Source organism: Abramis brama, assembly GCF_963993115.1.
Source record: "Abramis brama genome assembly, chromosome: 17".
NCBI classification, from domain to species: Eukaryota; Metazoa; Chordata; class Actinopteri; order Cypriniformes; family Leuciscidae; genus Abramis; species Abramis brama.
Window position 1 is genome coordinate 6,473,351 of NC_139979.1, and position 576,716 is coordinate 7,050,066.

The 576,716-nt window shown below is 37.3% G+C and overlaps 15 protein-coding genes and 1 long non-coding RNA gene across 44 annotated transcripts in view; 10 read left to right on the top strand and 6 right to left on the bottom strand.

Moving 5' to 3' along the window:
• Positions 1-3,522: 3,522 nt before the first annotated feature.
• On the top strand, positions 3,523-15,157 carry ncam3 (neural cell adhesion molecule 3). Of its 4 annotated transcripts, none has more exons than XM_084089127.1 (16): positions 3,523-3,738; positions 4,832-4,903; positions 5,554-5,751; positions 5,846-5,983; positions 6,501-6,644; positions 6,736-6,853; positions 7,648-7,802; positions 8,541-8,674; positions 8,977-9,094; positions 9,635-9,802; positions 9,888-10,007; positions 11,659-11,786; positions 11,923-12,088; positions 12,188-12,383; positions 13,370-13,495; positions 14,063-15,157. In XM_084089127.1, the coding sequence occupies exons 1-16, from the start codon at positions 3,687-3,689 to the stop codon at positions 14,100-14,102; spliced, it is 2,073 nt and encodes a 690-aa protein (XP_083945253.1). In that variant the 5' UTR covers positions 3,523-3,686; the 3' UTR covers positions 14,103-15,157. The 4 variants fall into 4 exon arrangements, with proteins under 4 accessions (XP_083945253.1, XP_083945254.1, XP_083945252.1 ...); XM_084089126.1 differs by having other exon boundaries at positions 3,579-3,738; positions 5,846-6,028; XM_084089128.1 differs by lacking the exon at positions 13,370-13,495 and having other exon boundaries at positions 3,577-3,738; positions 5,846-6,028.
• Positions 14,846-19,391, bottom strand: cd22 (cd22 molecule). The gene is made up of 8 exons (XM_084089132.1): positions 19,232-19,391; positions 18,423-18,791; positions 18,008-18,274; positions 16,702-16,971; positions 16,348-16,441; positions 15,901-15,940; positions 15,477-15,598; positions 14,846-15,262 (listed from the first exon to the last, which is right to left on the bottom strand). The coding sequence occupies exons 1-8, from the start codon at positions 19,269-19,271 to the stop codon at positions 15,199-15,201; spliced, it is 1,266 nt and encodes a 421-aa protein (XP_083945258.1). The 5' UTR covers positions 19,272-19,391; the 3' UTR covers positions 14,846-15,198.
• Positions 19,392-20,207: 816 nt separating this feature from the next.
• On the top strand, positions 20,208-26,916 carry rbm42 (RNA binding motif protein 42). Of its 6 annotated transcripts, none has more exons than XM_084088032.1 (11): positions 20,208-20,361; positions 20,851-20,918; positions 21,038-21,161; positions 21,485-21,551; positions 21,639-21,707; positions 22,377-22,543; positions 22,652-22,810; positions 24,684-24,821; positions 25,330-25,447; positions 25,536-25,730; positions 26,394-26,916. In XM_084088032.1, exons 2-11 carry the CDS (start codon positions 20,863-20,865, stop codon positions 26,504-26,506), a joined length of 1,206 nt encoding a protein of 401 aa, XP_083944158.1. In that variant the 5' UTR covers positions 20,208-20,361; positions 20,851-20,862; the 3' UTR covers positions 26,507-26,916. The 6 variants fall into 6 exon arrangements, with proteins under 6 accessions (XP_083944158.1, XP_083944156.1, XP_083944157.1 ...); XM_084088030.1 differs by having other exon boundaries at positions 20,219-20,747; XM_084088031.1 differs by having other exon boundaries at positions 20,230-20,747; positions 21,485-21,545.
• Positions 26,917-27,138: 222 nt separating this feature from the next.
• Positions 27,139-86,475, top strand: arhgap33 (Rho GTPase activating protein 33). The gene is made up of 24 exons (XM_084088037.1): positions 27,139-27,300; positions 48,801-48,869; positions 55,452-55,486; positions 56,867-56,958; positions 58,322-58,406; positions 60,117-60,203; positions 60,441-60,578; positions 61,347-61,436; positions 62,293-62,415; positions 64,338-64,415; positions 64,504-64,585; positions 64,780-64,845; positions 70,628-70,777; positions 70,889-70,991; positions 71,146-71,290; positions 71,842-71,924; positions 72,043-72,150; positions 72,918-73,063; positions 79,320-79,476; positions 79,586-79,725; positions 79,840-79,914; positions 80,345-81,096; positions 81,216-81,396; positions 82,020-86,475. The coding sequence occupies exons 1-24, from the start codon at positions 27,282-27,284 to the stop codon at positions 84,716-84,718; spliced, it is 5,703 nt and encodes a 1,900-aa protein (XP_083944163.1). The 5' UTR covers positions 27,139-27,281; the 3' UTR covers positions 84,719-86,475.
• Positions 86,476-87,179: 704 nt separating this feature from the next.
• Positions 87,180-92,978, bottom strand: upk1a (uroplakin 1a). The gene is made up of 8 exons (XM_084088036.1): positions 92,912-92,978; positions 92,163-92,251; positions 91,877-92,077; positions 91,642-91,716; positions 91,224-91,331; positions 90,191-90,367; positions 89,313-89,396; positions 87,180-88,199 (listed from the first exon to the last, which is right to left on the bottom strand). The coding sequence occupies exons 2-8, from the start codon at positions 92,223-92,225 to the stop codon at positions 88,152-88,154; spliced, it is 756 nt and encodes a 251-aa protein (XP_083944162.1). The 5' UTR covers positions 92,226-92,251; positions 92,912-92,978; the 3' UTR covers positions 87,180-88,151.
• Positions 92,979-94,150: 1,172 nt separating this feature from the next.
• Positions 94,151-98,574, top strand: LOC311066772 (uncharacterized protein). Its single transcript, XM_084088123.1, has 3 exons — positions 94,151-94,215; positions 94,386-95,333; positions 97,322-98,574. The coding sequence occupies exons 2-3, from the start codon at positions 94,399-94,401 to the stop codon at positions 98,088-98,090; spliced, it is 1,704 nt and encodes a 567-aa protein (XP_083944249.1). The 5' UTR covers positions 94,151-94,215; positions 94,386-94,398; the 3' UTR covers positions 98,091-98,574.
• A 203-nt stretch (positions 98,575-98,777) lies between these two features.
• fam83a (family with sequence similarity 83 member A) lies at positions 98,778-103,650 on the top strand. Its single transcript, XM_084088124.1, has 4 exons — positions 98,778-99,909; positions 100,468-100,635; positions 100,836-100,960; positions 102,713-103,650. Exons 1-4 carry the CDS (start codon positions 99,400-99,402, stop codon positions 103,152-103,154), a joined length of 1,245 nt encoding a protein of 414 aa, XP_083944250.1. The 5' UTR covers positions 98,778-99,399; the 3' UTR covers positions 103,155-103,650.
• cUnh8orf76 (chromosome Un C8orf76 homolog) lies at positions 103,394-107,220 on the bottom strand (the record flags this gene model as incomplete). Its single annotated transcript, XM_084088125.1, has 6 exons — positions 106,898-107,220; positions 104,870-104,965; positions 104,648-104,791; positions 104,291-104,577; positions 104,052-104,184; positions 103,394-103,537 (listed from the first exon to the last, which is right to left on the bottom strand). The coding sequence occupies exons 1-6, from the start codon at positions 107,000-107,002 to the stop codon at positions 103,394-103,396; spliced, it is 909 nt and encodes a 302-aa protein (XP_083944251.1). The 5' UTR covers positions 107,003-107,220.
• A 591-nt stretch (positions 107,221-107,811) lies between these two features.
• dcaf13 (ddb1 and cul4 associated factor 13) lies at positions 107,812-117,925 on the top strand. The gene is made up of 11 exons (XM_084088365.1): positions 107,812-107,995; positions 108,071-108,270; positions 108,497-108,604; positions 108,704-108,793; positions 109,439-109,594; positions 110,541-110,618; positions 110,710-110,792; positions 110,876-111,040; positions 112,110-112,245; positions 116,993-117,156; positions 117,473-117,925. The coding sequence occupies exons 1-11, from the start codon at positions 107,926-107,928 to the stop codon at positions 117,558-117,560; spliced, it is 1,338 nt and encodes a 445-aa protein (XP_083944491.1). The 5' UTR covers positions 107,812-107,925; the 3' UTR covers positions 117,561-117,925.
• Positions 117,926-119,676: 1,751 nt separating this feature from the next.
• rims2a (regulating synaptic membrane exocytosis 2a) lies at positions 119,677-310,935 on the top strand. 19 transcript variants are annotated; one of them, XM_084088637.1, is made up of 31 exons: positions 119,677-119,886; positions 120,331-120,491; positions 155,910-156,120; positions 169,663-169,940; positions 201,101-201,921; positions 212,938-213,005; positions 216,944-217,063; positions 219,035-219,134; positions 219,812-219,935; positions 220,682-220,728; positions 220,864-220,976; positions 222,301-222,348; positions 226,096-226,226; positions 227,103-227,295; positions 228,456-228,609; positions 230,727-230,753; positions 233,222-233,290; positions 235,898-236,033; positions 237,169-237,234; positions 240,271-240,462; positions 241,963-242,072; positions 243,618-243,650; positions 250,265-250,297; positions 257,082-257,185; positions 258,871-259,037; positions 276,311-276,555; positions 306,912-307,053; positions 307,736-307,848; positions 307,992-308,093; positions 308,187-308,326; positions 309,222-310,935. In XM_084088637.1, the coding sequence occupies exons 2-31, from the start codon at positions 120,346-120,348 to the stop codon at positions 309,435-309,437; spliced, it is 4,449 nt and encodes a 1,482-aa protein (XP_083944763.1). In that variant the 5' UTR covers positions 119,677-119,886; positions 120,331-120,345; the 3' UTR covers positions 309,438-310,935. The 19 variants fall into 19 exon arrangements, with proteins under 19 accessions (XP_083944763.1, XP_083944764.1, XP_083944762.1 ...); XM_084088638.1 differs by having other exon boundaries at positions 227,124-227,295; XM_084088636.1 differs by lacking the exon at positions 212,938-213,005 and adding an exon at positions 213,202-213,395.
• A 922-nt stretch (positions 310,936-311,857) lies between these two features.
• On the bottom strand, positions 311,858-315,604 carry LOC311067071. Its single transcript, XR_014603177.1, has 3 exons — positions 315,285-315,604; positions 314,738-314,829; positions 311,858-312,267 (listed from the first exon to the last, which is right to left on the bottom strand). It is a non-coding gene; the product is annotated as an uncharacterized lncRNA (long non-coding RNA).
• Positions 312,880-317,712, top strand: dcstamp (dendrocyte expressed seven transmembrane protein). 2 transcript variants are annotated; one of them, XM_084088658.1, is made up of 4 exons: positions 312,880-313,214; positions 313,791-314,849; positions 315,599-315,931; positions 316,516-317,712. In XM_084088658.1, the coding sequence occupies exons 2-4, from the start codon at positions 313,803-313,805 to the stop codon at positions 316,573-316,575; spliced, it is 1,440 nt and encodes a 479-aa protein (XP_083944784.1). In that variant the 5' UTR covers positions 312,880-313,214; positions 313,791-313,802; the 3' UTR covers positions 316,576-317,712. The 2 variants fall into 2 exon arrangements, with proteins under 2 accessions (XP_083944784.1, XP_083944783.1); XM_084088657.1 differs by having other exon boundaries at positions 312,880-314,849.
• A 134-nt stretch (positions 317,713-317,846) lies between these two features.
• On the bottom strand, positions 317,847-327,379 carry dpys (dihydropyrimidinase). The gene is made up of 9 exons (XM_084088656.1): positions 326,988-327,379; positions 326,140-326,298; positions 325,637-325,816; positions 324,259-324,448; positions 322,970-323,126; positions 322,671-322,812; positions 322,334-322,476; positions 318,465-318,672; positions 317,847-318,353 (listed from the first exon to the last, which is right to left on the bottom strand). The coding sequence occupies exons 1-9, from the start codon at positions 327,225-327,227 to the stop codon at positions 318,288-318,290; spliced, it is 1,485 nt and encodes a 494-aa protein (XP_083944782.1). The 5' UTR covers positions 327,228-327,379; the 3' UTR covers positions 317,847-318,287.
• Positions 327,380-329,291: 1,912 nt separating this feature from the next.
• LOC311067975 (uncharacterized protein) lies at positions 329,292-330,910 on the top strand. Its single transcript, XM_084090122.1, has 5 exons — positions 329,292-329,441; positions 329,597-329,701; positions 329,783-329,926; positions 330,094-330,207; positions 330,310-330,910. Exons 1-5 carry the CDS (start codon positions 329,393-329,395, stop codon positions 330,501-330,503), a joined length of 606 nt encoding a protein of 201 aa, XP_083946248.1. The 5' UTR covers positions 329,292-329,392; the 3' UTR covers positions 330,504-330,910.
• Positions 330,911-409,335: 78,425 nt separating this feature from the next.
• Positions 409,336-565,211, top strand: zfpm2a (zinc finger protein, FOG family member 2a). Of its 2 annotated transcripts, none has more exons than XM_084088484.1 (8): positions 409,336-409,585; positions 451,915-452,073; positions 462,117-462,218; positions 489,876-489,994; positions 510,000-510,111; positions 560,076-560,282; positions 561,160-561,381; positions 561,758-565,211. In XM_084088484.1, exons 1-8 carry the CDS (start codon positions 409,546-409,548, stop codon positions 564,226-564,228), a joined length of 3,432 nt encoding a protein of 1,143 aa, XP_083944610.1. In that variant the 5' UTR covers positions 409,336-409,545; the 3' UTR covers positions 564,229-565,211. The 2 variants fall into 2 exon arrangements, with proteins under 2 accessions (XP_083944610.1, XP_083944609.1); XM_084088483.1 differs by lacking the exon at positions 409,336-409,585 and adding an exon at positions 444,033-444,176.
• Positions 565,212-565,460: 249 nt separating this feature from the next.
• LOC311066985 (uncharacterized protein) overlaps positions 565,461-576,716 on the bottom strand; it is a 22,310-nt gene continuing 11,054 nt past the window's right edge. Inside the window, exons 8-11 of the mRNA XM_084088485.1 lie at positions 571,449-571,587; positions 567,109-567,191; positions 566,016-566,112; positions 565,461-565,908 (exon numbers count right to left, since the gene is read on the bottom strand). Of these exons, the coding sequence (XP_083944611.1) occupies positions 565,741-565,908; positions 566,016-566,112; positions 567,109-567,191; positions 571,449-571,587 (487 nt within the window). The 3' untranslated portion in view covers positions 565,461-565,740. The remainder of the gene's footprint in view (positions 565,909-566,015; positions 566,113-567,108; positions 567,192-571,448; positions 571,588-576,716) is intronic.

Here is a 576,716-nt window from a genome sequence, read left to right on the forward strand (position 1 = left end):
TTTTATTTGGAACGATAAGGATTCAATTTTCTCTACCTTTGACTTTGAAGATAAGGTCTTGCATCATGGCTTCTGCAGGCTTGAATGCTCTGTGCAATGATTGATGTTGTTTTTATTTTATTTCCAGTTAAATAAACCATTACCACCAGATAAACCCATTTAGATGGTAACCTATTCGCTGCCAAAAAGCTGACGTGCCCCACAGAGGAGCATTATAAAACTTCCTATACAGGTCATAGAGTAATTGGAGTAATTGAAGATGTGTATACACAGAGAAGTAGACGTGTTCCTATTCACGTCAATGGATATTTCATTTCAACCTTTAGAGAGTGTTCTGATTGATATGACAATTGCTCTGGCCTTGAAATCAAATCACAAGAACAGCAGAGCTTATAGGCAATAAACTTGTCACTACAGGACTGTTATCAGTCTGTTTATCATGTACACCATCACTTTCCTTCCACCTGTTCAAGGAGGGTTACTTTTATCAGTATATGGATGATTCCATGACCTTTGTGATGATAATGTACACAAACTAATAAAGCCTCTTTAATTTTGTCAGCATTTCACAGAATATATATATATATTTTGCTTCAAACAAAATAGTTTCATGTTTTGTATTAATAAATTTGTTAAATTAATTAGTCAAGTTAGTCAAAGTCAGCAAAAATTTCAGTCGTGATATGTGTGGGCGCATCCCATGGGGCAGAAACAACAGCTATTGTTTTCTGCACGCAAACATGCTGAGCTCTAATTTATTAGAGCAGGTGAGTCAAACTACTGACGTGAATTGTTCTGGAAAAGACAAAAATAACCTTTTGTTTGTTTATAAAACATCTCTTCTGCTGATTACACTACTACGATACGTGACTGTAATCAACGCTTCCTTTAGGAAGACGTGTTTGGATGAAGACTTTCATCAGTGTAACACATTGTATCCCACTGAATCTCATTTTTGATTTGTTTTAACACTACTTTTTTGGTCCACCAATAATTCCATTGGTGTTATTTCATACTGTCATATCATGACATTGCATCCAGTAGACTGGATTTAGATTTTATTATACACTTATCAAATAAGAAAAATATGACAGAATTAAAAAAATTCACAAAAAATATCTCATTTAAAAGTGTTTTGTACTAAATGTTTAGAGAAAACACATCTGAGTAATTGGAGTATTAGTTACCTTTAGTTAGTCCTTTCCCATGTGACATCTATAAGGCAAAAATGTTAGGCCTATAAAAGTCGAAATCTGACATAAAAAGTCATTATGACTTAAAGTAAAAAATTACAACTTAAAATTACAAATTACAAGTCATTATGATTATAATTTCTATATATAATCTAATTTCTACTTTTCAATCTCATATTAATTGACTTAGCCTATGTCATAAATTTGACTTTTTATGTCAGAATTTCGACTTTGTCAGAATTACGACAAAAAAAAATATTACTTAATTAAATGTCCTAATTATGATATTAAAAAGTCGAAATCAATTAAGTAGCCTAAAAAGTTGGAACTTTTTATGTAGGCCTAGGCTAATAATTATGACTTAAGTCACAATTTTGACATCGGATAAATTTGACTTATGTCATATGTTGTATGTCATTTTGACTTTTTATGTCATCATAATTATGATTTACAAGCATGATTTTTGTTTCTTATGTGGCGAAATTGGCTTAGATTGTCCTATCGCAACGAGCGTGCTTTTTTTTAAAAAAAGTCGAAACATTGGCGTTTTCTCTCGCGATTGCCAAAGTGTAGCTAGTCCTTATAGTTATTTTTTAGCCTATAGCCTACCCGGGTTGGTTGTCTCCGGTACAATGGTTTGCGTTTTCTCTAGGTTCACGATCGCACTTTTCGGGCGAAAAGGATCGCACTTTACGGGCACGCGACTAGATTTTATGTCCGCGAGTTTTAAGTAGGCCTACTAGTGCATAATGCCCGTGCAAAATCAGTTTTTGTGTGTGTTTTTAGTAATTGTTGGTTCGGTGTGTTTGTGTGCTCATTGTTACAATTACACAGCAAAAGTTCAGTGACATTTTTATTTATGCATGGTAGAAAGCAAATACTGATACTGACATAATGATATGCAATAAATAAATAAAAATAATAAATAATAAAAATTGAACTACACGACTGAGGGAGCAGGCTACACAGTGAACTCCGAGAAAACGCTACGCTTGAGCAAACAGTTTGTGAATAAGCTAGGATGGCCGTGAAAGAGACTGTGAACGCATTGAATAGGATATGTTTAGTTTGTGAATAGCATAGGCTACTATTACACAGTAGAAATAACGTTAAACGCACCAGAATAAAATATAATATTCAGAAATAAACAGTGTAGCTGACTTACAGATTCAGTTAACATCCACAAATGAATAAGCGCGACGATTCAGGGAGCAGGCTACACAGTGAACTCCGAGAAAATGCTACTTAAGCTCCGCTGCTCTCTGTGTCTGGTCCTGTGCTGTGCTCACTCAGTTTCACTGTGAGAGGGGGAGTGGCCAGCGGCTAGAGCGGCAAAAGCCAATGTGTGCTTCTTTTACCGACATATTTACCTTATAGGCTACTACAAATGATGGCCGTGAATAAAATATAATATTCAGAAGTAAACAGTGTAGCTGACTTAATGTTTAGCTGATAAAGTGTTTATGTCAGAATGTTTATTTTTTAAACCACAACCTTCTAAGTGCTTCTTTTACCGATATATTTACCAATATCTTTTGCATTTCTAATCCAAACAACGCCAAACTTGGCACTGCACTTACTCGTGCCCGTAGCGAGACACCTGTCAAGTTTGAAATCCATCGGACTAACGGTTCAGACCAGACAGACAGACAGACGTTTCTGTAATTTATAGATAGATTACAGTCTATGGACTTTACAGTCTAAATAAAAGCCATAGTAAACTCCGTAGTGGAGTTCGAGCGGAGTGGTTACGTTTTGAGTACAAGTCGCTCCACTCCACTCATATTCGGAATTCCAGACCTGTTTTCAGTCTCTTATTTGTTTGGCTATTAAGTTAGCATTAAGTTTGATGCTAAACGCACAACTTATTTCAGTAAAATTGATGTTTATCTGCTTGTTTATAGAAATGTATAAAAGCAATATTACACTTGCAATGTTGCTGTAGTACTAAATATCAGCCCGTGGTTAGTTCCCTACAACATCAAACCTGCATTACATAAACCATCAAACGCTAAGGTAACATTTTTAATGTAACAAATTGAAATTATGTATATAGCCTATTTATTTGTTTGTTTGTCATAGATTATTTGATATTTAAAGCATAATAATTATGACCAATTATAAAAAAGTTCTCAAGTTATTTGGTAACATGTGTGTGCACATGTTTTTCTTTATCTTCCACATGTTTTGAATCATCTTCAATGAAATGCAAGATAGTGAGATAAAATATCTCCCTTCATCGAGTGTCAGGGGACAGCAGGGCTCGTTTCATCCGGTGCGCAGGAGGGGAGGGGAGGGGAGGGCCGCTGGCGTCTGGCGTCTCCGCATCCCTGCGCTCCATCATCTGAATGAAGCATCGGGAGGAGGGAGTTTTGGGGTCAGATCCTCCAGATAACCAAGTTCCTGACTGTCTCTGTCATTGCATATAAATCATGCGGGATACGTTGACTGTCAGACTCCAAGAGAACTGAGCAGGAAGAGAAGACTGCAACCATGATTTTACTCAGACTGTGTGGACTCCTTCTTATAAGCTCAAGACTAATAGGTGAGCCGGGATTTACTTTCCTAACCTTTGAGTTTAATTCAATATCTCTGTTTCTTATTTACTTGCTTTTTAGATACAGTGGGGTCCAAACATGTGGGAACCTATTTACATATTAATTAAAGCAAATTTTATATTACAGTTTTTATTTTTCATATTTTTTGCTGACAATGTCATGGTAACACTTTACAATAAGGTTTAATTAGTTAACATTAGTTTACTACATTAGTTCAAATTAATTAAGAATGAACAAGCATGAACAGCATTTATTAATCTATATTAATGCTAATTTGAACATTTACTAATACATTATTAAAATCAAAAGTTGTGTTTGTTAACATTATTTAATGCACTGTGAACTAACATGAAAAAACAATGAACAGCTGGATATTTATTAACTAACATTAACAAAGAGTCATATGTTTTGGTCATTGTTAGTTCATGTCAGTTAATACATAAACTAATGTTAAATAATGAATCTTTATTGTGTTACCAATATCATTTGTATTGAAAATGTTAGATTAAATCAGAAAATATTAGCATTTTCAGAAATTTATATATAAATATAGCTAGCTATTTATCCTGTTTGTTGATTAATTTATTAATTTGTCTTTAAATTTTTTTTTTTAATTTTTGTAATTTCTCTTGCCGTGAAAATTGCCTCAGACGCTGCCATGGCATTAAAAAATGGATTACTCAATCTACATTTAACACAATTATTTCAACAATTACAGATCAATCAATATAAATAATATCCAGTGATAAATGTGCTTACACTTTCTCTTGTGAAGGAGAGATAATGTTTCCCTTTGAAAAGAAAACCATTACATTGTTGCTCTGTTCTTTGTAACTGGTTGTCTTTGATCACTTATACAGGAAGAAATATTGCTTTGTAAGGGAAGTTGGTCATTTCCAATGTCCATTTACTCTTTTCCTTGTCAGCTGTCTAATATTAGAAGCAGAGCTATTTGTGGTTGTGATGCAGTAAAACAGTGCTTTGGCTTGAACATTTTTTCTATGGCTTCACTAATAAAACTCATGTACAGTGTAAAAATGATTGTTCATAATTTGTGGAATGTGTTTCCTTTCATTTTAGATGCTAAATTAGAAATCATCGCTAGTGACCCAGATGTGGAGGTGGGAAGCAAAGTTCTGCTTTTGTGCAAAGGTCGGTGCGTTTAGTTGTAAAAACTGACTAACGGACACAAAGAATGGCCCCAAATTATATCTGGACACACTTAGAAATGTCTTAATGACTAACAAAATATCAAACTCATATGCAAATAAATGATGCTGTTTGGGGAGCTTGAACTAAGCTGTGCTCAAGATGATTTTTATTGAATGTAGATCAGTTCTTCTCAAGTGTCAACAATATTTTTTTCATTTTGTTTTCATTCATTATTTTTTTTGCTCTAAAATAAATGGCACTTAGTTTGATGTTTTGTTATCACTGTAAAAAAAAAAAAAAAGTTGCTTCCTTAAATTTTTAAGTACAATCAACTTGGATGTTTTAGCCATTTCAACTTAAATTACATTAAATTGACTTTAAAAAATGAGTTGAATATAACTTATAAAATCTTGTATAACTTATAAAAAAGATGAAAATTGCTGCCACAAAAATTTTACTGTGTATGTAATGCACTGACATTAATACATTTTCATATGTCCAAATATTTTGGGGGCCTCTGTATATCACATAACAGCCTGTACCAGTCAAAACATTTTTAAAATCACAGAGATACAATGTTACTGTCAATAAAATAACCAAGAAGATGTTATTTTCTATTATTTTCTGTCTTTCTATATACTGCGGTTCAGTTGATTCAGAGGGAGATTTCACTTGGTTGAAAGATAATGAAGACGTTGATGAAGATCGCCATGAAGTCAAGAAAAATGATGAGTCCTCGAGTTCGCTGACCTTGAACAACATTGAGTTAGGTGACAGTGGAATCTATACCTGTGTGTTAGAAAATGAACACGGCGAAAAGAGGACGACCTACCAGCTTTATGTCTACCGTAGGTTCCTGAAGACTCATAATGTTCTGTTATTTTTCCATCAAGCGCTGAATCACCATAATGATTCTCATGTGAAATTCTGTCCTATAATCAGAAACACCGGACTTTGGCGACACACGGACATACCATGAATTTCTGGTGAACGCGAATGCGACCATTCCCTGCTTTGTCTCTGGGAAGCCCAAGGTGGAGGTCTTCTGGCATCGGAACGATCGCATCGTGAATGATGACGGTAGGGGTGGTGGCCATGCTGCAGGTTCTTCCAATCATTTATGTGGTATGGGGTCTCCTCACCTTCCTAGCTCTCTGTGATGCCTGTAGTTGGCAGAATGGCAGGATGGCGATGGTGGACGAGGGTGGGAGGGGCCTGTGCATTAGTTTTCTGACCGATTTGCAACCAAATCGAGAGATGTTTCTCGCTAGTTTTCGGGGAAACATCGGTGAACAGTTTGGTTTAGTGTTTTTTCTTCCTGTCTGATGATGGGTATGAGGCCGTAAGAAACAGCTCTGAAACATTCAGTCTTGCCCCATTTCAAGTAAACGCCACCATTGACAACCATAGAGGAACAATTCACCCCAAAATGGAAAGAACGTTGCAAAATAATGACAGAATTTTCATTTTGGGTGAGCTGGCCTTTTAAGAGTGTGCGTGTGGGCTTTTAAAGGCTTCGCCTCATAATTCTAAAGTAGTAAGATTGCATCTTTGACACTGATCATGCTCTACCATCCTTCTTCTTCTCTTTGTACAGGCCGAGGTCATCTCAAAATCCTGAGTGATAGATCCCTGCAGATTGTGAGAATTCAGCCAGAAGACCGTGGCACCTACACATGTGAAGGAAAGATCAAGGGACGCCCCATAAGAAGGGAACTCCAAGTCTCTGTTGTTGTTAATGGTGAGGACGTAGAGGAACTAATCATGTTTGTTCTTAGTGTGGCCAGGGTGAATATGTCCTCTAAAATATCTTTAAATATCCCATTCTCCAGAGCCACCGACCGTACTGATTCATCAGGAGGGAAAGAGTGTGTTTGCCGGACCCAATACCAGTGTGTCTATAGTCTGCCTGGTCAAAGGAGTGCCCACTCCAAATATTTCATGGGAACTGTATGTACATCAAGAGATAATGCTATCATTTTTCTTTCACGCTTACCTATCATCCGTAGTCTACCTTTGTCTACTTTTGAAATCATAAGTTTGTCGACGATATGTGAAAATAATCCATCTAGACTACTTCTTAAGGCTCCATTTCAAAACCTAGTGAGCTACTGTACTAATATGTTCTAAGAATGTTTTGCTTACGTTCCTAACGTTGATAACATAATGTTAAGTTATGGAAAAATTGTTCCTGAATGTGCTCTAAAGATTTAAAACATCCAGTTTTTTTTAAATGTCTAAAAAAAAATCTTGGTTGTACGAACGTCAATGGAGCCCCTAAAGGGACATGGTGATAGAAAAAATATAATATGAGAGGGAAAAAAAATGTCAATGCTTTTGCGGTCTCTTGCGTTACACAGAGAAACTTTGCATTCCCTCACAAAACTTTTGCATTTCCCTGAGAAACTTTGCTCAAAAGTTTTGCATAATTAATTATGTTTTGATATAAATTTTTATATTCAGTCTAGTAAAAAAAGACTGTTTTACCCATAAGCATTGCTATCGTGTTGTTAGTTTAGCAGCATGCGGATGTTAAACTCTATTTAAATCAAGGCAAGGCAGCTCACTAGGTTTTGGAACAGAGCATGTATGTGTTTATTCATATTTTTAGTCTCAGACTGTTTTTGTATATTTGGAGCTTCCTTTTGTCTCTTAGTTGTTAGTCGTCCTCCCATGAGTATATTTGTGTTGTATCAATGAACAATAGTGGCAAAAAGACTGAGTTTCTGTATCTCTCCCCTCAGCCCTTCCACCTTTGACGACTCCCGTTACAAATACAACACTGATAAGAGTGAGCTCACCATCTCTGCAGTGACCAGGAGCGATTTTGGAGAGTATGTCTGCATGGCTAGCAATAAGATCGGGGAAAACAGTGACACGTTTATTCTGGATGTCTCAGGTGAGACAAGGCCTCAAAACTTTTAATAAAGTGATGTGTTTGTACTTGGCTGAAAGCATCGAATGAGGGCAGTTGGTTTGCATAATTTGTTTTTAATCAATACCAAAAGCTCAACATGATATCAATTGTCACTATTTACGATCTTGATGAATTTTTCAGGTCTGTATGGCCAGTAAGCTCTGTCAATTAGCCCATTCGTGTTGTAAAATGATAAATAATGGCCTTTTTGGATGGCGACACCCATTTTTTATGATCCAGTCAATCAATTCCTGATGGATAAAATCAAGACCAGCGTTATATTTTCAGTCAAAATATCCTGTTCACTTTACACATCAAATGGGTTATGAATGGGTTGTGAATGTTGACTTTATACTGCAGCAAATGTATCTGCTTATGGCTCAACTGTTTTTTTCCCTCTGCTTTATTTCCTTTTTTTATTTATTTTGTCTAGCCAAAGATTTATTCCAAGGAAACCTTTTTTTCTCCCATGAAGTCAGATGTTTACTATAGTTGCAAACACAGATACGGGGAATGTGATCCCATGCAAGCATCACATTGACACTTTCTAATAGGCCAGACCTAAACAAAACTATTGTAGGATAAGGGGAATATTAAAATAGATTTTTATACACAAATGCATATCTGCAGTAGTTCACTCATGTATTTTGTTATTTTATGGCTTAGCTTTCGAAGATTAATTTCCATTTAATTTTTGCTTGTTCTATTGATCATTTTCAGAGAGTCCAACTATAACATTGGATCCAAGCAAGCTGACCATTATTCCAGGAGAAACTGGATCTGTGCTCTGCAATGCCACAGGACATCCAACTCCAACCGTACAGTGGGTCAAGAAGGCTACCCAACAAAAAATGGTGAGGAACATCTAAATAGCTGCTCCATTTCTATTGTTGTTTGCAATTGGAAAAAAAATGAAATTATTAATTGGCTTTGGAAATATGTTTAATAAAATCAATTAAATCTTGTCTTAAACCAGTGGGAATACATGGGAAATGGATTATAATTGGATTATAATTTTCTTTGATGGTGGTGACGACGAGGGGGGATTCTGTATCTACAGGAAGTGTGACCCACGTACAGTACTTTTCTCTTCGGTCTTAATTACCTCTTCCTGTCTCTTATTGTCTATCCTGTTTGCATGCACATGTGTGGGCAGACGAGTGGGGAGGGATCTGAGCTGATTCTTGAGAATGTATGGCCCTCTGATGGTGGCTTGTACTCCTGCATAGCCAGCAACAAGGCGGGCACAGCCACTGAGGACTTCCAGCTGATAAGTAAGGCTCTTTTAGTGGCTTCAGGAATTTGAACTCCAAGAATAAGTCTGTCTTCACCATACATATATATATATATATATATATATATATATATATATATATATATATATGTTTGTGTGTGTGTGTGTGTGTGTGTGTGTGTGTGAGAGAGAGAGAGAGAGAGAGAGAGAGAGAGAGAGAGAGCGAGAGAGAGAGAGAGAGAGAGAGAGAGAGAGAGAGAGAGAGAGATTTTAATTCATTATGCATAATTTACTATATGGAGGTATTTGAATTGATATAAAGATATAATTGAATAGATATAATAATTTATATAATATCAATTATATATTTAATGTAATATATATATATATATATATATAACATACTGATTAGATCATTTATCCTATGCATCCTTGATGATTACAACAGTTCTTTGTCATCATGCATAACATTTGATAATGGTGAAGTTAACAAACTTTGGTTTGTTTATATATATTTATTTCAGCATAAACTTTCTATTGCTTCTTCTCATTAATAACTTCTCTCCCTCTCTCTCACAAGCCTGGCCTGGGACACCCGCTCAGTTCAGTGTGTCCTCAGGGTCCTCATCTTCTGTCCTCATCCAGACGGTCTCAGTGCTGGATGGAGGGTCCTCTATTACCCAGTACATCCTTCAGTGGAAGAAACCGTCCGAAGAAACCTGGAGTCAAAGTGTCGTCAAGCCCACAAGTAAATAACTGACTATGAGAAGTGTGGTTTATATTTTGATGGTTTTTTCAAATTGAATGTGTGATGAAAATACTTACATTTGTAGATCCCCTGGTGTTCAAGGGCCTTGAGCCGTACACAGAGTACTCAGTTCGTTTCGCGGTCAAAAACTCGCATTACCAGGGGAACTTCTCCACAGAACGCATGATCTTCACACAGTCCCAACGTGAGTATCAGCAGGATTCTCTCCTGTCTGTTCACTTCATCTGCTGCTTATCCACCATTTTTGATGTTGATAGCTATTATGAATTTTATATGAAATGAAATTTCCCACAAAGTGCAGAAAATGTTAAAACATCTGCAGATTAACAGTCCCAACATCAGTTTTTAATAATGATAAGACATTTTATTGCAGTTGATTTCATGTCATGCTGTCATTCTTGTCATGCATAAATGCCTGTTTGCTCATCACATATGTTCATGATTTGCTTTCGCTGCCCATTCTTTCTCATTCCTGCTTGACGATGACCATTCTCCATGCATTACGACCTGCTCCTGGTCCCGGGGCCCGTCCATTGCCTTATTCTGACCTTCCTTTGTAGATGGTAAATTAAAATTTTGAATGCATACATTTCCAGTTGATAGGCTAAAACACAAGCCTAATTGTTTACTGTGATATAGAAGTGTGAAAATTAGTTTACCTGCATGGTTTCAATGCTGACGAAAGTGGAAAAAAGAGAAAATTGCTAGGTTTCCTTCAGCATGAAATCAATGTTGGTCGGCTGAACTCATACATCTATACTGTAGTGAATGATTTTGGAGCTTATCCACTGGATTGTCAATTACTTAAGTGTGACACTGACATACCCTAATAACTTAATATAACTAATATTCACATTGATCTCAATGTTCTGTTTATTTGCCCATGACTAGTTTATGAAAATATTACTATCATTTCCTTTAAACTTAACAAAAACAGTGTGAGACTTTGTAAGCTTGATTCATTTCTGTGAATCAGTTCACACTGTCCATTTCAGTTCAATAGTTCAAAACACTGATTCAGTGATTCATTCTTCACGCTAGTCTTCCTTGTGTTTATTAAGTGAATTAGTAATGTAAAACATGCATTACTATTTTTAACTAGATTTTTACTGTATTTTAGTTATTAAATTCAACATTTTGAATAATTTAAGAAATTAGCTGTTTAAGAGCAAATTCATAAATATCAATATATACACTACTGTTCAAAAGTTTGGGGTCATTAGGATTTTTTTTTAAAGAAATGAAGACTTTTATTCAGCTGCATTAGGATGCATTAAATTGATCAGAAGTGACTGCAAAAACATTTATAATGTAACTACTATATTTCTTTTTCAATTAAATACTGTTCTTTTGAACTTTCTATTCACCAAAGAATCCTGACATTTTTTATCACTGTTTCCACAAAATATTAAGCAGCAAAAACCTTTTTTTTAACATTGATAATGAAATGTTTCTTGCACATTAAATCAGCATATTAGAATGATTTCATGTGGCACTGAATAATGATAATAAAATTTCAGCTTTAGATCACAGGAATAAATTACATTTTAAAATATAATCAAATAGAAATCAGTTATTTTAAATGATAATAATATTTCACAATATTACTGTTTTTACTGTATTTTTGATCAAATAAATGCAGCCTTGGTGAGCATAAGAGACTTGCAAAAACATTTTTTTAAAATCTTACCATCCCCAAACTTTAGAATGTTAGTGTACATCAAATATTGTCAAAATAAAGTTGAAAATATCATGATGAAAATCCACCCAGCCCTAAGATCAACCCGTTACACTTTCTTTGTTCTCATCTGATGTTTCTTCTTTCCCTCATTTAGGGGAACCCGACAGCCCCGTTCTTTCTCTGAACGAGAAGAAGTTGGAGAAGAACTCTGTCTCCATCCCCATTAAACAGCTGAAAGACGGAGGCTCTCCCATCCTACACTACGTTGTACGCTACAAAGGGGTCAGTCTGAATGACTTTATCGTATCTTTCATGTTTTTTTAATTAAATATGTGAAGTACAAGCCTTATTTCAGTGTAAAATGTGCCATTTCATTTCTTTATACAACAAAATGATCTTATCTTATCATTTCGAATAGAACAAGGAGAATGAGGAATGGACTGAAAATGAAATTCCTGGAAACTCCAGCAGAATCCAGCTCCATGATCTCCAGTACAACGCTGAATATCAAATGGAAGTTTATGCAGTAAACCACAACGGCTCCTCCAGCTCTGCCAAAGTTAACTTCACCGTCCCACAACCTGGTAGGATTGATTAGAGCGAGCCAAATATTATTATGTATTATATGCTTAAATGCAAACTCTTTAGTGAAATCAACTGATTCCCCTTTCTTTCTCTTGCAGTCAGTCAGCCGATGCTAGGGAAAGGTGGTGTGGTGGGAATAGTAATGTTCATCTTCTTGGTGCTGATGGTATCAGTAGATGCTTTCTGTTGCTACACCAACCACTGCGGCCTGCTTAATTTCCTCGCTCGTAAACTATTTGGACACAAAATGCCAGAGTCTAAAGGGATGGATGAAGAGGCGAATCATTCAACTGGGTAAGATAACTTCATCCTTCGATGTTTGTGTTGCAGAGATGCACAATACGATTGTTTTTTTCTACCCTAGTTTTCCTACAAAGAGCCATTGTTTGCACATAATGGTGATTGCATATAGTTCTTTAAAGGAAAAGTTCACCCCAAAATTTTGTCTCTCGATTTCAAAAGACAATTTTATACAAGAAAAGTGGATGCAAAAAAAAGGACCAATAGCACCATAAAATTATAAAGTTAATCTACAAGACTTGAACGCTATATCCTAAGTCTTCTGAATTTATATGATAGCTTTGTGTGAGGAAAAGTCCTTACATCATTTTCATTTTTGGGTGAACTATTCCTGTATGTACAGTATATATACGCCAAGACGTGCAAAAATTGGACGAAAAGTATAAATGATTGAATTAGTATAAAAAGCGGATTATAACTGAAATGATGATAACACACAGCCTTATGTTTGACATAATTAAGGTTATATAAAGTGTAATGTAATAAGACAAACTTACAATGAAGAATAAAATATTTGCAGTCTTTTCAAATCTTGGTTAATGTTAAATTATATATAGCCTAATTCTCTTTTTGAATACATAAATAAATAATAAAATAAAATAATAAAATGTTTTTATTAATGAATTTTTAACAATACCTTAATGACGTATTTTGAAGTAACAAAAGGTTAATAAATGCTATAAAAAAAGATTATTTTTGAATATTTTAAATGCACACACACATACTGTGTGTATATTTGAGATATATATATATAAACAAAATGGTTAACACTTAATATTAAGTAATTTATATACATTCATGTGTAAGTGTCCCTTATTTATTATTATATTTTGACATGAGTCAATGAATCTTCCAGTGTTTTTTAAAGTGTTTTTCATCTATAAGTCCGATTTTCGAGGTTTGCATTTAGACAGATCTACTGTTTGCTGTGTGTGATTTCACCGCTCTAAGCTTCAGTCCTCATGTGTCCTTTGATACAGAGACATGAAGCTGAGCGGTCTAACGCTTCCACGAGGCAGCATCCCAAAGCTTCAGGCACCCAATGGGGCAGTGAATGGCGTTCATTCAGAGGTCACGTGTGACAAAGCGCCTCTTACCAAATTCGAGTAGGTGCCAACCTCAAAGGGCTGAATGCTGCTTGGCATCAAAGCTGTCATTCACAAAAAAATGGCATGTGGGTTTTGTGTTATGCACCCTGACTTAAAGGACTAATTCACCCAGAAATGACCATTTTGTCATCATTTACTCATCCTCAAGCTGTATGTGACTTACTTTAGGAGATGTTAGTCAAAATGTCTGAGCTTATGTCTTCCTTTAGGGTATGTTAACGCGACAGTGAAACCGTTTTTAAAACTTTTCATTTTCATTTTAGTTGAAAATGGTGTCGTTTGCACAGATCCAAAAAACATAAAATACCATTAAATAGTAAACAATGAGTAAATGATCACAGAATTTTCTTTTTTTTGGAGAACTATTCCTTTAAGCCATGATATAACTTACTCATATTGCCATTTTTCAACCCGTGTCCCACAGGTTTTATTCTTTTCTCTATTATCAATTCCCCCTGAAAAAAAGTAAAACAATTCAGCTGCCTAATTAACCCAGAAAGCAGCTTTTTGTATTCTGTATCATTTGCACTGTAGAAATAATGATATATTCCCTCTTTTTTGTAGGAAGAAAGCAGAATCTGATGATCCAACAGGAGAGGCGTAGAAGAAGAGATTATACAGGAGACAATTTAAATTCACAGAGTGAAGAAATTTCACACAAATCTCGAGACATCCGATTGTGAGCTTAAGGGTGAAGTGTGTCTTTTTTCTTTTTTGTGTGTTAAAATACTATACATAACCCATTTGTAGTCCGTGAAGGTTTAAACACTATGGCTCTGTGGTGCTATGAAAACATTGCTGTGTTTGTTTGAGCATCTCAACGGGCCCAACATAGCAAGAATGGCTCAACCAATAGTGTGAGATTTGGGCGGGACTATCTGTTGGTCCGACCAATGACAGATGGGGGAGTTTTCAAAAAGATGGAAAAAATTAGAGCACAGAAATGGCACGCTTGACCTTAAAGTGATGTAGTCTGGAACAAATATCTAAACATCATGAAGACGACTGTTATTTGCAGGAACACGTTCGAGATTTAGATTATGCTTGTTATTAAATGTAGGATGTTGATCTAGCACAGTAGATACTGTACATGACAAATGCTGCTTGAGCTGAATGTATGTTCAGTAGTGAGCAGATAAATGCAGAATGTAGCTAAGTATAATATGATGTTGATATTTTAAAGAATAAAATGAATGTCATAATGGGAGCATAATATTTTGCAGACGCATCACTGGTGTTAATTTATTGCGCATTTAACCTATGCTTTTAGTTTGTATAAAATCTTGATTAGAGGAGTTTAAAGGGTTTGGCATGAGGATGAGTAAATGATGACAGTATTTTGAACCATTTTAATATAGATATAACTTTGCATTTTATTTTTTAAGTGTTATTTCCAAATCATATATTGTTACATAAATACACTGTGTATGTTTTTTTTGGGTCAAGTGACGTTAATCGTGGATGTAAATACAGATGCATGCATAAAGATGTACATATAGATTTATTAATGATTTTTTTACCTTCACTGTACATTGTATATATCATTTCTTTAATGCTTTTATACTCATTCTAATGTTTGAACCTATGGTGATTTTGTACTCAATGTAAATGCATTCACAACTATTTCTTTTAAATAAAAAGAGAGAAATATCGACAACACATGCTTACTAAAGCTCATTATTCATAGCGCTGAGATTCAGTCACTCTTTGTAACTAAGAAGGCTGTAGATCATGGCGTAACCCTCTTGAGTGTTGGAACGTGGTCTAAAAAACAAACAATAAAAAACATGTATTAGACAGTTTTTTTATTTAAAATTATACATGTATATATTATAAACCCTTTGATGTCTGACCCCACTTGCTGTTTCAGCAGGGAATATGTCAACAAAGCCAATTCAAGGGGTTTTATATTAATTCCACAGATTTCCCTCCACAAACAATCATCATCAGGCTGGTGATGAGACATTTTATTCATTACCTTTCTGAGTTTGATGAAGGAAGCGTTAGATCTGCATATATCAGGTTGGTATGGCTTTCTTCAGACTCGGGTGATTGTCTCAGGTTCTCATAGATATCCTCTGTGACAGTGACTGCTGGTGTCTGATCAAATATAAAACCATAGAAATGTATTCATTTCGATTGTCCACTTTAGACATTCTTCGAACTATACATGCCAACTTACTCAGTAGAGTATTAGTAGACTGTCTGCTTTATATCCGTTTTATTTCGATGCTCCCCAACAGACATTCTACTGACTATAAGTAACTTTTCAACTAGCTTACATGTTAACTTAACTCATTAAGACAGTCATTGGACTGTCGAAATAAAGTGTAACCATATTTACAAGTGCAGAGGCATCTTGCTTGTTTAAAATCAGATGCATTGTTCATGTGGTTTAATACCTGTTCTGTGTGCAGCTTCTTTGGTGTGATCTGTTTCCTCCTGTAAATATGTGAACAGATTTGCAATACAGCTTTACAATACATGATGTGTTTGCCTTCAAAATCCATACAATTAAGATAAGTAATTATACTATTCAAGATGATCAGAATACCACATTCTAGTCACAAGATTAAGAAACAATGATTTACGTAAATCGGTTAGTATTAGCTGATATTGTGCAAGACAACTGCGTAAGACGATTGCATGCTTGACTGCCACACCGATTAAGATAACCAGCAGTGCAAAACTGAATGCAGTAAATGATGATGGAAAGTGATGATCACAGCAGGGCTTGTGTAATATGTAGTGTAATTTCCACAAAGTACAAACTCATGCAATCACTTCCCATTTAACACATATGAACAGCATGTTCTCTTAGAATTTCAACAAACTGTTTATCCACTCACCTTATAATAAGACCAAACAGGACTAACAGTACAGCTATTACAAAGAAAAACACAGCTGTTGCAGTCAGCAAGAAATGGCGATTACTAGTAGGCACTATTGAAACAAACAAACAAAAAAAGGTTTGGGTAAACGGTCACCAAAGTCACTGTTTTTAACATTATTTTTTACTCAAAATTACATTTTAAAATGGAAAAAAAAGTTTCTGGACACCTCTCACATGATATATTTTTAAAAATATATAAATATCAGGCAGTATCCAGTATACTGCACAATATTTAGTAAGCATTAAGCTAGTATTTACTTACAACCTAAAACTTCCTTTCTTTCCTTGAGAATGAAATATTCCCTATTACCTTCGACTTCCAGTGTTACGATTGTAGAGTTTTGAGAACCCATGTCATTTTTGGCTGTGCAGAAGTACTGTCCATCATCCTTCTTACTGGCAGCTTTGATGGAGAATTCACAATCAAATCCTATAGAAGAGATGTTTGCATCTCTGATCTTAAACCAAGTGTAGTTTGTCACTGCAGGATTGGCATTGCTCTTACAGATCAGAGTCAGTGAGTTTCCTTGTTCCATCTTTCCAGATGTCAAAATGGTTATTTCAACATTCTTGGGACTATCTGTGGGGAGAAGCAACAGGATCTGTATTTGTAAGAGAACTTTGAAATATTTGGTGCAGTTGAAATGAGACGTTGCCTAAAATATTGTGACACAATTATGGGTTAGTGAAATCTATCAATTTCTTCATTTTTTTAAAATCATTATATAACATAGAAATAGTGGTCAGTAGCAGTTGCTCTATTCCCAAACCTAAAAGGCTACCATGGAACCTCCCAAGTGCCCGATTTAGGAGACTACAAGCTACATTTGTAAACAGCAATGATGTGTCTTGTAGGCAGAGCCACAAAATAAACAATATATTTTTAATCATGCAATTTTTACTTTTTTTTTCTCAGAATTGTGAGATATAAACTTGTAATTGTGAGGAAAAAGTCAGAATTGTGAGATTCAAAATCTTATAGGCTTAAATGTTATCTATGTTAAAAGTTATTTCATGCTGAAGGCCTAACTAGGGCTTACATAATCTCCCCTATATGATGAACTGCATATGTGAATATTTGGTAGATCGATTGTTTACATCAAATTCATGCTTTAATAGTAGGCTAATTATTGTCACACCAGTCCAGTCTGTCCGTTTAACGTTTAGCTTCAAATGGCGTCTTCGACGATGGTATTCTATAAGATAAAGACCATATATTTTGCATTTTGATTCTTACGTCCAAAGGTTCAACAAGACAGTTTTTCCCTATTCCTCGCACCTTTCCTTCCACACTTGTTACTTGTTTTTCTGCCACCATAGTGAAGTGTGCGCGAACTGCAGTGGCGTAACTGTGACGTCTACTCCAATTGGTCCATTGGAAATCATTTGTAACATTATAAAAGCCTTTTCTGTCAATATTGATCAATTTAATGTATCATTGTTGAATAAATGTAGCCTATTCTTACTGACCCCAAACTTGTATGTTCGGAACAGTCTTTGCATCAGGAGTGTGTCAATGCCTTAAAATACTACTTAGGCAGCTTACTAGGTTTTTGAACAAACCAACCCAGGATGTGCTTTACATAACAATAGCCTTGGGTTAAATGTAAACTTACATCTCACATCAAGCAATATTTCATCTGCTGAAGTTATGCTGCTGTTCTTCAGACCACAGGAGTAGTTGCCAAAATCATTGTGAGAGACAGAAGAGATTTGGAGCACATTCTCAGTGGCTTGTGGAAGAAGAAGCTGGTTTTTATACCAGGCAAACGGCCCTTGTTGCGGGGTACAGGTTTCTGTGCTGCATCTCAATGTCACAGAGTCTCCTTCATGAATGTGTCCATTCACCTTTTGCATTGTCACTTTTACTCTGAAAGGTAGAACTGTTAAAAGTGGTGTAGATTAATGAAATGTAACCATACTGGTTTAAAAAATATTTAATGGTCACCAGTGCTGAACCAGCATCAGATACCATCCTGGTCTATGGTGGACCGACAGAATTTAGCTTGTAAAAATGGGTCTTTCATTTACCTGCTACATCAAGGAATATGCCACCCGGTCCAGTAAACCTTCCAAGACGATTTGTTTCGAGGCGAAAGAAATATTTTCCTATGTCACTTTTGGAGACATTGTGTAATTGGAAGGAGCAGTTTTTGTATTGGTTTGCATACACTGTTCTGTCTTTGTACAGTTGGTCAATCTCTGATGCCACTGAGTGATAGACAAATATTCCCTCCTGTGATCCGTCTTGTTTCTGATAAGATTTTGGTTTGAACCATTTTGTTGTTTTAAGTGTGTTTAAATATGGATAATCAAATGAGCAGGTGAAATCCACAGATGATCTTTCGAAAACACACATGGAACGAGGTTTGTATGAAACTGACCATGAAGCCAAAACAGCTGAAACACACACACAAAAACACACATCAACATTGCTCTAATCATTGCTCCAGATGATTCTAACAGACAATAAATGAACAGATCTGACCAAAAAAGTACAGTAGCAAACTCAGTATTTTTCTTTTAAAATATCCTCATAGTCTACAGATTTTTTCCAAGCCCATGAAAAATAATTATAAATAATTAAAATTAAAGTGAATTTTAGGGTTCACACCTTTTATGACCAAATAATTTACATGATATTTCCGGTCATTCATTAAGTGTTATCAATATCTCCTAGTTTATGTAAATAAAAAAGTTTGAAAACAGCAGTTTTGACATTACAGAAGAAATATCTTAATAATAGCAAATTTTGTCTCGGAGTCAAAAAGATCGAGAACAGACAATTTAGTCAATAATATATATATATTCAAAACTACTCAAATAAAACAATAACTCACCTGATAGAGGCAGCTGCAGTAATATGCTGATGAAAAACATGTGTTGTCCCTTCAGAGGTTACTGATGCATAAGCTTCAGTATTTCCCCATGACAGGCCTAATATACTTAAGCTTGCATCAATAAACGGATATCCTTGTCCCATGGTGAAAACGTCCTTAAATCAGTGCTTGTACTTTTATTCCATTATTTTATGCTTAAATGCTAAAAAAAAATACTGTTAGATTTAAAGCATGACTGGCAGAGCCTATGTTCATTATTCTTTCTTTAGTGAAACAGTTTCTGCATTTGATTTTTACAATTAAACTAAATTAAACAGGAACTCAAACAGGAAATGGCATGCTGATGATGCAATAATTCAATAAGCGTTGATGGAAGTCAGTGAAAGTTATTCACAGTTTTGCCCACAATAATGCATTTTTTTTCTCTTTGAAAGGGGAATGAATCACGAACTGAGAAGAGCATGGAATCCCCAGACAACATTCTAGTGTGGATGTGATTAGTATGACACCACTTTAGGGTGTTGTAACGCTCTGGTGAACGTTTGTGATAGCACATCTTGACTCATCTGTACTCTCCAGTGTTGCCAGATTGGAAATGTCAATTGTTGGTTCGGTTCTTACAATTGATTGGTTGGGTCCTTACATGCGCTTCGTGAGGCACACTAGCACACACACGCAAGGTATCTCGCTCCCTCTCTCTATTGAGAATGATATTTTGTGTAGCTCAAAGGTATGTTGTGGCGCTAGTCTATAGCACCCTCTGCTGTCAAGGCAAAACAAACCTTATTAATTTCTCAAGATGTTCATCATTTAAACCCGAACAGTGAAATTAACCAAATTAAAATCGTTTATTTCAATCAAATATTACTAAAAGATCAATATGCGAAGAGAAGTTTTAGTGTTTAATCTCTTGTTGTTATGGGAGTTGGAGCGATTTCGGACACAACCATGATCTCATTTTCCTGCGCACTGTGCCGAGGAAGGACCGATTGACTTGTGACGTAATTCCTCTGCGCCCAGACAAGCGGTGTCGTTGAGGAAAACAAATGATCCAGATCCGTTCATCTGTTGTATCATTTTATTCCTGCATATTGACTTGAATTTCTTCATAAGGGCGGATTTCACGGCGAGTATGTATTTAGTTGAGAACAGTTGACTTCAGCGGAGCTTTAAATGAAGTTTAATACAGTTTGGAGCTATAAAACATTTGGAATCTGAACATTATTGCTCAAACAATTACTAATTATTAATCGATTCGAACAATATTTCTGCTGTATTCCTGTAAATCGGACAGCTAAGCGCAGTTTACCACAGATGCTTTTATTTATTCATGCTTCTTAAACTCTCTTATGTATTATCTTTACAAGAGATGCACTGGTTGTGTCTCAAAACTTAGTGAGCTGCCTAGTTCGACTTTTTAGGGCGTGCAGCATGTTTGGAGTGCATGGGTTTGCATCTTTGTAAGCATCATAGCAGTTTGCAGAATTTTTGGGCATCAAAGGTGCAGTGGATAAAGGTTTGTGGTCCAAATGCTAGACAGGCAGCTTACTGTGTTTTGAGACACGACTATTAATTTATTGATTTATTTACTGAGTTTTTTTTTGTTTTGTTTTTTGCAGAAGGCGCTCAGTATGGCGTTAAAATCTGGAGAAGAGCGCCTGAAGGAGATGGAGGCAGAGATGGCGCTGTGAGTTTTTCACATTTCACTCATGTTCAGTTGTTCCAGCTGTTTATGTGTGTGTTTGGAGTGTGTAGAATAGAGCATTTCTGACTTCATGTATGCTGATGTTGTTGCTTCTCCTGTAGGTTTGAGCAGGAGGTGTTGGGAGGACCTGTGGCACCTACAGTGGTTGAAGCTGTTCCAGTCGCTCTGGCAATGCCAGCCGTACCCATTATCAGGCCCATTATTGGCACAAACACCTACAGACAGGTATTAATACTGATAACAAAAAAAAAAAAAAAAACTAATATTTTACATTGTATATTTTTGTATGCTGGGGTGAGTGGGGTCCAAAAGACTAATTGTGAAAATGCTTTTGCATAATTGTTTTTTTTTCTTTCTGATTTACTAATTTATTTCATTATAAATTACTTTATTGCACATTGTTATAATAAGTGAAAAATAAATAAATAAGACATTAAAATATAAATTAAAAAAAAATCTAATTTTTTTTTTTAGTTACAGTTACTTGTTTCCTAAAAACATTCATCAATTCTAACTAATGCTGCTTCTTCTTTTTGTTTGTTTGTTAGGTCCAGCAGAGTTTGGATGCAAGAGCTGCCACTTTAGTTGGTCCACCACCTACATTTGTTGGTCCTGGTACAACTATTTCACACTCTTATTATACAGTTTAAGTAAAAGTCATATATTGAAAGCAGCTGACAATCATCTGATATTTATTTGTAGCTATGCCGGCAGTAGCGCCGCCTCCAATGATGCGTCCAGCATTTGTCCCGCATGTCTTACAGAGACCAGGTAATCAGGATTCCCATTATTGTGTGTGTGTGTGTTTATATACGCAGGGGCTTGAGTCATATATATATATATATATAAGGCTGGGCAATATGGGCAAAAAAATCATATCTCAGTATTTTACGATATATACAAAATGGAAATATTTGCGTGACTTTCTTACATTTAGAGATGGAGCATATACCTGTGAAATGTCAGTTAAGCACTGAGGAAACATCACATCTCAAACACATTAAACAGCGCAAGTATCTATCTTTCAGCACATGTATCTGTCACAGCATCTGACAGGGCAAGCCTCTTTAAACAATACACGTTAACTATATCTTACGAGTAATTTTTATTGAAGTCCTTAATATAATATCTCTCATGTTTAGGGAAAATTGGATAATGCACTTTCCCCTCTGCATCTCACTCTGTGTTCTCCGCTATTTTTCAGATATGCTCGTAATATCAAAATACTGTATATATCAATATAAATGGTATTGCCTCATCCTATGTTGTTTATAAAAATATATCGCTATATTGTGCAAACTTGATATACCGTCCAACCAAATATATATATATATATATATTAAATATAATATTTTTTAATACATTTTCTATTTACAGAACATTATAGAGCCTAAAATATATTGATGCATATTTTAAAATTTCTTAATGTATTTTTTCCAGTGGGTCAGAGAATGCCACTAATGCGTGGTCCACCTCCTCAGGGCATGATCGCACCTCCTCTTCCCAGACCTCCACCTCCTCCACCCATGATGATGGCTCCACCTATGCCAGGACCTCCTCAGCCCTCCATGGGTCCAGTTGGACCACCCATGGGGCCAATGCCATCAGTGGGTATTTTCTGAATTGTAATCAGCTGTCAGGGTATTTTTAAGGTTACTTTGTGCTGTAAAAATTGAGACGTCAGTATCACAAATGTTTTTCTAAATGAATGGCAGGTTGGAAACATGAACCCTATGCCTCCGGCACCACCGCGGCCCATGAGTCAAGCCCCTGCGAAGATGACGCCCAGTGTTATACAGGCGGCCCCCACTGTTTACACAGCACCCCCTGCCCCGAAGAGAATCGACTTCAAGAGCCAGAAACAAGCACGCATGGTAAAGTATCAACACACACTTGACTGTCCTGTTTCACAAAAAGTCCATATGCTTGTTTCACTGATTTGCTTGAAAGTTCGGTGCTGACATTTTATATAGATCACACTCACAAGGTGTAGTTTAAAAATATACAGTATATCCTCTATAAAAAAGGTCCATGACCTTTTAAAGTCCCTCTGCAGTAAATCATTTTATCCCTTAAAACACAACTTTGACAATCAAAATGACATATTGAAAGGTTTTTTCCCGTGAAAATAATTTCTTCATGCCTTAAATTGAATGCTTGAATGTAGCTCTACACCCTTGCTTCATTTAGTATGGAACTATGAATATGCAAATTAGCCTCCACTCAATCAATCACACCAGCTCGGACTACCTGATCCACTCGGTCAGCTATAGTAAACACAATGGCACTTGGAAATATTGGTGTAATTCAGCCATACATGTTTAAACTAGAAACTGAATCAGAAGAAGAAGAGGAAGCGTGAATTATACAAGCTAACGCCCCTTCAATCAAAAGCAAGAGCACCCTCAGTTGATATAATTACTGTAATAATGTCATTTTGATGAAACTGATTTGGTTGACGCTCCAGTGCGTATTTGTGTTTACGCTCTGGAGAACATAAAATGTTTCTCTTTACTACGTTTTTGTTGTGGTGAGCACTGTAGCCAATCACGTATTTATTAATATCTTGAACGCAGTGACCAATCAGGGGTGTTTTTGTTCAGTGCTGCTGACTCTGACATAGTGTAGACATGATGTAAATAAGAGATTCATTGTGCAGTGTAGACAATTTTATTGATTATAATGGAACTGTGAGATTGCGAACTGAGAGATTGCTTTCTATGTTAAATATAATCCATTCAGAATTTGAATAAAAGTCGAAACATAACGGTAATTGATATGATTATAATGTTACACAAACCATGTTCCCGTTCGTCCATCTCAGAGTCAGACAGCTGTCCTTTAAAAAATTAGCATCCTTAGAAATAATGATAGGAAAAGCCCCGCCTTGCACATCGAGGGGGTTTAGTTACATATTTGTGACTGTAGGAATTAGGGGTGATTTCAAACCACGTTTTTTGAGACTGTCTCTGGTTCACTGCAGTTCTAAGGAGAAAATATTCAGTAAAACTTTAAGATTTTATTAATTTTTCATTATTTTCCCATGCCTGGAAAGCACTTTTTTAAGATTCATTGGTATTTCCAGGGTTTCCATGACTTTTGAAACCCTGTTATTAGCAATATATGCTTAAATAATATAATAATCAATGATACAATTGGTATTTATCAGTAATAGTTAGTATTAAATGTGGTTAATAATAAACCGTGATGGGCTGAATAGTATTTATGATTTAGTATAAATAATTTAGTATAAAATTAGTAAATTACATTTGTTGCCAATCACCATTACTTTAACAACTTGCTTTTTTTGTTTTTAGTAAAAACTTTACTATTTTAATGCAACTGTAAAACCAGTTCTATGTATAGATTTAAGCCACATTCAAAAGGGATTCAACTGAATCCATATGAGAAACATTACATATTCCAGTGATATCACATGTGATAAAACAAGCTCCATTCTTCCTTTCTCTTTCTGCATGTGTTTTGTGCCCACGCTCATGGAAAATTTGGGAATTGCAGGAAAGGTTTACAAATTGTGGTTTCCATGCCTGGATAAGCCATGGAAATTCATTGGCCCGGTGCTGTGAGAACCTTGTAGGACCTATTCACTGTTTCCACAGCATAGATTTTGACATTTAATATCAAAGCACCATATGATTCATAAAAATAAAATAAAACTAGTAAGTGAGAAATGTAAATCCCCTTGTGTTTCCTTTGTAATGCTTGTAATGATGCTCGTTTTCTCAGGAGGAGTTGTCAGCATTGGTGGCGGAGCAGCAGGCCGCAGTCAAGGCCGCTGGGCTTCTGGAATTAAAGAAGGAGGTGGTCCCCGATGACAGCAAGATCGGGCCGAGCAAGCCAGAGCCTGAGCCTACACATGTGGAGGTTTAATATTAATCTATTCAATTTGCTCAGGACATAATACACTTACAGGGGTTGGACAATTGTGAGATATAAACTTGCAATTGTGAGTTATAACGTCAAATTCTAAGGCAAAAAAGACTGACTTTCTTCCTCAGAATTGCAAATTTATATCTCTCAATTCTGACTTTATAATAAGCAATTGGGACTTTATATCATGCAATTCTGACTTTGTTGAAAAAATCTGAGATACAAAGTCAGAATTGTAAGATAAGAAAAAAATCGCAAATACCTTTATTTTTTATTCTGTGGCAGAAACAAGCTTTTGTTGGGCTCTGTATTTTAGCACTTTAACTTAAACTTATTTATTGTGTTTTTTATCTAATATTTAGTTTTATTTCAGCTTTTCAATTAACTTAAACGTCATTTCTAATAGTTTTGTGTAACACTGGACAAAGTAAGAAACGGTTAGTGTAAAGGAATTCTTGATATGAATATTGTTCTAATTATTTCTTGTTTTACATGTGCCTAGCCTGCTGATACCAGCCAAGAAGACAAGAAGAAAGGGAAACAGGAAAAGCAGAAGAAATGTATCCGGGTGGCAGCTGGAGTCACATGGGAGGACACCAGCCTATTAGAGTGGGAAACAGGTGTGTGAACTAGACAATACAACCTTCTTTTTACTTTTCTTTTTAAAGAAGCCAAAACATATAATCTATGTCGTTCTTGTCTTCTCAGATGATTTCCGGATATTTTGTGGAGATCTGGGGAATGAGGTGAACGATGACATTCTGGCCAGAGCGTTTAGCCGTTATCCATCCTTCCTGAAGGCAAAGGTTGTTAGAGACAAACGCACTGGGAAAACAAAGGGTTACGGCTTCGTGAGTTTTAAAGATCCCAATGATTATGTGCGCGCCATGAGAGAAATGAACGGTGAGTTAATAACGATAATATAATGCAGAAAAATACAATTAATCAAATTTGCATATACATTAGGCTACTGTTCAGAATTGTGGGGTCATATTTTCCTAGTATAGTTAAGACATTTATAATGTTACTAAACATGCTGCTCTTTTGAACTTTGTTCATCAAAGAATCCTGGGGGAAAAAAATGTATCATGGTTTCCACAAAAATATGAAGCAGTACAACTGTTTTCAACATTGATAATAATAAGAAATGTTTCTTGAGAAGCAAATCAGCATATTAGAATGATTTCTGAATGATCATGTGACACTGAAGACTGGAGTAATGATGCTGAAAATTCAGCTTTGCATCACAGGAATAAATTATATATTAAAATATATTCGCATAGAAAAGGTATTTGAAATTGTATAGTTTTTACTGTATTTTATTTTATTTTTCAAATAAAAGCAGTCTTGGTAAGCATAAGAGACTTTAAAAAAATGTTACCACCCCCAAACTGTTTTTAACATTTTATTTGACAACAAAATATAGAATGCAAACACCAAATTAGCTTCACTAAACACATTTTAAATGATCTCCAGGACATTATTATTTTTGAGAAAGTCTGAAGTCAAACTCTGTATCCAGCACGCCTGGAAGTGGAAAATTCACACTCTTGTCTTTGTCTTTAGGGAGGTATGTGGGCAGCAGACCCATCAAACTGAGAAAGAGTTCATGGAAGGACCGCAATCTGGAAGTTGTGCGTAAGAAACAGAAGGAGAAAAAGAAGTTGGGACTGAGATAATCCATCTATACTGAAACTGTGGACTTGATTTGTGTGATCCAGGACATGTATAACGAGTAGGAGTCAGTCACACTCCTCCATTAGTTGCAAACAAACAACTGTCAACTTCCCATATGGTCCTTATTACTAATAAATCTACATTTATTTCCATGTGTATTATCACACACTGACCTCTCCCTCTCTCACTGCATGCTGTAAAAATCTTCCACTTGTCCAGAATGCTTCAAGAGAGATTTTTAAACGTAGGAAGTGTGGTTATGAAACTGGTTTGGATATTGGTTTTGTTTTCTTCCTCGCCCCACCCAGCGGTTACATTTGTTGGTATACCAGATGGATGTTTGAAGTAATACGTGTTAAAAAAATGCAAATCTTTTCAATAAACTCTGGAATTTCTTTAGTTTCAATTCTAACCTGTTTGTTAAATCTTGAATGCCTCAACTGATGATTCTGAAAGCAACCACCAGATGGCTCCCCAAAGTTATGAAGGATGCATAATTCTTTGAACCTCTTGTAAACTTTAATACACATAATAATAATTATAATGTAAAGACTTGATGATAAAATTACCATCTATTAATTTTTTGGGAAAAGCTCTCATGGTCACTGTTGATAGGAAACCAAAAGGTTTTTTTCTCTAACCACAAACACCCACTTGCATGTGTTTCTAAAAGACTCATTTCCTAAAGCTGATGTGAAAAAAGCAGAAATGGCTCATGCATCAATCTGTCTGACAAACAACTGAGAATATACACACATCACCACACACCAGGAGAATATGCACCGTAGAGCCACAAGTGAGTTTTTAACTTAATCAAAATTAGGACAGCTCTTCAGTTTAAATTGAATGATGTCTGATTGTTCTCAGGAGCCTGTTTACAAATGTACTTGTTCTGTTTGTACTCTCTCTCTCTCTCTTTATGCTTTCACATGAATGGGTCTGTTTATTTATAAAAGTAATTTCCTTGTCTATCTTAACATTTCATATTTGGTTGTGTAGTTTCTCTTTTCACTAATTCATGTTGAGATGGTTTTACAGACAGTGTTTGTGCATCCTTAAGATTTGCTCCTTCAAATAAAGTGATGTGTTATATAAAAGCTCAAAATATATGTAATTAAAAATCTTCCTTTCTTAAAAGTTCTGTGGTAGGCTACGATGGTATCAGATGATAATGTCATGGTGCTGAAAAGTTGACATATTAATGTTCTACAGTTTTCTTTCCCCCCATGGAAACCAGTGATATATTAATACTGTGGTAAGTACATGTCATGTTGGAAGTATGATGGAATATATCAGAGGATGGTATATGTCACAGTACTTTTTGTGAGAAGTGGTAGGCTACATATGTTCAAAAACAATATCATTGTACTCAGATACGCCTGAGTACTGAAGTATGTGAATTTTGATATATAGGCTATACAATACTTATTGATTACCATATCTATGTACTATGGTAGCCCATATGGTATTCCAATGTACTTCAAAGAATAGCGTATTATTTGAATAGTAGTGACTGATTACCATATTTATGTACTATGGTATTTTATGGTAGGCTATTTATTTATTTTTAAATACCAAGCTACTTAAAAGAAAACCATGGTACTATCATCTTACATGTCCGTGTTTGCCATAACAACATATACCACAAAAGGGGGTCTCGGTAAATTCTTGCCTTCATTATTTTGTTAATTCTACTGGATGACGATTGCGCGCCTCCGCCCATTGATCAGCGGCGCGCTCCAGGCTTCCTTTTGTCCAACGGGCCACCTCAGTGGGACATTCCATTTTGGAAAAGAGGGGAGTACAGCTTGGTTGTCTTTCCTAAAGTTTTACTTTATACAACAATACAGCGCTGCTATCACACCCGGCGTAGACAGCTACATTGGATTCTAAATATTTTGTAATGCAACTATATAGCTCGTAAAAAAGACCCTCGGTCGCGTTTGGGTGAAGCGAGGGCACCCGTAAGTTGTTTTGGGAGCGGCGAAGAACCCCTCAGTTCTCCTAGCGAGCAGTGAGATGAGATGGGCGGGAGAACACGCGGGGACGATGCTGCTGTTCCGGGGAATTTGATCGATTTGCGTCTCATGTCTGAGTAAATTGTTTTAGGGATGTCACAGTAGTGACAATATGTATCTGTGCGGGATTTGTGGAGTTGTGTGAGGACGCGCAGGACATATTTTCCTTCTCCTATTCCTCCTTTGGCTGTTTATTTGGGGTTCTCCACTCTAACGTCTCTCAGTCTCTGGCGTCCGGTGGTGCTTTTGCGCGATCCAGGTCATTAACACACTATTGCGAAATAAAACCAGGATGTAAGGAAAAGCGTTGATGTGGAAAGAAACTTTGGAAACGCATCCTGATCCAAACACGGAGCCCTGCTGGTCCCTGCCGCCTAAGCTGGAGATAGGGATGGTGGTAAGTTCTCTTTCTGTATTAAAACCTTCACAATCAACCTCGGTGTTTATTGGTTTTCCACAACAAGCCATTTCAATTGCCTCCACTTTCCCTCACTGATGGAGTTCGTTGTACAGATGCAGTTGTTGCCATTAGTTACAAGATCAGCATCAGCAACACACTGCATCTGACAAACTGCTATTGTCCCTCATCTGATGTTGCTAGAAAGTGGTTCACTGTTTTTGTGGGGTTTGAGCCCCTCCCTGTTAACCATTCCCACCCAGCCAGCCCAGCACTATTCCACTGGGAGTACAGCTTCTTTACTAAGTATAATTTCATTTATCTGCCATTGTGATGTGCTCATCATCAGTAACTGTTTCAATATGCATATGCTTCATCTTTTGTTCAGCTTCATCAAAGAGACCATCCTGATCTAACAAAGACATGTCCTGAAACTCCTTGTCCCCTCTTGAATATTCCTGGTGGCAGGATACATGCATTTAGTCATTCTACAAAGGGTATTTGAGGCGTCTAGACTAATGTTATAGATCTGATTACTGTTTGCTCAGTGGTTTGTTTAAAAGCAGTGGACCTACCGGTTCTTCTGGAGACAAACTAAATCACAAACACACTCCGTTTGTTCATGCATATGGCTTGACTTCTTGGGAAAGCACTGGCCTGTAATGCTTACTCAGTCAACATTGGCTAAGACTAGTCATCGGTGGAAATGTAATAACGTGTAGCTAAAAGTCTTTGTATATCACCACAAAGAGTTGCAAAAGCCTTAGGGAAATTCTATGATTTCGACATGTTAAAAAAGGTGGGATGATAACATTCACTAGGGGTATGTTTACACAACAACAATATAGGCCTACTAAATACTTAAACGTTTTTCTTTGCGTTTTTCGCGTACAGACAACAATGTTGTTAAAATGAGCCCCGATCTGTGAAAACGCTGTATTATTCGTGCCAGGCCAGTAGTTGGTGATGTCACTTCGTTAAGAAACACTGCACGTCTATAGACTGAACATGTAATACACATGGCTGTCACCATTTTCACAAATTTGAGTTTTTGAGACGATAATGGTATTGTTTTCAAAAACTTGCACTTTGAAACACGTTTTCAAAAGTTTGAGTTTTCAGGCCCCCAAAACGCTGTGGTCGTGTAAATGAGCGGCCAAAACACATACGGAAGTTTTCTGTTTTTAGTGGAAAGCAGTGTTGTGTAAATGGCCCTAAACCACCAACTAACCAAATTTGTTTGCTGTGTCTTTTAGCTGTGGAGTTTCTTTTGCCTGAATCTATTGGCTTAAACTGTTAGTTTTTCATCTGTATTTAGTCAGTTTACTCTCTCTCTCTCTCATGTATTTTCAAACCATTATGACTTTCTTTCTGCTGTTGAACACCAAAGGAGAAGAATATTTAAAGAAAACAATGGAAGTGCATGGAGATCAGTGACTGTCAAGCAATCCATACAAAAGGTCACAAGTCAAGTTATAAAGTCATAAGACTAAAACATTCAGACAAAAATTTTAAATCTTGCTTGACAGCCGTGGTCTCTTTCATTGCATGGCAAAAGTAGCTTGGACATTCACAGAAGAAATTAACAGGAGGAGTAAAGTCTTACTGAAAGATGCAAGGATGAGCAAAGGATGACAACATTTTTATTTTTAGGTGCACTGTTTATTTAAAGGCACAGTAAGTAATTTCTGAGAAACGCTGTTGAAAATTTAAATCAACACCTAAACAAACAGTATTGCAAATATTTGCAATAAGTGGATTTGACCGATCCACAGAGCACCAAAAATCTCTTGTAGCCAATCGGCAATGGGGGCATATGATGTGGCGGAGAGATCGTTAGCAAGATGGACATTTGTAGAAAGATTGTAAAAAGAGAGATGGCTGAGGTATTACCAAAGAGGGAATGGTCAGAGGAATATAATTGGAAGAAGTGTTACGATCAGAAAAGAGCTAGGACTACACGTGTTAAATATTGGAAAAGCTTGCAGTGCTGAAAAGATGTGAGAGAGCGTGAAAACGGATACTGAGGTTGCTTTGTTTCTATTCGATACGTGAGTAACATTGGTTTTTGCTTTTTACAGAACCAAGCTGTTGTATGCTGTTGTTGTTGATTCACCCATACTTGCGCGAGCGGTCTGATGCGCCAGCTCTAGTGGTTCCTGTGTTGCATAGCATGCTCATTATTTTGGGAGCGGAGCAATGAAGGGAGTTTGTTTGTTTGGGTGTCGATTTCAAATATCAACATTGTTTCTCCGAAATCGTACTGCAACTTTAAGTAGCTGTCTAAGTTTTAAGTAGGGCTAGGTGAAAAAAACGATAATGTTAATTATCGCGATATAATTTTCCTCGGTAAAATGAAAACAAGATAATGATGACAACTAATTTTTTTGCCCATTATCGCCCAGCCCTAGTTTTAAGTCCATAGAAGTTAATTCCTCTGTTGATTTGATGTCATTGTTTTGTTAAGGTTGGGATTAATAGGCATGGTCAGATCTGGAACAGCATACAGAGAAAACTCATGACTAGAGCGAGTGAGACACTGGGTGTGATGAGGCAGTTGGCGATCAAGGTGTTTAATTACCGCCACAGCATCCTGGTCTGGTGGAGAGTGTGTGTGGGAACTTGGCAGTGTGTCCATGGACGTTCATATCTGCAAGATTTACGATGGATATTTGGGAGTCAGAAAGCCATTATTTTTCATTCTTGTGACTGCGTTGATTGGATTTTCTTGACACTGGCAATCGTTTGGCAGCGAGTGCAGTGGAAATCAATACAGTTTGACTCTAATGTGGGATAAAGTTCCTCCTTAATGTTAAATTTCTAGGTAAAGCTTGGCACAGCCCACATGTAGACTATCTTGAAGACCAGGCACAATTTAGCCTACTCGTTAATATTTAAAGAGCATAGGCTGTATTCCAGAATACATTTACTTTATATAGGCTAATCGACAAATGCTTAGATATTAAATTAAGGTTTCCAGTGCAAGCTTAGAGGAATAGTTCACTCAAAAATGACAATTGACGTTATTTATTCTTGTGTTTGGAAGTTTGGAATCTTTACACAACTCTTTTTCATATTATAAAAGGCTTGAACTATTGCACTTTAGTCATATAGACTAAGTTTATATTGTTTTTGGAGCTTGACAACTTGTCACTATGAAGTGTTGGTATATAGAAAAAAGCTGCATTTAATGTTATTCAAACATTTTAATAAAGAAAATATAACCGCTTTTAGGTTTGGAACAAGTAAATATAAAATATTAATGGAGTAAATTTTAAAGGTATTATATAATAATAGTTAACCCAAAAATGGAAATTTCTTTTTCTGTGGAGTATAAAAGAAGATATTTTGGGTAACCAGACAGTGGACGGCAGACATTGACTTCCATAGTAGGAAAAAAAATTACTATGGAAGTCAATGGCTACCGTCCACTATCTGGTTACCAACATTCTTCAAAATATCTTCTTTTGTGTTCAACAGAAGAAAGAAACTTATACAGAATATTCATAGATGACATGTGATGTTTATATATCTGAGAGAGAAAAAAAACTTTGATCTTTCAATGGCAAAAGCCCATTTGGAACCACAAAGGAAGGATGCAAATTAAAAGGAGCCCATCAATATGCAAATACAGCACCACACGGAGACATGAATAGAGCATCACATGCTCATAACCTCAGAGAACATGCTGTTTGCACCAGAGACAGCTGTGTTACGCAACCTGCGCCTCCATCCTTCACTGCAACTTGGGCTGCTGCAATTACATAAAGATCTCATGTATGTTAAAGAGAGAGGGCTGAGAGAAAGGGAATAATGCCCGCCAATCTTCATTTCCATCATTATCTCATCCGTTTCCTGTTTACCATTCGAGTCGTGTGTCTCTCAGACACGTCCCCCAACTGCTCTTTTCTCCTTGGATGAAAAGGTTGCACATCTATCTAGTGCATTCTCTGTTTTGCAGTTGCATCACTTGGATTACATATTGAGGTTCATTTAGGGATTCACTCACAATTTGCTGTTGTATTGGTGGTAAATGATAGGGGTGTAACAATATATCGCAATACAAAAACGCAACAATATGTATCGTGGATAGTGACAATATGTAAATTGAAAATGAAAATTACTGTGTTGAGACAAAATTCAAGTTTACAGAGTTTCAGTGTCAGTACTACATTAAACTACTATATATAATGTATTATGTATAATAATGCGATGGGGTAATATTTGTGGGTCCTGATGCCAAATGTCTTATGTTACCTGTAAAAAGTGGCCTACATTATTTTAAATATATCTAGCCAGTGACAGAGTGCAAGCATGAATATTTTTATGTCACCATTGTCCTATGCATTGGGTTACCAGCACCAAGTCCAAACCTATTCATTTTACACCCACAACCAAATTTAGCATTTTATTCAACAGTACATTTTTTGTTAACCTTTTATCATATGTTTTGGCGTAATCACAATAATATCGTATCGAAACGTGACATGAGGGTATTGTTACACCCCTAGTAGATGATGCACACATGTGTAGAGCTGGTGCTAAGGAGATGGTTATGTGGTTTAATCTTCAGGAAAAGTGAAATTTGTAGTTCATGCACATGATGTTAGAGATTCCTTTGTTTTAGATGTTGACGTCTTAAATTTACTCACCCTCATGTTATTCCAAACCCATATGATTTTCTATCTTCTGTGAAACAAAACAGGTTAGGCAGAATGTTTATGCATGTTTTTCCATGCAACAGAAGTACTAGCCAAGTTTCATCATGAGTTCTGTTATCGCCAAAGTGAAAATGTTTGTGAAATTTGCCATCTCCAGTCTGTCTCCATCCAATTGGCCTGATAAAATGGTGTGCACAATGAAGTCCAAATTGCCGTCTAGGTTTTGGTGTATCGCAAAAGAAATCTGCCATTGTTGAAGTTTTACTCTGGATTGGAACAACAAAAACTGATTTCGTTCTGATTTTCTATTTTGTTCTGCTAAACATTTTGTTCTTTTTTTTGTCCTTTGAATTGTTTGTAATTCCTGCAAGAAAAGCTGCCTCAAAATCACTTGACTCATTGCGTGATGTTCATGGGGCCGTAAAAATACTTACTGATTACGGTACAGAATTTAGATTGTATTAGGCCATTTCACTGTGTATGAAGTCCAAACTGATTTTAAGGGTGCTTCGATCAGGATTTTTGGGGCAGATCATCGATTACTGATCAGTGGAAGCAGTATTTGCTTGGGGTGTAACGATACACTGTCACGATTTGACACAAATCACGATACTGAACTCACGATACGATACTATTGCGATATTTTAAGCCAAAATAAAGAAGTTTTTTTATTATTACTTTATTGTTATTATTAAAATAATATTATTGTTATTTTATTTTATTATTATCAGGACCCATGAATATTCCCCCATTGCATTATTATACATTATACTCAACATTATATATATATATACACTACCGGTCAAAAGTTTTAGATCGGTACGTTTTTTTATGTTTTTAAAAGAAGTATCTTCTGCTCACCAAGGCTGCATTTATTTGATAAAAAAAAAATACAAAAAAAGTATTATTGTGAAATATTATGACAATTTAAAATTACTGTTTTCTATTTTAATATATTTTAAAGTGTAATTTATTCCTGTGATCAAAGCTGAGTTTTCAGCATCATTACTCCAGTCTTCAGTGTCACATGATCCTTCAGAAATCACTCTAATATAATGATCTGATGATCAAAAAACATTCGTTATTATTATCAATGTTGAAAACAGTTGTGTACACATTTTTTTTCAAAATTCTTTGATGAATAGAAAGTTGAAAAGAACAGCATTTATTTAAAATAGAATCTTTTCTAACATTATAAATGTCTTTACTGTAACTTTTGATCAGTTTAACTCATCCTTGATGAATAAAAGTATTGATTTATTTGATCTCTTTCCCCCAAAAATAAAAATAAAATTCTTACTGACCCCAAACTTTTGAACGGTAGTGTTTAATGTTACAAAAGCTTTAGATTTCAGATAAATGCTGTTCTTTTCAACTTTCTATTCATCATAGCATCATGAAATAAAAATTTAAAAAACTGTTTTCAACATTGATAATAATCATAAATGTTTCTTGATCATCAAATCATCATATTAGAGTGATTTCTGAAGGATCATGTGACATTGAAGACTGGAGTAATGATGCTGAAAATACAGCTTTGATCACAGGAATAAATTACAGTTTACATATAATCACATAGAAAACAGCTGATTTACATTCTAATAATATTTCACAATATTACTGTTTTTGTTTGTATTTTTAATCAAATAAATGCAGCCTTGGTGAGCAGAAGAGACTTCTTTTAAAAACATTAAAAATCTTACTGATCTAAAACTTTTGACCGTTAGTGTATATAGTAGTTTAATGTAGTAATGCCACTGAAACTTAATTTTTTTTTTCTCATGCAGTACTCTCGCTTTCAATGCAGGCATTCATTGGATCTCTTACACAGACGAGCCGCGCACGCACAGGTGTTCTCTATGTCCCGTTTATCCCGCTAATAATGCACTGTACAGGAATAAACCATCTAAAACGCTTTGAATAATCTTACTACTAAAACGAAATGTGATATGGTGATTTAAATGATGTTTGTTGAGGAGTGCCGTTCCAGCGCGTGTGCTTCAGATAATCAAAGCAATATATATAAGCAGATATTGTATAGAATGCTGGTAATCAAACAGTTGACGGTAGCCATTGACTTCCATAGTAGGAAATAAATACCATGGAAGTCAATGGCTACCGTTAACTGTCTGGTTACCGACATTCTTCAGAATAACTTATTTTGTGTTAAGCAGAAGAAAGAAACTTATACCAGTTTGGAACAACAATTTTTGGGTGAAATATCCCTTTAAGCATCTGTGTTTTAAATGGAGAACCAATATTTCATTCACATCAAATATTGAGCCCTGTAGCTGGCCTACAGTTATTCTACATCATCAAAAGGATGATGTGGTGTATTCATCTCTGCGCCAGCAAGCCTGTGATGTCATTGTAGCTTTGCATTTCTCTTGTCTTGATTCTGTGCAGTGATTCTGTGCTTTACATTGCTCTCGTCTTAGGTTGGTGTCTGGGCTTCAAGCTCAAAGAGTGTTTTAGATCTTAACAAAAGAGACAAAGGAACAAAGTGAACTTAGTGTTTGAAATGGTGCTTGTGTGATGGTGTTTTAGATGTACTGGAGTTCTATGAGGCTTTTGCAGATTTTCGTCAAAATGTATGTTATGTACTAAAACCTAGTGCAGTTTTAAGAGCAAACACTGACTAAATAACAGATATGTTGTGAATCTTTTTTTCTTTCTTTTTTTTTTAACCACTGATATCTTGAGAGCAGACATGCATAAAATTGGCTAAATCTTTGCAAACACGAATTATGAAATATATATTTTTATGAAAAAATTGGTCATAATAGAAAACAGAAACCATGCATAATAAGAGGGTTTCAGTAGAGTGTGGAAATTAACCAATGGGTTACCAACGTCAATAATCTAAATATGGCCAAATAGCAGCCAATATTTTTGTCTCACTAATCTAAAATATTCGCAAATCACAGGTTTTGTCAGAGTTATTTTGTAGAGGGTTAAACATAACTTAATTAGCAAGTTTATCTGTGGAGATGTGGATGCACTAAACTAAAAAGTGCACAAAACCTTTCTCATTTTCTGACAATATAGAATCTAGATTGTGTCTTTCTCAAAAATAAAGTGTCAGTCAGATTTCTTGTTAGCAGGTTCAATTCCAGTGTTGCAATTAAAGTCTTTGTTTTATTGTTAATTTTTTACAGATAATATCGGTTATAATTATCAAGACATAGGAAGTGTCTAGATAAAATCCCCATTAAAATCAGTAATTTTGCCATTTGACAATTGTGAATTAATTTAGTACAAGTTTGGTCATGAAAGAACGTTGAACTAGATTTGTGGTAAATATTTCTGTGGTAGTTATTTCATATTTATTTCATTATTCTTGAGCAGACACAGCTGTGCCAGTGACCTCTTTCCCAGGCTCAAGTTAGAAACGATGCCCCCGGGGCAAATGACTCTGAGTCAGTTCAGCCACTAGAATCATTCTGCCCTGTCAGCCCACATTTTCTCATACGACTGTGTGTGAGCCTCATTCTTGAACACATCTTTAGATTTTCTCACTGAATCTCATAGAGTATTCTTGGGTATGAAGATGTCGTTCATTTCACCCTGTTATATTCTAGTCTTGGATGGTGTGAGAATTTTCGTAGCTGGTGATTATCGGGCCAGTTCTGCTAAGTGTTAATAGGCCCAGAGTTAACATGATCTACTTTTCAATAGTTTGGGATCCATAATATTTGTTTTGGAATTTTTTTTTCTAATTCTCACCAAGTCTGCATTTATTTGGTTAAACATAGAGTAAAAAACAGAAATGATTATAGAACAGAAGTTAAAGAACTGTTTTCAGTTTGAATATATTATAAAATGTAATTTATTCCTTTGATGCAAAGCTGAATTTTCAGCATCATTACTCCAGTCTTCAGCATCACATGATCCTTCAGAAATCATTCTAATATGCTGATGTTTTTGCTCCAGAAACAATTCTTACTATTATAAATGTTGAAAACAGATATACTACTTTGTCTATTTGTTGATGCATCTTTGTTTTAAATATATGCTTGACAATGCATATAGCCAATTTGCTGTAAAAAATAAATTAATAAATAATAAATCTAGCTGGCCAAATTGCAAAAGTGGTTTGTGATAGTTCTTTGTTTTAGAAATCTTGCCATTGTTTTCCAAGAAAATACAATTAAAGTTAATTAATTTGTATCTGTTCAATTAAGGCTATGTGTCCAAAGTAGAAAACTAATTGATTAGTTGCATATTTTTTTGTATAGAACTTTGACCATTTGAAAATATTGGACTAGTGCAAGACCACACAAAAGAGATTCAATTCAGTACTCGCGACCTGTTTTCTGTGTGCGCACAGAGAGCTATCTTAGCTATCTTAGCTCTCTGTGGACAGAAAACAGGTCGGTACTGTGGTCTTGCACTAGTCCTGCCAATATTTTCAAATGGTCAAAGTTCTTTACGTTTTTTCCTGGAAAACAATGACATGATTTGGACAATGAAGAACTTTTCAAATCAATATTTTGATCTTGTGCTTGAATCTGAATGGTTAAAAATCGCTTGATTTGTTTAAATTGACAAGACATAAAAACACGTGCAAATGACAACTTTCATGACAACGCAGCACTGGCCCAATTGACAATTCCGTCAACCGTCCCGAGCGTCTTTCACGCTGGCCCCGAGCCATGGGCAGTCCTTGTTATCGAGACCTGTTGTTTAGCCTACAATATGGAAGTATCTCTCTTCTCTCTCGGCTCATGTGAACTCTCTTCTCTGTGGTGGTATGTTGCATTTCCTTCGGTGGGTTTATGTTGTGGTTCAACCTTTCATCACACTGCTCAGAGTTAAATTTTATGCTCTTGAGGTCTATATGTTTAGCACATGAAGGAAATAGTGAGTTTTTTGGGGGGTCTTTTCTCACAGCCAATGGACTCTAGAGTCTATTTCAACACCATCTTAAGTTTCAGCCTCCAAGTTTCCCATCACGTCATAGCCGTGCATTTGCTTCTGCGTTCAGCATGGAGCGGTTTCGCATTCCTCGCTACACTTCATTTATCTGTGTTTTATTTTGAATGAATGAAGTAAAAGCTCTAAAACAGTCGCAGGTCTTGTAAAAGCAGCTGCTTTGAACTCGTGCCCGGAGGAACTTTGCCAACACAAATGGGCTTCGCCCATCCCCACCGCTACATGCATTGCATACATTAGCATGTAGCTCTCTTTGTGGATGCTAATGTGGTAACTTGTGAGTTTAAGGATGTTTAACACCCTAACATTCATTTCACACAGTTAATAATAGTTTACCCAAAAATACAAATGTTGTTCCAACCCTGTATTATTATTTTCTTCTTCAACACAACACTGCAACACAAAAAGAGAAGTTAGGCTGAATAAGCGAGCTTATAAGCTTTCTTGTTGCCATGCAATGAAAGTGGATGTTTATTTATAGTGTCAAGATTTTTTTTTTTTAATGACATTTTTTTTGTGACCATCATCAACTTTTGATGTATGGAAAAGAGCACCATGGTTAAAACCTAACCAGTATTAGGCTAATATTCTGCCTAATAGCACATTTTGTGTTTCACAAAGGAAATTAAAATTAATATTGATGTCAAATGAGAGGAAGATAAGTAAATTGGTAAATATCATTTATTTGATATTTAACACCCAACAACCCCCAACAACAAATCACCCCCAGTGGTTTACTTGCAACTATTTTAATCTAAAGACAACTTTCATCCTATTACGATCTGCCTTTACTCTGTCAGTGTTTTACACTGTTTTATTCCATCATTGGCACTTATTCACTCCAATATGCTCATGCAAACAGACAAACGCTTTGTCTAACTGCAAAGACGACTTCTCTCCTAGCCTCTCTCCATCATTTCCTCATTTTTTGTCGTCTTTTCTTCCTCCTACACTCACGTGGCCCCAGCTGGGATGCAGAGAGAGTGTTTAGTATGCCAGCAGCGCTTCTGGGCCTTCCTGATTCTCCATAGAAAGCGGGACAGAACGTGAAGAGGGGGGTTACAACGCCACAGTGGACTGTGGGAGCAGAGTTTCTAAGATCCGCTCCAGGAATGTCCATGATTCATTTGACCTTGGGTAAAACGCAATCCCCAGTTGTCCCTTGTCATCCCAGGCACATGAGCTGTGCCCCATGCTAGTGTCTGAGGGGAGTGTAGATGGAGGTTTTGGAGCAGTTGCTTCCCCGGGTGAGCGTTCAGAACTTGCGGGGACAGACATGGATAGCTGTAGATCTATGAATGAGGTCCTTTAAAGTGCTGGGGGTTGGGTGGGATCTTTAAGAAGAGGCTGAGGAAGGAGTAGGGGGGTCCAGGGGCCCTTAGAAGCCATGGGTGAATGGGAAGGCCAAGGCTGCTTTGTTCTGAGGTTGAACGGCCTTGGGGGGGAAAGTGGAACACAACAGAAATTTACAGGACCATATTAGGTGAGGGATGGAGAGGAAGTTTCCTAATGCAACAAGAACTGAACCTTACGAAGTGGTTCTCAACTGACGACCCAAAAATTATTTGTAGGTCTGTACTGAAAGTCGGGGAAAGTTAGAAACTAAAATTTTTCCTTTTTTTTTTTTTTATTGATTAGGGACAAGTACAATTCTGTCTTGATACACCACTTGATGTCCAGAGTAAAATCTGTGTGCTGAAGCAAATTGCAAATGTTTGCTGTACTGAATGGCAAATGATTTATAATAAAAATTGTGATTTTTAAGCCACTGACACATCTGAGACTTGGATCTATAATTTTCCGGTATGATTGATACAGTGGTTCAGTGGATGTTAATGAGTGATTCAGAAGAAAATTTGAACCGATTCATTATTCTAAGATTTTGAAATCATTCGACTGCAAAAGAGAACTAAAACTGAGGTGAGTGACATGTAAACACCACGTTTGACAATCTGTATAACCCAATATCGAAAACATTGTGATAAACTGTAGGATTTAACTACAAAAATGCAATGTAAAATGCAGGTACTTCTGAAAAAACACTTTCATGGGAATTTTACAAATCTCTGGATTTTTCAAGTTCAAAAACATTTCATCATGTTTTTTAGATCTGAAACTGTCGAAATATATTGATTCACTAAAATGCATCAGTCTACTTGATGCTATTATCAATTGTGTTCTGCTGTTATCTCGAATTTGTCTGTTTTTGCTTGTACTGTCAGTCAGTTTAGTGTTTCAGTTCCTTTTAACATCTCTGAGACTTGTATGTAAGGTTCTCCGGTATGTATGACACATTGTTTGTGCTACATTTTGTTTAATTAGTGATTCACAAACAAATAGTTCTTTTGAGACTATTCTTTTTAATGATTCAGTTGAAATGATAAATTATTCACTCAACTGCAAAGGATAACTAAAATTGATGCTGTTGACATGTAAACAATGCCATGCTTTCCACAATCTTGACATTGAGAAAAGTAATAAATGGTATTATTTATCTAAGCAATGTATTTAACTTGAAAAATGCAATGTAAAATGCTTTACAGGGACTATTTTGAGGAAACTGAACTTTATTTCTTAAAAAAATAATAATAATTGGGTGCCTTGAGATCCTAAAATAAATTTAGATTCTTGATGTTATAATCAATAAGTGTTCCACTGTTATCTTGGATTCCTCTCTGTGTTCTTGCACATTCTGTCAGTCAGTTTTGTTCAGCTTTGTTTGGCATCTTCATGGTGAGGAGTCATTGAGCAGAACGCACCCTCCCCCTGCCCAGTCTGTCATTTCAGAGCACAATTCCCACATGCACACTTGTAGCGTCAGTCGGGAATTCTGCTCTGTTTTTCAGTTAGGCTTGGGTTGTATGATGATAAACACCCTATCACGGTAACTGGTTAAGATACTGCTATACCATTTATACCTTGGTAGATATATTTGTGCTGAATGTGCACCCATTTTCAAATCCACCTGGCTGTCCTTTCCAATAAGAAAAAAGTACAGTTGTGTTGCTTCTTTAAAGTTCCATGTAGGGGTGGGCGATATGGCACAATATCACATTTTTTTTCCAGAGAGGATCGTGAGCTAACAAGTGAGTGAAAGGAGGCGGGTGTGTGTCAATTTGTCATAGGAGAGAAGAGAGAACAAGAATGCACATATTTTATCGGTTTATCAGTACGGCAGAAAAGGAGTATTGGAGCCATTTCAGATATTTCAGTATTAATTCTTATCGAAATATCAATATTTTTGACAACACTAAACCCTGCCGCTGCTTATATGTTGGAACAGGGGCGCCAGAACTGCAACTGATAGTACGTGCACTGTGGCACGATACTACGATCTTTCTTCAAAGGCAGATTGTTGAGACATTTTTATTGTTCACAATCTAAAATCGTGATATCGCACATCCCTAGTTCCATATAAATATTATGGTAGCACTTTATTTTACAGTCCTGTTCCCCAAGTATGTACCTATTATAGTAATTACAATAACTGGGTAATAACTAGGTACTAACCATGAACATATGCCTAAACCTAACCTTAACCCTGTAGTTACCTTATATTAACCAGTACTTTCTTAGGTAAATACACTGTAAGTACACATAAGTGCACTTACTGTAAAATAAAGTGCAACCAATATTATTAAACATGAATATGATAATAATTCAGTATTATGCCATCTGATACCATCACTGTACTAGTAGCATCACAGTACTTCTTTGTGAGGGAAGTGTTTTTGTCAGACCATTACATCTTACTGGGCTTTTTCTGAAATGGGATCCACAAACTCCACTTAAATCTGTCTTTTAATGGTCTTGGGAAAAAGCTGCTTAGTCTTGGAGATTTGGAGGTGGGGTTTCGGGTATTGACTCTCCAAGACAATTGACAATAGCCTGTATAGCCTCTTCTGCTTGAGTGACTTAATAGCCGCTGTCCTATTGTCTTGTTTTGAGGTCAGATCCAGGACACCTGCTGCGAGCAACGACCGAAAAACAATGATCATAATGGCCAGTTCCAGTTTGATAATATCTGAGGGTCATGTTTTCAAGTCGTTAGTTCTGTTACCGCTATCAACCTCTCTAAACCCATTTTGTTTACCTGCGGCATGTCCTTAATCAGAGCGTGTAGAGGAGGATCGATACGGCTCGCGGGGAAGGGTGTATAAATGCAGCAGCCTGGCAGTGTTCTGATGAAAATTCAATGCACTGATTAGGAAAATTAATAATCAATGAAGTATATTTTACCCCCCCCCCATTTCATCCTAACAGCCATTAAAAACATGAAAGTAAAATGCAATTAAAAGCTAGTTAAAAATAGTACAAAATTATATTAATTTAAAAATAAACTGAAGGAATCATATTTAATCATTGAATCAAGTTTATATGCATCAATATAACAATACATTGTAGCAATATTTACCTAGTAGTTGTTCAATAAAAAAATAATAAAAATAAAAAAAATATATATATATATATATATATATATATATATACTGTATATGTTACTGTATATGTATGTATGTATATATATATATATATATATATATATATATATGTATGTATGTGTGTATATATATATATATATATATATATATATATATATATATATATATATATATATATATATATATATATATATATATATATATATATATATGCAGGGTTTTTCCTGGGTCAAAATTGGTCTTCGGTGGTGGCTGACCGACATGGTCATCCACACACAGCAAAGAGTACCCTAGTACCCACATGATCCGCAAGCCCAATATTGACAATAAATGTTAAATTTAAAATAAATACAAAGAAACAGTTTGTGATTTTTTTTTTCTTAAAGAAAAGAAAGTAATTAAATGAACAAATATGAAAATAAAACAAAACATAGACTTCACTGTATAAATTATACATTGATACTTATTAAAGCTAAAGTTATCAGTGACGAGCAGTGAGTGATTTTCTCTTTGCATTTTGTTGTCTTATTAACATTAAAGGGATAGTTCTCCTAAAAATTCAAATTATCATAATTTACTCTCTCAAGTTGTTTTAAACTCGAATAAGTTTCTTTCTTCTGTTGAAAATAAAAGTTATTTGGAAGACTGTGGGTAACCAAACAGTTGATGTACCCCAGTGACTTCCATAGTATATTCTCCTATGAAAGTCAATGGGGATCAGCTACAGTTTGGATAGCCACATTCTTCAAAATATTAATATTAGAAAAATATTAGAAAATATTAGAAGGAAATTAATAGAGGATTGGAACAACATTAGAGTGCATAAATTATGAGATAATTTTTTATTTTTGGGTGAACTATCCCTTTAAGGACAAGCGGAAGCGTGTTTACTATAACTACTGTCTCTTTAAGAGTTGCGCGCGACGCGTCTAATGTACACGCATTTGACAAGCAGATTTTCTCTCAATTTTCTCAAGTTTGCTTTCACTTTAGACATAACCGACTTTGTTTATATAAACCTTGTGTGTATTTAACAGTATAAGCACAATAAGACTCGAAAGATAACTTAGTCCAGTATCCAGGCGCTGGCCAGACAGGCTTTTAGTGCATGTGAGCTTCACATGTACGCGCTGAGAAACGCACACGTTAGAACAGCGCATCAGCACGCGAATTAAATGTTTAACCGACAAGGCATTAAAGCACATGCAAATTATGAACTGCAGTGTCCCGTTCCGCTGCGTTAACATTTATGTGAACATACATCGCGTTGTTTAGTATGTTGGGAGGCGCCAGAACAGATATAATGCACGATTCTATGATATTTCTTCAAAAGCAGATCGTGGAGACATTTTAATCGTCCACGATCAAAAATCGTCATATCGCACACCCCTAAAAAACCACTTCAAACTGGATAGATTTTTTGCGTGTATTTAAAGTTATGTCAGCTGCATGTGCGGAATGCTCGTCACAAGCTGTAAGAGAAGATAAGGCAACTTTTCTTGACTGAAATTCACACCTAGCGCTAATTCAGCAAAAATATTCTCCGAATGCACCACGTGAAACATGGATTCGGTCTTCCGACCTTTATGATCAGTTGATTTTGATGCGAGGGAGAGAGCAAAGACCGAACTGAAGACGGAGAGTGCCCGCGCGGGGGTGGGGCGCTGTGATCGTTCTCTCCGTCACTCCGTCAGTAGCCTGCTTCACTCACAGATCAAATAAGGCTTTGGCGGGACAAAAAATCGTTTTGGCGGCCGCCAAAAAATTTTCAATGTAGGAAAAACCCTGATATATATATATATATATATATATATATATATATATATATATATATATATATATATACAGTGCAATGCATAAGTGAATACACCCATGCTAAAGTTGACTAAAAAGAGGAATAAAAAATCATATTTTGGAAATTGAACTTAATGCCTTAATTTAAAAAATTAGGAAAAATCCAACCTTTAAGGACACCAATTTTCTTTGTGAATGAATAATGTATCGTAAATAAATAAATGTTCTTCCTTAAAATACATGGTGCATAAGTGAGTACACCCCTATGTTAAATTCCCATAGAGGCAGGCAGATTTTTATTTTTAAGTATTTTTTTTAATTTTTTTTTAGGATACTATGCATCCTGATAAAGTTCCCTTGGCCTTTGGAATTAAAATAGCCCCACATCATCACATAGCATTCACCATACCTAGAGATTGGCATGGGGTACTTTCCATAAGATCATCTCTCAATGCAAATCAAACTAGCTTTTAGGCTAACTGAAATAAAATCATGCCAATCTCTAGGTATGGTGAAGGCTATGTGATGATGTGGGGCTATTTTAATTCCAAAGGCCAAGGGAACTTTATCAGGATGCATAGTATCCTAAAATAAAATATAAAAAAATACTTAAAAATAAAAATCTGCCTGCCTCTATGGGAATTTAACATAGGGGTGTACTCACTTATGCACCATGTATTTTAAGGAAGAACATTTATTTATTTACGATACATTATTCATTCACAAAGAAAATTGGTGTCCTTAAAGGTTGGATTTTTCCTAATTTTTTAAATTAAGGCATTAAGTTCAATTTCCAAAATATGATTTTTTATTCCTCTTTTTAGTCAACTTTAGCATGGGTGTATTCACTTATGCATTGCACTGTGTACATATATATATATATATATATATATATATATATATATATATATATATATATATATATATATATGTATGTATATATATATGTATATATATATGTGTGTATATATATATATATATATATATATATATATATATATATATATATATATATATGTGTGTGTGTATGTATATATATATATATATATATATATATATATATATATATATATATATATATGTATATATGTATATATGTATATATATATATATATATATATATATATATATGTATGTATATATATATGTATATATATATGTGTATATATATGTATATGTATGTATATATATATATATATATAAAAACATGCCAGACACTGTCTTCTGTGAACTTTTGTGAATAATGATGCTTTGCATTTCAATCGTTAATTTGATTTGATTTGATTTGATTCTTTTACACCAATGAATCAAACCTCTTTAGGAAAAATGTTCTTTAGTGTTGAAAGAAGTCTCTTATGCTCACTAAAAATACAGTAAAAACAATAATATTGTGAAATATTAGTACAATTTTAAACAATGGTTTTCTGTTTTAATATATTTTAAGATGTAATTTATTACTTTGATGCAAAGCTGAATTTTCAGCATCATTACTCCAGTCTTCAATGTCACATGATCCTTCAAAAATCAATCTAATATTCTGATTTGCTGATCAAGAAACATTTATCAATGTTGAAAACAGTTGTGCTCAATATTTTTGTGCTACTGTCAGAGCAAATATTTACACTCCTGCTCGTAAGGTCAAATGGCACGGTAGTGTGTACGTGCGTGTGTCTGTGTGTGTACAGCAGAACTACTCCGACAGCACAGAGAGACTGCGGGAGGAAGTGACAATAATAGTGTGTGTGTGTGTGTGTGTGTGACCCATTTTATCCAGCGCACCTACAAGCAGACTTCACAGCGTGTGCTTTACTGGACACAGCTTGGGCTGCACCCAGTTTCTCGCGTGGTTATTACCAGGGACACCACACACACTGTGTGACACTTACACAAACACAGCCCACTGTTCATTTGAATATTTCTCTCTCTACATCTATCCTGGTTTCTTTATTTAACAGCCATGTGGTTTCACCCTTTACACACACGCACACATTGAGCCTTTCTCCATGGCTAAAGCCAGCGCTGTTACTATAGAGACGCTGCCCACATGATGGTACGGACTTTGACAGCACGACTTCGCTATAATAAGCCTCTCTCGCTCTACTCTATATATCAGCATAATTCGGCCACGTTAAGATGACAGCTGACAATTGCTAGCAGCTTTACTATGGTGACCCACAACCATCCCCTTGGTAAAAATGCACTGGTACTAGGATACACAAAGTATGTTTGTATTTAAATAGTATGAGGTAATGCCTATTTTTGGATTCTCAAAAGCTTGGCAAGGAAAGGGATTTATAATTTGGAACCAGTCTTATTTATAAGAATCTTTTAAGAATTATGTAATAGTCAAGTAAGATTCTACTGGATATACTGAATTTTAGTTAATCTCTAGTAGGATTTTTTTTTTGTTCTTTTATTTATATATATATATATATATATATATATATATATATATATATATATATATATATATATATATATAAATGTATTTTGTTATTTTATATAAACAAACAAATGTAATAATAATAAAAATAATAAATAAATACATTTTATTTTTATTTATTAGATTTTTTTTTGTTTGAGTGTTTCTTTTAGCATATTAAATCTTCTAGAGGTATAAAGCAATAGGTTATATCAAACAAAATAACACAGATCCTCACCTTTTAAACAAGCTACAACAAAAAACATTTTATTCTAGCTTTATGCATTCTTTTTTTTAACTACACTTGAATGTGTGCAAGTTTCATTAAAAAAAAAACATTTTGAACAAAAAGCTGAGAAAATCACATTTTTGTCAAAGCCTACATTGTACATAAGCAGTGCTTCTATCACTTGTTTCTGCTTCTTCTTATCCTGTGTTTTGATCCTGAGATTCTGTACGCTTTCAGAAGATCTGTAATAGCGCCCTCTACCGGATAACAGTGAAAACATGGATTCCTGGAAAATTCAATCAATGGCAGGGAAGCGTTGTTATTAATGACAGAAAATTCCGTCAATGGTTGGGAAAGAGTTAACTTAAGCCATTGATATAGTGCATATCTTTTGAAGTGATTATTCTGATTAAACTCCTTAAATAGACTAGAGTCGAGGACTCTCACCCAGCACTCCTTTTTTCTTTAGTTTTGGATGTTTGGGGACTAAGACTTGAACGTAAAGTAAATGCATACATAGTATTGTTATATTTGTCCTAGCATTATCAACATTGCAAAAAACAAACAAAAAAACAATAGCGGTAATTAGCATAAATGAATTCCTTCTTTGGTCAGTTTGCTCTTTCAGGTCAACTAATGTCCTGGCACAGCACCAGTTTGAAGACATTCTTGCTGAGCAAGTTAAATAAGCTAATATAGTGAGGTTTGTTACCACCGGACTAACTCAATAACGTATGTTCATTATGTTCATCGGAACAGCGTGCTTGCAATGCCTTGGCCAAGCATTCATGTTCGTGTACTTGAGTTAAAGTTGTTTTTTGGCCTTAAAGTCTTTAACTGGCTGAACTTAGCGTAACTCTCACACGGGCCAAAAAATGCTCCCTACAAAAACACACTCCATTCCTACATCACTCGTTGCCATGGTTGCGGAATACTCCCCATACCAGAGAATTCCTGCCTGGAGGTCTCATGGATTCTTTGTGTTTGTTTACGGCTGTCTGCAGTTTGGCTCTACATGGGGCTGACCTTGTAAAGGCCTTTCATATCTTTACAGTTTACAGTTTTTATTTCTCTCGCCGACCAGACAAACATATAAATGTCAGGATAATAAAATATTTGTGGTGCTAAAATACAGTTTTAAACTGCTTGAGGTGAATACAACTATAGGGAAACTTGAGAATTAGCTTATTCCTTGCAATACACTAGTTGCACATTTGCTTATTTCCTATTTGCTTATTAAGCCTTTCTCACTGTATTTTGCTGATCTTGTTATAATGCCGACTCATTCATGCATTTTCAAAATCCAGTGTTTGGACATTGGCAGGTCATTGTGTGTATGAGTTTATAGTGCAGACTAATGGCTGATATTAAATGGCCTTTATTCTCCTTTTCTGTGTCAAGTGTCAGGACCCCAGTGGGTTCGGAAATGCGCCATGTTTGTGAGAGCGATGAGCCTGGCGGACATGTCCGGTAAGTGCCGCTCCGCATCCAAACGCACTTCACGCACAGGATGGGATCAACTCTGACTCTGTTTGTACAGTTATGAACTGAGAAAGAGGAATAGTAAAATTATAAAATGCTGTATTAAGATGTTTTTGATGAATAACAGTGTTTGAACCCATCCCTGCCTAAACTCTTACCGTGCATGTCATTTTTGTTTTTTATTGAGTCTCATTCACTCATAATTGCTTACTGTTGATAATTCCAGATTATTCTTAATCAGGAAGGGCGTGTCTATGTGATTAGCATAGCACACACCCATGTTCATAAAAGGGCTTTCGTAAACCTCTACTGTATAAACATTTGTCAGTCTCTGCATATGATTTCATATTTTTAATGTATCTAATTTCAATGTATAACATTTTTGTGAATTTCAAATAAACTTTTATTTAATAGCCTATAATTTTCACATAAAAACTGCTTAAACACATGTTGTACTCAGAAATACATGGTTAGTGAATGAGACTCATTATGTCTTGTGATGTTGTGTTTGTGTGTTGTGCATGTTTCGTGATCTGTGTGCATTTTTTGCCTTTCCTTCTGTGTCTTACCTCTGACTGAGTTGAAAAAGCCCTTGTTTGTGAGTTGTCTGTGCATATCTTTTGCAAAGCTGGTCAAAAGACAGGTAAACTGTGCATAGCGTCACCATCACCGGTCACTGGATGACCAGAATGGACTGTGAGTGATCAGGATGCCAGACTTTGTATTAGGATGTGTAAATATCCATGTTCAGATTACATTTTCTTTTCTGGCCTATAGAAGGGCAAGCCATTTATTTCAGATGGAAAGATACAGATATAGTGATCTCATTTAAAAGTTGAGAACCATGAAATCAAAACTGACCCTGTTTATCTTCTTAATACATGTTTCTGGTCTTATGTCATCTCTTCTCCAATCAATTCAACCCATTCTGGAATGGAAAACCATTTTTAATTTTTTTTTTTTTTTTTTAAACCCAGTTAATTCTGATGGATGAAACAATGTTTTTTTGTTTGTTCTTGAGTCACTAAATTTGGCCGATCTCACAAACTTAACGTAAAACTGTAAAAAGACGTCTGCGACGTTTTATGACTTGTCATATATAGGCTACTTTCTGATAGTCATCATGTCAAGCATGAATAATTACAAAATAGATAAATCATTTGCATCACTTTTTTGCACTTTTCTCAGCAGTGATGTAACATAAGAATCTCCAAACATGATCAAAATCTATTTTCTTCAAAATATGAAAGGTTTTCTATCAAATGTGTTTGAAGTCAAATGTACTTGATCTTGATCTACTTGACCTTGTTTTTGTTTTTCTGTAGAGTTGGAAGCCATTACTTTACTTTTAATATGCCAGTTAACGTGAAATCATTAAAAATACCTTCAGGGTGTAAGGGGTTAACAGTGACAGTCAACAGATAGCTTACATATCACTTATATAAAGCTTGAATGATCAGAATCAGGATCGGTATCGACCGATCATGATGGCAAGAAATAAGCTAGGTAGTTTGTATCGGATGTAAAAATCCTGATCAGAGCATCCCTAACCTGAATACTTGTAATTTGTGTATTTGTTCTTATTTTATTACTGACTGTTCACTTGCCTTTAATTTTTATTACTTAGGCTATATTTTTGCTGTGGTATCAAAGTACTTAGTGTTCTTTACATGGAAAGCAAATTTCGTTTTAATCGTCTCAACTCCTAATTTTTGCTGATCTGAAAAATGATCCGATCCGTGACTCAAAAACCGGAATGCGATCCGAACCGTCAGTTATGTGACCTGTTGTACCCGTATATTGAACTGTCAGGACGCACCTAGAAAAGGGTGCCTGAACATCCCTAACATGTCCAAAAACTAGTGGAGAGAACGGCACAAATGCGCTGTCATACGAGCAGCCCTCCTCTTCCTGCGAACAGCTGAGGAGCCGCAGAGGCCTGGCGTTAACCCAGTGTTCAGATCACCACATCAAATATTCAACAGGTGCCTCTGAATGTGCGCGTTTTGTGTGTCCGAGACGATAAGAAAGGAAAGATAGACGAGTATGTGAAGAAAGAGTGCTTTTACGCTTACGAGAATCACCAAGGAAAGCCCACCCATCCGCACGTCTCTAGAGGGTCCGACGGCAGGATTAGAGACCAGAATGACCATTGATGCACCTGAATTGGTGAAGCGATGATGACCTAGGGAGGTGATGACAGCTAAAGTGTGGCTAGTACTTGACCTTGTTGACCTCCAGACTTCTGCGTCAAGGTATCATCCGCAGAAGAAATGTTCAAGAGGAAGAGAGTGCTCAAGGTATGAACCAATCTATGATAAAGGACGATTCAGTATTTTGTGGAAATATTTACCTAGCTTTCTTAGGGTTTAATTGGTTGGTCGGGTAATAGATTACTGATTTGTGTATGGTTTGTATGTATTTAAAGTTTAAGATTTGAAGCAGCTGTCAAGAGCAGCTTGTGTCGTGTCCAAAAGTGTCTGTCAGAGAAACATAAACCAGTCATGGAGAACGCGTATGAGGTTACCAGAAGAGAGACGGCAGGACCTGCATTTTTCCAGGCTTTATGTGGTAGAAACTAGACAAGTTCAAGTTATACCTACTTTATCGTACAGCAGAGAAGAGGTGCACTAGGTCAGCGTGGTTCATTAGCATGTTTCCATCACAGGTTTATCTCAGGTGAGCCGCCAGGTGCGTTGTTTGCTGTAAATCCTCCAAGCGGGTCCGACAGGTGTGTGTTTGCATAACATCACCATGGCCTTGGTTGAAACCAGCTGAGTTTACTGTCACTACACGCAGTACTCGTAGCCTTGAAGTTTGAAATGTAGTCTTTATTGTGGGTTGAATAAGAGCACACTGCTTTTTTTCAGCACTGTGATCGGGAGCTTTCACAGCTGGATGGGCTAGTCATGTGGTCTCAGCACACAATGTGCAATGAAACTTGGATCGGATGAGATTTAATGATACATCTACCAGCTGCATTCAACATAGATTTATCTCTTTGTCATTGTTGAGTAGACGAAAGATTTGATGTTCTTTTTATTTCATTTGCAACTGAGGGTTTTTAAGCATATATTATATTATATTATATTATATTATATTATATTATATTATATTATATTATATTATATTATATTATATTAATTATATTATATTATATTATATTATATTATATTATATTATACACTACTGTTCAAAAGTTTGGGCATGGTTAGATTTTTGTTGTTGCTATGGAAAGAAGTCTCTTATGCTCACCAAGGCTGCATTTATTTGTATAAAAATATAGTAAAAAATGTCAAATGAAATATCAAATGTGAGATATTATTAATATTTTTAAAAAACTGTTTTCTATGTGAATGTACTTTAAAATGTAATTTATTCCTGTATTCAAAGCTGATTTTTCAGCATCATTACTCCAGTCTTCAGTCACATGATCCTTCAGAAATCATTATAATATGCTGATTTGGAGCTCAAACATTTCTTATTATTGATGTTGAAAACAGTTATGCTGCTTTAATATTTTTGTATGAATATAAAGTTTTAAAGAGCAGCATTTATTTGAAACAGAAATCTATTGTAACTTTTGTAAATGTCTTTACTGTCACTCCTGATCAATTTAATGCATCCTTGCTGAATAAAAGTATTAATTTCTTTTTAAAAATTGTGCTGACCCCAAACTGTTCAGTGGTAGTGTACTTTTAGGTTTCCTCTTTGCATGTTAGACCAGACCTTTAAAGACAACTTGATTGAATGGCATTCACATCAAATTTAGCTTCTGTGATGATGTGGCGTAATTCTGATGTGAAACCTAGCCAAGCATCACCGTGACTATTGCTTAACCTCATGGGTTGGGATTCGACGAGCCCTAAACCATATCTAGAGGCTAAAATTACATTAGAGACTTGGGCCAAGCAACCATCCAGTACAACCTAGCAACCGCATTGCAACTTCCTGGCAAACACTTTCGCGGCAAGCATTATTCATATTTTCCTTCAGTCTATATTCAAAATTATGATTTAATATTATTTTTCCCCATCCTTAATGTTAGCAGAAAGTCATTTCAGTTGGAGAAACACATTTATATTTTCATGAAAGATTGATGAATCATGTTCAATAAGACCTGGGACATTTATTAATAATGTAAATGGGGTCAATTTTGATTTCAGTCTGTTTTATTTATATTAAGGCAATGGAACAAAAGTTATTTCGGCAGTGAATGTTGTCAGTTATAAGCAAGATACATGACAGTGTTTAAAAATGCTGCTTTTGCTCCAGGAATGTTACTCCACTATCTTGAAAACCCAAATGTCAATCATGGACCGAGAGGAAACGTGGTGTGCATCTTTGTGTAATAATGACTGACACACAATCAGTGTGACTCCAGTTAACCTCTTCAGACAGGGCTGTGCACAGCGGTGTAAGGGTGCAATATATGTCCACTGATTTATAGACAATGGCAGGCAGCTCTTCTCACTGTCGCTGATTTGGCCGACATCTCTCCTCTGAGATCTCAGCTTATCCTCAAGCCGATCCTCAAGCCATGTGCTGTGAAGGTTATCATCAGATTGAGGAATGTGTGCTCAGTCCAAAGCTGAACGGAAAGGTGGGGAGCCGGGAGGAGGTTGGGTCGGAATGAACATTTGACTTTTAATCATATGGAGCAAGGCTATTATATTTTTGAAAACAATACCTCAGTTTCTTTTAGATCTAATTCTATTGGTTCTCATTGGATAGTTTTTGTTTTTGTTGTATTGAATTTGTAAATTTAATTTAAGTTTTAATCAGTTTGACCTGTTAAATAGTTTTTTATTTATTTTAGTTTTTTGTATAATTAGAAAATGGCAAATTTTATTTTAGTGTTTTATTTTTTATTTTATTTTATTTTATTGAATTCAAGCACTAGTATTAGTTTTAGTTTCACTATTTTGTATTTTGAATTATTTTCAGTTTTTTGGAAATTGGTTTCCATTATTCATAAATTGATATTTTTTTGTATTTTATTAAAAAATAGCCAGTAAAAAACAAACAAAAAAATGGCTGGTTAAAATATTTTAAAATTTCTGTTTAGTTTCAGTTAGAGTTATGCCAAGTTCACACTGAACGATTTTAGGCCCGATTTACGTCACCAACAGGTTTCGGGAGATCGCTGACATATGCCATATAAGTCATAGGCAAATCGGTGCTTGTTCACGTGAGTGACAATCACGCAGTGTGAATGATCAAAGACACGATCTGAGACAATCCCCGACTAGTCACAGACGCCCGTGAGATATTTGGCATGCTAAATATCTGGACCTGTCGGTGATTCAAAATCCTGCTGTGTGAAATGTGTTCTGACTGAAAACTACATTGGCGATGACCGACAGCCAGTGAGAGAGTAAGATACTGGGCAGCGGGAAGTTCGGGGAGGAGTTATAGACCACAATATCAGTATTTTAATAGATACATTTACAATTATATCAAACAGAAACAAAGCACAAACATTTGCTTGACCAGCAGCAACAGCTGCACATTGCAAAATTATTTATTTACCCCCAATTCTCTTTGCAGAACACAATCCTTGCTCCCCTCGTCTCCCCAACCATTTCCTCCTGCATAATCTGTTTTCTTTTTCTCCTTTTCGCTGCAAATCAGCGCACAGACAATTTGGATCACAAGCTTCTTGCAGGCTATAATTTTTAATAACAATTTCAGTCTCGCGCGAGAACTCACGCGCGTATGATCTTGCATTATTTCCTGATCACTTCTCACGTGTGTTTGGTTGTGAAACGTAGATTTGCGACTGACAGAAGTTGTCGGCGATACTTCCTATTGTAAAGTCATGCAGTGTGAAACCTCCTGTCGCCGATCCATCGTGCAGTGTGAACACAGCAGCAACTGAATGCTTCCCCAGATAGTCACACAGTGACCCAGTGACCCGACTACTTTGAAAATCGTGCAGTGTGAACTCAGCATTGCCTGTTGATAAATAGTTTTTACTTTGTTTGTATTTTTCGAAAAACAGCTATTTTTAGTTTGGGTTTTGATTGGAATTGAGTATAAAAAATAAAATACAATACTTTGCATATTTTATTATATAAGATCATTTTCTCTGTAATTTTGGGTTGTAGTGAACATTTATAGCTTCGGATTGCTTTTGTTTTTAAAGTAACAAAATATTTTTTTCAGGGCTAGTTTTCATCGTTCTAGTTTTTGTAAGAAGTTTCAACGAACACAATATTATTTGCTAGCTATCAGGAGCTGTGTGTGGGCTTGCAGTCAGATAAAGGTTGACAGAAGTGATTGTATCTTGAGGTCTGGCATCAGTGTTTTCAGCTTTGCTTCCTCTATAAGAGATGCAGCATGCAAAACCAAACACAGTATTTGTTTACAGGGCATCAGTGCTTTTGCTTTTTGCAGCATAGTTATAGAAGTAAGCACACATACTAAGGGATTTATTATTATCATTAGGGCTATATGGGAATAGATTAGATTTTTTAAAGTCACACACATCTGCTTGCTTAACTGTACAGTAGAGGTTAAATCCTTAATAACCTAAATATGCTTATGCACCACTGACCATCTCTAAAGGTTTCTTGCCCAGGGGGGAGCAGCTAGCAATAAAGGTAAGTGTGACAGAAGTGCCCAGCATCTCATTTCTCCTGTACCGCCAGTCCGCCACATGTACAAAGCTTACAGTACATCTGATCATCGCCTCTAAAATGATTAGCTTCTCAATAAAGCTGGCCTGTCCTAATTTGCAACTCTTTTGCGGAAGTAAACAAGATTGCATTGGATAAAACGGTAGACAAATCCACTCTTGTCGTCCCTCATTCCTGTGCTTGAACTCATCCGTGACTATTGGTGTTGTGTAAACCTAAAGGAAGACTGCAGAGATCTGTTCTTCCCCGAGGGGATCAGGGAAGTGCTGTCTCGCAACCAAATGCTCCCGTAGCAATGTTTCCATCGAAACTGCCTGTCAAGTGGATGAAACTCAAACAGTCATCCTGACAGGTCTGCTGTTATCAGAACTAATCTGCATGACTGAGCCATAATTCGCCAGGGCTTTGATTCATCAAGGACAAGCATAAAAAGCTCTAATAAGGGAGGAAGCATCCGGTGTGTACTCAGCTCTTGCTCTTTAGCCCAGAGCCCTGTATTGTAATCCTGGAAGTGTTTGCACTGAACTTTTTAGAGCTGCACATAATATATATGTTTGACTTTCTGTAAAGCGCATTGTAAAAACTTGACTTCATTTATTTAATTTCTGAAGGCCCAAAGTATACATACAGAATTGGAAATAGCCTAATAAAATATATATTTTAAAAAAATATATACATTAAATATGGTAATCGAACCCTCCAGAAACTCCAGCACTATGATAGCAACATTTATGGTGGACCTTGTCACCTCAACGTGATTGGCTGTCTCACTTTTTTTTTACTTTTATTTACATGATGTTGATCTTTTCTTATATTTTTGATGTTCTTGTCACCTCCGTTAATCCCAAATCCCAAACCTGCTACTCATTTCCCATAGAGATTCAAAATGGCCACTTGGCTCACGTCACACCAATGGTCACGTCCAGTGAATAAACCGTCAAGTGTGAATTGAAACCCATGCCAATCTACACTGATCACCCATTTTAAAAGTGTTTGATGTAAATGCTTGGCTTTTATTCCAAATGAGACCAGAGGTCAGCAGACGACGTCTGGGTCACTTCACAAGCTGCTTGCTGCTCCTTTAGCGCCTTTCCGAGTGTGATTTGAACATTTAAATTAAAGTGATCTGAATCCTCCGAGAATTATCTCTGTACTGTATGATCACTGTTGATTTAAGGCTTTTGTAATCCATTTTCTCCAAAGTATGTGAGCTGTTGACTGTCCTTCAGATGATTCATTATTTGGCTGACTTTGCGATGACTTTGATCTCTGTGATGTAGCATGAATTGTAAACCCATCAGAGCATAAAAACTTGTTCTTCTGTTCTCCTTCATCGTTCTTCAGGCTCGGAGCACTGATAATCTGGACAGTTCTGGGGAGCCTGGGACCCGATCGGTGGGCACCACTGCCAACTTGAAGGGGAAGATGAGCAAAAGGTGAGAAACGACACATCTCTCTATCAGTACAGTCATTTAGGGTGTTTTTAAACTAGAGTTTGGTGCAGACACATCTCCTTTTGATGTCAGTTTGGTTTGTTTAAATGGTATTAAATAGGTCCATATGAAATCATTTTTCTTTTCCCCCAAATTCTATTTACCGTTTAAATTTTCTGGATTCCGTTTCAATGGTTTACATTTTTTAATTAAATTTGAATGATCAAAAAAGGATGTCTAATCAATTGAGTTCATGAAACTTAATTTACTAAATTATTCAAATGTAACAGTAATAATGCCCTATGATTTTTTTTTTAATATGTTTTCAGAAATGTCAGTTTTTTTTTATAGTTTTATTGGATTCTGTGTTTTATGAGTTAATACAAATGTATTCATCAAATTAGATATCAAATTAATTCATAAAATGTTGACAATTCAGTTAACTTTTTAAAATGTAATCAAATGAAAATTTTGCATTTTTGGGAAACAAAGTGCTGCACAACAGAGGTTTACTGTTTAAAATAAAACATGGATGAAAATAGTTTCAATGAACTATTGTTGTTATTACTTTGATAAGTTAATTCTACTGCATAATAGCAATATATTTGTATCATAATTAATTCAAGTTGAAACAAACTATTATTTTAGTGGGTTGTAGTGAAGACCTTTGGGTTTTTGTGTGTATCTGAGGATAGTTTTATCAAATAAAATGATGGAAAGTTTGTGACATTCCACATTATACCTTCAATTATATTTCTAAGACTGGATTCGAGACTAAGGTGCCAACTTTAGGTAACCACACCCACTTGACCTGTTAGTCCTGACCCTCAAGAGTAAAACAGCCTTAAAGGGTTTAGACACAAAAGAGACTGACTATATTTTAGTTTAATAGTTAACAAAGTGTTGCTGTCAGGATGAGTTCAGTTTCAGGTTTGTCCAGCTCTGAACACACCGTAAAACAGGAAGTACTTGGTTTCACTTCCCTCTGAAATAACTGATAATGGGATGCAGAGTTTCCCTGTGGTGTTCATGAGTGCCTTACTGAAAACTGCCCTGGAGAAGCTTCTATATTCTCTGTAACTTGAAAATACAAACTAGATCTGAAGAAAATGTGCGTAGTACTTTCCTGTGCAAAGCTCAGTGCTAATACCAGGGCATTGATAAGTCTGTGGCATTTTTCTGTGTTTTGTTTTCCTGGCGAAAATCCTAAGACTGAACAATAGTTATAGTGCCACTTGCCATAATGACTAATTTGATTAACCAGACAAGTTAAACGGTTTTAAATTCACTACTTTAATCTCGTTGCTACTCTGTGATGAAAGTATATGGTGTGTTAACTCATTTGCTTGTTTTCTTGTGGTTCCAGGCTTTCTGTTGTGAAAGGTCACTTCCCCAAGCTTATTGACTGTGCTCATTTTCACTATGAAAATGTGGACTTCGGTTCTATCGAGGTAAGATATTGTTTTGTTGAGCAGAGGTTTCTTAGCTCTCTACCTAAATTAAGATACTACATTATAAATAAAGATAACATGAACTAGTGAATTGTGAACAATAACACTAAGAACATCAATGAAAATGTCTATTAAAATGTCTATTTTTTGTTTGTGTTAGTTATGTACATGTTTAGTTGTCAGGTTTCATCTTAGTTGGACATTTAGGTTTTATTAAGAAGAAACAAGCAGATATCAGCATACAGCCAGAATATCTCCAGGGCTGATACAGCCTCACTTTGTGACCTTCAATAACACACACACACACACACACACACACACACACACTGTTCCAGATTCTGTGTTTGTGTACTCTGAAAGGAAAGAGGAAACAATTACTTCTATTTGATTCACAGATACACTGCAGTATGTCAGAGCTCTTCTCATATAAACTGTCGGTCACACAATGATCTGTGCTTTGAATGATCTGAAGCCAGTCTAAAATCTGTGATCAGTTGAAGAGGGTTTACATTTACAATGATAGACATCCATTTTCAAAATGCATTTCACTGTCCCTGTGGTATTGTTTTTTGTTTGTGCTGCTTATATACCCATTTTGTGTTTATGATGGCAGAGAGCTGTATACACACACACACACACACACACACTCTAGAGCACCTGGAGCGCACTGACCGCACAGCATGACTGGAGTGGGAGTCAGACTCATTAGTGTTTAAACCCCCTAAAGAAAAGAGAAAAATAAAAGACCTTTACATGTTTTCTGATCTGACCCTGTGAAGCAGAAAGTTCCTCTCCTCTCCTCCTCTCTGTGCTATTGCAAAATGATTGTAATGGCCATGTACCATACTATCACCATGCTATACTATCTTCCATGTAATACCATGGTATATGAATACAGTAATGATTCATATATTTTACATGCATACTACCGGTCAAAAATTTGGAGTAATTAAGTTTTTATTTATTTTATGTTTTTAAAAAGAAGTCTCTAATGCTCACCATGCCTGCAGTTATTTGATCAAAAATACAGTAAAAACAAAAAGAATTATTAAAAAGCTGAATAAAACCAAAGCAAAAATCTTACTGACCCTAAACTTTTGAAAAACAAGTACCTTTGAATAAAATGATATGACCACTTACATCTCACTGATCACTCTCATTATTTGAGGCGATGAGGAAGTTTGCACATGCTTCAGGGATATGAAACAGCATTACAGTGACTGAATTATTGTGAAGGGATGTTCCCAGCTTCTCATAAACGATCATGTGTTTGAGAGTGCCTAAATCTCATAAAACACGAGTAGCATGGTCTTAAACGGGTAATCACTGCAATTCGAAACATGTTTATGCTATTACGGTACATTCAGCTTGGATTGGATTTTCCAACATCCTACTAGAAGTGTGCAATCAAACGCTGCTTAAAATCAGACTTGCAACCTGGAAACTCGTACATAAACTCTGATTACAGTGGGATCCAGGTGTATGATGAATTAACACCCACTGAGATGCACACAGTTGATGATAAACATTCACCTTCTCCATGTAACATGTCTGATACAGTGCTAGTCAACTAGTTGTTCTGGCAACAAACTGCTTGGTTATTTCTAGTCTTGCAGGACAATGCAGGACCATGAGCATTCCCTTTAAACGTTTGTTTATGTGCACTTCTTCACACCTTCATGAATTAATGTCTGCTCTTTACACCTTCAGCTTCAGTTTGCCAATGAGCAGAGCGATGCCAGCTGGACCTCGGGCAGTGCCAAAGATCTGGTTTTCCTTGTGCAGGTGTCCTGCCAGGTGAGTGGGCGCACATGCCTCAGTCAGTGCTAATAATACACAGCCCCTCCTGCTACAGCCTCAAATAAAAACACAACTGATCGAATTGAACGTGACCGAAGTCAGTGCACTACACCTTGTTTAGCATCTTCCTCTCCTCTGCTGGCATCTTGTTTGTTGACTTCCCCCCTGCCTCGATTCTCTCTCTCTGCTCTCTCTGCCCCTCGTCCCCCTACTCTCTCCTTCTCTGAAATCTAGGGTAAGACGTGGATGGTACGGCGTTCGTACGAAGAGTTCCGGACGCTGGACGCCCACCTGCATCAGTGCATTTACGACCGCCGTTACTCGCAGCTCTTGGTCCTGCCCGCCCTCTGCGAGATCGGAGACCGGGTGAAGGTGAGCTTGACTACACTGGAAACTAATGCTTATCTCATTTAGGTTCAACGTAGCGCATATTGTACCGCTAACAGAGTTAGCTGCTCAGTTTTGAGGTCGTCGGCCAGTTATGTAGGTTGGTGTCCGGACCCTTAGGGACAGTGCTGGGAAAGATACCACTTTATCTTTCACATGTCAATTTTAGTTATTTTTCTCTTTCTTTCATGTATCATGAGACTATATTTAAATCCTGTAGTCTGTAATTACCATTAGATACAGAAGCTGAAATATTGTGAAATATTATTACAATTTAAAATATACAATTAAAAATTGAATTTATTCTGGTGATGGCAAAGCTGAATTTTCAGCTATCATTGCTCCAGTTTTCAGTGTCACATGATCCTTCATAAATCATTTCAATCAAGGTTAAAAATAGTTAATAGTTAGGAAATGCTGCTTAATATTTTTGTGGAAATGTGATAATGTTTTTCAAGGATTATTTGAGAAATTTTTAAAAGAACAGTATTCATTTGAAATAAAAATCTTTTGAAACTGTAATTGTAAATGTATTTATATACTGTCACTTTTGATCATTTAATGCTTCTTTGCTGAGTAAAAAAAAAAGATATATTACTGACCCCAAATTTTTTTTTTTTATATTTTCAGTTGATCTTAACTTGTATTGAACCTAGAACATTTGCTTTAAATCAAACTTCTTATGTGATATCTTTGAATAGTGTTTGACTACTGAATGAATTTGCCGTTTGAACATGCATGTTATTCACGCAGATCTTCACACTTTTGTCGGAGTATCTGAACCGCCTCTCAATGATTGTGGACAATAAGCTGAACTGTGGGCCGGTTCTCTCCTGGATGGAGGTGAGAGGCAAACAGAGGAGAGATAAGACCGCAAACATATATTAGTGTAGATTAGAACTGAAATCTAAAAGAAACTTATTTAAAAGGAGTTCACCCAAAAATGAAAATGTCATCATTCACTCGCCCTCATTTCGTTCCAAACCTATTTGCATTTCTTTCTTCTGTGAAATATAAAATAAGTTATTTTGAAGAATTGCAGCCCATTGACTTCCATTGTATTAACAAAAAAATTCTGATAATATCTTCTTTAATGTTCCACAGAAGAAAATCAGTCATACAAGTTTGGAATGATGAGCATTAAAGGCACACTATGCAAGATTTGTACATTAATTAAACAGCTTCAAAATCATTTCGATGGTAAACAAACTCATAGTAGGGTGAATCATCCCGATAGCAAAGCGGGGGGGACGCCGCTGGCAAAACCAGCAATGCAGGTTTGAGAGGTGGCGCCCCTTCACAGCACGACGTCACATACATCAACAACATCTGAAGCAGCCTCTATAGAAGACACTAGCACGCATTTCAGACGTGAATCATGGCAGAGTCGACGAAGAAAACACGGTCAGAAGAGTGCAGAGACGGCTCTGCGTGAGTGGTATTTACGACAGTAACGTTAAATACAAGTACTCCACAGCGACTCTAGAGGTCGCTGTTTGAGAAAAACGGAAACTGCATAGTGTGCCTTTAATTTGTCATTTTTACTTGCCATTTTTCTTACCATATCTCAAATCTCAACATTTTATATTTCTTTGTAAAAACATGGCTGTATCTGCTGTTCTTCAAAGGTAAATTGAATCTCTCTGAAAATCTGTGAGATTGCAGTATAACAGCTTATTGCTTTTTATAATCATTGCAGATTGACAACCATGGTAACAGGTTCCTGCTGAAAGAAGAAGCGTCTTTAAACGTTCCTGCCATCGCTGCCGCTCACGTCATCAAGCGCTACACTGCCCAGGCTAGCGATGAGATTTCCATTGAGGTACTCAGACCACTTACTCTTTTTCTTGTGTTGATGCATTTCCTTTTTCGAACAGGACAGTGAGATGGGAGATATGAAAGAATTCAATATTTTAAATAAAGTGAAAGTGACCCATACTCAGAATTTGTCCTCTGCATTTAACCCATCCAAGTTAGTGCACACACACTAGAAGTAGTGAGTTGTGAACACACACACACTGCAAACAATGGACACATACCCAGCCAGCCAATTTTGCTGAGGCGCCTGGGGAGCGATTGGGGGGTTAGGTGCCTTGCTCAAGGGCACCTCAGTCATGTCCTGCCACTTTTGAGAATCGAACCTGCAACCTTTAGGTTACCAGTCTGACTCTAACCATTTGGCCATGACTGCCCCAAAATAAATAGCTTTTAGTTTGTCAAAGCTGTAGCCGACTAACTGCTTGTTCTGTTCAGTGCTGCAAATCAAACTACAGCATAAACTCCATACTCTTCCAAAAGACCTTGTACCCAGTTTGAGTTCTCTCTCTTTCTCGTCCTGTCCTTATTCTGCACATGCATGCACAGCCTGCCTGGTCCTAGGACAAAGTTTTGTTCTCTCTGCTCTTCCTCCTTTTCTTTCTCATCTGTCATGTCTATTCCTGTCCCCCCTCCCTATACGCTGCTCCATATACAGCGTCTCTTTCTGGGCCAGAAATTGGGGTGACCCAAACTTAGAACGCATTGACGTCCCTTCTCTCTGTCTCTTTTTCTTTCTGTTACTCTTCAAATCTTTTACATACAGTATATGACATATTTTTTTAAACTGATCCATCTAGCTAGCTGTAATCTCATAGCAGTACTCTAGCAACCTCTCCTAAACCACATGGTAATGCCTTAGCAACCACCGGGAACAAACTAGCAGCCACCTAGAAACGCCTTAGCTACCATGCCAAGGACCTTGGCAACTACTTAGTAATGCTGTATTTATGTCTCTTTCGATTCTTCAAATCTCTCAAATACACTAGCAATCTCTCTGAATCCCTTTTCAACTACCTAGCAAACCCTTAGGAACCACTCAGAACAACCTAACAGCCACCTAGAAACATCCTAGCAACCAATTCAAGCACATTAGCACATCTATGTCTTCACTACACGCATTCTACCAGCACGCTTAGCTAAGAATTCTGGGCCAAAAACGGTTTGTAATCGTGCCGTGCCGAACCAGGCTCAAGCGGAAACCATTCCTTACTATTGTTATAACTGTTCGGCCTGACAGTGGAAAAGCAGCTTTTGAGTCTGTTGAATTGTTCTACCCTTTGAAACCACCTAGTAAAGCCTTAGCAACCACCCACAACAACTACTTAGTAACGCTGCATTTATCTGTCTGTCGAATCTTCATGTCTGTCGAAAGCCCTAGCATCCACTCTTAAATTTTTTGCAAACACCTAGCAATGCCTTGGCACCTACCTAGAACAACTTAACAGCCTTAGAAATGCCCTAGCTACCACTTAAAGCATTTTAACAACTGATTAGTTGTGCTGTGTCTGTCTGTTGAATTTAAAACATTTAGGCAACATCAACATTTATCTTGACAAACTTTCCCTTTTTAGTTTCTTCTTTGGACTTTTTCTGTTTTCTCTCATCTCAGGCTTGATTCTTTCTCTTTCTGCTCTCTAGTGTGAGATGGGAACTGATATTTTTTTTCCCCTTCCTCTTTTTAAAATTTGGGTCAAAGTGTATTTCGGCATGCAACAGTACTTTTGAAGTTTTTTGTCTACAGTACACATGATTCTAGCTGTTGAAAAATATGAACTCAATCATCATCCTGTTATATGCTGATATATTTTTTGTGACAAGTTTTTTGACACCCTTGGTGCACAAGTAATTTGCATATTTCTCTTACTAGATGCGTCTGTCAGTTTGCATGTTAATCGCGTGTATGTGTCTTTGTTCCTCTTTCTAAAGGTTGGTGATATTTTGTCAGTGATTGACATGCCACCCAAAGAGGACACCACGTGGTGGAGAGGAAAGCATGGATTCCAGGTACCAGTCTAAACCTCAGGACTTGATATGGGCCATCTTCTGTAACACTGACATCTTTGAGCTCAGTGTTCCCCTCTCTTTTCCTCAGGTTGGCTTCTTTCCCAGTGAATGTGTGGAATTAATTAATGAGAAGTTGCAGCAGTCTGTCAGTGCTCCTGTCAGTAAGCAAGGTACCACGCACACAGTCTTTTATCTAGAGATCAAGAGGGTACTGGAAGTAGAAATGCCATTTAAAGTCTCTTTAGCAAAATTGATTGAGAAATGTACTTCCAGAAAAAAGTGTTCTGTCATTTCTGATCTATGCTTCAGTACACATCATTTAGTTGTCCAGCCAATCTTCATTGGCTGTTCTTCTGTGTTTCAGAGGTGGATCATATGAACTCCAAACCTGGCGTTACCAACACGACTGGGCCTTCCTCTCCAACATCAGGTATGGTCAAGTAATTTTTTACTTTTTAGTAGTTGCAATTAGGGCTGGGCATAGTATTACAGGCGCAACAACATGGAAGTAACAACAAATCTATTCTTCTGTATGGTGATGTACATCCGAGTTTAACGAATTATTGAAAAAGAGCGGAGACTTGGTTCTATGGATCTGTTGTTGTTTGGATTTTGAGATGTGCATTGCACTCAAAAGTGGAGGCAGATGAACGTGAGCTTGCAGGTGTGGGTTTAAGTGAATTAAATGACTGGAGAAGTCCTGCATACGTCACTAGAGAGAAGTCTGCCATTTCACTGGAAGGTCCAGTTATGACATTTTAAATTGAACATTACAAGGTCAAAAAATGGAACTTATGCCTGGATGAATTGTTCACAATAAGATATTTAACATGCATTTAGAAAATAGATCAAATTAATTTTAATTTCATTCTGAGTTTAAATGCCAACGGCAATATATACCGCATTGTGCCTGCATTACCACCTCGTTGTGCATTATTATTTTGTAATTCACTGTCTGAAATCAATTATTTCGCTTGTACGGTTACTGCACCTCAAGACATTTTTCTTTCTTTTTTTCCTTTTTAGAACTAGTAAAGGAGGATTGAGCCATTGATATGTAATGTTTAGAGATTGAGAGACATTAAGTGTGTGTGTGTGAATTACCTGAGTCTGTGCTGCTGTCAGTTGCATTCAGCTGCAACGTCTCTACTAATAGCGAAGCTGTAAGTTGAACTACTTAAAAAAAAAAAATGACATTACAACCCAGCTACTGAGAAATGTCACATACTGTAGCTTTTCAGTGGGGAAACTGTTTTATTGAGAAAATCATGGTTGGGCCTGACAAGTTTTTGTGTACGAGAGAGATTGTAAGGCCCTGTCCCAAATGGAAGCCCTTGCGATCTTCCTCCAAGTCTGCACCTTTGTGATGTAATACCGATTTGGGTGTCGGGTAGAAGTCTGTGCATCAAGGGCTCATATCGGCTGCAAAGGCTGAAACCTAAAATGACAAATGGGTCACCCTACTGTCTTGCACACGTAAGTGCCGGCCATTGTAAGTCCACAAAACCGCAAGTGAACATGAAATGTGCCATTTGGGACTAAGTGTGTGCATGGGAGGGAGAAAGAGCAGAGCTAGAGCATGCTTTCCATAGATAATAAAATAAATCATTTTTATAGTATTGTTTGTCTTATTTATTTCAATGTCTTTGTGTTTTTTGGTTCTTTTGCTGTGGTAGGCTGCAAGTCTCTGAAATAATTTGGTGAAGTATATCCATAACGAAGTGTACTGCAATCAAGAAACTACTGAAACTACTTTAGCTGTGCATTTACTGGAAAAATATTGTCAATTATTGTCAACCAATCAGAATCAAGCATTCAACACTGTGGTATAAAATATAGATACACAACCAGTCAAAAGCTTGAATACACCCAATGTAATTTATTCCTGTAATGGCAAAGCTAGATTTTCAGCAGCCTCAATGAATGAAAGTATTCATTTCTTTAATTATTTATATTACTGCCCCCAATGTGTGTATATCAGCCATCCTTTAAATATTGGTATTTGCGCCAACCCTTGATAAACCTATATCAGTCAACCATTTTTGGTGAATAGGTGATATATCGCCCAGCCCTAGTTGTTTTTTCAAAAAGACATGCTTTGGTTACTTGATGTTCTAGCACAGATGATATTGTAGCCTTTGGTGGCACGGCTGATGTTTTTAAGGTTATTTTTATGGGCTTGAAAGCCACTATAGTCAAAACAATGTTATTATTTGTCACAAATTTGTGTCTAAGATTTTAAGGTTGTTGGTTAGTCTTCTGTACATCACAGCAGCATCTTCTAATGAAATGCTTTAACAGTGAATGTATTAGTTTATAATAACACTTGAACTAAAGATGCATTTGATGTTTCTGTCGATTGTGTTTCCTTCTTTTTCTCTCAGTTCTTCATCCTTGGTTCCTAAGCCTGGCTGGTAACAACTTCAGTGAATTTACCTAAACTAACATTTCTATATCCGTCTTTTTCTAACGCCTTCTATCCTCTGAGACATCTAGGGTTTGGAACACAGATTGTGGTTGTTTATACAGCAGGCAGAGAAAGTGTGGGTTGTTTGGAAAGGATGAGCTTGGGTGTTGGATGGTGAAGACAGCAAAAATGTTGTATAATTCATTCATGTGGGCAAAATTCTCTAGCACAGGGTTTGGCAACCATTGTTAATGAGTTAATCATTGTGCTCAATAGGACTAAATATACTTGGTTGAATATTAGAAATGTATAGCATTGACTATGTACAGCGGAACAAGCTGTACGCTGTCAGTCAGTAACTTGAGTGTGTGTGATGTGCAGTGGTCATGCTAATGGTTTATCAGAGCTGCGCACTTTCATTGACTTGCGCAGTTTAATTCTCACACTTTAATAGTATTTATAACTTCTACCTTAATAAAAACAAGCTGTGTTACTATGAGGAATGATTACCTTAAAATGTAGATCTGTATGCAGGTACGAGGTACTTTATCTGAATGAAATACATAGGCTACACCTCTTGCTTTTGCTCATGTGCCAGCTATTATTACCATAGGTTGCCGACCCCTGCTCTAGCATCTGTTGATGAATTGCAGGCTGCTTGATGTATAAATGAGAAGCTGTTAGTGGGCTGTGAGGATTGATTTTGATTGTGCTTGCTCCATGTCATATCGAACTTTTTTAACAATGTGTCCTAACCAGGCATGATGCAACAAGATTCCAGTGACAAGCAGTGGACACGATTAGTTAAAAACAAAATGTAATGTCACTCATCACAAGATGTCCTAGAGATGTCCTCGGCACGCCTAGTTGGGGCTTGTTGATGATACATTTTTAAAAGTGCTGCTTTTTAGATGGCATTGATGATGACTTTCATAACTGATGTCTACATTATGGCTGCAAAAGGCCCTCATTTAACCCATTTAACTTTGTGTCATTCAGGTCATTGACCCTGAGGCCTGTGAAGTGTCTATAGCAGTGGTTCTCAACCAGGGGCTCGGGAGATGGCTTAAAATGATTTAAAATAAGACAAAACACAAGCTAAAACAGCTAGATGTTAACAACTTTAGCCATTCCTTGGCCATGAAAGTTCTTCAACATGGATATAAAAGGGACTTTTAAAAAGAAAAGTCATGGAAATTAATTAGCCTACATTTAAATTAAATTAATAAAATGTCATTTTTTTATGGAGCCCCGCATATGACAAGCAGACATACATACAGACATATATATCATGACAACTCTCTGAATATTTTTAGCATGGTAATGGATATGACAATGTTAATGTATTTGGTTTTGGTGGAATAGATCTGCTATGCTATCCTGGAAATCCAGAGTTCTCGCGAGAGCACAAGTTGAATTTCCTCAGCAAGTTTACTCTGGCGTCGAGTAATGATGCTCATTAAATATGCCCTTATATCCGAGCTGCACCAATCACATCGGGTTATCTGATATAGGCGGGCCAGAGGTGAGCTAAACAGATGACGACAGCGCTGTGACGTCGAAGTCATTAGTAAACATTGCAAGATGGCTATGGATGAACACTATTTGTTTGAAACGGCTTTGGCCGCTACAATGAACAAGTTAGACTTGGCTTTTTATCTAAAAGAGGAACAGAAGACGGCGCTCGAATCGTTCCTTTGCAAGAAGGGCGTTTTTGCTGTTTTGCCGACTGGATACTGCGAGAGTCTAATCTACCAGTTAGCTCCGCTGGTAGCCAAGCGAATGGGGCTTGTTGTGATTGGTCGTAGTGTTATTCAATTGCGTGCAGTGAGAATTTCAAATGCATTCTTGGTGCCGCCCCTTGAGCTGGGCGATTTTCATTAGTTGATGCCAGACCATTAATCTTTCAGATTTAGGTCTGGATTTCCAGGCTACTGCTATGCTACTGCTGCTGTTGATTATTGCTGCTGCAGAGCAAATACAGGAACTTGCTACTGCCAATACATACGCCAATATGCTGCTTTGAGTATGTAAGACATACTGCTGCTGCACAAATAGCATATCAATTACCCATAGCAGATCTATACAGGTGGAGCTGGGGAAGGTGGAGGGTTTAGACAAACTCTGAAAGTGTGCTGCAGACTGCTATGGTGAATGGTAACCAGCCATTTAAATGTTGAGCAGCAAGCTCATTGGCTGCAGATGCGACATGAAGCTTGTGCCAAGTATTTAACGCTGTAAATATCATCATATTGCGTTAAGGACCCATTAGCCTGTGCCATCTGGAGTTTCATGACAGAACTATGTAGATATCCTGGCAACAAATTAAGAATTTGTTATCTCGTTTTAGTAAATTGTGGCCATGATTTACTAACACGTTCAGTTCATTCATGTTAGTTAAATCTTGGCCACTAGTTAAGAATTCGTTCCAGCGATTTATTAATTTGTTCGCTCTTTTAAGTTAATCATGGCCATGTTAAACTAATTTGTTCTCTCGTTTTGATTGAACTAAAACAAGGGAACAAATTATTATATTGTGTGCACGATTTACTTAAAAACTAAGGAATGAATTAGTAAAACATGCTGACGTATTAGGTCATGGGAACTGGGAATTAATTAATTTGTGGCCACGATATACAATCCATGTCATGTGCGGGGCTTCGTGCTTTATAAATAAATTTATATAATTTTTTTCAGATTCTGAAAGATTTTATTGATTATAAATTGCTATTGGGGAGTCAATTTTTCTTCCTTTTTTTTTTAACCCTGTAATCACAAACTATAAAAGACATGTAAATTCATTGGTAATAAAAAGTGTAAACCCTAAAGAACATTCAGTTATTGAGATAATGGACTGTAATTATTTTTAATTGTTTATACTTTATTTTATTCATTTTAATATTATACCATTCCTAGTTTCTGTAAATAAAAAAAGTTATAAAAATTATTATTTATTATTATTATTTTATAAAATTATAAAATAATCAGCTTTGACATGTGAATTCAAAAATGTTGAGAACCACTAATCTATAGCTATATCGCGTCGTCCTACTCACAGTGGTATGGTTTTTAGACCTATGAGAACACAGCCTGCAGGAGTTATGGACTTCATAGAATAGAGTTTACTGGTTGGCTTTTTTTAGGTGTTTGTGGTGTGGTTTTCTTCTTTCTAGGGGTCAGAGTGTTCACGTGAAACAAAAGCTGCAGAAATGTTCAGACTTCTTGTGTACGTTCCAGTCATCTGTTAGTGCTTTGCCAAGTTCACAGGTTTCAGCCAACTTTAATAAAATTCTGAATAATAGGTAGTGCATAAGGCACTGTATGAAATGTGGCTACTATAAACATGATGAATAGTAAATGTAGCATTTTATTCAGCCTAATACACCTTGGGAATTGTTACTAAGCGCTTCAGAGATTTCCATTCGCATTTATTTACATATTAAACATCGAAAATGTCAAATAACTAAATGTAGAGGTTTTGAGTATATTAAAATGTTTTATAAATATTATAATTAAAATGTATATTGATATATTTTCCATAAATACACTTGGATGTATTGTATAGTTTCTTTCATATTAAGTGATTTTTTTATTATGTCATACTCAAAACCCCTCACCTGTGCACCTCAAATGTTGTCTGTCTTTGAAGGGTCAAATGTCCAAATGAACAAATTTTTGTCAAGTAAAGTGTGTTTTAAAGATATTCCCCACTGAGTGTGTGTAGGGAACAGTGATCTGTAGTGTGAAAGTGTGCTGTCCACATTTTCAGTTGCCTGATTAGCTCTCTGTCGCCCCCTTTTGGCAGTGTCCAAGAAACATGGCAAGCTGATAGGCTTCCTGCGCACCTTCATGAAGTCCAGACCCACCAAACAAAAGCTAAAGCAGAGGGGAATCCTGAAAGAACGAGTGTTCGGCTGCGACCTCGGCGAGCATCTCCTCAACTCTGGTCTAGACGGTACAGAAACAGATTATTTCCTCTATGTGCTGTAAAAGGGATGTATGGGAACCTTGTTGAAATTGTAATTTCTACATGTATAGTGATATTTTTTTTGTGGTCAAACTTCAGTGCCGCAGGTCCTAAAGAGCTGCTCAGAGTTCATAGAGAAGCATGGTGTGGTGGATGGGATCTACAGACACTCTGGTGTGTCCTCCAACATACAGAAACTCAGGTGTGTCTATTCATACTTTATTCTGGAAGTTTATATAAAGGTTGTCACGGTCAAATTATGTCTGCACTTAAAACGATATTTTAAGGGTAATTAATGTTTTCTTTATATGCATGACCATGACATATGTTATTCTCTTGCATCTCATCCCAATCAGGCATGAGTTTGACAGTGAAAATGTTCCGGACCTGACGAAAGACGTGTACATGCAGGATATTCACTGTGTTGGCTCACTGTGCAAACTCTACTTCAGAGAGCTGCCCAATCCTCTCCTCACGTACCAACTCTACGACAAGTTTGCTGTAAGTAATTCTGGCTTTAGCATGAGTTACGTTCAAACAAGCTGCAAAATGAGGGGTTCAAAACCCTTTAACCATGTTCACCATATCACGGTACTTCAAAGCTGAAGATATTTCTCTTGTTTTCAGATATTAATCTTGGAAACAGTTGGACACAATAATGAACTGTGTATCAAAAATGTATAATGGATTCCACAAAAATATTTAGAAGCACAAGTGTTTTCAACATTGATAATAAGAAGAAATGTTTCTTGAGCAGCAAATCAGCATATTAGAATGATTTCTGAAGGATCATGTGACACTGAAGACTGGAGTAATGATGCTGAAAATTCAGCTTTGTATTAAAAATTGTGATAAATGTATTGTTATTTTAAATTGAAATATTTCACAATATTACTGTTTTATTGATCAAATAAATGCTGCTGTGGTGAACCTAAGAGACTTATTTCAAAAACATTAAAAGAATCTTACCGAAACTAAACTTCCAGTAATGTTTCTCAAGTCCAGTAATGTTTTAAAGTTAATAAGTGAGCTGTATCTTTCTGTCTGACCAGGAATGTATGGGAGAGATGACAGATGAAGAGAGAATGGTGAAAGTGCATGATGTTATCCAGCAACTTCCTCCTCCTCACTACCGGTAACCCCAATACTTACTACATGGTTCAAGTTGTGTCACACCTGTGAAACTGAAGTGTGACAGAAACAGCTGTTTTCTGACAATAAGGGATGTGTTTTAATTTGTCTCTGTCTCTCAGCACTTTGGAGTACCTCATCAAACATCTGGCCGGGTTGGCCACCTGCAGTGGAGAGACTAACATGCACATTAAGAATCTGGCCATCGTCTGGGCCCCCAACCTGCTCAGGTATGTAATTTATAACTACCTAAATATTAGCAATGCACAATGTATTGGTGATGATATCCATAATGGCCAATAGTAGTATTTTATTTATTTGTTTGTTTATTTATTTTAAAATATCAGCATAGCCATGATTAGGTTGATATTGGAAGCAGTTAATGTAATGGCTGTCTTGGATACTTGATTCTGATTGGTTAATGACAGAATATTTGATTCTTATTGGTCACTCACAGCATTCTGCTGTCAGATATTTTAGTATAATATGTATATTACTTACACCTGTACCAGGCAGTTGTACTAGTTTTAAATCTGAGATAGAAAGGTTGTTTTTAAAAATAATTTATGCTCAAATCAATATTTTTATTTATTAGTTTTATTTATTTATTTCTTAGCAGTAGTAGCCATAATATACTTTTTAACTAAATTATTTTTGATGAAATATTTTTCTGTGCCAGATTTTAAAATATTTTTTTGTTTTCTACTGTGAATTTATAGATTTATAAGTCTAATAATTTGATGCCTAATCTAATTTAAAAACTTTTTTGTTTCGGCCCAGAATTTGCATTTCGGTGCATCCCTATACAAAATTATCAGTGTGTTTTGTTTTTGTCCTAATATTTTACTGTTAAACTGAACACATTGAGATGAATACATCTATGTGATTCATTACTGAAATCCTCACTGCTTTTTGTTGTAGCTTTTACTAGTACAGGCTGAGGGCTCAAATTAAACCTCTTTTGTCTAAATCAGAATCTACTGTTGTTCTGTGTCAGGTCCAAAGAAATTGAGGCAGCAGGCTTAAGCGGCGCTGATCCTTTTAAAGAAGTGCGTATTCAGTCCGTGGTCGTGGAGTTTCTGCTCAGCAATGTGGAAGTTCTGTTCAGTGACTCTTTCACTTCTGTTGGACGTTTCAGTGCAGGTATGTTGAACCAGAAAATAATTAATTTGTTTTCCGCCATAGATGTTCACACTCATCAGTAAACCACTCATTCAGTCTGGTGTCTTCAAACCAGAGCATGTGAGCGGAGCGGTAGTATTTCCTTCCTCCGTATTTCTTTCCTCCTCAACCCAGAATGCCCTTTTATGCTGTTTCGAGAACACTTGAAATAAGCAATAGGTCTAAGGTTATGAAATACAAATATTGTTTTAATGAAGTTGCGAACCTTATAGGCTACATAGATGCACAGTAAACATCAAAGTTAAGAACTGAAAGAAGAGTGGAGAAACTAAGTTAGTGAAGATTCATTTTGTGATATACTCACAGCAAAGTTTTTTTTTCCTTCTTGGGGGTAAAAATAATTTTGAAATACTGTCGCAGCGATATACTGTTAACAAACATCCCGACGTCGACCACACTTATGAGAGCGCCGCTTCGATGAATATGTACATATGTGCTGTGCGCTTTCCTCTAAATAAAAAAATAAACATACAACAAAAATAACAGCGGTGAGAAAACAGCAGTAAAGAAAGCATCTGATCAGAGCGATGTGGATGTTTGAACGAGCTCTGCAATTCAGCGCTATCCAGTCATGTCACGTGTATTTATACCACTTTATACAATATTGCTTTAAAGCTACACATATCAGAACTCATCTATAGGCCTACTGTAGTTGAGACATTTATTCAAGAAATTCATTACAAACAGAAAGACGTACAGTATAGTAAAGAGAAATTTCTTGTCCAAGCAGGATTTGAACGAAGGATCGTTTTACCGGTGAGCGTTCGCATGGGCCTTGAGGGATTGAGCGGAGCGCACTGGCATAGAGCGAAATATTGAAAATATTGAATACACACCGCTCCGCTTTCCTGACATGCTCTGCTTCAAACTGCAATTTCATTAAACAGGCAGTGATGTTGGTTTTGTTCCAAAACCTAGTGAGCTGCCTACATACTGTAAGCAGCATTTTAAGGCATTGTGGGCAAAAAGGTATGCAACTTAATTTTGCTGCCTTCAAAGATACTTTCTTTTGGAAGCAATGTTGTATCCTTCAGAGAAGCCAATCCCATAATGTGACAAGCTCAGTAAGTTTAGTAAGGATGCTGCTTATGTTTACAGTGCACCATGTTTTGGAACAGAGTTGTCTAAACCAATATAGTAGCAAAAGTGTTAGACATAATGATTCCTCTGACTTGTTTTCATTACAGAATTGCCACAGATTAACATGAATGTTTCTTAACTTCCTCTGCCAGTCTTTGGTTTAAAGTGATATCTGATATTTCACCACTGTTTTCTTCCCTTCTGAGATGCAGTTCTTTTTGTTTTCATACTTAACAGTGATATGTTACTACTGCAGTCAGACCTGTGACTTCATCTCTTTTTTTTTATCCCTTATGACACAATATTAAATGGCTGTAACACGTTGAACAACATTGATTTAATATATTAGGGCTGGGTGATATGGCTAAATAAATTACTGCACTATTTTGTTATATTATTGTAATATTTGTAGCCTTTTGATGATATTCATCATGATATTTACACTACCAATCAAAAGTTTGGGGTCAACAATATATATATATTTTTTAATAAATAAAGGAATAAATAAAAATAAAAAATCATATAAATATGTAATATTACTATTTTTACTGTATTTTTAAAAATAAATAGATGCATCCTTGGTGAGTATACTTCTTTCAAAAACATTAAAATCCCCACAGACCTCAAACTTCTGAACTGTGTATTTCTCTGAAATAGCTTAAAATAGTGACATTTTTATTTATGCTAAAGGAACCATCATTTCAATCAAACAGCCACTGCTGACATGTAAATTCATAGTTATTTTTTTTTAATCGATTGACAGCACTATTACATTTAATATAAAATTAAATACTAATTAATCACACATTTTTCTGTAATCATGAATAGGCACACCTAACATCAAATTTTTTTATATATATATTTTTTATGTATTTGTATATTGTAATAATTTCACATTTATTCTCCAAATTAATGTAGAAACAACATAAAGACAGTAGCATATATTTTAAATATTTGTTTAATAGCATCTTTTAGGAATGAAGGCCAGTATCACCGATACCAATTCTTTTCTCAATTTTAGCCATTGATTATAGCCATTCAGCATTACAATATAATTTAAAGCTATCATTTTTTAACATTTATTAGGCTTTAAAAAATATAACAAATTAATTTAAGTGCACTTAAAACAATCTTCACATTTACCTGTGACTTTATTATATCAGGGCTAAATTTTTTCTATTGGCCCAGTTCAGATTTTTACTTGCCCTGTCAAAAGGCACAAAAAGTTATTGTTGTTGTTGTTTTTAAGATTTTCAGTGCATTAAGATTTTCAGGCTCTAACAGGTAGGATATATTCAGAAATTGAATAAAGTTATTAAACAGTCTGCATAAATTATAAATTAAATCTAGATTAATCCTTATTACAGCTGCAAAAGTTATTCAGTCAGGAGCAGTGAGTGATTTTTCTCTTTTTCTTTTGTTCTTTGATAACATTATGGCATCACAGCAGCAGGTTTATTAGGCTGCTGTCACTTTAAGACCAGCCGCTGCCGCACATGACACAGATCTGACACATCCTATTTTCTCACAACTCTTTACGTACATTTAAGACTTCATTTAACTCATTTAAGACTGTGCTTGTGAGGATACTTGACAAAATAGGCATTTTGGCAAATTTTGTGTTTTTGTCCATTCAAGCGCTGTCTGAGTCAGACAGTGACAGACAGGGGATTCACACACACTCTCCAGTACTACACTGCGTTCTCTTTTGTTTCTTATCGCGCTTAAATGTTTTAAAAACATTTGCATGAATAAGAGTGTGATCATATATTGTAACTCTGGCCAAAGGATGACAGGAGAAAATGGATGCTGCGTTAATTGCATTAAATAATTTGAATGCGTTAAACTGAAAAACTTAATCGCATGCGTTAACGTGTTTATTTTGACAGCCCTAAGTAATATACAATTAAAATCTAGTTAAAATAATTAAAGATTTTTTCCCCCACAGTTTTGTACAGCATTAACCCCAAAAAAGTTTTATTTTTTTTATTTGCATTCACGAATATGCAGTATACATAAATACAATTATATTTACTTGCATATGCTTTATTAAAGTATTATAAAAAAAAAATGTTTGCTACATGGATATTTCTGTGAATATTCTTTAACTACAAATCGTTTTATTTCATTTATTTATTTATTTTAATGAAAGATCAAAAGACTTCCAAACACATGCAATTTTAGGGAGATTTAAATCAGAGAACCTATTAAAATCTCTGTCATAATTCTCACATATTTGCAAATTGCGGGACAAGGAGATATAAACCTTATTTCCTTCAACATGATTGCAAATTAATTGTGATTTATTTAATGTCTCCCAGCCCTACTATACATGTGATTTGATAAATTGTTCTCTTGTGATAAACTTGGCTAACATAACACAGTTGAACATATTTACAGTGGCCTGACTCACTCATGTGTAAGTGAGGCTTACTGAGAGAGAGCTGTGTGTTTCCATAGCAACAAGAAGGGTGGAGTACAAGATGTCGCGCCAGCCCCGAACACGCCTGGTTAGTCTTCAAGAGGCGAGGGGGGAGTCCTGTTTGACTGACCCCTCTTATCTGGACCCTGACCTACGACGCCTCTCCGTGATATGAGATCCAGACTGACTCTCTGACTCCACAGTGGACACTCAATTCACAATCTGGTCAAACCAGCTTAAAGGAGAAGTTCACTTTCAAAAAAACTTTTGCTGATAATTTACTCACCCCCATGTCATCCAAGATGTCCATGTCTTTCTTTCTTCAGTCGCAAAGAAATTAAGGTTTTTGATGAAAACATTCCAGGATTTCCCCCCATGTAATGGATTCTATTGGGACCCAAACGGTAGAAGGTCCAAATGACAGTTTAAGTGCAGCTTCAAAGGGCTTTAAACGATACCAGATGATGAATAAGGGTCTTATCTAGCGAAACGATCGGTCATTTCCAAAATAAATAAAAAAGTTTAAGTTTTATAAGCACAAATGTTCGCCTTGCTCTGTTCTGTGATGCGCGTTCGTGACGTCACGTAATACGCAATTACGTTGAAAAGGTCACGCTTGAAAAATTTCTGTCCTGAAGAAAATGTTCTTTTTGGCTTTTTAATATTAAAACACCCAGGATACGCACACGAAATGGGCATTTTAAACGATAAACTGACACAAATACATTTGAAAATGTGTATATGGTCCTCCTTCTGCACATTTGTAAACACGTCAAGCGTGACCTTTTCAACGTAATTGCGTATTACGTGACGTCACGAACGCGCATCACAGAACAGAGCAAGGCGAGCGTTTGTGCTTATAAAACTTAAACTTTTTTATTTATTTTGGAAATGACCGATCGTTTCGCTAGATAAGACCCTTATTCATCGTCTGGTATCGTTTAAAGCCCTTTGAAGCTGCACTTAAACTGTCATTTGGACCTTCTACCGTTTGGGTCCCAATAGAATCCATTACATGGGGGGAAATCCTGGAATGTTTTCATCAAAAACCTTAATTTCTTTGCGACTGAAGAAAGAAAGACATGGACATCTTGGATGACATGGGGGTGAGTAAATTATCAGCAAAAGTTTTTTTGAAAGTGAACTTCTCCTTTAAGGGGATATACACAGTACTTCTTGAGTTAAAAAAACTAACTCAGAAAACAGCTTTATAGGTATATTCCATATAATGTTTCTGAAAAATCAGGTTTGAATCTAGAAAATCTGGTTCATTGCTGGTTCAACGTGGTCTACCAGGTACAAAGCAGGTTTATCCGCTTGGAGACTAGCTGATCGACCATCTAGACCAGCTAATGATCATAAATGACCAGCTAAAAATGTAAATCTTTTTTTCCAGCAGGGATCCAAACTATACTATCTATGCTCGCATATTTCTTTTGTTCCGATTCAACATGACTGTGTGTTTACACTACTGTTCAAAAGTTTGGGGTCAATATGATTTTTTTTTTTTGGGGGGGGGGGGGGGGGGGATTCTGTGGCATCTATTTCATACTTTTATGTGGCAAGGACACACTGAATTGTTCAAAAGTGTCAGTAAAGGCATTTAAAAATGTAGAAATTATTTGTTTCATATAAATGCAGTTCTTTTAAAATCCTTTTTTCAAAAATCTTACCAACATCAAACTTTAGAACGGTAGTGTATGCCATTAGCAATGTAATTTTCCACATGGATGGATTATTTTATGACTATTGTTTATGTTCAAAGACATCTGTAAAATCATATGTTGCCTATGTAAATGACATGTTTAAATTGTACAGCACACAGATAGATATAAGGCAATAAATCCCTTTGTTGACAAATATTCCTTAATTTTGTAGGAGAATGAAGTATGAATATTAAGCTTATGGTTCTTACTAATTGAGCTTTTCCACTATGTAAATTTGGTTTTCGTTAAGTAGGAAATTGAGGAAAATCATTTGGTAAGATGGGTGAATGGGATGGATGGATGGATAGTGAAAATTTGAGTGAAAAGAGTTTCTGTTTGTGTCGACTCGACTCTGAGACAGTTACAGCAGGTAAAGTGACATTTAGGTATTTTTCTGTATGTCAGATACTTTTGCAGGCTTTGTTTTTGGATTCCTCTTCTCGTCTGATGTCCCAGACTTTACAGGCTTGCTGAGGCCTAAAAAACTCTATGCAAGTGCACAAACACAAGCGCTTCTAGCTACGCAATTTCAGTTTTACACGTTGCATTTGGGGAAATGTGTTTGAGCACAAATCATAACACAACGCTATTATACACTGCATTCTCAACACTGTCACAAGAGGCGTTATAACGTGCATTACTTGACTCAACAGAGTATTGCATGTTAAGTTTTACTAAGCAACGGCAAAGTGTGCATTTGTGTACTTGCGTAGTTTGTTTCTGGCCTTAACCACTCTAAATTTTGTCTGTTGGCCTGCATTTGTATTCTTCTACAAAGCTTGTTGCAATAGAGCTGTACAGACTATGGAAGTGTTGGAGGAGCTGATGTTTTTTGTTGAAGCTTGGATGTCTTGTCGTTTGCCATGTATCATGATCTATCATGTTTGTTTGTTGTCAATCCCTGTGCTCTTCGCTGCATTACTGCATTAACTCGCATATGTCCGTTGGCTTGCTGGATCTGAATCTGAATCTTTTTTTTCCTTTTCTGTTTGCCTCTTTCACTCCACAGCACGACAGTCTCTGACCAGGCCCAAGTCGTTTGTGTCTACCAGGCTTCTGTCTCTGGAGGAGGCACAGGCTCGCACACAAGCTCCTCTTCTCCTTCAGGGGTCTCCTCACCACGCTATCGGCCAGTTTCACACTGTACTGGACCTGCCTGCAGACAAGTGGGTTTCTTTGCACAAATCAATGACTTACAAAGGAATGGTTAACCTATTAATTAGATTCTTTAAATTTGTTAGTAAATAAATAATTTTACTTTTGTGTTTCTTTTAGGAGGAAAAGAGGGATGAAGGTCCGGAAGTCAGCAGGCGGGAGCTGGAAGACGTTTTTTGCCATCGGAAAACCTGCAGCGGCAGGCCGACGTAAACCCACCAGGATCACCTCTCTATTCCAGCCCACTACCTCTCATGCAGGTATAAAAGACATCATGCTAATTTCTTTAGATTGTACTTTATCCTAAATAGATTTGCATTTCCTGATGTCAGAGGAAAATGGCTCAGTTTTTAGTGTTGTATTGTCTGCTTTAGGTTGCAGGGTGGACAGTGTGACGCTCAGGTCAGCAAAGAGTGAGGAGTCCCTGTCCTCTCAGCACAGTGGAGCAGGTATGAATGACATTTGGTAACGCTTTAATGCCCTGGTTGACCAATCAATTTCCAGGGAGCAGTGTAATAAGATACTACATTTTTATTTTTCATTATTTTTATGAAATTGTGTGAATATAAAGTTCAAAAGTTTGGGATCAGTTAATCAGAAATTAACACTTTTATTCAGCAAGCATGCATTTAATTGATCACGAAACATATAATGTTAAAAAATATTGATATTTCAAATAAATGCTAATCTTTGGAACTTTCTATACATCAAAGAATTCTATTCATCAAATGTGTGTGTGTGTGTGTGTGTGTATAAATCATAATATTGGATATACTGTATATCTATCTATCTATCTACCTATATATATATATATATATATATATATATATATATATTATTGAAAAGTAAGAGTGATATATGATGCTCTGTTTTTCTCAGGTCAGGGGAAGATGCAACGCTTACGAAGACCTCGCTCCAGCAGTGATGGTCTCTCTCTGGCTGCTTCTGTTGATCCGCAGCTCCTTCCTCAGCACTCCCCATCTAGAATCCATCCGAGCCGCTCTTACGACAGCCTGCTGCCTGAGGAAATGCGTGATGCTGATGAGGAAGAAAATGAAGATGAAGAGGATGAGGAAGGTGTGTACATGTTGCCTGATTTCTCCCAGGAACCCTCCACCTCATGGATGGCAGAGGATGTCATTGACTTTAGCCCCACCTTCCTGGAAGATGGGCCAATAGGGTTAGGGAGCACGGCCGTCGCTCCTAGCGGCAGGGAGTCCCCTCCTGCAGCTGCACCCCCTCCATACCGTTGTCTGAGCCATCAAGGCCACACCCGCTCTGGTAGCCAGCGCTCAATCACAGAAGATCCAGACTCGGTTCTCAACCAATCAGAGGCCGCAGCCCGTCGGAGTTTGATCCTGGCTGCAGCAGCTCCGCCTCAGCAAGTGTTCTGTCAACACAGGCCGTCTGCAGTTACCAATGCTCCCGCAAGCACAGCCCAGCAGGGCGAGTCAAACCTAAGCCCATCCCATAGCCAGACGCCAGCTCCAGCGGCCTCTGCACCCCCTTCTCAGCCCCCTCAGGAGAGGCGTTCCTTTACACGTAAAGTGGTTCATGCACTTTCACCTAAAGCGCCTAAATCCCCCCCTATGGACATCTCTGATCCGATCTCCATCAGTGTACCTGCCAAGGTGAAATCTTTGTTGATTTTGTTGTGTATGTGGTATTTTTTGGACTAATACTTTTGTAAGTGACCTGTATCCCATTTTAATGTGCAGAGATCTAAAAGTGAACCATTTTAACTTTCAAGGTTCTGGAAATGATTGGTGGACGAGCTGGCGAATTGCAACCTGGACCTCCAAGCAGTGGGCCGTCTCAGCCACCCCAGATGATATCTATGCTCCTGAGGTCATGTGACTTTCAGCTCACGGAGAGCTGCCAGCAAGAGCTCAACAGTAAGTTGGGCCCCATCGCCAAGATCAAGGGTCCTAGTGAGTACACACTCTGATTATGGCATAATGCAGTGGTTCCCAAACTGTTCAGACTGCATACCCTTTGACTTTTGTCTAGTACCACCATTGCATTTTTCTGAAAATATGGTAATATCTAAAGCCATATTCACATTTTTAACTCTAACCAAATACATCTTGGCATGTGACATTTTTTCATTCAGTCTATCAGAAGATTGTTATATTTCAGCTATGAATATCAATTATTTAACTGCAATAGATGTTCCTGAATTCATATATAAAGTTTAATGAAATGAGTAATGGAAGATAGTTTTACATCGCCATTCGTATGTTGACTTCCTTAAGATTGTAAAGAATTAGGCAGACAGGCCAAGTCTTTCAAAAATGTTGTGATATCATTTTAGTTAAGTTTTTTAAAACAATCAATCAGTACATTATTGCTTTAAATGTCATGTTCAATTTCTGCCAATTTTCCAACATACACTGTGTAGGTTGTGACAATTTCTGTACATTTATAATGAGAGAACTTTCTGGCATAATTTTCTTGTGCACCCCAAGTTTGGGAACCTCTGTTTTAATGTTAAATATATATAATTGGTTAAAGTAACTACTTATTTCCCAATTCCTTATTCTCCTTTTTTCAGGTATCTTTGGTCCCACTGGTGTTCCCCTTCCATCACAGCAGCCCCCTCCTCCTCCCCCCAAGAACCCTGCACGCCTCATGGCTCTGGCTCTGGCTGAAAGTGCCAACAAGGCACTGCGGCAAGGTGCCTCTCCCCCATACCGCCCCCGTCAGAGTGGAACCTCCCCTGAGACAGACGTCCGCTTCCAGAGGTCCCTCTCTGCTGATGCAGGAGCTCTGCTGTCTACTGATCCTAATCAGATCTACTCCACGGTGCGCCCCTTGTCTGTGTGGAAGACTGAGGGTGATGATGATGATGGAACTGCTGCTGAAAAGCCTGCAGACAAATCACATGGTACAGAGCCAAGGTCACAACCTGGACAGGACTCTGGAACTCTCTCTTCTGACAGCTCAGTGTCTGATTCTGGGACATCCAATTCTGAGTTGTCAGTTGCCAGTTCCTCTGAAGAAAATGAGCGAAGCCCAAGCCCCATTTACAAGAACGAAGAGCCAACTTCTTCAGCACAACCCTCAAAATCCAGCCCACCCTCCTCCAGCGAAGCTTTCCTTTCTCAGAGAAAACCCCCAGCATATGGTCGGCAGTTTTCTGCTCCACAGCTTCAGCAAGATAAATCAAGTGGCCAGTCCAAGCCTGCAGCCCAGCCACACACTCAGCTCCTGCACTCCAAATCAGAGAGCTCTCCACTGGCCCAGGTACGAGCCTTCCAGCCCACCCGCCCTAAAGTGCCACCCAAGCCCCCTGATCTTGCTCCCTTGAGGGCTCCACTCTCTCAGACTGACCGGCATGATTACATGCGTCGCTCTTTGGATGCCAGTCGCATTCGACGCTTGGCAGGGCCTCCACAAGGAAACACACCACTTTCCAGAGCTTTCTCTGAGCGCATTAGCAGTACCTCTGACATGCTGTCTCGCTATCATGCAGCCAGAATGGCCAGCCAAGCTGTCCAGGTTGCACACCTTCCCCAACAACAGCAGCAACAGACTCAGTCCACTCAGATCAGAACGGTTGTCCCCTCTGAAGACCCATCCAAGATGGAGAACTTCTACTATGAGATTGGTGCACCTGAGCATCCAAAAGTGCCACCCAGCTATGCACGCCACAGCTATCAGAATATGAAGCTGGATCTGGAGGGAAACCTCCGTCTCACTGACCCAGCCAATCAAAGGCCTATTTCCAGGGGTTACCCTCCCCCCTACAACCCCCAAGGACCTGTAGGCAGTAGGGCTCCCCAGCTGTGGTCATCTGAGGCCACACGAGTTTGGGCCGCAGCACATTCTCACTCTTTCTCCTTTTCCCATTCTCATTCTCACCATCGCTCCCAGGACGGATCATCAGGACATCCTCCCCACCCTCGTCCTCAGCGACAGACATCATCATCTGTCAGGTTGCCCCGCAGTGAAGTGCATCCCTTACCTGCATCTGGTGTAGTGGGCTCCTCTGCAGGAATAATGCCTCTGTCCGTTCACCAACGTGGCTTGCATCGGCCCCAGCGTTCGCCTTCTGCAGACCACACTGCCTCCCAGCTTCACCCCTACTTTGAAAATGGGAAGGTGTGTTACCGGTACTTTGAGGCTTCCAGGCCGGAAGATATACAACTGCATCAGCAATCGGTTTTGAAACCACCTCAGGCTTCCCCGGTGCAAGGAATCACGAAAGATCAGCCTGAGCCCATCTACGTCAACTATCCTTTCACAAACCCACCAGGATCTGGGGTTAATTCAAAGAGCTGGGCCACCACAAACCTTGACGAAAATGATCATCAAGCATCGGAGACACTGGAACTACCTTCCAAGTCTCAACCGGAAGACAAGCAGAAACTTTCAGAGCATGAAAGTCCCACAGTTAGCTTCGACAACCTTGCCCAGAACGATGTATCCTCAGATTCCAAAGAGATCAATTTAGCAGCGTCGGCCTCCACTGCCATGCATTTCCGTAGCCGCTCAGATCCCCAAAGTATCAGCTCAGAGCCTGTTAATGTCCTGACTGGGAAGGAAATTGCCTCCTTGCTAATTGAAAAGCTTGCAGAGGATGAAAGAGAGGGTCCTTCTGTGCCATCTTCTTCGTCCTCTTCTCCGCACATCGAGCACCCTCCAAATCCCTACCCTAGCCAGCAGCAACAACCACCACCTGCATACAATATCTACACTCCAGGACCCTCTCGTGGGCGCTTTGAATGTCAAATGCCACCTAGAGAGGGATCTGGACCTTTCCAACGTCAAGACCCCTTGCGGAGATCTTCTGGAGGCCAGTATAGACAAGCTTTTGATGTCATGCCATCTGGTGACCAAGTCCTTAAGTTTTACAGAAGCCAAGACTTTGTCCCAGTCTCACAGGGGGAAAGCACAAACCCTAATCCTTATCCCCCAAGACCATATTATCAGGACCCCCCATACCCTAATTGGAGCCCTCAAGGCCTCCCAGAAGCTTCCCACACATGCACTCCACCTACAGTGGCCTTCTCTAACTTAGCGCTTGGATCAACAAGAGGATACGGGCCCCAGACAGTGGCCAACCAATACCCGTACCAGTCAGGGTCAGTGCTTCCCCAATATCCCAACACACCACGACGAGATGTTGTCCTGGATCCCTCTCTCCGACCTCCGGGGTTGCGAAACCAGAGAGGCTTAAATCGGCAGGGAAGCCTGCCGGGGCCCAATTGGACCATCCGAACTGAAGGCCAGACCCGTAGTTATTGCTAAAGAGCACAACTGCCACAAAAAGTCCTGTCTTTAGACTTAAAATAAGATAATATGACGTAAACCAGTATAAGCACTAGACTTTTATGTTTCCTGTACACGTTAACATGTTGTGAAAGAAATTGTTAACCTCCCAGAGGGGATACAGTGTACAGAAACTAAATTAAGTGGGGTACGTATGTCTTTACTGGTGTTTCTGTCTCAGAAAAACCCCACTGCTGTCCTGCAATTAGAGTGCATATTGGAGTGGAAAAAGTGTACGAGAATAATACATAAAGCAGAAAGTATCAAAGAAGTGAACCATAAAGTGGCTTAGATATGAAAACATTCCAGAACACACTGTGCTGTCCAGCAGAGGGAGTCAGAGAGGTGCATAGCTGCTATTCCTCTGACAGGACGTTGCTCAGTGTGGCTAATTTTTTGTTTTTCTGCTTTCTGTTTTGTCTGGTTTAAGGTTCTTTTTGACACTAGATCATTCTGTACAGGGGCACAAGCTTAATGTCTTTCTTCCTCCTCAAAGTACGATAAAAATAACCTCAAGAGATGCTAGTGCTTTTATGAAACTTTATGAAGATGGTTAGTTTTTGTTAATTTTTGGCAGCAATGTGATATTTCCATTTTTTTTTAATTGCTTTTTTTGTTGATGTTTCTAAGTTATTGTAAGTTTTCATTGGAAAAAGTTAATGTGAAATGGTTTTATTTTGCCTTTCTTGATTTGTTTCAAAGAATTTAAAGGTTAGGACTTTGTGACATTTTTTTTTTTTTTTTTAAAGTGTGTGAGAATTTGAATGAGTCTGTCTTGCCCAGAGTGTCTGACATTAAGCACATAAAAAGGAACGGTAATTGCTGATATTTTTGGGAAAGGTGCATAATTGAGAGTGCATATTTCTGTGAGGTACTGTACTGCTCATTCTCAAGTAATGCGTCAGATGATTTTGTATCAATATTGGTGTTCTAATCCAAAGCAAGTATTTCAGGTAGGTCACGTCACCCTGTGTCACTCCCAGACATCCCTGGGTTTCTTTGAAGGAGGAATCCTAACCTAGCAAGATAGAATAACTGGTACTATTCACCACAAAACACTGAAAATTCCTTCAATGCCCACAACACTAGTCTTAGATGACTATAAAATTATAATTTTTTAATCAGATACCAATATCTGGGCTCAGTACTGTTAGTGTTTTTTTAGTACTATAGTATCTTTTTGTAGTCCTGGAAATTCTTCTAAAATTTGACAGAGGTGGATTCTATAAAGAATTGTTTAGTAATTGGTGCCTTTTGTTAAATAACTGATCATCTTTTAAATAATCCTTCATTATGAAAGCAAATGTTGATGAGTTGGATCCAAACTTGGTCCTGAGCCCTGTTGCTCCTATTTAGAGTTTTCCAAAGCTCCGCACCTGTAAGTCCTGAGTATACAATGTCTAAATGAGAAAGATTGTGTGTATGACTGAGAGTATGATACGGTGTGTTTGCATGTCTGTTATCTCTGTTGTTTTAATACATATCTATGCAGTGAATAACCAAGGGGGATATGTTCCTTAAAAAAAAAAACACTAAAAATATTAATGCTACCTATGTATGTCAGCAGACCTGTGAGCGTGTATGTTCCAGTGAGAGAGGTCATGCATGTGGCTTTGAGGGTATATACTGTTCATGTCCAACAATCTCCCCTTCAGTCTTTAGCACTTTGCTAAAGGCAGTTCATTCTATTTTGTATAATTTTCAAATATGTGAATTAAAACCTTGGACACCCGTTATTGATGAGTTTGGTGATTTATTTTTGAACAGAATATTTTTGTACACCGGTAAGAGGAGGTAGCTTAATGATGGGCGTTATTCAAGTACTCATATTATAGAAAATCTCATTGGAATGCAGTGATCCTGGTACTAATTGCAATGTAAAAAAAAAAAAAAAAAAAAACCTTACTAAGTGACATTGTGATGACAATTACTTGACTAAATAACATTCCTATTGTTGAAGCAGACCTGGATGCTCCTGAGGCTGATTGTTTGCATCTGTTATTTTAAGATTATTTTAATTCACAGGGCTTGCAGTGCCGCAGTCTACACCCTCTGAGATGGGAGCTGCTTTGTAGGCGGTAATATGAGAGAAGTTGAGCTCTTTCCTTGATGGAAATCCTGCAAAACCAGTCTGTTTCTGAGTATCAGGCGACACTCCCAGTTGAGTATAAATTAAAACAGACAAATGCAAGCTAACAGTCCCTCCTCTGTTTTCTATTGATACATGTACGAAATATTGGCATTAGATAATTAGCCTGAGCAATAACGGTTTGGGTGGTTCAGGGTGTGGAGAGCTGCCAGGCTTTTGTTGTCTTTTCATTCTTGCTTTCTTAAGGATAGTTTATTTTCTAGGGCATGTACCTGCATGCAACCTGTCACCATTTTTGCTGCGATCATTTACCCTTTTCCAACCACAGACAGTGAATGATAGACGAAGAGTCACCAGCTCAGTTACATGTTTATTTGATAAACAGAAACATTATGTATGTTTTAAAAACAGATGTGCTGTAAAGTATCATACAAAACAATGTCCTATTCATTGGTCTATAGACATTTTAAAGCAAATTTTATATTAAATATGTCGAAAAAAATATAAGTGTAGACTGTGGCATAAAGGGAAATGGATTAATTCATAGTCATTTGAAGAACCTGTTTGATCAATAGGTAACACTTTACAACAAGTTTTCATTTAACTTTAATTTTAGTTAATGTATTAACTAACATGAACTAACTATGATCAATACATTTGTTACAGTATTTCTTCATCTTTAGTTAATACAAATATTTGTTTCATAGTGCATTAATGTTAACAACTTTTGATTTTAATAAAGTATTAGTAAATTATGAAATTAACAAAGATTAAAAAGTGCTGTAGAAGTAGTTCATTATTACTGAAGTTCATGTTAACTAATGAAACTGTTAACTAACAATATTGTTAATAAAGGTTTAAAATTAGCTCATAATAACTACTGGAAAACAATGATGTATTTGAATCAGTTACTTGTTATAGAAACACAAAAAATCTTTATATGGTAGCTTAAATAACTTTAAATCCTCCCCCCCAGCATAATGAAATGATGCTCCTCTATTAAAGTTTTTAAAAATAGAGCATTATTGCAATTCATTTAACCAAAAATGCTTTTAATCAAGATTAACTTGTTTTGAACCTGGAACATCCCTTATGTGACAAATACACTTTTAAATGTACAAATTATAAAAGGTCATAAAACGGCATGTATGATAATAAAACAAAAAATGGAAAAAATGCTGTTTTTTTCGATGAAGTATTATGCTGCAGGATACTTTGGCTTGTATTTATTATGTGCAATCTTCAATCATCTGTATTTTTCTGTGACGCAATGAGTGGAATCATCTGTGTGGCACATGTATGTGTCTTGCTGAGTCCGTACAATTAGTCCAGCTGCATGTAGTAGATCATGGAGATCACTAATGTGAGAAACTGCAGGACAGATCAGAAGTGCATTAGAAGAGTGAATATCCAGTTGCAACTGATTTTTCTCAAGGGCAGAATAAATAACCAAAATATAATATATATATTAGTAATAATATAGCTTTTATCAATAAATGCATAGGCCTATATCAACATTAAAGCACCCAAATGAAGATAATCGTAAAAAAAAAAAAAAAAGGTAAATCATACAATAGACATAAAAAGTCAATATATTGTTTTTCATTCCCACATCATTAAACATTAGATTGTGACTGGTTTTCATAGGCCTTTATCTCATTTCCTGGTTTCGGAACGTTCGAAATCGCTAAGCAGTGTACTCGCACTTCCGGTGGTTACTTAGTTACACATTTAGATGAAAAGTAGGGCAGTAAACTTAAATAAAATCGCGATATAGACCAGTGTCTGTCAATATTAAACTGCATAAAGACTATTTAAATAGGAATCGTGCATGTTCTGCGTGTCTCTGTGAATGAATGGCACCGACGCGTTTCATTTACCACACACACACACAGTGAGGCACGCATGACGCTCGCGATTTTTTTCAGCCTTACTTATTAACATTAATGCACTTCATCAACACAGCCGCTCTGAGAGTCACTTCAGCAGCATTTTTTAGCTTCATTTGAGAGAAACTATCATCATAAAACACAGAGAGAAGGTCTACACGGCAACCCGTCAAAATAAAAGTTTGGTTAACCTTTGAAGAAATTTTTTCTTAAATCATTACATTTTAAACAATTGGTTATAACAATTTAATTAAACCATTCAAATGGAATCAAGAAAACAAAAAAAAAATGAAACTTTTCGGAGACGCGAGAGCGAAGTAGTCCAGTGATAATTAACATGAAGCCATGGTGAATGCAATAACCGGAAGACGCTGTACACTGCTTCGCGGCTACTTCCGGCGTTCTATTGTGTTGTGATAAAGGCCTATTATGTTGTGATGTCAGTTTTTTTCCCGTCAAACTTTCAAAGCAGTTTGAACTTTAAAAATGCAGCTGAAGACCCTTGTGTTCCATCTAGATGTTTTAAACAATAACATGTCCTGTGTTAATGTATAGAGGTCATTTAGAAAAAGAATGATTATACTGTATGACTTACCACAAACATGAGAACGGCGAAACCGTACCAGCTCACAGCCCAGGTGTAACGGCTTAACACAGATTCAATGAACTGGAAGCATCCCTGAAATATCAAAGAAAACAAATTGAAGCACCCCTGAATAGGCTAGGCCTAACATAAAGTGAGGCGTCTAAATGTTTGCCATACAATCTGACAGATGTACTGAAAATAAAGATGTCATTCCACATTGCTCACAGCTGGCTCACCTATTATAAAATGTCCTGTGATTCATAGGACATTTTATAATAGGTGTGCCAGTAGCAAAACTATTTTTTTCTATAAACAAAACATTACATTTCTTAATCTTGACATAATCTACATAAGCCCAACATTATGCAGAATTATTATATTTTTAAAAAATCTCTTAAAAACCTCTATTTGCCTTTAAATTTAAATTATTTGAATTTGAAAATGATTTGTATTAGAACAAGACCTCCTTTTGTTGTGACACTAGTAGAGAACCACTGTCAATGAAAGTTGTAACTCCTATTCCTGCAGGTCATAAGTAGCCTATGTTGCAGCCATGTTGTCTTCAGTAAAGGTGACATGTTACAAGACTAAAGGCCAGTTCACACCAAGGAGGATAACGATAAAGATATAGTTCTAAAAATCGTTCTCAATATTAACAACAGAGTTCACACCAAAGCTATAACGATAACGGCACAGAGAAACGTTATCGTTATCCAGCTGATGAACGACATAAACCGCCAATCAGAATCCATCCTGCTGTAACGAGCTCGAGCATTTAAATTAACAGACAAGCACGCGCTTAGAATAAACCGAACGATATCGTTCGCTGGTGTGGATTATAGTAATTTATTAGGTATTGTTCTTGGTGTGAACGGGCCTTGACGTACCTTTGTGTACATGGCGCTGCTCTTGCCAACGATACAGCCTTCTCGATCTTCCACCTCAAAGTTACTCAGTCTCTTGCAGCAGTTGAGGGGCCAGGGGTATGTTGTCCCAAATGTTTGTCTGAAGGTTGAGTCATAGTCTAACCAGTCCTTCGGACCATCTGCTCCACAGCACTCGGCCTAAAGGCAGGAGTAGAAAAAAACACCAGTCACTTATGCATCAGTTGAATAATATTAATCTATCAAGTTAGTGAATTGCGCTCCATTGATCAACATAATGCTTTGGTTTGAAAGTGACTTGAAACGTTTGAAAGTTTGAATGTGATTTACATCGTTAAACTTTTGACAATAGGCATTGGACCTTTTTTTTTTTTTTGCTCACGAAATGTTGCGACTGTGTTATTTGAAGAAAAAGTTTAAAATAAAATGTTTATTTTTGTCACTATTGGTTTTGTTTCTTAAAGCAATAGGACTTTACCTCAGTTATGGTTGTTCAAAACAATCACTGATTTTGACAAGTAAGATTTTGTTGATCCTGGAACAACATTCCTGTCAGAAAATGTAGTTCTTCTAATCCTACCCTCCCTAAACCAAAGCTGTGATTAACAATAATGTAGAAGCATCTAACCCTGGTTGTAAGCCTAAACTTGACATGAACTGTAAACTTGTCTCAGAAAGTACTGAGTACTTTTGACAGCTTTTGTACCTTTTTTTCTGAGAGTGAATTCCCTGACTCCATCAGCCTCCTTTTCTTGTGGTAAAATCACTGTAATTCAGTGATTTATTGATTTATATGAGGCTAGCAACCCCTTATATTATGAGTTTGTTTATGTTATTCATCAGTTATTCTTTCAGGTTTATGGGAGGATAAAACTGGTTTCTCCACTATCACAGGCAACAGAAATGCATGTTGTATCAGGTCTGAGTTGAAGATGATTGAACATTTTCCTTCCCTAATATTATGTGCTTCTGTTTTAGCCACAACCCTTTGACAGCAGAGCTGACAGGTGGTTGTGTTCATTGTTGTTCTGCTTACCTGTTCCATCACTCTGTTCCATGTCTGTGTAATATCTTTCCCTTTTGTGCTGCTGTCTGCGTAATATTGCAGCATCTGTTTCTTCACAAGGTTACTGTTCCCAACCAGCTATAATAAAGGAAAGAGGATTTTAAAAATGAAGAAAAGGAATGCAAAATGCTCTCCTTTCTGAACCTGCTGTTGTTCCATTTTAAAAAGATTATCACATTTGATCAACATAATGAGAAGCTTTTAATGGGATTTTCGAGTAATTTATAGGATAGTACAAACGACAGGGGAGAGCAGGAATGGGACATGACACAGACCAGAATCGAACCTGGGTCCCTATCCCTGGTCCAAGTGTGCCACATCTTTGATGTGTAAATGATTTTATTTTGTTTTACTTTTACAGTACAGAGAGGATGGTGACTCTACTCACATAATCTCGGTTGGTCACTGCTGTGATGGCGGAAGCGCATTCGAACAAAAAGATGATGAACATTATGATCAGGTACTGTGGGAGGATGAAAGTTAACAGCAATTGGTTAAAAATCAAAATAATTCCTTCCTTCTAAATATGTCTCGCTGAAGGTGATATTGAATAATAGTGATTAATCTCTTGTGTAAAATGGTAGGATTGCTGTCTTTTTCAATGACTTCTGTTAAAAACCTACCACCATCAGGAGTGCACGGCTCCTTTTCAGGGCAGCGAAGATGCCAAAGATGCATGTGAGGAAGAAAGCAAACCCGGTAAAAATGGCAATCCAGGCTGCAGCAAAGATGTCATCTTTTCCTGAGACACTAGATATGGGGTAGAGCTTATACCCATCCACTGCTACCCAAATGGCCACTGCGAATAATGCCAGTCCAGCTGCCTGAAGAGGAAAATACTTAAAAGTATGGGGAACAAGATATTTTACAGCATAAACATCTCTTTTTATAAAAAATTTTCAAACTTACAGCAGCGATTGCATTCAAGATAATGACTAAAATCATCAAACATTTCAAGACTCCTGCTCCCATGGCTGTAGTGTTTCTCTGTTTCTCTCCTGAAGAAAAATAAAATAATGGTCAGGATGGACATCCAGCACAAGGAAAAGACTCGAGATTATTTATAAGGTAAAAGCCTGATCTGTTGTGACTGAGTTGGGGTTAAACATTTACCACTGTCCCTATTTATTAATATCCTGAATAAATATGCCACAAAAAAATTGTATTTCAGAGTTCTCTTGATCATGGAAAAGCCTGGGAATATTAGGTGAATTTAAATTTCTATTTAGATTCTAGTTCTACTTCTAGTTACAAAGTATTTCTAGATTCTATAACTAGAATTATGAAATTAAGTTGGCTATTTTGTGATGTATCAAATACCAATTGCAATAACATATTAATTTATACTCTGCTATTTTCATGTTACTTCCAAGAATACCATGGCATACACGATACATGTCTAAAAAGCCTTTTCATTATTTTGTCTAAACTAATACATACTGAAAAAATGCAACATTTTGATTTATTTTTAGCTTTGTGAAATGTATTCATTTTAAGACAGTTCTTATGCACTATATAACACTAATTATGCACTATATAATTGATAATAAATAATCCAAAACAAACATATAAGCAAAAGCCAGTAAAAAAAGAAAAGAAAAAAGTAATATGCCAGTAAAAATAAACAAATAGAAATAAGTAGCTGCTCAGGGACCCACCTGTTCCAGTCTGAGATTGCACCTGCTTTCCCTCTACCTGCTAGTATTCGCTTCACTGACTTTTGTGGACACATTCATGACGTCAAACATATTTGTCATCTGTTGTACAGTCCTCATGAGATGGGATGGGCAACGTCACTCCCTGTGTTTTCATCACCAAGTACTTTGTTATTCCAAAAAAAATAATCTAGGGAGTTTCTACTTCCAAAAAAATCTAAATTTACATATGAACAAAGCATGTAAATAGTGGTACTTTGGTACACTTTGGATAAAGGACATTTAATTGAATACAAAAATAATAGTCTAAGCCATCAAAGTAGGATTTACATTTAAAAAGCCTGTAGAGATAAAATCCACATACTGACCTGGATTAAAAATAATAATATAGTATATATATATATATAGTTACAATGTATAAAAGTTTTTTTTAAATTAAAATCCTACTTTGTGTACCTTGGAGTGCTATTTTTGTATTAGCTCTAAATTTACATTACAAGTTGCCTTTGTGCACAGGAAGAAAATGCTGACCCCTGCTGGATACTCACACCCCTCACACCACATCAGCATAATATGCATTCATACTGTAAATGCCACAATATTTTTCATTTTATTAATAATACTGACTAAGGTAAGCATCACTGTAAATATTTCTCATACTTAGCATTGAACAAACTCAAGATCTCAAATGGACCAAAGCATGATTAATATTTGATAATGGTTTTGTTTGACTTGGGCCAGGAAGCAACCGTCTAAGAACGTCATAGCAACATCAATCAAAACACCTACAGTACATCTGGCTAACAGTGTGCTAAAATGCTCAAAATACTTTTTTAGGAATGTGCTTAAAAAAAACAGTTAAAACATTAGCATAATGGTGGTGACATTTGCATGGACAAGCATCACTCACATTTTCCACAAAAAAGTACAAATCTAGTAAATAATTAGTTTTATTGGTGACATATAATGTTTAGAGTTTTAAAGACTTGGAATTCTGTGGTGGGGTTGTGAATTCTACCTCTCCTGAAACTTTGGTCTGTAAATGCTAGGTTTTAAACTGAAAAATCAGTCTGAATTTCTAAAACTTATGTGGAGAAACTTTGGGAATAAATGGGTTAATTATGTTAAGTATGCCAAGATGCTTTAGCAAACTTAAACGCCCTGAGAACTGTTTACAATGTTGCCTTGAAACCTTGTCAAACAAAGTGTTGACTTTAGCACTGCTGACTGTCCTGCAAACACACTCATCCATGAGGACTTAAGGACTGAGGACGCGCTTTTGCAGCTCTTTTATTGTTCGAGACCAGGTGAGAGTTGAAAACTGTATTATGTTCTGTTGACCATATTTTATTTGTGAAACTATTTGTCAAATTCATTCATTAGGCCTGTATACAATCGGTGTTAGCAGTAGGTACAACGTGTATAGCTAATGTAAGCTATATTATGAAATAAGTTTTTTTTTTTGTTTTTTTTTCAGGCTAAAATTGAAGATGGAAGAAAAACTTCCAAATGAAAAAGTGAAATATTTGCTTGCCCCATGGAGGTTTTCCTTCAGGGCACCTGGATTCGAAAATAGGCTGGTGGCGGCTCTACAACTGTTTGAGCGTTTCCCTTTAGATATAGCTGTGACCGGAGGAACCCAGGAGGCTAACGCTCAGCTGGTTTCTGCAATCTGTGGGGAGGATGAGGAAATTGAAGAGGAGGAATGGGATACTGATGATGAAGAGGAAGAAGAAACAGATGAGGAAAAAGCAGATGAAGGCTGGGAAGAAGATGAAAGTGTAGATGAGGAACCTAGTATAAAGTCTAAATTAAACACTAACCACCAGAGCAGCAGGGGGAAACATGTACGGATATCGGAGCATACAGAATATATTGGGAGTGGCAATCCTGATTTCGACTCTGTGATTTTACACCATCAAATACCAAATGTTCGTGTATGGACCATGCAGGGCCATCCAACTTCAAATTCCATTATTAAGCAGACCAACCAGCAGTATGACTCCACATGCTACGATGTTCTGGTGGTTCTCACTACAAAACGGCACAAGGAGGACCACATGTGGCTCAAAATGGAGTTGCATGGCAGACATCAGTCTCTTTTTCTGGTTCAAGCTGAGCAGGACTGGGACGTAGTTGAGGAGAAGCCTACAGGGCCGTGCATGACCTGCGCCTGGGAACGAATGAGAGCTCGCAACCTGGAGTTGCAGAAGAGAAGGAAAGATGCATTTGGAGAGATGGCTGATTCAACAGATAGCCAGAGTCCTTCTGACGCCTCCCAAGATCCGGAATTAGTGAAGATGAAGGATATTGCCGGGGTGCTTGCTGAAGCCCTGCCTGAAATTCGGAAGAAAGCTTTTAGTCAGTTTCTGGTGGCGATTACAAAGGAACTTCGGGTTCCTAAATTGTTGACTGATGACACACAGTAAGTCAACTTCCTTGTGTTTTGAAATGTTTGATGTTGTCATGTGACACAAATTGATTTTCAATATGTTTTGTTGGTCCTGGAACAAAAATCCTGTCAAAAAGATAAATTCTAATCCAAACCTATCCATAACCCGACCCTTAAACTAGAGGTTAAAGATAGGATGATAAAAATGGCATACTGTAACATTAGCCCTTAACCTAACCGTGAAATCTAATTGGTTGTCTGGAATGTTGTTCTAGAAACAATGATGTTTTGTTAGTCCTGGAACAATAATCCTGTAAAAAAAATGTATTTATAACCCAATCCCTACCTCTAATCCAAACCTAACGTTAACCTAACCCAGGGGCTGTCCAGTTCTGCTCCTGAAAGGCCGATGTCCTTCCCTGCTTCAATACACCTGAAAGTTTCTAGTAGAGGTCCTGGTGCCTCATTTCAGAAAAGCAACCATTATATTTCAAAGTAAGAAAAAAATGACAATTTTAAAATAATTACTTGTTTAAAATTAAACCTCAATGCAAATGCGCCTGACAAATGCGATCTCCAGAGGACACAACGGCTGCGTCCGAAACTTGTGGCTGTGCCTTTTGCCTCGCTGCCCTATAAGACAATGACTTTGCAGGCAGTGTTTGTGCATGAAGGTTCCTCACGAAACTGATTTCGGAGCGTAACTGTTTAAAGATCTACAGCAAAATAGAGAGAGCTTTGGTGATAACTAAGCGAATATTTAATTACTACAATAGTAATTTCTCGCTAGAAATGACATCAAAAGTGAACAACGTTGGTCAAAAGCTTACACTTACACGCAAACTGACCAGCAACTGCAACGTTCAGATGGCATCTTTGTGTCTACAGATGGTTCAAAACGCTGCTGGCAGATGAAGGCTGACCACATTTCACCCATTCTCATCTTGCTAAATTAGCTACCAATTAAATTTAGAATTTTATTATTTTTATTTTTTTTGCTTATCTTTGTTTTTAAATCTCTACATAATCAAGCACTGTCTTATCTTTTAGAAGCAATTTTTCATCCATAAACCAAATAGCTCCTTGAGATCCTGTAATCTTGGTCTCCTTTCCATTCCTAGAACTAGGGTCCACTTCAGAGGTGATCGAGCCTTCACTGTTGTTCCATGTCCTAGTCTATGGAATAATTTTCCAATTTCTGTTAGATCTTCTTCACCTAAAAAGCTAAAAAGTTAAAATAGTTAAAGCACCTATTATCAATAGCTTTCAACCATTTTTTTCTTGTGTTGTTTTGTGTTGTTTTGTATTTCTCAGATTTTAGTTGTATTGTACAGCACTTTAGGTCAACCATGAGTTGCGTTAAAAGTGCTTTATAAATAAAGAAAAAGAAAGAAAAAAGAAAAATCATGATGACATGCATCTCAAACATGGGCTGCTGGTGTGCTTGTGTCCTTACTAGGCTGATTAACTTTAATTAGATTTAGATTTAGTTTAATTAGATAGTTACCTCGCTCGACCAGCTTCATTAGGAAATCTGTGTTGGTCCACTAATTTACTTTTGTTGTAAACAAGCTCTAAATGGCATCAGACAGCCTGAACTAGCATGACAATTTCTTTGTCCATGAATATTTACGTTTATCTAACAAATTCTGTGTCTACATTTAGTTGTAGCCTAATGGTTAGAGAGTCAGACTGGTAAACCGAAAGTTGCAGGTTCGATTTGCAATACCGGCAGAAAATGACTTAAGCAAGGCACCTAACGCCCAATTGCTCCCCAGGCGCCACAGCAAAAATGGCTGCCGACTGCTCCGGGTGTGTGTGTTTTGTAGTGTGCGTGTTCACTACTCATTGCTGCTAAGTGAGTAGTGAACACTTTAAAAAAAAATAAGATTAAGATAATTTTTTTGTGCACTAACTTGGATGGGTTAAATGGACAAATTCCGAGTATGGGTTACCATACTTGGCCTTCACATGCCTTCACATGTCACTTATCTAACAAATTCACTACATTTGCTTCTCAGGTTTATAGTTTCTACTGCTTTGAAGTACAGGAAGATAAACCAGGATGATCTTGATCAGATCTCCATGCTCTCACAGCTGAGAGATCTTACAGACAATCCCTCCAAGCTTCAGGCAATCCTTGCAGCTCTCGATCACTTCCGCCTGGATATCGGTGTGCTGGGTGAGACGGGCTGTGGTAGCTCCAGCCTGGTCAATGCCCTCTTGGGCCTGGAGAACGGTGATGAACGAGCTGCCTCAACTGGTGTCATTGAAATCACCAAAGAGGCTGTGGAGTATCCCTACCCTGAGTCCCCCAACGTCCGTCTTTGGGACCTTCCTGGGCTTGGAAAAATAAGTGATCTTGAAAGCCTGTCCTCTGCGTCCAGCTCTTCTAAAGCTCAACAAGTAGCATCTGTGCTCAGTTTGTGTGATGTATACATACTGGTGTCTTCTTCAAGGCTTAGATTGGGAGCCATAGAGTTGTTGCAGCAAGCGTCCTCCCTGGGGAAAGAGTGTTACCTGGTGGTTTCCATGGCGGACTTGATTGAGGAAAAGTCTGTCGTGGAGGTGAGGAAATGGAGTGAGGTAGTCTTGGGTAAACTGGGTCTGCAGCAGAGCTTGTTTCTGGTGTCTGCTCACCATCCAGAAACCTTGGACTTACCCAAGCTAAAAGAGACATTGAATTCAGCCTTTCCAAGTCATAAGAAAGTCGCTCTTGCCAGATATGTATCAAAGCAACTGGATGGAGATGTTTTCTGGAAAAGATCGGATTCTTGCAAATCTATGTAAATAATAAATTTTTTAGAAATTAAAGATTAAAAAATAACTATATTCCCATGCTCACGCATGTTTTATTTGGGAGGTTTTTCTGTTTGTTTAACTACTCATCACTCTCCAAACATATTTTCAACCCTAAATGAGAACCACCCTATTCAGATGCAACTAAAGTGTTTTTTTGCATGTGCTGTTATTATTATTTTCACTTTTTTATTTTTCAGGCTAATCATATTTTCCTAAATTCTTTTGTTTAGGCATATATTTTAAATATATATATTTACATTTACTCATTTTTTTGGACAAAATCCTGCACACTACTAGATTTGCAAAATCTTACACTATTTAATGCAATTAGGCGATGCTGTAAATATTGTAAATTTTTGCAAACTAAGGTAGTCCATGGGATTTTTTTTCTTCCCCATTTATGATATTGGTTGAAAAATGTCAGGTTTGTAAAACTTCTAAAATGTAAAAACCCAAGTAAAAGCCCACGTAAAACCTGTCTCTTGTGATATTCTGGTCTGTAGATATGTCTTGGGTTTCTTTTGCCTATTTTATATTTTATTTTATTTTAGTTTGACCGCAAATCTGATCATAAATAATAATGCCTCTTTCTCCAACATGGTGAGAGGTGTCATTTATGTATGTAGCACAAATGGTGCGGGAAAATGTATGCTGAAGTTTTATACTTGGGGTTTGGGGTTTAGAATAACTTTTTAAAAGACCAAATAACCAAAAGTGAATTTTCAACACCACAAGTGCTCTATCTACAAAACCATTACGCACTTACATTAAGCAAGTTAAGTCAAGAAAACAAGAACAGGTCGATTAGTTCCTCTAGTGAAGCATGGGAGAAGTGAATCTGACAGCCGTATCTCCATCCCTGCCACTCATGCCATTTCATTTTTGTGATGGAAAACATGGGAACTTCTGTCTCATTATTCACTCAACACCTCACCCACACGACCCCACCCACCGAAGCCTGCGGGTGAATCTGTCTGTGAACACGGCTACTTGCTTTTATCTGAGGAGGAGCCACAAACTACTCTCCACAGAGCCTTAGGGCAGCACTAACATTCATATTTAAACTCAGCGATCATGAATACATGACAAATTGGTTCAGAAATGCTCATTGTGCCGTGAAATGCCTGCAATGCTGATGAAAAGACGCACAGTGCATGAATATCTCGCAGGATAATTTGTGAACATCACCCTGAGGATCACCTGAATGGATAAACGTTTAGCTTTGTGAAGCACGAATGATGACTAAAAAGTAGAGTCAACTAGTCACCAGCCAGTTGAGAATTCGTTTGCGATCAACATGAACCTTGAAAGTAATGGATTGTCTGTGCAGTGCTACCTGAAGCTGAAGCTGCTGGGAAAAATGAGAAGAAGAGTTCAGGAGATGAGAAACCCAAACACTCAGGTGTCTCCAGTGGATCTGAGTCACAATGAAAGCACACGACTGGCTATGGATGCTCTCCTGGACAAAGGGCTTGATGGATACCAGGGAGTGCTGATCAAAGAGAATGAAGCAAACTTCCTGTCTGCGGAGGAGAAAACGTACATCTTAAACAACATTAAAAAGCCTCTCAATGACGACGAAGAGGCAGACAGGGATGAAGAGGTGTCTAGTTCTCCATCAGTTTCTTCTGAGACGTACTTTCCTGCAGCCACAGAGAGTGAGCCTCCAGTTCTTGACTACGGCTGGCCGGTGGCTGACTGGAGTTACCATCTGCAAGGGACTCCTAGTGTGGAAGTGTTCTTCCAGTCAGTGAAATCCTCTTCCATGAAAGACTTGTTGCGGGAGCTCATCAGGCAAGCAACTACAGTAAGAACCTGTCATTTGATAGTGACATTTTTGGATTGTGTACTGCCATTATTGTTTCAAATGTTAATTTTGTGACGCAAGGAAGATTCACACTGCAATTACACAGCACTTTTAGTGTTTTAGTGATGAATGAAGATGAACGAAAGTCTTACAGGTTTGGAACGACATGAGGGTGAGTAAATAATGACACAATTTGTCATTTTTGGGTGAACTAACTCTTTAATGTATTATAAATTATGAATGTCTAATCTTGATTATGGTTTATTGGTAGAAAATTGCACAATGAACACAAATAAGACTTTTAAAATGTATTTGTCCCATGTTTTGATAACAAAAATTGGGGATTTTTTTTTCTTCTTATTCAGTTGTTTTAACCATTGAAGTTCTGAAGCTAACATTAACATTTTCTTAAGCTTAAGCACCTCTTTTAATTTGTTGGGAAAAAAATCAGGCCCGTATTATATTTTTGGAAAGTACCTGACCTGAAAGTACCTGACAACAGTCTGAAAACACACTATTGCAATGTAACATATGCTCTTTAAATTACACTCATCACAGGTTTTGGCGATAGTTATGGACACATTCAGCGATGTGGAGATTTTCTGTGACATACTGGAGGCGACAAGAAAGCGCAATGTGTACGTCTATCTCCTTCTGGACCACACCAATTTACAGCTGTTTCAGGACATGTGTGAAAATGTAAAAATCAACAAGTCACACCTTACTGTAAGTTATTCTATTCTAGTCAGAGCCCTTATATTTACATTAAAGGTATTCAGCAGTTTTTGCTTGTGGATATGCAACAAAATGTTGTTATTTAAAAATATGCAGTTCTGCTTTATCATGAAAAGAAACATGTGGATGACTTCATTATATTTATATCCAGTGTGCTTATGTTAACTCTTTGTCTTCATTTCTTCTTACAGAGAATGTCCATTCGTAGTGTTCAAGGTGAGACATACTGTGCCAAATCGGGCAGAAAGTTCACTGGACAGATGAAAGAGAAGTTCATCATTGTGGACTGCACAAAAGTGCTGGTCGGCTCGTACAGGTACCATCTGAACATAAACATATTTAGTCAGTACTGAAATTTTACATTCTTCAAGTACAAAGAAAAGATTTCCAATTTTTTTCACTGAACAACTTTATTGTATTTTGTAAATATACTCAACTTTTGATTTTGATGGCTGCAACACACTCCTTGATATAAGACATCTGCTCACCGGTCCGTGGTCGTCATTGTCTGATTCTCCTTTTCATGATGGGCCGTACATTTTCAGTATAGGAGACAGATCTGGACTGCAGGCAGGCAGTCAAGCACATCCACTGCACAGTGTAGAAACCACCGGTTTACCATGTGCAGAATGAGGCCTGGCAAATTGTCTTGCTTCCCAGGAAAGATGTCATCTTGATGGCAGTCTCTATACAATCCCAATATATGCCTCCATGTCAATGGTACCTTTATACACATGCAAGTCACCCATGCTATTTGGCACAAAGTGCTGAGCCATGACCCATCTTTGCTTGCAAACACGATTCCCTCAGCTATTACCAATTCACCTGCTAATTGTGGACTGTTTTAAAAACAGTTAAACTTGGATATTATATAGTCTTTTCACTTTTATTTAGCCTCTGTCCCAACTTTTTTTTTTGGAGTGTGACAGTCATCAAAATTTGTTTATATTTACAAATAAAATCATGTTGGTCAGTGAAAAAAAAAAGGAAATCTTTTCTTTGTACTTTTGTCAGTTAAAAAAAAGGTTCAAGAGAATTAACATCTATCTATCTATCTATAAAATTGTGAAATAAAATTATGAGCAAACTTATAGTGACCAGTCAGTCGTAGCATACACATTTGCACTTATACATTCATATACATTTTAAGCTAAAATTCTGATATAGATATTTGTTTTTTTCTTTTGAGTAGCAGCTCTTCACCTTCCAATCACAGCATTTAGATTTACAGATTTACAACCAGACGTGGTCAATTTCTGCACCACAAGCAGCTTCAAACACAATTGTAAAAATAATGCTGTTTTCAGACATATTTCAAACACTCACAACATCTGCCATTGTAGCATGTAACCACACCGCAACTTGGGCCCTGCTTACACCTTGTATTAAAATGCGTTTTGGTCGATCGAATCACAAGTAGGTAGCCGAGGGAGACACATTCCCGTTTACACCTGGTGTTTTAATCCGTTCCGTCTCTTTCTGTCCTGATATCTTCAAGGGGAGGGTCTATGGGTGGGTAAATGTATGGGATTTTTCTGATCTTTCGATGGACAAAATAAGCTCATGCAATTTACATATGAAAGCGACCAAAGATGACAGAAAAACAGCCGCAAGACCAGCCGAACATGGTGAGCACTGTTAGAAATCAGGAATGGTGAGAGAAAATTGTGCTTGATACGTTTTTCATCTTTAAACCAAACTTGGGTCTCCAGCCGACAGTTTAAATCCTGTCTGGCTCGCATGCTTCCCATAATAGGCGGTCTTTTGTGGCTGTTCGAAACGCATTCGACCACATCAGCGTTTACACTATAAAAGCAATCTGATCTAATGCGTTTTCAACTACTTCTGTGGACAAGCTCAAAATGTTTTAGACCCCGTTTACACCTGCATTTAGTGTCTTCCACATCCGATCGACCAAAAAGCTTCTTAATACCAGGTGTAGACGGCCTTAGGTCAATCCAATGCTTTTACATCGATTGCTATCATTTGCTAGTGATGCAGAAACTTGACCCTTAACTAAATCTCTTGATTGTGAGATTTCACTGATGCCTCTTTAACCCTGTCACAGTCTCACCTGGCTGTCCTGGCAGGTTCACAGAAGCTTGGCCGTACTCTTCAAAGGCAGCGGGGTCAAACCTTTCGACCTTGAATTTCGCAGACTCTATGCACTTTCTAAACCAGTGCTAGGATATACCTGGCCCACATCAGATCCTGCTGATCTCCACCTACCCTTTGAGAATCTCCAGATCCCAACGTGGCCAGCAGGAATTCCCAGAAACACTGCTGGCCACCTACAACAGAAACCTCGTAACCCCGGTAACCTGAGTTTTCCGACACCTCCAGTCCTGGTCAGACAGACCAGCTATCCAAGTGCCACCACTGGACCACAAAGATCTCAATGGCTTCCACGGAGGAACACGATCCATCATCCCATTCCTTGTCAGTCCCCCCTCTTCAAAGATTATAATATGAGAAGCCAAACCTGGCGCCCAAAAGAGGGTAATCAGTGAACAGAGGTGTTCCTGAAGCTTCCCACTGGTGCTAGAGCAGGTTATTGTGATGCTTAGTTTTAGTAAACAATATGATGCTGTAAATAAGTATGTGGTTATTGCTTGAATTAGCAGATGCTTTATTGTGCTTTGTAACAGTAAAAGCATGCTACTCCAATAAAAGATATATATTCATTTATAAATGTACAATCACAATATCCATATCATTCATATGTCTTCTCCAGCTTTCTGTGCATGGATCAAGCTGCCGTCTCCTCCTGCAGTTTAGTGTGGAGTTTATTCCACCACCTGTCATCAAAGTCTTTAATATAAAGGCCCGATAAACTCTCTCCATCTTGGCTTTCCTCCCTCATCTTCTCTGGATTGAGGTCTTCTGCCATCACCTAATTTTTCATCAGAATAAATAAAATCAGTTTCTAATGTGAGACCATGGATTGTAATATGTAATTCCGATATGTATAAATGTAGAGAATAAACTGGCTTGTGTTTTATGCATAACAATGAGTTGGATTCACTTTGTTGATTCAGAAAACCTTTCAAAGGAATGTCACTCTTCTGAGTGACACTTTCTTAAAATCTTACATTATATTAATACAACACTTTGTTTTCTAAATTAAATAATAAAAAATTAAAGGTTAAATAATTTAATCTTTCTATTAAAAGAGTTGTACTATTGTCATTGTACTAAAATGATTAAAATAGAAAAAAATAGTATCAGTATATTAGAATGATTTCTGAAGAATCACTTGACAGAAGACTGGATTAATGTCTGCTTAAACACAAACACACACATATATTACATATGTGTATGTGTTATATATACTGTATATGTTTACCAATATATTATACACACACAATGTTTTTTTCTCTCTATTAAAGTGGTTATTGTTGTCTGACCTCAGAGGTTGTTTGAATAATTTTCTCCGTTGGCTGCAGAGCATGTAGAGCTTCCTCAATGTCTTGAAGAGCCCTCTGGCTGTTCTCCAGAACGAATGAGAACTGCTGAATCCGCAGGATTTCAATTAGCAGCCTGACGAATATCACAAGATGAACAAACTCAGCACTGAATGAATTCATCTATTAACATTCAAGTCAATAAATACACAGCCAGTTCTCTTGTTGTTGACATACAGTACCTTGTTCTAATCAAGCACATGATGGTCTTTAGTGCTAAAATGTCATTTGTCCCCCGCTGCTTCTCAAGTTCTTCCTCAGTGCTGGATCTCTCTGGACCGCTATCAGACTCCAGGAGTCTCTGGAAGCTCATGGCCAGATTCAGCCAGTGCCATGGATGATACGGATGAAGGCAGCACAGCTGCTGCAGGCTGGAGATGCTGTGTGTCAGCTCCCTGTAGTGATCATGAATGCTCAGTTCCAGCTGAAGGACGCAGGTGAGGTGACAGGTGTTGGATACTTCTGTCCTCTGTCAATAAAACACAGTAAATCAGCGAAAGGATAAACAGAAGTTGGAGTTAGTGATTTAATATATTTACCAGTTTCTCACAGGCATTTAGAGCCTCTTCTTTTTTCCCCAGATGACAGCAGCATCGTGCGATCCCTTCGAGCACATCTCTCTTCACTGATGCGTTTCCTTCAGGAACCAGAGAGAGGCAGGATACATACTCATCCAGAGCCACCTGTCATTGACACAACTGACAAATGAGCTCATGAATCAGATAACAGTGAGAGCAAATGCTGAATTCAGCTCTTTATACCTGATACCGTTTCCTCCTGTAGGCCAGATCACCTCGAAACTTGAGGGATTTCTGTTCTTCTAATGCATCCTCGACATTTCCATCTGCACAAAACCACTAGATACAATAAAACAAAGAAAAATGTGACATGGCAGGCTGGCAGAATGTTTTATTATTTATTTAATACCTGAAAAGGCACTTCTATATTTATATTCTCTCATATATTTATAAATATATATATATATATATATATATATATATATATATATATATACATACTCATTCTTTATTGTCCTCGTTAGAGGAAATTTGTTTTCACAGACTGTACCAGGAGCAACATTCAACACACATAACATGCACACACCACAAAGAATGTATGTGTATGTATGTGTGTGTGTGTGTGTGTGTGTGTCTATTTACATGGTATTTTACTTTCACTCTGTTAATTAAAAGACAACCATGGCATTACTACCATGTTAGTACCATGTTAGTATGTGAGAATTTTGTTGCTCCTGGTACAGACTGTACCAGGAGCAACATTCAACATACATAACATGCACACACCACAAAGAATGTACGTGTATGTATGTGTGTGTGTGTGTGTGTGTGTTCCAAGCATTCCTGTGTTTTCTATGACTGCGTGAACGCTGCAGAAACACCTGCATAATTATACCATAGGATAATTATAATAATAAATCATATATAATTATAACCAATGTGTTATATGTAAGGAATAATTGACGACAGGCCGTTGAATTATTAGAAAAATAATGCACACCCGAGGTGGTAATGCGGTCACGACGCGAAGCGGAGTGGCCGTTCACCTCGGGTGTGCATTATTTTTCTAATAATTCAACGGCCTGAAGTCAATTATTCCGCTTATACTACAGTTACCACACCTCGAAACATTGTTCAGATTATGTATTTCAAGACGTTTGTAAAGTTTTTGTCATTAAAACGCTCTTGTATGTAGGACTAATTTCTTACGCATCTAATCCCATGCCTCCGTTGCTAATTCCAAAACGTCATTTTAGAGTTAGTAACGGAGGTTTGAGCCACTGATAGCAGACTAATGCTGGGGACGACTAGCTGACACATGCTCTGACTGTTTTCATCGCAGCATATTTTAAACACCGACTTTGAACACAGACTGAATGCGCTGAACACGCGTTTGGACATGATCAGTCATAAGAATCAAATAACATTCATAACCGGCCTTAAAGTGTGTCCCCGGCTTTATGCAGTTGTTAATGCAGTTATTAGAGAGAGATGTGCAATAATGAGACAGAAAAGCATGTGCGTCAATATTATTATTTATTTATTAATTCAATTCGTTTTAATTAATTCGTTCATTCTTTTGTTTCTATTATTGACAGATGACAGTAGACTAGCCAAATAAATGAAACACAAAGCCCTTTTAACAAGTAGGCCAATCAATAATTATTTATTTGTTAAATTATCTGCAATAAAAATCCGTGCTGCAGGACTATCCATTTATTTAGCCTATATTCAGTTTAATTTTCTATTGATTATATAGGACTATATACTTTATTTATTAAAATTAAACTGCATGTTTCCATTGATTGTGAAGCTAGACATTGAAAATTGCAGATCAAGCGCATGGGGCTAAATGTTTTTTCTTGTTATGAATTGTATCCTATTTTCCGTTATTACAGTTGACTACGCGAAGTGATATGGAACTGTAATGCGGTCAAGACCTGCCTGGAACTACTTTAGCTGTGCGTTTCCCTGAAAATAATGCACACCTTAGAACGTTCGTCAACCAATCAGATTCAAGCATTCAACGGCCCTGTAGTATAAAGTGCGTTAAGATAACATCAGCACATATTTAATTCAGGATTATAATGTGGTGAAATATTACTGATCAAAATTCTCACATACTAACATGGTACTGTAGTAATGCCATGGTTGTCTTTTAATTAACAGAGTGAAAGTAAAATACCATGTAAATAGCGGGGTATATGTAACATTACCATTACTGTACCATGGTATCAGTAGTTTCTTGTAAGTGTCGAGTGTGATACCCACCAGAGGTTCGCAGAGTTTGGGCTCGTAGGTGGGCAGAGCAGCCGAGACTCTGTTCCGTGATTCCTCAAACACAGAATCATCAAAAGTGCTGCCCAGAATCTCCATGATAAAAACACGCGTGTCAGTCAGTCTCACTGCAGACTCTCCTCACACACTCATGAAGCGCGTAATGGAACACGTGATCGTCAAAGCAACTGCGCAAACATTCCAGAATTTTTTTGTGAGCAGGAATTTGTTCGTATATCAAAACCATAGATCAAAAAACGTAATATCCTTTCATGAGAAGGAAGCTGAATCCAATGAGACATAAACTTTATGCCTCTAGAGGGCGCATTGTGGCTCAAAAAGCCCAATCCTCTTGAGTCGCATCTAAATCTCAGCACGATTTTTGTTGTTGCTAAGAAGCATAATATTTCATCTATTCATTTCAAATTGACTTGTTTCTGATACAAAAAAAGGGAAAACTGACTCTTAAAAACGGTTTAAGTTTTTTTTTTAAAACGTCTGTCTTCAACAAACGACTCTGTTTGGTCAATCATGATACAATGCTTAGAAAAACAACGTGTATCACGTGATAGCACCTTTTGCGTGGACGATATTTTTTACAAGGTGAAAATGTAGTCTTTTAATTTATGACTTGATAGTCACTTGATAAAATGTTTTAAAATAATAATTTTCTATTTAGACGTCAGACATAACGCCGCTATACCCTCCAGTATTTTTTTTTTTTGGAAGTTGTTCTACTGTTTGATTTCTCTTTAAAAACAATACATATATTTCTGTTAAATATTTAAATATATTATAAATAAACACTTTTGCTTCTGTGAAATTGAGTATATGGTTAAACAATAATGAAAAGCAAAGGTTTTTAAAAATGACAAAAGTATTTTGAAGAACATTTGCAGCACCCGGATGTATGACGTCACATTCGTGCGCGCAACGTCATACAAACACATGGTCCTACATTTTTCTGAACGCTGCAGATCTGGGCAAGATTTTTTGGGGGTTTAATCTTATAATCAGGCGGGATGAAAGTTAAAGTGCTTTGTAGAAACCCGGACGATTACGTTCGAGAGACAACCAGAGATATACAGAGAGGTATGTAAACATGAAGTGATTATATGAAGGTGGTGTATTAGGAATTATACTAACTTAAGTGTGTTCCCTATCTAGTGCCTAGGAACTATGACCCGACCCTACATCCTTTTGAGGTGCCCAGGGAATATACCAGAGCCCTAAATGCCACTAAACTTGAGAGGGTGTTTGCCAAACCCTTTGTGGCATCACTAGATGGGCACAGAGATGGCATCAGCTGCATCGTCAAACACTCCAAAAGTCTTTCAACAGTCTTATCTGGTGCCTGTGATGGGGAGGTAAAGCCTTTACCTTGGTATTGAGCATGTTCTGTCAAGATGTTTACAGTTACCATACAAGAACAACGTGCACACCCAACATTCAATAATACAGTAAACAACAACACCAGGGGCACATAGAATTAACTTACATTTTGCAGTTACTTTGCCCAGTTAATCCAAGGAGTGTGTTAATGACCATCGAGATTCAGGATGGATGAGTGGATTCATGATTCTTCTCTGACAGGTGAAAGTGTGGAACCTTCCTAAGCGGGAGTGTATGAGGACAGTTCAGGCTCATGAAGGATTTGTACGAGGAATGTGCTCCCGCTTTTGTGGCACCTCCTTTTTCACGGTATTGTCATCCTGCATATTCAATGTTCTTCCTGATTTATACAGATGAAGATGATCCAGTTAGTAAGTGATTGTGCACTTATGTGATTTTGTGAAATAGGTAGGAGATGACAAGACCATCAAACAGTGGAACATGGAAGCACCAGGATACGGAGTTCGGGAGGAACCAATTAACACAATTCTGGGGAAGGTACGGTTTCAGCTTACATATTTTTTTTTTGTGAGGATTTTATACACACACACACACACACACATTTAATAATATTACCATTTTCAATATCACAAAAACTAATACCAATCTATAGTTAAAAATGTACTCTCAAGCTTACTGAAGACAAGTAAACAGTAATAAAGAACAAAGGAAGTAATTGCTAACACATATTGGAAAACAAAATACAATAGAACAAAGACACAAATGAAATGGACCTACCTGAAAAACTTCAAGCACTAGAAAAAAGAAATGCTGCATAAATTCTAAGTAATCAAATGTATAAAAAACACTGCATAGTCTTCTCTGTGTAAATTAAATGTACATTTATTCTTATTAAAGTTACAAAAATGATTTAGTCAATAGCAGTGAGAGTTTTTTTTGTTTTGTTCGATAAACATCGACACAGACGACAGCAGGTATATTTGGCTGCTGTCACTTTAAGACCGAATGCACGGAACCAATATATTGGATCGCACCTGCTTGACCGGTTGACAAACCAGTTAATCATGTCTACCGGTATATTGCCCACCCCTAATACAGTATATGCACATACTTTTAAGGTTCTGTACTTTAGGAGCTCAGCTCATGTTTTCAGCTTCTAACATGTCTGATGTGTTTTCGCAGGCGGTGTTCACTGGCATTGACCACCACCATAGAGAGGGCACGTTCGCAACCTGTGGGCAGACTGTGGATATCTGGGATGAGCAAAGAAGCAGTCCCATCCGCTCCTTCAGCTGGGGTGTGGACAGCTTCAGCTCCGTCCGCTACAACCCTGTGGAGGTGAGCAACAAATTCAACTTAATTTCAGTTTAAGTCTGTGGACCCTCATAATATGTATACTCCTAGACAAAAAATGGGCCAAGCCAAAAATGGCAAAATATTTAGTGGTCTTTTAATAGTCTTAAACGTTTTTAATCACAAATCACTGCTCAGGAAATCAGCAAGAATTCACAAATACTGTAGATAAAGTAACTTAGCACAGAATAGCCTTCCCGACTTGCAGACAGCTTTTTACAGGAAGAAGAGTCAGTGTTGTTCCACTCAATGTTATAATGGCTTCTTTGGTAGTTGAGAAATGTTTCCCAGTTAGTTTGAGTTTAATGTGAAACCAAATATTCACTATAGGGTTCAAATCTGGACTCTGACCAGGCCAAAACACCAGCCTGATGAACTTGTTCTCAAGCCACTTCTTGGTTGACTTTGTAATCTGGGCAGGAGCATTGCTGAACAATAACATCTGATCATTCCTCATTTGTGGGAAGCAAGCCATTCTGCAATATTCTCCAGTACTCCAAAGCATTAAATGAATTTTCACAGTGAAGCATCTCACCAACACCAGCAGCTAAAAGGTTCCTCACACACACTTCCCATATTCTGCCAAAAACTTCATTCAGTCTTTGATGATTTTCTGAGACAGCAAGTAGTGCATTTGCTTAAATTTTGCTAATTTCCAGACCAGTAATTTGTCGTTAAGACAATTAAAAGCTTAGTGTTTAGCCATTTTGGGCTTGGCCCTTTTTTCTTTCTTTGCCCATTTATTTATTTTTTGCCCAGGAGTGTATTTTTTCAAAGCAGCTTTACAATGATTTAAATGAGTCATGAGGCAAAACAGGGAGGATTTTACCATCCAAGGGGTTCATGGAAGTTATTGAGTAGTTTAGACATCAAATGCCACATTTCTTTAATTTCATTTATCACCAGTAAATTGTCCCATTGTCCTTTGCAGACGGAACTTCTCGCCAGCTGCGCATCAGACAGAAGTGTAGTCTTGTATGACACCAGAGAATCTGCACCACTAAGAAAGGTCTGCAATGTTTTTACTTTTCACCCACAACTTTTCAACTGCATGGCTGAATAGTTCCATTAATGACCACAATGAAATGACACTGTTTCAGGTTATCATGCAATTGAGAAGCAACACACTTTGCTGGAACCCAATGGAAGCGTATTATTTTACCTGCGCCAATGAAGATTACAAGTGAGTTCATTTGAGTGTAAACCTTTACATTAAAAATTAAATGAGAGTAAATAAATCATGTCACCTTTTTCTGTTTCTTCCAGTCTTTATACATATGACATAAGGCATCTGGATGTTCCTGTGACTGTGCACATGGATCATGTATCCGCTGTGTTGGATGTGGATTATTCACCTACAGGAAGGGAGTTTGTATCCGCCAGCTTTGACAAAACTGTCCGCATCTTTCAGAAAGACAAAGGCCACAGCAGGTGAGTGTGGTGCGGAAAGGCCAACGAGATCTGTAATGTCGGGAGAAAGTGTTTTGTATTTTTATAAAGTTCATAAAGTGGCGTTAAATGTTGCATGCACCTCAAAAAATTAAAATTTTCCCATTCATTTTTGTTTTATTTTCCTGTACAACTATACATCCTTAAATCAATATACAGTTGCTTGAGATGCAAAAGAATTCTTGTTTTTTGAAATTGAACTAAATTAAGTTTATGCTTAAAACAAGAACACTGCAAAAATGTGTTTTTGTCTTGTTTTCTCTCAAAAATATAAAAAAATTCTAAAATCAAGATACATTAACGTGAAAAGCAAAATGTATTGAATTCAGAAAAAAAACAAGTGCTTAAAACTATCAAAAAAATCAGTTGGGCAACAAAAATACTTAATTTAAAGGCAAACCATGATTATTTTTCTGACCCAATTAGCAGATATGTCTCCTTGTGTTAAGCATACTCACTTAATTTCTTTTAAATCTTTTAAATCTTCCAATGCTTAAGTCTATGATTGGATCATCATTGCAGTGATTATTATGTTTCTAGCATGTTATATGTTTGGCAACAGTTCTTCTAACCCTAATTGATGGAGTGTGTAGCTTTTCATTTCTTAAACAACCATGTAGGAAGACACATCATGGTCATATTCCAGGATGACAATGTTAAGATTCATCAGGTTTAAATAATGAAAGAATGGTTGGGAGGAGCATGAAGAATCATTTTCACATGAATTGGCACCTTAAATTCAGACCTTAAAATTCAATGAAAGTCTTTGGGATGTGCTGGAGGCGACAGAGTACAGAGTGTTGTACTCTTGCATTGTCAATACAAGATCTTGACGAAAAATTGGTGCACTTCTTGATGGAAATAAATGTTGTGATGTTATTTCCATGTTTTGTTTTGGTCAATATCTTTCTTGTATTGACAATGCAAGAGTCAAGCACTCTGTAAAGTCTCCTCCAGCACATCCCAAAGTCTTTCAATACATTTTCGGCCGGGCAGTGTGTGTGCATAAAGCAAATTTCTGGCATTACATGTAATTTCCCACAATCCTCAGGGAGGTGTACCACACCAAACGTATGCAGCATGTCATCAGTGTGAGATGGTCGGCTGACAACAAATACATCATGAGCGGTTCCGACGAGATGAACATTCGGCTGTGGAAGGCCAATGCCTCAGAGAAGCTCGGATTGGTGAGCGCTTGATCTTATTTTATATGCATTACAGACTCAAAAGGGGTTTTAACTCACTGACTCCAGGTTCCATCCTTGATCGTAGAGTTTTGTGAGGGTGTTCACTTGTTGCAAAAGCACTCAGGTGGTTAATATGGGCCACATTTGGCCCTGTGGTCACCCGCCAAGCACTTAAAATGAATTACATCCACAAATCACTTTCATTAAGCACTTCTATGGCAGTCTGAAACCTGGCCAGGAAAAAGCTCTAGAGTTTTATGTCTCTTGTCAAAGCAACTCTTGTAATGGAGTGCCCCAAAGTGCCTACACCTATTTCATAAAGTGAAGTTTGCTTACAAGGAAATCCGCACATGTCCATAGATGTTCTTTAAGATTGAGCCTCTTTTATGGTTCATATAGTTATAAGAAACTCGAATAATTTTGCCCTCTGTCAAAAAATAGGATAGATTAGTGCTGGAAAATATATTTTTCAGCCTTTTAATGGTATTTGATCTTGAAAGTTGCTTAAAAATAAGACATTGTGTTAAGGAGCCCCATTTCAAGTCAGGGGGAAAAATAATTGTTACATAACTGTCAAATACGGTCCCTTTAAATAAACCTCACGTGGAAGAAACGCTTTTTGCTCTGCTGAGGCAGAGGTTGGTTTTGCTCCAGGTGAATGTAGTTTCTTCTACCCATCATCTCGTATCAGCTCTAGTTCATCTGATTCCCTCATGCGGTCCAGCATTGGCAAGTTTTTGGCTCCCGCCGGACTTTAAGAGAGAGATTTATTTTAATGCGTTTCACTTAAAGAGATCAGACACTCACTGCAGTTATCAGCAGTTTGAATCAGCCAATCACTTAAAGCAGGAAAAATAATGAAGACATTAAACTATCAGGCACATGAGAGTATTTAATTAAAGGAGCAGATGCTGAATCAAGAGTCTGATGACTGGAAGCTCTTTGGAGCTGGGTTTGGTTTGTTTTTGTTTTACTTTGCCGTTTGATCGAGCCCATTTTACTATATTAATATGAAATATAGTCCATTAATATGAAATATAGCCCATTTTACTATATTAATATGAAAATTTACTGTTTACGAAGTTGACCCTCTATAAGTGGCTTTTTACAATCACAGTATCATATGTCTGTTGTTTCAGTTAAAGGGGCCATGTTTTACTGCCTTTTGTTTATCCCTGAAGTCTACTTATAATATTATATACTTTGTATCTAATTTTCTGTTGAATTGCTGTTAATTTTTAATGAATTAAGCATTCCTGTATCTCAAATAGTTGAGTATAGCTCTATCTACGCCAAGGTCGTGGGTTTAATTCCCAGGGAATGCATTATAACTGATAAAATGCATACCTTGAATGCAGCGTAATCACTTAGGATAAAAGTGTCTGCCAAATGCACAAGTGTTTTATATATATATATATATATATATATATATATATATATATATATATATATATATATATATATATATATATATATATATATATATATATATAGTGAGGAAAATAAGTATTTGAACACCCTGCTATTTTGCAAGTTCTCCCACTTAGAAATCATGGAGGGGTCTGAAATTGTAGCATTGATATGCTTCTTACAGAGCCACTCCTTGGTTATCCTGGCTGTGTGCTTCGGGTCATTGTCATGTTGGAAGACCCAGCCTCGACCCATCTTCAATGCTCTAACTGAGGGAAGGAGGTTGTTCCCCAAAATCTTGCAATACATGGCCCCAGTCATCCTCTCCTTAATACAGTGCAGTCGCCCTGTCCCATGTGCAGAAAAACACCCCCAAAGCATGATGCTACCACCCCCATGCTTCACAGTAGGGATGGTGTTCTTGGGATGGTACTCATCATTCTTCTTCCTCCAAACACGTTTAGTGGAATTATGACCAAAAAGTTCTATTTTGGTCTCATCTGACCACATGACTTTCTCCCATGACTCCTCTGGATCATCCAAATGGTCATTGGCAAACTTAAGACGGGCCTTGACATGTGCTGGTTTTAAGCAGGGGAACCTTCCGTGCCATGCATGATTTCAAACCATGACGTCTTAGTGTATTACCAACAGTAACCTTGGAAACGGTGGTCCCAGCTCTTTTCAGGTCATTGACCAGCTCCTCCCGTGTAGTTCTGGGCTGATTTCTCACCTTTCTTAGGATCATTGAGACCCCACGAGGTGAGATCTTGCATGGAGCCCCAGTCCGAGGGAGATTGACAGTCATGTTTAGCTTCTTCCATTTTCTAATGATTGCTCCAACAGTGGACCTTTTTTCACCAAGCTGCTTGGCAATTTCCCCGTAGCCCTTTCCAACCTTGTGGAGGTGTACAATTTTGTCTCTAGTGTCTTTGGACAGCTCTTTGGTCTTGGCCATGTTAGTAGTTGGATTCTTACTGATTGTATGGGGTGGACAGGTGTCTTTATGCAGCTAACGACCTCAAACAGGTGCATCTAATTTAGGATAATAAATGGAGTGGAGGTGGACATTTTAAAGGCAGACTAACAGGTCTTTGAGGGTCAGAATTCTAGCTGATAGACAGGTGTTCAAATACTTATTTGCAGCTGTATCATACAAATAAATAGTTAAAAAATCATACATTGTGATTTCTGGATTTTTTTTTTTAGATTATGTCTCTCACAGTGGACATGCACATACGATGACAATTTCAGACCCCTCCATGATTTCTAAGTGGGAGAACTTGCAAAATAGCAGGGTGTTCAAATACTTATTTTCCTCACTGTATGTATATGAAGCCCATTTTCAGGACCATTGGGATTTTTGTAGTGTGGCATTTACATGACAATTGAATCTATTTCAATCCTAAATGTGAAAAACATCTGATTTGCAGTGTTATTTTTATGTACTTTTATTATAGTTTTTATTAATATTCTGAATTGGCTTTTATATTTTCCTTTTCCTTTTTCATTTTAATTTAAGTTTTAATAATTTTGCTATGTGCTTTTGTCATTGTTTTTTTTTTTTTAATACTTCTAAAATTAGTACAAATTTAGTTTTTGTTCAGTTTTAGTTTAATTTCAGTTAGTCATTTTAGTTAACTTAAACTTTCGTCTTTTCGTCTAAGTTTTTCGTCTAATATTTAAATCTCATTATAGATAGCTTTATTTCAATAACCAAAAAATGTTTTGTGTAGTTTTTAGGTAACGATAACGACACTGATTACAGTAAAAGTCGCTGGATAAGTATTCATCCGTTCTTGTGTAGTCCTTGTGTTGCAACTTGTTTGCAATTTTAGAAACAACAAAATTTAAACTCACATTTAAAATTCACATTTGAGGTTTGAATGCATGTCATTTGTTGTAGAACAAAGTGTGAATGTCTCTTCAAGTTATTTTACTAATAAATCAAATTGAAATTCCAGAGGGATCCGATGGCTGAAATGCTAACTCGCTTGGTTTTTAGGACTACAAATACAATAGCTCTATGATGGGATGTCTCCATGGAAACCGCAGTGTCGTGTTTGTTTTTCCCCCCTCATGTGAACGCTGTCAAGAAGTTCATAAATAAGAGTTAACAGGCCTTCAGATTTTCCTCCCGAGTGCTCTGATGGCATCAGCAGCTATTAGATTGCCCTAAACAAATTGAATTTGAGAAAATCATTGCTTTTAATTAGAATAAAAGCCCTTGGAATGGTGTGGAGTGAGACGCGCCAAAGCCCGGGAGCCGCAGAAATTTTATGATAGAGAGATAGATGAGGAGCACTTTGGTGCATTTCTTCAACTGAAAAAAACTGCTGCTTTATGTTGATTGCCAAACTAAAAACACTTCTCAAGATGTTGCATATTTTTGCTGCCACTGTTGTGTTACTGACGTTGTTCATGAAGTGCATTCCTAAGAAATGTATACATTAATTAATTTAGAAGGCAGGTTGTGCCCATAGCAGAATCTTTTCTACTTTAGCAAAGTGTGTATGTGTGTATCAGGGGCGTTTCCTCCGACGAGGCAAAAAATAGGATGAGAAAATAACCCATATTACAAGAACCCCTAAAGCATGCGCTGGGTTTGGTGGGGGCTAATTGAGAATGAATGGGGGAAAGTCACGTGAGAGGAGGCAATGCCTTTCATCGTGCTATGATTGGTATTTATGGTTGGATATGATTGGTTTGTGCGATAAATCCCACCTCTTGTTTTCATGCGCGTTTGCAAATTGGTCTGAATAATCAAAATGATAGCTTTAATGGAAAGACTAATTAAAAAGTAAGTAAACAACTACTCAACCATTAAGATATCACCATTTCATGTCAAACTTGAAATGGCCTGAAAACTTATTTTTATTTTGAGCAATCAGCTTGGTGAAATTAAAGGTACATCATGTCTGTGACAGTGTTTACCGAGCTTGATGTCTGATGATCCGAAAATAAGTTGACTGTTAAAAAGAACAGCTGAACATCAGTTCACAATGTATTGTTTAAATTGTTACTGTTGTTAGTTATTATTTTGTAATAAACGTAAAAATGCTTAACAGCACTAACTTGAGAATTGTACCTGGTTTTAATAAAAAGAACATTAATTGCATAATACAGTTAATGAATACAAAATAGAAAAAAAAATTTAATGTTTATTTAACCAGGTAAATGTGACAACATGGTGAAATTGGGACATGAATTTACATTTGATTTATTAAAGAGTCAAGTCTCATTTTAGAACACTGCACGCCACTTGTGTGTGTGTATGTGTGTGTTTTGTTTGTGTGTGTGTAATATATACCATTGACACAAGTCTCATTGCTCACAGCTCTCAACCCGAGAAAAAGCTGCCGCAAACTACAACAAGAAGCTGATAGAGAAATTTCAGCACCACCCACAGGTGAGACGCATCGCCCGTCACCGCCACCTGCCCAGAGACGTCCTGAAACAGAAGAGAGAGCAGCGGGAAATGAAAGAAGCCCGCCGCAGGAAGTAAGTTCCTTTCACCAAATGTTAAGATGTTTATCTTGAACAATCCTTGATCCAGGTTTTGTAACTGAGTTAAAGGTATAATTCACTCAAAAACGAACATTTTGTCGTTTGTATCAACCGTAAACACCTTTGCATTACATGCCATAACAGTTTCAACATGTTCACTGTGGCTTGTTAGGAAAGACATGGAAAAATGACACTTCAACTTGAAATCTTTTGCCGTTTGGCTCCATTGTATTGGCAGTGAAAGGAAATGAATCCATGTTTGAGTTTGATCGGCATTCTGATTGTCTTTGCTTCTGTGTGTGTGTTTTAGGGAACAAAACGTCCGCAAACACAGCAAGCCGGGATCTGTTCCTCTGCTGACAGAAAAGGAGAAACATGTGGTGGCTGTTGTGGAGTAAGAGATGAATTAAAGGAGTGCTTTCGATGGATGGGTTTCTGTTCTGCACACACGGACACGCTCCGGAATATTCCACTCTTTGGCCACTCTTTTACTTCCATACTAAAACTTGTTTTGGTATATACAAGGACTTTCAGCATACTGCTGCATATTTCTAAAGAATTTTACATGGACACTCTGAGCATGGAAATCATACTAGAATTGCTCTCTTTATAATTGGTTGAATATGAACAATAAAAACAATGTCTTCATCTGTGAATATTCACGTTTTCATTGTACCCTTTGCATTGATGTTCCAAATGTGTTTCCATCACCTTCTACTATTATCAATTTGTAAATTAATTAATAAATGTACCTTGGAGCAAGTTTCCCTTGTAGGTGTTCTTGCTGATGTAATGTGGGCTGCATTTGAAAGAAGCAGAGATCTGATGGTGGACTTCAGTAATTGCTATGGTAGGATTGCTGAGTGTTGTCTCTCTGTTCTCATAAGTTTACATACAGACTTTAAATGCAAACCTGATGTTTTATGGTGTTTGTTTTATGTATAGTTGTTTGCTAATGTAAACCTGTGTGCCGTTTTTCTCATCCTATCAAAGACTTAATGCTCTAATGAGATATAAGACACTTCACCTTTTTAGTCTATAATCCTATCATCTCAATCTGCACTCATTTAAAACTGTTACAGTCATTGCAAGCCAAAGGATGTGAGAAATGGAGGGTAAGGAATAAATATAGTCAGAAACAGGTGCTTTGGTTGAAGACCGGGGTAATGCAATTTATAACTCATTAACATTATAAAATGTTGAACAGATCAGTACCTGATGTACCTACATTTTATGTTCCACAAAGATTCAACACAATTTTGAATAACGGGCAAAAAATCTAAATGAGGGTGCTCTACCACATATTAAAGAAAAAGAAAAAAAATGAAAAAAGTTGGCACACCACAGCTCTAAAAATAGAAAAAAAATGTATTTCATGTTCTCACCGCAGGTGATGTTTCAAGGCTAGTGGCTCTTAATCAGACACAATTTTTAAATACTTTAAAAAAAAAATTGGTTTAAATATTTGACTAATGATCTAAGCATTACAATGATTACATAATGCAGTAATGTTTGATATGATATTGATGGTCATGCTAAATTTTGCTGTGGTAAAATAAACGTAGCATAATCCCATTATGGAATCAGGAATCATCTCATTAATATTGAATTCATTAAAACTTAAATATTAAGATTAAATTAAGTGGTGTTTTATTTGGCTCAATTGAAATGAGGTAGATGTTTTATTTTGCAGCTTCTAATATAATTGAGCATTATCATCTCTTAAAAGGATGTTGTAGTATTCCATGAAGGTGGTAATAAATTCACTCATTATTGGTCTATGCTTGTAGTCTGCAAGGAGCCCTTCTGAGGTTATTTTTAGAATTTATGGCTGATCCTGCTCGAATGAAGACTCCAGTCCGTTTTTTCACTGTGATTTTCGACTGGCTGTCAATGAAATTTCGAGTCCTACTATGGCAAAGGTTTAGATGAATATTCATAAGGTCATACTGACGTTGTGTCATCATGACCTTCCAATGGTCAGGTCTTGATGCTTCAATATTCATTGGTTCATGGTGATGCTGACGATGAGCTCTTATCTTCCATTGAGGTTGTTTTGGTCCCTGAATAACAGAATTGAAATTATGGATTAGGATTTATCTGGCTAAACATATTTTGGAAGATTTAATTTGAATGTATTATACACTTGTCAATGTTGTGTACAGGAAAATAAAACAATTTGTTTTTGTCACTTTCTGTTCAGCGTTATTCTAGAAGGTTTATTAAATGTCAGGGAGAGTTGTTTTGTTTATTATTTAGCATGGGAAACTTGATAATCTACAAATAGCCTATTATTTCCTGGCATTGAATGAGAAAAATATTTAGTTCCTGAATATTAATTATGCAACGCTGACGTCTAGTGGATAATATGTTTTTAAATATCAAATAGACCGTGCTGACGTAGAGTTTCATTCCAAATCGAACGTTGCCTCATGAATATTAACAGTCAAGCCTTCGCCATAGCACGATTGGTAAAACAGTAAAGCCTTCGCCGGGCGTCTTTGCTCCGCCCATACTCTTCCAATTGGGATTCTCTGTCGCTGCATCCATTTTTGTGTGTTTAAGATATCTTCAAGAATTACCAAACCTGGAGGAAAGCGAGGCACCGGAGCAGAGGGACACAAAAGGGAAGCGAACGTTTATTATGAGATGCAAAAGAACTTTTCCAGGACGATGACAGCGATGGGTTAGACAGGATTGAACAGGATGATGGCCAAATAAAAGGCAAGAGGCGCTTTCACATCCTCACTGAGATCTGGAATAACATCTGAGATCTGCTATTTTATTCATAATGCATCGATGCTTTATTCATTTTCTTTTTGCATTGAGGAAGAGGAGAATATTAAACAGGATCGCGTGAATTTCAATAGCCATCACCTTTAAACGGACCAGCTGTATCCATTCTTCTATTGCTCATAGAATGATTGATCTAATGCTGTAAAATCTACCTTATTTATAGTCCATGAGCTTGCATTGTTATCACTGCAATAGTTGTATAATAACTGAACCTTTTTTATAGTGTTGTAAAACACCATAACGGTCATCATCAGAGATGCTGCTGTGGTGGGTTATAATGCTTTGATCCCTGAGCAACCAAAATGCACTGATGATTGATCAAATAGACCTTGCATTCATCATGGATTAAGTCTGGTTATTGATCTTCTTCAGCATCGGCGTGTAAAGATGTCTGCTCCAGCCGGGCTCCACAGCGGGCCTGTCCTGCCGGAGATGCCGGACCTGAGCCACCTCACCGAGGAGGAGAGGAAGATCATCCTCGGTGTCATGGACAGGCAGAAGAAAGAGGAGGAGAAGGAGCAGTCCATGCTGAAGTAAGAGCTTTATGGATTCTATATGTGAAAAGGAACTATATCTCGAGCTGAAGGATTGAGAGGGAGTGTGAACGATCCCTCGTTTGATTTGAAACATTGAGCCCGTTTGTTGGAGGTTTAGAATCACACTTGTGTTTATTAGTCATATGGAGATCAGGCCTATGCTTCATTCTCAGCTATGGGATTGTATTATGCGCCATTTTGCCTTTATACAAGTGCCCACTTCATAATGACAGCTCATAGTAGAATAGCTCGCTATTGCGGTTTAATCGATGTGAATATCTAATGTTGTTTTGACCCGAGCGTTGAGGCTGCGGCGCCAGAGATTTCAGCACGACGGCGCTGTCCACTGACTTACAGACCCATTGAATGCCGTTCTGATTGAAACATGGAGAATTTAAAGTTGTTTTCAGTATGAATGCAAATGATTTTAATGAAATGCTATTATATTCCTTTATTGGTTGGATTTTTCCAGAAATATGTTCTCGGGCATATTTGCGGATGTTTAGGAACTGGGGAAATGGTTCAATACAGCATGGGTTTTTGATGCCAGGGACCCTCAAATATTTGATCTTGTTAGAGACTTTGCCAATATAAAGGTCCATTTATACTGCATGAGAGAAATAGTATGTGTGACATTTTAGTAACAACATAAAATAGAAACATTGCTTGAAAATTAAGCGATTGGCTACTTCTGTCAAAGTAACATTAAATCTTTCCACGAAGAATATTGTATCTAGGGCTGTCAATAGAATAAAATAGTAACGAATAATCTCATGATTTACAACCAGTCACAACTGAAATGTTCTGTTTGAATACCCCTGCTATACAATCAAAACAACTTTTGTTGTTTGTTTCATGTTTAGAAAGGTCTGGTTTCATGTTTATAAAATGCTAGGCAAACCAAGATACTTTTGTATTATTTCATGGTGTATATATGAATTAAATGATTCATATAAATGGGGAAAGTTACTTGCATTACAATATTGGGTTATTCCCTAAAAAAACTAACTAATTGTGTTACTTTTTATGTAAAGTAATTTTGCATTACTTTTTCTCATCTGGGCTGGGCTTGCTTGTTTGTTTTTTTAATAACAAAAAAAAGTTCTACTTTTGGCAAAGGTAAAGGCATTTTCACACCAAAAGTAAAATAAGTGAATAATTTGTGCCTGTACAGTAGCGGACGCAGCTCAAACAAACCTTTCAGCTGTGTGGACATTCTGGATTACAAAAGAATAAGATGCAGGAGAAGAAAACAAAAAAGAGGCACAAATGTGATGTTTATCTAAAGTCATTTTTGCTTATCGAAGCTCGGCAGCAAAGGCATTACTTAATAGATTTACATTAAATACATAAAGTATATTTGTGTCAATAAATAGGAAAACAAAGTAACTTGCATTACTACTTTGAAAAAAGTAACTCAGATATTTTGTTGTAAATTTAAAAGTAATGTGTTACTTTACTAGTTACTTGGAAAAAAGTAATTTGATTATGTAACTTGTGTTGCATGTATTGCGTTACACCCAATGAAAATGTTTGTTTATGTTTGCAATTTCTTAATGCCTCTCAAAACAAGATAATGTTTTTGAGGCTAATTATGGTTAATGACTTATCTGATTTCCCCCAGCTAGTGATTTGGTAGCAGTGTGCAATAAATGTATGCACAAACTCTATGATTCAAACAGGAAATATGAGCAACCGCAGAGTGTCTTTAGCTCACAGACTTTTTTTGTGAGGGTGTGGAGACGTGCTTCTATCATTAGGTAAATATTAACACTGCAGCATGGAAATAGGGCCGATTCCGTGCAATAAGTGAAGTAAACATGAGTCACAGACGTAAAGCCGAATGCCACCTCGTTGCTGGTGTGTGTGTGTGTTTTAGGTGAGTCACTTGATCCCTCCCTCTTAAACACACACATCCACCATTCATAGTTTCGAGAGAGCGAGAGGGATGTGCTGATGTCATATAAGGGAGGGTGATGGTTGGTTAGCATTAGTGTGGACGCAGTCACGAGGCCTCTGATCTTTTCTAGAGTAGTGTGCAAACGGCCGGTGTAGAGTTACACAACAACACGGCGGCTTGTTGGCCCCTGACTGTTACTTATACTGAACAGTGAATGTGCAGAGCTGCTGCCCGTGTCATGTGACTCGAGGCCTGATCACATTCTCATCGCTGGTCCACAAGGCCATGCCTTCATTTGTGTTATTTAAAAGGGTCATATCATCATAATTTGCATAATTAATTGTTTCCTTTAAACCAGGGGTGCAAAACTCAGTTCCTGGAGGGCCACAGTCCTGCAGGCCAAACCCTGCTGTAGTTCTCAGATAATCTTTGTTTAGCTGGATCAGGTGTGTTTGAAGCTAAACTCTGCAGGACTGTGGCCCCTTCAGGAACTGAGTTTTGCACCACTGCTCTGAACTATGACTGTTTTTGGCGCATAAAACCCTGACTAACTTAATGGTGCTCTAAGCGATGTCACACGTTTTTTAGGCCTAAACATTTTTTGTCACATCCAGCAAACATCTCCTCACTATCCGCTAGCTGCCTGTCCCTTGAACACACTGTAAAAAAACACGGTCTCTGTAGACAGCCCAGGCTCCACAAACGGCAAGAAAAACAAACTGGCCCAGCCTGGACCACGAAACATAACAAACAGTGTTCCAGCCAATAACCGACATGAATGATTTGGTGGTGGGGGTTGGGGGTTGGGGGTTAGTGCGCGTGCACATGAAGGGGGGTGTGGGGAGTGGAGGAGAGAGAAGCATGAAGAGGGAAGTTAGCTAGAGGAGAGATGTCCTAGATAACGACAACAACTAACGTTAAAAATGTATATTCTTGAGAATTGATATGGCTGACACACGACCAAAGAGACGACGTTCCGATGAACAAATAACAAAGAATAGGGAAAAGGAGAAGGAATGCGTGAAATCCCGAATTTACATAGGAAAAGCGTTCAAAAGGTGGCAAGAACTCCGCCGGCAGAAGGGCTTCCAATCCGACATTCAGGTGGCTCTGTTTTTGCTGGACAGGTGGGTAAATCCAGTTTGGTTTTTCTAAATGGTTCATGACTGTTTCAGGAAGCACGGAAGGGAGGGGGGTTGGGGATGGGGGGACAGGATGAGGAGGAGGGAGGGTTGAGCTAGCCTCCGTTTTGTTTGACAATACTTTGAACATCAACAAGAAGTGACTTCACCCAACATTGCTTAGAGCACCTTTAAAGCTGCAGTCGGCAAGTCTGGCAGATTGAGGTGACTTAGCCAAAATTTTGAATGTTTACAACTTTCATGCCCCTCCCCCACTACCAGCGAGCACCCTCCCATCGAGTTTGTGTTCGTCAGTGCGTGTGCACCAGATTTTCATCCGTCGGAGGTAGGCTGCCCTGGCTAATCTACCCATAGATAGCAATAACCGAGGAATTGGAAGCTTGTTAGTAGATTTTCTCTCGCCATCACGCTTCGTACAATCCAACACACCTGCAAACTTCAGGCGTGTGCATGTGATATTGTAACGTGCGCGGGGGAGGGGGAGGAAGAAGCGCGGGTTTTTTTCTAAAACCGGCTGATTTATGTTGTGCTGTCGGAGCATAGTGTCGGTTTCAGTGAATATGATCAAAAAAATCTTGCCGACTGCAGCTTTAAGTGGACTTTAAGTGGACTATTTCCAATTGAATTGACGGATTTAGCTACTGTATTTTTAAGACTTATATTCGTACAAGCTCTGTAATGATTGGCTAACTTCATAGGAACTAAATAGGGGAACTATCATAGTACGATGCATCATTTGAAATCAACTAGAAATCAACTAGCTAGTCATGACCAAAACCGCATTGTCGCAAATTTGTCGTTCAACAGATTCAGATTCAATCATTGGCTCGTTCTTAAGTATTAGTACGCACATGCACACTCTTCAAAAATGGCACTTTAAATCTCTTGACAAACTTAAAGACGTAAATGGCATTTGTATCTATTCGAAATCAAAGATATAGATTGTGCTGAATCTCAGCTTGCTGATTTTGGTCAAGAGAAGGATTTATTAAGTCCACATGTCATGCAAACAATAAAATAATCTTCCAACCCCACAACTTTGTGATGCTATTTGCGAATGTTTGTTGGAACTAAGGTTTTGGGAAACACAGACTTGTGTATCAATGCTGATAATGATGGAACTTGCGACCATAATTGGCTAACACTACTTTCTGGAAACGCACCCCAGTCCCATTTTTGCTCCTTTCAGAAGGTTCTGCAAAGCAGAAGGTGCTACACACAGACAGCAATAGCACAAGATTTGACAGACTTTACCACTATACTCTTTTAATTAGTTCTTCTGGTGTCTAGGATTAATAGTATCTGTCATACTTCCTCCATGCCATGATGGTTGGGAAATGTGGCCAATCATAATTGTGTTAAAGCATCTTTCTGAATCTGAATGAGCCGTTTTTGCAGCTTAGTTTCAATAAAAGCTCTTCTGCACTGGGAACAAAGTTCACAGTATGTTTTCATGCATCATATTTGCTCATTAGCATGATAGTTCTGGAATTAGATGTTGTCTAGTCAAGGTGGTAATGGAGAACAAGCAGGTTGACTTGACATTAATGAGAGTTTTAAGCCTGGTTGTTGCACCATACATCTCGGCGTAACCACGGCAGTCAGGCCACAGGATGTTCCTTTTGTTTTTAAAGAGGCATAAGCATAAACACACAACAGTGGCTGGAAGCCAGATCAGGGAATCCTGGGAGAATGAAGAGATGAAGAAGCCCTCTGTTGAAGTGTTTGCCAACTTCCTGTCATCTTCACTGGATGAGCCACAAAGAAATTGAAACAAATCCAGTAAGAGAGAGATGGAGAGTGAGGGAGAGTTTTAGTTGCTGAAAGTGAGAGCATGCCAAGGGAGGTGTTTATAGAGTATGAAAGAGACAGGATGTTTAAGAGATTTGACTGGAGAGAGATTGCATTGAGAGAGCAGTTGTTGCAGATTTGCTGTGTCCAGGGGGTGTCCCCTCTCCCTCTGGGATCACTGAGGCCTATGGGTAAGAACGAGACCTGTATCACCCTGTGAAAGTAAGTGTGCTCAAGTTGGTGCGTGCTTCCCACAGCCACCTATATTCACCTATTCTTTCTGTCTCTTTCTGAAATAGCCAATCTTTTGACTTGCCGTTCTCATTCGCAACTCATTCAGGCTAAGAAATGTCAGCTTAGACTTGAAGACCATGGGACCAACATGTATAGCTGTCAACCACAGTTTGTTTTGTACAATTTGCCAGAACACAGTTATACTCTTGGATATCTAGCTTATTACTAAACAAATACTTGAGTATCAAAGATTTGATGCCACTAACCTGGCAAACTTTGGCAAATATAACAATTAGCTATTACTTAAAATTGCTCATTGCATTAAAGGGGCAGTATGTAATATTGACAGCTAGTGGTTGAAGTAGGCACTGCAGTCCAAATTCAAAATATTGGAGAGGGTTGTTCCCCCACCCCCTCTTCCTTAGACTCGAAGCTCACGCGACTTGCCAGATTGAGGAAACGCAACAGGAATGAGCGCAATTGACAATGCTAATGTGTCTGTTTTATATGCCTCTGGTCACAGAGCTTTTTAGATTGATGCTGAGGCTTTTTAGGTCGGGTAGAATTTACGATCTCTGACCCTGTTTGTTTGCTGGCTTCCATGTCTGCAATATGCTGTTTTACACCAACTGCCAACCCATGCTGTCGAAATACTATTGGGTAAATTAGCAGTAGGCAGGATCACACAGTCCAAAACAAAAACAGACATCCCGACACGGAACGCACATTTCACAGTAGAATAACTGGCTGTAGAAGTGTTTTTCTGAGAAACAAGTATTTGAACTTTGCATGTTTCCTAAATATCTGCAAACATATGGTATTTTTATGCTTTAGTACAGGCAAAACAATTACATTCAGCACCTTTAACATTGCATGAACATGCATTTGTTTCGAGGCAGACCTTGGACCCACGACTCTCGGGCGTCAACCTGACTGGAACTGCCTATTTGCTTCTAGTGTTTGCCAGTTTTTTGCATCAGCCAGTCTCTGATTGGACTGTGGGTGTGCTTGAGGCTGAGACTGTCATTTGCTCATACATTGAAATAATTTCCCGTCAGTACTCACGGGAATCCCTCCTCAAATCCATTATCCATCTGTGCATTCTAACAGTGAGGAACGTTGTGACCAGAATTGCAGTACACATGGCATCCCCCGCTACCATGTAAAGAACCTCCATGAGACCCCCTCCCCCACACACACATCTTGTCGCCCCCGGGGGGACGAGCCGCAGTGAGGCTCAATCCACACTGCAGAACACACACCAAATGGCTCCGTCCTGCTCATTAGCGTCTTCCATCAGTGTGCTAGCTGGCAGAGGGGATGTTAATGGGCTGGTTTGTGAAAAAACACCGGATGTTGGTTAACCAAAAGTTGAGGGTGTGTCTTTTAGCTCTGTTCCAAAACCTAGTGAGCTGCTTATGGCCTAGATACAGTAGGTAGCTGTCTTCTAAAGCCCTATTCGCACAGGATTAGTATTACCTAGGGACCTCCGGTAATTTGTAATAATCGCAGAGGTCGTCTGTGATTTTTATCCTGTGCGAATCTGCCATGTCTGTAAAAATGTCTGTAAAAATTCCCCCGAAAATTACCTACCGTATTTCGGCCAACACAGGGGTCCTCTGATAATACCAGTCCCGTGCGAATCCCCATGTCTGTGATTTGGGCTGTTTTTCTGTGAGCCTATCGTTTCCTAAAGAACGTAATAACCATTATGGGCCGTTTAACAGTCCATTTTACGGCCGTTTAACAGTCCGTTTTTCTCCAATAAAAACTATGAAGTGCTGCAAAAGAAAAAAACAAACTACTACTACGGACGTGATCCGGAAGCTCAACTCGGACCGTTGTCATGGAAACGTCAAATTAAGTATTTTGGCGCAGCATGGAAGCTCTTTTGGAAAGTTTGGACGCTTTTTGTGCTAGTGTAACTTCTGTATCGTGGAGCATTTCTTTGTCTCACACTAAAGACGTCCATCCTGTAAGTATCTCAAGAAATCAAAGTGTGAAAGAGTAAAAATGATATAAAATGAAATAAACCAAATAAAATGAATAGAAAAACAAGCCTATCGCGACGTTTCGGTATTTATAATACCTTCTTCAGGCAGGCTTGTTGTAAATATGGACAAAGAATAAAAGAAAAAGAAGATATATTTATACAATAATATGATATTCTATAATATATATATAATATATTTCTCTAATAAATTGGTTTTAAATAAGTTCTTTTTTTGAATTGCAATACTGCAGCGCGATCTTCGTTTCAGCACGTTCAGCTAGTGAAGTGTGAATGGGTGGGCGCACGCTGTAAAGTCCGTAAACTCGAGGGAATTACGAACATTTATTTGCCCGTGTGAATGAGCCACCAAAAACACAGACGTCAGGGGGTAATTTCTTAATTACAGAGGTCCAGGGGTAATACTAATCCCGTGCGAATAGCATTCTCAAATGAAGACTGATTTGGAACGCTCTACATAGAAAGTAGTGCAGGATCAAATCATGCTGCTAACATAAAGCAATACTTCGCCAACTTGCGATTCGATTTAAATTCGATCTCAGATCAAATATCTAGAATAGTACAAAAATATTCTCAACTAATGATGTAAAATACAGGGAATCCTGTCAGTTAGTACATTACTATTAAAGGTTGAAGCCTAACAACTGATTTGTAGACAAACATGTAAATTGCACATAAGGCAGGTTTTTATAATAAAAACTTTTGATGATATGATATAATCACTGTTCTACTCCATGTTGTTTTTACTGAAATATAAACATTTAAAGGGGACCTATTATGCCCCTTTTTAAAAGATGTAATATAAGTCTAGGTGTCCCCAGAGTGTGTCTGTGAAGTTTCAGCTCTAAATACCCATAGATTATTTATTATACCACGTTGTAAATGCCCATTTTTGAGTGGAAGGAAAAACATGCTTTTTTCGTACATGTATCTTTAAATGCAAATGAGCTGCTGCTCCCCATCCTCCTTTACAGAAGAGGGAGCCTTTACAGCTTGTGCCTCGGATGCTTTGCCAAAAACTGACAACATCTATTTGGTTTTGATTATCATCTCTATCGTGGTCACGCTCACGTGACATTACAGTTCTTCATCATCATGAAAGTTTATGCATGCGTTTTAAAACCATATCAGGCCAAATTTCTGATGTATGGTTTTCTGAGCGCAACACAGCCAAAGCACGCACACAGAATAAGAAGCTTTAATAAGAATACATTTCTTACTTGAATGCTGCTGTTAAATGCTCTGGCAAGGAGATAAACATGGCGGACTGTGCACAGCTCATTCTGGGCGGGGTCTATGCTAATAGGACAGAGTCAGTCAGCAGTCGTGGGCGGGGCCTAAGCATTTGTGACACTACAAAAGAAATACTGCTTATGATTTATGGGGTTTAAAAGAGAGGAATGGGTGGATTTTTACCATTATAGGGTGGTTGTGTACACACTGCGGAAACGCATTTATGTTCAAACACCATGTTAAAGTGAATTTTGCATAATAGGTCCCCTTTAAATGGTGGCTGTCATAACTTTTTGTCTAGCTAACTATCAAGCTCTTGTGATTGAATGGCTTTCCTGAGGTAAATGTGATGTTACATGACATAGTTTACAAGCTGTTCTGTTGACAACTCTCCGTGAAACACTGATTGAGACATGAGTTGTATTGTACACATTCAGCATACCTTCTGATGTTCATTGACGTTTATTTTGTGCCATAACTAGTAGTAAAGAGGAATAGACAACAACAACATTTATTTAGATTTAGATTTTGAAAGCTGGGTCTTTGTTTAATTTCAAAAGCAACAAAAGACAAAGCTTATTGCAATTTTTTTGGATGGCAGGCACGCTACAAATAATGTTTAGTGAAGTTTTGTTCACTGAAACTGAAAACAGCACAGACTAAAAGATCGAGCCAGTATCGGTATCGGTTCATCAAAATGAGAATCGGTTAAAATAGATAAATCTTTAATTCAACCCAGCCCTATAAAAGTAATTTTTACATTTTTAGATGTATATTTACAATGCTTTTCAGTACGGAATGAATAGTAAGTGAAATCTTTTCCCTAGTCCACCATATTGGATTTTTTTTCACTGAGATTGTTGGACTGCATTCTGGGATTGCATGTCTAGAAGGCTACGTAATTAAGTTAAATAAGCATTTGCATTGAGAGCAAGCCATATGATGGCTGAGCAGAGCTTCTGTTTGTCGGCATTACCTCTGCCCTCCTCTCATTTCGACTCACCTTCCTATTTGTGACTCGTTCATGTTGTCACCTAACATTACTTATTCTCTCATTTCTTTTTATCTTTGTATTCTGTTTATCTCTTTCTCTCTCACTCTTTTCTAAAGTTACCCATTCTTCTCCCCTGCTGTTCACACTACATTTATGTGATAATGCAATTTTTTTAAACTTTTTTATATTTCCTTCATTTGATGTTTTGTTTCATAATCTAGAGCTGCCTGCGATGTGCTCAGTGGAAATATTTATCTAAAAAGGCAGACAAAGTAAAAGCTGTGTAGTTTTACCTTTATTGCATCATTAGCTTAGAAATATGCAACTCTTTTGAATCCAATTGCGAATCAAATCTTCTGTTGCTGCTGATGTACACTATAGGCCACATTTACATTACATGCTTCAAGTGACCCAATTCCGTTTTTTTTCCCTCCCTTGTAGCACAGATCGGATATGACCCAAGGACATGTAAGCAGGAAAAAGCACATGGATTCCGATATCAGTTATAACCGATATCCGGTTTCAGGCCTCATTCATATGTGGAAATAAATCTGATATAAATCGGATATGTGCATTTGCATCTGCCATGTAAGCAGACAGATCGGATATTTAATTGTCAATGCGAGTCGTACATCATTGAAAAAGCAACAGTGGCGATTGAAGTCAACTCGGGTGGACACCAACCACGATCACATGACTCTTTTCAGTGGTGCAATGGAGTACGAAAACTCAACCCAATGTTTTGCTGACCTTTAAAGATTTAAAGAAGCTTGTATTATCATTTCATCTGCGTCCATTGCCATTTTTACTTCCTTTTTGGCCTAAGCTTTTCTGGGTCAGTACATCTACCTTGGGTTGTTTTGTCAAAGTGAATGGTGTAAATGCCGATATCGGATATCGGTCACTTTTAAAAGATGATGTAAGCTGGTCATCAAAAAATAAATAGAAATGTCAGGATATAGTCAACTAATCGGAATTGGGCATCAAGACTTGAAGTGTAAATGCAGCCATACTGTTCTAAATCAGTCACTTATGAGGTTCCAGAGCTACTTCTCTCTACGTATATGACGAGTCACGCAGGTATTGGGCTACTCCGCAGCTGTTGTCGTCCCGACACAATAACACTTCTTATTTTAGGCGTACTGTTGTGATTCAATCTAGCCCATTATATAAATGTTGTAAATTTGGAACAAAAAAAGTTACATAGTGTACCTTTAGAACTGTATGTTTAGAACTCTGTGTCATGCTGCAAAAGACGTGAGACACAAACGCAAAGGTCAGAACTGAAATGAAAAGAAAACTGAACATGGAAAACTGAAACTGAAATAGAAATTTTCCCAATAGGCAGCTAACTGAAATAACATTTTTAAAACAGTGCTAAAATTAAAAAAAAAATTATTACAGATAAATAGAAATATTAAAAACCCTAATAAAAATGAGAAAAGCACATAGCAATTACTAAAAATAAAAATAAATAAAAATGAAAGCTAATTTAAATTAAAATATGAATAAATTCTATAATGGTATGCAAAAATATCTGATGATATATTAGAAATAGAAATAGTATGCTACTGTAATGAGCTACTGTATCCCGCAATGTGCTTGACCAGACTTTCCATTTCCATGTAGTGAATGAACCAGAAGTAATATAAGCTGTGATTTTTATATAATTGGACTGTCAAAAATAAAAGCATTTTTAAAGAAAAGCTGATTAAAAATTCAAAAAACAGCATCCACTGAATTAAACATGAGGGCATGTGACGGCAGTATGGCATAGGCCTACTACTGTTTAAAACATTACTGTTTCCTCTATAAAACCATGTATGTTGTGCAGTATAGGAATTCATTTCTGAACATAAGGTAGATATACACTGTATGCTTATGTGTGCACTAGATCCAGGAAACATTTGTTGACTCATCAGTAAAACAGAATAAATGACCTCAAACTAACATGCTGTGATACGCAGTGTATGAGTAAATCAGAAGTCAGCCAGTTTCCTGTGCAGCGGAAGCGCCCAGCGTGAGTATAGTACACAGAGCCCTACGTCACAGTGCTGAGAAACCCAACACTCCTGCTGTATAGTTCTGCCCTGCTATTGCATAAGGCTGACCCGGCACACTGGGAAACATGGAGAGTGTGCGGCGTTTAGAAGCGTTCTGGCACAAATGCCTTGATGTTTCTCAGTTTGCTTTACATTTATGGGCATGTAGAGTCTTTGTGTTTATGTAAAACCCCATAGTGATTACAGACAGGCTGCTTAAAGAGATAGTTAACGGGAAATAACAATTCTGACAACATTTAAAGCTCGTTCACACCAAGGACATACAGATGCATTTCTAAAACAAGTGCACACCATAACTATATCGGTAATGACAAAGAGGAATGATATCACTGGAATCACTTTCAGAAAGATTTTTTCTAGCTGATAAACAATAAAAACAGCCAGTCAATTGACGACAGCCAATCAGAATCCATCCTGCTTTAAAGAGCTTGAGCATTTAAAGCTACAGACGACAGAACTGCAGCACATGCTTATTATAAACAGAACATTTTCGTACATTGGTGTGGACGCTAATATGGTTATCTTTATAGTTATCGTTCTTGGTGTGAACGGGCCTTTACTCACCCTCATGTTCAATCTCCAAAACTTACAGGAAAGCCTCATAAAAGTGGTTCAATATCACAATATTCAGAAATCTTAGAGTGCAGAAGTTAATGAAATTGAAGTAATTGTTTTCTGTAGCTCTTAAATCTCATTTGCACACCTGCACCGATTGACACCAGAAGTAAAATGACTTTGTTGACTTCTTTCTTGACCATGTCAAGAGAATGACAGTGAAGCAATGAAGGGAAGCAGGTCTTGTGTGTGTGTGTGTGTGTGTGTGTGTGTGTGTGTGTGTGTGTGTGTGTGTGTGTGTGCTGGCCAGTCGAAATGAGCGCAGAAATGTGAGAGTGTGATGTGGCACCGGTTCATCTGAAGCTGATTGCATGCAAATCCTGAAGAGCCTCACGTTATTCATGGACGACTATAAATAGCTTTGGACTGAAGTCGCGCTCTCTTGGCTCTGTTGGGGTAGTAGAAGAACTAGCAGTCAGATCACATTGCATTAGGCAACATTCACCTCCCATGATGCCACAGAATGACTGTTTAATAAAGAGATGTCAAACACACTCGGGGGTGATACTTTAAACATCACTTTAGACAGAACGGGTTGCCTTTTTAGAGTTATGTTTGGAGTTTGGTCCTTATGATGCTTACTTTAAGTGTCCACTAGCATGGAGTGAGCAATGTACTCTCAATGGGAGCTGTGTTGCAGTTTTGTGCAGGGGATTGTGGGAATGGTAGAAGAAGCAAGGGGTGAGAGTGTTTATCTACACTACAGTTTAAAAGTTTGGGGATGGTATGATTTTTTTAATGATTTTGAAAGAAGTCTAGTGACTGGTGTGGACTTCAGGAGCAGAAAGAACACGATGCTGTTTGAAGTGTTTGCTTAGGAAACCCCCTGTCATTGTTTGTGCAATATCTAATCAGATCAAATACACAATTTGACATGCATTTAATGTTCTCACATGTTCCTGTGATGGCCACACAGGGGATTACCATCTCTATAATAATAGGATGAAAATGTGCTTATCTTTAAAAACAAATGGGTTCATGGATATCAGCAGTGTGACCCACATGCAAGCTTGTTTATATAGAGGCTGTGCTGTTGAAGTTTAGTACCTGTTCTGTCTGAAATGGTTGATTTGTATATAGTTACACTAACTAGCACATTATAATTCTGCTTGGTGCCACAGATTATTTTCATGTATTTGAGTATCTTAGTCTAAGTGTTCGCACAACAGAGTAAAAGATAAACAATGAAGTCTGTTAATGTTCAGAAGCGATAAAATTCTGTCATTATTTACTCACCCTCAAGTTGTTCCAAACCTGTATGAATTTCTTCAGCTGAACACAAAAGAAGATATTTTGAGGAATGTCAGTAACCAAACAGTTGATGGGCCCCATTGACTTCCATAGTATTTTTTTCCCATAGAAGTCAGTGGGGTCCATCAACATCTGATTACCCATATTTTTTTAAAATATCTTCTGTGTTCAGCAGAAGAAAGAAATTCATACAGGTTTGGAACAACTTGAGGGTGAGTAAATGATGACAGAATTTTCATTTTTGGGTGAACTATCCCTTTACGGATATTATTTCTGTGAAGCAGTGGGTTTTTGAGTTGTGTCTGGCCCATTTTCTCAATCTAATCTCTTTGCTCCATTTGGACAGTATTTAAAAAACTTGTTGTATGTTCTTAAAGGAACAGTTCACCCAAAATTTCTGTCATAATTTACCCTCATGTTGTTCTAAAGCTCTTTATCTTCCATTTAACATGAAAGGAGATGGGCGATACTACCCATCAGCTCTATAAGCATCCAAAAAGAATTTGTCAGTATGTGCTAAAAATCATCCTCTCTTCCACAAATTCCTGTCATTCATGTTTGCATGTATTAGAAAATGCCTTAAGACAGGTCGTGCCACATTTGATGTCAGATGTCATTGTTCTTGTATGTTTGCTCTCGTACAGGTTTGGAATGACATGATGAAGAGTAAATTATTCACTTTCGTCTTTAAAATGGACTGTAACATGAAGAATTAATACTTTTATTCAACAAGAGCACATTAAATTGACCCAAAGGTAAAGACGTTTTAATGTTTTAAAAAAATCTATTTTAAATAAATGCTGTTCAAAAAATGCTGAAAAAAGGTATAATGGTTTTCTCAAAAATATGAAGCAGCAATAACTGTTTTCAACATTGATAATTATAAGACATGTTTCTTTAGCTGGAAATCAGCATATTAGTATCATGTGACACTGAAGACTGGAGTAATGACATTGCATCACAGGAATAAATTACATTTTAAATATATTTTCAATTGTAATAATATTTCACAATATTACTGTTTTACCTTATGATTAATCAAATAAATGCATCCTTGGTGAGCAGAAGAGACTTCTTTCAAAAACATTAAAAAATCTTTACTGCCCCCAAACTTTGAACGGTAGTGTAGTTCTGCTCGTAAATCTCATTCGCTCAGTTTTGTTAAAGGCACAATGCCATGAACCTTGTCTAGTGACTAGTTCTTCCTCAGAAATGCTCATTGTAGCAGCCTAGCTGTTAACCTGTAAACATGACTGTAAACAGTTTCACTTTGTACATCTGGACACTGGAACTGTGACTGGTTATTTCAGCAGCTCTTGCTATTTCGGTGGACATGTATCAGATGGTCAGTGGGCGGTCAGTCTGAGATTAGATTGTGCTGGTCTGTGACTCTGGAAGATCAGATTCAGCACCCTGGACAGCAGCACTGAGAGCTGATGCCTGATCCTTTATGTCCTTCCAAACCTGAATGGTTTTCTGTCTTCTGTAGAACATAAATGAAGATATTTTCAGAAATGTCTGAAAACTATGTTTGTACAATGGAACCCAATGTAGTTTGGTTCCCAACGTTCTTCAAGATATCTTGAGTGAGTAAAGGATGACAGAATGTTCATTTTTGGTTGATCTCTTTATTATTACAACAGAGAGATAAATAAAGAGAGCTTATATATGTGCATTTATTTTTACAAGAAAGATACAATTTGGGAATGACAATTGCTTTTTACAGTAAATTAATAAAATGACAATTCTGGCATCATTTACTCACCCTCAAGTTTTTCCAAATTTCATAGTTGCATGGACAACTTTATTACTGGGATTCTCCTACATTTAGATGATGATAAACAAAATCAATTTAAAAGGCATAATAGACTTTATTGAACTCCTATTCAATATGCCCAGGATTTGAAGAGAATATTTAAAGGCATTCATTTAATCGGTCACTCATATTCCAATCTTAATCAGTGAAAGACAGATTCCAGTTTTTTTAGGTCGGCTAATGGGATGCCATGTTAAAATGATAACAGACTTTCTTTTTTTTTTTTGGTGTTCTGTTGCTTTAATGCCATGGTTCATGTGTATTTGCGTGCCGCATTACACTGTTATTGCTGTGATGGTCGACTGCTTATGTGGGATGGATTCTACTTTGGATATCATTTCTTTGGGAAATGATAGGTGTCCTATGTCTGACTGATCCGATCGGATTTGGTAACCATACTAATGACTTTTTGGCACAGTTGTTAGTGTGTGTGTGTGTGTGTGTGTGTGTGTGTTTGTGACCACATTAACACATGTGTTAAGCACACTGACAGCGTTTAACTTACTGATGGCTTGTTCTGGACAGGGACAGGAAACTGTGCTCTCCAGCAATACTGGAGTATCCATTACCGCTCTATTGTTAGTCATGTAGGCTATTATTGTAACTTACTCTTAAGAGATGTTCCCTCATCCTCCCCCCACCCACTGGCATGACAACAGCACAGCCACATGGGTAATACGGATGTACAGAGCAGAGTAACCACAGGTTTAGACTATAACACCTCACGTTCAACTAACTTTTGACAACCTCAATGTGTACACGCTAAAGATATTGTTTTGAAACAAATGCTGTTTTTTTTTTTAACTTTCTTTTCATCAAAGAATCCTGGAAAGCGTAGCCTCAGCCTGACCATCAGAAATGTGCCCAAAACCAGCAAACCAGCTTAGGCTGCGTTCACACTGCAAGCCTGAGTCATGCCGAATGTGCTGAGTGCGTGTTAGAAATCAGGAATGGTGAGAGAACATTGTGCTTGGTACGTTTTTCGTCTTCAAACCAAACTTGGGTCTTCAGCCGACAAAGTTTAAATCCCGTCTGGCTAGTGGTCTTCCCATTAAGTTTACACATTAAGTCAGTAGACGGAGAGTAGGCATCTTTTGTGGCTGTTCGAACGATCCGGTCGAATGCGTTTTCAGCTACCTCTGGAAGTGGTCGAAAGTGGACAAGATTAAAACGTTTTAGACCCCTGTTTACACCTGTATTTAACATCGTCCACTTGCGATCCGATCGACCAAAACACATCTTAATACCAGGGTGACCAAAGAACTATCGGTATGTGACTCCCATGACTCCCATCAGTGCAGAATTGTGACGAATGTAGATCGAATTGTAAATTGTAGTAGTGATTCTTGCCAGGAATGAACATAAATTGGACAGAGTTTACAGAAAACGTGCTTAAAAACAGCACAAATTTGTGCTGTACCTTATCAGCGTTTTATGTTTGCCCCATTTTCCATTTTCATTTGGCATTTACACGCTCATGATCTTGATTGTTTGTGTTTAGGTTCATGTTGCAACATCTGCTTACGGATCTGAAAAGTGAACGTGCGTTTCTGAATGCTGGATGTATGGGGTGGCGTTAAAAGTGAGGAGGGATTTAAAGCTGTCACTCAAAGGTTAACCAGGGTCTGCTGCGACCAATCACGGCACTCCCAGCTCAAATGAGATTGCTTTTTGATCCAGATGCCACTGCGGAACCGATGACAGCTGGAATCGAGAGCTCCCTCAGTGCTAATCCTCTTTTAAAGGGAAATGTGTTCAAGGGAGGCACTTCCCCTGCCACCCTGCTGAATGGTCCTAATGAACAGGTGTCTGTCGCTATGATGGACCGCCATGAACCCGGCTGCTATTTCAGGCATCACTGTGTGAGGGCAGGGCAAGCTGTAAAGTTAGCTTGCTTTTGGCTCAAGTGGTCATGCTGTGTGCATGCATCTCCTAGGGAGCGTTTTAAGGTTCCAAATGTAGGCAACTTAATTATGATGCTGCCTTTTGATGAAATTATTTAAGGGACATTTCAAAGAATATAATCCCATAATGCTTTGCAATAAGCTCAGTGATTAAAAATTAGATGGTGGGCAAAATGTCAATCATAAATATAATTGATTAAATGCTGACATGCATCAATTAGCTCACTCTGATTGGAATCTGACCTTTTCGCAGACTGTTATAACATGTTTCCACAGTTATTAACATCGTAAATCTAGCAACGTTTTTTTTCTTATATTTATATACACTATACTTTGTGTTGGCATTAAATGACAGAAAACTAGTTGATTTTGCTGCATGAGAGTAACCAATCTCTCAATATTTAGAAAATTCATAGAAATGCAATTGCAGATTTTTTTTTCTTTTGCTACTGGAGCAAATGGGAACGTAAAATACACTACAAAAAAAAAAAGGAATTATTTACTTAATTTTTTTATTTATCTTTTTTTATCTTATTTTTCAGTACAAATATTTAAATATTCTTAAAGCAAGATAATTTTTTTTGAGATACAAAATGTCTTAAGATACTGTATTATGGGCCAGATTTACTTAACAGGGCAAATTAGCGTGAGAGCTCAATTCCAAAAAAGTGTCGATGGGAGTGTAAAGTTCTGCGCGTGATCTACTGACGATGTGCAAATTAAAGAACACATCATTTCCATAATGAACAATGCATTCTACCAATTAGCATCTGGTTTAAGACGTGCTTTTTTTGGGCAGTAAATAATGGCACAAATACCAGTAAGTTGACGAGTGCAAACCTTAGTAAATCACCTTGCATGATTCATTTAAATACTCTCCTCCCGTAAATTTTGCAGCTGAAAGGGAAACTACAAATGCATATGCGATAAAGCCAGCCGCAAAAATAACCCTGTCCATGCCTTTTCAGCGCAATTTTTTTTACTGCATGTCTTTAGTAAATCCTGAAAGTATTTTTTTAACGCTGCAGGGTTTGCGCTGCCACAAGCTGTTAGTAAATCTGGCCCTATTGTTTTTTGAAAAATTCATCACAATTATGAGTTTGTGGTTAAAACTAGAACAAATATCTGCCTCTGTGGTCAGAAAAATTATATTTTTTTCCATTTGAATTCATTTTATTTTTCTGACCACATTGGCAGACATTTTTTCTTGTTTTGAGCAAAAAGTCACTTATTTTGATTATTATTTTTCTTTTCTTCCAGAAAATAAGACTGATTGTCTTAATTCATTTTGCATTTCAAGTCAAAGTATCTTGACTTAAGAATATTTTGATATTTGTACTGGAAAACAAGACAAAAATACTAAGGAAAAACAATTTAGCCCAATAGCAACATGCTAAAACTAAACTCTTTTGAAATCATTTGAGACAAGCTCTAGTTGTGCGGCACATGGTTTTGCTGCATATGTGAAACTTTCAAAATTGTTCACTTATGAGGCTCAGTTTCTGTTAGGATGCTATGTAGGCATTATGCAGCAAGACAGCACACAATGTTTTGGAACAGAGGCTGTGTTCCAAACACACACACACACACACACACACACACACACACACACACACACATACTCTGTCTCTTAAAAGGATAGTTCATTTAATTTAATATTACTCTGTGTTCAGCTGAAAGAAGAAAGTCACATATACCTAGGATGGCTTGAGGGTGAATCATTTTCATTTTTAGGTGAACTATTCCTTTAAGGCAGCTTGTGTACTGTGGTTTACTCAAGTGTGTGTGTGTTTATTCAGTGGCACTCTGTGGTCTCTCAGATGGTACAGTGCAGGTCATGTTGACCTGGCTCTTTCTGGCATGAGATTACACCATTTCTGCTAAGCTCCTGCTGTGATTATGCCACCTGTTGCACACACACACACACACACACACACACACACACACACACACACACACACACACACACACACACACACACACACACACACACACACACACACACACACACACACACACACACAGATTTCCACATTCATAAAAATCAAGTGGTCTCCTACTGTCCCTCCAACTGTCACACACTCATTCACACAATTCTGCAATCTTAAATCTTGTGTTTAGACCATGTTTTGAGCTTTAAAGAAACATTTAAAGGCTATTTACAGCTATTTGCACACACACTACTGTTAAAGAGTTTGGGGTCAGTAAGATTTTTTGAAAGAAAAGTTTTTGAAAGAAATCTCTTGAAAAGTTCAAAAGAACAGCATTTATTTGAAATATAAACATTTCAACAACGGAAAAGTCTTTACTGTCATGTTTTTTATTTAATGTGTCCTTGCTGAATAAAAGCACCAAACGTTTGATCGGTAGTGTACATTTCATATCTATGTACCCAGGGAAAAAAAAATACTTTTTGCTCCCTATGTCAAGCATACATATTGGCCATTCAACTGTATTTTACATTATTTATTTATTTTATTAAAAATGGTATTTTACAGTTAATTTTTAAACTGTGCATGTCGCTTGTGGCGTCATAAATGAGTCACCACGACATCAAAATCGACATTTCTTTTCATGGAATGTTGCATTATTTATTATAAATTATTTATCTGTGCACATCATCATTATATTCTTAAAATTCATGTGTCCTCGTAATGCACATACTGTTTTTATACTGTGCAAATACTGTAAAAAGAATGCTACTTTATTAGGTTTACAAATTGAGAGCTAGAGAGAAAACATTACAGTATGGCAGGATTTTTCCTCTAACGTGAGGCTGAAGGCTGTGGATGCTGCTGTGTTTTGGTTGTGATGGCAGAGAGGAGAGCGCGGGCACTGCCAGCCCCACTGACCAGCACAGACTGGCACACTGGCAGCTGTAATTGTGGAGTAATTATGCCCCATGCAGAGATTCAGCTCTGTGTTATGTAACAGGACTTTCCTCTTCTGTGCATCGCTGACAGCAGGAGGCCAGTGTGTCCACACGTATACACACACACGCTTCATACAGAACAGCTGAAAAAGAGGTCAAATGCATTTCTTTATTTCATTTTGTCCTTGCAGTTCACTTGTTTTTTCACACATGACTGTTTTCTACCTACTGTCTGACTTATTTTTTTTTCCTACTATGCCTTTAATACTTGTATGTAAAAGCCTTATGTTGTTATTGGCCTCTTTGCATATGAATGAGCACCAGCACTTTCAGGGGCTGCGGGTCAGTGTATATTTTAGTGTTGGTTATATACTGTTATAGTTCGTATTAATATTTTGAATTAGCTTTCATTTTTATATTTTCAGTTTTCATTTTACTTTAAAAAAAAAAAAATGTTATTTTGGGTAACACTTTACAATAAGGTTTCATTTAACTATCAATGGATCAACTATCAATGAATATCATCAATACCTCTACAGTATTTATTAATCTTAGTTAATGTCAATCTCAACATTTACTAATATGTTTTTAAAATCGAAAGTTGTATCTGTTAACATAAGTTAATGCACTGTGAACTAACATGAACATGAATGTTTTTATTAACTAACATTAACAAAGGTTTAAAAAATAGAAATGCTGTAAAAATATATTTCTCATAGTTAGTTCATGTTAACTAATGCATTAACTAATGTTAACTAATGAGACCTCATTGTAATGTGTTACCAAAATTTAATGTACTTTTGAATTTTATTTTTTTTTTATTTTTTATTTTTTAGCAATTTTAGTATTACTATTTAGGTTCACTTTATTTATTTTTTATTCCCAGTAATTGTAGTGCTTTTACTTTAACCAATGCAGCATTTTTCTAATTTTTTTTAATCAAATTTGATTTTATTTCAGCTGTAATTCAATTTACAAAAATGTTTTGAGTAGGTTTAGTTGTAGTTAATGATAACCCTGCCATGGGTTTATATTTCTCGTGTTATGGTAAAGCTTGTTGGTTGTCATGTTTTTGCTTTCGTATGCGGCACATTTTGGTAATGCTCACAAAGTGTCTGTATGAATGTGTAATCAGTGTTTCCGCTGCATAAAGGTTAACTCAACCTCACGCAATGCCACACTCTCCTAATAACATGGAAACTATCAGTATCGCTGACGCTGAGCAAGTTAATTTCTGAATGACCTTACATCGTTTCTGAAGAGTCCTGTTTTCCATATCATATTCTCTATAAGGCTTTTAGGAAGTAAGAAAAACATTTCTATTAAAAGGTGTAAGTGATGGTAGACTTTTTTCTCTGCTAGAAATAGCTGAAGAGGTCAGGGTTTAGCTGGTTAGCATGGAACTGTTAGCCCCTGCTAGTAGATGTCATTACTATACTATCTGCGGGGAAAAAGCATCATTCTTCATTGGTGTCCATTCAAATGTAATAAATTCATGCATAATTAATATAGTGCAATGCATACAGAAATTGTGCTCACTTCTCACCGGATGCATGCTATTTTAATCATGGCCACTGTTTACATGGAGCAAACTCCATTTAGATATTATGTATGATTTAGACTGTTTTAGGATATGTTCAGATTTATTTATTTTATCATGGGTAGCATATTCTGCATGGGTTGCTTTTTTAACGACATAGGCGTACATGTATGTGACGAAGCTTTCAAAACGGATGCAGGAGAAATGGAGGTGCATCATCTCGCTCTCCACATAAGTGCCCTGTGGAGTTGCGGTGCAGAACTCCTCCGTCGCACAGGAAAATGACCAAGTCTTTGGACACACCATTTGAATTCCGTATGAATAATTCCGGTATTTCCGGCACCAGTTTTGACGTTACCGTTGTGTGTCGCATTAAGAGTGACGGAAAATACAGTTTGAAATCTGATTTGAGCATCCAGAGCGTCCAGACTGAGACGGATCTGTAAAAAATCTGTCAAACCACCTCCATATGTGGAGAAAAAAGACAGATTTCACGTTGCTGTCTAGACTTTTAAAAACCCATCTGGATAAAATTTGAATATGCAAACATTTTTATTAATGCCTGCAGTCTGAATATGGCCCTAACATCTTAACCCAGTTAACAGGGAATGTTCCCACAACTTTCACTGTTTTGTTAAGGTCAAGATAAAACGTTCGGTAACACTTTAGTTTTAGTTTTCTCACTTGTAACTAGTTGCTTGTTAGCATGCATATTACTAGGATATTGGCTGTTTGTTAATAATTATAAAGCACATATTAATGCCTTATTCTGTATGACCATATACATCCCTTGATCCTACCAAATAACTAAACTTAACAACCACCTTACTAATTATTAATAAGCAGTAATTAGGAGTTTATTGAGGCAAAAGTAATAGTTAATAGGTAGTTAATATTGAAAATTGGACCCTAAACTAAAGTGTAACCAAACATTCTTTAAATAACATGTATAGAATGTTCTTTTAACATCATTCATATCTGATGTGTTCTCATGAAACATTCTTATAACAACATTCTTGTTTTTTGCACTTGATGAATGTTCATTTTAACCTTCTTGGAATATTACAAATTGTGCTGTAGATGCATTTTCTACAAAACCGATTCAAACGTAAGGCCACAGATGGAGCCGATGGACGTTAAGTTGAAAATAAGCATGAATGCTCCTTTAAGAGGACTGTGCTGAGACTCTGATGGTGAGATGTGTGGTGTATTATTTAAAGTGATGAGTCAGCTCTCATTCTATAGCTGTCACATCAATGAGGCCTGTGTCTCCACCTCCACTCAAGAGCGCCGAGATACTGAGAGAATAGAGAGGGATGAGGAGGAGAGAGGACAGTCATTTGAGGTTAAATTAACAGTCTGAGAACAGCTCAGAAAGAGGGTAATTTGGTTAGAACATCACACGCAATACTTGCGAGTCACCGCTTAACTAGTGCATATTTTCTGCAAGTTATTGTGGCATTAGCTTCAACCCAATGTGTTACCTAATGTGTGACTGAAATCAAAGGCAGCTTGCTTGCCAGCCATGGTATATTTATGATAACGACATAATATATCATATAATAATATATTAATGATATATAATCCTGCTACGCTGAGACTGCTACACTTTTGCAGAGGTTGGCATCTTTTCCTTAAGAGAAGACATTTGACCATTAGAGGGCAGTGTCACACTGTTTTACCATTTTGCACAAAATGTTTCAGGAGAAAATCTAACCATATTTAACTTCAGATTCAGATGTTTTTTTCTCCATTAATTCACACAGACAAATGCATAAATGATCTGACAGGGGATAAAGGGGTTCCAGATTTACCTAAACATGATCTGAAACTGTACACCATGCATTCAGGACAGCATTCATAACAGTTTTATCTTATTTTAGGGGTTCATTAAAGGGATGGTTCGGAGTAATTTCAACCTAGGGTCCTTTGCACCATGACCTCGAGCCAAACACCCCCGCCCAGAAGTTTTTTTCCCTTGGTCGAACATTATTAAAGTTAGAGCTTATTTAGAGATATCAGCCGAATGAATGACTTAGTGCAGGCGCTAATGTATCCAAGGTTGTATCTTGTAAATTACCCCACTAATAATGCCCGGAGTGGTACCAAACTTCTACAGTAGTACAAATAGGTTCTGTACTCATAAAACGAGGCATTGGAAAGTTGCCTCGAAAGTTGCCTCGTTGCTACATCAGGAGTTTATTTAAATAACGCTTGCCTGATGGCTAAAGCTACCGCTAACCCGGACGTCGAGGTCACTTTCGTGATTTGGGAAAAGCCTGTAAAAGTCCTGGCAGATTTTTTGTTATTTTTATTATTTTTTCCAAAGTTCTGACAACTTAGTGTTAACTAATAATTGTTGCAAACTGGTACTACCAACAAAATATTAGTGCATTCCTGGGACTGGACGTCATTACACTACATCCTTATGCATCGCTTTCTGCCAGGACTTTTACGTGCTTTTCCCAAATAATGGAAGTGACTTCGACGTCCGGGTTAGCGGTAGCTTTAGCCATCAGGCAAGTGTTATTTAAAGGGTCATGACACCCTAAACCAAAATTTTTGAGATTTTAACAGAGGTATGTGTGTTGAACACCATTGAAGACAAAGTTAGCATCTGTTAGATTTAATAGTAGGGGGAAAATGGTTAAATTTTGTTTTTTTTCCACTATTTTCGTCTTCCGGGTTTAAAATCTTCATCGTGTCCACGTCACAGACTGTGACGTGGCAGAGCACTATAGTACTCTGATGACTCATCGGTGTCTCATAATTATTAATGAGACTGAGTTTTTTATCCAATGAGAAGACACTTTATATTAATTATTCATGACACCACGTGGATCTTTCCAATGACAGACATGTCAAACTATGATATCGCCTATCGCGTAGTAGATGAGAGAGGTAATGATGGGACGCGTGTTTGTTTTCGTGGTGCAAAAGTTCCAGTGCATCTTTCCCCGCGATGCTGCCAGGGCTAGACTCTGACTGCGGGCGGCTGGTTGGCCATCAACCACGGACACATCTAAACTATGTAGCAACCATTCAACTGGAGAATGGTGGACTTCGGCCTTGTACACCAATGCAGGTTTCGTCTTGCGAGTGATGCGGTCCTGAGGACTTTTCTATCGCTTCAGAGGTGTGTGTGTCTAAAATGTAACCCTGACCATTTTACTTGCCTTTTGTTAAATAATTATTTCGATAATACCTCAAAATTGTATGGAACGTATGCTTAATTTGTGCAAATTTCTATGTCACTGTCCATCTTTATTATGTGGGTTTAGGGGGCGCGTAGATGGCTATGTACGGAACGTTTTTTTTTTAGCGAATTTTTTTTCATTTTCAAATATATGCATTTATAGTGTGTATATAAACAAATATATATTTTATAATGACATAATTATACATATACATGTGCATTTATATGTTTTAAATACAATTATAAGGTGTCAGTGTATTTCATTAGACTATAACTTTGCCAGCTATAAAAAAATCTAGCATTTCCTCACGTTTTACCACTGATTTTTAGTGAGTCGATATGCATGCATGGGCCACTGGCGATGACAGTCCCCCCTCTCCCCTGCCGTGCCATACCACACCCACTCCCCTCCTTTCTTCTCACAGCCACCACGCCCAATTAAGTTGCATTTTTCAAAAAGATTGTGAGCTAGACTTGAGCTGAAAGAGGGGGGGTGTCGTGAGTGACCCTTTAAATAAACTCCTGATGTACTTACAAACTTTCCAATGCCTCGTTTTATGAGTACAGAACCTATTTGTACTACTGTAGAAGTTTGGTACCACTCCGGGTATTATTAGTGGGGTAATTTACGAGATACAGCCTACGTTCCATTAGCGCCTGCACTAAGCCATTCATTCGGCTGATATCTCTAAATAAGCTCTAACTTTAATAATGTTCGACCAAGGGAAAAAAGGCTTCTTGGGGGGGTGTTTGGCTCAAGGTCATGGTGCAAATGACCCTAGGTTGAAATTCCTCCGAACCATCCCTTTAACCCTCTTTCCTTGTGGTTTGTATGTTACTGAAGTTCTTACAGGGTAATGCTGTGGTGGATTTATTCTATTTATGTATTTATATAGTTTTAAGCTCAACACATTGAGTCTGATGGACTATGTGTCGTGGACGGTGTGTTTTCTTTGTGTGGTCGACTTGTCTGTGGAGGGCAGAAAGATAATTTCCCTGTTTTATTTCTATTATTTGTTTCTTTTTATTTAAAATATTTAAGTGTTCCATGTCTTTGCATGTTTTCTTTTTTTGTGTATACGTTTAAAATGATCATGGTCATATCTATTTGCATATTTAGTTTGTTTCACATGTAATGGCGGGTGGTTGGTATGACCTATATATATATCTATATATCAAATCAAGTATCAATATCAGTATCAAATCAAAAGATAATATTATATAAGATGTTATATTCCCAACCAATCATGTTAGGTTGCCTGTGTTAAAAAATATTTTGACTCACAACTGTAAACCTAAAATAATAAAACAGATGTGACGAAATTATAATTGGATGCGTCACCTTTGTTGTCATACCGCCCTGCACATCATATGTGTTGATATTTGTTTGACTGTTTTTCCATGTTTTTGTTTTGATTATGTTAGTCTTGTGTTTTATTTCTGTTGTCATCATGCTCTTTTTGTGACTTTTTTTATTTATTTTTAGGGTCAAAGAAGATGCAACGTCTCAGCCAGTCCAGTAAGTAACACTAAGCGAGGCCTAGACGGATTCTGTGGACTTTCCCCTCATTTTCCGCATTGATTTTGGGGCAAAAGCTGCAGAATATTCTTATTGGTGACTACACAATCATAATCAGATTTGCCAAAGCATTTAGTAAACAAACAATATAGGGGCAGAACATTGTCAGCAGTTCAAATTCTGCAGTTTTTCTCCAGGCAATGATTCTGTGTGGGCTTCTCTTAGCTAGAGACCTCAAGGCTTTGACATTCCCGCGTGTGCGTTTGTTGTGGCTTCCTCTGTGATTGGCAGCTCTTTCCCCCTACTCTCTCTAGTGATTGGCTGCAGTCTGTTATGGCTCTGTTCGAAAAGCTTTTGGCAGCTTCATCCACACGCAGGCTGGATGCACCAGTCCTGCTTTATTTTGCTTGTTTGTCGACTCTGTGAGTTGCACATGGACACTGTTTGATCTCTTTCTCTGTATCTGTGGACAATTGACCGTATCCCGGGCTGATGGATGCAAAATTCATTTCACTCACTCCGGCTTCTTTGCTTCCTTCTCTGGCTGAGTGTCACCTCTTCTTTTCCCCCCCATCTATCAGGACTCCATCTTTGTATTTCTCTTTTTCTTCTTTCTCTAGTCTCACAAAGCCAGATTTTTCACTTTCAGCAAAATCCACTTGTTCTTATTCCAGCCACAAAATGCCCACTTAGTTTTTACCACAATAATAGAACTCTTGTGGGGAAAAAATTGCACAGCATTTTCTGTCCATGACCATTTATATGAAAAATGCTGGAAAAGTCAAGCCACCTTTATTTATATAGCACTTTATACAATACAGCTTGTTTTAAAGCAGCTTTACATGGGTAAACAGAAAAAGAATGATTTCATGATGCAAACAGAGTTCAATTCTGCTGTAAAGCTCTAAAAAGAAAATAGTGTCATTGTTCAGCTGAGGTCAGTTCAGTGTTGATTCAGTTCAATAATTGTGTAAAGCTCATCAATATGAAATAAATTCAATTCAGCTATAAAGCAGCTCTGCAGAAAACGAGTGATGTCATCATCCAGCTCAGTTCAGGTCTCATCCAGTGCAGTCAAAGCAATAATCTTGCTGCAAAAAATAATAATAGTGGAATTGTTTTTGCACTTTGTAATTAGTCTTTTTGTCTAAAAGTAATAAATATGATTTCATAGATATAACAAAAAAAAGAGCAGCATATAAAGTTTTGCTCATGCATATCTAGTTTACTTACTGCTAAGTGCCAAAACTACAACAACAACAAAATAATAATGCCACTAGACTGGACCACTTTGACATATCCAGTGATTTGTTCTTCCTCAGAAATACAAAGTTCTGTTATGAAACTCTAGATGGCGCAGGTCCCTCAATCTGTTTGCAATCACATCATTCTCTATAGGGCACAGCTGATTGGTTCCTGCTGTATCAGTAGCCAATGAGCTCGCTGCTCAACCTTCAAATACTTGGTCAGCATTTTCTGTAGCAGTTGCAGCGTGCTTTCAGAAACCCTCCCCCTTCCCCAGCTCCACCTGTACAGATCTGCTACGGGTAATTCATGTATGCTATATTGTGCTGCAGCAGAATATCTTTCTTGCTCACAGCAGCGAATCTGTGTTTACTATTGGCAGTATAAAGTCCCGTACTTGCTCTGTAGCAGCAGCAGCAATAACAGCATCAGCAGGCCAAACATCAACATTGTGAAATCCATTACCATGCCAAACACTCAGAGAGTTGACATGACAGAAAAGTTTATAGCAACCTGGTACATTCCAAACACGATTATTTTCCTAGAAAGGATTAAAAAAGTGAGACGGCCCTGTCTTTCTCTCTGTCTTTCTTTCTCTCTGTCCTAGTAGCTCTTGTAGCTGTACATGCTGTACCCTTTATGTGTGTTCCCTATGAATGTAGCTGCACTGCTGCAGTTGTTGTCATGATATTGGCGCGTATGTCGACTGGAAGCAGGCTTGCTGACCTGATATTGAGTTGCGCTGTCTGCTTGTTCATACAGGTGGTTTCCCTTTAGCGGAATCACTGATCTGGTTAATAACGTTCTCCAGCCCCAAACAAAGTCCCAAAACCAACCGCAAACAGAGCCTCCAAAGGAGCCGGAGACGTAAGTAAGACTGAATGGATTAATCTTTGCCCTCAAAAAGCTATATTGCCCAGAAAACCTTGAATTATGTGCCATTTCTGTGGATATGACTCACCTTTCACTGACAGTGCTGAAAGTTATCAAAATTCATCATCAGTTCATCAGAATCTTTAATGTAATTAATTAAATGGAATGTTGATCAATTAGAGTAACTTACCCAACACTGTTAGTGTTATATATAAATATAAATATACAGAGTTATCAAGGGAACTAAATGAACAACAGGCGAACGTAATCAGTAACTAAGGAAACTAACTAGGGCACGACAAAGACTAAACTGAAAGGGTAAACATGAAACAAAAGACACATGAACAAAAACTAAAAACATAACCCTGACATTTACATTAAAAACTTAGATTTTAACATTAGATGTTAAATCCACCAGTGTTTTACATAGAGTTGTTCTACAGTCTATACAGTTTTTAATGCAATTATATCAGAAGTAACTGTAATTAAATTACAGAAAAATTAAGAGTAATCCCTATATGTGTGTTTATGTATATATATTCATATACACATATATATTATATAAACACAAACCTTTATGTTAGATGCGATTAATCACGATTCATCGATTTGACAGCCCTAATATATATAACAATAGTATTCGATTGTTGCATTCATGATGCATTATGCATTAACTCTTGTTAGCGATTTAATTTAATTCTATTTTATTGTAATGAGAAATGAAAACTTTGAATATCTTAAGTTGCTCAGATGATAGAAAAATGACTTGCATACAGGTCAGTGGGCATGAGAAATTTAGTTTTTCTTTACAATTAATTATGCTAAATTAATGTGATAAAGCCCTAAATAAATGTAATGACAGTCCTTATTTCACTATTAGTTTTATCTTAAATAATAGCACGTTTTGATCAGTATGGTCCATCAATTCGATTTGATTACGAGATCTGTATTAGAGACCTGCATTAAGCATGGGTTTTGTATTACACTGAAGTCGACTACAAGTTTATTAGTAGCTTAAATGGGTAAAGCGCAGGTCTTCAGGTGGCCACGGTGTCACTCATAAAGGGAGTCCGTATCAGTGTACTGGCTCGTGTTTCTTTGACTTCTCTATCTGCTGTGTGTCAGATGAGACGTGAAGAATGGCGTATGGTTATATTATGGGTTATGCTCTCCAGCTGTCTGTAATGCTACCTGAGCCAGCGCACCTGTCAGACCTCTGGAGCTCCTCCAGCCTTCCCATCATCCACCTGACTGCTGTCTGGAGCCCGGCTCCATATGCGAGGATAGATGCTGGTGTTAAATAGAAAATTTGTCATAATGTCAATTCAAACACATACAGTATGATCTTTCTTTCTGACAGAAGACTGTCTCGTGTCACTGACTAGAATATAATATTGCATTTTGTTAAAGGGTATGTGACGTGTATCTGAGAGCGGAGCATGGGGTCAGACAGTGAGTGGTACTGTATATCCACATGTTCTGAGGGTAAGAGGGCAGAGGTCAAGGGGTCGTTGAAAGCAGACCTGCTCATTGGTGTGACTTGATCCTAGAGGGGTGAAAAGTCACTGTCTTAAACAGAAATGATGTCTGGTGGAGTTCAGGGTGTCAGGGTTGGCTAGTTAGCTTTAAAACGTTAGAACCTGTTGGTAAAAAGACTTTTTTTTCATTGAAGGTCAGTAAAAACCAATGTTATAGTTTATTTATATAATGTTACGGTTTGAATAAACATTTTTAATTAACCTTTACTGTTATATTTTAATTTTACTTAAATTTTTTGTATTTTTGTTATGTGCTTCTGCCTTTAAAAAAAAAATATTACTCTTTAGGTTTAATTTTTTATTGTTTTATTTTTTATTTTATTTTATTCATGTACAGTTAGTAATTTCAGTCCTTCAACTTCAACTTATTTCATTGAGTTGCCAATGCAGTATTTTATTTTATTTTATTTTATTTTATTTTATTTTATTTTATTTTATTTTATTACTGCAGCTAACAATGATTTTAATAGTAACCCTGGTCAAAACCCTGGTAAATTTTATTTATTTTTATTATTATTTACAGTTAGTAATTTTTGTGCTTCAACTTAAACTTATTTCAGTGAGTTGCCTATTTTAATTTATATAATATTTTTTTTGCAGCTATCAATGTTATTAATAGTTTTAGTTCACAATAATAACCCTGGTCAAAACTAGCAGCTTATTCTGTCTGACATGTATCTCCAGTATTTTTATTATAGTAGAAGAATAGTATACTAGTACCAGTGACAGAGTATTTTGTAGGGCTCTTAAAAGGGTGAATCGGGCTAAATAAGCCGTTGTGATAAATGGGAATGCTAATGGCTAGCTTTCTCCAGGTATAGACTTGGTTGGCATAACTGGGAACGCCAACAAAAACTTTGTAAAATGCAAATGCTGAAACCCATAGAAACTAGGAATTAATTTGTGCATGGCTGTAAAGAAAAACAAATAAATTAACAAATAAAGCAACATGCATGCAAGACAACAGAAAACTGACGGATGTCTGAACTTTATCTAAATCAGTGTAATTGATGCTAAACAGCTCATCAATAACTGGCTTTTAGGCTTTTGACAAATGTTTGTTAAACGTGGTAGCCTACTGCGGTAAATTAACATTTGACATTAGACTCTGCACATTTCATGTTTATATTCTAGCCCAAACAAACTTATACCTTTGCATTGCACACGGTATATTCAGAAAAACTATCCATTTCATTGCACAAGACTGTTTTATGATCATTTTAAAATGTTAAATGTAATACTCTAAATCCATTAAATTCAGGAACACTGAATAAACTTCTTCATCGAAAGACTGGGTGATGTATGAAGTGAAGTGTAATATTTGAGGGAGCAGCATGTATTTTGACGAGAAAATAACATATCTGGCAATTCCGTTGGTTCGTTTGTCCAGTCACAGATACTGTCCAGACAATACGGCTCAGTTTTTCTATGTATCTTGCTCTGTCGAGAGGCAGAAGTCATTCTACGTAGGCCATACTGGGTTAACGCCATTCTTTTCAGTGAGTGGGAAAGGATTATTTTCCCCCAAGCCACACCCCCAGCTATGACACGACACTGACCAAGTCTATTATAGAAGTCTATTATTGTGAATCAAGCATGGTTTGCCAACTTTTTTATTTTTTTTATTTTTTACAATTTTGTTTATGCTGAAGTCAAAAAGACAAAAGTTCAGTGAAATTTGTGTTCATTAAATTTACAGGAAACAAACTCCTTAGCATTAAGTATTCAAAGTCTCCTGTCAGAGCTAGTGATTGGCGTGAGAATGTGCTAATGTTTGGTGGGAGGTGGCCAGCAGGGGAATTCTGGGTAACACCCAGGCGTTCTGCTGTAGTAAAGAGATCAGTGTGCTCAATAATTCAGCCTGCTGATGAATGTTGCAGGGGCAGATGTGGGACCAAACCTCCTCTAATAGGCAGCTTATGGCGTTAGCCCCCAGTGTTTGGTTTCCACGACTACGGCTGATTGACAGGCGACATACAAAATGCATGTGCATCATGCATGCATTCAGCTAGCGTTTCAGGGTCTGTCTCAAGCCTTTGACCCCCTCCGCTCTCTTACGGTAATGAGTGGGTACATGATTAAACGTCACCCTAAAATAAAAGTCCCTCAAGCTGATCTGCTAGCTCAAGATCAAGTTGATATGTATCTGAATATATTGATAAATGATCAGGTTTTGTAGTGGGAACTGTGGTGCAGCAGTTATCGCATGAGCTACTGTAGAGCATAATTACTGACATGTGTACAGCTGTTGCAGTCTATATGAGGTGATGCACGTGAGCCTGATGTGTTATCTTTGTCATCTGGATTGGAAGCGTTTAGCCACAAATAGTTTCTAGGCTGCACATGATGCTTTAATTGCTGATGAAGTAAAGGGAAGAACAGAAAGTTCTCGTCAGTGTTGAGTGTCTGTCTGACACCTATAGAGAGTTTAATCAGAGCTTGACAACCAACCAAACACCATTATAGTGATTCTACAGATATTTCAGTGTGAATGTGGCTTTTCTTTCAGAACAATATGCCTGTTTTCAGGATTTATATAAAACAAATTAAAAACATTTTATGATATTGTATATGGTTCAATTTTATATATATATATATATATATATATATATATATATATATATATATATATATACAGTGAGGAAAATAAGTATTTGAACACCCTGCTATTTTGCAAGTTCTCCCACTTAGAAATCATGGAGGGGTCTGAAATTGTCATCGTAGGTGCATGTCCACTGTGAGAGACATAATCTAAAAAAAAAAAATCCAGAAATCACAATGTATGATTTTTTAACTATTTATTTGTATGATACAGCTGCAAATAAGTATTTGAACACCTGCAAAAATCAATGTTAATATTTGGTACAGTAGCCTTTGTTTGCAATTACAGAGGTCAAACGTTTCCTGTAGTTTTTCACCAGGTTTGCACACACTGCAGGAGGGATTTTGGCCCACTCCTCCACACAGATCTTCTCTAGATCAGTCAGGTTTCTGGGCTGTCGCTGAGAAACACGGAGTTTGAGCTCCCTCCAAAGATTCTCTATTGGGTTTAGGTCTGGAGACTGGCTAGGCCACGCCAGAACCTTGATATGCTTCTTACAGAGCCACTCCTTGGTTATCCTGGCTGTGTGCTTCGGGTCATTGTCATGTTGGAAGACCCAGCCTCGACCCATCTTCAATGCTCTAACTGAGGGAAGGAGGTTGTTCCCCAAAATCTTGCAATACATGGCCCCAGTCATCCTCTCCTTAATACAGTGCAGTCGCCCTGTCCCATGTGCAGAAAAACACCCCCAAAGCATGATGCTACCACCCCCATGCTTCACAGTAGGGATGGTGTTCTTGGGATGGTACTCATCATTCTTCTTCCTCCAAACACGTTTAGTGGAATTATGACCAAAAAGTTCTATTTTGGTCTCATCTGACCACATGACTTTCTCCCATGACTCCTCTGGATCATCCAAATGGTCATTGGCAAACTTAAGACGGGCCTTGACATGTGCTGGTTTAAGCAAGGGAACCTTCCGTGCCATGCATGATTTCAAACCATGATGTCTTAGTGTATTACCAACAGTAACCTTGGAAACGGTGGTCCCAGCTCTTTTCAGGTCATTGACCAGCTCCTCCCGTGTAGTTCTGGGCTGATTTCTCACCTTTCTTAGGATCATTGAGACCCCACGAGGTGAGATCTTGCATGGAGCCCCAGTCCGAGAGAGATTGACAGTCATGTTTAGCTTCTTCCATTTTCTAATGATGTCTCCAACAGTGGACCTTTTTTCACCAAGCTGCTTGGCAATTTCCCCGTAGCCCTTTCCAGCCTTGTGGAGGTGTACAATTTTGTCTCTAGTGTCTTTGGACAGCTCTTTGGTCTTGGCCATATTAGTAGTTGGATTCTTACTGATTGTATGGGGTGGACAGGTGTCTTTATGCAGCTAACGACCTCAAACAGGTGCATCTAATTTAGGATAATAAATGGAGTGGAGGTGGACATTTTAAAGGCAGACTAACAGGTCTTTGAGGGTCAGAATTCTAGCTGATAGACAGGTGTTCAAATACTTATTTGCAGCTGTATCATACAAATAAATAGTTAAAAAATCATACATTGTGATTTCTGGATTTTTTTTTTTAGATTATGTCTCTCACAGTGGACATGCACCTACGATGACAATTTCAGACCCCTCCATGATTTCCAAGTGGGAGAACTTGCAAAATAGCAGGGTGTTCAAATACTTATTTTCCTCACTGTATATATATATATATATATATATATATATATATAAATAATTTTTCATGTTGGAAATTATTTTAAAATACTTTTTGAAAAGTACGGGGTCGGTGCATTTTGTTTTTTTAAAGTCTCTAATGGTCACCAAGGCTGCATTTTATCAAAATATGTTGTGAAATATTATTACAACTAAAAATAACTGTTTTCGATTTGAATATATTTTAAGATAATTTTTTCCTGTGATGGTAAAACTGAATTCTTCAGTGTCACATGACCCTTTAGAAATCATTCTAAAATGCTGATTTGCTGCTCAAGAAATATTTCTTACAATAATCAATGTTGAAAACAGTTGTGCTGCTTCATATATTAATATAGGATTTATTTGAAATATAAACCTTTTGCAACATTATACATGTATTTATACTGTCCATTAAATTAATACTTGCTGAATAAAAATGTTAATTTAAAAATAAAATGTATGAAATGAAAAATGACTTTTTTAACTTTTTGTCATGTTAGCTTTATAACTCGTATTTAACTGTATGCCAGTAATTGTCTCACTTATGTCTTGTCTTTTTAGATTTTTTTTTTTTTTTTAGCATTTTAGGATAAATGACTGAAATAAGTTGATATTTGAATGAAACAAGTCTCATGAGCTATGAAAAAGCAATGTGTCCTGTTTCTTATAATGTTTAAAGGGTTAGTTTATCCAAAACTGAAAACTCTGTCATTAATTACTCACCCTCATGTTGTTCCAAACCTGTAAGACTTTTGTTCATCTTCAGAAAACAAATGAAGATCTTTTTAATGAAATCTGAGAGATTTCTGTCCCTCCATTGACAGCTACGCAACTACCACTTTGACGCTTCAAAAAGTTCATAAAGAGATTGTAAAACTAATTCATATGAATTGAGTGGTTCAGTAAATTTTCTGAAGAGACTTGATTGCTTTATATGATGAACAGATTGAATTTAGGCTTTTATTCACATAAACATTCATCAACTCACACATCAGTTGTGGTAAACGGAAGCTCAAACATGTTCGCTTGACGTGTGAGAACCAATGAGGTTCATTCTCGAGTTACGCATCACATTTGAGCTTCTGTTTATGTTCACTGATCAATGTTTAAATGTGAAGAAAAGCCTAAATTAAATCTGTTCATCATATAAAGCGATCGAGTCTCTTCAGAATATTTTGACTCTCAATTCATGTGGATTAGTTTATGATCTCTTTATGAATGTTTTGAAGCGTCAAAGTGTCATTTGCGTAGCTGTCAATGGAGGGACAGAAAGCTCTCAGATTTCATTAAAAAGATAAAGACAGTCTTACGGGTTTGGAAGGACATGAGGGTGAGTAAATGATGACAGAATTTTCTAATTCTGGGTGAACTAACAACTTTAAACTTGTAAAATGTTTTCTTGCCGTGTTCTGATTGGCTGTGTTCTGTTCCCCGCAGGAAATTGCACCAGCAATTTGAAATGTATAAGGATCAGGTAAAGAAGATGGGGGATGAGGCACAGACCACCCAGGAGCAGAAGACTGACGCCCCCATCTGCGGAATCTGCCATAAAACCAAGTTTGCCGACGGCTGTGGCCACCTCTGTTCTTATTGCCAAACCAAGTTCTGCGCTCGCTGTGGAGGAAGAGTTTCACTACGCTCGAATAAGGTACAGCCGTAACACAGACGTACACACAAGCACTGATAGTGTAGAGATGTGTTCAGAATAGAATACTAGTTGCTCACCACATACTGTGCACTTTGTGCCATACACTGCCTAGTATTTTATATAAATAACTTGTGAAGTGAGAAACGTTGCTAACGGTAGTATGCTACAATGATGCAACATGACCTTATTAGGCTGCATGTTTAACCAGCGAGTGGTGTCTCGTTATCATCTTAGAAAAATACATGGTTATTTTGCATTTTTAACCCTGTAAAGCTTGACATATGTGATAATAGTCAGAATTTGTTTAACATTTTCAAGTTTATTGAACATTTAGATTTTTTTGTAGAGTATCATATTTGATACGTCTGGCTTTTATGGCTTATACTGTATGTGACCCTGGATCACAAAACCATTCACAAGTCGCACGGGTATATTTGTGGCAATAACCAACAATACATTGTATGGGTCAGAATTATCGATTTTTCTTTTATGCCAAAAATCATTAGGATATTAAGTAAAGATCATGTTCCATGAAGGTATTTTGTAAATTTCCTACCATAAATATATAAAACATTTATTTTTGTGAGTGAATGCAGCACAATCATGAACATAAATGGACAACTTTAAAGGTTTTTCTCAATGTTTTGATTTTTTTGCACCCTCAGATTCCAGATCTTCAAATAGTTGTATATCGGCCAAATATTGTCCTATCATAACAAACCATACACCAATGGAAAGCTTATTTATTCAGCTTTCAGGTGATGTATAAATCTCAATTTCATAAAATTGCCCCATGTGACTGGTTTTGTGGTCCAGGGTCAAATATAGTATGATAGAGGAGAATTGGAAGCTCACACTCGAGGAGGAAAAACATCTCAATTTTATGCTGTGTTCACGGCATGTCGTAATTTAAAAAAGCTCTCTGTATGTTTCCGGCGGGACTTTGCTGTCACACACCGATTGGAGTCGAACATGCCTTAAATCTGGTACAGCGGCCACGTGGTACAAATTGTTGCTCTCAGAAAAATTGAAAAACAGAAAAAGTTTACAAGTTGTAATAACAAATTCAACAAGCACGTGAAGGCTTTTTTACAGTTCAGGACTGCATTTCTCAAAGGCATCGTGAGCTGAGTTGATCATAGAGACCACTGGTGGCAATGGCTCTGTGCGATCTACAGGCTTACGATACTTTTGGGAAACGCATCCCAGAATCGTTACAGTCGGGGGCGGTTCTAGGATTTGATATTCAGGTGAGAATGTGTAGCTAGAGACCATTGCCTAAGTGGTGCCTCTTTGTAAATTGTCACCACTATATTATAAGAGGTCAAAAGTACTCAACTATTACTTAAATTGGTACCAAGTCAATACAATAACTTTATAAACTATACAATGATACCAGTGTTTCTGCAGTACAGTTCAAATCGGTACACGTTTAGGCTACTGTTTGACTAACAGAAATTTGTCGTCATGTTATTATTAATAAGAATTAAAGTTGAAATTAATGAATTTGAATGAAGTTACTTTCACAGCGTCTTACGCTTGGATGGCTTAAAATCACTTGAATGTTTAGAAATGATAGACTTAAAAGATTAGTTCACTCCAGAATTACAATTTCCTGATGTCTTTCATTCTTCAGTCGAAAAGAAATTAAGGTTTTTGAGGAAAACATTCCAGGGATTTTTCTCCATATAGTGGACTTCAACGGGAACCAACAGGTTGTAAGTCTAAATTGCAGTTTCAATGCAGCTTCAAAGGGCTCTACACGATCCCAGCTGAGGAATAAGGGTCTTATATCGAAACGATTGATCATTAAAAAAAAAAAAAAAAAAAAAAAAGTATACTTTTTAACCAACAAATGCTTATCTTGCGCTAGCTCTGTGTTGCACGTCCATGACTTCATGCATTGCGTAGTCACGTTGTGACGTAGGCGGACGTAGGTGTATCATCGAGCCAGTGTTTAAAAAGAGAATGTGCAAAGACTAAGTCAAATGCCCTTTACAAAAAAAAGTTACAATTTTGAAGTTGGAGGAGAAAATGAGATGGAGTTTTTCGTACTTTCGCCTACGTCACGCGTGACCTTTCCAACGTGATTATGTAATGCGTGAAGTCGTGGACGTGCAAGACGTGCATTTGTGGTTAAAAAGTATATACATTTTTATTGTTTTTTTTTTAGAAAATGACAGATCGTTTCGCTAGATAAGACCCTTATTCCGGAAGAGCCCTTTGAAGCTGCATTGAAATGCAATTTGGACCTTCAACCTGTTGGTTCCCGTTGAAGTCCACTATATGGAGAAAAATCCTGGAATGTTTTCCTAAAAACCTTAATTTCTTTTCGACTGAAAAATGAAAGACATGAAGATCTGGTGTGGACTAATCCTTTTTTTTTGAAAATTATAAACTTTCTTGAAGCAATACTGGCCCATTCTTTCAGATAGGTGATTGTAGTTGTAGGGGTTTGAGGTGACAGACAGTCAGACAGACAAAACGGTCTATAACCGCCCCTAGTTACGGTAATTATGACATGGCATGAACGCAACTTTATAGAACATTTGGAAGAGGACGTCACAGTTATGTCACTGCAGTGCACTATGGTGGCAGAAAAACAAGTGGCAGTGATAACAAGTGGAAGAAAATGGACAAGACCCACAGAATATGGGGAAAAAAATATGCCTTGTACCTTTGGATGTCAGAATCAGAATGCAAAAAAAGATGGTCTTCATTTTTATAGCTTCTATAGACCTTATGTAGCCCCGCCTCTGTTCAGCACAGCACTCATTATGTTCTATATGGTTTGTATTTCCACAGCATGAAGATAAGATCTAACGGATTAATGAATGAACCCCTCCTTTTAAAATCTTCTCCGTCTACTGACATTATGACATCTGCTTCAAACATTACAATGCTTATAACTTTCGTTAACTCTAAAATAAGTAAATCCACTTCACCCGCTAATTACTCTTCAACAGTGATGTATATGAACAGAGCTACCACAAAAATGGAAGTTCAAACTGAAAATTTAAAGATGACTGCACCCTTGTTCTCTGAACCATAAGGTCTATAGACGTCTACTGTAGAACTGTCACTTTCTGCCACCAGGTAAGCCAAAATGGTGATCTATTCAGAAGCTCAAACTGAGTAAAAATATGTAATTTGGTGTGATATATGATACAATCATAAGTCAAGATGATGTTAAAAACTGCATTTGATATCATTTTGAAAATGGAAGGTCAAGCTGTGTGCATTGCATTGTGGGATACAGTATTCATGAGTTTCGGTAGTATGCTGCACAGAAAATGTACATACTGTACTTAGTATGCATACTGCAAAAAAAGTGTGAGTAGCATTCTCAGTATATACAATATTTACAGGAGAGATAAAGGGTTTTTGAGAAATGTGACTGTTTATATATGCTAAAAGTTATGTTTTATTGTTCAAATAAATGGAACTTATGAATGCATGATCTTTTACATATGAAATTTCATACAGAAATCAGTCAGCTCATTGTAACACGTTTGATCTTTCCTCCTGTGGAAGAGTTTTTCTCCCTGGCTGCTGAGGATTGAGCAGTGAACACAATGGCCACTAGAGGGTGCTACTCCCTCTGTTTTGACCGAGGCGATGGATGCATCAGGACTGAAACTTCTTATCTAACCTTTTGATGTCTCTCTCCCAGCGCAGTCTTGGTGCTTTTAAATGACTTTGCTCAGAGTAATAAGCGGCGATGTGATTCGCTGCTGTAGCACATGAACATCTCTTTATGTGTGTCTGAATGTCACTCAGTTGTTCTCCCCTCTTCTTTTCCCCCCTTGTCTTTCTCTCTTGCTTTTCCTCCCTCTGTGGAATTGCAACAGGAGGATAAAGTGGTCAGAATCCTTTTTTCTTGTCTATGTTTTGATATTTAGCTTACATAATTTCACATTAAAGGTGCTGTAAGCGATTACTTTTATTATCTAAAAATAAATGTATAGTCTTCTTTGGAGTAGCACACCTAAAATGAGCCTTGCAAAGGTAGAAAGGACATTGAAGGCTCTTTTTTTAGCCAACCAGAAACAATCTTTGCTTGATTACTCTACATGTCTTTTAGGGTGGGTTTTTGGAGAGTGTGTGCGTGTGGTTAAAGTTACACTGTAAAAAAAAAAATTAAAAAAAATCCACAGTGATGATGTACATTTTGTTTTAAGCAGAATTTGATGACATTTGGCGACCATTTATGTCTTTTACTTAAGCATAATTTTTAAAAAAATTTATACAATATACTTTTATTACGAAAGTATATGAATTTTATATATATATATATATTACTGTCACTAGCAGTTAAGCGTTCACTTTTTTATTTACAATTTTTTTATATTCATTTTATTTTTGATATATATTCATATAATTTTTTTGTCAATTTTGACAGTGAAAGCTAAATGTTAGCAAAATGGCTGAAATCGCTTACAGAACCTGAACTAAATGAGAAATGGTTTTGATTGATGGTCAACTGGTCGATGACATTGTATCACCCCTCATTTCAACATCAGCACCTTTTCATTTAGTTTTACAAGGGAAAAACACATCAACAGCTTTGTATGAAACAACTTTGTGAATGCTTTCAATCTGGTTGTGGTTATTACAAAAAGGAAAAAGTCGTGTTATCATGTTTCCATATTTCCTCGAATTTGATAAAATCACTAAGATATTTTTTATTTTATTTATCCTTTGCTTAAATCGCCTGCTTCAGATGTTTCGCATGAGAAAACAACCTCAGTAATCTCACATTCTGTATATTCCTTCCTTTTATAGTTTCAGAATTTCAGTTTTTATTAACAAAGTTGATCCTTAAATGAGAACTCCCTGAGCAATTAAACAGCGACCTCTTTATTGTGTGTGTTGTTTTGTCTGCATGAGTACAGTGTAGTAAAAGTGTTGCGTCCGGGTCCGGGCTGGCCGGCAGCGCAGCTCTTTGTGCAGAAGGACAATGGAGATGCTCTCGTGTTCCCTTGAGCACAGATGGTGATGCAGCAGGTTCACGTGGAGTGTTACCTGTCACACACCGTCCCGCTTCAGAGTTATGCCGATCCCCATGCATCTCACTCACACAAACCTGTGGGTCTAACTCAGGGATGGGCAACTTCGGTCCTGGAGGGCCACTGTCCTCTGAGTTTAGCTCCAACCCTGAAAAAATCACCTGCCTGTAATTTTCTAGTAATCCTGAGGACCTTGATTAGCTTGTTCAGGTGTGTTTGATTAGGGTTGAAGCTAAACTCTGTAGGACAGTGGAACTCCAGGACCGAAGTTGCCCATCCCTGGTCTAACTCGTCTTGATAAAGCCCAATAATAAGGAAGTATATGGGTGAATCTCATGGAAAAATGCCCAGGTCATTCGAAAACTTGGAAAAATAAAATATATTTAAATATATTTATGTTTTGCATAAAGAAAAGGCTGTTCATTACCATAATGTGTCTATATACTGTATATATATCCAATTATGTTAATTATATTATATAAAAAATACAATTATGTTTTCCATAAACAGGATATTCATTATCATAATGTGTCCAGATGTATAAATATAAAATTAAAAAATATAAAATGACATTTTCCATAAAAAAATGAAAGCTATTCATTACCATAATGCTTCCAGATGTATAAACATAAAATTTAAAAATATAAAATTACATTTTCCATAAAAAAATTAATGTGTCAAGATGTATAAATATAAAATATAACATTTAAAAAAAAAATATATATGTTTTCCATAAAGTAAACGGCCATTCATTACCATAATGTAAAAATATAATATAAAATTACATTTTCTGTAAAATAATGAAAGCTATTCATTACCATAATGTTTCCAGATGTATAAACATAAAATTAAAAAATATAAAATTACATTTTCCATAAAAAAATTAATGTTTCCACATGTATAAATATAAAATTAAAAATCTATTAAATAGTTTTCCATAAAAAAAATGAAGGCTATTCATTACCATAATGTGCCAAGATGTATAAATATAAAATATAACATTTAAAATATATATATATATATATGTTTTCCATAAAGTAAACGGCCATTCATTACCATAATGTAAAAATATAATATAAAATTACATTTTCTGTAAAATAATGAAAGCTATTCATTACCATAATGTTTCCAGATGTATAAACATAAAATTAAAAAATATAAAATTACATTTTCCATAAAAAAAAATAATGTTTCCAGATGTATAAATATAAAATTAAAAATCTATTAAATAGTTTTCCATAAAAAAAATGAAGGCTATTCATTACCATAATGTGTCAAGATGTGTAAATATAAAATATAACATTAAAAAAAATATATATATATATTTATATATATGTTTTCCATGAAGTAAACAAAGTGAAGTTCGGCCATTCATTACCATAATGTGTCCTGATGTAAATGTAAAATTTTAAAAAATATATATAAAATTATGTTTTCCATAAAATGAAAGCTGTTCATTTCCATAATGAATATAGCTAAAATACAGTAATTGCTGGCAATTCTGAGTACAGTTTGAGACAATATTGTGATCTATTCTGAGACTCTAAAGGAGATATGTGTTGTTATTGGGGTGTTTTTCTCAGTATAAAAATCGGAGAAGCAAAAGGTAAAAGTCTCAGTTTGTTTAATCTAATAGGACTAATATGAGAAAAAAGAGATATTAAGGAGATTTAATATCCTTCAGTTTCCTGAATTGAGTGACATCTCCCAGTCATTTTTCCATGGGTGTTCAGTCTCTCTTCCTTACTGCTAGTTTGCAACATTGGTAGAGTATGTTGTTTTCATATTTCTTTTATTTACCTCTGTTGTCTCAGTCTTAGATGTTTGCCTGATATTTGGGCTCTGGGTTCTCTGCTCCGTAGTTCTGTTTCCTTTCGTTTTCCGGTACTGGAGATCTGTTGTACTGTATCTCAGCATTGGCAGGGCCGTGTCGAGCTTTTATCCGGTTGCCCAGCAGAGGATTGAATTGCTGGACGATTCTTAGTGACTGGATTCTGTTTCTGCCCTCTGTGGTTTACTCCATTAAGACCGTGATACACCAAGCTGACGTAAGAACCGGCGGCGACGAAAGCCTAGCATGTGCATTACGCGCCTATATCAACTGTCTATATCAGCAGGTATCAATAGTCTGTATTCATCATTCAAAAGAGAAACTGAAACTATAGGACTGAAGAAATACAAACCATAAACAAAGCAGCGCTTGCTTACCATTTGAATATCAATCATTCTGATAATAACTGAAGGCTGTTTACACTCGTTCCAGTCTGCTTAGCCAGTGCAAAAGTATATTGTTGTTGATGTTTCACTGGCCGCTTTGACAGTTTTGGACTTTAAAATTAAAAGCATTTACTTATCGGTGCCTTTGTAGCAAAACTAAAACCATTAACAGATGTTTTTGCTAATTGAAATAAAGCTGAAATAAACTGAAATATAAATTTAAAACTTAAACTTGAAAATTAGAAATGTGGCAACTTACTGAAGTTAAATAAAGTTACTGAAATACATTTTTATTTGAAGTACTAAAATAACTCAAACTGAAATAGAAACAATTTAAAGCTAAATAGAAATAATAAAAAAATACCAAAGTGCATATTAAAATGACTATAGTTTGAAAATCTAAAAATTGTGATTGTACATAATTTAAAACAGATTTGTCAAATGTTTTATTCATTTCTAAATAAACTTTAGTGGCAGTGAAGTTAGATATCTTGGCTATCATTTCCCATCTTCATCATGTAGGTTTTGGATGGATATTTATTCCGTCAGTCGTTGTGAACGCAGACATTGCCTCATGTTTGTCGCCAGATCTCGACTCATCTGCGCTATCATGTTCCAGTGTGTGATGTCCGACAGCTCCCCTCGCTGCACGAGACACCGGGAGCTGTAAATATTGATGCCGTCTCAGACAACAGGATCTCTTTCACCACAACTGTCAGCGTTTGGTAAAGAGAAGAAATTGCTGGTGGAAAAAGAGCCGATTTCACCACTGATGCTTTTCACTTACACTGAAGCTAGTGGGTAAAATTGGCGCTAACTGCTGACTGAATCTACTTTTATTTTCGTATTTTTTTTGTTGCAAGATTTAAAGGACTAGTTAACGCAAAAATGAAAACCTTTTTTGTGATTTACTCATCCTCGTGTCGTTCCAACGAGATACACACTTGATCACTTGCCAAATCTGTTTCATCAATATGCTATACGGAGAAAACTGATCCTAGAAGAGCAGTTATGAGCAGCTTTTCCCTCTAAAACCTTGCCCAGCCTTACACACGCTCTGCCTATGCTCATGCCTGTAAATAGTTTTTATTTAATATTTTTGTTATGCTTGTGTAACGGAGGCAAGCTAGTAAGAGCTGTGCATGTAAACCTCACTCCCCTAGCCTCAAAAAGCGACTGACGCTAGAAACTGCGGTCTTTAGCGTCCTTGTTAGTGCGCCCGCCTCCCATGCCGAAGACGCAGGTTCAAATCCCGCTCGGAACGGGTTGATCAGGACCGGTTGTATTTGGTGCCGTGACCCGGATGGGAGTGAGGTTTAGGGGGGTGAGTGTAACAGAGGCAAGCTAGTAAGAGCTGGGCGTATAAACCTCACTCCCCTGATCTCAAGAGGTGTGCAGGCGACTGATGCTAGAAACTGCGGTCTTTAGCATCCTTGTTAGTGCGCCCGCCTCCCATGCCGGAGACGCTGGTTCGAATCCCGCTCGGAGTGGGTCGAGTAGGATCATTTACACTTGTGCTTTTGTGTAATAGACGAATGACAATGTATTTGTTTCAAATCATTTTATTCTCCCATTCTCCCGCACAGTGCACACACACATGAGTTTCTTACACACTTATTTTGCTTATTTTATCTTCTCCTGCGCCACACTCTGTTTTGTTGGGTCCCATGCCTCTACTTTGGGCTTTGAAAAATAAACCTACCCTCAGAAATATTCACTGGATTTTAAAGTGTGACAACTAGCCCCAGTCTCCCGTATATGATTAGTTCTTATTTTACTTCTATATAGGGCAGTAGACAGGTGACAGGAAATGGTAGGGAGAACAGGTGGGGTTTGCTCAGGAACTGACCACCAGGCTACGCCCACAGCAAAAAAATAGTTTAAAACATGTTTAAAAATTAGAGACATTTTTATGAATGAAAACAGTGCCAAAGATTACTTATACAGTGATTGGTTTTGCAACTTTAATATCTGATGTATGTACATCCGTGATTTAACATCTTGATGCTGAAGTTAGTGCTTCTATCTTCATCAGCGTCCTTTGAAGAGAGTTAGTGAGCGTTGTGCATGAGTAATGAGTCAGACTCAGCCCCAGTGGAGCTGCGCGCTCACATGCATCGGTAATGAGACCCGTGTTAGTGATGCTCAGCGACAAAAACATGATTATGTGCCGCTGCGATCGCTCAATCGTCTTCCTGCACAAGCAATTGCTTTTATTTCACTGCTTATTATTTTTGACAACTTAGATTGATCTCAGGACTAATCGTTTTTGAACTGAAGCACAATCTTGACAGCTGAAGGAGCATTTGATCCCCAACTCTCAAAGGTCAGCCGTTACGCAGGACTTTGGCATATAAAGCCGTGTGAAGCAGTCTGAAGCAGAGTTCTGAATTTAGTTATTGGAACATCAGTTTTATCCAACTGGACCAAACAATACGCAGCTGACATGGGTAAGCATGGCAACAATGATTATCGTTAAGCTTTAATTATGTTATTGAGATTCGGGCAATGGGAAAAAAAGCTGCATATTGTTATTTGGAAAACTGTTAATCAATCACAAAAAAAGATGATAGTGAATCATTTTGTTCTTATTTTCTTGATTTGTTCTTTTAATCTTAACAGCTTGATGTAACCGGTTCTCATAATCTAAACAGCTTGAATTATTAAATCATACTGATCTTTAATTTGCATATTGATCTTTAATATTTCAGCTAATAATAGAGACATTGTTCGACAACGTGACATACCCGTAGAGAACTGAGCTGCATATGTTCTTTTCCTCTTAGAGATCTGTCTATTTTGATTCTGTCACTGTATAATTAACACTTTGTTTAACAGATCCTTATTAAGTTCAGAGAAAAATAAAACCTAAGAATATGCATCCAGTCTATTACAAGCTGCTGGGCTCTAAATATAGAACCTCATTAATTATTCATGTTCCACCTGCAGGCAGTGTTTTAGCTGGTGAATGATAACGCTCCCCTCATCATGAACTTCCTTACTTTTATCAAACATCTATAAAATATTCAGCGGCCCAGGACAGCCTCTCCGGTTATTCTGTATACAGTAATATTCTAGCTCCATATTAATGTTTATATTTTACATACAGTACCTCTCAGAGTAACCAAATATCATGTTTTACAAATTGCAAATATTGCATTAATTAAAAATGCCATTTATTTATTTATGTATGTATTTATTTATTTAAAGAAATAAGCATTGTAAGCATTATTGGCATTGCTGTGTATATTTATAGGTCGATTATTTGATGGTCTTGATTAATTATCTGCATGAAGGCACTGAGTTGTGTAATGTTTGTTGCATAACCCAATGTTTTTCTCTGGGTAAAATAATTAAATACTGACAATAATTAAATTTTTCCAAAACAAAATTAAACCTGTACAAAATATAGCAGGGCTTGACAATACTGGTGCAGCGTGAACAACACTTGGGACATCTGACGGAACATTTACTGTCCCAATCACACCAGTGCCGCATCGTCACAAAAGTTTATCATGTGCACTTGTTTTTGAGCCTTGTCTATTTAGATATTCAATTGCAAGAAGGTGCAAAAGAGAACTCATTTTGGTACTCGCTGTGAGAAGTTTTGTGTGCACAAATCCAAAGCGTGTGCCCAGAAAGCAGTGTCAGACAGCGTGAATATACTTAATTGAGTTCTCTTTTGATTATTCTTGTTCTTGAATGGACAAATTCACACAAAATCATATCAAAATGCCCATCTTGGCAAGTATCCTAGTAAACACAGTCTAAAGTGAGCCTAAACAGTTGAGAAATGAAACGCATGTGTGTATCAGTATATTGGATTTGTGCGGCTCTTAAAGTGACAGCAGCCTAATATTCCTGCTGCGCTGCTGTCTGTTTTAATGTTAATCACACAACAAAAGACAAAAAATTAAATACAATTTAATACATTTTATTAAAAAACTTTAATAAGTATTAATATATATTTAATTTATACAGCAGTGTTATCTTTTTTCATATCTTTGTTCTGTCGTATTTATGTATTTATGTTGGCCTGTTGAATGTTAAATGGATCCAATTAATGTTCAATGAAGATGATTTGATGATGAAGGAATAAACTAGCTAGTATACCTTAATGCATGCATTTTTTAACTTTGCTAATTTAAAACATGATCAAAACAGTAATCTATTTTAATGAAAAAAGTTATATCAGTATGTATCGAAATCGGCCAATAGTTGTTTGTTAAAATCCAGTATCTAAATAAGCAGTTTTCCCCCAAAACACACAATGTAAATAAAATGATTTTTATTTGCATCAGCTTTAGATGTATAAATACTTTATATAATTACTTTATATTTTAAATAATATTATATTATACTATATTATATAATGTGTCAGTATGATATCAATATTTTGTTCATTTACTTTAATTCTAATGTAAATAATGAAATATATATATTTTTATTTTCTCTCTCTTTTGATTTTGGGGTGAAACATGACCCTGACATGTTCTTGACAGGCTTCGTGAGATTCACCCAGAAAGGTCCCCTGCCATTTGACACCAATGACAGCTCACTCAGCACTTTATCAATTTTTCACTCACACATCTTTTCGCTTGTCTATCGCTGACTGACCAAACATTCATCACAATAACACTCACATCCATCTGCGATATGTTTCAGAGCCGGTCACAGTGCAATTCCTCACTGTGATCTTATCAAAATCCAGTTGAAAGAGGTGACCTTTTCACTTTATTGTATATGATAGGGCAGCTCATACACAACTTTTCAAGTTTCATAATAATTATTGGTTTTAGATATACTGTGGAGTCTCATCATCAAATAAATTCTATCATCATTTATTTATTGTAATGCTCAATTTCTTCTGAAGAACAGAGCAGCTTTCATACAGTGAAAGTAAATGAATGCCAACCAGGGGCTGTCAACCTTTTAAAAAAATCACCATTACAGTAATCCGTACAGTACGACTTGTGTATTATATTCCAAGCCTTTATGTGAGGAACAGACCGTCACTCCTTTGTTTAGGAAAATTGTGGAATAATTAAAATTTCCTAGTCCATTTCTTTTGTGAGATGCATCATTTCCGGGGGCCGCTGTGGCATTTTGTATTCAGGCTGGATGGATGGAAGCCTCTGTGTGGGGCTGAGAGCAGGTTTAATTACCACCAGCAAACTGGATGGGATGCCAACTGGCTGCTAAGCTCATTTTTGTCAGGCAAATAATGAGGTCAGGCTGCCATGCCCTCAGTGATGGTGGGACATGAACATTCAAGAGGTGTTCAGACTGCAGTGTTGAAAGCAGGAGATTTGAGAGGTTATTAAGGTACAGTTAGACCTGAGTACAGTAATAATCACCAGTTGTTTCCAAACACCTTCCACCCCACTCCACATCTGCTATAGAGTGCTGTAGTGTGGCTTTATTTTTGTAGGCTAACCTAGAAGTTAGCATTATGGTTCCCTCGATGAAAACCCAACCGGATTTTTCCATTGGCTTTTTTTCCATTGGATTAATTAAAACCAATAAAAGTTCCTGGTTCTTATGTATTTGGTTAATAATGATAATCTTCTCAAATGAACACATGCAACTTTTATGAATTGTGAAGCCTAAATACAATTGCCAGAAGTAAAAAGTGGTCGCACAACTTCAACGTCTCTGGCATTGCGCTTCAGTCAACTCTTTCAAATCTTTAAACATTGTCCCTGAAAGTTCGAGTTAGAATAGTTTGCATGTGCGTGGTTGTAAACACAACAAGGTTGTGTTTGCGGACTATTGATTGCGATCATGTTTAATGTCCCTGACAATCTCTCAGCCACTTGTTAGTAACCACCTTTTTCTAGACCGGTATAAACTTGAAAAAACAACAACAATGTATGAAAAAGTGGTATGAAATGAAAAATATTAATTTCATCGGAACCAGTGCTTAGTTGCTAACTTGTTAATTGGCTTTGGCCTTCAAAAATATGTCATCCCTGCAGGACTCGATTAGTCAGACAAACCAGGTAGCTCCACCCCCAAACTCATGCCATTGGTTGAGTCAGAATTGTTTTGCATTCATCATTTCCTCTCACATGTACTCTGACAGTTTTGTTTGTCAGCCGCACCAGCATCACAGTTTCCTGAACCTGTTTGTTGTGGGACCTGCGTACGAGGTTCTGGACAAATATCCCAATTTTCACTGACTTCAAAGTTGAAACCGAAATGACTGAATGACTCGCTTCTCCCACAACAGCAAGTTTTCATCCGTCTCATTTGGGGTTTTGACCTCTGTCTTGTGTTCTCCTTTGGTTCTAACTTCCTGTTCTGTCACTATCAGGTGATGTGGGTATGCAACCTGTGCCGAAAACAACAAGAAATCCTCACCAAGTCAGGGGCCTGGTTCTACAGCGGCCCAGGGGACGCCCTGCCCCCGGGTGCGAGTGACCCTCGGCGCCGCCACGAAGAGGCTCCGCAGGAGAAGAAGGCCAAACTGCAGGAAGCCCCGCTGCTGTACCAGGGGCCTCCAGGGGACCGCAGCCGTGCTCCAGGACTCTTGCGCCAGGCGTCCCTCAACAACGACTCTGGTCTGAAGCCCAACGACCCTCTGAGCAACAGGTGAGTTCATGTGTTTTTAGAGTGCTATGATGTTGAAAAGTTTGAACTTGCAATTATATGCGTTTAGAAATCATTATTCATTGTGAGCAGCAGCAGCACTCTTCAAGTTATTCGGTAACACTTTACAATAAGGTTCCTTTATTAAACATTAGTTAATGCATTAACTAACATGAACTAACATTGAGCAATACATTTATTACTGTTTTTGTTAATCTTTGTTAATGTTAGTTAATAAAAATAAAGCTGTTCATTGTTTGTTCATGTTAGTTCACAGTGCATTAACTAATGTTAACAAGATTTTAATAAAGTATTAGTAAATGTTGAAATTAACATTAACAAAGATGAACAAATGCTGTATAAGTGCAGTTCATTATTAGTTAATGTTAACTAATGTAGTTAACTAATGAACCTTATTGTAAAGTGTTACCAGTTATTCTTGTTACTTTTTAAGAAATTTGTTGAAATAATTTGCCCACGGTGACTGTATTTGTTAATTATATTAAGAACTTGATGGGTAAAGTTGGTCTGGATAAACTGTGATGTTAGAATGACAAAGCTTTGTCTAAATGTCTGTCTAAAAGTCCTTGTAGAAAGAAATACTGAGACAGACAGGAGATAATATGCAAGGACATTGCTAGGGTGTTCTGGGTGGTTGCTAGGTTGTTACTGAGTGGTTGCTAAGGTTTTCTAAATGGTTGCTGTGGTATACTTGGTGGTTGCTGGGCTAAGTGGTTGCTATGGTGATGCTAGGTAGTAGCTTGGTATTTCTGGGTCATAACTAGGGTGTTGCTAAGCAGTTTCTAAGGTGTTCTGGATGGTTTCTAGGACATTGCTAGGTGGATGTTATGGTGGTTTGGGTCGTTACTAAGAGGTTGATTGGCTGTTTTTGGGTGGTTTCTAGACATTTTTAAATGGTTGATAGGTGTTTGTTAGGGTATTCTTGGTGGTTGCTAGACTAAGTGGTTTCAATGGTGCTGCTAGGTGCAGTTGCTTGGGTTTTCTGCGCGGTTACTAGGGTGTTGCTATGCAGCTGCTAAGGTGTTCTGGGTGGTTGCTAGGATATTGCTAGGCAAGTTGCCATGGTGATTTAAATAACTGTTATGTGGCTGCTATAGTTGTTTAAGTAGTTACTAGGGTGTTTTGGGTGGTTGCCTGGCTAAGTGATTGCTATGATGCTGCTAGGCAGTTGCTTGGTTTTTGTCTGTGATTACTTGTGGAATGTTTTAGAATGTTACTAGTAGGTGTTCTGGGTGGTTGCTAGGACATTGCTAGATGTTTGCTATGGTGGTTTGAGTAGTTGCTAGGATGTTGCTAGGGTGTTTGGGTGGTTGCTGCTTAATAGGGCATTTTAGGCAGTTGCTAGGGTGTTACTAAGGCAACAAACTAGGTTTCTAGGGCATTGCTAGTTGGTTAATGATCGATAGATAGATAGATAGATAGATAGATAGATAGAATGGTAGAACAAATGAATGTTAGATAGATAGATGGTGAAACCTGCTCTAGAAAAAAATGCAGGGACTTAAAACACATTTATCAAACATCACACCTCTAATCTGCAGGGAGATGCTAGTGCACTGTGAGCAGTGAGTGTGATTCCATCTTTTCCCACACAGTGGCGGTGTCTCTCTGAGCCCTGGTATCAAATTCTCTCCCTCTTTTGCTGGGATGTCTGTATCAGCTTCACTGCTCAGGGGTCAGAGGTCAGTCCTGGAGAGATGTCTCCATAGAAACAGATGCCTGCTCCCTTGAATCCGAGGCGACCGCTGTGTGTTAGTTTGATTTTCCGTTCCTGAATACCTGTGGAGGAGAGGAATGTTGGGCATGTGCCACAGGTATGGGGCTGATCTCACCTGCTGTTAGTGTGTTGTGTTGAGCACATTTGAATGACAAACCCTTGAAATGAAAATTGCACATTTCGACTTAATGATTTAATATAGAGATGTACTGTCGTCACTTATTTATTGGTCTGTTTACACGTGTTAAAAAAGTTAAAAAAATACATTTATGATTTTATTTGAACCGACTAGGTGAAGTACACTCAGGACATGGAAGTTAACATTTAAAAGTTTGAGGTCGGTAAGATTTTTTTATGTTTTTATGTTCTCATTTATTTGATAAAAAATATGGTTAAAACAGTAATATTGTGAAATATTATTGCAATTTAAAATATGTAATTTATTCCTGTGATGCAGAGCTGAATTTTCAGCATCAATCTTCAGTCAATCAATTTTCACTCCAGTCTTCAGTGTCACATGATCCTTCAGAAATCATTCTGATATGCTAATTTGCTGCTCAAGACACATTTATTATTATTATCATGGTTGAAAAGCAGTTGTGCTGCTTTTAAAGGCCCACTGAAGTGCCTTGAAACACGTAGCGTTATGTCATTCATATTGGCAGAAGTGATAGACTGTAAGTTTTGAACGCTTATGTCTTTTAAATGCGAATTGTGTCATTGTTTTGGAGCACACTAGCTTATAGATAACCTTAAGGCTAAAAAAACTTTTATTTTTTTGTGGAAACCATGAAACATTCTTTTCAGGATTATTTGATGAAAAGAAAGTTCAAAAGGACAGTGTTTATTTGAAATATAAATCTTTTGTAACATCATAAATGTCTTTAGGCTTTTTTGATTCATTTTATGTGTGCTGCATAAAAGTATCAATAAAAAAATAAGGAAACAAACAAACTGACCCCAGTCTTGGGAATCCTGGGAACCAAACCCATGACCTTAGTGTAACTAGCTCAGACTCAAAAATATTTCCAATTTTAGAAATGCATCCCATGCGTCTATTCTTTACCATCAGATATTTGAACACAAGAACTTATACTCTAGATACTCGTACCCGTTCCTAAAGTTATTTTTTATGGTGCAATGCATGTTTTTTCCCCTCCTCCCTGGCTTCTTTACCCGGCAGATGTCCGTGAAAGGCTCAGGACAGCAGGTGAGCTTTAAGCTGCTTTTTCACGGATGCCGTCTGACATTTCCTGTAGAACACGAGTGTGCTGTGAAATGTATAAAAAGCTACTGTAACAGCAGTGCTGTTCTTTTCCATCAGATCGGTTCATATAGCATGTTCTGTCACGAAAACTGTAAATTTGCACTTTCTGTCTGAATTAACATTACCCCCAAAAGGTTAGATGTTGAAAATGGGCCTGCCATATGGTAGCGAGGCAGCATCTGATTTGTTCTGTGTTGTGTAACAGAGAGTGTTATAGTTCTGTATTAGTCTTGACTTTACACAACTACGAAACGAAAGTGAGCAGATGCTTGGAAAGTTTGTGCAATAAGAGGCATTTTGTTGGTCTCTCCACTTCCATAAATACTTTGCTAACATTAGCTTGATGTTACAAACTGGTAAAATCTTCAAAAAACAGGTTAGTTTACCCCCCAAAAAAATTAAAGTGTCATTTATTCACACTAAAGCCCTTATATCTTATTTGCGTTAACATATATTTAATTATTATGTTTGAAGATGCATTTATTAAGGACTTAGTTACACTTTAAAACACAGACAGCAACAAAGTGTCGGCCCAGATCCGGGCCACATCTGGTATATGTGGATTCAACGTGTGTCCAGATGTGGGCCGGATCTGGGCTGACACTATGTGCTGTCTGGGAATAAAGGTTCTTTATTGGCATTGATGGTTCCATGAAAAACCTTTAACATCAATGGAGCCTTTCCACTGCACAAAAGGTTCTTTATGGTGGAAAAAGGTTCTTAAGATAATAACAGATAACAGAGATTTCTGTTTCCACCCCAAATCTCGCCATAAAAATCAAAATGGACAATTCTTATTTTTTATGGAATATTGCAGTATTTATTATATATTATTTATCTGTGCACATCAACATTTTTTTTACATTTTAAATTCACATGCTCTCATAATCTTTAATCAAAATAACTTCCCCTCCCTCTTGCAGCGACATCTCTTCTCTGATGATGTTTACTGGCGCGAGGGCGGGGCAACCTGTCACTCACATGACATCGACCAATAGCAAACCACAACCATCCAATCAATTGCTGATGGACAAAATCAAGTCCCGCCCTACATTTTTTCTTGTCCGAGATGCCATTTCACTCGGATATACGTCGCAATATGGAAGAAAAGACTATCACAAATTTAATTTCATGCAGACTTTAAAATAAGAAATAGTCACATTGTAAGATCTATAGTCACAGTTACAGATATACAGTAAAGTTGCAGAAATGTCTTCCACAGAAGAAAGAAAAAAATTTAATTCTTAATTTTGTCTATTTGCTTAGGTTTTTTATTTGCTGGAGGAATCAGAAAAATCAAGGAGTTAAACTGTAAAAACAGCTGCAAACTTCATACAAAATGAATAATTATTTAGTTTGTCATATAATATTTAGTTTGACCTCTCAAGGTCGACGATCAACATTTTATGAAGGTTAAGCACTACCTCTGAGTGTCTGTGGAAAAATAATAATAAAAAAGACTGTTTTTTAATCATTTCAAGCCCTACTTCTGTTCAACGGGAAGTGGCAGGGGTGTTTTGGGGTTAACTGCTGTCAAAGTGGATAAGAACGGCCTGACCGTTCACCGGCAGACTGTGTTAAATAGTTTGATGCCCAGGAATAGAGCTCAGGAAATCACTGAAAAGCACTTCCATTAATCTTAAAGAATGTTTAAATTAACTCTGATTCTCCTCTCATGAAAAAGTGCTGACAGCCTATTTATATCCTGAAATAATGTGGGAAGAGCCTAATTTGTCTTGGTCTCAGAGGTGTCATTGGAGCGAAGGCTCAGACGTGGCGCGAGTGTGGGTGAAACTGCTAGATGAAACAATAATAATTACACTGGGATTCGGATTTAATTACAGCCGTTTTGTTTCTCTGGGTTTTGCGGGTTTTTGTCGCTTGTATCTCCTCCCCCTCCATCTATAAAATCCATTAGTGTTTTTATTGGAGCTAGATGCAATGTGACACCTAGGTTGAACCACATACAACAGTGGGTGTTTTAGTACTGAAATTAGTTTGACAAAACTAATGCAGGGTTGGGAGCTGATCTTCTGTTGTCACTGCAAATACTGCAATATAGACAGACAGAAGCATATGGTCTCGTTTGTTCAAGAGGTCAGCACAAGTTTCACTACAAGTATGACGTAATCCACTTTCCTGCTCTCGGCTTGGCACTATGAGAGCTGATGTTGTGATATGGTGGTTTTGTCCGGAGAGAGTTATTAAGAGAATGAAAGACGCACCTGCAGGAAACCAGTATCAGCAGCGTTCTGATCTCACACCTGCTCTCTGGACCAGTCTAGACTAATGCTTTAAATGCTGATCTCTAAACAATTACTGCACTTTAGCATGGCCATCTATCTATCTATCTATCTATCTATCTATCTATCTATCTATCTATCTATCTATCTATCTATCTATCTATCTATCTATCGTTCTATCGTTCTATTTATCTATCCATCCATCCATCCATCCATCTATCTATCTATCGTTCTATCTATCGTTCTATCTATCGTTCTATTTATCGTTCTATCTATCTGTCTATCTATCTATCGTTCTATTTATCGTTCTATCTATCTATCTATCTATCTATCTATCTATCTATCTATCTATCTATCTATCGTTCAGTATATTACTTTGCAGTCCATTCACCCATTTTTCAGAAAAATTAAATGTATTGTCTTTTAATATAAAATTTAAAGATTATTCTATTCTATACTATATTTCATTATGATTTATCTATCTATCTATCTATCTATCTATCTATCTATCTATCTATCTATCTATCTATCTAGTCATATAGTCAGTAATACTTCAAAATGCATGTGCAATGTAAGCACATAATAGAACTATTCATTCTTGATTATACTGTTGATCATCGTGCTAATGGCTTTAAAATCTCTCTCATAATAGAGTAAATTCTAACAGCCCTGCTTCCCTTTAAGATGCATATATGATTTTTTAGGTCAGAATGCATGTTAAAAAGCCCTCTTATTCCTTGTGTCCTCAGGGCAGTGCACTCAGCGTTTTCTCTTCCACTAACGCCCTTCTTCCTTCAGGTCATCAAGTATCCACACACAATAGTTGTCTTTTAGAGCAGAGCTCCACAGAAAACCCTTAATGATGTGGGAGAAAGAAAGCCCCCTCCTCTTCCTCCTCCTCCTCCCTACGCCACATGCGCTGTGATGCTGGTAGAGGATGTGTAGTGCTGCTCTGGTGCTCCTGAGAGAGAATCCTGACAGCAGCCAGCGAGCCTGTGTGTGAGCCTGGGCTCTCTAGAATCCGGACGCGACGCGCTTGCGTGCGTGCGTGCGTATGCATGGATGTTTATGTGATTGCTGTGGATAATTAGAGGCGCGAGGGATCTCCGGTGCGTTTAGGACGCGCTGCGCGTTCGCTTTCTCTCTTAAGTTCGGATCACAATGTCCGGGAGAGCCGGTGTCGGTCCGCTCTCCTCATCCAAACGCACTTTTCCTCGGGATCAGAACACATCGGGAAGTTGAATCGTGTTTATGTTGCGCTGGAGATGCAGCGCGTCCGGAGCGAGGAGCGCTGGAGGAGTTTCATCTGAGGGAAAGCGGGAATATACGCAGGATATCGGAGAGGAAGAGGGAAAATGCAGTTTGAGACATTGCGTCAGTTCTGTAGCTCGGTTTTATCTCATTTTAATGGGGCTTTCACGCCGCCGCAGAATATTCTGCAGACGGAGCTCCTGGAACAGGCGCTCAGCACCATCGGGTGAGTTTGTAACACATCACACGTGACTATATGTGCATTTCCTCAAGGAAATATCAGTGTTTGAGAAGCACGAATAGCTAGGAATTGTGTGTATGGGGCGTCTGTGAGGTCTGAGGTGGCTCTGCTTCTGAGTAAATGAAATGCCGCAGCCGTTGTCATGACACTCAGCAAGCATCTTGTTTAGTGGCGGCTGTGTGAGAAAGGACCAATCAGAGTTCGCTATGCTAATAAATCCAAGAAAGATGTCCAATTGCAATTCAGTATGCGAATATTACACACATTTCATCACTGTTGTTTGCATTTTGATTGAACAGGCTGTATCGTTACCTGCAATTTAAATGATACAATTCTGATTTTTTTTTTTAAATATGAATTTAAGTATTTTATCATTAAATTATAAGTTATAACCTAGTTATATATATATAACTACACACACACACACACACACACACATGTTTTGTCATGGTTGATTTTGTCCACAAAAATTTGTTTATTTGTAATTTTGAGTGGTGATTTGTTGCAATTATGTATATATTTTTTCAAATTAAACTGGTCAGTAATTAACAAAACTTTTAGTTCTATTTGTTAGTTCTCATCTATATATATATTTTTTTTTTTTTGAGGGATTTTTACTTTTGATAAAAGTTGTTTTAAAGTGAGCAGTTTGTGTACATCTGTTTGCTATCATTTGCATTAAATATTGAATTTGATTGTGTGTGTGTGTGTGTGTATCAGTGCTTTCAAATTGATTAATTGCATCTTACAGAAAAGTTTGTTTATATAATTTGTGTATACACACATTTGTGTATGCATATATATGTGTGTGTATACGTATACGACACACAGATATATATATACATATACATATATTATATTATATACACATAAACTTTTATGTTAGATGCGATTAGTCGCAATTAATCGATTTGTCAGCACTAATACATACATATACTGGATCAGCATCATGATCTCCACATCTCAACAGCTCTAGGATTAGTAGGGTAGTGGTCCTGTACCTCACCGTAACCATCTGAAGGACCTCAGGGCATGAGACTGAATGGTGTGTTTAATGCAGTTTAAAGTGTCGAGGAGAGAGAGGCCATCGTCTCACTCCAGGGGTCTACAACACGAGTCTCTTCCTCCGCCAGCACAAATACACACTCAGCAAATCAGCACACTAGACTTCACTCGCACCAGGGGTTCTGTGCAAGCATCTCTTTGTTCCTGTGCATTCTCACATGCCTTTGAAGCCTGTACCTCGCTTGATTGGAGGAGGCAAGGTGTGGCTGCCAACTTCTGCTGTTTTGCTGAATTGCACCGGCTGCATTTTAGAGAATCGTCACACTGAGACATTTAGATGATGATGTGTTCTTTATAGAAAGAGTTTTAAGTGGTTATTCCAAATTGTGTTTTCGTGGGTAACCATCAGGCAAATGGCTCAAGGTAATATCATCAAAACGGCATGAATCGTGGCTTACTCTGGTCAAAGTCTTCTCTCAGGAAATGGTTACTTCCCTATGCCGACCCATTACTTACAAGCAGAGCTGTCTGTCAAAACCAGAACGGATGTAAAAAAAAAAAAAAAAAAAAAAAAAACCTTACAGTGAAAAAACATACAGTAACAAAATGTGATTGATACAGACTGGTCCAATCAAGAGGTTGTAGGTCTTCATTGGTTTAATTAAAACTTGTATCTTGTCAATACGTGCTCGACTTCATGCTGCGCTGCGCAGACGGCATCCTATGATATCAAAATACCGCACACAGCTTTCGAATCGTTCTCGCGATCCTGATCCTTGATGTTATATGTCAAACGGTCTGCACATCACGTTGGCTTTTTTAATTTGGTGTGAGATTTACTTGGGCAGCATGAGAGCGTGAGAAAGAGCCTGAAAGATGTCTCATACCAAATGCACGAGAGTTGGCAACCCTGCATAAACACTAATGCCTACGGTAGTGATCAAAATAACTTAGTGCTTCGAATAACGGTTGTATCGATTACATTATTACGTCACCAGGTGGCGACAAGTGAATGTTTAAAAATGCATTTATCATTGAATCATTCATTCAAGAGATTTGTTCAAAAACACTGACTCGTCCAGTCATTGAATCATTCATTAAAGTGTGTGCAGTAATTCATATTTTGTCTGAACCTCTAGTAAATTACATGTTTTTTTGTTAAGTTGTATATGTTCAGAATCGTGGGAGAATCGTGATTCTTAATTTAAAAACTCTATTCTGAGTATATTATTTATATTCCGAATATAAATTAGATTTGCATAATTGTTAAAATGTCATTTTTCCCCTCAATTTTGAGTTGAACAAAAACATGGTAATTTCACCTCAAAATGCAAAGAAAAAATAATCATTATGATTTTATGACATTTTATTTTCATAACAATTAAGCATGCAAATTTGCAGATTTAGTTGAAAATAATTGAAAATATCATGAAAATAATGACAGAATGTGGGGAAAAAAAAACCTAATGGCTCATATATGGTTTAATTTTTCATCTTGCAAATTATGTTTCTTTTTTTTTTTGGAGATTTATCCAATAATACATTAATCACTTTTATAGTCTTATTCTATTTATTTGTCTTCATTTATTTAATTCCTTAACCAAGTTTTTTATAGGTTGCATAAAAACATCAATTTGTAGCTCACTGGAAAAACGTGCCTGTGGCGACATTTCTGCAAAATGATATTACTTCATAATAATACTCCATACTTCAGTCTTGCACGTGCTTCACGACACTGTCAAAGTGAAATGTCCAGTGAGTGGTGCTAAATCCACATTCACTTTTATCAGAAACAGATGAACGTGAATCCGGCAACATTTTATTACCTTGCCTGTTGTACAGACAATGTATGATTAAATAAATAGTATTTTTCACAATTCTTTCTTTTAATTGAAGATGCAGCCTGTGCTATATGACCATGTTGTGTATCATTTGGCTTAATACATTTTGGTCGCTGCAGAGAAAGAGCGAGCGATAGAAAGATACAGGGAAGAACAGGAGAGATAAATCACAATTGAAGTTTCTCTTAGATGGAATATCCCTTCCCACTAGCCCGGTGCTCTGTGAGGCTGGGTCGCCATGGCAACATTGTTTGATCAATGCTGTGGGTGATGTGTGAGACAGGAAGACCTGCAGGGGAGACAGAGAGAGAGAGAGAGAGAGAGAGAGGGATGTCCCCCGCACAGAGAGACAGAGAGAGAACAGCAGGATTATTGTGAGTTTATTCATGAGGCTTCTGTAAACGCCGTCTGAGATTACTTGTCAAATGACGCAGATGAGGTGAATGAATGAAGTTTCCAGTGTCGGAGCAGAGCTTTTTTACCAGTTTGAGTTTTAAAGCAATTATAAAGAGATATTTCACTCAGAAATGGAAATTCTGTCATAATTTACTCACTCTCATGTCGTTCCAAACCTGTGATTTTCTTTCTTCTGTGGAACACAAAAGAAGATACTAGATGAAATGCCTCACGCTGTGTCCGAAATCGCATACTTCCCTACTGTATAGTATGCCAACAGAATAGTATGTCTGAATGCATTCGAAAAACAGTGGGCGAAAAGTCTCCGGATGACCTACTACTACTGCGCATTCGATGGACACTTTACTATCCCACGAGGCCACGGGAGAGGATTTATGAATGGCAGTGGATTGGCGCAACTGATGCTGATCGGTCACTTGACAGTAACAACATGGCAGATGTAGTAGGTCTGAATTTCATTCATACTATATAGAACATACTTTTTTAACGCTCGCGGAGTAAGTTCAAATTCAAATGTAGTACCTACTCAGACAGTATGGACACAGGGTCAGGGTTTTTCGTCCATTCAATGGATATTAGTGAATAAATGGAGGATAAATGGGGACTCCTACATAAGTCTTCTGCTCAGATGTTTCTCCTGAGACAAAGTCCCCTCCAATCTCTTGTTTCTTCTCAATTCAAAAACTGTGCTCAGATTTGTCAAGATTTCAAAGTCTGCAGCCAAAATTCAGAGATAACAATATGATCTCAAACATTTCTGATTAAATTCTTCCAAAGGTAAATGATCTGAGCTGCTATTCACATTCATTGTATAGCTCTGTCCACTTTCTGTATGTCAACTGCTTTCATTTTTCATCAGGAATTTCTGGAGAAACATCATAGAAAAAAGTTGATGCTTAGAGGAAACTCAAATGATCTCCCTGATCCACATTAGAGTAACCTCTTGCCTCTGCTGTTAAAGTTGGCATGAAATGGAAATTAACGATATTCCCTATTGTGATGTATATGCGAGTGAAACGGAAAAGAAAAAAATATATATATATGGTGGGAGTTTTTTGGGAATCTTTCTCTCTAGACTTTGTAGCAGATTTGGAAATATCACTATTCCAAAACATCAATCTTTCATATTATTCTTTCATATTTTCATATTAGCAAATCAGAATATTAGAATAATTTCTGAAGGATCATGTGACACTGTGTGGGCGAGTGAAACGGCTTCTTGAACATGAAGAAATATGAGGGTGAGACTTGGTTTTGTCCATTGGGATTTGATTGGATTTTGCTATTACTGTGATCTCATGTGAGTGACAGGTTGTCCCAATGTCCCACCCTCGCGCCAGTAAACGCATCATCAGAGAACAGAAGAGATGAATGTTGAATGTGGGAGGGGAAGTTATTTTAATTAAATATCATAAGGGCACATTCATTTAAAAAAAAATGATGATATGCACGGATAAATCATTTATAATAAACACTGCAATATTCCATGAAAAAATAAGAATTGTCCATTTTGATTACATGGTCACTTTAAACACTCTTTGCAGGACGTCCTATGAAGAGATCTTCAGCACCTGAGGGTGGAGAGGAGTAGTTTCTAGCTTGAGAAAGAGCTCTCTGCCATTAGTATGTTCCACAAACAAACTCCCATCATCCTTTCAGGGAATCAGTTGCGCTTTCTGAGCATGAAAGAGAGCAGATGTCCTTATCCCACATATCTCACACACTGTGTTGAGAAAGACCAGCTCTTCTTTCTGTCTGTCTCTCCCTCTGCTCTCGCTGGATTGATGTTATGAAGCTGTTTGTTACTGATGGTCCCAGCCATATATAGAGCATGTGTTCCTCCACCTGTCACGAGATGTTCTGCACTGTTATCAGTCACATATCAGTCTCTCTTCCCAAAGCGGTTTTGTCACAGTATTATTTCTGAATTTAATGCAATGAATACAAAAGCTAAAGTAACATTTCGAAACACAATTTGTGTTTATAATTCACTCTTAAAGAGTGACAAGCCAGTTGCCATTATAATCATTTGGTCTTGGTTGGATTTGATGATAAATATTTGAGTTCATATTGAGATCTCTGACTTTTGTTGCAGGCTTTGGTATCTTGCTAAATCTGAGCATAATTTGAGATATTTTTGATTATGGAGGTCTTTTATATAGGAGGAAAATCTAAAAGTTCACCCAAAAATTTAAATTCTGTCATCATTTACTCACCCTCAAGTTGTTTCAATCCTGTATGAGTTTCTTTCTTCTGCTGAACACAAAAGAAGATATTATGAAGAATGTTGGTAACCAAACAGTTAATGGGCCCCATTGACTTCTATAGTATTTTCCCCCCTCCGTACTATAGAAGTCATTGTGGCCCATCAATTGTTTGGTTCCCAATATTCTTCAAAATATATTATTTGAGTTATTGTACCATTCAAAAGTGATTTATTTGGTCAAAAGTACAGTAATACTTTTAAACAGTAATTTATTCCTGTGATGCAAAGCTGAATTTTCAGTATCATTACTCCAGTCTTCTGTCACATGATCCTTCATAAATCATTCTAATATGCTGATTTACTGCTCAAGAAACATTTCTTATTATTTTCAAAGTTAAAAACAGTTGTGTTACTTAATATTTTTGGGTAAACTGTGATACTTTTTATAAGAATTTTTTGATAAAGTTCAAAAGACCATCTTAAAATATTTTGTAACATTATAAATGTCTTACTGTCACTTTTGATAAATGTATTGTGTCCTTGCTGAATAAAAGTATTAAGTTCTTTAAAAAAAAGGTCTTACTGTCCTCAAACTTCAGACTATGTGTAGCAGATTTGGAAATATGACTATTCCAAAATATCAAACTTTAATAGGTTGCTGACGTTCATTCTTGTTGTTTTTACCACTGTAGCTTTGTGATCCCATGACCCCGTTGTGTGACGTCCCACGAAGGTCAAACTCGTCTCGGACCTCTGAAATGTTCATTTATCATGTGAAGCACCCTAAATATCCAGCCCTGGGTATTGATTTTTAAAGAGCTTCTTATCTGTGATACTACTTCAGACAACTAATAACACTAACGGCCGAATTAGTTAATATTTACCCAGAATCCAATTCCATTATTACAAGATTTATTGTTGTTGTTATCCACTGGACGAGTTTAATTTTGGTTCCAGTCCATTTTAAGTGTATGTGATTGTAGAACATCTTTGCATATCACCATTTTTGAGTAATATAACGTTTAATTGTTAGATAGTAGATTGTTAGGTAATTGTTAGTTATAATTGTTAGATAATGTTGTTTAGATACACTGTTGGACAAAAATATTATGATTGATGCAACACGAGAATAAATTACACTTTTATAATATATTCAAATAGAAAACTGATATTTTAAATTGTAACAATATTCCACATATTACTGTTTTACTGTATTTTGATCAAATAAATGTAGCCTTAGGAATATAAAAAAAAACTTAATTATTCCATTCTTTTGATAAGTAGAGTGTACGAGTGTGTGCTAGCCTCTATGTTTATATATGAAAAAGAGATCATAACAGCTGTACAAAAGAATAATTCTAAAATAATTAGTAACATCTATTTAAAGTAATTTTAGAATGTTTTGATTGCTAATGCTAGCACTGTTTCATGTCGACTACCCATCTACATGTGTCAGTAGAATGAGGCTCATTATCTGAGTGTTTTGCAGACATGGGAGTGTGTGCGCCGTATGGCTGCCAGGCACGTGCCGTCACAGATGGGTTAGTGTGCGATTGCGGTGGGTGAATGAGATCGGCCTCGGAAGGGCGCGGATGCCGGGTGATCGCGGTTTAGCATTGATAGCTGTTCTCTTCTGTTTCTCATTTTCTTCTCTGTGGTCAGAGGCCATTACTGAGAGCCTGTGTAATATGTGTTTACTCATGTCATTGGGTTTCAGGAGAGATTTTATCTCCCAGGATGCTGGAAGCCACGCTGCAGAAAAACATGAAGCTTTTTGTCTTTTACTAAGAGAAATCATCCCAGAGAGTTTTGCTTAGCTTTTTCATGCAACGTTAATGTAATGCCTCAGGTAACCCGTGGGTATACTTGGTTGTTGCTTAGACACTCGTCTGTTTGCAGTGGCAATGGAGGAACTCAAGGACGTCTTAAAATCAGTAGATAAGGTTAGTCAGCGATAACCGTACGTCACAAACGTCTCAGAGCTCGGTTTCCAAAAGCTCTCGATCTGCCATCCTATTGCCATTAGGGCCAAATGATGCCAAAGCCTTTTGTCATGCAAAACCTGTTAAATAGATTTTTTTCAAAGGTTTTTCTGGGTAGTTAGGAAAAGTAGGCAGTACTGAGCCAGTAAAAATGCTGTTAAGTTAGTAGTGTTGCTACATTTTGTGTTTAAAGTCCCTCACGTAGCTGTGATGGACACCTGGGTCTTCTTTAACTCTTTCTCTCTTCCTCTAATGGGTTTGTTTTCCGCCCCGTGCACTCTCAATCGTGTCAGACTGAAGTGATGTTGAGTGAATCAGAGAGCAGAGCTGACGTAGCATCTCGTAAGCTCATATAGTAAGTGAGTGAGTGTGAGTGTGTTTGTGTGTGTGTCTGTGTTGATGGAGCAGATGGGAAGAGTCAGTCCGCAGCCACGCATGGTTTCCTGGCCTGGGGTGATGTAGCAGGGACCTCAAGCCTCTATAAATACGTCTCCCAATGAGACCACCAGCTGGGACGGCCACGTCTATGGTACCCGTTGTCAATCTGCTAGTGCAAAGAGCCCAGAGATTTTTAGACGTGCTTAACCTTACACATTTTCACCATGATAACATACAGTAGTTTTCCGCCATCGTTATTAGTGATGCAAAAATATTTTGGCTGAAACTGAGAATTCTGGAGCCACTGAGTCAAACCAAACTGTTTATTTGAATTTTAATAAATCTTATAAATTATGTATTTCAAGATTTTCAAGAGATTACACTAACTTCCTTTAAAGGTACAATATGTAAGAATTTTGTATCAAAATATCCAAAAACCACTTGCACAGTGTTATATATTTCTTTCAATTGTGTGCTTACATTATCCTAAATGTTTCCAAGAATTTGTAAATTCAGAGAAATTCACAATTTTAAATAGTGCCGTCCCCACTTGTCGCCTATCAATGACGTAATGTCCGCGTAGACCAAATGAAACAGCGCTGTGTTACCTCACGAGTTTAATTCGTCAAATAAAGTGAGTGACCCATATGAGTAGTAATTCAGTGTGTAGTTAGGTAGAATGAAATGTCCTTTATTATCCGCGTGACTCGCGTGTGGCGCTGATATCTGTCTCTCATTAGCAATCACACCTTGCTTCATACCACAGTCATGTTAAAAAACATCACTGTATTCACTCATCCATAAACATTTTTATATCCATCGGTATGACGACAAGTTCCATGATTCCACTTATTCACTGCGTTATCAACCTACGCCTTTGTTATTGTAAGAGGTTAGCGACCCCTAGCGGCGAAAAAATTACATATTGTAGCTTTAATTGCCATGATTTTACAATGAAGGTTCCAAAAATGTCTAAAATGTTTAAAAAGTATTGTTAAAAAGCATTGTTGATCAGTGTTATTTATATATACTATTGTAGTATTTATTTATTTGTATATTTGCACTTTTCAATTTAAGTTTTAGCAATTTTGCTTTGTACTTTTGTCATTTTTATAGTTAAAAAAATATCTATTTAAATATTTCTGATTCATTTTTAATTTTAGTTTTAATACACATCAAACATTTTATTTCAGTTTATTTCTGATTTTCAATTTTATTTGTGTAATTTTAGTTTTTTATAATCTATATATGTTATTGTATTTTGTCTTAATTTTTTAGTTTTAGATATATTGAAAAAAGTAGAAATATTGACCTCAATATTAATTATTTATCTTGCCAAATATTACACTCAGCTGGTGTTTAAATTAAATAAATAAATACATTTTTACAGTATATTATATTAAATAAAACAATTTGAGAGTCAATGATTCTGTTATTTGAGCTTTTCAAATTGTGGTTTCTGTTTATATTTTCAGCCAACATTTTTGGTCTATTTTCTCCTACTGTCAAAAAACAGGAAATTTTATAGCATTTTCACCTGAAATTCAGTGCTTTTTTCCTCCTTCCCAGCAGGGTTTTCCATTTGTCGTGGTTTCCGAAGCTTACTACTTTAGAATTTGTCCAAAAGAAGGTATTACTAGTTTTTGGTATGTTTCGTTAGTGTTTTGTTAGTCAGGATGTGCACAGCTCCAGTAACATGAGCATAAAGTGAGAATGCATCTGTTCTGTAAGCAGATATGGAATTAGTCGTTTAAGGCAGATCAGCAGTGCTGTAGATGGATGGATGGTCTCTCTTTCAGCTGTAATGAGTCTAACTCCTTTCCACAGCAATATTAAGCACTCTGAATGTCCATTCACAACATACCATCAGACCGTACAGCATACATCACGGCCGAATGATTACTGTAAGTGCACTACAGACACAAGCTGTGACGTACTGTATTGACATGGTTTTATTGCTCGAAATGTGTTTTTCTCTTCTTGGTGAAGTGATGCATTATAACGCAGCTGCGCATAGAGGAAAGTGTTACATGCCATACATGTTACTGTAATTATTGTTGGAGCTTTTTTTTCAGAATTGATGGCAGTTAAAAATAGATCGTCTTGGTTTGCTCAGTAGGCCTATCCCCTGGGCAGAATGCTTACTGGTGCAGAAACGACCCAACTTTAAATTGAACAGGAGTGTTGAAAGGAGCTACAGTCGTGCTTTGTGGGTATTTTTCTTCCACCTGACATCCTCTCTTCTACAAAAGCATTTCACTGTACATTTCACTCTAAGCTCATTCCTTCTAAAGAGATCCAAGGCCTGTTGTGAATGTTAGATTTCCACAGCCACTTTTGTAACATGAATAATAAGATATGAATGTGTTCTAATGGAATGTCATGATTGACGCAAACAGCTTTTCAGGAGAACATTCTAGAGGTGCAGGCACTGGTCCTTCAGCCGTCCACGCAAGAAATAAGAGTGAATTTAAGTCATTAAAGGTTTGATTTACATTTATCAAGGTGTAATTAGACAATAAAGGTGACATGGTGTAACTCTGAGGGTTCGTTTACTCGACAACGATATGCTTAAAACGGAGAAGTTTTTCCTTTGAGTTTTCCGCGTAGAGACGACACTATTGTCAAAATAATCCCCATTCACACAGATCGCGAAAACGACAAAAAACCCTGTATTCTGCTGCCGGGCCATTAGATGGTGTTGAAACACTAGACTGAACACGTAATGACATCATTGTCTTTAGAGATTTGAGTTTTTGTTGTTTACATGGAGACCGTTTCCAAAAACTTGCACTTTGAAACCCGTTTTCAAAAGTTTGCGTTTTAAGGCACCCAAAACTCCGTTGTCGTGTAAACGAACGTCCAAAACGCATAAAAAGTTTTACGTTTTTAGTTGAAAACAGTGTCGTGTAAACAGCCCATAAGAGCTTAAAAACTTTCTCAAAAGTCTAAAAACATAATTTGTTAAAACTAAGTAAGGCTAAGCCTAATGGGACATGATAAAGGTAAAAAATGACATGGGAGGAAAAATAATAAGTCAGTGGTTTTGCGTTCTCGAGAAACTTTGTGCTCCCTCGCAAAAACTGTGCCGTTCCGCCAAGAAACTTTGCGTTTGCTCGCAAAGGGGAACGCGAAGGTTTTGCGAGCGAACGCAAAGTTTCGCGGGGAAACATAAGTTTCTCGGGCGAATGCAAAACGTTTTACGAGAGAACGCAAAGTTTCTTGGGGAAACGCAAAATGTTTAGCGAGGGAACGTAAAGTTTCTTAGGGGAACTCAAAACGTTTTGCGAGTGAGCGCAATGTTTCTCTGGGAACGCAAAACGTTTGCGAGAGAACGCAAAAGCATTTTCGTATTATTTTTCTTCCCATCTCATACTTTTTTCCCCCACTATCATGTCCCTTCCAAACATTGTACATTCCATCCCTTCCCTTCATGTACATTCCAAACTTCTGCAATGTTGACACCAGGCAGGTGAATATTCATAAATATTGGCCAAACAATTTATTTTTATTTATAAAGAATAGCGATTAAGCTTGCCAAAACATTCCACTTATTTGCCTAGTTTATGAGGCAATATACAGTAATTTATGTGGCAGATGATAATGAGAATGATGAAAAATACATAAAGCATGAATTCGAAATCTAACGCACATTGTTTGGTCTTTATTAAAATAAACTTGTCTCTGTGTGTGTGATGCAGATCTGAGCTCTTTGATGGGTCTTTATGGGGAAAGAAGTGCTCTGATGTGGCTCGAGTTGGTCACACTTCACTTCCAAACCTGTTTATTCCCCTCCTGGGCCCAACGAGCAGCGCAGGATGTTAATTGCAGGACTCTGGTGTTGATTGCTTAGCCTGTCGTCTGCAGTTTCCTGTAAAATGCGTTTGGGCTGATCTGTCTGGGCCGCTCCAGCTGACGCCAATAAGCATAATTACACACTGTTTGTCTGAAGAATTACCTTGCTTTAGGGTGTTTGTTGTGGAGTGCCGTGTGTTTCCGCTTTAATATTTGTGTAAAATCTTATAAAATCCACGTCCCTGGCCTTAATGTGAATTACCTGTGCAGTGTGCACATTATTCAAAATACAAAATTTTGTCTTCATGATCTTTTACCAAAATGTAGTGACTTTTTTCTCCTTTAAAACGACTATCCTTTTTGATTGACGTCATGAATCTCACACAACTCCACTCTGGTCCGTTAAATTAGTCTTGCCCTAAAAAAAAAATTCTTGAATATCCTGTTTCCCATAAAAATGTCTGAGGTAAAATGAGTTGATGTTTCATGTTGACTTAAAAAACCCATTTAATGAAAATCCAGTTACTTTACTTCTCCATCCATTAAAAGTCTTTAAACAACTTAGAACTATTAAGCATGTTTATGTCCGGCCTGAGCATGTTTCTCGCTGTGTGTTTGTGAGAGTGGAAGGATCTTCTTCACTGTAAAAAATTTCTAACCCTCCCAAATCAAAAATTTCAAGTGACCGATAACATCTAAATTTTTCAATTGGCCCAAGTGAAATTCTTGTTGCAATAGTCCATTAACATTGGCTCAATGAGAAATAATACGTCAGACTAATTGAAAAATGTAGATGTTATCGGTCACTTGAAATTTTTGACTTGGGGATGTAATTTTTTTTTACAGTGTTGGAGAGCTGTGGAAGGATAGAGCCGTTCCTCAGTTTGCACTGATTCTCCAGCTTTATTCTTCAGGGGTTTGGCCTATTTTACACTCTGCTAGAGCTTCGAGAGAGAAGGTCTGGTTGGCCTGGATGCTGCTGTATGAAAGTATAGAGGGTAAATGTGGCAGGAGCACATGGCTGTCTGCATCATGTTTAGTGGGAGCGAGGGGGGAGGGGGCGTTAATGACGTTTGTATCACTGCGGTGCACAGGCTGAACACTGTGCTGTGATACTTCCTGTGTCTGCCTGTTCTGAGACGTTTCACAGTGTGCTGTATATGAGTGCTACCAACTGTTCTACTGGGTGATTAATAATAATGATGATGATGATGATATTATTATTATATTATTAGATATGTACTGTAGTTATACTATTTTTTATATATATATATAGAACTGACAAGGGATTGAACTGAACAGGCAGTATATATACATGGCAAACATAATATAATAATCTTTAGTAACCACCACAGAAACAAACAAGGACATAACAGAACATAATTTCAAAATAAAAGACAACAGAATCTAACATTTACATTATGGTATACTCATTTTATTTTATTATTATTTTATTTTTTACATTGTATATCATCATCATCTTTTTATTATAGTGGTTTTTGGTGTATTTACTGTGACAATACCATATTCTTTCTTTCTTTCTTTCTTTCTTTCTTTCTTTCTTTCTTTCTTTCTTTCTTTCTTTCTCATACCATGATAATACCATTGTTTTTGGTACCATTTTTACAATTACTATGGTATGTTAATAGTATAATCATTTAGTACAATAATACAGTATATATCAAAATCCCATGGTATTACTGTCGAGCACCATCACTGTATCATAGTATCCACAGTAAGTTCGCTTCAGCTTAAAGGCTCAATGTAGTAGAGCGTCTCTGTTAGTATGTAAAGAAAAAACAGATAAACATAAACAGACTTAGTTTCTATTCAGATGTTGACATTTTTTAGAACATGTTTGTGTTCTGTACATATAAAGCTATTGCATGTTTCAATTTATACTTGTGCAAAGCAGACAGAATTAGATTTACAAAGATAATCGCCCTTGTCTTTAAAAAAATCAGGACGAGAGGGGGGAAAAAAGCACAAATTTATGATTTGTGTGGTTTGAGAGTGCTGTTTTGTTCTGGCACACAGTTACACCAGATTAAATAAAATCCTCTAGCAGGCCGTGGCCAGAATCTCCACCAATCAGCGACGGGCTGAAGCATGTAATGCTGCCCCTGTCCCAGAGAAACATCTCCATCTCTGCTCATAGGTCATCCATTACAACCTGTTTCAGCCTCGCTCTGGGTCCCCCAGCATGCCTTGCGGCTGCTTATAAGTCTGTGGGCGCTATGATGTCACTGACATCAGGGAGAATGATTAGAGAGAAGGGCATTCATGAAATTCTTCAGCACATTATAGTCAACGTTATGTGGGATTTACTCGACGGCCAGTGAGGGATGATTTGATTTCTGTGAAAATGTCATCCTGACATCATAACTGAGAGGATTCTAATGCTACTGAAAGGACTGAAGACTGTTAGTGAGCTGTATTGTTTCCTACACCTGCTTTTCTTCATTTGACGGTTACCGTTTGCAGTATCAGTTTGTGTTGCCTCATTTCAGTAAGATTGTGGCTAAAGTGCAAAGGTGCGTATAAAAATTCTCTGTTTTCCTCCATTTAGATGTAGCTGGGGCCCCAAGGGCCGTAATTTCAGTTGATTGCATTGTATTGTACTCTCACACTCTTGCTCATTATGTTCTTTTGCTCTCACTTCACATTAAGGGCTAGGTGTTATTTTTAGCCAACATTATATATATATATATATATATATATATATATATATATATATACAGGCCGTGCAGAATTATTAGGCACGTTGATTTTCTGATCATATTTTATTCCCAGGAACATTTTGCCAATTCCAAACCATATTAATCTCAATAACTACTATTAATTTTGTATTTAATCATTTATAAGTGATATATAATTGTTCATGAAGGCTGGAAATGAAAAATGTCTTATTTTCAGGTGTGCAGAATTATTAGGAATGTTTTCTTTTTCAGATAAAATAAGCCAAAAAAGAGATTTAACTAAGACTGAAAAGTCAAAAATTATTAAATCCTCATGAGAAGAATGCAATACTAATGCAATACTAGAGATTACAGTTAAGGCATGACCATTGGACAGTGAAATCCTCATTGGGTCAGCAGGGTCAGACAAAAACAGGTGGAGAAGAAAAGACACGTGTTAACTGCAAAAGAATGAAGAATTAAGGTGAAGAATTAAGTGTGAAACCATCAGGAACCCTTTAGTCTTCAGCGCCACCATTTTCCAGAACTGCAACCTACCTGGAGTCTCCAGAAGAGCAAGGTGTCAGGATCTCAGAGACTTGGGTTAGGCAAAGAATCCTAAAAAATGACCCCCACTTAATAAGAATCACAAGCTGAAGTGTAATAAAATACATGAAGACTGTTTTTTTTATAGGCTTTATAGACAGACAGATTGAGAGTGACTCTTGAAGGACCAGCACCACATCCTCTTCTACCACTATTTGAAGAATTCATCTTCCAGAATACGTTTTAATAAGTTTTGTGAGTTAATTTTTGTGAGTCCATCTCCTACCCTGAAGTCCGTTTTGCAGAGATGGACTAAAAATTAACTCACAAAACTTATTAAAACGTATTCTGGAAGATGAATTCTTCAAACAGTGGTAGAAGAGGATGTGGTGCTGGTCCTTCAAGAGTCACTCTCAATCTGTCTGTCTATAAAGCCTATAAAAAGTCTTCATGTATTTCACAACACTTCAGCTTGTGATTCTTATTAAGTGGGGGTCATTTTTTAGGATTCTTTGCCTAACCCAAGTCTCTGAGATCCTGACACCTTGCTCTTCTGGAGACTCCAGGTAGGTTGCAGTTCTGGAAAATGGTGGCACTGAAGACTAAAGGGTTCCTGATGGTTTCACACTTAATTCTTCACCTTAATTCTTCATTCTTTTGCAGTTAACATGTGTCTTTTCTTCTCCACCTGTTTTTGTCTGACCCTGCTGACCCAATGAGGATTTCACTGTCCAATGGTCATGCCTTAACTGTAATCTCTAGTATTGCATTAGTATTGCATTCTTCTCATGGCAAGGCAAGGCAAGGCAAGTTTATTTATATAGCACATTTCATACACAATGGCAATTCAAAGTGCTTTACATAGAAGAAATTAAAATAATAAAAAGAAATAAGAATAATTAAAACAGTTTAGAAAAATAAAAAATAAAATACAGTACAGTACAAACAGTCGGACGAACTTTGGCACAGTGCTCATTCATTAAATGCATAGCTAAACAGAAGTGTTTTGAGTCTGGATTTGAAAGTGACTATTGTAGGAGCACGTCTGATCTCCTCTGGAAGCTGGTTCCAGCTGCGGCTGGCATAATAGCTAAAAGCGGACTCGCCATGCTTTGAGTGAACCCTTGGTATTTCTAGCTGATATGATCCTAGTGATCTGAGTGATCTGTTGGGTTTATATTCAGTGAGCATATCTGCAATGTATTGAGGTCCTAGGCCATTGAATGATTTATATACCAGTAATAATACTTTAAAATCAATCCTAAATTTAACTGGGAGCCAGTTCATGGGGATTTAATAATTTTTGACTTTTCAGTCTTAGTTAAATCTCTTTTTTGGCTTATTTTATCTGTAAAAGAAAACTTGCCTAATAATTCTGCACACCTGAAAATAAGACATTTTTCATTTCCAGCCTTCATGAACAATTATATATCACTTATACATGATTAAATACAAAAATAATAGTAGTTATTAAGATTAATATGGTTTAGAATTGGCAAAATGTTTCTGGAAATAAAATATGATCAGAAAATCAACGTGCCTAATAATTCTGCACACACTGTATATATATATATCTTGATTTTTAGGTATTTGCTCTATTTTCCATCATTTAGAGATGGGGATTTTGATAATTTTGCCTACTCAGATGTACTTCCATTCAAAAGTTTGGGGTCCAAAGGATTAGTTTTTTTTGGAGAAAAAAAAAAGAACAATAATTATTCACAATTCTCAATTCTGCAGTATTTATCATGCATGCATATATATATATATATATATATATATATATATATATATATATATATATATATATATATATTAGCATTCTAGCATTACTATAGCCTAATCATTCATATGCATCCTTAGGGACATTTTTTTGTGTTTTACTAGTATGGTACCACCATAGTATGCTATCTAGTACTTTTTTAGGGGGGAGATGCAAGCATTTTATGTGGTGTGGTAGATTTCTCCTACTCACCTGACTTAATTTAAACAGTCTCCACTTTGACACCTGCAAATTTATACTCTACTATGCGTCTCCTCTTCAACACCTGCTTCGGGTCGGATAATGTCTGGCCCCTTTTGAACACTATCAATTGTGAATAATGTCTCTTGTGTTCACCTTAAGCACTATCACTTGGTAATGGAAATAAGATCTTTAGTGTTCCACTAAACATCATCACTTGGGAGTAGAAGTAAGATCTCTATAGTGTCTAGCCGTGCAAAAGTAATCAGACATACTCCAGACAATGCCTTTGAATATGCTTTAATCACGGCCGGAAGGATCTCCAATTTCAGAGAGAATCCCCTCAACCAAAAGAGCACAACAGTTTATATAGAATGATTGCATGGCAAAAGTGACATGATTCATTGCATCATTTTTCTTTAATATGATTGATTCATATGATTCTCTGTTACTAGGTCATGAGGTTAAATATGTAGCTATATTCAGACAGCTGTCTAGTTTTGTTTCCTCTTTTGTTATATTCAGACACAGTAACTTTGGCCCAAGTGTTGGAGACGTTTTAGTTTTCAAATACTGTAAATGTTAATACAGCAAGAAAAAGGGAATGCTAGTTATGATTATTTAAAGGGCACCTATTATGACTCTTTTCACAAGATGTAAAATAAGTCTCTGATGTCCCCAGAGTATGTATGTTAAGTTTTAGCTCAAAATACCCAACAGATCATTTTTTACAGCATGTTTAAATTGTCATTTTTTGGGGCTCAGAAAAACGCGCTGTTTTAGTGTGTGCCCTTTAAATGCAAATTAACTGCTGCTGCACGTCACAGGGGGCGGTGCTTCACGAGCTCTCGCTCGAGCCAGGACAATCTCATCTGATAATATCAGAACAGAAACTCTCAGTTGCGGTGTTCATTTCGACTCGGAGTCGGACAATAATGCCCACAGAGCCAGAGAATATATGCTGTATAGAGATAGAACAGGTATAGTTTAGTCTAATTATTAGAGCCCGACCGATATGGATTTTTGGGCGCCGATGCCGATACCGATAAAAAAAGCCAGATACCGATATATCGGCCGATATTATTTATGTGTATATTATAATACAGTAGCAATGTTATTTATGTGTATTATAGTACAGTAAGTTTGGACACACTTTCCAATTGGTGTGTACAAACTTTTGATGGGTACTGTATATAGAATACACAGTATAAACAGAATAAATATATAAACGTTTTGCAATGATCACTCAAATGTGGTGATCAAACACTTGTGTGACAAAGATATGTAATGGAGGCAGGGTGAATGATAGAATGAGAATTTGAGCTGTAACCAAACTAGTTTGCATTGCATTTTATATTATATTATATTCTAAATACTGTTGCATAATCTTCACTAACGACTTTGTCTTTTAATTTAGTCACGTTATTTAAAACATAACTTGTATCAATAAATATATCAAAAGTGTCACTGACAAAACCTTGTCTTCTATTTTTAATCTTAATTTCTCTAATATCTACCAGTGGAGGAAGAACTCAGATCTTTTTAGTAAAGTAAAATTAATAATATCATAATGAAAACGTTTATAATTACATATGTACAGTAGTTTTATACTATTTTAAATAAGTAGTAAGCAAACTGTACTAAACGTGAAACTAGGCTACTCTCAATGCAAAATGGCCCTATATAAAGTGTTATAATTATATAAATTATTGGAATATTGCTTGATGTTGTAACGTAGCAGAATGAGCTTTAACACTGTGTCTACACCAGAGCATGTGAGCGGAGTGGAGCGGTGAGAATCTCCGCTCATCGCTCACGGAACTGTTCACCCCTCCGCTCCCCCGCTCAAAGCTACATCAGGCCGCTCCGCTCATTATCGCTCAGCGCATAACGAGGTTTGCTTCGCGCTCCACTCAAATCGCCCCCCGCTTGCTCCAAAAAAGGAAAAAAATCTACATGTATATCACTTTTAGCTGAGACCACAGCCTTACCTCCTAAAGAACTAATGAGTAACAACAACATTTTTCAAATAGAAATGTTTTATTTCAAATTACAGGCCTATGTAAGAAGGAATATAGCCTACACAAAAAGTCCTGTAAAATTAAACGAATAAATGGGCCTAATAATCTAAATAAAAATTATATAAACAAAAATATGATAAATTTTTTAAAAGTTAATTAACTATAAGGCCAGAATTTTGATAAGTGAACTTCTGCGCAACGCGCACGATTAAAATTTAAATTGGCTTCCATACACACAAACTGCTGTAAAATTAAACGAATAAATGGGCCTAATAATATAAATATTATTACGGACGACACAAATTCGGCTAAATAAAACGAACCATTAGGTCTACTTGAATGAAAAAACGAATTTGTTTGAATATTACGCTATATTTAATTTACACTTTGTTACAAGTTACCGTATTCAATTTGCTAACCTTTTGTTTTCTTCCCAGCGTTTTCTTCCCCCATGTGTCTTTTGAGATTCCAAAATGAATCTTTGCTGACTGAAACGATGTCTCCACATTCGTTTTCTTGTACCACATTATCATTGTTAGTTAGTTATATTAATAGTACACCTGACCTGTATGACTTCTCATTTTCCTTTTTGAAGTAGCCTACTTTTTGAACTCCATTATTGAGCCGAGTTTTGACTGAAAATAGTCTACTGTTGATGACTGTGCAAGACAGATGGATCCTGGTTTAGGTTTGACTGAGCATGCTTCAGACTCGTGGTGTGAGCGGAGCGAAATTGGAGCGGGAAATAAGGCGACGCTCCGTCCTTTTAAAAATGCCGCTCTGCGCTCTGTCCAAGATCAGCTCGCTCCCGCTCCACTCCGCTCACATGCTCTGGTCTACACCGGACGCGGCCGTTATTTTTTGCCACTTTTGCCAGTTCTTTGTGACAGCTTTTAGGTGCTTTATTGGCAGCGCCATCCTTACATAAATCACCGCACGCTGCATTTTTTTTAAATATTAATTTATCGGCCATTATAAATGCCGATACCGATAGTTAGGAAAATGCCTAATATTGGCCGATAATATCGGCCCGCCGATATATCGGTCGGGCTCTACTAATTATGGTTATAACTTATTTGTCATCTGCTTTTATCCACTAATACAAGCCTGCTGTAGCAAAACCCGTCCGAATGATGACCAAAATATACTGATGAGTTCAGTGAAGTTTATTGTACATCACACAAAAGATGTGCGTTAGTTTTACTCCAGAGAATCACAGTAAGAGCTGAATAAACACAGTATAAGAAGTGCGCATTAAAGTCTTATCCATAAACTCTCTCTCTCCCTCCCTTTCATTATCAACAACATACACAGCGAAATACACAAAACACTCGTTAGAACTAACAGTAAACAACACACACCTTTTCAGTGGGTGCTAAATAAACTGGTAAACCTTATATCCGTAAAACGACTCGATGAGCTGTCATAAAGAGCGCGCTCTCACTTTCACTTCTACCGTGGTCAGTAACGTTAGTCCTGTCGCTCCAGAGACTGTAAGCTGGATCACGAACAGTACTGATCCATCCTCGAGTAACAACGGGAGTAAATGAAGACTGCTATCTATGTTCATTCTTACATCCAACAACAACACACCTCAATCGCTTAGGAGACATTCTTGTCTACAGCTGCTCAAGCGTCGAACAATGGCGGACTCTGTGTCCAGCTCACTCAGGGCGGGTCTAGGCTCAAACTGCAGTGTCAATCAAACGTCGTGGGAGGGGCCTGCTCAATTCTACGTCACATTGCACCGAATCTGAGAACAGCTCATTCTGAGACAGTGCTTATGATTTATTGAGATTGTAAAAAAAACACTGGGTGGATTTTTATCATTCTTGGGTGGTTTTGCTCACACACTGCCAACACACATTTATGTTCAAACACCATGTAAAAGTGAATTTTGCATAATAGGTGCCCTTTAAACATTTCCTTCACAATGGGTATTTTGTTCAGGGTTTTTTTCTTTCTGTTAAATAGACTTTGACTGGCCAGACAGAGAAAATGCAAAATATGAGAGTGTTTGTTTACTAGTGAAGTGTGAAGGCAGGTTAATTATTGTAGAAAACACCCTGTGTTAGTGTGCTGGATAATCTGTGTCTTTGAGATATCAGTGTGTGGAGCTTTATCCTAGTTTTACACACTAAACTACAGTTAACATAGGTAAATTACATGTAAGTGGGTCAGTTCATAATGACACTTCTTTTCCCGTTCCTGTATCCACACAGCTTTCGCACCCAGGAAGAGAGACTACTAGTTAGCCGCAGTGCTAATGCTAAGGATAAAAAATGGCTGTAGGTTAGTGTGCAGATAGGAATAATGCTGTATAATATGTGACCTGTGCAATAGTTTAAATCTGTCCACCTGCATACTAAACACAGACGTAATGCCCAGCTGTGCTATCACTGCTTTGGATGGGGCAGGTGGCGTTAGCAATTACATGAGCATCCAGCACTTTTCAGATAGTCATAAACTGGTGTGTGATGTAATGCATTGGCCTGCCAGGTGTGTGTGCTAGTGGAAACTATAAATAGAGTGGAAGTGAATATATAACTCATTTTGACTAATTATGAGTAATTTTATTAGCGGAAGCTTAAGCTAATTTAAAGTACATTGTTCAGGTTTATTATACAATGATGCTAGCTGTATATTATATCATGTACTGTATATTAGGTATAAAAAACTGCCGTTTTTTCCCAGAAACACACACACGATCCCAAACACAAACAGATGTCTGCAGTGCTCTGGATTTGTGAATGGTGCAAGACTGTGTCAGGCTGCTGTTGAATAATGCAACAGGACACGGCGGCCATAGTAAAACCCCAGAGCAGAGCCCAGGGGACGCGGGAGATACAATCATTAATCAGTCAATACATGTACATGCTCAGAAACAGCTCACAGATCTCTCCAGACACTAAAGATCACAGCATCCTGCAGAAAAAATGAGAGTGCTATTATTGAACTGGTTTCCTCGTCGCTAGCTAGTGCGCTAGCTTCAAATGCAGATCAGAAGAACGTTCAATATGTTTCAGTTTTGCTGCGATATTTGCAGTACAAAGGAGAAGTTTGTTAATTTTATTGCTCAGGTGTTATGCTTTCATACCTCAGGAGACTTAATGAATTTCTCATTGTTTCATTGAAGTATCAATCAACACTAGCTTTGTTTCCATCCAAAGTTGCGAATTTTACTGGAATATCGGATAAAACATTTTGGAATATCGCATAAAACATTTGCGAATAAAGCTCCGTTTCCATAGAGTTTCTCAAAGAGAATAAAATCGTCACTTCCTGATGAACTGCCGCTAAATATCACTTAGAAAATTGGAAGTTGCTGCAGTAGGAGAAACCACTGTAATAATTTTGTGAATTTTGACAAAACGCAATGAACACGCTATCTTGCTTTCTGAGGTGGATACCTGCTGTTTGATCTGTAAGACAGTTCTGAGAGGTTATTATACCGAACCACTTTGCTCAGGCATTTCAGAATGACCAAATCAGCATTTCAGATGCTGTGCAACTATTTCGGTCTTCTGTTTGGTCTAATTATGCCGTCCCATCGCGAAGTCACATGTCTTTTTTTGATGCTCACCGAGGAATTTATTCGGTAAATGTGTTTCCTTCGTAGTTTAGTTGAGTCCATACACTTTTTATGTGCATTTTTGGAATTTAAGTGCATTTTGGCATTTCCATCCATGATTTTTTATGTAATATCCCAAAATGCGTTTAAAAATAGGTGGATGGAAACATAGCTATTTTCTTTGATGTTTATCCTGAAAAAAGAAACGGATGAGTTGACTATTGACTTATAGTAGCTACAATATAAAATTTATGTGGATAGTATAGCTCAGGTTATATGATTTGAGAAGAATTTGATGAGAAATGTTTGTTCATGTTCAGATTATTTGTTTTGAAAGCAATTTGATGACAATTGTTTGTTCATATCGAGACTGCTCAGATTCATATGAATGCATAAGAATGATCTGCATAAGAGAACTCGTCCGGAGTTTTACATCATCAATCCGTGACACGTTCTGTGACTGTGAGCTGCATTTGCATGCGGGATAGAGATGGTGGCTAGAAACAAAAACAATCTCTAGCCTTGATTTTCATCATGGCTTCTCTTGAAAAAAAAAAAATGAAAAAAAGAAGACGATGTGTGCGGAGCAAATGTGGGGTTGTTGTTCTGCACTCCTATTGGTTTTTGATATGACTGTTGTCGTTGGAGAAGCCACACTACAGGACTGTGCGTCAAATCTACTGACACTGCCAGATTTTAGTCTGAGGTAAAATTTTATCACTGTAGTCATTAATCCGCTGTCTGTGAACATGTCAAAATGACGATCAAATACTTCAGATTTTGGCCTGATCAAAGGAATCTTTTAGGATTCACAAAATTTGCAATTTTGTCATATTCAGAGATCTCATTTATGATGTTTTAAGTGAGAATTGAAGCTTGTTGTGGCAGAAGAGGTGTAATACTTGTTTGTGGGTTAGATGATTAATTGCTAGATCAAAGATTTAGATGTATCAGGTATATTCCTGTGATATACCCTTTTAGTGTATATTACAGCTGCTTCCATGTGATTATCAATGAAATACAACCACAAAACCTGCTAAACTCTGTGAAGTCACACAAACATGCAGTAAGGGAAGAGCGGATGCATTGTGGCTTTTCAAGACTCTAAACTTTACTCTTCAATTGCAGTTTTTTCTCTCTCCATCATCTCTCTGGGCTTCCTGTGAGCCAAAGACTCTTATTCCCTCTGAAAATGAAACTTGTATGCCAGAGACACTGGTGTCATTTGTCTTTTCTGACACATACAGCCAGCACTGCTGTAACCACATTAGCAGCAGGTTATTTGTGTAAACACAGCATGCATTTTAAAATGAGATGTTGCTTTAAAAAAATTTAATTACAGTGAGAGTTTAGATGGTGCTGCTGCTTTGTCTGGATTCATACGTGATTTCAGCATCCGATGACACGCATTTACATTTGTAACAGGATTTTAATGCTGACTTTGCAAGTTTGCATATTGTTTCTTATAGTTGGAAGTCTGTGTAATGACTTTAACATCATTGTGAAAGCTTGTTTGCAAACTGTTTTACTTGTGTAATCTGACGTGTTTAAAAATAACAGCATTTTCAACTAGCTAAAATGTAGGATGGGATTTGATTTTTACGTATCAGGAATTGATTGGATGTATTTATAGTGCTTTTTTCAATACACATTGTTTCAAAGCAGCTTTACAGAAAATCATGATGTTAATGCTTATAATATTTTAATATTTCCATGCCTTGTCACATTTAAAAGATTAGAGCTGTCAATAATATAGTTTACATTTTGAGACAATACAAGAAATCAAGCAGTTGAGATATCGCAAGCAGATGCTCAATGAAGTTGTGCTGCTTATTGTTTTTGTGGAAACTGTGATACTCTTTGATGAATAGAAAGTTATGTTAGTACACGTTTCATTCTCAGCATTACAAAGGCCATTATGGAAGTGTCAAGTTAGTAATTGGTTTCAAGTTATTAATTGGTCTTTAAGTTGACCTTTGACATTTTAGTAATAACTTAACTTTTTTTTTTGGACCGACAGGAAAAGAAGCCCATCAGCAACCAGGGATCCAAACCAAAAATACGACCAAAGGGAGGAAAAGGCGGAGCGTTCGCAGTATGCCCCAGGGGAGGGCGGCATGCCACGATCACCGTCTGACTACGGGGCCGGAGACCGCCAGTGGCGGGGAGGCTACGGTCGCTCCTACGAGGACGCAGAGGTAGCGCGAGGGGCGTACCGTGCTCGGCGGGGCGGCTGGCACTCTCAGGAAGAGTACCCTCCCGAACCCGGCTTCCTGCCCGATGGCCCGCCCCTCAGCGAGCACGAGCTACAGCGCCAGCGGCAAGAGGAGTACCAGAACCGCTACCGCAGCGACCCCAATCTGGCCCGATACCCAGTCAAACCACAACCTTACGAGGAGCAGATGCGCATGCATGCCGAGGTCTCGCGCTTCAGACACGAACGGCGCCACAGCGATGTCTCCCTGGCGTACACTGAGATGGAGGAGCCCCTTGGGCCCCTGCGAGGTCCCCACTACTCACCGGGTCCCGGACAAACCCACTGGAGGTCCAACCACAGTCCCCCCAATGTGGACTCCCTTCACAGGCAGCAGCTGCTGGATCCCGCCTCGGCCGTGCGGAAGAGTAAACGAGAGAAGATGGACAGCATGCTGCGGAATGACTCGCTCAGTTCCGACCAATCAGAGTCCGTCAGGCCGCCGCCGCCCAAACCTCACAAGACCAAGAGGGGCGGAAAAATGAGGCAGGTGTCGCTGAGCAGCTCCGAGGAGGAATTGGCCACAACACCCGAGTACACCAGCTGTGAGGACGTGGAGATCGAGAGTGAGTCTGTGAGCGAGAAAGGTAATGCAGCTGTTTATAAATTATATATATTTATAAATATAAACTACCATTCAAAAGTTTGGGGTTCGTAAGATTTTTTAAGTTTTTATGCTTATCAAGGCTGAATTTATTTGATCAGTGTCACATGATCCTTCGGAAATCATTCTGATATGCTGATTTGCTACTCAAGAAACATTTCTTATTATTATCTTATTATTATTATCATATTGTCATATTTTTGTGGAAACGGTGATAATTTTTTTTCAGGATTCGTTGATTAATAGAAAGTTCCAAATAAAGCATTAATTTAAAATTTAAACCTTTCATAACATTTTAAATGTCTTTACTGCCTTTAATGCATCATTTCTGAATACAAGTATTCATTTAAAAAATCTTACCACAAACTTTTGAACTAGTGAATGTTTATGCAATGAAGATCTAATGCTAATAGATTAAAGCTGTTGCTAATATTAGAGTTTTATTTACATAATTACAGTAATTAAATTAAGAATATTTTTTAGAATAATACTTAATATGCTGATAACCTTTGATTCATGCTGATGTTTCACAGTGTGTGTATGTGAATGGCCAGTGTGTGTGTGTGTGGTCAGGAAGTATGAGGAGAGATGTGTGTCAAGAGGAGTCATTGTGTCCATCAGTTTTGGAGAAGCTTTAAAACTGCTATTTAAAGTAATTCAATTACAGTCAAATTACTAAAAAGTAGTTGGCTACAATAGAAGCTACGATAAAAAAGTAGTTAACTGCATTGAAGTCAGAAACATAATGCTGAAAAGCAGTGCTTATCTAAATATTTAGCTATAAAAAAGACATAAAAAGGACATGAATCAGTGAATCGCTTCATTTTGAACTGGTTCATTTACATGAACTGTCCAAAGGAACCAATTTACTGGAATAAATTGGATACCCACACAATTCAGGAAAAAGTTTTTGATTATTTCCTCAGCTGCTGGAAAATCTCTTGTCGTTAGTTACTCTCCAACTCTGGTGTCCATTTACAGTATGACTTGTGTGTATTGCTTTCTATCTCTGTATGTTTGTAAGTGTGTATTGTATTGTTTTCTCTCTGTTGTCCTCCTAGTGACAGATATTGCTGGGTCTTGGTTCCTTCAGATCAGATGTAATGGATTATGTTACATAACAGAGGAATAGAGTGGAAAAGAAAGAGTCAGAGATAAGGAAAGAGAGAGATGAGATTATTGTGTAGTCTCGTAAATATTAATATTAGAAGTGCACTTATTTATCCACTTTAGAAGTTTTACACCTAAAGAAATAAGTAGTATGCTTGAGAAATGTTATATTTTTCTTGAAGAAAATAAAGCCAAATATGTTCCCACCAAATACCTTACTGTAATGCAAAACAAGGGTATATTATTTCAGTTGAATTGTGAAGTATTCATACATTACAACAGTATGTTGCACTGCACTTAATGTATGCTGATTTAAATTAATGAATGCATTGTGATAATGAGAAAATGTGCTTAGCTGTCCAAAAAATAATGTAAAATGCACACGCTCCTTTTTCCAACAGTGAAGTAAACAAATCAAGTGCACCTTTGTTTTGGGTTATGATTTTGGGCTAGTTGTGGGCAAGAATACATTGTGACAGGATTGGTGTAAAAAAATGTATCCGAAAAGGTGGACGAGTTGAGAGAAATATTGATTACAAATGTATTTTAGTTCTGAAACGTAAATTATTATACTCAGTTTTGTGTTATTATGCATATTAGAGTATCAAGTTATTAGCTTAGCAACGTGTCCTGCTAATTAATTGCGTCTCCCATGCACTTTATTTACTGCGTAGACAACAAACAGGAAGGTTTTTGAGATGTGTGGCAGGGCGGAGAATTGCAGTAAGAACTCATTCTGAGCCACTTATATAAGCATCCTAGGGACAAAACCCAGCGTACAGTTGTACATTATTGATGTTCCGCTCTTCCAGGTTTCACAGCCACACTTCTAACCAGAGGAGTGGAGTAACGCTCTCTCTGAAGGTCAGGTGGGTTTTAGGGAGGAGGGGAGAGCACATCAGGCCAGATAAGACTGCCTTTCCCGTCAGCTTTATCGCACATGAGAGCCGAGCTCAGTGGAGATGCTGCACAGGGATAGTAGCGTTTCTGCATGATTACAAATCGACAATCGGCCATTCTACTTGATTTCATCATTGTGTTATTGGTTCAGTTGGTTTATATACAAACATTTTCTTCACTTTAAAAGGATAGTTTACCTAAAGATGAAAATTCTTCATTTAAGTCATAATTGAATCACTCTCAGGTTGTTCCAAACCTGTATGAATTTCTTTCTTCTGCTGAACACAGAACAAGATATTTTGAAGAATGTTGGTCACCAGACATTTGACAGACCCCATTGACAGACCCCATCTTCTTTTAAATATCTTCTTTTGTGTTCAGTAGAAGACAGAAACTCATACAGGTTTGGAACAACTTGAGGGTGGGTAAATGATAGAATGACAGAATTTTCATTTTTGGGTGAACTATCCCTTTAAGGTGTGTGCATTTAAAAAAAATATTAAAATACTTTCTTCTGCTAGTTCAGACAGCTATAATTATGGTGCGTTCAAGTCCTCCTGGGAAGTTCGTACGTACGAGGTGGGAAGTCGTGCTTATAACGGCATGTGCGTTCAAGTCACTTTCGTCGGAGCAAAATGGCGGAGTACTTTCTCTTAATTAATTACACAAAAATACAGTAAGGTTCTTAAACTCTTGTTCTAGAAAATGAAGAACAAAGAAATGTGCATCAGGTGTACTTTGTATTTTTATGTTTTTAATTAATTTATGAAGCCAATGCCAACACATCGTTACATGTTGCATTGTTATATTATAATACTATCATATTCTGTGTTGGCGATTAGCTAACTGAGCTGTTAATAGAAAAGCCTGACAATATCACAGCTAAATACCTTTACGTATTGTGTATTCCGCCATGTTAATCACTGACACGCCCCCAACTCGTAAAGATCGGAGCTTAGAGAAAATCCCGAGCTCCCCACTGGTATTTACGACATTGTGGTGGCGTTCAAGTGTGTTCAACTCGTAAATACGATCTATACGAGATGACTTGAATGCACCATTAGATATATTTTCCTGAAAAGTGTAAACACTGGTGCTTTCAAAACATTGTTCTGTTTGTTTGATCAGCCCGGCATAGCAACAGTGGCTCAGCCAATAGTGTGAGTTTAGGGCAGGGCTACCTGTTTGTTTGACCAATAGCAGATAGGCTGCATGTAATTTGCAATTTTGTTATGTGATGCTAGTGGAGCAGAGATTGGTATGAAACAAAATCAGAGATGGTCACTCTTATTATTGGGAGATTTGAGGGTCCATGTCTCTACCATTGGAGAAAGTGTAACGGCTAACTTGGATCACGTGTGCCTTGAAAACCAATCACATTACAGCCTTGACGTCATTGAGTTTCCTTCAAAGTTGTGCGACAAGAAATGAATGAGAAGTGTTGTAAACTGAATCCTACCTGTCGTACAATTGTCAGTGACTTCTCTTATAAAACAGCATTTTTTTTGGTGTAAACTCAAAAATAGTTCAATCCAAAATGAATGTTTAAGGGCAAACATGTTGAAGATAAGCCGATAGGCTGGCAATTCATTAAATGATAAGCTGTTTTCCCATAAAAGTAGTTTTTTCATCGTAGTGAAGCCTCTCCATTGACATACACACTTGGTTTGTTTTTATATAATAATAAATATAATAAAATGTATATATTTCACCACTAGTGGCATCAGTTGCACAAAAATATTCTCTACCTTTCAAGATTGGGGTCAGTATTTTTTTAGAAGTTTAATATTTTTATTCAGCAAGGATGCATTAAATTGATCTAAAGTGGCAGTAAAGACATTTATAATGTTACAAAATATTTCTATTTCAAATAAATGCTGTTATTTTTAACTTTCTATTCATTAAATTCCACATTTTTTTATTTTAAATGTAAAAATAATATTTCACAATGGAACTGTTTACTGTATTTTTGATCAAATAAATGCATCCTTGGTGTTCATAACATTTAAAGGGGTTGTATAATGCCCCTTTTTACAATATGTAAAATAAGTCTCTGATGTCCCCAGAGTGTGTATGTAAAGTTTTAGCTCAAACTATCCCACAGATAATTTTTTACATTTGTTAAAATTGTCCCTTTTTGAGGGTCAGTAAAAACGCGTTGTTTCGTGTGTCCCTTTAAATGCAAAATGAGCTGCTGCTCCCGGCACAGAGGGTGGAGCTTCAAGAGCTTGTGTGTGTTAGCAGCTCCGATTACCTCACACAGACACGTACTAAAATGTCACTGTTCTGCCTTTTATATTTAAACTGGAGTCGGGCAATGATGGAGAGACTCAAGAAGAAGTGACTCGATGTAGAATGCAGCAGGACGTTTCTGAATGGTTAATTGATGAATTTATGTAGCTGATGTGGAGTTAACTATCTTTAAGTCTTTGATTAGCATGTTCTGTGATGTCACTAACCCGGGAGGAATGTCATGTAGTCCCTACCAGCCGTTTGTTGTAGTCCTTAAAAAACGATTTCTTTAAAAGCAAATATCTCCCTTTGCTTTGAAATTTGAGCATTGTAACTTTGTTGTTTATGCTCACTCACTAACTAAAGTTAGTAAAATGAAATCATAATCAACCACACCTTTAAAAAAAATGGACGGTAATGTACATTTTCAGACACCACTCATTTGATGTACTGCATTTTGCATACTATATAATAGTGAAGTACGCATATTAAGAAACAGGGAGAGCAGGGAGTGGAGAGTGTCACAACCTAATAATAGCTAACACAGAGTATATTAAACTGGAAAGGAAAGTATTTTAACATTGAAAAACATTACACAAAGCTAATGCATTAAACACAATATCCAAAACTTGGCTATCAATTTTGACATCTGATGTCTTTGGACTCTATTACAGTTCAACTTGAGCCATGAACTGGTTGTCTTTTTTTTTTGAGCAGCAGACATTTTGTTTATTTCAGGCTTCCTGTTCTGAACGCAGGTTTTGACGTTATTTGTTTTGCCGGCTGACTGTCTGAAGATCAGATGTAATGAGGTGAAAGCAGGTTACCATGGCATCCGCTTGGCTGCAGGCCTGTTTTCGGATCTGGATAAGCTGCTTGGATTCGCTCTGCATTCAGACCTGCTCTCAGACCAGTCAAAAAGACCACGTATGATTCCGGGCAAATTATGTAATGAACAAAAAAAACCCACAGCGATCAGAAAACATTTGAGGCGGAGCTTATCCAGATGACATAGAGCTGGACGATTCTGGATAAATTGAGAACCGAGATTTTTTTTTGGTTTAATATAGAGATCCGATTCCCCACAACTCTGAATCGACAACTGAACAAAATAACATGTAATTTATTACGGGCTCTGAAAAAATGTTAATTGCTGCAGTCTTTTTTAAATATTTAATTCATTTGGATTAATTATATTAAAATCGATTTAAATGAACGATTTAAGAGATTTAAAATCTCTTTGAGTGAATGACTCAATGACGAAAGATTGATTTTTTTTTTTTTTTTTTTGAATTTTTTAACTATAAACTTTTACCCCAGTACTTCAGTGATCATTTGAACTATTGTATCACATAAATAAGAATACAGTGTCATGGAAAAGACTGATTATGAAGCTGTTTCATATCTAAACATGACAACTGCTAATATGTTTCGTGTGATCGTACTTGTCAAAGGTTTAATAAACAGAGCCGAATCATTGTCATTTAGGAATAAGATCGTGTGGGTGTTTGAATGGATATTGCGATCTTTTAACGATTAATCATGCAGCTCTAAAATGACCCTTTCCAGATATAATTACATTCAGCTATATGCATATTACTCATTTCTTCTGCTCTTCAAACTGTCAGCAAAAATAGCCTGTATCTCCGTAGAAATGTGATGGGTATATGCTAAAGCTTTGTAAAAACATTGATGTGCAGCAGGAGACCCTCATGTGATTTAGTGTAGTGGTCTCTCTTTTTGTTCTCCTCTTTATCGATCAGCAGATGTGCAGACAGAACAGGAGAAAAGGTTTGAAACTGTCTCGTGTCCACAGGGTTATATTCATGTTTCAGTATTGTGTGTGTTCTTAGAAGACACTTAGTAGGCCTAAGTGGTAATTAAAGAGTGATGTGAGTGTCTAAACATAGCAATACATCACCATCAGCTTGTTTCATCAATATATCATCCATCATTATTTACATTTACAGGGCTCAACAATAAGGATGGCTTGTTCGCTAGGTAGCATAGATGAGGTTTTGTTGAAATTGCACGAATTGCTGATAGTATAACAGTGAAAATAGATTGAAAATTACAAAGCAATCAGTAATGATTTGCTGTGTACGCCATCATTTTCAGCAAAAGGTTTTTTTATTTAATTTTAATTTAACATATTTTGATGTAATTTTTATAATAGCGGTCCAACATCACTAACCAGATCAATCACTGTTTTTGGTAGAAATTATATTTCTACATGGCAAATAATTTACTAGGTGTAGTAGAGTAATAGAAAAACAACAGACCCAACAGCCATGACATGCATGCTGCTGATTCTGTATAATTGAAACATTAATTGAAAGGGGTGTGTTCAAAATAATAGCAGTGCGGAGTTCACTTAGTGAGGTTATTCATTCTGTGAAAAAACTGGTGTCAAACAAGTGGCCCTTATTTAAGGACGAAGGCATTACCGGACTGTACATGGTGGTTATAGTGCATTTCTCTCTGAAAATCAGAGTAAAATGGGCCGTTCCATACGTTGTTCAGAAGAACAGCGAAGAAAAACTTTGATTAAAAAGTTGATTGGAGAGGGGAAAACATATAAAGATGTGCAGAAAATGATAGGCTGCTCAGCTAAAATGATATCAAATGCTTTAAAATGGCAACCAAAACCAGAAAGACGTGGAAGAAAACGGAAAGCTACCCTTCAAATGGATCGAAGAATAGTCAAAATGGCAAAGACTCAGCCAATGATCAGCTCCAGGGTGATCAAAGAAGATCTAAAGTTACCCGTGAGTACTGTAACAATTAGAAGACGCCTATGTGAAGCCAAGCTATCGGCAAGAAGCCCCCGCAAAGTCCCATTGTTGAAAAAACGACGTGTGTTGAAGAGGGTACAATTCAATGTGCCAAAGAACACATTGACTGGACTAAAGAGAAATGGCGCAATATTTTGTGGACTTATTAAAGCAAGATTGTTCTTCGGGTCTAGGGGCCGCGGACAGTTTGTCAGACGACCCCCAAACACTGAATTCAAGCCACAGTACACTGTTATGACAGTGAAGCATGATATGGGGATGTTCCTCATACTATGATGTTGGGCCTATTTATCGCATACCACGGATCATGAATCAGTTTGAGTACATCAAAATACTTAAAGAGGTCCTGTTGCCTTATGCCGAAGAGGAAATGCCCTTGAAATGGGTGTTTCAACAAGACAACAACCCCAAACACACCAGTAAGCGAGCATCTTGGTTCCAGACCAACAAGATTAACATTATGGAGTGGCCAGCGCAATCCCCGGACCTTAATCCAATAGAAAACTTGTGGGGTGACAGCAAAAATGCTGTTTTTGAGACAAAACCAAGAAATTGTGGTATGTAGTGCAATCGTCCTGGGCTGGAATATCTGAAGTTGGTCGACTCCATGCAACACAGATGTGAAGCAGTTCTCAAAAACTGTGGTTATACAACTAAAAATTAGTTCAGTGATTCACAAAAAAGCTAAATCTTCAAGCTTTTTTCAGTTTATACAGTAAATGTTTGACTTTGGAAAGGAAAATGCACGTTTTTATGTACAGTATGTAGGTGTGTATAATTTATAATATTTTAGTAATGTTTTTTAATATCTTGAAATATTTTTTAATAATTGTAAAAAAATAATTAAATATTTATATAAATACATAAATGTATATATTATAAATATAATTAAATATTTTAAACTATATATATTTTTAAAGTATTTAAACATTTTTAATCTTTTACTATTATTTTTGTAGATAACTGTAAAACGAATAATTTTTACATTGTAAATGATATATGTTATTTAAAAAAATTATATGTTAAAATTGTGTGTTGAAAATCAGAAATGTAAATATACCAAATTTAAATTCATAATCATTTAATTTTTTTTCTGTATTGGTTGGCATAATTCTTTTAGTGAATCGGGTAAACACGCAGCACGTGCAAATGAACAACATGATTCATTCTCCATGAAATCCCCAATTTTTCTGTATCTTGCCAAGGGGAACCAATCAGACCACATCTTCAGTTGTCCTGTTCGGAGACAAATATCAATATCAATATTCATTTTATGATTGCACGCTATGTCGCTCTCTTCAGTCTGTCTGTCTCTCTCTCTCTCTCTCTGTTCTCCTGTCTCCTTCACTCGTAGTAAAAACAGCATCAATAATTAATGATCCAATTAATAGTTTACACTGGGTTTTTATTGAGTTGTCAGAGTGATGGAGAGCCGTGCACTAGCGGCCTGGGAGCTGTGCTCAGGCCTGAATCAGCACTTCCGCCTTCTGCCGAGAACGTGAGAGTGAGAGAGAAATAGACCCCGGAACGCAGCCGCTAAGACCACTGCTCTCACGCTTTTACTATCAACACACACACACACACAGAGAGAGAGAGGACACAGCAGTGCTCCAGAAGGATAGCATGATGATAGCGGACATGTGGAACACAGATAAGTGGCGAGTGTGAATGTGCACTGAAATAATTGTAGCTACTGTTATTGTTTTGTCCCAGGTAATTTGGGCCACTTTTTGTCATTGAGATGATTGGAAAAACATGGCGTAATTTACCTGAATTCACCTTAAATGTGGTAAAGATGAGGTAATCGTGAAAGCGAAAGTGCCCACAATCGCTCCCCGGTCTGGGTGTGTGTGTTCATGTTTTGCAGTGTGTGTGTTCACTACTCACTGCTCCTAATGTGTGTGCACTAACAAATTCTGGGTTACCATACTTGGCCTTAACGTCATGCCACTGTCACTTAAATTAAAATGAATACTTTTGACCATGGTAGTAGTTACACGTGTACATTACTGTATGAGTCCTTTTTTAATTTTAAGTGTTATATAAAGTGAGATCTATCATACATTTGTTACGAATAATCATCTTTTGGTTTCCATCTATCAAGTTTTCAAATTAAATTTGATTAAATAAAATTAAATAAATAAAAAAAGATTTGTTTTCCACTATTCCAGATTATTTTCCCCTTTTGTTTCTGATGTTCTTAAGGATATCCATGGCATGCATAATTCTATTTTTTGTACTATATGACTTTCTGGAGGACCATAACATTGCATTCAGTGGGTTTCTGCGAGTACTACAGGAAGAGCTTTAGGCTGCGTCTTAAACTACCCCTTTATTCTTTTGTTCATTAATTCTCATATGTCTGCAGTTCTCTGTCATTACCACTGGTGCTAGTGTTTTGGAGTTTAATGTAATGAGTCCCATATGTAGATCAGTGTCTGTTGTTTAAGCTGCTGTATGAGTGGTTGCTCTGTTCATTTGATGTTTAAGACACATGTACACATCCTAGGCTTAAGCACAGAGCAGATACAATACTATGATGCTACTGTATTATATCTGATGTTGTCGTATATGAATATTGCATGGTATTTGATAATGCCATATTTACTGAAGTAAAACTAAATCTATTAAAATCGTTTTGTTGTTCAAATCATACTGATATCATTTCAGTCACGACAACTCTCCTCGGAGTAGTTTGAAACACAATATGTGTCTCTAATGTAAATAGGTTGTGACTGTACACAGACTCGCTCTGCTAGACCACGATAAAACAGAAAGAAAACTTGCTGCTGCTACAGAGCAAGTACGAAGACTTGCTCCATAAGACGCAAAGTGACATTGAAAGTGCTTCTGCAAATAGAGACCCGTAGCAGATCTAGACAGGTGGTGCTGGGGAGGAGGAGGGTTAAGATGGGTGCGCCGTCTAAAGGTGATGATACACAGGGCAACTTTTTGAGCAATGTTGCTGGGCAATCTTGCAGAGCGATTGTTGCTTGGGCACTTTCCCATTGAAAATGGGCAATACATTTCTGTCTGGATAATTTAGATTGGTCGTGGGCCCTGTGTCTCGTCTGGTTGCCCGTCGATGGCAACATTGCTCAAAAAGTTGCCCTGTGTATCATCACCTTAATGCTACCTGGTCAGACTGAAATATATATGGCTAGCCTGATAGAAAGAAGTGGTCGGTCACGAGACAGCCAATCAGTGGCATGTTAGAGTTTCATGACTAAACTATACATTTTATTATATTTAGATGTCATATTTATTGTGCTATATTTAATCAAGCCATATCTGATGTAATATTCGGATTATATCACATTTGATTTGATCTAGCCATATGTTATATGTAAAGGCATCACAGCTGATGGTTTTTATCTGATTATGATGTCATATTGGACGATGTCATTTACAATGACCACATCCAGTGTTGTACCTGATGATGTCATATATGACTATGTCATATCTCTCCAAATGCAGGAATGCAGGTGAGTGTGCACCAACTGCATTTTAAACTGGAGCCGGCATTGTGTGTTTTTTTCCCCCTGAAATAAAGTGTATTAAAAGCCCAGTCCCAAGATCTTTTCAGATCTTATTAGTCAGACTTTGAAGATAGCGACTTCATCCAAGTTTCTTTGAGCAGTGCAAATGTTTGACCTCTTCTGTAGTTTTGTACAAAGGCGCATTATGTTGCATTTACCAGGGACAATACTTTATATTCTTGTTACTTGCCTGATTTGTCATAGTTAGGTTGCATAAATACAGTTATGAGTGTAATAATCAATGTACAATAAATGTGAGTCTAAGTATGAGTGCGTCTGACACATTTAACAATATGAATGAGTGAATACAGTGTCTTTCCCCCCCACATGTCTCTGTTTCTTTTGTCCTCACAAACTACCTCTGCTCTCTGCTGTATGTGTGCGTTCTGGGATTGTGTGTGTATGTGTGTGTGGTGCTCGCAGGGGATTTGGATGGCCACTGGTGGGATCATACAACGTGGCATAGCAGCGATGCTTCCTCCATGTCTTTGGTGAGACATGCGGAGCCTAATGTCCCACCTCTTTCTCTCTCTCTCTCTCTCTCTCTCTCTCTCTCTCTCTCTCTCTCTCTCTCTCTCTCTCTCTCTCTCTCTCTCTCTCTGTCACTCTGTCATTTCATGGTTCTTTTGATTTATTTTCACTTCTGCATGTCTTTTTTTTCTTTCTGTTTTTATCCCATGTCTGTAGGGGACAGTCAAAGGGGAAAAAGACAAACTTTTGAGCAGTCACACACCTTATCTGAGGGCCAAAAGAAAATGGTGCGCTTTGGGGGCCACTCTTTGGAAGAAGATGCTGAGTGGTTTGAACCCCAGGTTAAAGACTCGGGGGTTGATACTTGCAGTAGCACTACCCTAAACGAGGAACATAGCCATAGTGAGAAGGTACTGGGACCCTCTCTAGCCTGCACTGATTTGATTTGATCTTGTTTTGTTTGAACTTTTCATTTACTTCATTTTGTTCCATTTTCACATGGTCTTTGTTTTGATGTCGCTAATGATAGGTGAGATGTTGATTTGATTTTCTTTTTGGATGTTGCAGGGATAGTTCAACCAAAAATGAACATTTTGGTATCATTTAACAAAGCTTTCTCTATTACTTTCTCTTTTTTCCCCTCCATGGAGCACAAAAAGGATTTTTTTTAATCATAAAATGAAAGCAGTGACCAAGAACTGTCTGGCTCCAAAAAGGACAAAAAACACCACACAGTTGCCGTGATAATGGTCTACATGTGCAATATTTCAGATCTTCTAAAACTACACTGCCGTTCAAATTTTCAGGGTCACTAAGATAAAACATTTTTTTAAGGGAAGTATGAATTTAATACTCAGCAAGGATGCATTAAATAAATTAATAAACTTTTTATTCATCAAAGAATCATGAAAAAAAAAAAAAATCCACAAAAATATTAAGCTGCACAACCGTTTTCAACACTAATAATAATAATAAGAGATTTTTCTAGAGCAGCAAATCAGCATTTTAGAATGATTTCTGAAGGATTATCACTGAATATTCAATGCTGAAAATTCAACTTTGCATCACAGGAATAAATAAAAATGTAAAACATTATTAACATTAAAAGTTATTTAAATTGTAATATTTTACAATATTACTGCTTTTACTGTAATTTTATGCAGCCTTGGCGAGCTTAATACACTTCTTTCAGAAACATTAAACTATTGAACAGTAGTGTGTATGGTCAGAAACCGACTGAAATTTAAGTTTCATTCACGTTGCACTCCTTTGAATCTCTTACACTTTAACACATGTAATCTTGCACATAACTTTTGGTCATGTGACTCGCAAGAACCAATAGTGTTCAGCATCATGTCAAAATATCCTGTCAATGTGTGGAAAAGAGCTCCATGATCATTCTCCTTATCTGTTCCATGGAAGGAAAAAAGTACGGTTTCAGAACACCATGAACAATAATGACAAAATTTCATTTTTGGTTGAACTATTCCTTTACTTGTTTTAAGTTTTTTATTTATTAAAAACTTAAGTTTTCCTCAGTTTTGAAACTTTTTTCTTCTGTGGCAGTAGCTGGGGAGCCTCTTGCTTGCTCTGTGATCGTTTGCTTCTTAGCCGCAGCTGCCGTAGTCGACATAGCAGCGAATCACTCCACCGTGTGACTGTGTGTTTTGTCATGGCACTCAGGGAATGTGGGTTCCCCCGTCAGCTGCATGCCCTCTCAGCCTCGTGTGTTATTGCCGTGTTAGTGGCCCCGTCAGCCGCGGTAGGGCCCTAGACTCCCTCACTGGTTCGAATCCTCACTCCTTCCCCCCTCTCCCGCCAGACACGCTCCGCTCCGAAACACACGCTCACTCGCTCAGAGATGGCCAGCCAGGATTTGTTTTGCCACAAAGTTTGTTTTTCTTTTTTCCCTTTCCACTGTCATATTCCTTTGCTCTCCATGTTATGGATCACGGGATTCCACCGTTTGTGTTCGTGAGCCTTTCCATGCTGTTCTCCTCGCTTTCGGTTTGAACATCGTCTGTGTTTCTTCTTCCATTATTCGGGCTTGTGTTTGCTGGATGTGGTGCTGGGGTTCGGCTGTGGTGATGATGGATTTGGTCTCCGTCCGTGACTGCTGGGCTTTTCTCTGCATGTGATGGGTGCATGTCACTCCCAGCAAGACAATCACACAAACTCTCTTTTGCCAAAGACTATGACATTTATGAAGTAATACGCTCTTAGCCTATAACAGAAAATGATTTTGGCCATTTTGTAAAAATACACTACCATTCAAACCTTTGGGGTCAGTAAGATGTTTTGTTGTTGTTGAAGAAATGTATACTTTTATTCAGCGTGGAGGCATTAAATTCATCAAAAAAGGCGCAATTATCTTTTAAAATGTTTTATTCTGTGACGGAAACAAGCTTCCATATTAAATTGATCAAAAGTGACAGTAAAGACTTTTAAGATGTTGTTCTTTTGAACTTTCTGTTTATCAAGAAATCCTGAAAAAAAAAAGTAAAAAAATGAAACAGTTTTCAACATTGACAATAATAAGAAATGTTTATTGAGCAGCAAATCAGCATATGAAAATGATTTCTGACTGGAGTAATGGTTGTTGAAAATTCAGCTTTGCCATCACAAGAATAAATTACATTTTAAATGATATTGAAGCAGAAAAAAATATTTTAAATTACAATAATATTTCACAATATTTCTCGGAGAGCATAAGAGACTTGAAACAAAACCTTACTGACCCTAAACCTTTGAATGGTAGTCTAAGTATAAATGTCTTTTACAGTATGGAAATGTGAAAATGTATGGGGCAAGGCATTATACCATTACGGTTTGTATATCCACAAGACTTTAAACATTATATATGTGACCAGTGTGATAGAATGGCTTGCTAACTTATTCTTATTATACTTATTAACTTACTTATTATACTTATTAACTTATTATAATTCTTTCTTTTTTTCCTTATTTTTTTGCATTACAACTTATAAGGTCAGTAACATGTAAGCAGAACTTAATTTATGTAGAAATGTCATCTCACCAATAAAAGGACAATTTAGACAACTTTACAGTATATCTCAGAAAATAGCCAATTTGTAAAAATAAAAAAAAAAGTAATATAAGCACTTTAGCAAAAATGCAAGCTTCACATTTCTGCTTTTAAACCATCTGGAATGCCTTGCCCCACAGACCTCCATTATATTTTTCTACTGTAAGCAATTCTTGTTCATTTCTACCAACTGAGGGATGATTCAAAATTATTTTCTGTGGTAATTGACAGCATATCATAAATGTTGTCCATATAGCTTAACTTGAACCTGAATCACTCCTACTTGAATCTGTCTCCTGGTCATATTTGAAATTGAGCAGTGATTTATTGCATTATAATGGAGTCATTCATTAAATTGACCACATTTCCAAAATTTTTCATAAAAAATTATATACATTTTACAGCTAAATTGTTTGGTGAACAGTTCAATTCAAATTCTGTCATCAATTTCTCACCTTCATGATTTGAGAGCTCCAGTGGAGGAATTTTAGCCACCAAAAAAATACTAATATTTCAACATTTCATGCTGAGCTATTATAAGACTTGTGCATGGAAATGGACCACTTTGCTCTCTAGATTATGGTATCATTACCATTTAACATTGGACAACTACTTTTTACTATCCATTTTCGTTATACGTTATATCAGTCACAAATACAGTACAGGTTTGGAATGACATGAGGGTGAGTAAATGATGACAGAATTTTCATTTTGGGCTGTGCTAATCCCTTAAGCCTCTATGAGACATTATTTGATTTGTCCCGTCGTGTGGCTTACTCTTTTGAAACACCTGAAATCACAACAGAGTTTGTGTGATAAATCGGATGAAATTCATCTCAGCCTTCCCCGCACCAGCACTGGCAGGTTTCTGTGTGTTCTGGAATGATGTTTGTTGTGGTTTTGACCTGACAGCACCCGGTCACATGGCAGCCCTCCAAAGACGGAGATCGACTCATCGGCAGGATCCTGCTCAACAAGCGCATGAAGGACGGCAGCGTTCCTCGTGACTCCGGAGCTCTTCTGGGACTGAAAGTGAGTCGCTCGGCCCCCCGTGGACTTACACTTTATGTGGTTTTGATTTCACACATGGTTTTGTAGCTGCTTTAATACAAACTCTGTCAACAACATTTATGTCGATAACTATAGAAAAATTATTTCCCACAGCAAAAATCACCAATTATTTTTTTCACTGCTATGCACATTTTGTATGTTCTCTTATATGGTGCTCAATTCAGTTCATGGAGCTTTTTCCTAGCAAGCTGATGATCTGATTCAGGTTCATTAAATAAGGGAGACATTCATAAAGTGCGGAGTGGTTGGGAACCACTGTTCTAGAGGAAGTAAACATGGCATAAAACATAAAAAAGTTAAGCTGAGATTTATGTTAAAGTCAATAGCTGCATTCAAAATCGCATACTTCCCTACTATATGATGGACGAAAAACAGTATGTGACAAAAGAAGTATGTCCGAATTTACAGTACTAATAGGCAAAAAGTACCGGATGACCTTCTACTTCTAGCGAGATTCTAAAGTGTGCATACGACGGACACTTTACTATCCCATGAGGCCACGGGAGAGGATTTGTGAATAGCGGTGATGTGACCCAACTGACGCAGCTAGTTCACATGATAATGACATACACACATTCATACGGTAATATATAGAACATACTTTTTAGTGGTCGAAAAGTAAATATTTATTCAAAATAAGTATCTACTCAAGAGATTATGCGATTTCGGACGCAGCCAATCTGAAGCATTTTCATTTTACTTCAGTAATCTCATGAGAGAAACAGGATATTGAACAGGAAAATGAAGGGTTGGACCGTTTATCCATTAGGAATTGATTGAATTGAAAGGAAAGTCATTTCAGAAGTGGGTCAAGTTTTTTTTTATAAATTACGAACATTTTATTACTTCAAATAATGTGAACTGATAAAATAAGGATAAAAATATTACATGAAGTAATGCTATTTTATCATTTGTGCAGTATTCATTCAAAATTAATCTTAAAATTTATTGTATGTAGTTGTTTATTTTTCAGTACTCTCTTAGAAATAAAGATTTGAAAAAGTAATCTTAAAACTGTAGGTTAAAGGTTCTCCGTGGAACCATTAAAATTTGGAAATAAAATTGTGAAAACAGACCGATTAAGACTGCATGCATAGTACTTTTTAAAAAGTGCATTGATAATGTTCATTGTGATTTATTGTCGACATTGAAAGAGCGAATAAACATGATTGGAGTAAAGCACTTACAGTGGAAGTAAACAGGGCCATGCACTTTGAGAGTTTAAAAGCAGAAATGCGAAGCTCGTATTTGTTGTCAAAGCACTTACATGGATTGTTCAGCAGAGTGGAGAGAAACGAAGAATCGTTACTGATAACAAACTTTCTGAATGGCTGACTGTGTGTCAGCTCAGTGCTACCGTGTGCATTATATCCGTTACCAGCAGCAGTTTGTCAAACGCACACACGCACGCACACACACACAATCGCCCTCGGCTGCATGCCACTCATTATGTAAAGCCATCTTTATCTAGGAGGCAGCTCATAATCTTCTTTGTATGTTTGCACTGGGCTGCCATTAGTGGGGATTTGATTTGTATGATGCTCACAGAAGAGCGATTGGTCATGTGGTTTATGGAACAGACCTCCAGGCATTTTCCAACGGTCGTTTTTTTTTCCAAAAGTGCGGACAGAAATAATGTACACACACCATTGAAAGTCTCACTGTTTCTGTTCAGTGTAACTCGTGCGGTTTGTTTCTAAACAGATTTTTTTTTTCTGAACTCTAGTACAATCAGTCAAAGCCTTTTAAATATATTCACCTTTCATCAACATCAAACCTTGATTATAGGATCATGATACCTACAATACCACTGAAATTTAATTGCCATTTTTCATTTACAATTCCAGTACCAAAGCAAAAACTAATATGCTATAATTTCAAAAGCTTTAGTTCATTACTGTATCTTTTTCTGTGTGTGTGTGTCTTTTACAGGTGGTTGGGGGAAAGATGACAGAGTCTGGACGACTTTGTGCGTTCATCACCAAAGTAAGGAAAGGGAGTTTAGCGGATACAGTTGGGCACCTCAGACCAGGTACATGCTATGTTTCTGTATTTCATACACTACTGTCTAAAAGTGTGGGGTCAGTAAGAATTATTTTTTTTAATTTGAAAGAAGTTTCTTAAGCTGCAGTTATTTAATCAAAATGACAGTAAAAACATTAATATTGTGAAATATATTACAATTTAAAATAACTGTTTTCTATTTTTATTTTAATCATGACAACTCTCTAAATAGTTTTAGCATGTTATTGAATATGGCAGTGTTAATGTAATCGGTCTTGGCAGACTAGATCTGCTACGCAGAGCAAGTATGGACTAGATACATATTTCATAATGTAATTTATTCCTGAGATGACAAAGCTGAATTTGCAACAGTCATTACTCCAGTCTTCAGTGTCATGTGATCCTTCAGAAATCATTCTAATATGATGATTTGCTGCTAAATAAACATTCCTTTGGTGAATAGAAAGGTCGTTATAGCTTTTTTTGCAACAATGTGAACGTTTTACTCTTTACTGTCACTTTGCATCCTTGATAAATAATGGTATTAATTATTTTTCAAAAAACTAATTTACTGACCTGACAAATTAACTGACTTTGAACAGTAGTGTATGTAGGACTATTACTCCAACAGTTTGTTACTGTATTAAATGCAGTAATGAATGTGTAATTACAGATAGTTTGTTCATTGATTTTCTTGTTTCGTAGGTGATCAGGTCCTAGAGTGGAACGGCCGACTTTTACAAGGAGCCACATTTAAAGAAGTTTACAATATCATTTTAGAATCAAAGCCAGAGCCTCAGGTGGAACTAGTGGTCTCTCGACCCATTGGGTACGGCTTCCTCTACAGTGTTTTTCAGTTTGACATATGAACTTAAACGGGATGTAATATAACATTAACAAGATAATGTTAGTATAATTGATATATATATATTTGTGCTGTAATTTTGAGGTATGTTTCTGAATAAACCTCAAAAGCATTTTAGATGAGCAATATTGGTATTTTTCATAAAATGAACATGCTAATGAGCATTGTGGTCCATCTGCCTTAAATTTTTTATGATAGTCTGTTTTCACCGCCTTTATATTAAAGGTATCATATCATGAGAAATCCATATTTTCTTGATATTTTTAGATAAAAGACGCTGTTGAAACATACTGTAGTTTTGAAAACTCAAAAACTTATTTCTTAGTAAAAAAGAAAATATAAAAAACAATTAGCAAAAATGTCTCGTTTTGAACTTTTGTAAATTTCTGACATCGGATCAATAAAGAAAAAGTCATGCAAAATTTCTTTTTTCCCCCTTTTTTTCTCTCCATAAGATTATAAGTGGACTTGATATGAAATGATATGACCCCTTTAGAGTGCCTGCTGGCTCACATGGACACAAACAAAACTGCTGCCCTCAGTTAGCCTCTTAATTTTCCTAATTGTAATTGTAAAGAGCGCATGACCAACTGAACTCTCTTTAGATTGTGAGTTTGGGCTGCTGCCACAAACTTCACATCAAGACTAATGTGGTGCTCAGGGTCATTAAAGCACATGTCATTGATTTCTCTTTGCCACTGTCATTGCAGAGATATCCCCAGGATACCAGAAAGCACACACGCACAACTGGAGTCCAGTGAGTACATTTTCTCAGTCTAGTGTGTATAAATGATGGGATTCTCTGAGACATTAATGAGACATTTTCACAGAGCTTTGAAAGAAACTCTGATTAGTTTTGTGTATTTCTACTTTACCCTCAATCTCTTTTAAGGTTCAAGTTCATTTGAGTCACAGAAGATGGAGCGTCCCTCCATATCAGTCACGTCTCCCATGAGCCCCGGAATGCTACGGGACGCCCCTCAGTACTTATCGGGACAGCTTACAGTAAGTTCACAATAATCAACTCCTGTGCAGAGGAGTCTGCATTATAGATAAAGTTTAGGTATTTCCCCATGTCAGTTAAAGATTCATGTCAGATGTGACTATACAGTTTAGGTCTATACGAATTTTGATGAAGAATAGCAATCAAGTTCACTAAAATTTGTGGTTTAATTGGTCACAGGCTTATTGTTAAAAGCGCTATATAAATGAAGGTGACCTGACTTGACTTGATAATTGACTTGGCAATAAAACTACATTTCCCAGCATTCTTTGGCAGCATTCTTTGGCATCACAATTATGAAAAAATACACAGATAAAACATCAATTGCACATGTAATATACATGATTTGTGCTTTAATTTTCAGTACTTGTGCTAACAAAACGTCCTGTTTTCATCAGGAAGCAAACAGGGTGAAAAAAATGGCCCAACTTGTCCATTTTATTCAGACTAAAATCACTTATTCAGGCCTCATGCAGGCTATTGTGTGTGTAAAAATACCTGACACGCTTGTAGAACATGACAAACTGGTGTAAAGCGATACAGTCTAAGCAATACAAACGAAGTGCAAGTTATTCCCTAGGTAATACTGATTGATGGTTGACCAAAATGGAAAAGCCATTGGAAAAGTGGGTGATACTGATATCTAAAAAGCAGGGTGGCTAACGATGGATGGATGGATGGATGGATGGATGGATGGATGGATGGATAGATAGATATGGGTCAATGCACCCTGTCTCAAAATTAACTGTGCATTAACAAGATCAATACAAAAATGTGTTGTCTCATATTCCTGTTCTGTATCTCATCGAATTCGATCATTTCTAACATTATATGGTGTGTTTGTGTGTTAAATAACAATCTTGTTACTTTGTATTTTGTTGAGAAGGAGATTCATTGTACTGTAAACAGCAGTGTTTCCCATGAAAAGATGCCCATTGAGTCGTTTTAAAAGAAAAGAATTTCATGGAAGTCAAGAAACAATTTAGAGGGTTGAGTGCCACACTTTGGGAAACGCTGCTCTAGAAAATCTACAGGAAATATCCATAATATCCTAAGATTTAGAAAAATAATATTCTACTAGAATGAGTCCTGAGCATTAGAGCTCATCATTAATTCCTTCAATCTCTGAGGAAGAGATTGCAGTTAATTGCATTATAGTGAAAATAGTAAAACAAATCAAAATGTTCCAGTGCAGTTTGTTAAAACGTTTAGTTTGAATCTCCTCCTCTGCTTTCTTAGTGTTGCATTAACAACTGGTATTGTCATTTCAGGTTTTAGTTTTATTGCATTTCTCTTTATTGTTTTTCATTCACTTTACTTACCCAGAGCCAAAGCCTTAGTAGAAGAATTGAGCCTTTTAGCCCTAAAGTTCAGGTAATCGTTGCTGTTTACTAAATACACTTCTATTCTATTGCTTTAATTCATTGGATAATGCACAGCAGAAAAACAGCTGCATTTCCAGCTTTGTTGAATATCTTAGATTGCGCATTTGAAGAGCCCCTTACCTATCATGCCTTCATTGCTGTTGCTGTTTTAAGCATATTTTAGGAATAAATCATCTGCATGCAATAAATAAGCACAAAAATATTTTAAGAGACACCTGACTGTTGGCAGACATGGAGTAATGATGTAATGCCTCTAACCCCGTGAGACGTTCACCTGCGCCATTTACCCGGGTAGAGGAGTACTGTGTCTCTTTAAATGTTTTAGTGATGCAGAGTTTGTCGGGACATAAAATTGGATTCTTTTTCCATGTAACATGAAACTGCATTGAATCCTGATACTCATCCAGAAAGGATCTGATTCACTGTACTCAATTGTTTTGGAGATTTATTCATATGCTGACTGATTCAAAAACTGCATTTCACATTTGTAATTATACTAATCATGCTAAACGCATTTTTGTCCGGTACTAACATTACTGAAAGTTTCATGTTGCAGCTAAAAGGATATGTTAAAGGTGCTGTAAGCTGTTATACACAGAAAATATCACTGTTACCTGAGAAATATTACTGAAATAGGTTTCCTGAGAAATCATGTCTCTGTGATAGCAGAAATCGTTTTTTTTTTAAGCCTGTCAGAAAACTAGCCAATCAGAAAGTCTCTCTGCCTGCCAATCATTTTGTCAGTCAAGTTTGCAAAATGGATAAAATAATTTACAGTACCTTTAATAGTCCCTGTTTTACCTGTTTTTTTTTCCTCCTCCCAAGTACAAAAATGTGTGAAATAAGCAAATTGTATCAATTTGTACCTGAAGAAACATGATGTGAATTATTTTAAAAGGGTCATGACATGGATTTCTTTATAAATATAAATGCGGAAAAATAACGATTTTCAACCCTCATTCTGACTCTGTCTGAAATGACCCGTTTTTAAGGGGTGGCACCTTTAAGGCTTGTCAGTATATGGTCACTGTTATGATTGGCTAACGTCATCTATAAGAAACAGTAGCAATGCATGTGAGTAAGTGTTTTGAAAACATTATCCATATAAAATCGTCATGACAAAGCATTCTGAAATAATTTTGCGATGCAGCTATTGTCAGATCCAACACAGCTGACTGCTTCCTTTTTCAACAAAAGTTTCTTTGTGAACTCTTCATTACATTGTGCCTTGTTTAGCAGTCAAGCAGTCAAATGCTCTGAACAAACATATAATCATCCAACACGCTCCGGGACGCCATTAAAAATAAACCATCCACTTGTTTCCGACTCTGGGGTCCGTCAGAAACTGAACACACATCTGTATGCTGTATCCAGTGTAGAGAGTGCCAGTGATTATAATGGGTTCTATTAGCTTTTAAGATTAAGATTAAGATTAAGATATACTTTATTGTCCCCGAAGGGAAATTTGTTTTGGACTCTGTCCATTCCGCAGTTTTTACAAAGACAACACCAAATACAAAGAATAAATGTCTCTCAACACATCCTCTCACAAAACATGTTCTCATATACATTAGATAGGTACATATATAGTAGGCACATTAACACCTTTCATTGGCAGTTTTAAAAATTACAACCGTTATTGACTACAGCTCCCATATTGCACATCCCCAATGGTATACATATTGCACATCCCCAATGGTATACATATTGCACATCCCTAATGGTATACATATTGCACATCTCAATGGTATACATATTGCACATCCCCGATGGTATACATATTGCACATCCCTAATGGTATACATATTGCACAATGAGATAATGCACAACCCCCCAACCCTACAAAATGCACAACTGACATATTGCACAACCCCGATAATATACATATTGCACTAATGACCTAATGCACAGCTCCCCAAATGGCCTACAGATTGCACAACTGACATATTGCACACCCCAATAGTCTACAAATTGCACAGATGACACATTCCACATAACCTAAACATTACATAATGACATACCGGTAATGAACAATCCAACAGCCCATAATTCACCCCTAACATATTACATTACCCCAATAACCTACTTATTGCATGATGACATAGCCTACATATTAGTATTGATAAGCTTAATGGACATAGGCAAAAATTAGTGTTTATATCGGTTTAGCCTGCATTTAGGAACTCTGAATCTTCTGCCAGAGGGTAAAAGCTCGAATTCTGGGTGAAGTATGTGGGTTGGATCGGAAACTATTTTTTGTGCCTGTCTGATAACCGACTGCTCATAAATTTTCTGGGGGGGCAGATGGTTTTTGACCCCCATAATCTTCATAGCTGTCTTTACCTGATGGGCGATCTGTGATTTTAACTGTACTGTCAGGTTACCATACCAGTCTGTAATACCATATTTTAAAATACTCTCTAATTTTGCATGATAGAACAACAACATACATTTTTGTTCCACTCCATACAATCTAAGTCTTCGTAAAAAATGCATCCTCTGCTGAAATCTGGAACAGACAGTATTTACGTGGTCCTTCCAGGTCAGTGCATTATCAATATGTACGCCCAAGGTATTTGTAAGAGCTAACCTGAGTAATGAGTACATTTTTGATCACTACAGGCTTAGTATCGCCTATGGCTTTTGGGTCACACACCATCTCCTCAGTCTTGGTCACGTTTAGCACAAGATAGTTGTCGTCGCACCACTGGACAAATTCCTCAATTTCCGTATGATACGCTGCTGGACTTCTATCTTTATGCATAAGGCCGAGGATTGCTGTATCATCAGAGAATTTAATAATATTATTTGATGCGACGTAACTCTCACATCCAGTGTTGGCAAATATCAGCCGTTAAACGACTGAACGCCAGTGGGCGGGGCCTATGGTGCGATGATGTATATCTGTTCGTCCGTGTCTTGCTCTGGAGGCAGTCATATGCAAATATATGAGCCATTTTTAGAGCTTAAATAAATACTTTGTTTATAATCAGGAGGATGTTTTAAGCTCTGAAACTTGCAGGATGATTTAATTTGAATGAAACAAAGACCTCTTATATGACAAAGCTCAAGGAAATTTTGATTTCTCATGTCATGACCCCTTTAATGTTTGTAGCAAAAATCAGGGCATAAAAAATAATGCATTGCTGTTAATGTTAACATTATGCTTATAGCTTTACACATTTCCAACGTCGGGACATTTTCCCTGAGAAATATTTAAAATGTCCTATTTTTGGACAACATTAGCGTCCTTAGTGTACAGACAACAGCTGGTTCTGTTGGGGATTGTGTAATGGTACAATTTGTTTGACCCAGCTCTCCTTGTAACACATTGGCTTGTTCTTTTACATACAATAAAAAATCCCCTTCATTGCATGTTTTACACTGTGGCCTGAGATATTTTTAGCTACCGAATATACTTTACAGGCAGTGTTTGTATTGGAGTTATTTTCCTTTTACTACAAGCAGGTATGGGCTCTGGCTTAAAAGATCTAGTGTTGTATTTGTTATGTTGGTGTTGTTTCTGTGTATGTCTGACTTTTAAGTATTTTTCTGTCACATCCATACTTGTCTGAGTAGTGAGCTTGGTCTGTCATGCATCTCAGCATGTTTAGTACAATAACAGGATGCATATACAAACTATCAATCATCTTGGTTAAACGAAGCATGTGATGATGTGAAGCCTGAGAACACAAGTCTCTCTTCATCTCAGGCTCTGGTGTTTGTCCCCCTACAGGTCAAACTTTGGTATGACAAAGTCGGCCATCAGCTTATCGTCACCATACTGGGCGCTAAGGACCTGCCTTCAAGGGAGGACGGCCGACCACTCAATCCTTACGTGAAGATCTACTTCCTCCCTGACAGAAGGTGAGATTGGGGCAGTTACTTTTATGCCAATTACACTCACTGTGCAAAAAAAAGAAAAAGATTGTAAGGTGTATTTTCATCACATATTTCATTATGGCTATGTTCAGAATGGCATACTACCATACTAATCACACTATTTATGCTGTGTGCAATATGTATATTTTGCACATGGTATGCAAACTTTCTGTATGCGTGATCTACTACATATGGCAAAAATATGCAGTATACAAAGCACTTTTAAGTGTTAGTTTTTATTTATTTACAGTTAGTAATTTAGTGCTTTCAACTTACAGTATTTCAGTTAGTTGTCGAAGCAACATTGCAAATGTTTGTTAATACATTTGTCATTTTTTCTAAGTTTTTCATGTATTTTATTTCATTTCAGTTTTTTTTTAATAAAAAAAAAAAAATTTTTTATAGTCAACAATAATAACCCTGTGAAATACCATATCCCACAATGCAGTGCGATTGACTTGAAGCAGTAACAACATTACTTTTTTACTCATTATATTATTGGAATGCCAGAATTTCATAAATGTTTATACAAAAATTGGATCAAAAATGCTGTCAGAAATAACCATATTGAATTCTTAGATAAATACTGAATGCAATTTAATGAATTAAGCATTCGACATGGTGTGGTGATGTGACAACGTTGCATACTGCTGATTGTATGATTATTTTTGCATGATGTGTCTTATTTCAGAGATTTTGTGTATACTAAGCAGTATGCAGCAATCACAGTATTCATTCTGAACACAGCCTGTGAGCAGATCTGCCGTGTTCTGCTTGACATCCCCACTATACCCTGTTCTTCATAGTTGATTTCAGTGATTGTTTCCTGGGTTCTTTTACCATGATGGTAAATAAAAACAGTTTGAATAATTGTTTCTCCAGTGACAAAAGCAAAAGAAGAACAAAAACGGTAAAGAAATCACTAGAGCCCAAATGGAACCAGACCTTTATGTACTCTCCCGTCCACCGGCGGGAGTTCAGGGAACGCATGCTGGAGATCACGCTGTGGGACCAGGCCCGGGTGAGAGAGGAGGAGAGTGAGTTCTTGGGAGAGGTAAGGAGAAGATGGTCTCAAATATTCCGAAGTTGAGGGTTCCTTTTTTCCTTTTTTTTTTTTTTGTGTGCCATTTAGTGGCTGTAAAGCTGAAATTGGTCTTACAATAGAATAACTGACTAATGATCATTTAGATCACAAAATAGTTTGTATAAAGAAAAACAATAGTAATCATCACAATCATTTTTTTTATCAAAATTAAAAATGTTAATGCATATTATGTGTTATTGATGTAGTCAATCATAAGGATAATTTACTAATTAATCTAAACTAAATTAATCTATTATAATTAATAATAACAATTAAAAACAATTCTGCATAATGGTTATCAGCAATGCTGGGCTTACACATTACATTATGTAATCAGATTACTTTTGATGTTACTTTTTTTAAAGTAACTCATTACTTTTCAGTTTAATGAATTTGCTTATACACTGCATTACTGCATTAAAATTCGCTCTCTTCTCCATAACATAGTCACTTAGACTTGCCGGAATAGGCCAAAAGTGACAAAACATATTACTTGTACAGTACAGTACAGTAGGTAATATAAGTCGTAATGTTGAGAGATCTTTTGTATAGCATACATAGCTCTAGGGGTCAGGAAATATTCATCTTAATGCTCAAAATGTAATAATATTCTAAATGTGTTTTTAAAAGAAAATGAAGGCGTATGTTGTTGTTGAATGCATTACTGTTATCTGTATATACTGTTTGTTATCGTAACATAAATTACACATTACGTTAGATAAAAAGTAACTAGTAACGTAATTAGTTACTTTTTTAGGAAGTAATGCAATATTGAAATGCATTACTTTAAAAGGTACTTTCCACAATACTGGTTATCAGACATTTAAATCTAAAAAAATGTATCTGTGATTTAAAAAAAGAAAGCAGTATCATTTCTATAGTTCAGATCTATATTTCTGCCCTCGAAGACTAAATTTCTTTAAAAGATTTAATGCAACTAACCTTTCAAACTTTTTTGAGACTATACTCCAGAAAAGCGTTTTTAAATAAAACTAATGTGGTTCTACAATATTAAGTTGTTAAAGTTGTTAGTTGTTAAACAAACCATCTCAAATTGAGAGATTCATTGACATGCATTGGAATAAACTTGGATATGTATGCATGTGAATGTGACACAAATGTTTGTGTAGATCCTCATAGAGCTGGAAACAGCATTGCTGGACGATGAGCCGCACTGGTATAAGCTGCAAACGCATGACGTCTCATCGGTACCCCTGCCCAAGAGCTCCCCCTGCCTTCAGAGACGAGCACTGCACGGAGACAGTCCCACACGCAGACTGCAGAGTACGTCTCTTTCTCTCATCTTATGTGCACACAGAACAACTTTCTGCTCTTATATATTACATATGCTGCATAGTAGATGATTTTCATTACAGATTATATAGCTATGTATGTATCAACATCTGCCTGTGCTGTAATATGTGGATTTTCCCCTCTCAGAGCAGTTTCTAAACGTCTTTTCTAAAGTCCTAGGCTATAAATGTACTCTACAAAAGGATACAAGCACAAATGCTTGATAGAATTGCCTTTAAATGTCTGTCATTAAACTGGAGATGTTATTTGGGCAATATAATTTTTTTTGCCATAAGTTTTCCTAAAGACCATTAGTTTTATTAGTTTTGTGAGTTTTTCTGAACTAGTATGACAGAAAGTATTTAAGCAGTATATATATGCTTAACTTCAAACTGCAAAAACATTGAAAAACCTTTTTCACAATGAAAGAAATGTTAAAGGGATAGTTCACCCAAAAATACAAATTCTATCATAATTTATTCACCCTCAAGTTGTTCTGAACCTGTATGAGTTTCTTTCTCCTGTTGAACACAGCAGAAACTGTTTGGTCACTGACATTTTTCAAAATATATTTTATGTCAGTGGGGATCAGCAACTGTTTGCTTACCGACATTCTTCAAAACATCATCTTTCATTTTATTTTCATTTCTGGGTGAACTATCAATTTAAATAAAGCTTTTTGTGTGTATACATACTTGCATAAAGTAAGTTTTGGGTCTTAGACCACACATATTCATAAGTACGAAGCCCCTAAAGGGACATGGTGAAGAAAAAAAAAATGAGATGGGAGGAGAAACAATTTGGCAATGCTTTTACGTTCTCTCGCAAATGTTTTGCGTTCCCCCGAGAAACGCAAAGAACACAAAATATAAGAGTAAGTAAAAGTAAATCGCTAGTTAATGCCACTAACAAGGCTCAAAATAGCCTCACACTAACACGGTAGCATAATGAGGGTCCCTACATGCAAACCGAAGCATTGAGAACTTTGTAAGTGTACAGACAGTTTAATAAGAAGATACTTTATAAAGACAGTACATTACGCGTTTACAGGCATCATCTTGGAAAACAGTCTCGACTAATCGAGTCACGAACGCCGCGCTACGTTAGATTTCACAAACGTAATTCCTATCGACCAGCTCACTTAGCACGGCGTTCGTGGCTCGACTAGTCGAGACTGTTTTCCAAGATGACGAATGCCTGTAAACGCGTAATGTACTGTCTTTATAAAGTATCTTCTTATTAAACTGTCTGTACACTTACAAAGTTCTCAATGCTTCGGTTTGCATGTAGGGACCCTCATTATGCTACCGTGTTAGTGTGAGGCTATTTTGAGCCTTGTTAGTGGTATTAACTAGCGATTTACTTTTACTTACTCTGTATCCCATATACTAGTGTTATAAGATAATCTGTTTTTAGAGATAAAACTCTTTACATTCGATTTTCATGAAAACGCATCCCAGGTAATGATCGACTCGGTAACCATGTGTTAATTACTCCATACAGTAACGCACACTTGGATTTCACACACGTGTAAAAGAAAAGCTAACTTTTATGCACAGGCTATGTTTGATACTTTTTCTCTATGTCTAAATGTTCACTCCTCGCGTGCCTAACTGACGTTTTACAATGCAGGGACTGGAACTACAGATATGCTAGTTATAAATACAGTAATCATTACTTTATTTAGGCAGAATAAGTTTGTTGGGATTTCCAAGCTCATTGATGTTAGCAGTCTTCCTTGTAGAGTGCGCTCTGGTGGACAAACTATGCAGCGCCAACACTCATAACATGGTTGCAGGGTGTTTCGTCCGCTTTTATTTTATTTTTTAAATATTCATTTATCGGCCGTTATAAATGCCGATACCGATAGTTTGGAAAATGCCTAATATCGGCCGATTATATCGGCCCGCCGATATATCGGTCGGGCTCTAATTGAAATATTTTGAAATAGCATTGAAACATATTTCTTCCATCACCATGTCCCATTAAGGGCTCCATACATAAGCGTTCGGGTGATCTGAGCTGAAATCTGAAAGACTTCTGCTGTTGGTATGAGCGTTTGTGTCCTGCATTCATTGTTTTTTATTTTGACCTGGTTATTTCTGCAGCCAAAGGCCCGTATGTGTACAGCACAGGTAATGACCGCTGCATGCTCAGGCTGATCCTCTGGGTTTATCCGTGTGTTTTTATACTGGATCCACCCTGCTGTCCCTCTTAATCCTGTGAAAAATGAAACGCATCACGCAGAACGAAGTGGACCATCTCCCCACACCATCACATTTTTCCATAGTGATTCTCCCCAGTGCTGCTGTCTTCCCTCTACTGCAGATCAGTCTGACCTCTTCACACACACACTATAGTGAACACAGGCTTCTGTCTGCTTTTACTATGACTTTTAGAAGGGCTGGATGGTATGACTAAAATTCAGCAAAAAATAATTGTTTATACACTAATTCAAAGTTTGGGGTTGGTAAGATTGTTGTAATGTTTTTGAAAGTCTCACCAAGGCTGCATTTTATTGATCAAAAATTCTGTAAAATCATTATTATTGCGAAACAATTATTAGAATCTAAAATAACCGTTGTCTATTTTAATATATTTTAAAATGTAATTTATTCCTGTGCTGCAAAACTGAATTTTAATCATCATTACTCCAGTCTTCAATGTCACATGATCCTTCAGAAATCATTCACTGATTTGCTGCTCAAGAAACATTTCTTTTTATTATCAATGTTGAAAACAGTTGTGCTGCGCAATATTTTATGGGGAAATCATGATACATACTTTTTCAGGATTCTTTGATAAATAGAGTTCAAAAGAAAAAGAAGAAATCTTTTTTTTTTTTTTTTTTTTTTTTTACATTGTAAAGGTCTTTACTATCACTTTTGATCAATTTAATTGATTCTTGCTGAATAAAAGTATTATTTTCTTAAAAATAAATAAATAATTATACCACTGACCCCAAACTTTTGAACTGTGCGTATTAATTAGTCATATGTAAAAACAATTTTTTTTTATCTCACAGCTATTTCTTTCTTTTTAAACTTTATCTCATAATTGCATTGAGCATAAATAAACAGGCTTCCATAGAAAACAACACAACTAAAATTATAAAAATGATTATTCAGCCAAATTCTAATTGGATGAGCCACATTCAAAGATGTTATAAAAAGTGTGTTGTAAAAAGTGTTGTAATCAGACCATACGCAACATGTGCCGTCTCTGTTTTTACATTATTTCATATTTCGTTTGTCCCGTGGAAATATATACACAGTAAAGCAAACACTGTACTGGTTAACAAATGTATATAATTCTGTGGTCATTTCCATCATACAACCCAGGCCTATCTGGTCGTTTCATTTCTTCCTCCCTTTATAGTTACTAGTTCTGTATAACTGTGATAAATAATATATCTCGAAAAAAGGTGTATTTTGTGTAACTCGCCTGTGTGTGGAAAGTCTTTGAATTAGTTTAGTTTCTTTTCTTTTATGAGCGAGTTTTCTTGTGTGTTTGTTGTTGTTGTGTGGTTTTGTACTTACATGACCTGTATTGAACCATTCAAAGAGACAGAAATCATCACATATCACATTCATACCAGTTATTTTGAGCTCTGAAAAGTGTCACCAAAGAGATCTTTTTAACATAAGGATATTATAAGACATCCCTTACAAAGATTTACAATGATAACCATCAACTTCTGACTGCATAAGAAAAGTCTCACAAACTATTCGAAACCCTAACAAAACAGCAAGACGCGACGGGTCGCGAGAATACATCACGCGATTCTTTTTCAAATTTGCAAATCTCTTTTGACACTTGAGTGCTTGATTTAGCGATTTAAAGAGAGGCTGATTTATAGACCCGAGAGCTGAAGGAGAGAGGAAGACAGGCTTATGAAAGAGAGAAGGAAACGAGAGCAGGTTTATTGTGTTAAAGCACAAGGGTCTGTTTGGTGCGCTGTAGTTCTGTGAACGGCAGATTAGCTTTCATTCTCCATCTGAACTGAGTGATGGAGCGATCGCTTCAGAGTGTCAAACTCGGCAAACGTCAGCGCTGTGGGCTGAGGGACGGCGTTCGGCTCGGTTTATTCCTCATGACTGAAGCAAGGGGAGAACAAGATCCATTTTCTCACGTAACACAAAGCTCAGGCTGCCTCGCTCTTGTTTTTGTGGATTTGGAGGAGAGAGAGAGATATCGGACTGACATGTTCAGTTATCTGTGAGTAGTCTGAAATAGACTGGTATTTTGAGTGCAGCTCTTTTAACACTCGATATGAACGTCACAGAGGAAGATGAATGAACAGCCGTGTTTGTCAGTTCTGTTCCAAAACTTAGTGAGCTGCCTGCCTAGACAGTATTTGAGGAACACCATAGTGATGTTTTTGTTAGCTAAAACTATTCATAATCTCTCTATCTATCTATTTATCTGTCTGCAAGCAAACGTATGAGATTTAGGATCAGAGCGAGCAGAAAACATCCTAACATTACCCCTCACTGCTTGCTGCAGACTCCACATTCTCGTAGAACAGCTCCATCACACGATCCAGGCTCGGTACAGGCCGTACTAACACTTGTCTGTCTGTGTCTCTGTCTTTCTCCTGTAGGGTCTCAGAGGATCAGCGACAGTGAGTTCTCAGACTATGACGGTGAAGATGGTGTTGGCGTTGTGTCAGGTAAGATGTTAGCAGGAACAGTGAAAATGACACCATCTGATGGAGGTGATGAAGACATTTACTGCTAAATCCGGTCAATATGAAGTCACTCTTTGCTCACACACTCTCACAGAACCTTATTTATTTCTAAATGATAATAGCTGGACATTACTCGCATGCAATGTAATGAGGTCATTTGAAAAATAGTGTAGCATACTGTTTAAAAACGTTGCATAATTCATACTGTTTTACATATCACTTACTGAAAACCGTGCAGTATACACCACTGACAAATGTTTAAAAATATGCTAACATACTCTATACCAGGGATGGGCAACTTTGGTCCTGGAGGGCCACTGTCCTACAGAGTTTAGCTTCAGCCCTAATCAAACACACCTGAACAAGCTAATCAAGGTCCTCAGGATTACTAGAAAATTACAGGCAGGTGATTTTTTTCAGGGTTGAAGTTGCCCATCCCTGCTCTATACCATATATAGTATAAACTGTATACTGCATGCATACTACTATATATGTAGCATCCTACTGTTTGAAATGTTGCATAATGCATACTCCTACACTTACTACTTGCTGAATGCCATATATTAGTGTAAAATATTTTTTAAAAAAAAATTGTTAACTGAAATAAATATAAATATTAGAAAAAATGCAACTTGAAAAACTTGTTGTCTTTGCACATTGTTGTCACATTGAGTGATTGAGCCATCCAGTTATCATCTCGGAAATAAATGTGACTATTTTTCATTTTTAATCCACTTCCGTGTTCAGATGTCTGAACTTTTAGCAATTCAATTCAATAAATCAAGTAAGAGATTTGCGGCACATATTCCACACATAAAGGTTAATGTCCTGCTATGCACAGAATGCTATATACAGTGTGCATATGTTATAGGTGTCTTCACCACTTTTCAGCTGGTGCAAAAATGTTCATCTCAGACGGGAATGAAAAGTGTAAACAGGCTGGAAACACACACATCCACACACACCCTTTTTAAAATTCCAGTCTTGCTCTTTGTGAGAGAGGGAAACCCTCTCTCAGTCTCTCTCTCTCTCATTGATTTTGGCTCTGTCTCCGGGCCGGTTGTAAAGTGCTGATGCAGTGCTTTCCGCCGGGAGAAGATGATTAACATTCAGAGGAATTATAGATCGTTGCTTTCCCTTCATGCGCTCCGTGCAGCTGTAGTTGTTTTGTGGCCCCTGTGTTTAGCAGCCGTTCATTTATTGCAGCATGATGCACTGGTGCCGATGCAGTCTCTGCGCTGGAGCACACAGAGGTCACATTCAGAATGAGTGTGTGTGTGTGTGTGTGTTTCAGAACAGACAGACCAAACTAATGTTGCTTGTACTGTAATAGATACTGTAGCTCTGTAGCTGCCTGGTTAGACAACATTATAGGTGATTTTACAGAAGGTAATTAATACCTTTTAATGCTTTTAGTTTATATATTTTTTCAGCAAGGATGCTTCAAACTGACCGTAAAAACATTTATAATGTTACAATATTTTTATACATATATTTCAAAATATTGAACTACATAAGTATAAAGCAGCACAGCTGTTTTCAACATTGTTAATAATAAGAAATGTTTCTTGAGCAGAAAATCAGCATATTAGAATGATTTCTGAAGGATCACGTGACACAAAAGATTGGAGTAATGATGCTGGAAATTCAGCTTTGACATCACGGTAATGTTACTTTTTAAAATGTATTAAAATAGAGTTTTTTAATAATTTAATTTAAAACAGTTATTTAAAATTTATTTCAATATAGTCTTGATGAGCATAAGAGACTACTTTCATAAACATTACAAATATCTTACTGACCGGGCAGCATCAAAAATCTCCTTCATAAAGCAAGACTCAGAATGTTAAATAAAAGCACTTATGTTTAATTATTATAATTATTTAATTAATGATAAAATTGATAAAACTATTTTACCCAACTTCTGTGGATGCTACATATTTAGTATTTTTATTAGAGTATTACACCATTAGCAACATGAAAACATCAAACTTTATTAGAATCAATTGTGAGTTCCTAGTAAAAAGTAAAATAATAAGTCGTCAGAAAGACAAAATATCCCTCCTCAAACTTCTCTTTGATACATTGTTCTACCTTCAGCCTGTTTTAATGTGCGATACAGTCAGTTGAACATCAATCTTTTGTAATCATGCGAGGCACTGACCTTAGCGTGGCCACACTGAATGCTGGGTAATGAAATGCCATCAGGCTGAGTGGGCTGACAGCTCTTGCATGAGGAAAAAGTCATTATTCTGGTTTTGGTTGTGAAAGCCGTTTTCTGATTTAATGGGAGTTAAGTTCAGTCATGGCTGGCCTGGAACATATTGGCTTTAAAAAGCAACTTTTACAGCAATTTAAGAACCAGTTATTGCAGAAACACACATAAGCATACAGTATATAATCTAAAACAGACAGTGATCCAAATACAAAAATCCAAACCGATTAAACATTTTTGCATGAAGGAATATACTTATTAAAGCGTATTCAAATTGCTATTATTAAACGGTTTAGCAGTTTTGCAATAATACATGTAGTAAAAATCTTTGTTGCCACAGATGATCAGTTCAGTAATTGTTTCCTTTGTTACAGACTATAGGAACGGCAGGGACCTCCAGAGCTCCACCCTCTCTGTGCCTGAGCAGGTCTTATCGTCCAATCATTGCTCTCGGTCAGCCGACATCAACCGGGCGCGCTCACGGTCTCCCAGCATGCCCCCATCTCAGAGGTAAGACACATCTCTCTGTCTTTTCGTAAACATCTGAACTGTGGTTGAAGGGTTTTGATGTTTTGAATCAATATCAAGGATCATGCACCTCTCAAACTTTGTATATTCTACATATTATAATCTTTACGTTTCGTAAAAAGGTTTTCTAGTAAGCAAGCAAGCATTGGCATTAATTATTAATATTCAATCAATCTATGGAAGCTTGTTTCCAAGTATTTATTTACTTAATTACTTGTAAATACATGTTATTGAGGGTTTCTAGTAAGCAAGCAAGCATTTGCAAATTGGCATAGCTATATAAATATACACACACCGGCCACTTTATTAGGTACACCTTGCTTGTACTGGGTTGGACCCCCTTTTGCCTCCAGAAATGCCTTAATTCATTGTGGCATAAATTCAACAAGGTGCTGGAAACATTCCTCAGAAATTCTGGTCTATATTGTCATGATAGCATCACACAGTTGCTGCAGATTTTTATCGGCTGCTCATCCATGATGCGAATCTCCCATTCCACCACATCCCAAAGCTGCTCTATTGGATTGAGATCTGGTGACTGTGGAGGCCATATGAGTTTAGAGATCTCAGTCATGTTTAAGACTGGAGTTTGAGATGTTTTAAGCATTGTGACATTGTGCGTTATCCTGCTGGAAGTAGTCATCAGAAGACGGGTCCACTGTGGACGGTCATAAAGAAATGGACATGGTCAGCAACAATACTCAGGTACCTAATAAAGTGGACGGTGAGTGTATATTTGCTTTAAACGAGCTATATTTTGTTGCAGTCGTTTTCCCCTGAGGTGCACTTATAATGTAACCTATTAATAATAATATCATCAGACTATTCATAATAATAATAATTATTATAATTTTTTTTATACAGCTTAGTGTCAGTATGGTGCAAGAAAATCCTGTTGGCCCCTTTAATTACACTGTTTTAAAATGACCTGTGCTCTCGATGCAGTTGGACGTGTGAGTGTTGGTGTCATTGAACAGTAACCACATTTCTTCTACATGAAGAGTTTGGGTTCATCCCTCCATCACCAGCTCCAAAATAAACATGATCCCCTCTCTTCCCTCAAATCTTCCCATCTCTCGTCTGAAATTCTATCTATATTCTCTCCATCTGCCTGCAGTCATTTTCTCACCTTACCTCGAACCCGACACAGTCAGCCTCATGACAGTCAGCTGGAGGAACTCAGGTAGAGCGACATCCGTCCTCATTAACCTCCCCGCTAGAAGCCCTCACTAACACATCAGGGTTTCTCAAACCATGACTTCCTCTCAACTTTAACAAATCCAGGTTTTCAGTATAGTACTTTAATCATCATGACATGATAAGATGCCCCCAGTTTGATACTGTTTTGTTGTTTAGTTGAAAACCTGCATTCTTGAGGGCCTCTGACATTGAGAAACCTTAAACCTAACAACCTCACGTTGACATTTTGACACCGACTGCATATGTCCTGGTATAAATATAAATACAAGATTCATAAAGGTGCACTAAATAATTTTTTTTAGGTTGTTTTTGTTGTGGATGCAGCATCCACCCATAATGTTTTAATAATATTAATTAGTTTAATATGTATTTATTAATATGAATTAGTTTAATAATAATATTTATTAGTTTATTAGTTGATTTAGTAGATTACTAAGACAATGATGTGATGCTCTAATAATAACATGGACTTACAAATATTCAGCAAAATGCTTTTGTTCATGAATTGTTGCTTTGTTTTCAATCAATTGAATATTATTTCAATATTTTTCAGCGTTGAATTATATTTGTAATTGAATATAAATTACTGTAGCTTAAAGCACAAAAATAAACAGTTTATTTCAGAAATAATGTACTTAAAGCTACACAAATATTTAAGTAAAACATTTAAAAACCAACTTAAATTTCATTATTATTTTTATTAATTGAATATAATAATCAAATATAAATTAAATCAATTTAAAAGTATATATAATGCATTGTAATTACATTAATGTTTTATTTGTATTAATTTTAGGCGTAATTTATTATGTATATATTTGAAAAAATGACTGTGCATCAATTTCACTGGTGATTTATTAATGTCAACCTGAGGTTTAATGTCTAAAAAACTAGGAAACACTCTGAAAAAATAAAATAAAACATGCTGAAGGAAGAGCACATGTATTTCCTCGTCCCTCTGTCCTAATGTACACCATCCCTGCAAATGTATATATTTCCCAAGAAAGCTTGGAAAATATATACAGCATTATACCTAACAAGCTTCTGTCCTTGTAAGAATGGTGAGCTACTGTATGCCTTTGAATCATTCCTAAAGCATCGTCATCATTTTCTCATAAGGTCATCATAAAGAATCTGAGCACTTCTTTTTGCTGCTAGCTCATGTTCCGTTTTAATAATCAGTGACAAATGAGGTAAAATGGACATAAATACAGTACTTCACTGCTTTGAGTGCTACACGTCGATGTGTGTGTGTCTATAATCTCTAACTTGGTGTTTTGTGTAAAAAGTTGTCTAGCAGATGTTAATCTCTAGTAATGTGCATTAATCTGTAATGTTTTTATTATTTACTTTTATCACTTTATCACTTTAAAAAAAAGATTTTATGTTTAAACCCTGATGAAGTGTGTTTAATACACAGTCTGTGAGGGTTTATGTGAGTCAGTTCCAAATATCTGTGTCTTTTTGGCAGCCGTGGCAATAGTGTGTGTCCCATCAATCGGCGGACGGTGGTCAGGTTACCTTGTCCTGCTGGGACGGCCCGTCATAGAGGCGTACAGTGACATGGAGGGGTACCGGTGCTGCAGTTTTTTGGGTCAGCCATTTATGGCCTGTCTAAAATGTCGACAGCCTTTTTGTTTCAAGTTGAAGACATTATACGGGATGATATCCAACACCGAGAGCAACCCTGCTGCCCTGTCATGAGCTGGGCCCGTTTCACTACCGAATAACCCCACGTCTAGTGCCAAGTCTTCAAATTGGCTCCTGGTTTTGCCAAAAAAAATTAAATTAAGTTTATTTTCTTAACCCATTTGCAAATAACATTTCCTCGTTCAAAGCATAAGTCTCACTAAATTTAGGGAACTAAACTAGTCTAAACTAGTGCTGTCAAATCGATTAATCATACAGTATCTAACATAAAAGTTTATATATACACATGTATATAATGCTGTGACCATTTTTATGGGGTTTTTTTTGTAATTAAAGTTACCCAGTTCTATATGACTCTTATTCTTTGACCTTTCGATATATTAGAGTAATGATATGCAAATAATTTCAGCAAGTGTTGTAATGCAAATAATATATTTCTTTGCCTGAAATCCATTTCCTTATTCTCTTTCATTTAGAAATCATAAGGAATTTAAGGATTGCACGAGTTAATTAGTCTTAAAATAGCCATCAATTACAAAAATAATTTGCTTAAAACTAAAACACAAATTTTTTTTTTCCACTTTTTTACTAATTTCAAGCTGTCTGTCACTTTAAAATGTTTAATTTGAGAACTTTTTTAAAATAAATCTCTTTTATTATTATTTGTATATTAACATTTCTTATTAAACAGCCAGTGTAGTCACTGCATTTATTTCAGTCATTATTTATTAATATATTAATCCGTGATCTGATGCTGGGCAACTTTTCATGCACTACATGTGTCTCTGTGTTGTCGTGTGCATTATTGTATATTATAAAGTGTTAAAAGTGTTGTTGTTTTTAAAGCAGTGTTGGTTCCCGAAGTATTTTTCCCATTCATTTTCTCCATAGGGATTTTTTTTTTTTTTTTTTTACAGATCTGTCCTAAAAAAAAAATGTTTTCTCTCTGGATAAAATGGATGGGATTTTTCCTTTTTTCACTAAAAATTTGGGAATAATCTGAGAACACTCTTTCCTTCCACAGTTTTTAATAACGAGATACATTTTGATTGAATTTATTTGTTTGAAATAATTCTCGTTTATTTTTATGCTTCTGTGACTTGTTGGATTTCATAGTCCTAACCTACAAACTAAACGATGCTGTTAATGTATCTTTCAGCCTTATAAACTCTGCATCAAAACCAAATGAAAAGTATATTACATCCAGCATAGAACTGTTGAACTAGACTCATACATTTGTTGCTTCCAAGTGCCAAAGATCGACGCAGCTTAACCATGAGAAGAGTCTCATCGCTCCATCAGCCTGACGCAACCGACCTGTCCCACACTAAACACCGACCTGTTTCCCCCCCCAATCACGTTTCTCCAGGAATTACGGAGCGCCAGACAGGCACGAGTATCACCACAGGTCCCGTTCTGCAGACCAGCGGTCCGCAATGGAGCGTCCCATGTACAGTCGCTCTCGCTCCACAGAGCGGCCGCCCGACGGGCCCCACATGAGATCCTCGATGCCCTCGCTGCCGTCAGGACACTCCGCTCCACCCTCCCCTGCCTTATCGAGGTGACCCAGATCAAAGCAGCCCTGACTAATCCAACAGAACACCTTTCATGTGTTAACAAAGATCCCCGGCATCCCCAACCAACCCCTTTGATTTATTTAATGCCCCCTCTGCGGCATCGCTGTTATATCTCCTCCATCTCCATCCCTGTAGATGCACCAGATACGGCTCATTTCTTTTTAATGATTTGTTTTTATATCAAAACACACCAGTTATACTTTCAGTGAGTGACGTGGAATCTCCATTGGTTGTTATCCCTGTATTGTGATGTTTAACTCATTTGTTTTTCCCCCATTTGGTTCTTTTGTCTTGAATACTAATATGTTTTGTTTGTTTTGGGTGATGGCGGAGAAAAACGCACACTTCTCTTGCAGCATCACTGTGGAAGACTCACCTTCATGTGCCAAAGCATCAAGCATTTTGTCAAATGTACCATTAAAATCTACGTGTAAAGTACATATTTACTGAAGCCTCCTACCAGGAATAATGCATGGACTAGAATGGCAGAACAACTGAATTTGCATCAGTGAGCTGATGGTTTGAGTCAAGATTTTTTTTTGTGAACAAATATATATTTTTGTTAAGCAAGGATGTATTAAATTAAATAAAAGTGACGATCAAGACATTTTTAATTTTACAAAAGATTTTTAGTTCAAGTAAATGCTGTTCTTTCTGAACATTCTATTCATCAAAGAATCCTGAAAAAAAAATGTATCAAGGTTTCCACAAAAACAAATTAGAAGCACAACTCTTTTCAACATTGATAATAAGAAATGTTTCTTGAGCAGCAAATCAGCATATTAAAATCATTTCTAATGTAATGTTGCTGAAAATGCAGCTTTGCATCACAAGAATGCATTATTTTATATATACGTTGTTTTAAACTGTAATAATATTTCACAATATTACTGTTTTAACTGTAGTTTTAATAAAATAAATGTAACCTTTGTGAGCATAAGACTTTTAAAAAATCTTTGAATTTTTGAATCGTAATGTATATCTGATACTGAAGCTGGATTTCACCATGAAAATAGCTATAGACATTAAAAACAGACAAACAAATTAGTGCATACCATATATTTAGTATATATGTACCTTATATTAGTACTTCCTTTGTAATTATGCTAATACAAAATGCTGATGGACAGCCATGTTTATTTATTGTTATTTTAATCCTCAGCATCATTCAAATGGATGTGCATGATTTTACAGCACATGTATATGTGAAATATCATATATATGACTGACTGATCCACAAGCTTTTTAACCCTTCATTTCCCTATCTTTTATAATGTATCATTTTCAACTGGGTTTTCGTTTGCTGATGCTTCATAGAGCAACTGTGAAATCTCTTTTTGCCTTTTTGTTCAATGTCCTATTATGATACTTTGTTTTGATTTCCTTGCTAGCGCTGTCAGTGTTCAGGGCAATGCCTTGCATTATGGAAATAAGGTACGTGCACAAAACAGCAGTAATAATGGTGATTGTGTTTTGTGTACTAGGGCGAATCCTCGTGGTGGATCGGTTCAGACCAGCCCCACTGGGACCCCTGTGAACAGCCGGAGAGGACGACAGCTCCCACAGCTGCCTCCGAAAGGGACGCTGGAAAGAAGTATGTTTGTTTTTCTGTGTCGCTCCTTTTTTCTCTCCGTGTTGGCTCTTGCTCATGCTGAGATGGGTTTATCTGAGAGGTGGGATTGGAAAATGACTGACTGCAGCAACCTATAGATACATTCAGTAATGCATCAAGCCCCAGTTACAGACCTGTTCATTTCAATAGGGAAATGAAGAAAAATATGACCGTTGAAATAGGAATCTTAATATTTGCTCCGTTAGTTAACACATCAACTAACGTGGGGCCGTATTGTAAAGTGTTACCTATAAAATTATGCAAAAATATACTTTTTGTCAACATTTCAATTCAATAGCATACAGATGCCCTCAAATCTGACAGACATGGACATGTGTCGACCAAAGCGTCTTTGTTTTCCCTAAGGCCACCGTTTAAAAATCAAGATTGAAAACTGTTCAACTTTGTGTAAAGCGCAGAACTCATCACTGCCAGCTTTTACCCAGTCGTTCAATCACAGTGGAGATGGGGCGGGATAGATACAACACCGTCCGTCCTGTTTGTATAATGACAACAATGGAACAAAATCATTTAAAACAAGAGCCAGAGCAAATTCTTTACATTGTATCCATTTTAATATTCAGGAAAAAAACAACTATCTGTGAAATCAGATACTAGTAACACTTCTGCAGATATTCCATATCATAACACTGTGGTGGACACACAAAACTAAAGAAGAAAAATCACATTTTGTGCCAAACAGGGCTTGACGTTAACTTTTTTGCTCACCAGCCGCTGTGGCTAGTGGTTTTCCAAAGTTACAAGCCACTCAGTATTTTCACTGGCAACAATTTTGACATCGATACCATGGGGGAAAACTGACATATAGATATTTTTAATATTAAATATAATATAAAATATCTGCTGTCACTTTAAGACCGAACGCACGGATCCAGCTGGTATCGCGTATTCTGCGTAAAATTAGTATCTGAAGCGTTTCAGATATTTCAGTATTGATATGTATCGAAAAATCAATATTTTTGACAACACTACATTGCACTTAGTTTATTATTTCAGATGCCTTTTTAAAAGACTACAATTGAAAAATCTAGCCTATATTTAATATATATAAAAGTGGCTAGTTACACGCCACTGCTGAAATCACCCGCAGTTGGCGGATGTCTATGTCAAGCCCTGGTTACTGTTGTCCACATAAGCTGATTGGGTAACAGAGTGTGTTTTCCCCCACGGGTGGGCGGGGCCTTCTTCCTGATTGACTCTATTGAACTGGTGTGACAACAAAGCTTGTCATTTCAGTAAATAATAAACCAAGTTCGATATGAAAGGTTTGAAAAACAGAAGTGCTTCCAGTGTGGATTGGTGCCGTTTTTCAGGGATCGTTTCACATTATCACAACATTGCACTTATCCATTACCCTCATTGGCTGAATATGACATAGTTTGTGTGCCAGTCACTTCCTGTGGTTATATTTGAGTGCGTGCCACACACACATGGTCATGTAAATGACATGCGTGGTTTAGCTGTGCATGTGCGCTCTGATGTTTCCCTCTCTCATTCCTCTCTCAGAAGATGGAGATGAAGAACTTGAGCCTTGTCCAGGTGTGTAACACCGTCTGTGAAGGTTTAATACATCAGAAAGATCTTCCGATTGAATTAAACCTTTCTGCAATGGTCTTGAGCTGACATTTCCTCTCTAGAATTAACCTCAGCTTATAGAGCTTTTTGGAAGTCAGATTTCCTCTTCATTTCGGAATCATCAAATGCTCCGTCAAAGAGGTTATGAAGCCAGGTCCATTGCAAACTCTTCATGTTTATGTGATAAACGATGGTAGTTTTTCGTCTTTCCCTTTGTCTTACTGTAACAGTGATCGTGTAATGTTGTGATAAAGGATTTTCCAAATGTATTTTTGTTTTCCTAGTGACTTTTTTGTTTTGTTATAAAAGAAGTCACAGTATTTTTGTCTTGTCCAAATCATATTTTGGAATTTACTGACTTCTTGTTTTGTTTTGCTAACAACGTTTCTCAAATGTAAAATATTATTCATGTGGAGTTGTCATTTAAATATCCATTTTGTCTCCGAATATTTAGGAGAAATACAAATAGACGGGCAGTCTTTGACATACAGTAATAGCATTGAGCTGTGAATGTGAATACTTCAGACAGTTTGACACATGTAATCTCTTCTGAAACTCTAGAGGAGACACATGTGAGATTACTGTTTTTTTCTCAGGAAAAAAGAATCTTGTTCATTCAGTTACTGAATTATGTAATATTATTATTATTTAGTGACTTACAGTAACTGTTAAATGGTCAAACTTTTAGTAGGTAGGTAGATTAGACAGACAGACAGACAGATGATAGACAGACTGACAGACAGATATATAGATAGATAGACAGATGATAGATAAACAGACAGATAGATAGACAGAAAGATAGATAGATAGATAGATAGATAGACAGACAGACAGACAGACAGACCCTGACTCTGAACTGTAGTGTGTAGTGTTATAGCGATCAGCTTCTTAATATTCTGAGTCAGTTTAGGGTCAGTCTGTACATAACGTCAAGTTTGTGTCAGGTTTGTAAATGAAAAATTGGTTGTAGACATGCACACACACAAACAGACTTGAGTTTCCAACCGATCGCACTTCCTCCTCTCCCATCTGCCACATCCGTTGTATTTGTCACAAGATCTGGTCCGTTGGGAGTGTGTGTGTGTCTGCCACCTTCCCAGCATCCATCTCTTTCTGTCCATCTGACATATACTCTACATCAGCTGTTTGAAATACTCTCTCTTTATTTTTTTCATATGACACTCAAAATGAGTATACAGGAGGTTTGATTAGAAGTTTGACTTATATTTTGTGAAAATTATTATTTTTTGGGGGGGAATTTTTGCACTGTTTTTACTCCATTGCTCCTGTTGTTGTTTTAAAGTGTGTGAGATGAGGCCTAATGGCCCAGCCGTAAACGGGAGGAAAGGCAAGTCTCTCCAGGCGTGTGTTTGCAGTGTAGTTTTGCAGTATTTTATTTACTTTCCTCTTTCTTTTCTTTTCTGAGGGGACATTTCAGGGGCTGAGGGGCTGGGCAATATATCAAATCATCATAATATATATGCATTTGATTTTAAAGTCACTATGATATCTAAATTGACCATATTTTCTTTCTTAAAATGCCATCCTGGTCTTACTCCGCATGTAAAAAAAAAAACTGTTTATAGTTAAATTTACCAAGTTTGATTTATTTCTGTTGTTCAGTATATATTTTATGTTATGTTTTAATAATAATAATAATATATGTCAAATATATATATACATATATTATTGAAAAATATTATTTTTCAAAATATAATTTTTAAGTACTTTTTTTTTTAAACACTTGTATTGCACTTATATATTTAGCTATATCGCCCAGTCCTTTAAAATGTCTTTTCTTTTCTTAAAACTACTGTCATTGAAGGATTAATGCGTCACGGATCTTGCATGAGTTCTTCATGGATGAGTCGTTTTCTCTCTCTGTCTGTTTCTAGGTCAATCTCTCCCTCTTCACGTCTCTCATATATCTCTCTTGAGTGGGTTGTCAGTATTTTAATGTGTTTTGCTGTGAATAATGAGGGACATCTAGAGATGTCTTAAATTAAATTCGGATTGTGTTGCATTAAAATCGAATTCTGTCCGGATAAATGTTTTGCTCTGAGCCGTATACATCCGGATAAATGTCCAGCCTTTTCTGTTTAACTAAAAGTCACTTTTAGTTAAAACACATGGTTTTGTTCTATACTCTTTCTATATAGTGGATTTATTGAGATGTTATATAATTTCATATTTTTATATAAGCGTAAATCAATCGGTTCCACAGACTGAATTGTATATTAGGATGCAGTTACAGAGTTTGACCAGCAGATGGAGCACAATCATGTGTAGAAAGGAGCTGTTCACTCCTTTCAGTGCTGAAGTGTCTTAGAATTATTCCCAGAATTGTTCCGTCTACATCCGACTATTATTTTAAGCCACGTTTTTGCAAACATAAAATATAGACGCATGCAGACTGTATTTTTTGGAACAAACACTGATGTGTGAAGTATACAGTGGCCTCAAAAAGTATTTGAAAATCAAATCTAGTCTGAAGGTATTGCATTAGATACAAAATATCAAACCAAGTGGCACGAGCACACTTTCCAAGTGAAACAAAAAGATGTTTGATGGAAAGAAGAATAACAAAATGTATTTGGACTGTGAAGCCACAATTAATTGTCTTAATGTCACATTCAGATTTTTTTAAGCATGACCTAAGTTTTCAAATAAGTTTTGAGGCCACTGTAGAAATCCCTTATTTTCTCTGATACGCTACACGTGTTCTCGAGCCGAATGTTAACGCTGCCTATGTCTCTGTGATAAGAGGTGACATGGGAGGACCAGCAGGGCTCAGTGGTCAGTGCTGGTCACTCATCTAACGGCCATCAGGAGGACACACACATCGCTGCTCAGACAGGTTTGACCTCTGACCTCTCTGATCTTGACCCCGTGTGCTCTTTCCTCTCAATGATTCTGAGCTCTACATCTCTGTGCTGAATACAGTCAGGTGGAGTAAAACGCGGAAGTTGCCAGTCAATAAACTCACAGTTCACAGTCTGTTCACTAACCGTTTAATGCTTGTTGCACACAGTTTCAATCTGATTTGCTGGCTTTATGACCTACACACATTTTCTGCAGGGTTTGCTGCACATAGACTGTGTCATAGACTGACACTCCTGTGCAGTTTGTTTGAATTATTAGGTTTTTCCACCAGTCAATTGTTGTAGTTTCAATAATGGTACATTTAAACAAGAAAACAAACTGGTTGCTTTACATGTCAGTCAGATGATCATCTAAAACCCAATTAGATATAAAATAATCTATAATTCTAGTCTAGATAAATAAATAGTAACTTTTTTTTCTTAAAAAGTTTTTATCTTTATCTTTCATCTACTTATGACTTTTTGAGTTGCTCAAATAAAACTATAATATATGCATAAACGTGCATTTTAGCTCTATTGTCTTGTCTTTCAAGAGATGATTAGTTATTTTTAAAAGAATACAACATACACAATACCTTTCAAATGTTTGAGATTGGTTTGAAAGTGTTTATGCTCATTGAGTCTGCATTTAAAGGCGCAGTAAGCAATTTCTGAGAAACACTTGTAGCCAATCAGCAGTAGGGGGCGTAAACCAGTAGTGAGAGGTGACTTCTTTAACTGGGTATGCTGGGTGGTGCGTTTAATGGATTTATTATAAACAAACGCTCGCATTCGATATGCACAGAGAGTTAGTTACTCTCATAACACATAGCAACAGAGCTAAAAGTATTCCTTATATGTTGTTCTCAGGGAAAGCTGTCCGCAAATCGCTCGCCCAAGCGAAAAAATGTGCTAGTGCTGCCAAGATCTCGATCAACAAAAACCACATTGGATTTGATACAAAACTAAATAGTCTAAATCAAATGAAAAAAAAGTCATAAGTGAAACTACTTTCATAGTATTTCATTTTCTCCATAGGGAAATATATTTTTTACAAAAATTAATAAACTGTTAAAGACAGACCTACTGTAAGTATACCTACTGTAACTATCCGAGGCTGTGAATCCATAGTCCTGCTGAATAAAATGATTAATTTCTTTCGAATCTTACTAATCAGAAACTTACCATGCAAGAGTTTCCGATCAGGAAGATTTGAAAGAAATCAAATCACACAGCTGATTCAGGATGACTCTGTTTCGGAGCGCTAGAATCACCAAAGTCTGGTGACGCCTGCTAGTCAAAAATAGTTTGAACAACTAAAAGTTTCGAAGCGTGTTTCGAACGCGCCCATCGCTAGCAGACACGCTCTCTTTATGTGGGTTTTCATTGCACATTCACCTTATACAATCAGATCTCATTCAGAAAAACAAATACTCGTGATTTCAACAGCATCTCATTAAACTTCATGGGAGATGTTCACCTCCACTTCATGCACAAAGCTGACGGAAATTATAGAGCTGCGAATGATGAATGCAGCTTCAGTATTGAATGTTTTACTGAGATGAGATGACAGTGAGACAAGCGAGTGACACCACAAGACATCGTTTCTCTTGCTCTGAGGATCTGGATCCTGAATAGCTTTCTGATGAGATGGCTGTGTGTGTGTGTGTGTGTGTAGGGTTAATAGGGTCTGAATCAGGTCCGGCTAATGAATGTCCTATCAGTGTAGCCGTCTGTGTGGAATGGGATCGTGTTGTGGGTGATTAATGCATGAGAAATGTGCTTGGGTACACAAGATCATGCACGCAGGGTTGTTGCGTGATTAATGCTTCAGCGAATCAAAGAGAACAATGAAGAACTGAGAAAAAAATGAGCCGTATCAGCAGATTGTGTTCTCTGTGAAGAAGACACTGATAAAGAATTTAAATATGGCGAGGAGGAGGATGTCCAATTAGTGCCAAACAGTGTCCTAAGATGCCAGCGTAATTATATAAGACTCTAAAACGGGCATCGAACAAATGATCTAAAGGAGGATGCTGGGAGATCTGTGGTGTGTGTGGATTAGGGCTAAACTGAAGGATAAGCAGGACACCTTTTAGCTTTAGTATTTGTAGTGACATTCTTTAAAGGAGGATGCATTGGAAAACATCTTTGGAGAATTTGATGTTTCCACATACAGAGAAGGAAGCTGTACTTGCATGACTGAAAGAGCGTTTCAGAGATGACCGGCGATTGAAATGACTGGTCTTAAAGGGACTTTGGTTCAGTCAGAGTTCGTTGTTAGTTGAAATGAGTGACTTGATGTGATGTGGGTGTATCAAAGTTTAATTTGAAAAAACTCGTGGCCATTTAGAGATTTATGCATTTGCGATGTGATGCATTATGCATTGCTGAATGATATGCAATATAAATGACTACAGAATGTCCATTTTTAGTTGCAAGAAAACTTAAAAACTTAAAAATTAAAGTGATAGCTTATTTGTATAAAAAAAAAATGTATCAGTGTCAAAAGCCTGTTTAAGTCAAGAATGGTAGAGGAACTCACTGGCCGCCAACAATAAGATTGCTTTGTAGAGGGGCTTTTGGCTTTGTATTTTTGTACACTTCAATCCAATAGTTTGGGTTTAGTAAGATTTTTAAATGTGATTGAAAGAAGTCTCTTGTGTTCACCACTGATGAATTATTTGATTAAAAAAAAACATTAATATTGTGAAATATTCTTACAGTTTAAAATAACTGTTTTCTATTTGAGTATATTTTAAAATACAGTTTATTCCTGTGATGCATTACTCCAATCTTCAGTGTCACATGATTCGTCTGAAATCATTCTAATATGCTGATTTGCTGCTCAAGAAACATTTCTTATTATCAATGTTTTTTGTGGAATCCGTAATGCATTTTTAACAGGATTCGTTCATGATTAGAAAGTTCGAAAGAACAGCATTTATTTGAGACAGAAATCTTTTGTCGAATTGAATGCGTCTTTTGCTGAATAAAATAATTAATTTCTTACTGACCCCAAACTTACTGACACAACATTTTCAGTAAATGTACAGTACATTTACTGACAATTTTGTTTTGATCATTTTTATGAAAGCACTAAAACACACAGGACCATGTGTTACAGTGATTTTACTTTTTAAAGAACTACTATCAGACTTAAAGTCACCCGCAGTATGTTGAGACATTGTACGAAAACATTGTTATTTCGCTTGGATACTGTAGCATATCTGTCAGTGTTGTGTTTAGCATCCACATGTCTCTAAAACACATCTGATAGGTGTCAGGACCTTATTTCTCTTCAGGGTTTGCGGAGACTGTCCTCGTCCTCTCTCTTCTATTCTCCCTCTTTCTGCAGGTCTTTTTTTCATCCCTCATTCCCTCTGCATGTTCTATTAACATTCTTCTAGTGTTTCAGGGTTTGTTCTTAAGCAGGACTGGCTGCTCGTGGTGTTTTTCCTCTGAACTGTGATTTATTTCTCTCTTTCTCTGTATCATGGATGGTTTTATCTGCTTGTCGTGTTGTTGTTTCCTATTTGTTTTAATGTTGTTGTTATGTTGTTGTTGTTTGTGTTGTTGTTGTTGTGTTCCCTCCAATGTGTTTTTGCCCCTGGTTTCTTGTCCCGTCTTTCTGCACACCTCCTCTCACGCCCCTCTCCTCTGTGTCTGTCTGTCCATTTTCGTGATGTGACCCCCTCCCCCCTCCCCCCCTCCCAGAAGACACGGACTCCCCCAGTCAGACAAACTCAGGTCTGTCCTTTCTTCTGCTTTGCTTTTCTTTGTCTTCCTCCATGCCGTATCCCAGCTCCTCTCTGTTTGTCGCACTCCCATTCGTTCTCCCTGCTGGAAGAACCACAAAGGATAAAGATTGATTGATTGAGCATCTAGACAATCTTAAGGCCCGTTCACACCAAGAACGATTTTCTCCTTAAAACTGCAGTGAACCAAAAACGCGGTTTGAAATCGCTGGTGTTTCTTACGTCACATATTACCTTGTAACCAATCAGGTTAGCGTGCGATCGTCAACGAGTGGATCTTTGAGCTGGTGTGAGTAGGGGAGGCGGGGCTAATTTGCATAGTCATAGAACTGCGTATACTAAATGAGACAAGGGTTTAGACTTAATTCAAGTTATTTTAAGGCATGAAGAATTTTTTTTCAAGGAAACATGCTTAAATATGTCATTTTGGTGATCAAAGATTAGTTTTAAGTGATAAAATTATGGACTTTAAGTTTATTGTAAGCTCACTCTGTAGTTCTGTCGCCTGCCTCTTTAAATGCTCGAGCTCTTTGAAATCTGGTGGATTCTGATTGGCTCTCAGTGTTTTTATCATTCATCAGCTGGGGAGAAAAAAGTCCTGAAAGTGATTCCAGGGATATCGTTTCTCTGTGCCATTAACATTGTATGTGATGTGGACTCTATTATTCTTTTATATTTAGAACAATTTAGAACTATGTAATTATCGTTATCATTATAGTTATCAATTATCATCCTTGGTGTGAACTGGCCCTTAGGCTACCTAATGACTAGTTTGGACGAGCTTGAAACCATCAGAAGCTGTTTTTATATGGATATTCCAGCAGGTCAGACTGAAATATGCTTTGCAATGTTATTAATAAAAATCAAGATTGATCTCACAAAGAACATGTCTTTTTTTAAAATTAACCCATTAAATATGAACGCATTATGCAATCGTTTAAGACGTTTATCATTGTATTGAATCTTTTTGGCATAAAGTGTTTCAATTTGAGTCAAGAACCCTAAAGTTCTATATAATACCCCATCGAACCATATATATATATATATATGCTTTTTTTTGCATATACAGTATACATACTGTATATATACAGTGAGGAAAATAAGTATTTGAACACCCTGCTATTTTGCAAGTTCTCCCACTTAGAAATCATGGAGGGGTCTGAAATTGTCATCGTAGGTGCATGTCCACTGTGAGAGACATAATCTAAAAAATAAAATCCAGAAATCACAATGTATGATTTTTTAACTATTTATTTGCATGATACAGCTGCAAATAAGTATTTGAACACCTGAGAAAATCAATGTTAATATTTGGTACAGTAGCCTTTGTTTGCAATTACAGAGGTCAAATGTTTCCTGTAGTTTTTCACCAGGTTTGCACACACTGCAGGAGGGATTTTGGCCCACTCCTCCACACAGATCTTCTCTAGATCAGTCAGGTTTCTGGGCTGTCGCTGAGAAACACAGAGTTTGAGCTCCCTCCAAAGATTCTCTATTGGGTTTAGGTCTGGAGACTGGCTAGGCCACGCCAGAACCTTGATATGCTTCTTACAGAGCCACTCCTTGGTTATCCTGGCTGTGTGCTTCGGGTCATTGTCATGTTGGAAGACCCAGCCTCGACCCATCTTCAATGCTCTAACTGAGGGAAGGAGGTTGTTCCCCAAAATCTCGCAATACATGGCCCCGGTCATCCTCTCCTTAATACAGTGCAGTCGCCCTGTCCCATGTGCAGAAAAACACCCCCAAAGCATGATGCTACCACCCCCATGCTTCACAGTAGGGATGGTGTTCTTGGGATGGTACTCATCATTCTTCTTCCTCCAAACACGTTTAGTGGAATTATGACCAAAAAGTTCTATTTTGGTCTCATCTGACCACATGACTTTCTCCCATGACTCCTCTGGATCATCCAAATGGTCATTGGCAAACTTAAGACGGGCCTTGACATGTGCTGGTTTAAGCAGGGGAACCTTCCGTGCCATGCATGATTTCAAACCATGACGTCTTAGTGTATTACCAACAGTAACCTTGGAAACGGTGGTCCCAGCTCTTTTCAGGTCATTGACCAGCTCCTCCCATGTAGTTCTGGGCTGATTTCTCACCTTTCTTAGGATCATTGAGACCCCACGAGGTGAGATCTTGCATGGAGCCCCAGTCCGAGGGAGATTGACAGTCATGTTTAGCTTCTTCCATTTTCTAATGATTGCTCCAACAGTGGACCTTTTTTCACCAAGCTGCTTGGCAATTTCCCCGTAGCCCTTTCCAGCCTTGTGGAGGTGTACAATTTTGTCTCTAGTGTCTTTGGACAGCTCTTTGGTCTTGGCCATGTTAGTAGTTGGATTCTTACTGATTGTATGGGGTGGACAGGTGTCTTTATGCAGCTAACAACCTCAAACAGGTGCATCTAATTTAGGATAATAAATGGAGTGGAGGTGGACATTTTAAAGGCAGACTAACAGGTCTTTGAGGGTCAGAATTCTAGGTGATAGACAGGTGTTCAATTACTTATTTGCAGCTGTATCATACAAATAAATAGTTAAAAAATCATATATTGTGATTTCTGGATTTTTTTTTTTTGATTATGTCTCTCACAGTGGACATGCACCTACGATGACAATTTCAGACCCCTCCATGATTTCCAAGTGGGAGAACTTGCAAAATAGCAGGGTGTTCAAATACTTATTTTCCTCACTGTATATAGCATTTGTGAGATTCAACCATTATCAATTTGGACTGCAATACACATTTGAATCCACAGAAGTATAATGAGTGTAAAAACTGTAGAGGAGTAAATGCTGGGATTGTGCTTGAAAAGCGAACATCATCTCTTTCTGCTCTTTGGTTATCTTCACTAGCTTTTTAAATCTATTACGCCTCTTCTCTGCCCTTTTTATGAGCATTTTATTCACCTGGTTCCAGAGTTACTTTCTGCTATGAAGCTCATGGGCTTCCTTACCAGCTCCAGTCATAATCAAACATGATTATGATCATGTGTGTGTTCTTATTTTGAAAACATTTCAAAATGGTGGCATTTTTTTGAGTGACAAAACACTTTTTCCAGCAGCCTTGGTTCTGGAATCTCATTTTCCCATTCATGTTCTCCATAGGAATGGAAAAAAAACAACAACAATCAGTTAAAAATTAAAATCCGAAAAGAGGTACAAAGTGTATTTAATGTATTTTATGAGGCACTGAATCACTGTTAATGACACATTGTTGAATCTGACATGGTACAATTTAAAACAAGTGTATTTGTAATGGATTTTAAACTGAGCATTTTATGCTCACCAAGTAACAATAATATTGTGCAATATTTTATTTATTTCTGTTTCTATGTATTTTAAAATGAATTTATTGCTTTCATTATCAATACTCCAGTCTTCAGTGTCACATGATCCTTCAGAAATCATTCTAATATGCTGATTTGCTGCTCAAGAAATCAAGGTTTTTATTATTATCAATGTTAAAAACAGTTTTTTCAATATTTTCATGGAAACTGAATTTTTGATGAATAGAAAGTTCAATAGAATTTAATGCTTCCTTGCTGAATAAAAATACACATTTCTTAAAAAAACTTTGAACGGTAGTAAAGTGTTGGGTAACAATTGTGTTTATAGGGTGTCTGAGGGTGTGTTCACACTTGGCATGTTTGGTTTAATTAAAGCGAACTCTGGTGCGATTGATCTGTTAGTGCGGTTCATTTGATAAAGTGTGAACCCTGCCATCTGAACCCTGGGGCGTACCAAACATGCGGGCCGAGGCCACTTAAACATGGGTCTTCAGTCCGCTTCCAAAAGAATTCTGAGATCTTCGTTTGTGTGTGATGGAGGAATTCCTGTCGCTGTTTTGACTCCTTTACACATTTTATAAGCTCTTCACGAGTTGTCAGCTCCTACATATTCCATCATATTTATGCACATACAGCGGGCGTTCCGTTGTTTTTTGTTTATTTGTATCTTTGCGTTCGGTGTTAAAAATGACAGTGTGAACATAAGCAAACCAGGACTAAATGTATAATTTTCTTTTTTGTTCAGGACCAAAAGAACCAAGAGAACCGAAATACAAGTGTGAACACACCCTCACACTTTTGTCATTCGCAAAGCTTTATGGGAGCTTTTTGCAGAGATTTTCCTTTCCACAGTAAGATTGTTTTGATTGGTGAATCTCTCGTCGGAATTATTGCTAATGTAATTGTTCCCATTAATTTGGGTATTCGATGCTATGTTTTGGTAACACTTTACAATAAGGTTCATTAGTTAACATAAGTTAATGTATTAACTAACATGAACTAACAATGAGCAATACATTTGTTACAGTATTTATTAATCTTTGTTAATGTTAGTTAATAAAAATACAGTTGTTCATTGTTTGTTCATTAACTAATGTTAACAAATACAACCTTTGATTTTAATAACGTATTAGTAAATGTTGAAATTAATATTAACTAAGAAATGCTGTAGAAGTCTTGTTCATTCTTAGTTCATGTTAACTAAGGTAGTTAACTAATGCTAACTAATGAACCTTAATGTAAAGTGCTACCTATACTTTTTCAATTATTATTTTTTTAATGAAATCTCACTGCATTATTGTTTAGAAAATCTGGTTACACTTTAGTTTGATGGTCCACTTTAGACATTCCAGTAAATATAAGTACTTTTGCACCTACATGTCAACTAACTCTCATTAGAGTATTATAGAATGTCTGCTTAATATCTGCCAACACTTTATTTTGATGCTCCCCAACAGACATACTGACTATAAGTAACTTTGCAACTATATGTCAACTTATTCTGCTAACCCAAACCCTAACCTAACAGTCTACCAATACTCTAATGAGAGTTAGTTGGCATGTAATTGCAAAGTTACTTATAGTTAATGTCTAAAGTGGACCATCGAAATAAAGTGTAACCAAAAATCTTTCTCTGTGGAGAAAAGGAATGGGATTTTGTACCTCCCGAACCCGACTGTTGTGTACAGTTCTTGGTTATGGCTTGAGCTAATGAAGCTGGCTTCATGACGGCATAAGTACATATATATATATCACTTCATGGTTATTTTCATATGGTGTTAATGTCAGTTTAGGTTTTATTTGCACCCACTTTCATCCTCTTTTGCTAGTGTTCTCCATCTCCATTTAAAACACTGTAAAGCAGTAGAGAAAACGAGGTGTGGTATGGTTTAGGCATTGCAAATATCTACAGTAGATACAAAGACTGAAAACTTTTGACTGCGGATTGACTTAAGGGAAGTTTTCCCATGATGCAAAGCATTCTGAAAGCACTCTCCGTTATGAACGTGGCTTTAATCTTAAAAACGCACCTCGTATATGAGCTTCACTATAGTGCTGCTATTAAATCCAATTAATCTAATGATTCTGAGAGCACTAATCATTGGGTAATTTGCTGAACATGTTAATTACTTAACAGCACAATTGCTATTGGCAAGAGAAAATTGCTATTGACATTTACGGCACCTGCACTGACAAAGACACATGTAGTACGCTTTACACGACTCAATAGCACAAACAAATTCAGTAATTTGCTTGTGCGAACAGGCTAGTTAAAGTTGTAGCTTGTCATTTTGCAACTGAAATGGTCACAGAAGTTTATGCGACTTCGTGATTCAAACAAGATTCGGGCCAGAATACCCTAGCAACTGCATAGCAACATGTTGAAAACCACCTAAAACACCCTAGCAACCATTTAAAAGACTCTAGTGACCACACAACACACTAAATACACAGAACATCCTAGCAAACACATGCAAGTAAGCCAAGGCAACCACCACAACCTGCGTTACTTAGAAACACTACATTCTAGAGCATTTCATTTGATTGGACTTTGCACATACACTGTATTTATATTGTATGGTTAGATTTGATTTGCTAATAACGAATGACACTTTTCCATTCAGGTGCTTTGAAGTGTGCCTCGGGTTTGAGTGACTTTTGTGTGAATTTACGCTAAGCTACTCACAATAAAATGCTTATAAATAAGTATGTCTTAAATAGACCAGAGCTAACCTTTTGATATTTTAAATATACAGCCTCCTTCTGTAATCTATAAATATTATATTTATATCATTTTTTTCTGCTATGGGCTGCATCATTTACAGTATGCCAATGTGTGTGTGAAGACATTTACCCAGCAGCTTATTATTAATGGTGACAGGCATTTTGATAAATGCATTTTTTTATGGCCAATTTGGTATTAAACAGACAGATATCTTTTATGCTCAGAGAGTTAAAAGTGACAACTCAGCGGTAGTGTTGTTGATGGGAAAGATTTCTTTATTGAAGGGTTAGTTCACCCAAAAATGAAAATTCTGTCATCATTTACTCACCCTTATGTTGTTCCAAACCTGTATGAGTTTCTTTCTTCTATTGAACACTAAAGAAGAGTGTTGGTTACCAGAGAGTTGATGGTAACCATTGACTTACATAGTAGGAAAAAAAAAAATTAGCTGGCTGCCGTCAACTGTCTGCTTACCAACATTCTTCAAAATATCTTCTTTTGTGTGCAACAGAAGAAAGAAACTCATTCAGGTTTGGAACAACATTAGGGTGAGTAAATGATGACAGAATCTTTACATTTTGGGGTGAACTATCTCTTTAAACCATTCTACATTATTATATATCACATTATATACTACATTATATATCAAATGCTTCATTAGTGAACGGGTCAACAGATCTGTTCCCATCCAGCCTCACCAACATCACAAGACACTTTTTTCAACAAACCTGCAAACTCATTGACGTCTGCTGTGATTCGTAGGTGCCATGGATGTCGAGGAACGAACGCGGCAGATGAAACTGAAGATGAACAAGTATAAACAGGGAACAGGCTCGGACTCCAGACTGGAACAGGACTATAATAAGGTAATAGTGGTTTACTGCTACCGTGAAAAACAGTTCAAACTTACGTTTAAATGATTATATACAGCTAAGCTATAGTTAGTATAGATAAATGCTGCTGTTGATCCACTCAACTAGATAAATTGGAGTGTTTTCTAGTTATATTATTTGCAGTCAAGCTAATTGAGACTAAATACTCCTGGTTGCATATTATTTAATAATAATAATAATGATAATGATAATGATCATTTTAACAATAATTATGGGCCCCTAACTGTATCCGTTAGTTTACTTTATTATTATTTTGTTATAATTCTATATTTAAATACTCTCCCTTTCGAGAAAAAATAATTACAAATAATATAGACGGGCTAATAATTTTCACAATATTTGCATGCTTTGGTGTTATGTTTAAAGGGGTTTAAACTAAGGGGTTTTAAACTAAATTAAAATGCAGTTTTAGTTTCGTTTCGTTTAGTGCCCTGGCTCTTCTATCACCCCTGTAAAATAGCATCAGTTTAGTTTCTTCTTAAAGCTAGTTTTTGCTAGTAGCTTTTAGTGTAGCCACTAATATGGCTGTAGTTGAACTAGGTCCAGGTAGTAAAAAAACTAGCACTTTTCAGACAATCAGATTGCTAATCTGGACCTAAGTGATCATAGATTAAACATGATGTTTGTTTGATTGACCCATTTCCAGCAGTTGTGAAATTTTTATAGACCTAGTCTTTTAAGTTCAGTATCTCTGCACATGATATACTTTAGTATTTCTGTATGCGGGTCAGCATGCTGACATTCAGCGCCATATACGGCTGTATCACCTTCCCTTTGTATCCTTGTAAGCCTGTGGTATGAAAAGCATTGCGCAGCACCATGAGTTCTGCAGGATTCTATTAAAAGCAGATAAAGAAGAGGTTCATTAATTTTTGTCTGATAGGCTTATGAGAAGGCGCCATTTAGGACATCATTTTTATAATCATAATAGCAAGCCATGAGCATCTTATAAATACATATTTTACATAAGACCCTACAATACCTCTCCATGTCAGTCCAGGACAGAATACCCAGGAATACACTGGTTTAAATTAAAGATGTTCCTTTTTAGGTACATCTTTTATCAAAAACTTCATTCTACATTTATGTATTTGGGAAAAGCTTTTATCCAAAGCAACTTGCATTTCATTAAAGGTACACAATGTAACTTTTGATCCTCTAGAAGTTAAAAAACAGCATGCATTTTGTGGAAGAACATTGTTTTGGTTGTGCTTAAATTCCTTTGGTGTATTGACAAAAAGATTTTGCCAACATTTAATCAGTTCATGCATTCCTTGGTAATCAAACCCATGACCATTGTTAGCGCAATGTCCTACTGTTAGAGCTCCTCATGAATTTATTTTTGAATGTGTTATTATATGAGGTCTTTCTTTAAAGGTGAAGTGTGACATTTCTGCACCACTAGCACACCAAAAGGAAATGCAAAATAATGCGAAATACCCCCCAAAAAGTCTTACCACCATTTCTGCCCCACTCGCTTTTTTTCCATTGGTCATATAAACAAATAATCTAGTCCCAGCTTTATGGCACTGACTGAAATGTACGTTTTGAAGATGCCACTTCACCTTTAACCGCTGTGACTAGTTTTGTTTTTTTGTCTCAAGCATTTTCTGTTTGTTGTACGTAAGCATCTAACTTGTGTTGTGTTTGTTCTGCAGCGTTCAGGCAGAGATCCTCAGCGGGGAGAAAACCTCTCGGCCAAGTCTTCGGACAGTGATGTCAGCGACGTGTCCGCTGTGTCGAGAACCAGCAGTGCGTCTCGATTCAGCAGCATGAGCTACATCTCTGTCCAATCAGAACGGCCGCGGGGCAGCCGGAAGATCAGGTGAGAAGTCTGATCACTGTCAAACCTGTGCGTTATGTTCAGTTGAGGAACAGTCTACAGTGGGTGCTCCTTAAGTTTGTTCTTCGAGGCCATGTACAAACTGCAAAGTTTTGTGAGTGACAACTGCATTTATTTGCAGGAGTGAATTACTTCGTCTCATGGCTGTAAACAAGTAACATGGGTGCCAATAATTTAACCCGTATAGTGAAACCAGGGTTATTTTAGTATAATTTATATACTATTATAGTATTTATTACTATTTTTAAGTAGCTTTTATTTTTATGTTTTTCATTTTAATTTTTGTTTGTTTTATTAGTTTTGTTATGTGCTTTTAAAAACATCAAAACGTCTGTGTCAAATACTAAAGCAGTTATGAGATAAAAATGACTTTGTTGCATACGTTTAATACACATCACACACATAATAGTAGATTTCTTACAAAAAATACTTTATTTAGATGCCAAAAGCAAAGACAAATGTTTTCGATTCATGGTGTCATTAGTGTCATAACAGAAAATAGAAATACAGAAAACCTGATTCTATTTATATAAATTTTTTGCCATAGAAAGTCAACTCAAAATGTTGATTTAAAAACACACATACCTTAATGGCATAAAAACTGTTTGTACACTAACATACAGACTGCAGGAAAAAAGACAACATGCAAAATACAAATACAAACATTTTGTACACAAATTATGCAGAAATTATTTTAAAAAAAATACAATATAATATAATTATACAAAATGTTTCATAATCATCAAGAATATGAATGAAACATTATCCAAAAACAGCATAATAATATGAAACATCATAATATGATTATCATGTTTATAAGGAATAAATCCAACAAAAGAGAAATATCAAAAAATGTGAAAATGTTTTATACAAATTGAATCAGGTGTGCTGATGACGATGTGAATTGAAAAAGTTCTCTAAATAAAGTTATCTTTTTTTGTAAGGAATCTTCTACTGTTATGTGTGCGAGCTCCTCTTCTTGTCGAACTTATGTTCTTTTTATCATTTTTATTAGTTTTGTTTTTTATATATTTCTATTTACTGTACCTTTAATTTATTTTTATTTTTAGTTGCCAATGCATAATTTCTAAGTTTTTCATTTAATATTTGTATTTTATTTCAGATTTATTTCTAAATTTAAGATCTAAAAAATGTTATAGTTTTAGATTTAGTTTTAGTTTTAGGTAACAATAACAATACTGCTGGAAACATATTATCATCTGGCAGTTGTTAGTAAACCAGTGTCGACAGAGGCACCAAGTTTATGTATGTTTAGTCTCAGCCTCAGATAGCATGCCCATATACCACCCACAGTCTGTTAGCGTTCACTCATCTTGCACACATAACTGGCAAGCACTATCCAATCGGGTTGACTGGCCTAGGACATTTCTGATCCATTCCCCTGGAAACATAGTCATATTTACCAGGATTGGGCTCATTTCAGAAATGAATTGACAGTGCCTTTTATAGATTCCAATTAAATTTAAAGAACACAGACGCAGCAGATCATTTCAATAATGACCAATGCAATCTACCAAGACCCGAGCGCAAACTTTAGTAAATCACCTTGCATGATTCATTTAAATACTCTCCTCGCATAAATTTTGCGTCTGAAAGGGAAACTCCTACAGATGCATAAGCAATAAGGTCAGCCGCAAAAATAACCCTGTCAATGCCTTTTCAGTGCTAATTTTTCACTGCGTGTCTTTAGTAAATCCTGACAGTAGTTTTTTTTTAACACAAAAGAGGGTTTGCACTGGATCAAGCTGTTAGTAAATCTGGCCCATAGTGGCTTCTAAAAACAAAACAAACTGTGGTTGGTCACTTTACTTGTCAATCAAACAGTCTAGTCTAAGTGGGTGGTTCTTGTCAAGAATTTGCTAATAGTCAAAATTATGACTATATGAAAAAAAAAAATATTGTTGGCTCTGTGGTGAATTGCTTTTTATGTTGATCACTTGTAAGTCGCTTTGTGTATAAGCGTCTACTAAATTAATAAATGTAAATGTATTGCACATTAAGCGGATGGGGGGAGTAAAAATAAAATTTCTCATATCTAAATCTTTCAAGTGTACATCTGGTTATAGAATGAGGTTGTCACTCCTATAAATACCTGCTGTGTACAGAACAGGATTAAACACTCATAAGAGGAGTGATGATCTTCTTTAGCTGCAGTGTGTACATGGCCTAAGAGAAACAGCATCTCTGTAGGGTTCGTCATCATGTGGGTCCTAGTGCGTTCAAGGTTTGCTTTTGTTTAGGTGAGTTTGATGCCAAACCACTAACTCTATGTGTCCACTGGCATGGAAGAAATCCACTCTTTATCATGTGTTATCCAGAACACCTTCTTTGGAGTGTGTCTGTAAAATGTACAGTGAGCAGGTTGTCTTTATTGTGATAAATGATTGGTTTCAACAAACTGTGAATAAAGTCATGCATGATGACAGTTTGAAAACTGCAGACATTTTGAATGCTTAGGTTTCATATAGTTTCAATTAAATGTACAATACCATTCGAAAGTTTGGTGGGCAGAAAGACTTTAAAAAAATTAATACTTTTATTTAAGGGTTAGTTCACCCAAAAATGAACATTTTGTCATTAATTACTCACACTCATGTCGTTCCAAACCCATAAGACTTTCGTTCATCTTCAGAACACAAATGAAGATCTTTTTAATAAAATCTGAGCGATTTTTTTTTCCCTCCATAGACAGCTACACAACTACCACTTTGACACTTCAAAACAATCATAAAGAGATCGTAAAACTAATCCATATTAATTGAGCGGATAAAGTAAATTGATCAAAAGTGACAGTATTAAGAAGTTACCGAAGTTTTCTATTTCAAATGCTTTTTAAAAAAATATATATATTTTCATCAAAGAATGCTGAAAAAAAGTATCATAGTTTCCTCAAAAAATATGAAGCAGCACAACTGTTTTTAACATTGATAATGATACGAATTTTTCTTGATCGCCAAATCAGCGTATTAGAATGATTTCTAAAAGGATCATGTGACACTGAAGACTGGAGTAATGATGCTGATGATATATTCAATTAGTAAACAGTTCATTTAAATTGTAATAATATTTCACAATATTATTGTATTTGTGACAAAATAAGAGACTTTAAAAACATTTAAAAAAATGTACCAACCTGAAACTTTTGATTGGCCGTCATCCGACATTTGCAATCCGCTCACTCCGTGCCAGTGAACACAAACAGTTTCCCATTTTACATGCTAGGGGGTGTATATTTTAGTTCTGCAATGAAACACAATTTTGTTCTGTTTTATGTGCATACTGTCTGGCTTCTGTTGTTATTACTGTTTGCATTGCATTATTTTGTTGTGTTGTCATTCATTCATTCTTTCTTTATGGTTTACATTCAGGAAGTGTTGACACCTATTTTCACTGTGCTTCATTTTTGTTCTGCATGCTGCTTGCACCTCTGCTTCTACTTCTGCTGGCCACGCCCACAGCAAGGGGCGGAGTCTCTCCAGGGAGGGGGAGGAGTTACAGGAGGAACAGGAGGAGGGAGGGTTAGAGGAGGACAGAGCGAGGAAGAGAGGAGGGGGGAGGGCAGGAAAGCTGAGGAGACAGACAAGTAGTATAGACAGAGAGGAAGCAGAGCGGGAGGAGTCTGAAGAGGGCGTGGCCCAGAGGACGGTCTCAGAGACGGACCTCAGGTAAACTCTAGTCGCCATGGCAGCCAACTGTTTCTTATACCAATGGTTTTCAGTCCTGGTCCTGGGGACCAATGCTGCATTCACGCCATGCCGTAATAGCGTAATTTCACGATGTCAACACATGACGTTCTACTTCGAATTGTTCATGTCTTCGGACTCAGAATTATGTGTTTCAGTGGCGCTGGCAACACTATCAACTCCTAAATGTGGTACAAGTAGCTCTCAGAAAATTCCCAGCTTACAAGTTGTAATTACGTGCTCTACGAGGACGATTACGAGTTGACATCTCGTAATTATGGGAATCACAACATGGCGTGAACGCACCTCACACATTTTTGTATGCCTCCCTTATATAACACACCTGATTCAGATCATCAGCTCATTAGGTGAGAGCTCCTGAACTGAGGCTGTGTTCGAAATCACCCCTATACCCTCATTCACTATCCCTACGTTAGTCCACTAATATAGTCCGATTGAAGGAGTGAATAAAAAGTGAGTGCGCCGGAAAGGCTGCCACTTTTGCGTGATTTGTGCTTGCTGTTTAATAATCATTTAAAACGTAGCAAACTGGCAGCTCCAGTAGTAATGAAAAGATTGATCTTGAACTCTGCCATGGAAACTATGTATAGACCTTAATTAAACAATTTAATAATCAATCAAAAAGGAATTTATACCTGTATGATATTACGCTGTAGCCACATTGGACCAGTTTGGAAAACGGATGGATGGATGATTCAGCTGTGGACGCCATCTTTTGGCGCATTATGCATTATGGGTATTGTCTAGCCATTGAGCGTACATCGGTTGTACACTCATTATTGTGGTGCATTGTGGGATTGGATGATTGCACTCAATAACGTCCACTATGGTTTCGGACACCACTACAAATGGCTGTCCCCTCAAATAGTGCCCTATTTAAGGATATAGGGGGCGATTTTGGACACAGCCTGAGTGTCTCAGATAAGGGAGACATACAAAATGTGCAGAGAGGTGGGTCCCCAGGACCAGCAGTGAAAACCAGTCTTACTGTATATGGTAGCTACAAGATAATGCATACACAAATACTTCTTGTATATTTTATTCATGCCTAAACTTTAAGATGAGAACCATTCTTAACATAGTTGAATGCAGAGTTGGGAATAGGGAATTGCAGAGATCTAGAGTTGGAAATTGGGTAATTGAGTCAAGGACACCTACTTTACTTTAGCACAACCTATATAATAATGTACTGTATTCCAGATATAGCTTGTTTGTTATGTTTACATTAACATAGGAAACTTAATCTAAACCTGCCAACTCGAGTTCTGTGAAATGAGTGTATAGATACAGTAGATGGCAAGCCATGGTGAATCGCTCATGATAAATGAATCCAGCCCTATTTCAGTCCTGTGCTAGACTAGTGCTATCTTCCTTATGTTTATGTATGTCTGTATGTCATTTTAATGTGCTGCTGTTTGTGTGTGGGGCGACTTCAACACTTATGAGGGCTTTATTTGTTTATTCAGAACATGTCATGAAATGTGAAAGTCTTTTTTTCAGTGTCCCCATACCTTCAAATACCCCTTTTACCCAGGTAAAGGCCTCCATTCAGATTCAGCTTCATACTCAGTGGGCGCAGAACCCTGTTAGCAGTCACTCAACAGTTGCACATATTGGTGAATCTCATAAATCTTTCATTGAAATATGTTCAGGTCAAATTTCATCCCCCAAAATCAAAATAAATAAATAAATATAATATAATTTGGACAGTTTTTATGAATTTATATATTATTTTCATGACAATTAAGCAGTCCTTGGTTATATTATAGGCTATTAAAGGCTATATATAGGCTCCTATTATGCTTTTTTTGGATATTACCTTTCATGTACTGTGTTGTATAGCTGTTTGTAAATGTCAAAGGTCTGCAAAGTTTCAAAGATCGAAGTGCCTGAGAAATGGAGTTATTGTCTCCCAAAAGAAAGAACTGATTCTGAATTGCCTGAAACGAGTCGTCAGTAACTTCAGTCTCACTTCCTGCACAAACCTACGTAGGTTTGTAACAAATTTGCATAATGCCAGCCTATGGTCTTCATTGGCTACTCGCGAACAACGTCTACTTTGACTAGCCCTGAAACACTGTTGTAGCTGCGGACTTGAAGGGTTTGGTTCGTGTTGTTGACATGTCGAGAAGATGCTGTTTTCTGCGCTGAGAAAGCTAATCCATTTTTCATGCACTTCCAAAGGATGATGACTCTGGCTCAATTTGATATGGTAAAACCAATGCCATCGTTAATGTTCATGTCACTGTGTACCAAGCGATCAGGGGGATCTGGAGCTGAAATTCAGAAATGGTAATGGATGTTTTGTTTCCAATGAACATGATTTTCTTTGTTAATAAGTGACTGGAATCGCACACAGACCTTTGAAGCATATCGTTGATCATATTGCGTTAAATGAACATACAGTACGAATGGATGGACACGGATTGTGTATAAGGAACAGTGATTTAGCTGAAAAGGCGAAAAGTGTTTGCCTTTTAATGTCATGCGTTCTTCAGGTGATCTTTCCGTGTTTACTGAGGCGTGTTGAATCAGCCAATACATGCTTTGAAAAACAGGAAGTGATGTCAGTGGCAATTACATTGACGATGGTGGCAAAGCCACAGGCATTGTCTGCCTCATTAGGTGACTTGTGTAATATGTATGATGCATGTGTTCTGGTTGCAGTTTTCTGTGAGTTAGTTATGCAATTTCATGACTAATACACATATGAAACTAACAGGTGGAAAAAAGAAGGAAAACAAAGCCATAAAGAGGTTACTTAGCATTGCCTTATGATGCACAACAAGTCATTGAGGTTTCTGAGTGGACACCAAAGCATGTGTTCACACACAGCACAGACAGTCATGAGATGTTTCAACTCTTTTTCATTTCCAGTGGTTTATGTGGTATTGACCTCTAGTCAGACCATTTCAAAGCAGAGATGTCAATATCAAATGCAGAAGTCCCTAAGTGCAAAAATCATTTTCTGAATCAGTAGCCTCGTCTTGTTTTTAAGTAAAAATATATTATATCTGCGTATATACTGTATATTATATAAGCAGATACCTTTAAATCAGATAAAATGCCTGAGATTGTTTTCAGAGAATATATCTTAATTTAATTTAATTGAAAAATCATAAAATTGTCAGCATAACATTTTCTTATGATTTATGATTAAAACGAGAAAAATAATATTTGGCAAAGGTGTGACAAAAAGTTGCATTTAATTCTCATTAGGTTTGTTAAATAAAAAAATAATTTTGTTAATAGCAATGAAAAGTAATAAAGAAAAAAATAATTATTATTAAAAGTAAAAAATTTTAACACTTTACAATAATGTATAATGTATGTATTATGTATTAACTAACAATGAACCAAACATTTGTTACAGTATTTATTCATTTTTGTTAATGTTAGTTAATAAAAATACAGCTGTTCATTGTTTGTGCGTGTTAGTTCACAGTGCATTAACTAATGGTAACAAAAACAACCTTTGATTTTAATAATGTATTAGTAAATTTTTAAATTAATATTAACTAAGATTAATAAATTGTAAGTATTGTTCATTCTTAGTTCGTAACTGAGGTAGTTAACTAATGTTAAACTAATGAACCTTATTGTAAAGTGTTACCTAAAAATCTAATTAATGGAGGTTAATCACAAATATTTAAATTTTATTATAAGTATGAAGGTGATTTAAGATAGTATTATGGCAGAAGTCAATATATTTTGTTTTATTTCCATATCTTTGAGCAACATAAATAAACCAGCAGTCCACAGCAATTTGACACTAAAAAAGATTGTCAGTCTGTCAGTTTTTCAGTTGTTGGTCTATGTAAAAATGAGCTAGGTGAATTTTTTAGACGTGGCATTGCTTCTTTCTGCTGTGCTCCATCTTAGCTGTTTTCAAATGCAAGATTGCATTCTGTTTTAGACTGTACTCATTCTGTGCTGCCTGTTTGGGAAGTTTTGAGTTGATGAGGCGAGTTGCCTGTAGTAGCTGTGTTCATTAGGTGGTGCTTCAAGCTGGAATTGATGGAAGTAAAATCCCTTATTATAAGACATTTACTCAGAAGGCATGATTAAATGTGTTTTTTATATATACTTAACTCAATTAGGGCCAGATTTACTAAACAGGTCAAATTCCCTCCAAAAAAAAAAAAACGCTGATGGGAGTGGAAAGTTCTGCATGTGATCTACTGATGACACTGCTTTTTGGGGCAGTAAATAATGGCACAAATACCAGTATATTGATGGGTGCAAACCTTAGTAAATCACCGTGCATGATTCATTTAAATACTCTCCTCCCATAAATTTTGCATCTGAAAGGGAAACTACAAATGCATATGCAATAAGGTCAGCTGCAAAAATAACCCTGTCCATGCCTTTACAGTGCTAATATTTCACTGTCTGTCTTTAGTAAATCCAAGTAGTTTTGTAACGCCAAAAGAGGGTTTGTGCTAGCGCAAGCTGTTAGTAAATCTGGTCCTTAGTGTGTTAAATTGACAACCTTTCTTTAAACGTACTTAATTAATGTATGCTAATAGTAATATTAACATCTCATTGCTATTAAACAGCGTCGTTAATGTGAAATTGAAGCAGCTATGATAATGTAATCAGATACTGATACTGACTTTCTGCTCTGTATCAAATCATTAACATCTCATTTTCAGAAATATCAAGTAGAGAGTGTCTGAGTGAGCTTTGAAAGCTAATTCCTAATTTGCAGGATGCTGTAGACGCTATCAATCTAAGAAAGCCCAGCATGGGAAAAGATAAATGCTGTACTCTTTACTACACTTTCCGAATTTGCCATTTTTGATCAGGACTGGAAGTTGATGATGGAACTAAATTTCATTAGCATCGCCTAGAGCAGTTTAGCGCTGCGTCAGATTTCATTTAAAGGTCACTTCTCCCTGGAGTAGAGCGGAGAACGTAATAGCTCTAACATTAGAGTTTCTAAATATATGTGTGTATATATATATATATATATATATATATATATATATATATATATATATATATATATATATATATATATATATACTGAGTTTAATAGAGTCTGGCGTTAGCTTGACTGAGCTAATGTCAATAAATGCAGTAAAATAGTCAATTTTCAATCAATTTGAACCATTTTTATTGGTACTTTAATAAAAGAACCCTTGTTTTTTTCTATCAATGAGCTTGTAATGCATTCTGGGATTGCTTTCTCTGTGAAGGTATGAATACATGTGATGCTTTCTTAGAATTTGGCCAAAAATATGTATCTTTAATTCCATAATCGTACTGCCAAGCTTTTGAAACAGCCTTCGTGTCAAGAACGCACCCATGAGGCCTTAAAATACTGCCTATGTAGGCAGCTTACTACGGAACTTAGTACCTTGCATTTTAGTGCCATTCACTAGGCTTTTTATGTTGATCAACTAAGAGTTCACAAGTTCGCAACAACAACTTTTAGGTGTGAGAGAGTGTGATAGTTTAGAGCGATAGTTAACACTATTTTTTATGTTATATCTTGCTTCTTAAAGCATAAAAAGGAGTTTTTTTCCCCTCTGACTGTAAGATGAAGAATGATGAAATCTGTCAATGCCTTCCATCCATCACTTTTCCACCATGTCAGTTTCTAAAAATAACTATAGTATGCTAATGAAATAAGGGTATTTGGGCGCATTTCATTTTATTCAGGCCATCAGAGCCCTTGAGTATTCCTCATTAAAAGAATATGTATTAATAGTGGTGATTGTTGAATTTCATGCCTTGACTGAATTCAGAGTCCTTAAGCCACATTCATTTAGACAATTAACAGAAACGGCAAAAACCTAGGGCGCTGTTTCCATAGAAACACATTTTCTGCACCACCTCCTCTATATATATTTTCAAGGGCAGTGATGGTGAGCACATTCCTTTGTCTTTTTGTCATCATATCTTTTGCGTCCCTCGAAGTATGTCATTATTCATTCACGCTTCTGACATTGTGTGAGTTCCATCACACGTTGAAATATTGACTGAAGTATCTTGTGAATTTGAAGTCATCATGTTCTTCAATCGTAGCGTTACTGCATAGCTGTTATAGCCAGGCAATGCAATGCCATGAATCTTAAAGACGTGCATTCCTTCACGAGGCTGTTTTATGTTTATTCTGGTTTCAGCTCTTCAGCAGCCCAAATTTGAGGCGTAGAATGGTTCTAAATCAAGAAAATTGATTTAAGCCCATGCGTGCACACACACAAAAAAAATAGTGTGCGGGGTTTTGTTTGGTCTAAAGGAACATCGTGGCCTAGATGAAAATGCACTTAGTAAAATCTGCATGAAAAAGGAACAGTCTGTTCAGCTGTGGATGAGCAAAAACATCCCCGGAGAGATTCCACGACGCTCCAAGAACATTTGCCGGAGGGATGGTCTTATCTGCCAAGACCTCCTGATAGACCATCAGGAGAAGCTTTGGATGGAGACTTTGGCCTTTGGTACAGAAATGCTTTGGCAGTATCTGCTATGTCCTTTTTTGACCATCATATAATCCTAGTGTATGTCAGTGGCACAAGGTCTCGCTAAAAGTGATGCTCAGGTGATCTTCTAAGTAAAATTAGATGTTCAGGCTGCAGTTGGGAAACTATGGCTCTGTTCCACCAACTGAGCTGCCTTGCTGCCCTATTGTTATAGGCCTTATTTTATTTTATTTTATTTTATTTTATTTATTTTTTATTTATTTTATTTATTTTTTTATTTTAATCAAACCCATACGTATTTTTTTTATTTTTATTATTAATTAATTAACCATTTTGCAGTGCAGGTAAGGCCAACATTTTTAGATAATTATACTAGAGATTCCTTTTGTTTTTTAGTAAATACAATATTTAGTAAATACTAATAATTTTAAAAGAACGAGATCATTCTTTCATTCTGGTCATTCAGCGCTCCCATTTGTGATGATGGCACTGACTGCAGGTCAGCTCAATGGTGCACATCCATTCACATTTACACACTGTCATATCTCTATGGATTGTCATACTTCATAATATCACCCCAGGTATTGCTCTGGACCGACAGCCTGTTTCAGAAGGCCTCCTTTATTAATCGCAGACCAGATTAAAACACACCAAAGTGCCTGAAGCCATCAAGGCGTAAGTAATCTTCCAGTAAACACTCGTGCAGTTTGTCAGAATGCTCAATGATCCGTTACAGATAGTGTGGCTTCTCTTTACACTGCCACAGACCATATCCCTCTGGTTACTGTGGTTTCAAGTTTGAAGTGTTTAAAAATATATATATATATTTTAACTTCACCAGATGAAATTGCAGTTAAATATGATGGAAATCTACAATTGTAAAATTGCTGGGGTAAATTCTGGTAAATTTTCAACAACATTCATCATACTTTTAGATTTTAGATATGATAGGTTTTAGACAGATTCATGGTGAAATTATAATTATTTTATGTTTGTTTGTAGTCAAACTGTGTGTTTAAACTGATTAATACTTAAAGGGCCCTATTTTAACGATCTAAGCGCATGGTCTAAAGTGCAGGGCGCAAGTTCACTTAGGGCGTGTACGAATCCACTTTTGCTAGTTTAATGACGGGAGAAATGGTTGTGGTCTAAAAGGTTGTCCCTATTCTCTTAGTGAGTAATGGGTGTGTTTTGGGATTTACGTGCGTTAAACCAATCAGAGTCTCATCTCCCATTCCCTTTAAATGCCAGTTGAGCTTGCGCCATGGCAGATTCGCTATTTACATGACAGAATTTGATAGTGGACAGACCGAAGCGTCTCCAGAGTGCAAATGGATCTGCTCGTGCGCGAGGTAACAAGCCGGATTCTACCATATCTTTATGTACACAATAATAATCTTTTACATTGTAATCCTTTTATTTGGAATATTTGGCATGTTTTTGTGCTGCTGTGCGTTTAATAAGCAGAGTGTACGCGCGTTGTGGACCCGCCTATAGACGCACATTACTAACGCGCTCTTTAAATAACCAAAAAAAATATTGCGCCATTGACTTTAGACCAGGTTTCAGTTGGTCAATGGCGCAGTCTATTTCTGTCGCCTCAAAATAGCAACGCACCAACAATGCGCCAGAACACACCTCGTTTTCAGACCAGCACGCCCATGGGCGCACAATGGGTGCAAATGCATTTGCTATTTAAACAACGTGGCGCAGGATATGAAAATGATAACTGCGTCAGGCTGAAACTAGCAAAAAAACACTTGTATCGCGCTTGGCGCTGCATCGTGCCGGGTGTTAGATAGGGCCCAAACTCTTACACACACATTGATCTCTTTTGGGTCTTGTGTGTTTGTCACATAGCTCTACGGGTGGAATCTCTCTCACAGTGACAGCACTACCGCACACATTTTACACACACCTCAATAAAGTTAATCATCAAAAAAGTTATGCCACTTTTGTGTGCAATAGTTCAGAGAAAAAAACTTCACTCATCACCTGCAGTCCAGTTTAACTTCTATCTCTGACTATATAATGCAGCGCTTTGTGTATTTATATGAATAATATAAGATAATATAATAATGAAATTAATACAATTAAAAACATGTATTAATAATAATTGCATATTAATATTACTATTGTTTTTCATATTAATTATAATAAGTTTTATATTTTAGCATGTTCTGAGTTATGTTCAAGACTCAAAATATTTTTTGATATGATTTTTATTGTTGGTTGTAATAATAGTTTTATATTTTAGCATGTTTGAGTTATGTTCGAATGCTCAAATATTTTTTATGCTCAAGACTCAAATTATTATTATTATGGAGTTTGGAGATGTGATTGTTTTTCATGCAATTTTAATTTCATATTTTTATGGAAAATGTACTGTACTTTAGTCATGCCATCATTTTATATTTCATGACATTTACAAACAAAAAGGCTTCAGGCCCTGTGTTTTAATCTGGTCTGCTTCTAGAAACTCTATATGATTAATAAAGGTTGCTTTCTGAAGCAAGCTGTTTGTCTGGAGCAAGAATGATCATTAAAGAAGACTTGACATTTTATATCTGGAAGGATGTTCACCTTTGAGAAGACACTGTTAAGGCCCATTCACACCAAGGACAATAAATATAACGATAACTATATTAGCATCCTCACCAGCGGACGATATCGTTCTGTTTATTCTAAGCTCATGCTCGTCTGTCACTTTAAATGCTTGAGCTCGTTACAGCAGGATGTTTTTATCGTTCATCAGCTGGATAAAATTGTTCTGAAAGTGATTCCAAAGATATCGTTTCTTTGTGCCGTTATCATTACAGCTTTGGTGTTATTACAGCTTTATAGTTATCGTCCTTGGTGTGAATGGGCCTTTGGGAGGCTTTGACTTTCTTAGATTTTGGTGTTTTTGACCTGTGGTCGGGTTTTCAAACTACAGATTAGACCTTCTTTATCCATATAACCATGTAGTATATATAACCACAAAATGTTCTTCTTGTTGTCTTTGTGAATTTGTTTGCAAACTTTTGCACAGATAATTCCCTGACTGTCTGTCAATCAGGTGGTGAGACATAATCCAGAGAGATAGATGTGTCTCTGTCATACAGCAGCATGAAGGATTTGTATATTGATGTCTGGCATTAATCTCCACCTGGGTTTTGTGTCTGTCGGAGCGGCTCTATGACCCTTTCTCATTACATTGATGAGAGGGAGGTAATGGCCATCTGAACCCCTGCGGCGGTCTGACACATCTCTCTGTGAGATCTCACGTGCGCACTGCTGGAGGAAACTGTCTGCATGATAAATAGTGTCTGCCAGCATCCCGTCCAATCATTCAGTCTATGGAACAGTATCTCTTTAGGGCTGTGATTAACTCTGAAACAGTTGTGTTGGGATGTGATTTCCCTCAGACACTTGTATCGCTACAATAGGGCCAGAAACACAATTCATTCAGTTCTTATTGCTGTGCAATGACAGTAGTTAACACCAAACCGAAAACTGAAATCCGAAAACAAAATGTCATTTTGAGCTACAGTTTGCTATCACACCCCTTGTGGCAGCTTTGAGAATGCTAGAAGTACGTGCATTGTGCTATTAATCGACTCCTAAATCATTTAACTTGGTTAACTTTTTTTGGGGCGGTTCACATCGTGCGTCAATCTGTGCAGTTTCTTATTGTGTTTCTGTGTAAACACCAGTGTTGTTATTGTTCACTAAAACTACACTGAAACCCTAACGCTCAAAATAATGAATTGGTTTGAGTAGGACAAACTTAAATTAAACTAATTAGTTCAGTCAAATGAACTTTTATGAGTATTTAGCACTTTCTTTTTCTTTCAAGTTCACAGAACTTATATATTTTAAGTAAACTGAATTTTCATTGTTTTGAGTTTTATGAAATTATTTCTTTTAATTTAGACGAACTTAAGTTTAACTGAAACTGGGCTGGGATTTTTTTATTTCCCAGCATGCTTTGCCCATGGCACTCGAAAGGGAGAGTAAATGTTCAAATTAAGTGTGATATAATGTTTTTTTTGTGCTAGATTAATGTTAAGTGGGAGATTTTCATGATTTGAAATAAAATAAAATATAAATATTCAATGAAAAACTTTCACAACTTAAATTTAAACTCTATTTCTCAAAGTTTGCTGTCTTCTGTGTTTCTTTTAAGTATACAATTTTCATTAAATGCGAGTTCACTGCTGTAGAGTGTAGTGATTGTCTATTGATACTGGCAGTGTTTTCCACTCATTCTCATGCGATATATCAGTCCTAAATTTTTCAGGATCCAAGATTAGCAGATGACAGACAGCTTGATGTGACATGGCTGTATTTGAGCAAAGCTGTAGGACAGGGCTGCATTTCGAAAAGGCTAATTGTAGTAATTGAAGAACATGTTGTCAGAGCTCATTGATTTCCATTGCATGTGTCTGTGGACCTAATTCTATTGATGAAGAAGAAGAGCAGACCTCTCTATGGCCGCACGTGTATCATTTAAGCACATTTGTAATCATTAAGATTTCATTAGGTTCCTTTGTCCAGGAAGTCATTTGTCTCTTTGCTTCGCGGTCCATTCACCGCGTGAGACGCTAATTTAATCTTTTTACACGCGTCTTTTTTTTTTTTTTGTCATGAAGAAAGAAAAATAGACCAGCCTGTGTGGAATATAGAGCAGCATGCATTTAACTGCTGAATGTGATCTGCTAGACAGCATTTTAAGGCGTTATAAGCGTGCTCCCATCAGTCCCATGATGCATTACCACAAGCTCAAGTTCATTCAAGATGGTGGAGGAAGCAGCTCTAGATATATTTTTTCATCATGGAAAATGTATACAAATAGTTTCATCAAATTGTTCAGTAAATGGACTGTTTTTCTCCTATATGTGCGTGTGCTATATTTATTTTTAATGCTTATAATTCCACGAGTACTGCTTAGTTAGACATGCTAACATCAGACTCTTGTGTAGCACTCCTGATAACCATTGTATAATTCATAGCTGTCATTTAATTGAAACATTCAATGTAGTAATCTATAAATCACTCTTTTCAGTTTATTGTTATTTTATTAGTCATCAAACTTGGTTAGGAGTGAGTAGCGTAACCTACTGAAAGTCCATTTACATTAATACATTAGAAGTAACACTGCAGATACGTTCTCTGAAAACAATGCAGTGTTGATTCTCAAGCCAGTTTATCTTGTTTTAGATATTTTTAGATATTTTAACTAGAAAACAATATAAAAATACTCATGAGAATCAAAAGTAGTATGAATAGTATGTAGACCACCATGGTGAACATCAAGTACATTTCAATCAACCAATCAGATTTGAGGGACAAGTTTACAGTTTATGTCAAGTTTAGGTTTACAACCAGGGCTAGGTGCTTCTACATCAGTGTTATTCACCTATCATTTCCCTCTGATTTAAGTTAGAGCTATTAGGACTATGTTTTCAGAAAGGATATTGTTCCAGGATCAACAACATATGTTGGAATATGTGGAACATAATGGTAACCAAGGTGCAACCTGATCTAGAACTTTTAACTAGTAGTTTCTTGTGTATTCTTGGTGTAATCTTTGACGTTTGAAGGGATAATTCAGCCCTAAAATAAAAATTAAGTCATAATTTGCTCACCCTGGTCTTATTCTAATGCCGTATGCACTTCTTTTTTTTATGGACCACAAAAGGAGATTTTTCTTTTTTTAATTGTGCCGCTCGCACTTATAATGGCAGAGAAGTATCAAAGAATCTTCACTCCGTCTTGCCCCTTTGGTCGATCGGATCACAAGTGGACGATGCTAAATACAGGTGTAAACGGGGTCTAAAACGTTTTAAGCTTGTCCACTTCCAGAGGTAGTCGAAAACGCATTCTACCGGATTGCTTTCGTAGTGTAAACACTCATGTGGTCGAATGTGTTCGAACGGCCACAAAAGACGCCTACTCTCCATCTACTGACTTAATGTGTAAACATTATGGGAAGCGCACTAGCCAGACAGGATTTAAATTTTGTCGGCTGAAGACCCAAGTTTGGTTTGAAGACGAAAAACTTACCAAGCACAATGTTCTCTCACCATTCCTGATTTCTAACACGCACTCACAGTGTTCGGCTGGTCTTGCGGCTGTCAGAGCAGAAACGAAAGCTGCTGCTCTCCATGTTTTTCTGTCGTCTCCGCGCACGTTCATATGTACAACTCACGATGTCCATTACATCGAAAGATCTGAAAAAAACATACATTTATCCGCACATAGACCCTCCCCTTGAAGAAATCAGGACAGAAGTGGTTGAAAGCGGACAAAAGAGACGGCTTAAAACACCAGGTGTAAACCGGAATGTGTCACCTTCATCTACTCGTGATCCGATTGACCAAAATGCATTTTAATACCACTTGTAAACAGCCTAAGTGAAAAAAGTACATGTGTATTTTTTTGGGATTTCTAGGCGTTTCATATCGTGTTTTTGTTCATCTTGATTTCACACAACCCCCAGAACATTTGGAATATATTCTGATATTTTCTGATCATTTTCTTTTTTTTAAAGATTGATGCTGGTCGCTATTCAATGACATTATGTGGATGAGCGCGAGGACATTTAAAAAAAAAAAATCTTCTTTTGTGGTCCATAAAAGAAAGAAGGGCATACGGTATTAGAACAACACCAGGTTGAGTAAATGATGACTTTAATTTCCTTTTAGGGTGAACTATCCCTTTATGGTCTAAGACCTTGGAAGTCTCTTTTTACAATACATTAACTGCAGTACGTTTGCTTCAGTGTGAGAGAACTAGCGACAGTTGTTTACCATTGTAGATAGACACGCTGTAGTAGTTGAAGATGCCGTTCATCACTTAATTTATACTTGTTTTACTACTAAAACTTAACGCCCAGTACATATCCCAAAAGTTTACTGTGAAGTACCCTGAGCTGATTGGAGGCCTAAACCCTTTAACCTTATTCTGACCTGAATCTCCGCTCCCCTTCTCCCTCCACTTACCTAACTCTCTACTTTCTCTTCTCCATCGTCCATCCATCCATCCATTCATCCATCCTCTACTCTACCCCTCTGCTGCTCCTTCTTCATGTCTCTCCTCCATGGGCCGCCACTGACAGTGAATTTACATCCAAAATGAAAAACAGGCAAATGGGAACGGCGGACGGGGGCACCATGACCAAGAGCACCAGCATCGGCGGGGACATGTGCAGTCTGGAGAAGACCGACGGGAGCCAGTCAGACACGGCCGTGAGCCTGGTGGGAACCGATGTCAAGAAACGGCGCTCCAGCATCGGTGCCAAGATGGCGGCAGTCGTGGGGTTGAGTCGAAAGAGTCGCAGCGCCTCACAGCTCAGCCAGACAGGTAGGAGTCCAGTCACGTCTGTCCGGCTCTGTCCTCTTGTTTGTCTCTAACTCAGCGTCCTTTCTTTTCCTTTTGCTGTCTGTATGTTTTTCTCAACCCCTTACAGAGAGTACTTTTCTAGCATCAGCTCTAACAACCTAACAACTTTTGTTTAAACAGCCTGTTTCTCAAAGTGTAAATTGGGTCAGTGCAGGACCGTGGACCACCGAATAATTGAGATCTTCTGTTTTACACCTCTCTCTCTTTCTTTCTGTTGCCGTTCCTCTGAAGTGACAAAAGTTCTCCAACTGTTTGCAGCTTTTTATTTCAGCCGAGTGTGTGTTTAATGAATATCAAACTGCTTGAAGTTTGAATCGTTCTGTGCTGTTGCATTATGATTGTTTTATTTGGCATACACACAAAAGTAACATGGTATTACCTGGTATTACTTCAGCAGAACTTTATTTTACAGTCCTGTTCCGCATGTACATTCTATGTACTTATTATAGTAATTGCAATAACTGGGTAATAACTAGGTACTAACCCTGAACCTATCCCTAAACCTAACCTTAACCCTGTAGTTACCTTATATTACCCAGTACTTTCTTAGGTAGGTACACATAGGTGCATGTACTGTAAAATAAAGTGCAACCATAATTTCATGTTTTTGGACATTTATCATTTTAATGCCATGGTTTTATTTGACTGCATGTATATGATAATCATTTAGTATCATGGTATATATCAAAATACTATGACATTACTATAGTACATGTCCAAAATGATGGTATTTTAACATTATATCATAGTAATACCATGTCTTTTTGTTGATGTACTTAAATATGTTTGTGTTGTGGTTGAAGGTTGTTGGATTATGATTGTTTCATTTAAAATGGCAGGTTGCTGGTGCATTTGTTACATTTGGTAAAACAATATAAAATTGTCCATGTTGCTCATAAATATTTCATTTCAGTTAGCGCTCTCAATGATTTTATATTCCCAGGTGCTGCAGTCTGAAGCGTATCACACTGCTGATGTTACACATATTCCCAACTCTTCTGCCTCAAACTCAATACTTATTTATAGTACTCTGGTAGTACCATGGTACAGTGATGGCATCAGATGCAAATACCATGGTACTTTGATATATACCATGGTACTGAATTGTATGTATGTGGTCCCTAGTGAAAAAGAAATGTATAATATAATATAAAAATAAATGTATTTGAAATACATTTATTTTGTGCTAAGTATACTACTAATACATTTACATATTTATGTACTTAATATAAATACCCTGCAATTGTACTTTTGGTATGCTAAATTGGAACAACTAATTGTGTACTAAATGCACTTTAATTGTACAGAAGTAGAGCTGAAGTCCAACTTAAGATATAATTAAGTATACTTGACTGTGCTAAAATGGAATATTGCAAGTATACTTTAGGTGCACTTTAAATATCTTGCATTTAAAGACTGATATTATACAGAGATCATACTATCCTTACTAATAATTATATTAAAACACATTTTAGGCTTAATATTAAGAAATGTGTATTAATAAAAGTTAATATCAAGCCCTGAATATGATGATAATTCAGAAACGTGGTATATATCAAAGTCCTGTAGTATTGGCATCTGACACCTTCATTTTACCATGGTATCATCACAAGACCTTTTAATGGAATGCATTATTAATTCTCTTAAATAAATAAATAAATAAATAAAACAGCAGTTCTTTTACAGATTTATGATTTCTCTTTACAGCACTCTATAAACTGCTGTTATGATTCACATAATCTCTGCAACGACTTTTGTTTTCTGCCATAATCTGTCTGTCCAGAGTTTTCATGTTTTGCTGTAATTGAGGAGGTGTATCCTCCAGTGTCGGCACATTTTTCCTAATCTATTTGTGTCAGTGAGCGGCTGATAGAAACACTTTTAAAAATGGTCAGTGTATTTCTTTGCCGTCTGCAGCCCACGCTCACCCGCTAATCGACTCATTGGCTGGCACTGGCTATACTGGCTGGCTCAAGTCTGAATGATGGCGTGCAGGTAGATCACATGCCCAAAGAAATGAACACAGCTCTTCAGACGGCTCGTGCTCAGCCTGCACATGGCAGGTGGTCGGTAGTGTGTCTTTAATAAGTTGGGCTGGCTGCCAGGGGCCGTAGCACTCTGTCATGTCTCGTGGGGTGTGTTGTGTCTTCTGCTTGTCTGTGATGTCTTTTAGCTTCCTTCCACTTACAGAATTTCTGCTTGCAAAAAAGAGGTCACAAACACAGACTCAGATCTTAAATTTGGCAATATATTTTGTTTTTGTTCCTGCATAAAGCTGATGTGTGCACGATATTTTTCAGTGCTAAAATGCTTTTTCTAAAATTTCTAAAATTAGAAAAATAAAATAAATGATGGTTTATACCATTAGAGCTATTCTCAAGATATGGTAGAGTATGCTATGTTCATTTGTCATATATCATGTTTACATTCAAATTGTGAATTAAATTTATGCAGAAAATCTGAATATCGCAAAAACTATTTGTACCTAAAGCAGAGCTTCGGTTCAGTGTGTTCAGGAGAACAAAATTGTTATTTACAGGGAAATTGGCACAAAATAGAAATGGGTGTTGTTTCCACTGGGAACATGACTGTGGGTTTTTTTATTAAATTAAATGTATTTCTTGTTTACTAGTCATTGTTGACAGATTTTGAATTGGCTTTTATTTTTAAATGTTTAGTTTTAATTTAATTTTAGATTTTGTTATGTGCACTTGTAATTTTTTTTTATTTTTTATTTATTTCTGTTTATGAATATTTATTTCAGTTTTAGTTTTTGTAATTTTAGTACTTTAACTTCAAGTTATTTTAAGTTAGTTGCCAAGGCAACATTTCTATTTTTCATTTGTTTTTTAGTTTTGAGTTGTATTTCAGATTTATTTCAGTTAAAGAAAACTATTTTTAGTTTCAAAAGTTAAAGGTTTATTCTAATTTAGTTAACAATAATAATAAGATGATTTGCTGTGATATTGTTCTAATATTTTGTTCTTTGAGCAAATGAGTCTAAGTCACATGACATTTTTGATTCTTATCTACTAAATTAGGGGCCGTTTACACAACATTTTCAACTATAAACAGAAAACTTTTTAAGCGTTTGGCCGTTCATTCCCTAGTAAAAAAAAAAAAACGTATTTAAAATACATTTGTTTCATACTAAGTATACTACAAATCCATTAACATATTTACTGATATATATATTTAAACTTAATTTGGAGTACTTCTTTATTGCACAATGCATATTTCTTAATATTAAGCCTAAAATATGTTTAATATCACTATTAGTAAGGATAGTAGGATCACTGTATAATATCAGTCTTTAAATTCAAGATATTTAAAGTGTACATAAAGTATACTTGCAATAGTTCCACTTTAGCACAATCAAATATACAGTATTTAAGTATATCTTTAGTTGGACCTCAGCACTATTTCTAGATAACTAAAGTGCATTAAGTACAAAATTTGTTGTTCCAATTTAGCAGACTTAAGTATATCAATTTAGTGTACTAGAAGTACAATTGCAGGGTATTTATATTAGGTACATACATATGTAAATGTATTTGTAGTATACTTATAAATAAAATAAATTGATTTCAAATACATTTAGGTATAATTATTTTTCACTAGGTTTTACACGACAACAGCATTTTGGGGGCCTGAAAACGTCTCAGGTTACGACTGTAACCCTAGTTCCCTGAGAAGGGAACGAGACGATGCGTCAACGACGCTTTGGGAACGCCTCCGCGTGATTACGTCTGAAGCACGTATGTCAACTAGTCCAATAGGAAGAATGAGCGTCACGGGCGGGTGACGTCATGACCAGGAAAGGATAAAAGCACATCCGGTGCAACCAGTGTTAGCTTCTAGAGCCGAAGCAAAGTCGATAACAGGGATGCAGGAAGTATGGCCGGGCGACGCATCGTCTCGTTCCCTTCTCAGGGAACTAGGGTTACAGTCGTAACCTGAGACGTTCCCTTTCGAGGGAACTCGCGATGCGTCAACGACGCTTTGGGAACGAGAATACCCAACACGCCAGACTTACAATTGCCTGTATCAAAACTGTCGGCAACTTAAGTACCAAGCACCTGAGAACCTGGGGCAGCATCCAGGTCCAGGCTATAAAACCTCACGAATGTGAGCGGAGAAGACCAACCTGCCGCATCACAAACCTCCTGAAGAGAAACCCCAGATAATAAGGCTTTAGAAGCCGCCATACCCCTAGTAGAATGAGCTCTGACCACCAAAGGGCATGGCTGGCCAGAAGACTCATAGGCAAGAGAAATAGCCTCAACTATCCACTTACTAATTGTTTGCTTAGAGGCCGGAAGACCTTTCTTAGGTGACCCAAAGCAGACAAATAACTGATCAGATTTCCTCCACGGGGAGGCCCTGTGGACATAAGTGTCGAGTGCTCGCACTGGACACAAAAGATTCAGTTTTTCCTGGTCCGAAGATGTAAAAGGAGGAGGACAGAAAGCCTGCAGCACAATAGGCCTAGGAATATTGGTTGGCACCTTAGGGACATATCCCTGTTTAGGGTATAAGAATGCCTTGACCATCCCGGGTGCAAACTCAAGGCAAGTGGGAGAAACCGAAAGGGCCTGAAGGTCTCCGACTCTTTTTAGGGACGAGATCGCTAGAAGAAAAATGGTCTTAAATGTCAGAAATTTCTCTGAAACTAACTCTAGGGGCTCAAAGGGCGCCCCTGAAAGACCTTCTAGAACAATAGCCAGGTCCCAGGCCGGAACCCTAGTGCGAGATGCAGGCCTCAGCCTCAAGGTGCCACGAAGGAAACGAATGACCAGGGGGTCTCGACCCAATGACGTACCACCCACCGGGGCGTGGAAAGCTGCAATGGCCGCCACGTAGACTTTTAAGGTAGATGGACATAAACCTGATGCAAAGCGATCTTGGAGAAATTCAAGTACTGTGTTCACTGAACAGTTAACTGGATCCCACTGATGCTGGTGACACCAAGAAGTGAAGACTCTCCACTTAAGTGCGTATAATTTCCTCGTAGCTGGAGCTCTGGAGCTAAGAATGGTCTCAACAACCTCGGTTGAGAGACCACTCTCTATAAGTTGGGCCCCCTCAGAGGCCAAACCCATAGTTTCCAAACCTCTGGCCGGGGGTGAAATATAGTGCCCCCTGCCTGAGACAGAAGGTCTCTCCTGATCGGGATCTCCAAGGGAGGGCCGTTGAGGAGATGAATTAGATCCGCAAACCAAAACCGGCTCGGCCAACGTGGCGCTACAAGCAGTAGACTTATTCCGTCCTGGCGGACTCTCTCCAGAACTCCTGGGAGCAGAGCAACAGGGGGAAAGGCGTACAGACGTAGCCTCGGCCATGTCTGTACCATAGCGTCCAGCCCCAGGGGGGCTGGCTGAGTGAGGGAGAACCAAAGTGGACAATGCGTCATATGCTGAGACGCAAAAAGATCCACTTCTGCACGGCCGTAAAAGTCCCATATAAGCTCCACCGCCTCGGGGTGGAGTCTCCAATCCCCTGGCCTCAGCCCCTGCCTCGACAGGGAGTCTGCTCCTATATTCTGAGCCCCTGGTATATACACTGCCCTCAGAGAGCGTAATTTGCCCAGAGACCACAGGAGGATCTGGTGCGCCAGTTTGCAGAGTGGACGCGAGCGCAGACCCCCCTGACGATTTATATAAGAGACCACCGATGTGTTGTCTGTGCGGACAAGCACATGATGGCCCCTCAGGTCTGGAAGGAAATGTTTCAACGCATTGAAGACAGCCATCATCTCCAGGCAATTTATGTGCCACAAAAGATGATGACCCCTCCACAGACCCTGAGCTGAGCGGCCTTCCATTACCGCTCCCCAGCCGGTGAGGGAAGCATCTGTCGAGATCGCAACTCGATGGCAAAGAGCTCCCAACACCGGACCCTGGGCCAGGAACCAATGTTTCCTCCATATAACCAAGGCGCGGAGACACCGCCGCGTGATCTTGATCATACGAAGTGGGTTTCCCCTCGGGGAGAACCCTCTGGTCCTGAGCCACCACTGCAAAGGTCTCATGTACAGCAGGCCAAAGGGGATCACATTGGACGCTGCTGCCAAGAGACCCAACAGTCTCTCGAACTGTCTCACAGTGCGTGACTGGCCTAGCCTCAACTCTTTCGTGGCTACGAGGATAGCAGCTACACGAACGGGCGATAATGTGGCCCGCATCGTGACTGAATCCCATACCACACCAAGGAAAGTGGTTCTCTGTAATGGAGATAGCACACTCTTCTTGGTATTGAGTCTCAACCCCAATTTCTTCATGTGAGCGAGGACGACATCTCGATGCCGAACCGCTAACTGCTCTGATTCCGCCAGAATAAGCCAGTCGTCGATGTAGTTCAGAATGCGTATGCCCTGCAGCCTGAGCGGGGCCAGAGCTGCATCTACGCACTTCGTGAACGTGCGGGGTGATAGAGCCAGGCCAAATGGAAGCACCCGATATTGGAATTCTTTGCCCCCGAAAGAAAACCTCAGGAACTTCCTGTGTTGAGGGAGGATGGAGACATGGAAGTAAGCGTCCTTTAAATCTATCGTGACAAACCAGTCCTCGGATCTGATTTGAGTCACGATCTGTTTGAGTGTGAGCATCTTGAACTTGAGTTTCATGACTGCACGATTCAACAGACGAAGATCTAAAATGGGACGCAACCCCCCATCCTTTTTCGGAACAATGAAGTATCGGCTGTAAAACCCCGATTCTCTGTCGGGCGAGTACACCTGCTCTATAGCTCCTTTCGCTAAAAGAGATTCTACTTCTTGCTCCATTACCAGAGCCTGCTCGGGGTGTACTAACGTAGGTAGCACCCCGTTGAAGCGAGGCGGAGGAGAACCAAACTGAATTCGGTAACCTTTCTCTATTGTTTGCAGGACCCAAGGAGATATATTCGTCAGATTCTTCCACTCTGTCAGAAAATCTACTAAGGGTACCAGTCTCTCGAGACTGGCCTCTGGTATTAAAGGAACAGCTACTTCGGTGACCTGAAGCATACTGGCAGGAAACAACCGAAGTGACTGTCTTTGAACCCCCCTCAGAGGGCGCGAGTCTGACGCAATGTCGAGTTGACGCCGGGTCAGGAACTCGCTGGAAACCGCTGCGCCCTGAAGCACCAAGGGTGGCAGGGTTGGCAGAACGGCTTCCTGAGGACCCCGAAATGGAACGGGCACCGTAAAAAGAGGTGAACACCGTTCCACCCCGGTAGGGGCTGTCCTCAATGGTCTGACACTGAGGGCGTCAGGACCTCTTTTGAGCCGAAGCCTTCTTAGCCATAAGAACGGTCCTCAGATCCGGCTTAGACTTAGAAGACTTCGGCTGAGAATGACGGCTCGGCCCCCAAGGTTTTAAAGGGGGGCCCGAGACGCGACACTCTCCTTTTGCTGTGCACGAGAAAATTTTGAAGTGCTAGTTTGAGGAAGCTCACGCCCAGCATCCTCAGGGGCTTTGACTTTACGAGGGATGAATTTTTTAAATGCCTCAGATTGCTTCTTTGTTTCTTGAAAACGTTCAACAACCGTATTGACAGCATCGCCAAAAAGACCAGATGGTGAGAGTGGTGCATCTAATAAAAAAGCACGATCTTTGTCTTTAATCTCAGCTAGATTAAGCCATAAATGTCTCTCAGTAGCTACAAGGGCTGCCATAGACCGCCCAATAGCACGAGCGGTCTCTTTCGTAGCTCTGAGAGAAAGATCTGTTGCCCGACGAAGCTCTCGAATATCGTCGGGACTGACCCCCTCACTCTTGTCAATATCCCCTAATAAATCCGCCTGATAAGCCTGAAGCACTGCCATGGTGTGCAGGCAGGCTCCAGCTTGACCAGCTGCTGTATAAGCTTTGCCCACTAATGCAGATGTATTTTTTAACGGTTTAGTGGGCAACGCGGGTGATTTCAGGGACGATGCTGACGCGGGAGACAGATAGCTCGCGAGCGTCTGTTCTGCCGGCGGCATCGACCCATAACCATATTCCTTCAGTCCCCTTATATCAGAATATGTGTGCACTTGAGGACTGAAGAGACGTGACGAATATGGTTTATTCCACGATCTACTTATCTCACTATGCAGATCGGGAAAAAATGGAAGTGCCCGCGAGGGAGATGAAACACTAGATATTAAAAAACGCTCGTCGAGTTTGCTTTTAGGGCGAGCGTCTTTTTTCTCAGATGGCCATTCAATATGTAATTTCTCAACAGCGCGTGTAATCACCTCTACAAGCTCATCATGTGCGGGAGAAGAAGATGGCGTGTTTTCTTCTCGTGTGTTTGTGTCACTGGCCATGCTCAGCACATCTACCTCCTCGGAGCTAGAGCACTGAAGCATGGGGCTCTCTTCCTGGGCAGAAGAAACCGCGGGGCGGGCTTCTGACACCGGCAAGAGAGCACTGGATCCCCCGGGTAAGGGAGGAGATAAGGCAGAGCCCGTCTCCAACCCCGCCGAGAGATCCATTTGCGAACCCCAGGTCTGCTTTCTCCGGGCTGCCTCGGCAGCGGCGGGTCCAGCACCCTGAGGTTCGCGAGCCTGCCCACTCTCGTCAAACATGGACAAGCGGGAGCGGAGCATGCGGAGCGGGAGAAGCTCACAATGCTGACAGTCAGCCCCCTCGAAGGCTGACATAGCATGCTCCGCTCCCAAACAAACTACACAAAGCTCGTGTGTATCCCCACCCGTAAGGAAACGAGGGCAGGGAGGAACACACTGCTTGAATAGTTGTTTCGCCATAGTGATATATATATATATAGTGACAAACAAACAGTAAATATACAGACAGTTTTGACATATAGCGCTTTGCTGAGGCAAAAAAGCTAACACTGGTTGCACCGGATGTGCTTTTATCCTTTCCTGGTCATGACGTCACCCGCCCGTGACGCTCATTCTTCCTATTGGACTAGTTGACATACGTGCTTCAGACGTAATCACGCGGAGGCGTTCCCAAAGCGTCGTTGACGCATCGCGAGTTCCCTCGAAAGGGAACTATAAATTTCGTAAACAGGTTTCAGAGTGCAAGTTTTTGAACACGATACCGTTATCGTCTCCGTATAAACAACAAACATGCGAATTTGTTAATACGGTGATATAATGTGCATGCGTATTACATGTTCAGTCTATAGGCGTGCAGTGTTTCCTTACAAAGTGATATCGCCAACTACTGGCCTGGCATGAATAATACAGCGTTTTAGTTGTTTTTGCGGATCCGTGTGAGCGGGGATCGTTTTGAAATAGATATATTTTCTTCCTTTTTGGGGAAAAATGTTAAACAAACTCGACACTGAGAATTCCAACCAAACATGTGAGAAATGAATGTTCGTAGTGAGATCCGGTGTGCTGTTTTATTTGGTGCTTTAAAGTTTAGAAAGCCGCCTGCTCAGTGTCACGCTCAATACAGCAGCATTTCACCTGGAACGGGAAATCAGGTCTGGCAGCTCCAAACACCAGCTCATGCGATGTGAATCATAGAGCCTATCAATTTTTCAGGCAGAGCTTTTAGCTGCTGTGCACGTGCAGGCCTGTGAAATCCCTGGCCTGTTTCTCAAAGCCCAGTCCGACTCTCTGGCTGCTTCCTGCTCCACTTTGTTGTGCTTAATTCAGAAAGCCTGAAAGCCTTGTAGAGAGGGCATGGAGCACAGACACACATTTCAAAAAGAGGTTATTCTAGGGCTTTACTGTGTGAAAAGATGTGTGTTTGAAATGTGCATATACACTAGACTGCAGAAGATCTCCTGAGACTCGTCCTCTATGTCTAGTTCACTTCTTTTTCACTACGAATAATTTATTTGATGGATGGATGGATGGATGGGTGGTTGGATGGATGGTTGGTTGGATGGATTGATGGATTGATGGGTTTATAGATGGAAGGGTGGATGGGTAGGTGTATGGATGGATGGATGGATTGATGGGTGGATGGGTGGTTGGATGGATTGATGGGTGGGTCGATGGATGGATGGATGGATGGGTGTGTGTATGAATGGAAGGGTGGATGGGTGTGTGTATGGATGGAAGGGTGGATGGGTGGGTATATGGATGGATGGATGGATTTATGGGTGGGTGGGTGTATGGATGGATGGAAGGTTGGATGGATGGATTATTGGATGGATGGATGGATGGATGGATGGATGGTTGGTTGGATGGATTGATGGGTTTATAGATGGAAGGGTGGATGGGTAGGTGGATGGATGGGTGGTTGGATGGATTGATGGGTGGGTCGATGGATGGATGGATGGATGGGTGGGTGTGTGTATGGATGGAAGGGTGGATGGGTTTTTTTTTGTTTTTTTTTTGTCTAATTGTCAAGTTAAATCATCTAAAAATCACTGCTGATTTAATGCTGACTTAATAGCCTGCCTTTATGAGTATGTGCAGTGACATTCACATTAGCTAGGTGAACTTGCGTCATAGCTGTTATTATTTTAGTGTATTTAAGTGTCTCTGCATCCAGGAGCAGAACTGTCCATTTTGTGTTTACATGGAATATTTTGCCTCCATATTACAGGTTATTTTACTGTATCTCTGCACTGTGAGTGTCCATGAGAGACCGCTGGAGTCCTGCAGACTGCTCTAATTAATCTTTGATGACAAGATCTGCAGGAGAGAGCTTCATGGAGCTGAAGCCTCACGGTTTTATTCATGACCAAGCTGAATCATCGTTCTGATTTATGGTGGCCGATTGTTCTTCTCGGCGTTTTTAGAGGCCTGAATTCTCTTGTAATTATACCCAGCGCTCCATGGAGCTCACATCTAACCTCTGCTGATCTTCTCTTGCCTCCAGATCTGTGTCAGCAAAGTGGCCAGAGTTGCAAGTGCAGATGAAAACCCCTGATGTTCGGTGCTCTTATATGCTTATATTTTTATATGCTCACCCTGGCAAAACACAATCCCACAAGCCTTTTATGGCTCAGCAGTTCTTACTAGCTATGTTTCGTTTAAGTAAATCAAGTTTGTCCCAGATGTTTCTCCTAACATTCCATAGGAGAAATACAAAGTACCATGCAAAAAATTCAGACACTGTGAGAAAAGTATATTCCCTGTGAGAAAAGGGGATGTATATAATGAGAAAATTTGTGTTTTTTTTACATTTGATGCAAATACACATATTGTAGGAGACCTACAAAACAAAATTAGGATTCTTTAAAAAGCAAAAGTTACTCCAAAACTTTGATTAGAAGCATCAACAATGCTTCTAATCAAAGGGACATTACTGAAAGTATTGGCATGTTTGCTAAATTTGAGCAGCAGATTTAAGCAAACATCTTCATTTTGTTCTGGTCCATTGTTATTTAGAAGAAACTATTGAGAAATTAGAAATTACACCCACAGGAGGATCTCTCTCTGCAGCATTATAATAGATTTTCAAAAATCCCAAAGGCTCCTAATGCATCCTGGGAAAGCTGAAACCACTGGTGTGCCCATCAGTGTAATCGATGTAATCTCATCCATGTGCCCTTAGCCTTCAGTCCTGGAGCCATTTGAGCTTCTGTGATTCTCATGGACCCATACGAATATGTTTCCCGGACGAGGAAGTGTTTTTTTACTCTAGCCATTGAGACTAGAGTGCGCTACAGAATCTCTTGTTCTGTATTTAAGGATATAAAATAACATTGGCGCCAATAGCCTTGTGGGCAGCGCGTCGACGTGTAGCGCCGTTGCTTTTTGTGCGACCCGAGTTCGAGTCCCGGCTCGCGGACCTTTCCCGATCCCGTCCCCCTCTCTCTCTCCCACCTCGCTTCCTGTCTATTCTATTCTATCCTATCATAATAAAGGCAAAACTCGGGGAAAAAAACTTTAAAAAGTATACCAGATAACTTGCACTCTTAAAAATAAAGGTTTTATAAAGGCATTGATGATTCCATGAAGAACCTTTAACATTCTTGAAACCTTTTCATTGTACAAAAGGTTCTTTAGAGGGGAAAAAGGTTCTTCAGATTATTAAAATGTTCTTCACACTAAGAAAAAAAAAAGGTTATTTTAAGAATTGTTAACTGAAAGGTTATTTTGGGAACCAAGAATTGTTCTCCTCTTGCATCGCTTTAAAAAGTATGTAAGCTTGTTTCCGCCATGGAATAAAAAATAAAAAGGAAAGTAATTGAGACTTTTTATCTCACAATTCTCACAGCTATGAGATATCTTGCAATTCTGAATTTTTTTTTCAGAATTGTGAGTTTATTATTTTAAATCTTGCATTTAAGAGTTTATATCCAAAAAAAACTTCCAAATTGCGAAGTATAAAATCAAAATTTTGAGAAATATCTAATTTATATCTCTTTTATATTTCTGACTTACTCACAATTCAGCTCACAATTAGTCAGCTCACAATTCTGACTTTATTACATTTTATTACATTTTACAGCAATTGCGATATGTCATAGTTCTGAGAAAGTCAGAATTGTGAAGTAAGTTGCAATGGAAACAAGCTTCCATAGAAAACCCCATTTTGGAACCTTTATTTTTAAAAGTGTAATATAAATGATCATGTGTGCAGCATTGAGCATTTCTTATTTGAATAAGATGCAGGTTTTTGCACTGAAATACTGCATGCAAAAGTAACTATTTAGTGAATTTGTCCTTGTGTCCTTAAATGTGCACATGGGTTTCTGTCTTGCGGCATGCGCTGAGGTTTAAGGTATTCGGGAGGCGGTCGCCTTTCACTGTTTCCAAACACACTCATGCCTGTTCATAAATAAAATAGTTTTAATTACCAGCAGCCTCTTTTTATAGATCATCTTCCACGGCGTCCTCCATACCGCAGTTTTTTCCCGAAGATTTATGCTGTGTTAATTTGTAAACAATGTGGTTTAGGAAATGAGCAGTCTGGGAAAATATTGCAGAGACTTGAAAAGCTTCTTTGAGTGGCTCTTAAAAAGCCATCTCCAGAGAAATGACTTTGAGGCAGAGCAGAAGGGACTTCAGAAGAGTAGACGCCACTTACACGCCGCAGGGGATGAAGGGGAATGTTCAAGACCCGTTTTGGCATTTTTCAAACATTTTTCTGTCCCACCAAAATATGTTTGGCGTTTCTTAAATTCAATTTACATTTATTTGTATAGCGCTTTTCACAATACACATCATTTCAAAGCAGCTTTACAGAAAATGCATATGTCTACATTACAATTTAGAGTGATCTGTTATCAGAGGTAACTGTCTAAGTTACTGTATGTATTTCAGAAATATACATATACAAAATCACAGTTAGCGAAAATGGTAGTAATTTAAACAATGTAATAATTTAATGCAGAAACAATGCACTCATTGAAGTAATGAATACTTGAATACTTAATGAATTCTTAAAACATTTAATAAATGTTTAGTTACCTATATAAAATACCAAAACCTATATATATACTGTATATATTTAAAAAATGTGAAACAGGTCGCATAAAATTTATTTTCCCCTTCTGAGGTGACCTGGTGACCAACATTTTCTGAAGGTTAAGCCCCTCTTTCCACTGACCCAAGTGGTTTTGGCCCCGTTTTGTATCCTGTTCATAGAAAGTGGCACACGGTTTAGATGTTATTGTAGTTAGATGGTACGAGTTAAAACACTGGGAGCCTCTGGCACTGTTGAGAGCGACACTCACATGCAAAAATGACTTTTCGCAAGTGTGTTTACAAGTTGTACGAAACTTGAGGTTAAACAGACAAAGGGTTTAGAAGGGACAGATGAGTTTCAGCTTGTAATTTTTGGAGCTTGTCCCAGTAAAGGTCACTCATGGACTTGACACTGCCAGCACTTTTCACACTGATCTGACAGAACACCATGTGAAACCCATCATCTGGTAGAACAAACATTCTGTACTGATAATGAAAATTACAGCAGCTCTTCCTTGTCACACTTGAGAAATGTGTCTCTGTATAATCATATACCTCTGACCTTCACAGATTTAAAGATGTTGGATGTGTTTTTGGATGCTAAAATAATTTTGTTATTCATGCCTTAAAATAGCTTGAATGTAACTCTACACCCTTGCCTCATTTAGTATACGCGCTTCTATATACGAAGAGTTCAGATGCAAAAGCCTCTAAGGTCCATCTGAAATTTTCTTCTAGAATGATCATTTTTATCAAGCTCGTATATTTAAGTTCAGTAATTTCACTTAAATGGCAATGAAGATTACCTATTAATTGTCATTTAAGTGAAATTACTGAACTTAAATATACGAGCTTGATAAAAATGATCATTCTAGAAGAAAATTTCAGATGGCACTTAGAGACTTCTAAGTCTGAACTCTTCATATATGCAAATTATCCCCGCCTCCACTCACTCACACCAGCTCAGAGATTCACTCATTGACATGACTGGTTACGAGGTAATTTGTGACGTCAGAAACACCAGAGATTTCAAAACGCGTTTTTGAGACTGTCTTTGGTTCACTGCAGTTTTAAGGAGAAAATACTCAGCAATGGTGTTGACTTATGAATTTACACATAGTTTGTCTTAAAGCATATTAAAAACACCACAGACATATAAACAATATTAAAACCGTGCTTTCATCACAGGGCGACTTTAAAACCAAAGACGGTTTTAGACTAAGCTGGCCTTAAAGGAATAGTTCAACTAAAATGTATATACATGTACAGTATATACAGTATTTATACTATATATATGTACAGTCAAACCAAAATTTATTCAGACACCTTCAACATTTCTCACATTATCACAGTTTATTCGCCATAGTTTAGAAAATGGTAATAAAATATGACAAGAACTCAGAGTTATCAAATCAGTTGATATTTCACTGGTTTTGGCCATCCTTCTGTTAGACTGTCTCACAAATGAATTAGGTTGAATATTTGTCAGCTGTTAAATTAAGTACACAATTAGATAATACCAGTTTAGGTCATCCAATTACCAAGCAATGCTTAATTTTGTTCAGTCTGTGGTGTAAAAAGGTCGCTTTTGGAAAGAAAACTTAAGTAACACTTAAGTAACCTTTACTGCACCCACTAGTAAACAAATATCAAAAATGATATCTGGTGTCTGGTTTGACTGTATACAAGAGTCTGGCTACATGATTGCACACAGATGCTGAACCTTGTCCGATTAGGTAAATTGTCCTAAATTGCCGTTAGTTAAACTACATTAGACTGTAACAATGTAAAAGCTCAGGAAAGATGGAGGCTTGAACTGTCAAACAGTAAACGTAGCTTTAATCACAAAATAAACATAAACAACAACATGACCTGGTCCTCTCTCCTCTGTCGTCACTCCTCCTTTTATCCTTCCAGAGCTCCTCCGTCGGACTCAAGACTTAACACTCGCACCACCGGCCTCGCTCCATTCCCACGGCTCTCTTCCCCGCCCTGCTTGCCACATCGACATATTTAAAAGTTTCTAAGTTCACATTTGCTGCAGGCACGTATGGTAAAATGCGGCTAAAGAAAGTAGCACACGAGTATCTTCTGCAGTGACAAACCCGGTTACCTGACAGAGAACAGAGCACGTCACATTCTCTGTAGCCATGGTGATCTGTGCGAACTGCAGATTTTCCTCTGATCCGATTTTCCACAGCCCCCTCTCACCCCCTCAACTAGATGTTATGCAAATAAACGGCTCTCAGAAGGTGGAATGTCGCCCTGGCCGCGTTCCGTCGATCCTGGAAATGAGCAAAAATATGTGAAGATGAAGCAGTAATTCATCTTATCCTGAGGCCTGATCTCAGCGCCGTACTTTGGCTTGACGAGAATGTAATTGGTCTCAGTGGGGCTTTGTGAGTATGTGTGGCCGTAGATAAGCTGGTTCAGTTCTCTCGCAGATCTTGTCTGGTGGATGTGGATACGCACGTTGTCTTCTGCTGGGCAACATCTCCTCTGTGGACATCATTTTCACCAAACCCTAAATTTAGTGTTTAGAGAAGGAACGTTTTATTCAGACTTGCCCTCTGTCTTTGGGAAGTTAATAAATGAACAGAACAGAACATGAAATGTCTTTCTAATTCTGTGGGAACAAGTTACATTTTTAAAAAGAGGCCACTGTTTGTTGTTTTGTATGGTGGCCCTAAAGTGACACGATTAGATTGGAAGAAAAATTATAGCCTACAGTATTTCAATGCTTTTGCGTTCTCTCGCAAATGCTTTGCGTTCCCCCGAGAAACTTTGCGTTCGCTCATAAAATGTTTGCGTTCCCCGATAAACTTTGCATTCACTCCCAAAGAACACAAAAGTTTTTCACTTTAGGGGCTCAGTAGTTTTTTTATTGTTAGCTATAGGAGTTCTATAGCTATAACGATATACAGTAGCTATATTGTTGTTGTTTTTTTGCGTTTTTAATATATAAATATTAGATGAAAGACTTACATTTAAAAAACTTAAACAAAAAATGAAAAATGTTGCCTTGCCAATTACCTGAAATATGGTTAAGTTGGAGTACTAAAAGTTCTAAAACTAAAACTGAAATAGAAAATAAATCAGAGCTAAATAGAAATGAAAAAAATGAATAAAAATGACAAAAGCATGTGACAAAATTACTAAAACTAAAATGAATACTGAAAATATAAAAATAAATGCTGATTCAAACATCATAATAATAGTATATAAATGTTAACTTTCAGAACTCCTACCTAGAACAAAAGAAACATATATTGATTTTTTTACATATGAATGGATTTTTACATAGACGTCTAAAAGGTACGGCAGCAAAAAATATGACCTGTTGAATTCTAAAGATCAGAAAGAGGGTGGCAATGGTCATAACAAGTTCAATTATGTTTTTGATTATAAAAGAATCAAAAAATGTATGATATAACCACTTGAAATGAATACTAGCACATTTGGAACTAGAAATTGAACATAGAGCATAGGAAAAGCCCATGTCATTAATAATAATTAGACAGTTGCCTTCTCATTGGATTAGATCCACACAGTCTGATGAATTATTACGAGACACTACGACTATAGTGTATGTTGACTTGACGCTGAGTCCAAGTAACAAAAATAAATGAATAAAGATCTAAAATAAATGTTTTCATGACCCTTAAAGAACCCCCACCATGGTAACATGCCATGATTTTTCAGAATACATTCAAGCAATCTAGTGAAGAATCAGCTGTGTGAATGTAATTAAGTTCATTTTCTCTCTCTATTCATAAAACATGTTATTTACACTTTTTAAGGTCAGGCCATGATGACCGTCATGGGTTTATCTCCGATCATTGGTTGTAAAGATAAAGATAACGCATATCCAATAGAGTGTCACCATGGTGACAGAGCTGATCAGATTCTGCGCTGCCGTATAAACCAGATTTACAAAACTGTGTTGAAGGGGAAGACAGTCTGACTGTATTTTATGAATAAAACATACAATATGCTTTTGCTCGTTTGGCTTTTGCTCTTGCTGTTTACACTTTTATGATAGTATCCTTTTTAATGGTCAAATTTATATTTGACATAAGTAAAGTCTGTAAGTTATAAATATAAGCTACCTTCTACTGTAACGCTGCTTAATTCTTTCCCTGCCAGTGTTTTTTTTTTTTTTAAGTTGCAAGCCTTAAATTTATAAAATAAATATTTTTTATTTCATATGCCCCAGAATATTTATTTGACCATGCAGTATATCAAAAGAAAGAACAGAGCCTCATTTTCTTCTAGCTTCATGCATTCTTTTTTTTTATATATTTTTTTATCAACACTTCAATGTGGGTCAATTACATGAAAAAGCAGCATTTTGAACAAAAAGCTGAGAAAATAGTGTTTTTGTCTAAGGCTACCTTCACACTGTCAGTCCAAATCCGATTATTTGTGTATCTGAATGGAATCTAATCTCTTTAGTATATATTATGATAACACTTATAATGTTATTCAAGGCATCTTGCACCAAAATATTTAGTTTTCTTGAAAATGTTGCACCCTTTCTCTAACCCTTAAATCCCAGAATTCTGTATGTTAATGACTTTTATTATGACTGACTAACTTCTTTGTATTGGTATAGTTCTTACTGTCATTCATCAGGGCAAGTTAAATAGCTGACTACTGAATATGCATTAATATGTAAATGTGAGAGGTCATATGTTAATGTGGTCATGATTTCAGCTTAGTTTCCATAAATGCTCTTGGTGGACTGTTGGAGAGCAGTTACTTTATCAATCATAGCATGTTTGATTTAAAAAAAATTAATCGGTTGACTAACATTAGTATGGTGCAACATTTTTATTCTGTTATTTGTAAGGACACCACTCCAGGGAAGTCTTGTTGTGACTCATTTCATTTGGAAACTGAATGTTTTTGTAATATGTGTTTATATATTGTGTCCTTGTGTTGCAACATCTCTGAAATGTTCTGCTGCTCATTTCATTTGATGCGATTGTCAAAAAACTGGACACAGGCGGCTTACATTCAGTCTTTGTTTATTCAGTCTGGCCTTGTCTCATGAATGTCTCCGTGTTCAAAGATTCACCCATAGATGGACTTCCTTATTTCAAAAACAAGCTCATGAGAAATAGTCCAGTGATCCTGTTCCTCATCTGACACTTGAGTTACTAAGCAGTTCAGGGGGAAAACCAAAGCTCTCCTTTTTTGCTCAGTTGTGATGATGACCATGTATAGACAATATTATTGTGAATCTCAGATCTGCAGAATGAACTTTTTTAATACCTGTCTCGATCACAGCCTCATATAGTTGTTGTTTATGCGGACGTTCAGTCAGCTGCACAGATGCCTCTTCTTTCGATCTGACAAGAGTTTACTCTGTGTGTTGTTCTCTTTCTGTGTTTCTCCATCTGTCCACACATTGACAGAGGAAGCGGTCGTTCCTCCATCTGTATCACATCTCTCTTGATTAGACGTGTTAAGAGAAAAGAGTGTGAGGTTTATCACTTCACAGCTGACATAAAGACATTATATCTATTTTATGTTACGTGAATGTGGTTTTTAGAGGTGAATCTCATGAAAACTGCCAAGAAATGTCCGGCCATATTTCACATCCCAGATTTGCAACTTGCGAAAACCTACGACATTGGGCAGGATTTTTTTCCCCTCTTCTTTCCATAATATTTCACATCAAAATCTTTTTCCATTGTGACACTATTTAAATGCCAGTTAAGTGCATCTTTGTACTCTATTTAGTTTATGCTTATAATAATAACTATTATTTTGGCCTGACAAACTGTATTACAGTAATAAGAATAATGCAAATATGCATTATGGTAATTATGATATATTTTTTGCCACAATGCAAAAATTCTTAATGAAAAAATAGTAAAATAGGCTTCATTTTCTTCATGCAAAACATCATATCTTATTTTTTTTTTCCTTCTGATTTAGTGGTCAAATATGACCCAGACATTTCCTTTTCCTTCTTTAAATTGACATAGTCGAGGATGATCAATGATGATTTTCTTTGCAATGCTTTTAAAACGGTTAAAAGTGTTGAAGTGAGCTGAGAGTTCTAGACTAGCTGAGCCTATTTCCGTTTAATAAACAAACATGCTAAAGATGGGTGTTCCAGTTCTGTGTAAATCTGCAGCGCTTTCTAAAGAGTCCTTGTGTTAATCATCTTTCACATCCTCTGGTGTTGTGTTGGTTATTATTACTAACTGGTGTGGCATGACATAAAGCAGGAATTAGAGGATGTAAACATGCCATTCTGTAGAAATGTGTATCTACACACACACACACACAAACACACACGACCGCCTGAGCTGGTCAAAACATCATCAGTCTCACACATAGGACGTTCTGTCAGGACATTACATCTTTGTGTTTTTCTCACACGTGGTGTTCTTTAAATTCCCGTAATATGAGTGTATGTTCTCATCTCACAGGCATGACAGTCTGTGCTTTCATGTGTTTTGTTTTCATACTTGAGTTGAGCGCCAATTATAGATAGATAGATAGATAGATAGATAGATAGATAGACACCATCATTCCTTCTGTTCTTGAAGATTCTGTTGTTTTCATGTAGAGGAAGTTGAATTAGTAGATGTATAGATTAGTAGATTAGTTGATTAGTAGATGAGTAGATGTAGATGGACCTGTCCTAAATAACATTGGCTCTTCACTTCAAAGTGGTATTTTAAAGTACTGTGTTTTAAAACCATAGTGGTGCATGATTGACTATTGACATTTGTCCAAATAATGGAACTGTAGGCCAGCGGAAGCTCTTGAACCATTTACTGCACTGAATCACCATGACCGACTTACGTAGATTAAAGGTAGGGTAGGTAGGATTTTTATAAAAAGCTTTTTTTCAAATTTGTTTAAACTGTCTTTATATACCAATACATAATTAAAATGTAAGTGCTCTGAAAAAGAGAGTTTAAAAATCGAGTGACTGTAGACCTTTTAATCTGCAATAAACACAGCTCATTATTTCCATCCGGGACGAAACAATTGATTGGTTTGGGCGACTGTCACTCACTCTCGCAACCATGGCTACCACCACTGTTGCTAGATCTGCCCATATGCGCGCGCACCCATTTGATTTGAGGGGAGTGCAAGAGAGGCGCGGAACCTACGAAGAGTAAAATTATGGCAGAGAAAAAGAGCATTCAAAATTTCAAAGCACCTGCATATGCAGTCAGCGAAGGCAAACAAGGCAAAAACTACTTCCTCGGAACCTGGTTGCCCGCACTCTTGAACGACCTCCTCTGCTTCGCCCTCGACCCCGGACCTGTCCTTGAACCGACGATGCGGTACTTGTCACCGGAGTGTAACGTTAGTCCTCATCAGAGTCAACAATGTTTTCATCATGTAAACTCTTACATGCAAAACACCGTATATGTTATGACTCTTACACGAAATTCACCTTCATCACAGTTTAACTGATGGTAATGGAAAAACGTGTATCAATGCAACCTGTTTTTAGCTTTGCCTTATAAATATAGCTCGTTACCTATAGCCTAAATATAGCTCGTTACCGAATCAAACAAAATATATTTTAAACTTTACCAGTATCGATATGCTAGCTTGATAGTGAGTACTAAAAGCCATCTTATTTGTTTATATTTATAGTGATAAAGTTAGGTATTTTATTACATGTGATTCTGACATGATGTCACTGCATGCACTGCGTTCCTTCCTCTCCACTCGTCTCAGGTAAATAAATGCGTCTTCCTGAGCCTGAGCATTTGGCGTCGCGCGTTCATGTGTTTTGGGGGCGTGGCTTTGGAAGGAGCTCAGAAGGGAGGGGGTGGAGTGAATGGAAATAATTAGCTGTGTTTACAACAGTCGTGAGAGGTCTACAGACACTCGATTTTTATACTCTCTCTTTCAGAGTACTTATATTTTAATTATGTATTGGTATATAAAGACAGTTTAAACAAATTTGGAATGTTTTTTTTTTTTAGAAAAATCCTACCTACCCTACCTTTAATAGTTTTTTTACAATGGATTTGTTATGAGGAAAACATTATGAAGAGGCTTTTTAATTTGAAATGCAAATAATAAAGTGGTTGATGTAGAAAGGAAGCTGTCACGGTTTGGGGTTGAGGAGATGAGGCGAGGACTCAAACGCAGAAGAAATAAAGGCTTTTATTAAGCAAAAAATAAAACGAAATACAAACAAAACTACCCCGAGGGGGAAGACTTGACTTGACTTGACTTGACTTGACGAAGAACACATAAGAGTAAACACACGATGTACATATGACAACGAACCAGCACAGGACTGCAAACACAGGGACAACAAATAGGGAGGGCAAATAAAGCAGGTAACAAGGGAGGACAAGTGGGGCAAATGAATCAATAATCAGGTAACAAGGTGGGCGGGGTTAGACAATCGACAGGAGAGCACATGACACAAGGAAACACATGACAGGCCATGTGCTCACACCAAACATGACAAAAAGCACAAGCACATGGCCAGTAAAACGAATCACACGCTGTAAAAAATTAAACCGTGATTTTTACGGTAAAAAAACGGCAGCTGTGGTTGCCAGTACTTTACCGTCAAAAATACGGTAGCAACGTTATTGGTTTTACAGACTTAACTTAAAATTTACAGTAATAAACCGTAATTCATTATCTGATATAATGTGAATTTAACGTCCTATTGAAGTATTAATATCTGTTTTGTACCATTGTAATACTCTGATAACCACCAATCACAGCAGTGATGAGAGTCACATGATCAATCAAAGCTCATCACAAGCAGCTCTTCCACAAGAAATGTAATACTAATATAATAGAAGCTGCACAGTGTCATTCACACAAACATTAAACACCATCATGGTAACACACATGAAATTTTAAAAATGCAATAAACATTAATTTAACAACATTAAATGTAACATAAAACCCTAATGTACATAACTGATTAGAACAAACTAAGAAAACTATGAAGAAACATAGTTATTTTAACAAAAATAGATCAAATGTGAAGTGTCACGCAGGGAATTGTGGGAATGTCAATTTATGGTTTTTCACTGTAAATTATACAATGAGTTGTTCTTTTTCACTTTCAAAAACTGTAAATTTAACGGTATTTTAAATGTACCATTAGATCTATCACAGTTATTTACCGTATATAGTACGGAAACTTTCTGTTAACCAATTAACAGTTTTTCACTGTAGCATTTTTACAGTCTTTTACCGTTAAAATCACGATAATTTTTTACAGTGCAAGCCACGTGTTCACACAAAACATGACAACATGAAAGCACACAGCTAGTGAAAAACCCAAGCTGCGTGCTACACAGTACAAGACAAAACATGACATGAAAGCACGCGGCCGATGAAAACATGATCAGCGTGCTACACAGAACACAACATCAGATGCAGACAGGAGAGCGTACGGTCCGAGCAAACTCGAAACTGCACGCTTACACGACAAGAACGAGCGAAAGCTCATCCTGTGCGCTTATAACAGAGGACAAACACGCGGAGCATGAATGTCCTAATCCCGACACAGAACCGAAACCAAACTAGACAGATGTGCCGGGATCCAAACACCACACCCTGCACATGTAACAAGGCATACAGACACAAAGCCGCACGCACACACGAAGACATGACAAAACAGGAGTGTCGGAGCTCTGTCACAGAACCAAGAAATACACTAGACAGACGTGACAGAACCCTGACACTAGCTGTAATACAGCCTGTCCAATGATATCATCTGTAATATTTTAGTAGTTGCGACTGTAGTGTAGGTGGCTGATTGATCGAATACACTGATGTTTTTTTTTTAATCTGGCCTTTTTGAAACCTTCTGACTAGTTGTATTGACTGCATTTGATTTATATAGTATAGTGGTCTCAGGCTGTCTACTATATGTCTGCTTATGAAACATTTCCCAGAATTATTAAGTTAAGTGCCCAGTATTGTCAAACTGTTTGCAATAGAGGAGTTTTAGAGATGTGTCAAATGTGAGCTGTGAATTTTTCTATGTGGTAACCCAATGGAAAGTTTTATTTCTCAGAGATTGCTCTTTCACAGCTCTGGAGGCTTCATTGAGTTCTTAGTTTTTCTTGTGCTCTAGTTTAGTCTCAGATTGTCCGATTTGTACATGTTGGTTACTAGGATTTGAGTTGACATTAGCATTTAACATGTTGGGTGTATAAACTTCCATTCTCTGGCCTGGTAAGTTTAACAGAAAAAGTCTAGTTTAGACTTGTTTAGTCATTGTGCTGAAATTGTCTGCTTCCTTCCTTCCTTTTGTTGTATTCTGAGGATGTTGAGACATCACCTCTGCCCCCTCTGCCTCTAGAAGACACGTATTTGGCAGTGAATCAGGATGAGAGTGCGTTCTGGCAGGTCTGGGAGTATTAGTACACAGTGTTATGTTCTCCATGTCTGCTAGAAGAAATTCAGAACTCAAAATTTGAAAGAGCCATCAAACAAATCAACATGAATATATTAATGGAGCAGAATAGTACCTGATACCAGATCACAGTAGCGACAGTTTTAGGGATATGTTTTTTACATACGATATACTATTGCAAAATAGTATGCATGTATGTATATACATACATACATACATACATAAATATACATACACACACACACACACACACACACACACACACACTGGCCACTTTATTAGGTACACCTTGCTAGTACCTGTTTGGACCCCTTTTGCGTCCAGAAATGCCTTAATTCTTCGTGCCATAAATTCAACAAGGTGCTGGAAACATTCCTCAGAGATTCTAGTCCATATTGACCTGATAGCATCATGCAGTTGCTGCAGATTTGTATTGGCTGCTCATCCATGATGTGAATCTACCATTCCACCACATCCCAAAGCTGCTCTATTGGATTGAGATCTGGTGACTGTGGAGGCCATATAAGTTATAAGTAAGTTTAGTTTAGAGTCATGTTCAAGACAGGTTTTTTAGATGATTTGAGCTTTGTGACATTGTGCATTATTCTGCTGGAAGTAGTCATCAGAAGACAGGTACACTGTGGTCATAACGGGATGGACATGGTCATCAACAATACTCAGGTAGGCTGTGGCAATGCTCAGTTGGTAAGAGGCCCAAAGTGTGGCAAGAAAATATCCCAGACACCATTACACCAGCAGCAGCCTGAACCGTTGATACAAGTCAGGATAGATCCATGCTTTCATGTTGTTTACACCAAATTCTGACCCTACCATCTGAATGCTGCAGCAGAAATCGAGACTCATCAGACCAGTGAATTGCTTCAGTTTCCTGTTCTCAGCTGACAGGAGTGTCACCGGTGTGTCTTCTGCTGCTGTAGCTCTTCTGCTTCAAGGTTCGACATGTTGTGTGTTCAGAAATGCTCTTCTGCTTCAAGGTTCGACATGTGTGTTCAGGGATGCTCCTCTGCTTCAAGGTTCGACATGTTGTGTGTTCAGAGATGCTCTTCTGCTTCAAGGTTCGACATGTTGTGTGTTCAGAGATGCTCTTCTGCTTCAAGGTTCGACATGTTGTGTGTTCAGAGATGCTCTTCTGCTTCAAGGTTCGACATGTGTGTTCAGGGATGCTCTTCTGCTTCAAGGTTCGACATGTTGTGTGTTCAGAGATGCTCTTCTGCTCCAAGGTTCAACATGTTGTGTGTTCAGAGATGCTCTTCTGCTCCAAGGTTCAACATGTTGTGTGTTCAGAGATGCTCTTCTGCAGACCTCGGTTGTAACGAGTAATTATTTGAGGTACTGTTGCCTTTCCATCAGCTCGAACAAGTCTGGCCATCCTCCTCTGACATCTGGCATCAACAAGGCATTTCACTCACAGAACTGCCACTTCTCTTTTTTGGATCATTCTCTGTAAACCCTAGAGATGGTTGTGCGTGAAAATCCCAGTAGATCAGCAGTTTCTGAAATACTCAGACCAGCCCGTCTGGCACCAACAACCATGCCACGTTCAAAGTCACTTTAATCACCTTTCATCCCCATTCTGATGCTCAGTTTGAACTTCAGCAGATCGTCTTGATCACGTCTACATGCCTAAATGCATTGAGTTCCTGTCATGTGATTAGATATTCACATTAATGAGCAGTTGAACAGTGGCCGATAAGTGTATATGCATTGCCTATACACACACATTGGCGGTCAAAAGTTTGGAATAATTGAGATTGAAACTAAAGACTGCAGTAATGGCTGATGAAAATTCCGCTTTGCCATCACTGGAGTAAATTACATTTTAAAATATATTAAAATAGAAAACAGTTATTTTGAAATTAAGTACAAATGGGACAGAAAATGCAGAAAATTTTCTAGCTGTCATTATATTTTAGGAAAAAGGTCCTTAAGACCATAATTTTTACGGGTCCTTGGCATCAAAGTTTAAGAACCCTGTCATATAGATTTTGAGGCTGGGTGCTTTTGACATTCATAACACCATGAACCCTGGTATCGTGGCTGCAAGTTTTGCATAATGCAAATATCTAGTATTTTTAATTCCTCAGCAGACACCCAGTATCTAGTTTCTCTCTGAAATTGATGCCTGAAGTGGCTGTTGATGGTTGGATGTAGAAGCTATTCCTGTTATGACTATTCAAATATTTGCAATGCATATTGCGGGGGTATTTTTCAGGGATAGCAGTAATTCAGCTGTTTCTGTGGCCAGACGTCTTCTGTGGTAAACATTTACACTGAGAGATAGTGAAGAGAGAGGTGGAGGCCTGTGATAAAAGATGTACGTCAGTACAGAGAAATAAATCTCGTCTTTTTAAGAGCCGAGGAGAAAGGAGGAATTATCTGTGTGTCGTTGTGTGTGTGCGTGCGTGTGTGTGTGTGTGTGTGTGTGTGTAACACGTGAACTGTGTGTGACTTGCATGTGGACAGTCAGGGCAAGAGATGCCCAGGTTCCTAATGACCACACACACACACATTTGCAGTATCTCTGGGTAAAGCTCATGCGCATGGAGGAGCATTTGAAGAGCTGAGCCTTTTGATTGGCCGGGGGAGGATGCAAGAAAAGGGGCCTTGCTCCGCCCCCTCCTCCCTCCTGCACGCGCGCGTTAGAAAGGAGATAGCTTGAGGAGAGCAGACAGCTTCACTGCGCCGAGAGCTGAACACACACTGATGCTGCGTACTCCTGGGAGATCAGTCGACGCAGAGCTTTCTCCAGCTGAAGAACCCAAAACAAACCCTCGTTCTGCATCCGCTGCAGATTGAGTGATGTTTAAGAGCACTCTCTGCTCTGAGTTCAACCCAGCGTCCACAGTCTCAGCACCACAGCATCCTCTCCACTCGACCCGGCTGTAAGCATGGGCAGGCAGAGCCACGATGCCACCTCCACCGCGGGCACGGGTGCTGGCGGCGGCGGACGCATGCAACGCTCCCAGAGCCGCATGAGTCTGTCAGCCTCGTTCGAAGCGCTGGCCGTCTACTTCCCCTGCATGAATTCCTTCGATGAGGAAGACGGAGGTAAGAGGATGAAGATGTGTCACATGTGGAGATATTAAGTGTTTAGGTCCGAATGGGAATCTTGCATGTCAAAGATCATGTGTTTTGCGGAATATTTGGTGTTATGTGAGCACACCAACTCTTTTTCCTTTCACATTTTATTGAGTTTGCAATTACTTATGTGTATCTGGTTTCTGATGGAGTTTAAATAAATAATCAGCAGAATCATGCATCGCTGTCTGTAAAATACAGTTATGTATGTGCAGTATCATTTTTATTGCACTAATTAGTAGTGCAATCTTTTGATGGTTTTGGTGGGACTCAAGCATCATCTTGTGTTTTGACCTTGAAGGTGCCTCTCTCTCTCTCTCTCTCTCTCTCTCTCTCTCTCTCTCTCTCTCTCTCTCTTCTCCCCCTTCAGTCGCTATAGGGATTAATATCATAGATTTACTAATTTATGGAACAAATAACTTTTGGCTTTTGTATGATTTAGTGTGATATGTAGGCACGGATTCTCTTCAATCCATTAATATATTAATTACTGGGTGAATCTCATGAGAACATGTCCAGGTGACATTTCACCCGAAAATCCAATGATTTGTGAAAATTTTTTTTGCATAAAGCCTATAAGCCTATCTTGTTATTTTCATTAAAAATTATGCACATTTCTAGTTTTTTTTTTTTTTTTTTCATAAATTAAAGGCATTACAACATAAATACTATCACAATGTATAAACACTTTATAAATTAATATGGTTATTTTAATTTATTTTATTTATTAATATATTTTTATTTATTAATTTTATTTCATTTATCAATGTTGTAGTTAGCTATTTTATTTTTATTTAATTCATTTATAATAATGACAGTTTCGGAAGAAATGTGCTTAATTGTCATGAAGATAATGTCACAAAGCAAAATATTATAGGTCCTAAAATAGGCTTTGTTTTCTTATTTCTTTCTTTTGATTTGGGTTGAAATATGACCTGAACATCTGCTTGATCATTTCATAGAGCTTTTCAAGACATGATCAGAGAACATGACATGATTGAATCTTAAAGGGATAGTTCACCCAAAAAACAAATGTTGTAATTTTACTCACCCTCATGTTGTTCCAAATCTGTTTGAGGTATTTTCTTCTGTTGAACACAAAAGAAGATATTTTGAAGAATGTTGACGGTATTGGAAAAATGTAAAATTGATGGAAGCCACTGACTTCCATAGTAGGGGAAAAAATACTATGGGAGTAACTGGGGCATTCTTCAAATATCTTCTTTTCTGATATTATGAAACTCAAAATAGAATCAAAATACAAAATAGAAACTCATACAGATTTGGAACGACATGGGGGTTTTATACAGAATTTTATTTTGGGGTGAAATTTGATGTTTACTGACATTGTGCATCATTGTGACTTTCACACAGCAATCCCGGTAAATTACCGTAAAATTGCCAGAATGACTTTACCAGTAAATACACAAATATGCTGTTCACACAAGCAACAGATTTTTACCGGTAAGAGACCATTCACACATCAGTTCCAAAATACTGTTAAATTCCCAGTCAACTTTAACCGCCACACCGTTGTCTTCATCCAACCGCATGAGGAGAAGTGTTTTAGTTTCACTGTGTTCAATTTGACAAAATTTTGGACATCTGAGTTAAAGGCATAAAGGGATGATCAAACAGAACGCGTTTTTGCTCTTAAAAACACGAGACATGCATAATAGTATCCAACTGCAGAGCCGCAACACTGATGAATGGAAAAGAAGGCCGGGTCTCGAGTGCGACACGTTGAAAAAGCTGCGAGACGTGGCAAAACAATCAAAGATGATCATCTAGCGCATATTTACATAGAAAAACTATTAAAAATCGTACTGTAAACAGCGCTAAGTAATCACTTCATCTCCATAAGATGTTTATGATTGGCCCAAAGCAGACTTCTTATGTCTGCTTTCTACGTCACATTCTGACTTTCTACGTGATCATACCGGTAATCTTCACTCCACGTTCACACAGAGCACATTACTGGTAATTTACTGGTAATGTTGCAACTTCCCTTACTGGTAAATTGCTGGAACCAATTTACCGGTATTTTTGAAAAGGTCCTGTTCACACATGATCTCTTACCGGTAATTTACCAGTAAAGACTGTATGTGTGAAAGGGGCTAGTGTTTCTCAAGTTTATGTTGGTCAAGATCAACTACACCACAACTGTTACAAGTTCTCGATTATTATATACAACTGTGCTGTTAGCACACAAAAGGACAGCCACATCCGCCGATATATTCGTCATCCTCTTGTGTTCAGCTACGTCTCAGGGCTGAAAGCAGAGGCGGATGACATTGAATGAAATGAAAATCAAGCCTGCTGTGTGTGAGCAGCGATTGAATGGTTGAATCTCAGCAGCTCAGCCATGTCTGCTTCCTGTAGCCTTCTCTCTCCCCTATTGAAGATGGGTTCTGCATTCTGAGTAGCCCTCACATTACTGTCCTCTTCATTTTTTCATTTCCATTTGGCAACAAAAGAACAGGATGTGCATTAATTTTGTACTTGAAGTTAAAGCCAAGAGAAGACTTGTTTTATAGTAATTTTAGCCTCAAATGTCTTATTGCCAACAGCAATATGATTAATAAGGGCTAAATTGTGCAATGAATCATAGTAATTGGAATAAACTACTGTTTTGTTTTTTCATTATTTTAACTGTAGACCGAGTGGCAGGCAACATTGCAACTTAGTGCATTGTTATAGAATATGTTGTGTGTGTTTATTATAAGTAATTTCTACTTCTACATGCACAATTTTTGTTTTAGTTAGTTATATTTCTACTGGGTATTAAACAGCCATATAAAATATAAAATGCAAACATGATACAAAAGGTTTTCCTTCTTTTTTGTTATGGTAACAACAACCTTAGTTAGCTTACCTTGGGAAACTTTTGAATAATTAAGGAAAAATGTGTAACATCTGCTCCACTAGCAGCACCAGAGAGAAATAATGAACATTTCCAGACAAGTTGACTGTTTTTACTGTTTGGCGCACAATGGCAGACGAGGTGGAAGGAGAGTTTGTCCTTCCACCTCGTCTACCATTGTGCGCCAAACAGGTAGTCCCACTTCAAAATGACATCAGTGATTGAACTGAAATGCCACTTTAACCTGTTATGAAAGTGCCAGTGTTTATAAGTGTTCAGCTGACACAGGTTGAGGTGTTTGTTCATGTTAGGCCTAATTCTGGTTCAGTGCACCTGTATAACCCGTCATGTTAAATCACACTGCGTCTCGTGTAACAGACACTATGGCATGTCTGTAGGCCAGATATAGAAGCATAAAAATAAAACAAGAGCGCTGTATCTAAAACAAGAAATTGTTGAGTGGGAGCAGAACCACATGTGCCTAACTCCTCATTTCACACCCTCTAGATCAACGGCACATCAGCTGTCACATCTGAGCCACGTGTGAGGCTTTTGGTTTTCAATGCGCAGAAACGTGTCCTTCATCACTCCGCCTGAAACGTCTTGATATCCTGATTTGATTGACAAATTCTCTCTCTCTCTCTCTGTCTCTGTAGAAGCAGGAGGAAAGAAGCTGCGCAGCACTATCCAGAGGAGCACAGAGACGGGTCTGGCCGTAGAGATGCGAAGCCGAATGACCCGACAGGCCAGCCGCGAATCCACTGACGGCAGCATGAACAGCTACAGCTCTGAGGGAAAGTGAGTAACAAAACACACATGCACACAACCATTCTGACAAGCATGACAATAGGCACGTTTCCAGATTTGCGCAAAACTTTTGCGATTTTTTTCTAAATGTCGACAAAAAACTATTTTGAAATGACGGCATTTCCATTAACCGATGTTATGCGACTAAAACTTCATTTTTTCCTCTCGCGATAAGTAAAATCATTCCAAAAACCATGGCAACGGCACATATGAGGTGTTTCTCCCTCATATCTGCTTCAAGGTCCTTATTGTGGCATTTATTTGAGGTTTAGAATCCATTATTCCTGTAATTCTTTTGTCTTTTATGAATTTAATAAAGAACTCCGTCTCGTATTCTGTCCAAACACACCGCGTCATCTACGTCAGGCGACCTGCAAATGCGCAAAAACTGTTTCCATTGCAGTTTTGCGAAATATTTCTTTTTCGAATTGCCTGAAAAACCACCTCATGCGAGCATAAAAACTTTTTTGCGATAAATGCGAGTTTTTGCGAAATTGACGTGTTTCCATTGGGCGTATTTTCAATTCGCAATTTAAATTTGCGCAATTTGAAGGGTAATGGAAATGCGACTAGTGTGTCTTGCATGTTTTAAAATGTTAAAATATAGACCAAAACAAATAATGAGATCAAGCTCTTGTAATCTTATAATCAAAACCTTTTTCTTTCTGCTCAGCCTCATATTCCCTGGAGTGAGACTCTCTTCTGACAGTCAGTTCAGTGACTTCCTGGATGGACTTGGCCCCGCCCAGCTTGTGGGCAGACAGACGTTAGCCACGCCCCCTATGGGTGAGCACTTGTTTATTTGACTTTTTCTGTATACTTTGCTATTGTGCTTATGTCTCCAGTCAAACTCAGTTCCCCTAATGCAAGTCCTTACAGTAATATTAATCATGTTTAACCCATATATCCTTGATTTTTCTCATGTCTAGGTGACATTCAGATTGGGATGGTGGAAAAGAAAGGAGCCCTAGAGGTAGAGGTCATCCGAGCCAGAGGCCTTGTGGGAAAATCAAGTTCTAAGGCACTGCCAGGTGAGTGTGGTTATCCTTTCTGAAGGTGATTTCACAGGCACCTGAAAACTCATCGCTCACAATTAAACTCCATCTGTTGTTGTTCTTCTCCAGCCCCTTATGTAAAGGTGTATCTACTGGAGAATGGAGCCTGCATAGCCAAAAAGAAAACAAAAGTAGCACGAAAAACACTGGACCCTCTTTACCAGCAGCAGCTGCCGTTTGAGGAGAGCCCAGGAGGAAAGGTTTTACAGGTATTATGTCATCACTAATGGTTTTATTTACCAGTCGTTTGGCCATTATCTCATGATCATTTGGTCAATCAGTACTACCTTATCTAGAGAGAAGGGAATCATTTGTGTATATAAACTTTTTAGATAAAATTGAAATATTATATATGCGAGTGACGCACAAACCGCCTCCACTCACTCATTTGCTCCGGATTAATATTTTTGGCATTACAGGGTTTGAATTTCGGTGTGGGATTGGACGTATTGTGCATAATTGTACTCATTCCTGCAGATTTTGTGCTTACACCCAAAGTGTGCATATATAAAGCCACCTCTCAGAACTAAACTAAGTTATTTTTCACTGCTTATTGCGCTTAAACAGTCAAATGCAAAAAATTATGTCAAAAAGCCGGTCTTGGCGAGTATTCACGTAAACACAGTCAGTTATGTTACAAGTGAACGTAAACAGCTGATAAAGAAAACACATGTAACAGCATAATGGATCCGTGCATCAGGTCTTAAAGTGACAGCAGTAAAGTAATATACCTGCTGCCAAATTATGAGATAATTAAAAAAATATCTACGTATATGGCAATTTTTCCCCATGGTATCGATGTCAAAATTGTGGCCAGTAAAATTACTGAGTGGCTAGTAACTTTGGAAAACCACTAGCCACAGTGGTGGGTCAAGCCCTGTATATATATAGTATATAATTGCGACATAAATGAATATTTATTATTATTATTATTATATATATTTATATATGTGTATAGCGATGCCATATATAATGCAGTTTAATACAGAGTAATACACACATTTTTTTCCACGATATCTACTCAGTCATCTATTAATTTTTTTTTTATATTATGAGACCTGGCCTCAGTCTGTTCATTAATTCTTAATTCTCTTCCCATCGTAGATCATTGTGTGGGGAGACTATGGACGAATGGACCACAAATCCTTCATGGGAGCCGCTCAGATACTTTTAGATGATCTGGACTTGTCCAACATGGTTATTGGCTGGTTCAAACTGTTTCCTCCCTCTTCATTGGTCGACCCATCCTTGGCCCCATTGACCAGAAGAGCTTCCCAGTCATCTCTCGACAGCGGGTCCGGGCCGTTCGGTCGCTCGTAGCAGTTTCCTGAAATATAGCGTTATTGTAGCAGCCAATGGGTGGAGTTTGAGAATTGCGACAGGTCCCGTCCCCCCGGTAACACTGCATGCTTGATGTTGTGTGTTCAGAGCTTGTTTCTTAGGGGTGAAAAAAGCGGTCCTGTTTTTGCTCGCAAAAAAAATGCCGCACACATCGTGCGCAAAGAGCACCCCCTAGAGGGTAGGGACGAGACGAAGCTGGAAATGGGCTCCTGAGCTCATGGAACGTCACAATTCTTGATTTTAGAGCCTATTTGAAGCCATTGGAGTTGAGCCTGAACTGAGAAGCGAAATGTTGAGTTCTTCAGAAGCCCTTTTTGAAATGGGGTGAAACGTTCTCTTCGACTTTCATTTTCCATTTATGTTTCTTTTAATGTTGATGTATTTGTATCTACATGGGCTAACAGTGTTCCTTGGGTCAAGCCATGCCAACAGACCCAGAAATGTACACACAAAACAAGAATATGACGCGGGAATGGTCACCTCACTCCCCAGATAAGATTCTGCTAGATCAATACAGAGATGACATGTAGGTTTGAATCATCTTTTAAGATCAAATTGAATTTCTTCTCTTGATACTGTATGAAACCTAAAGAGGAAATAACAAGTTTTTTGTTGCATGGACACAACTTTAGCTGAACTTAAAAAAAAAAAAAAAAGTAAATAGAAAATAAATAAATTTCTCAGACTGCAACTTGCAAAAAAAAAAAAAAGATGATGAGAAAAAAAGAAAAAGAAAAAACAAACCGGATCAGCCATTTTCAACCATTTCTATTATTTTTAAAGATAAATTTCACTAGTGCATGGTTTTCATGGGGAGTGAATGCTACAGTGTGATTTGAAGAAGAAGAAGAAAAAAAACATGAAACCTTGTTTTTTTTGTCCTGTAGACCGTTCATTGGTCTCTCTACTGTATTTTTACAGACAAGCAGTTAAATGACAAGCTAAACATTTTATTTACAGTGAAAAATCTGTTCATGTGACAAAGACGTAAAAAATAAATGTCTATGATTTATTATTGTAAAGGCGTAAGCCTTATGAAGCTAAAGATGATGTGCAAATTGTACATGTTTCTCTACTTCTCCCCTGTCCCAGGGTAAACTCTCTGTACTTCTTGCTTCCGTTGTCAGATTTCCACCCCGATATTGTTCCAGTTCTTTTTCATTTGAATTTTCAGGGGCTGTTCATTTCTTCAGCTCTTCTAGTTTTAGTCTGTATTGTTTGAAGTTCATTCGTTTAACAAGCATGTTGAAAAGGGTTTTTGGCAACATGGCTTGGGCACATCTTACAGTAACTCAGCATGTTTTGATAAAGACGATATTTGGAGAAAAAAAAATTGCAGTTTCTTGTACAGTGCATGTCGACAACGATCCCCTCCCCCCCTTCACCCTGAATTGAATTTTCGTTAAAAAAAATAAGGCAGTGGTCTCACACTGACCAGAAGGGCAAAATTCCGAATGAACATTCCACCTTGTAAAATCATACTTTGTTGAAAATTTAAAGGAAAATGTGACCAGGGATTTTTATATCTTTACGGAAATATGAGCTGCAGCATTCCTGACAAAAGAGCCCCAAATTTCCGAGATCTTTTTACCGGAGGCGGCTGCAGCTCACTGACTTTCGCAGTATTGTGCTGTACAGTTTTCCGAGCATGATGCTGTCTGCAGAGAAATGCACATCGGGACGATGCTATTGCCACACGATGATATACCTTTGGTTTTTATTTCTTCCTTTCAAGAAAGTAGAAGTCATTTAATATATTTTTGTTAGTTTATTTACAAGCCAAGACCTATTTATTTTTTATTTTCTATTTTTTAGTAATAATCAGAGCTTCTTATATCTGAGCAGTTTATGACTCCTAGTTTCAATGCCTGAATGGAAATATGCACTGGGACATTATACCTCTTCCTATGAAAATTATCATTTTTCTGATTTTTTAAAAAAAAGAAATGTTTATCAAGCTTTCAGTCCTACTTATGATTTCAGTGTACGTTTTTCACAATCTACATAATTTGAAAAGAGATCTCTATTAAAGCAAACACTCTAAATGTATGGAAGTGGGATAATGTCTCATGATGTCAAAGGTATGTTCTATTCTATTTCAAATGCCTTCTCTATTGTTTTTTCTTTTTCTTTTCTTTTTTTTTTTTTTTTGGTGCAATGTGTTCATGCCAAGGCTATGTCTTGGTCAAGTATGGTTGAGTACAGAGATTTATGTAAGTTATTTTTCAAATTAAAAAATAAAAAATGGATATTACACTGGAAAATGAGCGTTCACAAACAAAAGCAGCAAGTCTCTATTTATAGTGTTTCCTGACGTGACATGAAAACAGATATATATTTATATATGGCAATATACAGTGTATTCAATTCTATTCACATGTATTTGTATAGCGCTTTTCACAATACATTAATTGTATACAATTGTACAATTGTATTAATTGTACACAATACATTTCAAAGCAGCTTTATAGAAAATGCATGTGTCTACATTACAATTTAGAGAGTGATCTGTTATCAGAGGTGACTGTGTCCAAGTTACAGTATGCATTTCAGAAATGTAGATATAAAAATCACGCAGTAAGCTAACATCATGTATAAATTTTAGGCAGAAACAATGAGCTCATTGAAGTAATTATTACAAGATGTGAACATAATGATTATAATATATAGAAAATTTAGCACTGTGCATGTTGATTCAGAGTTGGCGTCATCTGAAGTCCTGGCCGGAGTTAGGGTCGTCTCTTCACAGGTTTTGGGTCATCTGAAGTCTTCGTAAGAGACTGGATCCAAACCGGAGCTGACATACTCTCTAGTTCGGGATGGTCGTCCAAAGATAAAATAGAAAAGCAAATGGAAATTAATTAGCGAAGCTGCTGTTCATAACATTTCAAGCAAATGTAATCATGTGCATTTGATCTGATATAACTGGAGTGCAAGGTTATGAGATGCATTATGTAAATATTTGGCTAAAGAGATGCGTCTTTTAGTCTAGATTTAAATGTGAAAACGCTCTCTATATATATAATACTGCAAAGACAGTAATATTATGAATTTTTTTTTTTTTACAATTTAAAATAACTGTTTTCTATTTGAATATACTTTGAAATTAATTTATTCCTGTAATGCCAAGTTGAATTTTCAACATCATTACTCCAGTCTTCAGTGTCACATGACACATTATTTTTTTATTATCAATGTTGAAAACAGTTGTGTACAATTTTTTTCAGGATTCTTTGATGAATAGAAACTTCAAAAGAACAGCATTTATCGGAAATAAGGAACTTAAAAAAAAAAAAAAAACTTAATAAAAAAACAATACTTATAATAATAATAATTATTATAATAATTATTGTTTTATTTAACAATAAAATAGAATTTTAAGTTATTAATTTATTATATCATATAGTATAATTTTGTCCTATATGTCCTGTTTATTAAAGCTGCACCCCCAGGTTGTATGTACATTAGTTAAAGACAATAAATTTGTTTACCTACAAAATTATCAAAATACTTCGAAAGCAAGCATACAGCTTTCCAAATACAACAGAATTATGTTGGGGGTTTTTTTCATGGAACATTTTTATCACAAGGTGTTTTTTTGTCAGCGCTATTCTGTGGTTATGAGTAAGTGCTGAGATGATGGCTAAAAAAGGAAGTGAACAACTGTGGATAAAACAGCTTCCTCCTGCTTTGACAGATAAATGCTGGACTGCCACAACACAATCATGAGCTGATACAATTCCAGACAAATAAAAGGTAAGTTCAAATAAATTATCTTACTGTAAAATCAAATCAGAGTTTTTTTTTTTTTTTTTTTTTATGTCATCACTGTACAAAATCAAATGTTGCATTATATTAGAGACTAAATTGTATTAACAGATTTATTGTTTCTTCGGTCAACATTATATCAAATTTCAATATCAGTAGAATAAAACCTCAAGCTACACTGATAAAAAAAAACTTTTTTGAGCCATTTATTGCAATTAACCATCTAGTCTCATCATATTATGTGTGTCTGAACCACAACATGTCCAAATAACGGTATATATCTATTGTTTTATCATTTAAAACCTAATAAACTTTTTTTTTTTTGTTAAAGGTATTACAAGAAAAGTGTGTTTGTGCTACTGTATTTTAACTACTTGATTTGATATTCTGTTATCTAATGCAATGATATTCACATTTTTAAGTTTGGCTTAAATGTCTAAATATGTTTTGGAGCCCAATCAAAATAATGCAGACATTGTAGGGCTCATTAACCATTTCACGTAGTGATGAAATCATAAGCCATCATCATTTCCAATTTCAAAATCTCTGTTCATGTTAATTCAGGTTAGAGAGACGATGATGATTCAAACTAAATTTGATCAGCTGGCAGAAAGAGTACGATGGGTCTGGTCCAGAACATATGCTCTCTACACAACCAACAACACGACAAGCTGGAAGGAAAAAACACTCTTCTTGTTGAGCTGCTTTACCACCAGCCTCATTCTGAGCACCTTCCTCTTCCTCATCCTTCACTTTTCCTTCAAATGTGTTCAGGAGGTCTCGGTTCCCCTCACTTGTGTTTTTTGTATAAGCTTAACAACAGCAATGTATTTCTCAGAAAGGATCCGTTGTTTCGGAGCCCTGGTTTTGATCTCGATGGGTATGAAGCAAGTGAAGAGTCTTCTTCTCACATTAGGAACCAGTTCAGTGATTTTCTTCAACATCCAGAACACGTTACAGAACATGAGACTGCTTGCAAAAGGCCTCCTCTGCAACTTGGAGGAAAAGTTACTGGATATCAATACAGAACCCCTCGGAAATTATATTAAAATGCTAATGTGGGTGGGAAATGAACTTAAAAGTAACTTTCCGGTTCGGAGTTACCATGCAGATTTTAGTCTTAAAGCAAAGGTGGACTCTGAGCTCTTCAAAGTCCACCTCTCTGGGGCCGAACAGGCTCTAAACCAGACCGCGCAGAGTGTGTTAGCAGTGACCAATGCTTTGTCTTCAATAGGAAATATATTGTCTCCAACATTAGGTCTTTTATTTATTGTGCTCCTCACTGCTTTATACCTGAGAAGATTTCATGTGGACAAAAAGCACAACAACATATACATCACGAAAACGTTCCGTTGCTTTGACGAGCAGCAAAGGGAGAAGGGCAAACCGTGTGTCCTTCCGCTCAGCAAAAGCGAATCGGAACGTTATGTGACCCCGTCCATCCGTCCGACCGGTCGGCAGTGGAAAGCCATGCTCAAGTTCAGTATTCCTATATTCACACACTGTCTCACCTGGCTGGTGTTTATTAGCCTCGACGGCCTGATTTACTGGCTTATTGTGGTTCTGAGCAAGCGGCTCGGGGAACTGGAGCCACTTCATGTTCCTGTGGGGATAAAAATCCAGGTAAGCTAGAATAGTGTTATACATATACTTGGATACGTTAGTCCTTTAATCCTTACTAATTATTAACGGAACTGTATTTAACACTCCAAAAACGATTGACAAACGTAGGCTATTGTGTTTTTGTGCACGAAGCCATGCACTGCCACTTTGACATTCCTGAGTCACTATAGCTAATAACTTTCTGTCAAAACTGAATTGTCCGAATTTAGCATTTCAAACAGGAATAACCAACATATTCTACTGTTGTGTGAACGTTATCACAGATCTATCATATATTTCTAAAAGCAAGGTAGTTAGGCTAAAGAATCCTGTTTCAATCTTTTATAACAGAAACGTATTTTGCTTGTGTGAACATAGATCCTCATTTCTGTAGGGCAGGCTATATTTAAAGAGAGAGTTCACCCAAAAATGAAAATGTTGTCTTAATTTACTAACCTTCTTGTCGTTCCAAAACTGTATGAATTTCTTTCTTCTGTGGAACCAAAAAGATAATATTATTAAAAAAATATATATCTCCAGTTAAAGTCAAAAATGGGCCCAATGATGTTTGTACCACAACATTCTTCTAAATTTCTTCTTTTCTGTAAAAAAAAATAGTCATACCATTTTAGAATAACATGATTTTTTTTCGGGTGAACTATCCTTTTCATAATCAAACTATATGAAAACTGCCACTGATATTTTTTTATGTCTGAATTAAATTTCTTCTAATTTTCTTCTCTCCACTTTCTCCTTTTTTGTTTTGAAAGGAAGCAACATTATTTCTAGGTTTACCTGTTAAGGAAAATGCAAAAGGGGCTGATTTTTCTTACACAGTGTCTCTGTTTGAGAAGAAGTGCTTGCCTGAACCACAACTGTGGCTCTATCAATCTCTGGTTCCTCTGTCTGTCGTCCTGGTCTTGCTGGTTGTTCTGATTCTGCTGTCATCACAGATAGTCCAGCTCAGGGCTGTGCTATCCGAGCAGTTTTTCTCAGATGTCGCAAAGAAAAGAGCTGCTTATCTACATGCAAAGATTTTAAGAAAGCGGTGCAAGTCTACAGTGGAAGAACATGAAGGAGATCTGAAGACTTTAGCCATGCAGGTTGGTAGTACTGAACATATTCACTTTGGCAACATCAGTGTCTAAATCAATATTTTTTAGAATGTTTAAAAGAGAATAATTTTACTTGAACTGTAAAATTGTGTAAAGATATAGACTTGTTTTAGGAGAACATATCTGGAATTAAGTTAATTTATTCTTACCCCATTTTTTTCTTGTTTTAAGCAGAAATCACAGTCAATCTGGTTTAGTATTATTTTATAATATTTAAATATAATAAATATAATATTTAAAAGCATAATATTTATGCTTTTAAAAATGTCAGTGGGGTAAGAAAAATATGTTTAATTCAAACTATATTCTCTGAAAACAAGTCTTCAGTTTTGCTTCTCTAGTAAATTGATCTTATTTAGCTTTGCAACCAAGGCCAGAAACATATGGTGTATGTTTATATAGTGTTATGTATTGCAAATTGTGTTGTGACATTTCAGAAAAAGTATTATGTGGGAAATCGAACCTATATAGCTGTAAGCATCTGTTTTCAAGTTCTTGCATTATGTTTTGGCATTAGCTGTTATAATGTGGATTGTATTAACAAAATAATTTATTTTTTGTTTTTATTGCAGCCCAGTTTTTGGTGCCCCTTACTCTTCCATAAGCACAGAACAAACCCTGACGCTGTTTAAGTATGCTTGAAGTTTGTTAAAGTCTGTCAAGCAGCCATAATCGCAGGTTTGATATAGTACATGTGGACAGCAGAATTTACAGGCATTGTTATCAAAAAGTTCAACTTAACATTGCACTGGGTTCTGTTTGTGGTGACCCAGTGGTCTGAGTATAGAAGGCAATGGGAATGGGATGATAGGCCATGGGCCCTAGTGATCAGTTTGTGTTGAATAGACCCAGGAGCCCTAGTGGTCATCACACACTGTATGTGATCAGGGCCCTGGTTTTCTTTTTTACTTTGGCAATGTCATGCCACACGAGTTGAAGCATTCCACTAGCCCAACTGACCCGGTCCATGATCCAGCCCTGCATGTGTCTGTACCTTCAGGGGTTAAAGGGATAGTTCATCCAAAAATGACAATTCTGTCATTAGTTACTCACGTTCCAAACCCTTATGACTTTAGTTCATCTTCAGAACACAAATTAAGATATTTTTGATGAAATCTGAGAGCTTTCTGTCCCTCCATTGACAGATACGCAATTTGACGCTTCAAAACGTTCACAAAGAGATCGTAAAACTAATCCATACAAATTGAGCCGTTTAGTCCAAGTTTTTTGAAGCGACTCGACCGCTTTATATGATGAATCCATGTTTATATGTGAATAAAAGCCTAAATTAAATCTGTTCATCATATAAAGCAATCGATTCTTCAGAAAATTTGGACTAAACCACTCAATTCATATGGATTAATTTTATGATCTCTTTATGATTGTTTTGAAGCGTCAGTTAAAAGTGTCAGATTTCAACAAAAAGATCTTCATTTGTGTTCTGAAGATGAACGAAAGTCTTACGGGTTTGAAAAGACATGAGGGTGAGTAATTAGTGACAGAATTTTCATTTTTGGGTGAACTAACCCTTTAATGATCTCAAATTGAGGTGGTAGTCATTGAGCAATGATGAGCATAAAACATGTACATTACTGTTCAAAAGTTTGGGTTCGGTCTGATTTTTAAATAGTTTTGTTACAATTATTACAATTTAAAATAAACGTTTTCTATCTGAATATATTTGAAAATAGTTTATTTCTGTGATGTAAAAGCTGAATTTTCAGCATCATAACTCCAGTTTATCAATGTTTTAAAATAGTTGTGCAATTGTTGTTGAAACTGTGATACTTTGTGTGTGTGTGTGTGTGTCCAAAACTGACTTGTCTTCTCAGAGTCTGATCAGGACAGAAAATAAAATTGTATTCAAACATTGTGTAGCTAAAAAAGAAAGGAAAGAAAAAACTGTAATTCACATTCTGTATTTAACAATACTGTAAAATACAATTTGGGAGTGACTCAAAACACAAAGTAGGAGAATCTCAGTACTGATCAGTTCATCACTAATGAATAAGTGGTTCTTCAATGGTTCTTTGCAGCACCATTTTCACTGTACAATCTGAAAAATAAAGGTTCTTTATTGGCATTGATGGTTTCATGAAGAACCATTAACATCCATTAAACATTTCCATTCCACAAAAGTTTTTTTAGGGATAATTGGGGACAGTTTTTTTTCCTGGGTTCTTAACGGCACCATATTTTCAACAGGACTAGAGAATAAAATGTTATTTGTGGAACTTTCTTCTATGGCATGAAACTGCAACACCCTTTTTTTTTACAACCACAATCTTTTTTTTTTTAAATGAATACTGCACATTCATCTTCCTTAAAACATTTCCTCTATGACTCAGGGTCTTATAGATACGACTTCTCCATCATACGGTTCTCTGCACACAGCACTTGGCTTTCCAACCTAAAAAACAAAGAATGCTCACCAACAGATCATACAGCACAATGGCCACATTTCTTATGAAATTTTAGGGGATGCTGGGCATTCTTAGAGCAAAGCCCAATCCTGACTTACCTTTTCCCGCTGATTAATTCTCTTATACACAAATTCAGCAAAGGGTTTCCGTGGGATGTATTGTCCCTCGCCCGGTTTTGTGAACAGTTGCCCGTTTTCATAAACCACCTTCCCTCTGGACATCGTCACCACTGGAAGCCCGTGACACAACATTCCCTCAAAGATGTTATAGTCCACAGCCTGGTGGTGAGTCTTTGCTGAAATCACCCTAAAACAACACAAAATGATGCACAATTCAAACAGAAGACATTAGAGGACATTAATATGTGTTGACTTACTAATTTACATTTATATCATTATATATATATATATATATATAGTATAATACATCAGCATGGGAATATTTAAGCCCATTGACGGTGTGTGAAGTGGCAAACCAAATCTGTTGTTTCCCATATTCAGCTTTTTTTCTTTTCTTTTCTTTTTTTTGCATGCTGTATCAGCAGTTCAAATGAGCTCCGAGTGGCCATCTGTCTCCAGAGCTGAGACAAACCAGCCAGCAAAATTAAAATGACAGCTATCGACTAAAAACAAAAACTGCCATTGTGCAATGGATATTAATGTTCCTACTGTGTTCAGCTTGACTTAGAATTTGTCTGTACAGAAGTTTCCATTAATTGATTTATTATGAATAAAAATAAAAACTGCATACTTTGTCTACTATGTTTTTTTATTGTTGCATCTATTATAATGCTGTGAAAGACAATAAATATTCCATAATTTAAAAATTGATGAATGCTAACAGTCCAAAAATTGAGGGTAAAGGTTGTACTACTGCTTGAAAAATATTGCAAACTCATTTATCTTCTGACAGCTCCTCTTTCGTATTTTTTTTTTAGTTTGAATGTGGTATTTAAAAAATTTATGTTGCTTGCAAAAAAGAAAGCTTTGTAAAATGCTGATAAATGCACACAAGACCATACAGTAGATTGTTGTTATGGAACTAAGGTAAAGCTGATGTAACTTTTTCGTTTTTAAAATATTTTCAATTTATATCATTCTCGAAAACGGTCTCTGTGGCATTATGAATAATTCCCTTTTTAAGAGTCCCATCTACTCCTACAATGATTTGACCGATAGCGTGAGTTGGGGGCGGGACTTGTTTGTTTGTACAAGCAATGGTTGACTAGGGTTGTGTTCAGAAAGCTGTTTTAAAAACAATGCTTATTTTCGCAATTTCGAAGTTAGAAATTACATCAGTTTAAACTGGCCAATGAATATTGTATGAATATTAAAGGTACAGTGTGTGATTTTTAGTGGCAACTAGTGGTCAGGTTGCGAATTGCAACCAACAAAAGTTATGGTGGCCGACAGGAACAAAATGTCATCGTCTGAGACAGCAGAGTAGCCAGTTAAGCAATGAGGTTTCTTCACAAAGATAAATTAAGAAATTATGTTAAATTTATTATTCAGCAAAATGATGTTATTGTGAATATGATTGTTACTTGTTCATCATTGTGTCAGTGTTTTATTCGCTGACTCTAGCCAGCTTCTTTGCACGAAGAACAACATAGTGACGAAACGCGCTCTGTAGTAGTTTGTCCGTTTAGGATTACTGTAGAAACATGTCGGCGCAAAATGGCTATTTCAATGTAGGGGGATCCGCGGTGTATTGAAATGGCTCATTCTAAGGTAATAAAAACATAACGGTTCATTATGTAAGGTCTTTATACACCACTGAAAACATAGGTATGTATATTATATTGCATTTATGTCTACATATCCTCCTAAATATTACACAATGCACCTTTAATAAATGTAAAAAACTTTTAACAAAGCTCTGCTTCACGTTGTGCCAATGAATAACCATTACCCGCGGTAAAATCATAACGCTTGGCCTCTCTTGGCGTATTGCTTTATCTTGATAATTATCTGAGGGATGGATAATTATGCAATCTCACAGTTGAATTAACTGTCAGTACAATCAATTGTGAGACACAATATGGAAGGCATTTAAATCTAAACATAAAGTGCAAATATTGTGGTTAAATGTCTTGCTTTTCATTATTTTCTGCTAAGAACATACATCCAGTTGACCCTAATTGTCTAATATAGACCAGGACACGTCACCAGTCCCTTGTTAGCGAGTCTTACACAAGCGCTCAGCTCTGATTAATGCAGCGCTGCTGTGCGCTAAGTTTCAGCACATTGGTGCTCGCTGCTTAACTCACATCAGCGGTTGGTTATTTGCCTAGAGGGAGCTAGCCTACATTCACGGGGAAGAGGAGTCACAACGTGGCCCAATTACATAAGACCCAGGGCCGCCTGCTGTTTCCGTACTCTCCTTCCATGCGTGAACTTTACAAACGACGTGTTTGAGCAGGAAGAACAATTCATGTTCTTCCATTTATGGGCATGTCTTAACAGCCAATCCGCTTCTTCATAGCAACATCTGCAGTATGTTCAACATCTATAGATCCTCACACATGCAGAAACATGCTCAACCTACATCACAGGTAGGCTTTCTGAACCTACGTACATTCATGAATTTCAAATTAAAGCAAACTTGCCAAAACCATTTTATGATTAATCTCACAAATTGCCCTCACAATTACTCTCACGAATGTGACTACCCTCCAAAAACTGAGGTATGGATTACATTTCTGAAATAAGGCAAGTACAAGGCTCATTTCAGCTGAATAACAAAAACAGCTATTAAAGTGATGTAGTACAATACAAGGCTCAGCAACATTGCCAACATATTCAATTACAGATAAATTCAAGCAGTTATGAAATGAAAATCTGTAAAAGCTGAAGCCCATGAAATGAGAAGACTGCATTTTGAATTAGCCTATACGATCAAAACATTATGGCACATTATTGTGTAACATTGAGGCATTGCTTTTTGGAATTTCCTTTAAAGATGATGTGTCAATGTGTCAGAATTGCAACAGTAACTTGATAGTTACATTTTATGAGTGCTGTTTGCCTGTGCAACATGTAACCTACCACTATGATACTGATTGATGTTGTAACTGGTTGCCAGGATGTTGTTATGTGGTTGCTAAGGTGTTAAAGGCAGGGTAGGTGATTTTTTGTTATGCTGGTTGAAAATCTCAAATCCTGATAGCAATCATTAAGTTAAGTGGTATATATATATATGTTTTATATATGTTTATGTTTTTTTATATGTTATTTATGCTTATGTTTTTTCAAACTTCCGCACACCTGCTGGCGCAGACATCATACATCACCATCACATTTCATGCTATGCAAAGTTAGACAGACGCCAGTCCCAGAGTGCCGCAAACAAATAGCAGCCACCTTTTACAGTTCTTCCTGAACCAAAATAACAAGCTTATGCTGCATTCACGCCATAACTACTGTCATTTGAAAGAGATGCAAACCCGTGACGTTATATTCAGAGCGTTTTGTAGAGCACTCTGAAGGGAGGGTGGGACCTCATGCTTTCAAAGCTAGCTCGCTATTGCTAGCCTCTCCGAGAATTGCCTACCCTACCTTTAAGGGTGGTTTCTAAGGTGTTGCTAAGTGATTGCGTACAGGCAAATAAGCCCAACCCCTATAATATTCTGTTCTGTAAATATGGCTCTTTCAGTGTAAGTCTATGGAACATTTTCTCCTGGAGGAAAGCAAGTCCGAGCAGTTAGAAAAGGTTAGAAAAGTAAAAGTACACATCTCCCCAAAAAGCTGTAGAATTTGAGTTGTATTTGGGGTTAGTGGTTTGTTCAAATGCCTAACCCCTAAGTATTTCTGACCTATTTCACTATAAATAAAATTTATTTCAAGTACATTTTGTATTCACACTGGCCAGCGGCTGATAGGAATGTCTGCACAATGAAACATGGCTCACTATTCATTAGAGCATATAAATGAGGTCACATGTAGTTTTCTAGGCAGCTGTGAGTTACCTGGTGGCCTTTGGGTCCCATATGACTAGGTCTGCATCAGAGCCTTTAGCAATTCTCCCTTTTCGAGGATAAAGGTTGAAGATTTTTGCTGCGTTAGTACTGGTGACAGCTACAAACCGGTTTTCATCCATTTTTCCGCTGTGCTGGGCAAAATAAAACACACATATAGTGAGTTATTTTTGTGATCGCTGTACCTCACGTCAAAGAATGAGAAAGCCAAAGGTCAGTGCTCCACTGAGACTAGATAGATAGATAGATAGATAGATAGATAGATAGATAGATATTTCTATCAGAGAAATGTGAGAATGAAGGAATCATTGCTATCAGAGGCACTGACCACTCCCTTCTCCCATATAACCGACATCCTGTCTTCAACGCCGTTGACTCCGTTTGGAATTTTGGTAAAGTCGTCTTTCCCAAGGGCTTTCTGGCACACCGAAAATGTGCAGTTATCCGTTCCTGTTACGCTTAGATCGTCACTGTAAGATAATGCACATTATCATCTCATTGCTTCATGATTGTTAATGTTCTTTTTTTATTATGTTGTGACTTTTGTATTCCGTGGTAGCAAGAAAGTCATGCAAGTTTGGAAGTAAATGTTAAGTGAATAATGAGATCATGAAAGTTCCCACATACTTGGCCAGCAGGTCCATCAGATATCCAGGGGTGCTGGAGTCTGGTCTCAAGGGTGGGCCCATGACAAAACCAGCAGCATGAGCCCAATTCTTATGCCAATAGTTAGTGCCATCTGTGCCCAGTCCAGCCGCAATGGGCTCTCCAAACACCACTCGACCTGGCGATAAACGATCAACTTTGAGTGTTTGATAATCAGGTTTAGAAATGTAAAAATTAAACAACATCAAAACCAGCTCCAGCAAGTCCAAATGTAAATGTAATAAAATCAACATTAAGTGGTGCACGACCACCATTTTAAATCCATAATCTTAGTGAAAGAATATTAATGTAGGATGGGACTTTATTGTATTTTATTATACACTACCATTCAAAAGTTTGGTGTAAAATTGTTTTGTTTTTTTTGAAAGAAATCAATCATTTTTTTTAGCAATGATCAAATGAGATTAAAAGTGAGAGCAAAGACATTTCAAATATTATTTCAAATAAATGCTGTTCTTTTGAAATTTCCATTCTTCAAAGAATTCTGAAAAAAAATAGTTTTTCCACAAAAATATTAAGTGGCACAACTGTTTTTAACATTGATTAATAATAATAAGAAATGCTTCTTGAGCACTAAATCCGCATATTAGAATGATTTCTGAAGGATCATGTGACATTATGTGAAAATTCAGCTTTGCCATAATAGGAATAAATTAAATTTGAAAGGCTTATTTCACCCAAAAATTCTAATTCTGTCATTAATTACTCACCCTTGTGTCGCTCCAAACCCGTAAGACTTTCGCTCACAAATGTCCGAAACGTGTTGCATAACATGAGAATGAACCTCATTGGTTCTTGCATGTCAGACGAACATGCTTGAGCTTCCGTTTACCACAACTGTCCTCTTCGGAACACAAATGAAGATGTTTGTAATATAATCCATTTCATTTTTTTATTTTTATTTTTGGATGGGACAGTGCGTATTAATGAACGTACAATAGAAGTTGACGTAAATACGCCGGATTTAGCACAATGCTAATTTCCATCCGTAGTCCCACTTCCGACTTGATGGTGAGTAAATGACAGAATTTTCATTTTTGAGTGAACTAACCCTTTAAAATGTATTAAGTAGAAAACACTTATTTAATACTGTAATAATATTTCACTAATACTAATATCCCAATGAACTTGCCTCATGATTTGCATCACAAAATAAAAAATATAAAAAAACTCAAATCCAGACTTGTATATTTTTGAAACTTTTCTGCTTTGATTAATAATCTTGTCTCGTCTTATCCCAGCTCACTCACCGTTTCTGCGTGCATTCGCCACCACCTTCGCTGCAGATTTGCTCATGACGTGCACCACATAGAGCGGGCAGTTAGCGGCATGGGCGATAGTGATGGCGCGCTGTGTGGCCTCCGCCTCCACTTCCTCCGGACGACACATCTCATGGCCCTCAGGACCCGTGATGCCCAGAGAGAGCATACGCTTAGCACCCTGTGTGTGTGAGCACACACGCAAATCAATATTCACAGAAAAGGACTGTTTAAAATGAAATAAAATCTCTACGTGCTCTGTGAGACGGGCATCAACTGTGTCTCAGCACACTGCATCAGCATGAAATTCTTCAGATTTAGCAACTATAGCTTCTATTACCAACTACATTAGCATTTCTGAAGGAAACAGTAGTGCCTGCAAAGCAGGAAAAGAATAGTAAAACAGATATTTATATTTTCTGAAGAGTGATGCTTGCCTAGCAAAACTCACTGCCACAATCCTAAGGTTTTGTAGGTGGTTGTCAGGGCTTTTATATGTTTATAAGGGCATTCTAAAATTAAAATTATAAAAACTCATTCATGTATTTGGTGCCCTCCAGTGGAATCATATTCCACACATTTCTTGGGATTTATTATAAGAATGTTAGGATGGCAAAATGTATTTCAGCTAACGTAAATATTATCGTTATAATTTGCCTAAATTTGTACTTTTAATGGCATATAATAATAAACTTCTCCATTGAACTCTGACCACTCTAATACTAACATGACACATCTGGTTCTTTTTTAGGCTTTTTGCTGCATTTGGCAATAGACAGTCTAAAAATGAATGTGGTCAGTATTTATGTAACAAAAATAGCAAGTTATTATTGGTGTCTTAACACTATAATCACATGGAAAAAACATTTATAACTGTTCTTAGCTAAATATGCCCCATTTGAACTTTTGACCAGCATATAACTTGCAAAAATGGCACTTCATGTTAGTTTAAAGGCACAGGCTAGTTCTTGCACAACGTGACCTGTTTGTTTAGCTTTACATTTAAAGAATGATTTACAAAAAACACCTGCACACTGGTTTACTCCTGGTGAAGTTTAACTCAGAGAGCATTTGGGGTAAAAAAAAAACATCCCTTCACAGGCCCATTCTGATGCTCAAAGATAATACTCTGTATTAGAAGCATATCCAATAGTAAAGAAGATGACGAATGTCTCTTACATAATGCATCCAGGAATCTCCTTAGAAAAACCATCATCTGCTGTAAAACATCTTGCATCCCTCTATGAATCATCCTCCCCTCAAGTCAAATATACCTTTCTAGAGCATAATTCCCTGATAGATTCCTGAATTTGAATGTTAGCAAACTAGATGCAGAATTGTCATTTGAAGATCTTGGAATACTTCTCACCTCTGCAATGAGGTCTCCATTCTCCGCATGGACTTGAGCTATTGCTCCGATGTCCTTACACTGGGAGAATGCAGCATAGAGCTCATGGTCACGCAGCATGAAGACGTCTTTGTATGCCATGAACATCTTAAAAGAGTTGACACCTTTTTCACGAACAAGAGTCTCCATTTCCTTCTTGACCTAAAGAAAGTTCCATATGTTAATGTTAATCTAGATAGATGGACGGATGGATGGACGGATGGACAGACGGACGGACGGACGGACGGACGGACGGACGGACAGACAGACAGACAGACAGACAGATAGATAGATAGATAGATAGATAGATAGATAGATAGATAGATAGATAGATAGATAGATAGATAGATAGATAGATAGATAGATAGATAGATAGATAGGGCAACAATATGTAAGTGACAAGTCCCAGTTAGTCTAGCACAGTACAGGTAGCAATTTTTTTATTTTATTTTATTTTATATATGTGTGTTATATAGTAGCCATACAGTGTCATCCCACCAGGTTACAGCCATATGAAGGGAGTAATCGCAGCAGACTTTGGCATCCGCTGTTCTTCTCCACCGCTCATAGGCTTCCAGGAGTGAACACCCCTTCTGAGGGATGACGAAGTCCAGGATCATGGTCGTGCCTCCTGCGACTGCGGCCTGTGGACACGTTACCATGTAGCGATGTAAAACAACATTAACGTGATTCTGGAACACACCGTTACAAATTAACTCTCTGGTATCATCCAAATCACCTTGGGTGATAACCTTTGACCCTTACCCATAATTTTGTATAACTGACCTCTTTATAAGTCTTTTTTTTTTATTTCTTTTTTTTTATGACTTACCAGAATGCTAATGCACCAGATTCTTCTGGGATATTTACCACTATTTTATATTGTACATTTCCCCCCCAGTGATTTTATCCTATAAAGCCTACTTATCACATTGGAAACATTCATTTCTAAGGCCTCTAAATTTTCAACATGATCAAAGTTTTACTGAAAAACCTGTTACACAAAAACTTCTACATGTCTTCTGCACTCTGATTGATGTAGCTCACAGTTTTTTAGCAAGTAAAAGGTCCTTTAGTATGTATGTATATACAGTAGCATTATATGCTTTGCCTGAAATTAAAGTAGGTGAAATTAAATGTATAGATGCCCTTATGTTCTGTTACAAGAGCACTGAGCTTATTTGCATTGCTGAATGTGCAAGAATATGCATTCAAATCAGTGATGAGGGGGAAATCAAAGGAAAAAATTGAGTATAGGTTAAGATGACTTATTCAGACGACTCTTTAGGAACAATAATGGATGCACAAAACATATTTCATGGGTTGTATTTACCTTGGTACCTATATGAAAGTCATCCACAGCTGTGGTGCCCATGAACGACAGCTCCATGTGTGTGTGCGTGTCTATTCCACCCGGCAGCACGAGTCTGTCTGTGGCATCAATGACCCGTGTGCCAGCTGCTACCTGCAGATCTGAGCCAACTGCACTGATAACTCCATCTTCAATATACACGTCTGCCATCACAGAAAAATCCTCATTTACCACCTTCCCTCCTTTAATCAAGGTTGTCATATTTTCTATTGACTAACTAACTAAATAATGCGCAAACGAGTAAAAAGGGTCCTAATTTGTTGTCTTCGGTACACAATCTCTAGAAGCATTAATCAGTGTGTCTATCGATGTTGAACTGAAGTGCGGTCCGAAAGACTGAAGGTCTGTCTCTCTAAGTGTTTTTCTTCTTTTTTAACCTCACGCCCATTTCATTGCGAAACATGCCCGACCGACCTGTCCAGCCTGTTTCTGACACGAAGAGCATGATTTATTTGAGCTCGTTTCAATGAACATGTTCAAAAATCGATTCATCACTCAAAGTGTTCCCAGATTAAATCTCCACCGCAAACTTTTATAGCCTATAATCTTATTCTTCATAATCTCTATGTTGAATAAAAAGTCTCAGAGTCATTTAAACGTGATTCAACACGTCTTGTTGTGAAACCTATGCAACCTGTTTAGAACAAGATATGAAAATGAATGATAGGCTAATTATAGTAGTTTTAAAATAAATAAATAAATAAATAAATAAATAAATAAATAAATAGATAGATATTATTGAGTCTTGACTAATAATGTAGGCCTACATGCTAGGCTTAATTTATTTCCTAAAATTATGTTTTATATATTTTTATCATAAACAAAATGTTTCAGTGCATCTACAGTAATAGACACATGCATCTACAGACACGTGATTCAAATACGCCTGATACGATGATCATGAGCATAATTAATCTGCGCAAATTAAATTAAACCCATTCAACAAAATGAAGCATAACTGGTTACCATGACATTAATGCTATCCAAAAAAAAAAGAAAGAAAAAAGGAAGATGATTTATTAAGATTAAGAAAATTTTAATAAAATTAAGATTTAAATTTGTATCCCAATTAGGTTTGTTCTCGCATGTTAAGCAGCTTCGGTTGAGCTTGTTTATATTTGCTGATCAATGTTTATGAATAAAAGCCTAAATTCAATATGTTTCAATCTTGTAAGTTGAATTTTTCTTCAGAAAATTTGGTCTAAACCACAAAAAAATCATATGGATTAGTTTTACGATTTCTTTATGAACCTTTTCAAAGTGGTAGTTGCGTAGCTGTCAATGGAGAGTATAGAACTGGCTTAAATTTTATTAAAAATATCTTCATTTGTGTTCTGACGATGAACGAAAGTATTACGGTTTTGGAACAACACGAGGGTGAGTAAACGATGACATAATTTTCATTTTTGGGTGAAATAACCCTTTAAGTGTTTGATAAAAAAAAAAACACTTATTGATTTGAAACTAGGCCAAACTGATCAACCATTGATAATAATAATAATAAGTCTACCCGAAAATAAACAGTTGATGGCAAGTATATTTTAGCAAAGAAGAACGAACAAGAAACGATGTGTGTTGTAGCCTAATCTACATGTTGAAATTTGTTTTAAAATTTCCTCAATTTTTATTCGCGGTTAAACCTTCCCCCGCAAGGTGGCGCCATTTGCTCATTTTTGTGTGTGGTCTAAAATGTATCACTGCAGCCTAGAGTCCTTCAAGTGGAGGAACTTGAACTTGAATCTCAAAGTAACCTTCTGCCCGGGTAGACATCTTGATCTTAATATTTGTAAGCTGTAATATCATCACATCAGAATCATTTTTAGAGATACATTATGCAAAAATCACAGTGAATGTGTTTCTGGTACAGTGTTATCGACATGATCTGCAATGTGCTCATCTTCATAGAAATGATAAAGGATACTTGATCAGACATGCTTTTACTTTCAGCTGTTTTGAAAGGCAAATTTGGCTCAATCTATGCTGCAGGTTCAAATTATTATACAACATTGTCTCAAAGCATCCAAATGGGAAATTAATCCAAATTTCAATAGATAAAAGTTTAAAAGCAGAGGTAAGTCCCTTATCTAATAGAGTGTCTCTATAGGTTAACTGACATTGCAGTCATGATAACCTGACATGACCAGAGAAATTGACCTATACCTCCATTTGAATATTCATTTTGTGAATATTCAAATGTGAGCCAATTTGAGTTGCAAAAAATAAAACTCTTAGATTTGCCTTACTTCAGCCTAACTATTCTGCTGTGTACTTGGCTCACTTTGGAGCAGATATAGTTAAAAAACCACATCTCTCAGGTGCATATTGATTTCACACTGTCATACTGTCATTCTTCAGATGTTCCAGCCATGACACTGTATATCACTCTGGGTCTCATCACTGTTTCTTTCTCCACAGGTATTGTGTATTTCTTTTTATGATTCTTACTTGATTAAATTACTACATTTCTGTGTTAATGAGATTAAAATATGCTTCTAAGATTTGCAGTGCTGATACATCAGACAAATGCCTTTATATTTGTTTTACTATATGACATTCTCTTTATATTTCAGTATTTGCTCTAAGATGCTACCAGTGCAAATACGAATACAATTCATCATGCAAGCAAAATCTAACAAAATGTCCTCTTCAATGTGGCTCCATCACCATATACAACAGTAAGCATTGCATGATTTAGAAAATTATTAAAAAGTTTTATTAGTCAATCTTTATGTGTTGTTTTAATATTTTTTTTTTAGATGGCAGTACATTAGATAGCAGTGAGAAGAACTGCACAGATCCTGCCCTGTGTGTTACTGACGCCATACATTTGGGACAAAACGAAACGACCTTTAATCCCCAATGTTGTGACACAGACCTCTGCAACACCGAAGAGGCACCAGGTACATGATGAACATATAAGAGAGAGTTTCTTTTTCAGATATGGTGGGATTTTTTTAATTTTTAATTTTAGTGTATTAATTTAATAGCAGTGATATGTTTGTAAAGTCTCAATTTAGGTTTTGATTATTGCATTAACTACTCTTATTCATTATTTCATATCATATAGGTTTGGTGCGATATTCCAATGGGCTGATGTGTTACACCTGTGACATATTCAATAAAGACTGCTCAAACATTGTGACTTGTTCAGGTGACCAGAAAAAGTGCTTCAGTACAAAAGGTGATTACAGTCTCCACACACAATCTGCAGTGAGTTTCTAAATACTCCTGTTTTAGTATTCCCCCCCTTGTGTATTACATAACATCTCCTTCTTTTTTCCAGTTGACATTATTGGTATGAATACGAAAGGATGTGCAAGTGATATAATATGTGGGAACTCTCTATTAAATACCCTGGGCTCTATATCTGGTACAAAGACGACATGCTGTGAGGGAATCCTGTGTAACAGCGGTCAGGGATTGAAACAGAGTCTCTTCCTGCTGCTGGTGACACTTCTCTCCCTCCTTTTCCTCTGAGATGTGCCCTGTTTTTGGTTCTCCGGACTTTTTGTGCTTTATTAACATACAGTAAGACTCTGTTGTAATAGATGAAGTATGTAGTGGGCCTATATGCATGGTGGTTCTCTTTTTACGTTGCGTTCTGGTTTTGGTGAAGGAAAACTTTCTTGGTTAAATGCAGGATATTCTTTTATTTAATTAACTACTTTACTAAAATATATACAGCTTTATTGAAAAATGAAGATGTCTTTTATTCAGGAGAGGGTAGATGGATTGAACATAAGGAAAGTAAATATTATAACATTATTGCTTTATTTATCTATGATAATTATCTTTACATATTGTTTATGTGTTCCTTTAAATACAATCACTTTTATTACCAAGTTGTTGATTTGATTAAAACTAAAACACTTTTTACTTTTACCAATTTTTGCTTTTTAAAATGCCTCTTTTCATTTTTTTTTACTCTTCTTCCAGAACTTGTCAAACTTAAATATGAAAATCCATCATAAAAAAATATGAATTAGGCTCAGGTGAGTTCAAGTCCTACTGGGAAGTTCGTAGCCTATACTTACGAGGTGGGAAGTCGTGTTTACGACGGTATGTGCGTTCAAGTAACTTTCTTCAGAGCAAGATGGCGGTGAACTTTCTCTTAATTAATTACACTAAAATACTGCAAGGTTCTTAAACTCTAGTTCTAAAAAATGAAGAACAAAGAAATGTGCATCAGTGTGCTTTGCTTTTTTATGTTTTAAATTAATTTATGAAGCTTTATCTTTACATACATTACATTGTTATATTATAATGCCATCATATTCTGTGCAGGCAAAACTTAATGCGCTGTAAATAGAAAAGCCTGCAATATCTGCTAAACAGCAGAGGTGGACAGTAACAAAGTACATTTACTTGAGTACTGTACTTAAGTACACTTTTTGAGTATCTTTACTTTACTTGAGTATTATCTTTTCTGGATACTTTTTACTTTAACTTCACTACATCTGAAAGACAAATATCATACTTTTTACTCCACTACATTTCTGTCACTGTCCTTGAGTAGAAAGTAGTAATGTCAGTCAGAGGATGATTTTGGTTTGGAAATGAAAGTCGGTTTGACGTCAAAGCCAAAAAACTAAGCCAAGGGCACTATTTGAGGGAACAGCCATTTGGGTGTCCGAAACCATTGTAGACGTTATTGAGTGCATTTATTCAATCTCACATTCAATCCCACTACTGGAACTGTGTTATATATAAATGTGATATTGATATGAGGGAAGGCGAGCATAGATTCAGAGGCATAAGGTACTGTAAGTATTACATTCAACAATGCAACAATAATAAAACAATGCATTGACATTTACTTTTTACTTTTTATACTTAAGTAGGCTACTTTTAAAAACGAGTACTTCTGTAGGCTACTTTTACTTAAGTAAGAATCGGTCTTTACAACTTTTACTTGTAACGGAGTAATATTTGACCAGTAGTATCTGTACTTTCACTCAAGTAAGGAAGTTGTGTAGTTTGTCCACCTCTGCTAAATAGGCTACCTTTCGGTATTATGGTATATACCTCACGATTCTCACTGACACGCCCCCATGCAACTCGTAAAGATCGTGGCTTAAAGAAAATCCCGAGCTTCCCACTCTTATTTAGGACATTGTGGTGGCTTTCATGTGCATTCAACTCGTAAATAGGCCTACGATCTTTACGAGATGACTTGAACGTACCATAAGACGTTTGATCGAAACGAAGAGTGAAATAAACCATTTTGAAACCATTGATTGAAACAATGGTAAATTCCGAATTGTCAGTAATTTTTTTTTACCACATTAGCCTACAACTGTCCCTCAGTTTTGATGCAGTTTCTTCCAGAACCAACTGTACTTCTAATAGGATATTTACATATGAACATTTACATATAGCCTACATTGAAAAATAACATATTTTTCAAATGTTATTGTAGTCGCATGGTTCTCAAAAAGTCACCGCATGCTTGAAATGAGACTTTTTAAAACTTGTGAACAAACTAATTTCATTGTGCATCTTTTTTTTAATATATTTTTTTAAATATATATTTGGTAGTAGCACACAGCACAGGCGAGCTTTAATTAGGCTACTTCACGAATTTTCAAGGAGCCTGACCGTGTAAAGATTACCAAACCAGAAAATCAAACAGAATGAATATGCAAATGACGCAACGTCCTGCTTCCGTCTAAAATAAGACACATTCCCTGCGTCCTAATGCACACACTATCTATCCTAAGTAGTAGCCTATGTGAGATTAGAATAAGTGTGTCCTAAAGAGTATGCCAAAAGTCCCTGGATGGTCTACTATTTACGCATGAAAGACCATCGACTGGCCTAGGCCTAGCCTACTTTTCTTTCCAATAAGGTAGGAAGTTAAATGCGACACAGGTTGTGTATATTATTAGACAGCATGAGCTAGGGAAAATAAGTGATCTAGGACAGCCTTTCTCAAACTTTTTTCAGTCAGGGCACCTTTCAAAAGTGCATAAAATCTCAAGGCACCCCAGTGTAAAATATAATTTAAAAACACTGCATAACCCAAATGTAAATGCAAATTTTATATATATATTTATCTAAAATGAATTTACAATTTTATTAATCCGTTCATATGTTTAACCCTTTCACACGTACATTTTCTGGCTGACCCCCAAGCGTGAGTTTTTCAAGGTGACCGTTATTTAGAATGTGTCACTTTATGGTTTTCATGGTGACGCGTCATTGCGTGTCACGTGACACACCGCAGCAACAACAGAGCTGAATTAATGATGATCTGCTTTTATGTCATTTTTCCTTTTTTATTCAAAATATTCACAAATTTGTTAGATATGGCATGAAATATCTGATATTCCGATTGTCAAATATATGCAAGTGGAAGTGTTTTGTTTTTTGAACACCATTATAACGATCGCGTTAGTTGAGCTGTATGCGCGATGGGCGCCGCCATCTTAGTTTGTGCCGCAGACGCAGTTCAGAGAATCGGATCTGTTGGATTTACAACAAGTGAATTCATCCACTTCTCCCGAAATACATAAAAGTAAGTGGCAGGTGAACTGGGAGAAGAATAGAGTAAACTTTAAAGTTACTTACACAATGTGTATCTGATATGAATAAAACTAATTATAATGGAAAGGATTATTATTGCCTCTTCCTTTGACATCAGTGTGTATTTTACAAACTCTAAATGTATTGTTTTTTTTAGTACTTATGTCTGAAACCTAAAACAAACATTATGTGGATGAAAACACTGAAAAGTTGTGATATATGACAGCTCTGAGCGCGCCTGTCTCTGGCTCAGCTCCAGCCAACGCACATTTGAATTTAGCAGTTGATCACGTCATGCACTGACCGTTCTAATCATAGATATCATATATAAACGCCTTTATATATGATATCTATGGTTCTAATCACACCGGTGCTCCAGGGACCAGCCTAGACTGATCACACCGGTGTGATCGTACGTGCGAAAGGGTTAAAAAGAAGACGAATGTATTTATGTAAATTCAAATATATTTATATATGAAATGTCAGTTTTTTATATTTATTTTTAGCCTACGTAATTTTTTGGCGGCACCCCAGCGACACCCACTTTGAGAAAGGCTGATCTAGGAGCTTTATACAGCTTTTTACAGCGGATGCCATTGAAAATAAGGTAAGTCTATCCCTCACAGACTCGCATTCGTACCAGTCATGAATAAAGTCTATAGAGCTCGGGCGGTAACGGCGGCCATTTTAGAGGCAACGCAGAAGCGTTCGGAATAAAGTAATAGCGTAGCCGACCGGTCTCCACCGGCACCGAGAAAGAAAGAGAAAAAGTTATGGGCCGTGACAAAAAAAGTTGGCTATACCGTATACTTACAAACTTAATAATGAAGCCAAACAACGCTACTTAAAAAACAAATTAGATTATAGGCGAATCGATCCCTATGAATAAAGTCTGGAGTAGGCTAATACCAACTGGTCTGTGGAGTGAGCGGTTACACCTCCGATCCAGAGCCGGATTTACAATTTCCTGTGCCCTCGGCAACAACATTCACACACACATTTTAATTGTTTAATAAACAAATGTTTTTTTTTTGTCACAGTCGGCTGCAAAGATGAGGTTGACGATGCTGATTGGCGATCTTCGCTGTAAGTTAAGTGAACGCGCCAGAGAGAAATGCAAATTGCATACGGATTTACTTACATAAGCAGAGAGCTGTCTGTTTTCTTTCGTTTTGAATTGTTTGTTTAAAAGTAAGTTAGACACTTTTAGAAAAGTAGAACCTGTCACTGGAGGCTCACTTGCAGTTCACAAATGGATGAGTGCAAGATCTGCAGATCTACAAAGTAAACGCGGAGAAAACAATCGTTCGCACCGTGAACCAAGCATCAGTGGTGACACACACACACTTGTCAGATTCTGTGAGCTACGAAGCTTGTCTATGTGGGTTTGTTACACTTCAGGAGTTATTTATTATACGTGCAATAATCCACTGTTTTCGTCCGGTTGACGACCAGCGGCGACCCAAGCCATATAGGGAAAACTAATATGATTTATGAGGCGTTTGCCCTGTCGATCATGAGACCGATTACAGCAGTTCACAATACAGCAATACTGAACCATTTTCCAAAAAATAACCTAAATTAATGACCAAATGATCAACGTTACCTACTGCCTACTATACGCTACTATACAGTACATCTACTTCCGTACCGTGATTCCCACAATGCATTGCGGCGTGACGCAACGATCCCGAGCTCTTGGCTAGTCTATGTTTATAGTTAAGTCTATAGCATATATATGATGTCCCGTTGATTTACAGTATTGACAAGTGTTTTTGTGATCAGAGAAATTATAACGCGCTAATATGTTGACTATTTTAACTTAAGATATCGAGGGTAGGCTACTATAGGCCTATTATTTGTGTAGGCTACATAAGAATATAGTTCTCACAAAATATATACAAAAATCAAACCTGCTGTGTGTTTTTTTAATTGGTTCCATCAACATGAATTATTAACCTTTTAAACTCAAATTGAAACGATATAACAGTCCTACTGAGATAAAAAGTATTTAAAGCATTTTTGTTTGACCACACGGGGGTGCTGTTTATCCTGGTAAATGAGTTACTTCAGCTCTAGTGATTAGTCATTCCTGCAGTTCCTTTTGAAGTCTGTAAGTTTTAAAAATGTGATATATGCTTTTGGTGTAATATAATGACCAGACGTGCTTAGGCACTTAAACTTTATTAATTATGACTCGATTATTTATACACAATGGCAAGAAAATTAACAGGACGGGAAAAGAGCTAAAGCCATTGATCAGTGAGGGATTGGGTTTACATGAGGGTTTCAATGGCTTTTTAAAATGGATTTTAAAGGGAAATTGATGACATGGGGAAAGCTATACATTTATTACCAGCTTTGTTTACCATATTTTGTTTTAAACATTTAATTATTAAATTATTAAAATTATTAATGATTAAAGCAAGAGAGATGTTTGTTTATTTACTTATTCATTTATGGGAAGAAGGAAAAACTTTTTTATGAAAAAAATAAAAAAAATAATAGAGGCTAGTGCAGCACATGGACAACATCCTCAAACCAAAATATTATTTATAAGTATTTCAAATGTTCATGTTTGCTTAATTATGATATGACGTTACTAACTTATATGATTTCCATCTTTAAAGTGTCTAGGTTTAATATTCCATCCTATATATTAAGACCTAAATGCATAGTAGGGAAGATGCAGGGATTTTTCTCGTGCTCGGTCAAGGGGGAATTCTTCTTAAGGATTTCAGGCCATTTCATGTCATGTGTCTTTAAGCTATAGTTGCACCAAAAAAAGTTTGTTGTTACTGTATTCATTGGTTAATTTGCAATGGCAACATTGTTTTAACTTGCAGTGATTTGATGGAGTGCATGAATAATGACTATAATGATTTATTTCGTTGTTGTTGGTTCCGTTGGGTCTTTTTGTTGTTGCACAGGAATATCCTCAGAGCTGTGAATTGCATCAGCCGGTTCAGGGAAAGTCTTTTCACTGTCACAGCATCTTGTGCAGCTTACTTTGTCTTTGCTGCGTTAAAAAATAGAAAACTGACATGCACAAGAGACACAAAGATGCATGTGCTGGAAAGATAAGCAAGCCTTTAGGGTTTATAAGTACCTAACCTCTCTCTGTCTCTCTCTTTATCTTTATTTTTTCTCTCACTCATTTTCTTCCTCACACACATACACACGCCGAACAATTCTGCATGCCTTAAGAGGATTTACAGGGTGATTTGAAGTGTAATCAGAGTATGAAATATTAAGAAAGCCAGGGCATCTATACACCGCGCCTCTGCAGACAGGGATAAGAATTTACTTTCGCTCATCAAGTCTAGAAGAGTTCAGAAAGTGTTTGTTTATCGAAGCGGTTGTGTTCATATAACATGATCGTCGACTGCCAGATGCGACTGACACCTTTGCTGTGAAGAAAGTATCTTTCATATTATGACCATTGCATACGATCATGCTACTCTTACTATTTCTATCATATGTTTATGTTGCTGGAAATAGTAAGAGTTTGTGAAGTTGCTCTGGATAAAAGAATGAATTGCACATGAATATATTAGCATATGAATAAATGAATGAATTAATGAATATCTAGTTCAATCATGAAACTCTAGAGGCCGCAGGCTGATAGGTCCCAATCACATCATTACCGCATGGCACAATCTGATTGGCCTCTGCTGATTCATTAGCCAATGAGACTGGTTGCTCAAAATTGAAATAGTCTGGTTCAGTGTTTGCTGTAAGCTAGTCCCAAGTTCCTCTGAAACCCTCTACCTCCCCTAGCTCCACCTGCCTAGATCTGTTACTGGATTTATGTATATTTATGCAACACAGCACATATCTTCCATGCTCACTGCAGCATGTCTATGTATTTATTAGCACTAGCAAGTCCATACTTGATCTGCAGCAGCAGCGTAGCCAAATACATTAACATTGCCATATTCAATAACATGCTAAAACTATTCAGATAGTTGTCATGATTGAAATATGAAATAAAGATTTTTAATGTTTTTGAAACAAGTCTCTTATGCCCACCTCAGCTTCATTTATTTGATAAACTATAGTAAAAACAGTAATATTGTGAAATATTATAACAATTTAAAACAACTATGTTCTATTTGAATATATTTTAAAATGTAATTTATTCCTATGATGCAAATCTGATTTTTTGTTTCAGAAATCACTCTTTTATTTTTGATCCAATAAATGCAGCCTTGGTGAGCACAAGAGACTTCTTTCAAAAACATGTAAAATCTTAATTATTCCAATATATATATATATATATATATATATATATATATATGTATATATATATGTATGTATGTATATATGTATATATGTGTATATGTATATTATAGCATGCTATTCCAAATTCAGCCCATGCAAACCTGGCAAATCTGAACTTTACAGCTCAAATAACACTTTTCCGGAATAATAAAATATGATGAATAAACAAAAATTGACACTTCCAGTATGCTTGTCCCATAGACTTCCATTAAAAGTGTATTACTATACATATTTCCTTTTATTTTCACAAACCGAGGGACAGTACAACATTATTAGCCTATACTGTCTATCTAACATGAAATGCTTTTTAAAAACATTAGCTAAAAAGGAAGGCAGAGCAAGTTATTATTTTGATAAAAGATTATGAATGCATTTTTTTAATACATTTAAAGTAATATGCACAAATGAGTCATTCACAGTAAGACCACGAATGTGCATTAATAAAGTAAACAGAGTTTATTTTGATTGACATTATTTTCACATTGACTGTAAATTGTTTTTAACCTGGAATATTCCTTCATTGAAGTACTAGTGTGAATACATGAATGCCAGCAGATGGCAATATTTATCTGTATTGCAGAGGATTTCGAGAGAAAGGCTCAATCCTAACCATCCTTACACTTACACAAAAGACTCAAATGGCAAAAAAATATATATCAGATTTTTTTAATGGTCAACTGCCATTTTAGATATAACCCATGCTGTTAATACATGAACTAGTTAAAGCTTCTACAACTACACGTAGGTCTCTATTTGCAGTTGAAATCACACATTGTTACATTCCCTTTTAACAACAATTCTGTTGTATTTTCATTGGTTCTTCATTGCTGGGTTTTTGTACAGGAGTAAATCAAAACAACACAGCATGTATTCATATGCCGTGGTGAGATTGAAGCATGTTTGTGCTGTATGTGTCTGGAATGTCGCAGGGTTTGAATATGTCACAAAGTGGCATGTCAAGCACCAGTGCAGAGACTCAGAGAATGTAAAGCTTCCAACAATGGGAGGCGGAAAATGTGAAGGGGAACAATTAAATTACGCCTTGCATGAAGTTTGCTTTTCATTTTGTGAGGCAAATTTAGTGCCATGCTTAATCATTATGCTGTCGAACACGATTTGCAAAAATATTCAAGAGCTTTGCGTGCCTCACTGCCCTTTCTGTATTGAAAAATAATGGGGCTCTATCCAATTAAAAACTGCATTTAAATCAAGAAAGTATTACATGCTCTTTAACAGTATCTCTCCGCTGAAGCTTTTCAGATGCTGACTGTATGCACAAGAAGGACTCTAGCGGACCTGTGTTTCTCTCAGGGTGTGTTATTGTGCTGAGTTTTGTCTCATGATTGAGAACAAAGCTATGGATATCTTTATAAGGAAAGGTCACTTGCGCAGGTGAATTTTATAGCAGTGGTTCTCAACCACAATTTTGCTCACAGTACCTTTTTTATAATCAAACATTTAAGATATATATGTGACCTGCATAGGCCCAACAAATAGGCAAGATTATTAACATAGCATGGGCTAAACAGAAAAATATATTTTAAATGTATTTGAATGTTTGCCCATGCACCACACAAACAATGTGGTTGCAACTGAACCTTTTTTAACGTGACACACACACACACACACACACACACACACACACACACACACACACACACACACACAGAGTACATAACTTAACTTTTGTAGTCACATGACCTGTTCATGACATGTATAGCTTCTACCAAGTGAAAGATGAAATTGCAAAGTACAGTTTGATTGGATGCACATATTATGGGAAGATATGGGAAACATTTTCCTGTTTCTTTTTAAAATTGATCAGCCAGAATTATTTTGCAATGAAAACTATACAACATAATATATGGTTACTGGATATATACTGCATTTTACATTTTGCATTTTTTTCGAGAACAGACCTGTTGAGAACCACTGCTTTAGAGTTTATGTAATAATAATAATAATTGGTTACGTTTAGATAGCGCTTTTCTCTGCACTCAAAGCGTTTTACATATGCAAGAGAATCTCCTCTACCAACACCAATGTGGCACATTTAAATTAATGCTATATTGAGTATACACAAAAATATACACAAATACAGTACTTGCAGGTTACATTTCAAAACCTTTTTGGATTGTCAGTTTATCTCTTGGATATACATAGCAATTTTGTTTGACATGCATTGATTTTTCATGGTTGCATGCCTGGCAAAATATTATCAAATATTTGTATTCTTCTGTATGAAGAAACATTGTCTATAAATGCACTTAAGCAGATTTTACTGCTAGGAAAAAAAATGACAGTGCTCTAAATTACAGTTCATACACAAATGCATGTTCTTTATTTGATTACTAGCAGGCTCTGCCTACTCTTTTTACTTTTTAATCACACCCTACAAGCGTATTGCATGTAGTCTATGACATGTTTGCTTGTGCAATAACTATGAATTCTTATTATGTTCCTTCTCAGGAAGGCAGTATTTAGTGTTTTTGTACTGATTTCGTTGTTTGTCTGTTTAGTAGTGACCAACAATTTTCCTAAAAAATTTCATCTTATAATGTTTTTGAAGAATGTGGGGTGAGTGCATTGTGAGACACTGTAGTTTTAATCAGGCATATATTATTTTCCTAAAAAAATCAGCATTAAGTTCTTGCAAATCGATGTAGTGTAGGATGACACTGATGTACCCATTTGTATTAACAATGACAAATCATCATCACCAGAATGTATCCTGCTTTTCCTGTATATTCAACCTGCATGTAAATCATAAAACCCATAACACATGCTTTTGGATTCTACCAGTTACAGTACGTCCTGTGAACCTTCTGAATCTGCTGCTCGCCGGTGTAATTAAAAGATTTGCAAACACGCGTCAGCCGATAATCGCACACAAACTGCTTGCTGCCGTCCCCAGCTGCATTACGTTCCAGAAATCATTTACTGCAGCAATCTGATGTTTATTTCGAATGAATAAATCTACTTACCACTGAAGGCATTAATTGATATTTTAATGCTATTCTTATAATTGAAGTTGCAGAAATCCAAGAACAAAAGACACAGTGAATACAAATACTGATCAGTGTAATACACACACACACTTATTTCTATTATTGTCCCTCTGGTAAAATGAGTAATGCATCTCCATTTGCGTCTGGATGCACCAATGTTGAACGGCTAGATGGCATCATTGAGCAACTGAATAAGCTCTCTCTCTCTCTCTCTCTCTCTCTCTCTCTCTCTCTCTCTCTCTCTCTCTCTCTCTCTCTCTCTCTCTGTCTGTCTGTCTGTCTGCAAGTAATTTGAATTGTGCAGTTTTGCTTCAACCCAGATCTGTACATTTTATCTGCAAAGACAGATATTTGCAGGACCCTTGTGACATCCTCGCTTACAGATGCATTTCTGAAATACTTTAAATGGCAACGTTAAAGTAGAAGAGGATTGTGGGTCAATGGTCTTCTGAAATCAGAGAGCGCAATAACATCCTGTTTAGAACAGAAAGGCTGATATTTGCTCTTATCGGCCGAGAATCAAAGAGGACATTTTCCGTGTCTCAAGTTCTTCGTGATGTTATTATTCTCCTTTCACAGGAGGTAAAACATGACCTGGGCCAGCTCTACCCCAAATGTCACTGAGTTCAAGAAAAAGGATAAAAGCTGGAAGAGCTATTGTACGCTGGGAACGAGAGTTCTCATGCATCTGATTTTTTTAAATAAAAATCATTTTAATCAAATCTGAATTAAACATTAGGAGGATCCAAAAATATAAAACCACTAGTAAAAATACTTTTAAGCATTTTAATAATTTATTGCAAAAACTAAACAAAAATTATATTATCAGCATAACCATTATAAGTAGAAGTTGAGTGACCCCAAAATGTATTTGGACTAGTGCTGTCAAATCGATTAATCACAATTAATCGCTTCAAACATAAGTTTGTAAATGTATAATGTGTATATATATATATATATATATATATATATATATATATATATATATATATATATATATATATACACACACACACACACACACACACACACAAACTTTTATGTAAGATGCGATTAATCGATTTGACAGCACTAATTTGGATACTCAAGCTGTAATTTAAAATGTCATTGCATTATATATAAAATGTCAAACCAAGTGGTATTTATTTAAAAATATTGTAAAAGCTTTTCAGTTAACACATTGATTGCATTTGAAATGCATTTTAAGTTTGTTTTAGATGTCCACATGATTTTTTTCTTTCTTTAATGAAAGCAGGACTTGGGTTGGCATGCCATTGACTCCACAAGTTTATGCAAAACCCAATGATCCATGTTATTCCGTCATGTTGTGCTTCAATGGAAGCAACAAAATCTGACCTTTTATACGGTCAACGCCACTAATTTGCTGACTTTTCATTAGTAACCTAGAAATAATTTTACCTTATCTTTGTTTTAAATGTTGTTTGTTTTAAATGTCTGCTTAAATGTCCAGGTTTGAATAAAAAAAAGAGAGAGAAATCACAGATTTTCAAGATTTACATTTGGACCCCACTGCATGCAATATCTTATATGACACTGAAAACTTAATTTCACCGTCACAATGTTCTGAAATCTCTATTCCCTATAAGCCCTATGGAACTCACAGACATCATGGCAGCCAGCTCTTATCAGAGAGAACAATTACTGCCTCATCCGCTCTGACTATCAGCCCTGATGATCTTCACAGATTCACTTGACAGCTAAATAAATATGTAAAGGTGCTGTGCTGGAGATCCTGCAGATAGTTACAAGCTCATTGAGGAAAACTACAGCGCCAGAGTAGATGATAATGATTGTGAGAACGCAACTAAATTAATCTCTCTCTTATCGCTCCATCTTCAAGCTGATAAATGTGTTACGAGCGTGTGATTTTGTATGCCATTGTTTTGATAGCAAAAAAATACTACCAGGTTAGATGATATCTCTCTTAATATACATGCTGAAAAAGAGACAAATATTTGCAGTAACCAGTTTTGCATTTTGTTTTATTTAGTCGTCTTTTGTGTTTCATGGAAGAAGGAAAGTCATATGGGTGAGTCGTGCACACGATGCCAAATGCCAAAATGAATAATATTTGGGTGAACTGTTCCTTTGAAACAGAAGTTGCGATAGGCCTTTCTTCCCTATTGTGACATATATCCGATTGAAACAGCTTCTTGAACAAGAAAAATGTAGGGTGGAACTTGATTTTGTCCATGGGGAATTGATTGGATGGTTGTGGTTTGCTATTGGTTGATCTCATGTGAGTGATAGGTTGTCCCGCCCTCGTGACAGTAAGCACGTCAACAGAGAAGAGGGGGGGGTATTTTGATTAAAGATTACGAAGGCAAAGGCATTAAAGATTACGAAGGAAACATTTTTTTTTATATAAAAAAATTATATGCACGGGTAAATCATTTTTAAATACTGGAATATTCCATAATCAGAAACAAGAATCGTCAATTTTGATTTCATGGAACTTTTCCTCTTCGCTCGCCCTACAGGTTGGAAGCGGAATTGTCGTAAATCATTTCGCCGCCTGCAGTCTACTGTCGCACTCACGCTCGCTGTTTATCCAGCACCGGCTTTGGAATGAACGATGTCCACAGACAAGGTAGAGTATGTTGCATGATTTCATGAAAGTATGATGTATTGTGACATCAGAAACGAAGAAAAACTAAATAATGACTATTGTAACACTTGACGTAAAGCAAGTCAAATTTGTAGTTTTCTTATGTCTCATTCGAACTACAGAAACGCGACCCGGTTTGGCAAACTTGCATAGTGTGGTTATATCAGATATAGGGACGCAAAGTGAATTCAGAAGTGCCTTTCACCCTGTTACGACTTGATGAACCACTGATACGATTTTGGAAACATTATTTTAAGGTAAAAAATATTCCTTAGTGTTGCTTTAAAGAGGCTATTTGTAGATTTCAGAAACTGTTGTTATTAGCGACTACGGTGGCCGTTAAGTGAACTGCAGCCAGCAACTTATTGCTTGTGCTTGCACCAAGATGTCTTTTGAATCGGCCGCAGGGAGGAGTTCGCGCTAAACAGGTTTTGGGAAATAAAAAGCACTATGTATTGAATTTAATGGATTTAATAATTGGATTGGCTGCAGTGAGGACTGAGGACTGTCTTGCTCGCACTCATGGACACGTAAAGAACAACAGACTGAACGTGCTTTAAGGCCCCGAAGAAGTTCTTTTTCGTTCTTCGCTTAGAAGTAAAATGTTGGAAACACCTTTGCAGCACATCCCAACGCCGTCCACACTGCTGAGAGCAAAGTTTAGATGAATATGTGCTCTTCCCTCTCAATGACAAAATAAACGCACAACAAAAATGACATCGGTGAGAAAGCAGCAGTTAAAGGTAGGGTAGGCAATTTTCAGAGAGGTTAGCAATAGCGAGCTAGCTTTGAGATCGTAAGATCCCTTCAGAGCAAGCCGAGCCTCCTTCAAAACATGAACGTGTACAGCAGGGAGCAAACAAAAGCACCACGAGAGACGGCGTTAAACTACTTCATGTCTCAAAGCACATAACATTACAATAATAATGAACATAACCCTTAAGAGCAGTGACATGTAACTTAACACTTACACTCAGCAATGACACTTAACTTAGTGATTGATATCAGGATGTGAAGAGACTTTCAACCAGCATAACAAAAAAATGTTTCAGGAACAAATCACCTACCCTGCCTTTAAGAAAGCATCTGATCATAGCGATGTGGATATTTGCACCAACTCTGCGATTCACCAGCATCATGTTGATAGATGAGGTAATTAAAATTACACCATGATGATAGTTTTGATAGTTTGATTAAAAAGATCTGGCTGTGTGTGACCATAGTTTGAATTAATCCATTTTCTTTGCATGACATATCGACATTACAGAATAGCTTTTTTGGCATTATGCATTCATTTAATTTGTCATTGAATGTGGAAGAGAGGTTCTTGTGAGGATGCGTAACCATCACATCCTTTGGATTTTCCCCGGCAATACCGATCCGAGTCCTTATCATAGAAATCAGACTACATGCTTTCATTGACAACCTAGGAAGTCACCTAGGAAGTCGGGGAAGGTCTCTTGTTATTTTATTTTTTAAGTTTTGTTACAAACTGTTCATATATTGGTAATACAAAAAACAATCAATACATGTAAATTCTTACATATAGTCCCTTTAATAATAATAGTAAAAAGGACTTCATTATGTGCTTCCCTCTTTCAGCTTTACCAAAAGCCAGGACCTCAAAAATCAGAGGTTTCTCTATAAAGGATCATAAAGACATGTCTAGTAAGCTCTAATACTTTGGGTTGGCGCCTGCTCCCCATTTCCCAGCATGCTTTGATTCATGTAAGATCTTCTCAATCGCTTTTCAGCCCAGCGTTGATATTAGCTGTGCTTTGGCGACACAATGAGTGAGCGAGACGGTCATGGGAGGGATCAGCGTTTTTCCACCCAAATAAAAGCAACGGAAAACAAAACATCATCGCTATATTTAACCAAATCTGCAGCTTACTGCGACAAGCACATGATAATGATATCCTCTTTACAAGCGTCGGCACTGAATGACAGCCAATGGCACTGAGGCAGCCAGCACAAGATGGTGTAAGAAAAACAGCTTCAACCACAGCGATGCTACAGTACCAACTTACAGGAATGTATAAATTACAGACTATAACGCTTGCTGTGATGAATTATTCTACTATTTGTATAGTTTACTGTTACATTTACAGATAGACAAGAAGTAATCTTCTTCTTTTTTTTTTTTTACTTTGAATGAAGGACAAATGTGAGTTTTACTCTCAGAAAAATTAGCAAAAATTGTACCAGTTAGCTAGTCTGTATCTCAGTGAAAAACAAAAAATAACTGATGTTTATAGATATGTGAATTATAAATATACAGTAACAGAAATACATATAAAATTAATCTAAAATCAAATGGACTATTGTAGCCAATATTTGTTTGTGTGTGTGTTGTGTGGTGCTTTTTAGATCATCGTTAGCTTAGCATCACGCTAATGGAAAACTATTGAAATCAACTGTAAATCAAATCTCTTGTGCAGTTTTTTTATATTTTTTTTTATGAATTGCTATTTGAGCTGCAAATCAGCATATTAGAATGATTTCTGAAGGATCGTGTGACACTGAAGACTGGAGTAATGATGCTGAAAATTCAGCTTTACCATCAGAGGAATAAATTGTATATCAAAATATATCCATATACAGTAGGCTATATATAAAAAAATCACAATTTTACAGTTTTTACTGTAATTTTGATCAAATAGGCAGCCTTGGTGAGCATAAGAGATTTAATTTTAAAAACATTTTAAAAAATCTCACTTTTGACTGTAGTTTATGTACATGAATTCAGGCTTAGACGGGAGTCTTCACTTCTGCGGCTGCCGTAAGAAACTTCCAACAAACTTTTACTGAACATTACCTGAGACCCTTTTCTCCATCTCTAAAAATAGACTCCTCTTTCATAAGTGTCTTTTTGTTGTTCTGCCAAATCTTAATTAGCGATTAGTCAGAATTATTCTCAAACTGCTCAATTCTTATGCAGAGCCGTAGATAGTGTGGTGTTTTAATTAAGCAGAGGTCAGATGTCTTAAGTCAGCAGGAGACGGACGGAGTGACGCCATGGTTGGCGGGAACGCGCTCCAGGAAGGGTGTGACTTCACCGTCCCACATCGGTATCTGTTATTACAAAGAGTGTTTGGGAAGGAAAGGACAAAAGAACTGGTGAAGAAAGAGAATGAAAAAGTAGATGGTGATTAACGTGCTAAAACAACTAGCTTGAATTCCCATGGTGGTTCAGGCTGGATCAAGGTGGTCTGGCTGGTGGAAAACAGTGTCAACCAGTTCTCTTTTAGTATTATTATTTATACTATTGTATTATTTATTACTTTTTTTAAATTAGCTTTTATTTTTATGTTTTCAGATTTAATTTAATTTTGGTAATTTTGTTTTACCAAAAAAAAAAAAAAAAAAAAAAAAAAAAAAAAATATATATATATATATATATATATATATATATATGTATATATACTATTATTATTATTATTATTATTTATTTTTTTCTCTCCAGTTTTTGTAATTTTAGTACTTCAATTTTTTTCAGTTAGCTGCCATGGTGACATTTCATCTAATATTTATATTTTATTTCATCTTCAGATCAATTACTGAAAACATTTTTTTTTATATAGTTTTGGTTTTAGTTAACAATAACAACACTGCTGGAAAAGCATAGTCATGCTGCTTACCTGCAAAAAAAGACCAAGTAAGTCTGCTGGTTAAGCTAGTTGAGATGCTAGTGTGCCCATCAGGCTTCTCATGTCATGGACCAGTATCCAAAATATAATCTTTAGTGACCAGGGTAGTTAGAAAGTAAATAAGCCACTACATTTCTTCTAGAATTCAGATCTGATCAACCTTAAGTGTTAGGTCACCCAAAAAAATTCTGTGATCTGTTACTCACCGACATGTCGTTCCAAATGCTTTCGTTCATCTTTGGAACACAAATGAAGATATTTTAATGAAATTTGAAACATTTCTTTCCCTCTATTGAAAGTCTATTCTCCCAAAACTCTTGATGGTTCAAAAGATTGTAAAAGAAATATATATGAATCGAGCAGTGTACTCAAAAACACAAACACTTGATGAACCAATTTAATTTAGGCTTTTATTCACATACAGTTGAAACTCGAAAAATTTGAATATCGTGCAAAAGTTAATTTATTTCAGTAATTCAACTTAAAAAGTGAAACTAATATATTATATAGAAAATTGCATGCAAAGTGAGATATTTCAAGCCTTTATTTGTTATAATTTTGATGATTATGGCTTACAGCTTATGAACATTTTCAAAATTTCTGAGATTTTGAATTTGGGGTTTTCATAAGCTGTAAGCCATAATCATCAAAATTATAACAAATAAAGGCTTGAAATATCTCACTTTGCATGCAATTTTCTATATAATATGTTAGTTTCACTTTTTAAGTTGAATTACTGAAATAAATGAACTTTTGCACGAAATTCTAATTTTTCGAGTTTCACCTGTATAAACATTGATCTGCAAACATACAGCACTCAAATTGGGAAAACTGAAGCTCAAGCATCAAGCACGTTTTGAACCGTCAGAGTTTTGGGTGAAAAGACTTTCAATGGAGGGATCGAAATCTCACTTATGGGTTTGGAACGACATGGGGTTGAGTAACTGATGACAGAATTTTCATTTTTGGGTGAACTATCCATTTATCCATTCGATAATAAAACTGCTTGCTTGGTTTCATATCATAGCAGGTCATCGCAACTAACAGAAGGTCTCAAATGACATTTTACTCTGGATTGGATTTACACGCATGATTTGAGTCCATCAGCCAGGCTTCAATCTCTTAACTTGGATGAAAAAACTTTTCTTTCTTCAATGTGCAATAAGGCTCATACGTCTGTAGCACCTGCTCTCCTCGACCTGTCTCGAAAGAATGCGCTTCAAATTCACATTCACTTGTACACCATCAATGTCACAGATTCCCTCTCTGCTTTGCACGATCATAATCGCAAAATCTTCTACGAATTTAAACTAGTCCCCCCGGATGCTGAAAGACAAGAGCGGTCTGATATTAAAACAGCTCGGCTGGCAGGCCTCAACGCTGACTGACACCCTCCCAACGATAGCGAAATCTAGCAGGTGCGTTCACGCGCTCTCCTCTGATCTGTACACCGACCCACTTGTCTTCTTAGTGTACTCTGTAATAAGCTGCTTCAAAGATTACTATGTATGCTAGCGACCGATAAGATCTGCAGTATGGAGTTCTCCTGTCGTCTCTCTCGTGCTCGTGCTCTCCTACTCGGTCCCTCTCTCACTCACTCTTTTGGTTTTCTTAAGAAAATGTCAGTCTAATCATATCTTAATGCTTTGATAACAGGCTCTTTTTTTCAATGTGAGAAGAACAGATACTCCAGTGTCTTAAAGGCCGAGGGATGGGAATGGAAATGAAAGAAAACACCCTTGAAATTCAATTTTTCTCCAGCGTGGGTGTAGCCGTGGTGGCTTTTGACCTTATGCGCAATTACTTAATTGTTTCATTTAAAGACGTAGAAAGATCATACAAACTCGCTCTACACGTGATAAACTGAAGAAATGTGTGCTGTGAAGTGTAAATGTGACATTGTAGTGTACTTTTGAAGTCTGCAGACGTGTTAAGGAAAACAAACTAGCATGTCATAACCGCGTGATTCAATTAGTGTGATATTTCATTTATGGACGTTCAAAGGACGTTCATTGTGATTGATGGCTGCTTATCGGCCACAGTGAATAGATACAGTTAAATTGATTGTTTTAGGGAGGAACTGCGTAAAACAGCGTAATAGGTACATAAAGACAAAGTATAGAAATTGTTCCTTTATCTTCATAATCCCGGGAGCACAGACGCTTCATATACTTTCCACAATGCCTATATAGGCTCTTTGTAGTTAAACTTGGTGCAGTGTAGCAAGTTTAAAGTGAACTAGAATGCAAAATGTGAATGGTGGTTGTCTGTGCAAAACCCACTGGAGTAACGCTATTATTTATAATATAGTGTTTATTAATATTTTGAATAGCTTTATTTTATATATTTTAAGTTTTCTTTTTTCTTTTCTTTTTATTTATTTTACATTGCTACGAGGTTAGGCTGCTAAAGGCTAGCCAACACCAAAAGAGTTTTAATGGTTTTGCTCCTATAGTGTGTAGAGTGCCGTGATGTGACCAAGACAGCACCACATACTTTCAGATTATATTCACAAACAACCAGATTCCCGACTGGAAACACGGGAAATCTCGCAAAATCTCTCGCAGTCAAACGTGACTTTAGAGTAAACAAACATGGTGGACGATGGGCAAGAATAAATGGCGATAATAGGCTGTGTTCCAATTCAAAGGCTGCATCTTTCTTGTTTGGTGTGGTTGTTGCTTAATGACCCAAATCAAAGAAGCCCACCAGCAAGTCTATAAATATGGCTTCCTTCAAAATAGGTGAGATTTTTGTCACTTCTATGCCATCTTCCCAGCAGTAAACATACTTCAAATCACTTTTCTTCTACAAGATGAACTATTTAAGTTATGTTGTGAAGCTGAATATTTAGGGTTCAAATGCTTAAGATTAAAGAAACGCAGTAAAAATAGCAATACATTCTTTCTGCAAAGCTCATATCTGTATAGATGTGGTGCTTTGTTTGGCCCAGTTTAAAGTGAACAAGTGCTTCTGTTGGTACAGGCCTCTGTCTTGAGATTGCAGGTGCACATGCAGCTGCCAGACCTTTGGGAGGAGTTTTATTTTTTTGTCCTCTTCTCAGCTGTCACTCAAAATGATGGGCAGCTGCGGCTGGAGATGCACAGAAGCTGCTGTCATCCGCCATCACCATCACCCTCTTTAACGATGGAGGTGTGTGCGTCTGACACTCACCAGGGAAAGCATGCAGCGAGGATTCAGTAAAATGCTATACAGAAACTTTGGGGCAGTAATGAGGAGATTTGACATATCTGTAATATTAACCAATGTGAAGCTCTGTTTCTGGATTGGGACACAGTAAAGCAGCGTGAGAGGTGCAGGCCGGCAGCCCGCGGGGTTTTACTGTAACAACAAGAGCACAATCAGTATCCTGACATAAACTCAAGGCACCGTGAAGCCATATGACAGGGACATGTCTGTCACACCTAATGGAGCATATACTAGAAATATCCACCCCACTTTATTCATCAGTGTAGGATTGCACCAGCCGGCCATAAATGGGGTTGTAAAGTTTACACTAATAACTGTTGTGCTGCGATTATTTTCTTTTTTTCAGGATTCTTTGATAAGTAGAAAACAGAAACTTTTTTCCCAGATTTTTGAGGTTCTGCTGCTCAACCAAGACTCTACGGGTCACTAGCATCACTTATAAACAAGCACATTGCTGTAAGGTTTAAAGGATTAGTTCACTTCAGAGTTAAAATTTCCTGATAATTTACTCACCCCCACATCATCAAAGATATTCATGTCTTTCTTTCTTCAGTTGAAAAGAAATTAAGGTTTTTGAGGAAAACATTCCAGGATTTTTCTCCATATAGTGGACTTCAACAGTTATCAATGGGTTGATGGTCCAAATTGCAGTTTCAATGCAGCTTCAAAGGGCTCCGGAATAAGGGTCTTATCTAGTGAAACGATCGGTCATTTTCTTTCTTTTTTTTCTTTTTTTGTATATTGTTTTTTTGGTGATGTTTGCCTTTTATTGTGACAGGACACGACAGTATAGAGTGGACAAGAAGCGAGGTGGGAGAGAGACGGGGGACGTGATCGGGAAAGGTCCATGAGCCGGGACTCGAACTCGGGCCGCCCGAGCGCAATGGCGCTACATGTTGGCACGCTGACCACGAGGCAATCGGCGGCGACGCGATCGGTCATTTTCTTAAAAACAAAAACAAATATATATACTTTTTAACCACAAATGCTCGTCTTGCACGTCCACGACTTCACACATTACGTAATCACGTTGGAAAGGTCAGGCTGACGTATGCGAAAAATATAAGGTATGGCAAAAAACTCATTTTCTCCCTCAGCTTCAAAATTTTCGTTTTACCTTGTATTTATTCAAAAAAAATTGTAAAGGGCGTTTGACTTAGTCTTTGCACGTTCGCTTTGAAAACACTAGGTCAGTACTTTGGCCTACATCACGCGTGACCTTTCAATATGATTACGTAATGTGTGGCGCAGCACAGCTAGTACAAGATGAGCATTTAAGTACATAAATTGTTTTGTTTTTTTTTAGATAATGAACGATCGTTTCGCTAGATAAGACCTTTAAACCGTTGAAGTCCACTATATGGAGAAAAATCCTGGAATGTTTTCCTCAAAAACATTATTTCTTTTCGACTGAAGAAAGACATTAATCTTGGATGATGTAAATGGGGTGGGTAAATTATCAGGAAATTTTTATTCTGAAGTGAACTAATCCATTAATGCCCGGTACACACTGTACGATTTTGGGCTGTCCCAGACGAAAGATGACCAGTCGTGGCGAGTGCTGTGGTCGTGGCTCCTAAATGGTGGTTCTACGTCGTACAGTGAGAGAGGTTCAAAGACGGCCGTTGTGATGGTCTTGCGACTAAAGATAGCCTGCGATAATTTTCTGACAGTGTTAGAAATTTAGCATGATCGTCTCACAGTGTGTTTGCTGCTATGACCTACGTCTATTGACTAGCTAATAAAAATGCTATATGTGTCACAAACATAGGGTTAGGACCATTGTGAAAACTTGAACACAATCAAAAAGGTGAACCCAAATGCAGAAAACCAGATGACAGTTCTGGGAAATGTCTTCAAATCTTTTATTCGATGAAAAGGACCGTCCAAACTTCTTTTTATTTGATGAAAAGGACCGTCCAAACTTCTTTTTATTTGATGAAAAGGAACGTCCAAACTTTCCTAGGGTAAATCCAAAAAGTAAACTCCAAAAAATTTCCAAAAATAGTTTGATAAATTTACAAAAAGTAAATCCCAAAAGTCCACAAAGTAAATCCACAAAGAAGATCTGTGAGTACTCCAAAATGTTCAAAGAGCAAAAGTCAATAAAACAAAACAAAGGAACCATACCAGGAACACAAAGTAGATTTAGATAACGCCAAAAGAGGCACAGCAACCGAATGACGTAAACATGGTCATGGCACTGGAAACACCGAGCAAAGTACTTCTTCTTCTTTCTTGCTTTTTACGGCGGATCGCAGACAAATATGTGCATTACCGCCACCTATCTTGGAAATGGACCATTGACACTTCCTATACTATAACCTCTCAACCAACATAAATTCCCCTTATTTACCCGCACAGAGGCTTCATAGAGTTTCATCCGGTGCTGCGTGTTCAGCTCCTCCGTCCACTCTCAGCCACTGAGCAAAGTACTCAGGAGAAGGGTGACTTAAATACACAAACAGGGAACAAGGCACAGGTGACAACAATAAGACATAATGACAGAGACTGAAAACCAACAAGAGACGCAATGGGGGCCACTAGTGGCCAAACATAAGCCTAAAACCCTGACAATATGAAATGGCAAATTGATCAATACGACATGGTGCTAAACCTTAAAACTACTTACCTCAAGCTCAATTTGCAAAATTGGCATGCCAAGTTGGCCTCTTTTCCCTAGCCATGACCATGTCCATATTCTCCTTTCGATTCCTCGTCTTTTTTCATCGCACATACTGTAAAAACCACAATTGCCAAAGTGCGATTAATCTTTCTCTATTTGTTTACAACTAGCTCATGCTGATGACATTTTATTCTTCTATACTAACTTGCGTCATATCCCACGATTCAATAGGTGTCGTTATCGTACAGTCTACATACACGTCTTACCCAAGTTTATTTGATCCATGTCGTAGTGTGATTTTTAATGATCTTATTGGACTGCTGAAATCGCAGGCATTATGCATGTGAAAAGAACAGTGCTCTGAGGACTCCAGCTTACAGCTCCTTCCAGTGGCTTGTTTTACACTCTTAATTTCACTTGCATAATGTCAAATTGCTTGGGAGGATGCTGTCGGCTTCATCTTTTAATGAGTTGGTTTGCATGGTCTGTAGAAAGCACAGTACGCAGCGGATTTTGGTCGTCTTTTGTGAGACACAGCTAGCCGTGGTATTGTTTAACTGTGTGTCTGCATCCACTTTGATTTGGGATAATGGAACCCCACCAAGATATACAATTAGAGGGTTGAATGTGTTAGGATCTAATTCCGTCTCATCTCAAAGAGGCATGCACATACTGCGAGAGAAGTGGACATATCATCACTCCAAAGAAGCCTAATGAAACCGTTAGTAGTTGATCACAAACCCAGAGCATATTCAGAATCAATGGTTTTATGGCTCATTGACCATCTTGACAAACTATTTACAAAGCAAAACCTCATACAACAATTAATTCCTCTGTTTGATTGTGAAATTAGAAAATAGGACTGCTTTCTGCATTTCCTTTGTTCTGCAGTTTGTAAACAGCTTGGATTGAGTTGAGAGGAAAGCAACTATAAACTGCAACAATAGAAACAACAGATGCGTGCTGGCTCGTAAAGAATTTATCATGCCTATTACAGAATCAGGTCAGCTCAGTTTTAATTCATCTATGCATTAATATATACAATTGTAATTAAAAAAAATTGAGAGAGAGAGAGGTGGAACAATTTATCTTCATTGCGTGAATATGTATTCTGGCATATATGGAAGTAACAGCTCTTAAAGGTACCTATCTATCACACCTTCTCTGTGTTTGTTGCTAAAGTCAGATATAATGAAGTCAAATTGTCTAGTGAACAATACAAATGGTCACTGGACGGTTTGCCTTCATTATTTGGGTATTAAATATTAACACAAAATGAATTTACTAATCTAAATATACAAGAAGAACTGCAAGGAATTGTGGGGGAGACCAGGGCTACTTGTCACACAGTGAAGAGTTATAATTCACTAAAACGTTTTGAGTGCTCTCACACGCATGTTTTGTCTAGCATTGTTATAATGGTTTGCAAACCACTTACTGTAAATTGTAAGTTTATTAAATTCTGTCTTCTAAACTAAAATTACGATATCACATTTTTGTAATTCCTGTGATTCTCACAACTGTTTTCTCAGGACTGAGATGTCGGGGCAAATTGTGACATGTATATTATGTCAATTTGCAGTTTATTTATTACAACATTTTCTTTAATAAAAAGAATTAGCTTTTTTTTCAGTTAATGAATGTAGAAAGGAATAACTACATTAATTTTGACTAATGCATATGTTTCACTAATACAGTATGTACTGTACAATATGTAGATTTTGTTTCTTGACTGATAAGATATCATTTTTTATTAAGATCAGTACCGGTCTAATGATCATAGACATCATTTTATTCTTAATATTTAATTTCCACTACTCTCTCTCCTTTTTATGTATTTAATGATCATATATAATATTGATTTTGGTGCCATTAAAGTTAAGAAAAAAGGAGTGTTCTTCAACGAAGGTCCATAAGATGAAAGGTAATTTTTTAGACATACCCAATTTTAATATAATATATAAAAATGATATACCTTATTCCATCCATCCATCCATCCATCTTTAATTCTTCTTGAAGAATTCTACATCCAATTTGCTACTGTTTTCCAAATTAATAAATTCTGAATTCATTTCTGATTAGCAATCAACCCTGCTGTCAGTGCCATCATATGATGGCCGAGGGTCAAAGGAATGCCTGAAATATTTCTGAGATTGGACAGTGTGTTATTTTTAGAGTTGTGGAATGAGAGGGGAAAAAGTTGAGAGCTTTACAAGTAGGTCAGCTGCAACATTGCTTCATATCGCTTTCAGTATTATTACCATCCTGCAGCCCAACTTTTAATCCAGCTTGAGCTGCACCAATTGCACTTTCACGGACATCTTTTATTGTTGTCAAAACTGCTTACAGAACCAAAACTGAGCTTCGCCAAATACCTGAAAGGCTTTCAGAAGGGAACGATGGCCAATGATGGTCAGATTTGTTGTGCAAGATTTGGTCGTCGGTGTTGGGGGACATTCGTTATATTATTGTCAGTTGGTTCCCTTCTACAACAGTACAGTAGATCTATGTTTGGCTTGCTGATTTTTTTTCACTCTCTTTTTACATTCATTGTGGTATTTGTTCCTCTGTAGTCAAGTGTTTGCCCCCTTGCATGTGATCACTACACCTCCTTTATTTTTATTTTGCCTTGTGCTGGTTGCTTGTAGCTCTATGCATAAATAACTACATTTTGGAGAAGTTTACAGTCTAACTGTAAATAAAATACTCCATACATGTGCATACATATATACCACAATTTACCAAAATGGGGGCACTAATTAATAAGTCATGGGAACAAATCCTTAATTCATGGTCACAATTTAAGTAAAACAAGGGAACAAATTAGTAAATCGTGGCTACACTCTCAGAAAAAAAGTTACAAAAGCTGTCACTGGGACAGTACCCTTCAAAAGGGTTCTAATATGTACCATTTAGGTACTAATATGTACACTTTTGGTTCCAATATGTACCTTTGAGGGACTAATATGCACTCTTTAGGTACAAAGGTGTACCTTTTGAAAAGGTACCGCCACAGTGACAGCTTTTGTACCTTTTTTTCTGAGAGTGTACGTTTTACTAAATTTATATATATTTGTTCTCATATCATGTGCGGGTCTCCATATAAAATAAAACTGTAACATATTACTTTTTGTAGCCTATTTACTCCCAAATTACTTGAAAAAAGTCACCTGGGTTGACAATACGGCATGAGAACGATAATGTTTTGAGTTGTTGATGTTTTAGGCTCTAAGAAATATTGCGTTTATTTATTTTGTTTCAGTTAACGGGGCGAAACTGTCTGGTGCGTTCATTTCGAATCTGATCTTCAGGATCCGTTTGAGCTGCGGTGTCTCTCCGAGCGCAGAAACACGCCAGGTGTCCCAGCAATTAACTGCTGTGAGATTGATGAGATCTGGCTGGGCTGATGGAATCACTCTTATTACATTACATCTGGACCGATGTCCATTTATTTATGAAGCACTGGAGGAGCAGGTGACTGCGCCGTGATGGAAATGATGAGGTTTATAGTAGCGTGGCCCTCGTTTGAACTGTGACAGGTAAACAAACTAATTGATTTTAGAGGCCCCAAGGAAACAGGAGCTGCCACATTTCCCACTTTTCTGTTTGCCGAACAGACGAAGCTGTCATCCGCAGCGGCGAGAACACGTCAAACGCGGAGCCGGTAATTTGTGCTGATGAATGACAAGCCGAGACTCTTGTTAGGTAGACGACTCGCTCATTAGAAAACACATTTTCAGATGTCAGTGTGCTCCCGTCTTCCGTTTTTCTTCGTTCTCTGGATGGAGGAAAGGAAGAAATAAGCACAGTGTGAATATTGCAATGTCATAGAATCAAGCAGAAGGAACTCAAACCTCAATTGACATGTCTGGTGTATCCGAGCGTGTTTTGAACACTGACAGCCATCTGCGAGGGGTTCCTTTCACTCCTGCTAATGAGCGGCGTGTCACCGCGGCCCGATCTCCTCTGGACCGTCCCGGGAGATGCGTTACAGCTGTCGGGACTCGCGGCTCCATCCCGCGGCTCGCAGCGAACAGCCTCAAACGACATCGACTTCCGCCGTGAGAGGAAACACAAAGGCTCCGCTGACTCGCTTTCATGTGCGCATGAAGGGTTTGTCAGAATGAGTTGAAATGTAAACTAGCGCGTTGAATGCTGCTCCTGAACCTGCCGTTGTGTTCAAGTTCTGTGAGCACTAATGCAGTTTAGAAGTCTTCTGGAACACTGTTTGAATTATTAATACACCTTCTGTGTGTTTGATGCTAAAGTCACATATAATGAAGTTAAATTGTCTAGTGACCTATACAAATGGTCACTGGATAGTTTGCCTTCATTATATGTGAAGTTTGGTGTTAAATGTTTACACAAAATGAATTTACTAGGCTAAATATACAAGAAGAACTGCAAGAAATTGTGGGGGAGGCCAGGGCTACTTGTCACACAGTGAAGAGTTATATTTGACTAAAACGTTTCGAGTCCTCTCACACAAATGCATGTTTTGTCTTGGATTGGATGTGTTATAATGGTTTGCAAACCACTTAAATTCTAAGTTTTGTAAATTTTGTCTTCTAAACTAAAATTACGATATCATCATATTTTTGTAATGCCTGTGATTCTCAGAACTATTTTCTCAGGAGTGAGATGTTGGGGCAAATTGTGACTTGTATATTATGTAAATTTGCAGTTTATTTATTACTATATTTTTGGTCAAAATTATAGATTTATGTATTTGGCGGTTTATGCAATCTATGGCACGTTTTTGCTGTTTACTGAAGAGTTTTGTTTCATAATTAAATTCCTAAATAAATTACATTAACTATAATAGGACATTTAATGTCAGGGGTTTGTGAGATCCATCCATCCATCCATCCATCCATCCATCCATCCATCCATCCATCCATCCATCCATCCTTCCATCCATCCATCCGCTTGCTTGCTTGCTTGCTTGCTTGCTTGCTTGCTTGCTTGCTTACTTACTTAAAGCAAGAATGCATTAAATCAAAAGTGACAGTAAAGAATTCTTTCCTATAAAAAATCTTACTGACCATATATACGCAGAGGGTAAATGCAAATGCGTATTGCACAACTTAAGTGGAATGTTAGTTTTAAAAGAACTGAATAACAAGAACAAACAAAAAATTTATCTCAACCTTTAATTCTGGAGCAGGAGTATAGGAAGAGGAATAAAAAGAAGTAAAATTATCTATGGAACTAGAAGAAAAATGGCCAATTGGAAATAAAGTCAAATGTTCTCTGGTTTCACTCCGTAAATCCCAAGACAACAAATTTCATCCATGAGACGGCAAAGTAAACTGAACGAGCTGGATGATAATTTCCCGTAGCTGGGGATCATTTCACTGAAATACAAATTTCTGATGATACCAGAAGAGAAGAAAAACACACATTTGACTCTCTTTAATTATAGTCCATATCAACTGGTTTGCAAGGCTTTTTTATATTAAAAGGAAAATATCTTTGTTTCTCCTTCCAGTTGAACACTGCTGTCAAGGATTTACTGCGTTTTAATCTAATCACAAAATCGGAATATTCACAAAGCACTGCGATATCTCCCAGAAGCAGCCAGCCGTTCATTTTGAAATTTGTGTAATTTACTATCACATAGCAGGTTGAAAAACCCTTTCCTGTGTGAGAGAAAGAGGCCGAATCAGTAAGCACAGAGAATAATTTATCATGGGATGAGTGTCATTTAAACCTGCGATTCAATTAAACTGTATGTTTAATTTTGCCTCAAGATCAAGAGTTAAAAAGCCTATTAAAGTGGCTCTCTTGATGCCGAATCTATCTGTTATCAGCATGTCGAGGAAATTCGAGAGGCTCTCTGGTGAGCATCTCTATCTATGACACACTGTCAGTATTGTTGAGGGGGTTGTGCCGTCGATGACATTATTCACTGCATCATAGGACAGGTGGGGATGAACAGGGAATATTATAACAATAATAACCACCCCCGTGTTCATAACAATAATAATAACAACCGTAATGGTTTTTAAAGAAGCCACATGACTCTTTGTAAGCAGCATTATCGTTGTCTTTCCCACACAGAAACACAAGACGTCAACGGCGCTTAACAACCTTCACCTTTGTAAGTATTAAATTGTTAAATGATGATTTAATTATGATCTCATGGGCTTAGACTAACAATGTCGTCAGCCTCGTTTTTGCGATGTGTTAAATCTGCTGCAGTATCTGTATGGTTTTGCATTGAAGTCACAGACAAAAATATATGAATGTCACTGCATTCGATAACAAAATATTGAAGAATATAAAGAAATATAGCATGAAGTCAAGCAAAATGATGTTCAGCGACTCCAATGATAATAGTAAATTATGTTTGTGCTGTTGTTTTTTTACCAGAAATGATGTCACTTCCTGAGGATCATGTCATTAAGGACCTGGCTTTTGCTGTTTAACAAAATTTTACAAAAGACTATCACTCTTAAAAGAAAAGGTTCTATATAGAACCTTAAAGAGTTCTATCAGGCGTTTCATATAGAACCTTTTAGGGGTTCCCATCATGGATGGGAACATAGTTTATTACTAGAATAAATTGAAATAACCAGTTAAACATGACAGTATTATTGCCATAATTTAAGACATTTCTCAACAACAACCCTAATATTCTACAAAACACCATTGAACCTTTTTTTTTCTAAGAGGATGCACGGTGCTATTGAGGACATTGGAAAAACAACAACAAAAAAATTATCACCAATTAAAAAATATGCACAAAACATTTTGTTTGTAGGCTGTTTTAATGCCATCATAAGATACAAGATATTTTTTTTATTGTTTTGTATTTTATATCTCATTTTAATTTTATTATATGTAATTTATATCTCATAATAAAACTTTAATCTTGTAACCCTATAGCTTTATTCTGAAAAATGTATTATTTGACTCTCGTATAATGCCTGTATTTTCAAAGCATTATGACTTAATTTTTCTCATGGAATGATTTTATTCTTGAAATCCTTAGATCCTTTTTTATTTTAACATGGCACTACAATGTTGTCATACGCTGCCCGTCCAAAAAAAAAGTTGCTGTTTGGATTTAAATAGGCAAATGCTTAAGAGTCTATGATTGGATCATTATTGCAGTGATTATTAGTGGTTATTGCAGACATGTAGGAAGACACATCATGGTCATATTCCAGGATGACAATGTCAAGATTCATCAGGCTCAAATTATGAAAGAATGGTTGGGAGGGAGCATGAAGAATCATTTTCACACATGAATTGGCACCTCTGAGTCCAGACCTTAAATTCATTGAGAGTCTTTGGGATGTGCTGGAGGAGACTTTACAGAGTGCTGGACTCTTCGTTGTCAATACAACATATTGACCAAAAATTGAGTTACCTCTTGATGGAAATAAATGTGATGTTATTTCCATCAAGAGGTGCATACATTTTTGGTCAAGATCTTGTATTGACAATGCAAGAGTACAACAAATAACATGTTAGAAATATAATAATCACAGCAATAATGATCCAGTCAAAGACTCTTAAGTTTTGCCAATTTAAATCCAAAGTTTTTATCCAGTATTTTACAACCATAAAATGGGGACATGAAAATGTATTGCCCAAAAGCATGTTTGAAATGAAGACTGAAAGTATTGTGACTCTTTGTGGATGTCAAACATTAGTGGAACATGTTCATAGTTAATGTGATGAACTACTCTTGTGGTTCCTCTGCTAGGAAACCTACGTGAAATAACGTCATACAGCCCCTTAAAAATCACTTAGTCAAGAAGGCTTCTCACATTTGCAAAAAAATTAGTTTGGCCTTTGATTTGAAATTTTGCAATGACATTCAAACATTTTGAAATGTGACTTAATTGTCCAAATGCATTTCGGGGGTGCTGTATTATTATTATTATTATTATCCTAATGATTATAATAAGGACTGCTTGTAAATTAAATGAATAGTACTTCACTTGCAGTGATCTGCGCGGCTGTTTTTGTCTGTGTTTCTGAACTTGAGTTGGATGGACCTTGGCGCTCTGATCGTGGCCTGATAACCAAAACGGATCAATATGTGTGTTGTAAAGGTTAAATGACGCTCTGTAGTGTGTTGTCATGGTGCAGCGTGAGTCAGGATGAATGATAAGAGCAGCTCGAAACTACAAGCCACTAACATGACCAGAAATCATGTTATGCGTTAATCAGAAGAAAGATGCAGGCTTTAAAATCTCTGCTTGTTGAAATGAGAAATGTGTGTTGAAATTTCCCCCGTGCGTTATGGGTTTTTGCAGCATTCCCAGGCTGCGTGTTGCTGACGGCGCTCCTGATGCCGTTGTGTTCTTCTCCAGGAGGATTAGACACTTCCTGAATTACGTAAGTGAGCTAATGAGCTGCACACACTCCCACACACACACACACACACACGCTCATGCACACTCCAGTCCCTGTAGGGACCTCAGACAGACAGTCTATCCTCTCTCCCCCGGGCTTCTCACTGCATGTTATATACACCAGAGAGAGAGAGAGGAATACATGAACTGTATCATGTATTCAAGGACACAGAGACAGTGTAAAAATGTTTGTGACTATCACTGTTTATCTTTAATTATTCTGATTTGAAATGTTTACTACCATACTATTCATACTCTTCCTGCAGTATAGTGTGTGTGTGTGTGTGTGTGTGTATGTATGTATATATATATATATAATTATTTTTTTATTTTTTTTCAACAAACCGGGTAATATACATGAACAAATTTTGTAGATTTCCTTGTACTTTTCTTTCTATCTTGTTTTTCTATCTTGCTCATGGGATTATCTGATAACTTGGAGATGGTCACCAGTGACCAACCATTTTAGTTGACTATGTTTTCTATGTCATTTACAGAATAGATTATAGCAATGCATACTTATTAAATCTTGACAATATACACATAAATCAAAAGATCTAAAACATATGACAAGTCGACTTGCATAGGCCGTCTGCCGGAAGCTAGTTATTTTAGTCGATAAAGTTTTAAATATGGCTATTTTTCTTACACGAACGCACCGCTTCACTTCAGAAGGCCTTTATTAACCCCCAGAGCTGTGTGGAGCACTTTAATCATGAATAGATGCACTTTGATGGACTTCCAAAGACATACAGCCATTCACTCCCATTATAAAGCTTGGAAGAGCCAGGACATTTTTATATATAACTCCAATTGTATTCGTCTGAAAGAAAGAATGTGATATACGCCTAGGATGGCTTCAGGGTGAGTAAATCATGGGCTAATTTTCATTTTTGGGTGAACTATCCCTTTAAGTGAAGCTGAGTAAAATTGTCTACATCCAAAAGTTAAATTATGACCAATACTGTTAATTATGACCAATGCTGTATCAATTTGCTTTTAACATTTTTTTTTAAATTACACAAATCTGTTATTACAGCATTGAAGTGACGTTCATGTCTGCTCATCATGATCATTCTGACATGACTTGAAGACAGTAAATGACAGCATTGTCTTTTTTCAAGGTCAGAGCTGTTGTTAATTAATTTGTCTGATTCATTCCACAGATGTTGTCAATCTTGAGGAGGATTGTTTGCATCTGAATACTCTCATGTTCAGGTCGAACAGTAAGATGGTGAGTATTATTTCCCTTATTCAGTTAATGGCACAAAAGGACAAAACAGTCGTCCTTGGATCTGCCCTTTCACAAAAAAACAAAAAAACAAAAAAACTATTGTGAGCGTTTCAATTGCAGAAACATGATGTATTGTTTTCATGGCAGCAATGAGCTTAGTAATTGTAATGAGTACGTATTAATTCCCCATTGAATGTCAAATATTTAGATTTACCCATTAATTAAAATGTGTACTTGAATGCTTATCTTCTTTGTTATATTACCTCTACTGTGAACAATTAGGATTTTTTTAAAGACACTCGCTCCCATAAGCTAATTGTTTTCTCTTTTTTTCTCAGGGAGACTTTATCAGAACTGGCCACTAATTAACAGAAATCGCAGTAACTATTGCATAGGTAGCTTGTTAATTAATGGTCTAAGATGCAATTAAATTACAGATGCACGTCCTAATTTACTAACCAACTTCTCTTAATCCTGTGTAATTTCAGAGGGATCTTGTTAAATCGAAAAGCGGAGTGATCAGGGTGGCAAAGTGCTAATTAAGCTCTAAATGGGGGGGCTGCATCAACAGAGCACGGGGATGATCCTTCGCTGTCTGTTTACATCGCTGCAGTGCATTCTGGGAGGTCACCCCACAACCTGGGGCAGGCGTACTGTTCTAGTGCTCTGGGAAAAAAGCGTGTAAGACAGATAAAAAACAGCACATCTAAATCCCTTCAGCTCTGTGTTTATAGACACAGATGACTTTATCTACTCTAATGTCATCAACATTTAGAGCAGGAAACTTAATTTCCAAGAACTGTAGCATTTCCACACAAAACGTGACCGGTGAGTAATTTGTTACTGCAACAGAAGCACAAATTTTCTGTTAAATGGTGGGAAGGTGCACTTTATTTTACAGTATGTGCACTTACATGTACTTACAGTCAGTGTACTTACCTATAAAGTACTATATAAGGTAACTACATGGGTTAAGGTTTGGTTATGGGGTGGTTCAGAGTTAGTACTGTACCTAGTTATTACACAGTAATTGTATTTACTATACTAAGTACATAGTATGTACATGGGGAACAGGACTGTAAAATAAAGTGCGACCAGCTCTCTCATTGGTGAGTTGTTGCTTTAATGTCTCTTTTGTTTCTTAAAGGCAGAAATGATTAATTGAAGAGAATGCAGACTTGTTTAAGGCTCTAATTTTTTGGACGAGAAAAAAAGAGTTTCAAAAGAGATCTCAATTATGTCTCAAACTGTGCTCAGATTTGACTAGATGTCAAAGTCTGCTTCCAAAGGTGAAAAATCTCACTATGAACTCATAATTTATCAACAAATCCTTAGCTAACTAAGTTTCTAGTGAGGAAAAAGAGCTCAGTAATCTCTTGTGTCATCTCTAGTTTCAGGAAGGATCTCAAAAATGTCTCTTATTTTCCTGAATACCAAAGTCTGCAATTAGATATAAAAGATCTCTGAATGAACTCAAACATTTCAAGAATTTCTTGTACTCAACATCAAGTTGTTGTTGAGTTTCAAAATAATCTCAATTATGTCTCAGATATCACGGTCTGCTTCCAAAGGTGAGAAAACTAAAGATTTGTTGATAAATATTGAGTTCATAATGAGATTTCTCACCTTTGGGATCAGACCTTGGTATCTTGTCAATTCTGAGCACATATGAGACATAATTGAGATCTCTTCTGAAACTCTAGAGGAACGACATGCAAGATGACTAGAGTCTTTTTCTTGGGAGAAAACAACAACAACCTGATGTTGAGTTCAAGAAATTTTTAAATGTTTGAGTTCATTCAGAGATCTTTTATATCTAATTGCAGACTTTGGTATTCAGGAAAATTAGAGAAATTTTTGAGATCCTTTCTGAAGCTAGAGATGACACAAGAGATTACTGAGCTCTTTTTCCTCACAAGAAATTTCAGAGAAAGAAGCTTAAAGAGGCTACATGCGATTTTCTGAAATTTAAACTCGCGACTGACACCTGTGGCCAAAAAACGGAACTGCTCTTCCTTTCTGCTCGCTCTCGTACGTGCACACTTCACAAGTCATCTGCTGCAAAGAAGTCAACATTATGTTTACAGAGGTAAGAAAAGTCAAATACATATATTGTTTTAGAAACTAAGTTTGTTTGCTGACTAGCGGTGGTGGCAGAGTGATCTGAAACGTTTAACATGAACGCGCTTGACGTCACATCCGCAGACAGCGCGCGAAAATCCGACCCGACAGAAAATAGGAAAAATAGGATACAGGCTTATAGGTGCACCCACTGTGAGCGGACAAGGTGTCAGTATGCTCATCAGGAGATGTTTGAGTCATAAATGGTCAAATAAAAAGGCTATTGTTACGTTTATTTTGGGGAAAAAGTTGCATGTAGCCTCTTTAACTAAGGATTTGTTGATAAATGATGAGTTCATACTGAGGAACTGATTTTCACCTTTGGAAGCAGACTTTGGCATCTTGACAAATCTGAGCACAGTTTGAGAAAGAAATCTCATCATCTCATCATCTCTAGAGTTTCAAAAGATAACATACTAAAGTTTGCAATCAGTTATCAGGGATCTCTGAATTAACAAAAAAAATTGCTCAACAGATTCTTAAGTTGTTGCTTTTCTTCAGATTTTTCAGTTATCTTGCATGTGGTTCCTCCTGAGTTTTTGAAGAGATCACAACGTCTCAAATGTGCTTAGATTTGACAAGATACCAAGGTCTGCTCCCAGAGGTGAGAAATCTCATTGTGAACTCAACATTTCTCAAATTCTTTGTGAAATCTCTCCTTTTTTTCTTTTTTCTTTTTTGGTTTGTGGGAGAAAAAAAGACTTAAGTAATCTTTTTTTATCTCTAGAGTTTCAGAAGAGATCTAAAAAATGTCTCAACCTGTGCTCAAATTTTCCAATATTCCAAGTTTTCAGTCAAATATCAGTGATCTATGAATAAACTAATTGTTAATTTGTTGTCAATTTAAAAATCTAGATTTTTCTCCTGAGAAAAAGACTCCATGTCATTACTTCAGTGTTTTGAAGAGATCCCAACATCATCAAAAAATTAGTTTTGGTTTGACAAGATACCGAAGCGTAAATTCTTAGTTTTGTCATCTATTCAGATTTGAAGTCCCTCGTAACCTCACGTCATCTCTACTTTGTCATACATTTTTAGTCACAAAACTTTAAGTCACAAATTTCGAGATGAACTCAAACATTTCTCATCAAATAATCACTTACAGTCTCATTTGTGTCCATTTATATGTCTCCATAGGAATTTTAGGAAAAACATCTGAGAGAAAGTTGACACTTAACATAATGGGGTGAAGCATTAATCAAATTCAGTCGAGACTACAGACGTTTCTTACCACGGCGTATTAAATGACAAAGTTAAAATCAAAACTGAAAAATAAGGTATTGCGGTAAAACAACTTTGCAACTCTGTCACTGCGAGTCAGATATTTTACATTTGTCTCATGCTTGTTGACCACAATTTCCATCATTTTTCGAGGAAAACGTAGCCCCCGTCATATACGGTTAAGATGCCTTCCTCTGGGCTTTAGGGAATCAGACAGACAACATGGCTGCCTCTGATTAAGAGTGTCAGAAATCCTGTTACACACTTGCAGCTGAACGCCTGAGAATATCACCACTCTCATTATTGGGCTGGGATTTAGAGAAGGGCTTGTAGCGTTCCTCATTGGGAAAATGTCTACAAACATCTTTTCATCCTTTTTCCTCTATATTTTACTCCCTCAGTCAATTTAGTTTCATCAGTCTTGTAAAACAATAAGTAGTCATGTTTCTTTTCTGCATGCTGTCTTATGGTCAAGGTGACTCTTTGCTAATGCGTGTAATAACAGAATCGTGTAGCGGGAAATGCTTACAGCTGTCTGTGGCGCTCTGCTTCCACTGCAAGATCTTTTAGTTTTCCTACATGTTGCATCATAAAGAAGGCAGACAAAAGGAAAGTTGCATGGTCAGTAAAAAGATTTCAATGGACTATACGCAAAGTTAGTCCATATACTATAAGAGTTTGTTATAGAATTTCTGTATCTTTGTTTTGTAGCCTGAGAGATCAGAGAATACTTGGAGACAAATTGAATGTAAGGCAATGCTGTTAATGTTGTGCAGTACAGAGATGAGAGTTGATTTCTGGTTTATGCTCCCGGCTCCTAAACAATTCCATGAGTGATTCTTTTAACGTCATTTAATTACATCATTAACAACGATTTTTTTTTTTAAACGTTTAAATATTTTTCAAAACATGTTATTGCTTAAGATAACTTAATTAAAATTTGTATTACAACATAGCCAAACTGTTTTTGTGTGATGTCAAATTTTCATATGAACAAACAATCTAAATTTTAAATTTCATATTAAAGTCTTAATACACAAATCAATAAATCATAAGTTCGAGACATATGAGAGTTTGTACGGAGCCCCTAAAAGGACATGGGGAAGAAACAAAATATGAGATGGGAGGAAAAATAATTTTGCGTTCTCGCAAGAATTTTTTGCATCCCCCCAAGAAACTGCGTTCTCTTGTAAATGTTTTGTTCTCCCGAGAAACTTTGCGTTTGCTCACAAAATGTTTGCGTTCCCCCGATAAACTTTGCGTTCGCTGACAAAATGTTTGTGTTCCCCTGAGAAACTTTGCTTTTACTCGCTTTTACTTGTGAGTGAACCCAAAAGTTTATGCAAGGGAATGCAAAGGTTTTGTGAGCGAACGCAAAGTTTCTCGGGGGAACGCAAAACATATGTGACTTACAGTAAGCTCTGTAAGTTTGAGAGTTTTAATAAAAAGAAAGAAAGAGTCACAAGTCGCTATTTAAAAAATGTTCTAATGTTCATCAGTTTGCAGTCTTATGCAATGCAACCAAAATGCACACTTTTGACGATAAAGATTCAGTAATGGTGCAGCCGGTGTTCTGTCCGCTAAGGCGGAAGTATATAGACGTTCATTTGAGAACCGTTAATCGAACGAACCGGTTCTCCATTCAAAACCATTGGTGTGTTGTGCATTTATTGTGCATTTGACACTCCAGCTTGTGTGGGTTCAAACTTAAATTTTTTACAATTTCATGAAATGCTCTTTAAAGGATTAAAGTCCACCGAGTTTGAGAACGCGTCTGCAACATAGAGACTCTGTAATTACAGTCGTGCCTGAACCAGCAATTTGTTCCTTGACACAAAAGCATAAAAGTCTTTCCTAAACGGCGACCATACACACGCATATCAACTTTTGGAGACTATTTTGATCCCGCTAGAATTCCTATCAATAACACGTCCCCGATCAGCCAGTGAACTGCAAAACACAGTCAAGGCGGCAATTAGCGCAAATTAACAGACATATTTTCAAAACCGTCTTTTGCTCAGAAAATGGCCGCTTTGTAGTTCAAAAACATCCCATTCTGGCCCTCGTGTGGGAGTTCTTCCAGCAATTGCTTAAATCCTAAAATAAGTACTGCAATCTCCAGGCACAGACACACTGTAATGCTTTAAAAACAATTTAGAAACTGTCATCGTTGTAATTACAGTAACTAATTACCGTCCTCGGCAAACAAATAGCTTAACATAATACGGCGGCCCAATCAATTTTGAAGAAATGCAAATTCCGAGCGCGGAAGGGGGGCATTTTGGCAAACCTGAAAAGGAATTCCGGAAATAATGCACTTTGTTTTATCCACACATAATTCCCAGGGAATATCATATCATAAATATTTGCATTCAGTTCTTATCAGGACATTTGCATTTGCCTCTTATCAGCCGGCAAACCAGGCACCGGCAGATAGCGAGAGCGGCTTCCACGCCATACACACATTTCTAATGAGACACGTCCCAGGCTGATATCATATTTTGGCTAGAACTTTATCGCCAAACCGAGGAGGTCATTTTCTCCTAGAGTTGGCTCATCTTGGAGCTGTCTTTGAGTTGTTGCTTTTTTCTCTCATTTGATGTGATTCAACTCAGATTCATTTTTTAAAAGCCCACAAAAAAAGGATTATTTCTTTTCTTCTCGCAACCGCAACTGCCTGCTATCAGTGGCACGTATGCTAGCAGTGATTATCACCACGTCACAAAATATTTCAGTTTTATCAGTGTATTATTTTATTTGCCGCTGCATCATCCCTTGAAAGATGGTGGGAGGAAGAGAGGGAGGAAGAGAGACAGGGCGAAGCTCATCTGCATGAACCGTCGTCCTCGAAGCACAAACAGACAGCGCAGCCGTGCCCATCTTCTTCAATTACTACACGTATGCAACAGTTAGAGGGGAAAAAAATGGAAATAATTGTTTGATAACGTTTTCAAAAAGGCATTCCACAATAACAATTTCATGGCGCATTGCAGAGTGTAATTATAAATCAGGCGTTTTTCTCGGACAGCCAGAAAAACACTGGAGGTCAAGTGAAGTGTCCTAGTCAAATGTTGGTCTCATTAGCACAATCAGCTATTATCTGCTAATTATTTCTCTGTTGCTCCAAACCGCTGTGCTGGGCGCTGGGCATCCGTCTACCCACGCGCCTCTCAAATCAGTCACCTCTCCAGAGCGAGTGCTTGTGCAAATGCGTTCCTTTGCATAAATTACAAAAATGATTCAACGAAATGTTACGTTTTCTTTTGATGTAACCATAATCAAGAAAAAAAAAAAAAAAAAAAAACACACAAATATATGTTGACTCTCACTGTTTTCCTACTTATTTTCTTGGTGTCTGTTCTTATCGCTTTTCTTCAATTAAACGCATTGCTACGCTGAAGAAATAAACAGGAGTAAACAAGAAATGCTGAATTATAAAATCCATATGCAACCCACTAGAATATGGAAAGAATCTGGTGCAAAAACTAATTTATCTTGGAGTACACTACCTTTCAAAAGTTTGGGCTCTGTAAATTTGCAGCACAACTGTTTTCAACATTGATAATAATAAGAAATGTTTCTTGAGCACCAAATCAGCATGAAACTGTGAAACTGAAGGCTGGAGTAATAATGCTGAAAAGTCAGCTTAGTCATCACAGGAATATATTACATTTTACAATATATTCAAATACAATATATAATAATATTTCACAATATTACTGTTTTTACAGTATTTTTTAGTTCAATAGATGCAGCCTGAGTGAGCAAAGAGACTTCTTTCAAAAATATTACAAAGTATGACTGACATTAGTTGGTTGTTACATCGTTGCACCAGTTAATCTGCATATTTATTATGAGTGATCATTGAATGATGCATGAAACTGATTCGTTCAACAAATAGTCATTCATGATTCAAACTTACTTATAGATGTCCCAGCATATTTAACTGGGATGGGAGGACACTGTAACATGACACACAAATCAGCTTGAAATCTATGGGAATGTGTAACGTGCAGAAGCAAACATTTAGGTCAATGCTACAACATCAATGCTAACGCAATCTCTGTTTACTGCTATCTCTGCTCTGGGCTCTTTCTGATTCTGAAAGAACACAGATACAGAGGAATGAACTGATATGTGTATCTCGAGCAGACCAATCTCTCATTTTTGGAGCATATTAAACGTTTTGCTAACCCTGTCTGCTAACGCTAGTAGTGGCTAAGTTATCTCACCTTTGTTATTGTCTTGAAATCTTATCAACATCTTTGTTTAAACAGAGAGGCCAACACATTCCTGCTCTGTTTCTGCTGTTTTCCCTTCATCCAGAGCTCCTCCAAAATGGTAGTTTGGTACTACAAAAACTAGACTGATCATTGTGATGACAAGTGTTTTAATTAATCATAAAAGTGAGTCATTATGTGGTGGAATTGTACCAAATTCAACAAAAAATATATATTTTTTGTGTTTCTCAGAGGAAAGGAAGTCATATGGGTCTGGAACAACATGATGGTGAGTAAATGATTTCAACATTATCACCATTATACTGTATATTTATATCTATAATATATTATTATTGTTATTGTTATCATCATTATTGTTATTGTATTTTTTTCACAAGTGACTGAAAAAAAAAAAATACACACACTGATAAAATCAGTGTACTAACATTCTGAAATTTTGTAAAGCCAGCTAATCAGATAGTAGCTTGTGATTTCAGCCAGCTTTTGCCATTTTTTGTAATATGCATCAGATGGTTTGCAGGCAGCCTGTAAGCGTTCCGTCTGAGAATAGAATGGAGATGGAGATCTGTGAGATAACCCTTCCAACAGAACATCTTCTTTAATGGATTCAGCTGACAATGACTCTATCAAAGCAGCTGATGACATTTAAGTTGTAGTGGATTTTAGGGATAAACGTTCTCTTCTCTCACGTCTCACAGATGGAGGAGCAAAGCCTCAGACAGACAGGAGGAACCAAGACACATACACAGATACACAGACACAGGTAGAAACGTCACAGCATGCACAGTTTAACACTTACAAGTTACTTACAGGTTTTAAATGAATGTTGAATTAGAATGTTATTACGTGTTCAAGTGATGCAAAATGTAAAAGTAAGAAAAAAAGTACCATGTTGAAATATTTTCCAGTACTTTCGGTTAAATTGGTTTTCGACTAGCACTATTTTATTTATTTATTTTAATTCTTCTTCTTCTTCTACGCCTTATCAGCACTCAGCTGGTGAGTCCGACGTGGGCTCCAATACGTTCACCTAGTTCTCTCCAAATATTTCTGTCCCGTGCCACAATTGAGGCTTGGTGTAAACTCATACTTGTCCGATATTCGATCGATCTTATCCATGTGGCCTTCGGTTTTCCTTGTTTTCTTTTACCATCTACTTTTCCTTGTAGTACCGTCCTCGCTATACGCTCTTCGTTCATTCTCAGCACATGCCCTAGCCACCTATGCTGCCTCTCATGTACTACTTGCACAATCGTTTGATGGCACCCCGTACGATGTCATATTATCTCATTACGGATTTTGTCTAATCTGATAACCCGGAGTATCTTCCTTAGGGCGGCCATTTCGAATACAAGGAGTTTTTTCTCTTCCGCTTTTTTAAGGGTCCAGGTTTCACAGCCGTATAGCGCTATTGGCTGGATCAGTGCTTTATACAAGCGCATCTTGGTGTGTATGCTGATTCCTCTGCCTCTAATTATTTTAATTAATGTCAGCCAAAATAAGATATTTAATTGTGGATGTTCATTTGTCCTATATTTCAATTAGATTGCCTTTACTACTAACAAAGTTAATCTTAAAAACACTTATCATTTAATACTGTTACATTTTTTTATACAAATTTCAAAAATGAATATTTTTCATACTGTATACATTATAATGTTGTGATGCCTAAATTTACTTGTAATACTGAAAATGGTTGATTTTAGTGTTTTTATTTTTATTTTATATAGACAAAGTAGAATTGATTTACTTATTTATTTATTTCTCAGTTATCAGCCACAATCAAAAGTTTGTAATATTGGTGCATCACTGTAAATGACATAATACAACATAGATTATAATTTGGATCATAATTTGTCATCACAAAAGTCTCATTTTTAATTTCATCTTTACTTTGACCTGAGAAAAAAATTCTCTCAGTCTCTCTCTCTCACAAACACACTAAAAATGGCCTGTTTGAGGTTTGGAAATGGCGTACGAGGGAGGACAGGACAGGGTTGGGTGGAGTCGTGCCGATTAAGTGATTGGAAGCATTCGGTCGCTGAAGTGCTTTTCTTCAATCCTCCAGATAACATCGTCCCTGCGCTCTTTATCTCTCTTCTTGAACTTCTTTTAAACATCCCTCCCTCACTCTCTCTTCATTACATACTGTCCGCTTCTTCTGGCGTCCACTTTCATTACCGAGACTTATCTCATTCACCCTTCCGCTGTCACTCCTGTTATTGTGTGGCAGAGATTTTTTAGATTAGCCGTTCCCACAGACTCTTCACACCGAGGAGCTAAATATTTATTTATAAGTGAGGTAAATTAATTAGATTGTCATTGAGAGATGAAGGGCTCATGTGTTTGTGCACGTGGTTGGTCGATGGTGCTCTGATTGGTAGAGAAAAGTGCATTTCAAGCTTTGTGGCCTTATTAGACCTGACTGGCCCCTGATTCATGGGATTTAAAATGAAAAGCAACTGAAATCAGAAGCATGCTCTCCAATCAGTCCTAACGCTTGATAAATCAAATACTTTAGGGGAGACAGAGAGAAATCCTCTTCAGACAGGTCTGTAATTTATAATGAGAGTCATTGTGTGACGATCATGTGGTGATTATTAATAATGTTCATGCCATCAGTTCATTCTGTGATTTTCAATTCTAAAAACATATGCATACATCTGTTTTTTAATTCTAAAACAATGCCTATTAGAGGAATAGTTCACTTAAAAATGAAATTTACTAGTAAATTAGTCATTTACTCACTCTAAAGTTGTTTCAAACCTGTATGAATTTCTTTCTTCTGCTGAACACAATAGAAGACATTTTGAAGAATGTCGGTAACCAAACAGTTGATGGATTTTTTTTTCTGTCTGGTTACCGACATTCTTCAAAATATCTTCCTTTGTGTTCAGCAGAAGAAAGAAATTCATACAGGTTTGAAACAACTTTAGAGTGAGTAAATGATGACAGAATTTTCATTTTTAAGTGAACTATTCCTTTTAAGAGGCTCAACGGCACAAGATTTGAACAAATGCGTCAGAATAAATTCAATCCCATTGCAGATACCAGATGTATTGTTTCTGTGTAAAACTGATTTAAACATAAATTGTGCAATTTCTGCAACGACCTTTACAAGTTATGAATTGCCACATTTGGGTCAGTTTCCGGAACACTCCCCCCTTCTTCCATTGGTCAGACAAACATATACATGTCCCACCTTAAACTCAAACCTTTGGTTGATCCAGTGTTGCTACATTGGGCTAGTCAGGATTTTTAGTCATTATCTGCAGAATCTCTTTCAATCAGATAGAAATTTAATTTGGATCAAGTTTGATTGGATCATATTTTCAGATTCATTTGTTAATGTGAAGGCGTTCTATTCTGATAGAGCTATCATTCGAGTTGCACGTAAACATATAGCTATTGAGAGACAGAATCTTGTAATAAATTTTTGTTGGCATTTTGTTTCACAATATTACTATTTTCTGTATTTTTAATCAAATAAATGCAGGCTTGATAAGCATTAGAGACTTCTTTCAAAAACATTAATTTAAATAGTAATGTTTCCAAAGTTTTGACCGGTACTGTATTTAGCATCTGAGCAGAAATTTGCGAACAAAAGCTTCATTGATGTGACATAGGCTATTTTACAGTAAACACTTCATAATCTGTCCAAAACAGGCCACAGAAATCGTCTTAACATTCATATTACATCTATGACATTTTATGTATCGCATTTGTTATATTATAGATCCTATAAATGTTAATTTTCAGTTTAATACGTTGCTAGGACATTTTATTTCAGTATTTATTACATATTTCTGTCGTTTTCACTCATCTCTGTATAGCGATATTTTTTTGGAAAAGTCAATATGGCATGTTTACTAATGTATGCATAGTAAACAAAACTGCGTCTGCGCCATTCATTCACACAGAGACACGCAGAACATGCAGGATTCATATTTAAACACTCTTTTTATGGTTTAATATTTACGAGCACTATTCCATATCGCGATTAGAATAAAGAACTTAAGAATAAAGAACTTACCCGTCACAATCCTCAGCTTGATCAAGTTGCTCCTCTAAATGAAACTGAAACCAGTCGTACTCTTCCTCTGAGGTAAATTCTTCCAGCATTATTCCTCACCGCGTCTCATAACGATGTAAAGTACACGAATCTGACTAAACTTGATGCATTTTTTCAAGTTGATGCGGGTGTTAACTCGAATAGAGCACGCTCTCCGTGGGCGTGGCCACATTAGCGGATAATGAGGTGACTCGCGAACGACTTACGTCTCTCTCTTTTCAAACAGAATACATTAACAGAGAGGGCCCTATCTTGCACCCAGCACAATTGACTTTGTACAGCGACGCATGTATCGTTCCTATTTTGCACCCGCGCAAAGCGCGTTTTTCCCTCCACAGAAGCACGTCGCTAAACTAGGGAATGAACTTGCGCTCATTGGGCGGTTCAGCGCAAAAAAGGAGGTGTGTTCCGGCGCAAACGTTCCTTCATGCTATTTTGCAGGTTTAGAAAACAATTGCGCCACTAACCAGGAAAAAATTGTTTAAAGTCAGTGGCGCGTTGCGCATGTTATTCATATGCTATTTTAAGGGCGCATGCTTGGCCATAATCAATGAAGCGTGTGCACAACGCGCATACACTTTGATTCTCTCATCTACACAGAAGCAGCAGTTTTCATTTTTGCAAATCATACATTATTACGATAGATAGATAGATAGACAGACAATTTATTATAAAAGCATACATCTAGCTTACACATTTACCCAAATTATCATACGCCTTTTTAACCGAAGTTAATTTGGGTGGGTTTCTCCATCCCTAACGTCCCTGACGAGAGCGTTGCTCTCCTCGGCTGTGAACCGCTCCTGGCGCGCGCCTGGCAAATCTGCTGTTTTGATAGGAATCCGCTTTAGAACAAACGCGCCTGCTCTTAAAGGGAATGTGAGATGACGCTCTGATTGGTTTATTTCACGTTACGCCCAAACCACACCTATGAATAATGAAGCTGCTTCAGACCAACCCATTTTAGATTTGCGCCTGGCGCAAGAGTCATTTATCCCGCCGGGAAACTAGCAACAGCGCCAAGACCCGCCCACAAAGTCACTTGCGCTTTGCGCTTTGACACTTGCGTTTCAGATCGTTAAAATAGGGCCCAGAATATTTGTTTTCGATTTGACTTACATTATTTACCTGACATTTTAACGTTTCTTTAGACATGTCTCATGTTTGTGTATGTTCAAGTATTCGCTAAGTTACAGTTCGTTTTCTGGCGAGTATCAGAATGGACTTCTTTGAGAGAGAGACTGCCGATCGCGCATCATGCTTGTTTTCTTTATTTTGCAAAAAGCACAACATTTTGTTTTTATTGTGCATGTACACAAATAAAAGTAGACACTTAACAGTTTCGAATAATCTGTATGACCAAAATCAACGGAGTGTTTTGAGTCTCTTTCGCACTGATAAGAAAAAAAGCGAGGTGGTTGCGCTGGCGTGACGTTGACTCCAGGGGGTTCATTTCTGACATGCGCCGTAAGCAGACTGTGCCATCTAACCAATCAGAGCAGAGTAGGCTCTCTGAAAGGAGGGGTTTAGAGAGACTGAATCCTCAATCGAACCATTTTAGACACTGATGCTGCAATGTATATTATGAGAAAATTATAGTGTTTTTTTGTTTTGTTTTTTTTACCTCGGATGCATGTAAACGAGAGCTATTTAAATTACACATGTGTATGTATTTCCACTAAATTTTCAGTGCTTATTAACTATATTTACTTATTTTACTATAGTAAGGAATTCCAGAAGCTTTAAATGCCTTTAGTGTGAAGCTGGATCGTATTAATATACTGCTTTGTACTGTTGTTACTCAAAATTTAAGTTTGTACTTAATTTTCTCACAATTTCTATACAGTAGTACACTGTGTTGAACCGAAAGTTGCGGTAACACATTTAACACAAGGCTTAAATCTAGTCCCAGACTAAAGTGCATATTTGAGCTATCTTAACTGTAAGTAACTTGCTCCGACATACTCTTAAAATATGTCAGTGCCATTGTTTTGTCTAAATAAAGTTTTTTTTAAGGCACGTTTAAAAAAGCTACTTAAATGTCCTAATTTAACTAAGGTCTAATCATTACTTTTTGGTGAACAGGTTCAAAAAATTCGAGTCACTGGGTTAAATCAAGTTACTCAAATGAACTCTCATTCACACACGCCAAATAATAAAGTGTTTTAGATCTGATAAAGTCTTTCCCGTAGTCTCTGTGCATGATGTAATTTCATCATTCATCACACAGGTTAAGAGAGGTAAGAGCATTAACAAGGTTTTTTTTTTTTTTTATGTGCACATATTCACACAAAGCACATTTCCCTGCTGTTTTAATAACTCATCTAAGACCTGTGATCTAATCGGCATGTACAGCAAGTAATTAAAGTTGAAATTAATTACAGTCTGTGCTGATATTCTAATCAAACAGCTTTGGAGTATTTCGTAGCAGAAAGTTGATATTTTGTCATCCGTGTTTTATCTCCAGTGGCGGCGCGCGATCGTCTGTACTTGCAGATTATTCCTCGCCAGAAAAAGCTCAGGAAACGACAGATAAAGAGGGAGAGAACTTGCACGTTTCTCTTTTTTTCTAGTTCCCGCTCTGACCTCTTGACAGTTCTCATCCCTCGTTCCGCTCCTCCGTCTCTCCCTCTTTCTCTTAACATTCCTTTATCATGACAGTGTTTGGAGAGAGATATGGCCAAGGCTTTGTGGATCTGTTTGATGGAAATTAGACAATCGTTCATTAGTGAGTTAGATAAAGTCTCTCCCTTCCTCCCACCCGGCTGACAGTTGTCTCCTCGGGGAGCTCATTTCACACCGAGAGCTTGCGATGGTGGAAGTGACTCCGACTCGCTCGGGTCCCATCTGAGTTTGTCTCCGCAGACAGTGCCACTGGAAATGTCAGCAGGAGCAGAGAGGAGCCGTGTTGAGGCGCTCACTCTAACAAGCTGAAGGGTTCTTCCCACGGGTCCCGTGTATGCAGAACCGCTCTTATTTCTGCAGATTGTCTCCAGTCAGGCTCGTCAGAGAGCCCGCTGCTCACACAGAGGTTGCTCTTATAGAGGAGACTTGTGCGAGTTCTGCGCCACTAGCGTCAGTTGCAAAAAATCAGACTGTTTTCGAACAGGTTTTCAAACACTTCACAGATAGTGCCAATCAAACACACACTATGCACCGTTCAAAAGTTTGGGGTTGGTAAGATTTTTTTATATTTTTGAAAGAAGTGCTCACAAAGGCTGCATTTATGTGATCGAAAAATACAGTAAAAACTGAAATATTATAAAAAAATTAAATAACTGTTTTCTATTTAAATATTTTTCGTAATGTAATTTATTCCTTTGATGCAAAGCTGAATTTTTAGTATCATTACTCCAGTCTTCAGTGTCACATGATCCTTCAGAAATCATACTAATATGCTGATTTCTGGCTCAAGAAACATTTCTTATTATTATCAATGTTAAAAACAGTTGTGCTGCTTAATTATTTTATAGAAACCGTGATATATATTTTTTCAGGATTATTTGATTAATAGCAATTATTTGAAATATAAATCTTTTAAAGACATTTACAGTAAAATTGTAAACTTTAACTTTTGCAACTTAATGCATCCTTGTGGAATAAAATAATTAATTTGTTTCTTTCAACAACAAAAAAAGATCCTGGTGAACTGTAATATAATTGTAATATATTCCCTATGAGGAAGGGATTTGAAAATGTATTTACAATGCAGATGCAATTAACATTACTTAAGCAAGTATATATCATTCTTACATATAATATTAATATCTCTTCCTCTTCGCTCATGTGCTGAAATGTTTTTGTATTATATGTATTTATTTTATGTGTTATTAAATATTATATATATTTAGTGCCATAGTCAAAGTTTTAGGACAATTATTCTGCCAGTATTTTACTGTTTTAATGTTACCATGCATGGACATTTGACAAGAGTAAAATAAACACTTTTTTTGATGTCGCAAAATTGTATTATGTATACAGTACATCAACATATATGGTCTCTAAATATCGGCTGTTGCTAAACTCATATTGGCTGTAAAATTAATGTGGATAGCACAGATCAGATCATTTGGTCCTTTTTTTAAGTTTGTTGAAATGACTTCCTTGGTACCATCTTGACAAACAGACATTGTTGACATTGTCTCTAAAAGGAGACACATGTGAGATTAGGGGTCTTTTTCTCCTGAGAACAATCTAAAAAGCCGAAGACATTCAGGAGCTGTTCATTTAATCTCGTTGTCTTTGAGAAACAACTGAGATATAAAAGAGATCTCATTTGTGATGTGTTTTTTTTGCGCTCAGTTTACATTAAATGAAATGAGCTTGTTTTCAATCAGGTTTATTGACATACTGCAGGAGAAACTGCAAAGACATGAACGATTAAAGTGGGCTTTGTATCATTAGCAAGGAAAATGCTTACAGGAAGTATTCTTGTAGCATGCCATGTATTAATTTTTAATTTTCCTAATGATGAAGAGTAGCGACTTTTGAAATGATTAGCCAAAACTCAATTCGGATGTAAACAGTGTTTGAGTCGAAAACAAAGGAGAAGTTAGAATCTCACTCCTCAAACTTCCAAACAAAAGTTTTAGACAAAGAGTTTCTTTCATTGTTTTCAAGGCGATTCTGATGTGCAGAAGATCAGCCGTTCGAGGAAGCGTGTGGAATGTGGTCTACACCAGGGTCAGATGAACACATAATCACAAGCAACTTCACGCAAGGCAGGCCTGCCCTCTCTCTCTCTCACTCCCTCGCTTTTCTCTCTCTGTTAGGCCGTCAGATATGGAGAACTGTCCCTGCGTCTCAGCTCACAGATCAGAGGCTTCTGTTCTGGCCTGCAACAAATTTCCCTGCATTAAAACAGGTCTGATAGAACTTTCCAAAGCTTTCTGATGGCGTTCAGCATTCGCCTCGGGGAAAATAACAAGCTGGTTGCTCACTTTGTGACCCACTGGATGAGGTAAATCAATACAGACTTACCAGGAGGAAAAATTATCATTTTAAATAAAAATAAAATGTGTTTTACATTTGTAATATGACATTTCTGAGTCAAACAAGATATTCAACAAGGAAAATTTAGGGTGAAACCAAATTCTATCTAAAGTAGGTGAAAATGTGGGTGTAAGACTAAGAGGGATTGATGACGTCATCCAGAAAGGAAAGTCTTTTCAGAGGAAGAGCAACTTAGAAGATTTCGACAAGATGTATTTCTTTAGAATAATGTGTACCAATTATTTGTGGACAAATAACCTTGTTCAGTTTAAAACTAGTTGCTTATGGGCTTTAACACTATATAAATGTAGATCTATGAAATGTTCAGATAAATGTTTCAGGTAAAAAAATATAATGGGGAAGGGTGATTTCTGCAAAACTAGTGGCACCATACAGTATGAACCCATGAAAAATAATGATTGTTTGGAAACAAATGATCAAGGTTGGAATGCCTTTTCAGGGAATACTAAAGTTAATTTAGTTCAGTTTAATAGTTAAATTTGGTTCTATTCATCACACAAAACTATTGTATGAAGACTTATATTGAAGACAATATTTCAAATGAAAAGTTTCTATTATTTTTTTAATGTACAATATATATATATATATATATATATATATATCATTTATTTATTTATTTATTTATTTATTATTTATTTATTTATTTTCAATTTTGGGTCCCATTAGCAAGATTATTTTTTGAAGAAATTAGTGCTTCTATACAGCAAGGATGTATTAAATTTATAAAAAGTGATATTAAAGACATTTATAATGTTACAAAAGATTTCTTTTTCAAATTATGTTCTTTTTTCTTTCTATTAATCAAATAATCCTGAAAAGAAATGCATCGATGTTTCCACAAAAATAAAACAGCACAATTGTTTTTAAAATTGATAAGAAATGTTTCTTGAGCAGCAAATCAAAGGATCATGTGACACTGAAGACTGGAGTAATGATACTGAAAATTCAGCTTTGACATCACAGGAATAAATATAAAGTTCTGGCATGAAAGGGCACAGCTGATTGGTTCCTGCTGTATCAGTAGCCAATGAGCTCGCTGCTCAACCTTCAAATACTGGTCAGCATTTGTTAGCAGTTCCAGCACACTTTCAGAAACCCTCCCCTTCCCCAGCTCCACCTGTATAGATCTGCTACAGGTAATTAATGTATGCTATATTGTACAGTAGCAGCATATTTTACTTGCTCACAGCAGCGTGTTGTATACTGGCAGTAGCAAGTCCCGTATTTGCTCTGCAGCAGCAGCGTCCCAGACAGCAACATGACGTCGGCCCAGATCTGGCCCACATCTGGGAGACCGGATCTGGGCCGACACTATGTTGCTGTCTGGGGTAGCAGATCTATTCCGCCAAGACAAAACATATAAACATTGTCAAATCCATTACCTTGCCAAACACTCCAAGAGATGTCATGACAGAAATCAAAAATGCAATTTTTAAATTGTAATTTGTAATAATAATTCACAATATTTCTGTTTTTAGTGGTATTTTTGAAAAAATAAATGCAGCCTTGGTGAGCATTAGAGACTTCTTTCAAAAATCTTACTGCCCCAAAACTTTTGAAAGGTATACCTCAGTAACAAAACTTTCTGAACTTATTTGTGTGGGTTTTTTTCTTCTTCAGACATCTCATAATGTCTTGATTTTGCTCTTGATGGTTCTAGGTGGGTCCAGGTGTATCAGTCGCCCTCATCCTCCCCCCCCCAGACAGGGACCGTTGCCCCCTTGTAGTGCCTGAACCTCAGCTGAGTCGGGTGGCAGCCTCCCATTTGTTAAATGCTACGAGGTGACTGGAGCTTCGCTGCCCGTTGCTGAGAGGACAGATGGAGAGGCCACGGAACGTTCTGGAGAGCCGATGGTAATTACGAGCCAGCAGCAGAGCCGGTGGCTTCCGCAGGGAACAGTCCTGAGCGGAGCCGCTCGAGTGGCGTGGGGGTTGTTTGCCCTTTGGCTGCTCAGCATGCTGTTGCTCTGCGCGGTGAGCTCGTGTTGGGACCGCCGTTGCTGCACTTTTCTCCGTCTTCACATCAATGAGTGTGTGAGAACATGGTGACAATTGCGTTGAGCTTTTGTCATTCACAGGGAAAGATTAACTCTTAGGTGTGTTTCCAGTTCTATTCATTTTTCAATAGAAACTGAGAGAAGTTGCAGACACAACTTATATATGTCTAAAAAAGCATTTTATGGAATAGTTCACCCAAAAATTCTGCCATTTACTCATGCCATTCCAAACCTGTGACTTTTTCCTTTTAAAGGAGAATTTTGAAGAATCTTCAGGCAGCTTTTTGATCACATCTGAAAAAGTGATAATTACTGTAAGTGTTCTTCATACAACATGTCTCATATTTCATATTGTCTTCAATGACACTTGTTTCCTTGGTAACCAAGTGCACTAACTGCTGAAAAAAAAAAAAGACAAAATTGTTGTTTGTGAACACTACACCTGAGGAACATTTGTGTAGAAATTTATAAATCATAAATATTGAAATGGATTATTTTTATTCCCCGCTGTTTAGATCATCATAGCTTAAAACATGTATTTTATATAGTATAAAGTAAATGTGTTTTATAATGGATTTTTTATTTCTGGGGCTAAAAAAAAATCAAATAGAATAGAGTCGTTCCATAATATTTCTTGTAATTATGTTATATTTCATAATTGTTACAACTGCAGCCCTTTCATACTTCTGACTATCTCAAAATTACTAGTATTTCTATTACTAGTATATCTCACAACAATAATTATTATAAAAAATATATAATATAAAAGTCATATGAAATGTAGCAGGAAAAATAAATGAAGGCATATGAAGTTTGCTTGCATTGCAGATTTTTATCATTTATTGTTGCTCATGTATAGATGTTTATGTATCCATTTTATTTTTACCCTGGTCCCTTACTTTCACTCTTAAACTATAAATTATCCATTATAAAAATATTAATTTTTATAAATGTCTAAAACTATGATGATCTGAACGAAGAGTCAAATACATTTGTAATTTTTGATTTCAATATTCATTGTGTAAAAAATATTTATATGATTTTTTATGACCGTACCCTAGTTGTTGCATCCCTTAACAAGTTATTTTGTAGTTACTGTTCTTGGTTACCATAGAGACAAAACTGTTTTAATGTGACCTTCATGTAACAAAAGGGGGAAAAAATGAAATCTGTTAGTTTCAATAAAAATCAAACCTCGAGACAAAAGGTGCATGAAACACCCTCGTATCTTTTCAGATCTGACCAGTCATCTGCACATCTGAAATGCTTGCGGTCTGCAGATGATTAATTACTTTGTCACCCATCAGTCTCACAGAAAATGAGGAGAGAGGAGGAAAAGGGAGGAGTATCCGAGAAAACGAGCGAGCTCAGCTTTGCAGGATGCTGAAATGTAGCTCTGCAATCCCCATAGGGCTCATATTAATGAGGGTGCAGGGAAAGTTAACAACTCGCATTAAGCACTAATGCATTCTTTAATTAATTAAGTGCTCATTTATAAATATCCAACACATCCTGTACACGTTCAATCTGACTTAACAATAACATATTAACGATTCCTGTTCCAGGCATAACATATTTAAATGTCACTGATACTCCAACGGCTAGATAAACATACTCTGAAACTCTATTAACAGCATTAGGTGATGTCTGGAGCAGCACGTATTCCCCTGCAATTCAGTCATAATTACAAATTAATTTCACGTTTAATGTATGAACACAGCCATGGTGAAATTTAGTTAATTAGTTGATTAAAATACACAGTTCAAAGTAAAAACTGAGCAATTTCGGTCCATTTAGTGTAATCATTTTGTAGTTATTGGACAGTTTTAACTCTGTTTCTTTTCATTATTTTTACAGCATGTTCTTAGGCCAGGATGATGCATTTAAGAACTCCAAAATGTGTGCAACACCACAAAAAGCCTTTATTGTCATTACTGATGGATAAGGCGGAAATCAAGCACTTACAGTAAATGGCGATGACACATCCAGCGTTGGCATACCAGAGCTGCCAGTGTAAATGTAAGCAGCCCAACACACACACACACACACACAAAGCTGGTGTCACAGTGCTTTGAGAAGTCCTTTAATCTCTGATGTGCGTTAGGAAAGTACAGAGGAAGGAGATATCAAATGAAACTCGCATAAAAATATTCTGGGGTTTTAGGGGGAAATTATTTGTGAAAACATCCTAGTGGAATATAGAAAAGCAAAAACTCTATATGATGTCATTACATTTTTCCAATGCGATGGGCTCCATAAGGAGGATAACATGATATAGACATGTTTGAACATATAATCTCTGAGGAAAGATTCAAAACAATCACTTTTATGCTCATCCGACAATTCTGTTTATCTGAAATTCTGTTTTAAGAGAAGCAGGAATAGATCTTTCACACAGCTCTCTTGTAGCTTAATACTGGGACAAAGAAACATATACAAGAAGCTGAAAAGAAATTGGCAGAATGTTGAAAATAAAACCCAAAAAACAACCCTCAGGATGTCAACAATTCCGACACTGGAAAATAAAAGCAGCCGTGTTAATAAAACGCTTCGTTTCCAGACAAACTGCTTAATGGGCGTCTCAGAGTCGGTTTCTACATGTTTGAAATCAATCAGAATATTTACGCCCGTGGAAGCAGGCAATCTGTGGAGCGCCACACACCTCCTCACTGGAGAGGAACTTCACTTTTGGCACGGTGTGTTTCAGTATTTCATGGAGCTGCACCTCCTTTTCCCCTGCAGGCGTCGTCTCAATGTTCCAGCCGAACGTGTGTGCGCTGAACAAAAGCATAAGTTGTTTACGTCAGGGTAATTGGTCATGGACGGGTCATTACCTGCAGCAAGAAAACTGAAGAAAAGAAAAGTGTAAAACAAAAATACGTCAATCTGATTGACTGATCAGGTAATATATGAACAAATATATATATATATATATATCTGTTTGTTCATACATATCTGTTTCATATAGTTCATATATCTGTTTGTTAATTTGTTTCACTGAAAAAAAACACATACACACATTAGTGGGAAGTGATGTCCGGCCTAGGAAAATTGACATTTTCACCCTCAAATTATTAATCTTTTTGTTAGCATAGTTGTGCTTGGAGTCAATTGTTTTATTTGTGAAAACGCAATGAAACATGCCAAATTGTGCGGACATCGTTTTTGGCCAGGCTGTCGTACAAAGAAATGATGAACACGAGAAAAAAACTAAAGAGAACCAGGGAAATATTAAAAGGTGATTATGTTGTAGTCAATGTGTGCTTTTTCCTGTGAGTTTTATTTTTATTTTTTATGCATAGTAAAATAAAACCTGCAGCTGTAGTTTACCTCCTTTTTTTGCCAAAAGATTTTGTCTTTTTACTAAGTTTAGTGTTTTGTTCTTCTCTCATAATCAAATTATTTTCCTCATATTTTGATGGTTTAGTTGTAGGGGTCATTAAAAACAAATCCCCAAACCGATCACTTAAAAGAAGGACAAAAGAAGTAGTTTATCATATGGTTTCAGAAGACTTGGAATATATGGATTAAGTTTGTTAGTTTTGTGTGAGGAACAAACCAAAATTGAAGCCATTTCTCACTGATAATCTTCGCCTCTCAAATCAAATCTTGTTTGACTTCAGGTCAATTGGTTACAAGGCGTTACAAGTTGAAGGTGCTTATTGGGGTTATCATTTATTAATTACAAAGTCTAAAAATCATCATCCCTATTTGATACTGATAGGTATTTCCATGCGGTTGGGTGAGGAAGATGTGGCCTCATTTGCTGAGAGCACTTCTTCCTCAGACGCAGCACCCTTCGCTGCCTCCTCTTCCTCCACGTGGCTGTCGGGCAGGAGAGGGCGATTGCGTTCCCCTCCCGCGCCGTGCCGCCTGTCCGCCTGTGGGACCTGCTCCGTGGGCTTTTCATCAGCTGCCATTTTCACCAGCATGCAGTAATTTCATGGCTCATTGCAAGCGCTGAAAACCTTTGAAACTGCAAATGTTAACTTTTGCCTGGCCCGGAGCCATTTAGAAAGCGATTAATTCGGCAAACAGACGTGAGCCACTTTCTCCTCCCAAGTTTTCGCATAATTTTCCAACCCTTTCTATCTGGGATTTGCATTGCAGGGAACTCGCAGGACAAGGATAATAACTATTCCTGTTAATTGTGGTTTGGTGAAAATACAAGGCCTGTCGCTCTACGGTCTGATCTTGCCCGCCTGTCCCGATCCAGTCCAGAACCGGAAGAACGGACAGAGAATCAGACCAAGAATCAGAGAAAATCAAGGTGAAGTGTGCACTCTTTTAGATATTAAATCAACAAAACATTTGCAGTCCATTTTACTTCTGTAATGTGACGTATTTCTGAGTGAAACAGAATATTCAACACAGAAATGTAAGGTGGGACCATGGGACTTTATTCATCGGGAATTGATTGAATTGTGAAAAATGTGTTTACAACAGCTTTGAATGTTGCACATTCACAACTATCCATTTCATAATACAGTTTTACTGTTTTGAGTCAAGTGTTTCATAAGTAGATTTTGGTTCACCTTCAAAAGTACTTTTAATTTGTAAAATATTTAATCCATATTATGCCCTTTTACAAAGTCCTGGTTTTGTTTTTGGGGTCTACTAGAATAGGTTTTTATGGTTAAATATGAAAAAACATCATTATTTTTCACTTTTTTTTCTTTTTTGCATATGCCATGGGCGGGAATTATTTAAATCAGGAATATTGTGACGTGTTCGCTCCCAGGAGAAAACTCAAGACTACAATCAAGGTTTTTCAGGGAGTTCAGAAACTGGAGAATAGAGAATAACTCCTTTTGGATTGACTTTGTTCATTGTAACTTTGCAGACATTTTTCAGCAACAAGAAAAGCATAAAAGGTCATCTTTAATCAGAAATATACATTACTATATGGTTTATTTTTTACATACAGGATAAATAAATGTTGTATATTGTGATATATACAGTATATATACCTCTACCGTGATAAAATGACTCGTATCATGATGTAATGTTTTGGTCATGCTGCCCACCCCTAATTCAAAAGCATTAAGATTACACTGAAATACCGAAATACAATTATCAAGGCTTCCAAACATCTGGAGTTACAGATTCACATTTTAATCTGTCAACACAATCAATCAGAGCGCTGCGTATGAATGTTAAAGCTGCAGGTACAGCGTATGTTCTGTGTGAGGTAGGAGAGAGAGTCCTGTGCAGTAAAGCGTGAGAGATGCAGACGTCCCCCACAGCTGTCCACCTGCGCTCTGGCACCCACAGACGCTTACCAAACACAAGAACTAATTCTGCCGCCTGAACTCCATTAATTTCCCTTTGCTGGGACACCCAACGCTTGACAATAGCTTGTGTCGGAGAAAAGCTGGACTTGGTCAAAATAGTACAACAACCCGAAGATGGCGGAGGGGTTGTCTTTAATGCAAGGAATGCTTGTTTCCGCCACTGAATTAAAAAATAAAAAGGGTAATTGCGACTTTTTATTTCACAATTCGGACTTTTTTTCTCGCAATTGTGAGTTTGCATCTTACAATTCTCAATTTTTCTTCTCAGAATTGCGTGATATAAACTCACAATTGTGAGTTATAAATAATTGCGAGATATAAACTCGCAATTGCGTGTTATAAAGTCAGAAATGCAAGATATAAACTCGGGAAAATTCTGAGGGGAAAAAAGTCTGACTTGCAAGTATCACGCAATTCTGACTTTAAAACTCGAAATTGTGAGTTTATATCTTGCAATTCTGACTTCATAATTCGAATTTGCAAGTTTAGTCTCGTAATTCTGACTTTATAATTCGAAATTGTGAGTTTATATCTCACAGTTCTGACTTTACAACTTAAAATTGTGTTTATATCTCGCAATTCTGACTTCATATCTTGCAATTGTGAGTTTATATCTTGCAAATCTGACTTTATAACTTGAAAGTCTAACTCAAAATTGCGAGTTTATATCACACAATTCTGACTTTATAACTCACAATAGCGACTTTATATCATGCAATTATGACTTTAAAACTCAAAATTGTGAGTTTATATCTTGCAATTCTGACTTTACAACTCTAAGTTATGAGTTTATATCTTGCAATTTTGACTTCATAACTCGAAATTGTGAGTTTATATCTCACAATTCTGACTTTATAACTCAAAATTGTTTTTATATCTCGCAATTCTGACTTTATAACTCAAAATTGTTTATATCTCGCAATTCTGACTTTATATCTTGCAATTGTGAGTTTATATCTTGCAAATCTGACTTTAAAACTTGAAAGTCTAACTCAAAATTGCGAGTTTATATCACACAATTCTGACTTTATAACTCACAATAGCAACTTTATATCATGCAATTATGACTTTAAAACTCAAAATTGCGAGTTTATATCTTGCAATTCTGACTTTATAACTCAAAATTGTGAGTTTATATCTCGCAATTCTGACTTTATAACTCAAAATTGTGAGTTTATATCTCGCAATTCTGACTTTATAACTCAAAATTGTGAGTTTGTCTCGCAATTCTGACTTTATAACTTGCAATTGTGAGTTTATATCTTGCAAATCTGACTATAACTCAAAATTCTGACTGAATATCTCAAAATTGCGAGTTCATATCACACAATTCTGACTTTAACTCACAATTGCGACTTTATATCATTCAATTCTGACTTTAAAACTCGAAATTGCGAGTTTATATCTTGCAATTCTGACTTCATAATTCGAAATTGCGAGTTTAGTCTCGCAATTCTTACTTCATAATTCGAAATTGCGAGTTTAGTCTCGCAATTCTGACTTTACAACTCGAAGTTGTGAGTTTCTTGCAATTTTTGCTTACATATTTAATTGATCTGATATAAAACTATAATTTTGTTTGGCTGAATCACATCCTAATATTAATAGGTAAAATCTTTTAAATCGATTAATTGGTATTTTTCAACACATCTCTGGGCTCGGTATAGTATACAGAAACCACAAGGCATGGGAATTGCAAGAAATGTAATGTTTCTAATTCACTAAAAAGAACGACTCCAAAGAGTCTTTCACTCATGTATTGGTCGAGCTGTATGGTTTGATTCACTGAAAAGAACCAGTTTAAAATAATCGTTAGTGCGAAAATTTCACTAATTGCGCTGTATGTTTTGAGTCACTATAAAAAGAAAGGGCTCTTAAGAGTCATTAGGTCGGCAAACAGACTTCATGTGATGACATGCGGACCGCAATAAAGGCCTAAAGTTATCTTTATAGTTATCGTTCTTGGTGTGAACGAGAATAAACCGAACGATATTGTCCACTGGTGACACTAATATAGTTATCGTTATAGTTATCGGTAGCACTTTATTTTACAGTCCTGTTCCTCATGTACATACTATGTAGTTATTATAGTAATTACAATAACTGGGTAATAACTAGGTATTAACCCTGAACCACCCCTAAACCTAACCTTAACCCTGTAGTTACCTTATTTTACCCAGTACTTTCTTAGGTAAGTACACTGTAAGTACACGTACTGTAAAATCATCTTTATAGTTATCGATCTTGGTGTCAACGGGGCTTAAGAGCTGAAAGAATGAAAAAGTGAGTAAATGAAAATGATTCATTTTAAATTATTTTTAGATCGTGATTAATGCACCTCTGCAAAGTTATCTGGGAAAGTGATACTGTTATACACGGCAAGTTTCATAATGCTAAACCTTACAATAATGCTGCCGTCTTTACAGGCAATTTGTCAGTCACAGTCATTTTCCTTTTCCGCTAAAAATGCATCAGCAAAATCATGCAGTTTCTTGTTAACCGCGAGCAATGGATGGGCTTGCTTCATGAAGCTGTGTGAAGTTTGTTGGATACCTCCTTTACTCATGCGTACAGATTTTAATGGGAGACAAATTTGCATCTCAACACCGTAACTGCACAAGAGTCTGACAAATAAAAGAGGCCACCTGGGATTTGTGGAAGCTGCCCGAATCGTTCTAATGAGAATGAATTCAGCTGTTGGGATGCAGTCCTGACAAACACAGCCTAGTTTCTGCATAGAGGTTTTCTTCTAAATATTCCTCTACTTGTCAATAAAATGCCTCTCTGCCCCCTTTATCAGCTGATGTTGAAAGAAGATCTGACAGCATTACTGTGGCATTTTCCCAGCTAACAAATCTGCCAAATCTTCTACAAAATTTTCCATCAAGAACAATTAAAAAAGAAGGAAAAATAAAAGGCACAAAATAGAATAAATGTTTCATTATGTTTTTTTTGTTTGTTTGTTTGTTTTGGTCATGTGGAATACTATGGCATTTGTTGAAGTACCTCAGATAAAGATTATGGTATATACATAATGAGTAGATAGATAGACAGACAGACAGACAGACAGATAGATAGATAGATAGATAGATAGATAGATAGATAGATAGATAGATAGATAGATAGATAGATAGATAGATAGATAGAATGAACGATAGATAGATAGATAGAATGAACGATAGATAGATAGAATGAACGATAGATAGATAGATAGATAGACAGATAGATAGATAGATTGAATGAACGATAGATAGATAGATAGATAGATAGATAGATAGATAGATAGATAGATAGATAGAATAAATGATAGATAGATAGATAGAATGAACGATAGATAGAATGAACGATAGATAGATAGATAGATAGAATGAACAATAGATAGATAGAATGAACAATAGATAGATAGATAGATAGAATGAGCGATAGATAGAATGAGCGATAGATAGAATGAGCGATAGATAGATAGATAGATAGATAGATAGATAGATAGATAGATAGATAGATAGATAGATAGAATAAATGATAGATAGATAGAATGAACGATAGATAGAATAAACGATAGATAGAATGAACGATAGATAGATTGAATGATAGATAGAATGAACAATAGATAGAATGAATGATAGATAGATAGATAGATAGAATAAATGATAGATAGATAGATAGATATATAGATAGAATGAGCAATAGATAGATAGATACAGTAGATAGAATAAATGATAGATAGAATAAATGATAGATAGATAGATAGATAGATAGATAGATAGATAGATAGATAGATAGAATGAACGATAGCATAAACGATAGATAGAATGAACGATAGATAGCATAAACGATAGATAGAATGAACGATAGATAGAATGAACGATAGATAGATAGATAGATAGATAGATAGAATGAGCAATAGATAGATAGATAGATAGAATGAGCGATAGATAGATAGATAGATAGATAGAGCAATAGATAGATAGATAGAATAAATGATAGATAGATAGATAGATAGAATGAGCAATAGATAGATAGATAGAATAAATGATAGATAGATAGATAGATAGAATGAGCAATAGATAGATAGATAGAATGAGCAATAGATAGATAGATAGATAGATAGATAGAATGAGCAATAGATAGATAGATAGATATAATGAACAATAGATAGATAGATATAATGAGCAATAGATAGATAGATAGATAGATAGATAGATAGATAGATAGATAGATAGATAGAATGAGCAATAGATAGATAGATAGAATGAGCAATAGATAGATAGATAGATAGATGATAGATAGATAGGGAATTTATATTCTTTAATTTAGAATTTATAGGGAAAATAAATGGGAACATGTTTATTTATTTTTTTGTACCATGGTAGTGCTGGTATTGGTAAATACCATTATACATGAATATTTTTTGTGGCTGTATACCATGACAATATCATGTCTTTTTTTTTTTAGGCAATGGATGAAATGCTGTTGAGGGATGGACACTGAGAATCATCCTGAGGTGTGTGGTTTTACACGGGGATCATGGCAACGTCTGCTTCCTCACCTGGCTTGCCGACAATCACATCTGCGTCCTGCTTTAACGGGACCGTCCAGCAATCTCCACGCCAATGCACCGTTAATTGAGCTGGAAGCCACTGAAGTCACCGTTGCAGATAGTGGCCAGTTTTATTTCACTGCTTATCATAAAGCTTCCACATGTCCCAGTTCCAACACTAAAATAAAAACAGATAATATTGTCTTAATTGCATCCCTTCAACAATGATGTTCGACAGCCAAACACATCAAATTAAATTTTGTTTTTGTCCGGCGAAAGGCTAGTCAAGGTCTTATATTTCCATTGCAGGTACACTGTCTGATAAACAGGGGAACGAAAAGAGTAATTACAGGGAGGAAATTACATCAGAAATGAAGGAAGTCGTGCTTAAATGGGATTGAGCGGAGCGTTAAAAAGGCCATTAGCGTGACACCACACAGGTGTTCCTCACTCCTACCAAAACCAACAGAACACAAGAGAAAAATACTCTATAAAACAGACTTTTAAGTTCAACTTTATCACAGCGTTCAAAATAAGTTCTCATTTCACACTTGTACCACTTTGCCAAAGAAATAAAAACATTCTCACTAAAGGCCAAATGCAGATATTATTGCGGATATTCAGAAAGTTTTTTCTCCGCTGAGTGGATTAAAGTTTATTTTTTCTCCTTCTGCTAATGACCAATGCCTGTCAATGTCCCTCATTTGCCTCTACTATGTGTGTTTTCACAGTCTCTAGAACTACTGTGTCTCATTCTCAGACCACGATCCTCTTTTTCAGTGTGTCAAAACTAAACGTTTAGGTTTCACTAAGCACTTTCACTCCCGCTAACTTCAGTGAACTGTAGTCCATTGGCTTCTCGAGAGGTTTCCTGAGTGCGTTTGCAGTGTTTTAGTTCTACGGCTGAAACACATAATTGTTCAGTGTTCACCGTTTCCACAGGTGTCCAGCCGTGATAAGATAAACGGAGAGCTCTCTGTATTACACTACTACAGGCCTGCAGGGCTGATCATCTTATACAGAGAAACACTGGGGAAAATGCTTAAATTACTTATTAGAACAAAACTTTGAGTATTAAAAATGGGAAAACATATCTTAACATCTTCGGTGGTTTTTGACATCAATGAAATAGTGATCTATAGTCTGTATAGTGATGATCACCAAAACAGCATTTGTTAGTTCCTTTAGTTTGGTTTTGGTTTTGGAGTTCCCAGTCATTCCCATCAAAAATACAGAAAAAATAATAATATTTTTACAAACAGAAAGAATATTCTAATTTAATATAACTGTTTTCTATTGTAATATATTTTAAAATGTAATTTATTCCTGTGAGGAAAGCTGAATTTTCAGCATCATTACTCCAGTTTTCAGTGTCACATGATCCTTCAGAAATCATTCTAATATGTGATTATCTGATTTAATTTCACACACACACACACACACACACACACACACACAAAACTACAAACGTAAAACGACTTATTTTTTTTTATTTGCATTTTATATTTTGACCATATTTAAATTACCATAAGGTGTCCAAAAATACTTATTTTTTGTAATTCCTAATTTTCTAATTTCTTATTACAGTAGTAACTTTTGTATTCTAAATACTCTAAAATAATGACTCTGATACAATGATTTTAAAAAATTAAATCAGCATTGGGTCAGTAAAACAATTTCTACTGTATTATGACAAATACTTTTTTTATTTGTACAAGGTTAAACAATATATCAGAACTGATTGTTCAATTATTCACAGTAATGGGAATTTGGGAGGAAAATATGCTTGAAAGTTCCTTTTGATTTTGGGGTGAAATATGTTTTCACCTATTCATGTGTAAAAGGACTCCTTGCCTTTATTTGTATTTATTTTGAATCAAAACAGTCTTTTTTTTATTTCACACAAATTGTGATGGTCAATACATACATACATACATACATATACATTATATATCTATATATATATATATTTATACATATATATCTATATATATCTATCTATATATATATATACATATATATCTATATCTATATATACATATATATATATATATATATATATATATATATATATATATATATATATATATATATATATACATACTCTTTGGGACCAGAATAATAAGCACATTTTCTTTAAGAGTATTTTAGTCCTGCTGCACCCTACTATAAAATAGGATTAGAATTACACCCTGTTTACAAATGACACCCCTGCACCTCCTCCCTTTCTCTCTTTTTCTCCAGTTCTGGATGGCATGAAGGTTGACATGGCTGCGGTCCAAGATCATCGTGCCTGTGACCACACAGATGGGGATGAGATAAAACTTCTGTGAGTCTCTCTCTCACACACACACACACAATGCATTTCTCACTGAGTACGACGGAATGGGCTGTAAGCGTGTGATTGGTTATTTGTCGGTTGGGGGGGCGGGGTTAGGAAGCCACCTGCGGCAGTGACATCAGCATGGCAGAGATCAGGGCCCCGTGGTCTCCATCCCCCACCGTCCACCTCGTGTCCTTTTATCTGTGATCATGTATCACCTGCAGCTACACGTCCAACCGGAGGAGACAGATTTCATCTGCCATCTGCGAGTGGATCTCAATACCCAGAACTAAGTCAGTCCAGGAGTCCATGTCCAGCGGCCGGCCTGCCGGAGCTAATCTCACAGATGAAGCGTCTCCTCTTTTGCTCAGTCATGTCCCTGTGCGGGAGGGGGAGAGAGACGGAGAGGCCTCGCCATCAGATTCAGCTCTTATTAGAACGTCCATCTGGGGTTATAGGGTTAGTTCACACAAAAATGGAAATTCTGGCGTTATTTACTCACCCTCATGTCATTTCAAACCCGTATAATGTACCTTTCTTTCTTAGGCAGAGAAATTACAGCGAATGGTCAGCGAATGGTGCAATTTCAAGCTTTAAAAAGGACACAAAAGCACCATAAAACTATCACAAAAGTGGTCTATTTGTCTTGTTCAATAGCTTTTCGTATTAAACAAACTGAAGTTTCACTGTGAACGGTTCATAGAGTCACTGAGTTGAACTTGTGAATCGAATCAGTCGGATTTGTGAACAAATAATTCTGACCAGTGTGGTGAACTGAATGAACCGATTCATATAAAATAAATTATTCAAAAGAATAATCCATTTATCATTCCAGAAAGCTACTTCTCACATAAACTCTCTTAAACACGCCAAGGAAAGCAGAAAAGTCATGATTTATATATAATATGATATAATTGACTAAACACACACACACACACACATTTTAATTTTTAATTTTATTAATTTTTATTATTTTACATTTTTAAATTGCACAAAAATTCTTTATTTTTGTAATTTCTAATTTTCTAATCTTCATTTTATGACATATATTCCTCCCTAATGTTTACATATAAAAATATTAATTTTTTTAATTACGATTTAATAAAAAAAACTATTTTTTATGCTCCTAAAAAAAAAAAAAAAAACTATTTTTTGTTTGAATATTGCCTGTAAAAATGGGTTAGTTAAGAATTACTGAATTAATTTTTGAAACATTTTTGGAGAGACTTTTGCTTAACTTGTTCAATATGAACTCTTCTCAATATGAACATTTCTCGTCAAATTCGTTTAAGAATAACCAAACTGATCTACACTATTTTTGTGTCAGAAATTGTCTTTTTTGTCTATTATTATTATTATTCAATAAAAGGATTTTAGAAGGAAAACCCTTAGTCAAAGATACTTGACCATTACTTTTCCGGTCAAACTATGAATATAGTGAATATAGTAGTCATCTTAATATAGTGCTGCAGTTCAAGATCTTTTATACAAACACACACCCACACGACCGCATGCAAGCCTTGAGTTCATGTATCTGTGGTGTCAAGGGAGCATGCTTTAATTAGAGAGACTAATCAGCGTTAACGTCTTCATATTCCAGACAGGAGAATGACACGTCTAAGATTCAGACTCGCTCTAAACTCATCTACATTCATTGTGTTAACGTGCTTCGATGCAGTGGAAGATGCCCACCCACATATCTGCTAATTGCAGGTCTTTGCCCCTGAGCATCCTCACAGAGACAACAGGAAAATTTGGTCGTTTTAGCTCTGCTGCTTAGAATGAAAAATTGATGACACTTTTGCCTCCTCCACTCTCCGGTAGCATTGCAGAAGGGAGAGTCTTTTCTCTTCCCTGTATTTGGATTTTTGTGTTTTGTTCAAATAAATAGTCGTTTCTCCAATGTATTTTGGGTGAACACACCCCGAAATTGCATTATAACAAATATTTTATTTTAATTTTTTTTTATAAAATGCAAAAGTAGCTGCCATGATGCTAGTGTTGTTGGTGGTTGCCATGCTGTTACTTTCAATAGAGTTTGGCATTAGCATATTGCTAAGCTAATGTACAATACTCAAGCAAGTGTTTGGCAAAAGTAGACTGAACTATTTTAAATTACTTATTTTTTATTCAATAGTGAATATTTAAAATAATGCATTATTTTATTTTTAGGGAAGAATATGGTTCCTAAATTTGGAAACATTACAATTGTTTAATGTTTTTTTTAAAAAGTCTCTTATGCTCAACAAGGCTGCATTTATTTAATCAAAAATACATTAAATAATAATACATAAAGTAACATAAATAACACATAAAGTAATATAAATAATACATTAAGTAATATTGTGAAATTTTATTACAATTTAAAATAATTGTTTTCTTTCCTAATGCATTTAAAAGCATAATTTATTTATATGATGCAAAGCTGAATATTCAGCCAGTCTTCAGTGTCACATGATCCTTCAGAAATCATTCTAATATGATTTGCTGCTCAAGAAACATTTCTTATTATTATCAATGTTGAAAACAGATTTTGCTGCATACATTTTTTTTTTTTTTTTTTTTTTGTGGAAACGATACTTCAATGATATTCAAATGTTTGTGGTAAGGTTTAAAAAAGAGCTAAATTGATAGTTGTATTCATCAATGATGTATTAAATTGATCAAAAGTGACAGAGAAGACATTTTGTATTGTTACAAACGATTTCTATTTAATAAATAAATGCTGTTCATTAAACTTTTTACTCATCAAAGAATCCTGAAAAAAGTATCACCATTTCCACAATAATGTTAAGCAGCACAACGGTTTATAACATTGATAAAAAGTATTTCTTGAGCAGCAAATCAATATATTAGTGTTTTGGAGAAAAACATTTATTTCATAATGTGACCCCCCCCCCCCCCCCCCCCCAATTATTTTATTTCAATGAAAGGTTAGATTTTTGCTAATTTTTTTTCATGAAAGATCAAAAGGATAGACAAGGCAGATGTATTTTTTACACCATTTTCGATCATAGTTACCAGGGGGGCCATTAATTCTGACCACAACTGTATATTAAAATAGAAAATTTTCACGATTATGTTCTGTTTGGTTCGTTCCTGTTGCTTCTGTATTAGTTCTCGTTAGTCTCTATGGTTACTAATCAGTTAATACTCGTCCAGCTATTCCCATTTAGTCCCCCCTCATGTTCCTTGTGTATAAATACTTCCTGTTTGGTTCTGTTCAGGTTATCATCGATGTATAAGTGGTTGTGTTTATGTTATTCTCCAGCTAACTCCTGTGTTTCTGACAGTGGATCGAATAAAGACTGTTCTGTTTATTCTCCTTCATCGTGCAATGTATCTACACAGCCAGACTGTGACAGAAAACTTTTAATTTATAGTCATATTTCACATTACAGTTTTTACTGTATTATTGATTAAATAAATGCATATGTGTATATATATATATGTATAAAATAATTTAAATATTTCATACAGAGCTCCTAAAGGAGATATGGTGATGGAAAAAATATGAGATGGGAGTAAAAAATATAAATATAAAATATATTTTGATGCTTTTGCATTCTCTCGCAAAACCTTTGTATTCTTTTCGAGCCAAAGCTGTCACTTATCTTTCTGCAGTGTTTTTTTTGTGTGTTTTTTTTTGCATTGTTTCAGACATCATTCATGTCTATAGCACAAAAGACATATTTTATTTCAAAGTTTTAACAACCGATTATTAATCTTTGTGACACTGATAGGAGTCGTTTCACACCCTTAAGTGAACCATCAAACTTGCAGTCAAGGGGAACCAAGCAAAGCTTCATCACTTCATTATCCTCTCATTTCATCACTCTGATGAATATTTTTTAAATTGCTATAAGCCGTGTTCATCGTGAAGCCTAAATGCCATAGGATTGAAACAATCTCTTGTTTTTCCCTTCTGACTTTCCTGAGGAAGTGGAAAGAGGTCTTCAGATAGTAGACAAGCAGAAAGCCATGAGCTGATGAGTGGAAATCCCTCTGCTTTCTAATTAATGGAGGTACACAGGGCCAGAGGATGAGGCGGATCAGGGAAATGACATCAGGAGGGAGATAGCATCACTCATTTCTCCGGTCCATTGTCGCCCCACGGGATCGGCTGAAATGAACCGCTCAAGCATTCGCCGATACATTTGAATGGTGGATAAAAATTCATTGTCCAGTGGAGAGTTTTCGATAAGGATCTCATCCACTCTCTCTTTTCTATTCTGCTTCCACTTCTCCTCTTTGTCAGAGAGCGTCCCGATCAAAAAACGGAATCGAGGCATCGGCAACAGGTGCGGTACATCCCTCAAAGCTGCAAGAATCTTGCAAATGAACTGAGGAGATTTGGTCTCGCCTAACCCTGGTTTCTTTCATCCGTCGGTCTGTGTCAAAAGGGGCAGACGTGAGGTGTTTCGGGAAGGTGGAAGATCATTTAGGCGCATCTTAGCAGGAAAGAGAATTCAATGCGGTCAAAAAACTGAGATTTGCTGTTAGTGACTTAAGTGTGTGTAGCCATACAGCTCTAAGAGCGAACAGGGGTTAGATGAAGGCAGATGAAAATTAGTTCAAATGTAGTTGAATGCCCAGGGCTGCGTTTTTCAAAAATCATTGTAAGCATTGCCACCGTTGGTCTCTACGATCAACTTGGTGCACGGTGCTTTTGGGAAACATAGCCCAGAATATAGTGAAAGGGCTTGGTTTGCATGACAGTGTGCGTTTATTTAAATGAAAACATTTGATACTGACACAAAAAATGGTTATAATGTGTGACTGATGTTGAACATGATTTCTTTTGTGTTCCACAGAAAAATAACATCGTGGAAGGGTGAGTAAAAACTGACAGATTTGTAACTTTCTGGCAAACTATTCCTTTAAATGCATTTTCGTTTCGCTTTACAGTATGTCTCCTTTGTTCATTCTCTCATAGTGTTGCACTCAACACCGTTTTCGGAGAAGAAAGACGAGGAGAAACCACAAAAAAACTTCATCAGTTCTCGCATGTATCGCAAAATGCCAGGTTTGAATGTGTGAACGTGGAGTTTTAACCACTGGGTCAAAGTAAGTCACTAAGCATTGTGGGAATGTTTTTTTTCCAACAATTTCATGTGGTTGATTTGCTAAAACGTAAAAGTTTGGAAGAGTGACGAATAAGACTGTTGAAATGTATTTGCAAGAAGGGAGTCCCTTTTAAAAGATTCTGGTGTTTACTGGGGAAAGAACGGTGTGTTGAAGAACAGTGTTGAAACTTGCATGATCCCTGCATTTGTTGTTGTAATAGTCATTCCGGCTCAAATAAAACAACAAAACTGGAAATAGAGGTATCTTCAACAAAACGAAAGAAACAGCAGAAATCAGGGTTTGTTTTGGATTAAGCTTTGCCACCTCATTCCTGTTCCTCGCAACACCAAACGGTTTTAGGAACAAAGAGCTTTGCAAGCGTTACTGCAAAATCCCAGTTTTCTAAACGCAAAAGTGGAAATGACCCATCATTCGGTATTATTCGCCATATCGCTGTAGCGAAAACACCGCCAAAGGTCCGCGTGCCAGAATCACACACATGCTCTGTTGGGATTTGCGCAGCCCTATCCATTGACGTTCCCTTCAAAGTTCCCAGTGATAAGTGAGAACTGAACTCAGCAGTGCATATATTCCCTCCCTGCTTGCCTGAAGGAAACAAGCAAGCGTCTCTGAGCTCCGCTAGCTTTGTCTTTCCTGGCTTTTAAATGATAATTGAAGTTTTCCTGGCTAAGTAGTTCCGTCCGTCCCTAGAGACCTCCATCCCTGTGTAAGACATTTATTTATTTATTTATTTTATTTTACCCCCACCTCAACCCTTATACCCCGTTCTGATATTTAACACATAACCACTCATAGTCTGCCTATGAGATATGAATATAATTGTATGTTAGTTTTTAATTACAGGAAGAATCTAACTTGTAAGACGATGAGCTGGAAGGTGCCACCGCATTGTTATATTTTTTCATCCTGGTTTTTCTGATTATGTGAGCTCGGCTCCTTTGCTAAGCGTTGATAAGCAGAATTTCCATGTTCCCTGCATAATTAATCCATCTCTGCCTGCCTTCCATGCCAACTCCTCCGTTATCGCCCGCACATGCCTGAATTGCAAAAGAATTCTCTCTTCAATTGGAACTTATTGATATTCCAAAAAACTGGAAATCCTTAAATTTAAAGCCACAGATTGTTAAATGGATTAATTTCGCGGCAATCTCGGGCATCTAACGCGGGAAGACAGGCAAAGCGAATCCAAAGTGTCTCCCGTTTGTGGACTTTTAGTCCCAAATGATAGGGTTTATTGGCATCCCCCCCCCTCGCTTCTCCTCCATAGTCAAAAATTACCATTCATTTGCATCGTATAAAACACTTTTTATATGGTCTGAAATTCAGAGGAATGTCTTTCAATGCCTGTCGTTTGGCCGCCCGATAACAACTCCGGCCTGGCACATCTGGAGCCTTTTGATACTGTGTGAAAGGGGCGCCTGAATATTTAATATTTTTATCTGTTTTTCATCGAAGGTTTCACCATTAAGGATGGCGGCGCTATTTGCATGGAGGCTGGCAGATGTAGATTCACTTTTCTGAGCCGTCTACACCCAACCTCTCTGTGAAAATATACACATGCTGCTTCTCTTTCCTGTTGTGTTGCACTGCTGCTTCTGCGAGCAAAACCATCATGCCACAAAACAACTGAGAGATAAATAAGATCCAAATGCAAACGTTCTAGTCCAGATGTTTTAAATGAAACGCCATGGATCGGACAATTATATTAGGCGCATTAGAATAAGGGCCTCTGATTAACTGGCAGCTCTGCTCAGAAATGTGATATTATGCTGTTATTGTTACATCTGTCATGGGCGCAAGTGCTCCCTGCAAGCATGTAATTAACCGCAACTGTTGTGGACTGTGCCCGGCCATTTGTAATCTAATAATTATAGATGAATCAACTCGATATTCTGTGTATTTTCCTCCCTTGGCAGCCTTTAATGAAGGTATCGCAGAAATTGCGTGCAGCTGCATTTCAATGTAATTATTCTGTCAGAGCGTTCATATGCCGTTTGTGACTGATATCCACAGAATATTATCCTCGCGAACCTAAACGGAAGGGAAGACTGCAAATAAATCCCTTAGGGAGGATATTTTGCTCAATACTGGACATAATAGGATTTGGATAAAAATAAAGAGGTTGATCATTTGCTCGTGGTTGTAATGTATATGCACAATAACAATGATGTGGCCTGGATTACAGTATAAAAATGCTCTAAAAGATCTGCTGGTAAAAATAAAGGATAAATCTCTCTTTTGGTCAGGATGCAAAATAATCTTTTTGGGGTTTGCATTTAGGATTGGCTTCTTTAAACAAAGGCAACTTCCCTGACTCTTTCTTGAAAATGTAGTCATGCGGTTTACTTAAACTTGATAAGCAGTGATTTATTCTGATTAAAAATGTATTAAACGTGCAGAACAATTGTTGTTGTCCTCAAAAACGGTCAGTTACGTAACTGTAGAACATCTGCTTCTCTCTAAATGCGTCTAGTGGCTGTTAAATGTTTAAGTGTTGCAATATTTCACAGCTCTGGCTGTCATTACTTTCAGCCTGCACTGGAAAAAAAATGTTTTGTCAGGTAACCTAAAATAATCTGCTTCAAGTGGTAACATCTAAAATAACCAGAAATGTTATTTAATATGACTGAATCAACCTGACAGCAACTAAAGTCATTTTTATGGGTCAGAGCAGGTATAAATAGCTCATTAAGGAAACAATAACGTATTTTTAATTTTTAGTGTGTGTGTGTGTGTTAGAAGAGGTTGTCAGATTGAAACGAATCTGTTTTTCATTTTTACTGCTTAGAAGAAAATAAATATTAAGAAATATGGTCTACAGATCAGCATTGTCTGTCTGTATATATTTAAGGAATAATGTTAAAATTGCTTATTTTCTATTTTATTTTAATATAATTTATTTTACAGTTATGACAGTAACTATGTGAATATGTTTGATGTGAATTTCTAGTGGTTCTTGAAATTTGGGGTAAATATTAAATTCCAATTAAAGTGGAATTGTTTCCATTATGATTCAAATATAATTCACAACTTTTTTATAATAATGACTATTATTATTAAAATGTTTATTAACCATTAATAGATGATCTTAATAACTTTGATTATCTCCCAATTTATCTGTTAAATGCAAATGCAACAGATATTCACAGATGCAGAAATTAATTAAAAGACTGTAAAAAAAAAAATAATAATAAAAAAAAAATATATATATATATATATATATATATATATATATATATATATATAAAATCAATAAAAAACATTCTTGAAGAATCAGTCAAATATGAATCTTTTTTTTTTTTTCAGGAGAAATCTGACAGTGGGGTATAAACTGTGTTTCTACTGATAATATAAATAATACCTATATTTTGGGGGGAAAGAGGGAAAATAAAAAGAATCATTTTAGAACACTGTTTACATCTTTGATTTGCATATTTGACACAAACAAACAAATCTCTTCTCCCAGAATGAGTATGTCCTTACAAAGGCAATTTTTTGCAACTAATTTATTATAATTATTCCAACAATTTCCTCTTCACAGAATGTCAAATAATTTCCATCTCTGTGTGCTTTACTTGTTTTCAGCTCCAACGAACAAACCGAAGAAGAGCTTCAAAATGGAGGGATGGAAATCAGCAGTGAAAGAGAGGAAAGGACGACTGCAGAGAAAACAAAGAAACGGAGGAGCGACACAGAGAAGCCGGGGAGAAGAAGGTGTGTAGCAGCAGAAGTGTGTAAGTGTGTTGCTGGGCAGAGGGTTGGCAGGAGGGGTGGAGAAGCGGGCACGCTCGCAGACATCTGTTGGCACGCTGCGGATGCTGGAGGGGGGCACGGTGCCATGACCAGCGGGAACATGGCACACTGATAATGCTGTAGCTATACTGAGATACACACTGCATCTCTATAGAACGCCACACACACAAGCACTAATGATCAAATAATCTCACACTATCGACAGGAGCGACGCGGGACACACATGTTGAGGATCAAAATATTAGAATTGCCAGCTTTCAGGTTTTAGTGTAGGCAAAATACTTTTTATAAGAATCAAAGAGAAATGATCCTGCTCAATAAAAAGTGAATTTACATACGCTCTTAAAAAGAAAGGTTCTCTATTGGCTATTCTTTACATTATTAAACATAAAGATTCCAAAAGGGGGTTTTCACAGCGATGCCTTAGAAGAAACATTTTTGGTTCCCAAAAGAACCTTTGAATGAACAGTTGTTAAAAGAACCATTTTTATCTTAATGTGAAGAATATTTTAAGAACCTTTTTTTCACTATAAAGAACCTTTTATGCAATGGAAAGTTTGCATAAATGTTGAAGGTTTTCCCTGGAACCACAGATGTCAAAAAAGTTACAGTGAAAAAAAAGTTCTTTGGAAAATTGTAATATTCCTCTATGGCATCACTGCGAAAAACCCCTTTGTGGAACCTTTTTTTTAAGAGTGTAATTTGATTTAATCACCAACTTTCAGTGGTGCAATAATATAGTCGCTGATTTAGTGACATTAATATTATTATTAATATATTTGACTTCAAATAGATTAATTGCATATATAATTTTAAGTGTGTATATATAATATTCATATTTTAATATATATGTTAATATAATAATATTAATATTTATATATAATGCATATATATATATATATATATATATCGCTTTGGATAAAAGCATCTGTTAAATACATAAACGTAAATATAAATAAAACCAGTCAATTTCCGATGTTACCACACAGAGCACTTTTTTTTAGGTTACCTGACTACACTTTTTTTACACTGTGAGTCATTTCTCAGCAATATTATTCTCTGTATCTTCTGGTCTTTATTAATTTTATCATTATCAACACTAGACCTTCCATCTCTTTTCAAGCAGATGGACATGAATGCATGGCCTTGATGCTCGTCCACTCCTCCAGCTGTCTTAACAGCGCCCACACACACACACACACACACACACACACACACTCGTCACCTCCTCTGGATAGCAGCCAGTCCCATAATGCCAGTTGGTGTGGCATCATAGAGCAGACAGTCAGCCTTGCGTCTTCAAGAGCCACCGCCGATGCTGATGCTGAAGTTCAGACGGCAGTAAATCATATTTAAATGTGCTGGAGGCCGACGCGGATATATTTAGCTGTGCACACACACCTCGTTTACAGTGATTTCGCAATGTGAAAAGTGAAAATGTGCTGTTTTTTCCTTTAAAGAGCTGTTTCTATTTGCCCTGATCCATTATTTCATTAGTGTAACCTATGTAGTCAGATTGATAAAGTAATACTTTTGACTTCATTTGAATGTTACCAGATTTGTATTGCAGGCTCCCAGGCAAAGCATTTTTTTTTAAGTGGACAAATATTGGCTTGATCTTCACCACTGAAATGCATGTTTTGCTGCAAGTCAATGACTGTGCATTTCTTATCATCACAGCACAATCCCATATGCCTTCTAAATCCCTTCATTTAATGTTACCATTAAACTCCTCACTGTATGTGTGTTAAAGTAGCAGCGGCATGATCTCCATGCCACTGATTTCCCCTGCGATGAGAACAGCATCATGTTAATTATTTCAACCATCTGCTGCAGCCCGTGATGGAGGCGCCCTCCACCTCACACAGATTTGTACCTGTCAGTCAAATTGCACGACCAACACAAGGCGCCGCGGCGGCGAGAATAAGATCCAACGCATGCAAAGGTCCCGAGGGATCGAGATGTGGTGTGAAATTAATCTGGAGTTCACAATTTTAGCTGGACTCTCTGAATTTACACTCAAAGAAGCCCCAACATCTGCCTATTTTTGGAGTGTTTTGGCATGAGAAATGTCAAATGCTGAACTTTAGGGATTTCTGCTGCTCGTTTTGATTAAAAAAGAGAAGTCTGATCAACAGATATGTTTTTTTAATGGTCCATGCTGAGGATTTCTATTACTTAACATCACAGAATTCTTTAAATTCATTGTTAATATTAACCAATGTTTATGCTGTTGCCCCCCTCCCCCTCCCACTATAGTATACAAATGATGTCACTTCCTGGAGAATGATGTCATTAAGCAACTTGCTTTTTATTTTTGAAAGAAACTCAGCTAATTGATTATCAATTAAAATAATATGCACAAGAAAAAAAAAATATTTTGAAATATTTTGATTAGATAAAGTAAATAAAGAAATAAAAAAACTAGGAAAATATATATATATATATATTTTAAATCTGTTTTTCCATGTTAGATGTAGTTGTCATGGCAACAAAAAAATTTTTTCGTTGTGATATTGTGATGAAAGACTGTATGGTTTCCATGAAATACTTATAGTATTTTACCCAACACAATAAGAAACATTACCGGAATATGAAATTGTTTTCTAAATTTAAATGAGCATATATTTTCTCAAAATTCAGTTAAAAATTAAAACAGAAAATTGTCATTACTTATCAACAGGGTTACAGGTGAAACTCGAAAAATGTGAATATCGTGCAAAGGTTTGTGCATTTCAGTTATTCAAATTAAAAGGTGAAACTAGTATATATAACTATATACATATGCATTATACTTTTCAGAGGGCCGACATTTCTGTATTTAAAATCCTTTTTTTTATTGATTTCATGTAATATTCAAATTTTCTGAGATTTTGAATTTGGGGTTTTCATAAGCTGTAAGCCATAATCATCAAAATGATAACTTTTTCACGATATTCAAATTTTTCAAGCTTCACCTGTAGTAGTTTTTTGACATTACTCAAAACTGACATTAGATTGAGTGGCCACTGTAAATCAGCCAATCGAGTAGAATGATAATCTTAAAGTAACCAAACATCATCTCATTAAACAGCCTGGAAGGTTGATTGGTTTGAGTAATGCAGTGTTGCCAACTATATTTCATTACATGTATGCACATTACAGCAGTGGATGTGTCTTTGTGTTAGAATTTGGGATGAACAGCACCTTAGCAATCATTATTATACAGTATACTATTATAGTGTTTTACAGCCATATTTATTATCTGACCTGGTGTGTGTGGATTAATTTAATCTTACCCTGAAACAAAATACGAGGCTAAATTAAGAAAGAGCAGTGTTTTCTGATCACGGTGACTGATATAGTGTCGCAGTTACACTGCGTCCTCCTGCAGTTATATCTCCTACAGCAAAACACTTTGATTTAATTATTGATTGGTTGAAAACGGCCTTTACTTCTTTGCATATGTGTGTTCATTTCTTTTTGAAGAAATGAAACCTGTTTCCAGACGTAATCTAACCTTGAACGATATGAGAAGACAGAAAGGACTGGGTGGCCCTGCACTTGCCCAGGGTCACTTAATTAATTTGGAGGTGCTGGTTAATACAAAGCACACACGCTGCCCCTGACCGGCCACAGGAGCTCAAAGAGGGGCAGAGAAGTCAGAGTCAACCTTATTCATGACAACAGACTGCTGTGGAACAGCTGTGGCCTTCAAAATTAAATGTTATGAACACCACAATAGACATGAACATATATGCAACATATTACTTTGTTTTACAGGGGTGCAGAGTTCAAGGGAACAGCTGTGAATGAATTAAGAATATAATGTGTTTTTTTTAACATGGAAATTAATAGCTTTTTACAGAAATGTCAGAATGACTTTGTAGGTCCAGACTGTAAACTTTAAGTTTGATAAAGTATAACCTCCCTTCTCTTTGCACAAACTGTCCGTCATCTAGCAATTTAGAATTCCATGAGTTTAGAAAAGATGAGATGAGAATATCGATCGATCGAGATTCAGAAATGTTATTTGCATTTAAAACCAGCTTAAAATTCTCTTCACCTAAAACAACACTTCTAAAATGAAGGGAGAAATACATTGTGCTAAACAACTCATTTTCAAAACACGAAACTGCACTTGCAACTCGTTTTTTTCTACTTTTTATTTAGAATTTTAAATTTTGATAAAATATTAACAATTTGGAATAATATGCACATGTGACAGATGTAAATATGATTCATATTATGAACAATATGAATAATATTAAATAATTCATTATAAGATAATCACTCATGAATAATATTGACACAGTTATATGGACAAGAATCAACATTCTCTTTTCTTTTCAGAGATGGCGAGAAGGGATTTGAAATGTTGTTGAAGTGATGCAGAGAAGTTTTTAATATTCAACAGGTTAGTATGGTATTTTATTGAACAAATGATTTGCCATAGCTCTCTAACAGAGTTGATTGTAAAGCATTATCTATTGTAAAGGGTCATTTCATTATGGTTATTGTAGTGCTGTGCGGGAATTTATTTTAAAGGAAGTACCGTGTCTATATTAAAGCTATACAGTAACATCTTCAGCTGGTCAGCTTGAGATCCTTTCCATCTAAACTGGTTACATAGGCCTATATTAAGCCTAATAGTGAATTTTATGAGCAGTAGGATAGCCAAATTCATCCGTACAGTCACGCAGAGTCGAAGCACAACCACAACCTTGTTCTTCCAAAATGCAAGCAGTTTTTTTTTAACTGCAAGACGGCCAAAAGTAACATAATGTACCTTTAATTTCATGTTTTACTGTTGGCAGGAGCCTCAGTGTGTCACTAATGGCACCACATGCAATTGCAAAAAATAAAGATTGTCTGCCATTGGTTCAGCCGAATGTTTAGTCTCACCCCAAACTCACACCATTGGTTGAGTTGACACACCAAACCATAGAGCAATGTTTGAATACGTCACAAAAATGACTGCTTTTAATTTGCAGAGTAGACAGCAGAAATCAAGTTGTAGAAAACACTAATGAACATGATGAGCTCATTGATGAAATGATAAAAATTTGATATAGATTTTTCACCACAATTTTATTAACATCTAGATCTGAACTAGAACTGTAGAACTCAGCTCTGAATAGCTAACGTTATTCTCCTTCATGGCTCAAGCTCACGGCCCGCCAGCGCTGGAGCAGAGGATGCTGGGAAGGGCACAGTTCTTGCCAGAGTGTAATGGCTGGTGAAAGCAGAAGCAAACTGCACAGAGGCAGATAAAGGTTTCCTCAAGGTGCAGCTCTGTTGACTAGTTAACCCCTTGAAATTATGCCGTAGTTTCAGACTCCGTTCCAAAGTCCCGGAATTGGGTTACAAGATAATTTCACAGGCGACTTGCTTGTCTTACTTGGCAGTTCAACTGGCTAATTGAAGGTGGTGATTTCCGGGCCCTGAAACTGTTTAGGAAATGATACTTTAAATTTGAGTAAAGAGATTTTCTGTGACGTGGACATTGCAGGATTTTTGAATGTATTTTTTTGACCAAGTGCATGATGAAAGTAGCAAACTGAGTCTTGAGTTAGTTGAAGATCAGTATTGAGGTAAAATGCACTTTTCTAATTTAGCATTTGTTTTAATTTCAGGTTGGCCTCATTGATTTAAAAAAATATATTTCTTGGCTGGGAAAACTCATGGGAATTTGTATATATATAGGCTATATATATATATATATATATATATATATATATATGTATATGTTTTTTTTTTAATAGTGCAATTTCTATTAAATTATTATTAAAAAAATCTTATCAGTAATCACAAACGACTGGAAAAATCATTTGACCTGTTTAACATTTATATACATTTTAAAAACTTTTGCTTTATTTTATTTCTATAACTGAGTTCTGACACTCTTTTTGAATAGGACAATCATTCTGTAACTTTCTTTGTATATACTGTAGAGTAATTTGTATTGTGATTAACTGAACTGCATTGAGTCAATAACAATTTTAATTTAATTCACAAAATATTCTTCTAAAACAAAAAAAGGTCCCATAAAAATTAATTTAGAAGATTCCCCACACACTACAGTTTCATACGGATGTCATGTGTAGGTCAGAGAGTATTTTATGATGCACAGAAACCGCATATGAATCTGAGACAATGTCAAGTTAGTGGCTATGCTTTCCTGGGATGCTTTCTACATTATTATGATGACTTCAATAACCATTCAAACTCATCCAATTAGAGAGAGAGAGAGAAAAAAACATTTGTAAAGACATTCATAAAAAAGAAAAGCCACTTCATATTTGCCAACAAAACTAATTTCAAGTCTAATTTGTTTTAAGTTTATGAAAAACAAATTCTGTCAAGTGTGTCAAAACCTTCGAAGGTAGATATAAGAAGTCAGGACGACGTGAACGCGCAGAAAAGCACGAGACAGTCAAAAGCGCAACACACGACCAACATTTCCCAGCCTTTTTTGTCAGCCGAGCCCATATATAAATTAATTATTATTTAGGCTACTTTAAGAAGGCTACCTAGTTTGGTTTAAAGTAATACTAAAACGTGGTGCTTTCAAATGATGCTTGGTGCAATTTAGAAAGCAAGAAGCGATCTAAGCGATAATCTATTTTACTTTAGGTAGGTGTGGTTCTAACTTCAACCACACCTGTTCCAAAACCCCGCCCTCCAAATAATGGCAGCCAATCAGATTTTAGCAAACCCGGATACGGATGATTGACAGGTAGGGCAAAAAAAAAAAAACAAAAAAAAAAAACGCGCGAGGCACTCCTCACTAGGGTTGTCACAACGACAATTGTAATTTCCGATGCACATATCTATTAGGTAGTAGGAACACTTTATACTCGATAAATAAATTAAATCATCCATAGGCTAGGCTACTTAAGTTTCTTTTATTCGAGATTTCTATCTATCAAACCTTTTAAATAACTTTTTTGAAAATTCAAAAATAATGAACACGTTTGGCGTAAGTTTAGTGCTTTTTGGAACAATAATCCTTATGAACAGTGAAGTTTAACAGCCATACATGTAAAAGATTGTGTGTGTACGGCGCCCGCGGTGGATCAAACTTCATGTTCAAACAAAAGCGCGAAACGCCTTCCCCTCTGCCGTCAGTCCGAGCGGACCGCAGCTCCGCGCGCACACACACACACATATAGGCTACACGCACGCACTGAGCGAGGGGGACGCGCGTGTGAGAGCAAGAGCCTGTGAATAATAATCCTCATTCCTTCTGCGACCCGTTCGGTTCTTGGATGATCCATAATAACCTCTAATAACAACCTATAATAATATTTAATAATCAATAATCATCCGGATCAACATGTCCCGCAGAAAGCAGAGCAACCCCCGGCAAATCAAACGTAAGTTACTCGGTTTGTGATTATTACTGTTATTTGTTTCTAAGCCAGGCGGAGTAAAGTTGGATGAAAGGGAGACAGAGATCGATCAGTTTATTATCACAACTGATAGTAGCAGCAGCTACAAATGTCTTTCTTTTAGTCCTTCTTTAAATTATCTTTGTTGTTTCGGTGTTTTTGTATTTAACGAGACTTATTTTTCGCGTGATACAATCAATGTAAAATATTTAAGTCTTGTTTGTTATGCTTTCGTTTTGCACATTCTTCGTTAATATTCTTTTATTCTTATTGAGATGTAGAATGTGCTTATTTCATGCTGAAAGTTTCATATGACAATCACAGGAACTGACTAAAGTAGTTGTTTTAGATTTGAAGATGATTCTTTCAGAGGGTCTGTTGACAGTCAGTTTATCTTTCAGTGTTTTTATTTTATTTTATTTGTTGAGGCATGTGGAGATGTTTTTTCATAATGATGCAGTTAGTGACATTTAAAGACTTGCTTATTATGTTTTTATTTTGCATTTATTTATTCTTAATGCATATTCTAGTTTTATAGAACCTTTTCAGGCAGAATAAAAAAAACTGTTTTTAAGTGCATTTATAATAGTAATGCATGTGTTTGCTTAGTGCTGAAAGTTTCATAGAATCTCTTGCACTGATTTGTAATTTTATGTTCAGATGATTCTTTAAAAAGGTGAGACAATGTGTTTTGAGTCAGTTCATCTTTCAGTCTTTTTGTATTTGGGCATGTGAAGATGTTTTCCACGATTAACAGGTGATGATTTTTTCAAGGTTTAATTTTTACAATTGTTCTAGTTTTATGGTGGCTTCGAACGCATAATAAATGCTGATAGTTGAGTTGTCCCTCAGTTTTTAGTTCACTGTAGTTTTAAAACATTTCCAGCTTTTCTTGTAAAGGGTCTTTTTAGAATCTGATATCGATATCATGAAATAAATATTGCCCAAAATCCCTCACACAGACTGAAATATATTTTCTATAATGTAAGCAAATTAAATATTGTATTTTTACTCAATATAGGCTAGTTGTATTCTTCGAATGCATCCTTCCAAAAGTATTTCTGTAGTCTAAAATAAATTTCATATTTAATGAATATGACACATCTCAGCCTAGAATAATCTGCAGAGCTCTACAGAGTTAAATAAATAATGTGTTTCATAAAATATACACCATCAGTAGCTTGAGCATTTCCATTTTTCAGGCCTATTTTTGAACACTGTTATGATGGTACTTGAATATTTTTTGCACTTCAGGAAGTGAAAAGATCAGACAATAAAATTGCGGTTCTGTCTTTTATACAATAATTAAATGAGCTGGCTTTTGTGGCATTTATCTTTTGCGAATGAAAGAGTCGAAGTGCGATCGCTGGTCTGGGCCCTTAGCAGCCTGTGTGTGTGTGTGTGTGTGTGTGTGGACCGCAGGGAGGAAGGATGAAGGATGAAGGATCTTCTTTCTCTGTTGTGAAATGTTTTTTTAGAAACAGGTTAAACTGAGCCAAGGGGTTGAGAACAAGCGAGATAAACTAGTTGCACAATTCTGAAAGCCATATAATTTATTGTCGCTGCTCGATATTTGTATGTGTGTCATGCAGAGTGTGTACATAGTGAAAGAAAAAGCTTCTCTTTGAGTGTGTGCGCGCATGAGATGGTGCGTGCTATTTTGAGCTTAAATGTAACTTTTTGAAAAATATATATTTCTTTGAAAATGTCTCCTTTCAATAATCCAGACACTGAAACATTAAGACGTATTGCAGTGAGTGTGTGAGAGCAAATATTGTTTGACTGTACCAGTGTACAGTACAGTAAACACAAATACGATTGAAGGCTTTCGGTCGTATTTTGTTTGATGTGGTACTTTCTGTTATCATTCGACAAGCATGACAGCTTTAGAATAGCAGAAATGAGCTAGAGTCATTAAACTGTTGACCGAGGCGTTTGCATGCAAATCGATCTGCGACGATTTCCCCTTTTGATACGTCCAGGAAACTGAGGTCCGAGTTATCTAACAGCTCTCACAGCTCCGTTACTAGAGCATTCATAATATCAGGGTATTGTCTCTGGCTCTGAAAGGTCACGCGAAGCCCATAGTTCCTCTCTCCGGCACTTCAGGAAGAGGAAGAGAGATCCAGTGAACAGAGAGACCGAGTCATTCTAAAGGACAAAAAGGTTGTTGGGCACCGTACGCCCCCTCCATACGTTGGACGGTTATCTAAAATTGTGATTTATGCAGTATTTTAATATTTTGCTTATTCTCTCCCCTTGGGTGCTCTCTGAGCAATGATAAAAAGGCCGTGCTGAAAAAGCACCATTAATTTGCACCGATGCCTGTGAGATAGGGCCAGATAATGGGAAAGATAAGGCGGGGAGATATACCATCAGAGCTGCGATTATTACCATTAAAATTCCAACCCAGCAATCTGCAGCCGGCTGATAATTCCCTCTCCGTTTCCACCACTTTGGATGATAAGGCAAAAAATAGTCATCCACCGCTCCTTGATTAGGCTGCCTGGATATCCCGATAATACTGTGATAAATTATGTATTTCTCCTCCTTGTTTTTTTGGCCCTGAAACGTTACATCTGATTCCATTTTTTTTTTTTTTTATCAATATTTATTTTGCGCTAGTTTTGGTCCCCGCCCCCACCGGCGAAGCGAAGACCCCTCTCGCCCTCTCCTCTTTCAGTTCTTCTCATCGTAATAAGAGTTTGATAGAGAGGTGATGGAGGGTGAGATGTTTTGTATGGGAGCTCATATCGGCGTTATCAGCTCATCTTCACGAGCGGCTGCTTGCTGCTGTTGTTTTTAGCCCTTATCACCTCATGCCAATATGCCAATAAATTGGGCCGATTGTTAACCGGGCCGAGCCGGGGCCAGCGAAAATTTATGACAGGAAGAGATGAAAATATGGCTGATGTGTTTGGATGGAGCTCGATTAGCTTCGCAGGAGAGTGTGATGTCTCAGTCTGCGTTGAGGAATGCCTGTTGGCGCTGTAATAGGCAGGGCAGATACACCGGTTGGGGAATGGAAAGCGTGCCCCGTGGTGTAATTTGTCTGTAAAATAGCCATTCGTGTTGCACATGTGGGGTTGGAGAGCAGGCATGGGGTGATGGGTATAGCCTCTCTCCATCTGTTCACGCTCTCTGCAGCATCACTTCTGCTTTGTGAGATGCTACGGTTTCTCTTTCAGCTCTGTTTCCAAAGCCAGCGAGTGCATTGTTGTGTACTTCCTACATGGGTATCATAATACATTTGTGCATTTGGCAGATGCTTTTATCCAAAGCGACTTGAATTGCATTTATGGCGTCCTTTTAATCAGTTCATGCATTCCCTGAGAATTGAACCCGTGACCTTGGCGACGCTAGCGTCACGGCTGTCACCACCATAGACTTCGGGAGCCAGTATTTGATGTTGGTGATGCTGCTCGTCTGCACTTCATTACACACCGCTCTGTTTGTTGTAAGGGTGGCTAAAAGTTTTAAAAGTTCTATTTTTAGGCTGATTTGCCACAGTGGTCTAACAGCGACTGTCAGTGTTAAGATGATGGACTCATCCAATCAAATCAAAGAAGGCGGGCTTTACTGCTCACAGGCTCTGAACATGAATTTCAGTGTGACACTTCAGTTTTAACGGTTTTGACAATTCTTTTTTGATAGACATGTTAGATGACTAGGTAAAACCCAGTGATGCGAACTATACTCATCTTTTTTTGTCAAATTTTGTTGCAGTTTTGAATTAAAGGCTACCATTTTGATTTTATGTAATTCATAACATCAAGAAACATTAACAGAGCAGTTTTCAGGAATATTAGGGTAACGATCCCCTGACCCAAATTTAATTTGCAAATTGAATAGTTTATAATATCATACAATAAATGTTTGTTTCTTTATCTTCTTTCTTTTTCTTTATTCCATTTAAATCCTATAATTATGTAATACCTTTAAACAAAAAGGAGCATTATCCCTTTTTGTTTTCCCCAATATTTACCCCCCTAATAAAAAAAAAATTAATTGAATGGAAGTTATTTTGTCTCAATTTATGTCAGCAGTGCTACACAAATAGCTCTCACAATTGCTTTCAGTAGAGTTTGGCATTAGCATGGATACATTAGTACATATTTAATTAGATTAGACTTTTGGTATTTAATAATCAACATATTGTTTTTCACTGAGCTTGTCACAGTGCATTCTAGGATTGCCTTTTCCCTAATGAGAGATCCAAAGGGACGATCACAGAGACAGCAGTTTGTAGCAACCTAAAGTCATTAATTTCAAACAACTGTTGGCGATTTGACTTTATGCAAATGAGCAGCAATGCCTTACAATGCTGTCTAAGTAGGATGTTCACTAGGTTTTGGAGCAAAACTAATTCTAACCAATTCAACAACATGGTCAGGAGCGGACTGTTTCAAACCTTTTTGAGCCTCTTCCAAACCAATTCGCACTGTTTCTCAGTTTTCAGCTGACAAAGGAAACGTCTGACTGAAATAGCTACATTACTTAAAAAGTGTATTCGCGATCCAGTGCCAATCCAAATGATTATTACGCTCGAACTGAAGTATATGGAGGATTTGCCAGCTTTCTGTGTTGGAAAATAATAGTCAGAGATCTCGGGTGGAGGTTTGTTGTTGCTATGTGTCAATGTATGTGCGTAATGGACTTTCAGTATGACTTCATAATGAGTGTGTGATTGTCATCTCGGCTCCGCCCAGCAGATGATGATGTCATACGAGAGCTCCATCAGGCCTATCAGGTGACACGTCTATCTCTGGACGGGGTTTATCACAGACTCAACTTATAATGGTGCAGTGAGAGTGTTTGCTGACTTGGCTGCCAACATGTCAGTGTGTGTGTGCATGGATATGTTTATGTTGGAGATGAAACTGTGTGGTTTGAATTCTGTGGTTTACCAGTCAGTCAGTTTAGTATATTTTGTTCTATTTTTATGCCTTTTTGTTTTATCAAATTATTGAATGTATATGGTGCTTACATCTTTGTGTCTGCGGTCTGGTCGATGTGTTTCATCATCGGGGAAATTCTGACGCGTGAAGACTGTGTGTGTGTGTGTGTGTGTGAGTAAGTATATTGTGTTCTATTGAACTGTTGTCCAAACCAGCTCAAGCATTCATTGGTTTTGGAGGAGAATGTCATTGTGGTAATAATAAAACTCCTTTGAGATGACTTTCTCATATTTGAGACTTTTTTTTTTTTTGTTAGATTCCACTGATGAAAGTGTGCAGTTTTTTGTTTTCCTTATAGATTTGTCTCATGACGAATAGCTGCTAGATGCCAACTTTCCTTTTCGACATCTGTTGGCTGCCAATAACAGCTTGCGTAGTTTTGCCTTGTCTAAGCTGAAGGAGCCATTTGTATCCACAAACTTATAGAAAGCAAATGCTCCAATGTACTGACAATATTTTTCAGTCTTCTGCTTTTATCAATTACTCAAATGCAAATGCTTGGTCGATGTATTGAAATCGCGTGGTTGCGTTCAAAATACATGCATTCCTGCCTCAATAATTTAGTTCACCCAGTAGGATTAGTTCACCCAAAAATAAAAATTCTGCCATTAATTACTCACCCTCATGTCATTCCTCATGTTCTTCGCAACACAAGTGAAGATTTTTTTGTAGAAATCTGAGAGCTTTCTGTTCTTCCATTGACAATTACACAACTACCACTTTGATGCTTTGAAAAAGTTAATAAAGAGATTGTAAAGTCGTAAAATTCATCGTAAAAATATTAATTGAGCGGTTTATTTCAAACTTTCTGAAGAGACTTGATTGCTGTATATGATGAACAGATTTAATATAGTCTTTTATTCACATTGATCAGTGAACATAAACAGAAGCTCAACCGAACCTGCTTGACGCGTGAGAACAAACCTCATTGGTTCTTGTAGAAGCTCAAACGTGCTGCGTAGCACGAGAATGAACCTCATTGGTTCTTGTAGAAGCTCAAACGTGCTGCGTAACTCGAGAATGAACCTCAATGGTTCTTGCACGTCAAGCAAACATGCTGGAGCTTCCGTTTACCTCAACTGTGTGAGTTAATGAATGTTTATATGTGAATAAAAGCCTAAATTCAATCAGTTCATCATATAAAGCGAATTTGGACTTAACCGCTCAATTCATATGGATTAGCTTTATCTCTTTATGAACTTTTGCTAAGCTTCAAAGTGGTAGTTGTGTAGCTGTCTATGGAGGGACAGAAAACTCTCAGATTTAATAAAAAAATCTTCATTTGTGTTCCGAAGATGAACGGAAGTCTTACGGGTTTAGAACGACATGAGGGCGAGTAATTTATGACAGAACTATCCCTTTAAGTGGACAAGTTATGTTCAAATATCAATATCATATCAAGCAAATATCAAGCAAAAGAGTGGGGTTTGTTTTGGTTAAACCCTTGAATATCTTTTTTTATACTATGATATTTTATACTGTACATGTGGAATGGATGAAATACCCTTGTTTTGTTCGTTTTTTCATCTTGTTTTGTTGACTTTTTTCTTGTTCTCAACTGGACACTTATCATGTTGTTTATTAAAAAAAAATGATGGATTAAAAATAAGAATAATAATAAAAAACTAGGGAAGCTGTTTTAATGACAAAATTACCAGAAAAAAAGCCTGATGCATTTCTGAACGTAGAGCAGTCGGAGAATAAAAATGGTTTACCTTAAAGAGAAAACTGTTTGTAAAATGCAACACAAAATGGGTTTCGTTATGAATTACAATCTGAATATTTTCCAAATGCAGCAATACATGCAATTGCAAAGCTTTTTGTAGCTTTGCGTTTATGTAAAGTATACATCATAGAGTATGCTTCAGGTCTTGTTATTGTCACTGGTTTCATTTGTAAGAGTTCCGTTGAGCAAGTGTGTATGTAGAGTGACCATCTGCGTTTCCTGGGAGGAAAATACAGATGTGTGTAAAGAGTTTGCACATCCATCATTAGAGAGGAGGAATGCTGTCATTTTTGACTCTCTGAACATTCCCCTTTTCCTTTTCTCTCTCGCTGTCAGTTTGTCTGTCTGTTTCTCTCGCTGTGTTGGAAAACAGTCTATGATGCATCAGGGTTGGCGGTTTCAAAAGGTGGAGGTCATTTCCTGTCAAAGTTTCCTCTTTATCTTCCTTTTTCCTGAATTCCTCACGAATGATTCCAGAGCTGACAGTTTGCCTTCCTTGGCTGTGATATTTGTACAGAAAAAAAAAACGCTTTAAACAATATCTTTATCTTAAGAGAGCAACTCATCAATTTACGGTTGTCACTTCAGATTCACATTAGCTTTAATCCCGAATCATTAATTCTCAGAAACCTGTTAGTTGGTAAGCATGCAGTATTTTTCCTCACAATTGATGAGCTTGATGAAAGCGATAGTTCACCCAAAAAAGAAGATTTTGACTCTCCCTTATGTTGTTCAAATCAAAACCTAAAAAAGTATACAAATTATATAAATATATTATGCAAATAAATCTAAATAAATATTTTATTCACGTTATGTTCAAAAGTTTGGGTTAGGCTAAATATTTTTTTTTTAAAGAAATTTGTACTTTTAATCAGCAAGGATGCATTTAATTCTATTCCTCCTCCATTTTAAAATATATTGCTGTAGAAAACTGTTCCTTTAAATTGTAATAATATTTCACAATATTGCTAATTTTACTGTATTTTGATCAAATAAATGCAGCCTTTGTGAACATTTAACAAAAACATTTAAAAATCTTGCTGACCCCAAACTTTTTGAAAGGTACTGTATATAGTCTGAATTACTCGTTTGAGCTATTTCAACTACTTCAATGGTATTTAATGGTTGGTTTCTCCTTTTCTGCTTGGCATGAGGGTGAGTAAATGATTTTTGGCTGAACTGTCCCTTTAAGTCAACTTTTTCCTTTCACTCTGTCTTGAAGGACCTAACAAGATCAAATCGCAGAAATCGTACTTGACTAATCTGTGTCGTCTGTTGTTTAGTTTATTTAGCTGTGATATCAGTGATCAGTCTATTGAGCTCCAGGTAACAATTGACTTTCAGCCTCAGAGTTAATAGCCTTGTGTCTTGCTTGTACAGATCGATATTGGTATTAATTAATCAGCGCTATCGGCCATGCGATCTGGTTCTATTTGTTGTTACATCAGCGTAATATCAATAGGGAAAGTGTACTCCCTGATCGCCATGGCAACTTCATCGCTCAGGTCAAAGAAAGTTTATCTTATCTTGCTGCTGAGAGTGGCAAACTGCTTAGAAATCTAGTTTAGACTCTCAGATCATCGATTGGGCCCTTTCTGTTTTTCTCTCTGTCTCTCTCTCTATCTCTCTCTGGCCTCATTTTGATCAAAACAGAAATGGAAGGTTGGAACATCAGTATTTAAAGTCTGATACTGCATGCCCTGAGGAAGGAAAAATCACAAATGAGATCTCTTTTACATCTCAATTGTTTCTTCAAGGCACCAATGAGATTAAACAACAGAGTTTTTTTTTCTCCTGAGAAAAGGACCCCAGTAATCTAACTTTTGTCTTGAGTTTCAGAAGAGATCTCAAACTGTTTTCAGATTAATCAAGATACCAAGTTTTGTGATTAAAGGCTCAAATTGACACCAAATTATCTGAGATATGCTATCAATGTTAGCTCTATCCTCTTCCTGTATTTCAACAATTGTCTCAATTTGTGTCTATTTTATTTTTAATTTAAAGTGCCCCATTATACGTTTTTTTTTTTTATTGTACCGTTCATGCAGTGTAATATAGCTGTTTGTAAATGTAAAAGGTCTTTAAAGGTTTAAATGATAAGATCTTCTCCTAAAAGAAAGAATTGATTCTGAACTGAATAAAGCGATTCATCAGTAATTTCAGAGTCACTTCCTTTTAGCAACGTAACAATGTAACAAATTTGCATAAAGCCCGCCTAATATTTTCATTGGCTGCCCGCGAACGATGTTTATTTTTACTCACTCTCAAACACTACTTGTAACTGAGGCCTGGAAGTGTGTTGTCAACATGTTGAGAAGATGCTGTTTTCAGCGCTGCAAATCCAATTCGCATTCACTTCAAAAGGATGAGGATTCGCTGGAATTGATACAGAAACAAAACTATGCCACGTTACTTTTCGTATCGTATATCATTAGTGATTCGTGACCAATCAGAGCAGAGGAGACCAATCGCAATAGACTGGGCTGTCTGACCAATCAGAACATAGAATATACTCAGAAAGGCAGTGTTTAAAGAGATAGAATTTGTGAATGAACCATTTCCAGGCTCTTTGAGAAATGAGGTGATGCAGCAGTATTTTTTTTTATCTTTGATGTATGTAAACCTATTGTAGAAGACCTCCAAAGCAAAATTAGGAACCGTTAAAATAGCACAATTGGGGCACTTTAAGGAGTTTCTTAGGTATTTTTTTTAACCTCTGACCAATACAATTGTCCTTTTAGCTGGAGGGTTTTAGAACCGGTTTAGTCTGAAGCGGGGACTTTTATAAATAAAATTAAGCTGCGATTGTCAGATCGAGTGTGGATTTAGTTGATGTGTGTGCAGGTGTCTGTCAGTCCAAATTAATGTATATTAATAATCAAATATGAATAAGGAGAAATTAATGGTGTAATTTGAGAAACATTATACAACCCAAACCCTTATTAGAAACTTTTCTCCCACTACAAAATATTATATTATACACATATACACATAAATAATATTCAAGTTGTTTGCTTTCCTTCAGCAGTTCATTCATATTTGGTGTGTCTGTGTATTATCAGTAAAGGTTTTCACGAAAGCTCTATTAAAAACTGTTTCATATTAATCAGAGGTAGTTCTAGGGCTCTCACGGATATGTAAGAGGTGAGCCTGATGTAATTTTATGTTAGTTTATTTATTTATTAATTTTTATGAAAGTGCCCATCTGATTGTTCAGGCATCAGATGAAGACTAACACACATGCACACAACCATACACACACTCGCACAAATGAATGACTCTCATCAAATATATAGATCAGAACAAAATATTTAAAGATATTCTCTTTTTTTCTAAACATGGCACTGTATACCATACCTGTGTAAAGACCAGTGTTGGGAAAGCTACTTTAAAACTAGCCTCTAAGGGTGTAACTATATATATATATATATATATATATATATATATATATATATATATATATGTATATGTATGTATATATATGTGTGTATGTATGTGTATGTATATGTGTATATGGCATAATGGCACAAAAAACATTTAAAAAATTAAATTTACTAAAAATAAAACTAATAAAACTTAACTTATTGAAAGCATAATGATGAATGATGAAGATTGAGCTATTTTCATGTTAATGAAAGATGTAGGTTAGTAGGAAAGCTACTTTAAGTAAGTTACTCCCCAACATTAGTGCAGCCTTTCTGCGATATACGACAACTTCTCTCTTTGTCTTTCCCACTTGTTCTCCCAGAGGTCCCAGTTATGGCCCAGTTTGCGATTTGGTTCCAGCTTGGTTATATACCTCATCAGGCTCAGAATAGCCCCCAGGGATCCCAACACACAGACGCTCGTATCACCCAGCCCCCCATACCCCCCCCCCCCCCCCGGCCCACTCCTGCCTTGGGGATTCTCTATTTGGCCCCTGCCAAAAGGGGAAACAGCCAGAAAGAGAGTGAAGGGGCAACATCATGAATTCACTCATTTCACTCGCACGTCAACGTCACCTTGGCTCCGAACATCACCGGCGTGGATACGGCTCAATTAAGTGCGTTTCACGGGTTAGACCGCCAATCTGCCCGCCAAAATTTTATCAGCGGAAATCTTAGCATGTAATGAATATGGATATTGACTTGTGTTAAGCTTGTTTATGTGTGTGTGAGGCATGGAGTTGAACACAAACACACAATCCAGTGCTTCTCAGAATGAATGTGACTTTAGCCAGTATCAGTATTAGATTTAGATTCAGGAGCGGAGGAAGAGGAAGTGAGGAAGAGGAAGAGTGTTTCTTTCTGAGACATAGAGTTCACAGTTATATTTTATTTAAATATGAACTCACTGATGCACTTCTTAATGCTTAATTGAAGTCCCAACCTTGTCTCAGACGTTTCACCGGTCCTAACATTTTAGGGGGGATTTTTATGAGAAATGTTTGCATTCATATTGAGGAAATCTGAGCATAGTTTGAGACATTGTTTAGATCTCTTTTGAAGACAAATTAAACTTTTGTTCTCCATTTTGCAATCTTCCAGTTCTGCCTTGATTGGAAAATCTCATCTGAACTGTAGAAGAGACACGTGATTTCTCAGTAGAAATGTCTTTGATTTTCATTCAGTCATTCTCATTGTCTTTTGAGATCTTAAAGAGATCTAATTTTTGTGATTTTGTTTTCTTTATCTTTGCAATGGAGATGTTGATTGGACACAAATTCACTTCTTGAGCTTATGATGATGATGATGTTACTTATATTTCACTCATTTCACACACTGACCTTAAGCTGGTGACAGACATATTGAAGTGTGAGTTTCTGGCAGGAATTAGTGGAGCTGGTGTGTATCTGATGGGGGGGTTTGGGCATTTCTCTGGCATTTCTTGGGAAACATCATTAAGGGAAAGGTGCTGGGGAGGATTAAACATCAGGCCTTTCACTTCAATTTGTACATCAGTATTTCCTCGAGTCTGTAATATAAAGCGGACATCATGTTTCAGACTGGCTGGAAAATCACTGGAGACAAAGCTCCGGGAAATAAACAGATCAACAATTTACGTCAGATATGTAAGAAATGAGAAGTAAACCTCCAGAACATGTTAAGGCTTTAAGGGCAAAGCTGTGCATTGATTTGACAGGACCGCATGTCTGAGGTTTGTCATGATATGGACTTTCTGTAAAACCCTGTTTTATCCTCTGATTCAGGCATATCTGCCCTTCTGCGTTCACATGATACAGTATACACAGAAAACATGAACCAGGATTAGGTTTTAATGGTATGGTTCATGCAAAAAATGTAAATTATGTTCTGTTTACTCACACTCATGTGAAAATTCGGTTCTGCTCATTACACTCCAAACATGTATGAATTAATTTCTTCGGTGAAACAAAACGATATTTGAAAGTGGATGAAAGGAGTCTGTAAAACTCAAAACAAAAAATAAGAAATGTGTAATATAATTGCATGAGAGAAACAGACCAAATCTGTCTGTCTATCGTTCTGTTTGTGTGTCTAATATTTTGAGATATATAGAATATATTAACAACAGGGTGGGGTGGGTGGGGGGGTGTATACTGTATATGTGTGTTGGTGTGTGTGTTTGGGATTTGCAGAGGCACACATTTGACCATCATCAACTTTCTTAAGCCACTGAAACAGGATAACACATGGGTCAAATGATAAGAGAGGCCAAAAAAAAATATATATATATATGAAAGTGCTGATTGATTGATGTCTGGCTCTGTGTTTGACAGCGAGTTTCGGATCAGTGTGTTTGATTCCCTCTTTTAGATTGAAGCTCGGCAAATGTGAAGGACAAAAAGGTCACAGATATTCGTCTCCTTCTCTCTCATCTTCCACTGGTCTCGTGAAACTAGTTATAGTGGTCAAGTGGGGCAGCTTCTGCTGTAAGGTGATTCAACATACATTATTATTATAATTTTATTTTACAATGAGTTTTATCTTTGGCTTTGAGGCTCTGCTACTTTTAATCCTTAAAGTTGATAACTTTAAACATGTAAAACGTATATTTTTTTGTCTTAGTCAGATTTTTGAAACAAACTCTTGCAATTGTAGAGGATTTCTTGTCTGCGATTTTCGTACTAAAGGACTAATGTTGTGTATCAGGTGTGATGCATTTGACGTCATAACTACATGTACGTGGAGCAAAGAAAGAAAAAGCAGTTCAATGGCAACCTGTCTCATGTCTGATTTGATTTAACATCTTTATGGTTTAAGCACAAACATAAAAATAAAAGGAACCTGTTATGTCTGTAAAGACGACTCATCCTTGAGATTACGTATCCTTTTTATTTTTCTTGTCAACTTACTTGACCTCTTTCACATCACTGAACTGTGTAAAAACATTCTAGCGTCAATGTCACTCCCCGTTCAAAACCCTTGCCGTTCATTCTCTTATTAATGAGACAAAACACATTAATTTAACATTAGATTATTAGTCTAACTGAGAATGCAACAGAACCGTAATTGGGGAATCTAAACCAAAATCATTACAAGTAACTTGCATAAGTTTCTTTCCTCAGAAATCTTTAGTAAAAGGAAAAAATATCACGTCAATGAAGAGAAACTCAAGCTGAATTTATATATAATGCATCGTAACCGACATCCATTGAGCTTCAGACTTAACGATTGAAACATGGTGTGTTGGTGATACTGGAGGGTTTGTGAGTGCAGTAATGTGTGAATGTAATGCATGATGGATTGTTTGAAGGACGTGTGCTGCCTGGCTCATAGACACTTTAATCGTAATGATCTCCCATGTCCATTCATTTCTCAAGCTTTTCCTGAAGATTAGCTCCTTGTGTTGATCAGAAATGTACATTTGAAAGGACTTTAATGAATGTAGTAAAATGACTTTCATCACATTATCTCCAATTAGATAGCAGCTCCACTTAGAAGATTGCACATGTTTATCTGAGTTTTAAAAGGTTTTTTTATTTTTTATCCTATACCTCTCTGTTTCTTCCTCTCGCTCTCTGACGTTCTTCTTTATGGCAGTTTAAAAGATATATAAAGATAGAAACATAGTTTTGTATTTCAGGCAATTTTTTCAGAGGTTCAAAGACCCTTTCATATTTCAGTTAACTGTAATAAAATGACCTGGCTGTTAAATGACCAGCATTATTATCTGACTTAAGCTAATCCACATGGTCAAGATTTGGCTGGAAATCATGATTGTTAGCCACTGCTGAAAAAAAAAAAAAAAAAAAAAACTCAATTGATAGCCAATCATGTGTAACCGTGTATTGTAATTTTTTTTTGCAAGATATTATTTATTATATAATATTTATTTAGTGATGCAGATGCACCCAAATTCACATTTCGGCTGATATTGGCTCTCTGAATATTCCATAAATCTAAAAAAATTTTTTATATATTTTTAAGAAAATAAAACAAAATCCTTACTTTTATGAATGTTAAAAATATATATATATAAAACTTTCACAAATATAACAACGAATTTTCTTAATGCATTGTTTTATAGGCTCTGAGATTGATTGGTGTTTTCAATATGTAGACCAACTAGAAATATTGTGGGCATTTGGCTACTTTATTGGCTTATGACCACTGATATGTCATGCCTCTCTAAAAATATTATATAATAATCTGGAATGACCAAGTGACTGTCATGAATGGGAATGTTGACAGATAGCTTTCACCGTGGTTCATAGACATCCTAGTTGAGGTCATGACAGACTTTAAAACTTGGTTAATATGGGAACGACACACCTCAAGCCTTTTACTTACACTATCATGATCTGTGACGCCAAAAGCAACAGACTGAGAAAACTAGTCCATAGGCTTTTGCATTTGAATGGTAGTGTAGTGTGACCAGGCCTTTAGCATGATCCGGATCTGAGGTGTGAACGGGTCAGCGGCCGTGTGGTCCCAGTGAATAGGCCGTGGCGTGTGACTGCATGTGTCTCTGGTGTTTAGGCGTGTGTGGGTCCATGCGGTTCCCTGTGGACTCTTTGTTCAGCACCTATCGGCATATCAGCAGAGAGTCCTTCAGCCCGGGCCTCTAATGCACCATGTATGGCTTTGTAGAAGCAGCCAGGATTGTGGGCAGTGCTGGGCAGCAGGATAGCTGCAGGCCTTCTCTGCAGTCAGTGGATTAGAGGTGGCCTGCTTTCACACACACACACACACACACACACACACACACACACACACACACACACACACACACACACACACACACACACACACCGGTGTGAAATTGGGCTCTCCTCAAATGCTAAAGCCTCTTCCCGACCATCTGTAAAATCCTCCAACTTTGTGTCTAAGTTGAGTTCAGAGTCCAATCTCCACTGCCAAAGCCAGAGAGAGAGAGAGAGAGAGAGAGATAGTGACAGAGGATAGAAAGGAAAAAGAAAGAGTGGTTGTTGAGGTTATGTTTGCAATGACATACTAGCACTTACTACACACAGTATATACTGTAAACTACCTAGTTTGAATATCAGAAGTACCTGTAATTTGCAACCAAGTGTGACGATACCATTGTTTCTACGGTATCAGAAAGTAAATTGCGGACTTTATCTCTGTTTACTTAATTGAGAATTACTTAAAGGCTACATGACAATGTACTAATTTAATTTGTTAATATATATATGTATGTTTAACTTCTATTTAAATTAATATACGTAAGTATGTATTAATTCACATAAACATTTACATTAAACTTTGTTAATGAGTGTGTTCTATAACTTATAGAAATTTCATGTCAGCCCTGTTGACATGAAATTGTAAAAAAAAAAAAAATACTTGTGTGAAACAGTATGCAGTATCACAATTAGTAGTATGTTGCATTTTTGTCATGTGGCAGGAGTATGTTTAATTTAATGCAGTGATTTAATTCATCACTTAATTTAATTCATCATTCATTGAATTTAACTTTTGTGCTTATCAAGTTTTGTGTTGAAATGTCTTAACTTTTAGAAATCTGAACAAATTTTATGTAGCTATAACAGTTTATATAACTTCTAGTACGTTTGACACACTGAATATGGTAAACTGGAATGCATTGCATCATGGGAAATAGTGTTTCTATCTTTGTTCTCTGTTGAGCTTCACACTTTGTTAGATACATTAATTAGTACAACTTTTATATAATATTTCATACAGAAAAAAATACAGTAATGCATACTGCAAAAATAGTATAAGTATGTAGTATGCTATTCCAAACAGAGCCATGGAGCATAAATAAGGAAATACAGAATTGTCAAATTAACTTTGTGGGGTAAAAAGGACATTGTTGATTACAGAGAGTCTACTTGAAGCATGCAAAATGAGTTGGGTAACATGATATGATGTCTCTAGGAATTCTTTTGAATAAATAATTGTATTTTAAATAAATGTAATAATAAATAACAAATAAAATATATAAGCCACCCCCAATTTACAGCAACAGTGCAAACCACATTGTGTGTGTGTGTGTGTGTGTGTGTGTGTGTGTGTGTGTGTGTGTGTGTGTGTGTGTGTGTGTGTGTGTGTGTGTGTGTGTGTGTGTGTGTGTGTGTGTGTGTGTGTGTGTGTGTGTGTTGAGCCAAAACATCAATCTATTGGTCAAATATCTTTTCGCTATTTGAATTTGCTGGACTTGTCATCTGAAAGTCAATGTGACCCCCATTATATTTTGCCGCTGTGTGAATTTTTGTGGTGTTTGTCATTTTTGTGTAGTTACGAAATGTATTTATGAATACTTGTTATATAAAATCAGAAAGCAGTGGTTTATTGTGTTTGCTGTGTAGTCGTACAGTTTACAGAATGACAGATTATATTTCTCCTTACGCACATGCTGATTTGTTTATAATGTTGTTCGTAATGGTGTTATATTTCATGATCGCCTCAAAATCTAGATCTGTGCTTTAAAACGAGTAGCTAAAACGAGTGTGCCGTCTTTTCAGACTCTCGCATCCATTTCAAGTCGCTTTGGCAGTCAGACTTCTTCTGTGGTTAAGCTGGGTGCATTTTTTCCATATTTTGACATTTGTAAGTCAATGGTAACACTCCTCAACGTCAGCTCTCTCCACAGCTGTGTCGAGAAGTGGAATAAAAGAGTCTATCATAATCAGGACACAAATTATGTCCTCTGTTTTTTTTTCTCCTTCTGTGGCTTTGGAGTTGAGATGCATGTCTAATCTCTGGTGATTGTGTGGCATTTTGGAGGGGGAGGGGGGGGAGGGGGTGGGGGGTGGTCGAGGGGGAACATTGGCCTTCGTCTCGGCCAACACATCAGCTTTCCATCCTCGATGTGAATCACGCTGTCGCCGGACTCATCAGAGATGGAACGTTGATTGCTTTCTGACACCCCTCCAGCATGGACTCGGTCTTGCATACATCATCCAAATTGAACACACCCAAAGTTTGGTGTGTGTGTGTGTTACTTCGCCTCTTTCTCCTTAAAGACTTTGATTCCAAGTGCTCTGACAGTGTGAGTGTGTGTTTTAGGTTGATATTGTGAGGTTGATATTACCGTGTTCGTTTAAGATTTTCAGAAAATTGCAAGAAATTTTAATGCCACATTTGTCCTTCTTATAAGTGGAAGCAGTCATCTGATCATCTGTCACATATCTGAGGAAAAATATCTGTTTTGAATTTAGTGGAACATAGAACTGGTTATGAAAAGCATTTTTAAATCACACATGAAACCAGTTTTGTGATGCTTAGCGCTCTTTCACTGAAAATGTTGACTTTTTTGGTGCTTCATTAGGCTGTTATCACATTTCAAATGGTTTTATTTCTAAAAAGTGCATTTTATTACATTTCATTTACACATTTCAAGACAAAAGGAATGTTTGATAGGCAAATCTAATTATTTGCATTGATGAATTTATAGTTTTATGTGTTAAAAGTGACGATTAGTCTATGCAACAATGCAATGCACTTCACCTAACTTGACCTTTCATTTCCAGTGTAAAAAAACCCAGAAGTATTTAACACAAGAACCATTTTTTACTCTCTGAATTAAGCATGCAATGTAATGAGTTCATGTGACAAACAATGTAGCATACTACTTTTTGAAGCAAACTGTTGTTCTTGCTTTTTTAGCAGGTAGTACACTAGTTTTGCATTCCGAACAAGCCTAAGTTTGTCACTTACTGCTGAGAGCATGTGTCATGTCCGATTCGTATGGTATTTTTAAGAGAGTTCAATTAGGAGAGGAGCAGAATTAGGTTAATACCACAGGGCTTAACAACAAACATCTGTTTTATTTTAAGCATTGACCAACGGGACATTGAGCTTTGAATGAGTTCGAGAGCTTAATTTGAGTTTCCTCCTACTAATGTCCCCCAGGTATGCAAATGAGCTCTTTGTAATTGGTGGGCGTAACAAAGGGGAGGAGAGTCTCTTAATTAGGCAGCACAAATGAGTGCGTGTTATCCAGCCTGCTTTAATAAAATTACTGGAGACAGACAGCATGTCACGCCTCGCTCGTGCGAAGAACCCATCGCATAAGATACAGGTCACATACTTAAGCAGGACTTTTTCTAGTTTGCACGTATAATATCACTGCAAAAAGCACTCTTTATCAGTATCTGTGCGTTTAAATTTGCATTTATTAATTTGCTTTTATATTCATATTTTCATTTATTCAGATTATCTTATTCAAAGCCACTCACAGATGAGGAATGCTACAACAGCAGTGAATTATTACCTTTAGAAATTGCTCTGAGAACCTACTGTAAAACAGAGGTCAGTGTGATATTTTTAACAGAGAAGCAAAATGAATGCCATATAATGTACATTTCATTGCATTAGATAACAAAATATCAAACAAAGTGGAACTTAGTGGAAAGACCACACTCTAAAAAGATGTTCACAATGTAAGTACTGCAGTGACAGCTGATTTTAACCCTGGTTGTATCGAAATTCGTTGCGGCCGATGTTGTGACGCCTAACCCCGGTTGTAAACCTAAACTTGACATAAACTGTAAACTTGTCCCTCAAATCTGATTGATTGATTGGAATGTTGTTCCAGGATCAACAAATATGTTGTTCCAGGAACATGTTGCACTTGTTCTGCATTGGAAAACCATTAGTGGGTTACCATTACCCAGCAGGAGGTGCACCATTTCTACTGTCAGAGAAACTGCATCCCAGGCAAGATGCACCGTCCCCGGGCACGAATCGAGCTCAGACGCCCCTGGAGGAATATCCTCCTAAAGAAAATACCTAAATCCAAATGGACAAACTTACCTAACATCCATGCTGTCCGACCTCCCCCTCCAGCCCAGGGAGTGTGGCTCATTCCCGGTCAAAGTCAGATCTGTCCGCCCCCTCTGGATGTTATTCTCAAGTATGTACTGGGCGAAAACGGACCACATAGGTGGTGTAGAAGAAGGTGTACTGGTGGTGGCCGGAGGCCGGCTGACCTTTCCTAGCCAAACAGGAGTTTTTTGTGGAAAAAGTGCACCCGTCGCCAGGTGTTGGTCCCAAACTAGGGGATTCAACTGATATTCAAAGTGAAGACAAAATGTTTTTAGAATAGATTTTTTTGTTTGTTTGACCTTCCTTTTGGTGGATTGTCAGACAGAACACTTTTTGTTGGGATCGTGGGTCGTTGGGATGTTGGGTTGTCATTGTGGGATATTAAAGTGTGGCAGCACAATTCAGAATCCCAGCAGATGTTGTAGATCATCCAGGTAGTGTTCACCTACTGTATTATGAATACTAAGTATCTTTAGACATTTGACATATTGCGTTTTGCATACTTTGTTGCAGGTACACATATTCAGATGTAGGGCTTGACACCAGCTGGTTAAAAGCCATTGCAAAAATGGCTCAGAAAAGTGAAGTTAGTTCAGAGTTCGTTTTAGGCCACTTGGTTTGATGTTTTTTTTATCTAATCCAGTGACATTCACAAATTTGAAAGTGTGGCTTAAGTGTCCAAATACTTTTTTGAGGCCGCTGATCTGCTCATCTCGGGTCTGTTACTAAAAGCTTTTGCGGGTTCTTTCAGGAGCACAGGTGCTGTATCTGAGCTGCAGCCGTGAATCTGTTGCTCCGCGTGTTAGAAACGAGAAAAAAAATAATAACACAAAGTGCAATATCGGCTCCAAAAGGAATCATACTGCTGTTTCTCCTCTTAATCTCGACACTGATCTTAATTCCAATAAAACGTTTCCTTTTTCCCAGACCAGGAAGCACTCCAGTCATGTTTCTGTGGTCATACTTTATTGAATATCATTTTAGATAAGAATATAATCCTTTCAGCCAGATGATGTATATTGACCAGCTTTTTTTTTTTTTTTTTTATCAATAATAGTGTACAAGGCTAGAGACCTTTAAAGTGGAGTGTGATTTTGTATCGGTGTGTACTCATACTCTTGTCATTTCATACTCTTGACTTCTGATCTATTGCAATAAACCCACATGATCTGGTAAGGAGGGTCTTGTATTTCCCTGAAGGGGTTTATTTGATGATAATGACCTGCTAACTTTACATTATACTGGCTTTTTACCACATGAGTCGAATATTATGATGTGAAAAGAAAGAGAACACAGATCAATACAAGAGACTAGTAGTAATGTAGGAAATCAGTTGCCTGGGGCAAGAGTCAATTATACAGTTAATAGTCATTATACAAAAATATCTGACCGCAAGATGCCAGAATTGACCAATCATTTTGATTTATATTAGGCCTAGTCACATCTTCTGATAGTTTAAATGGTTAAATAGGAAAGGTGTGGTATACTGTGTGTGTTTATAGCACTACTCTAGGTGAGATCTCGTTTTACAGCATGTGTGTCAGGCAGTGTTTTTTTATATTTACATTACACAAGCTTTTAAAGGTGTAAATGTGTCATTTCTGTGCCACTAGCAGCACAAATTGAAATTTCAATCTATTTGTTACAAGTCAACCAATATTAAATAGTAAAATGCCCTATATTATTTGCGTATAAAAATAAATAATATAATACTGTAATATATAATATTTTATCTATCTATCTATCTATCTATCTATCTATCTATCTATCTATCTATCTATCTATCTATCTATCTATCTATCTATCTATCTATCTATCTATATCTAGTCTGCCTATCTATCTAGTCTTATCTGGTCTGTCTGTCTATTTATCTGGTTCATTTTACCATATTAATTGCTAATTTATTTATAGAAAATATTTATATTATTCATTTTGTATGCACAATAAATCATATTTTTGTAACAATTAATACAAAATAAAAATGGTAAAAATATGGTTGCTTGACTTTTTGAGTTACCTTAATTCTGAAAATATTAGGCTAATTTCTCATTGTCAGCAGCACTCAAGTTTAGTCTAGTTTTTTGCCGGGTTTTTAAACCTTTATTTTCATTGCAGTGAGTAGGAGATGTAGAAGAGCAGGGCAGGGCTCTCTTTAGCACAGGGAGGACAGAAAGCTTGATCGACTGCTGTTTGTGTGTAAATCATCAGGTTTGTTTCCCTGACGGATGGGAACACGTTTGAATTGTTGCTGTTAATGTGACTGCGTGAAGTTGAGCATGGTCTTGTTGAATGTGACCACAGGACAGGAGCTTGTCTTATTGTCCAGTGCTCTTGTTTACGTTGACTCATAGAAAAGAAAAAAAAAACATATCTCAATTGTTTCTCCTGCACAATAATGAGATGAAATGGAGAGCAAATGGGGTCTGTATGTCAGAATCTGATTGTGTTGATCCGATCTTGTGGTTGGCTTGAGATTGATCCAGATTGGTGAAATTCGTCGTGGCAGATGTCCCTGTGAGAGCCCACACTGAGGTGACATCTCACCCCAAAACGTCACCCAGGAGGAGGTCAGAATGTGTGTTTTGCTCCAATTTACATCAAAATCTGTTCACCAAACCCTCTGTAGTTCTAGTATAACCCTGCTTACACCTGCTCATATCCTCTTACTGTTTCTCTCCTGCTCTGTTTTTCTCTTTTATGCCACTATTTGATCCGTGAGACCTGTCTGGCATAAAGGCGTTGGAAACTGAAATTCCCAATATTGGCTTCTATGCAGTGCATCCTTGCGGATTTTGGGCACAGAGAGCTTCTTCTAATGCCGTTATCCTGTGTTTGGGAGCGCTGCCGTTCTCTACCCTCAGACGACTGAGGCTTGTAGACCCGGCATGTTATCGGCACCAGATGAGCGTTGTCTTCAGCCTTTTAATGTACGGTAGAAAGAGAGTGAAAACTAATGAGAGCCATAAAGCACCTACTGGATAAATAATTAGGCTGCTTCACAAAAATCCTGCCTTAAAGGGGGAAATAAACTTTCCTTTTCTTCTGAAGTCAACAGTGTCAGTGATTTCTGAGGTGTTTTTCTTCTTTCGTTGCCACCGTAGAGGATTTTCTTCTATGTATTTTTGTCTGAAGACTGTGAAGGTTGACTGCATTGAATGAATAATGAATGTGTATCACTAACAAAAGCACATTTAATCTGAATATCTACAACCCTGAATAATCACGCAGGGAAATGTTTGCCTTTTGACAGGCCACTTATGAGCTAATCCTTTAGAAAGATGGTTATTAAACATTTAGATTAAAATGTTTGGAACATGTCTGTATATTCTGTTACAATTGTTTTTGTTCAGATGATAAATATTATATCTTTATTTCTCAAGCTACTGTATATTTGCATGTCCTGAAGGAAATATCTGCGCTTGCAAGGCTGTACATGATTAAAGGTCCCGTTCTTCGTGATCCCATGTTTCAAACTTTAGTTAGTGTGTAATGTTGTTGTTAGACTAAATAATATCTGTAAAATTATAAAGCTCAAAGTTCAGTGCCAAGCGAGATATTTTATTTAACAGAAGTCGCCTACATCGAACGGCCCGTTTGGACTACATCCCTCTACTTCCTTCTTTAATGACGTCAGTAGAACAGTGTTTTGACTAACCTCCGCCCACAGGAATGCTCCCTCAACTCTACCGAAATTCGTTTATGTACTTGCGCACTTCTTATAACTTACTGTGTTTACTCAGCTCTTACGGTGATTTTCTGAAGTAAAACTGACGCTTCATCTTTTGTGTGATGTACAATAAACTTTATTAAATCTAACTCATCAGTATATGTTTGATCATCATTCGGACCTTGTCCGAAACAGCAGACTTGTAGGCTATTAATAAATAATGGATACATACAAGCAGATGACAAATACGTTATAATAACCATAATTAAACTACTAAACTATACCTGTTCCATCTCTATACAGCACTCTGACTCTGTAGGCATTATTGTCCGACTCGAAATGAACACCGTTACTGAGAGTTTCTGATATTATCATCATTCCGTGAGATGAAATTGTCCTGAGAGACTGAGGGCGAGCTCATGAAGCTCCGCCCCCTGGGTCGTCCAGCAGCAGCTTATTTGCATTTAAAGGGCACACACTAAAACAGCGCGTTTTTCTGAGCCCCAAAAAATGACAATTTAAACATGCTGTAAAAAATGATCTGTTGGGTATTTTGAGCTAAAACTTCACTTACACACTCTGGGGACATCAGAGACTTATTTTACATCTTGTGAAAAGGGGCATAATACGGGACCTTTAATGCTAAAGTTTTAGGTAAGTTTAGGTTTCTTAAGCTTTAGTTTAGAGTTGGTTCCGCTTCATCATGACAACGGCAAAAGAATGCCATGTGTGCCAGATTTTTCATGCTATTTTGAGTGTCATGACAATTTATGATTGACATATATCAAGCAGGCAGATTAATTAGCACATATTTGGCCATTATAGGAGAGATTGTTAGCATCAGCCGATAACTGTGTCCTATATTGGTGATTAATAGAAGTGTTTGTTTCACCTAATGTAAGTTCCAAAATATATCAAAAGCATTGTAAATGATACACATTTTTGTACTTAAAAAAAGAAGTACATTTTTAATATTGTGCTTTTATGCATTTTTTTTAATGCTGTTATTTTATTAATTGTATTTCTTGTCATTAATAGGGATTAAGTGACAGGAATGTCAGGAAAGATTGATCAATCATCAAAGCAATGATGCACGTTTGTACTGAATTCGAAATTCACTAATTACTATAATCAAAGTCTCAAAAAGTGGAATTTTTATTTTTGTGATAGTTTTAGTGGTGCCTTCCTGTTCGATTCATCAGATTTTTTTTGACACATTTTTTTAAACATGATTTTCAAAATAACTACTTTTTAAAACAAGAAAATGACGATGCGCAGTTATTGATATAGGTAAGGTAATCTGAAGAAAAACAGAGACATGCTTTCGGAATGTTTTTTTTTTTTTTCATTCCAGAAAGTCTTCAAATAATGACAAATCCTGATGCCTTGTTTTGAGTTCACTGTTTTATGGACTTTTAAAAAACTCTATTAGTGAATATGTAAGACGTGCAATTAAAAAAAAAGGTTGGTCGATCACTAATGATAAGATCACAGCAAAGTTTAAGGTGCGTTTCATGCTTTATTTCATTTAGAAAGAAAAGACCAATCACAATTCAGCATGTAAATATTACAGTGACGTCATTCATTTTGGTAAGTGTTTGTAATTCAGAAAAATATATCTTAAAAGAATACCTTATAATACCTCAGAAAGAAATGATCTCTCTGTACATGAAGCAGTTCAAGCTGGGAAGAAATTGTGGAAAAGAAAAAGAATAAGGTATTTCAATGCAGTCCTGCCTTGCAACCACTACACAAGAAAGGATAAATGACATTGTTTTATCAGATCATTTTGATCAAAAGACATCTAACTGTTAACATGTGATCTGTACAGGCTTAATATGCTTCGCGTTCAGAGTTTTTTTTTACATGCGCCGGGTCCCTCAGGATCGGCTGCTATTGTTGTCATGCTCTACAGAGCGTTCGCATCCCCATTGTTCTAATACTCTTCCGACAGCGTCAGAAGAGGGGGATAGAATGGAGTGAAAGAGTGACATTATCCTTGTCGTCTTTGATGGCGACTCGTGTTTCGGCACTAGCTAATCTGCTGCTCTAATCTCCCCGGCAGATAGAAATAAACAAGCAGGTCTGTGAATGAGGAACCGTGCATGGGTGAACCGCAGGAGGATTATGGTAATTTTTAAGGGATAAGTAGAAGTATTTGAAACATGGCTGTTCTAATAGAGAAGTTGCTTTTAGTAGGTGAGAATTGGGGTATTTTTAAAACCTAAATGTTTATCATTCTCTTTTTGCAGATTGTCAAATGCTTTTCAATATCCTTTGGCCTCCGTGATGCCAGTTGGCCAGTCGAAGGAAAGAGAAACGCATTCAAAATTTGGAAAGTCGGAAATCAATTACGAGTCGCAGCTCAAATGAAAGGCAAGGCACCGTTCGACTTAAAAGTCAGGCTGGCTCGCCTTTAACCGGGTCCATTACAAAGGGAAAAGGAAATCACACCGCATACCTGATCCACCAAAAAAGCCCTTTTGAAATGCGTTGCTGGGTGGCATCCAGCCTGGCAAACGCGGCGGGCATCGATGGCGCAGCCCCTGGGCGCGAGGATGCTTGGCCCAAACGCGACGGTCCTGGGCATGTATCAATGGGCACTGGCCCATCCGCTGGGACCTCCTAAGCCATGCTGTCTGAAGGAGAACCGATGGGCTTGGCAGCACATGTGGGCATGCGGCGCCTGCCTGCGTGGGCACCCGATGTTATCGCCTTGAGCCACCGAACGCGCTGCCCACCTCTCTGAGCCCAGCCCAGCTGACCTCCCTGACTGCGGCTCACACAAAACGCCTTCCTCAGAACTTCTCTAACAAGCTTTGCTTTCGCATGCATTTATTTTAGTACACTTTTCCTTTTGGTGCATGAATAAACACGAAATGCAAAACAGTCCAAGCGGCCTTTAGATGCAAAACTAAGCGTGTCATGTGTCACGCTAGCTACGCGCTTTCCTCGCATTGGATTCGCTTCGAAGCGACCGTGAATGTTAACTTTAAATGAAAATACATAACCTTTGCTGAGAAGCCAACTGAGTTTTTTTTTGAAGCGCACAAAAACCTGGATGGAGAGCGAGGCGATGAAAGCGTCAGGCGGTGGGTGGGTGAAAGCGCGGCCCCGCGTTCGATTTAAAAGAAACTCCGGGCGGAGGTGAGGGGCACGCTCTCTCTGCTCAACTGTCTCTGGAAGACTGCTGCCAGGACATATCTTTTGTCTTCCATTATCTTTATTTTCTTATTATTTAAAATGGCCGGATTTTTTCCTCTCCTTTGCTCCAGCGGTCTTTTTTGATATCCATTTAGATTGGAGCTTCATTAAAAAAGCTCAGACAATAGAGTGACTTCTAATTAAGAGCAGCAGCATCTGGCCTCTGGCACTGTATCCCAGTGTTCCATCTCTTTTGCTGGGGAGAATTCATTTGTTTCTTAATTAAGAAAAACACCAATAGCGTGAAAAATCTGCTTATGTTACCTGAATCCTAATTAGTTAAATAGTGAGTGGAAAACACATTCCAGTAGCCCTAGAAATGAACTCGGTGCTGATAAAAAAAATGAACTAGCCTCGCATAAATCGAAGCCGGATGGAAAGTGTGCCGTCATTACGGCTAAGACAATATGAAACTATCTTCAAAGAAATCAAATTGCCGGAATGTTTTCATTTGCATGCATTAACCATTAACATAATGAGGGGAAGTGACACCGGACTCGGATCGCGCGTCTGCTCGGATTGATAACTCCTACGTCTGCAAATAGTCTTTTCCGCCGAGCACGAGCAGTCAGATCGGCTCTGAACCGCGAGCGTGCGCGTGCAATCAAATAAAGCCGCGTGCCGTCGTCTCTTCGAGGAAAACGAGGGTCTGCGGACATGTTGCACGGAGCACTTTTCAATCCCATGGCGGGCAGGCGGCCAAAGCTGGCACTGTGTGCACAAAACGCGACTGTTTTAAAATCCAAAAACTGTTTTTTCCTTTTTGCTACATGCTATTGCGGCCGATCAGCCTCTCAGGTCAAATGATTCAATTAAGTGTCTGTTTATGGCTGATACCAAAGCTGGGTGTCGTCTTCACTTATCACCTTTTTTGCAGATCAGTGTTCTCCCAGAATGCCACAGGAGAGATTGCTGGGGCTGTAATTAAAATGGCACGGAGACAAATTTGACGTAGGGGCTAACAAGCGGGGGGGAGGGCGGAAGGAAGGAAGGAGGAAGCTTTTAGAAATGCCGTTAGCCAATTAGGAAAAAGAGCAGGTTTGAAAGAGCGGGTGCAGTTGAACCATGGACCCGACAGGCTTATTGGCTCTTTACGATGTCAACATGTGATCGGTCCTTTAGCACTTAGTTTAAATAGTTTAGTACCGATTAAATAAGGTCAGAGACTTTTGATTACGCCTAACTGGGAGTCTAGCTAAAAGCCCGGTGTTGGGCGGTTGACGCGTGTGGCCCTGTTTGGATGTATCCGAGACCCCTGCTGTGCTGCATTTGATGCTCGATTGGCAGGAAACAGACACACGTGCTCCCTGTGTCTCATGGCAGCCGTACCTTTCACCATGTGACTTCTTTCGGAAGCCTGAAAAAAAAAAAAGAAATCCAATGCGCCAATAAGTAGCAGAAATGCAAGATGAAAAAGAGACAGAATAACAAGAAAGAGCTGTAAAAAAAAAAAAAAAAAAAAAAAAAAACGACTTTGGATTTTCGGGGCTGAAATCTTCCGAAGGCTTTTGACAATTTGCATTGTTATCGGCGATAAGGCTGATGTTTTTCCTCAGCTGTACATTTCCGTGTGAAATATTTCAAGTGTAAACCAAGCGAGCGTTCCGTTAATGAGCAGGGGATCCGGTCTCTTGCCGGGATGGAGTCTTAAGTAGCGGCTTGCTGCTTTGGATGTCTGATATCTGAATATTTAAAAGAGTTTCAAGCTCATCTGCAAATGTGATTTGCACATATCACACTTCTGCAGTCGTCAGGCTGCCACATCAGCGGGCTTCTGAGCAAAGACAGAACACAGAGGGAGAGAGCGAGAGAGAGAGAGAGAGTCGAGGGGGAGATGTTGCACATATGGGTTGCTATTGATGTATTCCAGTCCTGACCTAATTTAACTCTCTGCCAGCAAGCTCATATGCATACTGTACATTTGCTAAATTAGAGAGTGCAAACCATGCCTTTCTCTTGGAGACAGGTGTAAACAGCATTGTTGTCATAATGCGGCCGCAGTAAATATGATAATTGTGCCACGATGCAACGGAGCACAAAATAATTTGGCCATCATTTTGATGCCCGGGGGCCCAGGGGATCGCCCTCCGGAAGGAAGACGGGCCATTGACATGCGGCACACGCAGGCGATATAATTATGGCTGCCCATCTTTGTTCCTCGCTGGCGTCTTCGCACTGCACTAGTAATTTGCTTGTAATATGGAAGCATTTAGTAAAAAAGGAGGTTGTGATATTTAGGTTGGAGGATTCTCAGCATACCAGAGAAGAGATTGACGGCATTATAATGGAATGGGTCTGTGTCGCAGAGCTCCAAGCTGTTATATAAGAATACAGTTATATGCAAATGTACATTCTGTCACTGTTACAGCAGTAATCATTTTAAACAATAAAGATTTTTTAGTTATTAATAATTGTATGTAATATTATTTTTAGTAATATTATTTTTTATTTCATGTGTATATATATATAATATATATATCATTTTTTTTATTGTATAATATACATTTTTCTTTCTATTATATGAAAAAAATAATTATGAAGAAGCATATCTTTTCTATTATATGAATAAATTAATTATGAAGAAGCTTATAATACAATCATTTCTCAATAATAATGAAATAATAATAATTATTATTATTAAAATGGTCATTAAAGATTATAAATAGAATAGAATAGCATAGAATTTAGTACAGTCAAATGAAATTAGACTGTTTCTAATGTGCTGCAATTATATTTATATGCAAACACTGATCATAGGGCCCTATCATACACCTGGCGCAATGCAGCGCCAGGCACGATGGAAGTGTTTTTTTCTAGTTTCAGCCTGACGCAATCATCATTTTCATGTCCTGCACCACGTTGTTTAAATAGCAAATACATTTGCGCCCATCTGTGCGCCCATGGGCGTGCTGGTTTGAAAACAAGGTGTGTTCTGGTGCATTGATGGCGCGTTGCTATTTTGAGGCAACTAAAATAGACTACGTCTAAATTCAATGGCGCAATATTTATTTTGTTATTTAAAGAGCGTGTTAGTAATGTGCGCCTATAGGCGGGACCACAACGCACGTACACTCTGCTTATTAAACACAAAGGGACGCACAGCAGCACACAAATATGCCAAATATTAAAATTAAAAGGATTACATTGTAAAAGTAAAAGTAATTATTATTGTGTACATAAAGATATGGTGGAATCCGGCTTGTCCCGTTGATGGTCTGCTCGTACGTTTTAACCTCGCGCACGGGCAGATCCGTTTGCACTCTGGAGATCCGCCATGGCGCGAGCGCAACTGCCATTTAAAGGGAATGAGAGATGAGACTCTGATTCGTTTATTGCACGTAAAGCCCAAAACACACCCATTACTCATTAAGAGAATAGGGACAACCCTTTTAGACCATGCGTTAAACTATTTTTCCCGTCGTTAAACTAACAAAAGTGGATTCGGAAACGCCCTAAGTGAATTTGCGCCCTGCGCTTTAGACCATGCGCTTAGATAGTTAAAATAGGGCCCATAGTGTACAGTGCTATATAGTTATGCTAAGACTTTAATTGCAAACATACTAGTGCTGCACTATATATCGTTTTAGCATCAATATTGCGATGTATGCATCCACGATAGTCACATCGCAGGATGTGTGATGTCAAGTATAGGGATCGTAGTTGATCTGTACGAATCAGGCACCACAGTTCAACCATCAGTTTAACCATCATAGAGTGAAAGTTTAACATTTGCACGTTTTAATTCCTGTCAGTTTAAACACTGAAGTGATTTTAAACCATTTGAGTGCAAAAAAACGCAAAAGAGAACAGAATTTGGAACTCACGCGCTGTTTACTGTGTGCACAGACAGCACACAAACACAGAATTTCGTTCTCTTTTGTGTTTGTTTGTGCTTGAATGGACTCATGCATGCAAAATTGTCAAAACGCCCGCTATGGCTTACTTGAACGTAAACAATTAAAGGAGTAGTTCACTTTAAAATGAAAATTCTGTCATCATATACTCACCCTCATGTTGTTTCAAACCTGTATGAATTTCCTTCTTCTGCTGAACACAAAGGAAGATATTTAGAAGAATATCAGTAACCAGACAGTTTTTGGGTCCCATTGACTTCCATAGTAGGAAAAAAATATACTATACAGACCCTCTGTTAGTGTGTGTGTGCCCTGTCAGGAGGGGTGTCTCTCATTAAGTCTTTTGACATGAGGTCTCTCTCTCCCTAGTTTTAGCTAAAGGTCAATGTGCTGTCTTCTGTGTGTTACTGTGGGAGTGTCTCTTTCTCCCTCTGGAGGTGACGTCCCTGTCCACACACATATGAAACATTTGCTCCTGCTGCCAGCTGTAAGAAAATGAATAATACAGAGACTGCATGGTGTTCCACATGGGTTTGTGGTTTTACTAAGTAGGATTCTGGATATTGGGAGTTATATATAATGATCTGTTTCTTCTGACAGTCTATTTAATGTCCCCAAAATATTATTAGCCAATAATACTATAGCCTGGCCATTACAATCCAATCCAGTCGTTATTGCTAAATTCAAGTCTTGCCCTATATTATTGCTCACTGAAGATTCCATTTCACTTGAAAATATTGCACATTGCCATATATATAGAGTGTGTAGTGTGACATGAAGCCCAGAATTATGTTTTTTTTGTATTATATTACAATTATATTTCTACAGGTAATCAGTATAGTTTTCTGCTGAGTCATTTAGAAGAGCGATCTAATTACTCATAGTTAAACGATGACTCCATCGTCTGTGGTTATTAGACATCACACATGTGTTTCAGATTTGCTGGGTAGCCAGTATTTCATGGCCTTTTTATTGAGCTATTATGAAGCTGTTCTAATTGTGCTGCCTACTTAGACTGCATTTTAAGGCATCATTCACTTCAAAAAGGTATTTTTGTCTTATTTTCCAGTACAAATATCTCAACATTGTTAAATCCAAATTTGCTTGAAAGTGACTTAAGATTTTAAGGGCCAGATTTACTAAAAACAGGGCAAATTAGCTCAAGGACGCAACTCCAAAAAAGCGCAGAAGGGAGTGGAAAGTTCTGCGTGCGCGCAAATTAAAGAAACCGATCATTTCCATAATGAACAACGTAATCTACCAAGAGCAGCGCAAATTAGCGTCTGATTTAAGACAAGCTTTTTTGGGGCGTTAAATAATGGCGCAAATACCAGTAAATTGACTAGCGCAAACCTTAGTAAATCACCTTGCAAGATTCATTTAAATACTCTCCTACCGTAAATTTTGCGTCTGAAATGGAAACTCCTTCAAATGTTTTTGAATGTTTTTGTTCAATGCTGAAAAATATCTGTGTATATTTGTATCTGTGAACTTAATTGTGAATTGCGTTGTTGGTTTAACAACAAGCAAACAATGAAGAGTTCTGTTTTTATAGCTGAGTTGCTACCCATAGAAAGAAGGCCTTAGAAGCCAGCACCCTATGTAAGGCAGTAGACAGCCAGGAAGCTCTAGAACTAGAATGACGTTTTGAAATCAAGCCATGTGCTTTTAACTCTCTGACGACATTAAATGAATAACAGTGTAATGCAGGAAGACTCATCTCCCCGCGAGTCTCACCGTCAGGATCATTAGAAGTGACACTGGTGCTGCTCTATAAAAGCCGAGTGTAAATACCCTCTGGAGACACTGTGGAGACAGTAGGTGAGGCCTCCGAGGGCCCCTGGCTCCGCTGTTTGAGAAACATTATGCCGTGACACTGCAGGAGCGTCTCTTAAGTTCTCTGATACATGATGAAATCAACACGAAACCTGAGACTTCATCTTTGGTGAACAGTCCACATAAGTTTCTACCCATAGGAAAGAAACATCACAGAGGAAATGTTTTTAATATCATAATTTCTTTCTCCTATACAGCAATGAGATTAAATAGAGACCTCTCCTGCATCCCAGGTTTTTCTCCTGAGAGAAAATGACCCCAGTAATCTCAAAAACCTTCTTTAGAGTTTCAGAATTGACCTCAGCAGTGTCTCAAACTGGGCTCTCTAAATTACCTCAAACATTTCCTCTCAAATTCTCAGATTATCGGAGCTATATCATCTGCAATACCTCATATGCTTTCTGTATGTCAACATTTATGTCTACTTTCATTTTTCCTCAGGGATTTAAAAAGCTGAAATGTGTGTAATTCCAGGTAAAGCTTTCACTAGTTGGAAAAAAAGATTGTCATTGGGCTGTTTGGGATGCTCATACAAGCAGAGTGATGTTTTGACTTAGAGTTAAAGGGATAGATCTCTCAAAAATAAAACTATTGTCTTCATCTATTGTACTGTATGTATGACTTTCTGTCCTCTGTGGAACACAAAAGAAGATATTTTAAAGAACGTTAGAGTCCATTTGGGTGAACTATCCATAAGAGAAATATACACTCCTTAAGAGAAACAGTCAAAGTTGATACTTTAATGAAAGTGCAACCTCTGAGCAATATAATTTCTCTCTGGGTTAGAAACAGAGCAGCCCAGATGAATTCACTGCGATGTTCCTCCTGTGTGTTATCATAGAAATAGAAAATGTATTTCACACTTGACCCACGCGTTAAACAGTTAGACCATCAAATAATGATCCAGGAGGAATCCACAGATATAGTCGCCCAATCGAGGCCACGTTCCCCAGCATCTTCAGGGGGGAAAACGGGCCCTTCGTATCGGCTTCTGAAGGAATTTTAATCTCTCTCCGTAAGCTTCACACGGCCACATCAAGACTTAAGAGCCGGCAAGAAAAAAACCCCGCCCTCTGTCTGTTTTAAAGGACAGCACTTTGAATGTCATTTGACAATTTCCTTTTAATTAGAACTAATTTACAGAAAGATGCCCACCAGCTAATCTTTACAGGATAATTAGCTTCTATTTTCTTTACTTTTAATTAAAAAGTGGAAAAGATTTAGCTGATCCATAAATAATTGTTCTTTTGAAATGTTCATCAGACTTCACACTTCTCTTTGGCATGAGGAATATTTAGATCTTATCGTGGGTTCTGTCTCCTTAGAGTTAGAGCAGCGTTTTTTTTTTGTTTTTTTTTATTATTATTATTTTTATCTGGGGTATTAAGAAGTGGAACTATCAATAATAGAAATAGGAACCAGAGGCAAATTAGAATTGAATTAATGAGGAATTTATTACTTTAAAAAACGGTCCCCTCTTTCTTGCTGGAGTGAAATTGGAATCGCGGGTATATCCGTTTCAGAAATTGTTCCTTGATGGAGAAACATTGTTTTATCTGCAAGTATTTAAGACTCCAATCACTTTCCTCTGAAAGCTCCTCATTTATTTCCTTGATATAAAATGGTCTTGATTTAAAACTAAAGCACTGAGAGCTCTATAGTGCTCATTCTCAATTACCTTAGTATAGTCAGATCAATAATAGTGTTGAATATTTATAGATAAAATGAACTAAATTAATAATTGATGATCTTTACAACGGAACTGAATCAACACTGAATAACAGCCGAAATACATCATTTTCGTGTTATCACTGTAAAGCTTTGACTTGACTTAACTTGACTTCTGGATGGCAAAAAGTATATCCTAAACATTATCCCTGACAAAAAGTATACCCTAACCGGATGTGAAGTAATTTCTCTTTCCACAATGAAAAAGAAAATGCTGTACGTGACGGCCAATCAGAACACTTGAGATGTTTAATTTCCAGTTACATGGAGCAGGATTTTGGACCGAAATATTTGTACAATCTGTTTTCAGATTCATATAGTGAATAGATGTTTGAATTATTTAGTATACAGTATTGAAAGTCAACATTTAATGGCAATTACATCCCATTTTCTTGTGTATTTTATCCATAAATTGGTCTATAACAATATTTTTCATCATCTGTTGTATTTTTAAGATATTCTTAAGATATACATTGGAAATGTGAAAAATGAGCGTTACATATCAGTGGAGCCAGTTGGTTGGAGGGGAGGAATTCATAAGGAAAAAATAGTTTTTAAATGTGAAGCATGTTATTACATTTTGCCTAAAGAATATGGAGACAAACATTTGTTTTACTTAGAATAATGTGCACCGAAAAATAGTTTGCAGTAATACCAGGAATGTTAATAAAATAAAAAGAGTCCATTTTCATTTTTAAATCTGCTGTTATTTGTTCATTTCATTTCCTAAAAACAAAAGCCCAAAAGTGTGACATCCTGTTCGGCCATATTGGTTGCAGGGGCCGAAGTGATTTTGCATGCTTGAAGTGTAGTGCGACCTCACCTCAGGCTCAGAAATCCAGTGCGGAAGGCAGTTCACTTGCAAATGTCTCTCCCTGGAGCTCAGTGGAGTTGATGTGGTGCAATCGGAGGGAGTGTTTCTGAAAGATGGCCCAGTCCAAATTGGGACAGAGCACAGGAGCTAATGAGAACGCACACCTGAGCTTCAGAGAGCAGGGTCTCTGTGATTGGTGTTGAACATTTGGAGGACGACCCGCAGCCTTTAATAGGCATGTGGCACTGCCAGTTGGGTGCAAAGAGAGGGAGAGAAAAGTAGAGGCTCTGAGATTCTGGCATCTGTTGAAGCCCATCAGCTTGCTCAGAAACGCCTCCAGCATTTTAATGGCCTTGTCAAATGCCAGTCCTGTTTTTATGCCACTCCAATTCCAGTCTACTAGATGCTGAACACAGGGTGTCTCACTTTCATACGCACAAAATCTAGGAACTGCAAACTCAACAGCTCAGAGCTGCTTTGCTGTTTGTTAGCATGTACATTACATGTGTGATTTTTCACAGTGATTATGAAACGCTCTGTTCCGATCTGATCTTCATGGACTTCAGCTGCTATGGTAATTGAATCTTTTAATCATGGATCTATGGGTTTTAAACACATTAAACATGCAACCCAGAAAGCATGACCTAATTAAGATATAACCAGATGTTTTGCCCTCATTAACGATCAATACTTTCAGATGTTTATGTTTGAAAACACTATAAAATTAATTTATGTTCAAAACTGTTTTATACTTAATGAATGGGTTCCCATAGGCACGTAAATCCTGGATTTTAAAATTGGGATTTTTTGGGCCTGGATTTTTTACAATTTTATTCATTTCCATAATGTTTTTTTTTTATATAGATTCTGGAACCTAAAATGTAAAAGATTAATTAAAGTCATTGAAATTTATTAATATATGGATATTATATATTCTATATAGCCTATTATAAAAACAATTATGCTCAGCAGTTATTTTCAGAAATTCTCTTTCTTTCGAGCAACTCTAAAATTAATATAAATTAATTTGTCTAAAGGTTTGTGAATCCTGATTCTGTAATTTATTTTGTAATATAAACACACTTAGATGATTTTTACTGCTCAGAGTTTGCTCTTTAATGATGTTTCATTCCAGTATCAACGTTGTCTCGGATGTTTCTCCCTACATTTTTTAGGTGAAATACAAATAGATGCAAAAGAGGCAAAAGCTCACAATACACTTAATTTGGTCTTGGAAGAATTTGATGGGATTTTTTTTTTTTTTTTGAGATATCTGACTGTGGTAGCCTACAGTATCTTGATAAATCTGAGCACAGATAAATTTGAGACATTGTTGAGATGTCTTTTGAATCTCTGAAGGAAACGCATGCCAGATCACTTTCTCAGGAGAAACATCAGCAAAAGTCTCCATTTGGTATATCTTATTTTTCTCCTTTAATTTCATTGCTTTCTAGGATAAAGACATTTCGACAAATTAAAGAGATCACATCTTTTTTTGGCTTTAGTCATATTTTTGTTTATATTAGATCACTCTCTATTTTGGTAAAGATATTTTACCAGCTGATTCTCAGTAGTTCGACCAAAATATGACGCAACCCCTGAATGCATGTGTGAATCTAATGGAGGTTAACCGGACGATTTAGCAGCTCTAGAAGAGTTGCGCTGTTCTGCACTTGTGGGTTGAGCTGTGTGTGTGTGTGTGTACTTTCAAACCAGAATGTCCCAACTCTATAACAGAATCTGTCTTTGGCCCACAAAAGGCAGGTTTCCGTCCAAGTCTGGCAGGGTTTGGGCCGGTCTGGATGTCCCTATAGGCCTTTACGCAGCATTATGTATTCGTGTTGGGTCTCAGGTGCTCGCTGTGTGTTTTATCCTCGGGCCAAGCTCGGTCCCGTTTTCAATGGCACAGCCAGATGAAAAAACGGCTGCTATAGGTGCGAGCAGAATGATTTCCACGCTTGTAGAGATCTGCTGCTTTGTTCTATGCGATTCAATTACCTCTACCCTAATTAGGAGCCATAGAGAAGTCCCAGACTGTGATGGGACTCCACACTGTGGCTCCCGCTGATAAAGTGTGCTATCACCATCAGAGGCCCCAGACGAGCCCCGGCCCGCCTCCAAACGCGCGCATGCGGCTACACAGGCGGCCAGTCCCCAACACCGACCCGTTTGTTTTGAAGTTTAGAAATCAATTTCAAAATAATTTCATTTTTCTCCTCTTACTTTGTTGAGGTTCGTCTGGGTTAGCCAGAGTTTAGATTTGAAGTGCGGCGACACGTTGTGAATGATCAATTTGGCAAAGACGTTGTGATTCTGTCCTTTCCTAGGCCACTTTTCCAGCATGTGTCTTATTTAGAGCAAGTGGATGTATCTTCACATCTCTGGGCTGATCTGAATCTTGCAGGCGTCGCTAGGTAAACAGTGGATTGTGTGAATGCGACGTAGCCCTGCGCTATATTAGTGTACACTGCTGCGACTGAGTTGAGTTTTATTACGACAATGATTCCCAAACTTTTTGTTAGCCAAACACCTTTGACCTAAAATATTAACTTGAATTCCCCCTTAAAATGTAATATTTCAATAATTTAACAACATATTCGCATGCTTGTGTTTTTCTGATGACAGTTAAAGGGATAGTTCACAGTTGACGGTAGCCATTGACTATCATGTTATTTTTTTCCTACTATGGAAGTCAATGGCTATCGTTAACAGTCTGCAGTAAATTGAATTCACTTGTAGTATTTGTGACGTTATGCATCTATCCGACTTTTCTTTCAACTAATAACTGTGACAAATTTCTGTTAGCTGAACAACAAAGATACATTTTCCACTTCTAGCTGAATAGCTGCAGTTCGTCAATAGACCATCAAAAAGCGTTTTGTGTAAAATGGATCACAAAGCATGCGGTTTTCACATGACTTTCATTTTCTCCGATTCTTCATCCAACGAGAGTCTCTCTATCTAGTAAAATACATCTTGTCTCATTGATTTTCTCTCTCGGGTTCAGGCGATTGTGTGAATGTGTCAGAGGGTGGCGTCCGGCACATTTGGCCTCTGCGAGCGTCTGCAAACCGCAGCCAGCGTTCAGCCGGCAGGAGATTGATTGTGACAGACTTTTAAACAGTACACAACTAAATATAGCGGGCTACAGCACTATCAGAAAATGAGCTAGGAGTGCGGGCCTAGTCGTTTAGAAAGTCATTATTCTTATCATTTGCTGTCTCTGAAATTATTTCAGGTCTCTTCATGCAATGAATGCAGTATAATAAGCCAAACATGTGCAAAGGGCTTGAACTTTGGTAATCGGAGCAGGTCGGTGAAGTAGCCTTTAAAAAACATGACTGATGCAAGGATCCACTGGATTTGAAGGGAACGTTCAGATCGTTGTGATGCATTTCATCTCATGAATCTGTTAAATGTGTTTCTGGTATGGTAATCATTCAATACCATGGTATTATCTTTCTGATTTAACTAAAAAATTAGCTTTAGGAGCTATTTCTCATTGATTAATCGGACCCTTACTGTAACCAAATGTAATCAGGTTGATTCAGACGTAATCACATTTTTTTTATTTGTGTGATGAAACTAGGACATTTAGATATTACCTCTAAGGTTGGATTGATACCAACATTTTGGGTTTGATACAGTTCCAGTTTCTTGTACCCGTGCATTAATACTGAATTGATATCTTAGTTTCTAATTTAAGTTTATTGTGCTACTATGTGAAGAAAATCCAGCAAAACGCGCCGGCGCGTTTGCCGACCTCAGAGGGTTAATGTCACTCATTAGTGATGAGTCATCATTTTTTCTCGGAGCTGCATAAAAATAGAGAATTTCATATTTGCTGAGCTTTGATGGCAAATAAACAGCCCGATATGAGGAGTGCTGATGACTTCACTATCACGCCACTATCAATTTTGTTAAATATTCCATCTGAAATTGATTAATAACAGTTATAATGACAAGTTTGTTAGTAATAAACTGTGAACTGTCTTGAAAATCAGCACATTGTCTGCTTATCTGGGTCAGGAATAGAAATTTGCTAAATATTGATTATACTTTAGCAAATTTTTGTCACCACTGTACTTTTGATGACCGTTAAACAGCACAACCCTATACATAATAGTAGACTACTGTTAAAAAGTTTTGGGTCAGTAAGATTAAAAAAAATAAAAATGTGTTTAGCCAGGATCAAAAGTGACAGTATAGACTTGTATAGTATGAAAGATTTCTATTTTTTCAACATTCTTTGGCTAAACAAAAAAATAATTGTATAGCCAGGATCAAAAGTGACAGTATAAACTTGTATAGTATTATGAAAGATTTCTATTCCATTTTTTTTTTCTCAACATTGATAATAATAATACATGTTTCTTGAGTAGCAAATCTACATATTAGAATGATTTCTGAAGGATCACGTGACACTGAAGACAGATAAGTAATGACTGCTGCAAATTCAGCATTACAGGAATACATTACATTTTATAATATTTTAAAATATAAAACAAATATAATGCTCCAAATAATAATATTCTGCTTTCACTGTAATTTGATCAGTTAAATGCAGTCTTGGTGTGCATAAACTTGAAAGAAGGAAAGATTCAAACTTTATCGTGATAATTATCGATATTGACTGATTTTGACAGTGATGTTATCATGGTAATATTTTTGGACATATCATCCATCCCAAGTCCTTTATAATTTTTACAGTGTACCATAATTTTGTGTGTGTTTCTAAAATCATTTAAAGCTGTGGGTGATGTTTTTTCAGGACATCTTCCCCTCATCTTTTGTTTGAACAGTGTCTTTAGAAACACTTCTCCCAGTCAGTCCTCATCCTCTCAGAGAGATGTGTCAGGCCTCAGTGGTTCTGAGGGGCCGATATCTCTCTGCCCATCTGCTTTTAGCATACTGAGATGTATTGAGAGAACGCGAGGCGCCGTTTCCCTCCGTGAGCCGGTGAAAGGCCCGAACGCGATTAGATCATAAAACTGTAGCCTAATTTAAACGCCGGTTCTCCAGCACTTCACACCGTGTCTATTAGAGATCTGTGCGCTAATTCTTTTCATGTAGCATGAGTCCTGCAGATGTAGCACACTATAAAGGAGTCATTTAACAGTCTTAATGAACAGAGACGGCCGTTTGGGAAGATCAGGCGCTGCTCGACGGTTCTCTGTGCAGGAAGAAAGGGCTCTTCACTGAATTTATTGCTTTATTAAAGTGAGCGTCTCGACCGTGTTACAAACGAACAAAATGACATGTTAAGTGGTGCACTTAGGATGTCAACTTCCTTAACATGAGCATATATGGGAGGTTTGACATGCAAATGGTCATTTGTGCTTTTAATGATGTTTTGATATAGAAACCAAAGGTCAATGAACTAAATTAAAAAAAGTGTTTGCTTAAGTGTTCTGAGGGATTGTTAGCATGTTGCAATGCAGTTGCTATGTTGTTCTGGGTATTATTATAATCTATTTAGAAAAATCTCTATTTAGTATCGATAGTAAGCATAATAAGCATTTATTTGAAATATAAATCTTTTACACTTTTGATCAATTTAATACTGAATTAAAAAAAAAAAATCTTTCAAAAGAAAAAACAAACAGAAAGAACTTACTGACCCCAAACTTTTGAAAGGTATACAATAGAGTGGTGAGATATGAAGTCACTTTGCAGTTGTCCATCAAGATAATTATCACAGATAAACACAATTTTTATTAATTTTGAAGCCTACATGCAGTCGCCAGAAGTAAAAAAGCTAAAGGTAGGCTATAAAGGAACTACACCACGGTCCCACGACTTCAACATTACCATTCACTAAGCTTCTGACAACTCTTTCAGTTTTTATCTAAAACGTTTTCCCAGAACGATGAGTTAGAATAGTTTATACACAATTATAAGCATAACGATGCTGGAAAAGCGGACTGAGTTTCCCTGTTCGACGTGATGACATTTAACCTCCCCGACTGTAGTCACATTTAGTTAGCAACCTTTTTCTAGACACGTATGTGTCGTAGGATAAAACGTTGAAGTGTCTTGAGATTTTATTTCAGCCATTTTACCAAAACCCCATTAAAAAAAAAAAAACATTGACTTTGGGACGATGGAAACGGAAGTGCTAAAATGCTAACTCGCTTCCGCGTTTTGGCCTACAAAGCAATGTCATACCCGCACCACTCTATAACATATCATTGCAAAAAAAAAAAAACATGTACTGTATATCAGAGAAATATTTATTTTTTAGATTTCTAGGGTGTAAATGCAGAAAAAATATTTTTCAAATGCGGTCTAACTTTTTTCCCCTGTACATTTTAGGTCCTTGATTACAGCAAAACCGTAATATGCAAATACGACCCCTAAAAAAAAAAAAAAAAAAGTACAGCTTCAAGCTAAAGTCAAGAAATCATTTAGATTTAAAGAAATAACATTGCACAGAGCAGAGAAAAAAATTATTCATTCGAAAAAATGTCTCCTTTAAGATTGCACCGGTGTATTACCTGGAGGCATGAAATGTAAATGGAAAATCAACATTGTATCCTGTGATAAGACGGACAAATTAATAAAGGCATTTTCTGTACTCCGCTCCTGCTGACGCCGGTGTTAAAAGTCAGTAGGTCGTGCGGGAGGAACTTTTCTCGCAGATGAAGTGGGTTTTACAGGTTTGACATCCGGCTGAGATGTGGCTCCACACGTGCAGCAGCGGTCATGAGGATACTCAGTCAAGTGGGCCACAGGAAACACTTTCCTGAGGAGAGATTATGCTATGAATACTAGTGTGAAGCGGATACTGTATGCTGCCTACTGTTTCACAGAAATATATGAAAGGAAACCGTATTCAGTATGCAGCTACATTGTAGCATGTGCAATTCAGTGGCCAACCAATTGTCAATTTGGAAATAGTTTTTATTTTATTTTATTTTTTTATGATATTCTAATTTTGTGTAAAAAGTCAAATAATGAGTCCAATGAAAATCAATACAACTTTCTGTTCTGGAAATAACAGGTCACTTTGAGTGCATTGCATTGTGGGATACAGTATTCCATGCACTATTTTCTGGTTCTATGCTGTAAACTTTTCGGCTTATGCACTGAAGGTATTTTATGCTGAAAATATAGTGTGCATACATACTGAAAACCTTTTTTTGCAAAAAAAATTATAGCGACATTCAGTGGCTCCGTTTTAAAGTAAGCTGCCTTTCTAGTAAGCATCTTACTGAAATAGAACCTCATAAGTGACTTGGAATTAAAAAAAATATATATACCTCAAGAGAATAGCACTTCCTTTAGAAAAAAGCACAGAAGACTTGACTCATAATTGATTTAAATAGTTTGATGGAAGTGTGTTGCTAAGCAACAATGCAATGCTGTAATAAGTTCAAAAGTCCATGGCACACAAATATTGGGATGAATAGTGTTTTTATTTAATTCAATTATTTTTATAAGTTCTAAATGAATCATATCTTATTGACAATTATTTCGCTTTGACCACCATCTTGGATGGGCTTTTTCCAAAGATTTCTTATGTACAAAGATAGTCCATCTTTGGGAGAAACTGCAAAGCAGAATATGTCAGAATAAGTCCCATCTTTTAAATAAAAGAGCCAACCGGCGATTGGTAATGTAATCGCATCAGCTGCCGTTAAAAGCTCCGGTTGCTATAAACACTCAGTGTTCTGAGACCTGCGCTTTGGACGGCACATGCCCTTTGGCTGGAGTTCATGTCAGATTTTGTTGCTGATTTGAAAATTTTTATTTAAATGTGAGTTCGCAGGCAGTTTCTGACATTTAAGGATTCCCTAATTCAAGTATGTAGGACTTGAGTTGTGTCCTAAATGACACACTATGCATATACTATACATATACTACACTGTACTTATGCATAATGTACTCAACTGTGTAGTGTATGATTTTTTCAAGGTTATTATTATTAGGCTATTCAGTATCAGAGTCTGATAGCATCTCCCCCTCCGCTACGTAATTTAAAGTGTCCAACATTCCACACCTTTTGTTTTCGGATGTCAGAAGTTGCTGCCCAGAGGCGTTGCAAATATGGCTGCCAAGTGAACAGACTTTATTCTTTGAAAGGGACTTTGCTTTTTGCAGTGCATTATAGGATTACCTTCTTCACAAAGGATGCATTCTATTCTTTATCTGAATGTGGCTAAAGTAAGGCATCTCCAAAAGGTGGCATAATTTTTTGAGTGGCTTTCACATGTACACGTTTCTGACACGTGGCGTTCGAATAAGTGCTCCTGCTTGTGCAGTGTCTCACTTGCAACAAACAAATTGATTGTGCTGTGTTCTGTGTGTAGGTCCACTAGATGGAGGTCTGGAAGAGGAAGAAGAGGAGTGCATATCAGACGCAAATGAACTCACTGCTAAAGAGGAGTTTTCAGCAGAGGAAAACTTTCCTGCTGACTTTGAGCCAGACAACCTCACCTGTGAGGACATGGAATACTTCTGCGGCAAAGGTCAGCCATTCCTGACGCTTCTACTTCCATGTATAGTGCTATCTTTCATGTAGGAGGTCTATAAACTAAACAAGTATTTAGATATTCATCACAGAGCATATCCTAGTTAAACGAATTGTGGCGTAACATTCGATTGGTTTTGCTAATTGATTCCCAGCTGAAGTTTGACTCTGAAGCATCTCTGATTATGGGTTTGATGGCAGTTTCAGACCAAAGCTTGAACACACACCGTTTTGCTTGTAGAGGTGTGGGAAAATCTCCAGAAACCTCAGTGTCCAGGTTTAGATAGATTCCCTTTGATATCCAATTCCCACTATGTACCGGAAAAGAGGAGTTTGATCTAGGAAATGGCAACCAGTGCGCTGGCTTAACCTTAGTCATATTCCAGCCATGACTTACCATGGGGAGTGAAACATACTTGAGCTTTTATCACTTAAAGGGTTAGTTCACCCAAAATAAACATTCTGTCATCATTTACCCACCCTCATGTTGTTCCAAACCTGGATGACTGTATACATGTTTTTTATGTTTTGTTTTTTTTTCCCTTTAAGAACCAGTTCTTAAGAAATGTATACTTTTATTCAGCAAAGAAATGCTGTTCTTTTGAACTCTCTGTTCATCAGTGAATCCCATAAAAAAATGTATCACGGTTTCCACAAAACTAGCAACATTGCAAAAATATTTGAACATTGATAATAATAAGAAATATTTATTGAGCACCAAATCAGCATATTAGAATGATTTCTGAAGGATCATGTGACCCTAAAGTTCAGCTTTGCCATCATGGCGAAAAAGTTACATTTTAAAATACATTCAAATAGAAAATTTTAATTCAATTTCAAAAATTGCTGTTTTACTGTTTCAGCCTTGGTGAGCATAAGAGACTTTAGAAACATTCAAATAAACATTTTGAACAGTAGTGTAAAGTGTCATGGTGAAGGCATATTTTGAGGAGAATCTTGCAGGGTGATTAGGATAACTTTTAGTTATGCAGTGTTGAGCCTGTATAGGACAACACACTTGAAATGTGTTGGGTTTTGGCCTGATGTCTGTCATGTGCCAGTTCACTCAGTTTGTGCCAACTCCTTTTAAGTTATCTTTCTATTCCTTTTATGTATTGGCCACACCTGACTAATTTGCAATGTGTGTTTAGTTCAAAGTTAGGAAGCTGTCTGGACCCCCAGCACATATGCAATCTCATCCACCCCTCCAAAAACCCTCCTCAGGATTCCCTACTCTTCCCTCACTGTTCAGTGAGAGGAATCTCACCGAGTTTGTGCTTTGAATGTCCCTCCACCTCAAAGAGAAATGTTTTTAAATTACGTTTTGTTTAAAAACCCACTGTGCCCAGAGGGATTTCATACTAGGAGGAGCAGAATCTTTTTATGTCTTGCACAAGGTGGGCTCAGTTTTAATGATTTTCCTTTTGTTCTTCCTGTAAAGGTGTAACAGGCATGACATGTGTGAACCTCAGAACTAATGGCAGTTTGGCAATATTTTGCTTTCGGGCACGAATGAAAATCTTCATATGTGCTTTTGTTTCCCACTGCTTCATTGAATGAGCCCTGCAGATGAATGCAGCTTTACTTTATTTTGTTTGTGGAGATTTATGCTTTATTCAGATTCCCCAAGGGATGAAATACAGTATTCGGATGCTCAATTCAATTACTATTTAAAAGATCCTAAGGTCGTTCCTTCCATTTACAAATTAATTGCGTGTGTTCTTTTAAGAGTACTATGGAAATAGCATCAGTACCATAGTAAATATTAAAGTACCACAGTCACTAAGATCTCACATTCTCAAGGCAGTTTTTGAGTGTGTATTTGTATCAAAGCCATTCGATGGCCTTTTTTGTACCACCAAGTTTTAGCAAATCTCCTCAAATATTACTTTGAAACTTTTGAAGGCTTTGCAAAAACGAAGACCAACAGTGGTCAAAAGATTTCAACTCTTTTACTTCCGAGATGCTTTAGTAATCTTCCCTTCGTCATACGCGAGGGGGTTTGCGTCAGATTTCTCAAGCTCCCTATCTGCTGCAATTTGGCTCTAAGTCTTCCGTGTCCTCGAATTCTTCGGACAAGTTCCCATTCTCTTCCCGTTAATGCATAGTACAAGCTCATCAGGTGTATTCATTTCCCCCTGATCCTCTGCTCAATTAGATCTCTTTAAAGCGCATTTAGCCCAGCGTCTGAGTGGCTTAAATTCACTCCACTTATGCAGAAGTGCTATGAATTGACGGCGAACGCAATCCTGGTGGCATTAAACGGTTTATGTGTGTTATTCCTCGGCTATAGGATGGCAGAGAGGGTTCTCTTGATTAAGTAAACCCTCTCAAATGAGATGGCGGGCTGTAATTAGCCCAAGCGGAGCCCAACGCCAAAGCTTTAAAAAGCAGTCACTCATCCCTGTTCCTTTATCTGTTTTGGAGAATAAGGTCTCCCGTGTGAAGTTCTTCGCTGGCAGGCGGTTGCTCCACGACTGGCTCGTAGTTCAGTGGTCGTGTATCTTTGTCGTCATTCGCTGACAACTAGCTTGTCAGGAGAACCTAAAACCTCCATTAAAAGTTTCATCCTATAATAGGTATTAAAAAGCTGTCTGAACAAAAAGAAGAATCGCCCGTCTTCATTAACTCACCAAGCCCTTATTAACTTTGATCGGACGACGGTGAAGTAGCAAATCAGCTTAAATTTACAAAGGTCAGGCCGTTGGACGCCAGCAAAGTATCAACCATTTGCTTGAGTCTGAGTCTGTTGCACCTTGCAGCTCATGGTTTGAAATGGAACAAACCAATTGTTAAAGGAAATCAGAATTTGTAAATGCCTTACGATTCCCATCCCTATAGTCATTAAGGCTGAAGATCCAAACATCTGCAGCCCATACAACTAGGGATGGGAATTCTAATGTATTTAATGGTTATTCTTTCAGATTCCTTCCATAAATAGTTCATTTGAGGGAAAAACATTTTTCAAACTGAACACTAGTCTACTGCCAATTTGACTGACTCATAAAGGTTTTGAATGCATAGCCTTTCAAAGCATAGCCTACTCCATTTGATAGCTTGCATGAACGCAAGTGGTCGACACGTGCGCTCTAGAAAATTAAAAATTTCTCCAAAGTTATGTTTGATAAAAATGTCTTTGTATTGTTTTAAACTAAAGTTGCGGCTATCTCATAACCCCTTCACACAAGCGCTTGTCTATGCAGGCTTCTGTTGTTGTTGCAGTTTCTGGCATTTTGTTGTAGTTGTTGTTGTTGTTCCATCTCTTTAGTTTCATTTTCAACTGTGAAACAACGGCCCGGGCCAGTGTTACCACCTTGTGGAACAACTGATTAGTGCAAAACAAACTCATTGCGCATGTGTAACCTGTGCGTACAAAAATCGTACGGTGAAGAAATTTGTATCATGCACACTGTACGCGCACCCTCGAATACGTGTAAAAAAACAAAGTATACTCTTGGCTTAAGCATTTGATTCACTAAATAGAACCAGATGATAAAAGTCATTTGCTTGGGAATTGAGAGTCTTAGAGTCATTTGATCAGAAATCGGATTCACTTTTCACACGGTATGTTTCTACAATCTTCCATCCAAATTAGCAATGTGTAGCACGGTTTAGAACCGTTACCTCATAAAAATTATTATTTCATTTTTTTATATTGAACCACATAAGATCTAGTTCTTATTTATTAGTATTTGTTTCACTAAAAAGAAGCGGCTCATAAGAATAATTTGTTCAGTAATTGAACATTCAAGCACTATTACTTTCTGTATTCTTTTTTTTTAAATTGAACCTGAAAAATTCAGAAAAGTATTTGATTCGCTATAAGGAAGTTGCTCATAAGAATCATTTGTTCAGTAACTAAAATACACTTGTTGCGCTGTACTATATGTTTCTGTGATGTTCTGTTTGCCTTACTATTTTTAAGAATTATTCCAGTTGGTCATGTTTTCCATAAATCTTTTGAAACATTAAATGGATGAATAGTTAAATGAACATTTGTCTTTGACTGTTTAAGACTGTAGCTTGGACGTTCGAAGTCCAACATCGATGTCTGTATATTGATACTCTCTAATGACTATCATAGTATCAAAAAAACATCTATGTGGTTTATGACAGTAAGAGTTCACAAGAACCATCATGCATTGTGATCAGTGAATCTTTTTGAAGCGTTGACTCTGCACATCACTCATTTCAATTCCCAGAAGCCTCTGTGGAACCAAATACCCTGAAACAGCAGAGGGGTTCCTCTCTGCGGCGATCCTAAACTGTTTGGAGAGGGTCTCGGCTTCAGTCGCATCGTCGCGCACTCATGTACCATGAAATGATTGAGACGCTTCCGTCAATGGCTTCATACGAAATGGTTTCGAAACAGCAGAGCGCACTGTGAAATGAAGTCCCTGGCGATGAATAGGGTGAGTCTAGCGCACAAACGTGAATAAACATGAAACCTGAGGCCTGTTGAAAGAGATGGGCCTCCTTATTTGAAAGAGGAGACGGATAGAAATAAAGAGAAAAAAGGCACCCCTGATAGTCCAGAGAGACAACCTTGTTGTCTCCTTGACAATTGAAGCGGCCCCCCTCAAACAACTCCCTTTTCACGGTCAATTTCACATTTATGGGCGCTGCGCTTGTGAACAAGTTTCAAACTGAAATTTACAAGCCGCTGTCACACTCGCTGCTATAATTGTGAGAACACTGGTGTTATATTTTCAGGCTTTTTTCCCCCAGTTTTACAGAAATTGTGAAATTTGACCTTGCTTCAGTGTTTTTCCATTCTTGTAAATGCTTCTTCTGGGAGCAGTTGAGTCAGAGTTACACGGAGTGGTCTGATTTTTTTGCAGTTGCATGTTTCCTGAATTGCGGAAGACTTCGAACCAATAGCGAGTGTTACTCAGTGGCCTTGCTAACGACAATACGTCCCATGAAAGCCACAGCATAAACATGTTCAATATAAATTAATTGATCTAAATGACAGCATTGAGATTCCATTCTGGTCTGATCATATCACAGCGGAGAAAGACTTGAATAATTATGAGTCATTTTAGCCCGTAGCAAGGTGCCACTTATGAACGAATCCTTTGAATCCGGGCGGACTCGCGACGCGAGCCAGTAAACAGTGCGCAGTAGAATTAATTACGCTCTTCTTTGTGCCGTTTCCTCACTAATCGGGATCTTTTCAATACATTTCTCCCGCCGCTGATGGTAAAGCGTGGAGAATATGGAAAAATGCTCATTTGCGCAGCGATAAGATGAAAGACACATCCCTTTAGCCCCGTTTGACTCTGTGCAGGAAATCATTCATTAATGTTTGTTAAGTATGACAATCTAGCCAGGCCAGATCTACATACTCCAGACGGCATCGCACGGAGAGATAACGCAGGCCAGCAGCAGCCAGAAGAGAGCACAGCCAGTTCCTGTAATGATGGGGAATTTATGGGCCTTTAAAGAGATAGTGCCGAGGCCTTCCACTAATCACACACTCCACCGGGGTGCTGGGTGGGATTTTGCTGGGATATTTTCCTTTTTTCTTGTCCGCACTGGAGGCATTTGAATTTTTTTTTTTTATTATTATTATTGTAATCAGCTTCCGAAAGCTGCGTGCCGCTGCAGATTATTGTGCGGAAAAGCGAAACTGTGGACTTTGTTGTACAGCTGTCTCTAGTTTTACAGGGAAATCTGTTTATTTAACAACAGTTCACTTTATAAAGTCCTCAATTACCACTGCTTTAAATGGAGGGGAAATATTGGCTTCCTAAGTGGCCACCCATCACCAAGCATAACAAAATTAGCACTTTATCTTCAAACTACACAGGATACATAATTCAAAAGTCCCCATTATTAGAAAACAATTCAACGAGGCAATTTTGTACATGTAATAGCTGGAGCCGGTTTTCTCTCTTTGCTCACAAGAAATTAAATCTTTTTTATGCTTAAACATCCACACAGAGGGTACAAAAATGTGTAAATTACTAACAACAGACATTCCTACTGTACATTTCTTGGAAAATGTTTTTTTTTTTACTCTTGATAAATGATACCCAAAACCCTTACAAAAAGTTCTGTGGTGGTACAGTGATGGCATCAGATATGTTACTGATATGCCATTCATAACCCATTTTACTTCACAATCTGTTGTTTTCTCAGAATGAAACAGGATATTCAATGATAAAAGTTGGGTGGATTCATTAGGAATTGATTGTACCGCAATAGAGGAAATGTGTTGAAAAATAAGAGGTGTCGTGATGGCAGCCAAAAGCAATTGATACTGCCGTTTTGATAGGATGATTTTATGATTTCTATATTTATCTATTAGGGTTTTCCAAAGTGTATGAAAATGATTATGGTACTGCCAGTACATTTCCAAAAAACAAAAAAACAAAAAACACATTACCATGGTACCATATAATGCAAAACTTTTTTTTAATATATATATATATATATTAAGGAATATAAACAGTGAAAAGTTTATTTTCAATGAGAGCGATAAGCAATATTTATTATATTTAGTGTATTATTTTAGCCACAGTGATGTACAAGTGTTAACTATTAGAATACTTAATCTGTTCACCTTTTCTTTTCTTTTTTTGCATTTCCTGCACTGATATTGTGAAAATCTGTGTATCATCCTGTGTAGTTCTGTGTGTGGTCATTCAGAATCTAGACAATATATTGGTCTGTTTGATCTCTCTCTCTCTCTCTCTCTCTCTCTCTCTCTCTCTCTCTCTCTCTCTCTCTCTCTCTCTCTCTCTCTCTCTCTCTCTCTCTCTCTCTCTCTCTCTCTCTCTCTCTCTCTCTCTTCCAGTTTATTGGGATTAGAAAGCTGAGATCTCCTTAAAATCACCCTCACCAGATTGACATTTTCAAGGGCTTCCTTGGTAGAACAATGCTGAGAGGAAGAAAAAAAGCCAATATGACTTTGTGTCTACCTTGCTGCAGGAGCTGTTTGTGTAAATCGCCTATAAGCTTATTGACCCGCATGCATGTCAGTGCCATTAGACAGAACCGAGGAGCTGCGATCCGATTGGCAGATTTCTCACTAACTCTATCCTAATGTCTGACATATGCATTCATGGATGAACGCACACATGCAAACAACATCTTGGCGCCCAGATCAATCTCTTAGCATTCTCTTTTTCTTTTTTAGACCAGTGAGGCAAAGGGCCGTAAACCTTATGTCTGTCCATTTCTCTTTTGACACAGTTTTACGCTCTGTTCTAAACCCCAGTGAGTTGTCCACTGTCTGCAAAGATCATCCTAATTGTCATAAGTGACTGATTTGAAATGGTTTTCACAGGCAGCAATTCAGTCAAAAGTCAGTCACACCCGTCACACAAATATCGCCCCTCCCTGTAGGCATTAGCATGTTGCTAAGCTAATGACTCTATGTTATAATTAAAGGTATAGTGGAGGATTTTCCCGAATTTTAGAAAAGAACCACCCGCTCCACTTTCTGAAAAAATGCACATGCGCAACACATACCTGCTCCCGAGAGGGAACGCCTATTAAACGTGTGCACGAGAGAGCATGCATGAGCCTAGTTCTCCTCGTGCACGCTCTGTTTACAAGTTGCTGTCGGCATGGCTCATACAAGCCTACTTTCCAAAAGAAGATTTGCACTATTTTTGTCAGACTCGCCACCGGTAAGTGAAAATCTAGAAAGCAGAAAGCGAAAACTACCTAGGGACGAGCACGTACGACGGCCTTACGTAAACATATCACCAGAATGATTGACAACTAGGAGGACCAATAGTCTTGATGATCCACCCGGAAAAAGAAAATCCTCCACGAAATACCTTTCACGAAAAAACACATAGCACATAAATAATGGAAGATATGGTGCATTTAAATCAGATATATTGTAAGTTCTCCCTAAAGATATGTTCAGTTGTGTTTTGAAGAGTTCTTTCTATTTTGTAATCTAATCTAGTTTATACGTTAAACTCGGCATTGTCTTGACTATTGAATTTTAGTTCATCTTATGATTTGATGACTATTTTGTAAATCGCTTTGGATAAAAGCATCTGCTAAATAAATTAATTTTAAGGTAAAATTGGAGTGTGTTTCATCACCAAAAGAGAGCAAATACAGTGAGTGACCGGTCAAGTATGGAAGTGACCTTCTGGGGATTTTTATTTATCTTAATGACGGCATGCATTTCAAGCTATATAAAAACCCACAGTATGATGTCCATTTATGTCAAATACTGTACATTAGTTGAATCAGTTAAGTGAAATTGTTTCTAATTATAAAAAAAATAAATAAAAAAAAATGTTTTTAAATAAATATAAAATTATGTCAAATACAAAGCGTTTTTTAAGAAATCAAAACAAATTAGTGCTTTCATTCAGCAAGGACACTAAAATATTCAAAAGTGACAGTAAAGAAGTGTAATGTTACATTAGATTTTACATTTTCAACATTGATAATAATAAGAAATGTTTCTTGAGCAGCAAATCAGCATATTAGAATGATTTCTGAAGGATCATGTGACACTGAATACTGGACTAATGATGCTGAAAATTCTGCTTTGCTTCACAGGAATAAATTACATGTTTAAATTATTAAAATAGAAAACGGTTATTTTGAATTGTATTAATATTTCACTTTTGTGCTGTTTTTTCAGTATTTTGTGATCAAATAAATGCAGCCTTGGTGACTTCTTTCAAAAACATCTTACCGACCCCAAACTTTTGAATTGAAAATTGATTGATTTTTTCTGTCAGATTAATTGCCTCTGCTTGTATTATTCTCATTTGTAAGTCACTTTGGATGAAAGAGTCTTCTAAATGAATAAATTCTGAGATGGGAATGTTGGAGGCAAATATCTGGGTCTGACCATGTTATTTATCTGCTTTCTGAGAAGCAAGATGGATATTTATAAAAACTGCATGCAAGCGTGACAAAGAAACGTGGAGGAATGCAAAGTTACAGACAAGGAAATAAACCGTTTGCTGCTACTGTCGTGCACATGACGTGAAAAAAAAAAAAAAAACCTTCAGAACTATATTCTGTTGCATGTCGGCCTTCTTTGTTTTATGCAGGTAATTTCTGTCGCACTTTACCTGCTTGGCACAATGTTTTCCCAGCAGATTCCCTCCATGTTCCTGAAAGAAACTTCATCAAGCTGCCGTGACACTTGTTCCCTGCGAGGTTGCCTTGGCGATTGTGTTTAAAATGCATTGCGAAGGGTGTTAGATAGAAGGCAGAAAATCCTTAATCACTGCTTAATTAACGAATCATCTTGTAGCTTCATTTCCTGAGCGGTAATTAAACAGTTCCAAGACGTTTCGTTACAGGGCTTAACATGTTCGCCGGAGATCAAGGTAGAGCCTTTAATGTTATCTCGCTGCCTTCCCAAACTCACTACACTGGAAAGGAACTGTTGATATTGCCTTTTGTTATCCTTATGGTAATGCTCAATGAGTATGCTAAGGAGCTTCTCAAGGCCTGACAATACAAATAGTGAGTGGGAGAGTGAGGAGGACGGAATGAATAAAAAAAGCTGAGCCCTAGCAGGAACTTGCATGCGGGAAAATAGGTCAGAATGACCTCATGTGCAGTAAGTAGGGCAGCGCGGCCCTCTCCTTTCGCCCGGGTGTGCAGAAGCAAGCAAGAAGCTGCGATCCTTTTGGCCATGTTTACTGCCTGCCTTTGAAGTGAACCACGTCTTAACTGGCTTAAACACACCGTGGCGAGAGAATTTGATCTTTAGATTAACCCATCTGGATGGACCAGTGTGTGTTTGAGGACCATGGTGAAGGCCGTTCTGCTGTGTTAGAGAGTCGCTGAGACGCTTTTATGAGTGGAGTGTGACTCCAATGCGAAAACATCTATCTATCTATCTATCTATCTATCTATCTATCTATCTATCTATCTATCTATCTATCTATCTATCTATCTATCTATCTATCTATCTATCTATCTATCACAAAAGAGTTTGATGTGTCAATGTGAAGTGTAGCTGTTGAAAATAGAAACTAAAATATGTTTAATGCTTCTACTAAATGTACAACTATTTTCTTTATCTGTTGTGTTTTTCAGGGGAGGAGAACGGCAACAGAGAAATAGGAGAGACTGAGATGGAAACAGAAAGTGAGAAGACCAGACACCCCCCTCTGGAGCCGGAGGAATGGGACGGTCCACGTAAGTGCATCATTTGATTGTGTCAGTGTGCGTTTGTTTGTTATATGACCATGCATTTTGACTTTGTCTTGTAATTGTGACTTTATATCTCAAATGTTCACTTAACATTCATTATCTATACAGACAATACGGTCTGACTTATTTTTATTTCCTTTTGGAAGCCCTTTTCAAATCTGCAATTATTTAAAACAAAAACAAAAAAACAACAAAAAAAACAAACAATTGTGATGGCATTAGAATGTTGTTGTTGTGTGTGTTTTTTTTTCTGTCTGTCTTTTTTCTTCTTCTTTTTTTTACAAATTTGTCGACTTTGAGGTCATCTATATGCTAGTATACTCTCAAATATGGACAAAATTAACTTTTAGCAGATAAACTGTAAAAAAAAAAAGTTGCTGCCTTAAATATTCAAGTTCAATTAACTTTTCAACTTAAATTACATTAAACTAACTTTTAACTTTTTGAAAATTGCTTAACTTATTTTGATGAGTTAAAGAAATGTAAAACGTTGTTATAACTTATTTATCATTTAATTTTTACAGTGTGTACACATTTAAAAATGTACAATTTTTCTAATTCACGGAAAAACTGACCAAATATATTGATGAATCATCTTGCACTCAGAGGTGTATCAAAATTTTTGTCAAATCAAAATGAGAATGTTCCTCCCTCTAATACAATGTGCTTAGCATTAGTAAGTAGTGAATTCAGGCTCTGATGTCAAATAAAGTCAATTGACTATGTATAAAGAACAAACACTTTGATTGACATGCGAAAGGAATTGTGAAAAGGAATGTGCAGAAGATTTTACATCATAAATAGGTTGTAAATAAATAAATAAGTTATCTATTAGGCATTTAAGTAAATTTGCGATATAAAGTCACATGTATGAGATATAACGACAAAATTAACCCTCTGAGGTCTGAGCTGTTTTCTGGGCCCTGGAGGTGTTCTGACATGCTCTGACATTTCTGGTTATTTCTGTTACTTGTGACATTTTCATGGCTAAAGTCTAATTACACTGTATTCAGCACAAACTCTGCTACAATAATATATCAGCAGCATGTATGTAAAAGTTTGTAGTTTTGAGATAATGACATTTATGCGTGGTTTTTGAAAATACAAAAAAAAATTCTCACTGAAATAAGGCCATGAAACCCATACTGATTATTTCTTCACAAGACTTTTGAAAATTGTATGACGTAGCCTAGAATATTTGCTGCAAAACTATGTGAAAATCACCCTGACTGCTCATTCAGATAAGACAATATATTGATTTAAAAATTTTACGACGTGTTTTGTGTGAAAAAGCCTTATGCGAGAGCTCATTAATATGTAAGCTTTTCTCACCTGAGAAAGACAAAGAACCTCCCCTAACGGCCCTATTAGGAGCTATCAGGCCCCTATCATTCTGAGCAACCTTGCACAATACTGTAAATGAGGAGATTTAAAAAATAATGGCTTTTAAATTGTTTGGATTTATTTACAACACAACATAATCCAAAGATACACAACAAATGCCAAAAAAGCACTTCAAAGACAGAGACCTTTGTGCCATTCCTAAAAACATTGTACATACCTTTCATTTCCAAGATTTTCACTTTACCATGTTCACGTACTGAGACTCATGTGAATGTTGAAGTCCTCAGTGGCATCTGGGACCTGAAAAAAAAAAAAGTGAACATACTGATATCAAGAGAAAGGCCTGCACGATTTTGGAAATAAATATTAGATTTTTCTGGTTAAAATTTCTTTTTAAAATTCCTTTTTAAAATTCACAGAATACACACACACACACACGTTTCCAACGATATATAATATAATGAACACCAGGTTTGTTGTGCCTTGTAGGCATAAGGTATATGCGCAGTGCGGATAAAATAATAATAACAATAAATAACCTATAGCAGCCTATAAATCTTCCAAAAGAAGCTAGAGAAAAATATATTGATTATCATGTTACTTCAAATGTTTTCATCCGTTATGATGATATGAAATGAGATAATAATAAAAACATGAAGCCGTTTGGTGCGTTTTGCTTTCATCCAAAATATGATACATTCAAACGCGATCGCTTGCAAAATATGATACATTCAAACGCGATCGCTTGCAAAATATGATACATTCAAACGCGATCACTCTCAAATATAAAACATTATGGTTACCATAAACATATCTATGTTTGAGCAGATATCCACAAACACAGTAAACACGGGTCTAAATATTATAATATTCCCCATATATCTAGCAACAGTTCAGCTGCAACGTGACATTTATGCAACAATAACAAACTAGGCTATGTAAGAATTTCTTACCTTATCTTTCTTGTCTTCAAATCGCGTTCTTCTTCTACTGAGGCAGCCTAAATCCAATGTAAGCTCAGGCACGTCTTTCAAACTCGACGAAAAGTGAAGTGAAGTGTTTTGTTGTTGAGGTAACGAGCGCGTTCGCGTTCCATGTGGAGATTTGCATGTGAATATCTTTTGCGCGAGTAGGCGTGGCCAAATTAACTGTAATGAGCAAGCGTTTGAGAAGCTGGACATCTTGTTGGTTTTATACAAATTACTTAAACAGAGAATATTTGTTTTCGTTTTGAATCCGATCATTTAAAAGTACACACTTAAATGTTTATAAAGGTATATGGCTCATAAATGTGTGACAAGTATTCGCTGAGTTTTGTTTCAGTTTATAGACGTGCTCAAGAAAAAAAAGTTCACCGCGACAGAGAGGCAGAACGCACACCCTGTTTATTTTCTTTATTTTACAAAAGCACAATGTTTTGATTTGATTGTAAGTGGACACATACAAAAGGAGAAATATCACAGATTCTTTTTTTATATTTCTTTTTTCTGTATGACCATAAATGATGGAGTAATTTAAGTTTATAGTGCTACAATGTGGAGAAAATCCGGCAAAACGCGTCGGCGCGTTTGTCGACCTCAGAGGGTTAACCAAGAATGTAGCTTGTTTTTGAGTTTTGGGCCTCCATGGGTGTCTTGGTTTGAGCGCCTATCGGTCCACAGTCCATCGTGGATTGGTGATCATCTCCTGAGCCCTTACTGTACCACAAAAACTTTTCTGATGTTATATACTGGAGAACAGAAACTAGACAACAATATCAGAAAGGAATAAAAGTCCGCAGTGGCCCTCTGATATGATACTCAGTCTTGAAGGTCCAATCCAACACGCGATCATTCCTGGCCCTCCTTTAACCGTTTAGCCCATTAGCTAGCGGCCAGTAATCACTTGTAAGCAGCTCATTATGACACGTTTTAAATGAATCCATCTGGGATCAGGGGATTTCAGACGCTCAATAGCAGGACATCTGAAGATATCCTTGACAAGGCCACCCGACAGAGGTAAAAGTCTCAGCTGTTTCTGAAGACTTAATGAGCTCTTGAATTACGAAGAGTGTTTTTTTTCTAACTTATGTTGAATTGTGATGTGGTCCTGCTTTTGATCACTGATTCAGTGACAGTTTTACTAAAGAAAGAAGGCAAAATGGAGCACAGTAGTATTTTGTTTCTAAAGGTTAATTTAGCATGCTGCCAACTCAGTATACCATGATAGTAAGTTTATAATGCACCTGATAATATATTTTATGAAATTATATTATTATATATATTTGTTTTTTTATTATTATTATTATTTTGTGCTTTGTTCTTCCCATGCGACATGTACAATTCCTATACGTGATATACTTTTTGTCATTTATTCACTCTCTTGTTGCTCCAAACCCTTTTGAATGTGTTTCTTTCACAGAAGGAGATGTTATACTGAATGTCTTGATATATTTCCATACAATGAAAGCATACAGTGACCAAGCTCCAAAAACACCATAAAAGCACAGTAAAAGTACAGTAGTCCATATGACTCATGTGCTATTTTCCAATCTTGATGAAAATAAATTATGTGATTTCCATCAAGAAGTGCATCAATTTTTGATCAAGATCTTGAGTCGTACTGTATGCACTATGCAATATATGCCTTCAATATATGGAAAAAGCTGCATGAGTATTCTGCAAATGTTCTCCTTTTATGTTCCTCAGACGAAAGAAAGTCAAACGGGTTTGGAACGACATGATATGGTGATGAATTCTATGATGATAGAATTTTCGTTTTTGGATAAACTATCCCTTTAAGCTTCAATAAAAAGCGCACAACAGACGTAAAAACAGATATCTTTTCTTTCCCAAGAATCTCGCCTTACCATGCAGATTTTCCCTCGCCGTCTCTCAGTAGAAAAAAAATCGTTTTTATCTGTCTTTTTTGCACTTCTTAAAAGTCACTTCATCAAAGTGATGGATAATACATCCAACAAGATAGCAACGGCAGCAATTACTGTTCAGCCGTGGCATCACATCGCAGAATACACAAAATATGATTCCCCTTTTAATGCATATGACCTCCAGAATTTATTGCAGGTACGTACATTTATAAGAAAGTGGATTTTGGCAAGTTGGCACCGGTGAGCCCCCTGGGGTGTGTATTTTATACTGACAGCGAATCAGAGTTATCAGCACCTATCAGATAATGCATTTATCATTAAATTTCACATTTGCATTTCAATCTGGAAAGGAAATGAGCATTGGCGGCGTAAGATAAGAGCGGTAGGAACGACGGTAATAAACGGTCCCTGTGATCAGGCAGCCAGCAGGGCTGAGGGGGTCAGTCACACAACGATGAGGGCAAGCGCATACAAAAAGAGGCATCATAGACCAGTTATAGGGCTTTCCGGAAGAAAATGCTGAGCTTTAAACTCCGGCATGCAGTGTGGTGGGAGCCTAAGCAGCCTGATCATCCATCCTGTGATGCTGAGAGAGAGAGAGACAATTCCCTCCCAATTTGTTTTGAATGAATGATTTTAGTTGGTTGTGTCGCTCATCTGTGAAAGTGTAACACAAAGAAGCATGTTCCATAACAACACTAGATTTTTACATTTTCTGAATGAAATGCGAGTGTTGCTTGAGGTCTCCAGATATCGGGTCCCTCCTAAGTTTGTGATCATAATTTTTTTTTCTGATATGTGAAAACACACAAAAAGCTGCATGATTTCTGGTGTCTTTCATGTTTGTAGTAAAAAACGGTGCAGGCGAGTTACACGCTCAAGTTCAATATTTAGGGTTAGAGGCTTGTTCAAAAATGCTAACTAGTCTGAAACCATTTGACAAGTTGGTGTGATATTTTCAGATCATTTGATTTCACATTGATTTAAGTTTTTTTTAAAATATTTTATAGTGCAAGCTCATTTTGTTCTCTATTTTTACATTTAGATTACTTTTGTCATCATCTAACTCTCACTTAAATTTCATTTTTAAAACACTGATAATTTAATAACACACTTAAATATAATACAATCATATAAACAATAAAAAAATGTCATACTGTGAGTTATAATATTGTGATATCATTTAAAACAAATGATTTAATGTTTTATATATACATGTATTTTGATGTATTTATTTTTAGATTTTCCTATTTTAATTTAATTAGTTAAAGTTTTAGTAGATTGTACTACAGTAGTTCATGTAAAAGTGACTTTTTATGTTTATTTTAATTTTTATTTCAGTTTTAGTTTTAGTTATTTTAGTACATCAAGTTTTAAACTAAATGAAAATACAACATTTAGCTTTGCCAACAATGAAATAAAATAAGTTTTTGTATATTTTTTAGTTTCGGTTAACGCTAATTTTATTTCAAGTAACGAAAATGTTTTTTATGCTGTTGGTTTTAGTTTTAGTTAACTATAATAACCCTGCTTTGCAGAATATCCAGGTTACACAAGTAGATTTATACTGAATCCTATAAGAAACAGTGTAAAAGAACCATGAAAGTAGTCCATATGAATTTTGTGCTATATTCCAAGTATGCTGAAGTCATTTGATATCTTTGTGCGAGGATCAGACAGACATTTAAGACGTTATTCACTGAAAATCTTGCCTCTAGCTCTCAAACCTCATTCAAGCCACACGAGGGTGAGAAGATAATGACAGAATTTTCATTTTTGCCTGAACTATCCATTTTAATCTAGTTTGTCAGATTCATCTCAATGGTGTTTTCCATATTTACCTCCCACCACGATCTCTCTGATAGCGCTGACGCTTGCTAATGCTGCTGATAATCTTGTTACATTACACAGATAAGATCTATTCTACATGGCCCATTCGCTCCTCACAGAGACATTACTGTCAAACTCCGGCAGGAATGTGGATTTGTGGGAAAATAGAATGTAAATGAGAAAATCGCCCAACAGGAAACAACCCTCTCTGAATACAGGATATGACATCGCTCACACAGCCGCATCGCTGTCTCTCGGGGAGCAGTACAGTGGACATTAATCTCTGCACGTAATAACCGCATTCACTTTCACGTCATGTCTTCTTCTGAAAGGCCATTTCCCCCCTTTCATTCCTCCCATTGTGTTGGAAAAGTCAGATGGGCATGTTATAATTTTAAATAAAGATGGGATCACACCATCAAATATGAACATCTCAAATGACATGACGCCCTGTTCGCAGCGATTAAAAGCAAATTTATTTAGTTTAAGAGACTACCTTGTTATCTCTCTTATTTATTTTATTTTTTACTCTTCCTAATCTGGACTCTTTGTTATTGCCCGGCTTAAGTTAAAATGCCTGATTGCGATCAGCAACGGATAATTCTTTAATTGTTCAGTGCGAATGGGATATTTAAGAGTACATCAAAAGAAGGACAGTATCTTAATGAAGAGGCTCAAACAGGTTCCTCCTGCTTTAAGAATCTCTTAAAACCAATTTCAGGATTTGCTTTAAATGTTCACATGCTTCAATGTTAAAGAGGTCATGTCATGTCAAATCAGAGGCCTTTTACATGGTACCTGTACCTGATTGGCCAAACTTTGCATGTCATTTTCCTTACACATGAGAGGCGATGTGAAACATGAAACATGCTGCATCTCTGAATGAAGCTGTTGCTGTAATTTTGTGTTGCATACATGATTACTAATGAAAATAAAGCTAAGTAATAACATACATTTTTAAGTATTATTTCTATATTCTGGAGGGAAATATTTTTCTTTTTCTTAGTATACAAGGTAGTAACTTGGAGTCATTGTTGATTTATTTTATTTTTATTATGGTTTTGGAATTTATTATTTTGAATTGCATTTTATTTATATATTTTGTTAGATTTTATGATTTAGTTAAAACAAAATCTTTGGGCTTTTGTCATTTTATTAGTTTAGGCTTAATTTATTTTATTTCAGTTTTAGTTGTACTTTAATTTTAGTTTTTAGGTTTTTTTCCAGTTAAAGTCCAACTGAAATCAAAATTGACCCTATTTACTTTGTTAGCGCATATTACTAGTCTTGTGGTGAAAAATTAATCCGTGCAAGTTAATACACAGAAAAAAATTGTTTGCCGTCATAATCTTTAATCAAAGTCTGAAAAGTTACTTCCGGTCTGGAATGGCGTTCCTTCTCTGATGATGTAGGTTTGACGGCTTGGGAAACGCTTAACCACTCCCCTCAAACCGTTAGTCTGTTATGAGCGAGAGATGGAGAGGAGGAGCGCTAGAGTAAAACCCTGCCCTCTGTTCAATATTCCGTTTCACTGGGAAATACGTCACAACACTGGAGAAAAGTTGTTTGCAACTTCCGGTTCACGTGGACTTTAATAATTTTCGTTCTTAAACTTATTTCAGTTTATTGCCAAACATTTCTCATTTTTGTTTAGTTGAAGTTTCCACTAATATTTTATTTTATTTTATTTCTGCTTTATTTCAATTAACAGAAATGTTTGTTTTAGTTAATAATAACCCTGAACTTTGGAGTGCAGCGATCTTTTGTTTTTGAATGAATCTTTTATGTGAGCAAATCATTCTTATTCACTGACTGATATTTTTCATCTCTTCTTTTAAAAGCATGTGACTTCTTTTCCATTGGTTGGACCTACTGAACAAGTGTTTTGAGTCTGAACCAGACTCAGAACAGCATTAAATGGAACATCACTTTTGTGAATGACTTAGTTGAGTGAGTGATTTGTGGACTCATTCAGAACACACAAAAAGACCCTTTTCACCACCTACTAGAGTAATGATACAATCAGCAGAAAGATTCACTGAACTAATCAGTTAACAAATACCAATGCTGTGTTCGAAATCGCCCCATACCCTCATTCACTATTCCCTACATTACTCCACTAATATAGTCCTCTTGAAGGAGTGAATGAAAACAAGTGAGTGAATTCGTACACTGAGTGCGCCGGAAGGGTTGCTGATTTTGCCAAATGGCTGTCCCCTCAAACAGTGCCTTATTTAAGGGTATAGGGGGCGATTTCAGGCACAGCCCAAGATCTATCATGAAACTCTAGATGACGCTGTCTGGTGGGTCCTTAACAACCTGCTGACAATTGCATCATTGACTACATGATTGGTTCCTATTGCATCTGCAGCCAATGAGCTTGCTGCTCAATGTTTAATCAGTTTGCAGCATGCTTTCAGAGTTCATTTGAACCCTCCAACTTCCCCAGCTCCACCTGTATAGATCTGTTACGGGTAATTTCATATATGCTTGTGTATGTCTATATGTATGTCTTACATACTCACTGCAGCGTGTCGTGAATATATTGACCGTAGCAAGTCCCGTGCTTTCTCTGCAGCAGCAATTACAGCAGCAGCAGAATTGCACATCTATTCCGCCAAGACAAATACATTAACATTGTCATATACACTACCATGCTAAACTCTTCCGAGAGAGGTCATAGAAATTCAAAAGATTCAAGACACTTAGATGAATCAAGATGGTCAGTGAGAGACTGAAAAATAGTCATATCTATATTATGAAAGATCTTGGCACAAAAAAAAGTATGATTTGACCCCTATAAGCACTTGTACAAAAGTTCGCTTACAGCTTCCTTCTAGTCCACAAGCATGTTCTGTGAAGGCAGGAGACCATCCCTGAGATGAAAAGAACGTTCACTCTGAGCTCATAAAGGAAGTGTTCTGTTATCTGCCCCTCCGTCTTCTTCATTCTCGCTCGTCATGGGCTTCTGTATATTAGTGGTAATAGCCTGTACAGCTATTCTGTTAATTATCTTGGACGTCTTTGATGCATATCTTGACACGCTCCTCAAGGCATAAAGAAAGTGCATGTGCAGGAAAAGAAAGGCAAGGAAGCTTTTATGCATTAATGAACTTCTTTTTTGTACTTATCACTATGTCTGTCCTCAGAGAAGCCTTTAACTTGAACTTAAAGGAGTTATATTGTGGAAAACAGACTTTTGGTCTTTCTTGCTTCAAGGTCTCTTATATATTTGTTGTTTAATAAGTCTAAACACAATTTAAAAATGTATTGTTATATATTAATATATTATATAATTATATATTAATTGAAAAATATATTTTTAAATAATAAAATAAATTCAAATTGATGTATAATAATACATTTAAAACAGTGTTTATTTATTTTTTCTTATATTTATATTTTTTCTTTCCTGAAGTCAACTTATGATGTGAGTTAAGCACCAAAAGGATGTAATTTACTTTTAAATTAGCATTTTGTACTATTATATATATATATATATAAACATTTGAAGTGGATCAAAACCTTTCATCAAAGTTCTACATGAAATTTGAACAATATCCATTCTTGTCTTAGGACAACTTTGATTAACTTTTTTGATCCACTTCAAATGTTGACTATCTGCATATAAAATATTATATATATTCTGAGAATGAATGAGGAAATGATGATGAATGGAGAATCTTGATCATCCATTAAGCATCGAGTAACCCTCAGCTAGATCCAGTCACCTTGAGGACTGACACACCTCCTCCTAAGCTCAGCAGTGCCTGTCGGACACAGTTGGTTCTCTGTTGTCTCTGTGAGCCAACTGGACCCGGGCCACGATCAGAACACTTGCAGGTTCTGCTGAAGAAGCCCTAAAGTAAGAAAGGAGCAGGTATAGCACACAGACAGGCAGAAATCACGTATAGATTGCCTGTTCTCCGCTCAGCCCACCTGTACGTGGAGCTGACACTGTCCGCCCTTGACCGGACCCCCTCACCCGCACCAAACAATAGCCGCTTCAGCTTTAATGCACATATGTCATGCTAAGTGAATTTGTGGAGCAGATGGTCAGGATAGCATGGCAGGTGCCTCGGCAAATGTTTGCGTTTGCTGTGCTGCTATTTATATCGGCGCAAAACACAGCGGCACAAATATTTGAAAAGGCCATTGGGTGTTTTTTCAACATGCGTCACAATTATCAACGTGTCTTTTTTGTTCTTCCTAGCCCAAAACAAACAGATGGCAGTTATGGGTTCACTGCTGACCTTAGATTTCTGTGCAGATCTGAAAATACACAGCGAAAAGATGGATGAAGGTCTTAAATGAATAGTTCACCCAAAAATAAATATTCTGTCATCATTTTACTCATGTCGTTCCAAGCCAGGGTGACTTTTTTTCTTCTTCTGTGGAACACAAAAGGAGATGTTTATGCTACTTTTCAATCTAATGAAAGCAAATGAGGCTTCAAAAATGCAAAGAAAGCACCCTTTTCACTTCTTTTTTTATCTTATTGACTTGTTTTCAGAGAATGTGTGTTTATTATTAATGTTTTGAAGAAAGACAGTCATACTGGTTTGGAACGACATGAGGGTGAGTAAATGGTGAGATCATTTTTATTTTTTGTGCTGATTATCCCTTTAAAAACTAGTGAAAAATAGTTTTGACAATCTCTGGTCACTATGAAAGTAAGTCATATGGGATTGGAAACATGAGGGTGGTTAAATAATACTGTACCGTAATTAACATTTTTGGGTGAGTTATTTAATCCTTAAACGATTACCTCGGATCTTTATCTGGGACATCATTCGCCACCATCCCCCTCATTCATTTTTTTAAAGTTAGATATCAACCTTCTTAGTAGTCCTCAAAAAATAAAATTGTAAAAGAATGTCTGTTTTCTAATTGTTTTGTGTTTTTTTTGTAAAAAGTGTATGGGTCACTAGCAACCCAAGGTATGTAATAGTGTAAGTATATACTTTTTTCTGCGCAACAATAATTGAATGTCTGATTCACTCTGATGAATAGGTGCAGTTCACCTTTATTCCTTAATGTCTGACACAATAATGACTTGATGTTTCACTCATAATTACCACATGCATTAAAACAAAACAAAAATACACTAGCTTAATTAGCAAAACTTGAAATGGCTACTTGACTTTTTTGTAGAACAAGTACAGTTCGTGATCAAATATTAGTTTCTTGATACTTGATATTGTGCAGAAGCGATAGTTTGAAAATGAAAATTGAACACAATAGTTTTGAGATCGTGAATATGAGCCAGACACTGAATGTTCTGGTAAATAAGCTTTGACGAGGACAGTGATGAGGATAAAAACAATCAGCTCAAATTGAACCCTAAACAAAATATGCTTTATTTTATTATTTTGTAATTGTTGAGTTTTATACAAAAACCATCCGAGATCCATCCGTGTTAGATATTGATCCGGGAATATGTATTAATGATTGGTGAAACGTTCATTCATTTAAGGGTTAATGATGCCACAGTTTTAGCTTTTATTGTCAAGTAGGAATATTTAACACAATCATAAATGTCAGGGATAACACATAGACCATTCTAATCGCTCTAAACGTCTGTGCATCTCAACATATTTAGCAATGACCTAGAATCCAGGAATTAAACATTCAAATAGCTGCAACCAGCACTCCATTGTCAGGCTTGTTGACAGCTTTTGAATTTCATGCTTTAATGCTGGGCCTTCAGATAAACATCCCACTGTACCCACAAAGAAATGAATCATCGACGTCCAGCGACTGACACCTGCTCGTGTCCAGCGACTAGTAAAGTTTCTCATCCTTCTTTCCGCATTTGTATCTTTTCCTCTAATTATTCGCCAAAGTCTGTTAAGTCACGGTGCCATCCGAGGGGAGGAAGGGGGGGAGGGGGCCCAGATGCAGATTAGGCTCCTGAAGATGAGGGTCTAAAAGGGATTTAATGGTAGAATGGATTAGAGAAATCCTTGTAACAATGTTAAATAATTATAGTTCCAGCCGAGATCAAAGCAGCATTGATTGAACCCCTCAAGCCTTTAACACAGAGAGAAGCGAGAGAAAGAGAGAGAGGAAGAGAGTCTTGGAAAGCAAAGATTGGTAAACTCCTGCTCGGGCCGCAGCGGCGCTACACATGTGGATTGGTGAGGAAGCGCAAGGATAAAAAGATGTATCCTTTAGGAGAGCTCTGTCTGGCTTTTGTCACTGTAGCTGGAGATCCATTTGAGAGGTCTGATAACGGCGCAGCCGAACTCGTGAGGGAACGTTGTCAGAGGCGCTCGCGCTGATACCTAAGCGTTTTAAGACGACTTATAGACAGACCGGAATTTAATGTATGCAAAGCACCAAGTTTGAGCGGAGGCTTTCAGTCGGAGTTGTTTATTTCCCATGTAATCAAGAAATTTTGACATGCCTGGCTGCCGCTCATTTTCCGAGCGAGGGTGTCTTGTTCGCTGCTCTCAGCCATCTTACCGCAGGCTTTCTCTGTTAGTCTCGCGCAGATAAGTGGTATTGTGCAGAATCAGATTGTTGTGACAATGTGGTACAGTAGAATTTGGTACTGAATGAGCCGGGGTTATGTAGACGAGGTGGGTCAAAGAATCGATGTATTATTTAAAAGGACCTGTTTGGATATAAATAAGGTGCATGCGATTTCTGGTGATGTACCCGATGCATGAATACCCGTTTGTGGGCTGGGCTCCATTTTGTGTTTCCTTGAGAAGGAGGGGCTAACATTTGGTACTTCACACACACTTAATGTGTACCACATATACTTACTGTGCTGATGAACTACATAAGCATAGATTAGTCCGAGTTCTCTGCTTCTAGTCTTAAAGTGTCCAGATGCAAATTTCTCCACTGATCCGAGATGTTAAGAGGTTTAAAACCAATGACTTCATGCTTGTTATCAAATGGAATCAATCTGAAAATGAACAAATGGAGTCTCAAGGCCATGAACACATTATAATAACACTGCACTCTTATTATTAAGCTAAGATGTTTCTATTTCACTGTTCAAATATAAATCTAGACCTTGGTAGCGTGCAGCGGAGTAATCTGTTGTCTGGTTTTGTTTTCAGTGAATCTTTCATCTGGATTGTGTGTGTGTCTCTGTGTGTGTGTATTAAACAGTTGCTGGACCCCATTGATATCCATAGTTGGGAAAAAATACTAAGGAAGTCAATGTGGACCGGCAACTTTCATTACCAACATTCTTTAAAATGTCTTTTTTTGTGTTAAGCAGAAGAATGAAATTCATACAGGTTTGAAACAACATGAGGGTGATTAATTGATGACAGAATCTTCATTTTCGGGTGAACTATCCCTGTAAGGTCTGGGTAGATTAGATGGTAAGCACACAATCAGTTCTCATAGTCAATGTGTTGGATGCAGGAGAAATGGGCACGAATAAAGATCTGAGTCACTTTGACAAAGGCCAAATTGTTATGGCTAAGCGACTGGGTCAGAGAATCTCTGAAACGGCAAGGCTTGTGGGTTGAGCAATGGTGAGATTTTACCAACAGGAGGGACAAACCACAAACCGGGTTTGATATTGAGGGCAACGAAGGATATCCCTTCTGGTCTGAGCCAACAGAAGGTCTACTCTGGCACAGGTCACGAAAAATTGTAATGATGGTAATGGGAGGAATGTGTCACACTGCTGCTTATGAGTGTGAAGCTTTTGACCAATTAGGGTGTCTATGATGACCTCTGTCCGCTGGCGAAAGCACCTGCAATGGGCACACGAGCATCGGAACTGGGCCTTGGAGCAGTGAAAGAAGGTTGTCTGGTCTGATGAGTCCTGTTTTCTTTTACATCATGTGGATGGCCCTGTACGTGTGCGCCATGATCCTGGGGAAGTGATGGCACCAGGATGCACTGTGGGATGACGATAAGCCAGTGGAGGGAGTGTGATGATCTGGGAAATGTTCTGCTGGGAAACACTGGGTCTGGCCATTCATGTGGATGTAAATAATAATAATGCTAATACTAAAAGAATGATAATAATAAAAGCTTCTGGATTCACATGCAGTCAGAATTTTCCAATCCAAATCTTAGGCAGACCTGATGACAGCTACAGGAATATGAGTGGAATAAAAGAAAGAGAGGGAGGGCAAAAAAGAGGGTGTGCTGTGAGAGGTATCTGTATCAAAGCAAAGCCCCTTTTATTTGAGGGAGGAGCAGAACAACCAAACACACACACACACGCTATTCTTCCACAAACCCCCTAACCTATACTCCAGTTCTACCAGTTCAGTCGAGCCAGTCATGGAAATCTTTATGACATCATCTCAGCAAAAACAACAACAACAACAATAACAATTATTATTATTATTGTTGTTGTTTTGTTGTTATTGTTATTGCTATAGTATTAGTAGTATTAGTATTAAATCTATATGAAACTTGTACTTTCTTGTATATGTGTGTGTGTGTGTGTACGTGTGTGTGTGTGTGTTCAATTATGCAATTTTCATTGGCATATTAATCATCTTTTCAACAAACAGGTCCGCATTAATTAAAGCAAAGCACGGATAAAGACATGTGACTGGATCATCACTCTGTTTATCACAGAGCCAGAGTCAAATAATTCAGCCTGTGAGAAAAATTTTAATGTCTTTCCTCCTTTCCATTTTGTCTTTGTGTGTGTGTGTGTGTGTGTGTGTGTGTGCGCATGTGTGTGTGTGTGTTACGAGAGAGGGAGAGAGAATGAGAAGTTGAGAAACGAGTGTGTTGTCATAGTAGCTCATCTTTTGTAAAGGTTCTTGACTAGAGATTAATTGATTTGTGGTTCGAGAGAGTCGTCTGATTGTGAAATGGTTTTTGTAAAAGGGGATTTTTAAAGGAGTCCTTAGTTATGTTTCATTCATTCATTTCATTCTACCAAGATGCCATTAATTCCTATCAATCTTCTGAGAGATTTTTCTCCATTGGTAGTCGCTGCATGACGAATCACTGCTAAGTTAAACAACAGAGATCAGCAGCAGGACATGGGTTGTGTCAGAAAACTGCTGATTGTTGCCTGTAACGGGCAATGATTTTGCAGGCAACGTTTGCACACTAAGGTATCTCACAAAACTGATTTCAGACAGACTTCTGAGGCAGCGTAACGGGTTAATGATCTACAGCATTATAGAGCGAGCTTTGGTGATAACAAAGCAAATATTTATTACTACAACAGTAATTTCTCGCTAGAAATTACATCAAAAGTGGAAAACGTTGGTCAAAAACGTACATTTACACACAAACTGACCACCAACCACAACTTTCAGACGTCATCTTTATTTTTTAGCTCAACTCTCACAGAATGGAACACACAGGATTGTGGGATAGCAAAGAATACATCTGTGCTACCTTCAAAAATCGATCAGATGAAGGTTTCTCAGGATATAGGAAATTAAGCTAACATTGAATTCAGACGTGCCTTGATGCTTTTCTACTTTGCGATGCATCCTATCACCAGACCAAGCTCAATCTTTTAAGATTGAACATTAGTCTGGAGAGTCTGCTCTGTATTTTCTACTGCACAAGAGGCGTGATCAACGGGCATAGTTCAAATGACTCTGTATGCAATTGGATAGTCCTTCAACCAATCAGACCAACGATCCGAGTGACGTACTTTGCTTCTCTATCGTCATTGTGTTAAACCCGCCAATAGCGTGCCAGGTGGATAAACCAGTTTGTGATTTGTCCCCGCAGATTTGTAATGTAAGCAGGATAGAAAAATGATCGGGCTGGGTTTACCCAGTCTACCAAAGCCCATGATGTCACACTTTAGTTTTTTTTTTTTTTATGTCAAAAATACCAACCCCTGCTGGTAGATGGCAGAACTGCACATCTGACAGCAAAAAAAAACTGCATATATATTATTATTATTATCATTAGCCTATATTTAGAGGGCTCTTAAAAGCTTGAAATGGACATGTTATGACTTAATTGTCATGGCTCAAGTGATTGGCTCAAAACAACCAGCAGAAGTGAGCACCCGTGAGCAAAGATGGCAGATTTCTAATGGTGTATGTCCGCGGGCTCCTGTGCCAGCCGCGCAGCTGCCTTTGAGATGAATGGAAATGGCAACTGATAGATTCCTTCAGTTACTACAGAGCCCGTTGGTTCCGACAGACAGGGCTGTACTGGGACTGCAACTCCAGCTGCGGAGGTTCAGGTGTGTGTGGGCCGGCAGCTCTCTTCCTCTCTGACTTTATCAGCTCACACACTTGTGGGCGAGACGAGGGCGAGTCTCACCCTCTATACCTTAAACACAAGATCTCTGTGGTTTGAAGCACTCGACTGCTCCTCTTTCCTTCGGCGTCGCTCTCTGCCAATCTGAAAGGCAAACAGACCTACACTGGAGCTGGTGAAATCACACACAAACACACACTTGGTTTCTGCTGTGTTAGCTTGAATCTAAATGCACTCAAACAGAATGTTGCACAGGAGCGAGATCTGTTCTCCAGGAAGACAGACAGAAGGAAAGAGAGGGAGAAAAAAGAGAGAAATAGAAGCAGTGAAAGATGGAGAGAGAGAAACCAGAGTCAAAAACCGCCACATAACAATGCCGGAGAAAAATCAGAACATTTTCCAGCGAAAGATGGGCCATTTCCAAATCCTCGTGCCCTATCAGACAAATTAAAGTAAATCAAGCATGAAATGAAGCAGGAGAGCCCGGAGATAAGACTCCTTTAAGTCCTTTCCAGATTAGGATAGGGGAAGAGAGGTGCATCTGCTCTCTGCCAGCCGAGGAGGCTAGCTTCTCATTTCACAATAGCAGCCTGTGTATAGGATTACTTTCCCCTGTCACCGACACACACACACACACACACACACACTCACACTCAGCCTGAACATGTCCTTAATGCGTCGGCTCACTAGCTTGTTTTACACATTTTGACAAGTAATCTATAAATGTACAGCAGCTAGTTGATCATAGAATGGAGTGAAAACGTGCTAAGTGATGCTTTAACCTATAGTTACTGTATAGTGTGTTCCTGTTGCACAGCCGGTAGAACACGGTGAAAGACAAGGTCAGGGTTCGATTCCCATGCAGGGTATGTGCATGCTGATAAAGTATTCCTTGAAAGCCTTAAATACAAATGATGGGTAGTTGATGGGAAATACTTTTTAGACAAATCAGAGAAATTCTGCTCTCAGAGAAATTTTGTGAGCAAAATCCAGTAATTCCAAAAGGAATCCGTTTGATCAGGAGTTTTGTGCGAGGGCGAAAAAGTTCATTTGCAAGATTTTTTTCGAGTTGGTCACTTGAATTCACCATTCTGACCAACAGAAAGCTGCTTGGTTTCAAAGTGACTTCTGTGTGAGCTGTGTTTTATACAGTACATTGCTACGCTAGGGATAATAAATAATGGCCTGTTTTTGCGCTTTATACTTTATCTTTAAAGTATTTTAAAATGGATATTGGACATTGTTTTATGATTATACTGTACATGCAGTTGTTGCCTCAAAGTAATTGAGAGCTACTTATTTGGAATTACTTAATATGGAATAGGCTACTTATTTGTTACATCGCATGACTGCAAAAAATGTAAAATAATTTCTTATACATACAGGGATGTACACCAGGGCTAGTTGTCACAGTATCAATAACTAGACTAAAGTCCAATTATAAACACTTTTTTTTTCTCTAGAAGTATTTTTTTCTCTTGTATAATTGTATAATACATTATTTTATCATTTTTAATTTTTGAATACATGTCAGGTCAGAGTTTGATATTTTTGTTGTTTTTACTTATTACATGTTTGCCGTTTCATAAAAAATGTTGTGCGCCATAATTGCTATACTGTTCACATTTGATATGCTGCTGTTTAAGACCGCTGCTGTTTAAGACCGCTTCCATTGTGACAACTTGCCCCACATAGTGTAAGATGAACAAAAGATGAACTCTATATTTTTTTTTTCAATCAATGTTCAACAGATTGTTTTTCAACCCAAACTTTAAGGTATATACAGAATTAAACATACTATAAGAAATCCAGAGTAAAAAGTGTGACAACTTGCCCCAGTCTCCCCTATACAGTCTAGCATAAAATCTTGATGAAAGTTCATGTTATTTGTCAGATGTAAGTTTCCCTCCACATCTATAATGCTCCATGTTTTCCATGTATTATATTCTCACCGTAAAAGTTTTGACCCCAACATTAATTATCTAAGAGTTTGTAGATTGCAGTCTGAAATTTCTCTTTAAGAAACACACGCATTCTTGGTTTCAGTGTCGTGACTGATGTTTGTCCTCATGACTGATGCTTTTCCCTCATCAGGAGTTTGTTAGTTATTAAACAGCACGACCGTGACCTTCTACGCCCTGGTGTCAGGTTTAGGCCTTTTATCAGCCTCTATCTCCAGCCATTTAAAAACTCCTCCTGAAAGTGACTGATTTAACCTGCTTTTACGCCGTTTATATCAAAACCGGATGAGAGAGAGAAGGGGAGAGGGAGAAAAAAAAACTTAATCCATCTTATCTGTTGACTGTCAAACTGCTGGAGCTAAGACCTCCTCACAAAAGACAACTGGGTCAGGCAGGCAGGAGCGGCCGGATTTGTGCTGGAGGAAAGTTTGAAATGTGGTAATTGACTGGAGGATCGAGTTAATGACCCGCTCGAGCCACTGGAGAAAAACAGCACCTGTAAATGCAGCGGGAAAACAAACGTGCGGGAGATACTTGAGCTATTGTGTGACTCGGGAGCTTGGTAGTTATTAACACACCCACCGATAAGTGTGCGTTTATTTGTGTGCGTCTTGTGGAAGCGCAATATATCCGAACGTTCTCCTTCAGATCATCGGGAACGCCTTGAGATTCTTTCAGAGGGGCTGAAAGCAGCATTCATTCAAAGTATTTGTGAGCATTTCCAGTGAATGCAGGCACCATTAGTCAGTCCGTACTGACAGGAGAAAGAGGAATTATATCCCACATGAGCACTGAGATTTGTTACACCTCTCTGACTATCATATTTGTTAGCAGGAAAAAGTCTCCTCTAGATTCAGATAGGGCATCTTCCTCAAGTTTACGTCTAATCTTTTGTGTCCTATCATTCAGAGTGACAGAAGGAAAAGAAGCTGTGGAGATTGTTGTCGGAATGACTTTGCTCAGGTTTTGATTGAAATGAGCTGGAGGAAACAATCAAGGTTTAACTGTTAGCCCCTGCTACTGGATATCTTAACTACAGCATCAGACTCTAAATGATTCTTTCTACATTGACGATCAGTAGCCATATATTCTAAGTGAATACATTTTGTAAATATATATTTAACATAAAAATACAAAAGTATATACGTAAAACATTTCAATCTGAAATATTTCATTATAGTAGATGTTTTACTAGTGCACTTTTGTACTATAGTAGTACCATTCTCTGAAACACACTTGAGTACTACTATTTAAATACTATGATACTGGAAAATGATTATTCATATCATGATATTTATCAGGGCCAAATTTTTACTTTTGATCACACTTACTTGGGAACGAAGAAAAAAATAGGGTGAAAATTACAAGCCATGAAATTGTATGAAATATTCATATATTTATTTCATTTAGTTATCCAGTTTTTGAAATCTTTGATTTGTTTTATCTACTATTCTACTATCTACTATTTTAGAAGTTTTTACTTAAAAACGTGTATATTTTATGCTGCTGTTACTTAAAGTTTCTGGATGTTGGCAAGTATGTATATGTATATATATATATATATATATATACTTGCCAACATCCAGAAACTTTAAGTTTTTTTAAGTTTAACTTAAACTTTATATATATATAATTTATTTTTTTTACTTAATTACATTTAGTGCTTAGCAAGTGTAAATCCTTCATGGTATACAAAGTTAGGGTTCGGTAAAATTTATTAATGTTTTCGAAAGTCTGTAATGTTCACCAAGGCTACATGTATTTGATCAAAAATACGGTAAAAAAACAGTAATATTGTAAAATATTATTACAATTTAAAATAACTTTTTATATAATATAATATAATATAATATAATATAATATAATATAATATAATATAATCCTGTAATGCAAAAGCTGAATTTTGTCACATGATCCTTCAGAAATCATTCTAATATGCTGATTTGCTGCTCAGGAAACATTTCTCATTATTATCAATGTTGAAAACAGTTGTGCTGCTTAATTTTTTTTGGGATTCTTTTATCAATAAATAGTCTAAAAGAACAATTTTCAATAGAAATCTTTTGTAACATTCTAAATTACTTTGTCACTTTTGATCAATTTAATGTATTATTGCTGCAGCAAAGTTTTTTTAATATTTTTATTTTATTTTTTATCTTACAAACCCCAAACTTTTGACAGGTAGTGGAATGATTAGCTTGTGATTTCAGTACTTTTTCATGAGTGTAAGTGTAAGACAGACAGTTTCTTCTTCCATAAATAATGCATGTTCTCAGAATACTCCAAACTTCCAGCCTCTTTTAGTAAGAGGTTAGTTTATTGAGAGAGAGAGAGAGAGAGAGAGAGAGAGTGTGTGTGTGTGTGTCTGTGTGTGTGAGAGAGAGAGAGAGAGAGAGAGAGAGAGAGAGAGAGAGAGAGAGAGAGAGCGAGCAAGCAAGGTAAAAAGGTCCTTGTGTGTTTTAAAACAAGTGTCTCCCGAGGAGATAATGGTAAAGCCGTGGGATAAAAATGATGCATTTGCTTCTCTTCGAGCTGATAATGGGGGTTTGGAGGGGGGTGGAGGAAAGTTCATCGCTCTCTTATCGAAGCGCTCTGACATTTCTCCTTCAGCTGTAAAATTTCAGATCACATATCTCCTTCAGAGCTCCTGCACCTTTTATGAAGTGATACTGAGCTCTCCATTTCTCTACACATGCCCCTCACCGTATGTTCATTTGGTTCATAAGCTGCTGTAGATCTTGATATGTGACTCCTGTATTGTCACACGCGGCTGATGGGCATCTGTACCTTCCAACATGACAAATTCATGTGACCTTCTTTTTAAAGCATCCATTTTGATCTGATCTAGACAATTTCTGAAGTGTAAATGTTTAAAGATGACTATTGAAAAAAGAATTGTGTGTTTTCGGATAAAATACTTTTAAAGGTGAATTGTGTAATTTATGCACCATTAGTGGCATTATACGTTTTTAACCCTTAACCCTCATTTTTTTAAGTTAGACATCAATATTATTAGTATTCCTCAATCTATTCATGCTTAACCATATAACATGGGGAAAAATGAAATAGTCTGTTTTCTTTTTTTCTTGTAAAAAGTGTATAGGGTCACTAGCGACCCGAGGTATGTAATAGTGTAAGTATAACAATAATTGAAACCCTGACTCAATAAGTGCAATTCACCTTTATTCCTTAAGGTGGCAATGTCTGATGTTTTACTCATAATTACGGTCAGGCATAAAACAAAAGAATACACAAGTATCATCAGCAATACTTGAAATGGCTCAGCGATTAATTGCTGATTAAGTATTGAATGCAATCAAATATTAGTGTCACTGTCATTTGATTGTGGACTTGATTGTAGACACTGAAAACAATAGTTTTGAGAATATGTTTGAGAACGTGAATATAAGCCAGTCACTGAATGTACTGGGAAAATGAGCTCTGATGATGACAGTGTTGATGATCAAAAGCATTGCTCAAATTGAACACTTCCATATTCCAAAAGGTAACAAAATATGCTTTATTTTCTTTTGTAATTATTATTAAAACATCAGGAGATGCTATTGTAGCAGTTAGAGAGCCATCTGTGTTAGATATAGATCTGGGTCGCTAAAGACCCAAAAACATTGACAAAACATTCATGCATTTAAGGGTTAAAGTATTTCTATAAACAATTTTTCAATTATTTCTGAAATTCTTCACCTTTAATTGAATTTGATTCATTGAAATTTTAATTAGATTTTTTTTTTCTGTTCTTTATTAAAAAAATACCACTCATATTTGGCCTTTTTGATTGATACAGATATTATTTAGAGGACATGAAATGAGTCTCTGTATGTCAGATAGCATGTGCGCTGCCTTCTCTGACAACAATATTTCTGTTTAAAGGAGAGGTGCTTGATAATTTAACATTTTCGATGACAAATTACTTTCTCAGTAAGATCTAACCCACCTAATTAAAGGGATAGTTCACCCAAAAATGAAAATTGGGTCATCATTTACTCACCCTCAAGTTGTTCCAAACATGTATGAGTTTCTTTCTTCTGCTGAACACAAAAGAAGATATTTTGAAGAATATGGTTAAGCAAACAGTTGATGGGCCCCATTGACTTCCATAGTATGGAAAAATAAATACTATGGTATTCCAATAGTATATCAAATATTTATAATGTATATATGTAAATATACTATGAAATTTATCACATATCACAAGCATTTAAAAAAAAATGACAGTTGACTAGTGACTTGTAAGGGTACAAAAGACAGTTTGGGTTGTGCAACATGACAAATATGCCCACAAAATTAAAGAAATTACACTGTATAATTTGCAAAAAACTTTTTTTAAGCATCTTCTCACAAATGTATTTGTTTGGTTGGTCTGTGTTTGTTGAAGAAGTAACTTTTTTCTCTCAAAAAGTTGTTTCTTTCTCTTGTTGTGCTGTGACATTGTAGCTTTGTCTTAGTAGGTTCCAAAAAAACGTATGTTCTTGTTTAGTTTCTGTCTGTACTTTAAAGGTGGGAGACGTGATTCCCCCACCCCAATCCCCCATCTTCCCTCCGTCACAGGGGGAAACAAACAGTTGCCGCGTGCAGCATCTTTTTGGGGCTATCAGAGAAAGATCTGTGCACACAAAAGGGACATTCATGGTTCTGCCAGGGATCTGTGGTGAGGGGGAGCGGACCCCGGAGAAGAGCGACAGATGATCTTATCTAGGGAGGAGTGGAGGGACAGGGGGATGGAGTTCTCTTCACTCATATCAACAGCTCCTCCGTGCCAAGATGGTGGCATTTCAGGCCTGGTTGATGAGAGAGCTTTTGGGTGTTACGACCTATGAGCTCTGCCTGAGGACGCTTCATTACCACTACAAAACTGATCTTGCAACTTCTGTTTCAGTGATACTCACCTAATGGGTTGTGACCCAAAAACGAGCCACAGTTTTTTCTGATAATGACCGCAGTCAACAGGGAAAAACAATGCTAAACCCTTCTCAAAAACAGCTGGTTTAATGGTCTTAGCTGGTTTAAACAGGTCTAGCTGGTCTCTCACCCTGGCTAAACTTGATGTTCAGCAGGTTTAGTTGGTTGACCACCTGGAATCCAATCCTGAACTTCTGACAAGTGTTCTTAAAACCAAACAACAGACAACCTAGCTAAACTGGGACAACAGGTAAGACCAGCAAAACAGCCATTGTTTTCAATAATATGGTCACTGTGATTGTGCATGACTTGTTCCTGGATCAACATCTTTTGTTGATCCTTGAACAGCATTCCTGTCCAAAAACATAGTCCTAACCCTTTCTCTGCCCCTAATCCTAACCAATAACTTATCCCTAAAATCAGAGGGAAATGATAAGTGAATAAGTAGAAGCCCTAACCCTTGTTTTAAGCCTAAACTGGAGATTAACTGTAATCTTATTCCTTGTATTTGATTGATTTATTGATTGGACTGTTTTGGACTGTTCTACCCTGGAAATCCAGAGTTCTCGCGAGAGCACAATTTGAATTTGCTCAGCGAGTTACTCTGGCGTCGAGTAATGATGCTCGTTAAATATGCCCTTGTATCCGAGCTGCACCAATCACATCGGGTTATCTGATATAGGCGGGCCAGAGGCGAGCTAAACAGATGACGACAGCGCTGTGATGTCGAAGTCATTAGTAAACATTGCAAGATGGCTATGGATGAACACCAGTTGTCTGAAACGGCTTTGGCCGCTACAATGAACGAGTTAGACATGGCTTTTTATCTAAAAGAGGAACAGAAGACGCCGCTCGAATCGTTCCTTTGCAAGAATGTTGATCCAGGAAAATGATTTACTTGGTGATATCACGCTCACTAATCTGGTATAGTTAAAGGTATAGTTCACCCAAAAACTAAATTTCTGTTTTCTTCTGTTGAACACAAAAGAAGATATTTTGAAGAATGCTGGTATGGTAACCAGTTGTCGGTAGCCATTGACTTCCATTGTATGGAAAGAAGTAATAGGACAGTCAGTGGCTATTGTCAACTGTAGAAGAAAGAATTGTATACAGTACAGCTTGAGACTGAGTAAATGATGACATGATTTTCATTTTGGGGTGAACAATCCTTTTAAGATAGCAAAGCAAACAATCATAAAAAAAAACGAAATATTCCCCTTGAAATTAACAATGATTTTGTTAGTATTGATTTTGTAACAATTTTGGTTCTAATTTTGCATTGGCTCTTTGTCTAAAATAAAGCTAAAATAATAAAATATGAAATATGACAACTTATATAATATAAACTATATTCCATGAACAGATTTATAAAAAAATTCATGAGCCTTACAATGAGCCACCGTCCCTCATTGTGTTCGTCAAGCTCTAAACTCTAAATTTGGTGACACATCTCAAACACATTTGTTATTGATAAAACACTGATTGTTTATCATTGTATATTTGACTCGTGGAAAATCTAGATAAAAAGTACATGCATGTCAGTAATTGACCAGCAAAGCTGAAAAAATTCGTACAAAAAAATTCATCGCTATTCGTGCCAGATCCAAGTGGATAATCTGCAACTGTACATCTTGATCTCATAATCTATGGCGAGTCAACATCTAAACGCTTGTGGCAAACATGGCGATGGTGGCAGGCTGGCTCATTACGCACCCAGAGCCGTATGTCGTCGTCTTGCCTCTCGGGCTGGTGTCGTATCAGTAACAGCTGGGACGAGCCAGCTGGGACGTGAGGTTTCGAGACGTGGCTTGGAACGTTCTGCGGATGACTGGCACATTGGTTCTTACCAGAGTTAGGTCTTCAGATATCCTTGTGCAGCACGCCTTTCTCATTCACCCCAGCATGGGATGCGCAGAAGACTTCAGCGAAAGTGACAATGCGGGCTAAAGAGAAACTTGTGCGATCATGGCGAAAGGCCACAAGGTCTTATCAGAGTAGGAACAGAGCACATCAAGCGGTGGTGGGCTAGCATAGATTTAGCCTGTCTGTGATGTGGACCAGCTGCGCTCCAACGCTTAATTATTTCCCTTTAATGAGGTTCCCCACCTTCCAACAGGCTGGCAGGAACACAACAGGCTTCAGAGAGACCCCCCACCTCCTAAATTCTCCCACTATCTCTGCTGAGCTCCATAACATGGAATAAAGGCATTAGCACTGGAGCGGGGGTTGCAGGAAATAAGAAAAGCAATTCTTTGAACATATATAAGTATGGTTTCACAAGCAGTGTTTCCAACCCAATCGAACAAACGAATTTTACGAGGTGGCTAATTCGCACGAATTCATATGACCTCACTTGTATGAATTCATACGATTTTTGCTGAATCGTACATATTGTACAAGTTGCCCAATTCGTATGAATTCGTACGAATGACCTACCCTGACCCTGCCCCTAAACCTAACCATCACTGGGGTTTAGACAGATCGTACGAATTAGCCACCTTTTACGAATTCGTACGAATTGGTCGTGAGATAGCGTTGGTGTTTCATACTATTTCAGTTCTCCGGTAATTCCATGGTATTTGGATATTTACCATAGTACTGAATGATTGCCATATTCATTCACCATGGGCTTTGCCATCCAAAAATCCTATTTACTACATGGTTACATGTTTTAAGGCATATGCTGGAGGAAAATGCACTAAACGTCTGGGAATCTGTGTACTGTGATGTTTATTCAGTTGCTGGGGAATTTCCATACAAGCAGACTAGCGTGTTAGTATGTCACAGATACGCAGATCATATCTGCAGTGAGAAACACAGCTGAATAGGTCATTTTAAAGTTCAATCAGTGCTTCAGCCAACAAAGAACACGCTAAAGATCATCTACCCAACAGGCTTTTATTTAGCACAGGTCACCAAACATGCTACACTACAGAAACACCTTTATGTTGTGTGCGAGCGTTGCAGACACTGTCTGTCTGCAGTCAAAATCACAAATGATGCCTCTGTTCCTAGATATGTGTCTTCTGAGAGTTTCAGAAGATATCTCAGCAACATCTCGAACTGTGAGACCCCAATTTCTCAAGAGACCAAAGTCTGCAATCCAAAAGTCAGAGATTTCAATATGATTTCTCATCAAATTTTCTCAAGACCAAATAATCTGCACAATCTTAAAAATATCAGTTCCAAAAGGTGGGATCCTTTCATTTAACAGTTTTTAAAAGATCCATTATTTATTAGTGTGAAGAACATTTTAATAATCTAAAGAAGCTTTTTTCCCCACTTTTGTACATTGAAAAGGTTTCATTGATGTCAAAGGTTCTTCATGGAACCATCAATGCCAATAAAGATATAGATATTTTTAAGAATGTGGGCTATTTTTGTGTATTTTATTTGAATTTTATGAGAAAGTTGCAAACAATTCACGCAAATATTTTCAGTACAGATTCTCAGTCCCTGGCTCACTGTAAAGAGCTGTTGCTATGAGTGCTGTAACACAGCTTGCAGGAAGCTCGAGGGAAGATAGAGCAGATAGCACTCGAGCTCCGAGGGATAAATCTCCCTCCGTCGCAGGTTGGCCCCAAAAAGCTCTCAACATCGCCATGAAAACCAGCCGGAAGTCTGCTCTTGAGATCCTCGTGACAAGAGCCCCCTAGCCCTCAAGAGACGAGAGTCATGACCAGGCAGTCTATTATAATAACTGTTTGATTAATCACTGTCCTAAAAAAGCACACAAAATCTAACTGATTAGATAGCAGCGCTCGGGGAACTCGCAGGGCTAGCTGTGCTATCCCGTGACACGGTTAATTAACTCCGAGCTCAGCGCGGCACTAACAAGAGGCCTCGGCCCCCTTCCTGGAAAAACAGAAATAGAGCCCACGCTGCCAGTCTGTAAGCCTGTAACATCTCAGCGAGGTTTTATCAGAGAGCGAAAGACGCACTTTCAAGAGGAGTTAGCATCCCAGCGGTTTGATACGCTCCATCTGATCGCCATCAGCTCTGAGAACAGGTGCTGGAGTCTGTATCAAATACTACAGTCACTCACTGGAGGAGGCAGAAAAACACTCTATGATGCTCAGATAATGGTTTTTAGAAAACAGAAACTTCTAGCAATGAATATGTGATCGCATACGCAATCAATTCTGTATTAATACAGCTGGCTAAATATCAACAGTATTACTTTTGAAGTTATGAGCTACTTAAAAGAATTGTTAATGTGATTACTGTTAATAAATGTAGTTAGATTGTTGTGCAAAATTTGCATCATCCATCCATCCATCCATCTATCTAGTGTCAGAATTACATGATCAGAATTTGTAATGTCAGAATTTTTTCCTAACCAGCAACGACTAGAGACATGTTGTCAGTCACTTGGTTTCTATTTCTGTCACGTTCCCTCACTGAAATCGAATTTATTTATTTTTTAAATGTATTTCTTATTGCTTAGTCTCATCGCAAATAATAAAGGCATAAAAAATAAATATATTTATGATCACCTTGAAGCATTTATTGTGTGACACTGATTGACTAGCCTTTTCTGTCACATAGGAGAACTGGACCTGTTCAACAAAGATGGAGAACGTCGGATTCACAGCCGACAGCAGCTTCCTGTAGGAACCACGTGGGGGCCTTTCGAGGGCAAAATTGACCTAAACACAGATGCTCAGGTACGTTATCTCGAGTTAAACATTGACGAGGGTTAAAGGTGAAGGATGCACCAAATTAAAATAAATTAAATGGTTTGTTCAAACAGAAAGATCTGTTTATTGGTTGAACCAGCGACATTGGTTTGCGAAAGTTTCCTGTTTTTAAAAAATTAATTGTCTGCTAGAACAGAAAACACACACTTCACCTTTAACAGAGTCTCAGTATTTGTAAATCAGTCCATGAAGCTGTTCGTTATTACGGGTGAGGCTTATTTTCCCTGAAGTCCATCATTTGCATATTGACATACGGGAAAGATTACTGAACATAAACAGATGTTAATTGTGTTGCATATAGATTATAACCCAGTGCTACTTGAACATTCTAGCATCAAACTGACCTCAGAATTACCTCCTATGTGCTTTTAGCCATTTAATCGGTTTATTTTATTACTAAACTCCTGGTTAATATAATACCTTCTAGATTTGTTGTTCTCAGTTTGGATCTGATTCTTCCAGTTAGGCCCAAGTTGTAGCTACGTTCCTTCATCCGTTAAAGAAAGAACGGAAAAGAAGAAAGTGTTGACCTAACTACACAGGCGGAAAGAGGAATCCTTCAGGATTTAACATTCCATTTTGAATGTGGATTAATTAAGCAATAGTTATTAAAAATTGTAACGAATCTCACATTTATCCTGTTAAAACGTAAGGAAAAGTCTGTGAGGAGTTCGGACTTTGAGGCTCCATTCTAGGGGATTACTCTAACGCATAACTCATAACTTTATTAAATCTTCTTTTTTTTTTCTTTTTTTTTAATGCTTTTGAGTTGATTTTCCTCTGTACCACCCCTAGAAAGTGCACACAAATCGGAATATATTTTTGCTTAAATTCAGTTGTCTGATATATTTAAAGCAATAGTTCACACAAAAAGGAAAAATCTTTTTTCAAAATGTCTTCTTTCCTGTTTCTCTGTAAAACACAAGTAAATACTGTAAAAGTGGGTAAATAATGTAAATTTTGTGTGCATTATTCCTTTAAAATTTTAGAGAAAAACATTATCAGCAGTGATTTAAGGAAACCAATCATTCTGCAGGGTTAAAACATGTAATGTCAGAGAACAGCATGAAAACTCTTGAAGTTGAAATGAAGTGTGATGTCTTTAGGAAAAAAGCTCCATCTTCATTGATTCTCACCCTTAGAGGTGCACTCTGTTGAATTTCCAATTCACTGTGATAAGCACCTGTGTTACACTCTTTAGTGCCTGATCTGGGAAAGACAGAACTTGCTGATTTATGATGTGGACTGAACCCAAAATGCTTTCATTTTGCCTGCTGGTTTATGGATCTGAATGCAGCTGGCTAAATTGAAAAATGATGTCTCAAATGTCAAATGTTAGTATACCGAATGTATTCAGCATGCTGAGGCGGGTCAACATTGGTTCAGATGATCTGAAGGGACAGTCACACCAGCTTTTAATGCGCCGCTCATGTCATTTACTATGATTGAATGTTCAGAAAAACTCTGAATCTTTTAAGGACGGTTGGTCAAAAGTAGGGCTGTGTGGTATGCTGGTATATATTGTGATGATATAAAGTTTGTATCGATAGAAATGTTGCTACCTATATATTGTGGTATGTAAATATTTTCATGCAGTACAGGACTTCTAAAGTTATTTACATGTTAAAGCGATAAAAAAACATTCATGAATGATAAAATAAAGTGCGAAACTAAAAAGTAATCAGGCACAAAAGGCTTAGAAAAAGAACTCAATGCGGTGAAGAAAAACACTTCTCTCAGACAGCATTTGATCCAGAATTCAGTTCTCTTTTGCTGGTTTTTGCGCTTGAACTGTCAAAATGCTCATCTGGACGAGTATTCATTTAAACACAGTCGGTTATGTCTTAAAAAGGTTAGTCTACCCAAAAATGAAGAATGATGTAACAAGTTTCAGTTCTCAATGACTTACATCATATTTTTGTCTATACAATGGAAGTCAACTGGAACCAAAACTGTTTAGTTCCCAACATTCTTCAGAATATCTTCTTTTGTGTTTCTCAGAAGAAAGAAAGTTATACAGGTTTGGAACAACACAAGAGTGAATAAATGATGGCAGAATTTTCATGTTTGTGTGAACTAGCCCTTTAAGTGGACATAAACGGTTAATAACTGGATGTGTATCAATATATTGGATCTGTGCATTAGGTTTTAAAGTACCAGCAACCTAACATACATATATACAGTCAAACTAAACTAAACAAACTAAAATTTATTCAGACACCTTCAACATTTTCCACATTATTACAGTTTATTCGCTATAGTTTAGAAATGGTAATAAAATATGACAAGAACTCAGAGTTATCAAATCAGTTGATATTTCACTGGTTTTGGCCATCCTTCTGTTAGTACACAATTAGATAATACCAATTTAGGTCAACCTATTACCAAGCAATGTCAGTCTGTGGTGTAAAAATGGCAAAGAAAAGAAAAAAACACTGGTTAAAGAAAAAAACACTTAAGCAAAACATGGTCAGGCCAAAGTGTCTGAAAACTTTTTGGCCCCAAATTTTTATAAATTTTACTGGTAGAATTTTTGGGTATAATATGTCACAGTTTACTTTATTTTGCTATCCTGACTTAGATAAATGAGCTATAGTTCTACCAGAAAGACTCGGCAAGCAAATACTAATTGTTTGCATCAGCGTCTGCGAACTCAAACATGTGTAAGTACCGATCTTTTATACAGCAAGTATTAGGACATGATTGGATAGACGTGAAGTTAATAAGTGATTTAAGATTTAAATCTGGTGTCTGAATCATTTTTGGTTTGACTGTATATATTATCGTGAAATAAGGTTTTGGTTATATTGCCCAAATTCTCAGATCTAACTTTCATAAGCATGAAGAAAATCCCCAAAACGTTAGTGTTTTACATGTGGATGAATGAAAGTGAATAGAAAACCAAATCTTGTGTGTCCGCCCTTGTATGGTGAAGTAGGACATGAGTTTGGGGGCGTCCAGCACCTAGAACTGAATAAGGTAGCCCTCCTGGGGTGAGCGGGTAAGTGAGTGCAGTCAGAAGATCTTGGCATCTGCGGGGCAGAGATAGGGTCACATGATGAGGGCTTATCGGTGCGAAGGGCACATCTGATGTACTGAGAAGTCAGTGGAGACCAGAGGGCTTTTGGGAGTTTACGATGCCACGCTCTGCAGTCTCTACACATCAAACTCAGTCTGGATGCCATCCATCTTCGTTCCATTCAAACGATTCACTCAAATGATTCACGACTCACTGAGTCGCCTCTCACTATAATCGCATTTATTGATTTAACACTCTGGAGCGGATCTCCAAAAGCTATCTGAACAGTGAATCATACCTAGTGTAAAAGTGGACACTATTTTTCTATCATATTCCCTACGCCAGGTCAGAAAATAATTAGGTATTGAAATGATTGAAGATGTGAATAAAATTGCAGAACAGGCTGCTTTAACAGAGTTGTTGAAATGTGACCGAAATGACTTGCAAATTGATTTAAGATATATTGTGGTGTCAGTGTCCGATGGATGTTTGAACGGCTGTGTCTACAGAGCGCTTTCTCTCTGCGTCTGAGTGATAGTCGCCTGAGCTCTCTCCTCTCCTGCCGATCAATCAGGCCATTAGAGCTCAATTACCCAGCAGCCCCTGTGCAGGTGAGCGACGAGCCCGTCCACCCCACCAAATTAACACAAATTAATAATGACACTCAGACATAAATGTCTGCCATCTGGGGGCCGGGCGGCCGGTCTGGGTCGAAGCTATTGAGTAGCAGGTGTCTTCATCACGGTAATTACCGGGCCTGGACTCAACCCGTACTGCGGCCTATAGCTCTGTGCCTCTCGCTGCCCGGTGTCCATTTTAAGTGTTAATAATTGATTTGGAAACAGCCTAATAATGAACTACAGATTTACAGGCCCCTTTTCAAGATGGCTGTTAGTTAAGTATGGCTTTTAGTTCAGTGTCCGTCTAATGAATGATCTTTTCGCTAATTAAAAAGCTTTGTTAAGAAGCAGTGATAACCAGGCAGGATACGTATCCTCTACTTTTTCTGTCAATTTTAATTAACTGACAGTCTTGTCAATGGACGACATTTTCTGCTTTAATGTTTGAGTGTGTTTTGAGTGGGTTGTGCATAATTTACATTTGAAGAAACTGTTCCCTTTAAATGAATGAATATGAGTTGAGTTGGCCACACCTCACAGGAAGTCGAATTAGATTTTGTAATGACAGGAAGTAGAATCTACTAAATTGCAATTCAAAGAAATTCAACATGGGAAATGATGTGTTCTTTCAATAGATATAATTTGTTAAATATAGTCTTTGTATATGTAATATCTGATTAGATATTATACACATATTATTTGAATTTCAGGTCATTTTTATTCTACAAATTGCAGCTCTGTATCCTGTTTATTACCTCAATTTAAATTAATTTTGAAAGACATTATCAATTCAATTCTGATTCTAGCATAACCCTGGTAAATGTTGTATGAAGTGTTTGTTTGATTTCAGCAGATTTGCATTTCATTTGTCATCATAAACTGTATTTTATCATTGTATTACATCACTTGAGCATTTACTGTATGTTTAGGGGCGCAGAACCTGATTTCACCAAGTGTAACAAGTGTAACGTGTAACATTCCAATCAACCAATCCGATTTTTAGGGACGAGTTTACAGTGTATGTCAAGTTTAGGCTTAGGTGCTTCTACATCAGTGTTATTCACCTGTCATTTCCCTCTGATTTTAGGGATAACTTATGGGTAGGGTTAGGTTTAGGGGTAGGGATACGGTTAAGATTTAATTTTTGGACAGGAATATTGTTCTAGGGTCAACGCGTCAAACTCTGCAAAATCAGGATGTGCGGTAGGAAAGAATACTCTTAAATAAGAAAACCCTCTTTATTTCAGTTGTTTCTCCCAGAAATGAGACTCGATGGAGTGCAAATGGAGACTTTTGCTTAAGTCTCCTGCTCCTCAGATGTTTCTCCTGAGAAAGACTCCATGATCATAGGGTTTCAGAAGAGTTCTCAAACTGTGCTCAGATTCGCCAAGATATCTGCAGTCTCTGCAATCTCATTTCTCATCCAACTACTCAAAAAGAAACATCCGAAATTAAGAGAACTCTGGAGTCATCTGAGCTATGAAAGAGCATCTTCTGAGCTTGTGTTTGTATTGGTCGAGTGTCCACGGCTGCAGAAATGTCAAGCTATTGTCTTCATTTGCAGCCGTCAGAGGTTGACCAGTGTCTGTTGGGCTCCTGGATTGTTTTTATGCTGTAATTCAGCGTGCACCAGTGTATCGAATGAGCGGGAGGAATAATTCCAGCCATCAATCGGCTTTATCTCCTCCTCTTTGCTGTCCTCTTCCTCCTCCTATAGGTTTATTGTTCATCCCAAACTTGAACAAGTGGCAGTGGATTTTTTTCATGCCGAAATTATATTTTTCTTCTTGTCATTACTTCATTAATCAAGAGCCGGGCCTTTGGAAAAATGTTTTGTTTTGGTGGCTGCAATCTATTTTGTGGGAGTGGGTGCGTGTGTTTGAAAGGGAGAGAAAGCGAATGTGTGTGTGTGTGTGTGCGTGTGTGTGTGTGTGTGTTGTTAATCTGTGCCTGTGGCAGGTTTCCCCTCCGAAACGCAGCGCTAAGCAGCAGTATCGCATGCCTATTGTTGTAGCCTCTGTCATAGCAAGGAGCGCCTGATGCAGGCCTGCACTGCTCTGATAAGAAAAGAGGATTCAACATGGCTGGAAAGACGAATCAGTGGGACTTGAGAGTGGAGCGCGCACATACGCACATAGACAAACATCATCCGCGTGTTGGCACATGCATAACCAATTATTTACACTTACATCTAATTTTATATGCAAGTGGGGTTTATTTGCTCATAAGCAAGAGAACTCGTGCAAGTGTATATTTGGCATGTCGTGCTCATATAGATCTTATTTACATCTGAGGCTATATTTATCAGAGAGAAAATCTCCCCCGTTTGTAATGTCGCCCGCTCCTGAGCGTTAACGGGATTTTAATTCCTTGTTGGACACAAAAATGATTTTGGCAAGCCGAATGTGGCTTTATCTAATGAAATAATAGGCCCAAAGTTTAGGCGGGGAACCAATTTGTGATTGCACGCATCAATTACTTTGCTAGGCTTTAACCAGTCAAAAATGGCTCAGCTTTTAGCGTCTGGCTGAGGTTGAGGGGGAAAAGCGACAGGGCAAGTAAAATCAACACACAACTACATTATATGAAGAGCCTCATGTCTCTGTGAAACTCTGTTTGCTATATATATATAGATTGCTTAGAAATATATTAATGATCCAGGACAAACTAGACACTGAAGTTTAAGAAATGTAATCATTTTTTTCTAGATCCACCCCTGTAAGAAATTCCAACAGCACACTTAAAACTGTGTGTACGACCCATCTTTCTTCTGTAATTTGACACATTTTTGAATGAAACAAAGAGACAAATATAGTGCAGGACATTTTATTCATCAGGAATTGATTGGATTGTGAAAATTGGTCTCTATGTGACAGATGGTTAGATGACAGGGGTTGAAATTTTACATTTAAAAAAAGTTTACAAATACAAAGTTTGTTCTCTTTGGAATAAGTACAGTAAGACCAGATTTGTGAAAGTACATGTGGCCAATTTAGTCTCTTTTTATAGAGTCGTTCATCATCAGTCATAATTATTTGAATGGATCCTGTTAATGAATATAAATCTTCCTAACTAAACATCAGGGGTTATTATACCCTGGAGTAAAGACACAGGAGGTCCAGCATTCATGTCTTTGATTCAGCAGCTTTACCAATTACGTGCTCTGCTGCAGAGTTTCAAGGTACTAGAATCCAAGTACATTTTCATATTCAAATCACTGTGTTCATAATGCCACATGAATGAAATGAGTAAAAGCTGCAGTCCAAGGTGATATGCCCTCTGTGTCATCTTCTGTGCATTTTTAAATGACCGATGGTCCAATTGAAAACCCTATAAATTAATGGATCAGTACATGTGTTTTTCATGGGCAAAAGAAATAGGAAATGCATAAAGAATGATTTGTTTTTGTGTGAAAGCATGCCTAAATGCAATTGATTAGATATGAATCTGCCAAAGGGGCTTTCACTGAGCTTCTGCTTTTGTACTTTTCAGTGATGATAACCTAAAAAGCGTGGAATATATTCAATCAGGGTGGTTCTTTGAATAATATTTACTTCACTAATTATTGTACGCCAGGTATTTTATCTAAATGTGACTGAAGCTCCTGTGCTAGATGGTGAAGTTACGTTATTTGCTGTAAAATCGGGATACACATCTGATTTTTTATGATGTAGATATGAATTACTTTAATCACTTAATCACACTGCAGAAGGCTCCACAAGTTGTCATTTATAAAGTTTGACACATCTCTCATCAATTAAATATTCATGTATCAGATATTGTGACTAATTTTATAATGTTTTCAGCTTTGATAATACTTTTGATGGTGTAGTTAAATGTAGACAGGTTGATTCCTAAATAATATTTTTTATTTGAAAGCATATAAATTTGATGAAATATACTTTTAGCATACCAGATGAAATATTTGTGTTGTGAATATCTGAATTTGGTATGCATAATACGAAAGTTTTTACTTTGATCTGTTAGTAGAAGAATACTGATAAAATGCAACTAAGATATAATTTACTCATCATAATATTGAATTTCAAAATTCTTAAAGAATTTAAAAGTTCCAAAGAATTCAAATTACAGTCATTCATAAAGGTCTATACATCCCTCACTGCTTAAATGGTCATTTATGAGATATTTTGACTAATTTGATAATGCTTGGTTTAATCCAATGTAAATAATGTCCTGGAGATCTGGAGAGAATTCAGACGATCGTCATTATCATGATATTGAATTGTAAAATTATGCAAAAGCTCCACAGAAGTCAAATGATAGTCATTCATAAAGTTCTACATTTCTCACCATTTATTACATATTTTGGATAATTTGATAATGCTTTCAGCTTTGATAATACTTCTGTATCACATCATATTTTTGGCCTAAAACCATATAATTTAGATGAAATATACATTTTTAGCATACCTGACGAAAACAATTTGCAGTATATAACTGAATTCTTTACATATTATTCCACAAATTTCATTACAAAATTCAATTACAATACACTCATGTTGAATATGAGTCATTAGATATAAAATATTTTGCTATATATATATATATATATATGCGTGTGTGTGTGTGTGTGTGTGTGTGTCTGTCTATCTGTCTGTCTGTCTGTGTATATAATTCAAACTTATTCAGTATTTTATGAACGACTAGAACGACGGATCTCTCCCTTTTAATGAATTAATTGTAATACACTGATGCTGCCTGAAGGATACAGGGGATCTGAGGTCATGACCTCATGGTGGAGGAGTGTTTGGGATTTATTCTTCCTCTCTCTCTCTCTGAGGGATCCTCTCAGCCCGTTTCCAGCTCTATGACAGGAAACGGTGTGTGTGTGAGAGAGTGTGTGTTCTCTCCTCACAGCGCCAGCGGCTGCCGGGGCCACAGATGACTAGAGCTGAGATAATACATGCTCGACTTGATCTACAAGTGAACCTGACATTTCCCCCTTCTCCTCTTCATCACTGCATGTCCCAAACAGGCAAACAGATATGGAGGGAAAGCGATAAGCGGCCACCGCTTTGTGACTGAAGTGATGGCTACATAGTTTAGCACAATCAGGGCGAAGACACCGTTAAACGCCGTGTCACAATTCATGGTGTCAAGTTTGTGAATGATACATCCACATAGACGTCATTTGACAAGGGCTCTTTGCTTTCAGTCGGTGTGCAACAAACTGGATACCTTATTTATTTGAGCGTAAGCACCTTGGGCTGCTTTTTGAAGATTATTTGAAGAAATAAAAAAAATAAGCCACAAGAGGCTGTGAATTCTGTGATTTTATCAGGAGGAAGCAACACCACGATGCTTGTAAAAGTGGTCTAGCATTAGTCTAATATTAATTACCATCATTTATTTTTATTTGTGATTTATATTTATTCAGTTATTTTATGTATTTTAATTTGTAATTATATTGATTATATAAGCCTAAATTCAATCTGTTCATCATACAAAGTGATCGTGTCTCTTCAGAAAATTTGGACTAAACCGCTCAATTCATATGGATTATTTATACGATCTCTTTATGAACTTTTTGAAGCGACAAAGTGGTAGTTGCGTAGCTGTCAATGGAGGGACAGAAAAATCTCAGATTTCATCAAAAAGCTCTTCATTTCTGTTCCGAAGATGAACGAAAGTCTTAGGTGTTTGGAACAACATGAGGGCGAGTAACTAATAACAGAATTTTCATTTTTGGGTGAACTAACCCTTTAAGAATCCTGTTGGTGACACCATGACAGTCATTTCAGTAAAATAGTTTGTGGTGTAGTGGTTAAGGCTTATGACTCAAAAGTTGCTGGTTTGACCCCCGTTAACAGAGAGCCAAGATTTGAATAGTTTCAAATGCAATTTCTAGAGCTAACATGTGAATTGACGTCAGTGGTTTAGCTTTTGGAAGTTTTTTTTTGTCTGTAAAGAAGTTAAAACTAACGCCTGCCTAAAGCACCCTGAAGTTTAATATTTTGCATAACCTCATTCAAATCTGAATTAGCAAGAAACAACATAAGTTTGTCCACAATGTTGTCTCCCTCGGTTTGCGCCACGTCTTGCCAAAGGTGTTGGAATACGCCACGGCAGAATCCACGGCGAACACTGAGGGGGAAAATCTAGCACAAGGGAGAAGAGTTTGAGCGATGCCAGCTGCTTTGCCATCTGTCACTGTCAAGACTCCACTTGTGGGACACTGAAACAACTTCCTTGAAAAGTTGCCGAGATAATCCACAATAGTTTTCACTTGCAATCTCGAATCCCCTGTTGGAATTCAACATTCCACCGTGTGAAGCGGAGATGGTTAATTGGTGGCGAAATCCAGGACATGTTGGCCGTCTTTTCTCATACATGCACATATTTTGAAGTGCGCGACAAGCCAGTCTTGGCAATCGATTCTGAAATTGCCTTTCAAGTGAATAAACGTGTGATATATTGTCTAGTTAGGAGCTTTGAGCCAAATTAGGCTCTCTTTTAGCAAATGAGTTGTTGTATCAGCAGTTCACCAGTACAGCTTCTGTTTTTGAGTTCTGATACGTTAAACTTAATACCCGGTTCTGCTCGATTCTCTTGCCCTAACTTACTCTTACTTCCTCACAGGCCACAGCCGAGTTCCCCGTCTCCTCTCGTCTTTTGTCACACAAACGCTCATCAAACCAGTCCAGATGGAGGAGCAGCACTAAATGAAAGTATTCAGTGTGAAAATCGCAGATTTTTTGCAGCGGTCATCTGGTGCGCTATCACAGAAGCCTTTTGTGAGATAGAAACGCTTGGTAGAGGCTGCAGAAGTCTGGACAGCGTCTGGCCGTCTGTCCCGGTGGTCTAGCACATTAGGCGAGGGTGTACGAGCCTGTCAAAACGGGAAAATTAGACCACGGGGGTCGTCAGTAAACTAATTGGGTAACAAAGAGCATACGCAGCCCCGCAAAACCCTCGCTTTAACGGTCGGCGAGCCGAGATAAGAGAGTTCACGCCTAATGCGTTCGGAGGAGTTGAGTTCACTCTTATTTATTTACCTATGACTCAGTATCGAGAATAGGTTTTTACGACGACCCCATCTCAAATCATGTAGCGCTTTAATGCTGCCCTGGAAGATTATGCAAATGGTTGCTGCCTCATGCTGAGCATTTTCTTCACTCTGGTTGTTTCTAGTTTTCAGAGGTTGTATCACATCTGATCGGGTGGCTTTCATTCTCTGCACAGAATGCATCTAACGATGAGAGGAATCTGGGCAATGCAGTGACGTTTCCGTGCGATTGGTTGCCTGGCAGATGCCACCTGCCTCCCCGGGCCTCCAGGCATGCAGATATCTGTACAGGTGTACGGGACGTACAGAGAACCCCTTGTTATTGGCCCAATAGCGAGCTTTTGCTGTAGGAGTCGTAAGCAAGTTGCATGCAAAGATCAAAGAAGCCAGCAATTGGATTCAAAGTGGAAATTCAAATTGAAATAGGGGGGATCTATGGGGAAGGCACACCATTTCACGAGCCGAATTTGAGCACAAGAGCAAGGCATGTTCCTCTGCCTCCTAGACATTATTACAATGCAAAGCAAACATTATGAATTCATCGTCGCCATGTCCTCTTCAAATAATGTGCATGTGAGCTATGCACAAAGTGCATTTAACTTCACACGAGTCAGGCAGTCGAACACTCTACTTTGTTTGCTTTCAAGTATGCTTGAATTTGTTCAGGTTGTGTTGTGTGGATGATTTTAGTTATTGCAGTTTTATTCTAATTTGTGCACGCCCATTATTGTTGCATCTACACAATGGCAAGTGCTTCCTGCTTAAGATATTGGCACACTTTAAAGGAATAGTTGATGCAAAAATGAAGTTTTCACCACTATTTACTAATTTTTACTATTATTAATATATTATTTGTATTATTTATTATTTATTTTTGGCGAAACAAAAGGAGAAATTTTGAAGATTTTTACAGAGCTCTTTTCCATATCATCACTGTTCATAGTGATCATGACTGTCAAGCTTCAAAAAGGACAAAAACACACTATAAAAGTACAATCAAATTGGTCCATAAAACTTATTGTACTTTTCTGAAGTTACACGAACAAGCTTTGTGTGATGAACAAACTTAAATAATTTTTCATTAAAAATGTAAATATTAAAATAGTTCCCTTCTTCACAGCTCTCAAATATCATTCCCCATTATACATTAATCATCAATGATGTTTAAACCTGCCTTGACACTATATTCTTCATTGATTTTCAGTGTTTTCCTCACGCAAAGCTATGTTTGGCTTTGTAAAACTGTAAAATAGTGCATAAATAAAATTAACTAATTTCATAGCTCTTTTAGGAAAAGAGCTTCGTAAAGGTCCTTCAAAAGCTCTCCTTTTAGGTTCCACGTAAAAACCAGCCGGTTTAGAACCACATGAGGGTGAGTACATGATGTGACAGCATGTTCATTAATGGGTGAACTGCATTTCTTTTAAATTGTACCATTATAAATCTGGCCCATCACAGTATATGGCCGGGTGCATGTGCTAATGAAGTCCCCAGCAGCCTCTGACTGTACCATTCAGCCCTGGAGGAGAGACACGGCGACAGGAACAGCTCCTGTCCTGGAGGCTAAGTGCTCATTAAACCAGAAACCTTCAAAACATGCAGTCCAAGGCCAATACAAGACACTGGCTAGCATCTACCCCTCATTTTTCAATTCATCAGCTCAGTTGTTGCAGGTAAGATAACCAATCAGATGCTCAAGATCAGGAAATGGACGTTTAATGGCAGTAAAATGCAACGTGTCAAAGAAAACGAGAAATGACAACGGCGCATTTATACAAAACACACTGTCCTGTTCATTCGCTTCATTCAGCCATTTTAATCTCTGTCAGCTGTTGTCTAGGAGGTAAACAGGACACATTTCTGTCTTCAGAAAAGATTGAGATGAAATCAGCACTGAACAGTCAAACTATTTTTTAAAGCAAGGTGATTTTGAATAAATATGCAAGGTTCCTATAGCAACGACGAACAGTGCAAAACGATAGGCCCGAGCGAACCTCAATGGGTGTTCCTTAAAAGATTGGTAGAGCCGGAGTGATTCTCAATTTAATCGATTTCAAACGAAAAAGTCAATTTAACAAAGTTGAAAAGAGAAAGCTGCAGAGAGGGGAGGAGGAGGAGGGGGGCTGAAAGCATTCTTTTGCACTCAAGCAGTAAACTAACTACGGCACGCGGGCTGAGATTTCTTCCCCATTATCTCCCACCTCACATTTGCTCTTAGGCAAGCAGTTTAAAAGCCAAGCGATTGAGCCAGTGATCCAATTTGAAATGCAGAAATGATTAGAGCAGCTTGCCTCATTTCATATCGAAATTCTCTGATTTATGACAGGGCAGGCGCCAAGATCTATCTCCAAAGGGAATTAGCGTGCAATTTCTCTTTTTGCATATTTCCGTTATTTAGCCTCCCAATAGCAGATGCTCGCTTGAAAAAAAAAAAAAAAGAAAAGAAGAAGAAGCAAAGACGGCACCAAGGAGGAGGTATCTTTTCATTTTAGGCAATGAAACCACTGCCATTTAAAAAGAGCAGGCTGGAACGGATGACAGACATGGGAATATATTTTCTGGGCTAGATAGTGATTTTGAAAAAATGGGGGGGGGGGGGGGGGCTTTATTTAGTTTATCAAACAGCACATGAAAAGGAGAAACATCAGGGTTTATTTTTAGAGAATCCATAATTTCATGTGGATTTGGACGTTTGCTGCGTGGAAGGGGAAAAAATGTCCCCCGCAACTCACCCGTCCAGCAAGCCTGAGGAAATATTAATACACGGAGATAACGAGAGCTGCGGGAAAATCTGTCTTAATGAAATTTCCAGTTGACCACATGCAATTTGTTTCATCATGGCGAACAACTAATTGAAGTCGCCATATCGAGGGTGCGTTATGTTGTAAACAGAGTCTTAGAGCAGGTCCGGTCCTGTTATCCTCACCTTCAGCCTTCACCTCTGCCTCGAAGACCCTCGCGCATGTCAGTCTGACATATGGCATTCATATATTCATATGGGGGGGGAGGATATGAGAATATGAGTAGTAGAATCTACTCTCAGTGAGAATGTCCTGTGAACATAGTGTGTGTGTTATAGGTTATACATGCAGAAAACAAGGTTCTGAATGGGTCGTTTGAAAAGAAAATCTGTCACTTCTATCCAAAGCGACTTGCATTACATTAAAGGCATACAATTCAAGCTTTCTTTGGAAATATAACCTGTGACCTTGGCGTTGCCAAGTGACATGTTCGACTATTCGAGCTACAGGATTTCCTTTCAAACTAAAACAGAATTTAATCAATTTTAATTCATGTCTTTGAATCTCTGCTTTTTAATACATGAACAAAAAATTAAAATGCAATGATTCAAGGACCTTGATCTATCAAATAAAGCCATTTATTTGGATTAAAATAGTCTAAATTTTACTCTTTAAACATTGTCCTTGTGTCATTGATTTTTTTGTTTTTTTCTACTTGCCAATTATCTTTACTTTTGGTTTCCTTATTTATGTATTTACATACTTTTGTTGTATCTTTGTAACATTGCTGTTTGTCTATTAGTCTTAATTATAGTCTAAATCATAACAAAATCACAACAAATTGAAAATTCCAATGTAAACTCTAATGTATATTTGTTTAATTGTTTTAAAGACCAGTATACATTTAATTTTCCAGCATTTTCATTGTTATATATTTTATAAGAAATCTCCAAAACCGGACATTTCAAGTTGCTATGATACATATGAACGTAGTACAAATGATCATAATGTATTACATAGAATTTAATAAATGCATACCTTCTTGTTTTATAATAATAATAATCTACATTAATATTTGAGGTATCCTGAACTTCAGATGTGGAGTGTTTCTGGAAGTGGAAGTGAAAGTGAATCTGACAAATCCATATCTAACCATAATTCTCATGCTGAATTAGATTTTTTTCCCACACACTTACCAAAAGAATGAAATGATTTTGGTCGATTTAAAGGCTTAAAATCAAAAGGTATAACATGCTTTTAATCTCTTCCTGTGCGGTTTGATAGCAGAAATGAAGAGTGCGTAGCGTGGACACTGGGATTTCCGGCGGGCAGGAGCGCGCTAGGGACCGTGGCAGCGGTCAGAACCGATATCATTAGCCCGTTGTTTACACACAGGCCTGGAGTCAGGGTGGCTCACAGTGTCACCAGCCACTTTCTTCCCTTCACCTCCTTCGGCTGATCAGAGGATCAGGGTATCAAGGCCGGATTAGCGGCGACTTGGGATTTGTGTGATTGGTTAATTTATTGCGGCGATGGCGGGTCTTTCATCTATGGCAACATTTAATCAGCTGCCGCCACACAGGCTATTACAGGTTAGCTCTTTTCTGCGGGCCTCCGCGCCACTGCCATCAGCTCCATCACAATTCCCCCTGAAATTTCCAAATTATCTGGAACAGGCTTTAGCCGCTCCGTAATAAAAATTAGAGCTGATTCCCGATAGAAGCTTTCGTCGTACCGGGCCAATTATAAATAGTACAGAGAAAGGGTGAGGTGGAGGAGAGGGAAAAAAAGGGGAGAAAGAGAAGGAAGAGGAAGGGGGAAAATAAGCCAACTCTGAGGGATGTTAGCGAGGAACTTATCGGCAGCCCCTGCTTCCCTCCTCTGATCCAAATCCGACCGGCTGAAAATTTATATTAGATTTTATCACACGGGCCTAAGTCGTGAAAAATCAATGAAGGTTATCTTTTATGTTGCAGCAACTTGTGGAAATATTGATTTTCATTTTATAGCGAATTTGGAGCATCAGTTTGTAATCACTCGCTCGCTGACTACACTGTTTTGGTCACTGTATCTCTTACACATGGAGAGAGAGAGATTGCAAACCAGTGGAGTGAGACTAGAGATCTGTTACTTACACACAGCGCCTCCGGTGAAGGTCTTAAATCAAGCATCACCTCAGCATCTGTCTGCAAATGAGACACTTTCGCTTCGCTTGTACATCGACGCGAGATTGCGAAACATTATCTACTGTTTTATTACAGTATGCGTGTGTTCATTTGTGTTTGACTTAATTATATTAAACTTGCATTGTTCGTTCGAACATATTGCAGCGGATTTAGAGTCTCTCTTTGATATTCAGATGTCTACAATCACAGATTACACTGTATATTTTTTAAATAAATGGTCAGTTTCCATAGATGCATCTGAAAGATCAACTCTGAGTACATTCAGAATAGCACAGTACAGATAATATTGTGTTTTTCTATAATACTATACATGAGTGAACAACCATATTTGCATAAATGTACAGTATACAAGCCGAGCATACTGTTTGCCACAATGTAGTAGTCTAAACCTTCTGTTCCCAGCGTGAATTATGTTAATCACAATTTTCTGACTCTTGAAGATATTTTTATACAAAACATATTTTTTTTATAAAAACAAAGTTCAGTCATGAAACTCTAGATGGCACAGGCTGATAGGTCCTTAACTCAGTCTGCTTGCAATCACATCATTATCTATAGGGCACAGCTGATTGGTTCCTGCTGTATCAGTAGCCAATGAGCTCGCTGCTCAACCAATATTTGGTCAGCATTTTCTGTAACAGTCGCTTTCAGAGACCCTTCCCCAGCTCCACCTGTATAGATCTGCTATGGGTATTTCATGCATGCTATATTGTACAGCAGCAGCATGTCTTACTTGTTCACAGCAGCGTGTTGTGTTGGCAATAGCAAGTCCCGTACTTGCTCTGCAGCAGCAGCAATAGCAGATCTATTCCGTCAAGACCAAGCATATTGTCATATCCATTACCATACCAAACACTTAGAGAATTGTCATGACAGAAATATGTTTAAAATTACCATTTGGAACCAGTATAAAGTGTATTGTTTACAGAAGTAATTGTATTACTCACTATGTGTCCTTAATGTTATTGTAATTTTTGTAAACTGCACTGCACACCTAGTGAAGCAACACTGAATACCTCTGTACGGCTTATCAGAGATGATAGGCAAGCCGCACTGAATTAATGCAGGTCATGTATTTTGAAACACTACTGTTTTAAACATTTACCTATGCAATGCATAATGTTCTATGAAAGCATATGTACTGCACAGTATGCAGTACTGCAGCAATCGTTTATGAAAAATATTGATAAATGGCGGAATTTGATTCTCATGATACACATCTACATTTTAAAATGTACATGTGTGGCCATTTTTTCCATTTATTGCATCATTAGCTGCTTTAGCTGGGGAACTTCTGGGCCTTGATAGAGAGAAAGAGAGAGAGACAGACAGGGCGGACCTTTGCTTCTGAATAAGAGATGACTCCAGACGGTGGGGATCAGAGAAAGGGTTAATCTGATTCTCATTTTAGATAGTTGTCGTGGCAACAATCAGACTGTCTGTGGTGCTCTTTGACAGGCCTGTAAAATTCTCAGGTCAGCCTGGATATAAGACGTTATTGTATGGCTAATTTGAGATGTGAAACGGGAGCTGTGTTAAAGGACCGAGGGTTGTCTCGCTGCCAGTGATGCCCACGTAGACGTCCAGGTGAGGGTCAAAACACCCTTTAAGACAAGATTTCACCTGTAGTTTGATAGAATAATGAAAATATATAACTCAATTGTATAACCTAAATTAGATTGAGAGCAAATGGATAAGCATAATAAATAACACAAATGAGATCTTTTTAATATCTCATTTATTTCTTGACAAAAAGATCCTTGTAATTTCACAGGTATCCCTTTTGTTCTACACTGTAAAAAGTTATTCAAAGCTGTAAATAAAACATTATTGGAGTATGTTTTCAAGATGTCTATCCTGAAAAGTTCACACATAATTCACTTTTAATAATTCACAATTTGCTAGCAATTTCTGAGAGAAATCTGAATTTTAATAGCAAACTTTGCTGTGCTGTCTTGTGAACACAAGACAGCACAGCAAAGTTTGCTATTAAAATTCAGAGATCTCAAATATTTCTCTATAAATTCTCTCAAGACCACATAATCTTATTTGCCACCCACATTATTTTTTTTTTAAATCTTTACAATATATGCTGTTTCTTTGTTTCCACTAAAGAATTTAAGAAGAAAAGTGACCAAATTGACAACATTTCCCATTTGTTTCTGACATCCTATCTGTTGTGAATGCATACCTTGCAACAGCTCGAGGGATGTAGACTCGGGAAAGGAAATGATGTCACGTGAGCTGCTTGAGACTGACTCCAGCCCATTTTCACTTAGCTAAACTATTTCTGCTGCACTCTAATGAAGGTGTGCCTGGGGCGTCACGTCTAATGGCCCAGAAAGACAGACATTTTGCCTGCCAGTAATGGGCTACTGTAACAGCTGTCCAAGATCTCTACCAATCCTGCCTCGGAGTGAGCTTTCATTGCCCTTTAAAAAAAGCCATTTGAAAAATGAAATAACTTGCATAGAGAACAGCCGGGCACCAGCAGTGTCTCTTTCTCCACAAAAGGGTGCGAGTTCATTTTAGTAGCTTTTCTCTATCTTACCGCTTTCACCTTATAGATAGAACTTGAAGCTGTGCGCTTCGACCCCGGCCAGAAAAGAAAAATGACGTTACACATTCGGAATAATTTGCCGGAGCATTATAAAACTTAACCTCAATCGGCCTTTGAAATGGATACTGATTCTTTAAATTCTTCTCTGCCCGTTGCAGGAAATAGTGAGATGGTGGCGATAGGGAGGCACAATGTGGCCAAAGTTCAGTCCTGAACGCTCGCCGAAAGCTGCCCGCATTCTTTTTGCAATTCCCAGGCACCTGAGAATCAGGACGTAATCAGAGAGATCAGAAACTGGATCGCTGGGGAGAATTCAGGCTGATAATTCCACACTCTTTGGAGTTAAATGCAAGGACGCTGGAGAGGTTATTGATACTGAAAACACCATTAAACTCTAGAAATTGTTTCAGTGTCAGTTCTCATCATGTGTACATATATCACAGAATCGTCCTCTCCAGTCGTCATATTATTCTTTTGCCTGTCCTAAAAAGGTTCAATTTTGTGTTTTATTCATTTATTTTTACTGAAGGATGTTAAATCAAGTCTAATAAGCCACGTTGTCACTACAACACTTACTGTTTTTACACTTCGCAGACATTTAAAACATTAGGATTTCCATGATGTTTTAAATGTTTCATTGCAAATCGTGATGATTTACATTAATGTCTACAGTTTTGATAGAAGTATCATATGTTCACGAAGGCTGCACTGATTTGATCAAAAATACAGTTATATTGTGAATTATTATTATTATTATTATTACAATTTGAAAAAGCTGTTTGAATATATTTTAAAATGTAATGTATTCCTGTGATGACAAAACTGAATTTCTCCAGTCTTCTGTGTCACATGATCCTTCAGAAATCATTCTTTGCTGAATAAAAGTATTAATTTCTTAAAATTCTTCAGACCCCAAACTTTTGGCAGTGTTTGTCACCAAAATAAAGATATCTTGCTGGATTTTTTTTTTTTTTTTTACATTTTTAAAAGAAATTTTACAAAATGTTTTGTTCATTAAAATATGTTTTTTTCTTTACAAAAGGAAAATATGCAACAAGCTGGAAATTAAACAACTGCAATCTATCTCCAAAAATCAATGATGCTTCCAGCCATTTTTGTAAATTCAACAAAACCTCATCTATGTTAGTTAGCTAAATAATATTGGATCAATTATGATCATAGTGACAAATCAGCAGAATTTGCAACAACAATGTAGAATATATCACAGAAAACCAAACATTTAAGTTTGTAAAACATAAAGAAGGTTACATAAGGTTTCATTCGTTAACATTAGTTAATTACTTTTACTAAGATTAATACATGCTGTAGAAGTATTGTTCATTTTTAATTCTTGTAAACTAATGTTAATATCAACATTTACTAATACATTATTAAAATCAAACGTTGTATTTGTTAACGTTAGTTAATGCACTGTGAACTAACTTGAACAAACAATGAACGACTAATATTAACAAAGATTAATACATACAGTAATACATGTATTGCTCATTGTTAGTTAATGTTAGTTAATACATTGACTAATGTTAACAAATGAAGCCTTGTTGTAAAGTGTTACCAAAAAACAAAGGACACGATGCATGTAAATTGTTAGTGGCAAAGCAAGTGTCAGTTCCGTCAACTGACCCAAAACTGTCACACTGCAAGTAAAAATGTGAACGGAAAAAAATCTGATCTTTATTGTTGATCCCTGTTGAATATCACAAAGTTCCTTATGATTATGAGCTTGTTGCTAAACTGTCCCCCAAAATAAACAAATGATTGTTGTGTGCATGTGTGTGTGTTATCTCCACCTCTGCAGAAGACGAAGCCTCACGTCCCGCTGGTGTTGAACGCAGGCCCCAGGTGGCTGCTGGATGTGACTTGGCAGGGAACAGACGACAACAAGAACAACTGTGTGGTTTACAGCAAAGGTAAGAGGACGCTTTATCTGCCCCGTACCAAACACACATGCGCCGCACACTTCTGCTATCTTTTCTTTCTTTCTTTCATTTTGACCTGTGTTTGTGTACAGCTCATGCTCAAAGATGTCTAGTGTGGCTTTGGTTCCCGTGTCTCTTACATCTATTAGCATTGCGATTTGTAATGTAAGGTCGTGGGGTCACAGGTCATTGTGATTTTGCTGTGACAAATGTCATTCGCTGACATTTGCTTTAATGACATAATTTTCTGTGTTTGCAAATGCTTGTCAACAGCGTATGGCCCTAAGACAGACGTGATGGATACACATGTTTCCTCATGCATCAAACTGCACGTGTGGAGAATCATCTGGGCTTCAAACGCAACATTAAGATTTAATAACCCATCCATGCTGTCTAAACTTCACACAGTATGAGTGTGAATACACAGCTACTGTTTTTTCCACCAGAACACTATAATTTCTATATAATTTCTAATAAATTCCCACCCAGGGTCATTGGAAATGCCTGTGGATACATTTCTTCAAAATCATATTACGTTGCTTCTTGCACATTTTGCAACACTTTTTAGTAAATTTTCAGTAAAAGCCTGTTTAGTTTTACAGATGAATCACGTCAGATGAACATGAATCTGGCAAACGTTTTTCAACAAAATGTATGTATCGTGGCATTTCGGAAATAAAAATATCCAGTGAGTGGCGCTAAAAGGTTAGCGAGCATGAGATTAACTCTTTCCCTGCCAGCGTTGTTTTTTTATTTTAAAAGTTGCCACCCAGCACCAAAATGTCATGGCCTCCATAATATTTTGTTGTATGAATATCTTAACAGGCAATGTATCAAAAGAAATAACAGACCCTCTGCTTTTAAACAAAACAAATCAGTTTTATTCTAGCTTCATGCATTATTTTAATACTGCATGTGGGTTAGTTTCATAAAAAAGCAACATTTTGAGCAAAAAGTTGAGAAAATTGTGTTTTTGTCAAAGACTACATCTGTATGGGATTCAGAACGATGATCAAAACATAGATGGAGTCCATCAACACCCCCAAATCTTGCACAGTCCTATACCTCGTCCTGGGTCAACATTTCATTGGGTAAAATTAGGCCATTTTGATTTATATGCTGTTTATTGTTGATGATTGCATTATTTTTCATATGCATCTTCTTACAAGATCGCTCGTTTCTTCTTCTTTGCCTGTGTTTTGATCTGGAGGTACTGTACTCGTTCAGGAGATGCGTAATAGTGCCCCCTACCTTATAACAGTGAAAACACGGAAAACCGGGAACACGGAAATGGCAGTTAAAATGCATTTGCTGAAGCAACCATGCCTTTTTAGTTTGATTCTACAAGTCTTTGAGCTCTTTTAATGAGCGTTGTGAGTCTGACTAATGGGACTTATAACCAATGCTCCACATCGCAAGCATCAGGTGAGCTTCTGAGCAAGATTACAATGCTAGAAAAGCCATACATAGCTGGAAATGTGATGTGTATTACTAGTGTTTTGAGGTCATAACAGACATGATGTGCAAGGAACTGTGAAAATAAGCCTTTATAAATCTATAATTTGCCCTGAACAGAAATACAAGTTGTTCATTTCAGCTAGAACCTGCAGTGAATTATATGTATACGTATAGGCATGTTTTTTGCAGTTTTGCAAAAATTTAGGTAGAGGCACGTACAGTATGAGCCTGGGATGATAAATTCAAATGACTTTTTTGATGATGTGGTATGGCTATTAGCAAGTTAGCACAGTTTTACTGTTGACACAACTGGATTTTCAGAGTGAAATATGTCACTGTGTTTTGGGTTTTTAACAGAGCATTGCTGCATGATTGCTAGGGTGTTCTGGATGGTTGTCAGGGTGTTGCCATGTAGTTGCTAGGGTGTTGTGGGTGGTCTCTATAAATGGCTTGACTCTTTCAACAACCTTTCTCCTGTCCAATTGCTTATAAACTTTATAGCAGACCACTTCTCAACAAGGTATTGGCTAATTTAGTAATTCGGCTAATTTGAGTTATTAGGCTAACAAGCGACACTAATAACTGTAGTCACTTTTGTGTTTTAGCAGAAACGGTGGTTTTCGTGATACATTTGTGTAAGGGAAGCATGCTGACCTGACAATTTGAAGTGTTGTTCCTTATTAACTTGTTTTTATGGGCATATTACTTTGAGATGCATGTATAAATAAGTAAATACGCAAAGTACAAGGATTTCAGAGTGAGAGCCCTCATTTAGCCGAATGTTTTTCAGATGATTATGACTCTCCTCTGCGCTGAAACATAGTTTCTTCCCCCTCAAAGTGAACATGAGGCAGACGTGGGATTTTTCCTTTCTTAGCTCTCATCTTCTAATCACTGCACTGCACTGGGGGGCTGATCCTCTTTACCAGCGCCTTCATTTGTGCGCTTTATCAGCAAATCATTAAAGTTTTGATAAGCTGTTAAAGAAGATTATGCAGTTCTTTTAAAATCGTCTAATCTTTTTGCCAGGAGACTGAATATGGCAAACAAAAAGGCTAATAACAGGATTTCTGGAGTGTTGTGTTAAGTCTCTATAATTTCTCCTCTGCCTTCCTATTTATTAGCAAGAGAGAGAACGATTCAACTGTGAGGGCACCGATTCAGCTGTTCTGGACTGTATTTGAGCAAAAATGTACGGTTCTAGATGTTGATTGGTCTGATTGTTTATTTAATTGTAAATGCATGATCATTTTCTCCTATTTTTTATTTATCTTTGGTGTCATCTAATATTTAAAGTTGATATTTAAAAACAAATAATGTAATAACACTATTAAAGTGTAATATTTAGTCATATTTAGCAAATCTCAGAAATGAATGGTGAATTTTCATATTGTGCATTTGTAATGGTGCCTAAATTCACTTAGAAATTGAATAAATATACAATTTTAAAATCAAAAATATCTATTTTTAATATATTTTAATACCATTTATCATATTCAGCCGTAACATGAAAACATTTATTTATTTATTTGAGACATGCACTTTTTGTAAGTGTTAGCCCAAAAAATAAATATGTACATAAAAAAACACACACAAAAAAACACCATGAGACTAAAGAAAATAATGAGGAGGAAAATAATGCACACTTTCCCTATTGGCCGACATCCTTGTTTAGGATACAGCACAGATTTATTGACATTTTATTGCGAATAGTTGCATCAGCGTTCTCTCAAGGCCTTGAATGTTCACAGTCCAGTCTACATACATCACCCTCGCTGCGCTAAAACACCTTCTGTGAACAGACACACATGGTGAAGACGGTAATTGTGTGTTTGCTCCAGTAATAAATGCATCCCAAAATATATTTAGGCCTGTTTGATTCCCTGCGGGCGGCTTCGAGCAACCGATGGAGGATTCTCACTGAAAATAGCGCGTCGAGAATAATCAGGGAAACTTTGGACAACAAAACTGTAAACAAACACTTGTCTTATTATACTCCATCTTTTTCCTCAATATTTAACAGTTTTAGGTCAAATGAAATGTTTATTGTCATGATATAGATGCTAATAGGATTTCAGGATTGACCTGTGCAAGAACTTCACAATTTTTATGTTTTATTGAAGTTTTTGGTTACTTAGTACTTTTGAATGAACATTACAAAGTCTACAGACATTGCTGTTTTTTTTTGTGTGTGTGTGTGTGTGTGTGCGTGTGTACGGATGTGATTATTTGAAAGTTTGTCCTCTTGTGTATTAAGGAATTAACTATTTGAGATAAACCTCCCTCTAAACCGATGTTATTATTTCCATAACTTAAATGTGTTGTTTAGAAGTTAATGTGCCTGTCAGACACTGAAATGACACTTAAAATCAAATTTATTCTTTTGAAATTTGGGCACCAGACAGTTGAGCTCTTGTGCGTTTGGACGGCAGATATTCTGCTCTAGTGTGTCTGATTATTTAAAGGTCACCTAAATTTTTCCTCTAAGCCTCTTAGAAGCAGGAACAGTCAGATAGAGCGTGTCAGAGGAGTCGAGGGGGAAATTTGGCCATTGTGCGTGTGGAAATTGACCAGTGTAACGAGAGCGTTTTACATAAGCTCATAGACCGCAGGACTGGACTAATTCACTGTGTCTTTGTGCGGCTCATATTCTGTAATTCCTCTCCATCTGATTCTCCTCCAACACATCTCTATTGTGCATTTGATGTGACAGAGTCAGAGCAGAGACATGTTACCTTGACCTCCATCGTTGCCTCGACCTCCAGCCTTTTCTTTCATAATCTTCTGTTTCTCACATTCCCTCTGTGATGGGAAGCACTAATAGGGATGGGAATCATAAAGAAATAAAAAAATCCTGGTTCAGATCCTGATTCCACTTCCAGTTTCAGTTCAAGTTCTGCAATGATTCCATTGATTTTTTTAAAGGGGTGGTTGATTATGATTTTACTTTTTTAACTTTAGTTAGTGTGTAATGTTGCTGTTTAAAGTTACGACGCTCAAAGTTCAAAGCAAAGGGAGATATTTTATTTTACAGAAATCGCTTCTTAAGGACGCTGTAAAACAAACGGTTGGTAGGGACTACAATGAGCTTCTTCACGGGTTAGTGACATCACTAACCCTAAAATTGGCATAAACCCCACCCCCGGGAACGCGGTTTATAGATTATCATGACAGAATATGCTAATCACTGACTAGAAGATAGTTAACTCCTACATAAATTCATCAATTAACCATTCAGAAACATCCTATTGCATTCTACATGTTGTCACTTCTTCTTGAGTCTCAGCATCTTTGTCCGCGACTCCGGTTTGAACATAAAAGGCTAAAAGTTTTTGAAATATTCAGTGCGTGTCTGTGTGAGGTAATCGGAGCTGCTAACACACACAAGCTGTTGAAGCTCCACCCTCTGCGCCGGGAGCATCAGCTCATTTGCATTTAAAGGCACACAAAAACGGCGCGTTTTTGCTCATCCTCAAAAAGTGGCAATTTTAACATGCTACAAAAAAATAAATATCTGGGGGGTAATTTGAGCTAAAAATTCACATACACACTCTGGGGACATCAGAGACTTATTTTACAACTTGTGAAAAGGGCATTATAGGACCCTTTTAACAATTCCAATGATTCTTTCAATACATTTGAAGAAGGACCCCTCAAAATAATTAGTCCTAATTATATATTAAGGCTAAGGCACTACAGGAGAAACCATTGTTTTTTCATGCACTGGTCAATCTGGTTTGAATTGGACCACCAGGACCAGTTACATTTGGAACTAATTTGTGAGTCTTTTTGACTGATTCGTTAAAAAAGTCCAGCTCATAAGTGAAGTGAAGTGACATGAAGTTAATTTGTCCTCTGCATTTAACCTGTCCAAGTTAGTCACACATTAGGAGCAGTGTGTAGTGAACACACACACACACACACACACACACACACACTACACACTCGGAGCAGTGGGCAGCCTGGGGAGCGAATGGGGTTTAGGTGCCTGGCTCAAGGAACCATTGACCACAACTGCCCGAGTCATTTGTTCAAGAATCAAACTATACCAGACATATTGTATGTTTGTCATTGCATGTAATGAGATGTGGCCTAATGGTCAGAGAGTCAGACTTGTAACCTGAAGGTTGCGGGTTCGATTCTCAATACCGGCAGGAAAATGTAGATGGGGGAGTGAATTTCTCTTCCACCCTCAATACCCTGAGGTTCCCTTGAGCAAGGCATCGAACCCCCAATCGCTCCCCAGGCTACCCACTGCTCCGGGGGTGTGTGTCCATGATTTGTAGTGTGTGTGTGTGCTACTACTCACTGCTCCTAATGTGTGTGCTCTAACTTGGATGGGTTAAATGCAGAGGACAGATTCTGAGTATGGGTTACCATACTTTCACATCACGTGTCTTTTTATTAATTATTGGCACCAATTTCTGCCTCATAACATTCAGTTCAAACTTACAACTAAATACGATTTATTTTGCAGTGGTGCTGCAGATTCAGCATCAATGCAGAAAACAGAAGCGTTATCATAACCGAATGTCATGCAAATGATTCGTTTGCCATATTTTTTTGGAACCGGTTCTGAATAAGAACCAATTCTCGATTCCCAACCCTAATAGGCAGCGAGCCGTTTCATCACTGTACAAACCGAACCTTCAAACATATATTTATCTCCATTTGCGTGCATGTCTTTGTGTAAGCGCAGTGCTGGGTGAGGGGTTTCACGCTGGCAATAAAGCGCTAGAAGACGGACACATGCCAGCTGAGTTTGGAACGACACAAAAGACAAATGCTGTCATGTTTTAAACTGTTAAGGCCATTAAATTGTTTTCATTTCATCTTCCTCTTTGAAAGGCACGGAGGCAAAGCACACGGAGGTGCCAGGGTTATTATCTCTTATCTTTGAACAGCGGAAAATACTGCAACGCATAATAACCAAACAACTGCACACAATGTAAAATTTCATTATCAGGGTGTTAAAACTGGGTTGTACCCTGAAGGGGTCCCCACCACAGCTCTGAGCGCCAGCGTAATTATGTTTAATTAAAATACAACAGAGATCAACAGAATCATTTTCATTAGGAAATTATTAATGATTCTTCCGTAACAATAATTGATTGCAGTGAGCCAGGCTGTAAGAACAGACGGTCAGAGAGAGAGAGAGAGAGAGAGAGAGAGGGGGGGGTTGCATAATGTTAAGTTGAGCACACACACACATAAACATACACATTTATTGGACATAAAGTGTACTAACGAAGGGAATTGTGTTGAACATATACAGATTATATTTGACAAACTTAAACAACTAGTTAGTCATAGTTAGTATGACAGGAGGATTGAAAGTTAAAATAATGTCATTGCTGTTTTCAGCCTGTGGAAGCGGGCTGTGGAAGCACTGTCACAATGATGACGGTGCTTTGATATATAAAATGGCACTGTAATTACCATATTCATGCATCATTTTAATTAAACCATATATACCAAAACAACACATACAAAAAAAAAAAAAAAAACATGGTAATACTATGGTGCATATTGAAAAACAAACATGGTATTATCATTCTGAAAACACATGGTATTCAAAGACATAATACTATGGTAATTAAAAATCATGGTATTACCATTGTACATATTCAAAAGAAGCATGAAATTACCATGGTACATATTTGGAAAAACATGGTATTATGTTATATTACTGCATATTTTGTCAGTGTGTGTGTACAGCTTTAGTAGCTCTCTGTGTGTGTGTGTGTGTGTGTGTGTGTGTGTGTGTGTGTGTGTGTGTGTGTGTGTGTGTGTGTGTGTGTGTGTGTGTGTGTGGATCACAACCTCCTGCTGCTACTATTAATTATGATTCAATTGTGTAGCTCTGGAGCTGCTAAGAGTGATGTTCAACTCCCCCGTGGCATTTCTAATCAGCTCATGAAGTACCTGCACCTGGAGTGAGTGAATGTGTGTTTCAAGACTGTGAGTGTGTCTTGTGAGAGTGTGTGTGGGCTTGATGATTTAACCTGCATAATTGTATAATCGATGTTGAAAAATGCCCGTGCATCGATTTCCAGAGGGCAGACAGATCTCAGTGTCACTGTGAGAGCTGAGCTTTTTAACACTGTCTGGAGCCGAGCCTTCAAGAGACAGGAAACAATACACTTCCTGCATCCCACAATACATCAGCGGATTATTGCACAGCATCTGTTACTCTTCATGGAGGATAAATAATATAGTATATAAGCATGCTTTAAGCATGTCCTGGTTATATAAAGAAAATAAATGTAAAAAAATATATATTTTTTATTAATAATGATATAATAAAATATTAATTAATAAAATAGGGCTATGTTTTTATTTTATTTTTTAATGAATTGTGACATTATTTTAATGACAATTAAGCACAATTTCCCTCAATTTCTCATTACTGTATTTTTTTTTAAAAGTAATTTATTTAAAATAATTAAAAATCTTTATATTACAATAACTGTTTGCTAAAGTACAGTAATGCAAATAAAATTGGAACTATAAGAGTTAGAAAATTATTTAAAAAAAACCCACCTGGATACATTACAGTAATGAGATTTTGTGGGAAAACTTGCTTAAAATATCATTTCACACTGTAATAAACATTAAGAAGTTGCATAATCAGTAATAAAAATCACTAATTATATAATATAATATACAATAATAATAATAATACAATAATAATATACACTTGGGGTGGGATATGACATGGACCACACACCCTCCCTCCAGAATGATTGACAGGCCGAGTTTTTCAGTTTCCAGAGCCTGCGGCTGTCACAGAGACGGGTGTGATTTTTCAGGACACATATTTCCTTGATATTCAATGCATGTGAGATCAGTAAAATAGATGTCTACAGTAGAAAGAACAGCTATATTTTCATTGTTTATTTCTTCTTTGTGTACAGTGGGGTGACAATTCTTGATTTGTGTGCTGAGATTCTTCACACCCAATCTATATGTACCGTGATGCTCATTTCCCGTTTCTAAATCGGTAAAATCCACCCACGCAGTAGCTATTTTTCCATCTGCAGACATTTTTCACCATGTTTAAGCACATTATTGTGATTATCTATCTTGCGCCTTTGGACATCAGCATAAGTGGATTTAGAAGCTTTCCTGTGTGTTGATTTTAAGTTTGGACTCGAGTCGCTTTAAACACGGGCAAAATGGAGCACTTATCACCAAACGATTAAGAAGCGAAAGCTAATGTGATTATGAATATCATCATACGTTCTTACAGCATAATCAACAAGGAGCCCTTGAAAAAGAGTCGTTGACATATCTGTGAGTGTTTAACTATAGAATAATTGAATGGAAAATTACTCTCCTGAAAGAGCCTATATTCTTTTTGCCTTACAAGCTCTTGAACCCTCTGAAGTTTTAGAAATGAATAGAACAAATTGACCATTTAAAAACCAGGCATAAAAATGCTTTTATTCTTGGAGAAAGAAAAATTTGAGCGTCCAGTTTTATTATATAGGGAAATGTATACTCGTAAGGTTTTGGAACGACATGAGGGGTCAGTGAATGATAACAGAATTTCCATTCCCTTTACCGTCAGAGCCAACGGTGATGTACAGTAAATGTGTGAATGTCACGTGCGTGTGGCATTAGTGACCTATCGGAGGAGGTAACATGGAGGCTGACAGTAATGTTATGCTGCATAAAGAGTGCAGCCCTGCGGCCGAGGAGACGACATCCCTGGACCGCCATCCATCCTCACACAGTGGGTGGCTGGTGACCCGCGTGATGGTTTTATATCCATTTACTCTCTCTCTTTCTCTTCTCCCAAACCTGAGCACCAGATCACTTTATCCAGGATGTGTTTCGCTCAAATCAAATCTCTCTTTCTTCAGATCTAAACCATCCTCATGCTTTTATCACACAAGGGATTCGACAAGGAAATCTATCAGTTTCTGAGACTGGCTTCAAGAGGTTTTTAGGTAGAGAATGTATTTCAGAAGACTTTTCTTCATTGGATTTTTCATTACACACATACGTATTTAAAGATATGCAAAATTCTTTATGATTTATGAGTGATTTTGAGTTGTTGGTGAAGTATAATTGTGATGTTATTTGTGTATTTGCTCTAAAATTGCTTAAATGGGGTGATAATAAGAGAAACTATCAAATAAAATAAATGTTTATTAAGACAATGTCGCTAAATAAATCAGTAAAAATCTAGTTAAAAAGCATTAACAATCTTTCATTTGTATTCAGCAATCTTCATCAATCTGCAACAATTTAGTATTGTAAATGAATGAAATGACAACGGTCATTTTATTCAGAAACGTCCATAAAAAATTTAGTTTGAGTTTTTGACAAAGGACAGTTTGAACTGATTCACAGAAATTATTGGTAACACTTTACAATAAGGTTCATTAGTTAACATTATTTAATCGCACTACACAAATTAATAATGAACTGCGCTTCTACAGCATTTATTAATCTTTGTTAAAGTTAATTTCAACATTTATTAATACATTATTAAAATCAAGAGTTGTATTTGTTAACATTAGTTAATGCACTGTGAACTAACATGAAGAAACTATGAACAGCTGTTTTTTTATTAACTAACATTAAAAAAGATGAACAAATACAACAAATGTATTGCTCATGGTTAGTTCATGTTAGTTAATACATTAACTAATGTTAGCAAATGAACCTTATTGTAAAGCGTTACCAAATTATTGAGATGTCATAAAACAAATTTGTGAACCAATCTTTCAGACTGGTTAATGAACCCAATCCATTGATTTATTTAAAGGAGCTGACTCAAAGCAATAATTATCCGAATCAGACATTTTATTTTGCTCATTTTGTTTCAATAAATCACTCAACCCGAATAATAGTCATAATTATTGTGACATACTGTATGTTGTGTCGGTACAGTTTGCCTGTCCTTCTCACATTTATCCCTCAGACCATAAACAAGCCTCCTGACCACCCCATAACTAACGCTCTGGTTAACAACCCTTTCCTTTCTGCTCCATTCCTGTTCACTGCACTGCGGAGGGAGGGAGAGTTTGGGGACGAGGTGATGGTAGCGCCATCTGTCCAGTCTCTGTGGGTATTGTCATAAAGAGAGCCTAATGTTGTCATCATCCTTACATGGCAGAGGTCATTACCGTTTATAGAGGCACATGAAACTTTATGGCACATGAACTTATGCTGCCATGATGTGAAAAGCAATGAAACAGGATCTGAACAAAATCCGCACAATGATCCTGCATGAATTGCTACGCAAATTAAGTAAGTAAAATGTATTCTTTGAGATGTAGTGGTGAATTTGTGTATATTAATAATAAATAAATAAAATATATATATTTTTAAATGCATAAGTACAAAAATTCAAGGCTACTGCAGAAAGGGGGTGCTATGCAAAAGTGTTGTTCCAAATAAAAATGACAGTTGCAAATCATGTTATAACTCGTTTTAAAACCCTCAGTGTCCCTAATATGCTTTTTCAAATTTTACCTTTCATGCCGTGTGTAATATAGCTGTTTGTGAATGTAAAAGGTCTGCAAAGTTTTAAAGATCAAAGTGCACGACAAATAAAGTTATTGTCTCCTAAAAGAAGAATTGATTCCGAACTGCGGAAATGAGTTGTCAGCAATTCCAGTCTCACTTCCTGTTACAAACTTATGTAATATTGTAACGCATTTGCATAATTCCAGCCTGTTGTTTTTATTGTCTGCCTGCGAAGAGCGTCTACTTTGACCCGCACTTTGACTCTGTAGTTGTAGCTGAGGCCTGGAAGAGTTTGGTTTGTGTTGTTGACATGTTGAGAAGATGCTGTTTTCAGCGCTGCGATTCCACTTCGCATTCACTTCAAAAGGGTGAGGACTCGCGCTAGAATTTATTCTGGAAAAAAAAAAACGATGCTAATGTTACTGTTTGTATCAAGCCTCTGGTTCTGAAATTCAGATATGGTAATGGATGTTTTGTTTCTGACACGCGCTGTAAGCGGTAAACCAATCACACCAGACTGGGACATCTGACCAATCAGAGCAGAGTAAACCAATCACAACAGGCTGGACCATCTGACCAATTAGAGCAGAGTAGACCCATCACAACAGACTGGGACATCTGACCAATCAGAGCAGAGTAGACCAATCACAACAGACTGGGACATCTGACCAATCAGAGCAGAGTAGACCAATCACAACAGACTGGACCGTCTGACCAATTAGACCAGAGTAGACCAATCACAACAGACTGGGACATCTGACCAATCAGAACAGACCAATCACAACAGACTGGGACATCTGACCAATCAGAGCAGAGTAAACCAATCACAATAGGCTGGACCGTCTGACCAATCAGAGCAGAGTAGACCAATCACAACAGACTGGGACATCTGACCAATCAGAGCAGAGTAGACCAATCACAACAGACTGGGACATCTGACCAATCAGAGCAGAGTAAACCAATCACAACAGGCTGGACCATCTGACCAATTAGAGCAGAGTAGACCCATCACAACAGACTGGGACATCTGACCAATCAGAACAGACCAATCACAACAGACTGGGAAATCTGACCAATCAGAGCAGAGTAAACCAATCACAATAGGCTGGACCGTCTGACCAATCAGAGCAGAGTAGGCTCAAGGTTTTCAGACTCTTTGAGAAATGGGGTGATGTGCAATCTATATTATGAGAAAATTAAAACTGTTTTATGACCTGTAAACCTACTGTAGGAGACCTCCAAAACAAAATGAGGAATCTTTAAAATAGCATAATAGAGGAATTTTAAATGACTATATAAACAGGAAATTGTTCCGTATTTATATGTATTTGTTTGTTTTTAATGAATACTACATAGGAGATATTTGTGGGTTTATGTTCCACAGCAATCTTAACAGCTGTACGCATGAATTTTGCTGCCATCATTATTTTTGCAATTCAGTTTTGTGCCACTAGTGGTGCAGAAATGACACAAATCACACTTTCACATCCGTTCGCGGCGCCACTACACTCGGATCGACGATCAGTTGCAGGTTTTCATCCACTCTCTGTGTGTGCTTACAAGAGAGGGTGATTTCTGGGTTCCGGTCGCCGCGAGGTCGCCTGCTTTTCACTCGAGCCGGGCTTCGGCTTGATTTAAAGACCGTTAGGAATGGCAACAAGAGGGAGAAGACAAAAAAAAGACGGTCGACAAATCAACTCCCGCCGATGCCTCTCAAGGTTTCAACTGCAACCTATTCAGGAGGAGAAAAGAGAAAAATATATACACACTCTATCCTGTCAGGAGCTTTTGGCTTATCTTGAGTGACTGTCAAGGCTGGGAATATCAGGGAATGGACAGAAACATATAAAATTAATAAGCTCCTGGATGTTGTCGGAAGTTATGATGCTTCCATAAATCCTGGTTTGATCAGAGAGGACAAGGCTTAAAGCCGGAGCCGCCTAACGCACACGGCGAGTGTGTTTCGGCCTGGCTTCTCATTCTGCCGTGGAGATAGACGCCCTTAGCTGGCGAAATAAGATTTATCTTCCTTCCTCCCCCTTTCATGACTGACAAATCTGAGAAAGCTGGAGGCGACTCGGCAGCCATTACTACCTTAAATAAAGGGCATGGGCTCAGCAAGGTGAAACTTGGGCCAAAGGCACGAAAAATGTGCAGAAGAGAAAAGAAATTGGCGCTTACTTATCAGTTGTACGTCCCGTGTTGGGTGAAAGGTCGAAGAGCTTTTTGTTTGTTTGTTTGTTTCTTATAGCAAAAGGATGGATGCTATCTGTCCCAGCATCCAAACGGCGAGGCTTTCTGGAGTGGTGCAGGTAATATTTCATGTCAAGAATTAGGCAAGTGAACCTCTGTGGTTTTTTTCAGTGGGTGGCGGAGAGAAACATTGATCATCGTCTCGGCAGCGAACACCGATGCGTTGGCTTTTTCAAGAGGATGTTCTGTGTCGCTAGTACATTCATTGCAGGGTAATTAAATGCTGCAGTTGTGTGTGTGTGTGTGTGTGTGTGTGTGTCTTTCATACAGCTTGAGTGTGTAAGAGGTTGCAGTTGTTACTAGGAGAGAAAACTAAACAATAACAATGCTTGCTGGACCAGATTAGAAAAACTGTATTTCAATTTGAGGATTTGTATTGAGAATGTGTCATGCTTTCTGGGCATGCCAATACAAAATGACTCACAAATACAATTGTAATGATTGCACAGAAGAAATCACAATAAATAATGCAATTAAAACCATAACTGAATGAGTCAGATATGATGTATATGTGAGCACTTCTTTCTTTCTTTTTAAGTTACACCAGTTGTCTTTAGCCCAATGGAATTGGACTTTATATTGATACCTATTTATGGATTCATAAAGTGATTAACAGGCTCTTTTTGTTATGTTGTGTCATTAGTGATGCACTGATATTAAAATGTAATTCTGATAAGCTGATCAATCTTTTCATGTTTTGGCTGATTACCAATATTCTATACTGTTTTATCAAAAAACACTACTGTTCAAAGTTTTTGAAAGAAGATATGTTTATGCTCACCAAATCTGAATTTATTTGATCAAAAATTAAGTAAAAATAGTAATACTGTGAAAATGATTACAGGTTAAAATGACTGTTTTCTATTCAAATATTGTTTTATATGTAATTTTTTCCTGGAATGAATTTTCAGCATCATTACTCACATGATCCTTCAGAAATCATTCTAATATGCTGATTTGCTGCTCCAGAAACTTTTCTTCTTATCATCAGTGTTGACAATAGTTGTGCTGCTTAATATTTTTGTGGAAACCTTGATCATTTTTTCAGGATTCTTTAATAAATAGAAAGTTCACAATAAAGCATTTATTTGAAAAATAAATATTTTGTAACATCACAAATTTTTTGCTGCCACTTTTGATAAATGTAATGCATCCTTGCTGAATTAAAGTGTTCATTTTAAATCTTACTGACCCCAAACTTTTGAATAGTCGTGTAAAGTAAAAACAAACTGCTGTTGTGTTTGTTGTTAATATCATTTGGTTTGCTTAAGTTGTGTAAAAAATACTTAAAGGGGCATTCCACCCATAGGAACATTGTTTTTTATTTAAAGTGGGTCATATATGTAGTCGAAATGTAAAATAAATTTTGAATTTGGTGCCTTCGTGACCGAGGAAAGACAAAAAATAACTTCAGGACGCATTTGTATGAAAGACAACAACTCCCACAATGCACCACATTGCACAGCTCCGCAAGCCACTCCCACTAATCCAGAACAGCGCATATCTGCATATAAGAGAAATCACTCTTCCGTCTACAAGGCTAGCTACCAGCAGAGCTTGAAATTCATTTCACACAAAATGTCTAGTTAGTTGGCGAACTCATTAGTGCATTACTCCTCGTTTTTATTTCTTTCGAAAAGGTGAATTATTGCATGGTACCGGGATGTTCAGTCAGAACATATGCGGTGCGAAACTAGGATAGTTCACAACACAAACGTCCGTGTCCTCGTCTGATTCAGAGATTTCGTCCAGGCGAAATTGTCATCGTTGAAATTCTTTGCCGCAGACGGACTCTATCTCTGTGTTCGTAGTTGCATAGTGAGATCACCGGCGCCACCAGTCCGCCCTAACTCGAGCCAGTCCGGGCTCCTCGTCCGCGGCAGGCAGGTCTTCTGCCTCGGCTGCTCTTCGCTATAATGCGGCTTGTAAAGGTAGCCACAAACACCTGATTCAAGCATCAGACTTCCGAAATCCTCTTCTTCTATATCATATTGAGCACTCTCCTCCGCTATTGTCATAACTTTACATCTGTCTCCACAGCGCCTGTTAGCTTAGCTTCAAACAAGATGGAGGATATTGCTTTCAGTTTCAGAGAGTAAAGTCCCACCCACTGATCTGTTATAGGTCTGTAGCGTGAGCAGGTCCCGCCCCTGGGAAAGATTGGAGAGATGAGGAACTAGTGCTTGTAGTCTCAACAGAAATCCCCCCCTCTTACACTTCCTCCGACAATGACGCAAAATGACGATTTTTGCGTCATTGTGGGAGGAAGTGTAAGAGGTAAATAACGGATTTCTCCCGTCTCAGGGGAAAATGAGAGAGTGTTGCACGACCATTCGATAGTATGACTGGGTTTCTAACAATGCAAAGCTTAGTGCAAATGGGTGGAGTGTCCCTTTAAAGGTGGGGTATGTGATTCTCTTTTTTGTCCATTTTTTCTAAATCACTTGAAATCCTATTCCTAACCCACTTACAGCCACTGAGTTAGAAGCACTGAAATGAAAATTAAACAATTTAATCATCTGTGGAATGGGCAGGACTCGAAAAACTCCAGCCAATCATTTCCAAGACCACCTAGAGTCATACCCCCTCCCCCCATCCCCCTCCCATCCATTGCGTGTCCATGTTCTTCGAATGGGTGGATGGAGTCAGGGCCAGCGTTGGAGGAAAGAAGGTAGGACCATTTGAGTTGTGTATTTTCAAAATCTGCCGGCCGTTTTGCAAATCTCATACCCTACCTTTAATTATGCTTTATAAAGCCCCTTGAGCGCTTGAAAATTATTATTTATTATTTAAAAGCTGTTGCTATCATTAATAAATGGATTGGCAAGATACATTTGGTCATGTGATATCAATGGTGGCGCTTATGAGGAAGTGACCCGTTCGTGTCCTGTAGACGCTTTTTCTAGACGACTAATACTTTTCATTTAAAAACTATTTTTCAAAAATACTACTTGTTTTTTGTGTGTAAAACTTTTTGAATTAGCACTAAAAATGATTATGTACCTTTAACTGTGAGCTAGAGGAGATTTCCACAGCTTTCACAGGTCCTGTAAATGCATTCTGTGAATAAGTGTTTTCTAGGAAATAATTGAATTGAGTGTTTGACGTCTGCGCTCTGGGTGCTTTACTGCTGAACTGGTTCTGAGCGGAAGTCTCTCAGATTATCCTGTGAATTGCTCTACCTGTGAAGTCTCCGGTTCGCCGATGGCTCTTCTGCATGAATTATTCAGATAGGCAGAGTCCTCACAAAATGCTCGTGAAGGAAGTGAATTCTGCTCACTGGTAAACAGATTTTAGCGATTTTCTGCTCCGAATCCCTTCTGAGTTGAGTTGTGCCTCTGTGCCAGTGACGGATAATTACATCACATCTCTTTTTCCTCTCCAGACCTGTTCAAACTTTCCCCTGAACCCACTGCAACCGCTCCACCACTCCGTCTGCATCCAGAATCACCAGTCAGGGGCGCAGGGACGATCTGAAAAGTGGGGGAGACATATTATAAACCTTATAAACGTGGCTGATGAATATTGAATAGGCCAGTAGTCAGTAGTAACTAGTTTGCTGAAAGACTGGTAAGTGGGTGTGAGACATGGTATTACCACTTACATCTAGTCTCCAGCCATATCAGTAGTGTGAGGGGAAAAAAGTCCCTTTATATGACCAGTTGAATTCTTTCTTTCTTTCTTTCTTTCTTTCTTTCTTTCTTTCTTTCTTTCTTTCTTTCTTTCTTTCCTTACAGTAAATAATTATTACATATTTATTACAATTATTTAGTCATTAATCAAATAAATACACATTTACACGTCAATATTTACTTAGTACAATTTATTACAAATAAATAAATGCAATTCATTAATGATAAATAGTTATTAAATTGATTGATTGATTTATTAATAAAAAAATAGAAATGGCATTTTGATAAATATTTACTACAATACAATTTATTTATAGTAAATATTTATCACATTTCCAATAAAATAAATTAAATACTTATTTACACATCAATATTTATTTATTTATAATAAATATTTATTACATTTATTGATTTATTTCTTATTTAAAAATATATTAAATACATATTTATACATCAATATTTATTTACTACAATTATGTATTAAAAATAAATAAATTACAACAATTAATTTATAATAAATATTTATTAAATTGATTTATTTATTTCTTATAGAAATGGAAGTGGCATTTTGATAGATATTAACTACAATAAGATTTATTTATAGTAAATGCTTTTTTAAATTTCCAAAATATAAATAAAATACATATTTACACCTATTTATTTATTTATAATAATTAAATACATTTTGATAAGTAAATATGTATTTAATTTATATTATTGGACACAATTGATATTATGGGATGCAAAATAAATACGACACATTTCTGGCATTGGTAACTGAAAATGTTTCCTTTTGCATGATCATGCATCAACTGATAGGTGTCGTTATAAAGTCCAAGATGACGTCCATATCGGCTAGCACAATTAAAAACAACCCTAACCCTTTAAACATAACATAAACCATAAACCTGCTGTGAGACGTTGTGGTTCAGTCAGTGCAGCTGATGCATGTGTGTGTAGTGTGTTGTGGGCTGCAGTCTGACCTTCACCAAGGCATTATTTGGGAGGGCACATCTGAAACCGCTGACCCGTACTGGGCCGCACTAGAGAGGAAACACAGCAGACATGAAGGAGTGGCGTTTGGCTGGAGCCCAACCACGGGAGAACACCCGACCCGCTCACAGCATGGGCACGTGTGTGTGTGGTGTGTGTGTGTTTCAGATATTATGGACAGTGTCATAAAACGCCTACTGGTGCAATACAGAGGGTTCAGAGTATCTCCAGCATTCCAGGGCAAATAGGAGGAAAGGACACACACACACAAAAAACTTGATAAGAATGAGGTCCAAACTAAGGCCGGAATGTGTCTCACTTATTTACATGACATACCTAAGAAAAGATTTATTACTTAGATGTTTCATTTTAATATCGTTAATCACCATGTCCAGGTGTTTCTCACGAATTTCCTTAGGAACAGACACGGTCTGAGAATCAGAAGAAGCAAACATCTCCATTTTGCTTGCCTCCAATGAAGTATGAATGTGATTTTTCTCTGACTTTGGTGTCTTGGCAAATCAGAACACACTTTGAGACATTTCTGAGACCACCAGAGGACACTCATGTGAGAATACTGCTGTTTTTCTCAGGAGACACATTTGAGATAATGAGATTTGGGATTTTTTTGGGATCATGGCCAATACAAGCATAGTTTGAGAAACTGTTGAGATCATTAGAGGAAACATTAAGTCTATGAAAACAATTGACAGATCTCATTTGGGATTTTTCTTTCACAAAATATACTTTATGATAATTATTTTTGGCAAGATGCAAAGACAGATGGATATTAGAGAGGCAGATGTTATGTAATCAAATAGCAATTAATCATTTTAATCCATTTCTGTTCAATTTCAATTTATTTCTGTCATCAGTTTGAAAACTAAATTTTTATATAATATACTGGTTTCATTCATTCATTCATCAGAAGCTTCATTTCAGAGCAATATAAAAAGTTACCGCTATTGAGCCGTTCATTTGCTCAATGATGTTTCAACTGGAGTTCATAGGCTGGTATTATTGTTCTCTCCCTCCAGATTAAAGCTAAAACAAGCATTTCCCACATGTCATAGCATTTGATAATATTTGCTTCCAATCGTCAGAGGACTCGCACTGCTCCTATTAGTGAACATTAGCCGTTTAAAGCTGTTTACACACTGCAATCAAGGCCATTGGCCGCCTTTACCACTTCACAGATAAATAAAGCACAAAGTTTGTTTTCCTACTTTGTCTTTGAGCTCCTTCTCAGCAGAGGAGAGGCCAAAACCCCAAAGACGGAGGCAGGGAACACTCCTGTACCGCAGCTTTGTCATCACGCTTGAAGAATTTCTGTTTAATGTACTGTAATGTGGAATTCAGCAGGGACCAGTTTAATTGAGTTTTACACAAACCAGTTGGGAGCGGCGCTGGAAGCTAGGTGATGTTGAGGTTCTTAATCTGTCTCTCCGTAGAGGGTTGTTGACGAAGTGGTTCTTTCTCTTTGTGCGGGGAAAAAAGAGGAAGCCTAGGAAATGATACATCCGTGGATAAAACCAATTGGCAACCCTCAAAGGGAACGAGGTTGATAAGACAAATCCAGCACTTGTAGAGAAATAAAAGAATCCAACTGTTCATTAAAGGCGGAAACAAAACAGGCGATTGAGAAGGCAGGCCGGCTGGTCGAAAGAGGAGAGAGAGAGAGGCAGACAAACAGAGATGGCTCCTATCAGAGGAAAGGATTGGAAAATAATCAAGGATTTGTGAGCTGAATAATAACCAGACAAATACTGATTTTTTTTTTTTTTTGGTTCCCGCTTTCGCAAAATTAGGAAGGATGGACCACAATTATCTGACGCAGGACGCCTTTTAGCTGCACTTCCTCCTAATTATGAAAGATAGCTCAAATCTAGAGCTTCAGATGTTTCATAAAAGCACTTGGAGATTCAAACTTGCTGCCAAGACTTCAATGTGCCCATAGGACAGAAAAATCACAAAGGAGATCTCTTTAATATCTCAACTGTTTCTCCTAGAGAGCGAAGAGATTAAATGGAGGGCGAGTGGAGACTTCAGCAACATCACAAGTCCTCTGGGTTCGGTCCAAATTCTGAGCTCGGAACCCTCCCCTCGGACAGCACGCCAAATATGCATAACCTTTACTGTAGCTGATTATATGTAAGTGTGATACATTGATATTTGGTTATGTAACATTTGCCTGTCTTTCTCTGCATCTTGCTGTAAATAATTAGCATAAATCTTCTTGTAGGGGGGGAAAAATACTTGACTGGTGTCATGAAAAATTCTAAATGAGACAGTGATGAGACTGAATGGAGAGCAGATGGAGACTTCTTCAAAATCCAGAAGTTTCCCCTGAGAAAAAGACTCCAGTAATCTCACATGCGTCTCCTCTAGAGTTTCTAATAAGGTCAACAATGTCATTAAAATGATAGTTTGGCATTTGAGTTTATCTTGTGAAGAAAAAGACCACATAATATCGTTTTAATATCTAAATAGTTTTCCTAGACCGCGATAAAATTGAATGGAGTGCAGATGGAGACTTCTTCAAAGTTCAGATGTTTCTCCTGAAAAAAAGACCTCGATTATCTCAAGTGTCTCATCTAAAGTTTCTAAATAGGTCAACTATATCATTTAAATGATAAATTGGCATTTGAGTATATTGTTGGAAAGAAAAATCCCAAATGAGATCTTTTTAATAAGTCAGTTGTTGCTCCTACAATGCAATGAGATTACATGGAGACATTTTAAGGATTCTGCTTATGAAAAAACTCCAGTGATCTCACACAAGTCTTTAGGCATCTCAATAATGTCTCAAACTGATTTGCCAAGATACTAACATCTGCAGTCAAACGTCAGAAACCTCGATAATTTCTCATCAAATTCTCAGGAGACCAGATTCAAAATCCATGCTATCGACATGAATCATATTGCTCTGTACTCTTACTGAATGTTGACTAATGTCTTTGTAAGAAATTTTAGGAGAAACATCTGTGACATTGCATAAATGAGATGGTCATCATGTCTCCTCTTCTATGAAAGAGCAACCTCTGAGCAACTTAATTTTCCAGTGGTTATTAACATGACACGTGAATCTAAAAAGCAATTTTAAAACATTTGGAGCGTGTGCAGAATAAGTAGATGAGCGAGGATGTGTGACCGCGGTACTTCAGCTGACCATAGCTGTGTAGTGAGAGACCGTCCAGCTAACGGTGATATAAACACACACACACACACAGATAGAGGGCTCAGGAAAGGCAGGGGCCATAATCAACGCTTGTTTGATCTGCATGCTTGGACATTCCATGGCTGTTTCGTGTGAAATAAAGCCATTCATCAACACATCAATAAAAATATAGAGCAGATTATTATTGCGTTGGCCGCCCCATACAGCTTCAGTCGTAAATAATGGCCTGCCCGCCACTGCTTATATTAATTAGAGGTAGAATGCAGATAATGCGAAGGCTCTTTTATTGCGGCGAGCTGAATCAATTTTACAGTGTTATTCAGACTCGCACAAGGTCAGGCAAAGTTGTTGAGACAAGATGTGTCCCTTGTAAAACAGGGTTTTTCTGATCAGCCCCTGCGCTCTGCAGTGAGGACAGATACAGAGATTGAACTTCTTGATGCGCTCAATACCTTTGCATTGATACTTGACTGGTGTCATGCATGCTTTCATGTTTATGTGTATCTGGTGGGACATGAGTGACCGAAAAATTGCTCACAGGTCAGACAGCAGGGAAAAACACTGCTAATGCAAGTAAGAAAATGCAACTAACCATGTGATCATCCAAGTTAGGAGGACAGAATGAATAGGTTAATCAACTTTTAAAAGGGAGAAGAAAACACTTCCTGAATCTTTTGTTGTTGATGTCAAAGTTTGTGTGTTCAGACTATGTAGTATTTTTTAATTATTATTTTAATGGTATTTCAAACTGTTTGGTATCACTTTCATCCTAAAAAAAAACATGAATGTATGTTAACATGGATAATCATAGTTTGTGCATTTTTATGAATTATTAGATTAATAAGTACACTGCATTTCGAAAGTTTGGGGTCATTTTTTTTTTTTTTTTTAAGAAATATATTTTTTATGCATGCAAGGACACATTAAATTGATCAAAAGATGCTTATGTTAAAAAATATTTCTATTTCAGATATGCTCTTTTCAACTTTCAACTTTTATATTCATAGAAATTCTATATGAAAAATCAGCACAACTGTTTTCAACTGTGATTATAAGAAATGCTTCTTGAGCATGAATCAGCAAATTAGAATGATTTCTGAAGGATCATGTAACACTGAAGACTGGAATAACTGTTTAAAAAAAATTCAAAGCTGAAAAACTTTAGCTTCGTCATCAAAGGAATAAAAAAAACTCTTTATAATAATATTTTACAGTATAACTTTTTTACCGCAATTTAGTGAGCATAAGAAGATGCTTATTCAAAAACATAAAAAATATTTTAACCCCCAGTTTTTAATGGCAGTGTGTGTCATATTTATCATAATATTTATATTTTATTATATTTTTGTGTAAAATATTATATTACAGTAACCTAACATAAATATTATGAAAAAATAATGTAATATTTTATGTTTCCTTTTGCCTAATAATTGACAGTATACTTCTTCATCTTCTTCTAGTCTTTTTAGCAATAGGCCAGAGGTTTAGAGAGCAAACCGATGTGCTGAATCTTAATTTAAGCTGGATTTAACATGCTCAACCACTGCTCACACTGTTCGCTCTCTCTCTCCAGTAAAGTCATCAGATTAGATGACAAAAGCACTATTCTACCACTCTGGAATACCTTCATAACTCCCCAGTTACTTCTGGGAACAGGTTTAACATGGTTTTGAGTGGTTCAGATGACAAATTCCAAAATCCTTTTTTTTCTTTTGGGGAATTCATTATTGATCAGATCAGTGAATGAGAACCACTGCTTTAGGGGATTCACTCCAGTGTTTCAGTGCAGTTATCTTTCACATAACTTTACAGTGTGTCTCTGCAAATCTCTGGTCTAGATCATTTCAGTTTGTTTCAGAAATGACTAAAAGAACTCAAATGCCTATTTAGTTTTGACAAATGACTTTATAATCTCATTAAATAACAGTGTTCATAGCTCCAGGAGAACCAGTACATTTCAGTCTGTTTGGATAAAATAGTGCAATAGTGCCTGGCCTCTTTTTCAGAAGTGCTGGTTCCGGAGGTACATTTTTTCCATTCATTTTTTTTTTTTTAAGAGTTATAAATGAACCAAGCCAATGAGCTACGAGGTTAATCACCACACTACAAACTTTGATTTGAAGCAAAAAAGGTTTTTAAAATGGGACAAAAAGACAAAGGTACACTTAATGACTAAAAAAAGACTTTTAACTACAAGCTTTGCGAAAAGCATAATCAAATAAAAAACAATATAAATATAAATATATATATATATATAATAATAACAATATAAAACTACTCATTTACAAATGTTGAATCGTTTATTGCAAAATATGCATAGATACACAAATATGTAAGTATTTCGAGATCGACTCAATTATGTCATTCGCAGTACTTCTTGGGAGTGGGCGGAGCTAAAGAGCTATTTTGGCACTTAATGTAGTTTTTCACCAGGAATTCAGCTGTTAAACACGATTATTTTCAAAATAGGCTGAAATAATGCGGGCTTTGGGCTTCAACAGAAGCAAATACCACAGATTAAAGGTGCAATATGTAAGAATATTTGTAATAAAATATCCAAAAATCACTTGCACAGTATGATACTGTATATTTCCTGCAGTTGTGTACTTACAATATCCCAAAAGTTCCCAAAGATTTTTAATTTCAGAGAAATTCCAATTTTAAATAATGGCTCGTCCCTGGTCATTGTCGCCTGTCAATGAATTAATATCCACGTTATCCCTGATTTCCGCTCGTACTGCCATAGTAACCATGGTGACAGACATGGACAACTGCGTTACGTCTAGTCGGACGCTCATGCTGTTGTTGTTTCGTTCAAACATTATGGATCATGGCAAGAAGACTTTGGGACAAAAGGAGAACTAAAACGAGGATCAATATCGGCGTGGCGTTTTCGAGATGCCGAGAGCTCCACGTCCGCGACTAACTTCGACTTGACACTGAGCTTCAGTACTTGACAGATATGCCGACATGTGAGCAAATTTACATAAAACGAATCAATGTCAACATGACGAAATGTTATAATATGATCAGTATGTTATTCTAATGTTGATCTAGCTTACTGCTTATCTCATATAGCCAACAAACTAACACATAGAATAACATAACTTACAACACACTCAAATGCAGTTTAGTATGATCGTGTAGACCAAGTAAAACAGTGCTGCGTTACCTCACAAGTTTCATTCGTCAAATAAACTGACCTGTGTGTAGTAATTCAGCACTTGCGGGTAAGTTAGCTCGGTAGAATGAAATGTCCTTATTCCTTTATTATACGCGTGACTCGCGTGTGGCGCTGATATCTGTCTCTCATTAGCATTCGCACCTTGCTTCATACCACAGTCATGTTAAAAAACATCAATGTATTCACTCATCCATAAACATTATTAGATCTATCGGCGTGTCGTCAAGTTCCATAATTCCGCTTAGCGTCATCAACCTACGCCTTTGTTATTGTAAGAGGTTAGCGACCCCTACTGGCGAAAAAAATTACATATTGTAGCTTTAACAACCTCGAAGCTCACAGTAAGGCTGTCTTTAAAAGCTTACAAGTTATTGTTCAAAATCAATTTCCCTATGAAGAAAATGAATGGAGTTTTTACTTCCGGAACCCGAGTGTTTCCCTCTAAAGTGACATTCAGCACTAATTTTCTATAGTCCCTTTGAAGGCCACCTGTAGAGCTTCCTCTTTCTGCAGTAACTGGGCTGAAATTATGCCATTCTCTGTCCGTGAATATCACACTGACCTGCTGTCTGCAGTGAATATCTCCATCTCTCTCTCTTTCTCTCTCTCTCTCACTTACTCTCTGCCCGCTGATCCGAGCGCTGACTCCTGTTAAATCTTGATTATGGATTCTGTGACATTGTAAATGACGGGTGGATCGGGTGGGATGTCTCGGATTAATCGGCGGGCACGGATGCAGATTCTGTCAGTAGACTCCATCTCGAGCAGAGAGGCTTCATTTCCACTCGGCCGCCCCCGTTGTGCATGCAAAGCAGATTTAGTGATAGGTAATCCATGTAAGGTTTTTAGCACAGCTTTTCAGAGGATTGGAGAAAAATTATGTACGTTTTAAAGGAAGAGTTCACTCAACAATCAACATTTAACTATCATTAAATGTCATTATTTGCTCGTGTTGTTCTGATCCCATGTGCTGGTATTTTTTAAGGTGGATCACAAAAAGGAGAATTTTTTTAAGAATAGCACTATGAACAACATTATATAGACAGTTAATATGAGTTATACAGACTACTTTCATGGTGCTTATTGTCATTAAGTGCGAAAAAAAAAGATGCTTAAAGTTTTCTCTTGATGTGTTCCACTGAAAAAATAACTTCAAATAACAGGCTTGGAACAACATAAAAGAAAATAACTATGAATAACAGTTCCTAGTGACCATCACAGGCTCCAGAAATGACCAAAAAAAAATCTTCTAAAGTATAAAGTACTTATGTGCTGCATTAAGAGTCTTTTGTATGTCATACCATGGCTTTGCACAAGGAAATTGGATGTTATTGACTGTAAAACTATCAGATCTTAAATCTTATTGTCCATTTTACATATTTGAATTGGTGGGGTTGCAAGACCAAGCCTATCAATGTTTTTTTTGTGTGTGTGTCCAATGCTATGAATCTTGAGATGCATCAATATGTCATTTGTGAATTTGAACAAAGGTGAATGTGAATAGCATTTAGCTTCAGCTGGGGGAATTAACCTACATTTAGAATTCAATTTACAGCAGGGGAATTAAATTTACATTTATCAGATAAACTGATCGAATGGCTTTAGAAATCGTATATAGCAAATGGGTTATATGGACTGCTTTTATAGTTTTATGGTGCTGTTTTACCATTAAGCACAAAAAATGATTGATCTTTTGGCCTATTTATAGGCCTATTCTAAAGCCATGATTGGTTGGTGTAAGTAAAGCAATGAGTGTTTGCACACGTGAGGAGTTAGCGTGAGGCACTGATGAATTAGTGTGGCATTTTGATAGGTTGTGTTTAAAAAAGATACTTCCTGTTAGATTTTTTTTGCGTTAGACAGTGAATTGTGTGTTGTAGTTTGCAAAAAGTGTTTTATAAAATTTAAAACTGAGTCGAAGGCCGAGAATTAATGGATGGTTTTGCAGATTTGGTGTGTGGTTCTGGTGTTTCAGTGTCAGGTTTCAGAAATTGTGTGACAAGTAAGGATTTTGTGTGTAAGCAGTTGAAAAAAACAGGTTTGGAACAACATGAGAGTGAGTAAATAACGACAGCATTTCATTTTGAGATGAACTATCTCTTTAACATGGCGACTATAGTGCCTCAAAAATGTTTCAAATGGGAGGAAAAGCCATCTTATTCTTTCCTCCACCTTCTCTTTCCGCCTACAGAAGCGCCTCCAGCAGTCTCCATCTCGATCCCAGAGGACCTGAACTTTGCTAGAATATTCCTGAATATCACATTCTTCCCAGCTCTCTCCCTCCCCCTCCGCCTTGAAAAAGTTTGTAGCACCTGTCACCTGTCAAGCGTCCGGTTATTTTCTGTCGGTTTTATACTGCTCTTTCATATTATGGCTCATTAAAGCGCAGCGCGGTCCACGGCCGTATTTACATAGCGCTGGCGGGAGAGTTTTAATTTGCACTGGTACTGAGCATGACCGTAACTGAGGAGTGCAGTGCCACAAAATGACTTTTCTCACTTGACATCCCCCTTAGAAAACACCGAGCCGGGCTTAATTGCTTGAACAGGGCCACAAAAGATGGAGACGGAGCCCCTCGCCGGGGGACCTGGGGGCCGCTGCCCGGCTCCTCATTGGTCCTGGGCGTTCTCGTGAGATATTATTTTACAGCATGTGACCATCCCATTAACCCTTTCAAAATGCCTCACATTCTCTTTGGCTACATCTTTATTTTTTTCCACATGAATTCATGGTTTTCTGACCCAGCGGTTTTCTGTATTTCATGATTTCCTAATATTAATGCATGTTTTGTGTCTTGGACATAAAAATTACATCATGAAAGATGAACATTCTTGTTTAAGGATCAACTTTGTCTTGGTTGTTTCTCATAAAATTCCATAGGAGAAATATTTTTTTTTTTTTAAGATCTCAAAAGTCTCAAATTTGATCTCTGTGTAATTGCTGTTTAGGAGAAATCATTGAGATACTAAAGAGATTTCTCTTTTGATTTTACTTTCCTAAGGAATTACATTGTGGAAAAGACTATTGTTAAGAATATTTTGTTTCATAGCTCAGTTTTCTTGAGTTCTCAGTCATTTCATGTTTAAGTATCAATTGGATCTCAGATTATTTTTTCTCTCCTATTCCTTAGGAGGAATAAAATAAACACAAATGATACATTTGTTGGCGTACAGTACAGTAAGAATCGGATGAATTTGATGAGAAATGTTTGAGTTCACTTTGAGATCTCTGACTTTTGATTGCAGACTTTGGCATCTTGGCAAATCTGAGCAAAGTATACATTTTTAATGTATTTAATACATTTTCATCAGACTGCTGTATAGGGGAAACAATTGTTTATTTTGAGATTTTTCTTTCCAATGGGATTACATCTTGACAAAACAAATATGGAGACCTCAGTTATGTTTCATTTAAGTCTTTCTCTTTGTCCTTTTCTCTCCTTTGTTCATTGATGTAGTCAGTTCCTAGATCAGCAGTAGTTTGAGGTGCTGAGCCAAAATATCACACACACACACACACACACACACAGAGCTCTGAAATCAATCACCAGCAATGGGGTTTGGCTCTGATCTTGCTCATCAGCCACACACACCAAACCACTCAGTACCATCAGCACCATCACTGCCGCGCTCAGAATGCGCTGTGGTTTCTTGGAAAGCATATTGTATCATTTCACCATCTGTCCTGGTGGAGGAGATGGCCGAGCCTGTTTACCGTCTGCTGCTTTCAGCGCACGCAGATCTGGAGTGTTCTTTCTGGACCGGATCAGTGTGGATTGGATCGCGGTGGAAACAGGGGTCGCCGCAGAGCACGAATATCAGCACTGGTGGAATAAATGTCTTCACAGGCGATAGTGCCCATGGATTTATATTATATTATTGGTCTTATTGTGCATTGGTGCATGTCATTTCAAATAAAATGTGCAAATGTGTCATGTTTGCGAAATGCATTTCATTTAGACTTTAATATTAATTCAATTTTAGGGAGTTCCAACTCTACAAAAGTGATGGTATCACAGGGAAAATCCAAGGTATTGATTGATTAACTCATTTCTATGCCAAGTTATTTAGATGGTTGTGGCGACGTCTGGTTCCTCCGTGTGGCCGCTGGCTGCGTGTTCGGATGCTCTTTGGCTGATGGAATAATACGGAGCAGATTGGTGGAGATCTGCAAGCCGTGTTGTTTGATCTTTCCTCTTCACGCCACGTTTGCTGGCACTCACCATCTCAGCCTCACCGCATGGCGCAAGCGGCACTGGCGTGGCCTCAACCTGCCTGCCAGCTTTCTCTCTCTCCATGCCAAACTTATTCCCTCATGGCTGTTCCTTACACATTCTGCACCCCTTTTTACAAGAGCTAAACTAGTGCAATCACAGGACGAATAGTTCAATATACATATGAATGGCCCATACACTCATTTTTCTGATGGACACAAAAGAATTCTAGTAGCGTTACATTCAATTCATCTGCTTGAAGCCAAACCAGGCCTCTCACATTCAATGCAGAAAGGCTGTCGTTCATGAATCGTGATGGCCGGACTAGAGATTCTCCAGAGAGTTCAGACGGTGTGTCAATCTGAGAAACCTCAAATGGTGTCTTAAGTATCTTTTTATTTTTCATTTTTAGTGTATTCTCTCTTATTCTAGAGCGTCATCCTGTCATTATTTAGTGCACAATTAAAAGTTTCAAAGGAATAGTTCACTAAAAAAAAATCTAATGACCTTCTTTCTTCTGTGGAACATGTAATGAGAAATTTTAAATAATGTATTAGTTGTTTTTTCCATGCAGTTGCAATAAATGGAGACTGAAGCTTTCAGGCTTTAAAAAGGATTCGACTGCTCCAGAAGCATCATTAAATGGACCTTATGACTTGTGCGCTATATTATAGTCTTCATAAGTCACATAAAAGCTTTGTGTGACAAACAGACCATTATTTAAGTCATTATTCTTCACTAATAATCATTGAGCTGTTAACCGTTGTGATCGGGTCACTGAGTTAAACTCAAGAACTGGACCGGTCTGATTCTTGAATGAATCTTTCAGGTTTTGTGAATTTAATCATATAATTTATTGAAAGGGTCCAACTCATTCTGAATGATTCGTTCACAAATCAGACATTTCTAACTCTCCCATAAATTTGCTAGGATGGAAGACATGAGTTTTAATGAACAACCCGCAATATAGTACACAAATTGTTTGGAATAGTTGTATAATGCTTCTTTTTGTCATTTTGAAAATTTGCCGCTAAAGTCCTCACTCACTCTCTCTATATTAAAAAGAATTGATATGTTCTTAAAAATATTCTTAAAACTTCACATTTTGTGTTTCACAGAAGCAAGAAAGTCATATGGGTTTGGAACAACATGAGGGTGAGTAAACGATGACAGAATTTTCATTATGTGAACTATCCCTTTAACAAAACTAAGCTCAAACGTCTCATAGGTCTGTGTTCGATTGCTCCAAAAACTGTCCTTGCACTGTTACGCCTTGTTTTTTTCTTTCCTTTTTGTCACGATGGGTGGGAAAACCTGCGGCTAATTTAGTAATAATAGTGTTTCATGATGTGTAAGCCCAATTTGCACACTTTCTTTGCCATTTCCCCACTCTGCCGCGCTATCTCGCCACATCTGCCTCTTATCTCCTCAGCGTGAAGCACTTCATTTGAGGCTAATGGCATATGCCTGATCCTAATCTCTCCCATTCATTCCTCCACTGTGAGATGGAGATCTTCATTGGCAGGATAAGACAATATGTTGAAAAAAGGGTTTTCGTTAATGAGCCGTGCCGACTTCTTCTTCTGTGCTTTTGAGAGTCAAAGGCAGACAGAGCTCGAGATTGAGTCGAGGAAGCAGAAGAGATGGCAGCTTTGCGTGAGGGTGCGTAACAGTTTTTATTAAAGGGACAGAGGACATGGCTCATTTAAAGGAGATATTTAAAGATCAGAACCTCAGAAACATTGTTCTGCTTCTGTGACCGAAGTATAGTATTTGTCCGTAGTATTCTTTATTCCACATCACATGATCTTTGTTGCTCCAAATCTGTTTTTATATGTTATGATTTTGAGGTCATTAATGTGTTAAAAAATGTGTTTGCATGTGGGTGTATTCTTACATTTTTCTGGGCTTCCTCGACTACCAGCACTCTTGATAACTCCAAATGGATTGTACAGTAAGTTAGCATTGGCCTTTCAACATTCACAACCAGATGAGATGTTGCAGCAAACACCCAAAGGGACGTAAATAAAGTTGCACTCGACTCTTGATGTTCCATCACCTTCTTCACTGTGTGTCTGAGCTCAGAGAGTGGGTTCAGTTGTACTGTCTGCAACACTGGGTTAGTTTCTCAGCCTCCTGGGCAACATATGGAGGCCTCGGAGTTGTTGCTGTACGTCTCAACTGCTGCGGTACAAAGTGGCGCTCTAACTGCAGCCCTTGAGATCTCATTAGAGGCCTGATTCAGCGGCGTGGCTTTGGGAAGTTGCCGTGGGCTGCACAGTCTCGACCAAGACAGGATCTGTACCGCCTGCCAGATCATAAACAACATTTGCATATAATGTCAGCGTTTGGCAATATCCTTTAGCAAAGGCACTATCTACCCTTTGACAGTTCCTCAACAACAACAACAACAACATAAAGCTGAAAGGTAAACGATAGTGTTTAGTATTCAGGTGAACGTCAACAACAGTACAAATATATTTGGAATGTTCATCTTCCGTTTTTTTCTTGTTATAGAGAAAGAAAAAAATTATTTCTGTAGTCTTTTGATGCAATATGATAGCTTTGTGTGAGGAAAATCTTTATTTGCTGAAAATCTTCCCTTCTGCTCCAGTCTCATTCAGTTCAAATATGGTGCAGTGAGAACATCAAGGGCCAGATTTACTAAACGGGGCAAATTATTGTGAGAGCGCAATTCCAAAAAAAAGCACAGATGGGAGTGGAACGTTTTGCGCGTGATCTACTGAAGAAGCATACAATAAAGAACGCAATCGTAATCTACCAAAAGCAGTGCAAATTAGCATCTGGTTAAACCCTGGTTTTACATCCCTTTGTGTTTGCTGCAACATCTCATCTGGTTGTGAGTGTTGAAAGGCACATGCTTTTTTGGGGCATTAAATACTGGGGTTAATTCACCCAAAAATGAAAATTCTGTCAGTAATTACTCACCCTCATGTTGCTTCAACCCTGTAAGACTTTCGTTCATCTTCGGAACACAAATTAAGATATTTTTTTATTAAATCTAGAGCTGGCTCACTCCTTCATAGGCTGCTAGGTAATTGCATCTGCCGGCCCAGAAAATTTTGTTAAAATAGTCCAAGTGACTACAGTGGCTCAACCTTAAGTTTATCAAGCAATGAGAATACTTTTTGTGCGCAAAACCCCCCAAAAATAACGACTTTATTCAACTATTCATTTTCTTCCGTGTGGGCCTCTGAGTGAGTTCACAAGAGCAACACGACGCATGCGTGAGAACTGAAAAGATGACGCTCACGATCATTTGATGAGAAAGTGTGAAAGGTAAGCCATTCATTTTGCGGCATTGGTAAGGGATTTTTATCGTTGGTTTCTCGCAATTCGGACATCCAGGAAATGCACACTTTAGAACCATTTTAAACACTACATCGAGACCCATAGCGTCATCTTCTCAGTTCTCGCGCATGCGTCGTGGTGCTCTCGTGAACTCACGTCAGAGGCCCATTTTACTATCACTTGGACTATTTTAACTATGTCTTTACTATCTTTTCTGGGCCGGCGCATGCAATTACCCAGCAGTGAGCCAGCTCTCAGATTTAATCAAAAATATCTTAATTTGTGTTCCAAAGATGAACGAAAGTCTTACGGGCTTGGAACAACATGAGGGTGAGTAATTACTGACAGTAATATTTTTGGGTGAACTATCCCTTTATATTGATGAGCGCAAACCGTAGTAAATTACCTTGCATGACTAATTTAAATACTTTCCTCCCATAAAGTTTGCATCTGAAATGGAAACTCCTACAAATGCATATGCGATAGGGTCAGCCGCAAAAATAACCCACGCCTTTTAAATTTTTCACTGTGTGTCTTTAGTAAATCCTGACCTTTTTAAAATCCTTTTAAAAGCCAAAAGAGGGTTTTGCGCTGGCACAATTCTGCCCCCAAGACTCAAACCTTGGTGCAACTCCCCATATTTGAATTCCGCTTTCAATACTTTGCAACAATGCCAAGGTATTTGGTTTGTTTATCTTCAGCAATTGTTTCTCTTTCTCCCTCATAAAAATGAAAGAAAAAATCTCTTTACTCAGTTAATTATCATGCTCACCCTTGGGTGACTCAAAGGCGCACGATTTCTCTCCAGATACTGCCTTTGCTTTAGAGGCGTCACTGTTGCGGAGCGCACCGCATATTAGCGCTGGAGTAATTAGGTGGCATTAGGTATTATTCACACCTATCCAACTGTATTAGAGCGTCGAGCTCTGCGTTAATGAGAGCGTCTAAGCCGCTGCGCCATCGAGGACGCTCCGCCGTCCCCCCACCCTCGCCGCTGTATTTGTCATGCGGCGTAGTCTCACACAATCAGCCTTCGGTTCCTCTATAATTGCGGCATGGAGCTCCACACAATGATAGGAGCTGAGAGAATACAGTCGCCTTGACAGATGTTGTAGGTCTTTGGGGATAAATAAAGAAAAAACAGGCGTAACCTTTTTTTACTTGAACTGTAAATCACTTTGTGCTGCTCGCTCTCTCTCCACCCTCCCTCTCGCACTCCGTTATAGATGGAAAATAAATAATGTGTGAAGGTGCGATGATTTGGGTGATTTAGGGCGAGCTTTGAGAAGCGTATTACGGGGGTCTGACAGGCGAGGGGAGATAGGCTGGTGGTGTTAAGAGGCTGGGATAAGAGGCTGTGACATTATGTCTGCGGGGTTAAGGTGTCGGGCGTCAAAGCATCAGCTGCTATTACTGGATCAATACCTCTCAGTTTTGCACTTATCTCTGGGCTGATGGTGAGCAGCTTTACTGGATGCACACCAGGGACTGAGCGCCGACTTCCCTTCTGTATCTCTCTCTCTCTCTCTTTCTCGTTAGATAATGCCGGTGAGACCTTGAGAAATTAGTATCAGTGTAGAGTTCAGAGTGAAGCATTTCTTGGCTCTGTGTGCACTTTAAGTGCAGTCGTCGTTTTTTCCGCTCATGCTGTGGTTTTGTCGCAGACTTCTGTTTCCATGCTTGGAGAGTAGTGAAATGACATTATTGTCCAAATAAAACAAAATACTTAGATTTGCATTTTCTTAAATTAAAATACTAGTGCAAAGGGGTGATTGGCTCTTTTAACTGAAAGGCGAGACTTTCATTCCTACAGTCGCAATTTTGAGAATTGCTATTTATAATAAAATATTATTATATATTTCACATATCCTTCCCAAACTTCCCCTCCAATGATCCTTTAGGATATATACTGTGGCATGTAACTCAGTCACTCCTACTAGCCACTTTGGTGGGTTGAATTTTATATATCATATATAAATTTTTCAGTTGTAGTTTTTTAAAAAGGCATCTGAAACAATAAACTAACTGCAATGTATTGTTGTCAAAAATATCGATTTTTCGACACATATCGATACTGAAATATCTGAAATGCTTCCAATACTCATTTTCCACAGAAGAGATTCATGATACCAGCTGCACTTTCTCATTCTCTCATCTCTCCGACAGCGAGTTGACACACAAGCCCGCCTCCACTCACTCACTCGTTTCATTTGCTCTGTATGAATATTGTTGGTGTTACAGGGCTTGAATTTCGGTGTGGGATTGCACGTATTGCGCATAATTTTATTAATTCCTGCAGATTTTGTGCTCACACAGAAAGACGCATCTCAGTACTAAACTGAGTTCTTTTTCGCTGCTTATACAGTCAAATACACACAAAATACTGTCAAAATGCCGGTCTAGGCAAGTGTTCACATAAACACAGTCAGTTATGTTTTTAAATGAACGTAAACAGTTGAGAAAGAAAAAGCAGTGTAACAGAATAATGGATCCGTGCGTCAGGTCTTTAAGTGACAGCAGCCTAATATACCTGCTGCCAAATTATGAAATAGTATTAAAAAATATCAATATGGCAGTTTTTCCCCATGGTATCGATCTCAAAATTGTGTCCAGTGAAAATGCTAAGTGGCTTGTAACTTTGGAAAACCACTAACCACTAAGCCTTGTAAAATACTAAATATTTATATCATTTATTTTAAAAAGCAGCTATGGTTGTAAATTGGAAGTTATGCAATACTTCCAAAAAAGTTATCTGATTATGTAACATATTACCCTCATCTGTGGTTATGGTGTGTGACATTATGGCATCTTATAGGTAAACCAAATGTCCTCCTGAAGTGTCCTGGTTCATCAGCACAGGAGAGAGTGATTTATTGTATTAGCATGAGGCCACAGAGAGAGCGTTCCGGTCACGGTTGTCCTTTGATTTTTTTATGTGGAGAAAAGTGTTGTCAGGAGTGGAAAAGAGGCAAAAGTGAGTGAGTTCCCCAATGGGGCGTTTGCCTACTTTCAAGTCTTTCATTAAACTTCAGAAGCCAGAGTTAATCCTTGCTACAGCATACAACAAAAACTGCATTCAACAATTGAAAAGGAGGGGGAAAAAAAGAAAATACGATGGGGGAGGGTGGAAAAAGAGAAAAGAACAGGCCCGATCGCTCCATATTCATATTCCTATGCAGCCGTTATCACTTAAAAGGCTTTCTAATTACAACAACAAGACAAAAACTCCTTGGATTCATTCCAGACCCGCTAAATGATAAAATAAGCTCTCACTCTCTCTGCCGCTTAATCTCCGTAAAGCACCTTGGAGCGTCATCTCCCAAATACATGCCACTGAATGTGGAAATGCCATTTGGAGATGCAGGTGTGACATTTGATAAGAAACTTCTGGATTAAATATGTTCAGCTAATGAGGAACCCAGCTACCATCAGGGCAAACTATTGGTCGGATTGTGTGCGGGCTGATAACATTCCACAACTCGATTATTAATAAACAGCCCTAGTCTCTCTCTCTCTCCCTTTCTCTCCTTCAGCTAGAGATGTTGTTTAAAAGTGCATGTTAATGCTGCACTGAAACAAAAAGTTGAAAGCAGAAATGACTTCAGATCAGGGTCTCGGAGGGGTTTTTTTTCAGTGGTGGTGGTGGCGGCAAGGCTTCGGGGCAAGCGTGTCGTCCGCTAAGCGCTTGGTGCATTGAGCCAGAAGTCCCCTGCCCAAGCTTGACATTTAGAGTGATTTGGAGCAGATTAAGGCCGCATTAGTGCCGTGGCCTGTCAAAGGGCCGTTAATGAAGTGTGGGGGGCGTCCGGACTCAAACCATGGTCCCGGATTCGGGGTTGACGCTCTGATGCTCTGTAGTCGGTGGAACCGATCGATAAATCCAGGCCGCACGCATCACAGTGGGCCCGGAGAGTTTCTCGGAGGATAACTGGACTGCTGTGACGCTCCTGCCAAAGTCTCCGGCTCGTCTCATTGGAGAGTGTCCTTCTAAACCTGCTTAGCTCAGCCAGCCAGAGAAAGAGTCTGCGAATAACGGCAGTGTGTTACCCGCACCAGTGGCTGTCCACAAATATCCATATTTAAATTAAAATTAGAAGAACTAAATGTATTCCGAGCGCCGGATTTGGCAGGAGTTGGGGCGTCTTATAAGGCCAAGCGAACTCTACAAGACAAAAGCAGGCCACCATTTGCATATTTCGAGAAGTTTTTGTTTTGTTTTATACACTGTACCCAAATAATTGCAGACTAGATCATTCTGCGAACACCTGATGGATAGTCAACTAGATTTTGTACAAGTCTGAAATTTATTGTGGCATCTATTCTGTGTGATTTAAAGCTTTTTGAAGCAAGTTGAGAGTCTAAGCAGTCAAGTGGAAAGAAGTTGCTTATGCGCAGGTGAGATTCTCCATATGATATACCGCAGATAAGCAAATGTGCACAATATGATAATCGTACATGTTCATGCCATGATAAACCAGTATACCGTTACAACCCTATTCTATATTTAGCTGCAAAAATAAAAACAGCTGGCCATTTTGCATTGTTTTAGCATGTGCAAATGAAGGTTGCAGGTGTCATGCTGTCACTGAAGACATGCTTTATGATGATAATGAGAAGTTGGGTTAATTTTCAGTCTCTGCCATCAAGCGTGAGAAGTTCACAGACCCGCTGTTCAACGCCGCCCGAACGGGGCCACCGCGCAGATAACGCACGGGTGACGATGTCACGTGCCAGTGCCGGCGGTCAATTACAGAGACAATTGAAACCGTGAGCTAAATTAATCATTCAGACAGCATATCAAACGCAACCGCCACAGACTGGCATGTTGCACGTGTGTGTGTGTGTGTGTTCGTTTAAAAGATAAACAAAAGAGCAATCTACAATCCACTGTCATTAAAGAGCCTGGGAGATTTATGTATTTAACCCTAGTCATATTTAAATGGCAGCATAAATAAAGTTCTTTTGAATTGTGGTTGGATGAAGGCGGTGTATCTGCAAGACTTCACTTCATGCTGGTGTTGCGGAAGCTACTTTACCACTGCTTGCCAAGGTATAAGCTACTCGTGATTTTATATGCAACTATACAAGCTGCTAACAAAAAGCTAACAATGTTGAAGCTACTGTTGCATGAAAATACAGTGTATGTACTTATCCCCTCAAGCTCAAATGCTCAAGCTCTTTAAAGCAGGATTCTGATTGTCTGTCAATGTTTTTATCGCTCATCTGCTTATCGTTTCCAAAAATATTGTTTCTCTGTGCTATTATCGTTTACTATTACTACTATTACTCTGCTGTTCTTTTATATTTACAACGATCTTTAGAACTATATATTTACCTTTATAGTTATTATCCTTAGTGTGAATGGGCCTTAACTCCCCAACACTGATAGAAAATCCAGCTCATGATCAGTGACGTTTGTGCAGACAGCGTGATGGTGGAAGTGAGGTAATGGACATCATAAAATTGAGTTGTACAAGGTGTGCTGCACATTTCATAGTTTTTTTTTTTTCTTTCCACCGCCGTTTTCTCTCCTCCTTTATGTGGAGGGAATAAAAGCCATGGGAAGAGACTTTCATCTCCGTAGGCCCAATGCGACAGCTAATCTTTCCCTCCTCTGCAACAACATTTCCACTCCAGTTCCTATCCACTCCAGATGTATTTGCTCTCCGCACCTGCTCGTGTCCCGTTAAGATTTAAACGGCAAACACAGAATGCCCAAGATAACCTGCACGCAGGGGCTTTTTGGAGACACTTTACTCCCTCGACATTATTTTAAAAGAGCAGATCTGAGCTCTCCGCCGCTCGAGAGAGACGCGATTATCTGTCGCGATCCCTCTGCAACGCACCACGGCCATTCATCTCTCTCTCTCACACACACACACATGCAAAGGCCTGATCTGAATTTAAGGATTTTGGCAGGTATGACTGTAAAGTCTGCGTTGTGACACTCTCATTCTGTCCTTCCTCTGATGAATTGCTCTCTGCCGTATGGAATCTTGCAAATCCTGCTCTTCGTCAAAGGCATTAGTGTATATCACTGCAACCTTTTCAATGCAGCACATGCATGTCCGCTTTCTTTATAACGAGGTCTGTGAACATACTTACACCCGATATTTTATTTTTCTCATCTTTCATAACTCAGGGGACATAATTGAGATCTCAGGTTTCTCCTAAAATTCCTTCAGAGAAACATAAATAGACACTAATGAAATAATTGTTGACATTTGTGACCCTGGACCACAAAACAGTCACATGGGTCAATTTTCTGAAATTGAGATGTATACATAATCTGGAAGCTGAATAAATAAGCTTTCCATTGGTGTATGGTTTGTTAGGATAGGACAATATTTGGCCGAGATACAACTATTTGAAGATCTGGAATCTGAGGGTGCAAGAAAATCGAAACATTGAGAAAATCGCCTTTAAAGTTGTTCATTTATGTTCATGATTGTGCTGCATTCACTCTTAAAAATAAATGTTTTATATATTTACGGTAGGAAATTTACTAAATACCTTCATGGAACACTGATTTTTGGCATAAAAGAAAAATCGATAATTTTGACCCATACAATGTATTGTTGGCTTTTGCCATAAATATACCCGTGCGACTTGTGACTGGTTTTGTGATCCAGGGTCACATTTAAGAAAAGTGTAGAGCTGTAAGATTAATGTAGGCAGCAGGGTGAATTTTATGAGAAATGTTTGAGTTTACATTGGGATCTGACTTTTGATTGCAGACGTTAGTGTCTTGGCAAAACTGAGCTCAATTTGGGACATTTGGAAAATACAGTAAAAGTGTACAGTAAAATTGTTAAATATTATTACAATTTAAAAGAGCTGTTTTCTATTTGAATATATTTTAAAATGTAATTTATTCCTGTGATGCAAAGCTGAATTTTCAGCATCATTACTCCAGTCTTCAGTGTCACATGATCCTTCAGAAATCATTCTAATACGCCGATTTGCTGCTCAAGAAACATTTCTTCGTTATTATCAATGTTGAAAACAGTTGTACTGCTTAATATCTTTTGATGAAATCATGACTATTTTTTTCAGGATTCTTTGATAAATATATAGAGGTCAAAAGAACAACAAACTCATTGTCCCGCCCTAAACTCACCATATTGGTTGAGCCAGTGTTGCTAGTCGGGATCAACTCAAATAAACACAACAATGTCACAGTGTTTACACTTTTCTCAGGGAATCAGTCTACAAATTGCCTACTTATAGTTATTAAGATGGCACAGGAGAAGTATTTTAACATCTAGTCTGGTATTGTATACAAATATATTTCATTTGACCTCTCTATGTAATGACCCTATTTCGGTCCCTCTTGGGCCAGTAAATCTGGGCCCTCAGGACGGGACGGGCTGATGTACCTGTATATTAAACTCAGTAACTGTTTGCATTCTGCCTGTCAGGATTCTATTATGGAGCATGTGGCGCTCCTTGTTTTGATACAGTGGTAATTTAAAGAGCGTCTTAATTGACTTGATTTCTCCTGCATGCACTGCAGTGAGCCTTGTTGCTTTATTAGGCCACACACAATGCGCCAAGTTCAATTTTACCATTCATAATGAATGCAGTCGTGCCATTCAAATGCAGCCATAAGCACACAGCAGATAAGAATTTAATTAAATGTAGATTAAAACCAAACAGGAAAACACACTCGCTGATAATTTTTTATCACATCCCCTGGTCATATTTTTTTTTCTCCTCCTTCGCACTTTCAACTTGTTCTTCCTTGGGCTACAGGACTCTCTCTCTCTCTCTCTCTCTCTCTCTCTCTCTCTCTCTCTCTCTCTCTCTCTCTCTCTCTCTCTTGCGAAGCTGCAAAAGTGAAGCACCTTGTGCATCTGGCTTTCGGTGCCCTGAGATTGAATGGAAATGCGAGATGGGGGACGGTCGCAGGTTTAATCAGCGGCGGGAAGGAGAAATGAGGGGCAGGAAGAGGAGGGGTGAATCACTAACTTAACATGAACCGAATTACATGCACAAACAAAATGTCATAGTGACACGACTGCGATTGGCTGGGGGAAATGCGACCTCAGCACATGTTTAAAGTGTGTTTTATAACCGTATATAATATGAAATATGATTTAAACTGAAGCACTGCTACAAATTTTTGGACCATACATATTTTGGTCACTTTGGCATGAATTCACCGCTCATGTTTTTACATTTACAGTGCCTGTAAAATTTAAAAGTTTTGTTTTCATTTTGATCAACAATAATCAATCATTTAAAGCCTGACTAACTTTTTTTGCAAAGTTTTTTGCTTAATGTCCTCTTCCTCTATAATAAATAATGTAGTAGCATTTTATTTTACAGTCCTGTTCTGCATGTACATTCTATGTACTTATTATAGTAATTGCAATAACTGGGTAATAACTAGGTACTAACCCTGAACCTATCCATAACCTTTACCCATGTAGTTACCTTATATTACCAGTGCTTTCTTAGGTAACTACACTCTAAGTACACGTACTGTAAAATAAAGTGTATTTGGTTATATAATGCAATGATTCAGCTGTTTTTAAGCATGTCCAAATACTTTTGGAGCCACTGTATATAAAGCAAATAATGACAATTCACATATTAATCATTGTGTTTTGTGCTGCTAAAAAGATGAAATCTGTATAAATATAATGAAATGTTGAGTCTTGTGCAGAAGTGGTTCACTGGACTAGCACGAGGAGTTTAGCAGATGTTTCGCGCTCATTAAAATGTCCCTGTATTCAGCATATCCTGAATCACAGAGTATGTTTGCTTCTGAAAAAAAGCAGAGCGGCCCCCATCTGGCACATTTATCCCTGTAAATATTTTGGGGATATATTTGGGTTTGTTTCTGACACCTTTCCAAACTCTTTTGCCGTTTTTGTGTCATTTTCCAAAAGTGTGCTGCGAAGTGAAGCCTTTCAACGCATATCGAGAAGTTTTAATGATGCCGTAGGATTTTCATTTTAAAACAGTCCCTTTACCGCTTTATTTCTTCTCCTGGGATCACCGTCTCACACCAGCTGAAGTGGGCACGTCCTGGCACAGCGTTCCCACCGGCGCCCGTTCCACGTTTGCTGTGGATGCCAGGGCTGGTGTGTGCTGCGGTGAGACCCAGCGAATCTGTTCCACTCTATTACCCTCGTGCCTGCCGCCCACCTTTACTGTGGGGAAAAGAGCAATTTCCTGTCGCAGTCTGTTTGATCAAGTGCTAAACCCTTATGATCAATAGAGAGACAGATGTCAGCTCCAGATGGCCGTATGGCAGTACCTGGGGCAGTGGACAGGCCGTGCCAGGACGACAGCATGGCACTGTGCAAGGGCAGCAGTGTCCTCCCTCCGCACCAGCCGACAAGCGCAATTAGATCCTTTAGCCGCTGAATGTTTATTTCGGATGCTCGAAGCGACGGAGGACGTAATTAGCTTGCGCTTTGCACAATATGTGGAATTACAGAAGGGTTACGGTGCAAGCAGTTCGGGTTGCTCAGGTACACTGAAAACAATTTGGTGTACAAGCAAGTAAATTCTTTTACAAACAATTACAAAGAAACAGCAAGTAACACTGAAAAGAAAAAAAGAATGAAATGGTGTTTTCTTGTAAAAGGTACTTCAATAATACAGCCCTGCATCTTGGAAAAAAATTGATTTGCAAAAAAGGCCTAATGTTATCTAATTTGATGATGTCGAGTTAAAAACAAAAAGCAAAAAAAAAAAAAAAAAACTGTCCAAAACTGTCTATTTGTTTTTCAAATTATATGTTCAAAGGTTTTGGATCGGTAAGATTTTTAATGTTTTTAAAAGAAGTCTCTTCTGCTCACCAAGGCTCCAATTATTTGATTAAAAATACAAAAAAAACAGTAATATTGTTAAATATTATGACAATTTAAAATAACTGTTTTCTGTTTGTTTTTTGTATTTTGATTAAAATAAATGCAGCCTTGGTGAGCAGAAGAGACTTCTTTTAAAAACATTAAAAATCTTACCGATCTAAGACTTTTGACTGGTAGGTCAAAATAACAAAAGCAGTCAAATGTCAAAAGTTTTAGTTTTCAGTTTTCAAAATATAGCTTTTAAATTACAATCTGTAAAGGAGTGAAATCCATTTAATGTCCATGAACGCAAGTTTATAAATATCTGTAATTTTCTGTCGCTGTTTGGATGTAGTTAAACATATTTGTTTTCAATTGTAAAACAATATGTAGTCATATTTGCATTTTCTTCTGTCACTTGCCATAATTCTTACCTTGCAATTAGGATTAGGCATAAAATAATGTCATGCATGTGAAAATTGTCTGAGAATTGAACAAATAGTTGTGAATTGGCTCAGAGGAAGGCAGTTTTTCTGGTGATTAAGTGATAATGCAAGACTTCTTAAACCTCACAGATGGTCGTCGAAACCAAAAATGCTACAAAAGCCGCATAATATTTTGAGAGCAAGTGTGACGTGCTAGAGCAAAACAGGCACTATTTTTGGAATCAGCACTCCAAAATTAGTAAGCAACAAGTACTGGATTACATTCAGCAAATATGATTCAGGGCGATGTGATATTTTGTTTACAACTTTGAAACATATTTTTTTACGCTGTAAGATTGTAGATGATGTCTTTCTGCACCATTAGAAAACAAAACTAAACCTTTGCAAAAATAATTTGCATTTAAACAGGTTTCCAAACCCTCTCTCGTCCACCATTGTTCAGACAAACACTGTCTCAATTGTTTACTGTATTAATATCCTAAAAAATGACACGCTCATCCTTAAACGCCCCAAAATGCATTATCACTGTGAGACATCTTTGTCAGACTCTCTTCCTGAGATCTGTCCATGTCACAGCGATCCTTCATCTTCCAAAATGGTTGACAGGTGCATCAATCTGGCTCAATCTCCCACGAAAAAACGTCATTGCCAGTCGATGTTTCCAAAGAGGAGAAGGAGCCATTTTTTGCAGGCCGTGCATTTGCATGAGGGCAAGCATCCACGGGCCCATGTGGCACGGGGACGGAGCCATGTTGGAAGAGAACGGTCCCGCTGGATCCCGGCCGTTCACCTGCTCCCCGGCGTGGAGCATGCTGGGAAGGGGAAGCGGGCCACCGACCACAGCTGGGGGTCTGCCGCTCAACTCAACACTACCGCTCCCCGCTGCCACGAAGCCGCGACGTCCCATTAACGCTGATGGTCAAGACGGGTGGCGTGTGTGTGTCCCTCCCAGCGGGGGCCGCAGTAAACACATGTCGACTAGCCGCAACCATTACGCGGTAACCTGACGAAGTGAGCGCTGATCTCGGTGAGAATGTTTGCTCAACACTCTCATTTACCCTTGAGTATTTCACGTCGAGTGAGCTGAAGATGAAAAGCAGATCAAATTCTATTTTTATTTTTCATAATTAAAAGCACGTACAAAACAAATGTGTCATTTCAAGCCAAATATATATTCATTTTCCACTGCGGGATGCTTGCTTTTCATCCATAAATGCTTTTTTAACATTCATGTGATGTGCAAACCGAGTTTGGGTTTGGCGTTAAACTGATGAACGGATGTGTTTTTATAATGCTAATTCACATCACAGCTGTTGCTCTAAACACTAAATTAAAGCTTTTGTCAGTGTGATTCTCGAATCTGCAAATGAAAAGTACTTCTAAAGGGATTTGTCAAAATCAGCTTTTAATCATTAAATAAACATCAAATTTTGACTTATAAATCATTCAGTATTATGAACACGCATTTCATAATCAGAAACCTGAACTGATTTGAGCAGGAATTTTGTGCAAATGTAATATTGAGAACTTTTCTGAATGGTACTGAGGAATTACTATACTGTGCCATAGTCTACTATATGACACTACTAATACCGACATGTTTTATAATTTTATATGATGACAACTGTCATTGTATTTTCTTGAACTCTTCCACAAATGTATCATGCGCAAAGAATGTGAGCATGCGTTGAGTAATTCTCCTGATGCAAGCAAATGATGCTTCCGAAAATACTGTAAGACAATGAAATAGCTGAAATGCTTACAAAGGAGTGAACTCACTTTTAAGAGGAATAAGGAAGGGACAAGTAGCTGTGTGTCTGTGTTTGGTCTCGTGTGGTTTTGGGATGAGCAGAGAGAGTTCTGATACTGTAGGTCAGATCTGTATTACAGTATGTGAACAGTGCCCCCTTATGGCCATACACAGTGATTGTTGACATTGAGACAGAATCATATCAGTGTGATGGCTTATCACTAACGGACTTGCTGTATTGGTTTGTTATGTTTTTGGTCTTATAATTACTGGGGTTCAAACTGTAAGTGTGCATTCACGTGTAGTTCAAAAACTAGTGTTAGCAAACACTGCCTGTATGATCATCTCTTTACTTAGTTCAGTCTGAACCCAAGTCAGCATGACATGCAACCCATTTTACTTCCATTTTTTATTTTTTATTTACCACATCTATTTCTGAGGCAAAATGAGAAACTATTTGCTGTTTGTTGGTATTAGTTTTTTTTTTTTTTACTTCACACTTTACTATTAGCAACTTAGTGCATTCTGCCTGCTAGTATAGCGTTGTGAGAAGCATTTCATCTCCTTCTGATAGCTGATAAGCCTATGCACAATTACTTTTTGGCATTTAACATTGTTTCGTTTTTTTCTCCCTGCTGTCTAATCAGGTTGCCACCCTCCATTTAAGAACTGCTCTCTTACTTGTTTTTTATTAGCCTGCAGTTCTTATGGAAAGAAGCAGAGGAACATAAAGTCATAATTACATGTTGTTCCTTATGCAGAAGATATTAACAGAAAGGAGCTAGTGGAATATTCTGTTATTTGCTCTGGCTTTGCATGTAGTGAATGAATTATTAAATACTGAAGGTAAAAGCCGCCTGATCTTTCTGGAACCAAGACACAATTTACACATCAAATGCACCATTATTGACACAAAATATAAAGGATGCATTTGCCTTCCTTTGCCCCAGATTTGTTTTTTGGCAGTGTCGTTTTTGGCGTAGCGTTGACGCTCCGTCACGGCCTCCGATGCAGCCTTTTGTCTGGACAGATGGGAGAAACAAACACAGATATGTTTAACTATGCATTTTACAGCAAACTATTAAAGTCTTCTACTGTTTACACATGCAAACATTTGAGTAGCTGTCCTCCGGCCAGTTCATTAGCAAACCCTTCTGTCGGCTTTTGCCACAAAAAGACGGAAAGAGACAGCAAACGACGCTAGAAAGGCTTGTTTTGTGCTTTTACAACACGGTCGATCTTTTAAAGTGATCATTCAAAGTGCTCGTGCCCTGCATTAGGTGCCTTTGAGGCTTTCAGACGACGGCTCATCCTGGTGTGTTTGATTAGAGCGGCATGGACTTACACATGTAATTGCATAATTCTGAACCCCCCTGTAATTCCTTTATGTGAACATCTTTAAGTAAGTGTTTAAAAGCATCATTAGTGCGAACGAGGGGGGAGTTTGGGCCGCGAGGACGAGCCTGCGCTAGAGGATTCTATACCGCGAGATTGTATGAAAAGAAGCTTTTTTTTAAAGTTATCTGGACTATGTACAGGATACCGGGTTTTGATTGTTTTAATGAAGCAGCTGGCGTATTGTGTGTCCTTAATTCCTCCATTGTTTTTGGAATATGTCATAGTTCTTTATTCTTTTATCAGGTGCGCTGCAGGAGGATGGAGACAATAGGCTTCATTGCGACTGCGTTGGCCGCGGCACAAAGGCCTTCTGCTGCCTTCAGACAGCTCACAGGCGAAAGCAGCACCGCGCTGGCTACGCTTTTCACCGAGGGTCCCGCATCTCTCACTTTAGGGCTGCCCATCGACCTGTGCGTTTCAGTGTGTGAACTTACAATGGCACAGACAGGAAGTCTCCATCTGAACTGTGGTTGTTCTTTAAGTTTGACTTTTTGACCCTGCGAGCACCTTGAGTTGGAAACGCTGGCCTGATCTCCCATGCTGTACTGTACCTGCGAAGGGTTCGAGCACACTGCATGATGAAGTTAGGTTTTGTTTGACATGGAATACTACTCTTACTGTTGCTGCTTTATTAAGTAGACATTGTGCAGAAAGCCAATTTTCTACTGCATTTGCCAAAAATATGAAGTACAACAAAGTCACTGTATCCATCAAAGCATAGTGCTCAATTTCAGTGTGATGGAAGAATTGGAAGTAACATAATCTACCGTGTGTGTGTGTGTGTGTGCGTGCATGTGTTGCCATAACATTTTTCACAAAATTGGATTAAAAATGCAAAGCTTTTATTTTTAAGATGATAACGGGCAGCAGTGTGTTTTTTCAACTAGGTTGCAGGTATATTCTTCTGGTAGGGTCACAGTTGGGGGAAAAAATGCTAAATGCTAATAATTGAATGTATAATCATGTACCATTTAATCATGTATTAATAGCAGAATAAATAGGCATAATAGCTTTTAATAGGTAGGAGAAAACATTTCCCCATATCTTTTGTTGAAGTCAAAGGTCTTCCATCCAGTGTAAAGTATTTTGAATCAAAGTTTTGAAAACTTCAGAATTTAGAGATATTTAGGAACTAGATTTTGATTGATTTATTTTTTAAATGCCATTATTGATAATTTAGCATTTGTTGTGTCTATGCAATGCATGGTATACTATTATTAATTATTAATATTAATGGTATTGAAGCATATTCCTAGTTTTGTATGATACAGTATTTTATTAACTAAAACTAAAAATGATTAAAACTCGTTTTCATTCATTGAACAAAAATGCTGAAATAAATTATATATATATAAATATATATATATATATATGGAAAAACTTAAGCAAAAATGAGAAATGTTGGCAACTAACTGAAATCAAATAAGTTTCAGCTGAAGATCTAAAAATAAAATAAAGCTTAATTAAAAATATTTTTTTTAAAACAAAAAATTACAAAAACACTAAATTACTAAAACTGAAAAATACATACACTAAAATAAATACATAAAACTGAATACATAAAAGCTCATTCAAAATATTAATAAATACTATAATTTTGTTTAAATAATACTAAAATAACACTTTTATGATACGGTTTTTGGTACTTGGAGTTGTTCTAGAAGCTGAAGCAAAATCAGTTGAAAACCTCTGCTGTAAATCATAAACTTTCAGCCTCAAAAACATCATCGGAGAAGGACTGTAACACTAATATCTTTCTGATTATTATTACACCTTATTTCTGGGCAGTCGAAGTTTGTCAGTGATTCGCTTTGAGATGTTGAAACTGGCCATCCCACAATGCCGCAGCGGTTGTGGCACCCTGCATACATCACATTCTGGCTTCTTTTCTAGTGCAAGTAATGAGTTCTTCATGCAACTTCCAGCAGTATTGAGCAGGCAGAGGTGACCTGCGCCCTCCTGCTGTTGCAGGTGACAGTTTTGATCTGCGCTGATGGCGACGGTAGTTTTTGTTATTTTAATTAGGAGATAAGGAACGAGAGAGCCTCTCCAGGCAGTGTGTGGTGTGTGACAGGATCCCGCTGATGAAGAGGACCCGTCTGAAGAGCGTGTCTCCCCGCTGCAGATCCACACGTTGATAAGCTGCTCTTTCTGGCAGCAGTCTCGCATTTTTTTTAACACACTGAAGCTTTCGCAGTCAGTGCCTGTGTTAGAAAGCCATTTCATTCACTAACTTTATTTCTTTTTATATATCTGATCTGATTGTATGATATCTTTCATTTTTGAGCACCCCTGAAAAATAGAACATTACAGTGATTATTCAATGATGTGACTGTCAACAGTCTGACCTAAGATTCCATCTTGTGAAAATTTGTACTGATTAGCAGTGTTGGGGAAAGTTACTTTTAAAAGTAATGCATTACAATAAAAGTAATGCATTACTAACTGCTTTAGTTACTTTTTAAGAAATTGCGTTGCTTTTGCATTACTTTTTCTCACCTTGGCTGGGCTTTCTTGTTTGTTTTTAATAACAAAACAAACAAAAAATCTATTTTTGGCTAAATGTAAAAGCTTTTTTCTCACCAAAAGTGAAATGATTAAGCCTCAGGCTAAAGGAAATGCAAATTCGTGCATGTACAGTAGAGAATGCTCAAATAAACCTTTCAGCTGTGCTGACATTCTGGATTACAGAAGAATAGCACGCAGGAGTCCAACATTCATAAAGTGCAACATTCTTACTTCAGCAATAAATAAAAAATAGACAAACGTGGTCATTCTTGCTTATTAGTATGGTTGAATTGGATCATCGAAGGTCAGCAGTAAAGACATTGCTTAATAAAGTGAGTTTAAATACATATAAAGTATATTTGAGTAATTTAACATTTAATTAGTGCAGGTTTGCATTATATTATGAGTTTGCATTTATTCATTTTGAAGAATACTAAATCTGTTTTTGTGCTGGTGAGATGTGCCTGCTCACATTTAGTGTAGAACTACAATAACCATGTTTACACAGCGCACACAACGCCTCTGCACTTACTCACGATTTCTCTCGACATGAGGACAGGAGTGCTGTCAGTCAATAAATAGGAAAACAAGGTAACTTGCGTTGCATATTTGAAAATTAATCCGTTACTTGTAATGCGTTACACCCAGCACTGCTGATTAGCTTTTGCACGACTACTTGTTTTTATTAGTCAACTTGACCAGCAAAGTAGTTAGTCAGTGGGTCAGTGTTTATGTTTGCCTTTTGTAAATTTTCCTAAATTCAGGAATTACATTCCCTTCCTGTTTTTCTCTCATTACCTTTCCTCCCAACAGCTGGTCTGAAAGCACAGCTCATCTTCCCCTCTGAAGCTCAGTCAGTGTGTTTGAGAGCTAACAGAGAGCTTTAATTAATTGTCCAGCTTCCCTACTGAAACAATGTCCTAATTCTGCCATTTAGCATCTGCGTATCATGGTTTGTTGTTATCTCGGAAGCCAGATTTTTTGTAAATAGTCATTTTTAAAACTTTAATCTCTTGAATGGCAAATGAAGTGTGGCTGAAATCCTTCCGTGTGTGAAGATAAATGCTATCTGAGCTTAAACCCCTTCCACTGACTTCCATCTATCCCTCCCTGCTTTTCTTTTCCTGTCTACTCTGAGTATATTTAAAATGATCAAGCAGAATGTTTGATCTGAACTCCAAATGTTAGATGTGCAGTAGACCTTAAAGATATACCATGCCTTTAAAGCAACATGATTAATTAAAGCTAAAGTGTGTAACATCACCACCCAAAAAGAGTGATTTTTTTTTTTTTTTTTTTTTTTAAACCCAATCCCCATCTTCCATTAATTGGACAGATTGTACCTCCCCAAACTCTCACTATTTTTACCCAGTGTTGCTGTGTCTGGCTGTCAGTAATGTTTTACTGCAAAAGTGTTTATGAATTTATGGCTGTCTTGGAGTTTCCGGTATAATTTCCAGATAAAGTAAAATTAGCATTTGATGGGGGGAAAAATACAATTCCTAAGTGTGAAAATGTATAATAAAAAATCACAATTTTCAGTTTTTAAAATTTTTTAAAATGCTATTTATTTCTGTGAATGTAGAGCTGAATTTTCAGCAGTGTCGCATGATCCTCCAGATGCTGATTATGCTGCTCAAGAAACATTTCTTATTATTATCATTGTTAAAACCTGGAAACCGTGATACATTTTTTTCAAAGATTATGTGATAAATAGAAAGTTCAAAAGAATAGCATTTATTTTGTTAAATTTTGTTGAACCAACTTAATAAATTTAAGTTCCTATGTCATACTAACTTGCAAAAGTTATGTATGACATAGGAAACTAGTAATTTGCTCAAAACTGGCATTTGCACAGTTATTGTTTATTGAGTGAAACAACACAAATCATGGTCATCATGTAACCACCCACAGCATAAGCACACCACCACTCTTCTGCACAATGGTAACCTCAAAAACAAAACTGAACTCTTTACTGAAAAACCTATATAATAACACTTAATTTCAAAATTTACTCTCCTAATTCAGTCCCATGCAAAGCATGCTGGGAACTACAGATCCACTGCCCAGGTAGTTATATCAACAAAAAATGATTAATGTAGTCCCAACTCAAAATTATTAAGTTATCTTCCATTTTACAAATTTAAGTGGATTTAACAATGAATTTTGTGACAAAATGTTTAAGAACTGTGTTACAAATTTGAACAAGCAGCAAAAATCTTGATATAAATGCATCATAACAATGATCAAACTACTTTTACAAGAAAAACATTTGCATACATTTTAAACTGAAGTGGCTAAATGCAGCTAAATGATGTGTCTATTATTCTCTGTCACACAGGTGGTCAGTTGTGGTGCACCACTACCAAGAACATGATGGAAGGCGAGGAGCTGGTGGCATTCGCAGTGGACTTTGACTCTCGATTGCAGGCGGTCAATCACATGTCTCTCGGTGAGGGCATGTACCCAGCACGCCTCCTGGACACCATCCAGCTCCTGCCCCAGCAAGCTGCCATGGCCTCCATATTACCTACAGCTATAGTCAACAGTAAGTTTAGTCAACTCTTTCTGTTTACACGCAAACTCAATAACTGTCTACAGGCATCATAAACATGTATGCATAAACATATAATGTACTTGTACAATAAAGCTGTAGGGTTTGGTCTTGCCGTAAAACTTGGTCCCAGTATTGCTGCATATGGGGTTTCACCTGTTCCGGAGCTGCACCGTTAAGCACTCCAACCAATCATTTGAGCCAGTTCAGAACAAACTACACTGAAAACAGAGTATGCGGTAGTTATTCAGAGATTAACCTCTACTGGAGGAACAAGATGTTCTGCCCTTCCGTTTAGGGGTACAGTAAACATGTCTGGACTCTGACCCAACCTTGTAATTGCAAAATTCAAGCCATTTGCAAATACTTTGTTTGTTGACTTTATCAGTGAGGTCTGGAGTTCAGCTTGACACAGAAGATGCTGCTAGCAGATGGTGCAGTGTTTTCATTTGCCCTTGAGGAAAGGGCACAAGCCTACTGGAATCATCTCTGTTGCCATGCAACATCACAGCAGAATTGTTATTTAAAACCATTTTATTAGACTATTTGAGTAACTTCTCCATCTTCTTCCATCAGCCGTAAATATGAACTGACATACAGCCGTCCCAAACACTCCTAATGCCCCTTCTGATATATCCCCTATAGGGATGGGATTAAGGAATTGCACAATTCCACCATTCCAGTTCCACTTCTGAAGAACAAATGAAAAGGAAAAAGAAATACAATTCCATAGCCAAATGATGAGAATTTCATTAATAAATACAATTGGCAATAACTATATAATGAATGACATTAAACAAACAATAAAAACATAATATTATATAAAAATAAACAAATTAATATAGTTTACATGCTTGCATCTGTGTTTCAGAGGACATCTTCCCCTGTAAAGCATGTGGGATATGGTACAGGAGTGAGAGGAACCTTCAGGCCCACCTGATGTATTACTGCAGCGGGCGGCAGAGGGAACCAGATAATGTCCCAGAAGAGACTGATGCCAATTCCCACCAAACTCCCAGTATCTGCCCTTTCCCACAATGCAGCAAGAGCTTCAGCAACCCACGTGCTCTGGAGATGCACTTGAGCTCACATAGTGAGTACAGGGTATTCTGTTATCATAATTAAAGTACATTTTGACCATTTCTCTTTTTTTTGTCACAATCAATGTACATAAAAATTGCATAGGTAACTTTTTAATTGTTAATTTAACTTACTCATCACCCATTCCTATTTAGTACTCATTTAGCAGTCACAAAAATAGCAAATCAGCAGCCGAACCCAGCCAACCTGAACATTAATGAGAAAGATGATTAATTATATAAACAATTTCAAATTATATTAATATTATACTATTAGTTTCACAGCATGTTTAGTAAATAGACACAAACAGATCTATCACATACACAATGTAAAATTAGTGGAAATGCTAGACTTACAAAAAAAACAACTGTCTTTTTTCTTTCTCATAGGTGTCAAAATGGAGGAGTCTCTTCCCCCTGGCACCAGCTTGAAATGCACAATCTGCAACTTCACAGCAGATTCACTCCTTACATTCCAGCACCACATTCTTTCACACCTGTCACAGGCAGCCTTCAGATGCAATCACTGCCACATCAGCTTCCAGAACCATAGGGAACTGCTGCAACATCAAGACTTACATGGACACTCTGGGAAGATTCACAGGGAGAGTGACAGCGAAAACTCCCCACGAGGAGGAGAGGAAAGTCTGCAGGCGGCAAGAGCAGAAGTGTCAGGCAGGAAGGATGTAGTCATGCAAAGTCCCAAAAGCACACCCAACAAGGCCAACAGTCCTGATGGAGAACTTGAAAGACCTGAGAAAAAACCTACCCTCGGACTGCAGAAGGGGGAAAGTCACCCAGGCAGCAAGGCTAGTTTCTCTTACACCAGAATCAAATCGGAACCCTCAAGTCCACGGCTAGCCTCCTCTCCTGTCCAGCACAACATGGGCCCAACCTTCCCCATGGGTCCGTTTTTGTCGCAGTTTGCATTCTCCCAGGACATTTCTGTGGTACCACAAGCATCTGAGATTCTAGCAAAAATGTCAGAGCTTGTGCATCGCAGGCTACGCCATGGAGGGAACAGCTACCCTCCTGTCATCTACAGTCCTCTGATGCCCAAAGGAGCGACCTGCTTTGAATGCAACATCACCTTCAATAATCTAGATAATTACTTAGTTCATAAGAAGCACTACTGCAACAGTCGCTGGCAGCACATGGCAAAGTCCCCAGATTTCTCTAGTGTTCCGGACAAGGTTTCCGATGCCATAAGTCCAAACAGTGGCCACACTTCAGTCGGTATGCTCCCCGGATGCCTTCCATCGGAGACCGACAGTCATCTCGTGACAACAGCTTGCTTGAATTCGTCTGTTTTGGATATTATGAATGCTAGTGGGAAAGTGCCTGAAAAAGACCTCACTGGGCAAGTAAAGAAGGTAACTACACCAACAGGAGTTGAGGAAAGGCTTGGTGGAAAACAGCCTGAGGTGAAGAGTCCCAGCACATCTTTGGTGGAAAGTGACAATGACCCAAACAAGACCACCTGTGAAGCATGCAACATCACCTTCAGCCGGCATGAAACATTCATGGTTCACAAGCAGTACTATTGCGCCACTCGCCACGACCCACCCATGAAACGCATGTCCGCGAAGGTGCCTGCCATGCAGCGGACCATGAGAACGCGCAAGCGGAGGAAGATGTATGAGATGTGTCTACCTGACCAAGAGCAACGGCAGCCCATGGGGCAGCCGGGCTTCATGGGTTTGCCCAATCTAGGAAATCCCTGTACATCCCAAGAGACGGTAGAAAGTCTGGCCGACCGCTTCCATCCACGATGTGACATTTTTCCAGGCCTTGTCCCGAAACACTTAGATGCTTCTCTAACCGTCTCCAAGCCCATCCTTGCCCCCAAAGGTAACACTATTGCAGACCCACAGGAACTAGATGCTCCAATAGATCTCAGCAAAAAGTGCTCACCTCTTCCTGACAAGTCGTGTAACTCCCCTAAAAGACTGCTGGACTATCACGAATGTACCGTCTGCAAGATAAGTTTTAACAAAGTGGAGAATTACCTAGCACATAAACAGAACTTTTGCCCTGTCACAGCTGCTCAGCATGGTGAGATCTGCAATCTGGAGCAGGCGATGTTCCAGGGCATTAAGAGCGAAGGCAATAACTCAGATGACATCTATGACAAGAGTTCTGTGAAATGCGAGAAAAACGGTGGCAACAAGTTAATGGTGCAAAACGGAGGCATGTTCCAACCACACCTCGGGCCGGCACCGGACCTGAAAGCTTTCGGTGATGCACAGCTCATGGCCTCGAAAGATGAGAACAAGAACATGTTTTTGCCTCACTGTCTCTATCCTGGAGCAATAAAGAAGGTGAAAGGTACAGAGCAAATTTCGCCGTATTTCGGGATAAAGAGCGGCGACTACATGGCAGGGAGTCTCGCAATGCAGGGTGAGGCAGCCGAACAGGAGCAAAGCAGCAATGGCGCAGGAGAGACGGGCACAGAACCACCTGCGGCCAATGGCTGTGCCCATCCCAGCAAGGAGCCACTGCCCCTGCTGCCCAAAAACAGGGGCATGGTGATTGTCAATGGTGGTCATAAAGAGGATCGCCAGACACCAGCAACTCCCCAGCAAGAGAATCAGCCTCACAACGCCTCATCACCAGAGGAACAAACATCTCCCACGTGGGGAGCCGAGAACCCTCCCGACCCAAACGAGAATGTATCACCCACTTCTAAATCACCCATGGAAGAATCCGCACCTGCCGGAAAAGGCATAAATGGTTCAGCACCGCCAGCAGGCAGTGGGAAGTACTGCCGCCTCTGCGACATCCAGTTCAATAACTTGTCAAACTTTATCACTCACAAGAAGTTTTACTGCTCGTCACATGCCGCTGAGCACGTGAAATGAAATTATGCTCTTCTTCCCTTGTTCTCCCCTCTTATTTTGGGTACACGGTCGTGTCTGAATTAGTGCATCATGCAGTTTTATATACTGCTTGTGGACAATCAAGAGAAGCTTCTTTTTTCGTTATTTGAAGACTTAATGCAAAATGATGAAAAAAAAATCCAAGTGTAATATTGGTGCCACTTTCACATTTTATTTATTTTACAATCAGTATTAATAGGAGTAGTGCTCTTAATTTAAATTCAAAGAAAGTTTATATCAGAGTTGTTTGTAATGTTAATGTATAGTCATTCTTGTGTAGCAGACATATTGTTTACAATGTATGTTAGGTTCAAGGAGACAATAGGCACGGGATACAAAACTGAAATGCGTTTTAGACCCAACAATAGCTACTGGAGCACTTGTGTATTCTTATTTGCTGGTACAGTCTTTTGTATATGTCAAAATGTCACTTGCAGTATGATTCTCTTGACTACAGCCTTAAAACTGTTTGGAGGGTTAACCAGGCAAAACGCTGCAGCTCATGTTTTGGCATATACTGTACACATGGCTTTGCATATACATGTTGCTGTTTGTCTGTGTCTTTTCTTCGACTCAGAAGTGGATGTTTAAATGAGGAGGGCAGCATTCTTGTATAGTACTTGTATTTCTGTTTGCTGAAACACCTTGTTCTCCTTTTTAAAAATTTGCTCTCGGCGCAATACTTTGTAAAAAAAAAAAACCAAGAAAAAAAGGAGGGCGGGAACATTACAGAAAGCAGTATTATAAAGGGAGAAAAGCAGCTATTCCTTACTCCTGGAAAAAAAAATGAAATTGTACAAAAATCAGGTTTATCAATGGTGATTATTGATGGGTGGGACGAGACAAGGGAATACTGTAAAAATGATCATTCCAATGTCCTTATGTAAGAAAAATATTTCTTAAAAATGTTGTTGCTATGCATGTATATGGATGGAATAAAATTCCAGATCTGTTGGAAATTTTTATTTTGATGTGGTGTCAATTAAACTTCAATCCTCAGGATAAACACACTATTTTATTGTCTTCTTTCAGGATGTCTAACAGAAACAGGGGGGGATCGTGTGACTTCACCATGGTGATTCTCTTTTTTTTTTTAAATCACACTACAATAATGAGAATCTGGGGTAAAACTTTGTTGCTAAAAACAGTCCTTAGGTTTAAGCCAAATTGAATTTCCAATATCTTTTAAGGTGAAATATGACATTCTCTACAGGTTTCGTTAAATTCAACTTTAATTCAACTGCATTCATAATAAAAAGGTATTTTGACAACAAAAAAAAGTACATAGGCAGTTTGTCTTCAGCAGTTAAAAAAAAAAAAAAAAGTACAATTTCCTCAGCAAACAAACTACACAGTTTTCGGTTTCCTTTGTAAGCAGAAATATGATGCTGTTATTTGGCTTCTTGCATCATAGAAGAGAGTGCACAGCTGCAGGGATGTAACTGTTGGTTATTGAACTGTTGTTATTAGAGAGGCGGCATTTTCTGAAGCATCTCACTGCCTCTGTTGGTTGGACTGTCTTTGTGACACAAGCTTATGCAAATGTTTGATAACCGAGGATGGATTTTTGTAGATCATATGACGATCCGCCCCACGAATTTGAATGTGATTGGCACTGGGATAAGAGCGCTCCAAAAACTTGCTCTGAAGTTCAGAAACCACCTGACGTGGAGAGATGACAGTTAATGAGATGTTCAGCAAAGGATTTGCCTCTGATTAAAACTAACTAAAGTTCAGAAGTGAAGGTAGAAAGTGGGACTGACACTCACTTGGTTGAGATCTGAAGGAAGTTGATCATCAAACGATTCCCCAGTGATCACATGCACAGATGTCTTGCTAGAGAGAGGCTTATATCTGGAGATCTCCCTAAAAAGTCAAGGACATGCAAACACAGTGTAAATTATGCCACTGCACGCCTAGACTAGAAATCACTTTTAAGATGGTTCTTTTTTTCCCGTTATATCTATACTTAATGTTTACATTTGACTTAAGTTATTGTTAATAATAACAATGCACATTATGAATTTATTGTTGATCTTGTTTATAATAATTCTTAATGAACAATGATAAATTGTTTCATATACCCCTTAAATCAGAAATGGTGATCAATTCGCATTTTCTATACAGCATTTTCTATTGTGACACAATGTAACAGTCCCCTCCCACAACTGGTGCCGGAATCTGTCCTATTAGCTTAGCTCCTCCTCTGAGTGAGCTGTACACAGTCCGTCATGTTTATCTCCTCGCCAGAGCAGCTGGTGGAAACACAAGAATGTCTCAGCTACGTATTAGACAATGTAAATGTTCTGTTGTTGGCTGTATCTATAAACACAGAATGCGTTTTTCCATTTCATAGTGCTACTTTTCTATTGCATTTCTACAGACTAGACAGACGTGTTTGACCGTTACGCACACGTCTCGCATCTTTTACAGTTTCTCGGTCAGGGAACAGTGTTCTATAAACGCAGCCTCAAGTTAAAAGAAGTTTAACCTTTAAAATCGTGTCTTGACGCATTGCATTTTCCACTGCCCGTGTCTCGCGCACGGTGGAACGCAAAAACGCATTCTGTGGAAATGCCCCCCTACTGTTTTTCCTGTTTTGTTGTTGTCTGAGTATCCGAGGCACGAGCTGTAAAGGCACAGCCCTCTTCTGGAAAGGGGGGCTGGAAGCAGCAGCTCATTTGCATTTGCATTACGCGAGAAAACGTGTTTGCTTCGACACAAAAATTATAGCATATTTTGGCATGCTATAATAAATGATCTGTGAGGTGAAACTTCTCAGACACATTGTGGGGACACCCAAGACTTATATTACATCTTGTAATTAAAAAGGGGCATAATAGGTCCCCTTTAAAGTCTTACCGGACTTGAGATGCGCTCTCATTGAGAAAGAAATGCTCATCTACTGCAGCGCTCTGGTGGGCAGGGTTACACAGGAGATATTTCTGACAGGAGAAAAATAAAACCTTTTTTTTTAAATATTCTCTATGCAAAACACACAAGTCAGCCAAAATAAACATTCAAATCTCACTTAATAGCTAAGACAAATGCATTTACGTAGACACATATTATGCCAGGAATGTTTGAGATGGTTCGAGTTGTTCAAATATTTCATTGTTACTCTTTGATCATTATAATAGGCACGCAGATGTAAAACTCTCTTGGTGACCTCGGACAGACGCACTTGAAAGCGTCAAGTCAACACTTGAGTCAATAGCACGAGGGGAGCAGACCCTCTCATGAAGAACAATCCTCCATTCTGAGAGGCAGAGCAGTCAAATTAAATGTCGACAAGCATTTCAAGGGCCACAATTCTTCTACGTTAAACATGAAAGCACCATGTAACTACTAATTGCTATTTGATTGTCTGTGTTCTTGTGTAAAGAAGTCTTATGTGAATACAGTGTAAGCATTGACAAAACCTTTTCCTTTATTTCTCTAAATAAAGTGATTTGCAGTTGTCACATCCGTTGACGAGTCACTATGGGCAACAGCAAGACTTGATACTGGCCTGGCATGAAATATTTTTAACACATGGACCTGAAGTTGACATTACCTGCGGTGTGACATATTATACTGCATTTTGCCATTTTTTATAATTATTATGCATGCAATTTTATTAGTTAAGAGAATTTGTCACACCGTACCATCATTTAAATTGATATAGTAAAAGAGAAAAGAGGTATTTAAAAAGAGATTTAAAACAAAATGGGGAGGAAAGAAAAAAAATCAGCAAGAAAATATTAAATTGACCAGTGTTAGTAAAGACATTAATAATTTTGCAAAAGATTTCAATTTCAAATAAATGCTGTTCTTTTAAACATTCTATTCATGAAAGAATCATCGAAAAGTTTCTTGAGCAGCAAATCAAAATGATTCCTGAAGGATCATGTTAAACTAGTGACTGACGTAATCACAGGAATAGATCACAGGATTTTAGAATTTATTTAAAAATAAATAAATAAATAAAACAGTTTTAAAAATATTTCATAATATTAGTGTTTCTGAGCATAAGAGACTTCTTCCCAACTGTTGAACAGTAGTGTATAATTTATGGCTGGATTCTTTCAATAAATACAAACCATGAATTAAACATGTATTAATAAGATTATTATAAAGATATTAAATAAAATAAAGCGCAGTCTGGTTATTTTTGAGCTTTCAGAAATTTACGACAGTCAGAAACTGTTGAAAACTAATATAGAAATAGTGGCATGTGCTGTGAAATAAATCCTATCTCACACACAATTCCTGTGACCTCTCGTATAAAACAGCAGGTTTTCGTAACAAACAAGTTGTAAAAAATGAATGTCATGGCAAATGTGCATTCAATTTATGATGTCATGAACTTTTACGACACAAAAGCACTTTATTCAGTGAACTGACTGAGGCAAATTCTCCACTGACTTCCATGCAAATGGGTCTCCAAAACAGCAGCTGTTGACGTTTCTGAAGTTGGCGAATATAGCAAATACGTAATTAAAGAGTTAGTTCACCCAAAAATTTAAATTCTGTCAGTAATTACTCACCCTCATGTTGTTCCAACCCCGTAAGACTTTCGTTCATCTTCGGAACACAAATTAAGATATTTTTGATTAAATCTGAGAGCTGTCTCACTCCTCCATAGGCTGCTATGTAATTGAAACTTGCCGGCCCAGAAAGTTAGTAAAGCCAATGTTTAAAATAGTCCAAGTGACTACAGTGGCTCAACCATAAGTTTATCAAGCGACGAGAATACTTTTTGTGCGCAAAAAAAAAAACCCACAAAAATAATGACTTTATTCAACTATTCATTTTCTTATGTGTGGGCCTCTGATGTGAGTTCACATAGTGTAACAGCGCTGCGCTTCTAGGTTGTACGTCAGAACGTAGGCTCACTATTGTCCGACGCTGGTCATGTGAGTGATACTGGCCAATAGTGAGCCTACAGCTTTCAGATTTAATAAAAAATATCTTACTTTGTGTTCCGAAGATGAACGAAAGTCTTAAGGGGTTGGAACAACATGAGGGTGAGTAATTACTGACAGAATTTTCATTTTTGGGTGAACTAACCCTTTAACAAGCATCTGACCTGACGTATACACTTTCATTTATATATTCATACTAACGTAAAAAAAACGTGACGTTGAAACATATGCTTCAACCAGCCAACTGCATTTATGCCAACAACATAAGCAAAGTAGTTGTTGTCTCTAACAAACATGCAGATATTTAAAGCTTGTTTATTTTGTTTTGTTTTGTTGAAATCTAGCGTTACAAAGAAACATATTGCTTTCGTTTTATGCTTCTAATCTTTCCCGGACAAATGAGACAGAGGTCTTAAAAACACTGTGTCTGTTTTTATGCAGATAGAGAGGAAGGATGGGCATGTATGAAATAAAGGGGGGGAAAAATGTACCTAGTCCTTCACCACCGTCCTGTTGTGCATTAATTATTTCAACCTCCTTATAAAGGCAAAACATTCCTCTAAATCACCTCTTCCGTTCCTCAGGTCAACCTTCGATTCATGTCGTAAATGGGAATCTGTAGCTTTTTGAGGGGAAGAGGGGCCATTCAAAATTCTAATAAATGTTTTGCATATTCGTGTCCGCATGTTAATGTGCATGAAATTGGGTGGAACTGGAGCGAAGAAAGCGGCGTCGTACCTTGACTGCACGCGGCTGTTTTTCCTCGTGACCTGAGAAACCCTGTCTGAAGGCGCTTCACAAAGAATCCGCGTCAGTCTCTGTCTGCAGACTCACACAGTCAGCCCGGGAAAGTTGTTCATCTTAGACAACTGATCATTAAACTGCTTCTCTTGTTCTCCAGAAATCCTGCCCTGTGTGTCAACTAGCTCATTGATTCGACTGTAATTTAAGCAACAGCACCACCAAGTGGCCATGTTGTAAGAATTATGTTTTTTGTCTCGCAGCCCCGTCAGTGAGAATCAAATACATTCATTATCAACAACAACAAAAAGTTTGTTGAAAAATTAAGTTGGAATTTCTTTTTATAGTTTCAACAAGTTAAACCAACAATTCGAAAACCATGAATTCAATCAATTAATTATGTTAATATTTTGACTAATACGTATTTTTTATATGACATTTTTATAGGTTTAACAAGTAAAACCAAAAGTAGTTATTTAATAACTTTGAAGAAAATAATTAAATTAATTATTTCAATCTTTTGACATTTAATATGTATTTGTATTTTAAGTTGTAATTTCTTTTCATTGTTATTTCAGAACTTCTAAGAAAAAAATCATGAAATTAATCATAATTAATGTATTGACAGCATATATGTAGATTTTATTTAAGTTATACTTTCTTTTTTAAAGGTTTAAAAAGTAAAACCAAAAGTAGTTATTTCAGAACTTTTGGAGGGAGGAAATCCAGAAATTTGCTTGTTGACTTTAGCTCTTTATTCATTTATTACTTGGGTTTTTATTCATGTATTGTTTTATGTATGTACTGTTTATTTGGTGTACATCGCTTTGAGAATCTCCTTTTAAAGGCACTTTATAAAATACAGTTTATTGTTATTAGTATTTTTATTTTAAGTTGAAATTTCTTTTTATAGGTTTAACAATTAAACAAAAAGTAGTTATTTCAGAACTTTGAAAACAAAATCATGAAGTGAATCAATTATTTGAATCTATTGGCAGCTATTGTGTATTTGGTAACACTTTATTTTACAGTGTCCTTGTTACATATGTACTTACCATAGTAATAACATTAAATTATGCATAATTACATGCAACTAACCCTCAACCAAATCCAAATCCTACCCTAACCCTATAGTAAGTACATGTTGTTAATTAATATTACTCAGTACTTAAATGTATAATTACACTGTAACAATGGCACATTCAAATAAAGTGTAACCGTGCATTTTTTAAGTTGTAATTTCGCTTTATATGTGTAACAAGTAAAAGCAAAAGTAGTAATTTCAGAAAATGAGAAAAAAATAATAATAATCACTTAATCTACTGACAGCTACTGTTGTATTTTTTATAGGCTAGTTAATTTCTTTTAATAGGTTAACTATTATAGTGCTCTTTGGAGCTTGTTCAAATGCCCTTTAAGTTATTTGGTTGGGAATCAGTGGCAGTGGCATCATACTGTAACCTTTAGTAGTTTGTTTACTCACTGGTCTGCTTAAGAGACACGATTAGCCATCAAACTGAATGATCCAGGCTCAGACGGACCCTGTGGACTGACCTGTAGCTGAAGGATTTCCTCTGAGACGCCTTCTCCCTGAATGAGCGGCTTCAACATGCCCAGAATTATGAGCAGACGACTCAAACCTGCGGCTGCGGAGAACTGCATCATCTGCAGGGACGGGACGAGGTGAGAGTACCTGTCAACATACACAAACATAAGATCTGATCTGATTACAATTCACTTACTGTGACCTTCAGAGCTTTGACCCATCCCAAAAAGACCAAATATTGAAATAAAGCAACAAAAATTGTTTGTTTACTTCTGGGTCACAGTGAGGATGATAAAGCGCAGAACATCAGACCCCGAGCTGCAGCAGTGGCGTTCAATAAATGAACTGCATTAATTGAGCGGTCATTACCAGCGCATGAAGAACTAAATGACTCCTCGCTGTGCAGTTGAATGCTTCACAATGACAGCTCATTTATGAAGAATGAATCAATGACACAGAAACACTGATCAACACTCTCGTGAAGAATATTTAGACTCACATATGACAGAACACTTCTGTTGATGCTCTGGAAGTTGCTAGAGTATTGCTGGATGGTTTGCTAGGGAGCTGCTATAGTATTCTGGCTGTCAAGTCAAAATGAGTCTCTGTTCTGGTCTCTTGACATGGCTCAGTTTCCTCCTCTTATATGTCTATGAAATACTTTTGTATGTTTTATCGCCCGCCGCCAGGAGTAAATCTAGTTAGTCTGATTGCTTAGAAAAATAATAGAACGCTTTTCGTCAAGAAGACCCACATGATAGGTATCATTCATGTTCAAGAGCAAGACTGTGATTAAAAATAACAAAATTCAACAAAAATAAAAGCTAAAATTTACTAAAGTTTTAGGGAAAGTTTTGCACGTGTCCATATGCTGTCAGATATCTTCTCATTTGAACAATGAGCAAGGAACAGTGCAAGTAGAGCTTCCAATTGTAGCCTGTTTAGCACATTTTTGGCATGATTAGCATGTTGCTAGCATAAATTAGCACGTTGCTAGATGAATTAGCATATTGCTAGCATGATTGAACACACTGCTAGCATGTCCTAAGATTTGCTATAGCCTTTGTTAGTGATAGATAGCCTACTGTACGTAGTTGATGAAGCTAAAAAATACTCTATTAGAGTTATTATTTTGACCGCCTCAATGAAAGTGTATGGGACTTTTCGTAGTTTTAATCATCCATTTAGTAAAAATCGTAAGTGTAAAAACATAATATATAAAATAAAATAAAATGTAAAATTTACTAAAGTTTTAGGAAAAGTTGTGCATGTCCATATGCGTTTTTATCAGATATCATCTCATTTAAACAACGAGCAAGGAACAAAGTGCAAGTGGTGCTTCCAATTCACAAAAACTGACTCATGAATCATTTATTTTCAACGAGTCACAAATTATTCACAAAACAGCCTCAAAATCGCTCCTGAGTTTTTTGTATTTTATGACACCCTTATTAAACCTCTTCAAATAACAGGCATTGTCATCGTTAAACAAAATAAAAAACATGATATAAAAGCAAATTCTAACAAATTCAATTAAACAATCAATATACATACTGTAGCTTAAGTCATTGCTTTAAGGATTGAAATCAAATTTTCAAATAATTTTTAAATGCCACAAAACTTGGGAGCAAAAAGGCATTTGTGTAGATAAAACTTAGACTACCTATAATCAAAATATGATTACACAAAAATTTAACAGTAAAGTCATTGAATCATTCAGAACTGATACCGAGTTCACAACTGACTCCCAGACTGAACCATTTGGTTATGTCTAAATTGTACACTTATTTTTTTCTGACTGTTTGTGCAATGTTATACAACCAAAAGTCATTTGACCCCTAAATGATTCTTTAGGAAACACTGCAGTATGATAATGCACCTCAGTTTAATACTTAGCGTTAGGTGTTTGTTCAAATAGTAGGCTTAATGATGTAATAAAAACAGTGCAGAGTTCAGACAAGTCACACTGAAATTATCCAGAAAAAAATCAAATCCAACCGCTCGACCTTCCATCAAAAGTTTAGCGTCGAAAGTTAAAGACTGAGAGTTTGAGCTCATCTTTTTAAATATTCTTTCCCATGTCATTTTACCCCTTTTTCTTCAAACCGTTCTTCCCTGACACTTTTCATCTGTCAGCATTTCCCCCAACACGGCCCGTATCGAGCCTGACAATTTGATTCGGAGTCAAATCAGTCCGTTCGCTCTGACATTTTATTTTCACCTGTCCTATTCTCTCCATTTCGTCATTCTATCAATTCCTCCGGTGCTAATTCTGCCCGGTAGGTCTGGATTATGCGCAGGAAGGCATGCGTGTCAAAGGGAAATTTTGCGAGGGTAAAGACAGCCAGATAGGAGGATGAATTAAACAGATAACGGCAGGCAGACGGAGTGAGGAAGTCGTGTCAAGCAAAACGCCTCACCAATGTTGGTCATTTTCTCTCTCTCTCTTCTTCCCCCCTCCTTAAGCATGACAGAAAACTATCTAAATGAATAAAAAAAGTGATGAAATGACTTTGGTGCCGTGGACTTTCTGCTCTTTGACTTCCCATCTGGATTAGTGCAGGCTGAATGGAGTCTGTTTCTTTTGTAAGAACCAACACATGAGTCTGTATGAATGTTTCTCTCTCTTTGACACACACACACACACACACACACACTGTGCTTGATAAGAGCCATCTGAATTTGCATGGCAAATTATGTCCTGCACGACCACTTGAGCTGCCCAGATGGACGGCTCAACACCAAGGGGAGAAGGTTGTAACAAATACATTTCAACTGATTATTTACCTTTGCTTGATTCAAACCGATATGACAGGATGGACTGCCGGCCTAATACAAAATATTTCCTTCTGTTCATATATTGAATTTCACAGTTTGATTTGTCTGAAATAGACATTTTTACATTTCAAAAGCAGTGAAATTTAACAACCAAAAAACAATTCAAATGAAAATGTGTTATTCTGAATCACTACCATCACCAAATAAATTTGCAAAGACAATCCTGATCATTTGATATTGTTTTGACAAACGGATTTGGAAAAAACATTAACAAAATAAAAAAATAAACATACCATCCATAAAAGTTTATGTGTTTAAAGGATTATGAAAAATGAAAATACAATTAGCATTTTCTTTAAACTAGGTTTGGGGTGCATTCCTTTGCTAAAAAAAACAGGCGAATCTCATTTGCTGGTCTGTGGCTTGGAAACCAGCTGAAGACCATTGGCCAGTTTCAGAGACCACATTAAACTAGCTTAAAGATCAGAAATAAACTTGGGCTGGTTTCATTTTTTCAGCTGATTCTTTCAGTGATTTTTATATTATTTTATTGTGTTCGAAGTATCTAGTGTCAGAAAGAGAAGATGGAGAAAACACAAAAACGTTGTCCCAGGCCTCGTGAATTTAAAGACCCTGACTACAATGTCAGTGAGCAACTTATTTGACAAGTATCAGAATGGTGCGACAGATGCTCTAATAGCATCTTTAATGTAAACTTCAGAGGAAGAAATTAGGTTAGAGTCGAAAAGTTTGTCAGTTCAAACTGTCCATTTCAATAAATCAACTAACGACTCGATTCAATTAAGCTGTTGGCTTCATCACTCAAAAATGCTCGCATGAGGCCTTTTTCGTGTATTAAATAGTTAGTCAAAAACATGTGATGGTAATTATTGCTGTTTAATACTCTGTATTGTTATCATCATCAATAAAAAATTATTCAAAATTATTTGTCCTAAAAACATGCACTGATTTTAACTAGAATTTTACTTTTAATTCCTGCATGAAATATTTTGAATCTCCTTGATAACATTATAGCTGTTTGGTTGAAATAATGTTTCCTCTTATAAAAAAACAACAAAAAAAAACAAAACAAATTTCTTCTAGAATGATAATTTTTATCAAGCTCATATATTTAAGTTCAGTAATTTCACTTAAATGACAATGAAGATTACCTATTAGTTGTCATTTAAGTGAAATTACTGAACTTAAATATACGAGCTTGATAAAAATTATAATTCTAGAAGCAAATTTAAGATGGCACTTAGAGGCTTTTGCATCTGAACTCTTCATATATATATTTATATATATATATATATATATATATATATATATATATATATATATATATATATATTAATAAAGCCATATATAGTGGTGAGGTCATTCTGAGTGCGGTCAGTAGGGGGCAGTCGTGTCTCACTGTGATAGACTGAGTGAACGAACAGCTGTAAACACAGCACTATAATGTGTCCTTACTTCATTACTGATGACTGACAGCATTTGCTCCAGCACAAGAAACTCTAATTACTGTTAATTGTCATTTTTGGAGCCAGACCCATGAAATTCCAGAGGATCTCTCTCCTACTACAGAAGGGCTTGTGACAAGGCCAGCAATTTTACCAATATGAATTTTATACACATAAGACGACTTGATTGACTGCCTTTAATTTTTCCATTGACTTTTGTCTTTTAGAGGTGTCTGTGAGAAAGGCGTCTGACTGTGAAGTCTTCATCAATCATCTTGCACCTCAGACCTGTCACGGCCTGCTCAGCTTTGCAGGGTCTCGTACCGCTGCCCTTCTGAAAGTGCGTTCACACCAACAATGGTTTAATCACTGGATGTTGGCAAGCTGTTGTGCTGGTGGTTGCAAGTAGGCATTCCCACTAGATTACACTGTCCAACACAACCAGGAGATGAATAACATGAGATCCACGGTCTTCATTTTCATTAGTACGGTATCTGTGAATGTTTTCCAGTCACTTTGTCTCTGCAAATGAGTGAACACCCCTTGATTCACTCAGTGAATAGTTTTAGAGTGATTAAGTTTTAATCACTCAGTTTTAAAGTGATTAAACACAATAAGAGCTGTTTTTCCTGACAGGAAGCTCCCAGTACAGCCAATAAACAAGATCTTTGAATATTGAAACATCCACAGATACACCTTTTCCAACGAAATGGTGCCATTGATCAGCCAGTCTTGTTTACTAGTCTTATAAGAACATATTCTACTATTCAAAGTAATTTAATTCAGTGTCTAGTGTCATGCTTGTGATGCTACGGTCATAAGTAAAAAAAAAAATATATGTATATATTACCAGAACCTTGTGTTTTTTGGAAAAAGTAAAAATGCACAATGTTTTCTGCACAAATAACATCCTGGAATAACATTCCAGTCCCAAAATTTAGTCCTTACCCTATCCCTACCCATAACTTTTCTCTAAAATCAGAGGGAAATGATAGATGAATAACACTGATGTTGAAGCACCTCACCCTGGTT

What these genes read in the sequence shown, in the direction of transcription:
- rims2a (XM_084088645.1), top strand. Translation starts at nt 120,346, where the DNA reads ATGTCTGCTCCAGCCGGGCTCCACAGCGGGCCTGTCCTGCCGGAGATG. An exon ending in AGAGTGAGTTCTTGGGAGAG is followed by an intron (nt 227,296 to 228,455) that starts GTAAGGAGAAGA and finishes ATGTTTGTGTAG; the next exon opens with ATCCTCATAGAGCTGGAAAC. An exon ending in TCCCACACGCAGACTGCAGA is followed by an intron (nt 228,610 to 233,221) that starts GTACGTCTCTTT and finishes TTTCTCCTGTAG; the next exon opens with GGTCTCAGAGGATCAGCGAC.
- LOC311066772 (XM_084088123.1), top strand. Translation starts at nt 94,399, where the DNA reads ATGGAAGAAAAACTTCCAAATGAAAAAGTGAAATATTTGCTTGCCCCA. An exon ending in TTGTTGACTGATGACACACA is followed by an intron (nt 95,334 to 97,321) that starts GTAAGTCAACTT and finishes TTTGCTTCTCAG; the next exon opens with GTTTATAGTTTCTACTGCTT.
- fam83a (XM_084088124.1), top strand. Translation starts at nt 99,400, where the DNA reads ATGAACCTTGAAAGTAATGGATTGTCTGTGCAGTGCTACCTGAAGCTG. An exon ending in TCATCAGGCAAGCAACTACA is followed by an intron (nt 99,910 to 100,467) that starts GTAAGAACCTGT and finishes CACTCATCACAG; the next exon opens with GTTTTGGCGATAGTTATGGA. An exon ending in GTGCTGGTCGGCTCGTACAG is followed by an intron (nt 100,961 to 102,712) that starts GTACCATCTGAA and finishes ACCCTGTCACAG; the next exon opens with TCTCACCTGGCTGTCCTGGC.
- rbm42 (XM_084088030.1), top strand. Translation starts at nt 20,676, where the DNA reads ATGGGTTTGCATCTTTGTAAGCATCATAGCAGTTTGCAGAATTTTTGG. An exon ending in ACCTACATTTGTTGGTCCTG is followed by an intron (nt 21,552 to 21,638) that starts GTACAACTATTT and finishes ATTTATTTGTAG; the next exon opens with CTATGCCGGCAGTAGCGCCG. An exon ending in GCCAGAAACAAGCACGCATG is followed by an intron (nt 22,811 to 24,683) that starts GTAAAGTATCAA and finishes TCGTTTTCTCAG; the next exon opens with GAGGAGTTGTCAGCATTGGT.
- arhgap33 (XM_084088037.1), top strand. An exon ending in TCCAACATACAGAAACTCAG is followed by an intron (nt 70,992 to 71,145) that starts GTGTGTCTATTC and finishes CATCCCAATCAG; the next exon opens with GCATGAGTTTGACAGTGAAA. An exon ending in GCCCACTACCTCTCATGCAG is followed by an intron (nt 79,726 to 79,839) that starts GTATAAAAGACA and finishes TGTCTGCTTTAG; the next exon opens with GTTGCAGGGTGGACAGTGTG.
- upk1a (XM_084088036.1), bottom strand. Translation starts at nt 92,225, where the DNA reads ATGGGAGCAGGAGTCTTGAAATGTTTGATGATTTTAGTCATTATCTTG. An exon ending in TCTTGAATGCAATCGCTGCT is followed by an intron (nt 92,078 to 92,162) that starts GTAAGTTTGAAA and finishes TTTCCTCTTCAG; the next exon opens with GCAGCTGGACTGGCATTATT. An exon ending in GCCGTGCACTCCTGATGGTG is followed by an intron (nt 91,717 to 91,876) that starts GTAGGTTTTTAA and finishes ATCCTCCCACAG; the next exon opens with TACCTGATCATAATGTTCAT.
- LOC311067975 (XM_084090122.1), top strand. Translation starts at nt 329,393, where the DNA reads ATGACACTGTATATCACTCTGGGTCTCATCACTGTTTCTTTCTCCACA. An exon ending in CACTGTTTCTTTCTCCACAG is followed by an intron (nt 329,442 to 329,596) that starts GTATTGTGTATT and finishes TTTATATTTCAG; the next exon opens with TATTTGCTCTAAGATGCTAC. An exon ending in CTCCATCACCATATACAACA is followed by an intron (nt 329,702 to 329,782) that starts GTAAGCATTGCA and finishes TTTTTTTTTTAG; the next exon opens with ATGGCAGTACATTAGATAGC.
- dcaf13 (XM_084088365.1), top strand. Translation starts at nt 107,926, where the DNA reads ATGAAAGTTAAAGTGCTTTGTAGAAACCCGGACGATTACGTTCGAGAG. An exon ending in TCCGCTACAACCCTGTGGAG is followed by an intron (nt 109,595 to 110,540) that starts GTGAGCAACAAA and finishes TGTCCTTTGCAG; the next exon opens with ACGGAACTTCTCGCCAGCTG. An exon ending in CCTCAGAGAAGCTCGGATTG is followed by an intron (nt 112,246 to 116,992) that starts GTGAGCGCTTGA and finishes CATTGCTCACAG; the next exon opens with CTCTCAACCCGAGAAAAAGC.
- zfpm2a (XM_084088483.1), top strand. Translation starts at nt 444,095, where the DNA reads ATGTACATTACATGTGTGATTTTTCACAGTGATTATGAAACGCTCTGT. An exon ending in ACCTACAGCTATAGTCAACA is followed by an intron (nt 560,283 to 561,159) that starts GTAAGTTTAGTC and finishes TCTGTGTTTCAG; the next exon opens with AGGACATCTTCCCCTGTAAA. An exon ending in GATGCACTTGAGCTCACATA is followed by an intron (nt 561,382 to 561,757) that starts GTGAGTACAGGG and finishes TCTTTCTCATAG; the next exon opens with GTGTCAAAATGGAGGAGTCT.
- dcstamp (XM_084088657.1), top strand. Translation starts at nt 313,779, where the DNA reads ATGTTAATTCAGGTTAGAGAGACGATGATGATTCAAACTAAATTTGAT. An exon ending in CTGTGGGGATAAAAATCCAG is followed by an intron (nt 314,850 to 315,598) that starts GTAAGCTAGAAT and finishes TTGTTTTGAAAG; the next exon opens with GAAGCAACATTATTTCTAGG. An exon ending in TGAAGACTTTAGCCATGCAG is followed by an intron (nt 315,932 to 316,515) that starts GTTGGTAGTACT and finishes TTTTTATTGCAG; the next exon opens with CCCAGTTTTTGGTGCCCCTT.
- dpys (XM_084088656.1), bottom strand. Translation starts at nt 327,227, where the DNA reads ATGACAACCTTGATTAAAGGAGGGAAGGTGGTAAATGAGGATTTTTCT. An exon ending in ATGGAGACCTCATTGCAGAG is followed by an intron (nt 324,449 to 325,636) that starts GTGAGAAGTATT and finishes TCACACACACAG; the next exon opens with GGTGCTAAGCGTATGCTCTC. An exon ending in GAATTAATCAGCGGGAAAAG is followed by an intron (nt 318,354 to 318,464) that starts GTAAGTCAGGAT and finishes TTTGTTTTTTAG; the next exon opens with GTTGGAAAGCCAAGTGCTGT.
- ncam3 (XM_084089126.1), top strand. Translation starts at nt 3,687, where the DNA reads ATGATTTTACTCAGACTGTGTGGACTCCTTCTTATAAGCTCAAGACTA. An exon ending in TTCTTCCAATCATTTATGTG is followed by an intron (nt 6,029 to 6,500) that starts GTATGGGGTCTC and finishes CTCTTTGTACAG; the next exon opens with GCCGAGGTCATCTCAAAATC. An exon ending in AGTCTCTGTTGTTGTTAATG is followed by an intron (nt 6,645 to 6,735) that starts GTGAGGACGTAG and finishes CCCATTCTCCAG; the next exon opens with AGCCACCGACCGTACTGATT.
- cd22 (XM_084089132.1), bottom strand. Translation starts at nt 19,271, where the DNA reads ATGTTTTTCATCAGCATATTACTGCAGCTGCCTCTATCAG. An exon ending in ACTGCAGCTGCCTCTATCAG is followed by an intron (nt 18,792 to 19,231) that starts GTGAGTTATTGT and finishes TGTGTGTTTCAG; the next exon opens with CTGTTTTGGCTTCATGGTCA. An exon ending in CGTAACACTGGAAGTCGAAG is followed by an intron (nt 16,442 to 16,701) that starts GTAATAGGGAAT and finishes TTGTTTCAATAG; the next exon opens with TGCCTACTAGTAATCGCCAT.